Source organism: Poecilia reticulata, chromosome 4 (assembly GCF_904066995.2).
Source record: "Poecilia reticulata chromosome 4, P_reticulata-male-v2, whole genome shotgun sequence".
Taxonomy (NCBI): Eukaryota; Metazoa; Chordata; class Actinopteri; order Cyprinodontiformes; family Poeciliidae; genus Poecilia; species Poecilia reticulata.
Genome location: NC_088833.1, coordinates 17,439,636 through 17,914,810, shown reverse-complemented (window position 1 = coordinate 17,914,810; position 475,175 = coordinate 17,439,636). Strand labels below are relative to the sequence as shown.

The 475,175-nt window shown below is 38.4% G+C and overlaps 16 protein-coding genes, 2 long non-coding RNA genes and 5 other non-coding genes across 51 annotated transcripts; 7 read left to right on the top strand and 16 right to left on the bottom strand.

The window, feature by feature from the left end:
* Positions 1-1,381: 1,381 nt before the first annotated feature.
* Positions 1,382-30,133, top strand: cdkn2c (cyclin-dependent kinase inhibitor 2C (p18, inhibits CDK4)). 3 transcript variants are annotated; one of them, XM_081606421.1, is made up of 5 exons: positions 1,382-1,826; positions 3,760-4,524; positions 26,523-26,602; positions 27,482-27,608; positions 29,322-30,133. In XM_081606421.1, the coding sequence occupies exons 4-5, from the start codon at positions 27,483-27,485 to the stop codon at positions 29,679-29,681; spliced, it is 486 nt and encodes a 161-aa protein (XP_081462547.1). In that variant the 5' UTR covers positions 1,382-1,826; positions 3,760-4,524; positions 26,523-26,602; position 27,482; the 3' UTR covers positions 29,682-30,133. The 3 variants fall into 3 exon arrangements, with proteins under 3 accessions (XP_081462547.1, XP_017159853.1, XP_008406101.1); XM_017304364.2 differs by lacking the exons at positions 1,382-1,826; positions 3,760-4,524 and adding an exon at positions 25,537-26,034; XM_008407879.3 differs by lacking the exons at positions 1,382-1,826; positions 3,760-4,524 and adding an exon at positions 26,058-26,392.
* Positions 10,259-14,811, top strand: LOC145551461 (uncharacterized). Its single transcript, XM_081606420.1, has 13 exons — positions 10,259-10,360; positions 10,460-10,837; positions 10,999-11,100; positions 11,282-11,514; positions 11,800-11,978; positions 12,087-12,180; positions 12,267-12,611; positions 12,706-12,823; positions 12,912-13,003; positions 13,086-13,200; positions 13,283-13,549; positions 13,688-13,864; positions 13,957-14,811. The coding sequence occupies exons 2-13, from the start codon at positions 10,729-10,731 to the stop codon at positions 14,157-14,159; spliced, it is 2,034 nt and encodes a 677-aa protein (XP_081462546.1). The 5' UTR covers positions 10,259-10,360; positions 10,460-10,728; the 3' UTR covers positions 14,160-14,811.
* Positions 17,456-23,606, bottom strand: LOC145551460 (uncharacterized). 2 transcript variants are annotated; one of them, XR_014087308.1, is made up of 5 exons: positions 22,010-23,606; positions 21,595-21,763; positions 21,128-21,490; positions 19,574-19,641; positions 17,456-19,077 (listed from the first exon to the last, which is right to left on the bottom strand). It is a non-coding gene; the product is annotated as an uncharacterized LOC145551460 (long non-coding RNA). The 2 variants fall into 2 exon arrangements; XR_014087307.1 differs by lacking the exon at positions 22,010-23,606 and having other exon boundaries at positions 21,595-22,003.
* A 2,776-nt stretch (positions 30,134-32,909) lies between the features above and the next one.
* rnf11b (ring finger protein 11b) lies at positions 32,910-43,930 on the bottom strand. The gene is made up of 3 exons (XM_008407880.3): positions 43,370-43,930; positions 35,899-36,068; positions 32,910-35,115 (listed from the first exon to the last, which is right to left on the bottom strand). The coding sequence occupies exons 1-3, from the start codon at positions 43,490-43,492 to the stop codon at positions 34,944-34,946; spliced, it is 465 nt and encodes a 154-aa protein (XP_008406102.1). The 5' UTR covers positions 43,493-43,930; the 3' UTR covers positions 32,910-34,943.
* A 1,161-nt stretch (positions 43,931-45,091) lies between these two features.
* On the bottom strand, positions 45,092-73,654 carry ttc39a (tetratricopeptide repeat domain 39A). 2 transcript variants are annotated; one of them, XM_081606418.1, is made up of 21 exons: positions 73,254-73,654; positions 71,100-71,150; positions 70,901-70,951; positions 70,556-70,612; positions 63,413-63,517; positions 55,518-55,649; positions 54,311-54,351; positions 54,033-54,100; positions 53,883-53,947; positions 53,623-53,722; positions 53,289-53,354; positions 51,943-52,051; positions 51,781-51,848; positions 51,642-51,701; positions 50,869-51,030; positions 50,495-50,586; positions 49,412-49,532; positions 48,775-48,886; positions 48,007-48,121; positions 47,734-47,850; positions 45,092-47,089 (listed from the first exon to the last, which is right to left on the bottom strand). In XM_081606418.1, exons 1-21 carry the CDS (start codon positions 73,304-73,306, stop codon positions 46,975-46,977), a joined length of 1,860 nt encoding a protein of 619 aa, XP_081462544.1. In that variant the 5' UTR covers positions 73,307-73,654; the 3' UTR covers positions 45,092-46,974. The 2 variants fall into 2 exon arrangements, with proteins under 2 accessions (XP_081462544.1, XP_081462545.1); XM_081606419.1 differs by lacking the exons at positions 71,100-71,150; positions 73,254-73,654 and adding an exon at positions 68,845-69,018.
* Positions 73,655-74,416: 762 nt separating this feature from the next.
* eps15 (epidermal growth factor receptor pathway substrate 15) lies at positions 74,417-102,726 on the bottom strand. 7 transcript variants are annotated; one of them, XM_008407887.3, is made up of 26 exons: positions 102,606-102,726; positions 97,398-97,439; positions 96,650-96,739; positions 96,509-96,556; positions 95,232-95,327; positions 95,066-95,128; positions 94,653-94,778; positions 93,971-94,030; positions 93,331-93,561; positions 92,924-93,069; positions 92,323-92,479; positions 91,643-91,722; positions 89,066-89,137; positions 88,278-88,350; positions 86,737-86,898; positions 86,405-86,602; positions 85,766-86,146; positions 85,525-85,608; positions 83,982-84,144; positions 83,835-83,879; positions 82,678-83,081; positions 81,740-81,809; positions 81,551-81,621; positions 80,322-80,409; positions 80,027-80,229; positions 74,417-76,530 (listed from the first exon to the last, which is right to left on the bottom strand). In XM_008407887.3, exons 1-26 carry the CDS (start codon positions 102,657-102,659, stop codon positions 76,390-76,392), a joined length of 3,348 nt encoding a protein of 1,115 aa, XP_008406109.2. In that variant the 5' UTR covers positions 102,660-102,726; the 3' UTR covers positions 74,417-76,389. The 7 variants fall into 7 exon arrangements, with proteins under 7 accessions (XP_008406109.2, XP_008406105.2, XP_008406107.2 ...); XM_008407883.3 differs by having other exon boundaries at positions 80,322-80,457; positions 85,525-85,605; XM_008407885.3 differs by having other exon boundaries at positions 80,322-80,457; positions 86,435-86,602.
* A 2,753-nt stretch (positions 102,727-105,479) lies between these two features.
* calr (calreticulin) lies at positions 105,480-110,546 on the bottom strand. The gene is made up of 9 exons (XM_008407891.3): positions 110,301-110,546; positions 109,736-109,837; positions 107,707-107,910; positions 107,476-107,570; positions 107,050-107,259; positions 106,855-106,968; positions 106,554-106,697; positions 105,959-106,051; positions 105,480-105,845 (listed from the first exon to the last, which is right to left on the bottom strand). Exons 1-9 carry the CDS (start codon positions 110,392-110,394, stop codon positions 105,624-105,626), a joined length of 1,278 nt encoding a protein of 425 aa, XP_008406113.1. The 5' UTR covers positions 110,395-110,546; the 3' UTR covers positions 105,480-105,623.
* Positions 110,547-111,426: 880 nt separating this feature from the next.
* Positions 111,427-117,270, bottom strand: tor3a (torsin family 3, member A). The gene is made up of 6 exons (XM_008407892.3): positions 116,916-117,270; positions 116,680-116,802; positions 114,789-115,054; positions 113,929-114,104; positions 113,021-113,145; positions 111,427-112,812 (listed from the first exon to the last, which is right to left on the bottom strand). Exons 1-6 carry the CDS (start codon positions 117,079-117,081, stop codon positions 112,565-112,567), a joined length of 1,104 nt encoding a protein of 367 aa, XP_008406114.2. The 5' UTR covers positions 117,082-117,270; the 3' UTR covers positions 111,427-112,564.
* Positions 117,271-118,821: 1,551 nt separating this feature from the next.
* On the bottom strand, positions 118,822-118,897 carry LOC145551545 (small nucleolar RNA SNORD47). The gene has a single exon (XR_014087417.1). It is a non-coding gene; the product is annotated as a small nucleolar RNA SNORD47 (small nucleolar RNA).
* Positions 118,898-119,734: 837 nt separating this feature from the next.
* Positions 119,735-119,816, bottom strand: LOC145551547 (small nucleolar RNA snR60/Z15/Z230/Z193/J17). Its single transcript, XR_014087419.1, has one exon. It is a non-coding gene; the product is annotated as a small nucleolar RNA snR60/Z15/Z230/Z193/J17 (small nucleolar RNA).
* A 131-nt stretch (positions 119,817-119,947) lies between these two features.
* Positions 119,948-120,021, bottom strand: LOC145551548 (small nucleolar RNA snR60/Z15/Z230/Z193/J17). Its single transcript, XR_014087421.1, has one exon. It is a non-coding gene; the product is annotated as a small nucleolar RNA snR60/Z15/Z230/Z193/J17 (small nucleolar RNA).
* A 152-nt stretch (positions 120,022-120,173) lies between these two features.
* LOC145551542 (small nucleolar RNA SNORD79) lies at positions 120,174-120,255 on the bottom strand. The gene has a single exon (XR_014087415.1). It is a non-coding gene; the product is annotated as a small nucleolar RNA SNORD79 (small nucleolar RNA).
* A 954-nt stretch (positions 120,256-121,209) lies between these two features.
* LOC145551549 (small nucleolar RNA SNORD75) lies at positions 121,210-121,275 on the bottom strand. The gene has a single exon (XR_014087422.1). It is a non-coding gene; the product is annotated as a small nucleolar RNA SNORD75 (small nucleolar RNA).
* Positions 121,276-123,295: 2,020 nt separating this feature from the next.
* osbpl9 (oxysterol binding protein-like 9) lies at positions 123,296-158,479 on the bottom strand. Of its 4 annotated transcripts, XM_008407893.3 has the most exons (24): positions 158,309-158,479; positions 156,133-156,183; positions 152,459-152,537; positions 145,231-145,307; positions 139,585-139,680; positions 139,026-139,073; positions 137,258-137,287; positions 137,100-137,150; positions 136,619-136,657; positions 132,380-132,470; positions 131,844-131,948; positions 130,223-130,382; positions 129,882-129,994; positions 129,012-129,130; positions 128,834-128,919; positions 128,561-128,741; positions 128,281-128,365; positions 128,039-128,149; positions 127,891-127,954; positions 127,660-127,800; positions 127,480-127,558; positions 126,246-126,337; positions 126,026-126,161; positions 123,296-125,048 (listed from the first exon to the last, which is right to left on the bottom strand). In XM_008407893.3, the coding sequence occupies exons 1-24, from the start codon at positions 158,417-158,419 to the stop codon at positions 124,974-124,976; spliced, it is 2,220 nt and encodes a 739-aa protein (XP_008406115.1). In that variant the 5' UTR covers positions 158,420-158,479; the 3' UTR covers positions 123,296-124,973. The 4 variants fall into 4 exon arrangements, with proteins under 4 accessions (XP_008406115.1, XP_008406116.1, XP_017159961.1 ...); XM_008407894.3 differs by lacking the exon at positions 136,619-136,657 and having other exon boundaries at positions 158,309-158,478; XM_017304472.2 differs by lacking the exons at positions 152,459-152,537; positions 156,133-156,183; positions 158,309-158,479 and adding an exon at positions 151,775-151,940.
* A 1,632-nt stretch (positions 158,480-160,111) lies between these two features.
* Positions 160,112-195,497, bottom strand: abl2 (c-abl oncogene 2, non-receptor tyrosine kinase). Of its 4 annotated transcripts, none has more exons than XM_008407898.3 (11): positions 194,793-195,497; positions 177,027-177,158; positions 172,380-172,675; positions 172,004-172,276; positions 171,763-171,847; positions 171,485-171,662; positions 171,206-171,390; positions 170,776-170,928; positions 170,317-170,406; positions 169,914-170,072; positions 160,112-166,490 (listed from the first exon to the last, which is right to left on the bottom strand). In XM_008407898.3, exons 1-11 carry the CDS (start codon positions 195,007-195,009, stop codon positions 164,692-164,694), a joined length of 3,567 nt encoding a protein of 1,188 aa, XP_008406120.2. In that variant the 5' UTR covers positions 195,010-195,497; the 3' UTR covers positions 160,112-164,691. The 4 variants fall into 4 exon arrangements, with proteins under 4 accessions (XP_008406120.2, XP_008406121.2, XP_008406122.2 ...); XM_008407899.3 differs by having other exon boundaries at positions 177,027-177,155; positions 194,793-195,496; XM_008407900.3 differs by lacking the exon at positions 194,793-195,497 and adding an exon at positions 177,361-177,580.
* A 2,232-nt stretch (positions 195,498-197,729) lies between these two features.
* soat1 (sterol O-acyltransferase 1) lies at positions 197,730-205,581 on the bottom strand. Of its 4 annotated transcripts, none has more exons than XM_008407905.3 (16): positions 205,051-205,581; positions 204,507-204,684; positions 203,619-203,677; positions 202,886-203,034; positions 202,684-202,743; positions 202,428-202,535; positions 202,010-202,295; positions 201,820-201,898; positions 201,534-201,618; positions 201,402-201,447; positions 201,189-201,318; positions 201,003-201,100; positions 200,826-200,924; positions 200,571-200,706; positions 200,349-200,494; positions 197,730-199,819 (listed from the first exon to the last, which is right to left on the bottom strand). In XM_008407905.3, the coding sequence occupies exons 2-16, from the start codon at positions 204,643-204,645 to the stop codon at positions 199,730-199,732; spliced, it is 1,710 nt and encodes a 569-aa protein (XP_008406127.2). In that variant the 5' UTR covers positions 204,646-204,684; positions 205,051-205,581; the 3' UTR covers positions 197,730-199,729. The 4 variants fall into 4 exon arrangements, with proteins under 4 accessions (XP_008406127.2, XP_008406124.2, XP_008406126.2 ...); XM_008407902.3 differs by having other exon boundaries at positions 204,507-204,646; XM_008407904.3 differs by having other exon boundaries at positions 205,055-205,581.
* Positions 205,582-205,730: 149 nt separating this feature from the next.
* Positions 205,731-233,619, bottom strand: LOC103461169 (uncharacterized). 7 transcript variants are annotated; one of them, XM_081606416.1, is made up of 63 exons: positions 231,570-233,619; positions 229,482-230,669; positions 228,278-228,331; positions 227,866-227,985; positions 226,291-226,329; positions 225,256-225,309; positions 224,927-224,980; positions 224,608-224,715; positions 224,015-224,068; positions 223,770-223,823; positions 223,648-223,692; positions 223,487-223,540; positions 223,272-223,316; positions 223,113-223,166; positions 222,985-223,029; positions 222,851-222,904; positions 222,299-222,343; positions 222,155-222,208; positions 222,020-222,064; positions 221,805-221,858; positions 221,610-221,717; positions 221,483-221,536; positions 221,333-221,386; positions 220,649-220,693; positions 220,513-220,566; positions 219,912-219,956; positions 219,646-219,699; positions 219,192-219,245; positions 218,301-218,354; positions 218,138-218,194; positions 217,901-217,954; positions 217,779-217,823; positions 217,607-217,666; positions 217,308-217,415; positions 216,549-216,602; positions 216,362-216,415; positions 215,551-215,604; positions 215,310-215,417; positions 215,089-215,142; positions 214,906-215,013; positions 214,702-214,752; positions 212,684-212,737; positions 212,513-212,566; positions 212,347-212,400; positions 212,155-212,262; positions 211,918-211,971; positions 210,926-210,979; positions 210,750-210,803; positions 210,601-210,654; positions 210,460-210,513; positions 210,309-210,362; positions 210,178-210,231; positions 209,898-209,951; positions 209,751-209,804; positions 209,602-209,655; positions 209,459-209,476; positions 209,182-209,244; positions 208,337-208,498; positions 208,091-208,226; positions 207,886-207,992; positions 207,705-207,782; positions 207,397-207,606; positions 205,731-206,428 (listed from the first exon to the last, which is right to left on the bottom strand). In XM_081606416.1, the coding sequence occupies exons 1-63, from the start codon at positions 231,612-231,614 to the stop codon at positions 206,276-206,278; spliced, it is 5,331 nt and encodes a 1,776-aa protein (XP_081462542.1). In that variant the 5' UTR covers positions 231,615-233,619; the 3' UTR covers positions 205,731-206,275. The 7 variants fall into 7 exon arrangements, 5 of the variants coding, with proteins under 5 accessions (XP_081462542.1, XP_081462538.1, XP_081462539.1 ...); XM_081606412.1 differs by having other exon boundaries at positions 212,155-212,400; XM_081606413.1 differs by having other exon boundaries at positions 208,091-208,223; positions 212,155-212,400.
* Positions 233,620-236,465: 2,846 nt separating this feature from the next.
* cacna1ea (calcium channel, voltage-dependent, R type, alpha 1E subunit a) lies at positions 236,466-339,790 on the bottom strand. Of its 3 annotated transcripts, none has more exons than XM_081606410.1 (49): positions 339,696-339,790; positions 339,256-339,359; positions 323,345-323,901; positions 300,103-300,368; positions 290,028-290,134; positions 289,783-289,922; positions 272,248-272,351; positions 270,755-270,913; positions 269,781-269,971; positions 268,786-268,889; positions 268,299-268,414; positions 268,019-268,072; positions 265,768-265,860; positions 265,388-265,597; positions 265,190-265,302; positions 264,966-265,078; positions 264,295-264,426; positions 263,866-263,935; positions 263,633-263,750; positions 263,148-263,215; positions 262,919-263,010; positions 258,370-259,254; positions 257,529-257,761; positions 257,074-257,194; positions 256,294-256,423; positions 255,582-255,641; positions 255,315-255,421; positions 254,699-254,710; positions 254,476-254,572; positions 253,479-253,639; positions 253,141-253,278; positions 252,176-252,377; positions 251,920-252,084; positions 250,062-250,172; positions 249,891-249,971; positions 249,611-249,796; positions 249,383-249,474; positions 248,048-248,222; positions 247,812-247,939; positions 244,809-244,905; positions 242,291-242,396; positions 242,086-242,193; positions 241,836-241,936; positions 240,303-240,409; positions 240,016-240,196; positions 239,318-239,446; positions 238,924-239,071; positions 238,302-238,483; positions 236,466-237,317 (listed from the first exon to the last, which is right to left on the bottom strand). In XM_081606410.1, exons 3-49 carry the CDS (start codon positions 323,866-323,868, stop codon positions 236,760-236,762), a joined length of 7,575 nt encoding a protein of 2,524 aa, XP_081462536.1. In that variant the 5' UTR covers positions 323,869-323,901; positions 339,256-339,359; positions 339,696-339,790; the 3' UTR covers positions 236,466-236,759. The 3 variants fall into 3 exon arrangements, with proteins under 3 accessions (XP_081462536.1, XP_081462535.1, XP_081462537.1); XM_081606409.1 differs by lacking the exon at positions 244,809-244,905 and adding an exon at positions 243,973-244,069; XM_081606411.1 differs by lacking the exon at positions 244,809-244,905 and adding an exon at positions 243,973-244,069 and having other exon boundaries at positions 258,370-259,101; positions 339,696-339,789.
* On the top strand, positions 327,668-334,602 carry LOC103464080 (uncharacterized). Its single transcript, XR_533591.2, has 2 exons — positions 327,668-334,453; positions 334,532-334,602. It is a non-coding gene; the product is annotated as an uncharacterized LOC103464080 (long non-coding RNA).
* Positions 339,791-340,346: 556 nt separating the features above from the next.
* cep350 (centrosomal protein 350) lies at positions 340,347-374,679 on the top strand. Of its 2 annotated transcripts, XM_081606407.1 has the most exons (38): positions 340,347-340,721; positions 342,843-342,931; positions 343,029-343,072; positions 343,170-343,278; positions 343,367-343,532; positions 344,800-345,401; positions 345,538-345,651; positions 346,324-346,443; positions 348,463-348,582; positions 351,065-351,798; positions 351,901-352,019; positions 352,582-353,588; positions 353,708-353,861; positions 354,337-354,410; positions 354,781-354,958; positions 357,697-357,827; positions 357,933-358,096; positions 358,595-358,705; positions 358,834-358,974; positions 359,143-359,279; positions 360,124-360,231; positions 360,311-360,516; positions 360,686-360,900; positions 361,008-361,286; positions 361,385-361,534; positions 361,652-361,794; positions 362,977-363,099; positions 364,695-364,951; positions 365,243-365,442; positions 365,612-365,756; positions 366,306-366,466; positions 366,591-366,724; positions 367,048-367,109; positions 367,215-369,019; positions 369,444-369,965; positions 370,530-370,676; positions 371,063-371,185; positions 371,863-374,679. In XM_081606407.1, the coding sequence occupies exons 2-38, from the start codon at positions 342,856-342,858 to the stop codon at positions 372,028-372,030; spliced, it is 9,249 nt and encodes a 3,082-aa protein (XP_081462533.1). In that variant the 5' UTR covers positions 340,347-340,721; positions 342,843-342,855; the 3' UTR covers positions 372,031-374,679. The 2 variants fall into 2 exon arrangements, with proteins under 2 accessions (XP_081462533.1, XP_081462534.1); XM_081606408.1 differs by lacking the exon at positions 362,977-363,099.
* A 1,825-nt stretch (positions 374,680-376,504) lies between these two features.
* qsox1 (quiescin Q6 sulfhydryl oxidase 1) lies at positions 376,505-406,520 on the top strand. The gene is made up of 13 exons (XM_008407912.2): positions 376,505-377,029; positions 379,591-379,691; positions 380,830-380,878; positions 381,141-381,243; positions 382,183-382,273; positions 383,445-383,590; positions 387,758-387,892; positions 388,005-388,134; positions 396,292-396,414; positions 397,918-398,056; positions 399,041-399,217; positions 404,544-404,705; positions 404,912-406,520. The coding sequence occupies exons 1-13, from the start codon at positions 376,729-376,731 to the stop codon at positions 405,682-405,684; spliced, it is 2,430 nt and encodes an 809-aa protein (XP_008406134.1). The 5' UTR covers positions 376,505-376,728; the 3' UTR covers positions 405,685-406,520.
* A 38,641-nt stretch (positions 406,521-445,161) lies between these two features.
* LOC103474410 (uncharacterized) lies at positions 445,162-451,553 on the top strand. The gene is made up of 15 exons (XM_081606406.1): positions 445,162-445,287; positions 445,435-445,542; positions 446,022-446,184; positions 446,262-446,343; positions 446,447-446,557; positions 446,819-446,860; positions 447,017-447,482; positions 447,583-447,737; positions 447,911-448,141; positions 448,234-448,296; positions 448,465-448,614; positions 448,741-450,602; positions 450,716-450,784; positions 450,894-450,986; positions 451,111-451,553. The coding sequence occupies exons 1-12, from the start codon at positions 445,284-445,286 to the stop codon at positions 449,563-449,565; spliced, it is 2,400 nt and encodes a 799-aa protein (XP_081462532.1). The 5' UTR covers positions 445,162-445,283; the 3' UTR covers positions 449,566-450,602; positions 450,716-450,784; positions 450,894-450,986; positions 451,111-451,553.
* Positions 451,554-459,328: 7,775 nt separating this feature from the next.
* On the top strand, positions 459,329-472,178 carry lhx4 (LIM homeobox 4). Its single transcript, XM_008407913.3, has 6 exons — positions 459,329-460,692; positions 464,095-464,266; positions 465,992-466,194; positions 466,903-467,057; positions 467,883-468,054; positions 469,642-472,178. Exons 1-6 carry the CDS (start codon positions 460,614-460,616, stop codon positions 470,028-470,030), a joined length of 1,170 nt encoding a protein of 389 aa, XP_008406135.1. The 5' UTR covers positions 459,329-460,613; the 3' UTR covers positions 470,031-472,178.
* The last annotated feature ends 2,997 nt before the right edge of the window (positions 472,179-475,175 follow it).

The window sequence follows — 475,175 nt, the reverse complement described above, 5'->3', positions numbered from 1 at the left end:
GGGTCAAAGAAGAAGACACAGATGACAACTCATACGGGATTGAAACCAAGAAGAAAATGTGTGTTTATAAATTGAGCTTTAAAAACAGCAAGAGGCAGAGCCTTCCTAACCCACAGCTGCAGCTCATCCCACTTTTTAGGATCCAAAACGACAAAGTCTCATGGCTTTAAAACATGTTTTTGAGACCTTCAAAACAAAAGTATTTGGTCACTAAGACATAAGCATGCAATGGCATGTCAGGGTGAAGTAATTCAAACAAATAAGTTGGGATACACCCTTTAAAAAAAGACTTAATTAAAATAATTTTAAAGTGGATTCACAGCTGAAAAAGAAGTTAGGAAAGAGTAATGTGTCCTCATTTGCCTGTGATATGCAGTAGCTTTTATATCAACTGCAGATGTGAGAGGGAAACCCCAGATAATTCCAGTCAAAAGACTTTGCAATAATCCATGCGTGAGACGATAAAAGTATGGATGACTGTCAAAGAGGCACCCAAACAGGAGGGGCTTGATTTCTCACAGGTGCCTCAGAGGACTGAACCAGTGTGGACATTTGAATAAAATTTTTAGCTGGGCTCCATTTTCACACTGATATTAGTGCTTAGAGTCAATGGGAAGATGGATTGAGGTACAGACATGATGGTCCTGGAGGAAAACCTTTTGGAGGCTGCAAAGAAGACTGAGGCAGTGGTGCACCTTCCAGAACCATAAACTTTCAGCCACAGCTATGTTAGAATGACCCAGTCAAACTAAGGACCTAAATCCAATTGAGTAACATTAGTAAGATGCAACACTGTTTTGTTTACAGACTCACTTCTTCCAATCTGAAAAAGTTTGAGGTGTTTTGCAAAAAGGAATGGGGAGAAAAATGTAATCTCTAATATGTTGAAGAAACATCCAGTCTAAAATGTATGTGATTCACTGCATTAGTTTTGCACCTAATGCAGTGAAAGGTTAGCTCGACAAGGCATGGACTGAATACAATTCCACTGTCTATTTTGACTGAATCTAAAATCACTTTGTTTTGTTATGTTTGGCTGAATTAATGGTGAATAAAACAAAAATAACAAACTGAAATTAAAGTAGAAGGCCACAAGAAAAGAACACTCCAACTGCATACAGTCATTTCAAGGTGCACCAGGCTGCTTTCCTTGATTCAGAAGAAAAGCTAAATTTTAACTCCTCGGTAAATAATACATGAAAAATAAGTGGAAAGTTTTTTTTTTTTTTTATTAATACATAGGTTTTATAATTAAAACATAAAACTGATTTTGGGCGGTAATACCATATATGTCCACAAGAGGGTGACGCTAAAACAGAAACAGAAAGGAGAAAAGCTCTGCAATGTCACCGCACTACATGTTTGGCTTATTTAGGAGACTTTGTATGCGCGTGCTGTGAGGGGTCTGTGCTCTGTGGACTAGATCCTCCATTTCATGAAATCCACACAGTCACGTAGCGTCAAGATGGTTTCTTTTCCCAGTTTCTTTCTTTTTTTTTAATATAGTTTTCAGTTATGACTCCTCCTATTTAAATTTGCTCTGTCCAATCAGGGCATCTGAGCCTATTTTGGTGACAATTTCAAAAGCATCTAAACGTCTGACAGAGGCGCAAGTCTTAGCAGCTCGTCTTAAATATAAATGTATCTGTGAGGGTTCTTCAGCGGGGATCTGAGCGTTATTATTATAGATATTCAGTCGGATGACGATGTGAAAGCATCATCTGAGACCCGGACGAGGCATTTTTGGAAATGAAAGGAAACCTCGCTACGACTCGGCAATACCGTCGTCTTTGAGTGAAGATCTCACATGATGACTCCCGAATACAGTAAGAAACAGGCTCTCTCTATTGTGATGATTGTTTTGAAAACGAGCGGGAAGTGACGGTTAATGACATCATGTTGGCTTGTGATCGGTGCAGTTTTTTCTTTCTGTCAGCGTAGCCGGGTGGGTTTTTTTTCTCTCTTTCTCTCTTTTTTGTTTCGTTTGTTTTGTTTTCGCCTGTTTATAGTTTTTGACATTTAGCTATTTAGATGTAGAGTCACAATATTTTCTAATTTATTGACCAGGGATGCATGCATGTGCTGCAAAACTGTTTTGGTCATTTGAGGTGAAATCTGTTTGTTTTGTGTTCATCAGGCCCCAAGTAGACACACACACGGATGGTGTGTGTGTGTGTCTACACACACCATGTGTAGACACACATGGTAAAAAATTTTATTGTGGTATGGTGTTATGATGTTATTGCGTCTACAAGTTGGACATAAAGCCTATAAAAACCTACACAGTGTACACATTTGAAGCCCAAAAGTCTTGTGTGAATATTTTTGTGTTGTGTTATTTGGCTCGAATCACGCAAGTATAGCAATTTGAATGACTTTGTGTTCTGTCATTCAGGACATGAAAATCCTAAATGCTTAAAGTAGAAGGCAACTGGACATCCGCTGTTCTTGATGACGTCTTTCCTTCCATCCAAAAAAGATGAAAAGAAAGGTTCTCAGTCCTATATGTTCCACTGTTTAAAACAGTGTTTTACTAGTTCTTGGGTCCACAAAGGGAATGTTTTCCGTGCGGCTTGGTTTGAGAAGAGAGGTTTGGACAACTGTTGTCTCTCCAATCTTAAGAATGGTTTATGTGACGGTAGGAAACCCTTTCAGGTGTTTGCAAACCCCCAAAAAACAACAGTGTGATTAATTTTTAATTATGATAATTTTATTTATAATATAATTATGTTTATATGTGTGTGTGTGTGTGTGTGTGTGTGTGTGTGTGTGTGTGTGTGTGTGTGTGTGTGTGTGTGTGTGTGTGTGTGTGTGTGTGTGTGTGTGTGTGTGTGTGTGTGTGTCTACTTGGGGCCTGATGAAAACCTGAATCATTACGTCCTGCGTTTCTGCTGCTATGTAAGGGACACGTCTCTTTTCTTTTTGTTCAGCATTAAATCTGTTTTTATACCAGTTTGAAGAAAGATGTCTTTGAATCAGTTTATTTCAATTTACTGAGTTCAAATGAATGTATATACTGGCAAGTGCATCTCTTAAATTGAATATGTTTTTCAGATTCATCGAAGTAGCTATGCAAATAAATTATTTTTAGACAATGTAATAAAGGATTAGTAAGAAAAATACATGCCATAAAGCAAAAAGTATTTCAGTTAAATGAACCAGGAAGTTATCTCTGTAAAAACAAGCAAAAAATACATTAAGTAGGAAGCAGCTGAATTTGTCCATTTTAAAATACAGAGCAATTTTTATACCTATACTTTTCTTACTACATTGAAACATTTTTAAAAATCCTGAATAAATGACTAATGCGCTGTAAAACAAGGCGCCACCTTCTATATAAATTTAGATCCTCCAACAAACTACGACTATGTCCAAAACGATACTGTTGAGGATTATTTTTTTAAGTAACTTCTTGTTAAGGAACACCTGAGGTCGTGGAGGGGGTTTTAGGTCCAGAGGGGCCGCGCCCGAATGATATAAAAGGGAAAGTCGCTCGCAGGAAACTATAAACCACATTTTTCACATACTCATACCGTTAGCTAACACTCATTTGCAGATTTGAAAGTACTTTCAACTGTTGGTAGTGAAATACAGGTCATGATATTGTTTGCAAAGCAGACACTCTGCGACTTTACCACAAATAGATTGAAATTATGTAATGAGATAAACATGCAGGCTTTTTTATTTTCCAGCAAGAGTGATCTAATATCTTTTTATTATTATTTTTTATTTTTATTTTTTTATTTACTTTGTGTCCAGGTGGTAAGAGTGAAGCAACGCACTGGTCAAGGCGCTCCACGAGGCAGGGGCTGCCCCCATCTCGCGCGTCCGGAGGCTCACCGTGACTCACGACGCCGCCGCGGTCCCGCATTCTATACAACTCCGGAAAAAAAAATTGAGAAGCCACTGCACAGTTTTCTAAAAAAAAAAAAATCAGTATCTCTACATGTATGACAGCCGTTCCATTCCAAATTCAGTTGGATTTCAATCCAAAAGCAGTGTGAAAGACTGGTGGAAAGCATGCCAAGACGCATGAAAGCTGTGATTAATAAAAATCACGGTTGTTCCACCAAATGCTGATTTCTGAACTCTTCCTGAGTTAAAACATTAGTATTGTTGTTTCTAAATGAACATGAACTTGTTTTCTTTGCATTTGAGGTCTGGAAGAACTTCATCTTTTTCGTTTTTTTTTTTTTTTTTTTTTTTTTACCATTTCTCATTTTCTGCAAATAATTACTGGATTACGTTGTCAGGACTTCATAGAACAGAAGAACAATGTTCATTTTACTGAAGCGGGTAAAACCAGAGAACTGATAGTTTTGCAGTGGTCTCTTTTTTCCAGAGTTGTATAAGCGTGCTGATTCACAAGTGGGTTGACGTTAATGACCAAAAGGGAATCCTGGCACCTGGCCGCGACGGAGGAACAGCGGGTGGTGGAAGGTCAAGCAGCATCTGGAGAACACTACGGATCCCCAGTGGGCCAAGAAGATCACCGTTCTGGTCCGGTCGCAGGACTCCAAGAGGGTAAAGACGTCTGAAAAGCTGAAAACAGTATGTTTGATGCCTTGTAAGAGCGTTCCTGTTCCCGCACGAGTGATTTGGGGTTGATAAGGCTTGGACCATAACCGATAGGCGTCTTTATTTAGTGTGCATGGAGTTTTACTTTGATATAAATGCAGTAATTTTAAAAGAGAAACGGGGGAAAAAAATCTACCACTATTCTGTAAAGTTATTCACTTTAGCAGCGGTTTATTGCTGTTTCTCGCCGCACTTGACACATTATTTAAAATAGAAAAGCTCAACACTTTGAACCTATAAGGCTTTATTTCCCTTTGATGAACACGGTTATAAAAACAACGAGCACGGTTTGCGGTTTAGTCGAATAATAATGCAAAAAAAAAAAAAAGGAACCAGTAAAATCAATTTTAAAAATTGATAAAGTAACCATAAAAACCAAACAACACAAAAAACTCCAATTGTGGCCTCGGCTGCGTACTTTGTTGATTTTTATGTTTTTATGCTGTTGTTCCTGGCATATTTAAAAAGTAAAATACTGTTTGTTTGTTTGTTTTTACCAACTACATAAACGACACTGGATAAATACTCAAAGTGCATTACAAACGTTTTCCTAATTGTTATTGTAAGAATATTTTGACATTTCTATTTGTCATTCATTGTTAGGCACCTTTAACGTATCGAGAATGAGCGTCTCAAATGCACCAGCGAAAATCCACCTTTCATTTATAAAACAGTGAAGCATGAAACGATGTTAGAACTAGAGACTTCAGCGTTTGCTTACAGGAACGGAATAAGCAGAATTTCCAACAGTCCGACTCGTGCTTCGATACGCCGCATGCCGCTTCTTTGGTTAGTCACAATCATCAGTTTATTCCACTTTGACTGTCACACTTCAGATTTTGCTGACACACACTGACCAGGCCAAACCATACAAATGTGCATTAGAGCACGATCAGCAGAAATTATGACCACCCCGCCCGGCACACCTGCTTCCAGTACGAATGGCTGTGTCGACGTGGAGTCACCACCCAAGAGTCAAAGCCGTGTGCTCCTGTCACATTGCTTATTTCAATCATATGACTCTCGTTTGCTATTTTTGTTGGGTGCGAATTTTGATGCTTTGGCATTTGAGTGGGGAGAAAATCTGGGTGGCCTTGAGAAATTATGAAAGATTTATTTTAGTGGTTTCTTAATTATTGTTCATGTGCTTTCTGTTTTCAGTATGCACTGAGTGGCTTTTTTTTTTTTTTTTTGTACAATGGTGATTATTGAACTTTAGTGTTGTAGCCTACACTAGTTCTCTGTTCAGGATGGCTATTGTCTTCTGTGTCGTTTGGTCGTGACTGGTGCAGAGAAACGGGATTGTCAAGTCAGGTCTAAACTTGATGCTTGTAATTTTGAATGTGACTTATAACTGAATCGAGTAAAGGAGGTTCGTGATAGTTATTTGTTGACCATACGCTGTGGGATGAATGCTAAAACTAATTAGTTGTTCTTTGTAGGTCACAAATGCGGATTAAAAAAAAAAGTATTAACCTTAATTTGAAAAATAAATAATTCTATGCTACAACAAATGGCCGTCACAAATGAGCATCTATGTGTCAATCCTATTGAACTCATTTATTTTGGGAAATGTAACAATTTTGACCTTATGACGTGTACTTTGTGTTTAATGAAACTTGTGGCTCTGATCCTGGCTGGTTTCAGATGCAAGAAAAATCAGAAATTATTATTAAAACTTGAGGTAGAATATTTCTTTATCGTTGGTCGCCAAAGTACGAAACTCGCTCTAAGGGCCTGAATTAGCCCGTAGTCTAGTGGTCAGCTCATTATTTTACCCGACTTTTAAAGTGGCCAACATTGCAAAGACTAGAAACGATGGAGAGTAGCCTGCACCCCTTCATTATTCTGACGTTTTCTGGCTTCAAAGAAATTAAATAAGTTTAACGAACTGGACATTTAGTAAATCGAGTGGTATATTTTCTTTTATTTTCTTTCATTTATTAAATCAGGTAAAAACCCATTGACATTAAGATCTCATTTGCAAGAGCGACCCGGGCAGAAATCTGCTATTTATTTGTTGCATTACTTTTATGTACATATAAACAATTTACACGAGCCAAACTTGAACGTCAGCGGGTTTTTTTTTGTTTTGTTTTGTTTTACTTTGCTTTTTTTTTCCCTTAATGGAAACTTGGGAGATAATATAATTATCTTAATTCTGGAAGTTAAGATTATGTATACTAAAAAGGTACACCTCCGTAAATGGCTGCCATTTACTGGTGAACTATTCTAAAAAGCCCCATCTGCAGATTGTGACCAGCTAACGGATTCATATAAAGTCTAAATCTAAATGCATAATGTGATTCCACATTAAATGTTGCGCTAAAACATACTTTTAAAAAGTTTGAAAGAAAACTTTAAGTGGAGGCCCTCCGCTCTGCGGGAGCGGCTTCCCGCATCTCCTCGCCCAGTTTGATAATTTTACATTTTTTTAATAAACTAATTTCCGTAGTGCGCTATCGCTCAAAAGCCCAAACAGTGCACGGCGTTGCAATGCAGGGAATAAATATAATAAACAGCTAAGTCAGATCTAGAACTCAATTTCATTTCCATTAAACTGCGCCAGTCTCCTTTTTTCCTGAGGGATCACTAAGCAACAAAAAAAGCAAAACATTCTTCTTTGTTCATGATATGAATGACGCATGTTTCCCATGTATTTTCCACTGCATTACAATACCGTTTGTAAACGTAAACGTTTGATTTACAATCTAATTCCGTTTTTCTTCTCTCTTTAACTCTATTACAGACTTAAGAAAAGGTCAGTGAAGATCAGGACTTGGAGTTTGTTGTCAGAAACATTCTGACGTTTACACATGGATTCAAAAATATAAGTACAACTGTAAATGTGTGTTTTCCAAATTAAAGCAAACAAATCCTGCTGTGAATATACACAGCACTACAGATTCCTTATGAATACATCTTCTCTGACAACCTCTGAAAGCTTTGTCCATTTGCTCTGGGACCAGTAAGGCGAAGCAGAAGACTGGAAGTGAACCAATGACAGCTCAAGACAGTGTTCTTAATTTTCTGCTGTCTCCAGAGATTGTGGCTTTCAGTATGCGTCTGTTGCTATTGCAACAACGCCATAAACAAACGAGAAAAGAATCATCATCAGGTACGATTGTCACTTGATGGGTCCAAATATCCAACACATTCTCACTCCCAACTCGTCACATATTGACGTTTTTCAGGTACCCTCGGCGTCACATATTGACGCCAAGGGTACCCCCTTGGCGTCAATATGTGACTTGAAGGGTTCTCCCATTGAATGTTGTACGGTTCCCTGAGCGTCCGATATTTACGACTTAGGAACGAATAAGATGACGTATCTATTTTTTAAAAAACCTTTATTTACAATGTGTGTGCTAGTTTGAACAGGATATTAATAATATTTACTACATAAACGTTCATAAAACTTTAATTTGGTATTTTAAAATAACTCAGTAAAATATAAAACCGGAGGGTTTTTGTTGTGGTTGTTAAGTTGATTTAAAAGCTTTTTTTTTTTAACTTGATTTAAAATCCTTTATTTTAAATTTACCAACTTAATTTAAGAAAAAATAAGAATTATTTTCTTTTGTGATTTCATGCAAACAGTTCTGTGAACGTTTTAATATTTTTGATTGAAATAATAAAAATAAGTACGTATCCGGCAAAAACCCATGAAGAAGAAGACGCTGACGTCATCGCATGCGACGCTGTGAGTACAAACCTGAATCTGTCCAAAATGTTTCTGTACTATAAAACTAAAAAATAACTAGAGTGTTGCGTTATAAAGTTGATGATTGCAGTTTTAGGACTTAATGGCAGTCGGACTGTGCCGCGAGTGGTTGAAGACATTTAGACACGTTTGTAACATTTATAAAAGAAATTTACCGGAAGAACTGGGCGGGAAGCTAGCTACATTAGCCTCTTGGAGTCCATAAGCTTCAACTGAACCTGCACTTAATACATTTAATTAGCCATGCTAGAGTCACAGAATTCTTTATAGTCATGCTTGTTGTAAAATTTGAGGATCGATATAAACGCCAGTGACCCTAGGCTGTAATGATCCTTAAAAGTTTGTCTATGAGCCCCTGCCTGTTTGAAGCTAGGCCATTTACTTCCAATTAAAACGAACTTGGATCATTACAGGGAAAGATCTCTCTACCTGTCTATTTTGTTTATTGCTGTTGCAACTTATAAAGAGAAATCAAGAACTTCCGAAATCTGAACATTTCTTTTTTTTATGTCAACAGGTTCTTCTTTGATCTCATCACCTCACGTATATTTCTGCTCTTTTATATAGCACCCACAAAAGGCACTTTTAAGAGCCACATCTGTTTTATCTGTTCATCATCTTTGTGTCCTTAACTTGTCTATTCTTAACTTGTCAACAGTACTGTCTGTCTGTCTGTCCGTCCGTCTGTCTGTCCTTCACCATGAGTGTCTCAAACATATCTGATCCATTAATGGTCCTAGATGCTGAGATACAACAGCAAAATATAAATCTCGAGCTTCAACAACTTGATGACTTGCTTGTTGAGCTTAAGAAAGATGAAGATCAAGTACCTATGCAGATACCTGAACCAACAGTAAGGTGGAGAAAAAGGAATAAAGATGGTAACAAACTTTATAAAAGGGCAAGATCAACAAGAAATCAATTACCTAAGAGTAAGTACTTCTTTCAAAACATGATCACTGACACATGTAGACTATTTTTACACATATTAGTAAATTAATGCTAATTGATACTTTGGCAAAATATATTTCTTCTAACAAGTAATTAATTCTGTTTGCTTTTACATCCAGAGAAGTGGATGTAAAACATTTATCTGTTAAAGGCTTGATATCTTTCCCCAACACAAAATTGTTTTTAATTATACGGTAAGAGTATGTTGACTAGAAATTACTCAATAACAAAGAACAGGTTAGTTATATAACAAAAATGAGGAGTTTTACTGTTTTGACACACAGTACAATGTGGTTGCAACAGAGTGAGTGCTTTTCCAGCAGTTGATGTACATGTATTTAGTCATAGCAGCCCCCCAGCACTTGTATTAATTTTGAAGTTTTTTTTTTTATTTTCTTTGATGTGGATCATCGGTCAACTCAATCATTTTGATCACCATAGTCACCTTGATTACTTTAGTCACCGTGAAAACTTTCTGCTTTCACCGGGGACGACTAAGTGTTGATAGTGCCAAGCACTTTTGACAGTTCATTCAAGTCATTGAATGTTCATTGATACAGTGATTCTGCCAGCTTTTATTGGACCTGCCCTCATTTAGCTACGGCAGCCCATGAGGTACATAACACACAAAAAACTTTACAAAGTGCAAATACAGTTAAACAAAATACAAACCACCAGTGCTCATCAAAATAGAGAAATATTATTAAACAGTCTGCAACATCCTTTAAATAATTTACAAAAAATAGCCTACAAATTTGGATAATTTAGGCAACATAATTTAAATGGTTCACTATCCATTAACCATACCTTATTACAAAAGGTTACAAACAAATGTGTCTTTCCTCCACTTGTCTGACAATCTAAATTACTTTCTTAATTTTAGTTAATAGTTTCTACTACAAATTTGAATCTTGAGATATGGGAATTTAAGACAGTTATTAAATTGGAATTGGACATCCAAATGTGGATTTAAGTAAGATGTTAGATATACTCCTTACTTTATATTTGTTTAATTCATTATTATAGCATCCCACATTGAGAAGACCAGATGTCCCTGTCATCCCTCTAACATTCAGTGTGAGGCTGCCTTTGCTCCAGAGACTGTTGGTATGTCAGTAGTACATCTTATTTTATTTTTTTCTATATAATAAGCTTCTATGTGCTATACTTTTGTAACATCTAAAAAATGTTTTTATTTTTTAAAAGAGTCTTTTCTACAAGAACTCCAGAGCTCGCTGAATGATGCTGCAGGTCAACCACTAGTGCCAAAAGTTCCTCTGGCTTCCACTAACTGGAGCACAAGAAAAAGCATATTTTCAGAGAGTTGGAAAGCAGAAAGACCCCGCCTGGTTAACACCATAGCAGCTCAGCACAGTGTGTCAGCCCCTTTTTGCCAACAATGTGGAAAAAATCCATCTGCACTTCGGTGTCGTGATTGCCTACCACAACCCTTCTTTTGTGAAAAATGTGATGTGATGATGCACACCAGACATGTCTTCCACAACAGAGAAACCATCATAGCTGGGTTCTTCCAGCCATTACCTCCAACTACCTATGTTTTAAATACAACTCTTTGCAATGATGGTAAGCTTTTTATTTGTACTGTTTAAACACTCTTCAGAGTGTTTTTCTTACTGTTAACTTTTGACTGTATTTTGAATGTTCTGTTTTTTTGTTCATCTGGTTCTACATATCTTATATGCAGATTATGTGAATTCATATTTTAAACATGTCAATCTCTTTAGCACGATTCGTACCTGTGGAGATCCCAGTTAGAATTTGTGATTGTCCATCAGAGTGTTTGAGGATCAAACCAGGAAAGGCAGTCACTGTGGTCACAATCAATGGTATGAATAACTTCATTTTTTTCATGAATCAAAACCAAAATATAATTAAAAACCAATGTTAGCAAAATGTAATTATTTAGTAATTTTTTTGCAGACCATAAGAAATTGTTTGTGACACAATGTCAACCTGACATTACAATAACCAAGTATTACAACTTTTACATTTTTTTTGGTGTTTTAGGTCGTTATGATCTCAGCATGCCAGAGCTGGGTTGTGAGGGATGTGAGGCTAGTTGGACATGTGGAGTACATGACCTAAATTTAACTGATTACTGGCCAGCTACCCTTCACTTTTCCACTCTATATGCAACTGATGTGCTTTTTACATTTGAAGAAATGAAGATGGCAGCACCAGGTCTCTCCTGTCAAGCATTTCTAAAAATGTTGGACCAACGAACCGTCCGCTTTGGCCGTGTGAGTACTTTAACGTACATATCCCAGATGGTCTGTCTGACTCCATTTTTTATGTTCTTCAACATTTTGATGTCACTGGTTACATACACTTGAATCAATATCACCTCATTCATTCAGCATTCAGATCATCGGAAGTCCTGGTAACATCAAAATTGATTGAATGAGTTGTTTTTAGCAAAGGACACACCTAGAACTTGAAGAACACCTATCCTTGATGCCTTGGATTTGGTCACCTATGTCCTTGTGTAATTTTTCTTTTTAAATTTGTCTCTCATCTTAAATCAGACAGGAAAGATCTCGGCTGACAGCTTCCTGAAAAGTTTTTTCGAGTGGGAAGCTGTAAGACATGAGTTAGATAAAATGTTAAGGAAGGATCCCTTCAAATGTCAAGCTTGTACCCCAGATATGCTTGCACTTTCAGTGGATGGAAACCGCAAGCATTACCGTTTCAAGAATGCATCAGGGTATTGTATAATGTGTGCAATATAACAATTCTTTGTATAAGTTAGTGATGTTCACTACCTGTGGACCATAACACCTATATAGTGTTTTTATTCCTTTTTTTTTCCCAGATCGGAGGAACAGGCTATATTTAAGGACCTTTTCATAGCCAAGGATGAAGATGTAGTAAAATTTGTGGACTATATACACAAATCAACCAAACATGTAAGACTGCAGATTATAACTTTATAATGACAGTAACCTTATACCTTGTAATGACAGCATGTCTGATTTAATTTTATGCATTCTAGATTTCTGGAAGAGGTGTTTGTGGTGGGCAATGGTCAGCAGCCAGGGAGATGTCTCACAGATCCAGCAGCAAGCTGGACGAGGAGGGATTGGAGCTAGCAGTGTGTAGACATGGGGTCCTACTTTGTGCCCTGAACATGTATAGGGGTGAGATATTTGCATACCCCTTGTACCTGCAGCAAAGGTTGGCCAACAGACAGATCACATTTTTTTGCATGGATGTAACATGCAAGTACTGGCCATATCTTCAAAAAGTATCTAAAAGCTGTCCTGAGCTCCAACACCTGCTTCAAATGAAGCCATTTCTCTCAGTGTTCCATGCCAAAGCCCATGACTTCAAATGTGAGGTAAGGAACACTGAATAGCCATTGAATAACCTTGCATAAATGCATGAACATCTTTGACTGTTGAAATTGTTTGTGTTTGCATGCTTTTATTTAGGTTAAATGGAGTGGAGCATATCAAGAGGGTGCTGGTTTGACTCTAGGGGAAGAAGTTGAACAGTGCAATGCATTTCTTTCAAGGATCGCTGTTACGACAAAACATATGTCAAAAGCTGGTGAGAAGACCAAAGATTGGTTTCCTGAAATTATAAGTAACTATGATAACTGAAAACTCTACTATTGTGGGCTTCTTTCTGTTTACAGGACGGACAGATATGCTGACCCTTATGGCCATGCGCTGGAACCAGCAAAAACATGACAACTTGGCCACCTCACTAACTCATCGATACCAGAAGGTAGTGAAATTTTTGATTTTTGTTCATTCCTATAATTGCTGTGCTCTGATTTTTTTTTTTTTACTTGAAATTGTCAATGCAGGCCACAAAAGCTCTTCAAAAACAGCATCACAATCTGGTGTCCTTAAAAACTGAGCTTTCAGTGACTGAGATGCAACTTGATGACTGGGTCAATGATATTAAGAAGTGGGCAGAAGGTGAGCTTTTACAGATTAAAAATTAGAGTACATTCCAAAAGTACTTATATGTAACTGCATCTCTGTTATTTATCATCATCAGCAACATCTACAACAACTGATCCAGACTCGTTGGCAGGCAGAATCGAGGTTCTGGCTGCAAGCATCAAAAGGCGATCTCAACGTCTTTACAAAGACACAGACGGAAACAAAGCTCGTGCCAAGGCTCGTCGCAAAATACAACATGAGAAAAACATTTTAGCATTGGCTTTGGAAGAATACAACAAGACTGTTGCAGGCACAGAAGCACTGTCTTTGGAAGACATCCTGTCCGGCGACACAACATTACCATGGCAGCAATCACACAGTGGTATGTAAACATACACTAATATGTTTTATACTGTCATCATACCTGACAGATAATGTCAGTACATACTCCAGGTGTAAACCTAAACTCAATTACAAATTCAAACTGAGTTGATTTGTCTTTTTCATGAATGTATTTCAGACTCTGTAAGTCTTTCCACAAAAAGAAGGGCATTCGATGGCCTCATGAAAGTAAAGAGACTGGAAGAGGAAAAGAGCATCCTTGTAGGAGAGATGGACCATCATTGGAAATCTCTATTATCCCAAGAAGACACTCTGAAGGACCTTTCCCACCTGTCATCGAGAGGCAAATTTCAAAGTATGTGTTTAAGAGATGTATAAACATATTAATAGTTAAAGCATCTAAAAAAATTTATTAATTGTTATTTTTACTTATGTTCAACTTTAAAGGTTCGTCCTGTGCCCTAACCGATGAAGGTCTAAGAGGTCTCCATAGCATCATCCTTAGAGAGCTGCAGCACTTAAAACAGATGAAGCTGCAGGCAAGAGAATATTATCTACAGACTTTGTCTGGAGCAGAGAGTGTTAGCTTTGACGATACTTCTGATGATGACTTTGATAGTGACTCAGAAGCTTCTGATAATAGTTTGTAATCATTTCTGCATGTACAGCTGACAAAGACCTGCACTGGTGTGACAGTGTTCAGCTCCTTCTGATTGACTGATATGTCACATGTAAGGTTTGTTTGCTTATAAATCACCAAAACATACCATCCACTTTGTTGTTATGCTTTCATGTTTACAAATTGGTATTGTTTCATTTTGTTTATCCTTTTTCTTTATAAATAGTTAATATGTTTGTGCCTTTTTATTTTCTACAAAGGCTTAATAGAGCTGTGATTACATAGGCTGGCATGTCATTCTTTTTTTTTTCACTTTTGTTTCTGAGTGTCTACTGTATTTACATGTAATAGTAAAAGTGATTTTTCTGTATGTAATTGTTTTATTTCCTATTTTAACTATAAATGGAGTAATAACTTTTGTGTTTCTGTTTAGCAGTTTAAAAAATGACTACAAGACTACACTTAGCAGTCCCAGTGATTCTGTACCATCATAACAGAAACATATTTCTGGATGTTCTAATTTTCTTTTCTTTTTTTATGAACATGTGCAGCTCTGAGTTATTTCTGAAGTCAATGAAAAAACAAAGTGTATAGTGGTTTAACGATTTCTTGTCTTTGGTGACATCGGCGCTGTTCCAATTTTTCTGACAATTTCTGTATTAAAAAGAAAAATGAGTAACAAAGTTTTAATACTTGTCAGTGATAATTTAGTACTCATGGTTCTGATTTTTAATGAAATGCATTTACACAAAAATGGTCAAGCATGATTTAATAAACTAAAATGGATCTACCTTTGTGGACACTTTACTAAGTAGGATATCGGATGAATTTATTATTACTGAATAAATACATTTATTACTGGCATTATTAAAAGCCAGTAATGGAGCACATTAAAATGTTTGTAAAAAAAACTGATTTTAAGAAATTTGTTTTTCAGCTTTTATGTACTTTTTGAGAACATTTTAAAATTAGTTATAATTGCATAGATTATTTTAAAGACATACATACAAATAAAATGTATAAAACTAAGGCCATGTGATAATATAAGTTGATTTGTAACAGATGCGAGAACCTCCATTATAATTGTTCTCATAAAAGCGAGCCAATACAGTTCTGCTGGATGTTCCTCTTGTGTTGCGGTGCAACTCAGAAGATAAAGCACACTTCATGCCAGGTGTTGATTATAAAACTCCAATAAGTTATTTTCTGATCCTCCATCTTAAAAAGAAAAAACAAATGAAGAAGGGACAGAAGGTTTAAAATGTTCATTTGGAGCAGATACATTTTTTGTAGTGCGTCAGACAATGATGGCTTTTAACCATTCCATACCATACCAATTTTATTTATGAAACATTTTAAAACAACCACAGCTGATACAAAGTGCTGTACATTAAATACAATATAACAATAAAAAAAATAAAAACTTAAAGTTTAAAAACAAGAACGTACAATTAAAAACTAGATCGTGCTTGATTTGAAAGCCAAGTAGAATAGATGGGTTTAAGACGAGCTTTAAAAGTGGACAGTGAAGGGGCCTCTCTGTCCTGCAAAGGCAAGTCGTTCCATAACTTAGGACCCATGACAGAGAAAGCCCTGCCCCCTCTAAGCTTCCTCCTAGATATTGGTACCTCCAAGAGCAGCTGATCTGCTGACCTGAGTGACCGATAGTGTATTTAGGGGTGAAGAAGCTCTGAGAGGTAAGCCGGGGGAAGATTATGCAGTGATTTTGAAGCAAACATTAGAATTTTTAAATGAATCCTACAATATAGAGGCAGGCAATGAAGTGAGGCCGGGACAGGAGTCACATGCTCCCTTTTTCGAGTTCCTGTCAAAAGTCGTGCAGCAGCATCCTAACCAGCTTCAGTTGTGAGAGCACCTAGACACTCAAAGAGATGTTTATAGAATGTACATCCTTCTGCTTCATGGGCAAATAAATCTGACAATCATCCCATGTATCCTAAGGATAGAACCCAGAGGCAGTAAATAGAGAGAAAAGCAGAGGGCCCAAAATTGAGCCCTGCGGAACACCATAAGGCATTGAAACATCAGATGATTCAGAGTCACTAAGTGCATTTTATTTCAATGCTGTAGTCGCCAAGCTGAATTTTTTTTTTCTGTACAATAAGAATATTTTTGAGATCGGGTAACATTTCAAAAAGGTTCATTTACAAAATGAAGTAATCAGAAGTCGATAAGACCTGATGCCGCACACACTGGGTCCACAGCAGGAGAAAATGATGGCAGAAGCGCATCAACTGCGCAAGATGCTCCAAAGCGCCTGCTCCAGAGATCACAAATTATACTCTTACAGATATTTTTCTTATATTGATTGATAGTGATGTTTTTAGACTACCATTTGATGTGTGATTAGTTTGATTAGTTTTCGCTCTGCACTTCCCACGATCTATGATTTAATTTCTTTCCTTCTTCAACAAAGACTGGTGACTAATCCTCTATCTATGAAACACATAACATAGCTTCACACACTACTGCAAGTGTAGAGGAAATCAATCGGTTGTAGAGTTAATCTGGCTTCATGCCTTTAAGACAATACATATGGCAAACTTGACCAACTTCGAACGGCGGCCAGCTTGACAGGCACTGAGAAGGGCAAACGCAAAAAAAAGTTTATAAATCCCTTTATGACTCTTACTATAACAAATGCACATTTTAACTTCAGTTTGAGGGAACATTTCAGTTTCTCGTTGACCACTAAATTGATTTTACAACCGACACATAAAGTTGTCAAAGATCATTTGTGCCCTGTCCCCCGAGATAGTCTTGTAAGGTACAATGTGTTGATGGAGCGCGATGTGTCCCTTTATTCTTTTACTCTGTCTGCCGTACAATGGCTGAATTCCATTTCAAATTCCCGCAGAGCAGCCGTGTAAGAATTTATAGAAGTTTGCGGAGCTGTGATGTTTCAAAAATATTTTGTGTGGTTAACTATATTTCATTATGGAAGATCAGGTTTGAAAAAGTTTTCTCCTCAAGGTACTTTGGTCTAAACAGCTTTATTTAAACTGGCGCTGATAACATTGGATCATTTAAGGAAATGTAGCCAGCAACATCCGGGACTTAAAGGACTTCTTTTGGTAGTTACAGGTCAGAGCAGGAATATATAAATGGTTAATATATATATATTACAGGCTTAGTAATTAATGTGTGTTCTTCAAAATGTGCATGACATTTGCAACATAGGTTTATTTAAATTTATATATGTGTGATGTGTTATATGGTCAGTTGATCTGGACATTAAAAAGGTATTTTAATGTCCACTTCATCAGTAACTGCACTTAAAGCAGCTGTGTTCAAAAATAAATGTACTGCATTTGAAAGCAATTTTATTAAAGCATTTTACAAATACAATATTGATAGACAACATACATGATACAAAAAAGCAGATGGTGAAATTATAGCTTCTTGGCATAAAACACTTCCAAGAAGTTATATTGAAATTAATGTTTTTTTAACAAAATTTTATGGACTTGAATTTGGAATTCCATATCAACCTTCAAAACACTCAAAAACAAATGTGTAAAATGCCATGTTTAAAGGATTTAAGACTGTCAACTTTTACTATGTACAAACAGTCCTGTTCAGGCAAAGTAAATAGTTCATGCAGTGACTCAGCCAGTCACAGCATGTCTTAAGGCTTTTACAGAATATGACAAAAACGTATCAATGAACAGCCCAAGATGATCTTATTACTACTGCATTACAACAGTAACATTTATTTCAGTGAATGACAAAAACAATATAAAACAAAAAACGTCTCACTAAAGTGAAACTGCAGTTATAGAAAAAATGAAAATTAGAACTTTGTAATACAAAAAAAGAAAAAAGAAAAAGCAACATCATCCCGCTTGTTTGTTGTCTGAAGGAAGTGGCTCTTCTTGGGGGACAGCAACATGTGAGAACTGACATGCAGGTTCCCATGTGTCTTCCCAGATTTCCCACTAGAAAAGATGAACAGTAAAATCAAGTTATGGAATTTTTATGTACTGCAAGGTAAACATTTTTCTCTTTCTAAAAGAGAGTTTCTGTAGCCAAATACTTTTCCCTGACTAAATCACCCCCTGCCCCAATTAACAGCTTATTGGGACACAACAGGATCTTGTTGTGTCCCAAACAATATTATCTTGAATTATTAAGTGTCCGATGACAAACTGACTGCACAGTAATTTCACCACTACACAAACAAGAAAAATCTCTCATAGTGGTTTAGTTTTTGAAAAAATTCTACCAAAAATTCTAACTCAAAGAAAGTGACAGTTTCAGATTTAATTTCCAGCTTGTATCAATTATAAAAAGAACAGTTTTAAATAATTTCTAGGACCATAGTGCCTTTTCATAATATAATAAAGTAAGACTGTTACCTTCAGTTGTTATACAAATGTTGTACATATCAAATAAGACTTAAAAGAAATGTCACTTTGTCATTTACACACTTTAATGTATAGAACCCAGGAAGAGTAGCCATGTTTAAGCCAATGTCTACTGGAGACCCATTTTCAAAATGGGTCACTGTTTCTCTAAGAAGCACCTCCTCTTCTGACACTGGCTTTAGGATGTCATCACACCTTCATTAAGTGGTTTACAGCCATTCTCAGTAGCGTTGGACTGAGAAGCAATCCCCAAAATGAGCTCAGCAGAGCTGGTCCAGCAGGCGTTTGCTAATTGCAGCTGCCATTAGCCTTAAGGGATTGCATCAGGGGAGGTATGCTTTGTAGGGCGCCATCTCAGCTAGACTGAAAACCTAAGGAAAAGCTCTTGTGACAAAAGGCCACAAAAAGCTTGATGACATTATAACGTAATATACATCTCCAAATTTTACATTTCCATTATATTTCCCCATGACATAGCAAGATTATATTTCTAATAGGTGCAAAAAACACTTCTCACCAAGCAGAGCAGGGTAACCAATGAATTTTTACTTCCTCTTTTCCCTAGACAGCATATAAAATAAAAGAGAAATCAATTAATTAAAGCAATCATCAAAAACATGTCCATAAAGTATTTCTAAAATACTTAAGCGTGGAAGGAGTCTTCAGTCAGTATTGAAGGATGAGTGGTGAATCATGGCTTTTATAATAAAATGCCTAATTATGTGATTTGGTGTTCCATCTCTATGCTTCTGTTACTGTGCCAATGCTGACTTTTTTGTGTGAAATTGTTTTGCTCTGACTTATTGTAATGCCCCTTTTTATCCTTATAATAAAAAAAGAAAAATAGAAAGCAATTGAGTCTTGAGAGTAAGTAAATATGATCAAAAAGTTTATGAGTAAACAAATGTGCTTATTTTTGCAGACCAGTCCCAATTATCACCCCTCCCCCCATCTACTCATCTCCACATGTGGCAATGTCTCTTGGTGTATCATGGCATTTTTGACTAGGGTGGGAATGTACTTTGAGAGGGTGTATTAGTAACAATTTTAGTCTTACCGCATTTGTCCTATGCCCGGTGATTGAGTCAAAGAGGAACACCTTTTGTCTACTACATTTCCGGCAACCTTAATGACAAGAAAAGAAAAAAATTATAAAAACAAAACATGAAATACAGCCTAAGTGTGTACAATGAAAAACTGAAAACTAGTGTGGTGACTTTTAATCATTCTAAACTTTAATCTTCTTTACATGGACTTACACATTTTCTCTAATTATTTCAGAGGTTAAAGTTATATTATTAGTAGTTAAATATTACTAATTTTTAACTACTAATAGTTAAATATTATTTAACTATTGGCCAAAGAAATTGAAAAATAATACTTAAAGTGTAACTAAACCCAAAATAAGTTTTGTCACTTATAAACTGTATAATTATTTTCTGATTCTGTGAAAATTTTGACACTTCAATACTTGACTCCTCAAGTTGGTAGTTGGGTTTTTCTAATAGTTACAGTGAAATTCATTAACATTAAAATATGAAATAATACCACAGCCCTGTCACTCAGCACTCATTCTGGTATATGGCGATCTCTTTCAGTCCCACTGCCCCACACGGTGCAGCGGGGCAGTGGGGAGATGAGTTGGAATAGCAAGTGTTGTAGACTGTATTGATAGTAGCATTATTCTCATTTGCAAATGTTTCTTTGTAATATTGACAAAATTGGAATGGGCCTGCTCTGCTCTGATTACTGCCAAAGGAATTCTGCAGGACAGACAACTGTTAGACTGACTGTAGGTCCTTTTAGGAGCAAGGGGGAATCTAAGCATCCTATGCTGCTTGCTCATGGCAGAGCAATGCTGATTTAAGAGTCTCCAAAACAACAACAAAAAAGAGTTGCTACATATATCACTAGATGTTTTGACCAGTCAGTAGAAGAGTCAGGAAAAAATCAATGAACATAGCAACAAAGTGGATAAGCTTTGTCGCCATCTTTGTTAATCTCCATCTCCAGCAGTGTCTTTTCATTCTCCCCACTTGTGTAAAATTTGCAAAGGCTTGGTTTATGATTTCAGGACAGTTAGTTAAACTTGTTTAACTAACAACTACAGTGTACTTGTCCACAAGTTCACAAACAAGGTCAAGACAAGCATCATTATTAATTGAGAATTTGAAGTTAGTATAGCTGAAATGTACATTAAATGCACAGTGGCACAGTTGATAGAAGAAGTTCTGGTTTTGATTCCTGGCCCTGGGTCTTTCTGCATGCGTGGGTTTTCTCCGGGTACTCTGGTTTCCTTCCACGGTCCAAAAACATGACTGTCATGTTAATTGGTCTCTCCAAATTGTCCCTAGATGTGTGTGTGTGTGTGTGTGTGTGTCTGTGTGTGTGTGTGTGTGCATGGTTGTTTGTCCTGTCTGTCTCTGTGTTGCCCTGGTCACCACCCTGGACAGACTGGCGACCTGTCCAGGGTGACCCCCTCCTCTAGCTGGAGATAGGCAGCAGCAGCATTTTAGTGCTGAACTCCTTAAGTATGTAGTTGTTCCCCCCGGTGTAAGAAATCAATGGATGTAAAAGCAATAGACACAGGACTGAGGAAAACAAAACTTACGCTTTCTCTTCTTACTGTCAGTGTCACATAGGCCACCCTGAGTTGATGAGATGGCATTAGCAGCAGGTGATTGAGATGACTCCTGATCTGGCTGGTCTATGGGAGAGGCAGCTGGAGAGGGGCTTCGGGCCCTTTTCGTCTGGAAAGCTGATGAGGATGGAACAATAGGAGGAGGAGGAACAGGAACCAGATCAAGCACAATCACAGTTTCTTCTTGGTTTTGTGGTGAGGTCTTTATCTGCTCCTCAGCTGTGGTCTCCTTTGGTTCATTAATGAAGTCCTCAGCGTTTTTACCAGTCAATTGCTCTTTGTGTGTAAAAGCATCTTCTGTAGAGGTTTGGGGCTGCACTGGTACAGGTGTGCCTAGGAAAGACATAATTTTAAAGAAAAAATACATAAGTATTGCTCGCTCTCTGATATAAGGCACTACAGGTGTACACACTCTCACACAAACATACATGCATTACCAACAGAGAGAAGAAATTCATAAGCCCTCTGCATCTTATCCAAAAAATTTTTTGTAGTATCCGTGGTCTCCAAATGTGTAGTTATGTCAGCAACCCACTTGCTTGAAGATGATTGTTGCTTCGCGAAAAATAAAATGGGCTTGAAGCCTAAAGCATGGAGTTTGCGTACCTGCGATTGATAAGAACATGTAACAAATTACTTAAACACACCATCCTATTAGAGCAGTTGTTTTTCATCTTTAGCAACATATTGATAAAATAATTTATATTTTCAAAGTCATGTGTGTTTTGTGGTGTTAACATCTCAACTATTTCATATGGAAAAGTCAGAGAAGAATGTTTAAGTTAACAAGAGGAGTACGGGGTACATTTTGCTCATTAACAGAACTTTTTCAGTCTAAAAATGTATACTTACTGCGATTTGTGCAGAACATATTACTCTGGAAACGTTTCTGTTCTTTAAAACAGCTTCCCTCCACTGATCGTCAAAACCCTGCAGCTTTTCTTTGAGATTTTTTTTGGTGGAAAGACTCTGGTGGCAGACAAAACACGTTTTTCTGTTTGCCTGGTTAGGCGTTTCACACTTTGGGCATGGCCTGAATTTGGGCCGTGTCATAGTTAAAAAACAATGGCAAAGTGCAAAAAAAACAACAACAAAGACTTCAGATGGAGAAACAAACGGACGGACGGACGGACGGACGGACAGACAGACAGACAGACAGACAGACAGACAGACAGACAGACAGACAGACAGACAGTACTGTTGACAAGTTAAGAATAGACAAGTTAAGGACACAAAGATGATGAACAGATAAAACAGATGTGGCTCTTAAAAGTGCCTTTTGTGGGTGCTATATAAAAGAGCAGAAATATACGTGAGGTGATGAGATCAAAGAAGAACCTGTTGACATAAAAAAAAGAAATGTTCAGATTTCGGAAGTTCTTGATTTCTCTTTATAAGTTGCAACAGCAATAAACAAAATAGACAGGTAGAGAGATCTTTCCCTGTAATGATCCAAGTTCGTTTTAATTGGAAGTAAATGGCCTAGCTTCAAACAGGCAGGGGCTCATAGACAAACTTTTAAGGATCATTACAGCCTAGGGTCACTGGCGTTTATATCGATCCTCAAATTTTACAACAAGCATGACTATAAAGAATTCTGTGACTCTAGCATGGCTAATTAAATGTATTAAGTGCAGGTTCAGTTGAAGCTTATGGACTCCAAGAGGCTAATGTAGCTAGCTTCCCGCCCAGTTCTTCCGGTAAATTTCTTTTATAAATGTTACAAACGTGTCTAAATGTCTTCAACCACTCGCGGCACAGTCCGACTGCCATTAAGTCCTAAAACTGCAATCATCAACTTTATAACGCAACACTCTAGTTATTTTTTAGTTTTATAGTACAGAAACATTTTGGACAGATTCAGGTTTGTACTCACAGCGTCGCATGCGATGACGTCAGCGTCTTCTTCTTCATGGGTTTTTGCCGGATACGTACTTATTTTTATTATTTCAATCAAAAATATTAAAACGTTCACAGAACTGTTTGCATGAAATAACAAAAGAAAATAATTCTTATTTTTTCTTAAATTAAGTTGGTAAATTTAAAATAAAGGATTTTAAATCAAGTTAAAAAAAAAAAAAAAAAAAAAAAGCTTTTAAATCAACTTAACAACAACCACAACAAAAACCCTCCGGTTTTATATTTTACTGAGTTATTTTAAAATACCAAATTAAAGTTTTATGAACGTTTATGTAGTAAATATTATTAATATCCTGTTCAAACTAGCACACACATTGTAAATAAAGGTTTTTTAAAAAATAGATACGTCATCTTATTCGTTCCTAAGTCGTAAATATCGGACGCTCAGGGAACCGTACAACATTCAATGGGAGAACCCTTCAAGTCACATATTGACGCCAAGGGGGTACCCTTGGCGTCAATATGTGACGCCGAGGGTACCTGAAAAAACGTCAATATGTGACGAGTTGGGAGTGAGAATGTGTTGAAATATCACTGACAGTATTTCATGTTTTCCATTAATAAAATACATAGTGCAACATATTCCATTAGGGAAGAATTAGGTTAACTGACAATTGCGTTTTAGCTTTTAGCAGAGAGGCTTTACTTCTTGTGAATTCAACAGGAAAGATGAATTGTGAAAGTGACTTCCTCTGCTGAGATTATAAGAAATGTCAGAGCTGTGTGTGCGTACGTGTGGGTATTTCACCCAAGTAATGCAGTCGAACTGACCCCCTATCTTTAGCCTTAACAGAAACACATGCAGGGTGCTACAACATTCCTGTTTGCTAATATTTGATCTTGGCTTGCTTGTTGGAACAGCATCTCTTTGTTAGTTGTTTTTTTTTATATCTCACAAATAATTACTATCACCACTATTATGCAGTCTAGAGTCTAGATTTATATTAAGTTACTTTCCAGATTAGTTTGTTGAAGGATATATCTCTAAATATAAAACTTTTGGCAATGGCGAGGTAAGGAACCCTCTAAGGCACTAATATGCAGACTGATATGTCAGTGCACAGGATCATTCGCCACTGAAAATAAGCATTTTTATAGTTTATTAAATGTATAAAGCTTACCCTTTAGATGAAGTAGATCATTATGTCCATTAGAAGTCCATTTCATTTTAAGCTGTTAGATGTCAACATCCACAAAACGAACTTGAATCTAAATGAGACAAACAGAAGGTAACTGTATTTACTCTGCACAAAGGAAAGAGGTATAATAGGCTCATATTTTTTGTTCCGTTGCATTTTTTGTGGTGAGCTTCTTGCCTAATTAGTCAGTTAGCACACTATAAAAGCTTTCTCATTAAACTACTTCATCTTCATCCCAAGGTCTTATTAAGCCACCCTTGCAGTATCATTTGTTGGTAACAGTGTTTTCCAGTTATCTTCTCCTCACACTTACTGGAGGACAATATTTTGAGTAGCAAACAAAGGGGATCTAAGCCTGCAAAGTGGATGCAGTTATGTTAAACAAACATATCTGTTTAAATTTCACTGGTATAGCCTGTTCGCACACACACACATACAGACACACCCACACACACACACAAGAATGTGTTTAAAGTCACAATTCCCCATTCATGAAGAAGTCCTCCATTCATGGTTATTTTGAAGCAACATTTTACAGCTGCGTTATAAAAAGAGAGAAGTGCCTATTTGTGTGTGCAGACAATTTTTTTGCAACCATTTCAGGAACTGGTTATATCTTGACCTTCATTGATAAAGTCCCAAAATGACTTAAATTAAGTTTTTTTTTGTTTTGTTTTGTTTTTTTCTCACAATTAACGAAAGAAAGCACAGTCCAGTCTGTCGATTTTAATCATGCTTTAAGCAGCCTATTTGGAGCCCCGAAGAGCTGAATTGAAAATGGCACAATTAAAAATAAAAACAACAGTATGTCCTAAAATAATGATACTTTTATATCACACTTTGTAAAAAAAAAAATACATATATATATATATATATATATATATATATATATATATATATATATATATATATATATATATATATATATATATATATAAAGAAACGGTAGGAAATAACAAAACCCTGGATTGTTTAGGACTTTTTTCTTTGAAAAAAAGATGAATGTGCAGAAGAGGGCAGCTTGCTGCAGAAAGTGGAAAGAGAACAGTATGAAGCAGGAATGGAATGTGGGTATCTGTGTGTGTGTGTGTGTGTGTGTGTGTGTGTGTGTGTGTGTGTGTGTGTGTGTGTGTGTGTGTGTGTGTGTGTGTGTGTGTGTGTGTGTGTGTGTGTGTGTGTGTGTGTGTGTGTGTGTGTGCCCGCGGGAGCCCATTTGCGATTTATTAAACGTGCTTTATAATTAAGCAAACTTGAACATTAAAATACAGGTATAGCTTCTTTCCTTAGGTGAGGAGTGTAAAACTGGCAGAGCCCATTTTGTCAACATATTCAGTCTAGATTGAAATTGAATTTCCGGATTTTATTCTTCTATCAAGTTCGTGACCCGCCACGTTTATAGCGGAGATAAAAGGGTGGCTCGCTCCTTCACAGTTCGCCGGTGGATGATCTGGTCAGAGGTGACAAAGAAGCGGGGACGGCAGCGCTTTCCTGTAACATAGAGGGCAAAGCGCTTGTTGAAGAGATGAGGACAACGAGGAGAGAGACAGTACGATCTGTTAGAGTTTTGAGCAAAAATAACTTCTAAACTCCGAGAGGTTCTTTGACAGCTATTGTAGCATATTATACATATACCCTGACTTTATTCAGAATCCTAGTCAGGAGCATATTTAATCGTATCCTGCTGAGGGCACTGCTGTGTTTGGCTAATATCAGTCACATGATTGAAGTTCATCAGGACCACGGTGGTTCAGTTTGAGCCGCGTGGGCCGCAGACCACACCTCCACGGAGCAACAGTCGCTCCTCTAGGTTATAAAATGGTGCGTATCCATTTCTTCTTCTTCTTCTTTTTGTCTTGCAGCTATGCGTCGCCCAATCAGGCCAACTTCATAGTTTTTAAAACAAAGCGCCTGAACGTTAACTTGCCTTTGAAGTCATACAAAAAGGAGCACGTCATTCTTCCTCACTTTGAACTTAAAATACACCATTTTCGCATCACAGATTATTTTTAGAGAGCTATTTCTGTTTCCACCCTGAGCATTAATATTGCAATTGTTCGTTCGGGTTGTGGTCCGACAGCGTCATCCGAGCTGTAATCTCTGGAAACGACATGTTTCTTTATGATTCAGCGATATCTGGATCCAACCTGGACTGCTGATCGTGCCTGATGATGCCTGGGTATAACTTTATTGTTTTGAGAAATGGGACATCAGCCGTTTGTTATTGACTGTATGGTGCAGGATTGCTTTGTCAAGTCAGTTTAATTCAGTTTATTATTTTTTTCCCCCCCCCATGTTTAACTGACTAGCTTTCTTACTTGTAAGAAGTCCCCAAAACTGGTTGCCGAATAAGAGGAAGACATGTGCTGCGATTCAAACCTCATTTCAAGTAAGTTAAACACTTTTTTTCGTTGTGTTTGTGGTTTCGTTTCTTTTTAAACCCGTTTTATCTTTTAATTTTTTACACAAAAAAAAAGAGCATATTTATTGTAGTGTGGCAAACTCATCTGCAACAGGTGTGGCTCCAAAGATAAAAGAGCAATGCCTTCAAAATTTGAACACGAATTTATAGTAGAGCAAAACATAGGGTAAAGAAAAAAATATATATATATTTAAAGCATTAATCTTGGGCATATTTTAGAGACTTTAGCATGTGAGAAAAATACAAATAAAGCACCGTCTGTCTGCATATGCATCCATGTTGGAGGAAGAGTCCATCAACTTTTGGCAGACATTTTAAGACTGCTAAAAGTCTTAAAATGTATTTTAACACATTCATGTGTTTCTCCCACACATGAATGGGAGAATCAAATTAATATTATACATACATATACAGTCTGTGGAAGAAAAAAAAAAACACTTAGAAGTTTGTGGCTCTTTTTTTAGATTAAGTGGTGCACTACCAAACATTGTGTTGCCTGCTGCCTTTTATTTTCATGTTAAAAATATTTATGTTTTAAAATACTATAAGTTTCTACTGTTGAGATTAAGTAAAATGTTGACTACCCTAATTCATAGTTTGTAATTGTATGACATGTGATGAAGAGTGGATGTAGCTTTTGGATGCATGAAATTATATATATAAAAAGAAATGATAATAACAAACCCCTAAAATTGTTTCAACCTTTTATACGCAAAAATAGGCCCTTTTGAGGTAATCAGAGCAGCAGGTTTTAGGAAGAGGAGGGGAAGAGCAGGCAGAGCTGAAGGAGGGGCCTCTCTGCATTGATAGGACCACAAGACAGACACTTTTTCTTTGTTCTACCAGGATGGCGTGTCGATCAGACCTTCTATGTAGTGCCTCTGCATGTGGGAAGCTGGAAGAAGTGTTGAATTTATTGCAAGCTGGAGCTGATGTTAATGGACTGAATGAGTTTCGGAGGACTCCTCTGCAGGTCTGGCTAATACTTCACCTTCTCCTATTTAGTAAAATTGACAGCATTAAATCAACACGGTGCCGAGACTTTAGTTTGTGTAAATGTAACTCTTTCAGAGTTGATTTTAACAGGAGAGGGTAGTTTTAACACTTGAAAGAGCTGAAGCTATTCAATCTCTTGTTGAAACTAAACATAACATTGCTAAAGGCTCCAGTATCAGCACAGTGTTGATTTAACTGTCATTTCCTGCTTTTTCTCTCTCTATGTTCAAAAGTCAGCTAAGTTTTAATTTTTTAAACTGTGTGCTGGAGTTATATTTATTCCATATTAACTATATTGTATATTGCAAATAAAAAAAAAAAAGCCTAACCTAAAGTAATTAGCAGTTTTTTTTCTGACTTGTGAACTCAGTCATAACAAAGAGAGAGATGCTTATTTTATTATTTATTGCTATTCGTTTGGATAAAGAAGTGTCGGCACCAAAACATTTTTGACATGAAGCACAAGTAGAAAGAAGGAAGTTGTCAGTGGAAAAATACGGGCCTCATGTTCAAGGTGAAGTCTTGCCATGCTTCAGATTAAATGAGAGCTATTTTCACATGGAACATTTGCACTGCCATATGTTTAAATCTTTATTTTTTCATGTTCAACAAGTAAACTTTAAACACGCGCACACACACACACACACACACACACACACACACACACACACACACACACACACACACACACACTGTCTTTCTATCTTTACAGGGATTTTGTAATGACTTCCATTAATTTTTCATTTAGGGGTGGAAATTTTAAAAAAAATCGACCAGCTACTGTGGCTGGTAGAGCATGGTAAAACTTCACCTCTAACATGAGGCCTGTGTTTTTCCACTTGTTGAGCCGCAGTGGCTGAGGGAATGGGGCGAGAAAGGCATCCCCAGTCATTTCCCAGGGGAATTTCACAATATCAAATATACTCATTTTTGAATAACTGGCATATTCAAAAACTATAAAAACATTTTAAAAAAATAATACTTTCACAACCTCAAGACTGGACATGTACACAAGAAAGGACAACTTAAAGATATGCCTAAGGAGTCCGTATCCTCTCTGTAGTAAGACGGAGCTTTCTGTATAAGGATACTGCTTTCATGCTGTTCATGCATGTGAACTGGGAGAGGCCCACGGCAGTACTCTGCTTCCTCACCCCAGTTACTGCAGAACGTTTCGCCTTATTGGATAACTAAAGTCTCCAATAACAGGGAAAAAATGCCAGGGGTCTGGGTCTGAAAAATTGTCAAGTTGACTACAGTTCTCAGCCTTCATCTGACGATTGAAGAAGTTCTGGAGAGTAATTCCTCCAACAAAAGTAGTCCTTTTGTCTTTTACATTAGAAATTAAAATGAAAACATAAAACCCCCTGCAGTTCTCAGTGTTTAATTTTCATTGTCGTGCCTTGGGTCCAAGAAAGTAACGTGCGCTTGATTGTCCTTTTTATAACATTGCTAATCAAGCTGACCAACTTTAATTTCGAGTGCACTCTCACTATTTTCGTCTTTTTTTTTTTTTTTTTTTTAAAGTGCAAAGTTTACTAAACTCATGGGCATATGACAAAATTATCAGTTAACATAACTTACTGCTGTAAGTTGATCTAAATCAACTTTATAAAGCTGTTTGACAAAATAGTTGTCAAAACATCCGACCAGTTCACTCGTCTGTCTTTTATTTTCCTCATGTTTCCAGGTGGCGATGCTCGGAAATACCAACCTCGTCGAGGTTCTGCTCGCGGCCGGAGCTGACCCCAACGCGCAAGACCCGACCCTAAACCTGACCGTGACTCACGACGCCGCACGCGAGGGTTTCGTGGAGACTGTGCGTGTTCTGGTAAATCACGGAGCGGAAGTGAATCTCGCGGACGAAACCGGCAACCTGCCGCTGCATCTGGCCGCAAAGGGGGGGCACCTGGAGGTGGTCAGGATGCTCCTGGACCTCACCGAGGACCCCCGGAGGACCAACGACCTGGGACACACCGCGCTGAGCCTGGCGCGAGAGTTCAAACAGGAGGAGACGGCTGATTTCATTGAACAATATCTGGGACCTTGAGTGACGCGAGGGAAGCGCTTATTGCTAATTTGCGTTTATTATAATGGGCCCTCAGAGGAAGAGCAGCTCTTGTAGTAGTGGCATAACGGTCTAATTGTCATGAGGCAAATGAAAATGTTATTTTCATCAGAGTCACCTCTGGTGACCAGACTCTACTCACCAGAGGTGAGTAAATGAAAGAAGTCTTCAGTGTCACACCCTATTCTTGGGTTTATCTTTAATAAAATGGTTTTCGCTATAACTTGTCCCGTGAAGATTCCAGCAGAGGCGCTGCATTGTTTTCGGTTGTAAAAGTAAATAGTTTGTATTTTGGGTGCGTCTTCAGCACCCTTCTTCTTTGTGCTGACGTGCTTTATAAATTAAAAACGGATATGCGTCTTTATCATGTGACACCAGAAGCCATACTGATTGTAAAACAAAAATAAAGACTACAATAAATACCCTTCAACAGACACGCCTGTGGCATTCCTGTGCTCAGTTTTCTGAAATAGTCTGCTATTGTGAAAAATACGCCTACGGTTAATTGACGGTCAGTTTCAAATCACGTTATTTCGAGAATTTTAAAAACGACATTAAAAAGTGACATGTTGCAATAAATGGATGTCTTCTTCGAGTCTGCGCCACAAATGAAGAAGACAAAAGCAATTTCCTGAAGCCGATTAAGTCTGACCATGTAGTGCGGTAAATCTACAGCGCTGTTCATATTTTTGTACACGGTAAACATGTGTGAAATGCCTTAAAATACATTGTTTTATTGCACGAGCAAAATCTCACGCTGAAAATTGTACAAAGCATCCAATGCATTTAGTTGCGTAGAAAACAATTAGTCAATTATTGGGGGGGGAAAAACATTTTAGGGTATATTTTGAGTTATATATGCCCAAATATTTCCGTTTGATGTTATTTTACCAGATAATCAAACTATTTCTTGTTTCATTAAGTCTATTTGTTTGAATTATGATGGTTTTTGCGGCCTGCTATTCTCTCCACCAGTCATTTAATAGTCAGACTATTAAATGACTGTTTAATCGTTTAGCTATTACAAATTTAACAGCTTAACTAATAAATGAACTTTCTGAAAACGGAGCACTGCAGAACTGGATCCACTATATTGTAATGCGCGCAAGGTGAAAAGTAGTAAATTTTGCAATTCGACCTGGAATGGTTAGTCAAACTTGTAGGCCCGATTCATTTCGAGTAAAACCTCGGCTGCATTCACTTAACATGTTTATTTCTGGTAAAGAAAAAATAACTAATAAACGCAAATTAGAGAGCTAATTCTAGTAATAAGCGTTTTTTTTGGGGTGATTACTATTTTCTGACGTGCGTAGACTCCTCTGTCCTGCGGAGGAATCAGAACTTTCTCATTTGAAAAAGAGGGGGAGGAGTTCAGCCATATATGGACCTTTATGATGGTAGTCATTTTTGACGTGGCCTCATACGTTCAGGGTTTCAATTGGCTGGAGAGTGTTTACAGACTGACCTATCAGTGGTCTGTTCTGCGTCTGAAACGGCATTTTAAGCAGACAAATACGTTTTTCGTTATGCATATTTCAGGACTACTTGTAACTGTGGTAATTTGAAGTTTGTAAACAGACATTAAAATAAATCATTGTCTCTTACAGATTTGAAACGTGAAGACCAGGACCTGGCGTTTATAACCAAATAAAACAAAATTATTGCAGAGCATCTGTCATTACATGAAAGTTAGAGCAAATAAAATTTACCATGTTCTCATTTTGCCCCATGTTGTGTGCTTGTGTGTTCAAATTACCTGACAATCACGCAATCTCCACTGCAGAGGAAATTATCGTTTTAATATGATGTAAAGCACTTTTCTGAAAAAAGAAGTGCTTGTAATTAAGTTTCAAACAAACTTGATTGATTCATTTAAGACAGAGCAGGAAAAATAAGTATGTAACAATGCAATGTTTGCCAAGTAAGCACATTCAAGAGATTGAATGCGTTTGACGTGCATCTATGCCAATAGCACCCAGGTGGTCTGCATCTACAAAGAAATTTCTCCATAAATCATGATGAATCAGGATCACTACCAGATAACTAGTTAAGTCCCAATTGATTGCCTATAAAAAAAGACCATCAGTTTCTGGAGGTTCCTGTGAGAACAGCATGGACCCATTATCCATAATTTGATAGGAACGTTTTTCACCATTAACCAGCCAGCAGTCAAACCAATGATGATGATAATAATAATCACAATAATAAAAGGATTAATGTCCACTTACTAAAAACTTCAGAAAAACCCAGAACTAGCAGGTACACTTGTTTAAACACAATATACTAAACTGCAACGGCATCAATGTAAGCTTATTGTACCAACCTCCACTGCAGAGGGGGAAAAAATCACTTAAAGTTTGCAGCAGAACATTTAGAGAAGCCAGTAAAGTACTATGAGAATACAAAATAAACTTGTTGTATACCATTACACGCATCTTGCTTGGGGAACAAAAAAAAAGAAAATGTGATACCGAGTATCACACACTTTACCTGCAGTGATGTTTGAAGGTGAAAACATTATGATGCGAGGCTGTCTTAATAAATGGCACATATGGTATATTCACATTACTGAATAATAAAAGAATCAACAAATGTACGAAAAAGGCCAAATGTCAACAATAAAGGAGAGATGACTTTAAATACACAATGAAACTCTCACATATTTTCAGTAAAAAAAAAAAAACAACAACTAAAAAGCTAACTTTAATTCAATAGAAAATCTGTAGAAAGAACTGAAGATTAGTACAAAGACGAGGCCCAGAAAACTTTCAAAAATGTATATGGGTCAATAATAATTCCTGAACAATGAAACCTGTCTCCATACAAGATAAATCTTGCAATAACAAATTTTATTTTAAATTAGTATTTCTTCTCAGTGCAATCCACAAGACTTCACAAATTAAACCGACTTCTTTGAATTTGAATTATTTGGGACATTTCATATGGGCTATAGGCCAATAGCCTCGTAGGCTAATTCATATTAGCCTATTTTGAAACATTTATTAATATGTTGACATACAATACTTTATTTCCCCACTGTAATTATGGAGTCTCAAAAGAAATTCATTTAGGCTCTCATGAAGTTTCTAGAAATGTCGAATCAAGACTAAGAGTCGTATGAATCAAATATCAACACTATATGAGAAACTGAAAGCTGTTGTTTTACAGGTGAAACGGAAATTTAGGAAAGCAGTGAAGCGCCCCCAGCAGTTGTGCTTCTTTGCATTTTTATTTGCTTTTAATACAGAGCATATGCATATTTAATCTTACAAGAAAAGTTCTTACAAGCATTCACAAACACATACATACTCCATCCACATGTGAGAACACCTTGCCATTTTGTTCTTTAGAAATTAAAAAAAAAGGAAAAACCTTAAAAACACTCAGTCACGTGAGTTTGGTCAAATTTCAATAAATAGGTCACCAAACTAATGAGTCCAACAGTACTCCGTTTTGTGATTAAGCAACATCTTGTGCAAAAAGATGTGAAGACAAAGGAAATGTTTCAGTCTGTATACAGACTCCTATCCCGGGCCAAAACTTGAGATAAAGTAGCTGGAGAACCTCTAATTTTGTCAGATCAGCTGCAGTAAAACTGAAGTAGAGAGCACTTTGTTGCCACATTATTTCCAAAAAAGAATGAAAAGTTGCATCATTCAGCAGTCTCTCTCATGTGTAAAGTATAAGGCCAAGAAGCTCCACCTAGCGGATGGAGGACAATATGTACAACAAAGATATAAAGTACTGTGCAAAAAACAAAAGTACAGATGGCTGATCAGCTTTCTATGAAGGTTTCCAAAATACTCAGGGTGGGAGCCTTAAAACCTGTAACATCATTTTTAACTCTCAATGAGAGCTCATATGTTTTCTTATTTAAAACATGATCCAAGTTATGCAAGCAGGGCAGAAGGAGAATATAACAAAGTCATTTAATTTTTTTGTGCTCTTTCAGGTAAACTGGGTGACATTGAGAATGAAAATGTAAAAATGTAGATCAATAAAATTGAGGCCTATTTGTGCCACATAGGAAAATTACATTTAAACAGAAATATGATTAAATAAAAGACAACTGTTCCTAAATGCAAACTACTAAACATTTTTTTGTATGTTTTGATGAGGCCTCAAAAAGTAATCTCTTGTATTTTCTGCCAGTTTATAGATGCAACAACTCTTATGGGGATTTTCATATAGCAGATATTGTTGATAACATTGTAAAAAATGTTGATTCTATTGTTCTAATCTGACTACAATGTGCAAAAAAAACCCAAACAGCTGTTGAGTTGTGCTTTCGCTAATAATCTGAGGGATGAATCCGAACCTTTGACAGGACAGTTTTACCAGCAATCCATCACAATAGTAAATAAAGAACATACACTGCATGTCCTTTTGTTATGTCCACACTCTTGGTGAACACAGATTCAACAAAGCCCTTTAAGTTGGAAAATAAAAACACTTCACGAAACCACAGGACAGTCAGTCAAGCTGTTAACCAGTCGTATTTGACAGAAAGGATCTGTACAGACAAACAGAACTGGGCCTGTGTGCTGAAGACGACTAGCGCAGGCCTGTGGTATCTCAGCACTAAGCATCAGTAGTCTTAAGTTGGACGTCCATCTCAAATTATCCCACCTGCAGTCCGCTTTGCATCAGAGACAGTTTCTCAGCTAATGTGACTGTGTAGTTCTCACATCTGCTGGAGATCATCTCTTTTAGCTTTTACTATGAACTCCATCAGTTAACAGCAGTCCACGAGACACGATATGCAGCCCAGTGATGAAGGTCAGATGTCTCTCGTCACTTCTGGTGGACACATTTCAGAGGCTGGAAGTCAATGACGGAATTGTGCGTGTGTGTGTGTGTTCGTGTATGCGCACACATTATATGTTTAAAGTCTTCTTAATCATGACATTTGCTCTGGCACGCTTCAGTGCTCTTCTCCGATTCCTACCTTCACACCGGCTGTCTGCACTACTGTCTTTACTCCGTCAGTCCTTTCTCAGATACAGTCCTGTCCAGCAGGCTAACTGAGGAAATGTTGCACAAACACAGAGTCATTTATATGCCTTCACATTTAAGTACATATATCAGCACAGAAACAGAATTGAGCCAACATTTTTAACCCTCCTCAAATCAGGACCTAAACTTCATAATCTTACTAATCCAGGATATAAGTTAGCAGTGAGGAGGTTTAGGTTATATGATGTGTGGGTAGATTTTGCTGTTCCAACGTGACCCAGGAGGCGGTCAGTTGGTCTCGTAGGAGGAGAGCAGTGCTGCGTCCACAGGCTCCATGCAGGAGGGGCAAGTGAAGGATCTCATCAGCCAGTCGTCTATACAGTCCATGTGGTAGATGTGCATGCAGGGCAGGAACCGGATGGGGTCTCCATAAACAAAGTCCATCATGCAGATGACACACCTGTGGAGGTGAACACAGAATCTCGGTAACAGGCAGTATGCTTACTAAACTGAGTTTGCACAATATTGCACATTAGGAAATCTTGTGACAGCGATATTATTGGTAAATATTGTGAAGGATTTCTAAAACATATTAGCCAACAATCCAAATCCAAACGGTCTTTTGCAACATGAACGTTGCGAACAATGATTTTGCAATGACGATATACTGGGGAAAACCACTAGGTGCAGCCTAACCAAATCATATTTGACATGAAATATCTGTCAAAGATGATTTATCATAAAAAAAATTATATAATAAATATAATAAAAAATAAAACAACTTTCATTTCAGAGAGCTTTTAGTCTTTTCATCTCCATCTCCTCTAAAGCTCATAGATGGTGTAGAGTTACACTCTCAGAGCACAAGGAAGAGGTGAGCAGTAATTAAATGAAGGTCGTTAGCCGATTCTTAATTGGATTTTGGTCTAGACTTTGGCTGGGCCACAGAACCAAAACAATACTCATTCTGGGTGTGTGTTTAAGGTCGTTATCCTGCTGGAAGAAGAACCTCCTCAAGCCTTTTCCAGCCTCCAACTATTCTATTCCAGGATTGACCTGCATAAAGCTCCATCCATATTCCCACACACTGACTAGATTCTCTGTCCGTGAAGCATCCCCACCAGGTGATGCTGCCACCACCACCACCGTGTGTCACCACAACAATGGTTTAATCAAAGTGATGTGCAGCATTATGTTTTGGTAACCTGAATTTTACCCCAATCAGCGTTAGGCTTGTACTCACTCTCTGATCTTCTTTTCAGAGCCATCGCGGCCTGGGTCGTACACACCCTTCGGGAGGTGCTGGATGAGTCCGATGCGTTGAGCAATGCGGACCTGCTCCTCTTCAGTCAGCTGAGTGGCCAGTCGGGCCTGGCTGGGTGTTGGGTGGTAGACAGGCACGTGGATCTGCTCCTGCAGACAGAGAGTCTCATTAAAATACATCCAACAACTCTCTAATGGTGTTGATAAATGTGGGCAGTGAAGGGAAAGACTTGCAGTAAATATTCATGCTACCTGAAGTTTTACGAGTATGATCATGGGGGTCATACATGTGGGGGATGTGGGCGTTTCAACACTCACTTGGTTAAAACATCCTCACTTTTTCTGTAGATTTGCTCAAAATCTGCACTTCCAGTCTGATTCTCCAGCATAAATACGATTTTATATTTGTGCCTCCAACCTGAGCGCAGCGAGACTGATCTGAGCGAATACACTTAGGTGCTCTTTTTCAACTTAACCACGAGCAAATCACAAAGATATCTTTCATCCACTCAGAGTACTCCTTACAAATACCGCATTTACTCAAATGACAATCACAACTAGCATATCAAAAAACTGCTCTAAGCAGTGGAGAATTACCAAACAGTAGGATTTAAGAAAAACAACAAAATACATTTTGTAGCTTAAGAATATTTAGGTAAGCATACAAATATACTTACTTACACATTGCATTATGGGTAATATTTATGCATCTCAAGCTACTATGTGACATGTAAAAGATATTTCAAAAGATTTTTACAGTAAATTTTCAGAGATGGACCCAGTCAAAGTAGCCCATAATCCCTCCACCTCAACCTGTACGCACACTTTAGAAGCCACAATCCTTTTCCGCTTGGCTCACATCCCCCACTACTGCCTAAACTGGCAGTGAGCCTTCAAAACTAAACTTTATCACTGGAGGTTAGACCAACTTGACAACAAGTTTGGTCTGCTAATATCTACTCAATTTATGAAATCCACAGACAGCGGTCATGCATAAGACAAAGCATAAAAATTGTGTATAATTATGTAATAATATGCAATACCAAAATCACAGTAATATCTCTACGAATCATACATGTTTAAAGGCACCGATGTGTGAAATTCCTCGATATCTAGAGTGAACTTACAAACGAATGAAAATACTCAGTTGAATGTTTAAGTTTCATGACCCCACACAAAGCCTTTGTTGTAAGCGTGACTGTTACCGTCCTGTAACGACTTGTGAAAAGTTTTCACTCACTGCTGTCAGCAGCAGACAGACCTTCCAGTCATAATGTGAGGCTGTAGGTGGAAATCAGTCAGAAGGTGGTAGTGTTTCCCCACAGCTTGCTTGAACAAGCAGTGGCCACTCTGCCCTCATTTGGCTTACTGTCAAACTGTAGTAAAGTCTTAATCTTTAAAGACTTTCTAATCAGTTCACACAAAAGTATTCACACCCCTTCGCAAAGAAAACTTACACATGTTCAGAATTGTCATAAAGCACTCATAACCATAGTGTCAACAAATCCCCCCCCCCCCATCAGAGATGGAAATCTGCAAATTTTCAAGAATTACCAGAGAGCTGCTTCCCTTCTTGGACAGCCAGTCAGATGGGCGGCCATCTTTTGGTAGGCTTGCTATACTCTTTACAGTAGACTGAACAGTGACTTGCGTAATATCCTAAGCTTTATATGTTGTTTTATTACCCAACTTTGCTTTAAACTTCTCCACAGATTTTTCTTCAACCAGTTTGCAGAAAAAAAAAAAAATTTTCCCTTCCAAATTACAATAATGTATTACCCAGCAATACAAAGTGCATAAACAATGTGGTTGTAATGTTGACATGCTACAGAAATTAAAGAGATAAATGTGTCCTATCACAGAGTTCTGTGCTAGAAACAGATTATGTCATCTACATTTTTGAACACAGTGTATTAATTGTTTTCCATTCACTGAACTGACTTTGCGGTCTGGACCAGTTCCTTTCCCCCTCTGTCTTCGCACAAGATCAAACCCTCATCCGTTACTTACGGTACAGGTTCTGCTTCCTCTTCTTACACTTGAATGAATTGACGGTTTTCTTCTTCTTTTTCAGGTTTCAGAACCAAAGCATAATGCCAGTGTGAGGCCCCAACATCCAATCACAGATCAATAATCCCATTTTAATGTAATGTTTGTAGATATTTTGAGCAAATTGAGTGTATATTTATAGTAAAAGCTCTTTTAGAGGTGAATAGTTTTTTGGAGTCTGATGTAAAAACATGCCAGCTACTAATTAGGCTTCTAGCAGCAGAGCATTTAAAACCACAAGTCAGCATTTTTTTTTAAATTGGCTGAGCTTGTCTACTGCTCCCCCGGCTTCTTTAGTTTACAATGAAGAAAAAAAAAGGCTGACAGTATGACCAGGATAAAAGCTACAAACAAGGCCTCACGGTGGGCAGCAGCTGTGCTTGGGTGCTCAACTATGCGATGGTCAGCAGTTTCATTGTCACATATCTGTCCCACTTAATGCCTTGCATGTCAGCTGGACTGACAGCTGCTAACTGAGTGACGTCAGGGTAACCAGAAGAGGAGTTAGAAAGGCAGAGGGAGGTGAAGGATGGAGCTGAAGAGCAGATTTTGATCTCGTCTGCTAAAGATGCTGTAGGCTGTTGAACCAAGCACACAACATTTAGAAACTGTCAGTCTGCCAGACTCGGGCTGCTAATGGTGAGCGGGAAGAGGGCAGACGCATGCAGTTAAAATGAAAGGAAAAACTGATAGTCTTGCCCAGTGGGCAAGACTCTGCTGAGAAATGGGACATAGTTAAACCAAAAATCGTGTTCAAGCATGCAGATCCTTCCAGTTTACACCATTACTCACTCCAAATGATGTGTTTATACTTATGTAAAACATTAAACGTCTGCTTACGACGGAAAGGAGTTCACACGTTAAAAAAACAAAAACAAAATATAATCCAGAAGTTTTTTTGAAACATCTTTTTCAATATTCAAATACAATTGCAACTACTAAAAATCATTTGCTGAAACACTATTTTCTTGCAACCTAGTAATTAATATCAGTGAGCATTTAAGGAATGAAACGACTGAAGCATAAACAGGTCACAACCTCTGACATCCAAGATCTTTGTTTGGCAACTTCAGAGTCTGATTGTTTGAACAAGACACCTGCACTGCAGACATCTGCACACAATACAAGGAAAGCATTCAAATCAGACGCAAAGTCCACAGACGTTAACGTCACAGGAAATATTTGTCAACATGATAACAGGACAGACAATACCAGTACAGTACATTGGTATGACATCACATAATTTATTTAGGAAGCTGGGTCAAAGATACACACTCTGTATACAAGATGTCCTAAATGATGCAAACCTTAACTTGGGCATAAGAGGATATGAAGTAAATATGAAGAAAAAAAAACATTATTTTTGCTATAAAACTTTCCACAAGCTAGAACTGGCAGAGCAGTTCAGGTTATTGTGTATGAATAAAAAGCTACAAATGTCTGCATGAGGGCTGTAAACATCAGCCGACGTGAAATGGGTAGATATGGGTGAACACAAAATAATGCAACGCAGGCTGTGAAGCTGTAAGTTTTGAAGGAACAAGCTGGGAGTTTGGCACCACAGGGGCACTGATGTCAGCACAATTCTTAAATCTGCGTCAGAAGTCCCGTGCACTCCTTTTTGGAGCAATGGAATACAAAGTTAGTGACACAACCATCAAGTACATAATTCAAATGTAAATTATATACATCACACCTTATTGTCTGAACCTATTTCTAGTCTTGTTTAAATTCTGTGACTGGCTAGTCACACAAATAATACCTCATCATTAGGCAGTCTGCCCTCCTTTGACAGCACACACACGCAATGAGGTGCATCACCTGTCAGAGCTGCAGCAGGTCTGTTGCTTACATAACGGCTCGCTACTACCCCTAATTACAAGAGATAAAGATAGTTACAAAGACTTTAGTCCCAGACGACAAGCCTCAGTCAAGTCTAAAGTCTTTGTTTTTGTGACTGTGGTGTGACTTGGGTCAGACTATGAAACTCAGTTCACCATCAACCTGGATGTAGCATCTTTTTAAGGTTTGTTTGTCTAGGTGTGTGATGTAATTTTGTCGTAAGGTTTATTACAAATTACTTCAAAATAGTAATTCAGATAATTTCAGTGAGCCAAGACAAAAAGACTGCATCATAACCCTTGCTACTCTAAATGTGTAGGAGTTTCATTTTTAGTTTCTGAAAATCTGAATTTGTTTTAGAAAACAGGTGAACTAATTTATGGGGGTTTTTAGCACATAAATTAGAAAGCTTAGTTTACATAGAACATAATCCTAATTTCTCCAATCCACCATAACTTACTAGACGTTGCTGGTCTACATATTGCTCCATCACACCAGTACTGCTTCTAACATAAAATCAAACCAACTACAGTTTCTTTTTACGATGAGTAGACTTGGACATTTGTGCCTAAGAGCTCTACAGATCCCTAGATGTGATGGGTTGAATGATAAATATGTTATCAAATTCTGGGTGAACCTTAAAACCCTACATTTACAGAGACAATGTTTGGTTTTCCAAATGTATTTTTGGCAAAATGTCCAACAAAGGCTGAAAGCTTTCCAATTTGATCGTCTCCCAAAGAAGGCGGGCGTCTTTGCACCCGATAACTCAAAAACTCTGCCGCAAACACAAAAGCAATCTACACAATTAAATAACACAGTTATAGAATCATACCAAGAAAATTTAAAGCTTAGGCAAACTACTTTTTGATTTTCAGAATCAATTATTGTAAGATATCGGACAAAAAAATTCCACTGAATGTTTTGAGGCAGAATCAAGAGCACAATGGGGAGCTGCCTAAACATAATCATTTCAAATAGAAAACAAGGAAAATACTTGATTCTTTACTACAAAAAACTTCTTAAATATATTAAGCTGAAATTTAGGCACAGAGAAACATGTGTGCATGTTTTGCAGGGTTCAGATTGTGAAGGTGCTGAGTCACCATTTAAAAAGTTGGCAGATTTGACAGAGTTGAAATCAGAGTTTTTCTGATTTTAACTCAGAAAACCTCTTATGAAACTTTGTCAGTTCAACCAGACCAAACTCTAAACAGACTTCTTCTAAAGAACTAAAATATTGACTAAGAGGGCTATTATAAAAACTGCACAATTCATGTGTTTATTATGTCATCCCTCTGCAGACCACAGCTGACTGACCTAATTACACAGTGGGAGGGATATGCCTGTATAATAACGGGAGGGTGATAAAAACAAAACAGAGCCTCTCCTAAAGGGGAAAGTCATCTGCATTGCTTTGACAGACATGACACAAAGAGCTGAAGTCAATACTTCTGACCTGAAATGTTTCACCTATAGACTACATGATGTGCGCTCAGCAACTTTGGGTTGTAACAAAAATATATTTAACTACATACTCAAGTTACACTTTTTTCCTATTACCTGAAATGTAAATCCCAAAGAATGGGTCAAATAAAGAAATGTAATGAAATTATAACAATGGCAACTTTCTGTACTTGGTAATTATTCAGTAATATTTTTAATGCGTTCAATAACACATTAAAAGGAGGAGAGAGAAAAACCCAGCAACTCCAGTCTGCACTTACTTGATGGTAAAAAGGGAGTAAAATTGACCTCAGTTTAAAATAGTCCAATTAGATGCCTTACAGTAAATTTTTTCTTCTGTTGATTAAACTATTAAAATGTGTGTAAATAAACACCAAGGAGTTCACCTGGGTATTTTGGAAATCCAGACATTGTAAAAACACTGCTTAGTTGAGCAAAAACAGCAGGAGAGAACAAAAGCAGATTATAGACTGTGGCATAATCCAGTGTTTAACAAACCTGATCCTCAAACCACACTGTCCTTGCATGGACCAGAAACATCTAAAACATGTAGGGATGTAGTAGGAAAAAAAAATAATGTGTATCAAATGCAACATCATACACACATCTAAACTCAAATCAGAGAGACCAATTAACTCAACAGTAATGAGTTTGAACTGTGGGAGGAACCCGGAGAGAAGAGGCAAACTTTAAGAAGACACCAGGCTGGGATTTGAATCCAAAAACTTCTTGCTGTAGGGCAACAGTGCCCTTAACTACTCCACTGTGCTGCTAAATGACATCATGATTTTTATTTATTTATTTTTTTTACTTTATTAAAAATATAATAAAAAATGAGCTAGGTGGTGAACAATAATCACAAGTCAATAACTTAAACCTGGCTGAACTGCATTAAGAACTAGTTCTTGTTATGTATGAATTGGTAAACCACCACCCAGGATAACCTTAGACACCATCTATAAGCTTAATCAAAGAGGAAGGTGTAGATGTCACCTCAGAGACGAGACGTAGTTGAAGTACAAATTCAGATGAGCACACAAAAACAACAAAAAAGAAGAAGAAAAAAAGAAAGCGGCACCAGAACACGTCAGAACGTGATACGATTATGATTATTTAGGTGTGGAGGATGTTTGAAAACCCCAGACTCTTCATAGAGTAACCAAAATGGTTGACCAATAATCCAACAAAAACTTAAGTAAAGCACCACTGCTTGGTAGGAAATGTCTGGTGGGAGACAGCTGCTTTACATACATACCATTTTATTCTAATGTTTTCATTTTAATTTTTTTTATTTGTTCCGTTATCTTGAACATCTGAAACACTTTCAAATGATCAATATCAATAATACAACAAGTTTACGTTGTACTGACATTGTATTAAGTCTCCCATACTTTAAAACTGTGTATCCTAACCCCGATGATAAGGTCTGGCATGACAGTGATTCATATAGCTACATCCCAAAATGGACAGAGATAATAACATGAACAACAACAAACATATTTGCAGTGACAACATGCTCTACAAATGTACAGATGACCAGGCTACGGAAATGAAGTCACCAGGCAAACAAAGTTGGTGCCTGAAGGTTGTCAGTCAAATGAAGAGTTGAGTAACTTCAGCTGAGTGAGTCAACATTTTATAAAACTAAAGTATTACAAGAGGAGAACTGTCCATGTTAAGATAACAAAAATGAAAGCACGCATTTATTTTATGATTCTCCACTTCAACCAAATCTTCGTGGTCCGATTTGTTTCATTTTAAAAAATGACTTTTGTATGTGAATGCAAAGGGGATTATTGCTTCATTAAAACTATGCCCAAAGGAAGGACCTGTGGATAAGAGGATTAGTTTCAATGCTGTGAAGAGACGGGGTCAGTGGGTTGGAGTTTCTCCTGAATGGTGATGTTAGATCTGTGAGTAGCTGATACAGCTACACATGATGTTTGTTTAAATAAAGACAGCCATCAGCTGCTTTACAGACGGGTATGACAATAATGACATACCTCTTAACATGGTCCAAAACTGAAAAACATTATTATTTGAAGTTCAGCACTTAACATACTGTGTGTGGTTGAGGTTTGTTATAAACTTACCTGATAAGGGGGCGGTGGCTCCTGATCCAGGTCAGCACCGTCTCCATAACTAGCTCGGTCCGACTGGGATTCATGTAGCAAAGATATATCATCCGAGGTCGGAGATTTCAAACAGTTTCCCATCTCCTTCCTCTTCTGTCAAACTGGACCCCCCCTGTCTGTGTCGGTGTATTTCACGGCTCACTTTAACAGAGAAGGTCAGCAGAAGCGTCAACGGGGCGTTTTTCCCATTCACAGCTGAGAAATATCCTCTCCCAGACGATGGGAGGGCTGCCTGCTTCAACAACAAAACATCCTTCAGCTAGCAGCTAGCCGCACAAAAAGCTAGCCAGCTAACACCAGCTTCGACTCCGAACGATAATGTTTATACGCAAGATACAGAAAATAAAACGCTTTGACAGTATTTTATATCTACTAAACCAATCAAGAGAAGAAAATATCCAAGTCTCTTGTTGTAAGTGACAGAGGAATGTGCATTTTCCCTGTCTGAAAGCTGTCCGCTTGAGAGGGACTTTCCAATTTGAGAGCAGCTGCTGAATAACGACAAAGGTGGTGATGTAGCAACGCCAAACACCGCCCCTTTAAAAAACTAACCAATAGGCGACGACTTACGTTCACGATGGTCTTGGCAACAACCAATCAGATGTGTGATCATATTGGCTTACGTCGAAAACATAAACATAGACCTTTAATCTGTAAATGAGTCGTTTTTCTGGAATACACTGTTTATTATTATGAATTGGAGGAAGGCATAAATGACTCACTTTAAAACCTGTATTTTCAATAAATAAGGGCACTTAATTCTAAATGTTGTACAATATTTACTTTTGTGACAAAAACCTCAATGTTTAAGGATGAACATTATACCTTTTGTCGAATTGAGACAGATATCGTAATATGTTTATCTTTTAATTTCCCTCTCTTAAGGGGGTCATGGCGAAATTTCTCATTGAAAAGCCAAACGCACTATCAAAATCAGACCTAGGTGTTATAGTTGCGTTTAAATGTAGCGATGAAATGTTCTGCTTCATGCTCTTGTTGGAGAACTTTCAAAAATCAGTGCAGTTGGGGTTGAAGGTGGGGGTCATTTTTAAAAATAAATTCTCTGGTGGTAATTGTTGGTACATTTAAAAATAATTGTAGCTTAAACATTTTTTCTGTTGTATACTTTTACCTTTTTTTTTTTTAAAACCATCATCCGAATATCTACAAACCTCCTATTACTAATTGTCAATTTTCTGTTTTCCTGGGGTATTAGTATAAAACACAGAAGCCATTGGCTGCAAAACTGGATGGGGAACCAATTTTGGCAGGATTCACAGTGAAAACAGTGATAAAGAGAAATTTCTCAAGCTCACTATTAGAAGACTGCATCCAGGACACAAGAGCGGTATTTTGGGGTCAAAGCAAAAACAAACTTTACCTACCATCACACATGTAAATACGAGGGCTATGTTCAATACCTGTTGGGAAGTTACCTGAGGTTCAACAGCAGACATGTTAAAACTTTTTTCCCCAATACTGCATTAACATAAGTAAAAGGTTGGATTTTGCTCAAATTCAAAGTTGAGACTATGCTACTGCAGTAAGAGTATAAATTAAGCAAGAGTATCAGCATATTTGTCTGCTTCTTAGGCAAATAAGCAGATAACTAATCAATACTACCTACTACTGTGTACTTTCAAATATGATTTTAGATGGAAAAAAGAAGACAGTTTAGAATGGAGTGTTCAGTAAGACATTATAATTTCATCATAAATTACAACAAAAACATTTACATGAGTCATTCTACTCAGTGGGTAACCATGCCCAATATAATATACAGACTGTAAACACCTACAACTTTTAGTTTAGAATTTTATCCATGTACAGCATATGTAAAATCAGAGGGAAAACAAAAATATACTTTTTACTAATTGTGTAAAGTTTAATATTTTAAGGAAACATTCCATAAACTGACTGGATTAACATTTATACGATTACAATTCCTCCACCATTAATATGTGTTTCGCATCTGACTCCAAGTAATCAAATTATATCCCTATATTCTCTTGTATAGAAATAAATCAGAATTTTTCCAACTCTTCAGGCCCCACTGGAGTTCATAAAAGGCTGTTAGACGTGCACAGTCTTTCGCAATAACCCATCCACCAATCAATTACGAGGAGAAACCATATTTGTTGTACACAGACACTCTTCAGCAGGATGTGGTTGTAAGTTTGGTTCCTTCTGTAGGTAGTTCTAGGAAGGAGTTGGCTCAACTCCTTCCTAGAGGGGAGAGCACAGCAAAAAGCCCAGTGTTAATTTAACTCTGAAGAGTGTGGACTATATAAACACTGAAAAGGTGTTAATATCAACTCTGTGGGAGTTAACAACATAATTTCCCAGTGTTGATTTAACTAACCACAGAGTTGATATTAACACTTTTTTAGTGTTTACATAGTCCACACTCTTCAAAGTTAAATTAACACTGGACTTTTTGCTGTGAGGGGAGTCAACAGATAATTCTTGCAATCTGTAAAGGTTGTAGTGGTTTGTGGTGAATAAGAGTTTCCTTCAACTTGTAAAAGGATGCAGCAGGCGGACAAGCAAACAGCCCTGATCACTTTGAAAGGCCGGTTTGTTCAAGCTCAAGTAGCCCTGGAACCAGTCCCACACGCCAGGAGGCAACAAAGAGGGAGTCTGCCTTTCTAAGACATGTTTATCTGTCCTCTTAAAACAGGACAATCTGTGTACAAAGGTGCAGCTTACAGTAGGTAAATCTACAGAACATCTGCAAGTCTTGCTGGCATTTTGACTTTGGAGAGTTGAGTTATTTGGTCTGCACAAAAAGAAAATTGAGGCTTTCAGAACTGATACCTTCAGTTTCATGTCTCAAAAAAAGACTGAATGAGTCAACTAATATAAATTCTTACCAACCTCTATTTGACGTGATTCAAATAACTGAAAACCCCCCTGAAATTTAAAATAAAAGGCTCCTTCATTCTGGAAAACACAGTGAACCAATAATTATGCATACAAAAAAACTATTAAAAAAGGATTTTAAAAAATTTGGTCAAGTTGGCTCTGAATTTTTATACATAGCAAAATATATGTCCATGAATATATTTTGGGAATCTTTTAACAAATAATTACGTCTTACCATAATAAAAACCTTTTGGAATATGCATATGTACACTATATGATGGTGGGGGGAAAGCTTGTATACCACACAAATTTGACTTTGTTTGCCACTCTTTATGTTTTTAAGTGAGCAGCCATGATGGAAGACTACAGCATTTTATAAACACATGACCCACTTCCAAACTCGCTTCTATTACAAGTCAGATCAGTATGTGAAGCTCCATGTGATATTTCTCTAAAAAGAGGATGAAGAAACCAGATGAAGTCAATTAAGGCCAGTCAGAGATGCAGATGTCCACGCTAATTTGACACATAACACCAAAAATCAACAACAAGAAAATAAACAACTGCCTCCAGATTTGATGAACAAATAAAATAAACACTTCAGCCCAAACGGGCTGCAGCTGGTCGGGCTGGATGTTGCACTGTGGGGTTGCAGAAGCAGAAAGCTGTCACTGCGCTGGTGTGCCCTCCTCTGCCCGTTATGGACTGGAAGGAACATGGACGCCATTCTCCCCAGTTCCCTTAGCTTTGTGCAAAGCAGCCTGGATACGGAAGTGCGTCCGTGACTCCATGGAGTAGTTTTTGTAATTGTGCCTAAAAAAGAGCAGCAGAAAAAAAAAAGCCAACTTAAAATATGTCAAGTGATGTTGTTGTGTAAATTATAGGCACGTAATGGATAAAAATATTTTCTGTTTAAATGTAATTTAAGTCATAGATATACTCATTCTCATAGCCCAAAATTGTTGCCACTCGCAGATTTAATTTCAAATTTATTTAAGTCAACCAAAAATTTTATTCATAATGAGAAGGATTTTGCTCAAAAGCCAGTACGTTTATCTGTTTAAAAAATTTAATTGATCTGTTTTTATTCACATTTTATTGAGAAATGCCTTTCTGAGTAATTAATGAAAAAACCTATACTGTATTATAGAAATCAAACCAATGTTATAGTTGTTGATCAGCTTTTCATTGGTATTTTTGAGATTCATCTTTGGTGAGAACCTCCAAGTCTTTGAGGATTGGAAGGCCTCCTTGTCATCACCCTAATTTTTTGCTTTCTGCACAGAGTCTATTAATGTCAATTTGGAGCGCTTGCTGGGCTGCTCCAAAATGTCAGTATTACTTTCAGTCAGAAGAAACATTGTGCTAAAATTGAAAGGTTACTTTGAACCTAAATGTGAAACAGGAATGAATCATTTGGGTTCTACTGTAAATATTTAGTGACTTCAAACACTCACTTTGCCGTTTCTAGAAGTTTAATAGCTTCGTCTCTTCTCCCCTGCTCCAGGCACAGCAGACCGTGCTCAAGTAGGGCATTAGGAACCAGGTAGTGGTCATATTTTATCTGAGTCTCACTGCAGACAACGACAAAACACAACAATGGCAGTGTAAGTGTTGTGCTGTGTGCTCCTCGTCTTCTAGAAAGATCCTGTTGGTTAGTTGCACCAAAAAAACATGCTTTTCTCAATTTCTGCTGGCTGCAAAATACTCCATCTGTGTATGAGGCTTACTTGCAGAGGACAAGGGTAAAGTAGTGTTCAGCCTCCTCTCGGTGACCCAGGTGTTTGAGACAAAGGCCCTTCAACAGGCTCAACAGACACTGATCGTCTATGGTGTATTCAGTCCCTGACAAAGACCAAGCGCCAAAAACACAACATGAGTCATTGTGTCATTTATTTAACAATCCATACGCTGCCTTATGAAAGTATTTATTGTCTTAAACTTTTTCACACTTTGTCATCTTACAAGTACAAACCTTCACATGTTTTATTGGGATTTTAAGTGAAATATGAAATCAAATGATCAAATTGGTGAATAAGTGTAATATGGACGGAAAATAATCCGTGGTTTTCAAGATTTTTCACAAGCAAAAATCTGAAAATTTACATTTGAATGGGCAAAAAAAAGTTCTCATCCAAATAAGACAAACCTGGGAGAGATGAAGCCAAAAAGTCTTGCAGGATAAATTATAATGTATTGATTCACAGGAGCTTATTATAAAGGCATGCTGAACTCTTCAGATTTTAATTTACAAACAATCATGTATCACTTTCCTTCCACTTTGAAATAATTCACTGTTTTATGCTACTCTATAGAAACTTTAACTTTAAACTGAATTTAAAGTTGTTACATAAATTACGCAAAGATTGAACTTTAGAAGGTAATGCATCAAATACACTGGATGAATTGTAGCTACGGTTTCACAAAAATGTAAGTTTTAAAAATGATCTTAATTTAAATCTAATATTACTTTATTGCCACTCTAGAGTTTTGCATACTTGGAAAGCTTTCAAGTGTTGCCTGGGCTTCATCCAGGGTTTTCAGCATGCCCTCAGTCAGGTCTTTGTGTTTTCCAATGACTGTGTAGCCGTTCCAGATGTACATCATCTCCTGGACATCATCCAAAAAAAAGGTTAAATGAGTTACAGGTAGCAATTATCATCATTTCCTATTGTCAGAGCAAAGTGTGTTGTCAGCAGCTCACCAAAACTCACTATGACGACAACTACTTTAGAAACTAAACGCAACAATGTATACTGCAAATATCTGATTTTTTGACTGGTTTATTCCAATATTAACCACTACCTTGCGTAGTTGTATAAATATATATCTTCACTTAACAGCCATAACGCCACTGAGGAAAAGCTGACTGGACCTCTGCTTATATAACTGGGTTTAATAGGTTTAACCTTACAGAGCACCTTTGTTCTCTAAGAAGCAAGATTTGGGTCTCATTAAATAATAAATGACAGCTTAATATTCTGGTTGCAGCTTTGATTCATTTAGTTGATGACTTTAAAGTGATGTTTGGACAAGAGCAATGTAGTGTGAAATTTTACTGATCTCTGTGTGCTGAAATTTTTGACACACCACAGGGATTTTCAAAGCAGTACACAGTGATTTTCCAGTACTGACCAGTGGAGCAGCTGGGAGAGGAACTGGATTTTCCCCAAAGTAGCGGCGGGCTTTCCTGATCGCAAACTTCTCTGTTGGCAAAGATTTTCCTGCAATTTTCTGTTTCAGTCCAGGGACCTGCCTGAAACACAATGCAAAAACAACATAAATAACAGCAACATGGAGACCATGTGAGATCAGAACTTCTTAAAATATCCCACATTTATCCTTGAATCTGTTTTTTTCAACAAGCAGTCTGACTTTTGTTTCTTTTCATTTCCATCCTTCACACACTTACAATTCAAAGAAAAAAGAAAACTTAGCCGTCTCAAGGAAAATGAGGGGTACTTTGCATTAAATGTAGGTACTATTGGCACTTTTTTTTTTTTTTACAATTTATTGTCCTTTTATTTTCGTCAGTAGCTACTGTGCCGCATCCATTAGGTTTTTTTGTATTTGAATGCAAAAGAATGAAAGTAATATGTTCTTATCTTACCCTGATCACTGAGCAATTTGCAAATTTGCAGTTTCACCACATGTGCTACAAGTTTTTCTAACTTGTAGCCTCAATAGTCTCAGCTCAGACATGACGTCATTGTTGACTTGAGCTCATTCTAATTATGAGACAGAAAACCAGTCATCTTCTAATTGCTCTAACTGTGGATGTTGAAGAACAAAATAAACATCCCAACAGAAAGAGGATGTAGAGCATTTTTTGTTTAAAGACGAACAAACTGAAGTGCAAATAAATAATATATTCCTGCAGCTTTGACTTTGTTTTACACGTGTAGCAGCCATTTTGGATGCTGAACTCTAGACAGAGGCAGGACTTTCCAGGACGGTTAAAAGGTGACACATTTATTAGCCACGGATGCTAATAAATGAAACAAAACAAACCACATCCCTGGCAAACTAATCAAACCTGTGTTTTGTTTCAGCTTTAATTTTCTACCTTTAGGTGATTAATGTATGACCCACTTTCTCAGCTTTACACATCAACAACAACAAAAAACTTTACTATGGTTCTGTCCGTCTCTAAACTATCAGGATAAATTATCTGTTTCCCTTTGCTGTGAGTAATGTGAGCATTATCTGGGTTCATACCTGAAAAGAGTTAGCGCGCTCTCCCCAAAGGTAAGGCAGTCATCGTCAGTCAGCATGCTGAGATAGGCTGCTTTCATAAAAGCATATGTGGCCTGAGGGAAAATAAAACATGCTTACCACAGCGATCTCATCAGACCTTTAGAAATGAGGAAAAATAAACCCACAAAGGTCTGGAAAACGTCAGCAGATTTAAAGTTTTCATGTTTCTCTCCTGAGCTAAGAACAGATTTACAACATCTGTGCTAAATCCGTAGTGGACATATTTATAGATGTGCATCAACATGAAAATAATTCACTCATAATTCAAGAAGTTGATAAAAAAAAAAAAAGTATTTTTCTTCCAAACAAATACGCCTCAGAGTACGTAGTCAGACCTTGGACCACGAGTTCTCCTTGCTAAGCAGGTCAGCGTAGAAGTAGGCCATCTTCCAGTGCCTCTTGTACGTGAAGCACCACATCAGCTCCCAGTAGCACATGTGGTGAAACTGTTTCCACTGCCGCTGAGCCTCACAGCACTCCTCAAAGAGCTTGATGGCCTGCACACAAACACACAACACTGGTTGTAATTCACTGAGCCTCTGCATTTTGTAAATCACTGAGTCCTGCAAAAATGAATTATTTCCAGCATATCGCTGGTTCAAACTATTTAGTACCAATTTTATCTATTGTATGAATTAATTTTGAAAAGTTACATACTTGAATGGATTTTTTTCTACATGGTAAAATTAGTTCATTTAGTTTTTTGTGTGTACAGTGTTGAGTGTTGCACAAAAGAGAGCTTTAAGTCTCTCAAGCCTATCAGAAATTGTTGCTTTTGGTCTCTAGGTAGAGTTTGTCTACCCCGCTACTGTCAGAAACAGACTGCAAAAGTTTAAATGTTATAGGTGTGCAGGGAAGAAGCCTTGAAGGTTGTCTTTAAATTGTTCTCCATGTTGATTTCATAATTGATCTCTTTTTAAATTCGTACCCGTCTCAAAGCTTACGAGTCACATGTAAATAGAAAAATGTCAGAGTATATTTGTGCTGCAAACAATCAGTACAGAAACAGAGTGGTTGTCTTGTTGAAGCACCATGCGTCTCCTGATTACTAAGCAGGTCATTTAGTGACATTAAGACCATTGCTTTAAGGCCCAACGAAGGTACTTACATTATCCAGGTTGCCTTTAATCTCCTCTATTCGACCAGCAAAGAACAAAAAGATGGATCCCTGCAGAAAAGCAAAATATAATATGCTATGGAACAACACAAGTCATAAAAATAAAAGAATTAAAAGTAGCATTGCAAACCTTGGGGTATTTTTTCAGGTATGGTTGCAAAAGTCTCTCTGCATCTTCAACGTCTCCTTCCCCAGTGCCTGTGAAAAACATTCAAAACTAATTAAGTTTGTTTTGTTTGCAGTTTTTTTTTTTTTTTTGGCAGCTTTGTGTTTGTGTGTATCTTGGCTTTACCCAATATGAAGCTCATGAATGTGTGATAACACAGCAGGAGCATATTGCACAGGAACGACCTGAAGGTGCTTTCTGTAGAGCCTTCCTGAAGCTGTTGAAGTCCAAACTCCTGCGCACAAACACAAACAGATAAAACTAAACATGAGTTAAGTTTCTGCTAATGGAAGATCAGCTGGAATACAAGCAGTAAAATCAGAGCATGATCAACACACTGATTCGAGTTTCCTGGTTTTAAACACCTGAGCCTGATAAACCAGTCTGCTCCACTGCTGCCCTCTGCTGGAGAAGTCAAGTCACAAATCAAACTCGGGTTGCTTTTCATATTGGTTACATGAATGAAACTTCAGATATTAGAAGCACACTGATTGGTCATAAAAAGAGAAACTTTTAAGGTGCTGATATTGTACTTGCGTTACTCATCATGATCACAGATTCAAAGTCAATTTTGCAGCTGAGGACTTTCATTTCACGCTTTAACTGTGTGTCAGGTTCAACACCGTCATATCAGGAGTTTAGTGCTTCACCAGAAATCATAATTTACCACTAAATTATTATTGCTACATTAAATTAATTATTTCCATTTTATTACATAATGACCAGAAGGGTGTTAAATAAACAGAGCAGAAAGATCCTATTAAATTTTAAAAACTTAAAAACAAATGCTGTCTCGTGTCAGACAGGACATTAAAGCTACAGGTGGACAAAATGTCACCAGAAGGACGTTCAATCAACTGAATCACATATTCATCACATACAGACCAGTCTCATGAAATGAGCTGCCTGTTTCTTGTCACAAACACTAGAAAGTCTCTGCTTTAATAAACGTTTATTGACTTTAAATTATTAAAGAATTTAATCTCTTACATTTATCAGACAGTTTTATGAGTTTTAAGAGTTTTAGATTCCAATGAGTTTAGAAGCAAACATAAGACTTATCTTTTTGGTTTAGCCTTTGGTTGAAATTCAACAATAAGTATTTTTTATAATTTAAAGTTAATTATATCTACTTTAAGCTATATTTTGATTGTATTCAAAGTATTTATTTTTGTTTTAATGCTGTAAATGTAGATGTTTATTCTTCTTTTCATGAATTATAATCTTCCTGTTGCCCCTCATTGATACTTTACAAAACGATGCGCCTCAGGATTTTTATGCTCTCTGGTGTTTCCTGATCGTCGTCAGCAAAAACAACATTTTCCCACATTTCTGCACACTTTAAGTTTAGTCTTGGTTATCTAATTTAGTTTGCTTGTTTCTATGCAATGTGGAGCCCTTTGTGTTGTCCTTGTTGAGTATGAAAATGGACTCATGAATAGGAACCAAGTCGCTGGTTAAGTTCAACTCACCTTATTACCGGAGAATCCTACAAACTCCAGCAGCTTGAGCGTACGCGTGGGCAGCATGGAGATCATCTACAAGAGGCAGAGAAGTACATGAAACACTGAGATCATCACAGGACATTGGTCTGTTGTTAATGTAAGAATCTTTCACAACTAATCCTGAATTTCCAAACTAGGACTTGAATGTGGTCACGTCAGACCACAACGATTCTTCATGGGGTATTTTTTTTGCTTTGCTTCTAAGAATCTGAAAATGTTAAATCTGTGTTTTAAACATCAGATCTCTAAAACACTGCATTCACTTTTGCACACTGATAGTTGTATTTTCCCCCACACGTACTAGATTGAAGGCCCCGACTCCCAGTTTTACGCCGCCCTCAAAATGGCCGTGATTGTCGCCGTGGGTGTATCCAGTCGACTTCAGGACGGTGTGGAGCTCTCTGAGAGAACGAGGTAAATCGGGAAAACAGAACTGATGCTCATTATCGGATGTTACCAAAAAGTGTGAAATAACACAGTTCAAAACAAAACAAAACAAAAAGTTCATAAAGAAGCAGGACAATTTAAAAGTCAGCGTATGGATATGGTTGAGAGTCTCACTTGTATGTCTGGTAGCTGTTCCTCACTTTTATGCCTCCTTTGATGAAGCTAATCATGTTTTCATCCTGGACAGAAATGGAGCAAGAAGCTTATATACAGACTGACTCAGCTGCACTCTGCAGTGTGTGTGTTTGATAGGCGACGGCTGACCTGAAGGAAGGTGAGTGCTGCCCTCTGCAGGAGACATTCAGCATAGCAGACCTCGGCATGCAGTTCCTCTGAGGTGAACATGATTACATCTCAAATTACCTTCATCAATACCGCTGACAGTTTGGGTACACACACACACATCTGAACCCTAATGTCACACACACAATTCAAACCAACACACTTTTCTCAGTTTAGACTGACACACAAACATTCAAGAGGCAAAAGCATGCAAAATGCTGACATCTGACAAACTGAGGTGACATTTTTAACTCTCTGACCTTCTGTGAAGCTTTTTGAGAAGCTTGACTTCCTTCTGTATCTAAAAGGGAAAGCAGACAAAGCCAAGTTTTAAAATATTGACTAATCACTCTGGAATCACAGAATAACACAAAAGTATTCATACTTCTCTTTTACATTTTGAGGCATAAGAACCGCACGTCAGTGTGTACGTTATTGGGATTTTATGTGACATACAGCAGAGCTTTACCTTGCTGTCAAGTGTAATAAAAGGTTAACAAGGTTTTCAGTAGTATTTACAAATATAAAAATAATTAATGTGCATTTTAGAGGTAGATGAGTTGATCCAGACTCTCTTTATTTTGGGAGATAAGTTGATACATGAGAAACAATCTCAACCAATCCATCAGTTTTATCAAAATTCAGCCACTGCCCCCTTTTCTCTGCTCTGAGAGAGGATTGACTGACTGACCTGCCCACCAGGTCATGTCTGCATGTGTGAAGTTAACAATAGTCACCCAACTGCTGCCAACTCAGTGACGTTGTCGCTACATTTAAAGACAATTGGTTTGGGCCAAAATAGATATCGGCAAGTCAGACTTTTAAAAGATCACGTTATACCAGGAAACTGCAATCTGTAGATACAAATACATGCCAGACTTTTCGGATTATTTTAATTATTTGCAAATAAATGTAAAAAAAATAATAATAATTGAAAATCTGCGTGTAAGTTTTCTTTCAATGCACAGCAGTGTCATGCGATCCAAATAAAAACACTAAGGTTTACGGCCGTAATGTGACAAAATGTGAAAATGCTCAGTGATGCAACACTTTCGTTCAGTTTTCATGTATCGAGTGCTTTCGGTAATGCTAAAAACCATCAAGAAGAAAAGTGTAGGTCTGATCTCGTCTTTGTGTGAAAGTCATGCTGGATTCTCACAGGAGTTTAAGACCAACTTTAACAGATCTCTGTAACATTTTTCTGCTAATTGGTCAGGATGATCTCAGCTTGTTCTTTGGCTTTTGGTTTGACGTTAACAACAAAATTCAGTGCTCGTAAGAAGCATCTGAATCGGTAACTTAACACCAGTCATCCAACAAAGACGTCAGGCAAGCCGTTCTGCTCCAGACGATATTCACCTCGTTTGCTGACCAACGTGGAGAGGAACTACACTCTGCTTTTTCATTTATTTATTTATGGCAGGTCAAACAGCTGTATTTCACTCTCAAGCTGTGGGAAAGTCTTACCGCTGGCAAAGAGTCTGCGCCTCTTTCATAGTACTGCCCGCACTCAGAATGTGTTGGGGGTCGAAGGTCATCATGGCCTTCATTTCTAAAATAGTGGCGTAGGTCAAAGCGTGGTACATGCTGTCTTTGGATCTGCGAAATGAAAGCAGGGTGGATGAAGAACTTTATGTCAGATAGTGAAAAAAAAGAGAGCAGAGAAACATTTTATTTTAAGCCTGATTGAATCTGAGTCACTTTTTGTTCAGCAAAGATTGATCCAGAGGGTTTTAGTGACAACATCAGTGACATTTTATCTGTGGATCTACTTGTTGGACTGGTTCAAAATCTGGTTGCTCCAGTTTTAAATCATCATCATCATCATCAGAACCAATTTTCCCACATGAATGTACATCAAATGAACTACGGTCCGCTGCAGAGCTGCTCCTCTGGAGTCATCCTTGTTGGTGGTCCCAATGGCAGCTGAATGTGTAGCATACAGTCCGCTTGCACGTAAAAAGTTGTGGTGTTGTTTTGCTTGTTTTGCTGACAGAAACGTTCAGCCAGGAATGCAGCCGGGTTGCTCTGACTACACTTCACTGCACCACAGAGCCATGTGACCTGCCCATGTGACCAGTCAGCTCCAACCGGTCGCGCGCCGACGTTTGCATTAGCCGATTTTCACAGATCACTGAAAATTAGCACAAAGCAGAACTTGCATCATCAGAGTCAGTCATAATGAACCCGAGCTCTGTTGGTCCAGCCACGTCAGACCTGTGTGACAACCAAAAAATAAAAACAGCAGGCGACCAGACAATGCTGGGCCACAGGCTCAACCACTGGCACTTGCTTTACATTTACATTTTCCCAGGGTAACATAAGCATGACGGCAACCCCGACTCAGAAACCTCTAAGTTGTAGACGTTAACTTAGCTGTCTGACACAGCTGGTTTTTAAAACAGGGGCTTGATTATTTTTAACACAATGTTCCATGATGCAAGGGAGGAGCTGTAATGTAATCTCTTTCAAACACTCCAGGCACGCCTTGGACTCAGCTCTGCACACATCAACTCGATTATTCAGGAAGTGTAGCAACAGTGGGAGCATCACTCATTCTTTACAAAATGGACAAAATTAGACAGGAGACATACACAGAATCAGAAAGACCTCATAAATACAGATAATCCTGCTCTTGGATCACACCGATTATTTAGCAAAAATAGTCCAAACTCGGATACATCTCTACGTGGTAAACTGAGCACTTGGATCGGAAGCTCATCCTCCTCTGAATTAATTTTGATGACTGTTTGTTTAAATTTACCTACTGTATGTTAACAATCAAACTATTACAGTTTCACAGTCAAACGGATTTACAAGAAACCACTGAAAAACATTTTTGCATCTATTCCCATTAGGGAATATTCAAAAATCAAAATCAAACTATGTGTGCACAGCTTGGAGAATTGTATTGTAGGTTGTACACATTGCTTTGTTGACAGAGTGGATTGTTCCTTACAATGCAGATGTTTTCACCCTTTACTGTAATGTTTGCAGTGAAAAAGAAACTAAGTGCTGCAGCTCTCTTTGTCACATGACATGCACACTGTGACAGCTGCATGTGTGAAGGGGAGAAAGCAGCTGAAATATAACATTTTATAACGTACAAATCTTTTCCCACAGGTTTTATCTGAACATGACGGAAATATGGGTCAAATGATCAATAAGTCACGTCAAATGAAGAGTATAAACTAAATTAGCCTGGCACTTGACCACGCTCTTCTACAAGAAAACTGTTCATGGCAAGTATCTTTAGTAGCTAAGAGAGCAACTTTGTGCTGCCACAACCTTCTGCAGATGTGGTTATTAGATGTGGTTATTAGATGGGATTATTAGCCAGACTTCAGCTCATGGCAGAGCTCCTGAGCAATCTGTTGATGGAAACTCGATGTGCCTACAATGACTTTGTGCTTTGAGTCACTGTCTGGATCTTCAACCAGGCTGAAGCTTCGGCTTCCTCCCCACCACTGTGGCATTTTCTTGATGAATCCATTTTGATTGAATCCATTTTGCCCTTTAAACGCTGCATGTTTCCAGAGTCAGAGGAGACAAAGCAGCTCTAGAGCATCACCAAGATCCCACCATGTTTCACAGCAGACGGGGTGTTATTTTCACCATATATGCTTTAGTCTCCTCATTCGGACCCACAGGCATGAAAAGATACAGTTTTGGTTCAGTCTCAACACTGCTTTGGTTTATTTATACAGCTGTGAGCAAATCGGAGCTGATCTTTCTGGTGCTTTTGGGCCATCAGTGGTACATGCACTGCAGTTCAGGCAAGGACTGCTTCATTATTTAGCCTGCACCTCACCGTGGAAACTGAGACCTCAGTGTCTGCTGTCGCCAAGTCTTGTTACACGTCTGTTTCTTCCAACTATATGTTTAAACACATTCAAGGTGCTTGCTCTGTTTTAAATCATTTTCTCTTCTCTAAATTTTATGAACTATTCCTTATAAGGCATCACTCAGTCCAGGTTCTGGAGTTGATCCGTCTCACCTGATGAATCTGAGGAAGTCCTTCATCAGTGGTCATGCACCTCAGAGACCACACCCAATATCCCAATGAATGCTTTTGTGAAGAATTAAGGGGTGCCAATAATTTTGACACTCCAGTAAAAAAAGAACAAATATTTTTGATCTTAATTTGCATGAAATCCTCATAATATTAGTTTTATTGAACTAATATTAAAAAGTTAAACAAAGTTAAACAGTTCAACTTTTACACACAATATTTTTACTGACTTTTTAATAAAACTAACTGCTAAACTTCAACCAGACCTGTAAATAAACGTAGGTAGCATCATTGTAAAGCCATCCAGATATTTGCTGTTTTGTATGTCCTGTCACATTGTAATGCTATAAGTCAGCTGACTGTCCCTTGTTGGGCTGCTCTCTATACGCTCACTGAATTAGCTTCAGTAAAACTGAATTAACCCCTCAATCTTCTCTTCAACGCAGTCCTTCACCAGTCAGATTAAAGGTCTAATGACTCATTCCTCCCATTACATGGACACAGCACCTCTGTCATCACTGTAACTTCACTTGCTGTCTTTGACAAATGAGTAACTTGGAAAGAAATACAATAAATCAACCTAGAGTACACAAAATGACCTGCTTTCACGTAAGCCAATAATACAGTTAGCAATCTTCAATAAAAAAATAAAGAAAATCTAATCAAAGTGGATTGAATTTTACAAGTTTGAGTTAGAAGCAGAGTTATTAATATCAATGCACATAGCAGATAAAGTCAAAGGTGGAACAATTGCAGAGCAGAAATGAGAAACATCTGGACTAAACTGTGAGAAGTAACATGATTCAGCAGACAGTTAATGAGGAGTGAACAAAATAAACCTTTTACCCAAAACAGAAGTTTCATAAAGTTACTTAAAAACTTGTTGACAGGATTGACTTATTTTATTTAAAACATATAAAAAATCCTGCCTGTATGAATCATTTTAGAAGCCAAACAATAAAATATGTCTCATCTGCCAAAAACGTTTCTGTTTTCCTTAAGTTTACTTCTGGTTCAATCTGTGATATTTTGACTTTTATAAGTTAGTTTTAAATACATTTAGGACCAGCATAGACCAGATTTATAGTTATATATTTAAGTTTGTCAGATTAAAAGCTCCTTTTTAAAATAAAAACCTCAAAGCAGGTGTTAAACATAGTTTAATTAAGCCTGTATTAAAATGTTTTTCTTTTGTTGTTGGTCTGATGTAGTACTATAATCTTAAATGTTTAAGCAGAAAATTATCATAAACAGAAATAAAGGCTTGAAGGCATGCTACTGTGTGTGTAATTGATTATTTCACGTGTTTCGCTTAGTAAACCGAGTTACTGAAATACACGAACTTTTCAAAAATATTCAGATTTTTTGATTACAACTGTGTATATTAAAGACGGCGCATTGCAGCTTCTTGTCACCATAGCTGTGACAAACACTTATCGAACTCGGCGTGTTCAATGCGTTAGTTTCAGTGCGACTGAGTGTGCACACATGTGAGCTCTCATCCCAGGCGACTGAGAACAGACGGAAAAACGAGAGATCGGAAAACAAGAAATGGGAAAATACTCTTTCACATTGTCAGAAACACAACTTAACATCAAGCAAAGTCGACTGAGTTGTCAGGCTCTTTACTTCCAAATAAAATCTTTGACAAAGCAAGCAAACTACAAAGTAGTTTCATCTTATTTAGAACACCTATTTAATTATTTCGACAATAAAGAAATGAAGAAGTAGATGTCAAACTTTTTCTTTCACATAAAAAGCTTTAAACTACGACGCATGACCAAGCACAAGTTCACGTAGTTAAAAACTATTTACTATGTAACGAGGCACCTAATATTGTTTTTCTGTCGGACATTAAATTAGGCTGAACTTGTCCTGTTTTATGTTGTTTAGGATTACCAAAATTATTTCTATTTGACAAACAATGAGAGATTTTTGGGAGTTATGTTCTTTAAATTCAAAATCTTACATAAGTTTCCTTATTTGGTAGAATTGCCTTTTAAAAACTGTATGACTTTTATGAAATATTTTGAGTATCCTTCTGCAAAACTGGAAGAATAGTTTGCAGGAAGTTTGACCCGCTTCTCCTGACAGAACTGGTCTAACAGAAATAGGTTTGTGGGCAACTTTGCTTACATGCAGCCTTTCAGTTTTGGCCACAAATTACATGTGAGGCTGAGATCAGAGTTTCATGACAGTCTCTCTAAAACATTGACTTTCTTGTCTCCAAGCTATTTTGTAACTAAGTTAGCAGCTTCTTTGTACATTTGGAAGATCGGTTTATTGTTTTTATGTCTTAAGCTGCAGCTTTAATGCTCCCTAGTGATGCTTCCTCATCATACCATCTATTATGTGAAGCAAATCATGATGCTGCCACCAAGTACTTAGTAGTTTTTTTTCTTTTCAAGTTCAAGTACGGTCATATTATTTATCATCTTTGTCTTTGCGTGCATTTGCAAGCTGAAGTTTGACGATTTTTCAGTGATGGCTTCTTCTGTTTTGAGTGGCTGTTTTACTCAGCTAGCATCTTTACAAGGTCTTTTGCTTTTGTTCTAAGGTGGATTTACACAACACATTCATCTTTGGGACACCCTCACTGTCTCCTGTTCTTACTCATTACTCTGCTACGCAGGAAAACATTGTGGTAACTCATCTAAAACATAATTTTAACATCAGAATATGGGAAATGTAGTATTTAAATTTGTTCCTGCACCACTAAAATTAAATTACAAACGCATTGTACCAGGGGACAGAAGGCTCTTCTTACTATAAAATGGGACAGAAAAGTAAAAAAAAAAAAAAAAAAAAAAAAAACTGGGACAAAGGAGTGGCCCACAGCCCTCAAAGGCTTCTATTGAAAGGGAAATATTAGTTACAGTGTGATAAAAGTTGATAATAGCCCACAGTATAAAAAGCAAACAGTAGAGTAACTTGACGACAGAACCAGAGAACAAAACATGAGGCTGGGTGGGACGGCACTCTGCCTTTGTAACTTTATTAATGCAACGTGAAGCAAGGAATCATGGGAAACCTGCAGCCGTCACTGCTGTGTCTGTTACAGGGCCAGGATTGACTTTGGTTTTCAAAGTAATAGACTCTTCCAACACTTACTGAAATGAAATAAAATAATAATCAGTTTATTTCTCTTTTTTAAAAAGAGGAGATCCAAGTTTCTAATTAGAACATTTTGGAAAAAAAATTGATGCCTTTGATGCCTTTCGTTCATTTTGAAAAAGCAAAGCAGAAATACTGGAGACTTTACAGCAGACTGTAGGACACACCTCTGCTGTGCAACAAATACAGCCCCACTGGTAGTAGCAGATCTTTAAGTTTGTAAAGTGATCTCGACTTATCAATCTAATTAAAAATAGAGGCCGTCAAGGTAAGCTCACAAATACGCAACATACTGAAATATTAAAGACCCTGGTGAATCTAAATCTGACCAACACCTGACATTAATGCAGAAAAGCGGTCTGGGATAATGAGCATAATGACGTGTATCGCTCCATCTAGTCATGAAAAGCAACAATGTGCCAGCACAGCCAAATGCAAGCAAGATGCAAGTCATTAAAGAAATGCATCAGCTACTGCAGTCATGTGACATGAGTTCATTTTTCGCTGATTAATGTATCTTCTTTTCTCACATGGGGTCAAAACTCCCACTTTAAACTCTTGCCAGTTAGACTTTTACTGAATAATAGAAATCACAAAAAGTTCTTCTTTTCCAGTTTTGAGTGAAATATCTGGTGCTGATCCATCAATCCAGTCTACATACATAATGGCATAAATTTTGACTGTTTCTATGACAACATTAGATGTGATTATCCTACATGTTCCTGTCTTTTTCTTCTGTCACCACAATGTCACTAACACTCACCAACTGGAAAAATCTGTTTTCCAGCAGAGCTTGAATGCATCACAACTGAATAATTATGACCCATTAAATATCGCATTAAACCAATTCTCAGGACTGCAGCACTGCACACAGTGACGAATGTAATATTTTTATTTAGTGCAGCTGGAATGTCTTAAAATGAATATTTAAATCTTATTAAAATGATTAACTGAATAATCTAGTGTGTCCTTTCTATAATTTCAGCTCTTGCTCTCATCTGGGTTTTGACCGCTGTCATTGTTTTTGGAAGAAGCATTCAAGGAAATATTCAGTGGAGTTAAACACTGCGAGGCTCTGACAGACAGAAACATATGACAAAGATTAAGTGGACATTCATGAGGAAAATGGGATGTCATGTGCTGTACATTAGGCTAACATTTTAGAAATAAAAAAAATATACTTTAGTATTTAAGCTTTATTTTACAGAGATCTCAAAATACAGTCATCTTCAGATAAACCTCAAATTAAAAAAACATTTCTAGCCTACCATGTTTGCCACATTTGGACTCATTCTTTTAGGGACAATTTTATAACAGGGTTACTGAAGAAAAACAACAGCAGAAGGAATGAGGAAATGCAGCGTCTGAAAAATGCAGGTAGAGAAAACGGGCCACAACCACAGATCTGGAAAACTCAAAGAGAAAAAACTTCCAGTAAATCTGTCCACACCATCTTAATGAAATGTTCATCCATTTGGAAACTATGTAGAAGAGCCAAAGGTCAGTTTTTAAAAAGCGAAATTAACTTGTGTGTCCATGACAGTTTTGTAACTTAATTTTAGAAAGCCTTCAGGTGCTTTATAAAATACTGAGTGGCCTCTTCACTCCTTATACATTCATATATCCATCTGCTTTTCAGAACGATGCTCAAGTGACAACGAGCTGTCAAACAAAATATCTTATTTTGATAGGAAGCCATCACACTGAAATGTAGTTTTTGGAACAGAAATCCTGTCATGTAATCCAGGTCATTGATGAAGGTCATTTAACCACTGCGGGATTTCTATTAGGAAGTCACTTAAACCGAAGCTCTCAGGTCCCATGAAAATGTTACAGATGAATTTCATCAGCATAAAGACAACAGATAGAATATTAATCTTTATATAAAATAAAAAGCTGAGTCCAGAACAAAGCCTTGAGGAATCCCACAAGACAGAGCTGCCATTTCCAGTAAAATCCAGAGGATGTGCATGAACCAGATCAACAGCCTCAAAAGTAGAGGAAAGGTCCAATAAAAAAAATCACAAAACCTTCCCTGTATACTGAGGTTAGTTTTCAGGTCATCCACATTTGCTCTCCCTGCCGTTTCAAAGTGTTGCTTTTTCATCGCAGGACATAAATCTCAGAAAAAGATCATCTTTCTCCACAAAACATCAAAGTTTTTACATATTTCCCCTTTAAGGCTGGAAGTGTGTATAGAAGATGTGTTGACGTCGGTTTTAGGCTGTGGTCTTACTTGCTCAAGAGGCGGGCCTGCGCCTCCTCAAACTCATTTCTCAGGAACAGATCGAGGGCGGCCATGCAGTCCTCCAGGGCCACAGACAGGTCGGACCGAGAGCACCTGCAGGACCAGACACATCCACATTAAACCGAGCTCACAGTTAAATGCTTTACAAAATGTGTTATCTTGCATAAACCAGCAGAGCAATTTATTTTTAATACAGTAACTTCACAAGAAAGCAAACATGTTAGTCTTGATGAAACAGTGACTTAAATCTGCATCTCATTGGACAAAAACAGCAACAATTCTTCTTTCTAGCAGGTTTTCTGCGTTCTCACAGATCAGTCACTGCTGACCTGTGTTGTTCTTCCTGTTGATTGCATTTTGCACAACACCAGTAACTGTGCTGAAGATAAGAAACAGAAACAGGAACAGAGGCTGCATGAGGCAGATAGATGAACCGACTCAATGAGAGTGTTGTTAACCGTGTCTCTGTTTGCATTATGCTGCGAATTACAGAGGAAATCAGCAAAAATTAAAGCTGTTTTTTTAAGAAACAACACTTATGGTTTAGATTCAAACTTAATCCCAGTCTGATACATACAGAGAAAGCTGGTCATATAATTTCATGGTGGCGGTGCAGAAGTTTCAGCCCTACTGCCCACATTTTATTTGTATAGCGCATTCCACCAACAAGGCAGTTCAAAGTGCTTTACGTCGTAAAAGCACAAAAATCAACAATTGAAACATTCCATTTTTTCCAAGTGCCATCATTAAATGAAGCGCCAACAGCATCAATATTTTTGTCAGCTTATCAGTGGTGTAACAGGAAGATTTTCTGTGCTGAGCAGAACGTACTGGTGAGTCACATTTGTACAATAATAGTAGTTTAAAAACTGGGTCTGTTGGTTTGTGTGCATGTCTAAGAAAGTGCAATCAGGAACGCTGGTAAAATGCTGAGCACTGTGAGCTGACCATGTCAAAACTGTACAGCCCACATCCTCAGATTCAGTGTAAAATTATTTTATAAAGCCAGTTGAGTTCTTGCAAACTGTTTTTGGCAGCATGGAAAGTACCTTTTACATTTCAACTGCAGCCCAGAAGATTCACACCTTTCCTCAGTTTTTAAGCAACTTGTATGTGCGATTTGGGGGTATGCACGCAACTCCCTGTTGCCCCTGTGAATGTATCATTCTTAATCAGCACTGTGCCTCTTCACAGATTGTGGACTGTTTGTTTGAGCTGCCTATAGCAGGCCCATAAGCACATAGCAGCTGCAGTGGCAAAAGCATTTTAATACATTGGGCCACTTGGAGCGCATAGAGGCCTGCTGAGGGTGTGATGAAGTTGTATTCTTGGAATGCAACCAGCATGACCAGCCCATGCAGGTGCATAAAGGACACACCTCATGGATAAGCCACTGGACCAGCTTCCTCCATGCAGGACGTGCTTCTAAAGCCACAATGAACCAGCAAAATTACAGACAGGAAGCTTCTTCTGCCTGCTCAAAACTGTTCCACACTCCATAGGATTGCATTGCATATTTAATGCACAAGAGACTTCGCCAAGACCTTGCAAAGACCCCCCGCTTTATAGCTGATTCCTAATGACATGGTGCAGCCTCAGTCAGCGGGGAAGGCGACATTCAGATCTACACAAACAGCTCCAGTCTCAACGACAAACCTAAAACAGGAGCTGGTCATGTGACAGACCCAAACAGCGGTGGCCGATAAATTTTTACATTCCTGTCTGCTGGACGCACAGAGGAACAATAAAGTCATGTTATGAAGGCGCACTATGATGGAGGAGCACACGCTGCTCTGTGCAGACTGGGCTAATGACATGCGGGTGACTGCCGCCTTCACCGTCTGACCAGCAACAGGCGAAAAGCTCTGTTTCCTAAAAACAAAACACACACACTGAGCTGCTCTAAAGTAAAGACGCACACGTATACGGACACACACACACATACAAACCGCGTTTCTTTCTTTGTCATATATACGCCTCAAAATGTGGCAGGCAACAAAGCTGAAGTCATTGATTGTGTTGATGGAGCATTAATGATTGTGTTGCATGTTATATTTCAAGAAATGATTTAAACTATTAATTATTTTCTACAGGATGAATAACATAACCATTAAAAGTGTAAAAAAAAATAAAGAAAACAAGCACTCACACATGTCACATGTCCTCCAACATGTGACCAGACTTCACTAAGCCTGACCAACTTGCACTTTCCCTCATGTTTACTCTGTGTATCAACTTTTACACGTATTACTTTCATTCTTTGTTTTAGATAAATCTCACCGCTTAATACTTATAATTCTGTAAAAATGTATTATTTTTGGTCTGATCTAGACGCAGATAAACCGAGCCGACTGTGACCCTGTGAGTTTCACCTCATTTAGCATTATGTGCATTTAGTAAAGTTTGGTTTATCTGATTCAGATAAAGTGACTTACAAAATGTGATTACAGTAAGTCCAGTCTTTGAACTCATCAGCTAATGTGTGCTGACCTAACCTCTTATTGTTCTGACTTTCGGTGTAACCTGATAGTTGTGAAGCTGTGACGTCTCGCCCTTGTTTGTTCACTGTTAATGTTTAAAAACAAAGGAGAAGAAGATAAACAATAAATCCTTGGGTCTTGAGATTGTTTCTCAGATCATTTATTTCCACTGCTAAGATCTTCACACAGGATTTGTGCGTAAACTAATGCGATTGTTAGAAAGAAGCGCGGCTGCAAAAAGAAACCACACAGCATCCAATACCCAAATCCTCTCTGCTGCACACAAGCTTTGTATATTCAAATTCACACTGCTAATATGCAGTGTGTGTATATTAGCTACTAAAGCTCATATATAGCTTTCAAAGTGTTAAAAGTATGCTTCTCAAAAACAACTTGGAAAACAGCACTGGCGCCCCTCATTGTTGTGTTTTCTCCCCGCTCCTCTTCTCTCTTTACACAATTGACGGCACCAGAACCTTTCTCTGGATCTGAGATGGTTGTCTCACGTCAATACTGGCTGGAATCAGACCCAGAAGAAGCTGTAGCTCCTGCAGCAACTCAAGAAGAACAACCTGCCCAAGGAGCTGCTGGTCATCTTCTGCACAGTCTTTCTGTCCGTCCTGTGTTTGTCAATCACTGTGTGGTTTGGCTCACTCACAAAACAAGACAGGACCAGACAATAAGTCTGCACAGAAGGTCATCAGCGCTGACTTTTCCCTTCAGACAGGATTTGTGCAGTCCTAGGGTCAGGAAAATGGCAACCAATACATCTGCATACCCCACACATCCTGGACACAGATTGTTTGGACTCTAGAGAGCGCTGCTTGCAAAAGACAAGCCGCAGCTTAACACGACTGACATAAAGTTCGCAAAGCACAAGGCAGTACTTGAGTTTACTGATTTATCGGGAATAATTGCTATTGCTAAAAATGCTATAGCTCATAAAATGACCAGAACTTCATGGCAATAAAACGCTGCCCACTATTTTAAGCCCTTTGAAGACATAAAGAGCATGGACACAGTCTGAACTTAATGGAAATTTATTTTTGCTTAAATGTGTGCAACACTGCAAGTTTGTTTATACCATTTCCTTCCAATATAACAATAACCTATTGTATGATGATCACAAAAATAAATTCTGTTTTGATCACAACAGAGATGTTGAACCAGTGGCAGCTGCCAAGTCTTCAGGTCAATTTGTGTCTTTTTTGATTATTACCACCATTTAATGTTCATGTGCTGCCAAATTTCAACCATTTCGTAGATGTTTAATTAACTGTTACAGATAAGTTTATCTCTCTTGGAAGCCAAATGTTTATGATGAATTACAGAAGTAATAATTGTTATTTTCACAACATTTATGCTATAAAACATTTGTATAGCTTATGAATCCGGAATCCGTTTGAGCAAGTTGATTTATGAAATATAAAAGATTATATTCTTAAAGAATACCTTTATTGAAATAATAAAAAATGTATTTCCTTACAGGAGTACATGTCAAAACGTCCCCCGTGTCGGTACAAATTCTTGCACAGTCGGTATGAAAACTGATTTAGTTTGATAAAAATCAGCAGTGAAAAGACCAAAACGGCAAAAGTACAAAATTGTAAAGGGACAAAGTGACCAGTGACCTCAGCTTAACAGACCAGGAACAAGAAAACACACTGCACAGCCACAATAATATGACTCAAAGAATGTGTTATTAGTTATTTCCCCTTAAAAAGCTCACATTTCAATAAAACTGAATCTGATTAAACTGAATTCAGTCCCGTTCAGTTCGTGGTAACCAATCAAGTCCAGTTCACGCTTCAAGTATCCAATTCAACCCGAATTCATCCCCATGCCATTAAATCCTCTTCAGTCAAATCCATTTTTAATTCACTTTGGTCCAATTCAGGTAAATTCTGTTCAGTCCAGTTCAGAAAATTACTTATCCTAAAAGAGATAAAACAACTCATTATCCCAGTCATTCTTTAGTTTTGTCAATTTTAACACCAAATTCTGCCATTAAATAAAACAACAAAGTTATTACCTGAAACAAGCCTGAGCCAGGTAAGTAAATATGTATTTAAATGTGCATTTTAATTTAAATTAAGGGACTGTTTTAGGTGTTTATTCTAACTTCAACTCTCTTGCGAATCAACTGCAAGACAAGGCTGACTATTTGCAGGATGATTGATAACTTATGTAGGTTATTTAAATAGTTTAAATGACTCCTCGTCTCCAAACCAGAAAGTCACTGTGTCACCTGAATTAGGACTGAAAACCAACAGGACTGGAACTGCCTGGTTGGAAAACAACTTTCTGGCACTTTCAGGCTTGAGGTCACAGCAAGCGAAAAAAAAGAAAGAAAAAAAAAATATTGCCATTAAGTGAATGACGAATACCTTTGAAACGAGGAAAGAGCAGCAGACAGGAGGGGCGAAACAAACAAAAAGAATCAGTTTGCTTCAGGATGTGCATACCACACATTGTCCCAATAATTCAATAAAGTTTCAAGTCAGCAATTCTGTTAATTTCTCTAGAGAGCAACTTGCACAATGCTCTTCATTATCAGGCAGATGCGCACGTAAAACCATCACACCATGTGGTCGCGCACACCAGTTTGCAATAACACACACACATGCACACACACACACAGGCACGCACACAGACACACCACACACACACACACACACACACACACACACACACACACACACACACACACACACACACAAACGCCCACGTAGCCTCACAGCAGTGACGAAGCATTAGTTTGTCGACTCAGAGCTTTCGTCCTTCTCCTTCCAGCTGAAATAACAATTTCAGAAGCTTTTTTTAAGTAAAAAAAAAAAAAAAAGAAGCGCGATCTTGACTATTCGCCTAAGCGTCATGGTTAAAAAGACATTTCCCCTCATGTGATGAAGCGGAGCATGCAACATGCAGCAGAAATCTTACCCATTTGACAGACTCTCTTCTTCTTGTGACATTTTCATCTGGCAAAGTGTGTTAAAGGAAAGACACGGAGGTAGCAGACAACACACAGAAGATTTGCAGAAGTGAGCCTCGGGCCTTCACCGGGGGGCAGCGCAGAGTAATAATGATCTGCGCTTCTTTCTGTGGCTGCAGAGTCTAGAGCAGAAGCAGCAGAAGAGAGGAGAGGGAGAAGAATGAATGAGCGAGGAGGGGAAGGGGAGAGCGAGGGAGGGAGGGAAGCAAAGGTTGGAGGCAGCAGCAGCAACAGCAGCCCTTAATGAGATTGGCATGACCATCACACATAAGGAGGAAACACACGACCTGTCTGTGCTGCCCTAAACACCCCCCCCCCCCCACACACACACACACACACGCACACACACACGCACCCCCCCCCCCCCCCACATCCTCCCCCCCCCCACACACACACAAGCAAAAAGCCAGGACCACCTCCCCTGGTCGCCAGCCTCCCTGCAGTCTCTGCTCTGATTGGTCAAAGCAAACTGAGGGGTGGGCTTTGAATGCCCATAGGTTTAGAGCCTGAGGGCTTTTATGCAAAAAAAAAAAAAAAAAAAAAAGAGTTAGAGTTACATCATATAGTTCTATATAGTTCAGTGTGCTGCAGCGTCAGAGTGAAGACTGCAGTGCGTCCTGAAGCAGAGGCCACGGATGCAGCACAGCAGCTCCCACTGGTCATGAATGAAGAGCCGGCACTCTGCAGACAGCAGAGCAGGAACAGGCTGACTTCATCTACCCTCACACGGCTGTTCTGCTCTCCTGCTTTGGTAAATAGAAATGTTCTGAATGACAAATGTTTGGTTTTCATTCAGCCTGGGCTCTGTCTGTGACAGGTTAATATAATATCCTGCTGCAGTCAGATTCACTGATATAATATCTGAAAGAAAAGCTCTTCACTGCTAATGTGGTGTAAAGTTGGAGGAGTACTCTGAAAAGTGTGGCATGCTTTTCTCTTCAGCCTCTGGTGAAATTAAAACATCAAACCATGCTCTACTGCATTTACAGCCACTCATTTATTAATTTTTTTTACTTAAGAGCTGAAGCTCAGCTAGACTGAAATGACATCTCTTTTGAATAGTCATTTGCAAATTCTTGCTCCACCTCTAGCCCTGGGCTTTGACTAGGCCAAGGGTCTCCATCTCCAGTTCTCGAGAGCTACTGCCCTGCAGCCTTCAAGTGTCTCCTTGCTTCAACATGCCTGAACCAGGATGTGGTTGTTTGGAGCCGGAGCCAAACCATGGAGTCTTTGGTTCCGACCCCATGTTTAGTTGTTCTGTTGAACATTTGCTCCAGCCTCAATTGCTTTGCAGCCTCTTGATAGCTTTTCTATCAGAGCTACTTTGCATTTGGCTCCCTCCATCTTCATATATATTCTGACCAGCTTCCCCATTTCTGCTGACCACAAAGCTACCAGCATATGCTAGTTTTTCCCACCACACAACATTTTGAGTGCAGCTATTAAAAAAAAAACTCTTCTTCCACATGTTTGCTAAGCCCCACAAATATAAATATGACTTCTAACAGCTTTCTTTAACTATTGGCTTCTTTATTCTCAGTTTTTTTTTTTTTTTTTTTGTTAAATCAAAACAATTCTTGCTGATTTATTTGTAGCAAACACTGCCAGAATTTCTGCAATCCAACCCAGATTTTTTCTGCATTCAGAGCGGAGCCCTACCCGTTTGATGACGGGTCCATTGACCCCTGAGCGTCACTGTTCTCTGGCAGCTGTAACCTGAAACACAGGAACAAAATTGAAGGTGTTCAGAAAAAAGCAGCAACTCTCAAGGGATAAAACCAGCTGAAAGCACAGCTATTGTTTGAGAAATACAAGCGTGAGAGCCGAAGAAACACAAGGCAGGGGTAGATGCAGACACTCCCATACTGCAAAGGTATTCACAACAATCTAATGAGAACTTTTTAGATATTATCTACTTGACATTTTAGGTTATGTTCATTTCTATTAGTTTTGATCCTCTGTAAGTTTCACTAGAATATTTCAGAAGAATCATAAGAGACTTACTTGAAGTCGGTGATGATGGGGTCCAGCTCTGGACCACTTAAAATGGACAACCTGGAATCAGAAAAATGGATCAGCCGTATCGCCTCCGGAGCATCATCATCATTTCTGGGTTGCTTTTGAGAAGCAACATTTCAATTTAGCAGTTCCACTCCTCATTGTGACCGTACGAAACAAAAGAAATGAATGAATGCGAACATACCGGCTCGGGGAGTCTGGGCTGTCAGGGATGTCTCGTGCCTGTTCAGCGACTCTGTGAAGACATCGCAGAAAATGTAAGACATGAACTCCCGATGGAGCGAGGAGGAGATCTCAGGAATAAGGATTTACAAGATTGTTGGAGAGAAATCAAACACTTACAGGGAAAGCCTCCGGGAAGACAACAAACCTTATGTATAATGGTTTAAAGATGAAACATTAAGACAAAGGGCAGGCACACAAATATGGAAACCTGTCTTGTTTTATAGATCAACAAATATGCCTGCAAAGGCTGCAGTGTTTTCACACAAAGTATAACATGCAAAGTGCCAATAATATCAAGAAATTAGCAAAATATGAAATGACTATGCTTATGCTGAAAATTTCAGTATCAATATCAGACATCATCACCACCATCTTTCTAATAATTTTCAGTTTTTTTATCATTAAACGATCTGAGCACCACTCTGAGATTTAACATCGCAGACGCTAAAGAAATGGATCGAGTGGGGCATTAAGGGCAATTACTGTCAATCCAACATCAAACACTCATCATCAATTCATGTTTGATGTTGGATTGTCTGACACTTTAAATGTAACATCCAACTCATCATCAACTTATTTCATCCATCCATCCATTTTCTTACACCCTTGTCCCTTAGTGGGGTTGGCAGGGTTGCTGGTGCCTATCTCCAGCTAACGTTCGAGGCGAGAGGCGGGGGTCACCCTGGACAGGTCGCCAGTCTGTCACAGGGCAACACAGAGACACACAGGACAAACAACCATGCACACACACTCTCAACTAGGGGCAATTTGGAGAGGCTTATTAACCTGACAGTCATGTTTTTGGACTATGGGAGGAAACCTGAGTACCCGGAGAAAACCCAAGCATGCACAGGGAGAACATGCAAACTCCATGCAGAAAGACCGGGGCCGGGAATCGAAACCACAACTTATTTCATCACAGGTTAAACTTAAAGAATGATTTGCTGAGAAGACTATATTCCAACAAACATAAGACCATGTTCTAAGAAATGAAATGATCCAACTTTATAACACTTTATAACACCACACATTACCTAAAGTGTGGTCTCACTTCACATAAATCACCTGAGTTATAGTGCCGCTGCACTATAATTTGATATTACACAGATATTATTTACCTAAATTTTCTCCTAAATTTTCCCCTGATATATTAAGTCTCTATACACTTAAATGTTTATGAGGATTTAGTTATGTATCCAACTCAATCCCATGATCATAGCATGACATCCAGCTCAACAGGATTTGGCACAAGAAATAATTTTGTAAACAATTAGGTTATACATGTCTCTCAAGGAAACACTCAAGGAAACATCTATCTAAATTAAATATCTATCTCATTCCCTCATTACTTAAAATTTTCTTATAAATTTTTAAGAAATCAAATGTTTAAAATTCATTTGTAGAGATGCTTGGTCATGGTGTGTTTTTGTTGATATAACCAAATGTAAACATCTTTTTAATAAAAAATATTTGCGAGTAAATAAATCGTTTTAGTAATGTAGATATATGCAGCTAGTCAAAATCATAGAAACTTTTCAAAGATGCTACATAGATTACACACTTTAAATTATTATTTTTGTTGCCCAAACCCTAATTTATGAGGTAAAATGGCAACTTTATCGTTCACAAAGTCTGTCAACCAGAATATCACATTTCCATTACAACAGGGAGATGAAGTAATTGCAGATAATGTGAATCACAGCATATTTAAAAGTATAAAACCACTGACCCAGTCAGCATTGTGTTCATTTGCACTCCTTTCCATTTGATCTACGTCAGCGCTGCTGACTATAATCCCCATTTACAGCATCATGACAGTAATGCTGTCCAACAGGCTGCAGACTGGTTACTGCGACGGTAATCATAAAGACAAACATTTTCATGAACTTCCTTCTGTCTCAAATGGTTTAAAAGTTTGAGTCCAAGCTTAAACTCGTAAATACGAAATGAGACACAATCAGCAGGACGGGAGTTTATATTCAGAGTGATGCGTCCACGGCGGCTCGGTCTTATCTGCAGTGTGATAAACTAAGTAAGACAAACACATGATGAGCGTCATAAAACACCGTATGACGGAGCCTGGTCCTGCACTGATTTCTGTCTCTCTACTCACTTTTTGCCGTCATCCTTCCTCACGCTTCGCCTGAAGCTGTTGATGAAACTCATCCCACCGCGCTGGGGTCCGGTGGGACAGCTGAAGACTGCGGACGGAGCAGCTTTTTACACAGTGGACATGGAGGGACACACACACACCAGCGGACAGGACGGGACGGGACGGGACAGGACAGGACAGGGGCCGCCTTCACTATCACCTCACAGGGACACGAGTGGCGGAGAGCAGCCGGTGAGCCTCTTCCTGCTTTCTGACGTGGTAAAAAGGTGTGTTGCTCTCACCACCATGATAATGACTTTTGTATTTAAATGCACAGGAATGTGGCTCCATGGTCCTAAAGCCCTCCAAGTTAAACAACCTGTTGATAACAGACGATTAAACTACACAGAAACTGGTTATTATCGCTAAATTCTTAATTTAAGCTTTAAAAATAAAAAAATAAAATCCTAAACACACACACATATATATATATATATATATATTAGAACGCATCCATAAGAGCTCTCAGAACCTATTGCGTAATGATGTAAAAGTAATAAAAAGAGCAGAAATAGATGTCTTAACACTTTATAATTTATGAAATTATCTTATTTGCTACAGCTTTTCAACACTGCCAATATATTCAAAATAGAAAGGTAGATTGTGCAAATAGTTTATGTAATTGTCTTATTTGCTACAGGGCTACTAGTGCTTTTGATGGTGTCAGAATATTCAAATTTAAAAGGTAGACACAGCGAGTAGAGTAGATAAAGTTTCTTTCACTGTGGGTCGTATTGAAGATCTCTTAAGTGTCTGAATCGTTTCTATTCAACTGAGGGTGTCAGTTTGAGTCAGGTGGTTGAAATTTGGACATAAAATTGTTTTAGTTGGATACTAATCCCAAAAATGCATCAAAAGTGATTTTGCATTGACCTAATTCAAGATGTATAAACCAAACTTAAAAAGAATTTAAATGAACCAGTATATACAGTATCTAAGCCTCCATGCATGATTTTGACTGAGTGGGTTAGAGTAAATCTCATTAGTTGGTTGTTTTGCGATCACACCAACAAACCAAATTTAACAAGACATCCAGACTGAGTCGAAGTAAACATCTCTCCGAAACTGGATATTTTCTCTGCATGGAGTCACTGCAAGTCAGGAAAAACAAAACTGCAAAACTACACATTTTAATATTTATTCGGTTTCAATTAAATGTGTTACAATTTTTTTGTTTTCTGGTTAAGCCACCCGATAATGATCTTTCTTACAAGTTAGAAAATACAAAATAAAATACAATAAGTTCGAGATTTAAAAAGACTTTAAGAGTAAGTCTACAAGCATGAGTGGTTCTGGGTTTGCCTGTACAAAGGACAGTAAGATGGCCTTTATAAAAAAAAGAAAAAAGAAAAAGAAAAAAACTATTAACACTGGCATAACAGACTCAGGAAACAGACATGCAAATCTTGTATATACAATAAACTTCAACACGATGCTGCACTTGTTAAAAAGTGCTGTTTTTAATCACAGATAGTAGCTGGGTTAAACATAAACAGGACTCATGGTAAAAGTCATAACAGAACCGATCCATAATGCTGCTGCGTATTTAATCAAGTGATTTAAAAAGAAACGAAGGCAGTCCGTTTTTCAGCCAAATCTTCCCTTATGAGAATCCAGCTTTTACGTGCGACAAGTACCTGTATACTGGGAGAAAACGCCAAATCATATTTTTTTAAAAAAAGCTGCTGCAGCTGTTAGTGCGGCTGTGATAAGGCATGAAGATGGAGTAAAATGTGAAGATTTAACGTCACAGCACGAGCTGGTGATCTAAATCCTCACAGAGATGCAACACGACATCGACTCCGAGAAAGATCTGCTGAAAATATAAAAGAAATAAGCTGAGATGCAACGACTGATGGACATAAAGGATAGAAATCTCCTAAAAAAAAAAAAAAAAACATCTGGGAACACCAAGAGAATGAGCACCAACCACAGCAACGCTTTGAAATCTGATCAAATGAGAGATTTATCAAAAGAAAATTAAAACAATTTTTCTTTTAGAGAGAATACTTTCATAGTTTCCCTTAGGGAGATCAGTTTCACTTAGAAAATCTAAACAACACCAACACAAACCCAAAAATGATGAAATGTTTCAAATTTAAATGTTAGAATCCAAACTTTCTGGTTGGGGGGGGGGGATCAGCTATGCCACACTTATGAAATGTCTATACCATTTATAAAACTGAGTAATCAGGTAAGAATAGATTACATTTATATCAAAAGTGATTCTTTTAATATTCAGCAACCTTAAATGTAGTGTCCCAAAAATTAAATGCCGTTGTAAGGAAGTAGTTTTATCCCTAATCTTCAAACATAAAAGAGAAACGAGCGAAAACGTGAAAAATACCACCTCCTGCAGAAGACTAATAGAATGGATTTGTTTGTTTTTCTTCTTTTCTTTACATGCAGTTTACATTTCACAGGATTTCAGGGAATACATGTAGAAAAGTTCATTTACAGGGAAAAAAAAAAAAAAAAACAAACAAAAAAAATTGATCAGATCTCCAGGACAATACATGATCGCTCAGTTTAAAAGAGCTACTTAAAATAGACGTACAGACGCTACATTTTGTTACACAAAACCTCAAATTTTCACAGCCAAATGTGGTTTTCTGGCAGGATGATTGAAGAGCACAGAGAAAGGTCGGGGATTTCTGGGTACTACAGTACACGAATGTTAAATCCCTTAGAAAAGGGAAAAAAAACGTGGAGTAGTGTTGTTAGTGGCGGAAAACGGACCATCTCAGGCTAGTTCTGAGTGCATGTTAAAATAAGTTAGATTCTGCAGGCTTAAAGGGGAGCTTGTAGCCATCTTGGTTCATTTCCCTCCTCCGTGTCTCTTAACTCTTGCGTCTTCTCCTTCCGTCAAACCCGTGCAGACCAGCAGAATGGAGAAGCGTTTTTACTGCGGCGTGAGAACAGTGAGCAGGTCGAAGGGGGCCAGAGGGGCGCTGAATGTTTCTGGGAACAGTTTTGAAGTCTCTGCAGGAGCTGCTGCATCAGATCTGTGCACGTCCCCCCTGGTGTCGCTTGCTTTGGTGCTTTTTGGGCCGGGTCAGGCTGTGCGGCGCCAGCCCAGCTGAGGGGAGCCGCCTCCTCAGGAGAGTTCAGACTTGCTTAGAGCGATGGCGAGCTCCAGGTCCTCTTGCTCCTGCTGGGTGAGCCTTGCTAGCCGTTCCTTTTCCTCTCGCTCGCTCTCGCGCTTTGCCCACTCTATCATGTCTTCCTCGGTTGGATACTGCACCCATGAAACAGAGTAAGAACAAACACAGAGGACACGTTGGGTGGAGAATCTTTCTCAAAGTGGACATTTTGACTCGTCAACCCAAAATGTCCATTTTCACACGCTTCTTTTTCACTGTGACAGAAAACTTTAGCGACCACCACAAGCACAAAAACGACAGCTGCCAAAGAAACGCGCTTTTCATGGAAGGGAGAAAAAAAAAAAAAGAAGAAACATCCACAAGTGATATCCTCTTGGGCGTTTTGTCATTGTGGATTTCACAGAGACATGTGATCGGGATAAAAATCAACGAGCTGAAATGTGGGTAAAAAGCATGCAAGCTGGGATTTCCACTGAGTCATATGATCAACATCACACACACTTTACAGATCCACAACGGGAACTGGACAGGAGCTTTAGAAATAATCAGGTCACTGCCCCAGACTGGACTCGAGCCGGTCATCACTCTCAGTGAAAGAAGCCACACTGATTCATCACGTTTTTTGTGTTTCCAGGCATGCAAAGAAAAATAACCAATCTGGTCACCAACACACAGCAGCCATGATCAGGATCACAACGTAAAGAGAGCATGCATGATGAAGAGGGGTGGGAACATGAAATGAAGACAGGAGAGATCATGCAGACTTCACAAAGTCTTCACATCCGATTGACCAATAATGTTTAAAGGATGCAGGTTAAACGAAATCCATGCCGTTAAGATTTTTTATTTTCTATCTGTACTGGCAATTTACTCAAATCTCAGTAAAAAAAAAAAAAAAAAAAGGAAAAATCTTTAAAGTTAAATTCTTGTTCAGTGAGGTTACATGATCTCACAGTACAGAAAAATACAACCTCTAATTTGAGCACATTCATTTTGTACTCCTAGACTTTCCGTTTCCCTGGAATTTAAATCTGAATTGACACAAGCCCATTTCTTTTACCTGCTCTTCAAAATAGAAAAGACAAGAAAACATGACACTCTAGATGCATTATCGCTCAGGAAATGGAAACAAAAAACCTACCTACTCCCTCACCCATGCCTGCAGTCAGAGCAATAGTTTTAAAGCGTAAAATAACTTCAGCTTTTAAAAATGAGAACCCAGATTGATTTTACTAAGACTGACAGCAGTGAGCAGGATGCTGAGAGAAATATCACTTCTAAAAGATTGCAGATTTATTCTGTGGCCATCAGAACAGCCATTAGACACTGTTCAAATGAAGAAAAAAAAACAATTTTTCAGTTCAACCATCACAAACAAACACGGAGAGTTTACTAAAAATATTTATATTTTTAAATATTGTGTGGTTTAGTTAAGAGATCAAGGCAGGATATTTTGGCAAGAAACATTCCAGGTGGGTTTGGTCTGGGAAAAATAACAAATTTGAGAGGAAACCATGTAATGCTCAAAGTGGTAGAGGTTTGTGATGCTATGAGCCTGTTTCCTTTAAAAAAATAAAATAAAAATTGTTAGGCTGCAGAGCCTCTTTAAAATACCAGCCAATTAGAATAAAGTGATACTCTGCTAGTCAACTGAAAATGGGACGACATTGGGTCTTTCAACTAATGCAATATCAATACAAAAGAGGATCACCAGATTAATTTTTTTTTTTAAATCAACCTTCTTCCAAGGTCATGTTAGCACCAAAACCTGAATCCTCTAGAAAACACGAGTTTATCCCAAGGGTATAATATATTCTACAGGATTTGTGAGTAAACAACTATTTCAAAGCTGTTGCTGCTGCCCTTTCCCCCTCTTAATAATTGTACTCAAATTAAAGGCTGTTTTTTTTTGTTTGTTTTTTTAGTAAATTCATTTCGAGTTTTCTCCACACTATTAAACATGTTGAAAATCTAATCAATCAACTTCTAATCCCCAACAAGCTTCTGGTTTTGCCATATATTCCTTCCTGGGTCATGCTTTGAAAAAAACAAACAAAAAAAACATGAAGCACAGGCATACTTATCTGAAAACAACCTAAAAACTACTTGGATTTTGCAAGTAGAGAGGTGATGGATGCACATAAAAGCCAGAGATGGTGGCTATGATTCAACACTTTATTAAACATTTCTTTATAACAAACACATAAACACACAAAGAATACAAGCAACCACACAATGCTGCTCAGATGAGAGCCGAGAGTGAAATAAGTTGATGAATGGATGACGGATGGATGGACAGGGTAGAGGAGTTGCATGAGTTAATGAACAGCAGCGTGGGTGAAGAGGAAAACAAATGATTTGGGGGACGATTGAGGCAGCCAGTTTGAGACGGTTAGTTCATGCAGGTTAGGGTTCGACAGAGGCATGCAGGTGGGGTAACGTGATAACAGAGGCATCAAAAAAAATTTAAAAAATCAAGAATGAAATACAGCCATCCATCCCAAAAATCACAGCTTGACCACCCATTTTTTATGTTGTGTTGCAGGAGCAGAGCTGTAGTTAGTAAAATGGCACCGTTAGGAAATTATTTATTTAGTTTCAGCGAAAGCTCAACCTCTTGGTCGATCCAAATGAAGTTGTTTTACGTTTAAATTCGTAGCGTTTTAAATGCGATTCAGTTGAGAAATGCAGGCCTTACAGCCAGAGCAGCTCGATGTGAAGCTCAATGTCTTTACTCTGGTTTGGATAGTAGTTGAAACAAAGCTCACAGGCTGAGGTGTGAAGGAGTTTTTCCCTCGTGCTGAACTTTAGGCTTGTGGGTTACCAACTACTGAAAGATTTTCATCACTGTCAACCTGATGCTGCATAAAACAGAGTAACCTGCTTGATGAATACTGTAGCTATTAAAATTCAGTCAATTCCAAGGATAAAAGTGAAATAAAATCTTGACAAAGGCAGTTTAAACGCAACATGCGTTTTCATCTTGTAAATAACTTTGACTTGCTCGCACATGAACAGGGTGTGAAGTCAATGTGCCGAGTTGGGATGGCAAACAAAAGTCACATTCACGCAGGTTTCCATCTTTCCATTCACTGCCAAACACGAGTCAATATGTTTGTCAATAACGACGGGCACCACGACTTGTGTTTGTGACTACAGATAAATGCAATCTAACTGCAGGTTAAATACATTAAACTATTTATAATCTTTATAACAAAATAAGGAGTGCAACCAGAAGAGTTAAACAAAGTGGAATCCCAGAAATAAATCAGAAATAATATTTTTTAACAATGCAAAGCAACAGCACTGTTATTAGGAAGCTAAAATATAAAAACAGCAGCAGGCAGGATTCACAATACACAAGATTTTGTCAGCTAGCTTCAATAAATGTTGGCAGATATAAATATATATCTATAATTAAGGAAACAGGCAACCTTGTGCATCGACACATAAAATCTTTATTTGTCTTCTCTGGGGACCTGTTGGCAGTGAATGGACCGATACATGAAGGCTTAGTTGCACATTCTTGGAGAACCAGATGTGATTAATGAGCAGAGAAATAAAGAGAAGAGGGTGTGGCTATTGACATTCAGGAGGAGGTGAGGGAGATGGGGAGAGGGAGGTGCTCACTTTGTCAAAGCTGGCAAATCGATCAGCTTCCCGCACGTTGTGGCGAGGAGGGGAGGAGGGGGCGAAGGGGTCGGCTAAAGGGTCCTTGGCAGGCAGGGAGGAGGAGGAGGAAGAGGAGGAGAAGTCTCCAGAGGTCTGCAGGAAGTGTCCTCGCCGCTGGAAGGAGTCAGAGGACTCTGTCCTAGAGACGGACGCTCTCTTACCTGACGAAGCAGAGACAACTCGCAGCGTTAATCCATCCACACCAGAGGTGGAGCCAATCATGAGTGAAACCTGGATGATTTTCTGAACTGACCTGGAGGTGGGGGAGGCGGTCTAGTTGGCGTACCCGTTTTAGGCGGCAGGGCGGGGGGCACGTCAGAGTTGGCAGGCTGGCTGTCCTCCTGGAACAGGTTCTTGTTGTTAATGCCAAATTGGTCAGGACCGTTTGACTGGAACAGATGGTTCACATAAATATGCTTACAAAGACGCAAAATGTCAAGCTTTTTCATTATGCTAGTAATTTTGTGGCAAATCCAGAGGTGCAGTGCATTGGTAAAAAAAAAATAATAAAAATTCATACTGCTTAATTTTTTTTCCATATTTTGGGAAATTACAACCAGAACCATATTTGTGTTGGCAGACCAACACAAATTAGCACACAAGTGTGAAGTGGATGGAAAATAATTCATGGTTTTCAACATTGCTTTACAAAAGCAGCAAAGTGACAGAAACATTAACGCATAACAAAAATAAAACAACTTCTGGGTGAATAGTTGACGCATCTGCTGTGCTCCTTGTTCATTGTGATGTGTTTTTTTTTTTCACTGATATTTTTTAGCAAACCTCTAAGGCAGGGGTGTCAAACTCATTTTCATTTTGGGCCACATCACAAATCTGAATGTTCTCAAAGGGCCGGCTGTGCCAGAATATAACAAAATAAATAAATAGCAGTTCCTCCAAGAGTTTGAGATTGTTTTAATGTTTTTTTTGCAATCAAAATTACAGATTTTGTGGTGCCAATTTAGAAATGTTAGTAAGGATTGTTTGTGCTAGTGTATGATGTTAAATGTGACTTTGTTAAGGACTGTAGTTTCACATCAAAAAAGGCAGAGGCAGCAGTCACTTAAACACAATGTTTTCAACCAATGTTGAGAAAATTTGCAGTAAAATCAGAAAAAAATTGAGATTTGTTGATTTTGTACACTTGTGAAAAACTGGAGGGACTTATTGATGTAATTTGGGGTGCAGAGGGCCACCTGAAAAGTTACAGTGGGCCAAATTTGGCCCTGGGGCCTTGAGTTTGACACCTGTGCTCTAAGGTGTAAACAGCTGGATCTATATGGAGATTAAATTACACACAGAAATACTCTGGTTATTGATTAAATGACTTCAGAGTAAAGGAGATTATGTTGATCTGTGCTGGTCTGGTTTTTATTTGGAGAAGTACTTTTGTTTGCACCATCAGAGAACCTTTGACATGGTTGCACATCAGATTTCCATCTTCTCATAAGCTGCAGGTTTTACCTAAACTCTAAAACTCACCTTTGTCAAAGCGCTGAAATCTGCAAATCCTCCTCCAAACGACTCGTTGCCAAACACAGCAGCGAACGGATCTGAAACATGAACAAACATGGCTGAGGGAATTTCACTGTTACCAGAAAACACTTGTTTAAATGTAGTAACTGCTATTTAATGTGTTGCCAGAGGGTGGCGCCATTTCATAAGCCATACCTGGATCTGAGGTGGTGCTCACTGTGGTGCCTCCTGGAGCAAAGGGATCATTGGATGGCGCAGAGTCCTTCTACAACACAAACACAGAAACTTTATGACGTCCATGATAGAAAAAAAAATCTCTTGTCCCAGAGTAGAAAGTTACTCAAAAAGAAAAGAAACATGGCCAAGATAAAATTTCCTCCTGTACCTTCTGTTACTTTTTATTGTCATTATAAACCCCTTTTTTTTTTACTACTCATTGATGGTATACCCATCCTGACTAAAACAAGAAATGCTTGGTCTCCACATCCAGTTTTAAATGATGACGAATCAGCAACATGAATATGCGGTAATTTATGAAAGAAATAAAAGTTTTATTGGATTGTTGGTACAAACAATAAACAAATGTCAATGAGAAACAAAGCAGTTCTAGTCATAAGTGTTATAATTCATGCATTGACTTTAGAAGGCCTTATTGACCTAATATTTGCAAATATTAGCATCAATTAAGTATGAACAAATTTGAACTCTGATAACAGAACCTGTGTAGAAAACTGCACTCAACCTACAGGGTAACAGCATTTTAAAGGGTGATTGAGCAAATTTAAAGAGCAAATTAAACAAGCAGGTGTTTTTAATGAAGGATTTTTTTTTTTGCTATATGCTTGTGCTTTTAGCTACAAATATTTATCTGTATACAAGTTTAACCTTGCATTACAAACACTGGTAAATCGTGACAAGCATTTCTCTTTTAACTTTTTGAGATACAAGCCTAAATAGTCAGACCTTAATACCCCAAACCCAATAATCAATATGAAATTAAACACTTCAGAGAAGTTGCACTTTTTTTAAGTTAATGAAGTTTTGGATCTGAATGGGTTAGAAAATTCAACCCATAGTTAGACTGAGCCATCAGATTATTAGACTGGGCAGCCAGTGGATTGGGCCATACGCACCACTGCCAGATCGGAGCTGGTGGAAGAAGAGCTGAATGGATCTGAGCCTCCGTCTTGTGAACTAAATGGATCCGACTCTCCGGCGTTGTTCAGTTTGCTTCCAAATGGGTCTGACTCCAAGTTGTCCCCTGTGGAGCTAAAGGGATCACTAGATGCTGGATTGGTGGTCTTGGAGACAAAGGGGTCTGGGGTTGGTGTTGCTGATGATTGTGGTGGTGCTGCATTCTCATCCTTAGCCTTGGCTGCAAAGAGGTCCGGTTCTGGTATTCCAGGAGTAGTGCCAAAAGGGTCACCTGAGGCTGAAAATGGGTCCTTTGAGGGGAAAGTGTTGCTGGATGGCTGGGTGAAAAAAGAGTCTGCAGCAAAAGGGTCTGAGCCTTTAAATGGATCTCCTCCAAAAGGATCTAAGGAGAGAAAAAAAAGTAGATTCACTTGAATAAGATTTCTTACTTAAAAGTGTTCAGATGAACTAATTTTCTACTTAAAAGTGACATTTTATGCTTCTTTCAACAGCTTAGAATAGGTGTAAAGGCTTTTCAAAACATGTCCATTGCGTATTTTGCACAAAATCATTCTAAGATGTTGAGATTTTAGTCTGCTCAGTTCTGCCATTTTAAGCTTCTTTCAGAAGAAGCTGTTTTAGGGCCTCTTGGCACACTTTAAATCCAAATAAGCTGCTTCTGACCAGGCCCCACAATTATACAATCGTACGTCTTTGAAAAGCAGAATAGAGGCTCCTGCACAACCAACAAGAATGCAGCAAGTGGTTTCTGTATGGTAAGTCAGAAACAAAACAGTTGTCTTTTTCAGCAGCCGTTGTACAGCGCATACAGCCGTAAAACCAGCGGACCAAACATGCTAGCGCTCTGTTTGCAGCCAAGGCTTGGGTGGGGTTGCTAGGTAACGGGTTTAGTTTTGATGGGTCAGGAGCAGTGCCTGATGATTAGTGACGTTACATTGCGGAGATTTTTGAAACGGCTCGTTTCCAGACACCAAAAAACATGAACTATTTTCCCAAAACTCATGGGTGATTTTTTTTTTTTTTTTTAAGAACGTTTTTGAGAAGCAGTACAAATCCAAATGGAAGTACAAAAACATACAAAATTGGAATTCTGCATTCCCATTTTTTAAGTGAGGATGTTAAAATGGAGAACCACCTGCAACATCTGCTTTTCCAAACGGATCTTCTTTGAATGGATCATCTAGAAAAGACAGGAAAAAAAAATAGTAACCCAGCATGAGCCACTTTATGTAAACAACTTAACTGCCTAAAATATATAATGTTCGACTATTGTAAGGCTTACGGTCGGTGAAAGGGTCTGCATGGAAGAAGTCCATCTCTGGCAGGGAGGGGGGGCTCGTCTGTGGCGGCAGGGAGCGAGCAGCGGCCTGCGGAGGCAACGGGGAGGGCGTCGATTCTGTAGACTCCATTTGCTCCTGTTGGCTCTCTGGCTCTGGAGAGTCGACCTGTTGGGAGGCCACATGGCTCTGAGGAGAAACTGGTAGGCATCACAAAATACCACATGCATTTACAGTAAACATTACTAAACCCCTTAAATGGATATCCTTCTGCAGGCTTTCTACACCTGCTCAGTCGTTCACACCTTTTTGTGGATCTGTGATTATAAGATGTGATTTTGTTTTTTTTAGTCTCATTTTACTACAAGTTCTTCTTTGCTGTATAAATTGACTCGTCAGGCTTAAATAAAAACATATTTGACAATGCATGATCTCCACCTCACATGATGTGCATCTAGTTTAAACAGCTTTACGTGGGATAATCTGACAAAGATGAAGATCAAGAAAACATCTGACTTTTGGGTAAATGTGACATAACGTAGAGAAGATATTTATGAAAAACTGAACAGTTGAGCAAAACAAGGATAGAGAAATGTTTCTTTATGACAGAACTACAGGTATCTAATGGTACTCTAATGGCAGTTCACACCAAACTAATGCAAGCACTGCTGGGAAAAACATGATGGTGGTTAAAAATGCTTTTTCTAAATCAGCAGTGAACAGACTCATACTGCGTTTTTAGGGATAAAGCAGCAGTAGAGAGTAAGGGAGACATGACAAATGTAACAAGTGTCTACCACTGTACTTATGGCAATCTATTTGTGTATTTATTCCACATTTTTGATGTAGAAGACCATTTTTCCAACCAGTTTGCCTTATAAACTTATCAAATCTGCCACCAAGTTTCTAAAAAGTGCCACCTTGTTCAACTGAGTCACACAAGAAGAGAAACGACATACTGATGTTGCATTTTCACATTTCAAACCTATTAAATTGTGTACTTGTGGCGGAAAATGAATCGGTAAAAGAGTCAGCTCTTATGACTCAGATTTCTTAAAGAGAGATGACTCTTTCAGCTCCCGACTGGCTTCTTGGATTTTTTTTCATTGTTTAAATAATTAATTACAAAGAGTGATGTCAAAGTTTGTGTGGGCTGCGATTGTTCTTGACAAAGGGTTGACTAAGAGTTTCAGTATTCAATATTTCATGTTACCTTTGATGCTACATAAAGGTTCAGTTAAAATGAAAACTATTTGTTTAGTTTTTATAAGAGAGAAAGGTGCCTGTCAGTTTTCGATTTTAAAATATGTGATTATTTGGCTTCTAAAAGCAACATTTAACTCAAACTGGATAAACTTTTTTTTTATTTTGACAAATCCTTTTCTTCTGTGAACAGCTCTCTCAATAACAAGGTTTTATTTAATTCCTCTCTCTCTGAGGGAGTTGGTTTCTGCTTAGGAGGAGTGAAAAAAGAAACCTGGAGTTTATGTTTCAATACTTTTGCTTTGGTAATTTATCAAACTCTGAACTAAAAATCAAGTTTTGTACCTTCAGTGGAGTCTCTTTTAGGGATTCTTCTTCAACATCGGAGATGTCAGATGAGACATCAGGTGCCACGACGTTGTTTTCCTGCTGTATTTAAACAAAAATATATAGTTTATGAGCAGAGCAGCGTTAAGACGTAACACTCAACAGATGGATTATATTTATGCTAAATTGTATAGTCGTTGTACATATGTTTACCCCATCTGAAACACAATCATGTAATGAATTCCTGTGACTATATTACCCCAACTGGATTATCTCGAGCCTTAGAGATGGACGACAGACTGCTGTACATATCAGTGTTGGCCAGACTGGAGAAGAGGTCATCCAGGGCATCAGGTTTACTCTTCTCCTCCTCTGCAGACTTTGCACTCTGTCCCTCCTTCTCATAGACTCCTTCCCTCTCCTTTTCGTCTGAATGTTCTTTCTGCTGATTGCTGACAGCAGCTGGCTCATCCTCCTTCAGCTCCTTGGGCAGGTCGTCACTGAAGAGGTCAAGCTCTGCCGTGGAGCCGGCCGATCCATTGACCATGACCGGAGAGCTGTCCTCCAGCGCTCTCTTCCAGCTGAGCTGTGCCGTCACTGACCTCTCTTCCACGCGAAGGTCTTGTACTTTCTGCTGAACCTAAAGAAAGTAAGAAGAAAAAAACATTTGCATGGTGATCCTATATATCCTATGTTCAGTGGAAGCACATAGAAATGAAAAAAAAGACATAGTCAGATAAGTAAATGTCATGTAGCTATGAGTTCCATCCAGGTCTGCAACAAATTATTATTTTAGTAAATATCCTATCGATTATTCTGATGATTAATCACATTTAAAAAATATCCCCATTCTGCACGTTTTCTATTTTACTACTTAAGCCTTTTTAACTGAGTTGACCTGACAAACTTGAGTGAAGGAGTCCCGCACAGATTCCTGCAGAGGGGTGAGTTGCTCCTGAGCAGCTTGGACTATCTCCTGCAGCTTCCGGCTCTCTTCCTGCAGGGCCAGAAGCTCCTCTCGTGCCTGAACCAGATCCTCCTCGTACTGACAGATCTTCTGTTCCTGCTCCTCGTGCTCAGACTGCAGCGACGAGATCTGGAAAGATGCAAGTGTATGTGAAGCTGCACAGGGTCTCAGATATTTATGGTTTCAAAGAAGAATGTTTCTATTAAAATGTATCAGGATCACCAAACTTTTAGTTATGATGATTTACAAACTGTGAAACGTACAAGTTGTGTCTCTTGGCTGGTCTGCTGGCGAATGAGGCTGAGCTGCTCCTCCAAGGTGTTCTTCTGTTGGTCGAGCTCATCTAAAGCCTCCTGGACCTTCTGACGCTGAGACTGCAGCCGCTGAAGCTCCTCGGTCTCCTTCGCCACTTCATCTTGAAGGTCCTGACACCCGAGCAGAGATCAAAAATTTAATTGGTGCAGCTCTTCTGCAAAAAATATTTTACTGATGGAATTAGGATAGTGAGCAACAGACCAACACAAAGCAATGCACAATTGTTAAGTGGAAGAAAAACGATGCATGTTTTTTTTAAGCTGTTACAAACAAAAGTTGTAAAAATAAAAATATATATTTTTTATTGAGACCTGTTTACTCTGAGAACAGAGCTACAAGGGAATATTTTAGACCAGAGCTGTCCAAACGTTTGTGTCTCATGGACCAAAATAATCCCTCTCCAAAAATATATTTATAGTTTTTTGAAAAATCACAAAAAAGAGTCCTTCTTATGTGCTCAATATAACTAAACATCCAAAAAAAAAGAAAAAAGTAATCAGATTTTACGTGTTAGTCCATGTTGAGCCAAATCTTCTGTAGGCAAAGAATAACATCTAAAAACCCTTCCTAAATGTGGCCAAATGTAATAAAATCAAATAAAAATAGATTTTGGGTGCAGCAAAGTCAGCTTCTGAATAAAAGTGAGTGGAAAAATGTGGACCTACTTACCGATAAAAGAAAATGCTTTGTGTTGTGCCCAATATTTTATTCTGTACTAAATTTCCATTTTAAAAAAATCTCTGCAGCAAACACCATTCTTGAATTGCAGTCAGTGATCACAAAAAATAGGACAGAAATTAAGTCCTGGGGTTATAAATGTTCTTACACACCGTTTAGATCAAAGAAAGTTTATGTGTTAGAATGGCCCAGTCAAAGTCCAGACCCACATCTAATTTCAACACTGTGGCAGTAAGATATACTGAAAATAGTTTTTGTTGATGTAGAAAGGTTCACAGGGTATGATTAGCTTTCCATGTTGATGTATATCTAAGTCCACTACAGTGTTGCACTTAGATTATGAGAAGCTACAACTATAAGCCTCTGCTGTTCTGTGTTAAACTTTCATTACAGTAAAAACAGCAAAATGCAGCTAAAAAAAGTCTAACTGCTTCAGCGTGAGACTCCCTTGAGATCCACCCTCGCTGCCTCAATACTGAATTTTTAAAAGTAGAGCAGCCTAGCCCTTTAAGAAGACAAGTCCCAAAATAGAGACAATCTCTGGGGCTCAGGGTCTGGACACACCTTCAGGAGGACGATAACCTGATTCACTCAAAACAACATTACAGGAATTTCAGAGGAAGCATCTCAGACTGCAGAGATCATTTACTCATTTAAATTAAATTTTAAAAAGTACCTGAATTGTGCTAAAAGGGCAAAATCATGCTTCCAACACCAGCTAAACATCAGTAAATGCCAGCACCAAATGTTTTTATTTGCTTAAAAATTATTTTACTCAAAACGCAGGAAACCAGTAAAGGTCCAACCTTACCTGTACTTCATCTGTTCGCTGTCGGATAGCCTCCTCCTTCTCTTTGATTTCCTCTTCCACAGTGACCTTCTCTCTGGGCGTCCAGCAGAGGAGACAGAAGTGGTTAGCCACAGAGGACAGACAGGTTAAACTCTGCAGCCCCACCCCGCCCAGCCACAGCCAGGTGTCTGCTGAGGCTGCTGCGCCCCGTTTCTCAAACACTGCCACCTCGGTTCCCTGAACTACCATGATCCCGTCCCCGAATCACAACTTCACGGAACAAAGAGCTGCAAAAAAAAACCCAGAGCGAAAGCAGCTGTGTGGGGAGATGCGTCGGATCGAATATTTCCAGGAGGCACGGTGCTGTAATCGCAGCGAGAGAAAGTGTTTTAGAGAAAGTGAGCATGTGTTTGGACAGTGAAATGTGTGGGAAGTGATGAGCGAGAAGCAGATGGCTGCATGAGGACGGAAGAAGGCGGAGAGAGAGGAGAGATGAGTCACGAGGAGCTGAGATACAGCATCTATCATTTGTGCTTCCCTCATCCATTTTAGGTTGCCATTTCTACTAGCAGGAGAAATCAGAGGTGGGTGTCGTGTTGTCAGAAAGTTCGGGTCCTTTTCTACAAATTTGATTTGCTTTTTATGGTACTTACAGATCAATATGTGTATTTTTAAAGCAGAAAGCTTGAAAAGAATCAGCACAATGATGATGAACACTAAAGAGAATCACTACAAAAGAACTAGTTTGAATTTACTGCACATAACCTTCCCTTTTCCTCTCTTCTTCTCAAGTTATTATCCCTCCTTACCTGAGAAATCCCTGCCTCACTGTCCCGCTGCTGGCCTCTGGTCTAATGTCTCCTGACACTTTGCACTTTTTACTGTGACAACAAAGATTTCATTTAAATATGTGGAAAGCAACAGCGAGCACAACTTCTGTACATAAATTAAAGAGGTCTGAGATTGTAAAATGTTGCTGGTAACAACCACATTAATATTTTTAACAAACTTAAATGATATATCGGCATGGACACATAGTATCAATTTAGCCAACAACATCTGCATGCAGCAGATTTACTCAACTTACTTATTCATTTGAAAGAAAACTATGAAGTTTTTTTTGCCTTTTGGCTCCATCTAGTAAAACAACATAACAGGTTAGAGTTTGGAAAATCAAAAGTTATATGTCAAAATGAAAATATCAGTATTTACACCAGTGTACTTGTTTAAACTTGTTTTAAAACTTTTGTTCTTCAGCAAACAGACGGAAAAAAAGTCTGGGGAAAAAAAAATCTTTCCATATTTAATTATATTTTCCCCCATACTAATCCAGTCCTGGAAAATGATTAAAGAAGATTCCATTTTTAAAGATTTTAAGACAGTGTATGTCTTGAAAATTGCACTTTTTTTGTAAAGTGCCTTGAGATTACATTTGTTGTGAATTGGCACTACATAAACAGCTAGATGGTGTGTAATAACAGGAAGAAAATTAAGATTTGCTATGTTCTGTGAAGACCACACACAGAAATCAGTTTTACTTGTAGGTGCCTTATTTAAAAATAAATTAATCTGAAGCCAGTAGACTCTGCTGTCTGTCTTCAATGCCAGCTAAAAATACATTTCAAACGCAGCAACTATTTTCACATTTTGCCACACATCAAAACACAAACTATCTGCTAATATTTCAGCTGTACAACTCGTCCTTTCTTACCATTTTCTTTCATTTTGACGGTCATCTTCATTTTGAAGAGCGGGTTGCAGCCAACATCTGAAGCAGCTGCAAAACTGCAACATCTCTCCAGGTCCCTAGTTTTGATCTGATGATCTAAATCTGATCTCTGGCTTGGTTTCAACTTTCATGTATGAATGAATACCTTGAACAGCTGCTACAAGTGTACTGCTAAGACCGTCTGTACATAAAAAATATAGGTGGACTGAACAGTTTCTCACTTCTCACTCTCAACTTTCATGCCTGGGGAACTTGAATTCTCTTTTCCATTTAAAACAAAACAACAGATGCAGCCAGCAACCGAAACAAAGGGTGTTCTAGAAATACGATTCATGCAAACACAAACAAAGCATCAACTGCTTCAGCTGCAACCGAAAAGTTTCTTTTATAATAAGTAACAGAATAAAATATATCCTTTTATCATCCCACCTTTGGGAAATTCAAGTGCACCAGCAGCAAGTTACAGGTAAACAGAAAAAAATGCAATAAAAGACTGTACAGCAAGACCAGATTTACAACATAAGGAAAATAACACTGTACAGTTATGAAAAATAACATATTCAGATCTAAAGAAATATACAACTGAGCAGGGCTTTTTAAAAAAAATAAATAAATTGAATGTGTGTACATTTGTGCACAGAAAGTATCAACCGACCACTTTACAAGAAGTGAAAAAAAATACTGTGCAAATATCAAGTGGGTTGTGCAAATAACAGCAAGAATGTTCTTTGAAACGAGGAACTATGCAAATCCAGCCAGAGGAAGGTGAATTCCTAGATTTCTCTGCCGTTTCTCACTCTACATGTCCTCCCTTGCAATCAAAAGGCAACTAGATTATTTAGTTTTAAAACCAAATGTTGAACTTTGCAACTCCAAAAACCCCAATACTTATTTATTTCCACTGATTAACAAAAAGTGTCCGGACCGATTAAAGGATTTTTGTCACGCATTAAACTCTAAATCCATTGCAAAATTTAGCTCACAAATTCAAACTTTAACTTGTACAAACCAGCTTAGCAGTTTGACGGAAACATCGCATCCTGCTGGTGAACTGAGGATAAAACTATTCAAGAGATTTATTATTATAGCCCTGAGGCTTTAACAGTAATTATGTAACAAAATGAAAATGGACATCACCAAAATATTTTTCCTGTGATTCACAAAAGAAATGTTTTTGTCTTTTTTCCTAGATAAAAATCTGATAACATTTGACAGAAACATTTCTACTGGGACTGTTGATAAGCATCTGATATGCAGTTGTGTCTACATTTATTAGCTTTCCACAGAAGGGCTTAAAACAACTCAATCCTTTACTGCAGCAACATGAGCTCCCACTTTTCAGAAAAAATCTCTAATTACCTCAAACCTTTAATGCAAGTAGATTTATTCATTTTCAAACATTAGTACTCTTGTAAACTGTTGGTACTACTTAGTAATCAGTTTGAAATACATATAATTGAAGCATTTTTTAATGTATTCTTTACTTTTAAGTTGATAAGAGCATCTATGAACTTTTTTTAAACGTCTTTTTTTTTTTTAAGCAATAATCTTTTTTTTTTTCTATTTCTCCATAGCAGCGCCACATCCGTCACTATTATGTGTTCAACAAGAAGGTCCACCGGATCTCTTTAATGTAAATATCAGGATGATGCCTTACCTTTGTAATTCAACAATCTCGTTGCTGAGGGTGTCGAGCTCCTTAATGGCAGAGAAGTCAGCTGCCAGGTTCGCAATGTTCTGAAAAACACAAACACCATCAAAAAATGTGCATAGGTTTACCTACACACAGTAAGGAAGGACTCTTTAAATGCCAGAAAGAGCAACCACTTTATTGATGGAAGAAGATGGGACACAAAAAACATTTTAAAGTTAAGAAACAGCATCACGATGCAAAGATGGAAAGAACTATATGAATAGTTGATGACAAAAACTCGTAAGAAACTATTGAAGTTACAGATAAACTTTGGTTCAGAGAACAATGTGTTGAGAGCACTTAAGGTGGGAGGAGAATATCCTACACTTTCATGGATAAAGTTAAACATGAGTATTTAACTTTATCCATGATTAGTGGATGTTTTCATCCATTTTTCTTGCCTTTATGTGTTCAATAGTAATCTGCATCCAAACAGCCATTTGAAACAAACATGTTTGGGCACAATACTTGGTAAAAAGAAGAGGAAATGTCTTCTGTTTATTAAAAAAAATATATATATTACTGTCTTTCATAGTAGTCTAAAAAGTTCATCTGAAAAATACATTTCTGTAAATCAATCAAAAAAACCCTCTGTATTTGTTTCTAATAGTATTAACAGACTTGAGTGAACCTGTGGGCCTCACCTGCTTGCTGTTTTGTCTGTCAGACGGAGGAATCATTTCCGGAGAGAGAGTCTGTGGAGGGTCCAGGCCTTTCGTCAGCTTCAGGTTGATCAGATAAAGCGCCAAGGCAAACTGTTCACGAGTCAGCTTTCCCATGTCTCCAATGTCACAAAGCTCCCTGGGAGCAAGAGCACATGAGTTACGCAAGAGGCCAACGATTTCCACCTCAGGCAATAACTACTTTTAATGATCCGGCAGATCCATCATGTTCTGCCATTATGGAAACCGATAGGACACGGCAGGATGGATGGTCACCAGCCGTGTGAGGGTGAAAATCAATGATGTCACTGGGCTTATGTAAAAACAGAAATGTGCCACCAGGATGTAGTTACCCTCTAAAGATCCTTTGTTGGGTAAAATTACAGCTAAAACAATGTTTGTGAATTAGATTAATAACTTTTCGTACACTGATTGATTAAACTAATGTTCTTCTATTTTAATCTAATTATCAATAACACTACATTTCTATTTCCATAATGGAAAGAAATTAACAAATCGGTGGATAGAAATTGGCTGAAATCTTGTCTGAATACAACTGTGTGTTGTTAGCATCTCTGCTTACCAGATTCGTGCGAGCGTGGCAGACGGCAGCCCAGTTTTGAGAAAAATATCTCTGACTTCTGCTCCAGATACCAAGCCGTCCATGTCGCCATCCGTCTTGCTGAACAGTTCATCGTACTTGGCTTTCTCTGCCGCCGATACAACCCACTGCGTAGGCAACAAAAGCGTCACTTTTCGCTCCAGAAAAGCAAAAGCACACCACAGACGAATGACCGTGCGACCGAGCCAACAAATATTCACTCACCTTCCCACTCTTTTTACTCTTCGTCTTTTGAAAAACACATTGAGCGAGCCAGTTTGAGATCATTTTAATTGAGTTGCTCAAGTTTTTTTTGTTAGTAAAAGAAAAAACAAAAGCAAAAGCTTTTCAGGCACTGCGTGCACAGGAGAGACGGAGGCTGTACTCACAGGGGCGGCTGCTGGTGTTGGGGCAGGAGCTGGCGCGGGTTTGGGAGGGTGGGGAAGGGTCTTCGAGCCGGTATGGGAGGAGCGACTGTCTTTCACAGAGGGAGGTGAGGGTAACAGGGGCATCACGGGTGCCGCCGCGGGTTTTTTCCTCTTAGAGGGTGGAACTAAAGGAGGCGGTAGGGACATGGGAACGGACTCGCCTTCTAGAGCTCTATAAACCAGAAACATGGCCTGGGAAAGAGTAGCAAAGAAAACACAAAAATTAATCAGAAACTATAATTACCTAGCAGTGACTTAATCTTTGCATTTCTTCCATGCACACTGATTATGTTCCATTCAACTCTACAACCTGTAAACTGACGTTCATAGACATTAACAAAACAATTTTGCAAAGAAAAATTGGCGGAAATGTTATTTTCTAGCCATGTAGAGACATCCCATAAAAGAGATTTGATTGGAGTGGTTCTACAAAACAGTGATTTAGAAGATGTAAAAAAAATGTAGAGAAGTTTGTTGTAACATGACAAATGTAAAAATAAATAAAGATTCAAGGCATAAATACAGTTTTTCAAGTCAGCATTTCAGTACCGGTGTAAGTGTTCTTTATTATTATTACTACTATCTTTATTATTAGTCTTACCACAGAAAATTCATCTCTATCCAACATGCCATCTCTATCGAGGTCACTGAGCTCCCACACCTTCAACACACAAAGACAACATTACTCAGCTTTTTAAAAATGTTATGAAACATGTTAACCTACCACTGACTCATTTCTGGTTCCTAAATCAACATTGGTAACATCACTAACTATATCATTGATGTGTTAGTCCATTTGAAAATATTTATTACAACATTTTCGATAATTTAGCATTAAAATAATTGCAGACAATTTGGGCATCATATATTAACATCTTTTTACTTGAGGTAAGAAATTTACACTTAATTAAACACAGCAGTTTAAAAAGATGAGGCGTGGGTGTGACAACTTTTGTTGCAAAAAACTGATGAAGCATTTAACTGTGACCACGCCTTCTTTTCCAGAGGCCTCACAGTGTTTCATGAAGAAAGTACGACAAGAACAAGTCTATGAAGAAAAATAACTGAACTACTGAAACGTACTGCCTATCATTGGAAAGTAAGACAAGGAGGAAATACAGTTAAATTTATATCTACAATTGAAGAAAATAAGCATTGGAATTCCTTTTCTGTTTTTAATACCAGACCAGAAACTATTAAATGTTTCCAAACAAACAAAAAAACTACAGTGCATTTTCAGACATAAGAAAATAAAACTTTCAAAGTTTTAAAGTGGTCCTTACCCTGCCCAGGATGTCCACAGGCAGCTTGGAGTTGAGCAGAACCGGTTTAACCTTGTCTCCTGACAGCATCCCTCCAACTGGACCCAAACTCTCAAAAATGGCGTCAAACTTCATCTTCTCCTCTGGCTAGAGAATAAAAAAAGAAACAGAAGTTCAATGATTTCACCATAAAAACTCATACTTAGGCAGTATTTACATAAGGATTAATGACTAAACTGGAATTAAACAGGAAATAATATTTCTGCTACTCACAGCAAGTTCAAACAATTCAAACTGGCCTTGAAAAAAAGTTGATTTAATCTACCTGATTTTTTTATTTTACATACTCTCACAATAAAAGATTACAAACCTCTCAGAAATAAAACCAGTGTTCCCCATTTTGTAAAGAACAAATAAAAAGAAAACCTTCGCACCTTAACAACCCAGGGTGCATCAGCAGCCACTCCTCTTGCCAACTGCGGGCTGCTTGTATCATGCTGCAGGTGTAGAGAAGCAATACATGTTAATATTCAACATTTGTATTAATGCTACTAAAAAAAAATGTTAACGCTTAATTATAATTCAAAGCAGCAAACTTACAAATTTGGGTGGAGGAACAGCCACATTAAGACTCTTAAGCGCCACCTCCAGGCCATTCTGAGCACAAGCAACCAGCCGCAGCGCTATGAAGAATTGCTGAGGGGAGAAGAGGCAGAGTCATGGATGCCATACTAAACCACATTATAACACATAAACATATACTTTGTCACCTCTTTAGATTTGCTACCTGTTAAATATACCTCTAACCAAAATCTTAACATGTTTGATTCTCCAAATAGGCAAATTTGTCTCATAACAGTGGAGGATGCAGCCTTTGAGGGTCTTTTTAACCCTTCTCAGTCAGATTATGTCATGTGGTCACTGTGTTACAGTCAGCATTAGAAAAGGACTAAATCTGGGTCGAGGATGCAGCCTGGTCAGATTAATTGCGTCATCAACTTGACCGTTTTTACCCGCATCCTCCAGATTTAAAAGTGACTGACTTATTGCGTCAAACTTGCGACAGAATGTTGTGACAGGTCTTCCTTGCAGAGCCTAACAAATATCAGTGACATCCATGTGAATATCAGACTCAAAATAAAATGAAAGTCGGATTCAGGCACAGACTGACTTTTGATCAGTTGATTAAAAGCCTTTTTGGGTTAAAAGCAGTTTTAAAAACATTTGTAAATGTTTTTTAATTTTAATTAACATTTAATTTCTCATCTCATTTCATCTCTGTTTATTTGCTGTCTCGCTCCTTTTCCTTCTTTGTATTTTAAAGCCCTTCTTAAAATAGTGTGAATATCAGTACATCTTCCCCTGATTTTAAGATTTTTTTTGAGGAGTGCAACTTTGTCGCACAACAAAAATATCCGGCATCAATATCTTTTAAAAATGCTTGACTTATTGAATGCAATTAAATTAGTTTTGTTGTGAATCTTTAACACATCCAACACTTTCATCACCAAAAAAAAATCCCATTCTTGTATTATTAATTTTATTCAACATAAATTGCAATAATAATTCACGTAATTAAATAGCTGTTAAGTCATTAGATGATTAAAAGTGTTAGTAGTTTTGAGCAGGTTTGATGTTATTTCAGTGGCTCATGAAAGAGCAGAAAATGTATTGTTGTATAGTACAGTGGTAATTTTGTGGTTAATTTATTTGCAATTTCATCACTGACTAGAGATTAAATGCCTGGATTTTTCTGTGAAAATTCAAACCACAAACAAAATAGTCAAAAAAAAAAAAAAAAGGAGATGGAAAGAAATTCACAAACACACCCGAAGGGGGCATAAGAGGTTTCCATGCAACTCCACTGCTGTTTTTACCTGTTTGTTAAGGAAACCCTTTCTTTCAATGTCTGCCAAATCCCAAATCTACAGAGACATTAAGAGATTACAGATTAATTTTAAACGTTAAACCAAGACAGATGTGATGTTTCTGATCCATTTGCAGCCTTAACTCCTCACCTTCCCCAGAACCATGTCAGCCAAGCCCGACTGCTTCAGGAAAAGAGCCGCATCTGCTGCCGCCACCCGCCCGCTCCCACTGGGATCCACCTGAACAACACATGAGCATGCTCACAACGTTCCAAACAGGAACAGCAATAAGCAAGATATCAGCAGAAATGTGCTAATTTATCTAAGAGTTATATTATTTTATGATATGAACAGATTCAGAGCAATCCTTTTGCATAAAGAGAGGGTGGAATAATGAAGAAAAACTGGGAGAGTCACTCTTTGGAAGAAAGGAGCCTTCGACTCACTAAAATCAATACTGATAATAAAATAAAGCTTTTTTTTTTTTCTTTCCCAGAAGTCTATTAGCGTAGTAGTCTTTTATATAGCTTCCCTCCCTGGTTGGCAGAGAGAAACATTAATAATTCATAAAGATACTTCCTTTGTTGGACACAAAGGCTTGACTGTAAAGGTAGATCAGAGATGACTACAACAACGCTTTATCAGAGCAGCTACAGATAGTTCAGAGTTTAAACGGTAGCACACTCTAGAAATTAATTTCTCCATTTTCAGGAATTTGTTACATCATTCTGAGTGTTGGTAATGAGAAGACATCTGCATTAACATTGGCATAAGAACTGTTTATAACATAATACAACTTAAAAAAAGATACATGGTAAAGAAAATGAAAAAAAATACAAATAAAAAATATTGATACAATAAAACGCAGTACAAGCTGTTGTTTAAGGGAAGATATTACCTGTCGATAATATTTGTCATAGATGGGATTTCCACTGGAAAGCTGTTAAAAAGAAAAAAAAACCTTGAATCAATTAATTACATCTATACAGGTGTGTTTAGATGCATTAGAATATCATCAAAAAGTTAATTAAGGTCAGTAAGGAAAATTAAAATCTGAAACCCATATTTATACTTATTAAACAGATATATTCATGGAGTAACCCGACTATTTATTTAGCTCAACACAATATTGCCAACCATCAGACTGCATAGCAAAGCCATGAAATGTGAGACATATACTCAACAGATTGAGAGGCACGTAATGCAGGAAATAATTATGCGAATAATATAAGAGACTAAAAATCATTTTAAAAGCTAAATCCTCCCTTTGCTTCAGCTCCATATCTGAAATTTCAAGCAGCTTCAGATCAGCAAGCGTTTCTTCAAGTTGATTTTGAAGATTATGGCTTACAGCGAATGAAAACCCCAAATTCAGTAGATAAAAAGGACATTGCATAAGATCGACAAGACCAGAGCAACATCTTCCTTCTGAAAAGTAGATCTATGTTCGGTTCACTGATTCTACTTGCATAAACTCCTGCATCATGCATGGAGGGGCAGCAGCTCTACTGAGATGTGAAGGAATCCCACGCTGCGTTAGTGACATCCTTTTCCCTTGTCTGCATTGTTGAGCCTGCTGACTCATCTTCCTCTTGACAATACCCTATAGTTTTCTTTGTGGGGTTTAGGTGAGGGAGGTTTTCTGGTCAATGAAGTACGGCGATACCATGGTCACTAAAGCAGTTACTGGTACAGAGTGGACAACCGCCAAGCCCTGCTGGGAAATGAAATCAGCATCCGTGGAAAACTTTGGACTAAGAAAACATATTGGACCAACACAAGCCAATGACACAGCTCCACAAGTCACTACTGTTTGTGGAACATTCACACCAGAACTGGGCTCTCCACTCGGTCAAATTCGGGGAGTTTTATTTCCAAATAAAATGTAAAATCTAATTCAGTCTAAAAATAGGACTTCAGATCAATGGGCATTTTCTCCTCCTAACCAGGTAAGCAGCAGCTGCTGTTTCTGGTTCAGAAGACGCTTCACCAAAGGACTGACAGTCGTAGTCCATGCCACGGACACGCCTGACTGTGGTGGCTCCTAAAGTGCCGACAATGCAGCTCCCTGCTTGTGAATTTCCACCAGACTCTATAAAGGGTGTTGCCTCATAATCCTTGAAAGGCGCAGTTTTACCTAGCCTACTTAACTCTGCTCAATTCTCATTTCCCTTCATGGCTCCGTGAGGAATTTCTCCCATTTAACTCGATTTCTCAATTTCCAGTAACCTTCATAGCGTTGAACTTGCACATTAAATGTTAGCAATTGGGTAAAATTTAAAACTTTAACAGAGTCCATGCCTCCAGCAATAAATCGTTTCTCAGTAGCAGAGGGTCCAGATCTTCTGTACAAAGCAAAGTGTAGAAAAAGGGACCAGTTTTTACCTTTCTAAGTTTCACCTGTTGCTTGTGCACCTTTTTCTGTTTAAACAAAACTTCTTTTTCTCCCACTCAACTCTCCATTAATCCACTTGAAAAGAGCACTTTATAATCTTAACTTTCCTGTGGAAGGTGTCAAGATCGAAAGTAGTCTTCCCAATACTAAAGCCGGCTATAGCAGGGAATAGAGAAAACACTTCTACATTAAAATCCTTTTCAATTTGTCTCATGTAAATTTGAGAGACTGAATTACACAGAAGCAGCGGAAAAGCAGTTTAACATAAGCGCTACTTTATGATTTAAATCACTAAGAGCAAACCTAGCTTCTGAATATTCAAACTAATTGTGATGCTCTTGTAAAAACTTTGCAAAACTTACTTACTTCCCCTCCTGAATTTTAGCACATAATTTGAAAAGCTTCCCAATAAATAACCTTATTTTTCAACTCAAGCAACCAAATAATACCAGAAACAGAAATAAGAAAAACACTGCTGAATATATAGATTTTAAAAAACTATGTTAAAATGTCTAGTTGAAAATATCCAATCTAACATTAAGCAGTCCCTCATAAATATTTAAGACTGCTGAGGCAAAAGAAAATATCTTTAAGAAACAACAATCCTTATTTGACTTTGCAATTATGAACAATCCACAGCCCCGTGATTTAAGTGTCTTATACAGTGACTCCAGAGAGAACTGCTTTAGTCAGGTTCTTGTCATAATTCCTCGCATGGCATTCAACCCAAAACTCTTCCAGAATTGTGAGTGACAAGAATTAAAAAGACTAACAAAATTAGGAAAAATGACTTTCAAACACAGACAACCAAACAGCTGCCTCTACCCTTAATGCATGTATTTGGCAATAATGTACTAAGGAAGAAACATGTCATCTAGCCACACTTTAAAGGAACAGGCGATTCTTTTTAGCATTTTTTTTTTCACAATCCCGATTTCTGGGAATCAGCTGTTCTTCTTTTTTGGCCAATTAGCCATTTTTCTCTTCATTCTGTCCCTCTCTGCATGTACTTTATGTAGAAAATGGCTTTAGATACTTGACACCATTTACTGTTGTATGGTGCAGACTGATAACATTCAGTGAGGCCGAACAGATGTGTTGCATTTTGCTTTACTGCGATGTTGATGACTTTGATTTGTCTAGAAAGAGCTCTTAAGAATTTCCTGGACGCTCGCATTAAGAGCAACAAGCTCATTTGTCCTTCACTCGAAACTTCTGTAAACACCCGTCTTTCCTCTGACCGCTTCAGTGCTTCACAGGAAACAAATCAGCGTTTCCTCTTTCGTTTAGCTAGGCCTGACAAATGGTCATCGAGAGCTTCAATTCACAGGTGCAGGGAAGAAGGGAAGCAGAAGTGAACAAAATGAGTCGCCTCCATTCAGCTCTCCTACACTGCAAGGCCAACCACTGTGCAAATTTAGCCTCCACTGTACAACTAAAGGACGACAGCAGATATCTGCTCGGGTGTCAATCTTGTAACAGATCCTGGCACAATGAGAGACGTGGAGGGGGTGGAGGAACGCTGAAGGCTGTCATCAGCAGTTATCTGTCAGCTTTTTCAACTGCCTCTGAGATAACCGTTGACACACACACACACACATACATATCTATCCATCTCTCCCCCTCTCACACTAATGCAACTTCTTCTATGGGACGCACAAAATCGTGTGCCAGGAACTGTTGACGGCTGTAACACAGTGATCATTGTACTGGTGACTCTTTAAATCAGCGCTGAAACAAGAAAACGCCTCAATTATCAGAGTCTCTGGAAGTTTTATAAAGTTAAATTTGAGACTTTACAAGACCGACTTGAATGATGGAGAATAATATCCTAATAATTTAATTAATCACACTTGTAATAGTGCTTTTAAGAATGTAATGCTGGTGCTCTTACACTGATGTTTCCTAATTTGACCATCTAAAGTGAAAAAGAAGCTCAAGACAATTTACTGACAACAGATTTTAGCCACCTACAGAAAATGTATAATTTGTTCCATCACAAAGGAGCCAATAGCAAATAAAGTAACAAGAACATTGTCAATTTATTTGCCTAAACACAATAGGACAGTTTGAGAAGTAATATAGTTTTTCAGGCTTGCAAAGAAAACTGTATGTTTGAGATCAATTCAATTTGACATAGCTTACAGCATATATCGCATCCCTCCGACCATAAACACCCTTATTCTTCAGACACAACAACAAATCAGAAAACAAGTTTCAGAAAACAAATGTTGGAAGAACTAATGAATAAACAAATGTACAAGTTTACAATTACAATATTTTTTCAGGGAGGAAAAACTAACATCTTAAGGTCTAAAGAGTGAAGATTGTTTCAGACCTTAAGGCTTTGTAGAAACCCTGATTACTGTATAACTTAGATGGAGTCAAATTTTAACAGCAAAATGCCTCTCTGGTCCATTAGTCTGTTGAAAACTAAAAACAAAGCAACAAACATTAGTGACTGGGATGTACGATTAAAAAAGCAAAAAAAAATTATTTATTTTGATGCCCCCATCATTGTCCTTGGGCTTTAGCATCTTTTAAGTCCATTTAACTGTTCATATATTATAGATAGACAAGTATATATTGAAGGCAAGGTACCTGAAGTACTATAAGCCTAACAAATATTGCTTGTGAGCACATCTTTTCTTTTATGATTTTGCACATTAAAGATGCTGACTACAATTCATCATATTGTGTAACTCCAATTTTAAAAACAACAGTAAACAGACGGGTAATTTTCAGAGTATTAAGTCAAACAATAAGCCAACACTGCCAAACCACCTATCTGTTGTTGCATCCAAAAGTGGCTCAGGTGACAAGCCTGGGACTGCAACCTACTGATCAGACCTGATTGCAGCCTGTTAAATCACTTATTTACGAGCTAAACAAACATCATGACACAAATTGGTAGTTCTTCATTTAACAAGCAACAGGCTGGCCGTTTTGCCTCAGCAGAGAAGGCTAGTAGCTGCTAAGGTTCACTTCCTCTTATGTTTGCAAAGCAGCTCTTAACATTACACATTTATATATTTTCGCCATACTGCTACACCATTGATACAAAATGACCTAACGGGCTAACAGTTAACAGTATTCAACTGGAAAAGGTCACAAGGAAAACACTAATTCAATCTCCCTGTAGCATGTTTACTTCTAATAATAGCCATCTTCAGGCTGGAGATTCAGTCCAACAATATGGGAAACCACACGAACACCGAGGCAGTCCTAAACACTAGATATACAACGTAAAAACTGAAATTTGATCAAGAGAAATGTGACAGCAAAGCGACAATACAGACTGAGCCACAGATGGGCATCACGTATTACCATCACTTTGGCAATGACCGACTAGCCTGCAGCACAAATTATGAGAAATAGCGACAAATGAAACGAAGCCAAGTGACGTTAGCTACACGACGAGTGTGCAGTTTGACAAAGAAGCGTCAGAAAAGCCTAACACTGACACAAAACTAGCGGTTAGCTCAGAGGCTAGCTGGCTAGCTACGCCCTTACGCAGTCCCCAAAGAGATTAGGCAGAAACTTTTCCCAGTCACAGCAGGACTAAACTTCAAAAGCAGCCACCACGGTCGATAAGGACTCACGTTTCTACCCGCCATGTCTAAATAACGCCTCCGAGGTGTTTTCAAGAGAAACAAACATAAGCCGGCGACGTTTGCTGTCGATATATTTGAGTTGTACAGACAGTGTTACCTGAGTAAGAGACAGAGTGGCAGCCATAGTGTTTCTGTTTCCCACTGCTTTCATGCTGCGCTACCTCCAGAAACCAATAGGGGGCGCTGAAAACCTGGAGCAGGACACAAACATGAGGGAATGATGGGAAATCCTATTCATTTTATATTTAAACGTAAAATGTGATTAAAAAACAACAACGGGGCCCTCTATGGGTCATTAAGACGTACTCATTCTCATCTTAGGGAAAACGCCCCGGCCCCAACTTTACACGTCGGATTTGTGAGATGATACGCTAAAACTTGACAAGATTGTACACCACTAAAGGGTCTTTGCAAAAATATGAGGAAGTATGAATTCCCTATTTCAAGAGTTAACAGATTTCTTTAAATTGGGATTAAAAACTTAAGAGTAGCTATACTTCATAATAATATAACTCAAGTAAAAGTAAAAAGTAGTAAAACTACTCTTAAGTAAAATCTACCCCATTATTTACTTAAGTAATTGTATGAATAAATATAAATAATTACTGCCTGCAACTATAGGATACCTTCAGCATTAAAACTAACTAAAATATATGTTAGTATCTGCAATAGGAACATTTGTCATGGATATTCTTGATGTTTTGCAAATTTATGTCAAAACCAGAGTTTATCTAAAGTGAAAAATAGAGCCAAGGACTCCCTCTACTGTGCTTAAGCTGAATAGAATAAAATCTCACTTTCAAAGCTCATATTTCATGGGACTCACTCGAACAAGTTGGTTATGGTATAACCACAGACTGGTATAATCTCCCACAGATCACTTTATTAGTGACATTTTGGTGGTACCAAGTTGGACCCTCTTTTTGTCTTTCAGAACTTCCTATTTTTATGGCATAGAATCAACAACGTGTCAAGCACATTCCTCAGAGGTTGAATAGCTTCACACATTTTCAGATCTGCTGACCTCACATTCATACCACTCTCCCAAAAGGGCTTTACTGGATTAGGATCTAGTAATTGTGGAGGCCGTTAGTACTCATTATCTTGTTCAAGAAACTAGTTTAAGATTAATTACACTTATGTATTACTATCATTTTTCCACAAACGTACGGCAATAGTTCTCCAGGAGCAATCTCTAAACGATATCAGGTGTGGTATATGCGTTTTTCATCTTTTCTCTTTCCTATCTGTCCCTTCGCATTTTAAGGAAATGTCAGCTGTGTCGGCTGCGGCCGGTATCATCAATACCAAAGAAATATACAAAAACGTATCAACGTATCCAAGTTAAAAAAAATTAATTCTCTTAAAAATAAACTATGTCCCTAAAACGATCTGGCATTTGACAAAAGGAGATGATTTTGATCATCCTAACAGACCTAAAACCAGAAAAATTCAGTTTGATTTAAAGGTAAAAAGATTGACCAAACAAAGGCTATATATATATATGGTTTTTTATGCAAATAAATATTGAATTATTTGTAAACTTTCAGTGCAAGTAAATATCATGTTTCAACTTTAAGTGCAGTAAAATTGGTGTTTTAGAGAAATTGTGATCAAAATCCCTCAATTTTCTGCTGCTCTCCATCTTTGTATGTGAGCAGGGCCAAATATTTGACTGACATTAATGACATGTTCTTTTGTGTTTCCCATAAAGGAAATCATGCCACATCATAATTAATAATCACTAGCATTTAGTTGTAGATTATTAATCCAAATTACACATTTTTTAAAATGTATGAAAATTATTTAAAGCAGTTGTCAGGCATGCAGTGATGTCTTCAATTTTGTCAATGCTGTCAGATTAGAGGTTGGATTCCTAAATATTTATTCAATGTGAGGTTATGGTGCTGCGACTGAGTTCAAAACTTACCAGGGGAATCAAATGTGAAAAATATGCTGAATCTTAGTCTTGCGCAGAATGGAAATAAGCTACGTCATTGTAACCCATCAGTTAGCTTTCTCAAAAACACATATTCATGATTTTAAGAAGAGAACAAAAACCCACACTTGTCACAGTTGAAAGCCACAAAACCTTAAATAATCATTATGCCATAACAGCAAGAAGAAAAGAATACGAGATACAAACGTAACATTTAGAGATAAATGCATATGTTTGATTTCTTCAGATTGTTTTTATTATTTGCACAGCAACATAAAATTTGCCCCTCCCCCCCACTTCAATTCTGACCATTAGTACAAAATGTGTGTTTTACAAAAGGAGCATTGTTGGAGCATTGTGTGTGGGACAATGTGCCGGGGTACAGCAGTGCAGATGTACTGAAATCAGACAGGAGGAAACTGGTTAAATCATCTTGGGTACCAGATGATTCACCGCTACAGGAGAGGACCTAATGTACAACTAACGCTTAATTATGATAAACAAGACTACTGAAGGTGCACCAAAGAAAACTGTATTAGGGGCTTCATTGTAAAGCAGCCTATTTAACCAGCCAAAGACAGAAGGCCGATCTGAGCAGGGTGTAAAATACAAAGTCTTACTCCTGATGGTGGTTCCCATTAAACCTTGTTTTAATTTAATATTAAAGCAGGACAGACTGCCTGCGTCAAGATGCAGAACTCAATCCAATCCTTCCAGACTAACATGAATTAGTGTAAAACTTGTACAAAAAAACAAACAACACACAAACCACGAGGTAAACAAAACATCGTCATGGCACCATCCATACAGCAAATATATTTTTCCTGTCAAAGCTTCACATAAACCTAGATTCTCATTAAACAAATTATAGTTTGTACGATTCTGCAGAGAACAACTTGCAGCTTTATAATTACTAATCTCGACATTCGTTCCAGCGGATCACTTCTGTTATTCCAATTTATATAACAATAATCATGTTAATAGTAGCAGTAGTGGCTCATGGAAACAGGAAACACAACAGTAATTGCCCTTATTGACCTATCCCTTTTGTTTTGTAAACAAACAAATTAAACAGTCCGTCCCACCCAGATCCACCCCGAGGTGACGCTCATCAGGGTCTTTCATTTCAGTCTCCGTTCCAACAGCCCACAGACTCAAACAGAGCCGTTCCTGAGTTTATAACTCATCCTTGAGTTGAGAGTCTGTGCCTTCATCTTCTTCCTCTTCCTCCTCTTCTTCTTCTGGTTCCTCTCCCTCTTCCTCCTCTTCTTCCTCTTCCTCATCCTTTTCTTCTTCCTCCTCGTCTTCCTTCACCTCGTCCCTCCTATTCTTGTCCTCTTCCTCTCGCTTCTTCCTCTCCTCCTCCTCCTGGCTTTCCTTCATCTTTCTCTCATCATCCTGCAAATGGAGACAACGTACAATTAAAAAAATAAATTAAATAAAAATCATTCAAAACTGATGAAGTCAGATTCAAAGAGTCTTTGCAGACAGACGGAGAACTGGGAACATACCTTCGTTTTCCCCCAGGTTTCGTTTCCAACTTCCTCTGCCACTTTGGGGTCGTTGGTGATTAGGAAGTTGTCAAAGATGGTCCCAGACTTGACCTTTTCAAAAGAACACCAGTCCGTCAGTCAGTCACTCAGTAAAGATAGAGTATAAATGTTTTATTGACAAAGATCCAGAGGATTTCTTGCTCCGAGCGCAGAACACCTCAAGAAACTTGGATAAGAGCTTCTATTCTCAGTTATTTTTGCTCATTTTCACTGTATAGATTTGATTTGATTTATTTATCTGAGCGTCGTGCACCACAGTATGGTGCTCAGCCTACAAGGCATGTCGAGAACAAGCTTCCCAAACTTTACAAAACATTTACAAAAAATGAAATTCTAGAACCAAAAAGATGTCCTTTTGAGGATACAGAACTCCGTCTTGGCTGCCAAGCTTGTTCAATGAATGATGCCGACGCAATGATCTCTTTATCAAACAGCCAACTTAGCATATGTGCTTCAGACAGTCAAAACAGATTAGAGTTATAAATAGAGTTTTTCTAATTTAGCTGCTGTATTTTTTAAAGTTGACTCAACACCATCAGCAAGACCATCCCACCTGCCACAGGTCCAGTCCAAGCACGCCGATGCTGTCATATTTGTAGATCTCCGGGTCAGCTGTGTACTCTGGATTGTCGATCTCAGGGTGAACCCACTTGCCTTTGTAAGCAGGGTTATCGATCTCTCGGGGTTTCCACTCGCCCTGCACATGCAAAAAACACATTATGGCTCATGTAAAAAAAAAAAAAAAAAAAAACAGAAAAACAAATAATAATCTTGGTCAAATGTAAGTGAAAGAGTTTTGTTTGACAGGTATATTTATAACAACACAGCAGTAGGTGAAATCTGTGTAAGAATACCTTGTAGTCAGGATTGGTAATCATAGGCGGCTCCCACTCTCCATCCATCTCATCATCCCAGTCGTCAGGCTTTTTGGCGTCAGGATCTGGGATGTTCTCAGGTTTGTCCCAGTCCTTAAAAAAATGAAGACATGTTAAAACAAGAGAGAATAAAGCATTCACAAAGTTCTCCTCCCCCTGTTACAGCAGACCAACCTCAGGTTTCTTGTCAGCGGGGTCTGGAATCTTCTCCCTGTCGTCCCAGTCCTCTGGCTTTTTGGCGTTGGGGTCCTTGATTTTTTTGGGGGGCAGAAAGTCCCAGTCGTCCTCCAGGTTGCCAGACTCGACCTTCTTGTTGTCGATCTTAACCTCGTAGGTGTTGTCGGGGTTGACGATCAGCGTGTACAAGTGGGTGTACTCATCATCCTGCAAAATAGAGTGAGACGTTATAAACGGGAAGGAGGAGCTCGAAAAACAGGACTTGTAAAAATGACCTCGTTCATTGTTGGGTCAACTAGTCAGAATTGAGAATAATTATTGGTAATCATTCGATTCCCTCCCCACCCCTCCAAAAAATTAATAAATATAAAACTAGATTGTGCAGTTTTCTTTATTAAGTTAGGAGAAAAAACTATGCCATACCTTGCACCTGATATCTTTGTTAATCAAATGGTTTTTGCCTTTGTAGTTGAAGATCACATGAACTTTCTTTGTGCCTGGGCCACAAATATCAGGACCTGAAGGAGGCATGAAGAAAATAAAGTTTTAAGTAACTTAAAGTATGTTAACAAAACTTTGCAAGAGCACTTTAACATGAGTAAATGTTGTAAATGATTAAGGAAGCGTAATCTAACAAAAACTCAAGAGTCCCACCAAACATGATGTTGTAGACGGAGTCTCCATGCATGTCCTCCTGGTTGAGCTCGGAGGGGAACAGCTTGATGTATCCGCCGCCACAGTCAATGCTCTGCTCGTGTTTCACAGTGAACTGGATGACTAGAGGCTGGCCTTTGTTACTGAAGTCATCGAAACGGGCTGACAAAGCATAAAAGCGGGCATCCTGGCTCGTCTGCAGACCTGCGGTAAAAACGGCATCATCACGGCAAAGATCCCGGCTGAGGCAGAATTTAATAGGCCGAACTCGAGTTATTTAGAGCCACTTTCATGATGAGTAACAGAAAAAACACCGGCACTGCTTTATGAGCCGAGAATCATTAAAAGCAGGTTTTTATGCAGAAATATTTTCAGTGGCATGCCGATTAATTATCAAAAGCTGGTATCTGGGTAAATTAAATGAAAAACGAAAATCAGAAATTTGATTATTTGACAAAAACAAACAACATTAAACACAGTGGTGGTTCTGGTATAGGCCCATGTGGTTTTCTGCTCAGGGCGGCATGGCCAAGAGGGCGGCATGAAAAGGCAAAAACAAGCTTACTGTTATGTCCACTCAGCATATAATCTGGTGCTAAATTAAAAAAACTATTTTTGCGTCTTAAGGAGTCTGAACTGCTTCTGACCAACACCAGGTAAATCGTAGGATCTCAACTGATTTGCTATTTACAAAAACATTATTTTCCAAGTGGAAAACCAACACAAAAAATATTTTTAATGATTTACAGAGTGGTCTCAAAATCCAGTCCTCAATAACAGTGTCCTGCAACTCTTAGGTGTCTCTCTGCTTCAGCACACCTGGCTCCAATATCAGCAGATCTCTGTAGAGCTGGACTGAAAGCTAGTGATGCATTTTCACCATTTAATTCAGATGTGAGGGACAAAGGACACATAAAAGTTGAAGGACTCTGGCTCTTGAAGAATGCGATTTGAGACCACTCCTCTACAGGCATTAGGACGACATCAGACTTAGATTAAAGGTATACTTCTATAAAAAACAAAAAATGTCTTACATATTTGTTAAACCCATACCTACATCCCAACAGTATAATACGAGTCAGATAATCTGTGAAGACAAATTAAGCTTCCATGATACAGCAAAGCCTGTCGCAAATGCTCAGGTTAGCTAGCATCGCCGCTGATGATGGAGGATTAATTGTTTTCCTGAAACGGTAAGCTATTTTTCCGCCATTAGCACATGTAGCACTGTGTACACAATGTTGATTGACAGTGATAAGACCATTTTTGTGGCTCCCATTGGTTGTTTTTGACCGGGAGCGGTGAGTTTCTTCAGACAGCAATAGTAGCACTGGTAGAAGGTGGAGGAATTTGATCTTTCACAAATTATTCTTCTCTTCATATACTGTCAGGACAGTGAGTGACAGCATGCTTACCCAACCAGCTAATTGCTGCTAGTTACATGCTTTACTCTATTAAGAGCAGAATGGCTATTTAATATTCTGTGCAAACTGAATTTAGAGGATTTTAATGCTGCGCAGTTGCTTAAGTCAACGTATCAAAATCACAAGAAATAAATGTGGCAAGAAACATTAGTTAAACTGCAATAAACAGTAAGGTAAATTATTTTAGTAAAACAGGAATAACAATTGTTTTTCTGTTTATATAAAATAAGTTATATCTGGGTTAACATTATACATAACTAATATTATGCAGCTGTGATTTTACTCAAGGTTAAAGTGAATCCCACAGCAGCCCAAAGTACTATTCATTCTTCGATTTGTCCATCTCTTGAAATAAATTGGTAAATCATTTGTTTTAGTTCTTTCTGTGGCTGCTATATAATAATGTTTTTTTGTTTTGTTTACTTTTTATTTTTATTGCTGAATGAAGCTAATGAGGGACCAGGTGTGTGGCTCACCCAGTGCCACATTCATACAAGAACCACCACTGCTCACCACTGTTAGATAATCTAAACTCCTTCATTTATTAGTTACATTTACAAGACAACCTCCACATCATTGTGTGTGGTTTTTTTTCCTCCACTCACCTTTATCTTTCTCTGCATCTCCGTAGAACTTCCCTGCAGACAGCACAAACTTGCCATAGTCTGACTTGTGCTTGGATTCCATCCAGCGACTATTGAAGGCATCTGCATAGACAAGATCAGGTTGAGCATTCATTGTGATAAGCATCACACATTGCTAAAAGCACCTGTCCAACTGCTAATGATAACGATGATTAAATCTGTGCAGGTGCATGTTACTGAGGGATGAGGAGGATATAAGAGAATGACCAAGGCAGGGATGTGCTGCAGGGTGGGGGGAGAGCTTCGAAGACAACTGGGGGTAGGAAACAGATGGACTATAGATGAAGGATTGAGGCAGAAGAAGAAGAAGAAGGGGCTCCAAGACTGATCATCTTATAGATTAAATGTCTTTTATCTTTATAGCTAGCAGCTGATGCGTGCAAAATACTGCATTAAAAATATTCAAAAGTATAAAACCCCATTCTATCAATGAAGCTTTTTTTTAATTTAATGCCAAAATAAATGAAAAGTGGACAGAATCGATATTTAGTCAAAACATAATAATAAAATAAAGATAAAACCTTACCGCCATCCTCAAACTGCTCTCGGAAATACACAGAGGATTCGGCCAGGACAGAGGCGGCAGACACGGCCATCAAAATCAGCGACAGCGCTGTCATGGTTACGAGCTAAAAGCACTCCGTCCGGAAAAAAGATAGCAAACTACAAATACACGCCTATGTGGATATTTTAGCTTTTTCTATTCTGTATGTCGGCGGTGCTGGTCCAGTCTTTCTCATACAGTCATGCTACAGTACCGAGCCGCCGAGGAACACCAGTCTCTCTCCTCTCTGCTCGGAACAGATGTCTGAATCTGATTGGTCGGTGGCTCAAAACCAGTGTTGCGGTATTCAGCCAATCGGAGGAGAGAAAATCTGAACGCTAAGGTTTGTAGCCAATAGGGGAAGACCACGCGTTTGCTTGATACACGCCCCAAGGAGAATGATGCTCCTGGATGAATCACATGGCTGAAGGGGAAAAAAAAGAAAGGTGGAAGAATAGATCTTATTAGTGCCGTAGAACTCCCCACCAGAATAACCAACAAAGATAAACCATAGAAAGATAAACCTGCATGTAAAATCAACGATGTTTTCTATAATGCTTAATTAAACCGTGCATATTCAGAGCTTATAATTAGTTTGGTTTTAAAAGTGAGCATATATTTATGGATATTTTTATCCAATTAAGGAAGACAGTCCTTGCGAATTATTTTAATCCTTGCCTTAAAAATATCTACCAGTGCATGTGTTTCTCCAAAACCAAATGTCAAAAAGACATTGAAAATTATGGATTTTCTCTCTACAGTTTAACAAAGTACAACAAACTCGTGACAATCCCGCTTTGTTCGTTTTTGACATATGAAGCATTAGTTACATTTGAGCTTCAATCTGTATTACATGATTTTTTCTCTGACAGATTTTTGTGCATATTCATCACAAAATAAATGTCATATTGTGTATGTTTTGACTGATTTGACTGGAAAATATCAGAGTTAGGTCTACCTTGTAAAATCCCAATAAAATACGTTGACATTTGTAGTTGTGAACCCTAAAAAAGAAAAATTTGAAAAAGTTCAGTGAGAATGAATACTTTTAAACAATAGAGGACTATATGAGACATTGTGTATTAATAGCAATAAATAAATGCCACACTGAATTTATTGTGAAAATTTTATTAATTCCCAAATCTATGCACAAATAAAAACACACCAATTTGAAATTCATTCACACAATAAATAAATCACGACTGACCACCAATTCAGAACCAACTATTGTTAATATTTTAAGGCTTTATTCCATTTTTCAATAATCCAATATATGTGAAGGGATTTCAACAACAAAACCTTTACGTCAACCTAGTCAGAGTGAGTAGTTCAAGGTGACAGCAAACAAATAAAATGAATAAAAGCATAATTATATGTTGACTTCACATAAAAAAGGCCTTTCACAGTTTCACTTTAGAGGAAAAAGACATTTACTAAAAACTTTTATAGATTTTTCTTAGCTTCCGCTTATGAGCTTATGGTAACATTTTTCAGTAACATTTACAAGACTGTTCTTGAATGTAAGCCATGGCATTTTGTTTGTAGCACAATACTCATTCAAAGCTTGCTCTATGATTACACAAAACACAAGTGTTGTGTGAGAAAAGTAAGGTAGAAGGAATAATAATGTACCAGTGATAATAATGTAATAGAGTGCTGTGTATTCACCTTGGGATAGAAGAGTAAAATGCAAAATGATCTCAAGTCTGTTTTGTACTTTACTAAGAAACACCACATGGCACAAATGATGTCAATAAATAACGGTGTGAAGAAAAGCATAACATCTGCAAATACCAACACATGACGTGTGAACCTTTAAGACAACATAAAAATCAGCACAAGTTGTAACTGCAGAAAAAACCCCTAACATAAATAGTGAGAGGATACATCAGTTTTCACAGTCAAAAGACTTCTTCACGTCTTCATCCTGACGCTGTGATGCTCAAACTAGGCCGATAAGGGAGAGCAGCCACGCCTCCCGTAACGACCGTCTGGAATGAGTGTTTCCAGCAACGCTCCTGATCCCTGCAGGGCGGCTCCCGCTGCTCCCTCCTCTTATCCTGAACCTGCCCTGCTGCCTGGCCGTCTCCCAGGGACCTGGACAGACACGGCGTGTGTGTCTGTGTGGGGAGAGGGTTAGTGCACAGAACAGAGCGAAGGAGACGCTCTGTGGCTCTGAATGCAGATGGGCCGGAAAAGCAATCGTAACGCCTCCTCCAGGTCGCTGCGTCTCTCTCTCTCTCCTTCTAGGGGAGAAAGAAGTTGATCCTCTGCGGGATGGACTTGCATCCTTGGGCTGAGAAGAGTCTCTCCTCTTTGGGAACGTACAGCATCGCCTTGGCCACCTCATCCAGTGTTGCTTCATCTGCCTTCAGACCTCGCGCTGTGTAGGCGTCTCGCGCGCACAACTTCACGTGACGGTACTCCAGAGGCAGGAAAGGTACAAAGAAGTCAATCAGGTGGTCCGCCATCAACTCACTCTGAGCAAAGCCCCCTAAGAAAAATACAAACAACCAAATCAGAATAAAAACAAGATTAAAATTTAACTACAGTCTTGAAAACAAACAATCTTTATTTATTGTCGTAAATAAAGATTTATGACGATAAATCAGACACAGATAATATGTTTTCTCTGCAGTTTTCCAGCTGCAGAGAAAACAAACAGTTGACTACTTGAACTTTAACCTGGCTGAGCCGCGTACCTTGGGTCTCCAGAGTTTCAGCTCGAAGCCGATGCTCCAGGTCCTCCATACCGATGTCCTCCCGATTCTGACCCGAGTGCCAGAAGTCCAGCGCCACGTCATTTATTGTTGCACCGCCTATGTTGCTGTAGTGACGAAAAGCAGTGGCACGCTTATCGCATTTCTGTACACTTTGGGTCAAGATTGGCAGAGCAGAAACAAACAAACTCTGTAACTGTATTATTTATTTTCTTTTCTTTCCCCACCCCCCACGCTTATAGTGAAGACAATTGCTAAAGCTAGCTGAAGTTCAAAATTTAAGAAAAAGACTCTTAAAAATAAATATCCATTTTCCTCAGATAGAAATATATAATCAGAAAACTCAACTCTCTTCAAAAGGTCTATGATTTGCATTAATTTACAGATGGGGCCCAATACTGACCCCTGAGGGACACCACAAAGAATGTCCAAAACATGCAGATGAGAACTCATACATCACCATCTAAATCAGCTTAGGGTTGTGTTAATTATTGAAGAACATTTTCAATGCTTTTATGAATTTTTAATGAAGATATTGATGGAAAATTAAATTAGATGTTAATAATTTCTGAATATTTGCTTAGAAAAGTTATTATGTTCACTTTAATTAAGTAGTTTCACTTATTATGGGTGTTACAAAATGTTAAGTAAAAAAAATGAGAAAAATGTTTTCTTATGAAAATGGCGTAAAATAAATTAAAAATGAATAAAACATTTCAAGGACGTCAAACCTCTGCTGGTCAGCACTTTAAGAAGATTTTAGACACAAACTACTAAAAACCTGAAAAATGCATAAAGAAAACCCATCCTTCACTGAGAATGAGCTGTCAGAACAGCGCTGAGTGGAGCTTGTGACCCAGATTTCACATCCCTTAGCCTGATCCACCAACCTGAGGAAGATGAAGATGGCTCTCCGGTAGCTGACCCCGTCCACGTTGTCATAGTGATCCATGTAGGGCTTGATGGCGTCGATGAGGCCCGGGTGGAGCTTCTCAGCCTCGTCGAAGATGAACAGAGTCTGTGGGCAGCGCAGCACCAGGTCTCGGATGGCTTCCCTCAGCTGACCCTGGACCCAGTGAAGAGGAGCGAATTGAGTATCACACATTTAATCAATCAAAATGTATTTATACAGCACTTTGTATACAGTCTTTAGTAAAGTGCTTTAACAGGACAGACATGCAAAATACAAAAAACTCGCCTTAAAAACATAAAACTAATAAGTAAATCAAAGATAAAAACAATAATGATACTACTGATAACAAGGGATTAAAAGAGAGAGAAATGAAGAACTTAATACCTTCAAACCTTCATTTTTCTGACTTTTCAGAAATAAATGACTTTTTTTTCCCCAACTCATGCTATTATAATGTTTTTATCTCCATGACAATACATGCAACAATAGATTTTTAGAGTATCCAGTCGAAAACTGTTCTTCGTACCATCAATCCGCTATGTAGAGTCTAGCATTAAAACAGATATTGGGTAAAAACGAGGAGCCCGTTTGTATCATTGTAGCCCAGTTGGACTGGTGCCAGGTTCCAAAAATCCACGCATATCTGTGGTGCTGGAGCACCAATATTTGACCTGCAGCATCGGTACAGCTTGTGACCGTTATCACCCACGAGCTGGGTTTCAAAACGCAGACTAAACATCTGATTAAGCAAGGGAGCCGACCCACGAACACGTTTACCATGTTCCTGGAACACGGCGTCCAGCTCCCGTGGGCCGACTGGTTTTCTGGACGTCTCACCTTGTACGTGTCCAGCAGTCTGGCGTGGGGGAAGTGGAACGGGGCGATAAACAGACGGACGCACTCGCTCTTCACCCCGTCCCGGTACAGGTTGTCAGCGATGATACGGGCCACAAAGTTCTTGCCGGTTCCGGTCCAACCGTGGAAGGAGAGCGTCAGAGGTTTGTTGGACTCTGGGTTGTTGATAAAACCCTGGATGGCTTTAAGAACCACGGACTGGACCAGGTGTTGGCCGTGGAGCTTCGTCTGCAGGTCCTTGGCCAAACCTGAGTGCGGATAGAACAGGCACACAATACAGCACTTGAGTTATTTTTCTTTTCTTTTTTTTTTTATTTCTTAGCCAGTTTTTACAAATTCAATTAGATAAAAAATATATTAACAAACTAATATTTATCTTCTGTAAATGTAAGGTGCATGGTCTCTTGAGGACTTTCAAACGTTGAACCAATCAGTTTAAACACCTATTTCCCAATCAAGCTTCCTGTCCAAACGTGATAATTACAGGAACATTAGTCATCCTGGTCATCTTACAAAAAATGTTTACTGATTGGCTGATAAGAAACCACTACATTAAACTAACAATAAAATGAGATAACGGGAAACAATAAAGAGGCTCGGCCAACTTTCTTAGAGCTGGAACGAAACACAGCGACTATCTGGAAGATAAAAGTTTCCATGACAGCCAGGAGTGTCATGGAGAAAACTATCTCTTTATCTCTTCCTCTTCCATGGGAGATTGTTGCTCACCAAACACACTCGACTCTCTGGCGGTCAGTAAGCACGACTGCCTTTATAAAAGCAGAGGTTTTGGTGAAGTTAAATGTTGACTTACATAGAAGCACAATCAGAAAAAGACAGACAACTTAGGTAGGAGAAATGTTTTTCTCTCTGAAAGGAATGTGGCAGCACGACTTCTGTTTGCAGAGCTGCATCTGGATGAACCAAAAGACAACTGGACCAACGTTCAGACACGTCAGGCCACGGTGCAGATCCATCCATCCATTTATCATACCTACATGCTGGCCGGGTCATGGAGAGCTGGTGTCTGTCTCCAGCCCATCACTGGGAAACACTGGTGTAGCCGAGACAGTGACCCATAACTATCCATGCACACACTTATACAAGGGCAATTAGAGAAACAAATTAACATAACAAAGTTAGGGTGGAATTGTGATTACCATGGGTCTATCAAGAGAACATGCAACTTAATGAACGCCACTGTGCTGCCCTCAAATAGATGCTTTTAAAAATAAAGAAGAAAAAAACAGCATAGCAGCACAAACTGCACAAAGAATGATTTGCTGAACCTAAAACACACTTTCACTAGTCTTTATAGCCTGAGTGTTTTTTATTTAAAGTACCGTATCACATAAGAGAGGGAAAATCTGCTGCAGGTTTATTTTGAACTGGAGTAGTGAGTATAAACTACACTAATTTATGCGTCAACAAATATCTCCCTAACCTTAAAACTCAAAAAGTGTGTGAAATGATCTGCAATCTGATCAAAGGAAAAATCTGTTGATTAACTGGTGCATCTTTAACACCAATCAAGCACGGTGGTGGAGGGGTGATCATCTGGGCCCAGGACCTGAGCACCTTGCAGTCATTGAGATTATTCGACAATAAACATTAAATCTTAGCCCTTAAATACTACTGCAAGAGATTAATTAAAGTTCAAACATATACCAAAAACAAAATGTTCTAGCCAGACTCAAGGATTGTCCACAACAGAAACGGTGCTAAAGAGAAACTCAAACTGTATCTCCAACAATACTTCAAATTACTGCTAATGAAGGTGGTTGGACAGGTTGTCCCTTCCCACAGACATGTTACAGATGTTTACTCTCTATCACACCTCAAAGCAGAGGTGAAACACACACAAACAAATCACCTGTGATGTTGTTGGTTATCCTGCAGTCTCCAGACTCACAGCACTGACCCAGGCTACAGTACCACTGATGCAGCAGGCTGGTGTAGTCCTGAGGAAAGCCTGGCCAGAGGTCCGCGACAGGAACTTCACACAGCAACAGAGACATAAACCCGGGGTTATAACACCGTAGTAAGCACCGATGGTCTTTCAAAACAAAGACGGAAACTCCTGACCAGCGCAATAATGTTCCTGCTCACCTTGCTGTGTGGCATCATCCTGGTGGGGCTGACACTCCCCCTCCCAGATGTTGCAGTAGAAGTAGTTGAAATAGTAAGTGGAGACGTTGCTAATGCTATCGAGGGGGAAGATGTCGGCCTCTGCGGACAGAGCGCAGATCAGAGGCAGCAGCCAGCGCACAAACATCGGGGAGCAGGGCGGAGAGCCGCGGCGGCAGAGGAGATACAGGGCAGCGGAGCTTCTCTCCCATTTATTTAAACCACCAGCTCGCTACGTGACAGCCTGCTGTGGGTGCGTAGGGGTCCAGTCTCCACCCACGCTACGGTACCAGCGGTGAATTATGTCCGGGAAAGCACTAGCTTCGCCCAGTCGGTTCCGTCTGACTCCGCCCACACAGAAAAGAGGGGGAAAGTAGCGGCGGCAGGTTGATTTTTTTCCCCATCCAAATGTCAGTGTAGCTTTACATAGAGGGGGTATTTTTTTCTATTCTTCATTTGGTACAGAAAAAGACTAACATCACATCAGCAGCGATTTATTTTCCTCACTACTAGACTTCCTTACAAGGGAGCTGCTGTTGTATTATTTTACTCTTTTGCTTACCGAGATAAACAGGCTTGATTGCATTATTTATTTTATGAATAATGAAAAAAGATGTGAATTTGCATCTTCGTTTAAATAATGTACAAATTAACTCATCTTTATGACATGCTCAGACGTCATGACGCACCATCTCTAATCCCTCCCTGGCTGTGATTAGTAATAATCAGTGACCTCATGCTGGCCACCATAACTGACTGACTTCAATTTTTCCAACTATATATTTGATAAGTGCAATAATAGGAACAACTGAAACTTTAATAAGTTTTAAAACAGCAAAAATGGCAATTCCTTAAAAAAAATTGACTGGTTTCTACATATTTTTTTTACTCAGGTTCATGTCTTATTAGAAGCGACATTTTATTTGTAAGAAACACTTTTATTTACAATAATACAACCAAATGTTTACCGCTGCAGAGCCTGGTGCTCCTCTACATGGGGACTACCATCATGTGGTGACAAACCAAAACCCATGACAGATTTGCTGGAGTTTTAGAAAAAATAGAAATGAAAAGACAAATAGAAATTAAAGATAAACCAAAGATATTTACTGCCCATTTATCAAATTAACTCGTTAGTATATCACTAACTTTATAAAAGTGATTATCTGATCTCACTGTGGCACTTTGGGAAGAACTGCTTTAAATCAAATTCGGTTTAAGATCCCTTTCCCAAATGTACTTTAAGGAGATTTTTAGTAGCTTTCCAGCTCAATCCCTCCAAAATGGCCATTTCGTTCTCTACAGGCATCAAGCCAGTTTGACACCAGGGTAATTTTAATCTGAAGTTAAACAGCAAAAAAAAAAAAACATTGTGGTTCACAATGAATAAAACAGGGAACCTCATTAACATTAGACATTTAGATGCCATGTAAACTTTAAAACTAGTTCAAGTCATGGAAATGCTTCCAGACCTTGGACTGCATACGACTCCCATTACTTTATTAATAGTGCGTTTTACCGTGTTCAGCATCGTTTTAGTCGTTTTCTTTTAACCCCAATGGAAATCATTCCTTTGCTTTTTAGTGACTCCATTTTCTCAAGTGTTAATGCTTCACCTTTGTGCCATCAAAAATAAATTCAGTACAACTTTGTTAAACATTTTATATCTTCATTGACTTGAGACAAGTAATCCATAAGAGTGTGGGTTCATTTTAAATCTTTATTAAATTACAAATAAACTCTAGAAGCTCAGACCATCCTGACCACAGCATCAGTTCAGTAAATGGAGGATAAGGTTCCCATCATCTTCGTGTCGGTGCCTGCAAGAAAGCGGCTCGTCAGACCAAAGTCTCTTCTAATAGACATGTAGGTCTCAAGCTGACCACAAAACCTCAGAAATAATGGAACGGTAAGGGTTATAATCAATATAATCTTCATTTGGCAGAATCTTTTCATCACTGGTTAAATGGCCAGCTTATAGAAACTCCTAAAATGTGTTAAAAAATAAAATGAAATCCTTACTGTTGCTCGAGTTCATCTCCTGTAAAGAATGAATGAGAACCTTATTACAGGTCAGCAACTGATTTTAAAATGTTTCCATTCAATGGGTCGCTCAGTAATATTTTGCATTTGTCTACATTACAGTTCAGGTCAGACATTTGTTTGGACATCACCGAACCCACATTTAATGTTTCACAACAGTGACTCATTCCTTACCGAAGTTTAAAGTGTTCACTTTCACGCTGCAGTCCAGAAGCATTGTTGACCTTAAGAGATGAGAGCATTAGTCAGATAAACAATCCAGGAAGGAACAGGACTACCACTGAACTGACCACATCAGCTAGAGCTAATATAACACATCATGGTTAATCAGTCTTCATTTTGTCATCACAGGTCAGATTATGATCGATCCCAGGTAGAGGTGTGGCTTCTCCTCAACCAGGTGCTCAAGACGTCATTTTTACTCACCTTTCAGTTCAGCTTCCTCTAATATGAGCTGCCACTCCCCTCAGAGGCTCTGTAAATGGAAAAATAAACGTCTTAAAATGACACAGCCAGCACTGTGCAATCATCAAATAAATACCAACTTCAGATCAGAGAGTTACTTATTTCCTCAACGGGATCAGCGACCTGATTCAAACTCATCATACCTGAAATTCCTTTAGCTTCAACCTGCAGCAGATAAAACTCTTACCAGTGAAGCAGCAGAGTCGCATGACGACATCAATTCCTATCAGAAAGCAGGAGATAAAACTGATCAGCTTCGACTTTAATCAACTAGGACATTCAGATATTTGTGTTTGATACGTCAGTTAGGGGTGAAAGACAATATGAGATCTTCATAGGATAATCTGCTGAACTATGCAGTCATCATTGCATCAAATGTTACTGGAAGATGCATCTTCACTATAAAGCTCACCTTCCATCAGCTGCTGCAGACTGGCTCCTCCTGAAAAACAAAGAGAAATGTAAGTAACAAGGTCACTGAGCTACTGTAACCGAGGTTGGGGAAGCCGGTGCATCAGATAGGAGCGAAAGATTGTTCTTCATAGTGATCTGTTGAACTATAAGATCATCACTGCATCAGGTATAGTGTGTACTTTAGGTTATTTCTAATGAAAACTCACCAACAGATTCCAATCCTGCAGCAGACGGCATGAGGATGCCAAACACCTGCAGGAGAAACAGGCCGATTACTAAGAGTTAAGATTTAAGCAGAAATATTCATCCTTCTGCTCAGGCTGTGTCAGAATAAAGTCCTCTTTCACTCTTTTTCAGAGAGATTCCCATTGTTTTATAACAAAATTCATCACAGACAGTCATCCAGAAAACATGGAATACACCTAGTTTGGTCATTACCTGCATCTCAGTTGTTGAAGCGATTAGCGTACCTGAAAGATAAAGATGAGCAATTTAAAAAAAAAAAAAAAGGATTTTGATTCAACGAGAAAACGCATCACGTTCTTTGTGCCTCAGATTATAAATATAGGTGGTTGGAGTATCGTCATCCATCTAGTCGAGAGTAGCAAATAATTGTCATCATTGCAGCACAAGACTATTGAAACGATGATCAAAGGCAGACTAATGCTTCACTCAGGTGTTGATCCTGAAATTTTGACCTAGGAATAACGTTAACAGTTTAATCAGAAAACTGACTTATTGGAACAAATTACAAAACATAGGCTTGTCTACCAGTGTTTAGTCCAGGCGAGTAGCTATACATTTTGTTTTTAAATGTTTAAAATCTTAATGCAGTTCTTTCATTTTTAGTAGATCAGTTAATCCAATGTCTGAAATAAACCATTTCATGATGGCCAAGTTTTACTTCCAGAGCTGCAGATTTATCCCAATGTTCATTAGGCTTGTGGCCTAAACTCACAGCATATTTAGCTAGAGACACAGGATTACATGAATATGCATCGTATAACCACTTTGGCACCAAGATTAACTGGATCTCAGTGCCCAAACTAGTACAGTACAGTACATTAATCCAATCCATTGCATTTTGATGAATGAATGACATGAATAATAAAAAAGGTTCAGTTACATAGTCTGCAATTTATTTTTTGGCTATTCAACTTATTTTAAAACAGCTTAAATTCACATGAAACACCAGAGAGATGCATTATTCTGCCTTCAAATATGTTACAAAGCTGTAGAGCCTTACCTCAATCCTACTGATCCTTCAGCTACCTGAATTACTCCATAACCTGTGGATGATTTCTCATTAGAACTGATCAGTTTAGCAGATTACACATTAGAGCTGAACTGATAAGGCCTCATTGTTAAAATTTCTCAGAAATCACTTCTGTCCACTACTCTTATAACTTAATCATCGACCTTCACACAGGATGACCCCTACTCAGTGAGGGAAAACTTACACACCTATGCATAAGGTGCAGATTTACAGTAGTCGGATGATCCATGGTTTCCCTAAACAGAAAATATAAGCAATTAGAACCGTCACACAATTTAGCTTTCGTGAAAACTCATGCTAAGCTAACTTTAAGGAAACCGTTCTCACCATGCCACATGGCTTTCCATCTCAGCATATCCCATACACCGCCCTGCAAACAAGAAAGCAAAACTTTAATAAATATTACTGAGCTAAATTTATTTTTTTGCATCATTTAGAAAACTCCGTCTTCAGGAGGAGCTGTACTGCCAACACCTCCGGCCTGCAGCCAAATTGTCCCATTGAGTCAGAGTGTTGTGTCTCATCACATTAACTCAGATGTCCCTAACAACACGAAATCACATCATTCATCCATGGGACAGCGACTATTTACAGCTACGTTAAGGTGCAGCGAGGCTGGTGTAGTCAGCTACATGCTAACACCAACACGTGGCTGAGGCCTACTGGAGTTTCACCCTAAAACAAAACTTAAAATAAAATAAAATAAAAACTTAAAGCTGCATAAACAACAGCAAAACCACACACAAATAACTAATGTAGTCACACAGACAATTAAATAAATAAAAACTGCAGCGGCTAAACTGCATCATCCTTACCTCGGACAGAGACGAAATGGGAGAGAGAAGCCGGTGCGAGAGGTTTATATAGATGATCTCGCAAAGGGTTATGGGAAAAAAGTAGTAAGACATTTAGCGCCATCTGCTGCCTTTCGATTACAATTTCTGCCTCCAAGTTTTAGAAGCACAAGTTTATCTCTCATGACGTTCTTTCAAGAACAAATAACTATTCTAAAAGGAAGTCTATATTTGAAATATGTTTGACCCTCTCAAGACCTTCTGTGCTTAAGACATACTGATGAGTCTGCCTGCAAGCATACATTATACATTACTTATATGTTAATTTCTAACTAATACATACTAGCCTTTAGTTTTTCCTGTTGTTGTGGCTTTTATTAAATACGATTTTCTTTCTTTGCTCATATACGTTTATAAAGAAATAGTGCTTAATAAAAACACTGGAAAGCATTAAACTACTCACTCTTGGTTATTGTAGAGCTAAAATATTCTAAATAAGTTTTTTTTAACTGATTAGCAGTAATTAACAATGACACCAACATTGAACCACTTCAAATTAGACCAGTAAATTGTGAAGAGCCGGTGGAGATAACTCACCCATTTCAATGAGCTGTGATGCTGCAGAGATGCTTCTAAAGAAGCAAACATATTTTTGTTTTCAAGAGCACCTTAAAAAAATTGCAGCTTTTAAGGGCTAGGAAGACATTCTCCCTAAACAGGCCAATGGACATCAGAAGATGTCAAGTTTTCTGAGTATCATGGAGCCTTGGTTGGACTTTTGAGAGATTTTTCCTGGGCAAAGAAGATGATTTCTGGTCTTTAGTCAGTCAAAGCTAAGATTTACCTGTCTGATCGTAAATGAGGTAGTCTTCATTTAAAATACAAAAGGCCCCAGATCAGCACCTGAGAGGGTGCAGCAGCTTTCTTTCCTCAGTCAAGCATGGTGGTGGGAACATAAGGCTGCAGGCGTGTTTTTCAGCCACTGGGACCAAAGTAAGTGACATCATTAAAAAAAAGACAAGATGATCCCCTCTTAAGCATGGTCTCATAACCTTTATAGATGCCGTTCTCATTTCCTATCAAACATCTTTCCAATGGTATAAAAACAACTTCAAATCTGGAAAGGATATAATTTTGGGTTTTACTGCAACAGCTACAGCACTCAACCTGAACAGTTCCTATTTCTACTCCTACTTTCATTATTGCCATATTACCGTAGTTGACCTATGTTGTAATTTATTCAACAAGAGAAGGAAAGTACATCTTATTATGAAGCTTTGATCCAGAATACTAAAAATATTTAAAAAACAACTTTACACCAGTTATGAAAGAAGGTGACCTAAAATAAATAGACCAAATCTGACAGGAAATAACTCTCAGAGATTTAATATAATGCTTCAATAATCAGGAGAGTCAGATACAATCAATGGTTATGATGAGAAGGAAATAAAAAAAAAAACATTTGTTTTGATTGCTTCTATCAGGCAATACTGAAATGAAAGGCAAGGCCTCTATTCAACAACTTATACAAAAAACATGGAGAGAAGAAAAAGACAGAAGCAAAGCTTCAAATTGAGCTTTAGACCAGGTGGACAATTACAAAGGCCTTTTCATTTGTGTTGATGTTACTGAAATTTCAGGATCAGCAGTAAGTTTATAGATCATTTCAAGTTGTTTTTTTTGTCTTTGCATCAATTGATAATTAACTCAACTACTAATAAGAGGGATTGTTTTTGTCATTGTTCAGCATGTTCTGATTTTTTTTTAAACCCCCAAGTTCAGATCCAAACTATAGTTTTAAATAGTAAAATCAGCAGTGAGTCGGTGATCAAAAGGCTTAGTATTGACCAGCATGTGGTTCTGGATGTAAAAGCACAAAAATATAAAACAAGAGAAACCAGTCGGATGCGTGTACTCTGCTGGCTCACTTTGAGAGAGGTTTAAGATGAGAAGATGATCTGCAGGACAAATGGGAGACTTTACATCCTCACAATGGAGAAAGAACAACATGTAAACAATCAGTTTTGTTCAGGAATGCCTTCAGGTAACTGTTTGCTGTGCAGCTCAAAGTCCCTCCACTCTCTTTTTCTTTAAACCTCATATTTCTTTTTTTTTTGGCATAACTGGCACTGAAACTTTTAATTGCATATATTCCTTTAATATATATATCTCACCTCTCCTAATCAGTGGATTTAGATGCCATGGCTCATGTTTTGCTTCTGGTTAACACTAAAGATACAAAAAAAAAAAAAAATGGCCACGCTGAAATGAAAACAAAACGATGAAAAGCAAAATGGAATGACTCCTAAAGACGGAAAGCCATCGAAGTTCATATCCCCAATAGTTTTATAGTATTGCCAGAAAAAAAAACGGAACAAAAAAAAAATGGAAATAAAAAAGAATATATATTTTCCTTATATGTATATCTATATATAAAGATCAGTTTGAACTAGTTGCAGGCAAGCAGAGAAGTTCTCTCCCGCCGCTTTAGGATCGATCCGCTCCACTGCTATAAGGCTGTCAGACTCTGGGAGGGTGCAGCAGCTTTCTTTCCTCAGTCAGATTCCCTGAGATGTAGAGCGCCGGTTATTTTTTAATCAAGCTTCACTTGAATTGTACACCATCAGTCACAAACCTCTTGCTCCCCTTTATATAATGAAACACAAAAACATGTATATTGGAAACCAAGTGCTTCTCCGGATCATCGAGAGTGTGGATCTAAAGCTGATGGCCGACTCTTGCGTCCCCTCTCAGCAGTGCCAAGTCTCACGTAGGGGAGAGGGAGGAAGGGATGGGATCAATGGCCAGCAAAGAGGAAATTGCCCAAGTAAGGAGAAGAGCTCATGTTTACATCTTTGATACTTTCATTCATTTCCATTTTTTATACAGTCAGATGCAAAGCAGTGTACAGGTTCAACCAGTCATCCCAAGGCTTGAATAAGAAGTGTTGTTTTTTTTTGTTTTTTTTGCAAAAGAGTTCTTATGAAGACTCTTATGTCTGTGCAGATTTCTTTGCACTTCTGTGTTCATCAGAGCGGCGTGACGTTCTCAGTGCCTTTGAGAGGCTAATCTCTTTAATAGCGGCTCATCGTAGATCCAGCACTCCCCGTCCTCATGGAACAGCTGGGAAAAAAACATGAGCAAATCGTTTATTTTAAACAGCTGTATAAAGATCTCATCTTGAAACGGCAACTCTAACAAAAACATTTGATAACACTTTAAATCTCCTGTACAACTAAAACATCAAGTTTTACTTTTACCAATCGCTTTGAGAGAAAACGGCATATTCGCTGGCTTGGAAAAGAATTAATAAACTTAAAAGTTTTTCCCACATCCAAATCATACACTTCAATGTATTTCATTGAGGTTTTTATGTGATAAAATGGATTCAACTAAGACACTTGGTTGCCACCAGGGCAAAGATAGGCTGGAATGGCAGCAGACAGGCATGTGTGTGTCTGCTCTGGACTTTTGGATGCGGGCCTGGAGTCCAAAAGGCTAAAGTCAAACCAAGCCAGTTCTCTTTAGCAAGTACAATGACAGAACTGCAGAGGGACGAGATAAAGTTATTCACTCTTCGTTTTGTTTAGAACGAGTGGAAAAGGACTGACCAGAGGAGTAAAGATGATTGCTACAGCGCCTCCTGTTGTTCAGACAATGAAACATCCAGGCAGTATTTCTGCTAAGTGTCAAGGTAATTAAAGTTGGTAATTATTCTGATTGTGTATGTCCAGTTGTTACTTACAATTGTCATTATTATCAATAGGTTTGTTACCATTTTGTCTATGTAATATAATTTATTTGTTGGCTGATTAGCCCAGTATTTTGAACAGGCAGATGGATATTATAATGTGGTTGTAATTACAAATTGTTTATATTTATTGAGTGATTAAGTAATAAATTAAATTGAGATAAGAGATAGGATTAAATAAGTTTTCACTTCTCTTCTTCTTTCCAAACAGAAAAGTGGTGGTTAACTAATTATTTGGTTCTTGGTCATGCATGCACATGTTTTCTCTGTCCTGTTTGAAATAAATTAATCAAATCAAAGCTGTGGATTTGTGGCAAGAAGCCATGGAAACAAAGGCAGAAAGCCTCACCCTAGTTTCCCACTGCTGCTCCTTCTCCTTCCTCTCTTTGGCCTCGGCTCTTTGCTTCTCCTCCAGACGATGTTTGGCCTCTGTTGCTCTATCGATGTCTTTGAGCTTCAGGTTCAGGGTCACATCACTCCATAGCCTAGAGCACAAACCAGGGTTAAAAATGCTCTTGTCTGGATAGAGATATTTAAAAAGTTCACTAAAAATTTGCAGCCAATTTTACCTCCGGGACTCGTACTCAAGCTGGTCCTCCAGTTTTCTCACTTTCTTCTTTATGATGGCCATTTTCTTAGTGTCTATGAACGTCGTGTTCTCCTGGGATCATAGAAAACATTTAGATGTTACTTAATGTGATGGAGGGGTAAGGCAAGATAAATTTGTTGGCAATTTTGTCTTTTGTTTTTTTAAACTGGTCTATTTTTGAGACACTTTTTGAAAACATTTACTCAATTGGTTAGTTCCACACTAATCAGTATAGAAATATGGAACCTAAAGAAACCACAGAGTTAAAGAAAGAAAGAGAAATATGTGGGGATCCATTATCAGATGGACATGACACTACAACCTCCATACTTGGTTTAAAAAACAGTGAACTCACCCAAACTGGTCGGACAAAGTCGTTTTTAGAGATTCAAGTGTTTATATCAAGCTGACAAACCATGGAATAAAGTATATTTCTGAAACTGGTAAACACTTAAATCATATTCCATATTTTTATAGGTTTCCTTTAATTGTTGCTTTAGGAGAAATAAAATGCTTTCCAAGACTACAACTGCTAAACATATTAACATGTTTTACTTTTTTTTCCCCCATAAATGCTCATTATAACTTCAGATCTCAACATACAAAACAAATAGTCTTGATTTTTCTTAGCATTCAGTTTTATAAATATAAAGTCTTTAATTTCGGAAAGACGTAGCAGTTTATTTTTTAGAAAAGTTAAAAATATAAAGCTGCCTGTGTTTAATCTGAGGTGGAAGCGTTACAAATCAGCAGCAACATCAATTGTGATGAATTCTTGTTTTCTGTGTCAAGTTGTCAGAAATGGTAAAATTTCTCACCTGGATACAAGAAGTCGTTTTTTAAAAGATGGCTACATGTTTATGTACAAATGTATACTTTAAAATAAATACCACCATTCACTTTGGTCCACAAAAAAAAAAGATTTTCTAAACACTTTACTCCTTTATTTCCAGATTTAATTAAAAAAAAGAGCAATAAAAAAAGGGACATTTTTCCAGATCGGGATTGTTGCAAATTGACAAGAATTTGAGTTCAATAAATTCAGGAGGGTTAAAACTGCCCAGGAACTTTACTATACGAGCTTGTTAAGGAATCGTCTTGATCAAGTTTACCGGCCCACCCGGAGCGCGAAGGGGATTTGTTGCTGTAAGCATATATCATAAATCAACAATAATATTCCTGAGCAAAGGGGAAAAAAAGAAGAAACAACTCACTCCAGTTGCCAGCTTGGAATACATCACTGCGTTCCATTCTCCTTCAATGGAGCAGAAAGATTTCTTGTCATTTGGCGCACTGGGGGAAAATAAAATGCAGAAAAATTTTAAAATATAACTTCACACATCTGGAAAAAACTTAGTTTGTAAGTTGTTGCAAAGCTTCATCATTCATCTTACAAAATTTCTGCCGTGACCCTGTGCTTCTTCCCGCCGTAGAAAGGTTTGGTGTGGAACATGATGGTGGCGCTGTAGCCCGTCTTGGAGCAGGATATGTTGCACTCTCCACCCAGCTCCACCCACGGCACTGTCAGAATCGACCTGCGGAGATGGTCTAATGATCAGAGAGGTCCACTGTCTCTGGACAGCCCTTGCTGTCCAGAGACAGCAAGGGCGCGGTGCAGCACATACCTGCAATATCCATTAGGGAAGGTGAGGATGTAATGCTCATCATGCTCCAAACATGACACACAGCCTAGACAGCAACAAGAACATAAATATCAATACACAATTATTATTCTGTGCAAGCATGTTGTGTTTGAGGAGGAGTCTCCTTCACCTTGACCGATGTTGTGGACACCTATAGACATGCCGAGAAACTTTGACTTCGTCCAGATGTGAGCGTTGAACTGGATCTTCTTACTTAAACACTCCGCGTAAAATGCAGAAACTACATGGAGAATAAAAGAACAAGATGATGGCGACGTGAAGCTGCTTTAGGCAAAATGTCTCAGTTTTCTGGATCTTAATCACTGAAAGGTTGAGCAGAGAATGCTGAGACGAGGATGCTTGGCGACTTACTGGGTGGGTGGTGAGAGACCTGCTCCGCCACGAAACATACACTGCTGGGAGAAGACCAGGGAACTGGACCGTCTGATACCGACTCCTGGAAAAGTCCAACAAAGCACAAGTCAGACAGAAGGAATATTAAACACTAACCTGCTACTTTGTGTCTGATTATTTCATAAAGTCCTAATAAGGACATTAAAGTTGCTGGATACAAGGAGATCAAATTTGAAAAAGTTTAAATATTTCTGCAAGGCCGTGTTAAAAGTCTAAAATAAAGTCAGGATTTTCTCACCGTGGGTGGAGAAGCTTCTTCTTTCTCATTTGGAAGATCCCAGTGGCAGAAGAAGATTTCACCCAGGATCGGGTTGTAAGGTTTTTTGGCCACTGAGTCGTTCCTGCCTGCATGGAAAGCGGACAGGTACCACTTCACCACCTGAACCATGCGTTCCCTGGGCTCCGGTTGGTCGGCGATACTAGTCACGCATGCAGAACAATAAGGTTAAAAGACCGTTACAAGTTCTGCATCACGGATCCTCTGCAGAAAGAGTCGTCACAGTATACGCACCTTATAAATAAATCAGGATGTGCAAAAAAGTCTGCATACATCTCCAACAAGGATCTCCTCTCTAAGATGAAAGTAGGCAGGACCACCTGGCACAGAGTGAAACAGGGACGAGATAAATTTGACATTTATATTACAGCACAAAACTTCAGGATGGAGCGGCAGAATATCGGGTGCTTACTTTGGTGAGGTCCATGCCTAAACGGACTTGTGAGAGCAGATGCATGATTACGCTCTTGTGCTCTTCCACAGACTCTCCCTCAGTGTCGTCATCATGGTCGTCATGGCTGTCAAACATGTCTGAGAACAGCAGCAGATCTCTCAGTTAACTGGAACATCAGTAATCTGCTTTTATCCTACTATTGGATGAGTTCAGCAAATCTCCTTGTATACAGTGCCTATAAAAAGTATTCACCTGAGTATGACTGTATCTCAAGTGATTGGTTAGTCAGTATTTCCTGGATGCAAAAGAACACCCCAACCAATCGGAGAAAATATTAAAAAGTCAGGAGATGGATACAATAAATTCCCCCAGAGTTCAGTTCATTCCATCATCAATTAGAAGGAATTTGAATAAATCTTCACAGATCATCAGTTCATTCTCACAAACTGAGTGACCATGCAAGAAGACTAGCGAGAGCTGATTAGAAGATGCATTGAGCTAAACATGGGGCAAATTGGGAATAAAAGCCTGGAAAGACTTTGAAATTCATGTTCTCAGGCACTCTCCATCTAATCTGATCTCGAGTCATTTTGCAAAAAGTAATCAGCAAAAACGTCAGCTAGAAGTCCAAAAGATGGCCGACATGTCAGAAGATACAGGCAGTCTATTGGGATATGTGTCTGCCACACTTCTGATTTTTATTAATAAAAAACGTAAAAGAAAAATTGATGATCATGTGTTTTTCCTGTTCTTTCATGTACTTTTGACATGTTGAAAACAACATTTGCTACAACCCTCCAGTACTTAACAGGAGCTTCAGCTATAAGCTTAATGAACATTTTGAATACATTTTTTTTAAATATCTTTTCACTACTGTCTGTCTGGTACCTGCATCGGTGGTGCCGTTCGACATGTTTGAGTTGAAGGATTCTGTGGTTGCGGGCCGTTTTAACGATGTTTCTTCGTTAGCAGGGGTGGAGGCAGCAGGAGGCCCTGAGGGACTGGGGGCAAGACGAGGAGACAGAGGAGAAAAAAAAAGAAGACAGAGGAATGAGGTGATTAAGCTGACACACAGAGGAGATCTTAGAGAAAGCTATTAATACTGAAGCTGGTGATGCAGCGGGACTTTTAAGGAGTCCAAGCAAAACTCCCCCACCTGAAATGACTATCCTGCTTTCAATGCACAAAATAAATCCAAAGTAGGTGGTGAAAGATGCAAAAACACTCACTCTGCGCAGTGTTTGGGTGAAGTGCTGCTCTGGTAATACTCGTCAGCATCGTAAAACTCATCCTCGCTGGAGGAGTAGGAGAAGTCTGGCACTGAGTGTGAGGGCAGGGGGATGTGTGCTGGAGAGGAGATGCCGCTGCTGGGGCCGGACGGGCCACTCCCTGATGGACCCCAAAAACACAAAAGCAGACATCAGAGTTGGTAGGACGGACGGCTCGGCTCCGTTTATGATGGATAAATCAACTGGAGGATGAGCTAGCAGAGCGCAGATGCATTAACATAGTGACTGCTGCCTCTGCAGAGCATAATAACTGCACAGTCAGGCATGGAGCGAGCATCCTTAATGCACAGCACAGCGTTTTAACACTGCTGCGTCAGCACAGGAGACACACAGGCTGCAAACTTTGCTTCTGGACGTGGCTCCTTTAATTTACCTAATGTTCACCACCGACGGCGCTCAACAATAAATAATAACCATTTTTCTCCTCGTGTGGTTTTCCTTCTCATTTTGTTTAACGATTTAATCACATTATACGAAAATAGTTTTGAAATAAACTCACTGCAGGATCCTCTAAGAAACAAACACTCTTCCAAAGAGTTGGAATACGTGGTTGTGCTTCTTTTACATCAATATCTTTAAAGTCAACATGTTTTAAAGCAACTTTTTCTTTTTGGGATAAAATGTTTTTTGTGACTTTTACTAAATATTACATCATTAAGGCGTCATTCATATATTGAAAATGTATAGTTTTATATTTAGAACAACATTTATGTACAGGCTTATGACACATCTGAAAATTAAAAAGTCTGAATGAGCTTTGATTATTTTTAATGTTCAAAGACGATATATACTCAGCAGATTTAGTAAAAAGCACATTCAATTTATTGATTAGTAGCACCAAAGAAGTAACCTGTAGGGAATGAAGCAATTTAAACATCAAAAAAAATATAAAAAAATAAAACATGATTAATTCACAGTTTGGTGGGATATAAACCAGAAGTTGACATCACTGTTTACGTTTCTTACATTACTGTCAAAACACCATTTTTAGAGAAATGTAACATTTTTAAAATTTTTAAACATCTCAAACAATCTCAAATAATTTCCTCAACCAATCAACACAGAGAAATATGTATTGTTATCACTATTTATTTTATGAATTATTTATTTATTTATTTTTTACAGTAAATGGCATTACATTCCAAATGATCCCAAAAAGAGTTGCATATTTTTTAGTTCAGCAGTTTAGGTCATCAGGATATAAAATAAGACGTGGCTCTCTCCTCTTTGTTTGATGGTCATAATGTTGTAAAACTAAAAGTTCAAGAATGGGTAATATAATTTTTTTATAAATTGTGTAAAGGCTAAATAAAAAAAATATTGAGGTTTAAAGCTAGTAATGGTGCTCATTTTTACAACCTGGGAGAGCAGAAGGTAGGAACATAAACTGCTTCTTGCTGCAGTTTTCATCCTGCTGGTCTCAACTTTGGACTAAAATAAAATCTGGAATTACTTTGAGCATTTTTGTTGTTTGCTACTGAGGTATACCATGCTAAAAACGAGTGTGGTTTTAGCATGTTGTGTGTCAAATTTGCTGCGAGAATAGGCAGTGAAAACCTACCTGTGCTGTTGGGAGTTGGGGTCTGCAGACTCCCCATCACTGTGACCACGGGACCAACAGGCAACGTGGAGGGTCGTTGGTCTGATTTACACACCTGAGAAGCGTCTGTTGCAGAAAAACAAAAAAGAAAGCAGACGAGTTTGAACAGACGCCCTAGAAGGAAGCCAGATGATATGCCAGATGAGAGACACTGCAGACGCAGATGAGAGACGCTGCAGACGCAGGCGCCAGCTGCGGTTTGGGGCTGCTGATATTTTGCGCTTTTTGTTTTCACAGCATTCTTAACCGTCAGGTCAAAGTCCTCCAGTTAAACTTTGTCACATCTCAGCATTTTGTACAATAAAACCAGGAACAAACTCAAGTTTCAAGAAAGTTTACATCTCACCAATTTTGCTGTAAAATAATAATAATAAAAAAAAAAACACGGATTTTGAGTGCAGCTTAGTTAAAAACTGAACAACAGGGGGGAGTATTATCACTTTTGATTTGATCATGCAATATAAACCATTTATCAGAGTGTGACAGTGTGCAAGTACCTGTAGGTAGTGTGGTCTGTGTTGGCATTGTGGTGTTGACTACAGGGTCCAGGGGGGGCTGGTAGATCCCATCCACTGGGTTAATGGTGCTCTGTGAAAATAAGGGAATAAAAACCAAGATCAGCAACACAAACACCTGCCTGACTGGTCAAAACACACCCACTGGAGTGACTGCACCTCAAAACACTGCCTGCTTATAGTTTAAAAACAATGCTCAACAACTTGGGCATTATTTTTACCACGTGTGTCTTAATATTGACTGGACAAAACATGTGAGCTGGTTATAGATCAGATTATTGGTAGACCAAAGCATTATCAAGAGTGCTGCACTGAAACGCCCCATCTAATCCGGAGAGATCGATTCCCTTTCACCCGATGTCCTGGAGAGAATGACGGGATTAACTACTGCAATCAATATGAAGCCAACCAGGCTGCATGCATGACAACATAGAAACCAGCAGGACAATAACGAGGATGCCTCCAGTTTAAAAAAAGAAGAAGAGATTTTACACTCCGTCTCATAATTTCCCCGTTGTAAAAATCAGTAACACGTTTCAGATCGTGCGGCCATGATGTCTAGAGGTTGGATGTATTGCAGGCAACTTTTACTGCAGTAGCATAATCTTCCAATGACAAATCTAACCAAATTAAAACTTTAGATTTAGAATAATTATTCTGAAATTATTACTTTAGTCTCCTATAACATTTCACAAGGATTGAGAATTCAAAGGGCAGGAGGGGGAACTTTGACCATTCCTTTGCCTAATATCTCTAGATCATCCTGAGTCATGAGTTCACTTTATGCTTTCCTTTCTTGAGCTCACGTCTTAGAGGATTCAGGTCTGGGGACTGAGATGATCATGAAAGGTGGATTTTGTGTCACTTCTGTGTTGATTCGGTCATATCTTGGATCATTACCATATAATGGCAGAATTCATCAGATTGGTATTTAAAGTGTCCTGGTATTCCAAAGATTTCATACAGCGATACACTAAGAGTTTCCAGGGCCTTTTAGAGGGAAACAGGCCCACAGCAACACGGATCCTTCACCTTACTTAATAGAAGGGGTGATGATTTTTTTTTCTTTGTAGCTGAAAAGCTCAAACTGAGTAATTTAAACAACTCCATTTAAAACTGAAGAAGCACTGGGCAAAATTCAAACGTTTACGTTTTCGATGGTGGAAGAGAAAATGCTTACTAATCCCAAATAACTGTTTGGCTCTTAAGGTGAGGCCAAGTTTTGGAGGTTTTATTTTGCACCATCCTCCTTACTGTGTGTGGTAATTATGGGTTCTGATCCAGTCTAGTGGCAAGTGACAATGAGACAAGGAACTCTACGCTTTGTCATATTTATACCACAGAGAAAACGTAATTGACTATTCATTAGAAACTCAAAATCAAGTTAAAAAAAAAAAAAAATATATATATATATATATATATATATATATATATATATAAATTAAGTAAAGATTTTTGTTGCATCCATTTTCTTCAGTAAGCAATCATCCTCAAATTAAAGGTTGGATTCGTCTAAAAGTTTCAATGCTAGATTTTGCTACTGTAATTTAGGGTCAATTAAGTTAAAGATGTTTTCCGCCTCTTCTACAGGAGTACCTATGCATAATACTTTGCAATATCTATTTAGTTTAACAGAGTTCCTGCATCCAATATCCTCACTGACTGGAACATGGCCAAATCCAAACAGGATCATATCGACCTATTGTTCAGCGACAGCTCAACCTCAGGGCTCTTGGTCACAAATAAAATGGACTTTTGTCATTACAGTCCGAGAGGTTACTGCTTTAACTTGACCTACAGCAATTTAAACAGCTTTTTCTTCAGTTGAAATTTACAGAAATAAATGTGGTGAGTCTGTACCGAGTTTGTCCTCAGATGAAGCTGAGGAGGAGAAAAATATAATGTGATGTCTCAATATTATATGCCTTTTTGTTTTTACATAAAAATAATTCAAACTCCCGGACCTCAAACTGTGATCAGAGCTTCACACATTTGAGTTCGTACTTCGTCCTCCACTCTGCACGCCTTTGAGAGAAAAAAAAAGTAAGTCAAGGGCTACTAATTATAGCCAAACAGAGAAATATTAGTTTGCCATGATGGGGGTGGTCAATCTTTGGCTCCGGCAAACGGGAGATAACTCAAAAGCAGATGGAGACGTGCAGTTCAAGTAGAGTTAGAGCTAAATAAACCATGACATAATTAATTTCTTTTTGATGCGAGTGTAATATCAGCGCAGCTAGCAGCTCTAGTTAAACCAGTTAAATGATGTTGATGGCTAAATACAATTTGCCGTTTCTCCTTTTAAAGAATCTCTTAAAATGATAGCATCTTTCCCACAGAGTAAGAACAACGTGGACCATCAAACATGCTGTTAGTGTTTCAAGCTGCAGTGAATGAATCATTTTCTCCACTTTATAAAAAACGCAGACAACGTGGCATATTTCTAGTGGTGAAAAAGCTGCAGACGAATCTCAGGCAGGAAGCTTAGGAAACATAAAACAGGCAGATCTAGGGGTAGACGGAGCTTAGGCTGTGCTATTTATACCACATAATACTTTACTTAATGACTATGGGATTATATCTGCCATAAGAGCAGACTCCCACAGTATGAGCAGTCCAGCCTCTGTGGGATTCACAAATCGGAGACGAGACTGGACGTTTTCTGTGCGTTAAACTATTATGCACAAACTGTTAGCGTTTTCCAAAGCATTCAAAGAGCTTTCAGATTGATTTTCTGCTTCCCCCTCACCTTCATGTCTCTTCAACTGGATGATTCTCCTTTTCTCTGCCCTCCCTTTTCCACGTTACTTCACCTCATACGATATGATACCCAACTAAGAATAGAGAAAAGTTTCCATTTCTTACAAAAGTATTATAGAAAGCGAACTGTGAGCCAGAGTGGAAAATATCCACTTTTCACAGTTCCCCATTGAAAGCATTGTGGTTGTAGTCTTTGAGGTCTGCTTTAACTGAGCAGTAAGCCACATAGACTACGTATGGTCAGGTAAGCAAGGTTTTTATTCACATCTAGCCGATAATTCAACATTATTTGTGACAGATTATACTTTTACTCCACCTTACTTCATCCTAACAGGAGGCTGGACATGAAGCTGAGCGTGTAGACTGAGAAATCAGTCTAAAAGCCTAAAGTGATTGCTTTGGAAAACTGATGAGAATAGTGGTAAGTAAACATGCCTGAGTCCTGGAATGGCCTAGAATGTGAACACGGTGCACCTGCAGAGCCTGCAAAGTGCTCTCTGGATGGCTTTACTGGCTATTAGTGCTCAGAAATTCAATAAGCAAGCAGTGTGAGCGGGCTCAATCAATGCTGGATGATGCTGGCTTTAATTTCAGGGTGAAGTGATGTGCTCGGATCAGGTATGATGACAAAAAAAAAAAAAAACATGCATGCATCACATTAACATACATTAACATACAGTGTTTTGTAAAGGGATCATAAAAATCAGGAACGTTTTCACATTCTGTCAAATTTAAGCCCCAAACTTCAATGTGTTTTTGTTGAGATTGTATATGATAGGACAGCACAAATGTAGCTCGTTATTGGGAAATTGAGGAAAAACTTCAACCGCGATAAATAAAATCCAGTGGCACCAGGTGCAAATCTTGTCAGATGATCAGCTGTAAAAACGTGCTACAAAACCCAACCTGGATCCCTATTGCTCCACTTTACAATTATGCAAATAATATACAAAACTCTACCAAGTCTTACACTTGGTTGAACACAGCTATATTTCCAAAATCAGAGTAAAGGGAGTAAAAAAAAAATCCAGGACCTGGTGTCAGTTTTTCATTTAAAATGTCAGTAACTTACATAAAAAAAGTTTGAGGATTTAATGTGACAAAAAGCAAAACGATTCAATGATTATGGAATTTTTTGTAATGCACAATATACTAGGCAAAAATACAAATGGAGTGTTACATGCATGCATTTTTTGTGCTGTGATGAAGGATAGTTCCCAACCATTGCTAAAAGGAGTTAAACTCAGATTAAAACAGGAAAGTTTTAATCAAGAAGATAGCAGTGGCAGACATGAGGGGAAAGAGCTTAAGGTAGAGCTTATGTCCAAATTAGATGGCATGCTCTAAAGATCTGATTTATCAGCTTCGCTAAAGGAGAGGGTAGATTATGTCAGAAAAGAAAGTCGGAAGTTTGGTCTGATTTCAATTGTTTTTCATGGACAGGAAAACGTTGAAACTTACTATAAGTCCGTTTGCGTGTTGTTGTTCGTTACTTTGGTCCTTAAAATTTTAAGAAAACAGCGTTAGACTGCTTTGGGTACAAAGGTTCAAGTCAAAAAGCATCCTGACTGAGAATCTTATCTTCAGTAAATTGCCGTTTGCAGTGATCGTTTTATCACATGTTTAAGCCCTTCATGTGATGTCCCATTATTCCAAGTTCCAAAAGTACAAGTCGTCACACCTATCGACCACATGAAACACCAGTAAACCCCCCACTTCCTTTCAGACAGCTGAAAGGAACATGTGATGAAACGAGCACTGGGCCACATCCTTTCGTCATCCACCGACCCAGATAGCAACTGTGAGCGGGGAACTACCTTACAGACCGGACACAGAGCATACACACCCGTGTGCTTTCACAAGAAAAATGATTACGGAAAAGACCACTGTCATGGCAACCCACAGAGAGAGAGGTGTTCAGACATGCAGTCAAGCGGTTTACCTTGGCAATTTGCAGCAGAACAATACAGTGCTTGATGGACTCTACCATACTCTGAAGGAGAGAGGGAAAAAAAAGGAATCCGTTAGAAAGGAACTGACTTCCAAACTTAACAGGAAGTTTGGAAATACAGGAAAGTAAATATGCACGAGTTAACTTACACAAGTAGTCTCCTTCAAATTTTCTATTTTCTAACAATACAAAAAAAAAGAAAGAAGAAAGCATACTGTTAGATTTACAAGGTTTCTAAAGAAGGATTTCAGATGCAACCTGAAACGGCAGCATCAGGCAGCATTTGGAGAAAAATCCCACGGTTAAATACGTCCAACAGCAGCCACTCTTTTGTTTGCTTCAGCAAGATAATTTTCAAGAAAAATAGATCTGACGTCACTTATTCACAGCTTTCAGATGGAAAATCGTGGTAAACCCTCAACAAAACCAAAAACACAATCTCATCATAAAGGTTCCTTCAAGAGAAATTCCTTAGAACAGTTCCCAACTTTAAACACCATTTCCCAGAACTCATAACATTTTAGGAAAAAGCATGTAATAAAAGAGGATAAACCCAAACAAAATGGCAGCCATTTGCCCTGAGATTTGTATGTTGTTTAGGTCAGAAAGCAAAACTTTAAAATTTTAGATCATGAAAGTGAAAATTTAAACAGACACCAAGCAGATATGGTCAAAAACTGCCTTAACAACAGTCACTGACTGTCACAATCATAATAGTTTATCATTTTGTGAAATACAAAAACCTGTGACCAACACTTCTCATTTGCTGCTTATTTTTATTTGTGGTATTGTCACCTCTGATATATTTGCAGCTCTTCTCTTTTTTTATTTAAAATAAAAGAAATATGTTCCTTCCCTCTTTGAATGAACTTGAAGTGAAAAAGATCGGACGTAGTTCTGCATTTCACAAATGTGCAAAACTTTATTGAGGCTAGAAGCCATCCCTTGTAAAGATGCATTACGATATCTTACTGCAGTAGCATCAATCTCACAATAAAAAATGTTTGAGCATATTTATTTAGTGAAAAAAAAGTGCAAAGAAACTTAATTTGTAATGCGCAACTTCTCGTTTCAAAATGTATGAATATGACGTGAAAAAGAGCAGCTCTTAAAACAGGAAAGTAATTCCAGTGACACAGATGTGTACTGATGTTTGAATGTATGGGAACGGTTACGAGAGAAAATCTGTTCCCTTAATTTTGCCTATGGCTACTGAAATAATTAGAAATTTATAACAATCACAGACGAGGCTGGATGAGAAACTAGTTTTAGTTTTATCTCAACACCACACATAGTGAAGACGACGTAACGGAGGCAACAAACATGTGAAGAGCTCATTGTTCGAGAACTACAGAAAATTTCTAGAATGAGATTTTTCCACTTCAAGAAAATATAAAACTTGTAAGGTCTATTTTTGTACATGTTTACCAGGATTTTCTGAGGAAACAAAAATCAGAAAGAAAGAAATAACTGTTTGCTTATCTCTATAAATACAGAGAAAAAAAAACTATTACAGAGCTTCAATATACATTATTCAATATGTCAAAGACTTTCATTTTTTTTTGCATCAAATGATGAAACATGTCAGATGATATGTCAACTGTATTTGACATGAAAAAGCTAATTAAACATTTACCTGCATGCTTGCAGTTTAAACACAGTGATCAGAGGTCTCCCAGGTAATCTTTCACCAAATAATATCTGGTTAAATTGTCAGTGCCAATGGGTCATAATACAACATTTTTTAAATTATTTTTTCTTTTTATCAAAGCTACCAAACAACCTGCAACAGAGCAGACCAGAGCTCATCTGCACAGGTGGCACAGGATCTAAATTGCATTTAATAATTTGTCAGGGGCCTATTGAAAGAGAAAACAGAAGAGCAGAGGTCTGAGACAGAGCACTGCTGGTACTCACTCTGCGCGATTCATCCTCTTTACAGTCCTTGATCTTCTCATCAAACAGCTGTTTGAGAACAAGAGATGAAAAGGTGGAAAAAGGGACAGATGAGATACGAGCAGAGATGTTTCCAGTCAACAGAGTATTCAGAAGGATCACAGAGTATCTGCAGCCTGCAGATGGCTTTAGATAACGTGGTGACTGACACAAATGAGCCGTGAAGTGTTTTTAGAAAGACAAAGGGTCTTAATAAAAACACTGAACAAGCGGAGGAGAGACTGTGCGGCTGCACTACTTTCTGCCTCGTCATCGTGTCACCACAACTCTGCTTTATAAAATCTCTTAAAAATGAGAACGAGTTCAGAAAGGGGATGAACAAATTACAGAATAAAGCCTCGCTTTACTTATGGAACAATGCGATCATTCAGGATACTTTAGATGGTCAAAGATATTCTGACTGGATCAAAAATCTATAAAATGGGACATATTGATTTCTCAGTCTGATGTATAAAGTTCAAGACAGATTGTCACATCTCTGCCAAAAATAAAACCTTCCAGCTCGGAAGCTCCATCCTACCTTCAACTGGTCGATTAGGATCTGTAGGTAGGCGTCAGCTTCCGCTAGCTTCTTGTCGAAGTCTTGCACACTCGGAACGAGTCCCGACTCAGCCTCCTGCAGAGAGGAAAACAAACAAAGCCAACCATTACTGCAATCTCTATTAGACTTGTGGTAAAAGCCCTGCTAGTTTTGCATATTCAAAGCAAAATGTGCAGCCAGGATCAATAACCAAGAGCTGTCCTTTCATGAGATAATGGCTCGACTCCATCGTCTCATGACTAGACAGCTTTTGTAAACAGGAGCAGAAAACAGTGGAAACATCAACAGTTCAGGGGAATCTTCCAGCAATGTACTGTACTACGTGAAATACAATACCAGGAGTATTGTCAAAAGGCGAGCCTGCGTGAATAACCAACATATGTGACAGCCCACATTTGTCAGGCTTCAACAAAACTTAAAACCAAGACAGACACAGCTGCAGAGCACAAATGGGCTGAGGTGCACTCAAATTTATTGTTTGTTAATTAGTTTCCCTTAATAGCCCCTAGCCTTCACGTATGCACGCACACAGAGAACATTTCATTACATAAGATCCATTAAAAGGCAATTACTGAACTACAGGCAAAACAAAGAGGACCGCACATGAGTTTCTATCCGTCCAAGCTCACCCAAGCACTGGGGACACAAAAAGGTCTGAAAGATGAAAGTACAGGGAAGAAGATCTGCTTGGCAAAAAGCTACAGAGTCCGAACGCCCGGATTTAGCAGCAGTGATAACAATAACCCCTGTACATCAGGCAACCCCAGTGATGACTAATAAGGCATGTGTCAGAGTAATTTACTGCAACAGCAGTCTGTTTGGTTTAAAAAAGAAAGAGCAGACAATTCTAGAGAAATGGTCTCAGAGTAAATGGGAATCAACTGAATCATAAATCCTCTTAGGAAGTCAAGCTCTTATCAAACCATTGAGAGAGCTGCCGTCGTCGCCTTGGGTTTGCTGCGTCGCATACTCCTGCTATCTCCTCTTCCTACAGTCTGGGATTTCATGGGAATGTGAAGAAAAGCCATTAAACTGGAGCAAAACATTAACATCTGTCCAGGTCTGAGAACTGCTTAGGTTTAAACTTGTTAGCTTTAAAGAGAGCAAAGTCTGTCCTGTAGCCCTGAAGCATGCAGTTAACACGACAATCTTCCTGAAAGGATCAAAGGTGCATGCTTTGCTAGTTCAGTTTGCCTACAAATTAAGAACCTGGGCCAAAATGACAGCAACAAGTTGCAAACCCTTCCAGTAATGCATGATGACTGAACTTGATACAAGCAACGCAGGGATCAATACATAACTGTGCAAAAACAACCTCAAGTGATCAAACAAGTGCAGACAGTGAACTAAAGTGACCGAGAATGAATTTCAAAATGGCGATTCTAAGTGTGATGGTATAAAATCTAAATAAAGTCACAAACACAACTTAAACTAATATAGATACTACATGGACAAATCTGTTGGCACCCCTGGCAAAGATGTGAGAAAAGGCTTGGAATTAACTCCTTTTACTTCAGGAGAATCGTGTCACACAACAAACTTAGAACATTTTTAATGTCAGCACACTTATTCATGTGGAAGAAAAAGAAAAGAAAAACCTCCAATGTAAAGAAATGCTTTCAACAAAAATTAGTACTGGCTGTAAATATTGTGCCTTGAAATCTATAGAACAACAAAACATACGTAGTTTTATAATTTTTTGTGTGTGTTGAATCTTTATAGAGTAACAACAACATAGTTCAATATAGTTTATTTTCTTTAGAAAGTTAAAATGTCTCTTTAGACTGGAAACGGTGCTGACCTAGGACGTAAACATAAAAAGGAACCTATTTAGGGCAGGAAGATGACACTTCTGAGGTTAAACACCATGGCAAACTAACATAGGCCACTATTATTATGCGGCAAACTAAATCTTTTGTTTTGTCAACATGCACGATGGCAGGCTGGGGGGGAGGGAAGTTGTATTTCACAAACAGAGCCGATAAATTCAGGAACAGAAAGTCAGCTGCAGGTGGTTGGTTTATAAACAGCCGCTGAACGGCCACGTCACTCCTTCGCTGTTCCAGAAATATTCCCAGACGTCTGCACCTCCGCTCCCACTCATTCCCACCGGCCAGACTCTTCATCTCTGTCCCACAGAGGGAATCTTTCAGAGCAAGAACACACACTTAGAATCATCCACCCAATCTGGCTGTAGAAAACAACACCGCCTTCAGAGCTCAATCCCCCCACCCCACCCCTCCTCACTATGTATTTATCTTTCCACACGGTGTGACCCACTTTAAAACGCTGCCGTCCCAGCGGCGCGCGGCAGATGATTGCGTTGTGTGTTGTTTTTGTTTGTGTGTGTGTTTTACTTACAGGGCGCCTCACTCCAATGAACATGCTGCATCAAAGCTTGTGCATCTCTCAGGCCATTTAGCCTGACAAGCCTTTTTCCCCTCCTCCTCCTCCTCCTCCGTTATAAGCTTTTTTTCCCCCCCACAGCGACAAACCGTGAGCTCTAGTGAAGTTAGCATTATGTTTCCGTCCTCCTCCCAGACACAGAAACAAAGACCCTCCGTCTCTTCGAGAGTGTGCAGTCAGTCTGGATACGATATACTCTTGAGCAGCAGGTATCAGCTGACTATTTGGAATGAGGCAGACAGAGTTGAGTTAATCCAAGACCCTCCCCTGCCAGGAAGGGCACACTTCCTCTCTCACAGGCAGAAGGAAAACCACACAGCACACAAGCACTAAGATAAACTCTGATTGGCTGCTGCAGCAGAGGCAGATGTGCTGTTGATCAAGCAACCAGATCTGGGATTGGTTAGCGATGCCCACATGATCCTACGACAGCAACTCACGTAAATGCACATACGTGTGTGTTTGTGGGTGTGCGGGTACGGTTAGCAAGCAAACACACGTAGCACATCGGAGAGTTTCGCTGTGAAGGGAGAGTAGCAGGCAGCGGAGGTAAACTAAAGGGCAAAAGACAAGGTTGATGGTAAGCATAAAAAAAAGAGAAATTGAGCTGGAGGAATTGAATATAGCCAGAGGATGGAGGGAGGGAAGACTCATGGAGGGTTTAAATTAAATGAGAACAGCTGAGAGGTAGCTTAAAAAAAAGCAGAAAGTAAAAGATGCAAGATAAAACACCAGCCTTTTTTTTAACAAAAAAAAAAAAAACAAACAAAAAAAAAACACAAGCGGAGACAAAACAAGGCAGGCGTAGGGTCAGATATAAACCGGACTCTTAAATAAACTAACAAAGAAAGATACTGTAGTGCTTAACATGAGATTAATAGATTTGTATATGATTTAATTTTTGCTTTTGTGGTTCTCCATACCTGCTTTGGTATAAATGGTCTGAAGCCTTTCATCCACTATTATTTTTAATTACTGTTAATTCATTAGGATTATTCATGTATTAATCATTGCACAGTGCTAGGAACAGTCTGGGACTTGTTATATTTATTTGTATTAATTTTTGCAGACAATTTAATGCTGTGACTATTTTACCAAACATAAGAAACAAAAGACTGACATCTCCATGATGTCAGTAACACAGAGTAGCATGCCTTAGTAGGTGTGTGTGTGTGTGTGTGCGTGCGTGCGCGCGCAAGTAAAATACTCGCTCTCTCTCTCTCTCTCTCTCTCTCTCTCTGACGAGAGAAAGAGAGAGCGAGTATTTTACTTGCTCTGACGAGAGAGAGAGATCGATCGATAGATAGATCTATCTATAGATCTATGTGTGAGATAGATAGATCTATCTATAGATCTATGTGTGAGATAGATAGATAGATAGATAGATAGATAGATAGATAGATAGATAGATAGATAGATAGATAGATAGATAGATAGATAGATAGATAGATAGATAGATAGATAGATAGATAGATAGATAGATAGATAGATAGATAGATAGATAGATAGATAGATAGATAGATAGATAGATAGATAGATAGATAGATAGATAGATAGATAGATAGATAGATAGATAGATAGATAGATAGATAGATAGATAGATAGATAGATAGATAGATAGATAGATAGATAGATAGATAGATAGATAGATAGATAGATAGATAGATAGATAGATAGATAGATAGATAGATAGATAGATAGATAGATAGATAGATAGATAGATAGATAGATAGATAGATAGATAGATAGATAGATAGATAATTTTTCCTCCGCAACACGCAAACTTCCCCATTCACTCAGTGCAATATAGTTCCACACGACATCGCTTAGGATTTGTTGCTGCGCGCTTGCGCAGTGTGTGTGTGTGTGTGTGTATTTTGCAGAGTAAGACCATGAGGAGAGAGCTCATTACTTTAAAAGTTTTGATGAATTACACAGTAAATTTGGCGATGCTTTATTTGTAATTTTGACCTGAAATATTCTCTTTTTTAATCCTCCTTTCATAATATCTATTTGCTATGACAATTTTCATGCTTGAATCTGCCATTTTGTGACAGATAAGGAAACATACATTAGTTCAAAATAATTTTATCTATGACAAAGGTTGCAGATTTACTTTTTTCTGTTTGTTAAGGTAGTAAAATGTTGATAGATAACATTTCCTCTTATTTTCACATTCATTTACACTATCTCATTGCATTTGCAAGTGGTTTGGCACCAAAAGGTAACATACATTAGTTCAAAATAATTCGTAACATCGTTCTGCTTCTCTCCCACTGTTTTGAAAGCATATTTAAAGACTAAAGACAACATCTGTGCAGCTATATTGGCTGCTTTTTCAGAATGATTAAGGAAAAAAGTTTGAAAAAAAAAATTCTCCAAGCAGTTTTAGAAACTCATACCGACACGTATGTCAATCTTTGCAGATTGTGTAACTGCAGTGTGTCACCAACATTGTATCTGCAGAACCTTGTGTATAGGAATGAGTCAATTTAGTTAGAATGGTTCAGGGTTAAAGTGACGAGGGTTAAAGTGACGAGAAATGAAATGCCTTTTTGCACATAATAGTTCCCAGCAAACCCAGCAGTGCTCCGATTCGCAACAAGTGTCACAATATAGAGGGCGAGACTGCTGGAAAATTGATCCTGCCTTGATCCAGTTGCAGGATCAAAGCAACCGGATCATGGAACCACCTGCTCCAAACAGGTTCATCCTTAAAGAGGAAAAGTTAATCAAAACTGTTAGGCATAGAAAATATATTGAGTTAAGGAATTAAAAACTGACTTTTTCATTGATTTTGGGACATTACATGAATGATCATTAGATATCTTGTCAAATTCACCACGAGTGATGCAGGATAAAGCCCTGCCAAGATAACCTTTTCCCCTTGATTCACATTTTAAACGCATTTTGTGGTAGTAAATGTTTATCACATTACAACCATAAATTGTATGTAGCCCAAAGTAAACATTTTTTTAAAAAATGAACAGACTGATATCTAGAACTCACATTTACGTTCATCCTCCAGCTTCATTTCCATCCTGGACTTTGTACCAGTATTGCCATACTTAAAAAGGTACAGCCTGTTTAGTTTGAAGAAAAACTGCACACACTAGTGCTGACAGGCAAGTGAACATCAAGGATCCCCACACCAATGTTGATTTTGCTCGTCAGCACGCACCCATACGCATACAAACAAGGTGGTTTGCTGCTACGTACCCGGAGCTGGAGGGTGTGACGTAGGATGGTTCCCTCTAAGGCGTGGATCCACTTCTCACGTTCGTCTGCATCTCGAGCTGAGGGGGAAAAGTGTACAGAAACACACCCTGTGAGCCATATCTTCCATAAAGACAAGATCAGAAGCTGTGTTTGAGTCAAAAACTAATGACACCAGGACACAACACTGAGATGATATGAACACTGGGGAACACTGAGATGAGCAGAAACTATAGCTGACATTTACAAGATCCGCTTTGCATTTTCTAGCTCTTAACTGCAGAAGAACGTCCAGTCCCAGCACAGACTCCTTATGGGGACAAAATCTATAAAAATACCAAATGTCAATTGTCATAATATACCAACCTGCAAATTACATAAATAAAACATGAGCTTCACTTTCTGAACCGAAATAAAGTAGTAAAAGTAACTTTTTGTTAAAGCAAAACGTTACTCTGGTGATGCATGTAAATGGCAGTAAATTGCACGGAAAGACCTAAAGTCAACCCAATATCCATGTTGATTTCTAACATATACCCTTTGTTTGCATGGAGAGGCTGCAGCCTCTGAGCAGAGACCAAACAGGCTACCAGTGACATTAAACAGGGATTGTGTGGAAGCTGTGGTACATGCAGGGCTCACTGCAAACCCTTCCTGGTTGCTTCGTGGCGTCCGTTTTGTCCACTTTTCATGCACGTCAATGTTCTGAGAACTTTTTATTAAAACGGGACATATCTCACATATATGTCTTTCATACATTAGTAAAACTGTACTGTACTTCCACGGCAGCTTTTATCAGGCTTTTCCACAAGCAGGAGGTTGACCAATATAATAAAACCTCAACTCGAAGAGCTGTAACCTGCCCCTAACACTGGCTGGATAACTGCGTACGGGTCACTTTTCACTCAAATGAAAGTAAGACTACAACAGATGAATGACTGTGCAAGCATGGAGGCTGAGCCATGCTATAGCTGAAAAGCTTTTAAAGACATTAAAAGGCAGCTGAGGCTCACTCCAATCCACTTAGACACTGCCTCAGTGGCCTCTCACTTTCCCCCTTTGCCAAACAGACTCACCAAAGAAGCAAATTAAGGAAGCTAACGTTGTTTAGCTGCTATTCATGGCAAAAACGAGACAGTGGCACCGCCATTCAAGAAAAACAAAGACCCAAGCTCCAGGAAATGATCTAGTCTGTGTTTTACATCCACTCCACAAATAACTTTGAGAGGTAGGTGTTTGCATTGATGCAGTAAGTAGCCAACTGCAACCACCTACATGTTTGCCGTCGCCAGAAACAGCAGCAACATGAGAAGCAACCTGAAGAGTTACTTATTCAAACAGACTACGGGTCATTTAAACATTTACTTGATGACAAGTCAAAGATTTATAACTTTGACCCAACTATCCAATAACCTGGTGAATGTCAGTCAACAGATGTAGGTTACAAACACTTAAAATCCCACAAAGATAAAAAAAGAAATTAAATGATGTGTGTTTTCATTCTTGTCATATAGTAGGACTTCCTTTGCAATAACATTCAGGTATTATATCAGCAGAAAAAAAAAATCTAAAATCACTAAGTTCAGTATTTTTGCCTCAGCAAGTCACCAGAGCTTAAAAGCAAAGTTTAAATTTGTAAGTATGTAAGGCGGTCTTAAGGCCCAGCTGCAGTAGTGCCATAACAGAGGACTGTGTGCAGAGTAAACCCAATTACTCTGGGCTCTGATGCCCCTCTGATAAAGACAAGTACAGTGAGGCTTTCAGAAGAACACAAAGAAGAGGGACTGTACAAAACATGAGAAGCTACTGTGTTTTCACTCACAGTTGCCTAAAAAAAATGACAGTACAATTGTGTCTAAATTATATAGAATGAATTAAAACAGAGCATATTGCAAAACTGCAGGAGAAATTAAGAATGCTCTATAAAACCTGAAAGCTGCAGCTAACTCAAGCTCTCATTCTCAGAGCTTAGCTTCAATATGCCCTTACTGAGAGTAGATCTCACTTCAATAAGCAGAATGAGGAACAGAGACTGCCCAGACACAGAAACACATCTTAGGGTAGGAGGGAGTTTAATGTCACTTGTCACATGATGCAACTCATCTCACCTTAAACTACCCAAACACTTTGGCATGATCTAGATGACGGACAGAGCATTACACCAAATTTACAAATTCAACACTTGAAGAAAAGACTGTTTACATCAAACAGATAAACCTCGTGGTGGTTTGACACACATCATGCAAAAAAAAAATAAAAAAAATACTGGTACTTTACATATTCACAGTTCAATGCTAGGATCATACATTTCTTACAGTAGCGGTTGCACCGATGTTTACTGGTGACATGAATTTGTGCTGCATTTCCCAGGTTAACAACAAGTTTCCAAAATGGATATTTACCTCAACAAAAGACTCCCGCTAAGCAGTATTTGCTTTTTCTTCAGCAGGAACATATGACGCGCCGTGAAGAAGACGATGCTAAACATCAATATGGTTGACTTTTTCTCCAAAGTTAAAATTTAGCCTTGTCAGTCTAAAATCGTTTAAAGCTCTACCTTGACAGCATCAGATTTTAAATCACTGATGTGCTTATAGCAGTATTTGGTTAAATATTGGAATAAGTTGATTAAATTAAAACTTAAAGGAGTTTTAAGCAGTTTTTGTTCTTAGGCAAAACCAAGTATACCATGGGTCTATTGTGGTACGTATGTGGTATAGAGAGGAGGAGCTCCTGCTGTTGTCGATATGGGGTTTATTTTCGGCTGGTGTTTAATATCTGTGAATGCTAAAAAGTTTCTCTGATATGGAGGTAATTATAAGTTGCGGGGTGTAAGTTCTGCAAAGGGCAATGTCATCCAAGACAAGCTCCAGCATTTACTGCTCTTACAAAACTCATCCAAACCGATCCATGAGTTAACGGCATCAGTAATGACTGACTTATTAGAAGAAAAAAAAAAAAGGCTTTAACTAAATGCAAATGGCTGAGGTTCTCATTATATTTGTTTTCCTTTTAAATGCTACACTGTTTTCCATGAAGCTCCTTAATCAAAACGAGCTCTGCGAGTCGTGCATCACGTTTCTTTTTCCTCCTTCCAGATCCGGACAAAATGTGACCCAGTTTCAAACCCTCTCTTCCTACTGGAGTTTGGACACATTTCAAACTGAACTGTGCAAATTATTCGCATTCCTTGAATCTTTCACATTACAGTTACAAACCTTAATCTATTTCACTGGAATCTCATAGAATACAACATATTCAGTTGTTGTTCCCAGTCAAGATAACCTAAAACCAATTGATAATCTGTAGCAAAACTTCATAAAATTGCTGTTCACAACTCAGTCCATCTAATCAGACAGAGTTTGAGCTTCTTTTTGTGTGTGTAAAAAACAGGAAAAGTAAAAAAATAATAATAAAGGACTGGAGAAAAATTTTCCATCTGTAGATGTGCTAAACTGGGAGAAACAAACCCAAATGGACTTCCTGATGCAGCTCAAGTGAAAAGTGACACCGTGTTGACGTAGAGGGGCTGAATATAAATTCAACCACACATTTGAGGATTTTATATGTAAGAGGTTTGAAAAATCATTAATCTTCTTATTATTATTTCATAATTATGCGTTGTTGTAATCTGACAAAATGTGAGCGTTCAAAGTGTATGAGTACATCTGACAGAAACATTAAGTCGCTTGGGGAACTAAAAGCACTACTGAAAGACTGAAGAGTTTTTGTCAGTTGCTTTATCCTACTCTTATCATTTTATGCTTTTAAACTAAGTTGTATGTCGCAGGATGAATGAAATGCTGACACTTGTAAACAGTGCTTTTATCTTGCAAGGTCCCTCTTGAAAAAGAGATTGGAGATCTCTGAGGTTTTTATCTGGTTAAAATAAAGACCGTATGCAGATGCATACTGGACAGAGTACGAGAAAACTGAAAAGAGTGAATCAAGTACAGGCAAAAGACATGGCGGAGTTCTCAGCTTGGTCTGATGCTCTGGACATGATGACGGGAAGTGACAAGAGATGGTCAGGTACAACAGAAAAGGCGAAGTGAGCAAAGTGCAAAGAGGAAAGAGGCCTTTCAGGCATCTATGATGCACTGCTGGGGGAGCGGCCCTGATGAATTATGGATGTTCCTCTAAATAGCGAAAGAACCGGCCAGCAGAGTGGCCTACAGGTTTTTCTAAAACATATTTCACCTTGCGAGAGACTGCAGCTTACATTGCACACATGTGATAAAATAAATCTCAACACTTAAAAGCTACAGTTACAATGAGTTGAACAGCAGCATGTGAAAAAAAAATTCTGTTATAGGTCTGGATTCTTTCTAAACCATCTTCCTCATTCTCTCTGCAGTGCTGCTGTCCTCCTCCTCACACAGTCAATACCTAAAACACCTTACCCACGCACCGGCCCAAACATAATAGCATAGAGGAATATATATATATATATATATATACACACACACCCAGACTGAGCTTCCATCCTAAGAGACTGACTGCATAACATGAGATGACTGAGACTCCTTTACAGGGAAATCTGCTCCTGCTCAACATCCTGTGCACTGCTTCATGTCCATACAAACTAGAATCTCATGTTCTACGTTCATTAAGAGCTACTTTCGATGCTCATCTTCCAATGTCCATGGGCCAGACCATCATCAGTAGGGCTGACATTTACAACGGTGGCATTACGTTGTTGTTTTTCAGACAAAATGATGAACAGAATGACATAGGATATACTGTTTACAAAGTTGATGCAGTCATGAAATGAGATCGCTTGAGTGCTTAGACTCTGATAGTGGTAATATTGCACCAACTTATCAGTCAGTGACAGAAATCGGTAAATTTTCCCTTTATCAGCTCTGACTGTTAGACGGCAGGTCAAATACTGAATGTCTGAATTTTTATTTTATTAAATGCGTCCAAATGCTGGATATGTCGGCATTTTTTGTCTATGAATACATTAACAATCAGCATGTTTTATGCATAGAAGGAAAAAAATATCAGATAAAGTTCAGAGTCATATGCTTTGATCCATGAACTTGGAAAATCTTGTACTCCGTTCAGTTTCTGTTGGATTCAAAACTACTTTGCCTCAGAAAACAGCTTAGAAAACATCCATGTTGAGAGTGAAAGGCATGTCATCTTTCTTTTTTAGGCTGTTATGGTTTTATTTTTAACATTTAAAGGTTGAATTAAAATCTTTACACAGATTGGATAGGATATGTTGCAGTCTTTTGTATGGATACTGTAATCAGAGAAGCTAAACTCCAGGGCTTTTTTTATTGAAATATCTGCTAACACAGAGTCCAGTTGTCACATTTGTTTTGCTTTTAAAAAGCTGCTGCTTATAACTTTGTTTTAGTTGGGGGTTTAAGTTAAACGTTGATAAAAAAAAAAAGGCTTTCCACCTTTCAAGAAAATGTCCTAATAGCAGAATTGTCTATGAATAAGGTAAATGCTCCTTATTATTTGCTAAAGTGAAGATACACCAAGAGTATCCATGAGACTTTAGAACATATTGAGATGTAAGATCTATTTTAGTGAAACAATTATATAAACAGATGATCGTTACGTTTTTAAAGGGCTTCCAGGAACTTTTTTTTAGCGATCAGCACCATTAGCGCATCAGAATTTTGGATAATGAATCCCCGACAGTCTGCCATCATTTCAAACTCTATTGCCAATGCTCAATCGAGCTTATAAGCTTAAAAGAATAAAACTACAATTTTATTCAGTTATCGAATCAGAAATCAGCATCAGGCAGTTGAAGACCAGCTTAATGCATTACTGAAGTAGTGCCTCGTTATAAAACAACTGCTGTACGTTCATTGTGATCTGAGCACCAAACTAAAACAAGACCATATTGAGAATGATGAGGCAAATTTTCAAAACTAAACAACATTCGCTTAAATTACACAGAACCGCATCTCAGGCTGACTATAGCACAAACAAGAAAGACACTTCTAGAATCACAATATTTGTGCTACTTCCACTTTAAGATGAATCCCCAAGTCTCATAATATGCATGCAATTTGCAAGAACATTGTTTAGCACAGCTAACAGGCGTCAGTAATCCAAGTTATCCTGTAATAAATTAACCCGGTCTGTTTCTGTCTGCCTTCACAACCAACTTAAACAGCCTACTTCGCTGCGCTCTAAATCGTCCTTCAGCCTCGGCCACAGACCAAAACACTCGAGAGCAACAGAACACTGCGCTCCACCCTGACTAACCATCCCAGAAGACAAACAAACAAAACGCTTCCTCCTCCTCACTGTCCTCGTCCCCCGCCGCTGGCATGCATTCAGACCATGAGACGTGCACGCTTTCCTTCTTACCCTTGCGTTTGTAGAACCACAGCATACAGCTTCGGAACACAGACATGGGACAGGGCATGGAGGAGGTGAGGGAGACGGGGGCCCATGGACCCTCGGGACGGAAGTGAAAACAGGGTGCTGGGTGTGAAGGTGATGGCAAAATGTATACAGATGGACAAATGGAAGGGCAGTGATGAAGGAAACTAAGAGGAACTTAGTTAAAGACCTGACGAAGCGTTTAGGGTTTGAAACGCAAAAAAGAAAACAGAGTGTCTGCAGTGTGCTGGACTGGACAGCCTAAAAGAAAAAAGACAAAAAAGAAGGGAAAGATTGACAGAACAGCAGGCGCTGGTTCCTTTCCTTTGGGTGAATGGTTGTTCAAAAGTGAGCAGCAGTGGTGCAGAAAACAGTGAGCAGCAGCATCAGCAGCAGCCAGGAGAGACCTGAGCTCAGCTCCAGGCTCAGCACTATTCCCTCATTATTCCCACAGGCTCAGCTGTAGAGACACATGAGCAGCAGTCTTCCTCCACGGTCGACAGAGCCGGAGAAAAAGGAAAAAGGATTTACTTGCTCGTGCCGTTCCAGAGGCATGAAAAAGATCCTGTTCATATACAAAGATATGCCAGTCTGACCTGGAGCGGCTATTTAGAAAAGGAGGAAATTGCTCAGACAAAACGCAACCCAGCTTCGACTCGGTATAGATGCCTGTGCGTTCACGCGTTTCCTGGCTTTAGAGCAATCCAATCCAAGTCTTTAGAAGGTGGGGAGGGAAAGAGAAGAGAGAGAGAGACAGAGAGAGAGAGAAAGAGAGAGGGGGACTAAATGAAGAGCACAGATGGATGCCAGAAAGATCTCGGAGAGCGAGGCAAAGAAGGCGGCTCGAAGGCGAGGGGAGGAGAGGACACCTCACCTTGAAAGTGGAAAGTCTTCTGGTCCACAGTGATGGTGAATGTGCTGTCGTCCTCGTCATCTATGCCGATCACAGCTCCCTGGGCACATGGAGAGAGGAACACAGGCAGTCATGTAATACTCCACTTTCCATTCCTAAACTCATGCCCTCCCTCCACATGTCCCAGCAGCCTTCTATTAGCTCCTATTACTCAATTAACCTTCTCAGCAACGAGCTCTTTCCTACTAAAAATCTTTAACTCTTAACTGTTTTCCTCTCTCTTGTTTCTCTGCATATGAATGCAGCCTTTTGGAACATGGCACAGAGAAAGAAAGACAGAGAAAGAGAGAGAGCGAAGGGATTTGGGAAAACGAGAGAGGAGGAGGAAAGCAGAGGTAGGGGGGAGGAGTACAGACAGCAGCAGGAAAAAAAAAAAAAGTACCGCAGGGATCCGGCCCACTGACTGGCTGGGACATTCAATTCTGCAATAGGAACAGGGCGTGTGTGACCCAAAGCTAAATAATACAAGGGAACGAACACCATTGGACACGGTGGATGAAATTAAACTAGAAGGTTGTAGAATATTTTTTTTAATTTAGGTTGAGTTAAAAAAATATATATGTTCATTTTTCTACAATGTTCCACCAAAAATAAACATTTAAAATGTAATGGGTATGTAACAAATGTCTTGAATTCACATAGCAAGACATGCAGGTCCCATTCATATGTGTAGAAAACATTTACAAATTCAAATAAATACTTTCCAATACTTTTGTAGCTATAAGAACAACACAGTTGAATTCAATTTATAACACGAAGTGGCAAAAGGTTTTCCAAGGAAGCCTATTTGATTGCACCAAGTGTTTGACTTTGGAGCAATGTCTCATTCTGAGCGAGCATCTGGTGCTCAACACACTTAAAGAGGAAGATCCTCTTTAAGTGTGTTTAATCTGCTAAAACAAACAAACAATGAATTAGAAAATGTGTGGAAAACCAGCATCCAATTAAAATAGCTTGTTTTAATGACAGGCGTCAATCAATCAGTGTTAGTCCTACAACTCTGTGCAGTTTAAAGATTCTTGTAGTTACACTGAAAACTGAAATTAAGGAAGTGTTTTCGGAAGCAAAATTAAGCTTCCTTGTGGAACTTTTCAAAAGGTAACGACTTAATGACCAGAAACAACAACATTTTACACCTCCAAATACAAAACTTACAGATTTAGATCTGAGGTTAGCAGCCTACAAGAAAACAGGAATTTTAAAAAGGTATCTAAACAATAAATTAGTTCTTCCTCCTGTGGAGTATTTAAAAATTGTGTCTCTGATGTTAATGGTGAGTATCAAACCTTTGCTACAGCTCCAACTTAAAACTTTGTCCCAGGAAAAAATGAAAACAAATTACAGTGTCTATTTCCCAGAAACTGCAGAAGATGCTTCCTCCCATTTACGAGAAGAGTGACAAGATTTGTAAGCGATAAAGCAGCTTATGATCAGCTTTCAAATGTCAACGCTGAACTTTGATATATTTATTTACAAAGTACTGTCAACACAATATGCAACATAAACAGGTTCAGCTGATGAAGCACAACAAACTGCAGTGGACTGGCTGATTGACACACTACATTGGCCGACATTCTGCTTAATGTGAGCAACACTCCTTTATACAAGCCTTTTAAATAGACAAAATTAGATCACACAACATATTGACTAGCAAACTGATCTTTCCACACGGCACCTTGACACCAAATGACTGACATAATTATCAGAGATGATAAGACTAAAGCAGAACACTAAACAGTAACACAATGAAAGTGGTCAACGTTTTTATTTAATTAAATCATTGCCAATACTCTTTGAGATTTAAACAAGTGAAGATCGGTGAGAAACAGCTGTTATTCATTTAGTAGTCATTCTTGTAAGACTTAAAACTTGGTAGTGTGTTATATCAAAAAACAAACAAAAAAAATTATCTTATGTAAAAAAAAAAAAAAAAATCATCGAAGGTAGTGAAGCATCTGCTGCCATCTAGTGGATAAAGCTGAATCATGAAAACACTGCAGCGTGCCCTGGAGGCTGTTTAACAAAACCAGGATAGCGGATTAAGCCGGAATGTTCCGGATATCCTGACTCAATTAAACCTGGATTCGGTTTCACAAAAGCAGTAGCGCATAGTTACCGTAACGATTTATCATGTGCCTGCAGCCTAATCCAGACCAAGCTAACAGCGAGGGTTAGTTAATCCTCGTCTGTTCAGTCAGCGGTCACGCCAATTTAATGCTTGGTCAGTGATTTCGTAGTCTTAAAAAAAAAAAAAAAAAGAAAGAAAAATCAGCCATCACTAAAGTTGGACAGAAAGGCCTAATAGTGTATTTCGCGTTGAGAGTATTTGAAAAATGGGTGATAAAGAAGCAAAGGTGTTGCAATAAAGTCAAGTGTACACTTTACTGATAGATTTTTAGCCTTAAAGGCAAAAAAACCCGCTTGACTTAAAATAATTTTCAGAAATTAAAATAACTTTAGTTTTGGCATATAACAAACCAACAGTTTAAGTGACATAATACTTAAATATGTACTTACTTATAACATAAACATACCTGGTGCCTCTATCAAGAGGTTGCTAATAAAATACATTTTGTAACCTCCGTTACACAACTTATTTTGTCTTTTGGTTGCCGTTAAGCTGCCTTTGCTAACAGCTATACAGGAAGTTGCCCTTTCAAAACAAAAGCACCAAACACAAACAGGAAGTTTACCATAGGTAAAACTAGCGATCAACACTAAAAACGACACCATGTGGTGTCACCTGTTACATTATTATGTGCAATAAGTTACCTTAACACATCCTATTGCTTCAGGTAATCTGTGATGCAAGACTGCATCTTGACAAATATCGAGTGGCCTGGCTAGGTCCAGACACATGAACATGTTTTAATGTCACTAGTAACGTGAAGTCAACATTTTATCCACACACTTCCCAAATACCGCAAGATGTTATATTTAATCTCTCATTAGTCCAGTCATGTTTGTTCTGTATAAATATAGAACAATAAAATGCGTAACAAAAAATTTACATTAATTAATCTGCTATCAAATATCACATTACAATATTGACTTCCACTGGTCATTTATAACCTTAAATTTGACCTGAGAGCAAATGATGGGTACCTCATTGAATGACTTTTTAGTTAAAAGTTGTGATTAGAAAATATATATGTTAGGCAAATTATGCATTCAGTTGGTTCGCTATCATTTGCTAGTGTCAGTGTTTCCTTCTGGGAGTGCAATACGCTCATAATCCTCCATCAAAACATGTTGCTTATGCAATTTATCTGTTGTAAAATCAGTGAAGTTCGGATCGACCTCATGGTCTCTTGAAGAAATCTGTGGACACATATTCACCAGACTCATTTAAACCAGGTTTGACATAGTCGCACCCCATGAGCCGGGTTTGACCTTCCTGAAACGAGTCAGGATGAACTTATGTTTTGTCAGGCCTGGCTTTATCTCTTATCCTGAATTTCTGAATCCTGCTTTTAGGAAACAGCCCTCGGAACTGTGGCCTTTTCCAGATGCCCAAAGCATGTTGTTTTTTTTTGTTTTTAAGAAATATATATATATATAGTGGAAAGTGCAGTCTAACATGCAGAGACAGAAAAACCATCAGCCAAAAGCAAAAAGGACTATGAGGATCTTACTCTGAGTCGCACGCAGCCTCTTCTGGATCCTCGCATCATTTTGTCCTTAGACTGTAAAACAAGAACAAAAACAACTTACTGAATTGGACAAAAAACTGCACAATTTTAGATTCCATTAACAGATGTTCAGACCTGATTAACTGCTTGGGTTTGTTCATTCAAATGGACTGCTTTTAAGCTGTACTAAGGCTCTCTTGTTTCAAAAAAAGGCAAGAACATTTTCCTTCATACCACTCCAATGGTTTAAAATCCTATTACAGCTTTTCTCAGTTTCTTTGGTGCATTTATCACAACACTATTAACATTTACAAAACAGCTAGTGCTTTTCTCAAAACAATTAGCACACACTTCAAGACCTAGTTGATAACATGCAAAAGTGAATCACTTGCTCAAAATAGATGGTTCATTCCTCAAAAGCAAGTGTTTGTGTCAATAAAGTGTCATCAAAATAAAAAGGCCACTATTAATTATTACTAAGATAACCAAATGGCTTTGATATGTTTTCATTACGATTGTTCACTCTGGAAGAGTTTACCAAAGAAAAAGTCACATTTTCTCTAGACAGCACCAGACATTACACTGCAATTTGAAGTCTACAGTTACAGTAAGTGAGGTAAATGAATACAAGACACTGAATACGACGCTTCACTTTTTTACTGTGGCTACTCTAACTCCTGATTTGTTCTTATTATTGTCAAAAAGCAAAGTACAAACAGCAAACAAATGTCCTTTGGGTAAAGCTGTAAACATCTGTAAACAACATCAATGAAAGCTGAGGTTCACCTGAGAGAACCTGTTCAATTCCTGAGACATTTTCAGGAAAGGATGATAAATAAAAATGCTCAAAAATTTCCTTGTCAGGTTTCAGTAACTACTACAACCTTTTAGTTTGCAGTTACTCAAGCAAAAAAAAAAGAAAAGAGGATTATTATTGGGAATGACTATTCAGCATTCATTTAAATAATTTAAGACAACCAAATGGTAATGTTATAAAATAGCATGAAAATGCATGGAAGCAATTGATGCAGGTCCAAATAAATTAGCTGAACATGACACTGTTATAACTATAATCATGAATGTCATGTTATTTTAGTAGAATCAAGGACAACTGTTGCATTTTTTCAAATGAACTTCATTAGATCATCTTAACACCTTTAAAAATGTGTGTGGTCCTATTTGCTATGAAATTAAAATGCAACCCAATCCAAAAAGCTCTATAATAAATGACATCTTAAATTTAGACAGATAAACTTGTCAATTAAAATCTCCCCCAATAATCTCCACATTAGAGTAAATAAAATAAAAGCCAAGGAAACAATATATTTATCTGTACGTACACCCAATATTTATTCCTTTTTTAAGCAACAGATCACCACATTTGGCTTTAACATTCTCTTTTAGTGTCAAGCCACTAATAACCCTTAGTTTCCAATCTGTAGTGTTATTTTCCTAAATATAACGTTTAATCTGGCTTTTTCTTTTTGTCAAATTCGTTTGTCCACATTTCTGTCATGCAGTAGTTTATATCTTTACGTATTCAGTGTACTTCTTGAAGCCAATGTGGTTCTCAGTGTACAGAAGATAAAAGGCTACATACGGAACTTTCTGAGTAGCAGGGACAAACCGGATAACTAATCGATTAACAACACTGACGTGATTTGAAATTATGAAACTGAAGTCTAAACAATAAGCGCACTGAAATGAGACTGATCAAAAACTAGCTAGTTTCTCCTCCCACCGTCTTAGTCGTTAAAGATAGAAGTCTTTATTAAAATAATGAACAATAGAATATTCCCAAACTAGTGAGTGTTGGACTTTTAACTAATTTTTGAGAACAGATACCTCTTCACCAGCCTTATTATTCCTAACTGACTCTGGCAATGATTTTAAAACTGCCTGTATTCTTGCTGTTAGCCGTGTTAGCCAGCTGCATTAGCGGAAGTAACAACCAAACGCTCGACATTATTCGTCAGTTGTTCCTCAAAGTTCACTGCCATTAGCCAAAGAGCGTTTCAGTCATCAGATAGACCCGCCTCTTCAAGCCAGCTGATACTCCCAACTCCTGACAAACATAAGGCCTTATCTCACTTCTGTTCAACAACCAGCGACATATTTAACCGTTTAACCCCGTCGGTCGGCCACTCTAACCGTTACCGAACAGTGGAATTGAACATACCGTGTAGTACGACAGGAGCCCGGCGTTGTAGTCCAAAACAAACCACCGGTACTGCCATCCTTTCATGACGTTAGTCCACTTGCTTAGCGGCCCCTCCATGATGGACGCCATCTTTACAACAGGCTACGATTGGGGCGGAGCCGCATATGGTGAGGGCCAGGATGCTGAGGAAGAGGAGGGTGGTGATGATGATTATGATGATGAGACCTCTTTATTATCCCCAGGGATAACTCATCTGTTTCCACATTTCAATAAAACTATAATGCTATGTATCTCTTAATTACAAATCAAACTTTAACTTGCATGTTCTGAAATGCTTTGAAGCAGCAATGATAAACTTTAATTACATTTTTAGATTGGCTTTGGCAAAGATGGGTAAAAAGCATTGAAACAAATTCACATTTTATTGCCAAAACATAATCACATATCGTAAATTTAGAAAATTTGCTAACATTAATTCAGTGGGGGAATTTTACATTAAGATAGCTGCTTATTACCTTATGATTTCACTCGTCAAGTTTATTTCTATATCACATTTTAACAATGAGGCAATTCAAAGTACTTTACATAATATAAACACAACACGATAAACAGACAAAAACATTAGACTGCAGTGGTAAGCTAAAGAGAAGTAATAAAAAGTTGAAATCCAGACTAAAATGATGTAGTTTTTATTAATATGATTTTAAGTAAGCGGGTTTTAGCCTTGATTTAAAAGAATATTACATTTCAGAACTGTTGCAGTTTTCTGGAATCATATAACTATAAATAACATAATGCAGGCTTTCCATAAGATTTAAATTAGTAAGTGGTTTTGGTCCAATCTAGTGAATCATTTATTTCTGTATTGATTTGCCCATGTATACTATATCCTGCTGAAAATCCATTTACTTTCTACAGGCAGTAGCCACTATGTTTTCTTGAATTTTTCTTCCACTTACTTTAAAAAGGCATCAGAGATCCACCATTGTGCAGCAGGGATTAATGTGCTTTTCCACATATTCGTGTAGTCATTGTATTTCTCCAGCTGAAAATATTAGTTTTCACCTGGTGAGTTCAAGTTCTAGAAATGATTTGGAAAATTTATGCTTATGTTTATGATGGTAGGACTGAAAAAGCTCCACTTTTATAGTGATTTTTAGAGTGCCTGTAAGTGTTGTTATTGTGATACATTTTTTTAATTACTATTTTTACTAAACTAGGGACACCCTCTCTTGTGTGATCAATGTGAGGTGATTCTACTGTAATAACAAATTTATTAATTTATTTCAAGGCTTTTTACTTGAAATTAAATGCTGAAATTCAGTGTTGGTGCGGAGTGCTTTATGATGAGATGTTTTTCGTCTTTCATTTAGGTTCTGGTTGATGCTAATTATGGTTAAAATATTCTCAGTTTGAACTCCAGCACTGATTTTCCCATCTTCCATTGTGACTTTAAATAAGCAGAGAATTTGACGCTGACCACTCTTTACAGTGCCTTCAGATCAATCCCATTGGGATTATTAACATTTTAGACTACCTATTTATAGTGTGTAGGTAATTACTGGTACTAATTTTGTTTTTGATAAATACCTCTTAACCTAAAACATTTAAGCATACAGAATTTGTTAAACTGTAAGGATCCAATCTAAACATCCATCAGAGTAAATTTGAGTCTGTACAATAAATTTGTTGATTTCCAATAGAGTGAATGTCTGATCAAATAAAATTTCCATTTACAATACTGTCTGTTCAAATAAATGTTAATGTTTTGCTTTTAAAAAAGCTCAGTCTGAATACAGTTTAAAGGAAAAATACAACAGCATTCATCAATATCTTTATTATTTACAATAGGCTTAACACTGATAAGCAGAACTTCACAGTAATATAATGTGAGCATTAAATTAAAAAAAAAAAAACAAAACACAAAATATATTTTTGTACAATAAAAAAAGTCATGTTAACATCTGACATTTTATCCCTGTTTAGATTCACATATTCCACTCTGGTGTTTTTGTGTTAATTTTACATTGCACTCATCCAACTGAAGACGTGGCCTTTGGTATAATGATGTGAACGCACGCCTTTTAGAGATAACCCCCCAAAAAACAGAAGACAGGAGAAAAGAAAAGACACACTGCATAAAAGGATCAACATATAAAAACAGATGATGACAATTAGAGGAATTGTAGTGGTCGGATAGGAAAAATATAGAGATTTAAACATGTAGGATCTGAAGGAGCAAAGACATCATGAACAGACTTGTTTTCAATAGAGGTGTGCCGATCGATCGGCCACTGATCATAATCGGCCGATTTCCGTGAAAAAGTGTATGATCGGTGATCGCTGATCACGGTCTCTTGTTGCCGATCACACAAACCGATCACCTGCATCTCATTTCTCAGCCTGCCTGTGCAGCTGGTCTCCTCTTTCCTTCACACTGAGCAAATGCGCAGCAACAAATCCTAAGCGATGTGTAACTATAACGCACTGAGTGGTTGAGGACGTTTGCGTGTTGCGGTGGAAAATTTAAGCATCTGGGGTGAAGCAGGTCAAAATGCATCAACACGACGAATCTAATATGGCATGAAAACAATGCCATACTTAACGGAGTTTGGCTACATCGAGGCTCACTGCAGTAAAAAAGACATACAGAGCGATCAGATAGCAGGTAAAGCAGAGCACAGCTACAAACACTCACCCGGATTAGCATGACTGTCGGAAAGCTAAACAAATACCCCGCAAAATTATTTAAGTCTTCGAGCTGCGATGTAAAACGCTGGTTCTGTTCTCACTGTACGCGCTACAGATAGTAATATTTCACAGACGGAGCGCCGCTTCTGCTCCACCTGGTAGTGACTCTCACACCGAACCTCTGTTTAAAGCTGCAGCATCTAACTTAAAAAAATAAATTTTACATACGTATTAAAACTTTCGCTGTCCTAACATGAGACAAATATCTCTGAAAAAATAATTGATCTCCTCTGCCTCCTCCCAGTTCTGCATAATTACTCCGCTCAGTCAGAAACAGCCAATCTATCAGCTAGCCGCCATGCTATCAGGAAGGTTTCATTCAGTAACTCAGGTGGCTTAAGGTGGGTCTTTATTGTAATGGAACCTGTATTTGCCTTTATACTTGAATTTCTTTGGCAATGTTGAGAGGTTTTATTTTGACTTTTGCATTATTTAGCCTCTTCAGAGCCTTCATATGTTTTCAGTCTGTTAAAGATAGTATTACAGACAGCAGTACAATTTGCACAATGCCTGTTTTTTTTTCTTGGAAAAAATTATTAAAAAGTTTTTGTCTAAATTAAGGTGAATTTATGGTTCCTTTTTTCACATTATGTAACTGGTAGTGCTTATAATAAAAAAAATAATAATTATGTGATCGGTATCGGTTATCGGCCCTCATGGGTGATAGGAATCGGTATCGGCAGGAAAAAACCTGATCGGCACATCTCTAGTTTTCAATAAGGCTTTTTAGGAAATCTGCTCCATGGTGACACCACAAAACAAAGTAACGGACAAAAGCGAGCCAGAATGGCAATCAGAAACATATTTATACATATTCAAATTTGGATATTCAGATTGAGACAAAAACAGCAGTTTGGGTTTAGTGCAGCATGGCTGTGTATATCATTTTGCTTATGCAGCGTCATTAAAAGTGTTTGTAACAAAAAAAGAGCACCTTGTGGTTCCCAGTTTGCATCTGACCATTTAATAATAAAATGAAATGTAGTGATCTAATTATAATTCATAATGGAAGAGCAGACATTCGCTGTGATTTGCTGCAATCATCGTGTCCTTTACATATTTTTTTTCCCCTTACAAAAAGGCACCAAAATGATGAAAAGTGTTATTTAAAACTCACAGTGAATAGAAATGAAAGTTTTATCATAAAGGATCCTATTTTTCCAAAGATACAGGTGAATTAGAATGGAACTCATAAAAAACAATTAAGGTTAACTGAAAAGTATTAAAGAGTTATGCAGCTCTGTGCTTATAGATTCAGTTGTATCTATCTGCCATTTGTTACTCAACTGGTGAGGGCTTTTCCAGTGTACATCAAGGTGAGAACCGAAGCAACAAAACCAAATCATGTCAGAGAACTGTTAGAAGTGTGTGTGCTGTGAGTGTTCATTAAAAACAGAGCAGCTGTCTTCAGACTGGTCATAATTAGAGTACGGGCCTGGAAGTGTAAAAGAAACATGGCACTGTAGGAAAACAAAGACAAAAGTCAAACATTTTATCAGGTTCAGGAAAGAGGGTTAATACATTCAAAGAGATCTCTCACAACATTTCTCTTTAAGCCATCGACACACATACTCTTTTTTTTTTTTAATCTGAAGAAATAAATGAAAAATCTCCATATTTTTCCTCTCAAAATATGCCTGTGCTTTGAACAAAAATAATTTAGTTAAAATTCATACATTCTAAAAAGCATCTCTCTCTCTCTCTAAGTCAAATAAATCCACGTGTCGCTCATGTGCTAAAGACGTACTGCAGTTTAGTCTGGTGAGAGTTCAGTCCTGTGTGACAGGTGTAAAGTAGGTCTCTGCACTCATTAAATAATCTGAGGCACTGGGGCCCTACAAGGCTACAGGGAATCCAGCACTGCCCATCCTGTGAAGGACACTTAAAGAAAACACGTCCAGGTCAACCTGCTGCCATCCTGTGCTTTCCACCTCCCAACTGTTATGTGATCTGAATAAAAAGAAAATTTTCAACATTTCTTATTGAAATATTTCAGGGATGTTCAGGATTTGTCACCATCTAAACCTCAGCTACATTCAGTCATTATGGTTAAATAATGAAATGCGGGACTTCCTTTATAGTCCCAATCCAATCCCGGATGTTCTTCCTGTCTCAGTGATTTTTAAATGATCTATATTAGGATTCCCCAAAGAAACTCAACTGATAGCTGTCGTTGATCTACAGTCTTCAGAAAATAGTGAGCTATGCCTACTTTCATATGCACATTTTTAGGTGGACATTATGTTTTTAATTCAACATACCGACAATCCCAGTGTTTTTACTTTAATGACAACGCAGAAGGAGAAAGAATATTTGCTGCTCCACCCTCCACGTCACATGACTGATGTGCAGCCAAAGCTAACTTTGGCATAAAGACAGAGTTTAGTCGAGAGCAGCTGAAACACCAGTCCCTAACATTTATGATGTCTAAAGCAAAGCATCAAGTTGAGAAGTACAGAAAAATACTTCCTCTGTATACTGGAATATGTTACCAGCCCAGTTAAGAAGGAGTTATATGAAAACAAAGGAAACAAGCCAAAATTAGGCTATTATTTTAGCACACTGCTCCAAATGAACATAGCAAGTCTTTTTTAAAAGAAACTGTACTTGTATGTCTCTGGCCAGATATATCTTTATAAATAAAAGATAAAGCTATGAGTGTTTCAAGTGATGTTTAATCAAAAATATTTCATTATCTTAACTTTTAGGTGGAGCAGCCTCTGGGACACAAAACGGATCAGAGACTTCAGTATCTTGTCCGTCATCATTACTGCTGATGAAATGTACTGTTCTTTCAAAGATATCACTCATATAAGCAGAAGAATCAAGCTGGGATTATGTCTGGGGAAATGCGTAATCTTAAATCACTGGGATCTGTATGTGTATCAGGACATTTTTGGTCTTTATTTTGACCTGATTAGATTTGAGCATAAAGTAAGTGTCCCCTTCAGTCGTTCTGAAAAGTTATGACATGCTGGAAAAAAATCCCCCAAAATCCTGGCTACTGGCTGAAATGTAAATAGAGCTGAAAATGGATACAGAAAACACTAAATTTGACACCCCGAGTTTCGGATGCTACTGAATCCTGTTGCTGGTTCCACATCCTTACATTCCCAACGGCTTTAAAAAAATGGCTTATGGTCACACAATTCCTCACTGTGAAACAATACATCCAGCTGATGGTCCACATACTTATGAAACAATGAGTTTAAGACTGCCCTCAACCATCCCTGTCTGTTCTAAGTATGCAACAGATGAGCAGGGTGAGTTTTTCCCCACCCGGTTGGCTGACGACACACACAGCTCATACACTCATTCAGATAACAAAGAGGCTTTCTGTGGCCAAATAAAAACTTGTAGCAAAACATTGCAAAGTGTGACTTGAACCACATTTAGTTTAGTTTAGTGAAACATTTCTCAAAATATGTACAGCTAAGAGCAACAACTTAGTGACCACACTGGCATTTTAGGAAACAGGCTTCTGTAAACAATAAAAACATGTTTTGTAGTGAATTCTGTGAGGTACTGTAGAGATTTATCTCAATCTGTGCCCCAAATAGCTGAACCAGAAACATAAAAAAAACAAAATCGGAATATACTGTAAGTGATTTGCCTGGTAGTAGAGTTGGTGGTTTGTGTGATCACAGTGGCTACCTCTGTACTACATCACTAATCTCTTTGATACAGTTGTGCAGGTTGTCCAGCACAGTGTTGGACCCCACACTGCTCAGGCCCCCGCCTCCAGAAGAAGAGGCCCTCAGTTCCTGCAGGCTCAGCTCCAGCTTGCCCACTGCCTCTCGGAAGGCAAATTTGTTCCTCGTTTGAGGGATGCAGTCCACGTAACCTGAGCAGCAGTCCAGCAGCTGGTGGCCGGCGTCCAGAACCTGACTGCTGGAGGGGCTGTCGGAGCTGGCGCTGAGCACACTGCTGAGGCTCTCGGCGCACTCCAGAAGGGCTTCGCGGCTAACCCTCTCCAGGGGCACCCTCTCCACCTGCTGCCTGGTCCGCCGCAGTGCCACTTTGGAGCCAGCAGATGGTGCTGTTTGTGAAGAGGAGGAGGCGGAGGCGGTAGCAGCTCCGTTGGCCATTTTGGTGGGAGTCGTGTTGGTGCTCGCAGGACAGGAGGAGGAGGATGCAGAAACAGGAGGCACTTGTGGTGGTGGCACTGATGGTCTACCTGTCGTTGCTCCTCCTGACATTCGCCCTGACCTCTGACCTTTTACTGCGTCTCCGTTCACTTCCACAGGGGCTCCACTGACCTGGTCCTCGCTGTCACAGCTGTAGGACTGCTGCAAACCGCGTAGGGTCGGGGGAGGAGGAGGAGCGCAGCGGGGTTTGACCAGCCGTGGCCTGTCCCGCTCGCCTTGGTGCTCAGACAGCAGCTTGAAGCGATTCCCCTGAGAGTCCAACCCGACCAGGTGCACATCGGCTGGGCTGTGCTTCAGCGTCGGGGAGATGAGGACCGGGACTTTGTGGTTATGAGTTGAGCTGGAGTTCTTGGAAGGAGACGACCAACTCTGTTGCCTGTCCAGCCCTCCACCTTCCTCTCTGCTGTCTCTCACCCGAGACAAACTTTCTGATTCCCCGACCTCCCCCCCAACCCCAGGCGCCCTCACCCCTACAGCAGTACCCCGGGGTAGCAGCTTGGCTTTTGGCCTATCCCTGATCTGCGCGGTTCCCTCATCCATCCTCCTCAACAAATTTTCGGAGGGACGAGCGGCCCCGTTCTCCGGCTGAGAGGTTGTGGAGGAAGTTCTCTCCAGAGGCGGCTTTGCGCTGCGGTTCCTCGGTAAAGTCAGAGCCATGCGCTCCAGGTCTGGCAGCCCAGATGACATCGAGGAGGTAGAATTGGACCTAGGGAACGGTTTCGGTCCTCCGACTATACCACTCTCATCTGAAGAGGCTGTTTTTCCAGTACGAATCCCCAGGGTCTTTTTGATGAGTCTGGGGGTGAAGAAGCCAGCCAGTCCACTCCAGCTGCTGCCGCTTGTCAGCTGAGAACCGAGGCCCCCGGTGGAAGGTTTCTGTCCGAAAGCCGCCCCACAGCAGCGAGACTGGGACTGGGTGGTCTCCCCGTGGGAGTGAGAGGGAGAGAAGCCCCCTAAACTGTCCGACTGGGGCAAGGGTGGAGGTACGCTGAAGTCTGCCGTGGGTTCATATTTCTTGTGAGGCTGTGTCTCCATCTCCCGGAAGGAACTGCTCCTCTTGGGAGGCGTGGGAAGGTTCGGTTGCACCTGGGAAGATGGCGAAGAGGATGAGGAGGAAGAGGAGGTAGACTTCTTTTTAATGAAGGAGCTAAAGAAGCCAGTTTTGCGGTCTCGTGTGAATGTGCCGATGTCCTGCGCATCCTCCAAGAGGCTGCTGGGAGATTTATCTCGAGGTTGCTGCTTTCTTGGGAGAGCTGGGGAGCTGCTTGATCGGCCGTCCCCTCCGAACAAAGAAGTCCAACCTGAGGAGGAAGGGGAAACAAATAAATTACAATCTCAGGAGGTCAGACATGTCTGATCGAAGAAGGAAGAGATGGGAAGTTATTTTTGTCAATGTCCATACATTAATGCCACTCATATTAGCTTAGGAAAAAGCTTTTCTTTCCTACCCTGGGAGTCATGAGCATATAAAAAGCATGGCAGAGGAGTGAATGGAAATTATGAATCAACGCCAGCTTGGATGTACACCAATTCAATAATTTACAGGTTGTTCACATAACACATAATAAATTAAACATCCTCAAATTAAATCCTGAGATCAGATGGATGAGTTTTCTGTTTCAACATTTCCAAAGGTCAGCGGTATTCGCTGACCTTCATGCAAGCACAGAGTGGTGAACAACTGCCTTAGCCAGGAAATGAGTCACAGAAAACGTAAAAGGAAATTGCAAGATGTGGCCGTTATATTTACAGAAACGTTGTCAACTATGTGGTTAAAGCAGATTCAAAATAATTATGTTACATTAATACAAATACTGTGAATCATCCTACGTTACATAAGCCATTATTTTTGGAGAACCAGTCACAAACAGCAGTGGTGCTCATTAGCAAGTGATGGGCAGTACTGACCTAAATTTTTAAGTATAGTTTGTGATTCATGTCAAGTGATTAAATGTGACAATCAAAAGCATTTGTAAGATAGTGGTTTACAATGATAGTTATAGCTCAGCAGCAACAAATAATGCTCTAAAATTCTGCGCTATTCCATACAACTGCTGCAAAAAGTGATGCAAATGTATTACTAAATCAGCGGGAACAGGTAGTAATCAGAGACGTTTTCATAATAATGGAGAAAAAGCAGATATTAACAATGGCTCCAAACCCCATAAACTGAGATTTTCACTTCAGTGGTTGGATCATATTTACCACTTTTGGTTACATGATATCAATAAATGCAGCATCTGTTTTGAAACAAGAATAAGAATGCTGCTTCTTGGCCAGTATTGTGTTGTAATGCTTCACAGAATGCAACAATTGTGAAGTAACCCTTCTAGAGAAGTATTTGTCTTTGTGAAGATCTAACTGAACACAGTGATAGATGTGTAGCCAAATATTACAGGAAAGGATTGAAAACATTCCCACAATCTGACCCATCCCTACAAGAGCCCTGAATAATTGAATTCAATCATATATTTTTAAATAAACTGAGCAATAACATTTTTTCCCCATTCATTCAACAGTGGAAAAATAGTTCAAACTGCAAAAGTAACAATATAAATCATTTTGGGGGCAAGGTGATTTACGTACATGATCCATTAATGATTATGTTAATCATCATTATAAAAACTGGGAGCTGCAGCATGTTTACGCTAAAAGGCTACCAACACAGGGGAACATTCAATGAGGTGTAGTGACTTATAAATGCAAACTCATTGATGACGATTAGTGTATTTGACTTTATGATACAAGAAAAAAAAATCTAAAATTTAATGGGAAAACCTCAGCTAAATACAAGCTGTGAGTTTAAAACACTACCTTGACTATGCTGGTCAAAAACAGAACATTCCCATTTCACTCCTTGCTCCTCATTTTAGCCATTAACCCCCAATTTCTAAAGAAGAGGCTTTCCAAACATTTCAGCAGAGAAGCAGCTGAAATCACACAAAGTAGAAGCTTTGCTTCCAAATATGCATGTCAAATTTATAGTATATGAGCTTGTAACATTGTGTAGTTTTGATATCTTTGATATCAAGTTTTCAAGCAAGCAAACGAGAAAAAAACACCCCAATATATTGGCACATAATTCAAAATGAAAAACACTGTTTATATTTATGTATTCTTATATTTGATGGGAAAAATTTCACACTATATTAAATTCAAACCAGTCAAATTACTCTTAATTATATTTCAAGTGTTTTTCTTACAACATGCATTTAACATATTTTTGCTTATTTACTTGGCCTGAAATCCAACTGCATTTTTATACAGATTTTAGTTTATCTTTGGACCAGGGTACATTTTACATTTTTGATCTTCCCCAACAAGCATGAGAGAAATATTTGCCAATATGTGCTAGAGGACTGACAAACTGTTTACACAACATATGAAATATTAGGTCAAGTGTGTTTATATACAGTGCCCTTTTAGCTTTATCATTACCTAACTCTGTCCCTTTTCAACCCTGCTAGCAAGAAGACAGACTGTCTCAATGGGACTGATTTTTAAAGTGGATCACAAAGACATGCAGGATTTCAAATGTAAGTGGACAGATTCTCTCCAAGGCAATGCATCAACATTTTGTACAACTTTGTAGCTCTTTTTGACATTTATTGAAAGATAAAACCAAAGGCAAAATCTTGAAAATGTATCCTTATTACTGTGCTTATTCTCCTCCTACCATCATTTGCTATTTGGTTGATTCATGGGGTGTTAGAATTTTGGGGTGGAGTAAACATGGCATTTGTTTTTGCCATGTTTTGTGCTCGACTTGATTTTTTATAAAAACAATCATCAAAAACAAACTCAAATGCATAAGAGGGAAGAAAATTAAAGAGTTGTTATTAACACACAAATGAGCCAACAGGAAAAAAAATGCAAATATCATCAAAATGTTATTTAAATACAATAAATAAACAATGAGTTATCTACATTAAATATTCGATGTGCTATCTGGAACACATTTGTTACATTCACAAAGCATTGATTTGGAACAGGAATAAAATAATGCAACAATTACAAATAATATCAAGTTAGATTAACAGAACATATACATGTGTGCAAATCATTGCTAATAAAAAAGCTGTTCAACTGCTTAATATACACAGAAAATATTGTAGAGGACTTTAGGAAATCCATGCAGATTTTTACATTTAGTAAAACAAGGTTTTAGATGAGAGTCCTTTAAGGTACAGCAGAGACATATCAGCCAAACAGACTGAAAAAGTCAAGTTAAAAATCTTAGGAGGCTGGTAAGACAGAACCCGCCTCAGGTTTATTGGGAGCTTTGATTTAAGATGCTCTAAAAGGGTAATGAGATCAAGAAGCTTCTACCAAGCATTTTCCTCTCCATTATCCCAAGGACAAAACACAATTCAGCACTTTTCCAATTATTTTATTGCAGATCTTTGCCAATTTTTTAAATCAAATATGTTACATTTTTACAGGTTAGAATGTGATTTGTAGTTTTGTTTGATTGGACACCATAAAACAGTGTGTTTGAACACAACGTTTTTTATTTCACTGGAAGTGTTGATCATCAAGGCGTTTTGAAGCTCTGACAGACTCTGGGTGAAGCGACGAGCTGGTGAGAAAAATCACAGCCTGTCTTTTGAGGCGGCGTGCTTGGCGGCGCTGCAGCTGCTTCTGCGTGTCGGCAGCGTTGTTGTCAGGCAAACCTGCAGAACCGTAATGTGGTGTGGGGAGAGCGCGGGCATGCCTGGTTGTACCTGAGTGGCTGTGGGTGCTGTGGTCAGAGTGGCTGTCCAGCCCACCCTCGATGTTTTCCTTGTTCTCCGTGTGCTTGTGGAGTGTGCGGGATTTGGAAGGCAACAGGGGCATGTCGTGACTCACAGAGTGAGCCGTCTTACACAACTCCTCTGCAACCTCTGCAGAGGGGAAAAAAAAAAAAAAAAAAAAAAAAAGATTACATTTATGCCAATTTTTTGCTACAGATACATTTTCTTCAGGAAAAAATATGGACCAATCAGCAGATTCCTCTAAAAGATGGTCTGTAAGCGCTAATAGAATCAAATTTTCTATCTACACAAATCAATATGATAATTTACAGGCTTTAGCTAAACAAGTGTAAGCTTAAGAATTGATAAGCAACTGAGAAAAAGTGATTATTACCTTCTGAAATGCTGGAGTCATGGAACATTGTCTCAAAGGCCTGGTGTATCTCTGCAAATGAAGGTCGATCTAAAGGACTCCACTGCCAGCCTGTCAGAAAAGATACAACAAATGGTTTTAATACAAAAACTCTGCAATATAAGCAGAAGAAAATTAGATACAGAAAAGACAGCAGTCAAAAATACTGTTTCACTATAACGATTGTATTTGCTAACCTCAGTATTTTCTGTAAATCCACATTTCTACCAACAGTTTTGAGTTCAAAGACAGTTTTTTGTTTGTTTGTTTTTTTTTGCAAGTTTTTACGTTATTGTTTCAGCTTTGCAGATGTTGCATTGAATAGCAACATCAATGAATGCAGTTGTTACTGTGTCTCGTTTTCAAACTTGTGCAACACTACAAATGTGTTGTACAACCATTTTAACCAATAGGTCGATATGTAAGACAGATGGTACTTACATGCTCTCATTAGTTCATAAACTTTGGGCGGACATCCTTCTGGTTGCTCCATGCGATAGCCTTTCTCCAGGAGATCGTACACTTGAGACAAGTCTATGCCTGGGTATGGAGACATGCCGTAGGTGGCAATTTCCCACAGTAGCACACCAAATGCTGTAGAGAGAGAGACAGGTCAGTGATAATCCAGCACATCTTTAGATTTATTATTTTTTAATTTTATTGCACTGTATTACAATTACAGTTGGGTTGGGCAATATGCAAGTTGATCTGAGTCTTTGATTGAATTGAAATGGACTGATTTAAACTAAACTGGATTTGTATGACTGGAAATAAACTTAACCTGGCATCTGTAGAGCTACATAAATAAAACAAACTAAATGAACAAAATTTTTGAAATCTTCTAAATATGGATAGGGGGGGGTTTGCTCACCCCAGACGTCAGATTTGATGGAGAAGGTGTTGTATGCAAGGCTCTCCGGTGCCGTCCATTTGATGGGGAACTTGGCTCCGGCGTGGGCAGTGTAAGTGTCGCCGGTCATCAAGCGGCTCAGGCCAAAGTCCGCAACTTTAACAACGTGATTTTCACCCACCAGGCAATTTCTTGCCGCCAGGTCCCTGAGGAAAGAGTTTAGGAGTAGAATTTGAGGAAATGCCAGGAAAACCATCCATCCATCTTTACATCTGCAGTCGCACCAAACCACACGCATACCTGTGGATGAAATTCTTCTTCTCCAGATATTCCATAGCAGAGGAGATTTGTGTGGCCATGTAGAGCAGCGCCACAGCATTCACCTCAGACTTTTCACAATCTCTCAAGTAATCCAGGAGGTTGCCATGTGGCATGTACTCTGTCACAATGTAGAAAGGAGGCTCCAAAGTGCACACTCCTGGGTGGGGGAAAAAAATTAGCGAATCTTTCATTGAAAAAAATGTGGCATTTCTGCCAGCATGAAAAACATTGAAGCGAACGAGCTGCTTAATAATTACCAAGTAGCTGAACGAGGTTTGGGTGTTTAACCTCTTTCATAACTGCTGCCTCTTTCAGAAACTCCTCCACTTCCATAGTGTCCTCCTGCACAGGAAGAAAAAGGAAAAGATTAGGAAATGTGTAATATCTACAACCACCTGCAGGTGGTGATCTACAGCTGTTCTTATGATGCTCCATCCATCTCTGCTACTTCAGTCACTGCAAATAGTTTTCACATATGAATGAATACTCGGTTCCAACCTTGAGCGTTTTGACAGCCACAGTGAGGTTGTACTTCTTCCAAACTCCAACATAAACCTCTCCGTACTGGCCTCCTCCCAGCTTGTGCTTCATGGTGATGTCTGTGCGCTCCATCTCCCATTTATCGTGAATGGGAGAAACGCCATACACAGTGGGCTTGTTGCATTTGGGTGCAGGGTAGTGCAGCGTGGTGACCAGGCCGTCAGGGACGGTGGAGTGGTGGTGGACCAGCTCAGCCAGCGTGGCGAAACGGCTCTCGGACGTGACGTACACCTGAGGGGTAGGGTGGAATGCAGAGAAAGTCAGAATTTTAGACGTACACTATTTGGAGATGCAAAAACAAGAACATTCAATCAAAACAGTCATGCCTCTCTACCTTTCCATCAGTGGCCGTGTTGATCCGGTAGTGGTATACTCTCCCCTCGTATCGCAGAGAGATGGACAGCTGGCCGGGGCTGCTTTCACTTTCCCGGACCAGAAAACTGCCGTTGATGAGGGAGGAAAGCAGGTACTCGGCAGCGCTGCGGGAGACCGGCCCGTGGTACCAGCTGTGCTTCTCCAGGCTGTTGACGGGCGTGATGTAGTTGGAGGGCACCCAACCCTGGCCGTTCTTCGACCGCACCTCACTCCACTCTCCATTCTGGTTGTAGCCCAGCACACGCAGCTTCTCACCTGGAGACAAAACAAATGAGCTGAAATTAGCGACAGTAGCTTTGATTACAGGGTGCATCACAAGAACAACCTCTACCAGAGAACAAGTCAGGATTTGAATTAGTCTCAGAAGCAATTTGGACATAGATTATTTCTGCCATTTTTTTTTTTTGGTCCTTGGAGGCAGTTCCAGTCCAGATTGCGAGAACATTTTAAATATCAGTCCAACACAAAAGGTGTCATGGAGATGACACACCTGCCTGAAAAACTAGATCAAACACTGCTGCAACAATGGAGATGGCAGATCAGAACATCAGTCATACAGGGCTAGGCAAACCCGGGCATGTAGCGACTTTGTTTGTTGTCTTTGTCTGACGTCAGCGCAGCGCACATGAGGGAGTGGAGACACCAACGTGCTGAAAGGAGGCATCGGTTAGCCAAAACACTGAACGAAACAGAGGTTGGGACATGCCTGCTGGATGCAGGTTAAAATGAAAACATGGTAAAAGACATAGATCGACATGAGATGAATGCAGTTTGAGTGGATCCTACAGGAGAAATCAAATGATTCATTTTAAAATCCAATTAAACCTACAATGACTATCATACATATTAAAACAGAAAGGACATTTAGAAACTGTTCTGGCTACACTGACTCACTGCCCTCATTCAATTAGGTCTGTAATTTATCACATTCTGCTTAATTGGACTTTTAGCAGTGTTCTGCGGTAATGACTTTTGTATTTCCTTTAAAAAAAAAAAGCAGCGGTTGCTATTATTTTAAGACATTAAGAGAAAGGTGACATATTACGCTTCTTTAAACAGATTAGGTTACCAACATGTTCACTACATTTTTGGCAGAAAATCATCCTTGGATAAGTTGATTTTAGTGTGATCAGTTGTGCCTATTTGGAGCTCCTGTCACTTTAAATCTAAATAAGACGCTGTTGGTCACGCCTCTTAACTCAACCTTTACACTTGCATGTGAAAATGGCCTCGAACAGAGCTGCAATTATACAACGGTACATCTTTGAAAAGCAAAAGTAAAGCCTCCTGCACAACCAACAAATGGTAGCAAATGGTTTCTGAATAGTAAGTTAACAGCACAACATTTGTCTTTTCCAGCAGCCATTGTACAGCACATACAGAGGTAAAACCAGCAGGAACTCAACTGGGGTTGCTGGGTAATGACGCGGTGCCCGTTGATTGAAACTTAGCAATCAGGGGGTTTTTGAAACGGCCCGTCTTCCAAACACCAAAATATATTAACTTATTTCCATAAAACAAATGGGCATTTTTTTTAGTGCTTTTTTAGTAGGTTGTTCTTAGAAGAAGTAGAAACCTAAATGGGAATTGTACAAAAAAATAATCAAAATTTGCCTAACAGGTCAGTTTTAAGAGCAATGTATTCTAATAAAGCAAATAGATTCTGAGAAAAAAAGCACTATGGGTATCTGCTGCTTACAAGATTTTTTACTATTTTTTTCCCCCCATACTCAAATTCTGAGAAGCAAATGTTGAGGATGGATACATGGACCAGATGATAGATGGATTCATGGAAGGCTGACAGAATAGATGGACAAACTGGTGGACAGATGAAAGGATGGAGGGGTGCTAGATGGATAGAGGAAAGATTGGAAGAGGTACGGATTGAGGTACAGACAAGAATGAATGACAGATTGAGAGGAGGAGGAGGAATGGATCAGTTTCAGGTGGATGACGGAATGGACAGTTTCAGGTGTAATCAAATTTCTATTCTCTGAACATACTTATCCAGCCCTGGAAAACAAATCATATTGCATGCTTTTCACAACTGTATAGGGGATGTGCACATAGTGACACCAAGATGACATATGGTCATGTAGAAAACTACAATTAACAACTGATCATCCCCACCCAGTGGTCTCCTGTCTCTTGCGCCAACATTGTGGGAGTGGAAACACTGACTCCTGTGCTCATGAAGGAAGAGTTGCCCTAGCTGGCATGAAGAAGAGACAAATCATAAGCAGAAGACATGTGTTCGCTCTATCCTCCTCCTCTTCCTACTCCTCCTCCGCTGCTCATTCACCTGTTATTATTACAGTTGAACTGATTTAATGTTAATGCAGCCATTAGAGCCAGCCAGTTTCCACGTCCAGCCAAGCCTGGGAGGACACATGTGCTGGCATGTGGGAAGAAATCTCAGATTCACTCCATGAGTCAGGGTCTAAACATCATTTCCATCCCGGGCAGCTGGCACAGGAAGTCCTAAAACTGATGAATTAACAGACTGCCACGTTTAAGGCTTTAGATCTGTTAGTATCGTGAGCCTGCCTGTGTTTGAATCTGACTGAATCTGCATCAGTAACAGAGCATCTCAGTTACTGATGCTGAGTAGAGTGTGCAACTCTTTACTATGAGGTCAAACCAGGCAATTCAAATGTTAACCTATTCTGTTGATTAGTTAAATAAAATACTCTAAAAAAGAAAATATGCTTCAGGTTCTTCTTTCTTCTTTAAATCACATCGAAGCCTGTTGCAATAAGCAATTATTAGTATAATAAATTAAAACAAGCTCAATTTCCATTCTGATTATTTAATATTTTTGAAGGTTGATATTGTTTACAGAGACTTCATAATCCATTTTATTTATGGGTTCAGTTGTGTCTTTTTTAATTTCCATTTTAATTATTGTTTTTATGTTTAATTTTGAATATTAAAGATATCTTCCAGTTCCAGTGTTGAGCGCTCTTTACAAAATTAGATTTTGTTGGTCTTTGATAGAGCGAGAGCTAGCATTACTATGCCATTATTAATATTATTTGAAAATGGTTTCAAAACAACAATGTTTATGTTTATTTCAACAATTACTGGGACAATTTTGTATCAGGCCTACATATAACTGATTAGTATTAGATTTTTATTTAACAAAAAAAGGCAATAAAGTAAACAGTGGGTTAAAGTGTTCAATTGAATAAAAATGTAGACATTTATGTATTTGATCCAATAAGAATTTCTACGGTAAAAAAAAAAACTTTTTCACAAATAACTAATCAGAGCCGACTAAGGAAAAAATGTCAAGTTCTGATATCTAGTTAATCACTTCATACATCTCAGATTTTGGGAGAGTATTTTCATGTATATGTATTTAAGGAAAAAAACACGAAAACAATCATAATAGAGGAAAATTGGGAGAAATAAACTGACATTTATGCCATTAAATGTGCTGCAAAACATGACCTGTTAAGTCATCTCACTCTCACTGAATTTATCTTATTTACTGCTCAATGACCTGTACCTGTTTTTCATAGTTTGTCATTTTCTTTTAACTGTGTAACTTTTGGTATTTGTTGCCAGGGCTACATTGAAAAGGTTTTTAATCTCAATGGATTTTCAACCCTTTATTGGTTTAAAATGAACAAAAGGGGGAAGAAACTTACCATAAACCTAACCATACAGTATATATACATAGATACAGACACATAAAAGACTGTAAAGGTCCTTGATGATGTGATCGACAAATGAACCCCTGCTGTGTAAAACCTTAAGTTTGTATAATAGAGAATATATGATAACCTCTTCAAAAAAAAATTTTTTCCCCAACTTTAGGAAATGATAAAATGAAGAAAAGCTCAATGGAGGAGTAAATAAATTGAGCTTTACATTATCTGCTTATATAATGAGGTGTAGGTGTGACTGACACAGAACATTCCCCTGGATTAAGTTAAGCTTGCTCTGACATAATTATGTCTGAATGGCAAACAGAGGATGACAACCTGGATGACTACAGTGATGACGCTTCTCTCTGATCTGTTGCAACAAAATTCATGCAGTATGTGTTTCTTTCAAGGGCGGGGTGCTGAACAAACACAGTTATGGAAAATAAATACCTGAACCTGAAAAACATGTCAATGATGTTGCTAAGTACCAAACCTATGAGATGACGGAATTAAAGAATGCAGTAGGGTGAGAGAATTGAGTTTCCATCCATTACATTAAATTCAGTTTGTAAATTTAGATGCAGTTTAATACAACTATTCTGGGTGCACTGATAAATAGCCTCAGATTTCCTTAATTTTGGGGGATTGGCTGATACTTGCATGTGAAACCGATCAAATGCAACGATCTTATTTACATCTGCAAAGGTCTAAAAATCAGCCACCGTCGTCTTCTGCTCTGCCTAAGGAAGATTTGACTGACAGTCCCACTCACCAGGTCATGTCTGCAGTTAACAGTCACCCCACTGTAGCACTGTTTCTTGCTATATTTAGCAACATTTCAGCCAAAAAAAAAAAAAATGGTATTGGCAGGTCAGGTTTCTTAAATATTGGTAGGTGCACCCCTAGCCACAATATAAACACACATCTTCAGTTTATGTTACAGATTATTTTACCTTTGGTGATGCTGAGTGTGTTGTCCCCACTTGCAACAAAGTCATAAAGTGCAACGAAGAGGTTGGGGTCGCTCTCAGTCGCCCCCAGCAGGTTTTCCTTAGAGCTCCATCGCACTGCCTCTGTCAGAACTTCTGGGAGAAAGGAGAAATTAAGGGTCAGCAAGTGGAACAAATCAATGGCTCACAAAATAAAAAAATAAAAAAATATGCATCTGGTGCTGAAAATTTAGAAAAAAGTCAGAGAAACTTAACACAGTAAATTTCTCTAATCCAGAGCTGTTGTATTAAGTCTGATAACCTTAGAAATGAAAACACTCTCCTTTTGATTGTCTACCTTTCTGTCCTGCATCAGTCCCCTGACTGAGCCCTGTGCGAAGCTGCAGGCCGCTCAGAGCTGCCCATTCATCTTCAAAGCTGCTGTTTGCCTGAAGGCACCTCAAAAGCATCACTTTACCCAATGTGCTCTACAAAGAGCTGTTATCATTGACTACACACGAAAAGACTGCTGCGTCTGGCCTGAGCCAGGTGAGATCTGAGGTAGGGCTGTTTTCCATTTGTGTGTATATAAGAGAGAAAGAAAAAAAAGGGAGGAGCAACAACGCTAAATGGGTGCCAAAACGCACACACCCACCCCGACACACATACACGCGAAGATTAGTTGGTACAGCAGCTGCTGGAGCTCCTGCGTGTCTGAACAGCTGCTCAATGACTAGAAGAGGACTGCATTTGAGGAAAGCGAACAATCACTAAAAGAGCAAATGACTGGAGGCAAAAGATATAGTGGTGTTTAAAGAAATACTGGTTTAATTTTCTCAAAAATAGATTTCTCAAACACATAACTCCTTCAACAAAACACAACCTCATTTGTCAAAAAGTGTTGGTTTTTTAAACCAAATAACTAAAAGATACATGGAACACCGTTGAAACTCTCCCAACCTTGCTGAACAAGTTTTAATGACTTTCAAAGTCCCAGCCCAACAACAATCATACCAATAATAGAAGGAGGTTCAACCCTGAAACCAGCTGATCCATTACAGATTCCTGCTGGACGATTAGTCAAACTCTATTCCGTAATCTTCAAACCTGATAATCTTGCAACTATTTGTTTTCTAGCTGATCAACACTGATCAGCTGATCTGCCTTTACGTCAATGGAGAGCTCACAAAACCAAGTTTATTTTGAAACAGGCAGATAAACAGAGTACAGCAAAAGCTCAATAAGACATAATCTGTAGTTAATATTGCCCAACCAGTGGGAAACTGAAACATATTCCCCTCTCTCACCCCCCAATCAGATCGAAGCTCTGCTAGGCTGATGTAACAACACCTACTGTGGTAACAGGAAGTGAGCGAACACTTAAAGTTGGTCATTTTCAGCATCAGTGATGTGTTGAAATTATGTCATAGGAATGAACAGGGATGAAATAGATAATATAACATTTTAAAATCTTTTTAAAATGTGAATTTCAAATAATTTTATCTTTGTCTAATAACCCAGTGCTACTCCTGGTACATGGTATAGTGGTTGTCTCAGTTCCTAATAAATACTTGGTATATTGATATTATATATTCATACATTTTATACATAATCATCCAAAACATTCTGTGATCAGTGCTTTGCCATTTTTAAAATACAATAACTGCATATTTTCTTTTGTTGACATGTTCAGCACTAAGTTAGCTCAGCTGTTTATTTTAAAAAGCACCTTAAATAGATGAGAAGTTAATAACAGTGAACAAAAATACTGTAAATACATTTTTTAAAAATCTTTTTTTCTGAAGTTTCCCTTTTCCACAACTTTTACTCAAGTCAACATTTTCAAAGTTGCTTTTTTTTGCTTTTCTAACACCTTCATATATAAAACTATTGATGAATGATGGCTCATTTCTATATTGTTTTTGGACAGAATGATTGAACTCTGGTGCTGAAGACAGACGTGGTTTAGGCCAGTGGTCCCCAAACTACGGCCCGCGGGCTGGATCCGGCCCGCCTCCACATTTTGTCGGGCCCCCTGAACAATACCAGAGAGCATTCAGATTTTTTTCATATACCGTATTCTCTGACTGTAAGCCGCTTATATGTGAATTTTTCTTCAACCACCAGGGGGCTCTTTAGCAGGAAGTGAATCATTGGAAGTCAAAATTGGAAATAAAAGAAGAAAGCGCCCATCAAAACGGAATTAAGTTTTAATAGGGAATTGAAATTTGAGAATGTTGTTGATCAGTTAAATAGCATTGAGGGGAAAAAGAAGATTTTATTTTATTTTTTTTAAATAATACTGGGATCTGTAGTATCTGGGGATCTTGTTCACGAATGAGGGAAGAAGGGAGCAGGAGATCGACAGGCGGATTGGGGCAGCGTCTGCCGTGAAGAGGGTGTTGTACTGGTCCGTCGTGGTGAAAAGGGAGCCGAGTCAAAAAGCGATGCTCTCGATTTACCGGTCGATCTACGTTCCCACCCTCATCTATGGTCATGAGCTTCGGGTCATGACCAAAAAACGAGATCACGGATACAAGCGGCCGAAATGGGTTTCCTCCGCAGGGTGGCTGGGCTCTCCCTTAGAGATGGGGTGAGAAGCTTGGTCATCCGGGAGGTACTCAGAGTAGAGCCGCTGCTGCTCCACGTCGAGAGGAGCCAGTTGAGGTGGCTCGGGCATCTGGTCAGGATACCTCCTGGACGCCTCCCTGGTGAGGTGTTCCGGGCACGTCCCACTGGGAGGCGGCCTCGGGGAAGACCCAGGATACGCTGGAGGGACCATGTCTCTCGGCTGGCCTGGGAACGCCTTGGGGTTCCCCCGGAGGAGCTGGAAGAAGTGGCTGGGGAGAGGGAAGTCTGGGCCTCCCTTCTGAAGCTACTGCCCCCGCGACCCGACCCCGGATAAGCGGAAGAAAATGGATGGATGGATGGATGGGATCATTATGAGAATTTGAAGTACCGATATTAGGATCCAGTAGATGGCAGTAGTGCAACAATAATGGATGCAAGCTGCTGTTGAAATCTAAAGAAGAAGAAGAAAGCGCCCATTTTCATTTAGCACATGCTAGTAGCAGACACGAAGGATCAGCACTTTTACCGGTCCAGTTACCATTCAGAAACTACCGTAATCAGTTCAGTTAAATCTAAACTTGGCAACTTTTCTTTTTCAACGTAATAAATGTGATATTCAATTGACCTGTTATTATCCAAATTTGGGTATCCGCCCCCCTCTGCTGTTGGTGCATCATTGTGGAAAACCTGGAGCTACAGACATATCTGCGGCTTTTATGTGTATGTTTACTGGTTTAAAAAAAAACAAAAAAAAAAAAAAACTTTGGGCTTGTGGCTTATAGTCCAGTGAGGCTCATAGTTCGGAAAATACGGAGTATAATCCTTCCTGGATTTTTTCTGTGAAGAACCCAGAGAGGGTTATTTAGTTATTATTTATTTCATTAATAGTGCTATTATTTATTTCCTGATTTTTGTTCTGTGAAGAACCCAGAGAGAGTTATTTGTTTGTGCTTTCTGGAAAACAATACATTTTGACATTTAGGCACTCCTGCAATTGTCACATCTTTTCTGTTACAAACTGACTCCGGCCCCCCATCAGAGAAGGGAAAAGTTATGTGGCCCTCACAGGAAAAAGTTTGGGGATCCCTGGTTTAGGTTAAACAACACGTTTGAACGTATTTTGGGTTTTTTTTGTGTAATTTTGCCAACATATGTCTAGTACAGATAACGGATGATACTGAATACTCACATTCATACTTTTCTACAAAAATCTTTTATGAAGCTTAAGGGAAAGGAGAGAAGTTAAACTTCAGAGAATGTAGAAGCATAGAGCTGAAATTAAGAGAGTTTACCATGTATAGATATGAAATGGTTACCAAAGTAACCAAAATTTGGAAAAGGTATGGTTTCAGAACAGCTAAGGGATTCCCACATTTTAAGAGAGATCCTACAGTTTTACCATAGCTTTGTCCCTCCCCTACCTGTTGCTGCTCCATTACTCAGCTGGCTGAAAGGCTGCCTGCTACATGTTCTCTTAGAGTGAGGATGTGAAACTGACCATGCCGTGTACCATAAAGACAACATGATCTCCCTGCTTTGGAAGATCAACATGTATTAAATTAAGTTTCTTCTTGTTAATTACTCATCGGTGTCACCACATCTACACAGCATTTGCCCACCTTTGTTCTGAAGGAGCATACACTGCATCGCTGCAGTGGCTGTGACCTGGCTCAGCCACAATTCCCAGTACATCCCGTTTCGTTGTGATCAGTTACTAATCCATGTAAAAAATTTTAAAAAAGGTGGGTTTTAACAGCCTTCTTAAAAAGTTACAGGCAGGAGCCACTCCTCTAGATCATCTTGTTCACGGCGAAGTTCAACGGCACCCTGTGTGAAAGAAATTATTTCCAGACGACCTTGAATCAGGACGTCTAAACATCCAACACTACAGCAGTGATTATCGGCCTCCTCTCCAGCTTCAATGTGTCCCAGGAGCCGTGAGACTTCTAAGATCCATGTGGAGAGCACAACCATGACTTATGGTATCTGAAGTCTAATGCGCTCAGAGAGGCAGAAAGTGGCAGAGGGAGGGTGCTGAGCCAAGTGTGGTTGAGGGGAGCATGTGTGCACAGAGGTTAGGGTGGGGGGTGCAGACTTGGGAAAACTGAGCTCAGTGTGATTAGCGTGTGCACATGTAAGAGTGTATAAAGGCTGAAGTGGGGCTGCGTCCAACGGCAGATGGCTGGTGCTGGTCCTCTGAGGGGGGAGAGGTACCACTAACCCACGCTTTGTTCTCTCAGTGTGTGTGTGTGTGTGTGTGTGTTGCACACGCCTGCAACTGCTGCAGCCACGCCAAGCCAACTGTCAGAGCTGCTCCCGTTACACACTACATATCGCATCACTCTTCTCAGGAATGTTTTAATGATATACTGATGTTGTGCCAGTCATAGCTGTCAAAGGCCCCAATCTGAAGAGTCTAAATTCCAGTCATCACAGAAAGAAAAAAAGGCTTAACCAAAAGCTCTGTCACAGATTACTTAGCCACATTTAAATGACTTCTTCATTTTAATTTTGAATAATACCAAAACAGATTAGCAGCAAGATGCCAATCACCTTCTCCTAACTGGTATCCAATGTGCTGAAACGTTTGATTGAGGGCGCAGTTGGCCTGCGTGAGGTTTGTCGTGTGTCGGCCCGGGTGTTTCGGTGTGTGTGTGTGGTGGAGAAACCACAGCATTGTGTCGAGCAAAGCAGAGAGGGTGCTCGTGAGTCTGAGAGGAATGCCAGGCCGGCTCGCGCAGGACAGCTGCGACAGAGGTGACCCTGCTCCCAAAGCACACACAACATGCAGAGACGCATACCTGCATCGCATTCGCACAAATCAGCGCTGACACCGGTTTTCCTGGCCGTCCCTGCAGCTGTTTGTTGGTGCCTCCCAGTGCCAATAAAACTGTCAATCCACCAAGCAGCAGCCATGGGGAAAAGAATTAAAACACCGGCATCACTTAGACACCCTAATCGAAAACAATACTGATTGTATGTGAAGTGCACAGAGTGGAGAGGTAAGGTTGTATTTTTAGCTGCTCGAGAAGAAAACATGGCAGCAAAGACATCCAGAAATAACTCTCCACATAGTGATTGTGGCGCTGAGATAATCGGTCGGCCGCCTGCAGGAAGCCTGAACAAAAACCCTGAGACAATGTTGCGGATGAGACCCACGTACACAAGACCTTCCATAAGCCTATATGGACAGGTCTTATCGTATCTGAGCACTTACTCATATACAGACAATGTAGAAGAGAAATATAGGTGGGTCGGAAACGCATGAGACTGAGGACGCTCAGGGAGGTGCTGTGGCGAGTCAGAGGGTTTTTAGACGATAAAAGATAAAGCTTTTGGTTTTTTAGTTCAAGTTCTGTCATGATAATATGACATAATATTTATCTGTTGGAACAGAGACGGTACTGAGAGGAAGTTGTTGCTAAACAGCATCAGACAAAGGACAATAGTCTCCATTAAGCCACTTCACAAAAAAGACCTACTTCATGCTTATAATTTGAAAACTTGCATAACATTCTGAAACTGACAAATCTTAGGAATACAGACAGGAAAAATACTTTTTAGAGATCTGCATGAACATCGCATCCAAACCTGTATGCACATGTCCTCTGCATTTCTCACCGACTTTCTTAGGAGCAGACTCACAACTCCCTCATTGATGTTGCAAACCTGTCTGGAAAAAAAACATAGCTGCACATGACCACACAGGCCCTTTGGATGGCCGTCACGTCGACTGTCTACAAGTTAATACACAAAAAAGCCAGAGAGGAGAGACATATCAGTCGTGACCTATGGGGCAGAGCAAACCTCCAGGAGTGGATCAGAACAGGAGCCGGCTCTCGCCGGGCTGCCCCTCTCTGGGCCTGTTATGGCTTAGTAATGGGCTTTAAGTGCTTCCCCTCTGTGTGTGCTGGAAACAAAGCTAAGTGCTCCTTTATACGACAGCAGAGTATATGACTAGCATATGATGTCTTACAGGGGAAAAAAACCTCACCCACTCAGCTTATACCTACAGACTGCTGGTATTTCTACATATAATGTAAAGCTTAATATGTTTATTAAACCAAGATGAACTCCTCCAAGATCTCACAAAGGTTAGTTTAAAATAAACAAGGCTGCAGTTATGGAATATTTTAGTTATCAAGTAGTCCCAGCAATAATTTCTCAATTATTTGGAGAAGCATCTAAAAGAAGATATCAGACTTTTTTCTTAAGGTCCAGTTTTCAAATTAACAAGCAGAACAAATCAGAACATAGTACAACATTAATGCACAACATATCTCTGCAGCATCTACAGTTAATTCACTTTTTTTAAATTTATAATACAAAGTCTTACTAGGAGACAAGAGCCGACAGCCATCTTGGTCTTAAATTGATCCAGAGAGGTGATAAGAGGACGCCTGTAGCAATAAGAGCTTTTGTTTATTCACACAAAGTGCCAAAGTCAAATGACGGTGCACCTTCACACTCAAATGAAGCAGCCAAACTCAAATGACTTTAACAACTAAACTGTTAGAGTCCAGTTTAGTTGATAATTCAAAATTTCTTTCATTTGTCATTAAAAAAAATATTTCGTAAAATTTCTAAAAAATATTTCTTTGCCAGCTCACATCTGGATCTGCTGATCACAGTTGTTCCTCTCCACTGTCACATATGCCTGCTTAGCAGAAGAAATTACCAAAGTCAGGAAGACGACATAATTAATTTGGCTTCCTTAGAAAAGTTTTTTATCAACTTCCGTTATAATCTAAATTTGACTACCTTATGTTACAAGTGACTGAACTGAAATCTGTGCAATCACAGTTTTAATATGTTTATGTGACCGTATTGGACAGATTTACTTACGTATTTTTAGACATGAACTGGATTCATTCATCTTGCAAGTATCTTGAAATATCTGTGATGTCTTAGCATTTTACAAACAAACTGAACCGCACTGACACCAAAACAATTTGAAGGTTGTTCACTAACTCATGACCTAATTATCAGGACATATCAGCAGCAACAAACAGAACCTAGTTTACTCTCTCAGACTGTGGATAATCTGTGTAAAGACACATGGCCACTGTTTCATCTGCGTTGTGCAATTTTGCAGATAATTGTTGTAAATCTTTTTTTTTTTTAACACCTCATTCCAGTTCAAACATTATGACTCAGGGCCCTGCATCCACTTTGGTCTGTCGCAATAAGCAATATATATATGAATGCAACGTCAGATCATCTCTTAACTGTACTGATGGGAAGTTGAGTGGAAGGAAAAAGTGTGGAGGAAAAAGGTGCACAGGTGGCAGGGGCACCCGCAGAATGTGAGAAGATTGGAAAGCTAAGTCAATTTCAAAACGAGCTACAGGTTGTAAATAAAGCAACCCAGGTTTCCTTATCACCTCAGTAGAGCAACAGAATGATCAAATCCATGGCAAACTACACTGATGCAGTAATTAATGCAAAACAAACCCGACCAAGTACTGAGTGGGGATATTCAAGAACATACTTTTCACTTGACCAACATTCTGCATTTAAAATTAATTTTTTTAATTATCTTGTTTAATTGTTAACCCTCTACTGAAATAAATAATGGATTTTCATTAGCTAAAAGGACAAAATCACTCTGCATGTAATGAATCTACATAATATACAAGTTTTACTTATGCTCCAAGTTAATGCTATGTTCTGTCCCATTTACTGGATATTAGGGCCATAGCGATTCCTCAAATGAAGCACCTTAATTATTAAAATGATCTGCCTCTAAGCTTCGTTAAATTACGTGTTTACCAGCACAGCATTCCTGATGGGAGATTATTTATGTTGAGCAATGCTCCCACTTCTACCAATGAGTTGTTAATGAATGCTAAGTTCTGGCAGCATAACGCACAATGCCTGGGTGTTTATCATTTTTTGGGGGACCAATAGGGATCCTTAAAATAACTAGCATGACGCATGGATGCACTGAATCCAATTTCAGATTTTTGTGTAACTTTGCCCAGGTTAAATTAAAAAGTGAACTATTATTGTTACAAGCTAATTTTCTAAACTACAGGAAAGTAATTTTTAGGGATGCACAAATATAAAAGTTTGGGCCGATGTTGATATCCGATATTAATATTGCTGTCATGGCAGTATTTACCAACATTTAATTTTATCAAAAGTTTTTATTTGATCGTCAGAATAATCGATAGATTACTCGATTACTAAAATAATCATTTACAACAAGCCCTAACTTGAGATAAGCTCAAATGTATGGATATCCTCATCTTCTTCCAGTTCTGTGAATTACATGATGCATTGCCTCAAGACAATCCTAAAAAAGATGTTTGTAATTGAGCCCTTTGAGGGATTTTTTTTAGCCCTCGAATACAAACAATGCATTTTCTGCAAACGTGCTTAGCTTCTCCTAACATAATCATACCTGTCCAGTCTCCCAATTTTCCAGGAAACTACCGTATTTTACCTCCCTCTCCAGCTGTCCTCCCATATTAGTATTTTCCCGTAAATATCCCGTATTGTGCCACCCCCCAATACCCTCTGTTACGATACTGCCCCACCCCTCCACCCCACCCCCAGCCCCCGCTCTCATCTCCAACCCCCCACCAAAATTTCCTGCAAGTCCAAAACATAATAGAACTTCTAACTTTAATGTGTAATGTCAGATAATCTTCATTCCTGAAAATCTGAAAGATCCTGGCAACATGACAAGCCCTCCTCACTTTCTAGAGAAAACATCAGAGCGTGGGGTGTTCACGGTGCCATGTCCTCACAGGTAGAGAGGAGTGTTAACCACAATAGATTTAATTCAAAGGCTGAGCAGGAATGCTCCGCACCTTGTTACGCATCTTCAAACCCTGCAGTGAAGCTTTTCTAAGCCATCAATCTATATCTAACGACCTAAAAAAAAATTGGAGCCAAAGGCAAACTCTTTCCTTTTAATTAATCGCACAGTTAAGATGCCTCAAGTTGTAAAGTAAGCGTTCTTTCCATGAACATCACTTGCTTAGGTGATTAAATAAATCATCACATTTACTCGGAGTAAAAGCTGAAAAGATTCACGGATGAGGTTTTAGTAGTTGACTCCAATTGCTTTTTCTTTGAGGCTTAACCTGCTGATTCAATTTATGATCATTTCAGGTTTTTCTGTTAAGGAGATTAAAGCACAAAAAGGAGAGTGGGGTGAGGGGAATGGTGGCATGTTATTTTTTTTTTCCTACTAGTCTAAACCATTGATCTTGCATGTGGATTCTGCCAAGCCAAGATTCTTCACTTCACTTTTGTCTTGCACTGTTCTAGTTTCAAATCACCAAACTAGACTCAAGGTAATTCAGATAAGAGCACCGACCTTTTCTGAGAAATTTATTTGTGAATGTGCAAAAATAAAATTATTCTACCTTGATCAAGCTCACATTTTAATAAGATAAGTTCACTTTATCTTCAAGCACTACTTAGTGATTTACACAGATTTCTAGCTTTCTTTGAGGCTTAACTGGCCAATTCCAATTTTAACAGATTATATTTCCTTGCACTATAAAACATTAAAAAATGTGCTTCAGGTTCTTTGAGGTAGTTGATTTGAGCCCAAAAGAAAGAAATATAAGGTCATCCCAATTCATGCAGCAAAGCACAATCCAATAACCTTCAACATATTTTTATTAAACTCAAAAACGTGCATAACGTTTTCTGTAGAAAATGGAAAGGTGGGAATTCTTACTTTGAAGCAAGGATGGTTCTTTATACATATCCAGTACTTTTTAAAATTAATGATATAAAAGAATTACAGCCTTTTCTCTGTTAGAATGATCACAAGCATCTCACTGAACATTTGAGCGCAGTAACACCACATAGTGACCGGATTAAAGGGTTTCCAACTGATCAGCTTGTTGGACGATTATTAGAAGCCGGACTTGCTGGATAATCCTCAACAAAAGCTGCACTATTTTACATGTTCCTTAACAAAAAAAAAGACTGTAAGGAGTTAAAGAACATGCAAAACTGTCTGTGTGATTTTGTGGATGTATGCAATGGTTAAGTGTGTGCAAGAGTGCATTTCCAGCCAAGTCTTCAGCCTGCAACCCACAAGATAAGCAGCAGTGATAATGCCAGCAGTAGAGTACTCATCCTGGAAGCAAACCAGTGCTTAACAGGCTTGGCACCGAGACCATCTCTCTCTCTCTCCCTGGATCTAACTCCTGCCCTGAAACACTACCACAGTGTAAGAGTGAAAACTGGAGGCCACTACAAATAATTTGGCTACACTCTCCAGCGAAGTTTAAAACCCTTGAGTGTTTTCAGGCTGACAGATGGAAGCATTGCTATACCATCTGCACAGCCAATCATTAAGTGTTTTGATTAATCCCAACTCTTTAATGATAAAAAAGCTATAGTGTTGGAAGCCAACAAACCAACACTAGGATCTGCAGTTCTGGGAACTACCGATTAGAGTCGACTGATAGCAGATGCAAAGGCTTAAGGCTCTAACTGGGGTTGAGATGCTACAGGATGCATTCAGTAAAACATTACAGCATTTAAAAGAGGTAAACCTTAAAACTTAAAATAACTGTGTATCCATTATTTAGTTCAATTAGCTGCAAATCAGCTAAACTCTGATTTATAGCATTTTAGCATGAGGTCTTTGCAGTATTTTTGGTATTTTATTTGACTGACATGACACTGTGACAGACATGACATAATATCTGTCATTAACATGAAGGAGTTTTTAATGAACGTCTATGACTTTAGTCATGAAGTGTCATTCGGTAAATAATGACACTTATTTACCGAATGCCAACTTTTAGTCCATTAAAAGTTGGCACTTTTAATGGACTTCCAATGCAACTTTTAGAGCAACTTTGCATAAAAAGTGTTATTATTTACCAATTGACAGTTCATAACAGTCATAGACATTCATAAAGACTCCTTGTTCATGACAGGTGTTGTGTCATGTTCATGACAGTGACATGTCAGTCTTATGCATACCTTGTCAGCTAAAGTGTTACTGTATTTTTATTATTAAATTCAAAATTAATGCCAATTACGGCAACCAGGTTTTAAAAAGGTGCACATAAAGAGCTGATTGGCTGATGGACCTGGAATCAAATGAAGGACTTGGATGCAACAGAAAAAGACATGATCATTATTAGGGCTGTAGTGATACAATAAACTCACAATACGATACACGATATTCTGCTCACGACATGATATATATTACGATATTCAGCAAACGATACAAATCAATACACTCTTGCGATTTTCTGAAAGATTTTAGAGAGACAGAGTGATTTTGGTGACATTTTATGACTGTTAGAGTTGGATTTAATTAATTTAACTGAAAACTGATTAAAAGCACCAACTACACAATACCTGGCTGTGGTTGGACATGGACACAGACTTAAAAGTTGACAGTTGGACATAATGAATCAAAGTGGTGGTGAGAAAACAGTTTTTTTTTTTTATTGAAACAGTACAAACTGTAGCTTACGCATTTGTAAAGTAAATAAAGTGCACCGAGTACCCTGCTCTGAATAGTTTGATACATTTTTAACCTTGACACTTAACATCTGAAGGAATCACTCTAAGCCTGATGACCGAATCACTCTCCTGGTGAAGTAAGCAGTGAGTGAGCAAGGTGACAGTTGGATGTTACGATACTTGCGGATGAATATCGATTTTTTTCTAGGAAAGAAAATATCGATATATGTCGCAATATCGATATTATTACACAGCCCTAATCATTATGTCATCATTATGTTAAAAACTTGCAAAAGGGTGCAATACTGTGAACTTCAGCTGGTCAGCAGTATCAAGGTATGCAGATGTTTTAAGAAGTTACAATTTAAAAACCACTAAAATTACGGTCATACTGGATAAAGTGTCTTAATGTGTTGCCAGAGAAACTTTCTGAGTGAGCAGATGTTTTTCTGTCTGTAAGAAACATCAAATAACAGTTTTTCCTCTTACCGTGTTTCCCCGATAGTAAGACACCCCCGATTGTAAGACGTATCGGGGATTACAGGGGGGTCAGCTAATATAAGCCGTACCCCGAAAGTAAGATATTTTCGGGGAAACACGGGGGTATTGCCGCCTCCCTCTCATCTAGCTGCGCGCTGCCTCCTGCCCACGTCCGCACCGTCCCCCTCTCCATACGTCACCGCGCCGTCCCCTGCACTTCCTTTTATAAAACTGTTTTGTGGTGAATACAATACTGTTCAGGTTGTTAATAAATGTTAATTTTATGGTTAAAACAAAAAATTCGACAATTTTTTTCCAATATAAGACATACCCCGAAAGTAAGACATAGTGGGGCTTTGGGGGATAAAAAGAAAGTAAGACACCGTCTTACTTTGGGGGAAACACGGTATGTACATGTTCCTGCACACTGCAAGCCAGCCAACAGTGGGTATGAAGACTTAATTAACAACAACCTAATACCAGTGCAGGCCTTGCATAGAAAAAGATAAGTCATATTTCATCATGTTGCAAGTGTCTATGTAGTGAGAAACAAAACTTTATGCTTCTGCTTCCGATTTCATCAGCTGGATTCACCTGTTTTGCCCTAATTTCTAATCACTCATAACCAGAGGAGGGTGGGTGGCATAGTTTAATGACAGATAAGGTATGGATAAAAAGACACCTAACAGTCTAAAACAATATCAATAAAAAAATGGGCAATAAAGTCCATTAAAATCTCCCCAGTAGCCAGTGATCCGTTTGAAATGTCCATTTCCTAATACTACACTGCTGGCTATATACGTATCCTAATAGTTGGGGCTTCAGGCCATAGAGTCAACAGAAAAGTGGATTTGCCACTAATCTAATTTCACCCACGATGCAAATCAGCTTAGGTTGTTAAAACCCAGATCCAGGAACCTCTCTTCTCCTCTGGACAGACTTAACAGTGTAGTGCTCAGTAGTAAGAGCCTAAAAATGAAAATCCACTCAGCTGCCCTAAATTCTATGATCTGTTTAAATCATAATCACTCTTGATTATTTTTCAAGCAAAAAAAAAGAGAGGAAAACCCATCCTCTACCATATAAGTATTTTATTTTATGCCATAATTGCAACCCATTCAGAGAGAGTACCTAAATACTAGAAATGTGTCGATCAGGTTTTTTACTGCCAATTCCGATCACATAATTATTTTTTTAATCATAAGCACTACTGGATACATTATGTGGAAAAAGGAACCATGAATTCACCTTAATTTAGACAAAAATTTGTTTTTAATAACTTTTTCCAAGAACAAAACAAAACAGGCATTGTGCAAATTGTACTGCTATCTTTAACAGACTGATAACATATTAAGGCTCTGAAGAGGCTAAATAATAATAAGAGTCAAAATAAAACCTCTCAACATCGCCAAAAAATTCAAGTATAAAACTTAACATTCAAAGGCAAATACAGGATCCATTACAATAAACAATCCAGAGTTACTGAATGAAAACTTCCTGTTAGCATGGCGGCTAGCTGATTACTGCTAGTTCTGAGTGGCTGTTTCTGACTGAGCGGAGTAATTATGCAGAACTGGGAGGAGATCGATTATTTTTTCAGAGATTATGTCTCATATTAGGGCAGCGAAAGTTTTAATACGTATGTAAAATGTATTTTTTAAGTTAGATGCTGCAACTTTAAGCAGAGGTTCGGTGTGAGTCACTACAAGCGCGAAGCTTCGTCTGTGAAGCTTCGCGCTTGTAGTGAAGCTTGACTACAAGCCACGCGCTACAGCTGTTGTAGCAGCGGTTCAACAGCGAGAACAGAACCAGCGTCTTACATCGCAGCTCGACGACTTAAATAATTTTGCAGGTTATTTGTTTAGCTTTCTGACCGTCATGCTAATCTGGATGAGTGTTTGTAGCTGTGCGCTGCTTTACCTGCTATCTGATCCTCCATGTCTTTTTTACTGCAGTGAGCCTCGATGTAGCCAAACTCCGTCAAGTATGGCATTGTTTTTATGCCATATTAGATTCGTCGTGTTGATGCATTTTGACCTGCTTCACCCCACATGCTTCAATTTTCCGCCGTAACACGCAAACTTCCCCATTCGCTTAGGATTTGTTGCTGCGCGTTTGCGCAGAGTGAAGGAAAGAGGAGATCAGCCTCACAGGCAGACTGCGAAATGAGATGCAGGTGATCGGTTTGTGTGATCGGCAACAAGAAACCGTGATCGGCGATCACCGATCATACACTTTTTCACGGAAATCGGCCGATTATGATCGGCGGCCGATCGATCGGCACACCTCTACTAAATACACATCCAGATTCTTTTAAAATCTAATCAAGTGTGGCAAATAATGAAAAGCAACGACTTGGGGAGCCAGTATGAAAGATTTGTTAATGAGATGATTTTAGGAAAAGTTATACTGCTTCTAATAGCACAGGTCTCCCAACACTGCAGTGACAGTATCAGGTGAAGTCACTGAGATGTGTGAAATCCTGACGATGCAAAAAGGACCAAAACCATCAATACGTCGAGGCCCGCGAGCCACCAATAGAAATCGACCCAATTCGCCAAGAGGGTGCCATCTGACTGACTCCGTTTGATTCAGCACAGAGGCGGTCTGCTCTTCGTCTGTCCTTGTTTAGCTCAGTGGTTTTGAGCTGACCCGTCTGTCTACAGGTAAACGCAATGAGAAGACAGGGACGCTGACTTAAAGATGAGCTGAGTAAAAACCGACGCAAACCCAAGCAGGAAACGAGGTCATGCTTTCTCGCTGGGAATGCTAGAAAGCATGACCTTGTTTTTAGTTCTCACACAAAAGCTACTCATGTTAAGAGTTGGAGCAGCAAAATTAGCTTAATGTAGGGTCAGTTGTTAATTTATGTAAAAAACACAAAATAAAGTAGGTCTTGAAAATCGCGTGCACTGACATGTTTGGTAAACGGCTGCTTGGATTCCAGTATTTATTGGCAATTATAGTGCAAGAGTTGTAAATTCAGGGTTTGTAATAATTTAACACTTTGGAAAGAGTGTAGCTGTATCATCAGACATCACCACACACAGATCAAACTGGACAAGATGAGTCAGGGGCAGGGCGTAATGACAGGTCATAAAGACTCTTATTTTAAAGTGAAAAGGGAAGTAGTTAAGAAAGCACTGAAGAAGCATTCACCCATTTTAAAACAGCATGTATGGCTGCATTTTGAGAATTTGATAGAAGAAAATGATAACAGTGACAGATAGAATAAACAGTTTGTACGCAGGCCAAAGGGTTAACTGTTAGTAGTAAGCAGAGTTTAATTTAGTACATTTCAAAGCTTTCCATCAGTGCAGAATTCAAGAATTATTCAAGTGTTTCCAATTGATCTAAACTGCAACTTGACAAACTAACAGTAAAAACTCACAAAAAATATGTATTTGCTATTGAAACTGCTGTCACTTGCAAAGATGGATGGGATGCTGCTTCATCACAGCCACACCAATAGACAACCAGAATACAACATTAGCTTGATACGCATCGGAGGCCTCAGTGCACAGTAGCAAGCTTCCCCACTTAAAGAGCCTTTGTTCCATTATTGTGTGCTTTGAAGAGTTGCAGTCTCTCTGCAGAGGAGCTGTGTGACAGCATCCTGGTAGCTATAAAAAGGTTACTCTCGCCTCAACATGGGAGAAAACAGAACAGTGCAGACAGCGAGCCATGCTACACTCAGAGAGGGCTTGTCTGGCTGTCTGAGAGGACTGTGACTTCTGAGAGCCAAGCACTGAAAATGCTTTCAATTCCCAAAGGTTGCACTTTCTGTGTGTCCTAACTGGCTAGGTCATCAGTGGAAACTAGACAAATTATGCCAATTTTCTTCTTCTTTTTACATATTTTACATGAAGCTACCATAATTTATTTGAAGAAACGTGTCACTCAAAAAGGGCTGAATCCTTAAAATGTGCAAACAAATGTATTGGGAGTATGTTAAGACAAACACTGCACATATTGTATGAAATGATGATCAACACAAATCATGCAGGAGGTATTTTGCCATCTTCACTTAAAAGCCTAGAACAAACAGTAAAATAACAAGGCAGAGCACAGAGTGAAAAGAGCAAGCTGTTTCACCGCTTTTCTAGAGTTCAAAGAGAAAATCCTGTAGATTAGAGATGCAGAAATGAGTTAGCCAGAGATCAGAATCACAGTTTTCCACCTGATCAGCTCTATGGTACATTACCTACAAAAAAATATTTTCCCACAACTTATTTTATGAGTGTAAACTCAAAACTAAAACAATCTTTAATCCACAAGTGCAACAACCAATCAGCATGGAGTCTAATGCAGTTTTAAAGATCAAAATAAACCAGATAAAGGTTACAGACACACGTCTTGATACATAAACGGGACCAATCTTGTCACTCATTTTCTGTAAGATTCAAAACTAAGACCTTTACCAAAGACCTGGAACAATGTTTTTCACTTTAATATTTCTTAGTGTAGTCACTAGGAAAAAGAGAATCAGAAGGTTAAACCTAAACGAAAACTGGAACTCTGCATCAACCAGGAAAGGCCTGATCAGTGCATCTGTGGATAAGATCTGCAGATTTCACTGCCAATGAACAAAAACAGCTTTCAGGCAGAACTATGACAGAAAAAACTGTGGCTTTGAGTCAGATGACCGGAACTACCTTTGCTCAAATCAGTTTAAGAATGTGGTCTTCTGTGTCAAAGACACATTACATAATATTTGGAACGCTTTAATCTTTGATTTTACAAAATGTAGCTTTATTGATCTACTTGGATTAAACTTGGCATCAGTTCTACCAAGTAACTAAGCACTATCAAGTGACCCTCTGAAAACTACTGTCTATTGTAATATAAGCCTGCGGTATGTGGATCCTATTGTGTGTTAAATAGAGTGGAATTGCATGTCAACCTCCGGAAGCAATAATCAGTGTTTCCCAACCAGATATCCGAAGAACTGTAAGGGCGAACATCCTACAGCAGAAAGCACTGAACTACTACTACTATAGCTGTTTTCACAAGCTTTGGGGATCATTAGACCACATGCTTTATTATGTTATGCTGGAACAACGCGCTTAAGGTTCACACTTACAAAAAAAAAAAAACAATAGATAAAAGCAGAAGTAAATAGAGGATGTATTTAAAGTTAAGGTTGGACCCTAAAGCTAGTTCCGCTAAGGCGTCGTTGACAAATAGCATGGAAATGCTAGCAGTGATTTAACAGCAGCGAAGAAATGTGGGTAACAAAAAAAACAACCACCCACACCTTTACAAATATGGCTCTCTCTTTACCTGAATGCTGCGTGAATATATTTATCCCTGGGTCGGGTGGGTTGGCCACGGTTGTCCTGACCGGCGGTATCATAGTGCTGCAACCGGGTTCCCAGGGTCTCCTCCCGGTGACGCTCCCCCGGCTCCCCTTCCCCTGGTGTGGCTGTGGCGCGTGGGGCTGTGGCGGCTGGAGTCCGGTCGATGTAACCTCACCGACGCGGCCAACCTGCTGTCCCATCCCGATACTTTTGCGTGAGGACGTTTGGGACCAAGCAAGCAAACCTCCCCCCAGCGTGTCCCTACGGTTCACATTCCCCCGAGCTGCAGCGGCCTAGCCCGAATCCTCTCTCCGGTGTTCTCCACGAACGTGAACTAGCCCGTGTTAGCTGGCTCGGCTAAGGATAGCAGCTACCAGTGAAACCCACCCAGCCTGCCTCTAACAATAAAATCACAACCCTGGCGTGTGACAGAGATTTTCTCTATCCAGGTGGTCCAGATGAATTATGAGGAGTAACGAAAGCTCTACGAAGAGTTTAAGCAGTCAAAGTGGATCGAATCAGAGCCGTTTTCCCGTTGTCGAGCCGCTGCGCGCCCCCTCTGACGCCGCCATCTTTACCGCAGAATAGAAGGATGTGTTGCACAAGGCGGGGGGCTCGCCTAGGCCCCCTGTCAGCTCCAGCGCAAACACCGGTGTTCTGACTGTCAGTGCTACCTCGTCAGATTTTCCTACCGTAGCACGGATAGATAGCTAAGTCTGTCAGTCAGTGCTACGCGTCCAAAATTGCTGCCGTCATGCTTTACAAACCGAAAACTATAGCGGGTTGTGTTAATGTTAACTATATTGGACAACATTATTTGAGTGATGGGACTGAAGTGGAAGTTTAGGAGTTATGCTTAGCATAGCATTGGAACAATTTATATACATTACAAAAACACAAAAATATCACTTCCTTCATCAGAACATCCTATCCATTTAAAATGAAAAGCTATCGCAGATGTTTGCACTAATCCTTTTATGAGAATGTCATACCTTTTAAAAAAAATATTTTAAATACAGAGATATTTGTAATAATGAAACAGTATCAGATGGGTGAAAGAGGTTTTTTTTATTGAAATTAAATTAAACACAGGCAGGCGGTCCACCGTGTTTTTGTTTTAAAAGATGTTAAGTTGACAGGAAAAGTAAAAATGTTACTGGGTGATTATGCTACCGGAAAACATCGCCAGTAAACCACTATATAAACCCACAACTAGTCTTAAAAACAACTAATCAAAAATACAATTAAAATGAATATCAATTATTTGCACTTCTGTTTAATCCAAATTAAGTCAACAGATACCTAAGGCCTCCCGGGACTTTAGGGGCCCCCTAAATGCTAATATTTTAACACAGACCACAGTTATATAAATGTAACATTTGTTTATTGAGATTATCAATCCTGTTGAATTTGATTTAATGGTTTCAGCATACATAGATTAAAAGAGTTTAAATTATTTAACATTTAAATTTAAGATTTTAAGGAGCTGGCAAGTTTACTTTGTAAAAATTCAAAGAACCATATTCATAGTTAGATCATTTTGTTACCATAGCTACACTCTGATGCTGAGTTTAATCTTTGAGTTTGAGTTCTATTTGTTCACAAATACAAATTAGTAAACTGCGATTATAAGTTGTTGCTTTTTAGGTTGACCAATTTACTCCCCCTCTCCAGGATTTCACTAAATCTAACATAGCAGCTGTTAGAGGTGCTCATGTTTTTAGCAACAAAAGGGGCCCCAAGATCAAACTCTGCTCCAGGCCTCATACAGCCTTGGACCGGCCCTGCATTATAGCTACGCTAAATCTTCTGCACTAGACTACAAGTTATTTCTGCAGTTCACATAGAGCTGCGAAACCAGAGCTAACGTGGCAGGCTTTAAGCTCCTACCTTGATGTAGAGTTCTCTAAAGAAACATAATTCCTTGTAAATATCCATACAAGTCCGCCTGTGTCAGTTTGAGGCTGACTATATATATATATATATATATATATATATATATATATATATATATATATAAATCCTAAAACTATATGAGGAAAAAATGTGTATATTTTCAGAGCTTAATACTGCTTATGGAGAGTGAAAAATTGGAGAGTGAAGAGTGACAAATGACAATAAATAACTTATGTAATAAATATTTAAATGTGCCATTAATTTATTAAAACTCTTCACTGTCCATAGATCTGTCTTTACATAATATACGTTTATTTATCAATTGCTTATTTAAAAATGCACAATAAAGATTTGTAAAATAATTTTTTCTTTATCTTTGATTATTTTTTGCAAATATAAGTCAATAGACCTTAATTAAATGCTCAGCTTGGATTTAATTGAAATGTAAATCATAAACATCTTGTCATTTTGATGTTTCAGAAATAAATAAATGTATTTACTGGTCAGAATCCAGAGCTGTGCAGATTATTGCCAACTTCAACTGTGATCTCTACACAGAAACAGAGACGCTCGGCCTTCAGCGAAACCACCAGTCAGATCCACTTTTCTGTTAAAAAAATTATCTAATTTCAAGCATATTTATTATCTTTCAAGTCCCTTACTTAACTATCAACCATTTACTTTAAAAAGTTGTAAAATTACAAAATAAAAATAGAATTTTCCTCCACTTTTCAATTTTCCCTAATGTTATCCTGAATTATGTCACAGTACTTCCCATACACGGAGGGGAAAAAAATCATAGTCTCTCAGTCCACTGAACAATGCAAGCAAGCAAAGAGCTTATTATATTTTTATATTGTCATAAGCCACAAATAGTGTGAAAATGTACATTTTCTGTGTGTAACTAGTGTCACGTATTTTCTACGTGACACTAGTTGTTCTGACTATCTATGCTACCTCGTCAGATTTTCCTACCGTAGCACGGATAGATAGCCAAGTCTATCTGTAAGAATGAAACAGTATCAGACAGGGGAAACAGGTTTTTATTAAAAAAATCTGGATATGTGGAGGATGCTTCTCTCCCCCAAAAACTATCTATTGGTATCTAATTATATTCAAAGTCGCACACAGAACATGAGATGTATCTGGGGGGAAAGAAGAAACTTGGTACAGAACTTTAGAGATAAATCATCCTCCGGCTGGTATTAAAATCACAAAAGATCCCATTTAAAGTAATTTAATTTATAAATTTCCACTTGATTTAGACAACACAGGCTCATCCGTAGAGTTCAGTCAATTTCTTATACATTCAGTTAGGTTGCTTAAACAACTCAGGTGCCGGAATGCAAATAAGGTAAAAAAATAAATCTGAAATTTCCTAATTCCTACCCTTTTCAAACACAGAAGGTACACAATCATAATAAATGAGAGATGAATCCAAATTTTTGCACAAAACTGTTTTATATAAATTGACACAGCAAATGGCATTTAAAAAGCACAAACTTATGGAAAATTTTTAGTTTTTACCTTTTGTTGTATTTGGAACAATTCAGACATGTCTACAATTTTAAGATTAAAGACTACTGATAATCAAATTAAAGTCAAACGTGGCATGTAGCCAAATCTGCTTTCAAATGTACTTATATTGCAAACGATTTCACTGCTTAGCAGCCCATAGTGGCATTATAAAAAACCCATTTCGAATAGAACCTTGAAATATTTTAATCCATCCATGTAAAAATGTTTTTCTGTTACTTGTTTATTACACACTAGGAATCCAAATAATCCTGGGAATCTGTTCTTGATCAAACCAGCAGTTTAAGACTTTTACTAGAGTGCCACCTTGTGGTGATCTAGCTTTCTTTGTGAAAGTTTCAAGTTCTGCATTGCTGGTTTCTACTTCGAGTTGTGCAATTCAAGTTTCACAAGCATCCAAACCCACAATCGCTGCAGTAAAGCAGTTCATAAACACTAAAAAAAGAAAACATACTCCAGCATCATCAAAGGACTAGGATAAGGCATTTCTCTGATAACTGAAATCAGTTTTTGAATGATTACAAAAAATAGACAATCTGAAAATGCAAGCCTGTTTGTGATTTTCAAGTTGCAATATTGCATTATTGACAGTTAAGCAGCCAGCTGCAATTCTGACAGTAATTGTTTCACAAAGTCATAAATCACTGTACATAGGTTTAAATACTTATAACCAAGGCATATCAAAAATATTAAATATGTTCTATGGTCTGTTACTTCCAAGTACTTACATAATTTAGGAGTTTATTCAGCAAAAATATCAGTAGTTACAGCAACCTTCATGTCTTAAATATTTTGTAAACCAAGTAATTACTTTGAGTTTTGCAAAAATATTGTTAAAGTGACCAAAGCATCTCGTTGTTGTGACATTGTAGATGAACAGAGGAGTTCATTTGTGCTTAAGTGAATAATTAAATACACTCCAATATCCTGTCACCCAATAATACAAAGCCCACCATATCTCATTTACAGTGACATATCCATGAGAGATATCTGGGGAGAATGTTTGAATTCCAAAATATCAAACATTTAACAAAAAAAAAGTCCAAATGATAATAAAACTAAGGTCATTTCTTTTAGTATAACTCACAGTTTACCAAGTTACAACATACTACCTTGGTAAATATTAACCATTACATCACATGCAGAAAATGTGTTCATTGTGTAATGTTTGTATTGAGCTGCCATGTCATTGTTTGCACAAGGAGTGATTTCACAGTGGACCCAAAGCATTATGGACCCATAAGAAAAGAAAATTCAAGTTTGTGCTTCAATGTTTTTATATATAAATGTGAACTTCTGTTGAGAAATGGCAGCTGAAAACTCAATAAATAAGGCACTTTTGATGTTGCGATTTTGGCATCTCAGCAGATATTCTCCAATACGTTCATTCACACACTGTAGGACTCATCATTTTTAAATGCAGTAAGTTAAGAATGACAGTGAGAGGAGAACCAGTGGAGTCCATCTCGATTGGTGATGGAGTTCCTCTCAGTAGTCCCATTTTATCTTATCGGGTCCAGCCATTAGGTCTCTCTGACAACTCCACGAACGAGGTTTCAGCAAGTCCAGGAATGAAGACTGGAACAGAAACAATTATGAATAGCTGCACTGAGTTCACACTTCAGCTAAACAACGACTGTGCCTCAAAAAACTGTTCATACTTCTCAAGCTGCTTCTATTGTAGTCAGGTAACAATCCACAAACTTATTAACTTATATTTTTACTGGGATTTAGGGAAGGTAGACTAACAAAGTTGCCCAAAATAACTAAGGAAAATTATATATTCAGGTGTGTTGGAAAAGCAATGCTTCTAAAAGTTGTAAGATATTACTCCTGGACTGGGCCCTGGTTGAGATCAAAGGTTTGACATGTTAAAAGGCCCTGGTCAAAGTCCAGACCTAAAATCATTTTAAGGCAAGGATTATAAAATGCTGTTCACAGACACTCCCATGAATCTAAATTGATGGAAAGCTTTGAAAATCATGCATGTTTTTCTCCTTCCACACACATTTTTGGTCTACTTAGTCATATAAAATCCCATTAAAATTAGTTATGTGCAATGTATATCTGGAAGGTAAAGTGCAAAATCTCAAAGTCCTGGTGTTACCTCTTTGAGTGGACAGTACCGTCTGGCATACCACTCTTGAGAGTACAGACACATTATGACCCCCTGACCCAGAAAGAGGGACGTCCACATTAATATGTTCCAAATGGGGCCTTTCCTTCGATCGTGGAAAATAAAGTTGAACATCACTGTTGAAAGAACAAAAATTAAGAGGCTTGGAAACAACAAGATAAATGAACCTTACATCATTTTTTCCCCACTTACTTCCAAAGCACATAAAGAGGCAGAAAAGCACCGGATAGAAGAATCCGAAGCTGACTGCAAGGATGTACTCATGCACCACTGCAGACACGGTAAACACAAAAAACATGGCGGCTGGACGGAAACGCTTCCGAGATATCTGGAAGGACAACAACAGAAAGAAAAGAAGTGGATACTATATTACATCTGTTAAAAGGCATTGAAAAAAAATACTTATCATGCTAAAATGTTCTGGATTTCAACATAAAACCCACTTACCAAAAGGAAGTCCTTGTACACATAGTAATACAGCCAGTCATGGACCACCACATTCCAAGTACGGTAGTAATTGGCATAGGATGTCGAGTTCCACCAGTCCTATAACGTGCAATCGTAAAATTAATGCACATTTTATTTATAACTTGGGTAACATCTGTCAGAGGGTGACAGCAGTACCTTGTAAAACATTCGGTCTGCAAAGCGAAGCATCTCAGCAAAAGCGTTGAGCCAGCAGTGGAGAAAGGCAAAAAAACCCAGCAGGAGAACCAAAACACCTGCAAACAAAAAAAAAAAAAACAACACAACAATTTATTATTTCAAGCCAAGAGTTCATTACAAAGTTTAAATCAGATTAAAATTTACCTGGCAGTATAGAGTTAAAGACACAAAGGACCATAGCGCGCAGATTGAACAACTGCAGACTGATGCTGCGAAACTGTGGGATGCACAGCCGCACAAATACGTAGTAGGTATAAAAGAGACAGCCAAGTACCTGTGGAACATTGAAGGGAGGTGGAAATGTTAGAAAGTTTTCTTTTGCTTCAAATATTATGCAACAGAAGCACAATTCAGTACCTGAAGTAACTTTGAGGCCACATAGCCCCATCTGGTCACCGGGTTTCTAGTGGAAGAGAAAAATTATTTGTTTTATGCCCAAGAAGGAAGTCACTATTGAAACTAGACAAATGACTAAGAAAGGCAGTTTACCTAGGGTATTTGTCTCTATAAATGAGAGTTGGTGCAAACAAAAAGTAGAGGTACTGGGAAACTTGAGGAACCACAGGTCCACTGCCTGTAAATGATAGCAATTAGAATGACAAAGGGGACAGTAAGTCCAGCGCAAGTCCTTCTGAAGTCATCCAACTAGTAAACATTTCATCTTATTATAATAACATTAATAATTCAACATAGTATAAATATGTCTGTTCTGCAAAGTGAGATTAATACATAAATTACACAACAATAATTAAGTTTAAGTGAAATGGCAACATACTCGTCTTGTCTTTTTTCCAGGCTAGGACTCTTGGCACGTTCTCTCTGACAAAGGAGTGAGCTTTCATCATCAGGCGAACCTGAAACAAGAGAAATACTCCAAGATTAAAACATGTACATCGAAATGTGAAACCAAATGTGAAAGTAAACATTTCAGTCAAAATAAAAACAACCTTCACCAGAACACCAACCTGTTCTATGGTGACGATGAAGCAAGAAGCAGGCGGCAAACTGTTGGTCACCACCACATATGTTGGTAGGAATCCCAAACCCAGGCCTTGGTAGAGCAGGAACGCAGAGCCAAACAGCCAAGTGTACAGCCTCTGCTGACCACGGGAGTCCGACTGGCTTTGTGACCACAGTTGGAATAAGGTGTAGGGAACCAGCAGTACAGACAGGAACATGCAAAGCCATGTGCACACCACTAGAGGGAACTGTCCAAATGCATAGACCAGCAGGTGAAAGTCCAAGACCAGCCTAAGGCAGAGGAGTTTAAGAGAACATGCAAATGGTTTATTATGATGTTTAGGTAATAAAATAAAAAAAAACCAGAACAAAAGAAAATGTCTTTCAACACAAGTACCAAATGCTCACATTATTCAGTATTACCTGCCTTCATCAAGGAAATCGACTGCAAATGTGCTGAGAATAAAGAGAATGAGCAGGGCAATAAACATGTGGTAGATGGTACGGATGTGGTTCACCTCAAACAGCTCGCTGTGGAAAAACACACATCATAAATCTAGTGGGCTGCACAGTGCAGCTGCATAAAAAAACATGTTGCAGTCTTCAGGAAAACTAAATTACCGTACAGCATTACAGAGAATCTCATTTGAATGACTTGCATAGTGAAGCATGAACTTACTCAAGCAGGGATCTCCGAGTAACAAAGTGCTTCCCGTGGCCATGAGGAGGCCGAAAGTGCCTACGGAAGAGAAAGTGGGCAAGAAAGGGCTAAATTTGCATTTTCTTGTCAGCGGGTTACTATCATGACAAGAAGAAAACGGGTAAAAGGAAAGCGGTCTGCACATTTATACGGGTTCAGGGTTGATGAGGAAATGGAGTACCCAAGTTTGCTCCTCTCCTTGTCCGACAGTGGAGATGAGAAGGCTGCAGGTAGAGGAGTGGACTCAAGGCTGGCTGATTCTTCAATAAGACTGTCCATAAAATCATGGACTTGGCTTTCAAACTGACGCATCAGGTCACTCTTCAGGTCCTAGCCAAACAAAAAAAGCACGCATAGTCCTCCTTAGGTGCTTAAATTGATAGAAGAGATAATATTCTTCCACAGTATGTCACTGTAACTTTCACAAAGTAGGGCAAACATACTAAATCAGCATAGCTTGAAGTGTTTTGCAACAGATCAGTGTGTCATGGACTTTTTCGACCTTTAGCCAAACTGAACACATCTTTTGTAATCATCCTTCCGGTACATTTCTGCTCTGGTTCGACATCATTCCAGCTGGTTTACAAAAATGAGTCAGAAAATGAACTGAATGTCAGTTTTTATGCAAATGATCTCTTTCCGTTCTTTGTTTCAGTCACAATATCGTTGTTTCCAAGTTCACAGATAATCAAAATGATCCCCAAATGACTCAATTAGGGTTCATAGATGCTCAGAAGTGAGGGCATCAAGCTCAATCAAAGTCCATTCAACTGAATGTCTTGCAGCTGAAAAACAAAAGCCTAAAAAAATACTGCATCCAAGTGGTCCTTTGGAATAGCAAAAAAATAAAAAATAAATAAAATCACCCATTGATGTGATTACAAATATATTGTGTAGTTCTTAAACCAACTAACCTCTGCTTTCCTTTTTAGTTGCAGTTTTTTGCTGATCACATGCTCCACTTCAATTTTCCCTGAAATTGAAATGACACATGATAAATGCTGTTAAAAAACAAAAAGCAAAAACAGTATGAACCACTTGGTAATCACTTTTGGAATTTCAATGCAGCTTTGTGCTGTGGACAGACCTACATTTGGCATGTTCAATTATCAACAAAGCTTCCGATGAGCAATCCTTCAAATCGGTTATCATCAAAGTCAGCTGAGCTAAAAGACCGGTCAGTGAAACAATGATTAATTTGAGTAGGGGGAAACAAAATGAAATAAGTCATAGCAAAAGCGGTAAATCCCAAAGAGTCACAACTTCTAGTTAAGGTTACTGTAGGTCATTAACATCCACATATGCCTGATGATTGACACTTTTGTTCTTTTATTGATGTCATGGGTGGAGTAGCACTACACCCATGTATGTCATGTGAAAACCTGAAAAATTCATTTGAAAATGGCATGCATAAGAAATACAATGTTTTTAGTTTGTTGTTTTCACTGTACCAGGATGGTGCAAATATATTAGAATGACATACACAATGACAACGGTTTCTTAATTTATTTGTTTCCACACAGGTAAAGTTTTGCTTCAAAACAGAGAAAAAAAACTTAAAAAAAAAACTTCATTGTTGAACTCGTTGTAAGGTAGTGCGACTACTGTTGCTTCCTATTGTATGCTAACACAAACTGTAAGAGGAACAGATCACAGTACAGTCTTTAGAAAAACATTAACGGAAATATACTGAAGCTAAAAAGGAGGATGTGAATCATCTAAAAATCTGCAACAGAGGTTAGCGTCTCCTTACACAATCTGCCCAAGATGTGTGCGCGTGGGTGTGCGTGATATTTGCTCACCATTGCTTGTGATACGGTTATCGCCATTCCCATGCGGATGTCTTCCAGGACTAGATCCTCCATCCAAGTCTGGGAAGGTAGACGGATTGTTGGCGGCTCGGCTGCGGGACCTGAGCAAACTTTCTCCTCCGGTTTCCATCCTACAGAAGCAAAACGACTGGATTTATTTGAGGCAGCTCTGAAATAGAGAGGTTAAATGCCACAAAGAAGCCAAGTTAGCAAATACATTACTCCTCACATGCCAGTGAAAGGAATGAGGAGGATTTTAAATGACGGACAAAGCAAACTCAGTTCACAATGAAATCACTCTCACATGAGCAGCCTCTCAACAGCGGACACAGAGATAACTAACTAATTACCTTCCGCCAGTTTATCGAAGATAACATGCAGTTACAAATGGACAACTAACATAGCCTAGCTCACTGCTGCTGAAACAATATCGCTGCTGTATGAATGACAGAGCTAGTCAAATTAGCTTTCTATGGTCAACCACAGGCGACCTGACACATATCAGACATGTAAAAATGTCGACTTCCTCACTTACTTACTCGCTTCCGCAGCCTGGTCCTCGCTGTCAAAGCTTTTCCAGGCTACTAAACAGAGAGGCAGCTGTCTCAATCTAATATCGACAACGTGAGTTCACCTACTCCATGATGCAAACGCTGACTAGATGATGAGCCGGATACCCGATGGTGATTGGCCGAAATCTCTCCTCCTTTTGACGTCACCAAGAACGGCAGCGGGGGAGGAACGGGGTTTCAAAAGAGGAGCGAGAGAAAACATTTTTATGCAATCCCAACTGGTTTTAATCAGGCTGTCACAGAGTATAATGGAACAAATATAAACACCAGTAAAAAAGACATTTATGTTAAAGGCATTCATATGTTGGTACTGCATTTTTTTTAAGTATGTGATTGACATTGACCTAAAACCTATCATTTCTATTCGAATAAGTTTACGAACATAAATTTGTCTTTCGTCTGGACAATTGTTGGTCACCAACAAGGTAAAGGTTCACTTCAAAATATTTAATTGAATACATTCCACAAACCACTTTACTAAAAAAAAAAAAAAAATCTAGAAATGATTTTAATTAAGGATTTACCTTTTGTAAAACAGCTGCAGAAAGTTTCTAATCTTTTCCATGAATGTATGGATGTTATATGTTTTTGGACTGGAATGAAACACTTAACAGTATTGTGGCAATAAAATGAAGTTACAATATAAGGATGTTATATTTTTAATGATTGAAAAAAAGATTAATTCTTTATTTAAAAACAAAACAAAACATGAGATTTTAAATATCTTCCCATTGAATTAGACAAAACCCTTTTATACATTCAGATGTAACATGAGGTGGTTTAAAGAAGATAAAAACAGAATCAGCTTTATTGAACAAGACTGTGTGCACAAACAAGGAACAACTTCAAACAGTGAAACAAACATCAGAAAATAACATTAACTTGTCCAAGCTCATCACATTGTGAGCACTTTTTATACATAAAATGTATATCCAGATTAAATTTACTAATGTAAGTGGAGAATTATATATATAACTGTACACAATCAAACAAATATCAAACAATGATGTATTTCAGCAAATAATACCTTTACATCCAAATAAATTCTTATGAAATATACAAAAACAGCTCAAACTAAATCACATTTAACTAAATTACACACCTGACATATACAATATGGATTGTATAACATAACTTGCAGAATTTTATTGAGCCATGAGGAACATAATCCTATACATAATATACTGTTCACAAGAAGCAGAGAGGTCCCAAAACTACAGAGATCTCAGAGATACTGCTGGGTGTTCTGCTCAACTCTATTCCCAAATCCCTGAGAGGAAGTAACTCCATATCCCCTCGATGCAACTCTGTGCTACCTCGAACCTTCACCACCATCTGCACCTAGAAAAACAAATGAAAAGGAAAGATGTTGACTTTGTTCAACAAACATGTACATGAGGAAAGGTTTTTAAAGCATTTCCAGATTGTTCTTTCCATGCTATAATGGTGACAAAAAACAAACTATTGAATTTGTCTCAAAACCATTTATTCAAATATACCAAATGTGACCAAAAAGCCAACATAGACATTGTCAACCATTTCTTTTTAACTTATGAAAAAACAAATTGTTTCCTTCTGCACATCCATTTACTTTTTGAGACTGGACTGTATTTATAAGATGGCTTCAGCCAATTTGATTCCAAAATGAAGCTGGTCTTGAGGGATGTTATGATTCCAATCTTCATTCGTCTCAGTATAATCAATCAGAATTGTAAAGAAACCCACATTATGACACTAGAAACAATCTGCACAACGATTGAGGAAAGATATTTCACTGCTTATGGCAACACAGACTTTTTCTTCTCCAGACACAGAAGGTGGATTCCTCAGAGAAAATAACCTTTCACTAGTTTCCTTCCGTGAATCCATGCACTTCAAGGTGGGAAGCTTTTTATCAAGGACAGAAGTGGCTTCTTTTCTGGTCTTCTTGTCTCAGTGACATTTTCTGTGCATTCACAACTATTTGCTATCAATTCAAGCTCTGCACTAGTGGTAGCTCACTTCTCAGAAGGAGATGGTCCAGGCTTTTCTTCATTGCTACTGGATCTCGTGTGTTCACGTTCTTGACAATCCAGAAACCTCACCTTTTAATTACAATATCTTTATCCGTCATTTATTCACATTTAAGGCCTTTTTAAAATTAGCATTGTAATTCTTTTAAATAGAAGCACAAAGAAATAGATGGTGTGCCTGGGTAGTCTATGTTGCTTGCATATCACTGTATGTTTTATCTGTCTTGACATGGATTCATATATGTAAAAAATAATGCCTTTTCAACTGCAGGAATTGCTGATTTTTTTTTCTCTTACCTCACAGGTTTTCCTGGAAGCCGCAATGAAGCGTGTGTCGATGATTTTGCCAGAATCCCCCTGCAACTTTACAATCCACTTGGCTAAACCTGCTGTGGAGGTGGGACTGGACTGATTTCCTGCACATCTGAGAGTGATGTGCTGGAAGGAAGTGTGACTGTGGAACCTCAGAAACCTCAGCTGTACAATGTCCACAGTAGTATACTCAAACTGTCCAAAAACAGAGAACAAAAGAAATGCAGAGGAAAGAGACAAAAGAAGCAATTATTCATTTATCCAGATTATTCAAGAAAAGTTCTGAGACTCACTTCGTGTTTGTTGTACTGAAGAGTAAACCACTGCACCGGCATTCCTGACTCCATGTCTGGTTTCAAATTCATTTTGATCTGCGGAAATGACACTCATTTAAATGGATGCAAAGTAGATATTTAAACTTATACATACGTTTCACACACCTTTTATGGGTTAGCACTTATTCCTCTGACATACCTGTGAATGTTGAGGATCTATGCAGGTTGCTCCTCCGGCTGTGAAGTTACAGAAGACTCTCACTGCATCACACGCACAGCCTTGATTGGGGTCCATATAAAAATAACCTGGTCGCTCAGAATAATTTGAAACAGAAAACCTCATCAGTCCTATAACAGACACATATTGTTGAATTTGATGACTCTGAAGCCCTACAGGTGCTCACCATCTTCCAGGTGTGGATGGATAAGTTTCAGTTCGTGGCAGGTGGTACCTGGATCATCTTTTGTTCCCAACGGCAAGCTGGAGGACTCCTCAGCTTGCTCATCTTCCGACCGTCTCCGTGACATCAACCGGTTCTGCTGCAGAGGAGTCAGTAACCTTCTTACAAATGAAACTCCAGTGGTTGACAGACAGACAGAAAGATCATTCAACACATTCAGCGTCTATATGACAAGAGAGCTTGTGCAACCTTCTGTTCATCTGCTTTTAGTAGATTAGGAGAATCCGGAGAATTTTTCAGCCTGTGCCTTGAACCGGGTCTGGACTTTTGCCTTTGCTCAGTTGGTAGATCGGGTCCTGATTCAGATTGTATTTGTTTATGTCTGAGTCTGCCGGGTAATCCTGGTTGTCCCTGGGAAGAAAATAGGAAAATACAAACCAATTCAGCTGCATTACAATAAGATGCGTCTTGCTCAGACTTAATTTTCAATCTGCAAAATTATTCATACCCCTTGAACTTTTTCCAATTTTGTGATATAGTAGCCAAAAATGTCAGCAGATTATAGTAGGATTTGGTTTTCGAATACTTCAGCAAAAAGTGAAAAGTGTGGCATGCATCTTTTCAAGAAAGGCCATCTGCAAATACAGCTGCATGGCTTTTGAAGTATATTTATCAGCTTTGAAATGTAGAAATGTAAATCTTCTCAGTCAAATTAGAAAACCAGTAAACACCACTCTCTAAGTCTAGCCACAGATTCTCAATTGGATTTATATCTGCACTTTGACTGGGCCATTGTAACTCAATTTGATCTAAACCATTTCATTGTCCTTTGCAACCTCTCAGATTTTCTTTTAGGATTTTGCTGTACTCATCTATCAACTCTTACTAGCTTCCCCACAGCATGATGCTGCTACCACCATGTAGAACTGTGGGGATGGTGTGACTATTGTGATGGTTCAACTGAATATTTTGAGTTGTACACTAACAATTGTGGTTGCAACACCTACATAGGTTTAATGTTCAAAGTGTATGAATTATTATTTTTTTGTTGCCAGGAACGGTGCATATGTGTGTATCATCACAATGTCTCTTACAGGAGGTCCGGGTTTGCCTTCAGCTCCCTTTGGTCCTCTTTTTCCTTGGACTCCCTTCACCCCCTTTAAATATCAGTTGAAGTTAATGGCAACAAAACTATAAACATGTACAAATGGTAATAATATAAGTACATATCCGACCTAAATAACAGAATGCAAACTCTAAAGATAAAACAAACTGTTTAATTTAAAAAAAAAGAAAAAGAAAAAGCTTAACCATCATCAGATTTACATGTTTTGTAGGAATATAAATATTTTAAATATTTTAGAAAATCACCTTTTTTCCAAGATGACCCTGTGATATAGATGGTTACAGTGTTATTGTAGAAATTAGATTAAAAAAATAATAAAAAATACATTATTTACTATGCAAAAAGTCACAATTTCACTTTTAAAGAGTGTAATATGTCAAGAACATACAGTTAATCCAGGAGAGCCTATCTGCCCTGATGGACCATAAGCACCCAGATGTCCCTATAGAAAATAGATATTGGTTTTTAATATTCAACTACTTATTAAAACATTAGAAAACAAACCTAAAAAAAAAACAAACAAAAAAAAACTCTTACACGATTTCCTTTTTGACCAGTTTGACCTTTTAGCCCCTGCAAACCGGGATTCCCCTGAAGTCAAAGTTAGAAATGAATTAAGTCTGAATTTAAAAAAAAATCTTATAAAGGACACACCTAAACTGTTATGAATTAAACTCAAATTACCTTTGGCCCTAGTGGACCGACCGGACCTGGTATCCCAATTTCACCCAAAAAACCCTGTAAATATTAATAATAAGCTTGTGCATACCTTTAAGTGGGTTCACAATAAAATTCTAGAATCTATTCATGCACAGTACACTGTTTTGGAAAAACAGTATTAACGTCACCCATGTTAGTGTAAATAGTCTACCTTTTGCAGCACAAATAAAGAAGTATATTAGAAACATTTTAGCCTATTGCTTGTGACGTGATGATCATGTAAGATCTATATTATGTCTTCTACCTCAGTGCCAACGCTTCCTGTTTCACCCTTTTCTCCTCTCAGCCCAGGGATTCCCTGAATAATAAGAGACCACTAGTGTTAAGGATGCTCAGAAGTATGTCTCTGTTCTTCTTTAAAATTAACAAGCTTACATTTGGCCCAACTGGTCCAAGTGGTCCATTTGCTCCTTTTGGACCAGTTTTACCCTGTGAATTAAAAAAAAAAAAATAGAGACAAATATGTTTTTGTATTGTTATTGCATTATCAAATTATTCTTTAACTGCAAATGTATGGATAACATGCCTTAACCCCGATAGCTCCCGGGTGTCCTCTAATCCCAAGAGGTCCAGATTTTCCCTATAATAAACATAAAACTATTGCTAGTTGGCAGAATCCCCTCCACACTTTTTTTTTGTTCCAGGTTCAACATCATCAAGGACTCACTGTCTCTCCAAGGCTGCCGGGAGCCCCGGGAGCTCCTCTCAAACCAATAGTCCCCTTTAGAAAGAGCAGAAGAGAAGAATAGTGTTTAAACACCTTAATCGTCATCTGAAATAGAAATCTGAAAAGCAAAAAGCAAAAACCGTTCTCACCGGATACCCTTCGTTTCCGTCAACCCCCAGCAAACCATCCAAACCATTTAAGCCCTGACATGTGGAAAAACAAGATTTACATTTGCATAACAAATCATGTAACACTTTAAATGAATTTCTGCATGAAGTACGTTTAAAAGATGCAAGTTTGTGTTTTATTCATTTAAGATACTTGCTGGTTTCCCAGGTGTTCCAGGAGGTCCAGGCCTCCCTTTTTGGCCATCAGATCCCTATAAAACATTTTTTATATTTATGTATTCTGGAGCTTATATATCTAATTTATTAAATCAGTCAATCAAGTTCATTTGTATAGTACAGATCAGCAACAAGGCAGTTCGAAATGCTTTACATCATAAAAACAGAGAAACTTCATAAACACATCACATACTCTTCAGATAGGTCAAATAGATGGGTCAATGATTATGAACAATAATTTACCCTTCATACTGATCAGTGATCGTTTTGGGGCATATAATATTTGCTGAAGGTAATAAGATTTGGATGCGTTAAACAACATTTAAAAGCCTTATCAACTGTTACATGAGCTTGTCTGTCTTTCACACATTAGATCTTTAATATAAAAATCACCAGACTGCATCACGGTTATAATGCAACCAAAAACCTTCTGAAAGGAAAAATATTTTAAGCTAATCCAGAGTGTCTGATTTCATCCACACACTTTAAAATAATAGAGCCTACGTGATTTGTTTAATCAGGTCATAATCTTTAATCTGTGCAAATTATTTCTTTCTGGATTTTATATTTCTGTTTCTGCCTGATTCATGGGGTGCTGCTCAATGATTGTCTCTCAGTGACATCCTGCTATTTTTCCAAAGAAATGCCACATCTTATAGCTTTTACATATTGACATTTTAAATTAAGTCTGATAAATTTACCAAGATTGAAGTAAAATTGGGGGAATTATGCAAACAACAAAATAGTCTGAAAAAAGTTAGATTGAAGTTTTAGAATCCCGCAGTTTAACTTCATTTCTGTGTTTTTATAAGTTTCTCATTTTGTAACTAGTAGGATGCAACACAAATGTGTTCACAAGATCATTTTTAAGAAAAGACTGATGTTAATTTTAAGAACATAGATTTATTTTGACTTCCGGATCAGCTCACTCACTGGATGAGATCTCGTTATTCCTCAACAAAATGAAACTCACAGTTTTCCCAGGAGCTCCTTTGGTTCCCTTTCTTCCAGCCTGGCCAATTTTTCCCTTTTTATATATATATATAAAAAAACATCACACAAACACCTTATCAATCTTCAAACAGGATGAGAAAACCACAGCTGTTATACCAAACAGGTGAAATATAAATATGATTTGCTAAACTATTTATTTTAACTGTTATACACCTGTTTTATTTTAATTCAGGTTCACAATTGAAACTTTTCTTACTTTTGGCCCCTGACTCCCTTTGGGTCCAGGAGAACCAGGAAAACCAGCAGGTCCAGATCGACCTTTAGATCCCGGAGACCCAACAAATCCTAATTTTCCTACAGTGCCCTGAAAGTGCGTTATTGCACAAACAGTGAACACAGTGTCATGTGGGTTGGGCTTTATGTTCACGGTTAAAAAGGAAACAATTACCACTGCGCCATGTTTCCCAGGTTCACCCTTTGCAACTTTTTGGCCTCTTGCTCCCTTGCAAAGACACAATTACAGAAACATTGAACCAGCCTGTCATCATTCAGACCATAAAATAAGCCTGACCAGCCAAATAGTTGCCACAGGGGGAGAAATAATGAAAACTCACCATGTCTCCTTTAATGCCTGGAGGACCAGTTATGCCTTTCTCCCCATGACTGCCCTGAATTAAAGCAGAGGGCAGAGACACAACTAATCAGAAAACAGAAGACACATTCACAGAAGAGAGTGACAAGTAACAAGTTCTACAAGATGTATGAGAATAAAAGGTACATTTCACCTTTTGTCCAGGCTTTCCTGCTTTGCCCTCTTCTCCTTTTATGCCTGATAAACCCTGAAAACAAACAGTGTTATGTTTTATTTTCTGTGCTAAGGAACTACAAGATTATTCTATGAATGTAAGCACACAAAGTGAGGAAGTTTACCAATAGGGCCTGAAATCAGCATATACAGCTGGAACTAGACTGTTACTATAAAAGCAAGACATCCCTTTTCACCTGTTTCACATTAAATCAGATCAAACCTTTTCAGTTTTAGGCAAGAGGATCATCAAATAATTTCCATTTGTTAAATTGCAGAATATGTTTTGTTTATCCTTCCACAAGCTGCTAATTACACAACAGCTTACTGGAGTTCAGCCCCATTGCTCCTGACAGAACCGGTGTAACCGAGTGACATTTGTATTCAGTCTAGTTCTCATATATGTGCTCAACTCTGCACACAGATTTTCTACCGGACTGAGATCGCAGCTTTGTGACGGCCACACCAAAACATTGACTATGACGTCCTTAAGCTACTTTGTGACTGATTTAGCATTACGATTAGAGTCATTGTTAATTTAAGCCCAACCTTAAGCTCTCTGGGTCATGCTTAAAATATTTCCACACAATATTCTTTTATGATGGCTTCTATTGTGTGAAGTGCATCAGTTCATTCTGCAGCAAAACACCCACAAAACATGATGCTGCCACCTTTATACTTTCACAATTTGTTACAAATGAGTGGTTGGCAGTCACTTACAGGTCAACTCAGGAGACCAAGGCACACTGGAGCCCACATGAGAAAATATAACAATGGCACAGATGAGAATATATATATATATATATATATATATATATATATATATATATATATATATATATATATATATATATATATATATACACACACACGTGTTTAATCAAGAAGACAAGGCACAACTGGGAGAGATTATGGAGGAAGGAATGCAGTGTTCTACAAGTGAATTTAGAACACTAAAATACTAGTCAAAAATTAAATGCACAAGGAATAAGAACAAACAGAGAAACTACATACAAGGACATAAACTAAGGAGGCCAGCTCTGTGCTTAAGAAAAAACATAACAAAGAAATAATCTAAATATACACACAGATGCAACACAAACACCATGGAATTATGAAACAAACTTCACAGCTGGGATGGTGTTCCTAGGCCTGCATGTATTCCTGTTTTTCTTCAAAATTGAAAAATGACTATTGCAGAGATACACTTCAGTTCGAGCTTTATCAGACTATATGACTTATTTTTTAAAAACTAGAACTTTTCTCTCTGAGTACGTTTGTATCCTTTAATCTGGTTTTTATGTCGCTTATAGGAGAAATGGATTCTTCCTCCTTGAGGAATCTGTCATCTTCATTAAAGTCACGATGGCTGAAGGTCCCCAGTGATGTTTATGCTTGAGTGTAATTGTCTGAACCATTGACGAATCTGACATGTGAAGCTCCTCCATTCTCTTCCTGATGTTTTGCTGAATTGTTTGGATTTTCTCATAATAACACACAAGGAAGCAGTGGGTTTGATGCTTGTCTGACTTTAAAGATATACCTCTAATAAACTCAAAAGTTGCCAATTAACCAATCTGGAGCCTGCAAATTCATGACAACATCTCGTTGGTTTCCCAAATAGTTTAAAGACATAGTATGTATATAAGCAACACAATATTTGAATAAAAAGGTTACCCCTTTTATTATTCTGATATGTACTGACCAGAAATCATTTTGGTGACCAAAACAGAAAAGTTTAGTCTGAACTGACTCCAGGGTCTTATTTCTTTTAAACAGTGTATGTAAATATCTGGCTTCAGCTGTTTGTGTTTTTACTTGAGGCACGTAATGCCTCAAGTAATATTTTTCTGTAAATGTTTTATTACAAATGTCATTATGTCCTAGTAAAACTAAACTATGAGAGTAACTATGCATCATATATTTTAATGGGAGTACAAGCCATTATCTTATTTTGGCAATAAATCAATCATCATAAATAAAGTCAATGTTACATACAGACAACGACAGTCCAATTTTCCCAGTGGTACCGGTCCTACCAGGAGAGCCCTGGAATAGAAAGACTGATATTATTTTCTGCTGTGTCACAACCAAGTATGCATTCATGCTTCACATTGTGACAGATCATGCTAAATGTAACAGTAGGGTTTGCAATTATCTCTCTCTTTCTGTGTTTCTGACAATATAAATCATCACACTGACAGCCTGTCCCTGGGTCCCCTTCTGCCCTTTAGCCCCTGCTGCTCCAGTTGGGCCTCCAGGTCCAAACTGTCCAGGGATTCCTGATGAACTTCGGGTGCCTGTCTCTCCCTGTGAATGCATCATGTCAGATCGTGATACACATGCAGCATTATTTATGAGGTTGTCACACATAAACTGTCCAACCTTTGGACCTGGAAGACCTTGTTGTCCTCTGTCTCCTGGAGGACCCCTGTGTCCCTGCAAAAGACAACACATGATGGCAAAACAGAAGGAACTATGCAATTTAAACCTCGTGCAATTATCCAGAGCACTGCTCATAATAAATATGTTTGACATTGTGGCCTGAAAACTTTTGTATCCTGTGTCAGGGATGTAGGGAAAAACAGGAGTATCTGTATCTAAACCTGCTTGCCCAGAGGCCCCTTTGGTCCTTGTGTTCCTCGGTTTCCTTTTTCGCCCTCATCACCCTTTAGTCCATTTGGCCCTGTCGGTCCAGTTGTTCCCCTGCCACCCTAAACATTCATAAATTCATTAATTGAAAGAACTTTAATTGTGATGGATTTTCAAATCTCAAAATATTATATCAGCCGTAAAAAAAAAAAAAAAAGTATAAGTGAATTAAAATTTGCATTCAGGTTTACTCACAGAGAGGCCTTTTTGGCCAGCTGGTCCTCTGGGTCCCATAAGTCCAATTTTACCCTAATCACAAAAGTAGTAAGTTGATTTTATACAACAAGCATCAATGTTATTACCTCCCTAAGTAAATACATGCTGTTGTATAATCTAGCTGTGGTTCAGTGTGCTATTTTATGGTCTGATGTAATCAGGAGACTCCACTGTACTGTGATTCTCCCTGGATATGAAAACACAGTGATTCTTACTGTATGGTGCTGCTTTATTATGGAAACAGACAAAATAAACCAAACTGTGTAGGTTTAGGAGAGCAACTTTTTTGTAGTCATTTTCTGATTTATGAAGATTGTCAGACTTTATATCTCCTATCATACACACTTCAAAATGGCATATGCTTTTTTTCTTTCCTGATTTGAATAAGTGGCTAATTAACATAGAATTGTCTGACACATTATATTTAAATTTGACTCCATCAACTTAAACAATGTATGAAATGTATAAAATATGAAAAGGATTCAGTTGTGTTAATTTGTAGGAATTTGTTGGGTGAGCATGTGGAGGTGATTGTTTTGATAAAAAAAAAAAAAAAACTTATTCAGTTGCCTGCTGAACTAATTGACTAAGATTAAATGCGGAATTTTCCAATTTTTGTTTTTTCATTGAGGGATTATAATACTTGAATAAAATCTGGATTCACTTTAAGATTTTAACAATTGATTCCAATGGATCGGAGCACATCAAAGATGCTCAGATTTTTTGTAGTGGTTAAATTACCAATATAATAAAAAGAAATCATGTGATCAGCAGAGTTTTATTAATATACCTCCTCACCATCGAGACCAGAAACTCCCTCCTGACCCACAGCTCCTCTGAGTCCCTAAAGATACAATGATTACAGACATTACGTTACTCTACTAGTCTTGTGTACAGGCAATAAACACAAAAGCAGAAACAGAAGTGGTGATAGAGGAGAATTTCTTTTAGAGGAGAATTTCTTTTATATTCTTGACCTTGTCACCTTTAAGACCAGACAATCCTACGAGTCCTGGAGGCCCATCTTTATCCTGTGTGGGGAGAATAAAATTAATATGGCTTTGCAAAGATCTTGCTTATCCTAACTCTGTGACTAACTAAGATTTAGTAAAGCAATGACAATTTAAAAAAATAAAATAAAGTTCTGCTTTTATTCAATCTCTCTCAGACTACAGCCTCGAGGCTCTGAGCTGATCTGATGACTAACCAAAAGAAATCGTAGACTTTCAGCAGACTGACATGAAAGACGCATCCTGTTTTCTGCTCACATAAGATGCTGTCAGCAGATATGCTAGGAGACATTCTGTCAGTCAGAGGTCTAAAAACATTTAAAAAATAATTAATGTTTTGTTATATGATATTCGACTTTTCTCCACGGCTAGCATTTCTGCTCCGAACTGAACAAGTTTAGGTCTCAGGTCTGTGACTGAGGCGTTCAATCATATGGTGTGATTCTGCAAAGCACAGAGTGATTAAATGATGAAGTTGACCTCTGCATACACTGGTTGTGTTTCCACATCATAGAATCACCCTCTTGCATATTTGAATAGAGCTCAAAGCACTGTATCCAAACAGACTGCTTTGCGTTTTGGTATTTAGTTCTAGTAATATTTTGGTCAACATCGTGACCTCTTAGATCAGACAGACAGGCAGACAGGCAGACTGGCAGAAAGAGAAAGAAACTAATGAAACCAAATAGATGAAGTCCAGCAGTAGATAATTAAGGTTAAACTCACAGGATAACCAGGTACTCCATCTGGCCCAACTGGACCTTGCAATCCTTTGTCACCTGAAGGACCTCGTGGCCCTGTCTCACCCCAGCGCCCAATGTTACCCTGGATACCCTGTGAGGAAAAAACCCCCCAACAAAATCATGAAAACAAAAATTTAACAGAGAGATTGTGATTTCATTATGGTAAATGTGATGATTTTGAAAAAAACAACTGCTTGCACAACCTAAGTATGTAGGTCAATGATTGGTCAGTAGTATTTATTTCATGTCTACTATCTAATTAATGAAACTCAAACATCTTACAGGAGGTCCTGTGTATCCTTTTGGTCCAGGAGTGCCAATTTGTCCCTGAGGTATAAAATGCTAATTAATTAAAAAAATAATAAATAAATTCAAAATGTCAAATAGACTTTCAATATTTTTCCTTTGAAAATACTTCAATGTTAAATTGCAGCAGATCAGCTAAATTACTCACTGGGGGCCCTTGCTTTCCTCTTGGTCCTTCCTCACCTCTTTTGCCCTTTAAAAATCATAATTTTATCTTCTGTGGCAGTAATATGTAATTGAATACCTAAAATATGAGTTCTTAATCCTTACCTTTGATCCCTCATTTCCTGCTTGACCCCTGTGGCCTGGTTTACCTTTAACCCCCTGAAGAAACAAACATATATATTTTTTAGTATTTCAACATGATCATTGGCACACACAAAATGTCAAAAATAATCTCATTTAGTTATTCAGTTAACTAATGATAGCTTAGATACTTAAAAAAAAACAATGGTCTCTGCTTTTCATCATCTATAGACTCCCTATGGTGACGGTGATCAGACGTACTCTGTCTCCAGGTCTTCCTCCTGCTGTCCCCTTCGATCCTGTGCTGCCGGGTTTGCCCTGGTTATGAAAACAAACACATTTAAACATGATCTGTATATTTTGATCTATAATTTCTCATGAAGAAAATAACTTCAGGTTATTATGTTTCCAGTCAAATACTTACACTGTTTCCTACAGGCCCTTGAATGCCAGGAGAGCCTAATTTTCCAGGAGATCCCTGTGGAAAATACCAGGTCATCATACAATGATTTCAGTAACAGCTGAGCAGAAGTTTGTCACTTTGAAGCCTTTCTTGTTTTAATCTAAAATATGATATAAAAAAAAAGATGTTTAATAATTTTAGGACTCAGTAGTTGGTGGATAATCAAAAGTCTGATGGACAAAATTTACGAAAAGTTCAAAATTATTCTAAAATGAACATGTCTTCATATTTGAAACATAAAGAAAAATACAAAAATGTAATACAAAAAAGTGTATCATTTAATTAATTTTCTATAACATTAAATCCATTTTGGGTTCTAGAAAGCCTGGAGTCTATGCCAGCAGTCACTGACTATATAGTCAGGCACGAACTGACTATAACTATGTAATTATGTGTCTACAGTCATTAATTTGTCTTGTCCCATGAACAAAACTGAAACTAAAACAAGAGCTGGCCACCATTCCATCGTAGGACCAAATGATGCTAAAACAGCTGTGAGTTCCAGTTCACTACACGTACACGTTTTAGCACATTAAGAAAACCTACAATTACACTGGAGCAAAATGCAGACTCCACAGAGAAAGGTTAAGATTTTAACTCAATACCTTTTAGCTGGGATGCAAAACTATTAACATCAATCAGCAGTGCAGTGTAAACATCCATAGTACGGTTAGTTCATGTTTTGAAGTGTCAACATTTGCTGGTGTTCTGTCATCATTTTGACTATTTGAAGCTAAAAATGTTCCAGCTGAGGAGGTCTGGTCTGCTGAGAGCCAGCCCATACAGAGTCCTTTAACCTTTCAACACATTAACAAGGTAAAGTAACATTCACGTTGTTGGGATTGAGCTCACTTTTGGTCCTTGAGGTCCAGCTTCCCCAATTGTTCCGTTTTCACCAGCTGGTCCCTAAAACATAAAAAAGCCATTTAGCAGATTATTACAGAACCAAGTTTTCAATTTAAAACATAAATTGATTTAAAGGTATGTCATTTAGGGGCTGCACAGTGGCGCAGTTGGTAGAGCTGTTGCAAGAAGGTTCTGGGCTCGATTCCCAGCCCGGGGTCTTTCTGCAAGGAACTTGCATGCGTGGTCCAAAAACATGACTGACTGAATGGTTTATCCAAATTGTCCCTAAGTGTGAGTGTGTATGCATGGTTGTTTGTCCTGTTTGTCTCTGTGTTGTCCTGTGACAGACTGGCGACCTGTCTAGGGTGCACCCTGCCTCTCGCCCCGGACATTAGCTGAAGATAGCTCCCAACCCCATTAAGGACAAAAGTGTTAGAAAATGGATGGATGAATAACTTACCTTTGCTCCAATTTCACCATCCTGCCCTCTACTGCCTGAATGACCTTGAGAACCCTAAAATGGGATAGGACAGCAACAAGAAGCAGTCTAATTAAATAGCCTATTTCTCATCTGTATTTAGTGGATGAAACTTTACTTTTGATAAAGATTGGATCTTGAGATTACAGTTGTTGCTTCAAAAACTTTGTCACTCACTATAGCTGATGAGTCTGGGGGAAAAAAAGGAAAAAATCAATAAATTTGAAGATAGTTTTAAATTAAATCACCTTCGTCCCTTTAGGTCCTGAAACTCCTGGAACGCCACCCTGTCCCTGCACGAACATGACAACATGACTTTTACATTTGCTCAAAATAACAAGACATCTGCTGTATTAAAAAACAAACAAACAAAAAAATTTCATACCGAAAAGATTCTCAGTGTGAAAATCTTCATGCTTATGGAAAGCATAAAATTGATTATGCTTTCCATAATAAACGTTGTCTCATTTATTATGAAAAGCATAAAGTCTTCCTTAGGATTTTAGAAAAACAACAAAAGGTAACATACTTAAACAAAAATTAACTGGATGTTGACAACTGTGAGGTTTCTGAAATATGGTTATCTTGGATCTTTGTGCTCTGCTGAATTACTCATCATTCAGCCACAATTTCTACTTTGTTAGAACATTTCTTTTATTTATGCAGCTAAAGTGGTTAATTTTCCGCTTTTTTTCACGCTTTTGCATTGCATATTTAATAGAGGTTTAATAAAAGCAGTTTATTCTTGGAAGTAATAGATATAAAAAAGCCAGGAGCGGATCTTTATCTTTAGGCCGAATATTGGTGTCAGGTGTGAGAACAGCCAAGGAAATATGGCCACACAGGAACCTTAATACCAGGTTCTCCTTCAGGTCCTCTCCCTCCTGATTTGCCCATCTCTCCCTGCAGGCAGAAAGCACAGCCACAGCATCAGATCAGCCATCAGCATTTAAATGAACCAAATCCTTCTCTTACTCCGACTCACAATGGATCCAGGCAGTCCAGAAAATCCAGCTCGACCGCCTCGGCCCTAAAACGCAGCAATAACCACAAGTCGCATGGATGTATTATTCACGCAGTAATCTCACTCCACATCAAAAGGCTCTGGGCTTGAATCAGATTAGAGTTTTCTGCAGTTTCATAAGGCTGTCCCCAGTAATGTATGGAAAGAAAGAAATCTCATTTTCAGTCAGCTGAAAGCCACGTAGGGGACAGATACTGCAATCATTCTGAAAACACAGTGAGACACGGTGGTGGCAGTATCATGCTGTCAGGAGACTTTTCTTTCGCAGTGACAGAGAAGCTGATGGGGAGATGGATGAAGCTAATAACAGGGTGTATCTGGGTGAAAAATCATGTTAGGGAAAGTCTGGAGTCTGAGGTGGAGATTCACTTCCTGTAGGTCAAAGACAATAAAGTCACAACTAAACCTCCAGTCGAATATTCAGCGTTAAATTGTTGATTCATGAGGGGTGAAGAATACTTACGACTGCCACACTTTTGAAAATTTAATTGAAATATTTTTTCTACATCACATAAAAAATACCCACAAAATACATCAAACATTGTAGTTGTATCTTGAGAAAATGTGAATACTTTATTGTATTAATATTACTATTAAATATAAACACTTCCTGAACAAATAGCTTAGCATACGTCTTTGTTCTACCTTGTCTCCTCTCGAGCCAGGAGTTCCCTGATTGCCACTCTGTCCTTGATCTCCCTTTATTAGAGAAAATAGACAGAAAAAAATTTAAATATTTTTCATGTTCATTTTTCCACTTTAAATGTCCAAATCCAGAGATTTGATTAAGTTCACCTTGGATCCTTCTTTTCCCTGCCTCCCTTGCTCTCCCATAATGCCATCAGCTCCCTTAATCAGAGAAGGATTCATCTTTAGCATCAGAAGTGATTCTGTCTTCATTCATCTAATTTATTTCACTCACAGCGGGTCCGGGAAGTCCCATCAGTCCTCTTGATCCTTCCAGTCCCTGTAGCCCTGTTGGGCCCTTACGCCCTTTCACTCCCTGTTTTCCTGGAGGCCCTGGAGGCCCCTGAACACAAACAAAAGTTCAACAACAGAGTCACTGATCTGGTTGACTATCTAAACGGACCTGACCAGCTGGAAGGATCAAACTTACAAGGTCTCCATTGAACCCTGCGCTTCCCTTCTCACCTTTCTGGGTTTTGGTACCCTAATTGAAACAAACACAAACATAAAAGTCCACATTTAGATTTTTAGTTTCAAAAATAAATTGTTGCAGTTTTGCAGGAAGGAATTAAACATGCATGGTGGACTCATTTTAGCAACAGTAAAAAAAAAGAAAGAAAAAGAAATGGTTTTATGTAATCTTACAGGATCACCTGAGGGTCCTGGCTTTCCTGATTCTCCAATGTCCCCCTTTAAAAGGAAAATAAGACAATATTCTGGCAAGTTTGTGAATAATGTTAGCATATTTTCCACTTCTAAACATTGTCAAAGCTGTCCTACATTCAGTCCAGGAGGTCCAGGTTCACCAATTTCACCCTCATCTCCTTGATCTCCCTGGTAAAAAAAAAAGAAAAAAGAAAAACAAAAGTGCAAATCAATGACAGCATTTATTTTGTTTTCACTTGTTTGTTTAGACATACTTACAGGATCACCTTTAGTTCCTGTAGGTCCAATTAATCCAGGGTTTCCCTTCGAAGAAACAAGTAGAAGTTACCTTACTATCATCACAGCCTCATTTTCATTTGCAGGTATCACTGATAAACATGTAGAAAAGCCTTAAAATATGCACATTTATTGCAGCTGCATCGTCTCACTGAAAACCTTTGACACATGAAACGTCCAATGAGCGTAGAGTGACTTAGGACAATAGAAAAGTAGCTGCTTTTAACAAAATCAATAATCAATGGTCCTACCGAGGTATCACATTTATTTTGTAGGGTCAATTTGAGATTATGTCCTAATTTGCTAAAAAAAATGTACTAAGATCAAAACGATGTTGAACGTGTCTTAAGTTTTCAGTGTGAAATTATGATTAAATGCTTTTCACATGTTTTCATCAGAGGTGCCAGTACCTGTGGAGGCTCAATGACACCGTGATCAGTTTTTATCACTGAGTAACGATTATATCTTATGCTTAATCAATTACTTGTTTAACCGATAGAAAAGTTTCCAGTCAAATGTTTTGACATGTTGTACCTGAGGGCCCTGCACACCAGGAAACCCCACCGCTCCATCTGGACCAAGCTCTCCCTGAATAAAAACACAGTCTTTGAGCAAATAACATTCCTCAAACATCAGCCTGAAGAGCATGCATGTTAACGTCCCGCCACCTGTGGTCCAGCTGCTCCCCTGGAGCCCATTTGTCCTTGATGACCCTGAAAGCATAAGCAGTTCTTTTGACGACTGTCTTTTTCATTCCCACATCAACGTCGCCTGCTTTAAAACTTGTCTAACTTACAGGAGGTCCCTTAACTCCAGTGAGTCCCACCAATCCTCTGGGGCCAATTTTCCCCTGATGAGATAGAATATTGATTTACTGAATCTTACTGAGTCGTTTGCACTACTCAGATGATGGCTGAATCCGTGATGTGGTGAATCGACGCTGTTACCGACTTACAGGCGGACCGGGAGGGCCGCTAAAGCCCGGAGCTCCGATTTCTCCCTAAAAAAAGCAACAGTGATTGTGATCAAGGTGTAAGTTTACATGTGATTGGATTTTGATAAGTCACTGCATCCTGTGAAAGTTCCTGAAAGACACAAATCATTTACTTTGAGTGATCTGTGTCGGTACTGTGTCGATAAGACTGATCCAGTCAGCTGTGTGACACTAACCAGAGGTCCTGGTGGTCCTGGGAAACCACGAGGTCCCCTGACTCCAGGTATGCCCTGAACATTGAACACAACATATTGTGTTTACAGTACAGTCATGAATATTATTATGTAACGCAACAGCAAGGAAAGACGAAGTCTGTGTGTTTCAAGCTAAAACTTACACTATAGCCGGGAATCCCTTCAAACCCTTTGGCTCCCTTATTTCCCTGACGTAAAACACGAAATACAAATCAGACGACATGTAAATGTGGTGAGATTTAAAGGGTTGAATGTTCAATATGACCTTTGCTCCTTTTCTTCCTCTTTGCCCCTGAGCTCCAGCTTCTCCCTGATAACCCTGGAGGAAGAGAACGTTGTGTTAAAATGTAAAGAAAAGAGCAAAATATGAATGAATATTTAAGGAAGAGCTGATACTGTATTTTTAAGATGTGCAACAACCAAACATTTGTTTTTGTGTTATATTGGAAACACAATATTACAACTTTGACGCTTAGTGTCTGTGAAACGTGAAATTCACTGTAATCTTACCCACTCACCCAGCTCCCCTTTGCTTCCCTTCTCTCCACCGTAACCTTTAAGACCCTGTATGAAAAAACCCCAAAAAACAAAAACATACAGAACAATGAAAGTCATAATTAAACAAACACAGGTTTTATAGGTAAATGATTTAAAGTTTTTTGAGTTTAGATGAAACAGACTTGTTGTGAAAGTGCACTTTTTTTTTTTTCTTGGCTGATTTCTTTTGAATTTTTTTCTCCATAATGTCACAGAAGGCAGCAGTGTGTTTGAGGTGTTGCCTTAAAACTTATCCGTTTACCTCCAGTGTTGTAAACCGGTAGATTACAAACAAGCCATCACATCGTCATCTGGACATTCACAAATGCTAATGCAAATTTGTCAAATCTGAACCAACTTAAAACAGGAAAAGTTTACTTTGATTTTATATCAAACAGTAAGTAAAAAATGTTAATGGGTGTTTTTATACAGTGCATGTGACGCAAATAACTGTAATTATGTATTATTTCACAGTAGCTTTTCCAGTGTGCCAAAGTATTTTTCTACTTATTATATGGAAAAGCGAAGACACAATCAGAAAACTTTATGTTTGAGAGAATCAGCACCTGTTCTCCAGGGAAGCCTGTAGGGCCTGATTCAGCATCTCGTCCTGGGGCGCCGTCTTCTCCAGGTTGACCATGTGGACCCGGCATACCTTGTGGTCCAGGTCTCCCCTGTAGGAACATAATGTTTCAAGAGAAAATAGTCCCTAAAGTGGATTTTTAATATCAAAAAACTGCCAAAACTAGACTTTTCTATCAACTTTACAAGGAAAAATTACAAGTCATGTCTATATAATTTTGGATCTGAATTATTTGGAGCCAGAGGAGCCAAAGTGTAGCTCTGGATCTGCAGACTCTTTGGAGTTGAACAGCAGGTGCTTACAGTTTTCCCTGGAGCTCCTTTTGGTCCTTGTTTTCCAGTAATACCAGGTGGCCCCTGAAAAAATAAGAAAAAAATTTAAAAATTCCAGTTTATTTTTCATTTGATGTAATTTAAATGCACAAAATATCACTGAATTTTTCACTATGTGTATATCTGTATATTCATTAGTATATGTATGAATTTGATCATTTCTATTGTTTGAGCCATCATTATAGAGTATATTTGTGCTAATCCTGAGTCTTGAAATTTCCCCTCAGAGGCAAATAAAGATATTTGAGTGGAAGTGGATCATGTAAAAAGGACTTTTTAAAATTAAATTGTTTCCCTACAACTGGTCCCTCTTCTCCAGGAAGTCCAGGCCGGCCCGGAGGTCCTTTTCGTTTCTGCAACAGAAAAAAAAAGGATACAAAAATTATAAGCATAACATTTCTTTCCTTTTACTGAACATTTTAAATATGGTAAAAATCTGAATGTACTGATAGTACAACTTTGTGGATTAATATGTTACCTAACTGTCACTCCTCTAGAGGAAATAGTAAAAAAAACAAATATTGTTCTGTTAATTATCACATAATCTTTTGTAAACAATAAGGTCCTTTGAGTTTTGTAGTTAGATGTAGAAAGGATGACATTTTGCTGCAGAAAATTTAGGCAAGACAGTAAAACACTGCATCCTAATCTGCACACTATTCAGTGGGATTGCTCTTATTTGAGACAGCAGCAGTGAATAGTAAATCCAGATATTAAATGTGGCTAAAGGACACAGTGCAAATGACAAATGTTTTAGACTGAAATCTCACCAACCACCTAAACCAGCAGCTGAGTTGCTGCTGGACTGATTTACGATAGACTGAGAGACAAATTTAAATAAGTACAATAAAAACAAAGCATTTCATGATTTAAAAAAAAAAGAACGTTTACATTTGTACAGCACTGGAGTGCTTTTTAGAAGGTAATATTTGTAGAGAAACATCTTCATGAGAGGCTTTAACAAGGTGGACAGACTTAAAGTTAGCTCTTTAGCAGAAACAGTTGAATGATTTCGCAGTTTCTGAAATGAACTAAAGTCCAACAATACGGTACATTGCTTTCAATCTGTTACATTCAGTTTATTGTGCAGACACATTCATACTGTCCAGTCCAGTCCATATTAACTTAAAAAAAACGTGAGTTCTTCTGGATCAGTCAGTGATGCTATAAAATTGCAAATAAAACCAATTCCTTAATTCCTTATCAGGGTTTATCAGACAGTTCTCGTCAAATCACCTCTACCTTCCCATACTTTGATTTCATTTTTGAGCACTGGCCACTTCCCTAATAGTAGTGTAACGTAAATGCAAAGTAGTGACTAAATAGTCGCCTACCGGCCAAGAAGATACCAGATGTCTGTAGATTTTCTTTTTCTGCAAGAGAATGAGACAAAAAAAACTGTTGTGAAAAACAATTTTTTTATCCATCCATCCATTTTCTTGCACCCTTTTTCCCTCAGTGGGGTCGGGAGGGGTGCTGGTGCCCATCTCCAGCCAACGTTTCGGGCGAGAAGCGGGGTACACCCTGGACAGGTCGCCAGTCTGTCGCAGGGCAACACAGAGACACACAGGACACACAACCATGCACACACACACTCACACCTAGGGGCAATTTGGAGAGGCCAATTAACCTGACAGTCATGTTTTTGGACTGTGGGAGGAAACCTGAGTACCCGGAGAAAACCCACGCATGCACAGGGAGAACATGCAAACTCCATGCAGAAAGACCCCAGGCCGGGAATCGAACCCAGAACCTTCTTGCTGCAAGGCAACAGCTCTACCAACTGCGCCACTGTGCAGCCAATTTTTTTATTATCAAATGAATGAAGAAAGTTAAGTGATGATATAGTTATCAAGGGGAGAAGAAGTGTGACAGAAGACTTGTAGAATCAATCTATAAATAAAACCTCAGACAACACAAAGTAGGCTAAAAGATCCCAAAAAAGTAAAAAAAATTAAGTTAAAGAAATTCAAGAACAGACTCTGGGAATCCAGTAAACCCCAGTGAGAGCAATTATGCACACCTGGAGAAAACGAGGAACAAGAGTGGCTGGCCTCCCAAAATTATTCTAAAAGAGCATTAGCCCATCCGCTGTGGTTGTAGCTTAGTGCTAGAGTAGTACTTTTGTAGAGCAATTGAAAGGTTGTAGGTTTGATTTTAGCTTCAGCCTATTAAGCACCCATACAAATCTGCAAACAGGTGAATACATGTGTTTGCGAGTGAAAATGGGTGAATGTGGTTTGAGTGGTGAGTATGACTGGAAAGGTGCTACATAAAATCACTTAATTTATCCAGCAAGTCACAGAAGGACCCATATAAAAAAACCCATCTGCAGCACAGCAGCTCTCACTTTTCTATTTTAAAATCAGTATTTGTGATTTAATATCAAAGAGACTGAGCAGAAATTAGATCTCTTGGGAGGACTCCGAGGTGAAAACCACTGCTGACAAACAAAAGACCTGTCTCACATTTGTCTAAAATACCTCAATGATCCTTTGTTGGTGTAATCTGTCAAATTAGGTTAGGATAAACTACAAGAAATCAGTCAACTGTCTGTTCCCTGCAGTTTTATGACTGCAGGGCTGGCATCTTTCATCATGTCACAAATCAGCAGGTGATATAAAATTCCCTCCAGACGTCCAACTGAACCGCAAAGATCGCTAAATGAATGTATCCTATGGCAGTGACGTAAATAGATGATGAGCAAAACATTTGTTAGTTGCTTCATTTCTTCAATCTGTTTTTCAGTAATTCAGTAGCTTCTACTGACCCGTTCACACTGCTGTGTATTTTCATCTTTATTATTTAACTTATTTCACAGCCTTGGTTTATCTGACCATTTTCGCTGCCTGTTGCTTGTATTTATGGGGTTTGATTACTGCTGGTGGAGATCCACAGAGGACACTTACCTTGAAAGCCTCCCACTCTTCTTCAGAGGTTTTGAACACAACAATGGCGGACATCCCAGGTGGCCCAACAGGGCCTCTGTATCCTGTCTGCCCGGTCCTGCCCATGACGCCTTGGTAGCCCTTAGAAGCCAGAGCACAATGTGTTTCTTTGATGAGGAAAACATGTCTAATTTTAGATCATGTTGTCATCATTTTAATGACACAAAAAACACACAAAAAAACCCACAGCTGGATTTTTAGTAGATCAAAGATTCATTTTTATGTAAATTTAACCTGTAAAGTATCCGATGGTACAACAAAAGACTCTCAGACTCTAAATGATCCAGAACCATTAACGCAGTGTTAATCTGCTTAGAATAAGGTTTGAAGAAAATACACTGCTATAAATATAAGCAAACTGTTTACACATTACTTTGTCTCCTATCGTTCCCGGCAGCCCTGGTGGTCCTGGTGGACCCTGCTGTCCCTAAAGAAAGAATAACGCGCAAATTTAGTTTGCTAGCAAAAACTTCAAACAACAAAAATTTCACCTGTAACCTGGACAAACAGGAAGAAAAATCTCAATCCTGCATGATTATTTTTCTCACAGCTGTTCATGGTTTGGTTTCATAAATGTTTCAGTTATACACTATTTTCTATATCTTAAAAAAAAAAATTTTAAAGTATGTGATAACTACATTTTTTTATTGCATCCTTACATACTTTGTTGTTTTTTAAACAACAAAATCTTTCATTTCCAGCACCAACAAAGTAAAAAAAAAGTGAATAGATTTTTTTATGCATATTAAAAATTATTTATAGATGTTTCCAAGACATAAAGATATTTCAGATATTATTTATAGGAGATAAATAAAATCCTCTGAAGATGTAAGAGGAAATCTTAGTTGTTCAAACGCAAATGTAAAAGCTGTCCGAATCAATTGTAATACCAAATATTGACCACATGAGGGAGGCAAAGCTTTTCAATCAAGAAACAAACCCAACCTTTGTTTGGCGTGGTCGAACCTTCCAAAGAAAAAGGTTTCGTCTGTCTTAGTCCCATTAGATTGAAATTTCCAAATGCTACAATGGAAAATTTCAGTAATGCATAAAGAAAATAAATACATTTGCTGCACACAAAATTCAATGAGCCACTTTTTAGGATTTTATAGCAGTTTCTTTTTTCATGGAATATGAAAAAAAACCCCATATATTTCAGGAGATGTTTGAACTTGATTGCTGTGTACAAACCTTTCTATTGGTAGATAAAATATTTATAGTTTTATTGTTTCTAATTATTTCTATTGTTTGTACGGATATTGGTTTTTGGGTGAAGGATTTACAAAAACCTTTCTGTGATGTGCCGTTTCTTTTGCATGTTTTGTGAATTCTGAACTTAAACTAAACTGAACTCTATAAAAAGTAAGCAAAACTAAACCAGAATGGACTGACCATGCTACTGAAATTAATATGAAAAACACCAAGCTGGATGAAAACAAACTAAAATGGAATAATTTATACATTTATTTTTTTGTTTATTTTTTTTGAATTCAAGTTTGAATTCACCTTTGTATGAATGGAGATATATAAATTATGTTTCTAAAAACTTCTTTTGAACAATTGTGTTAAAGTATTACCCTTTGTCCTCTGGTTCCTTGTCTGGGTTTTGCCTGTACTTGTCTGGATTTGACATCTGAGGCCTGATTGGCTGCTTGAACAGTCTGTTGTGTTTCAGTCTGGGATTGGACTCCAGAATTAAACTGAACGATTAAATCTGATGAGGAATGATGGTGAGGTTTGACTTCCTCATTGTCAAACACCGCAGCTTCCATTGTTGGATGTTTCAAATCTTTCGCCTCCCTCTTTAACTCTTCGTCACCGTAATCTGCATCTGCACTTTCATTTCCTCCTGCTTGCGGAAGTTGTGTCACATTCACTTTAGGAGAAACAGCTTCTAGATGTTTACCCATTTTTACTTTTTCCCTTGTCTCACTGGCCGACGTATTATTAGCGTCAAAGCCAGTAGTGTTCAGTTCTTCTCCCTTTATTATTCTGCTAGTAATGAGGGTCAGGTTTGAAGCTGGATCTTTCTGAGGTGCAGATAAATCCTCTGATTCTGCCTTTTCTTTTTGTTCCTGCTCGTGTTTTACTCTGCAGTCTTCTGGGGATGAGGTCGTGCCTGCAAAAAGTGGCCATATGATGACTGATGATGGTGATTTCTTTCTTACTTCCTTCATTTCTCCTCCACCCTTATATGAGGGAAGTGAGCTGGAGACAAGAGGGCCTGATTCAGAGGTGGGAACAGAAGTAGGAGAGGGAGCAACATGCGGTCTGTTAGAAAAAGCTTCTGTCATGATTGTTTCTGTGGGATTCTCAGATTGAATATTAGGGCCTGAGAGAGTCGCCTCAGCAGTGTCTGTGACAGACACAATATCACTTGTGAAGCTGTCATCGGCTGCAAGAAGCTCATACTGAGGTTTCCCTGGAGTCGGACTCCTGGTCATGTCTTCAGAGCTCCGCCGACTCCCCTGGCTCTCCACATCAGATTTAAAAAGCTCCTCCTCAGTCAAGGACACAGGATGTGGTTCAGGATTCCTGCCTTCATAATCTTTGCATCTTTCAATGTCTGGTTTGTCTTCAACTCTGCTGGTTGAGATTATGGGCGTTGTTTCCACAATATTCTGGGTTTCTAGTAAAGCTTTCGTGTGACCATCACGTGTGTGTGAAGCAGGGAAAGTTCTCACGCTCGGCTCAGAGGAACCAGCCTGGTTTTCTGGGCTTGATTTGAATCCAGCTTGAGCGGTTATCCCGTGAGAGGAGCCGACCTGTTTGGAATTTTTTCGACATAAAGAAGTTCAGGTTTTATTCAGACATCTTCTGAGAACTGTAATCAAAACAACAATGACATTTTTCAAAACAGCTATATGCAGAAATGACTCTGTAGGTGTTGTAAAGCCACATACGTTTTCTCTGAAAAACATGTGATAGGACTGCATTCTCTTCTAACTTATTTGACTGTAAAACGACAAACATGAAATCCTTACTGTGCACCAAGCAAGACATTAAATCTATAAAGATACTGTGAATAAAACTCAATATTACAGGACAGCAACAGTAGTGACAGCTGACTTTAGGTAAAAAAGATAAGCGAGAATAGACAATGCACAAAAACCATGAAAACTAAAGTGAAATCTATTTAAATCAGGGATATAATCAAATAATAGAGCATAAATAAAAAGCAAATTCCTATTATAAATAGGTCAGACGGAACGAAAATTAAAAAATAAATAAGAAATGAGAAAAAAAATGTCTACTTTACTTGCTTCTGTTTACTCTTGGCCAGGTCTATTAATCACATATAGGGGAAAAGACAACAATGAGGAGACAGAATGGAAAGACTGACAGAAAATTTGAAAAAAAACCCCCACTTGTTTGAGGTTATAAACTCTCAGCTTTCTTGGCTTTATGGGTTGTACTATAATATTAAAACTAGTCTTCTTTCATGTTCATTTAAAAAAATAAGTATCTAAATTACAGCTAACGCAGTTCAATGTCATCTTTCACAAAATAACAACAAAGTTAAATCTGGTTGTAAATCTGAGATGAAAATGTTCAATAGTGACATTTAGCATTTGAGCTTTTTGCTAATGCTACACCTGCAGAAAGTTCAGGTAATCTAAGTAAGATTCAGTGAGACACAAAAGAATATCAACAACAAGACTTACATAATTCAGCAGAAATATCAGCACCGAAACTTGAGCTGCAGACATGGCCTCTGGTGTGGATAAAAAAAAGGTTTCCTCTCTTGGAGTCGTTTTTGTCTGAAAGTCGGAGCTCCAACCACTCCACGTTTTTCTTCAAAAACCCTGAAGTAAAACTGACAGAGTTACAGCTCAAAGCAACAAGAAAAAAAGAAAAAAAAAGTGAGGCGACCAAGGTAAAAGCACATTCAGACACATATTGATGCGGACGCCGTCTCGTCACTGTAGCATTGCTCTGCCAGACGGGCGGCTGTCCAGCAGTTTATCCTCTTCAACAAATCTGCAAGTGAGAGTGTGAGCAACACTTATGTGAGCATGCTGGTAAACAGAAGGCGTGAATGCCTTTCTGTTTATTCAGCGCAGATTATTGGATCGGAGCATATGATCAGATGAGGTGAGAAAGTCAACTGCTTTGCATGTGTGAGTGAGCATGAATGAGCAGGAGAAATTTAAGTTTGAAATAGCTAAAGTGTTTAAAGGATGAGCCTAGACATTAAATTAAGAACTTTCTTGATATGTAGCACAGGAGTTTTTTTTTTTTTTTTAAATACAATGTGTTTCATAAAACAATCTAACCCAAATTCTCATTGAATCATATTTTCTTGTTATTTTGTCAGGAGAGAGACGTGGAGCCCTGATGTCCAGGTGAGAAATGGCACATGAACGCCAGAAGAGCAATAGGTGACTACATAAAGAAGGGTGTGTAGGGTTGGGTTGGAGCTCACAGGAAAGGGTGTGTGATGAGAGGAATCAGCTCCTCCCAGCAGGATCACACCTAAAAGCGAAATGTTCAGACAGGTCAGGGGTGACTATGGTCAGCATTTCATAGAGATCAACAGAGAAGAACGCCCATTTAAGTTAGAAAAAGAGAAAACAAACTCCAAAAGCCACCTTTAATCCATCAGCTCCGGCTACTTCTAAACCACCATAACTAAACAGATGAGTGCCTTCATTTAGTCTGAAGTCAGAATGTAGCATCATATTTCTTTGGGAACTGAACTCTGACCTTACAAGGCACAGTGTCCAAACTGTAAACTGGGAATACCTCAACACACCGCCTTTGTTACCAGCATTTATTCACCTTTGGATGTCTTCATGAGATCCTTACTTGCACGCTGATGCCAAGTTTTAAATGTTAATGAAAGTACAACTAGATTAGTTGGCTTTGGTCTTGATCGCTGACAAATTAATTGCAAAAACCATGGAATAGTATGGCTAATAGAAGAAGAAGCTGTTGTCACGGCACTGCCAATAAACATTGATTATTAAAAAGGATATAAATTATTATGTTGAAACAAAAACATTTTTAAAAAATCAAATTTACATCCCTGTCCATACTGTATTTATGCTAAAGGGCTGTCTTTTACATTTCCTATACGTTTCTTACTTTAAATACTGCTAAGAGTATGAATAATTTTGGGCTTCACTATACTTTGACATGTATTCCCAGGTATCTAAAAACAGTTAATCACAAAGGTTTCATGGTGACATGTGTGGAATAAAAGTATTTTACATGAATCAAGGCATTTTCAACAGTCTTTATAAAAGAGTAAAATGTCTACAAAGACTTCTGAGCATCTGATATTACCACCCTACTGTCAAAAGACAAAAGTCTTAAACACACAGCTTCCAACTGGACCACACATTTAAATGTTTAGAATAGGCCAGTGGATATGTGACGGATTAAGAACGCACATATTAATATGCTTCTGAGAAACCAAAGACCTTTCCCACATAGAGCCAACTCACAAGTGAATGTAAACTGTGTCACAAAGCTGACAGACTCAGACGGCAGCAGAGCTTTGTGTCAATAACCCAGGTCAGTTTTAAACCTTTTACAGGAAAAAAAAAAAAGAAAAAAAAGAAATTACTCTTTACTCTAGTTTGCAAACATTGCCATATGACGATAATATTCCAGAGAGAAGATGTGGGGTGAGAGCTTACTTTTCTTACCCAATCTCATAACATTTTGGAGCCAGCCCCACAAATAAACTGAACCAACTTTATGGGGAAACATTTTAAGAAAAACGTCAGCAGACCGGTGTGTTAACAAATCATGCTAATTTAATTTAATTTAATTTAATTTAATTTAATTTGGCACAGAAAAGACAGGGTATCTTTTTAATGTGTCTGTAAACAGTCATAAACAGGCATGATAATTACAGTAGAAATCAAAAGGTACTATAAATGACAGATGGATTTTGTACATATTTACCAGAGGGCTTGTCTATCTAAATAATCCAGCCTTGACAGGGAGCTTTCCCAGGTACAGACTAGGCTGTCTGTACAGACCGACATTCAAGTTAAGTCCTAAGTTGAGCTGTACATGTGTAGGACATTTCTATGCGAGGTATATACCACAGGGAGATCGTAACCCAACCGGTTTACTGTAAAACACACTTCAGTGACTTTTCTGCTAAAACTGTTTTTTTTTTTTTTTCCAGAGAGCTCCTGGGTCTCAGTATGTCCTGGGTTCACATTTCAAACTCCTTATATTTTAACAACACAACAGCACATGATATATTCACCTTAATCAGAGGGAACAACGAACCTTTTGAAGTTTCGTGATGGTCAAAGTATGTGGAAAGTGATTGCTGAGAATGAGAAACAAATACACTTTATTGCTGAAAGTATTGGGTCACCCAGCCCAGTCAGTGAGCTCCGATGTTTCAGTCAACTCTTTGCTCGTAGGAGTGTCAAACCCAGCATCAAGGAGTTGAGACTGCTTCTGCAAACAACTGGAAAATTCATGAATTCAACATGGCACAGAACGCCATCTGTGCGGTGAATCCAGTCAGGAAATTTTCACAAGAGTGGCGTGACTGAAAACAACTGCAACTCAGGCACAAAATCTGTGTGCATTGTGTTTTTTCCAGAGTTTGGATCAACCTCCTAAAACCATATAAATTAATCTTTAATACTTCACCCTAACGAGACATGCTGGGCAGTTTCAGACAGCCAACTTCATAGGAATTGTTTGGAAATGGCAAGATAGATGATTGTTGGAATTCACAAAGCAAGGTATGGAAATACTTAAACTGTGACACAATGGTAAAGCAGATGAGGAAGTAAGAGGCAGGCAGGTGAAAATAAATAGCTTCTTTCTGTTTTTTCTTAGGAAATTTACAAACAAGAAACAAACCAGCCTGGTATCAGTTACAGAGGACCTGACTCAGAATGAGAAAAAACAACTATTTATGGTGGGGTGTTTGATTACTGGAAAGCAAGACAGGTGAGTTAATGAGCAGATGAGCTATGGACAGCAGGGAGCCGAGGCACTGAGGGAAGGTGCTGGATAAATAGACAGTGAACGTCAATAGAAGGCAAACCAAGGAATAGACAGAAATTCAAAATACGACAGACGTACGCAGAGAATCAGGGAAACCAACAAAATAAAAACAAGCAAAATATGCAGAACAGAAAGCATGAAGAATCCTAAAGCTAAAGAATCACAATAAACCCATAAAACCAGAGCAAACCAAAAACAAATAGTGACATCGGTGAATGAGTGTGGTGTGGAAAAATTGGTCCGCACCAATTTTTACACCAACATCCAACTTCACAAATAAAATGCCTGCTGGATGAATTAGAGCAAAGAGCACAAGCCAGACCTTCTCCTCCAACATCAGTGTCTGATCTCACTGATGCTCTTTTGAAGAATGATTTAAAAAATCCTGTAAACACACCCCTAAACTTTAAAAGGAAAGCTTTCCCAGAAAAGTTCAAGCTCTTCCAGCTACAGAGAAAGGGTCAATATCATAACAATCGCTGTGACATAAAAGTGAGATGCCTCTCAAGTTTATATTTTTAGGTGACAAGTGACTAAATACCTTAGGCAATATAGTGTACTTCTTTACATATTTGTTTTCTAATATTGTTTTCTGTAAAAACCTCTTGAACACCAAAAATAATCAGGCAGCTTCAAGACATGATCATGCATGTGGAAAATACTAAAGCACTCAAGCACAGAAAATACAATAACAATGTCTCTACAGACGAAACATGATGGGAACAATAAGTGGGCTAGAAATAAACAACACCGCGGATTCTGCTCAAGCGTCCGTGTATGGCAGTATGACAATAATTTGTCACAAATTTCATCATCAAAGGAAAGAAGGCAACACATCTCTAGCTCTGTGTACAAAACAAATGGCTTAAATTAGCTCTCTGCCACGCCATCAAGAGTGGCGGTCCAGCACAGAGGCGTGGAGGTTGGACAAACATTTGGCTTGCTTCACATGGCAGCATCACTGGGACATGACGGCTTCGCCGGACGTTGTAGACGGCGAGCAAAGCAGATGAAATGAAATTTTCAGCCGTCTCGATGACTCTGTCTTGTTGAAACTTAATTAAACATTTCAGTTCTTAGCTTTTCCTTGACTTCACGACGGGTCCTTATAGTACACGTTAGATTGCACCCAGATCTTGAGACAAAACATCCCATCAGTTTTACAAGCTTATACATTGTTTTCACATTTTAACAGAAAGATAGAGCTGCGTAATGCCCACAAGTCATGTAGAAACTCTTACTGTAAACAGGAAAAAACAGGACTGGCTGCTCGACCACTGAATTTTCTCCTCCCACAACTATGCACTGTAAAGACTTAACAGCAACCCACCAAATAAACCTGAACATAAAACTAAAATACATTCATCTTATTACATGTGTATATGCTACCTCTATTTTTCACTTCCACAAAATGCACTTAATCAGATTTTTTTGGAGACATTTGGACATGTTGGACAGACTTCTCACCGTATTTTTGTTCTTTAACAAAACGCTTGTTTGGGAAGGAGCTGCAACACATTGATTTGGGCGCAGTGGGCTACTTATGTTTGGGTCTCCCTCTGCTTTTCACCTTTTTTTTTTTTTTTGGCACATTCTTTATTAAGAGCACACACATGTAAACAGACATTCAGGTCCACACGTCTAGATTCCCTTCGGCTACCACAGACACGCACGGACATGTGAAGATGGACACAGGCGTCCAGATGAACAGCGGTGTTGCTCAGTCCTGGCTGTAATGCTACGGTGCTGAGAACGTGAGGTTCTCTGAGCCACAGCGGAGATAAATCCGCTCCCTCCGGTGCTATGCAGCCGCCCCGGCGTGCCCCGAAGCACTGTGCATCGTTTACATCTTTGTCTCTTGAGTTTTAGCAGCGGTCGTCCTCATCTGTGTCACTTAGCAGCTCGCTGTTGTCAGTCGGGCTCCCCTGGACCAAGTGCTTCCGGACATGACCATTGGGAACCTGCCAGGAGTGTCTGAGCTGAGGGGCAGAGCTTATGGCGTTGGCCCGTCCCAGACTGGTGGCCATGGCAGACTCAAAGGTCAGTGTTTCCTGCCTGTCACCTGAATCCTCACCGCTGAAGTCCTCATGGAACGGGAGATAGGGCTCTGATATGTAGCGGTGAGGCGACGGGTGGCTTGGTCCTGAAATCTGACCTCCAGATGAACAATGACCTGCCGACAGGGGTCTGCTCTCCTTCTCAGCCCGCCATGAGGTCTCTGTGGAGCCACCGGCGGCGTCCTGAGGCTGGTACTGCCCTTCAGAGGAGAGGGGAGCAGCAGTGGGAGAGGTTGATGGTTTGCAGACGAGAGGAGAGTATGAGATATAAGGCCGTGGACGAGAAGGCGTCTGAGGCAGCTGGCGGCGGTTACGAGGGGTACTGGACTCTGAGGCCGAATTTGCTGGGCTTCCTGTCGCCATTACCTGTGAGAGACATATGAGAGAAGTGGCAGAGAGAGTGTATTCGGCCCTTTTGAGTCTGCTTCAATCAAACTCTAGGTTAATTGCCTATAAAGTTTGATTCATTTGATGAAGTGTGAATGTGGAATTAGACTCTGATGAGGATCAGAGAAACCAACTTTGGTCCTTCTAAAAACCTAGTACTTTATTCGGTTTGGTTGAAGTGAACTCTGCATTTGTGAATGTCAAGCGGACCAGAGACTGCTCCTATAGCGCAGGGCATTCTGGGTAAATACAACTGAAATTAACTTGTGTCTAGAAATACTAGGAAAAATGGGCTGTGGTATCTTGCCAAAAACAAAAGAGAAATCGTACAATCGCTAAAATCTCACACCACTTCATTTTTGTTCACACTTTGTGAAGAAGAAGGAAGTTGTGCTTCAGAGGTTTTTCTGCTGCTTCCTTCTTGGTGTAGCGCCACCACAAGTTGGGGGATAGGGGGGAGTTTTTCAAAGTTTTGGTTTGTTTCCTGTTCAGTGAGAAAAATAAAACATATCAGCGGGAAATGTAACAAATGTTGCAATTTTGGTCCTCAATCAAAATTTTTTTTATTTTTTATTTTTTATGTGATATTGATAATTGTTAAAAAAAGGTAAAAATATTTCTAAAAGTCCTGAACAACTGTCACAAATAAAGCTGTTGCACCTCACAATACCACAACTGCAAAATAAGACTTATTATACAAAAACCTGACCACTTAGGTGCATTGCATTATAAAAGGACTGTATTATCCTCCAAATTCCTGCAAAATTAACAATAAATTACCTCTCTAGAAAATATTAATTAAAAAAAAATTCCAAAACAGTATCGTCTCTCAGCTGCCAGCGCTCTCATTCCATCTGTAGTCTCGACTCAATCGGCCGACGTTTCGCCTTCAGTCCCGGAAAGTTCTGCATTCCTCCTTCTCCTTTCTGTGGGGCATCTTCATTGTGTGCTCTGAACTCCCACCTGTTTCTGGACGTTGTGCACGCGTCCTTCACTCGGTGAGCGGGATTGCCTCCTCTCGCAGGAAGGCTCCCTGCTTCGCTCCTCAGAGTTACAGCGGGACACATCAGGAGACAGCAGGTGGCGCCGCTCTTTTGATCTCCCTCTCTCGTGACTGCTTGTTTCTCTGGGGCTGATTTTGGGACCTGGAAGTGATAGTTCACATTTCACTCAAAATAAAATTTTTTTACTTTTGAACAGTCATTAATTCACTATGACTTTCAGTCTCCAGTAATTAATAACACATTCTTACTTTCAGGTAAATTTCCAAATGCATAAAAGCGCTGACGTCTTCTTATCTATGCATTTTTAACAATACAAATTAAGATTTTTAATATCATGAAACTAACAAACTGAACTTAAAATTATTAATGAGCTGGAAGCTAAATCTAATACTTAACATGCATAAACTTTCAATGTTGTGCTTGAAGCTTATGAAACATAAAAACTATGGTACTAGAGAAAAAAATTACTGAATTTTTTTTTTTTTGCCAAGGTCAGTTCCTTTTTCTCTGATGTAATTCTTCTGAACAAAACATCAGAAACACAACATAACATTTTATCTTTGGGAAAAGGTTGAAGTGACCTCTGTAGCTCCTTTGACGAGCTCTGAATGTGCCATCAGGGCTGATTTTCTCCAGAGAGTGTTGCTCCTGCCACAGGCCGTTCACACATTGATCTCCAATGGTGGAGAAGGAGCGTTTCATCAGCCTCCCGTCTTCTGACACCGCAGCCTTCATGCATGTGAAACGACCCAGAGACAAACAAGTAGCCGACAGCAACACCAAACAATGATATTTTCTTTCTTGTTTCGAAAGTCGCTTCGATTTTGCGGTCAATTATTTCTCGTCAGTGCGGCGGGGCAGTAAATATGAAGGCACTAAATGCAGCTGGGGATTTTATTTGGCCACTGATTTTCACAGCACATATTCGGTCTACAGTGGATTTAGGATTGAGTACAGGTGATTACTTTTCATTACCTGTGGATCAACGGCCAGCCTGGGCATGGAGGATGCTCTGATAGATGCAGTGCGCTGCGGTGATTTAATAACTGTTTTGTCCTGCCTGGCCTGCTGCATCAGATGGTTGTACTCCACTACCTCTGGCACCTACACAAACAACACAAAATAGAGTATTTATTCAGAGGAGTTGCAGAAGCTGCAAAAAAAAAAAAAGAAAAATCCCAGCCTCTTTGAGTCTAACCTAATATACGCCGCCTTACAGCAGTGTCCATAAATCTTTATATTGTATTTTGTCACATTACAATCATGTGTTATAGTAGCATATTACAGGATAGATCAACACAAAGCAGTCCATTATTGTGAAGTGGAAAGAAGAGGATACATTTTACAAATAAATATCAGAAAATGTAGCATTTGTATTTTGCCCTCCTTGATCTTCATTTAAATAAATTCACATTCAGCTAATTGTTTTCTGACGACATTGAGTTACTAAAGAGAGTCATCCTGTGTGGGATTTACCACAGGATAAATCCAGCTGTTATTAGAAAACATCAATGGACAAATGGCTTCATTAAGATGGAGAGAAACAGCAGACAGGCCAGGGACGATTAAAGACAAGTTAGGTTGGAAAACCTAATCCCAAGCTGTGAACATGTCAACAAGTTCAACCTCAACTTTAAGGGACTGTCTCAGTTGAGGCACATCTGAACACCTACCAGTGTATGCAAATGATGATGATGGTGGTGGTGCTGGTGATGTGGATGGGGGTACAGGTGGTATGGTGAATGATAGTCTTCATCCTCTTCCTCCACCTTCTCTTCTCTGGAGCGAGGCCGCGGCTGCAGGAACATCTCTTGTGGAGAAATGGGGCTGAGTGCCACAAACCCTCCTCTGGTGCTGATGGGAACATTAAAAAAAAATAAAATTAACAGAGCAGAGGAGCTACCAGAGAACGATACAGGACACGCAAAAGACGCTACAGGAATGAACGTTGAATATTTACAGAGCAGATCCAGCACTGTGTCGTAGAAATGACAGGGACTTGGCATTGCATAGGATTTCTTGAGGAAGAGAGGAAGCATCCATACGCTGAAACATGGGGGCGTGTTTCTAAGAAGAGACAGAAGTACAAGTGGGAAATTAAAAGACCTACAATAATGGCAAGATGTAACAAACAAGCTCATGTCCTTGCTTCATTGATTTGAACTGCGCTTCTTCATTACCGACTAACCTTCCACTCAAAGCTGGGGGGAATTAAAAATGTCCACAGCAGAGAGGTTCCCTTTTTTTTGCTCATTTAACAACATTGTGTGTAATACTAGGGGTTTGGACAGAGCATCAATTATTATTAATTTTCTGTTGTGCTGTAAACTGTGTAGAGTTGCAGCTTCAGTTTCCTCATATGACCTGATTGATTCATTCATGTTTGCTTATCTGTAAACTCTCCCACCCTCCCTGGTAACCTTGTGCTTAATGTAACATGGGCAATAAAAATTGAGGCTATGGATGAATTAGTGCAGAAAATTACACCAACATCACATTCTATCAGTCTGCAAAAACATCGCACGGCGATGTTTTTGCCATTTTCTGGCTTCTATCTTCACTATTACTCTTGATAAGAAAAAAAAATCTTTGTTTTACTCCTTAACATATTTACAAACATTTTCAGTTTAACTTAATTCAGAACGCCCTACAATCTAATAGCCGTTCTTATTCCCTTTGCCTTTTGATTCTTCACCGTCAGCTTTGAGATGTTTAAAGAGTTTCCTGCATGTACAGCCTGATATAAGGTCACCAAACAGCATCTCGTGAGATCAGGATCACTCCAGAACTCTACATTTCTTAATTCTCAGTGAGTTTTTGGTAAATTTACTGTTATGTTTCGGATCATTGTGATGTGTAAGGGTCCAGTTTAGCTTTAGTTTTATTTTCTATACAGTTTTATTTTCCTTAACCAGCCCCTGATAGATTCTATGATGAAGTTCTGTAAGGCATTCCCAAGCCATGACACTTCCACCTCCATGCCTCACAGTGAGTATAGGTTTTTTCCCTTAGTGTTCTGTATTTGGCTTACACTTTTATTTATTATTTAGACTCTTGCAGGCTGCTGTCAGGATGAATTTCCACTGAACTAAGTAGGAGGGCAAACCTCCTGTTTCAGCCTCACAATGTTAGGATATTTTAACCATGTGCACCTGATGTAGTAAAATTAACAGGAAATCTTGACTAAATTCTGTACGACAGGATTTTTCACCTGCATTTGGGTCTTTTTTTTTTTTTAAATCTTTCTCACGACAAGGTCTGATTTGTGAATCCATGCACTCATTATTCACTTTAACATTTAAAATGTTTTTTTCCATCAGCTGTGTCTACATTACAATATAAGATTTACTGAAAATACTGATATTTTTACAAACGTAACTTGTCGAACCTGGCATCTGCAGGAAGTGGACATCAATCATAACATCGGAAAACATAAACAAATTCACAGAGATGTTTAACCAAACCTTAGAACAAGATACAAAAACATAAATACTTGTTCCTCCAGTTGCTGGCGCAGCTTCTTGGCTTTGCTCTGCTTGTAATAATCCATGATCATCATGGCAGCATATATCTTTCCTATAGTCATGTCACTGGCTGTGAAAGAGGAAACATAAACAGTCGCACTATAACAATTAGCCATTCAGGCAAATGTATTTAGAAGCATGTTTATTTATCCATGAAACAAAAATAAGCCGATGTCTTGTGACATACAGCTAAGTAGAGGTTAGTGTGAGGATTTTTACCTTTGTGAATTGGAACCAGCAGGTCCAGTGACTTCTGGGAGAGGTGAGGCCAGATAACTCCAATTTCCTTCTGCAGATCCAAATCCATTTGATTTCGATCTTCTCCTCCTGACAATGAAAAGACAGAAACAAAAGCTTAGAGATAAACTCAAGATTTTAAGCTTTATGTGATATTTTATTACGCGGGTGTAAGATTATGACCAACCTCTTGCTATTTTGACCTCCAGCGCCGTGCGAATGAGAGCCATGAGGGTGGATGTGAAGTGAACCGTCATGTCATCGTCCACAGGCATGTTCATCAGGACAAGTCTCTGATGGAAACAGAGAGTTTACTCAGCACGTCGATATGGAACAACACCACAACACACCACACGGTGTGTGACAAATGCAGATTTAATAGTATTTTCTAAAGCTTGCTCTCCTTTTTGTAACAAAATGTTTACTTCTTTACAAATGGAACAGTGACTTTTATTTCCCTGTGTAGGAGAAAAAAAAATCTAAAATGTTTTAGAGGAAAGAAAGTTTTAAGTGTGCATGCACACTCATATAAATACATGCCTTAGGAAATTGGTTGGTGGTAAGAGATTGATGGATTTTATCTCTGACTGGTCTTGATTAGGTAGAAGATAAAAATGTGATCACTTGACTCCACATCCCTGATCTCTAAAACAACAACACTTTCCAGTGTAGAAGTTATTACTGCAAGAAGAGTATATAAGTTATTTCTAGTATCAGTTAAGTGCCTAAATATCAAGCTTTAAGCAACTGTTATTTATTTTTTAGATTATTTTGCTAAAAAAAGTAATATTTTGTGCACTCCCACATTTTGTAGTGCAAATAAATAAATAAATAAATAAATATAAAAGTGAGCTATAATCTTTCTTGTGAAAAAGCAAATGCTGTGATGCATAAACACCTCCGAATTTGTATATTTTTTAAGGTATAAACCATATAAAACATTAACACTTTCAAAGTAGAAATGTTTTCTTAGAATCAAATAAAACTTGGCTGACTGGAGCTTTACAAAACTGGTGATTGAAAATCAACCATCAGTCAAATTATGATTTTAAGCCAACCAGTGTAAAATGTCTAAGTGGTCAAATATTTAACATTTAACACAATTATCAATTATTTTCTTAAGATCAATTTGTGAGAAGCAAGGCGAGTAATTTGAATTAAATAGCTAAAATTCTATTTTGGTGATTACTACTTTTTAGGGGCAAAAAAAGCTACCTGAATAAAACACATGTTGCTGATAATTTATGATTTTATACTACATCAATCAAAACATTGCATTCTTAGAAAGCTATATTATGTCACAAAAAGTATCAAGACGATTTAGAGATAATTTCCTTTTTTCTCTTGTAATTCGTAAAACAAAAATCTAGCTTGGTGCAAGCTTTATTCCATAAAAGAGATAAATCTGCAATTGAGCGTGCATCTATATAATCCACACAGCAACACATTGGGACAACAAACAAACCGAAGCAACACACATCCGTTGCAGCATGCACATGCAGACTTGGCAACACAGGAGGCTGAGGAATATGCAGGAAAGGCGAGAGGACAGCTGACGATGGTATCAGGCATGTAGATGTTTAACAACTTTTCTCTTTCATGACCTCAAGCTGCCTCAGAGCTAACACGGATAGTCTCTCGTCAGATACCAGCAAACAGAAATGATGTCTTATTTCTCTGCCAAGATGCAAAGCAAACAGGCAAATTATCGCTGATGGACAAATACTTTGACAAGCGAATCTTTGTATTACAATTCACACAAAAGATGCTTTACTTTTCTGATGTCTGACACACAAAATAAAGATTCACTGCACTTATTTCTGGTGACTGAAATACATGGCAGCACCCTTTCTCTGGTGTTTGATCTACCTTATAAGCCACCTTGGAGGGGCATTTCTTGCCCAGGCCTAGAGGTGGCGACATGTTGGTCAACATCTCATACATGTCAGTGTAATGGATACGACCACTGGGGGCGCCAGGTAGCCATGAGGATGTAGATGGGGAAGAAAGGGTTAAAAAAAAACAGTGAGGGTGGGAGAGGAAGAGGAGGAAGAAGGGACAGGGATGGTATTGGAGGGGAAATTTAATAAAAGGGTGGAGCAATCAGAGGAGTGCATTCCCAAAGGACGGTGGAGGAAAGTAGCACAGGAGAGGGTGAAGGGTGGCAAGAGAGGAAGAGGAATGGAGGATATAAAAGAGAAAAATTATTTTAAGGCATCGCAAAACACAGAGAGAGCAAAGTAGGATAAATAAACCGGACTGCATTCTTTCTATGCCAATCACACAGCATAGAAACATAGGAAACAAGGAGTCCTTCAACAGGATGAGCAAAGAAATGACAGCCTCTCTGGATCTGGTCCTAAAAAATTACATACTTACCTTCTGTAGCATATGTGGCATTTGGGCGACACATAAACCCCAGATCCAAAAGGTAAAGAGAGACAAAACTCCCTCAGCTTGGATCAAAAGCCAACTTTGGGCTAGTCAAACTAAGATTGTGATTCCGAGCAAATGAGGGACATTTTGTGCCTTAGTACCCTGACACTGAAGCACTGTCATTCTTTATCCTGAGTAACACATCCCTGAAGATTGAGCAGGGGGGTGATAATCAGTGAAGGGATGTGAAGAAAGGAAAAGGAGGAAGTGAGGAAGGATTCCACGTAAAAGAGGCCAAAGGGACGCTTGCTGACATGGGGGAACCAAACCTTGCATGCCACCCTGTGGGGGCAGTTCTTTCCAAAGCCCAGAGGAGGTGAGATAGTGCGTACAACTTTGTACATCTCCTTATAATGGATCCTACCGCTGGAGAGAGCACACATGTCATTGTAGAGCACACAGCAAGGATGGAAAAGGCTCTGTTTTTTAAGTTTAAACATAACATCCCGGATAAAAAAGCAAAAAAACAAACAAAAAAAAAACATTCACTTTAATTTCTGATTCATATTATTTTACTAAGAGGGAATTTTGGTAGCTGCATAGTTACTTTGATTTAGAGCAATTATCATATTTCACACTCAGAAAATATAGAAAACATAAATAAAGAACAAACTGCCTTTCCATTTTTTTCAAAGCAAATATTGTAACACTTTTTTGACACAAAATGAGCTTTTAGAGATTGGCCTGTTAAAATAGAAAGAGCATTAAATTATGTGGAAGGTGATGTCACGTGTAATTGTCAGAACATATTCTTGAGATATGACAACACAGTAAGTGAGGGATAGAGCACTTTTCCTTCCCCCAAAGTTCTTCCACACAAGGAAACATGGGTGAGATTTGTGAAAGCAAACATGTGGATTATGAAATGATTCAAATTATGAATTTAAGAAGAGGAAAAACCACGGCCAAGCAACAAGGACGCACAGATTGTGCCAGTGCTCCGACAGACTGCTGTACTGGAGTCAGCAGCCAAACCAGCTGGACCAGTGAGGGTGTCAATTTATGGAAAAATAAATTTTCTCTGCTCAGAAAATGTGCTGTTTTGTTAAATTAAACCAACTAGCACTCTACCCAAATGTTCCTCCTTTATGCTCACCCATAACATTAAGCTGCAGCAGCGACTTGTTTTCTCTCAGTGACTGAGCCAAATGAGCAACAGACTGTGTGACAGCATTTTGACTTCCTTTCCAACAATATGTGTAACATTAACTCGAAGGGAATTTTAGGGACCATCTGGTGTGTAATTGTGAGTAAACTAACTTTACATGGAAATACAACGACAAAACAGTGTCCTCAAAGCAATATTTATTTACTGACACAGTGCAGGTGTAATGTCACAGGTGATTAATTTACCACTACAGTAAATTATAAGGCAGACTAGGTCAGAGAAGGTTTTAAATTCCTGGGCGGGGTGCCAGTATGTTAGGTCTCTAAGGTAATGCTCCTCAGGTTAAGTTTTTCCTGCCTTTGTCTTGCTTTGCAACAATAAAACATCGTCACATTCTGGTAACTTTTCTTTGCATGTTCAGCTGCTATGCCCGGTGTTATTTTCTTTAATGCTTTTTGACATATTTCTCGTCTTTTAACATTGAAGGGGAGGTAACTTTTCTTTATGAGCAGATCTCAGCTCTTTGGAGATCAGCCAGTGTGATGACCAGAAGACAAGAGAACCTGACTTGATACTGTAATGTCTTGACAGTTCCCTCCAGTCCTCTTTAAAAGTAAGATCTTTGGCTAAATAGTCATTTAAATAACTTCAGTGTAATGCACACTAATGCTTTTAGTTGCGAAAGAACAGCTTCACACATTCTGAGACGACAAACAGGTGATCCTGCTGTTGAGGATGTACACTGTTTTCAGGACAACAAATAAAGAAAACAAGAGAGAGAGTATAAACTTTCACTGCTCTACTGCACCATTATTACACCTATAATTTGGGAAAATGTCTTGAATAATCTACTAGTGGAACTAGTACTTTTTAATGATATTAAGGAATTATTTACATAAAACAAGGTCCTGCTCATTTTGTTCATTTTGTCTTATTTCAAGTGTAACGAGATATTTGCACCGACAACTCGACCAAAAATACTTTGTATGTTTTTGAGTTTTCGCTGTGTCCTTTGCTCATATTCCAGTATGTTGCTGAGCACAGCCCAATATTTATTATCGCTACTTCTGACTTTCAGTAGGAACAATTCAAACATTTGATGACTCATTTAGGGGCATTTTGTATCCAATTAAATTATTTCTTGCAAATAAAATTTGAGCAAAGCTGATTAGGAGTAGAACTGGAGATATTGAGAAAGACTCAGCTTGTAGGAGAAGAAAGGTTTCTGTAAGTTCTGCTCTTTCAGGAAATGTGGAAATAAAGTAGTAGTCATGCAGTACACCCCTGTGACTATCAACGCACTGTTTACGGAGTTAAGTTTTACAGGAATGAATTAAATGTTTTGAATAACTTCAGTGTTTCTCTAACACATGGGAATGACTCAAGGACATTCTTAAGTGCAACCCTTTTAGTAAAATCTACTTATTTTCTAATAGGACATTTGATTCATTTCTTAGCAGTTATCATCTTGTTCAAATGACCTCTAGAAATATTAGAAAATATATTTCAAAAACTCAAAAAAGCTTTTTTTTTGTCTAGCACTTTTTCCATTTAGAAAAATGAGGAGAGTTTAGAAAGAATAAGAACGTTTCATCCTCATTAAATTGAAACTGTTATATTTGGTTGTCTTGCTTGAAGTTTCCAAAATCCACTTCCAGGGATTTGGTTGTTGTCCGTTTGCTCTTTCTGTCTTTGCCACAAAGCAGATTGGTCAGAGCTTTTCCACCATATTGGTTTGTTTTTCTGTGGCCATCCGTTTACACAGTTGATTAGAGAGTTTTGGAAAGCAAGTGTTTGTTTCAGAAAAATTTGTGAGCAGTAAATATGATTTATCCATGCTTCATACACAGCACTGTAAATTACAAGTTGACACCAAAAATGTAATTCCTTTTTAACATTCTGAGAGGTTATAGATATAGTTATAGAAACTGTCTACTCCAAGTCATTGCTGCAAAAAATGGCAAATAATTAGGTCTACCACACAAACAATTTTTCCACTTGAGGTTTTGTACTCCTGAATTTAGATGTAAATAACATTAAAGTCTGATTACTTGTATCAGATGGGAGTTGATGAATTTTCTGTAGACCATAAGTATATTTAATTCACATTTTTTTAGAGGGTCTGCAGAAACTGGGATCAAACGGGTAAATAATGCAAACTGACCTGGCAGCTCGATCGTATTCCCCCCAGATTCGGACAAACTCGTCCAGGTGGTGTGGACCCAGGATGGACGAGTCTCTCGTGAGATACTCAAAGTTATCCATGATCACAGCCACAAACAAGTTCAGCATCTAGATGGAACAGGAGAAGATTAGAAGCTAATTGTACCAACTTCTCATAGAAACTCAAAAGTTTTCTGACAAGACAACCCAAAACAACACACAAACATCTCGACTTACCAAAAAAGAGCTGAAAAAGATGAAGGAGACAAAGTAGAAGTAGGCGAAGTCTGAGCCGCAGCCCTCCTTCTGGTCCGTCGTCAGGGCTGCGGGGGGAAGCGAGGGATCCGTTTCACACTGCTGCCCCCCCAGACACGACAGCATGATCTCCTGCCACGACTCCCCCGTTGCACTCCTGGTTACACAAAAATCACAAAATATGAGGAACCGTTTAGATCCCACTGTGTAAATCACAGATTGATCAACGTTATCACGTCTGTCATTTGGAAAGTTCAACCCAAAGATCAAGGAAGATCCACATTATATCTATGATTCTAAATGTCAGGCTTGTAGTAGATTTTAAAGTGGTGCTTTAATGTTTGGATTTGTTTTTTTTACATTTTGTGAAAATGTGCCTATTAAATGATGACATAGGAGCCCAGCACAACGGTATCTCTGGCATCATGTTTCGGAGCTATCCTGGTGAATTTGATTCTCACATCAAAGCTGTGAATCGATCTGATGTGTTCACACACATTTTCTCTCCTTGGTCATCACTGGAAATGCTGCTGTGATGAAAGAACAAGTGGTGCCTCTTTGCTTGGAGCATTGCATTTTTCAGAGGGTGAATTTTCGAGAATAAATACGTTTAATGGATATTTTTATGACCACAGAACAACTGACAAACTTAGAGCAACAAACATTCAAATAACATTTGTATTGTGGTTAGTTGCATATCAACTTCTCATGTTTAATAAGCATACTTTTTTTTTTTATTTTATTTTGTATGAATCTTACAAATGGATAAAAGTGGACTTTGAGGCAAAGTTTTTGAAGTACAAGAAAACACCTGACTGAATTTCTTTTGCTCGGCTTTTTTACTTCACAATTTAATTTTTTATTTATCTATTTTAGTTTTAATCTAATTGAATTCTATTTTGTTTTATTTTATACCTTAATTTTTCTGGCCATGATTAAGCCAAATCAATACCATAGCTAATAATGGGTGCCTTTCTAACACCCATTGGGTGGCATTATAAACATGATCGATACATCAGATTTCCCTACACTGTGGGAGGGAAAACCTTATTTTACATCACTGTGGATGTCAGAAATTGTGACATCCAACAGGGTCATAAATTATGACATCCATTATGACATCCTTGGTGAAATTACTTGTATGAATTCATAAATCTGGATTTCAGGTTTATGCACACTTTTGACATAGATCCTACATAATGTTTTATAAATGAGAGCCCTGCTTCAATTCAAATGCAACATAATGGGTCAGAATAATGATTATTCAGATTAACCCCCCCCCAAAAGAAAAAACTTTATAAAGTAAAAGTTTCGTACCTGAACAGCAGCATCAGGGCACCTAAGAAGGTTTTAAAGTTGTTGTGTTGGTTAATGTGAGTCTCTTCATTCAGTCTAATGTTCCCAAACACCTGGTTTAAACATAAACACACAAAAGACAAGGAGATCATTGAAACTCATGAGACGTTATATAAACTCTCCCATTTTACTTTAGCATGAAATTGTGATTCGTTGGCAGACATTCGATAAAGCCTGTTTACTTCTGACCTGCATGCCAATGATGGCGTAGATGAAGAAGAGCATTGCAATGAGCAGGCAGACATAAGGCAGCGCCTTGAAGGACTGAACAAAAGTCCAGAGGAGGATGCGGATGGTGTAACCCTGCCTCAGCAGCTTGATCAGACGAGCGGCTCGAAACAGCTTCAAGAAACTCATGTTGAACGTGTCAATCCTCTGGCAGCGGCGCAAAGGAAAGAGGAGACAGCCTGTTAGCAGCACAATCATGACATATATCTGACTCTTAAACTACAAGGCATAATGAGATCACCTGCAAGTCAACCACAATCTCAGTTATGCTGCCCAAGACGGTGATGAAGTCAAAAATGTTCCAAGTGTCTCGGAAGTAGTTCTTTCAAAACAGAAATCAAGACGATGAGGCTTTTGCACAGAAAGTTTCATAAATTTCACGTCAGGCTACACTGTGGTTCTTTTCTCTCACCAGAAAACCAAAAGCCAGGATCTTCAGAACGCACTCGATCGAGAAGAGCACAGTAAAAGCTGTGTTTAGATGCTTCAGGAAGGCGTCGTATGCAGGCGGTGCAGAGTAATACTGCAAACACACAAAACAAGACAGTGCTCTTAATCTATAATTCAAGTCTTGTTTGTACAACAAAGAAGACAAAGCTGGAGTATTCCCAAGCCAATTCACCGCAGGTCAACGTTCCCACTGATATCTGGGTGAACTCCAGCCATGCACCCTGCAGATCTACAGTTTGATGGAAGATTCCTCCAGACCCATAAATAGCGCCTATGTCTCTGCACCTCTCATCTGAGGCGCTATAAAAGGAGTCATTCCTCCGGGGGCCGGCAGCCACAGTTAATGAGGTCATGTTAAATAGCAGCGCCTGGACATTATAGATCAATATTTAATAGAGGCTGAGTCACTGAGCGTTTGTCTGTCTGTGTGTCTGAGGGGCTCGGGAAAAGGCCACAGCAGGAAATAAATACTGATGAGGGAAGTGTGGGAGTAAACATCAGTCAGCCGGTCCAAATGCAATTATCGCAATGTGCTGAGGTGATACTCTGACACCAAAACATACAAGTTTGTCGATTTTCTGGAAACCTAAGTGCCAACCGTGGGAAGATTATTGTAAGGAGTCGGGACGGAAAGAGAAAACAATAAGACGTCCCTTCATGTATCGCCAAAGCTGTGTTCTAATTTAATAAAAAAATTGAATAAAATAACTTTGTTCTTTGATTTCTTTCAAAGAAAAGCTTAAATGATGAAAGGATTTACAGAAATAAACAAATATCAAAGGGAGAACTTTACAGCTCAAAACAAGATGAAGACGGAGCTCATTAATGCTTATCTTGCTACAATCCACAAGTTGTGTAGGAAATCTACCAAAACCCCCCAAAACCTTAATCCTTATTACACAATTTAACCAGATTAAAAATGTTACAGGACAAATCTGTTATCTAATTGCATTGTAACCAAAAATTGCTTCAGTTATTAGTTCTCAGTTGATATCAATTGAATATTAATAATCATCTTGCATTGTAATCTATTTGATTCGGTTGAGAAAGGAGGAAGACAGATTGTTGTTCAACATAAAAAAATAATTGTCTTGTTTATAGTTATATCAAATCATTACATTTTAAGGATCTGGTGGGGTTTACATATTAACAAAGCTTTTAAGTTTAAAAGATTAAGTATTTGGTCTGTGTAAGTTCTGATTCCAACCTTCAAGATACTATAAAAAGCAACATAAACATGTGTAATACAATAGTTTTAACTGTTTTTCCAAGATGCAGCATGAAGTTACAAAATGTGACCCGTTGTAACAAAAGAAATTTGTTGGATGCTCATCCAATATGAACAGATTTTAACTTATTACATCAAAAATAAACGTAGTAGCTTCTTTGTTATTCCATAACATATTAAAACGTTATGACTCTGAACGATTGTTTTACTACTGTTTTGACTAAAGTTGTACCAAATGCTGATGAGATAAATCTTGTATTCTCCAAAAACACTTAAAGTTTGACCAGATTTTCTGCAGTAAATACATAATTTAAATAGTAAACAACTTGGGTCCCAGCACAGAGCCTTGCAAACACCACTAATTATTAAATATTAAAACCCATTACAAATATTTAAATAACTTCTTAGCCAACAATTTGTCACCGCAAAATGATTACCCGTAGTTGCTGCTTTATTTTCTCTATCTTTGGCACAGTTGGGGATTTTTCTCTGAATCTATACTGATGAAAATCAATATCAGCATCCAGACAAGTAACTTTGACAACTGAGGCTCCATTTTAGAAAGTTATCGCTTGTTATTTTCTATGCTCACCTTCATCATCAGGACAATGGTGTTGAGAGCAATCATGGTCAAGACTGTATACTCAAATGATGGGGACACCACAAAATGCCACAGACGATACTGGAACGTGTGCCGGTTCTGTGGCATGTATCGAGTCAGGGGCTTCGCGCTGATGGCAAAGTCAATGCACGCTCTCTGAAATCCAGGACAAAGAGAAGTGTTGACAGACAGAGAAAGAAAAAAAGTACAAGACCTGAAGTTAACGTTTGCATGTCAGAGAGCTTACTTCATTTTTCTCGAGGCTGCACTCCTCCATCATCTTATCGCCCTGCTCTTGGAAGGTGATGATGATGAGAGCCACGAAGATGTTGACGAAGAAGAAGGGGAAGACAACAAAGTAGATGACATAGAAGATTGACATTTCCATCCTGTTGCCGTGACTTGGACCCCTGTCTTCTTCTGTCACATCTACAGAGTGCTGCAGAACCCTGGAGAAAGAAGAAGAACCGCTTACTATCAACTTTCAATAACAATAATGCAAAAAATTTAAAAATAGTTTCAGGCTTAGAAACTTTTATTCAGAAGTATCTGTTCTCTGGGAAGCAAATCTGTTAGTTACCGTGAATGAGGGATTTGTTTTATTATTAGGTTTTTTTCCAATTACCTACAAATACACAATGGTGTCTTCTAATTTTAGTGTCTCCCAACCTTTGATATTTGTCTGAAACGCCGATTGGATGTTTTTTGTTTTCATCTGACGGCTGCCAAAGAGTTCACCATTCTGGCAAACAAAGCTATTTCAGTTCTGCTCCCTTTCCCCACAAGCCATCTAAGCAAACTGGGCTTTTCAAGCATGACAACCTAAAGACAAAAATAGAGACTTGGAGCTGTTGAGGAAGATCTTCCAGTGCGACATTCTTCAACTCCTGCACATATTTTCTCTTTATGTTGAATTGAACAGGCACAAGTTTCACACTGAGTAAGTAAATTGTAATCAGATTTTCCAATATATTTTTATCTATTTGTGACATTTCTGTTTTAACATGCTTCTAACTCGAAGCAAGTTAGAGGAAAGTTTGAGAACGACTGCTCATATTTTCATAATCAAAGCCATATTTAATTGTTAATAAAAACATGTCCCAGATTATTAAGGTTACAACACAATGGCCTGCTTAGTAGAGAAAAGTGATGTGTGGGATTGCGTTTTGTGAATTTTCTCATGAATTGGCCAGAATCCAGTGGATCACTCACTGAGGCCAGCCCTCTCCAGTGGAAACAGTGAAGAGTGTGAGCAGAGCCCAGATGACGTTGTCGTAATGAAAGTCGTGCCTCTTCCAGTCTCTCTTTTTCACCTCTTTTTTATCCTTCCCATAGTCGATGTAGTAACCCCTAAAGAGAGGGAATAAAATAGTTGAGCTTCTCATCAAAACTCGAGTATAAATGTACTAAAATGTACAAAAAAATAGAGAGTAGGCACAGGGCCGTAAACATTGAAATGTAATTGAAAATCAGAAAATGTAACGACAAAGAAATTGTAGTAGTAAATTGGAAATTTGGATGTAAAGAGGAAAAATCTAAACTTGGATTACTGGCAGTCTTTCTCCGTGTCCTTTGAACTGTCGGTGCAATAGAAGAACTTCCCCTTGAAAAGCTGCACAGCGATGACGGCGAAGATGAACATGAAAAGCTTGTAAACAATCAAAATGTTGAAGACGTTTTTCAGAGACGTCACCACACAGTCAAACACCGCCTGAAAGAAACGGAAAAAAGATGTAAAAAACATAAAGATCAAGGATGAACTTTGGTTCAGGGTTGCAGACGCTGACAACTTATTTTCACCGTATTTCACATGATTGACTTGTGACTTAAAGCCTTTTTAAAAAATATATTTTTCATTTCAATGTTTTTCATTCATAGGTCCGCCTCAATAGTAGGCAGCAAAACTCAAACATTTGACCTGATTTTAAATATATAAGCTTAAAATTCAGAAAATAAGTAAATAAATAATAATAATGATGCATTTTATTTGTCAGGATCTGTCAAAACACCCAAAGACACTTTATAAAGTTAAAAACACAAATTAAACAGTAAAGAAATGGATACAAGATACAAAACCGCAAAAATAACAACACCATTAAAGTGATAAATGAGTTATTAACAATGCCTTTATACTCCACTGCATTCTACCATTTTAACATATTTGTTTTTTTCCACAATTGGCTGAAAATAAGCAACTCATTCAATGATTTAAAATGTAAAGTTTTGAGTAAATAAAGAATAAATATTGTGGATCAAAGAGTTTTCCCTCTTTTATGCTGTTTTAATTCTTGTTTGTTAATTTGACTTAACTGAATATGTTTATTGATTTATATTTTTTTCTATACCTTATAAATATATCCAGATTGAATGATTTAGCCAAATTCTCTTTCAACTTTTTAAAGATAAATAGGCAGAATAGGATAGGAGCTGGTGTGTGTTTCCAATTTTTTATACTTTTTATAAATTTTTTCCTGTTGAATTAATCTAATTGAGCATGAATAAATTGAACAGGTCTAACAGCGCAAACAAAGACAGGCCCAATCTAACCTTGAGCTTAGGAAGTCGTTTGATGGTCTTCAGAGGTCTGAGGACACGCAGCACTCTCAGAGATTTGATGGTCTTTATGTCTCGTCCTTTGTTGTTTCTGAGCAGAAAAACGCAGTGTTATCACACAACTTCTGCATTACGCAAACATTTCAGCTACTAACGCTTGTCTCAACTTGTAAAAGCTTGTGTTTGCTCAAAATTATTTGCTAAAAGCTGCTTTTACCCCATCACGTTTCTATGGGTTGGTCCCACAGAGGGCATCGTCAAAGAAAGAGAAAAACATAAGTGGATTAATTACACAGCTACAGTTACAAAGCAATTGATAAATAGAAAGAAGCAAAAAAGTCTTTGTGCAGAACTTAATGTGGTTTAAAATTGTTCACGTTATGCTGATTTGTATGTATTGTATGTTCAGAATTCTAGTCGAAAATTTTAAATACTTGGTTTACATATGATAATGAAAACGTTTCTTCTTTACACATTTATACATTGATTTCTTGTACACTTACAGCATGAGTGAATAAGTCCTTTTAGCTATCCTAATGGGTTCAATATAAATACATACAGTCAGAGCAAGGATTGGTCTGTTCACTAGAGAGTATTTCTCAAACGTCTTCAGAGATGCATCAAAAACCAAATTGGCAGGACGATCATATAAGGCGTTCCAGGCATGTTTGACGATGAGCTGATGCTGATATTACCCTTTAGAAAAGAGTTTTGCATTCGTGACTCTCTTGTCTAACTTCATAAAAAGCAATAACAAAGTACAACCTCCTCAAAGACATGTAAACAAAGCCGGTCAACTCAGGACGAGTACAGGACTAGATCATGCGACCTACGTGAGGGCAAAGGCCACCAGTGCTCCCACCACAACGATGAAGTCCAAGATGTTCCACAGATCTCTGAAGTAGGAGCCGTCATGGAGGATCAGACCCTGGTGAATCATCTAAAGACCACACACAGTCACATCATATGAGATCTTGGTGATTTTTTAGCCAAAAGCTGAATGGGATTTGATTTTTTTTAGACTCACTTTTTAAGTTACTAAGACAATTTAGCCTCATTTTGCCCAGACAAATGTAATTTTAAATTATCAGCTTGCTCACCTTTATGATCATTTCAAAGGTAAAAACTCCGGTGAACACGTAGTCAAAATAACGTAAAACCTGTAAAAGTCAGACCAAGATGAGAACAGATGAAAAGACTATCAGGAACATTTTAATTCAAGTTAATACTATAAGCCCAGCTAACAACCTCAGTTTGGACATTTAAATTTTTTTTTTCTTGAATATATTAATTAGGTCAATTTTCCTCACAATATTTGGATCATCACATATAATCAGTCGGATATGAATTCCTAATTTCAGCCATTTCTTTGGTTTCTTTTCACCACCTACTTAAAAATACTGATGTTAGAATCAGATTTGGAGCAAAAAGCATCAACACCATGTTTATGTCTCCCTGCAGTGTTTCTCTTTACAATCTCATTGCTCATCTTAAAAGTTGTAGCTCGCTTTGAAGCTAAACACAGAGTAAACTTCAGATCCAGTTTCAAAGTTGTCCTACTATAAACAAACCTCACACACCTCTGGCACTAATACAGCCAATCAAATGTTGTTGTTGGCATGCTAGTACAAGCAGAAGTTTCTGGTGACTTCTTTTTAATTAACAAGCCATCTATTTTTCAATGTTTTCCTAACAATATTAAAAGTGTTACAAATGATGTGTTAATATATTTCAGCTAAAAGAACTATTGGATCCATATAAAATGTTCAGAGTGTCTCACAAAGAGGATGTTTGCACTGGAGCGTGTCGAACCTTATTCCAGTCTGATGATGTGGCTACAGGGTCTTCTGCAGCCAGCGCTATGCTGCTAGCAGCTATTACCAGCAGGATGCACATTTCAAAGTACCTGAGGTTCACCACATAATGACATGCTCGACGCATCCTGGTGGGAAAAAGAGGAGACTGTTAGAGTAAATCTACATCTTTAGCTAATAGGGAGCATGTGAACTCATCAACAGGTACAGCAGAATTAAAGAGACAGAGATATAGTTTAAAAAGAATCAACATGTATTATACAAGATGAAAGCGATGATGATAACTTTGTTAGTTTGTATCAGATATTTACGTAAATCATTCACTCACTGATTCAGCTCTGCCTATTTACTGGGAATTAAGTTCACTGCCAAGTTGCTAAGCAACCAATTAACACTTTGTGGCCTCTGTCCAATCACCAGCTTTATTAACCTTCTCAATTAACCCTTCAAAGTCAAACAGACATATTTTTTTTATTCTTGATTATCTCCTGAACAATTTATAAGTCTTTATTAAAAAAAAAAAAAAAAAAAAAAAAAAAAAATATATATATATATATATATATATATATATATATATATATATACACACACACTGATTGACAACGTTGTCAATCAGTGTTGCTTCCTAAGTGGACAGTTTGATTTCACAGAAGTTTGATTTACTTGGAGTTATATTGTGTTGTTTAAGTGTTCCCTTTATTTTTTTGAGCAGTGTATATAATTTTTAAAGCAGCACCATTTCTAATCCAAATCCACAATGATTGAACTTGTAGCTCACGGGTTGTCAGGTTTGAAGATGAACATGCTGTCTGGGGTCACAGTGTTGACAGGTTTCGTCTCTTCTGCCTCTTCCTTCTCTGACTTCTCTGACTTGCAGGTTTCAGGGTCCTTGTTGTTGACTAGAGAAGATCAAAATAAGAAAATTAAGTTCATCCTCTTACTACGTTTTTCCATTTGGGAAGTTTTCTTGAGCCGAGTAAAACTGCGTGCAGTACTGAAGACCTGACACTGGTCCTTGAGAAATAAAACTTCCTTTTGGCCAAAATGTGGCTAAATGACCAGGTTCTTGAAATAAAATAAAGAAATCTAACCACTAATCTGCCATTCATTCCATCAATTTCACTTAATTATTTTAACATATCAGAAAAAAGATGCTTGTTTTTTTTATATATATTTCCAAGCATCAAAAACATTTACTCTCCATTGTCTGAAAGCAACACAGTGCACTAGTACCTGTGATTGTGGAGAGTTCAAGAGGCGACTGCACGTCAGGCACCTCGATGATGACACTGGAGCTGAGCTTATTGTGTTCCAGCTCCGACTCCTTTTCTTCATTGCTATCCTCTGGTTTGTTGGGCACCAGCAGCTCAGACTGGTTCAGAGCGTTGTCTTGCTTCAGAGGGCAGAGGTCACCAGAGAGGACGTCTTTCAAGTTAGAGTTTCCTCCCTCGTTACGGTTAGCCAGTCTGTAGTCGCAACAGGACAAACACAAGAGTGGAACGGTATGTGCACAGATGTGTGGAGGAGTGGGCAACAACCCACATTCTGGTGTTGGCATTTTAATAAAAGTCACAAGGAAGAGCATTATAGCAGCAAAGCAGGAGAGAAAAGTAAATCCGGCAACTACAACAATTTGGTTTTATTCAGCAGATGAAAAGAAAGGTCGTCTATTGCCAGACACTCATTTCATGCTGAATGTAGAGTTTGTAGTTAAGAGTTAATTAATGCAAATAAATAATTGCTCATATTTTAATAAACATTGTTCAGCTGAAGATTCTTACTTTAGAGGGATAAAGGTGGTGTGTTTAGATGCATGAAATTTTGTACTTTATTAAGGAAACAAAATAACTTATCGTGGTTCATACCATCTGTCATAAAATGAATGTAAGAATATCTGCATCCTCTGTCATTTATATTTTCATACAATAGAATTTAGAAATAAACAGACTTGTTTGTGGATGGTTTCAGGAACAATATGAGGTTATATGATGGATTTTTTTCTAAACCATGGCTGTCGCTCTGAACATTTCTCCCACCAAACAAGCTTTAAGGCATCAGTCACTGATCGTCTCACCTGCTCTCCTCGTGCTTGTGCACCTCTCCGTCTTCGTTCTCAGGCTCTGCTCCCTTCTCCTCGACTGTTTCCGAACTCGTTCTGCTTTCTCCAACATCACAGCTGCCGTCTAATGTTCCCTCATTTCCAGGAGAGGACGCTTGATTTCTGGTGCCGTTCCGATGGTCACAATGATGGCCCCTTCGGCCCCTGATCTCAATGTGACCTCCTTTCTCAGGGGTCAGAGAGTCAACGTTATCTGGAGGTCTGAACTTTTTCACATGCCTGTGTTGACGTTCCGCGTTCAGTCTCGGGCTTCGGCGTTCGGAGACGTGTTTGTGGCCAAGACCCGGCTTTTTGTTTTCCCCGGTGGATTCGGATTCGGGAGGTTCTGGTAAGGGCAGGCACTGTGCTTTTGTAGGATCCAGACACTCTGATTCCAGCACTGCCATAGGAGGCTCAGGAACGTCACCAGGAACAGTGGCATCCAGGGGCGCAGAGGAGCCCGGGGGCTGGCTCTGACCCGGTGAGGCCAGAGGGTCAGTCGGCCGCTTCACGCTCCCGGATGGCGTGTGCTGCACGGCTTTCTGGTGCAGCGACAGGGGGTGTCCGTGAACTGAAGCAGGGGGGCCATCTTTTTCCTCACTGGGACTGCTGAACAAGATCTCTCGGCTGGACATCTGCCGGTGTCTCCGCAGCTGGCTGGTCCTCTGCTCCCAAACAGACATGGTCATCCTTTTCCTCCTCTCCCTCCTGGACATGAAAGAGTTAGAGGGTTTGAGTGGTGGCGGTGGGCGGCCCTCCCTCATACTGCCCTGGGCCTCCTCCAGGGAGTAGGAGTAGGTCGGCCGGCTGCGGTGAATGGCTCTTTTCCTGTACAGGTAGGGCCGCCTCCTCCGGCTTCCCCTGGGAAGAATTAGACAAGACATATTATCAATACAAATGGAATCAAACCGGCATTTAAGATTCATAATAGAACCACAACTTTATAATTTCATCCATGACATACCAGACAATTTGATTCACCTTGATACTAGTCAGACATAGGCCGGCTTGCATGCAGTGTTTTTACCAATAAGTTGATGTGAGGGAAGTGTCACCCTAGTTTTTGTTAAATTAAATATATTAAATTAAACATGTAAGCTGAATGTTAGGACGTTTGTTCGAACCAAAGAGTTATTTTTGCTTCAGCACGAAGCCATTTACAGTGGGAAATGTACAAGTCCAGGACTAGTTGGGTGTGGAAACTGAAGATTTATGTCCCCACTATATTATTTTTCATGTTTTGCTGTTTCTGGAAAAAGAATAAAATGCTTTGTTAACACAAAAAGCAAAAATCAACATATCATTATAAAAAAAACAACAAACAAAAACTATATCCCCTTCACAGCTTGATCTTATAGACAGTATTTTAAAAACACACTTTTTTAAAATGTTACTTTATTTATTACTTTATGTGTTTATTTATCCTATTTGTGTATAAAATGTTTTAATTTGGGACTTGAGTCCCAATTTTGTACCACAAACAAGAAAAGGTGGTATGACAAAAAAAAAAAAAATCCTTGAATCCTTAAATTTCTATGTCTTTGGTCCTCTGTTTCGTTTAATTGATAAGTATTTAGATTGTTGGGGCAAATAGTTATCGCTTGTGTTTGTTTACGCGTGTAGATGAACCGTCATTCTAACTTTGGAATAATAAATGGATTTGAGCTGAAACATTACGCCAAACCAAGTTGTTTTTGTGTATTTTGTGTGCTTTATTTTGTGTGAAATTAATGCAATTTCCTCCGAGCAAATAATTTGACAAGAAAATGATTCTTTTTCTCATGTCAATGAAACGTTTTTCCTCATTAGCTGAGGACAATAATTAAAAGAAAACATGTAAAATATTTATAGTGGGGTCGTCGGTTCCTGGTCTCCATGACTCTGTGACTGTAATAACATAAATAAACAGAGCGATGCAGAATGAAATTGGCTGAGTTGATTCGAGACATTTTTATGGACTGAAATAAGGTTGGAGAGGTGGACAGGACAGGATAGGACAGAGCATGGACAGATGACTGACTGAGGGACTCGGTTTAGCAGATCAAGCACAGGTGAGTGAGAGAGTCAGAGAGCTGAACAGACAGTGTTACTTACTGGAGCGTGGACTCTCGTGCGGTCCGTGTTACCAATGAGCGATTGGTTGAAAACAAGACATTAGTGCTTTCGTGAGCAGAGACAAAACAGGCCAGGAGACACACAGCAAAAAAAATGGCATCTTATTCAAAGACTGGTGGCTGCAAACAAATCAACTCCACACCAGTCGCTTTTATCCATCGCCCGAGGATAAAACCCTTTAAAGCAACACACATAAATAATTGATCCAAACTTATTACACGATGTTATCTAATCCGTTTAGTGCTGTTTGTAACTAAGACTTGGGTATTTTTTTCTGGTGTGTGTCTCCTCTGGAGCCAAGCAAGCACATTGACAAACATGATGGTTACAGCATTAGGGTAAACATTTAAAAAACATTTATAAACATCAACATTGATAGAAAGACACTCGGATCAAACAGTATGAAAACACACATATGGGCTCCGTCAGCAAAAACACAGGAAAGAATAATTCATTTTCGAGGAAAACCAACCAAGCTGGGATGCAGCTCAGAACACCACTCGATTCAGACATGCGGATAAGTTTAAATAAATAAGAAAATTCATGTGCAGAGCATCTCCATGTCAGATTAAAATGGTTGAGCGGTATTTGTTGGGGGAGTTAAAGGCGTAATAATGGAAGAAAAATAACACATGCACACCGAAAACACCTGCTTTGCTTTGAATGAGAAGCGTTTTTAAGTTACTGCGTGTTTTTTTTTTTTGGTCTTTTCTTTATTTTTTCTTTCTTTGATCATGCAGACCTTAAGACATGCAGCTCCAAATGAAAACCATTATCTGACTTCTACATGCAGGGGCTCTTTGAGTTCAGCAGCTGGTGTCATGCAAGTTTCTCCAACACCTTCAGGGCAAAGCGTGTTTAACTTTTCGCTTACATCTTAGATCAAAACCACAACGGTTTAGAGAATGATCTTAAAATTTAGATGCCAACCCTGGTGACCTCTTGATAATCTCACCTTTCCTTTAGCCTCTGACAGAAAAAGCGAATCCTGACGTAATTTTCTGTCTAGCTTTTCTTCCTTTGGCTAGCTTTGAAGCAAAAAGCAAGGAAGTATACAATGCCAAGCTAAAGTATTCATGCCTCTGTTCTACATTTTTTGTCACGTTACGACCAGGAATGTATAAAACTTTTTTCATACACCAGGAAATTAGATTATAATCACAAACGAGAAAACAATGGAAACATAATTTTCAAAATCTTTTACAAATGAAAATCTGAAAAGTTTGACTTTTTGGATTTTAAATCTCATTTACAGTGATACTCCTAAAAAATTCTAGTACAATCATTTAGTAATTAAGTGGCTTCTGAGGCTCCTGCCCCTCCTGAACAAAAGCACCCCCCTCCCCAGCATAATGCTGCCGCCACCATGTTTTACTGTTAGCATTTTAATACCAGCCAAAAAGAAAAATGTTGGCCTCATCTGATTAGAGCACCACGTGTTTGTAGTGTCCACTTGCAAATTGCTTATGGTTTCTTCATTACTTTCCTGACGCTCTTGAAGTTGTGCCATATTATTTTCATTTTCAGATGATGTGTTGAATAATGTGTCAGAAGTTTAATGTTTCTGCACAACTTTGCCCTGACTTATCTGCTCTGCTCTTTGGTCTTTGTGATACTATTTGCTCACTAATTTTTTTTCTCACAAATGTTTCATTTAAACACACCATGCTTTTCAGATTCTTTTTTTTTTTTTTTTTTTTGCAAAGTACTTTGAAAACCTTGAGGTTTTGGATTGTAACATAACAAAATATAGAAAATGAAAGGGTTTGAGCACTTTAGCAAATTCTTTTAGTAAAGAGGGAATAAGATAGTAATTATCCCAGGGATCAAGTTTAGTTGGAGCTCAGTGGGTCATGTTGATAAACTCTGTGCAAGCTCTTCCACATGCCCATGCAAAAAAAAAAAAAAAACAGCTCCTTGTTTCACAGCGTGCATACAGAGTTTTCCACTCCTGTTCATGCACATGCACTTCCAGGATGTATGACAAGGCAAAGTGCAATTAGATACTGAGAATCAAAATCTATTCTGCAAGTAGAAAAAACAAAGTCATGTTACTAGACCAATCAAATTATCCACATGTTTATCCAGCTCTGTAAACTGGCTCATTAGCAGTACTAGATAAAAACACAGCGGTCAGTCCATTATGCCGTTTTCACACAACAACCCAGAGGAAACAAAACAACCAAAAACTCTTACTGTTTATTCATGGATGTTTTGCCTGTTCAGGCATAGCGTATTTCTTCAGTAATTCAAAACAAAACAATTGACAAACCATATTTTAAAGGTGACAGAAACTCAAAACTAGATAGCAGAGTCCTTGGCACACATTCCCAAGTGAGGCAAAGGAGAGAGAGAGAGATAAAAGAATATGGAGGAGGTCAAGCAGAAAAAAGCTGCAAACAGTACTTACTCTGAAGACATGAAGGAGGAAAGCGGTCCGACCTCCTTTGCTTTCTGCAGAGCATGTTTCTGGTTGAAAGCTGCCTCTGCTTCTTCTTCATCCTGATCAAAAATTAATAAAAGACACCTGAGCAACTCGACCACATGAGCGTTTCAGTAATTGATCAGAATCGAAGAGATGGGGCTGAGGAATGACAGAAAACACATCAGATCAGGTATGTTCTGTTAAGTTGCATTACCTTGGTAAGTTCTTGTGCATTGGCCAGGTTATCCACAGCAATGGCCAAGAAGACATTCAGAAGAGTATCTGGTCACACATATGTTAAGGAGGCTCAACACATCAGCTACTGTTTATTAAAACAAAACTGGAAAAAGAACGTTGAAATTGAGAGGTTGCAGCTGCAATTACACAGAAACAAAGTTCGTCAGAGAGCTGACTCATTGAGAACTGAATGCAAATTCAAGCCACACTTTTCCCAATTTCCACCTTTTTATGTGTAAGAAAAATTTATTTTATTCTTTTTCTTCACAACTATGCAACAGTTTGTGCACATAAAACCCCGATAAAATACATCAAAGTGTGCGGATGTAACGTGACAAAATGTGCAGAAGCTGAAGAGGTACAAACGCTTTAGTGAGGCACAATAATAAAACCTCACGGTGAGTGAAAAATTACAAGTAAAGATGGCAACAAAATTGATTGCAAATTGCAAAAAGTGGATACAGTTTCCGAAAAGAGTAAGAACTATAAAATAGATGGAGGACCACATCCCCGACTTCACTCCTCCTTGGGAGCGAATACCGTTATACATGACCTCATTCCAGTCCTCTCCAGTCAGGATCTGTACAAACATGTCCACATAAAACGACAGAACATCTGTACAACCACCCTGAACTCTGATGAGCTCAGCTGCAGATTTTACTGTCAGTAGTAATTTGTCACTTTTACTTCCAGACCTGAAACACAGTCATAATGGCTGCAGGAAAGGTGTCAAAGTTTGTTGGTGTGTAGTCTTCAAAGATGAACCTGCAGAAACGACAAGATATGCCCGGTGCTGTCAGGATACGTCTTACTTAGTTAATTTAGAAAGCATTTTATCTTCTCCCTACTGAGGAAAGTTTATCATAAGAACACGCTGGTCTATTTCTGCAAATTTTATGAACATGTCAGCCAGAGAGAAACAACTCAAGGGAAAACAAAGAGCAAAACATGTGGGCTACAGAGGTCTCAAATCTTCACTCGGTGAGTTGGTGTAGAGAAAACAAAATTTCCAATTTCAATACGTTAACCTTCCTCTGAATCTATGCAACCAAGGATAATTACCTCTTTGGCAATTTAACATATTTTCTGATATCTAAGCTCAATGAAGGGGACTGTGAAGTTACCTGCCACCAAAAAGCTGCATGCCAAGGAGTGCGAAGACAACAATGAAGAGAAAGAGAAGGAAGATCAGGGAGATGATGGACTTCATGGAGTTCATCAGAGACACAACCAGGTTTCTCAGAGACGCCCAATACCTTGACAGTAACCAAATATCAAATTTCTGTTAAAATCTAAAAACACAACATTTCTGATTCAAGCTTTTTGCAGCAGAAAAACACTGAAATTAAATGTACTAACTAAATCTAATCAAAATTGTCACTGCACAACTTTATACATGGAGAAAAACTTCTTAAAGCCTTTTTTGTTGTTTACAAGAAGCATCGATTTTAATTTTAATTTAATTAATTTATTACCACAAGTAATGCATGCATGCAAAAAAAACATGGCAACACACTTTAGAGGTAAACATATAAAGTCACTCCACAACTTCCTTTCAATCATCATTAATAAAACATTTTTTGTATAAATTATGTTAGTTGGTACCATGAGTGTGCATGATGAGATTTGAGTAGAGTCAGTTCTGATACAAATTTAAACAGCTCTTAATAAACCCCAGACAACTTCTTCAAAGTCTTGCAAATGCAACTCAAGTTTGGACTCATTTTAATGTCCCTTGACCAGTGTGAAGGAAGCCTATAAATGGGAAATTCAATCAAAAGAGCTGACGACTAACTTGGTGATTTTGAAGATCCTAAGCAGGCGGAGAGCGCGAAGGACACTGATACCAAATGACGTTCCTGGTCTGAAGAATCCCCACAGCACCTCAAAGATACTGCCAATGATTACCTGCAGTATGCAAAAGGTGTGAACAGATTTATAAAAAATTTGCATTTTTATTTCAACCACAGCATCTTCACTGTGTGAACTACAAATGAAAAAGGAAGACGAGGCACTAACGCTGCAGTCAAAGCAGTTGAACGAGGAATGAAAGTAGAGACGCGGTCCCAAGCTGTACATCTTCAGGAACATCTCTGTCAGGAACAGAGCGAGGAACAGGAACTCTGCATAGTCTTTGAAAACACAAACACATTTTAACTACTTCCAGTGTTGCTAGTAGACATTTTCCTCACATTGTTTTAGTCTTGCTGAACTTACAAAGAAAATTGGACAGCCAGAAGGGCTGGTTGTGGTGCACAATGGCGACACACAGCGTGTTGAGAGCCACAAGGCCGAGCACTGTCCAGTAGAAAGTGTGCGTCTTCACCACGCGGCGAATGGAAATCCGCAGGAGACGCTCTTTACGTCGAAAATAGGCCGTTGGACCTCGCTTTGCACTCCGAACGCTGGCTCTGGCCATGGGCATGCCTTGCAGGAGGGACAGTGGGAAGATGCAGAGAAAAGCTGCGGTCTAGCAGCACTTACACAGCATGGCGCTAACAACAGTGACAAATCCATTTTAAACCGCTGCAAAGTTCAAGTCGAGTGGAATTTAACTTCCAGTTAAAGTGCAAATATTTCGGATTATATCCACTCACCCACAGAAGAGATATCTCCATAATGTTCCTCCCCTGACTGGCCCTGACGCACATCCATGCCTCTCCTCTTTATGGTGGTTGCTCGCTTCAACACTAAAGACATAAAAGTGTCCAGTTGCGGGCTGTTCAACGTTTAAACCAACATATTGTAGGTGAAACACAAACTTAAAGGTTAAATAATTTTGAGCTCCTGGTTGTGAGGAATATTTGCTCAGTTTATTTCTTAAATCCATTGCAACAAAACCGTCTTTTGTGAGCCCACTTTCATGTGTAAAACATGTAACAATGTCTGAACAAGGCAAGAAGGTTGATCACTGAATGACTGTAAAACAACAAAGCAAACAAAAATGGCCTAGAGCCCAACAAGCTAATGGGAATATGTAGTTCATTAATGTTGCTGCTAAATGAGACAAAGATGATCATCTAATTTTAAAGCAATGGGCTAATCACCTTCCTATCAGCGAAATCCTAAAATATCTGTCAGGAGGAAAGCAGTGGTTCCAGATAACTTAACTGTGTATGTCTTTTCTCTTTTTAGTCAGTGTTTACATAGTGGCAAACCAAGCAGGACACAAACGCTAAAGCTCCTTACTGACAAATGTGCATACGATTACCTCTCATCTTATCAAATCCCGACTGACACCTTCCTGCTACCTCTGGATCTACTTGCAGTCAATATTTGCTCGAGGTCTTTTTAATAGGCCGCTGATCAAACACAAACATACGCAAAAATCCTGCTGCCGTTTTCCCACTTAGCGGTGTTTGCTAAGGGCAGGAAGATTCAGTCCTGTCAACACAAACACACATCCAGGCTGCTGCCTTTTCAGACCAGCGGTTGCTAAGGCAACAGCAAAGTGCCACCTTTCTTTATAATCAAAGCTATCAGAGCATCCACATTTATTTCCGTCGCCACTGAAGACACTTTCAATGCGCACAACAGATTTAAACTTCAGGTTTTTTTTTAACTTTACAGTGTCAGAGTGAACGGGTTGCACAGAGTTCTTTGTAGCAGTTACAGTGGATTTCTGTGTCCCTGCGGGAAATTGGCTGTGAAGTTTTTGCTGCAAAGTGCAAAAGATTTTAGTTGTCGACGCCTGAAGCAACTCCTACTCTGCTCCCGAAGGGCTTTGGGAGATGCCAGTCAGTCAATATGTGATAAATCCCTTCAGGTCCCATAAATAAAAAAGATTACTGTAGAGTTAAGAGGGTCGGAGAGTGAGTTGTCTATCTGCTGATTGATAGATTAAACCAGGGATTAAAAAAACAACAACTAATTATTTAAATTTGCAACAATGTAGAAGTTTAATTAAACAAATAAATCTTTTTTTTTTTTTTTTGAAATATATGTGTAGAGCTAAAACTTAAGGGTTTTGCAGGTTTGCCATATTAAAATAAATATTTGTCTAATGAAAGAATAAGCAAAAAACAAAATTGTTAGTGCAGAGCAATAAAAACAGGATTTATGTCATTCTATCTTTGGAACTGAATGGATTTTGTCCTTGCAAAAGATTACAAAAAACGTGGTTATTTAAAGACGAGTATTGTTGTTATTTTTTAGAACACTTCAATTTGTCCGTAGTAGTTAAAAATAAAGTTTCCATCGGGATCAACTATGCCTGTGCTGGGAGTCTAAATTTGCATCAATCTTGTATTGCAGTGCACAAATTGGCAATTAAAAACATCAGATTATGCACATGTGTGACATTTTGTTGTAAGACATTTGCAAAGAAGCAAAAAGATCCTGTAATTTGTTCAATAATGTGTCTTTTTAAATGGAATAGTTGTTGATGCTTCCTGCTCTGAGTCTTTGTGCTTAGACACAACACATCAGGTACAAAAAGAAATATCATGTGCACAGCTGAAAACAAGTTTGAAGGTTGTAAAAGTCATTAGTTGATCCACTTTGTCAGATGAAAAAATAAATATATTTTGAGTGACGCCTCTTAGTTTCATCAAGCTGTTTTCAGAGATGACTGAAAGTATGGATGGTTGATGGAAATGGAATGACAAGCCAGCATTTATGATCAAATTATTCACTCCAGCTGCAAATCTCACTTGATTTTTCAATCTGCACAACAGAAAGGAATCGCCTAACTCTCCCCCTAAATCTTAAGCTATACTTTGATTACCAAGAATGCAAACCAGCCTATAATTAACAACTGAAGCATGAGCAGCCATTTAAATTAAGTCTTGTTGGGATATAACTGAAAGTGCATCTCAAGATTTATTGTGCGCATCCCTGCTAACTCACCATCAAGTGCAGAAGGTCCTGGATTCCTGTTCTCTTCTGCAAGCATAACTTCCTCTGGACAGAAAATAAAATATTGAATCAGATGTGAGAATCTTGTCTGACAGAGACAGCAGCCTCACATCATTTCTAAACGCATCTCCAGCTCGGATGCAGCAAAACAAAAAGTTGGCATGCCGCACAAAATAGTCTGCAGAGGACAGGATTAATCATAAAAAAAATATTTATTAATGTTCCCATCATTGTTGAGAAGAAGCATTTACGTAACTTGGACTACACTCACCAGCTCGGTCAATCCAAGCGCGGTAGCCGTTCAGCTCTCTTTCAATCTGCTGCTGGCGTCTCAGCTTCATGAAAGCCCTGCGATTTTCCACTCTCTCCCTCTCTTTGGCAAATTCTCTGAAATAACCAAACCAAATCACAAAACAATGATTGTCGAGGGTAAGAAACCTTTGCAGTCTTGAAACAAATAAACCCTCTGTTGTTGTTTTGTTCTGTACAATAAGCCCCTCTTACTGCTTAACAAAATGCAGGACAGGAAGAAAGTTAAAGGAGGCGATAAAAGCAAAAGGATTGTCTATTGCCCTTTAAATTTTTCTTTAAAAATGTAATTTTAAAATCTAAAAGTTGTTATGTTTTCTCCAAACTGGGTGGTTCTGTCTTGCGGTCTGCCATTCTTGCTACTGATTAAGGAATAAGCACAACAGAAGTCATAGAAGTGAAGGCACTCATTTAATTTCTCTTATTTATTGGTGTGAAGCGGGATCTACCCAGAGAGGACTCCCAGCACCAGGTTCAGGACGAAGAAGGAGCCGATGATGATGAGGGGGATGAAGTACAGCCAGTTCCAGGTGGGACCCAAGGCATCATTGGTCTGAAATATCAAAATAAGATCAAAACTCCATCAAGTACAAAACAATCTCAAAGGTACGTAGCTAGTAGCTATTGAACAGGCATCTTAGGTGATGGCAGGGAGATGTGCACAGACATTTTTCTTTCCCTCCTGTTGTCCTCATTTTCTGTGTATAGGGAAAACACATTCAAATCTCGGTCATTTTGACCTGAGGACAACAGGAGGGTTAAGAACTTCCGAGTGCAAAACCTGAAAACAAATAGGTTTCAACTAAACCGTTTTCCTGCTCTTCTTTTTAATTGATTTTTATATGAAAATGTGTAGAATAATAAATGCCCCAACTGCGTCCAAGCTGTCACCTTGCACATTATAGATAAATTACATTTAAAAGTATATTTAAAATGGCAGTTCTCACAAAAAATAAGTGTGAACCACTGAGGTTTAGTTTAGCAACTTCCTAAAATTCTCCACATTTTAGGACATTTTTAAAACAAAGAAAAATTCTCTTGAATTCTCTCGTGGTAAATTTACGACCTTATTACCTTCCTCTGAAGAGAACAGACACTCTCTACTGCAGATATACAAAACTATTAGAGCTAGTAATTTTGAATATCTCTGTATATTTATGAATATTCAAACGCAGAAGGAGACGAGTGCCGAACCAGTACAAAGCAATAAAAATCAAGTAAACTTTTTTTCTATTTAGGTAATTTGTAAGCAGTTCATTCTGAAACAGTCGTAAAATCTGTTAGCAAACCAATTATTAGAGACTGATAAAGATGCAGGGTCCATCCACACGGTAAAGCCTTTACTTCCCTGTGAGTCGGATTTCATGGATCCACCTCGTAAGAATCCTCAAAGAATTTGAAGCTGACCAGAACAGCATCATGAGAGGCAGACATGTGACCTTACATTGTAGAGCACAGTGGTCCATCCCTCCATGGTGATGCACTGGAAGACAGTGAGGACTGCAAACAGGATGTTGTCAAACTGGGTGATGCCGTCATTAGGTCCAATCCAGGTCTCAGAGCAGGCGTACTTGGCCGGACACTGACGCACGCCGCACGGGAAGTCGTACTCAGATGAGTCCACCGTCTCGTTTTCTGAACAGAAAGGACAGAGTCAGATGCTGAAGAGTTATCTTCCTGTGCCGTAAATGATGCCCTGCAGTAGACTGACAACTTTTGTAAAGAAAATAAAAACGTTTCACATCTCACAGCCTTTAAACTACAGCACGTTATACGAAAGGGGCTTTACGTTACAAGCACGGATATCCAGTGTCTGACAATTCAGTAACAGAAAATATTCACTTCAGTCTATTTTTTTTTGTTTGTTCCATAGCTGTCCATTCAGTTCAAGTGAAATTGGGGGCAGCTTGGAGGTTAATAGCAGCTATGAACTGAACAATAACTCATTATGCTGCGCTGCGTTGTTCGTTTTGTTTGTAAAAGCCATTTTGGCTCGGTGGAGTCTCCAGGTGCAGCCTTACACGCTATGTGTACTTCTGCTTTTCTGGTTCTGACATCACGGTAGAGAAGCTGCCTATCGATTTGCTCCAACCTGCACAGCCAGAGATGCTTGAATAATAACACAAAAAACAGCTACAGACGGAGCTCAGGTCTTCTTTTAAGATCTGAAACTAGGCTTGAAGATCGAAACAGTTCAGCACTTTTATCTCTTTATGCATAATACAAAACTTTTTAAATTTCCTTCCAATATATTATTTATTTCATCCTAACAGCCAGGCTGTGTCATACCCTTGTCTATCTGAGAAAACCAGATACAGCTTATTGACACAATCATCTCCTGCCATCTTTGCAGCACCGTGGAGAATCCACACACCATATCTGTTCAATATCAAATAAACCAGCATGTGTCCAGTATACCCAGTATTCCTGGCTGTGGTGTGCAGGTCTTGTGCAGTTTTCCGCTGTAAAACTCCAGGCCGATGATTGCGAACATGAGGATGGCAAAGAACAGCAGCAGACCAATCTGCAGAAGAGGCACCATGGCCTTCATTATGGACTTCAGGACAATCTGCAGACCTGGAGATAAAAGCGAACATTAACCGGCTGAGTCAAAGCTGCAACCTATGAGCAGATGTCGAAACAAAAGATTAGATGGGAAATCTTTGGTTTGCTCTAAGAGGAGAATGTTAATTTGAAATGTAGATTTGAAAATTGTGTTGCCCTGCCACAGACTGGCGACCTGTCCAGGGTGACCCCTCCTCTCGCCCGGAACGTTAGCTGGAGATAGGCACCAGCAACCCTCCCGACCCCACTTTGGGACAAGGGTATAAAGAAAATGGATGGATGGATTTTAAAATAAAAACTAATATTTTATGATTGTATGAAGTGTTTTTGTACACGGGTAGTTCTTTTATTAATCCTATTCATTAGTACTATGTTAGCTTTCAAACAATTTATTCATTCATTGACTGTATTAAAATAAAAGTCTGTTCAACATTTAGTTTTCAGTAAAATCATCTTACTATGTTTATACGGACTGCTGCTGCAAAGAATTCAAGAAACAGAAGATAAGGGCACTTTACAAACAGACAAAATATAGTGAACAAAGCTCACTATGTTGTTTTTGGTCAAAATATTGACCAAAAACAACAGTTGACTTGTTTGACCTGTAGCCCTGCGACAGACTGGCGACCTGTCCAGGGTGACCCCGCCTCTCGCCCGGAACGTTAGCTGGAGATAGGCACCAGCAACCCTCCCGACCCCACTGAGTGGGTGTACAGAAAATGGATGGATGGATGGATGGATGCTTGACCTGTATTCTGATATCTCTACATCAAACGAAGTGCAAGCAGCTGGCTTAAATTACATCTGTGTGTAATTTATGGAAATAGCAGAGCAAACCAAACAGGTCAGGAATAAAGTTGTGGAAAAGTTTGAAATATAATTATGTTACAAAACTAAATCTGCAGTTTTAAACATCTGTTCAATCCATCATCTAAAAGTGGAAATCCTTTCAGAAAACTGGAAAAACTGCCAAGACATCTCCTTCACTTAGCCTGACATAAAGGGCTGGGAGATCTGGCTAATACACAAAACACTGCACACCACCTGAAATACACCATCCACACAGTGAAGCATGGTAGTGGCAGCGGCATGTTGTGGGGATGCAGGCGTAGGGAAGCTAAATGGTAAATTTCCCATAATTTATGTTTTTAGTTTATGTATGAAAATGTGACTTAAATATGTCAAAAGCAAACTGCCCCAACAAAAACTGAAACAAAACAACTTTGTATGAGGATATATATTTTTTAGTCTACAATAATTTTTTTGTTAGAAAAGTTGATGTATTCAACACAATAAATTAAAAAGAAAAAATATTGACCAAATACTGAAAAATACACGACACTCACTCGGTATGCCTGAGACCAGTTTGAGGGGTCGCAGTACTCTCACAGCCCTCAGCGTCCTCAGATCCACTGAGATGTTCATATGAGCCCCCGCTGCAGCCAGGATCCTAAAAAAACACACACACACACACACACACACACGCACGCACACGCACACACACACACACACACACACACACACACACACACACACACACACACACACACACACACACACACACACACACACACACACACACACACACGCACACACACACACACAAGCAGAAGACAGACACACAACAGGATTGTCACATGAATACTACAATTTTTATGCTTTATAAGCTGTGGGGAGCTACAGACTCGCACGTAAACACACATATTGTTGGAGGACGGCTGCAGTGCTTAGATATCGGAGGAGATGATGTGAGGTTCTGCAGCGAAGCCAAGACCGCAGAAAACAAACGTTTTTTGTTTTTTTTTGGGGGGAAGTGAATGGAGGAGGGGATTTTTGCCTGTGTTCTTGTGTGTGGGAGGATGGCTGTGACAACTGCTGTTTAGGAGCTGAACAAAGAATAGCTTCATCATGGGTGGGCATGATACCCCTAAGCTGGAGAGGCACCATGTTTCTGGACAAACACAAATATAGGATTTTTTTTTTTTATCTGCCATGCAAACCGAAAGTCCATCCAAAGTTATATTTTTGCTTTGTTGATCCTGTGTTGTCTGTCGTGCTCTTCAGATGCACCTCTGTGGTCTTTAGCTCTCAGAGTGATGGGTAAAGAAAACATTGTCTGGTGATCTGAGCCCCTGCTCCCTCATTAGTCTGCCCTCCTGTCTGTTTTCGCCAAATTCTCTGATGTTGCTTTTCATCCCTTAACCTCCCTCTGGTTATCTCTCCCTTTCTTCACTTTGTTTTTGTCAAACCCCTTACCAATTATACCTTCTCTGTGACTTTTTTCGCCATTACTTTTTTTCCATTTTGCACTTGAGCTTACATACAGACTGATAAACAAAGATAAATGGAGAAAGAACGTTATGGAATCAAGTAGAAGAGCATTGAAGCCAAGGATTCTCCAAACTGAGCTTCTTAAAAACCTAAAACTTAAAGCAAAGCTTGCATTTGAAATTAGAGGTGGTGTTTTCCTGAATAATGCTGGGCAATGATTTGAATCTTACAACTAAATTAGGAATCACAGGTCTCATTATCCCTGTGAAATATATTGCACATTTATCACTATTTCAATATCGCTGTAAATAATATCAATCTTGCAAAAAAAAAAAAAAAACCTGCTAGAACTGCAATAACAATGTGCTAAGTAACAATGCTAATATTTGGTTATCACAAGTTAAAGCATTGTCTCGACATATGGTATTGGATATGGTGTGTCTCCCTAATATCATTTGATACAAATCAGTTCGCTGACTAAGCGAAAGCGCTAAAATGCCTACACCACAAACTGTTTGGCATTTTCAGAGAAGATGTGTCATGTTTTTCATGAGAACAATATAGAAACTCAGCTTTACTGCTAGACCCAGAAATGCATTTTAATTACACATGGGACTGGATAAAGGGAAATAAACAAGCGAAACGAAGCAGGAAAATCCAGGAAGCAGACATTTTCTTACTTTTCTTGCCAAGTTTCATTTAGGAAATTAACTTTTTCAAATTCCACTTGCCGAGTTTGAACTTGGCACTACATGCCATTCTCAAACTGAGAAAGTAGCTTGTTTTGGTCCTGTGTGGGAGTCAAAGGTCAAATGTTAGCTCAATAGTTATAGCAGAGCAACATTAAGACACTGATGCAGATGAGCGGATCTTACCTGGGTAAATGCAGTCATAATAGTACAATTGTCCTATTTGCATTCACCTCGGTATCCAAGCTACATTGTAAACAGGCTGGTAATTGAAGATAACTGATCAATAGATTGTACAAAATGATTATTATCCAGGATTTATGTACACAACAGTGCTTAAGTGCCCTCTTTATGCACACTAATTTTCTCTACAGAGATTTCACATTTAATGATATAACAAAGCACCACAAAAATAATTACATTTCTAGGAAACGGCAGTGAGAATTAGTCTCATCTTTAGTTCTAGCAGACTAAGAACGTCATCTGTTTTAATTAGAAGAATTAAAGGGGAAGGAGAGAAGAACGAGAGAAGATGAGAAAAAGATTAAAATAGCTCCTCGTCGTTGATGCACGCGCAGAAATAGAAACATCTTCACGAGTTTCACACCTGCGGTCTCTCTCTCCCTCATCTTTTCGTCACATCAAATTGTTCAGCTTTTGCCTTTGTTTGTTTTACTCAAAGAGTTTGTTCTGCTGCCACGTAAAAACTCTGGCATTTAATTTTTCACTTGTTTTACTGTTTTATTTAAACATCATCACCATGTATTTCTGCTGAATCACACACAGGTTGACTCTTTTCACATAATAGGCCACTTCTAAAAACAACTCCAGTGGATTATTTAGAGGGTCATCAAATCATTTCTGCCGGGAAAACTATTTGGATTTTTTTTTATTTGGAAACCATAAAAACACAAATTGCTTCCTTCCACTTCACAAATAACCTTACTTTGTGTTACTCTAGCATGTAATACAATAACGTAAGTGGTTGCATTGTGTCAAAGTGTCAAAAAGTAAAATATGTATATAATTTTTTTTTTCTTTTAAACTTTTAAACAAATGACAGCATTGTTTTGAGGTAGTTTCCATGATGAGTAATACATGCTTTTTTGGGTGTCAAAAAGAATTAGTAGACAACAATTAGAATTACTTTTCAAAATAAAACACAGAGTTAAACTTGAATGAAACTTAACTAGGCTTTGTGCCTAAAATGAGACTTAAACAGCAAACTAATAGAAGCTTAAACTTTATATCTTAGCAGCATAAACAATTAAATCAAAGCACCAGAACACAGACGGATAAACTATCTGGGTCTCTATTTTTCCCTCTTTAAGCTGCTGTGTTGAATTTCTGTGTAAGACTTTAAAAGAGCCTCTGAGAAAACAGAACACAAACTTGACAGATTTTCTGAAAAAAATTGCGTATCATCTCCAGGAGGAGTCGAGGATACATAAATACAAGCTGAAACACTCTGCAAAGGGCTGTTCTCTCACTTGTTACGACGGCAAATATGAAACCCTCGGCCCGTCTGGACCTTGGCACCTCCTCTCTGTCGGAGACGGGGAAGGTGAAGGTTGGCCACCGAATCTGGCAGATTTTAATCTGCCGGGGGAAGCACGACACATGGCTGATTTGGCACAAGTAACTAGTTTGGACGACCATTTATTTCCTCCCTGTCGTCTTCCCTCTGCCTCGTAAAAAGATGTTCATTTATTATTTTACAGTAGCTTTGTTTGGTCAATCAACATGAAACATCTGATAATATCAAACGCTATTTTGCTTGTATTCAACATCCTGATGTCACAGTCCAAGCATGAAGGGTACCACAGATAAATAATAGACAGTGTCATGAGCTAGTAATTCAACACACCAGCAAAATGCAATTACATTTTCCTCTTAAGGTGCATATAAACAATATAGAGCATTACTGAGCTCTGCTAAAGGAAGGTCAGACAAAAGAATTTGATGTCAGGCTGAAAAGGCCAGTGAAGACACCATAGAGGCATCTAAAATGTCACGCAGCAAGGAGGGATAATGTCACTTAACAGGAACCTAATGAGAACACTGTTTCAGGTGAGCATGAAGGCTCCGATAGACGAATAAACCAGTCAAATTAGTCTATGATGTTGCTGTAGTTTCTCTTTTATGCATTTTGAGTTTTCCGGCATATTTCAGCGTAACAGATATCAACTTCTCTCCTAAATGATTTCTTGTGAGTAAATATCCTCTTTCAGAAATATTTTGCTCAAACAGCTTTTTGCTTTTAAACACTGAAGTCTTGTAAACTCAAACATGCTGTCTTTTAAAACACTTTGTAGAGTTGTTTTTATTTTAAGGATGTTTTTATGTCAGGTAAAAATGTCATAATTTACTCCTACTTTCTTGTCAAATAAAGTGTTGTCTCAAGTCTCTTTACGGCACTACACTTTTTCACACCTTAAACTGAACCGATTATTTGTGTTTTGGTGGAAAACAGTAGAATCTCATTTCTTAATGTTATCACAAATCTCTATAAAGTTAAAAAGAGAGTTAATTATCTTATTTCCTGGTAAAATGTGATACTCCTTTCAGAAATCATCAGATATTCAGCCAATACATACTTTTACATAAAGTACAGATGTTGATATGAAGTCTGCTAAAAAATGTCTGAAATAATTTTTTATTCAGAATCAGCTTTATTGGGCACGTTGTATAAGTGTGAACAGACATTATTTTTAAGCAAATTCAAAACAGGAAACAGGAAAAATCAAGTAGAAAAGATATAGATCAGAATAGTGCAATTAAACATTTTTATTTGACATTTGAGTAGCTGACTAGTCTGGCTATGAGATGTTTTTGTGTTAATGAAAGAGGCAAATTATGGGAAGAAATAATATCTGTCTCTGGTTTTTGCAAAAGCGGTAAAAGTCTTAACAGTTTGCATGTTTCTATCTGCTGTTTGAGTGAAAGGGAGAACAACGGCAAACAAAGGAATCTGCACAAATTTCCTCCCTCTGCAGGACATGTTGTTCAAATATTGAACGCATTTGAACCTACATATATTTGGTGTAATATGCTTTATGAATGCAGTGAACAAAAAGCCACTATCGGGTTACAACAAACAGAGATCGCACCATTTATGAATGGTGCGAATAAAATAAAATCGGATTAGAAACTCTTATCCCTTATTTGAAAGAACAAAATGTGGACAGGAGTATAAAGCGCTGATAATTTAGGATAACTGGTGAATAATGAGTGTCAAATGCCTGGGAGTTTTCTTAACGTACAGAAGTATGTGAAAGAGTTAGAGTTGAGATCCACTTCTGAGGGTTGGACCGACTGACCAGGTAGTGGTCACTTTAATTGATCTCATATTCGACATCTCCAACAGGTTTTTCACAAGTTAATTTAGTCACTTGTATTCAGAGGGAGCTGTCAAACAGATGATGCACTACTCTGAGGTGTCAGCCATGATAAGTGAGTACTGATGATAAACGCTGCTGACAAATCTGACAAATCTGACAAATCTGCCGTGACAGCCGTCAGAGCCCGATACTAACAACGTTGTGACTTATGCTCCATGTCACCGTCCAGCCACACAACATTTATTAATAGGAGCACACCTGATCATTGGAACACATTTATCCTTTCATCTTACGTTGTTAGTACTGCAAGTATCTCTCGGTAATAAACAAAAGCATGTTTTGGAAACAAATATAATTTCACTAATAAACAGTAGAAATCTTAACAGGGCTTTCAGTTCCTTTACGAGCGGCTAAACTTTTACCATATTATGTTATTTAGAAGCATTTCTTCAGAAAGATTAAGAGTATCTTGGAACAACTGTGAGAGCAAAAAGAGCACAGAAAGAGGGCTGATGTTGCACTACAGCTTTAACCCAAAACATAATAATGTAAAACAAATAATAATTACTGGTACAAAATGAAGTCATATGACTTTGTACAAACTTGTTTCTCAGAGAAAAAAATAAGTGATTTGGGTAAGAAAATTACCCAAAAAATTATTATTATAATTTTTTTTAAGAATAAACAAAAGTGGATGGGAAAATTAAATGTTATGCATATTGCACAACTGTTCTCTTCTAGTTTACTTTTATTTTAGGAAACCAATACACTAAAACCTAAACAATGCATCCAACAGAATCAGCTTCTTACACAAAAGCATATTGGGAACAAGAACACTGAAAACTAAAATGGACACAAACAGGATAAACTGGGCATTCATTTTGGATTACGCTGCCGTACTGAATTTGTGTTGATGCTAACCTATTTTTGTTTGCTAAATGTACTTCTTCAGAGCAACTAAAGGACATTAATGATCAAATATGTCATATGTAGTGCATCTTTTTAGGCCAAGTCACGAATTATGAGTCCACACCAATTGGTTATGTCAAACCAAGTACCGTAATGAGACATAAAGAAAGGTTAAAAGAAAAGAAAGCACAAGATGTCTGAACATCTTGTGTCGGTCTTAAAATACAAAACAGCTTCATCTGTTAAAACTGCTCAATAGTACTTTATTTACTACAAACAATCCAAAGGGTGATAAGATTTGACACCTTTAATGTTGTTCCTCAAATCACACATTCAGCCTGAGGTTAATTATTCATGCAATATTTAGCAACATAAATTTTTGTTTCCTCCACCAAACAAAGAATCGAACCAAAGAATGCAAAAAATAAAAATAAATAAATAAATAAATAAATAAATAAATAAATAAATAAATAAATAAATAAATAAATAAATAAATCCCATCTTGTCCCTTGCTGGAAAAATTCAGGTGTACTTGAAGTTATTAGTAATTTATATTTATATTTTGGCTGCTGTCAGTCAGCTGTACTATATATGACATGATACCTTTAGAAAGTGAAATTGTGCTGTAAAAGGAGACATTCATTGTATTTATTTGCACCTGATAATAAAAGATGAAGTAAAACCACTGCAAAAGGCTTCATCAGCACCATGTTCTTTATTAGGTATTTACTGGTATATTTTCCAGTATACCAGTAAAATGTCATAACATGTTAAGGAACTAGTGTCATGGTTTGTTGGGGTTTGTATTTATTCTGTCATCTAGTTAAGTTTTCATTTGTCATTTTCTGATTTAGCTTGGTTAATCTTTCTGTCTATGAGTTTCTCTTCTTGGTTTGGAGTCGATCTCATGTTTTGTTCTGTTGATGTTTTGTTACTCTATTCGGCTCTCAACGCACCAAACAGAACAGTAATTCAGTTCTAAGAACATCTGTCCATCAGGACTCCTGCCTCTGTCTGGTTATTCTTTTTCTTCACACTAAGTAAAGGCCAAGAAAAGAGACATCTTGTCATTTAGGCAGTAGATTAAATGTTTGTTGTTCTATTGCAGGTTTAAATATTTTTAGAGAACATATTTATTGTTGAGTCAAGCAATAATAGTGCAAGCATCCGAGTATATGTTGCGTGTGTGTGTGTGTGTGTGTGTGTGTGTGTGTGTGTGTGTGTGTGTGGGTGTGTGTGTGTGTGTGTGTGTGTGTGTGTGTGTGTGTGTGTGTGTGTGTGTGTTGCTGATTGTCTTGACAGAATAAGGAACTGTGTGGAGGAACCTCCTACAGCACTGCTCTGGTCGATTTAGTTAATATAAGCTTCTCTGCCTCCCACAGTGTACTCTGTCCTTTTTTAACTCCCCCTGATCCGTCGTTTATTCTCTCCCGCTCTCCATTTGTGCACACAAATCTACATTGATATTCAGCGTGTTGCATACAATCAGATCATGCTGTGCATTAAAACAACAGGCGTAGATTTGAGCATGTTCTCCATAAACTGGTTATCAGCCGAGTGTCAGAGCCACCTGTTTGTGTTACGAGAACAGCTGTGACTTATCAAAAACAATAAACAGTGATACTTCCAAATGTAAACAACATGCTTTTTGTTATTATTATCCGTACTTAGAATCAAAATATGTAAAACTATTGGTGACTGCACTTATTGTGTGTTTTAGCAGAACAAATGTACAACGCAATGTAACCAGTGTACTGAGCTTGCCTTTGCACAATGGGTACATTATGGGTTTTTCTAAGATCTGTTGCCTGCAGCAGTCTTTTACTTCTTAAATCATCTTATGTATCATTTTCACAATAAATCCTGAAAAATATTGTCATAAAAGTATTATTAAGTATGTTTTTTTTTTAATCTGCTTTCTAGTACAGAGCCTTGACAGAGCTGCAATGGCCCTGAGGTACAAAACATCGAAATCAGGAAAAAAATAATAATTTGCCAGATTAAACACGAAGGTCAACAACACTGGATTTATAAAACCTGATAATAAACATTAAATCAGAAATCTCAAATCAACACAGTTATGAAAATGGCTCATCCTAATAGGCTTACCGTTCAAAGCAGGAAGCCTCAGTTGTTTTACAAAAGTTACCTTGAATGATAATACTATAAAATCTGTTGTTTGCTTTAGGTTTTCCAACATTTTCTGCTTTCACCCTTGACTGAGCAGAACACTGAAACCGTTTCAAACTACCTGCAACCTTCAGAGCATCTCTCTCCAATGCTTCGACTCAACTACTTATTCATACAATATACACTCCCAAAAACACTCAAGCATCTTTTCCTTTAAGCAGATGCAAAAAGTGACATCAGACTTAGGCTGTTATGATAATTTTATCAATCAAGAGCATTAATCGTTTCTTTAAAGTGACTTTTGCTGAATAGCTCAAGTAATAAAACTGCTGCCACTTCCAAAAAGATGCAACTATATGTAAAAACAAAAACGCAGTAGAATAAAGGGGGGTTACAGTCCATCATGGGTCCTCGCAGGGGCAAACAGACACAAGCAATGCAAAGATTTACAGCTCGGGATACTTTAGAGAGACCAGTGAACTTGACATGTATGTTTTTAGAGAGAGAGGGAGCACAGTTCCGCATGTGGAAAACATGCAAACACAATGCACAAATGACCTCCTTTAGCTGCATGGCAACAGAGTTAGCTACACCAACATGGAGACCTTAACTGCAATCTAATTGACACAATTGCACATTTAGTCTTCGAGCTCTCTCAATTGGACATATGAAAAAGATTCTGGATTAAATTAGAAGCTCCATGCTGGAAATGAGCAAGTTCACATCAATACTGAAGAAGCCATTTTACAGAGAAAGGGTGGAATATGTTCAGACATGCATGTTAAGAGAGGTTTAAAGAAGGTATTAGGAAAATATTCTGTATTTTTAATTGAACAAGATCTGAACATATATTTTTAAAACAATATTCTGCCATTTCTAAACCTGTCATGAAGAAACTCATGACAGTTTCTTCATCAACAATCTGTCATGAGTTTCTTCTGGAAGGATCAAAATGCAGACTGGAGCTGGAAGCGTGGATGATGTTAAGTGTTTGATGACAAAAATGAGAAATGTTTTTTTTTACAAAAAAAACCACAGGGAACACAGGGCGCCAGAGTAGAACAAAAACAGGAATCCAGTAGCAAAAACAACAGGGAATAGGGAGATAACGGGATTAGATGGGAGGAACCAGCAAGGAGTGACTGAGAATGAGTTGAATTTATACTGGGGAGGTTGATTACTGAACAAAGAACACATGGCTGACTAGAAACTGGTTGCAGGTGTGAGGCGAGAAAGCAGAAGGCAGGATGAGGAGAGAGAAAGTGACACAGGGGGTGAGGGAGTGGACACAGAAGACTAGGAAATAAATCTAAAGAGTTTCTAGACCTAAAAAATATAATTAAACTAGAGTAAAAAACAAACAAAAACTAAGCACAATAAATACATAAACTACAATCACTAAGGGTAGGATTGAACTAAAGTAAAACACAAATAAGACTGATCTAACAAAAAAAAAAACTAAAAAGAACCTCAAAAATAATTCAGGCTCCTAACATAAACATGAAATTGTATGAGAAAAACTTGTTGTGAATTATTGATGTAACCATGACACTGACCTATTTATGGATGCATCCATCTTTCCATTTTTACTTTTGATCAGCAATTTACTGTAAACATAATTTATTGCCTATATTAAGTCACTGACATTGCATCAGAAATTACAATGTCACACATTATATAACAGTTGCCATAGGAACTTAACAAGGCCTTCATCACTCATTAATGGTGTGAAGAGCGTACAGACAACCTGTTTCGACTCCATCTCCGTCTCTAAACTCTGTTATTTCACTGAGTCGCGGTTGAAACGCAGCAACAATAAATTGGTTCTAGGGAATATTGTGTTGCCCCTGAATTTTGCTCATTACATGTTTCACCTCAGTCGATTCAGACTGAATACTAATAAACTTCACACATTAATTCAATTCCCACAAAGGTACTGTTCATCTCAGATTGAATTTGCAGACAAATTGAAAAGTCATAATTGAGAAATATCCATCACCTTCCCTCAGAGCTGGTTACTTTTGCTAGCAAAAGGAATTTAAATTGACAAGAGTCCTAGCAAGCAGTAGGGCCACTTTGATCTCGGCGTATCACCTCATCTTTTCTAATCAGCCTGCATAAAAGGTCCTCTAAACACTCTTTGTATCACAGGATGTCTTTTTACAACGGCTACAAGTGGTGAGAGACAGACGAAGGGAGAAGCGGAGGTTCAGGGACGCAGAGGAGCGGATTTTCATCAGTATGATAATTTTTCAGTGTCTGGATTTAAGATCACAGTTAAAATGCATCACTTAACCAGAAGATCTCAATCTGATTAAATAAATTTGAACATGCTTTTTACTCATGGTGGTCATATAAACCCCTAAAATATAGTAGTACCTCTACAAAAGTACGCTCTAAAAAGTGCATTTTAGTTCAAGTTATGGACTTATTTACATTAATCTCACTTAATTCTTTTGGTTGAGTGATGACAACTCACTTTTTTGTGTTGAATTAACTTGAAAGTTACACATTTTTAACTTTTTACTTTGACTTTTCTTGAAACGATTAAGTTCAACTGTGTTTGTATCCTACGTCTGACATCATGAAGCAAGCTTCAGAGGCTGCCTGAGCCAAAAAGAAAACTTTAAAAGAAGAGATCCTTTATTAGTCCTTTATGAGTAAAACTGACTTAAATTTGTCAAGTTAAATCAATTTAATAAATTACATTGGATAAACTTAATTTTCTTTTTTCAGTGTGCTGCATGCTTAAGTGGAATGATGCAGTTTCAAATTAAAACAAATTAAAAATGAAAATGAAATGTGTACATATGTATTAAATCTCCCCGACCTTGCTTCAGATTGTTTATTGTAGTCCTGTCTAGACTTTAACTAGGCCACTTTAGCATTAAAATGTTTTGATCTAATTAGTTCTCATGTAGCTCAAGATGCTTTTTTAGTCTTCCTCAAACACTCATAAGGGTTTTCGTCCAGGTTTGACTAATTTTCAGTTCATTCAACTTCCCATCAAGTCTGACCAGCTTCCTTGTAGCTACTTAAGAAAAGAATCCACAAAGCATGAAACTTTCACCGCACAGCTGGATTTATGCTGAGAACAGGTTGCATGCTGATCTACTTACCTTTAAAGTCAGTCTGTTACACTAGATTGTATCTAGTGGTATCAGAGGCTATTTGTAAAAAATGTTAGAAACTGTCTATAGTTTTCTTTCCACTTCCATTGTGCACTGCTTTTACTGCTCTGACATAAAATCCCAATTAATTACCCTGATGTTTATAATTTTTTTATTAATGTGGACATGTTGAAGAGAAATGCATACCGTTGCAATGCATAGCCTACATTCAACTTTGCTTAACTTGTGATAAAGAGATATGACAGAAAACAACAGCCCTCGAACTATTCTTCTATTGGTTTGATTTAGATAAACACAGCACACAAGCTGCAGGTACATTTTCTCCAGGCAAATCATCAGAAAAAACAAATCTGCCCTGATCCAAACTAATTGCAGAGATGTTAACCAGAGATGCAGGAGAACTGGAGCCTGTGACAGCCTGACCTGAGGCTGGGTCCTCAGCCACCACAGCAGCAGCTCGAAGGGACAGATCCACTCCTGCTGTGTCTGATCTCATCAATCCATCAGACAGCAGATGGGAAAAAAGACCGGAGAGGGTGCATCTGTCTGAATGTCTCTGTGTGTGTGTGCGTGTGTGTGTGTGTGTGTGTGTGTATGTGAGAGGCTGATTTGGTTACTACTAACAGGTGCATGAATGCCAAACAGACATAAGGTGTAGCTGGCTATAAGAGAGTGGTAGCACATTTGGTTTGTTCACATGACTCAGACGAATATATACGAAACACTAAATACAGCATCTTCACGTTCAGTTTTTTTTTTTTGTCAGGTCCAACACATCAAAAGATATCAAAAGATGTTGTAATCGCTCTGAAGAGAAAGGATGGAAAATAATGTAAATCACATGTCAGACTCAAGGCCCGTGGGCCAAATCTGGCCAGTCGTAGCTTTTTATGTGGCCCTCTAGATTCCAGAATAAACACCAAGTGTGCGTAAATAATTTGCTATAAATTTGATCTGTTTACTCCCAAATTACATCAATCAGTCTCTCCAGTTTGTTGAGAATTATAGTAGAAATTCACACAAAATCAACAAATCCGATTTTTGTCAAAAACTCTCTTACTTGTACTAAAGAGCTGCTTCAACCTTAACTGATGTCAGATTGTCATAAATTATCTACATAGCGAGTAACAGAATAGTCGCAGTTACCGTCATAAATAGCAAATATTGCAAATATTTCTAAATTAGTGCCACAAACACTTTGATTTTTATTGCAAACCCCCCCAAAAAGAATTGAGAAATCCTGCAGGGACTGAAAAGATGTTCAATATTATTATTTAATTTTAAGAACTGAATGAGATTTTATCACGTTTGTGAACAGATTTTCTCAATACATTCTGGCACAACCGGCCCTCGGTTCAAAACGGGAATGGGTTTGACACCCCTGATGTAAAAGTTTAAACCGAATTTGAAGTGGCAGCAAGAAAATATGCAGCTTTAAAAATACGTGATTGATATACTTTTATCTTTACGTTTATAGTGCAAAATTTCAGTTTGCTGCTATATTGTGTATTGTGGGGTGTAATTTGCCCAGTTTTACAATAATATATTTTCTCAGTTGTAGACTTTTCCTTGCTTTATGATCATAATATATTAGTGGGCTGTGGATCCTTTGGTTTAATGAAAACATGAAAAGACAATGAAGAACCACAGAAAGTAGGGAAAATATGGACAATTATAAGAAATAATTTGATTACTGCAAGAAACTCTGAAAGAAAACTATATTATGGCTCTGATATAATGTTATTATGTCCTGCTGACTAGTGCTGCAGATGCTGTGATTGATATGAAGCTCCTTGTGTTGACTTTGGCTTCCGGTCTGCAATGTAAAACTGTAACTACAGAATAAAGCCTGATGACAGCAGCACTGAACTTATCACAAAGCAGAATGAGTTTTGATTAATACAAAACATCTAAAAGGTCTACAGATAAAGCCTCTGTTACTTAATGGGACATAAATCCAAACTAACAAAGAATAAACCCAACATGTGACTGGAGTGTTATTTTACAGTTTTAAATAAGCTTCTTTAAGTTATAAAGATCAAAAGCCAGAGATTCTATTGACAGGGCAACATCTCTTTTTAAATGCAACATTCTTCTATGTCTGGTTTCTGCTCAAATACATTTGAAATAAACAAAATTTAGAGGTGAGAATATCTATTAGTCTTGCACTCCAGAAATCTTATGTTTATGGAAAAGTGTCAAGAAGAAAAGCACTGAAATATAGTCAAAATAATTCATACTGAGGAAGAAGCAAATATGTGGAAGAAGATGCTCTGGTTAGATGAGATCTTGTAGGTTATGCAAAGTGTTTCATGTATTGGTAATCTAACACCACATGTTGTCCAATTGATCCCTTTTGTGAATAACAGTAGTGTAGTGGCAGCATCATGCTGTGGAGAGGCTTTTATTCTGCAGAGGCAGAAAATAAAGGCTCTGATCTAACCCTAACCCATTCACTATGCTACTAAAATTACAAATAATTAAATCATCAAACAAAAGCATACAAGAAAATATGTTTAGTACAAGACGAGCCATGAATTGCAGCAAACTACTATGAACGGTGTCTCGTTTTCCCTCATTAAAATGTTGTCAACAGCCAGAGCAAGTGGCAGAAACACAAGTCTTGGCTTCGTTGGTCTCATCAACTCCCTTTGCACCAACTGTTTGCCCGAGTGTCTGGCACTTTACGGTGACACAAAGCCTCAGTGGGCGTTGCCCTGCGTCTAATGTTGCCAGTCTAATGGAGGGCTTGCCAGCGAGTGAAACTGCCAGGGTGCCAATTAAGACACACGCACTGAGGCGTCCTTCTCATTTCCTCCTACTACATCCTTTCCTTTTGTTTCTTTTTTCACAACAATTGCCATCATAACACGCTGCTCTTGAGCCAGTTTCTCTCCTGCTCTGCTTCATCACCTGCTTGATTCTTTTTTCCGACTCCGCCTCACAGCTTGACTCTTTAGCGGGGGTAAAAGGCCGGTGACCTGAGGAAACCCGTCATCCCGCTACGGTCCTTGGCTACACGAAAACAGCCTTTGAGGAAGTGCCATCTGGTTTTTCACATCTCCCTCCCACTCGCTCTCTAAGGCCATCTTGAAACACTGAGGAAGCTTGCTGAGGTAATCACGGCCTCCAGCGTTGACACAGTAAGCAAACGCTTCCCATAATTACACACGTTCGCTTATGATGTGGAGTGAGTTAGGGGTATTCACCAAGGAAAGGTTTGCAGGCTTTTGTAATCTGAGCTAACAGTTGAGTAAAGCCTCTGCAGGCAAAGATTTCAACACAACTGTTAAATTAGGCTTCCCGCTTGTGTGAATAAAAAGCTTTAAAGGATTTCCAGATGAGCACCTGGAGCGTTGTTGTATTGCATTAGATTTTAATAAACAGAAAGGCCAATGGATTTTAAAGTGGCAGTTCTGAGTGAGTTTTGTAATTATTTGCAACAGAACAGGAGAAACAAGTGAGGAGAGTAACCTGAATCCACCAGTATTAAGTTATTACTCACAAATTATGGCTACACAAAAACACTGACACCTAACCAGTTACATTTTTTACCTATAAAAATCCACAGAATATGTCTCAATTTTTTATTTTGTAATTTTTATTGCTGCATTCATAACACTTTTTTTGAGTGTCAAGGTGGTACAGTCTGGACAAGTGGATTTTTTTCATGAAAACAAAAAAACGAAACACGAGAAAAAAAAATCATGCTTTCTCAAACAATCACAACTTATGGAAATATACAGCAGCTAATTAATCCAGGATCAATAGTTTTGGATGGCTAGAGGCATTGGGAGGATCTGCATGTCTATGTGGAAAATAAACCAAAAGAGCAAAATTTCAACCCATGAACTGCTTGCAGAAACAACTTTTTCCAATGTGAGGCCTAATTCAGCTCACAGTAACTATTTTTATATACGTCTCATAGCTGCAATAAATCCCAGATGATCTCAGCAGAAATACACATTATGCATTAAAAAAAAATCCCCAAAAATCTAAATCAGAAATGTATTTTGTAAAATATAAAACTGAATATTGGAAAACTGAATCTATAATAATAATAATAATAATAATAATAATAATAATAATAATAATAATAATAATAATAATAATAATAATAATAATAAATCAGATTTCAGCATTAGGAGCAAGACTTTTTAAACTTGATTGCATTGTTTTATAATCAAGACAAATAAACACGCCAAAGTGAAATTCTTCCATGTTGAGAGCAGTTCATTTGATGTGTGGGAGGCTGGTCAAGGTTTCCCCATTACTAAGTGATCAACAGCTCTGATCATGTATCTAATACTATCAACGCTTCTCATCTAATCTAACAAGTCACCCTCTAATAAAATTACAATCCTTGAATGATGGCCTATAGGTGAGGTAATGTTTCCATGTGCGTCAATGTTGAATGAAGCGTGGGAGAAAGAAAGAGATGGACCGTCTGCATTCATCTATCCTTACTGAGGCCAAAATGATAATTTAGAGAGCAATCTATCAGGAGCTCACTTCATCATGCTGAATATTATTAAGAAGAAACCTGGAAGGCTGTGTTATTCAGATCAAGCACGTCTACTGCCTAATTCAAAATTGGTTGTTAAAATTCAGATCATGAACGGATGAGAGAGGAGCAGACACGTTCGGGAGCTCATTGTTTTTGAGATCATGTCTTTCGTTGCGACTTCAATTAACAAAAAGAAAAAAAAAAAAAAAAAAGAAATTAGGGAAACTGAAAAGTGACCACTGGATGATCTTTCAAGGAACCACAAAATACAACCCCATTCCCAGTCCTCAAATGCAAATAAATAAAGAATGAATGGAAAAGTTGTTTCTCTTCCTCTTCCTGGTTCTCATTCAGGCAGGTGATATTAGAAATGCATTAGCATGCACCTGTTTTTTAATTAGGTTGCTAATTTAGTCTGGGGTTGACTGTCCTCATCAGCATGTGTGACATCAGCATCAGCTGATCTACAGGAACCCTGAGCCATCGTTCTCTCGTCGTTTTTCTAAACTCCTAATATCCCTTCTCTACCCAGCAGTGAGAGGAGCATCATTAAGAAGGCCTGGCTCGACTCTTCAATAATTAAAGAGCCAAAATCATGTAGAATTCACTAAGAAACTTTTCTGCCTTCTGTTGTACTTATGAGCCGTGAACTGATTAATATTTCATCTGTGCATGTGTACGGCAGCGTGTACGTGAGAAAAAGAGAGACATGTGTCAAGGTTAATTTGTTCTCTCATCGAGCGAGTCCTCTCGCAGTCAAACACATTCCCACTTTCTGCTCCACTGGTGACACACATAGCGCTCCTAACAAAGTGAGAGATGTAAAATGTCCTGTAAGAGAGCAGCCTGTTAAAGGTAAGCACTTGTAGCTGGACTACTGAACTCTGCTAAGAGAGAATTAAACCATAACAGATCACAGCTGTCTTTAAAAGGGCATTTTGGAGTTCTTAATAAAAACATATTTTACTTGGAACAAGAAACAGGCAACAGGGCAGAATAATCTAACAATGAACAACAAAAACCCAGGAGCTTAAATACAGAGGCAGGTGTGGAAATTCACAAACTAACCAATCAGAGGAAATGTGGTACAGTTGTGACAAAGAGACAGCGGGAAACCTGAGGGAGGAGATGAATTAACACAGAGGGAGTTCAAGTCAGACTCCAAGACTCCAAGAACAAAGTAAAAGGTCTGACAATAATCTAAGAGAATTAAGTTCAAATGTACAAGGAACAGACTAGAAGAATAGACTAAGAAACTAAATGCAAATAAATGAACTAGTACGGTAAAACATAGCAAAAGTAAATAAACACTAAGAAAACTACCCAAACACCAAGACAAAAGAAAGCAAAAACCCAAATATCATGACAAACCAAGTCTGTTTCTCAGTTACACACAAATAAATAATCCTCATTGTGTTGTTTGTCTTTAATCATCTATTGTTTTATGTGAGTCTTGCTCCCCGTCATGGTGCTGCCACACTGATGAAATTTTTATGAAAGTCACCTTCTTTGTACTCGTACCGTTGTTTCAGTGAAGCACTCACTGCACTGCTTTTGGCCCTAATCTTAACTAAACAAACCTTCCACAGAGTTTACTGACAGAATAAAATTTAATGACTTCAGCTCCGTGAGAGCATCTAAAAATTGGATGAATGCAACAAAGTTTGCTTAAAAATATGACTGAAGTGGATTAAAATGTTTCAGATCAACAAATACATGCAGGAAACCTAGGAGTATGTAAGTTGATGCTAAACCTTACAACGACAGGCAGTTAAAGAAAAGTCAAAGAATGAGTTGTTGTATTCGTTCATAACATCTCAGAGCAATTATTCAGTTCGGTTCAAAATGCTAATCCCATCTCATCGACCACACATTTGTGCGAGCATGATGATGATGGACTCACCCGCTGAGAACGACAATAAAATCCATGACGTTCCACCCGTTCCTGAGGTAGGACCCTTTATGAAACACAAAGCCCAGAGCGATGATCTTTATCCCAGCCTCAAAACAGAACATTCCTATGAAGTAGGGCTCCGTCTTCTCCTGTTGGTGTGAAACAAAGTCGGACAAGCATAAAGGACTCAAATACAAAAGCAGAACAATTGAGATTTCTGTCTGTGTTTTAGTTTTCATGTCTGAGTGTCTCACCAGTCTCTTGGACATGGGGGTTTTGTCCTCACCAGGGAGGTGCTGCTCCAGGGCCAAGACGATGCAGTTGGCAATGATGGTAGCGAGGATCATGTACTCGAAAGGAGTAAAAGACTGAAGTTAAGGAGCTCAGCATTGTGGATGATGACAAAATTCAATTATGGTAAAGTAACACACAGACCGACAAAAACAACAGAAATAGAGGTGATTATTTATTTTTTTAGTTACCAATGCGTATCTAAAAGAGGAGGGATTTTAAACTACAGTCCAAGAGAGCCGATATCTTTCGACTTATCCCTGGTCTAACTCAGCCGAATCTATTGGCTGAATTAACACCAATAAAGTTCTGCAGACACACCTAAACGTTGGGAGTTTGACACCAATGATGTAGAGCGTGCTCCCTTCTTCAACTGTAGTTTGCACTCAATTAACAAAAAGATAATTTTGCAATATAAAACCAACACTATAAAGTAATCAAACATAATCAACCTGCTGATTTACACATTTTGGGGCTGAGAGGAGGCAATAATAAACAGCCTGTGCCTTATCTGGGATCAGCTGTAGCGCAAAAAGATGCAGAAATAGACAAAAAAAAGAAGTAGTTATTAAAGAGAGATGAGAGAGAGGCCCTGAGATATGATTGTATAAACAGGGTCAGTCCTACTATAAACGGCACATTGCATCTATTATGAGAGCTGTGCGGGTTGTTGGTTAAAATCTGACTGTTCTTTATCTAATGCTTTGTGTGGGTACTTTCCTCTCACCTGGTTACGTGCAGAAGGCAGCTTAAAGAAAGAAGAACAGAGCAGAGAGAAGAATGCACCAAGAGGAAGTGATAAACAAGAGAAGTAAGCTGATCACCGAAGGAGAAGATTATGTTATACAGAGAGAGTAAGATGCTTGTGAAACAGCGCGGTGAGGAGGAGGCGAGTGGAGCTGGACAGATCGATGTTGTGTTGGCAGTTTTATCCAGCAGGGTCACTCAGGAACAAATGAGTGATGAGAAGTTAAATAAAAAGAGCAAACAAAATACTCCTACAAGCCTATAGGGGCCACGAGATAAAACAGGGTTGCACTTCAGATTGGCTGCTGGGAGAACAAAACAGCAGTAAACAACAGAAACAAGAAAATAAGTGTGAAAAGAGTCCCAGTGACCTGCTGCTGTATGAATTCTCACTTGAAAGGTATTTTTGATTCTTTGGCTACAGATGTTCATTTTAAGAAGCCTTTAAAATTTGATATTCGCTCTTTTCAACAAAATAAGGAAGGGGAAAGGAAAGTGAGGAAATGAAGATGGAAAGACAGGGGAGGAGGGTATCCAAGCAACAGCATCCTCTTCCAGCCACTGAAAGTCAGCGTTACAAAACTGTTACTGGGCAGCTGAAGCGGGTCTGTGGAGGTATCTCATGTGCTGACACACTGAAGCTAGACTTTGACACCATGCATCGGACTAAATATCAGCAAAGAATTGGTGAGAAATAAATGACAGGCACTACTAACCATGACTGAAAAAACAAATTACTCTTTCCAAGGTAGAACAGTTAAAGGATTTCAATTACACCCCTTATTTTTTATTTATTTCTTTGTTGTTGCTTATTTTGGCTTAATCCAAATGAGCAATGCAGAGGTGTTTTTTTTTATTATTGTGAAGGAAATAAAGAATAAGTAGACAAGTTGTCAAAGAGGAGAATATTTATAACCAATTTTTGGGGGAGGAAGTCGGCTGACTGTGCTTGAACTTTAAGGCTGGGAAGTAAAGACACTATCAAGGCACAGCTTAGATCTGCACAAAAATACCAACAGTGCTGCTTTCCTGCTAATTTTTATGACTTAAAAAACAGGATTTGTCTCATCAGCAACGTGTCCATCTACAAGAAAGAACGTACTGTGTTTTTGTTTTTGACCGTTTCCATACCACTACACCTCCATACCACGAGACGGCATGATACTTCAGCTTTTTTGTTGAATTTTTACACATTAATACAAGCTAAATGCTATTCTACTTCCACAGAAAATTATTGAAACAAATAACTACTACAGTATTAACATACAAAAAGTAGTCCACGAAGTTCAAAGACAAACTGAACTGATATGCCTGAACAAGAATCGTCAACCTGTTCTAAACATTCATGATCTAATGATGTTATGACGCCCACCTCTACAGGAAATGTGATGGATGCTGCGCCACTTTCCACTCGGTTTGCAAGATAACTTTATCATTATGCTCTGGACATGAGAAATAAAATGTATTGCAATCATTTGTTTTTGTGTATAAAATGCCAGAAATTGTGGTGGAAATCACTTAAAGTTTTATTGTATTAATATAATGACATCAGAGGTCTACTTTTGATGTTTATATTTTTATATTTTGGATCAAATCTGCATATACATTTCTTACTCTCATCAAACAAAATGATTATTAACTCAAGAATACATTTATATTATCAGATTGGACTTCATAACTTATCAGACATTTTTTCAATCTTTTTTGAGAAATTCTACACGTTGTGGTTTTGTGGTTTTTCTTTGCCTTTTCTCCAGGTCCTGGGGGGAAATGTCTGACTTATTTTTGGTTGGCTATTCTTAGTGCTCCTATCTGACTTGCTTCCTATCTTCCCTGCATTTTCAGTTACTATGGGAAGCTTCCAGTTTCACCCTCAACAATTTCACTGCTTGTCCATCTGGAAAGTCTTTCCTAATAAAGCCTTGTAATGCTGAGGATAATTTAAGTATTTACTGAAAACACTTTGTTGGTTCTTTACATAGAAAGTAGACAAGTCATTAACCTAATTATTATCCACTTAATGTTTTATCATAGTATAACATGTACAATTTTCCGTTACATACAGAAGTGACTTACTCGTGACACCAGATAGAAATGCAGCTGATGCTTTCATTTATCTTGTCCAATTTTTTTACTCTCACTACTCCTTGAAAAGAACAACAAAACTTTACTCCCAGTTACAAACTTAACAAGTGTCTCATCAGCCCTTCTTGCTGCTCCAGATGTCAGCTGACGTGCAATATTTGTCGTGATTCGTCTACCAGCTTCAGGAGCGAGGCGTCTCGTGAGCTTTCTGAGTCACAATGACGCTGGCGCTCTGCCTCGACTCCTCAAACATGCGTGTAAAAATAGATGCAGAGACCGGAGTGTGATGCCCCGTGCATCTGTGAAAATGCTCAAACACAGATTGGATCCAAACCCCAGTGATTATTGTTGTTACGCCGAGGTGAAATTCAAAATGAAGCAAAGGCATCTGAGCCTGGCTTATTGGAAATCCGTAAATAATCTGAGCCATGTGTCGGGAGTATGAGCTGGATAAATTCTTCTGAATAAATATATACAGAAGAAAAGCATTGTAATCTGAATTCCTAGGGAAATTGTTCTAAAAAAAAAAAAAAGAGCAAAGCTTAAATTTGAATTGAAATGGTTAAACACTTGTGGAATAAATATAATAATAACATTAAAATGTCAGACTCGGCAGAAGAGCTGTGATAAAGCTTTGTCTACATCCTGGTTGTCACAAAAGTACAGTGAGATCAGTTAATAATTTAAAGTAGTTTAAAAATATTTCTATCAGAGGAAGGAACGTTTGTTTTCTTGCAATGGAGAGCTTGTTGAAAATCTTTCCACAACACAATCAGATCAGCATTTGGGCTGCTTATGCTGGTTGTGGGACTGTCTTTTCTCCCTTTGCAGTAGCTTTCTGGTCTCCATCAGTTTTAAGGAAGATTATACTATATCATTATTTTCCAAACAAGGAAAACACAATTTACTTGAACTGGATGTTTTGAAACATGAGAATTTAGAGAAAATTACTTGCTACTGCCCCCAGCAGACAACCAGTCATAAATGCACTAGAGTTGCAGAAGCGTTTTATTTGTGTTAATAGTTCTGCAATGTTCACCGGAGTTACAGTCAAACTAGCACTTGTTAGGTGAGCTGGTTTAAAGACCGCAGCTCATAGGAACGACGGTAACAACAGGGAGCTTAAGACAACCAAGGGGAGATTTTGATGATTAACGAATAAGGAACAAGATACATGAACAGAAACCAAGACTTAAACTCTCGCTGAGTCACACTGTACTGTTTTATCATGAAGGAACCTTAGCAGTGTAACAGGCTGGCTGTTTGCCAATGCAGCACTCTCACAACCAAAAAAAAAACAAAAACAAAACCTGCAACAAATATGAAACAGTGTAAGCCACTTTCTGGCAAAGTGCTGTGGTGTAACTACTGCTGCTGCAACAACAGATGTCTTGTTATTGCCTGTTTTTCATATCTGTCTCATTCTGTTCATCCTCTGCATCTCTTACCAATATGAATGTAAGCAGCCATATGTTACTCACACCATTTAGTATACATCAATCGATTTTCTAATATCAAGTTCATAAGTATATATATATTTTTTAATCATCTTGTGTGTGGCAATTATTCTTATGCAGGAACTAAAAGCATCCAAACAAACATAAAATCTAATCAAAACTCAAACCCGAGTCATCCTTAAAGCAGAACACAAATATAAGATCCATGAGCAAAAACACAGATTTAAGCCTGACTTTCAGAGCTTAGTCATGGGATGATTATGGAAACTCATTTAGTTTCTCAAGTTTGAACATTTTATACTGTTTTGAATGGTCATACGGAAATCAGTGAAGAAGAATAATAATAAAGAAAAAAAAATCATTTTGACATTCACAGAGAAATTAGTTTAGGATGCAAGGAACACTGGGTCCATCAGGGTCATTTCCATCTTAATTGCCCCTTTTTATTTTTCATGCAAGGATGCAATTTAGTTAGAGGAAAATTAATGATCCGTCTCAACTTCAAACAGACTCTAGAGGAATATGTATGGACTTTACAACCTTAATGGAATTTTTATTACAATATTAACCTGTGTAATTTTAATCCTCAATGAAGCCTAACAAGAGAACAATGTCCTGAAAATAAAACTGAAGGCCAGCTACCCTGTTGCACTGCTTTAAACTTAAATCTCCATTCTCCTTATCAACTCTCACATAATTTCTGCTTGCACTAATGATGAAACAAACTATTAAATCCAACAATCAATTATTTAGAGGTACATCTTCTCAATGGGAAACTTCCCACTGCAGGGGATCCCAGTGGGGATCAGACAGGAGGAGCAGCTGCCAGTCCTCAGCAGGCCTGCAAGTCTAACCTGAGCCTGAGTGCTTCATTAAGCCCTGGCTCTTCCTGCCAGGCCTCCGTCAGCCTCCATCAGCTACGCCCTCAGGCAGCCAAGCTTGAGTCAGACTCAGGCATGCACAAATGTAACCACGCCTTGCTCCGGTGAGCCACCACTGATTCTGTCAGTGACAAGGTGCACTCAAACACAAACCTAGAAGTGTGTCATGTGATCGTATAAGCTCACCCACACCACTCAGCCAATCACAGGAGCCTCTGGATGTTTGTTGAATTGATCATCCTCTGTTAATTGAGCACTCAGAGAAGAAAAGAGGCTCTTGCTGTGAAGCGACAGCTGCAAGTTGTGCTGCAAACACAAGGCTGACCTTTACCAGATGTCCTGCAGAGATAAGAGATTATAAGAGAGTGTGTGTGATAACCCACTCTACCACTAGCCTGTTCACTACTAGTGCACGTTCTTGATTTGCACGACTCTCACTTGAGACAAATGTCTATTGGATACCCTGATAAATAGCATGTTTGTGCCAATTTCTAGCTTTGAGGTAATAAAATCGTTAAAAGGTTCAAAGCCTCGGTGAGGCCCACCATCCTCCACCTGTTGCTGAGTTTGTCAGTCAGCTGTGTAAATGACCAAAAGAGAAGTAAACTACTGAACAAGAAATATATGGAACATTTTCCGGTAGCAAAAAGAAGAAGAAGAAAAAAAAAGCATAATGTCCTATCTGAGCAATAAGAGGAACATGACCCACTATTCTTTACAACGTGATGCTATGAAGAAACAAATTCTTACTAACAAATGTTTCTTACATCCTTGGCAGTAAAAGTCAAACAGGTCGTTACTAAAGTAGATGATGAATTTAAAAATATATATTTAAAATTTAAACAACAAAAATCTTTATATCACGTTGTTATCATTCTGTTCAGCTTGTTATAAATCTATTGTTTTGTTTCTGTTAAAAACATAAACATTTTTGACAGCAGTCAGTTACTACAACAAAGCCTAAACCTTTTACCTGTCACTATCACAATTTGATACATAAAAATTTACACAAAGTACACCGCACCAAATAGTCATGAGTTTGGTTATATAGCAGGATTGTGCAGTTGAAGATGTCAAAAACAAAATATTTCAATTAATTTAAGACAAAAATATTAAGCCTGACAACCATCTGTGGGAAGCTCAAACCGTCTGCAACTGAGCCCATTTATCATGGGCTGGTTCTATTTAACAGGATTAAAGTGGAACCAGTAGAGGTCATTCAGAAAAGGAGACAGTAAAGGTTTCATTTCAAAGTTTTGTGCTGGTTTGATCGTGTAACAGAAGCACAAAAGTACACAATGAAAACATAAGGTCAGCCATCTAGTCAGCATCAGTGTGAGGAACTTATTACACATCAACAGGGAGGAACGTCGTAGAAAACCAGAGAATGTTCCTGTACATCAAATATATCCTTTTTTTTCCTGCTTTTAATCTGTTACCGTCAGGAAGGTTTTGCTACTCAGTAATTACGAAAAACGGGACAAAACAGCAGTGTCTTTATTACAGTATTTCTCTGCATTTGTCCATCACCGAGTAGTATGCATGAAAGCCAGGAGCAGCTGTAGAAGTACATATTTAGATAGCGTTGGTGTGTTTTGAAAACGAGTACTCAAGTTTAAACTTCTTCCAGAATTTCTCTTTTCCACTTAGTTAGAAATATGCACAAAAATATACAATATTTATTAACATTTGGATTTTTGAAAAAACAACAACTGATTAAAATGAAGAAAGAAGGGATGCAAATATTCAATCAAAATGATGCCAGAATTTTGTTGATGAAGCATGAAGCCACATGAAGCATGTGGCTGAGCTACATCTTGTATGAGATACTTAACCAATTATCAAAGGAGTGTATAATTGTTTATATGTACTATTTTGATCGGGTTTGACTTAGAGAAACTCCACATTAAATTCAGATTTGTACATCAAAAACTCTAGTTTTAGTAAATCCCTGCAGCTGTATAATCGTTTCATCCTGGAAGATGAGTGTTGTAAATGTGTCATTAAACGTCCCAGGTTAATGTGAAATTCATGACAGTGGTGCAAAGCAAGTAAGCGTCTGAGCGGATCTGTATTAGTGTGGTTAATCTAAAAGCCTTCTGTTTGCCTGGCAACAAAACAATGACAACAAAACACCAGGAAGTCACTGCACCAGGCTGAGAAAAATATTCCACAAAAAAACAACAACAACAAAAAAAAAACACCTAAAAACTGCAAATCTATAATTTGGGTGGATTAATGCAAAGAAATTTGATGAAACATGTTAACTGGTGACTTTATCCATGCGCTCGTGAATGAAACGTTTGGTCTGGCATGTATTTAGGCTGCATCTTTCCCTCTCCTTTCCTCTTGGCTCCAGTTCATGATAAACAGACACCACAGTGGAGTTTCCAGTAAGTATCCAACACTCTACAAGGAGCAACTAACCATATTTGCCTAAATGTCAAGTATTCCCTGTAATCCCTGCTGAACATATTACTCTTGCACTTGCATCTTTCAAGGCTCATGCTTTGCTCCTGAAGCCTCTTATATGGACTGTGTTTATATCAGTTTGTTTACATGTTTAGTTAAGCTTAAATATATTGCATAAGCTCGCATATGTATTTGCTGTTGTTTATTCCTCTGATTCTTGATAAGAGTTCAGCACCACTCTCCTCAAAATCTTAATATCAAACAACAGAATACGATGCGGTGAGTTATGACTAGCCGTAATAGCATATGGCATGCCGATCAGACATTATTGCATATAATTCCTTTTAATGCCTGTTAATCAGATATGGTGGAGCTCATTCTACGTAACAGGACACTCCCCACACAGAGCAAATTAACCTGGAGGTTATTCAGCCTGGCTGCTTTCCTTCTGATCACAACAGCACCCACAGCTCTTTGATTTTGATTTGGATGGGGAAATAAAATGTATCAGCAGGTGCAGTTCTAGTGCAGCTCGGTTATATTGGAAGATCTCTGGTGTGATTCACAGGCAGATCCCAGACTAAAGATTTAAGGCCAGAAAAAAAAACAACAAAAAAAAAAACACGATGAGCAGCAGTCGTCAACAAAAGAAGGCTCCTTCTATTAGGTGTGTTTATAAGCTCAGCAGTGGAGCAGTCAGTCAGTCAGGAAGCTGCTGAATGGAGCAGAACAATAGTCTGTGAACAGGCCACACCTGGCCTGGACACCTGGTGAGCTGTGCAGAGGCAGCAGCAGCGGCGGCATAAACATGCCGCCAATCGACACTTGTGTTTGTGTGTGCCGCATCCCCTGCAACAGGCGGCGCAAAGCAGTAAGACTGTTTTGAAAGTAAAGCAACAAGTTGGTTTCTGTCAACACCAGGAACGAAATGGATGTGTTTCATTTCAAACCTCATAAAAGCAACAACAAATACGCATAAATCATTTAATTGTGTGTGAACATTTAATCTGGATGAACTGGGTTGAATTAAACTAAACAAAAATGATTTGGATCGTAATGGACTCAACACTGAACAGGCACAACATTATGACCAAGAATAGGCAATCTGGTCTGCAGCACTGTGACCCCTTAGCATAGCGATATGGTTCTGATATCGCATCGGCAATAAAACGTCTTCAGCTGTTTGAACTGCTTGTGTTTCGGATCGGCACACATGGGCCAGGCTTCATTCCCCACATGCACCGAAAAGCCTCTGCTGCATTTCTACTTCTGACGGCCGTCTACTACTGCAAACCTTGTTAAACATACTGAAATCCTGATCCTTGCCACTCAGTTCCTGCTTCTAGCGCCTCAACGTTGAGAACAAAATGTTCACTTGTTGCCAAATATATCCAACTAACAGGTGCCATGATGAAAGGATGATCAGTGTTATTCACTTCACCTGTGAAGCCCTGAGCTGACCTTACAAAATAAACTGAAAACATAAACAGATATTATGATTTGATTAATTCATCATTAAAGCACAGCTGTGCTTAATTAGTACAATTATCAAGGTTCTAGTTTACTTATGTTCATCTGCTGATAGGTGGAATCAGCAGCTCTTCATGACGTAACGCTGACGGAAAGGGCTTAAAGCCATGAATAGCAAAGCTCTGGTGTTGCTTTGCTTTGGCACGTTTTTCAGCATCAAAACAGGAGAAGCAAATGACACCTGTATTACTCAGGAACAGTTTCCCATCTTCTATAACTCAACTTCATTACAAAACAAGAAACTAAATACTTTTTAGTGATCAATCTTTTTAATAAAACACATTTTACATAATTAAGCAAAATTTAAACACCTCTGTACCACAAGTGCTATCCGTGGTGCTGAAACTTCCTATGTTTATTCTACAGGCCAAAAAATGAGCCAAATGTTTCCAAGCAACCATAACTTTCGGTTCGAGTTTGGTGGATTTTGGAATATATTTTAGGCTATAAGATTTGCCAGGGTCAAAACTTCAATGTCAAAATAAAAAAACAAACAAACAAAGAAACATATTATATACCTTACTGTTGTGGAAGTTGTGAAAGCTACTTCAAAGGGAAAAAGGACCTTATTTATTTTTAGATCAAGTGCTCCATTTTGGTTTTGGAGCACTTGATCCAAAACCAAGAGCTCCAAGTGATGCATGGATAAATGTCATTTATCTACACATTTATCCATGTCTAGATGAATGAGATTAGGTAAATAATCCCATTTATTTTTCTTAAAGGTGAAACTCTGCAGTATTGTGAAACGATTGTTGTGCCAGGTTGGGTGGTTGGGTGTGGATAAACTCTTAAAATCAGACTTGGTTGCACAGTGAGTGTTGGTCACAGTTCACCTACCTTTTATATTTTCCGTTTAGACACTTTGAACAAACAATGTTAGTGTGATATCATCCGTGCAGAGCGGGGGTGAAAAAAAGGATATGGCCACTCAGTGATTTTCTTAGCGTACTTCCGGACCACGTTGTCCTCTCCGAAGATGAAGAGCGACCTGTTGACGGTGAAGCAGTTCTCCCTAACCGGGATGGGGTTGTACAGGGCCATGGTGCGGGCGCGCTGCGCTTTGGTCTGCTTGAACGCCGGGGAGATCCCACCTGTGGACACGGCCGCTCCATCGCGGTTCCTGTTGCGCTCCGATCCTCCATCCCCAGAGCTCAACAAGCCCGGGACGTCGTCTCCAAAGCGGGCCATTCTGTCGGGAAGACGGGGTTGAGGAGAGGAGAAGGAAAGCGGGTTATTGGGCTACAGTCCTCCACAAAGCAGGGCGCGGTGCCACGATCACAGTGCCAGCAGCGCGTTGAAGAGATCTTGTTTGGTTTCAGTATTTTGCGGAAACATAATTGCTGATTAACTTCAAAGTTGAACAGGCAGACCCCAGAAAAAATATTTTAAGTCTCACAATAATAATAATTTTAAAAAAAAGTAAGTCAACTCCTCATTTAGCGATCCGCCGCTTAAAAAGAACCTTTCGGCGCTGCTTCATTTCACTCCATTTGTATCCATCCGACGTCTAAAGTCTGAAAAACAACATCTGCAACAGGTCACATCCCCAAACTGCAAGAGAGGCAGCTCGATCCGTGGATTTCGTTAAATAAAGCAGCAACACTCCACCGTCTAACTGAGAGCGCATCTCTCCTCTCTCCTCTGCTCTGTTGACAACCTGATCACCATCCTAACACTGAGCACGACGGAAAAATGAACTCAAGTATATTCCACAACATTTTTCCCTCGAAAACAACGCGAACAAAAGCAACCTGTCAACAAAGAGGAGAGAGAAGAAGAAGAAGGAAAAAAAAAGGAAAGAAAAGACTCAATTTACTGGGCTGCGGGAGGACAATAAAGGAAGCGGGTCCAGTTTCCCTGCAGTGTGTGAGAGCAGAAGGAAAGGACACAACTGCGACAGGATCAACATACCTCACCTAACCTAACCTCTGTTCAGCCTAGATCTGACAGCACATAAAGTGAAGGAAAACAATTACAACCATGCAAGCTGTAAATGATACAAACAAATAAGGTAGATTTTGTCCCCACATTTCAGCTAATTATCCATTGTTGCGCAGAGAGTAACGCGAATCAAACAGGATGTACAAGTTTGATGATTTTGCAGAACATCAAGTACGTTTATAGAAAGTAAATATTCATGCGTTTTACTGGTGACCGTCAGCTGCCATATAAATTGGTGTCACGCAATATTCGTTTGTTGAGCGTGCGTGGTCACGCGTCAGGGCAGACAGCTTTATGCTGGTCACGCATCAGAGCTGAAGGTTGGGTGTGAAGGTGGAGGGAGTAAACACCTGTTGTGGAACACCGAGCGACAAAAAAAAACTGCTATAAAGAAAGACAGCAGCAAGCATCTTTAACTAATTACAGGCTTCAACGCCAGTAAGCTGCTGCTGCTGCTGCGTGCTGGCTGCAAATGATTATGCTGGAATCATTTCTGAATGTTTCTCCATCAGAAGAAATTATTTAAAAAAGACAAAAAGGTTGCTAAAGATGATTCTGGTGTAACTTTATAGTCCTCTATCTGCAAAGTTGCTGCAAATAAATCTAATGCAAAGGCCAAAATCAACCATAAACACATTAAAGATGCATCTGTTTCAAAAAGCTTCTTCCTGTATGTCATAAACTTCCATTACAGACACTAAAAGCTGCAGCCCATGAAGAATGAAATCATTATTTAACAAATCTACTGAAAGTGATCCTGGGTTAGACATCATCCAGAATATGCATTTAGAGCAGGATGGTAATCTATCGTGAGTGGATGAATAATAATTTGTTCAACTTTAAATGGTTTATAATTATGTAAGTCATTTTTTATTTTTTGGAGTTTGGTTTGAAGAGCATAAATGTCCTCTGCAGATTGGTGACAGCTACACAGAAAGTACAAATATGTATATAAAAAAAGCTTTCAAGTAAATTTCGGGTTTATTCCAGTAGCAGAAAATCAAAACTTGACAAAGTTAGTAAAAAGCAATATTTTAATTTCAGTAAATTTAGTTAGACTATGAAAAATCTTGTATTAAGAAATAATACATTTTAAGAAAAGCAATTTACAACACTGATTTTTCTTTTATCTTGCAATTATGCATATGAATTTAGTTATTTACTTTAAATTTGGCACCATAAATTTCAACTGCAGAAATTTGCTTGGAAAATTCACCTTTAAAAAAAAAAAGCACTTTCAAATATTGTGGTGACCCCAGCAAACACAATCAGCACCAGTAGACAGAAGCGGTTTCTGATATGGACGACATGGGCAACCACCCAGGATGGCATCTTGTGGGGGGTGGCATGAGACCCATCCATCCTCTCGTCTTCAAATCAAAATCAAATATCCTTTACCTTCAGTTTCATAGCAACTGAAGATAACGTAGTTACTTGATTGTTATGATTTCAGTCTTTTTAGATCGCATATCCATGAGACAAAGACAACATTCATTCTTTAAACGAGACAAGTCTCTAATGGACCACTGCATGCTGTGAATCATTTGAGAGCAGATTTCTAACTAAGCAACATTAGTCTTTCTCACAGGCTTCCCTTTAAAGGGCTGACTAGGGGGGTGGAAGCAGAACACAATCCAGCAGCTATCAGCACTTCATTTAACCGGGAGAGAAAACTGGTGGTAATGGGTAAGAAGACAAGGAAAAAAGGGGAAGTGAACCACAGGAGAGAGCGTGAACCAAAGCACCGGCACTGATGAGGATTTTGTTGATGACAGTATGACGAAGGCAGTGATCAATGGCGTGTGGCCTCCGACTCATTAGAGCTCGAACACATTACAGGAAATAAAAATAGAACAGACGAAAAAGCATCAAATTTGACATCTTCTGCTGAGAGGATACCACACAACTCTAGAAAAAACTAGTTCATGTCAGAAACTGCTTTATGCTGAACCAGGCAATTGTTAAACAATAAATGTGCCTTTCATTCTGCTTAATAGCAAGCATGTTACACACCGCTTCTGGCAGAAGAATATGTGGAGAGGTGAAAGGTGAGAAACATTCAAATGAAAATCTAAAACAAACTATGAAATGGGTTCATGTAAAATAAATTGCCTTCTGAAGTTGTTCGTCTATATTTACATGTCAGTATAAAGCCAGTTGTTCTGTAAAGGCCTCAAATGTTTGTTGGAGAAAATTAACGAGCAAACAACATCATGACAACCATCTAACGCAGGCAGACAGGGAAGGAAGTTGTGAAGCAATATAAGACATTTTTTGGCTATAAAACAATATACAAAGGTTTGAAAATCCCAGAGAGCACAAAAGTTGAAAGATTATGAAATAACTGCAAGAAGTGGTAATTCACCAAAAATTGGCAGGCTCTCAAAGGAGAGCATTAACAAAAGAAAACTGTGGTAACTCTGGAGGAGCTGCAGAGATCCAAATCGAAAGAGTGGTAGGAAGAGAGCCATTGCACTACCATCCAACGGTGACACATGCAAACAACAGCATCGTGCTGTGGGAAAGCTTTATTTCTCAAAGAACAGGGTGATCCTGAAGAAAGACAATAAATGCTGAAAGGCTTCACTTTCCAGAAGGAAAATTCCCCAAAACACACCGCTAGAGTTATAATGAAATATCTTAGATTAAATCATATTATTGTACAAGAATTGTTAAGTCAAGGTCCAGACCTAAATCCACATACAATCTGCTGTAAGACTTGGAAATAAATTCTTACAGATGACATCCATTGAATTTGAGTAGCAGAATGGGAGCATTTTCAGTCTCTTGGTGTGGAAAACTGGCAGAGACAAACCCCAAAAGGCTTGCAGCTGGCATCGTAGTGGCTGGTGGGTCTGCCAAGCATCGATTCAAACAGAATAGAAATGCACGCCAAAGTTTTCATACTTTATTGTAACCTTGTGTCTTTTTGGATTCAAATCCTAATTATCAGATACTTTGTGTTATTATGTCACATAAAATATCAACACATATAGTTTGTTGTCGGAGTGAAGCAAAATAAAATAAAGTGCCGGGGATACTTTTACTGTAGATTTGAGTGAAGGACCATTATTCACCAATGACAGAACAGAGATAGAAGGTAAATATTGGGTAAAACTGTTATCTGGTGTTGTAAAATCCAGCCCAGGAATGCAGGGCTACCGAGGTTAGCTGACATCATGAGAGCAGGTTGACGTTCCCTGTTCTGGTAACAGGACTTACTGCTGCCACAAAACTGAGAAACAAGATCCAAAAATAGAGCGACTGGCCAGAGATACCTCTTACCTGAAACCTGGTCATTACTGACCCGGCTCTACCAAATCTAGTATAAATAAAGTTGATTTACTATCCTCTTATGTCCTAACAAAATGAACTCTTCCCAAAAACGCAGTATAAAAACCTTCAAGTGTACTCAGTATGTCTGTATTCTCTCTTTTGCTCCTCTTTTGTGACCAGGAAACATTTTATATTCTTGCCCGATAAAACATTCCCATCTGCTGAACTCCTTTCCTATCTCAAAGCTCTGCCCATTTTGTGTTGCAGCAGTGACTACTTTAAAAAATCCAATCATAAACTAATCACAAACAGCTATTTTTGAACTCTAAACTCCCAACTTTAAAACATGTTAGAAACGATAGAAGTGATCAATAGCAGAGCAACAAAAACATTTTCAGTGTATCATGACCATTTATACTTATTCTGGTATAACTGTACACAGCTGGTTCACTAAATTGCTTAAAAAAACATGACAAACAATTGATATCTGTCAAAAAATATAACATTTTGAGGAATATATTTAATATATATAAATATATTTAAAGTCTTAGATTACGCCTCATTTAACACAAGATTCAAGACAGTAATTTATCTATATAATAATTTTTCAGTTTCCCCAACAGAACTGCTTCTGTTAGAAGAAGTAAAAGTTGGACCCATCAGCTAATGCCAGGCAAATAAAACACACAATTCACACGTTACTCCGAGTCCAACAGACAGACAGAGGTGAGGAATCTGAGTGTGTCTGAGTTTGACATGTCAACACATTTTCATCAGAGTGGAGAATGCTGCTGCTGACGGCTATGGGAGGGCCTCTAATTGTGCAGTTACAAATGAGAAGACCGAAACACACTCAGGGAGCAGCAGGATCACACCACGCCAACATCCTTTGAGAGTTTCGTAATAGTTTCTCCAGTGGTGATCTTATTAGTTCATTCCCTTCATTACCACATTGTCACAGAGCTTGAATCAGCTCACTTTTAATGAACTTCACAAGGTTTATGTTGTTTGGTTTAGGAGAATTGAAAACTCAGAATAATCTAACGTTTAGCTGCAAGAGGACTGGATTTAGTCCCAGGTAGGTTTATGAAGTAGATTAAATAATAAAAAAAAAGATTAAATCAAGGAAACAATGCCACATGTTGAGAACATCAACAGACAAAAGCACAGAGAAAACAAAAGATGTAAGAAATATACTGACGTTTCAATGCTTACAGGCTTCTTGTTGCTTCAGAAAACATTTAAGATCAGCCTTTGAAACAGTATGTAGTGAGTCTGCGACAATTCCTCAATGACTCGAATGATTTGATTTCAAAAATCTCTCCCTTCGATTATTATGTTGTTTATTTTCCCACGCAGTTACGTGTTTCACAGAGGAAACGTATCCACAGTGTTTCACACCATGTTTGTTTACATTAATTGTGATGAAGATAGACAGGATTTTGTAAGTTCAAGTCTCTATCATAAAAAAAGAGAAGCAAAGGTCCTCTACAAGTTGCATTACATGATAACCTTAACAATAACTTTTGCAGATGGATGTACTTCTGAGGACAAAGTCATTCTGTTGTTAGAGCTACAGGCAGATGGATGACCTTGATTCATCTTGAACAAACCTGAGTCCAGATGTGAGTAAGTAAATCTTAAAATGATGGGCTGTAATTATTCGCTTTGCAGAAACCTTTGAGAGAAAAATAAGTTAGACGGTAATGATGATGAGATAATCCATTACGATGTGAAGCTGTTTGAACCCAAGTTTAATTTCTGCCTTAGTTTGTTCCTCTGTTTGTTTGCTTCTTGGTATATTATTATGTTTCGCATTCTTTAGGTTAATGTTAATTTCTTCTCTTCTGGGTCTTTTGTCACTTCCAGCTCTCAAACAGAATGTAAGATCTCCGGTTTGCATTGTTTTATTCTTGGTTTCACTGTTATTCTCCATGACTTTTCTCCATTGCTACTCCTGTTCTCTGGTTGTCATTCCATATCCTGTGCCAGACGGTTGCAACTTCCTGTTAGACATTTGTTTTTTAATTCAAGTATTCTCTACCATCATCTATTTGCTTGAGTCCTCCTCTAAGATCAAACATGAAATATTATTTCAACTTAATTATTCAGGAAGAGCCTATAATTGTTTTACCATCAAAGAAAGATTTTATAAATATTCATTTTTATAAATATTTGCATTCCTTTGCATGAGCCCTTATTGTCTAACTCATTTAAATCTTGTCATTTATCCTCTTTATCAGTATATTAAATCTTCAAATACACACACGCGCACACACGCGCACACACGCACACACACGCACACACACACACACACACACACGCACACACACACACACACACCATTGCACAATTACATATCATATTCTGTTTCACTTTTTTTTTTAATCAAATTACGTTATTTTTAATTTTGTCCTTATTATAAAGTATATTATTGCTAATTATGTTTTGATATATTCTACATTTCTACATGTGTAAATTTACATGCTTTAATTGCTACCGTTACACTTGAATTTCCCCACTGAGGGACATCAAAGATTATTTCGACTCTAACATAGGCGATGTCAAAAAAGGCTGAAAATTAGTTTAGCTTGAAATCTGTCAGGCATTCAGTTCAATCTGAGAAGATCCACTGGAACATTATCCGTATTTAATTGTTTACTTATCACAAGAAGACTGAGGAAACCTTGGTGTGAAAGTACTTTTGTTTCGATAGCGTTCAAACTTCAGCTGAGGGAGTCATGTGGCCAAGTGGGTAGAACAGCTGCCCCATGTACTGAGGCTGTCATCCGTCGGTGCAGCTGTCCCCAGTTTGACTCCCATCTGGGTTATTTACTACATGTTTTCTCCCTTTCCGCCCCCTTTCCTTTCTAGTAGCTACCATCGAATAAAAGCCACCAGTGACACAAAATCTCCCTCCAACTCATACTGGGGGCAGTGACAAAAGATATATCTGCAATTTCAATCAAATTGTTGGATTTTGCATTGATAACATCAACATATATAATCATTACACCTCTCTTTTTCTCCCCTCGTCATCACTGTCGGTGAGCTTAGGTATTCAGCCTACTGTCACCTGCATCAAGTTTAGGTATGCAGGGTAATGAGTGTATGACAGGCCAAATATAAAGCTGGTGTGCAGAATGTGCATGCATGACACCTCAGAAATAAACAAAAAACTTGTTGAAAACTAAGCCTTCTCTATAAGCCAAACACTTCATATTCAACCACCCATCCATTTTCTAATGCCCTTGCCCCTAGTCGACAGACCCTAATGTTTCCCAAAAAGTTATTTCATCTCTGACATGCCTCTAAATTAAATTAAACTCTACTCACAACAGAATTTACTTCTGTTAACAGCTGAATGCCCTGGATCTTTTTTTAGGGTTATCAGACCACAAACTATAATGAGTGCACAGTTTTAAAGTAAACACTTTTGTATGCAATGTATCGAACATGTACATCCAAACAGAGTCCTCTGTTTTCTAATAGATAGTTTGTGGATTCTGAATCCTGTCAGAATGAGGTCTAAAACTTCAAAATAAAGCCTATTAAGTTGCCTAAAAATAACCGCAGTGTTGGGTCAGTGTGCTTTCGTCCAGAGTGCACGTTTCAAGATGACACAGAAAAGTTTGGGGCAAACACAAGAGAGACCGACAGAGGACAAAGCCAGACCCATTGATGTCGGTGGATGAAGAGACCATGGGATTGGACTATATTTAGCTTCATTGAGATGTTAATTGTAGAAACATGAGAAGAGCAGAGTGTGAGTGGCTGGTTGTGTGGCAACAATGCTCTATGCAATGCACCACCAATTGAAAATCTGGGCTTTGCACTGGGAGATGGTTTTTGATCACACAAACATGAGTTATTACCAGAAGGTTTTCTAAAATCAATACTCATCTGTCTGCAGTGATACACTGAAAAAAGAGCATCTCTGCTATTGTCAGGACCAAAAGGAAATGATAAGATGAAACAAATTTAACCTGCACAATTTTTGCTTTTCGACTTTTTACCCTTCTTCTGTTGTCTTTCTCTCCCACTTCTTAACATCTCTCCTCCCCTCTTTACCCAACCCAGATTTCTGTCTTCGACTGTTGTCTTGCCCTTACTTGTTTCCTAGCAACAGAACTGACATGCCCCCTATTCGCAGCCTTGCAAAATCTGTGGTTGTAACTCTGGATTTTATAGCACAGCCTATATAAATCATGCTTCCCCACAGGGGGTTGAGTTATGTTCATTGTTTGCAGACATACGACTCCATTCGTGGGCATGCTGCTGACCTGGTTTCCTTCAGATTAAAAGTTTAAAGTTTTCAAAGCAACAGTTGGGCAGTGAACAATGTTCATTCGTCCATTGCTTAGGGAAACGAGGAGCTCTGTGTTGTGCTGCGATGTCACTTAATGTGAACCCGAAGCAAACAGCAAATCATTCCAGGAGGTCTCAGACAGATCCTGAAGCCAAATATAGTTGACATGAAAACACTGCAATGCAGTCATTGGCACTGACGCTGCCCAAATCATCCCTGCCGAATTCACATTCCTCACCAGTGTGTTTCAAAAGGTCGCTGAGACAATTTCAAAGATGGACACATTCCAAAACAGCATGTATACAGTTATGTATAGGTACATTATTTGCATAGATAATTGATTTGTAACTTAATGGCTTTTTATCATTTTATTTTTCTAAACTACTAGTTGGCAGCATTATCCTGAACGCCTACATATAATCAGAAAAGCTTATGTTTAAGGAACGAATTATCTATCACGCTGCAATTTACACTTCGTTTTTTATTCCTACTATTTTGCTAAACCAGGGAAACCGAAAATCTATAAATCCTCAAAGTATATAAGAAAACGTCTCTGTTAATCAAATGAAATCTGCAGAGATTCAGCTGTTTATAGTTCTGTCTTTGTGCTGTTGATGATCTGAGTTAAATTCTAAGGCATTAACGTCACACTCATCATGTTTCCTACCGATATGCAGCTATCTGAATTCCTAACTCTGTCCTACATTGTGTAAGTTTCTGCTTGGACTGAATTCAATTAAGAGCAGTTCCTCAGAGAAGCTGAAATAGTGATTTTGAAAGGCAGCAGCTACCATCTGCTGGCAGGAAAGAGGTACTGCAATATTTACTGAACTGAAGATTTGTTTAGTTTGATTTAGTATTAAGTAAGCGGGCTGTACTGGCTGTTTTATTGTTTTCTTATGTTTGAACAGGCTGAAAACATATTTTCCAAAGGGCACATTAAAGCATAATAAAGTTTAATGACTTAATTGAATTTTTTGGGACGAAAAAATATTTTGGAAAATATACTCCCAGGTCTGATTACCTGTAGAATAATAATAATAAAAATAAAAAAACAAAAACAAAAAAAAACCTACATTTAAATGGAACATGTGAAGCATATTCTAAAAGCCCTCAAAAAGGTCCTTAAAAATAGATCATTCTGCAATCTAAAGAAATTTAACAACAGTTATTGACATTAATAAGTCTGAAAAAGCCATTTCTAAGGTTTGGGATTTGAGCCACACAGAGAGTCATCATCCACAAACAAAGATTTCAAAGAACAATCGTTAACATTCCCAGCCACTAAAATTACTCCATCAATGACAACTCACCAATAAGTTCAAAAAGGAACCCAGAACAATGTCTAAAACTCACAATTCATACATAAAGGAGAAAATAGCATATCTTAGAACGCTCTAAGACCAAAACCTTTTCATGTTCACCAAGGCCTTGAGAAAAATTTTCTTTGAGCTGACAGAAGTGTAATTGTCAGCCCAACGAGAATGAACATCAAATAATTTCAGATTTTTTTTATTATGTAACTAAAATGAAATATATTTGCCTTATAAGTGCTTATCAGAGAGACAGCCTGAGGGAAGAAACTGCCTCTCTAGTGACAGCTGTTTGCAAAGAGCGCTCTGTATCGCCATCCTAAAGATAAAAGTCTGAATACTTTACATGAAGAATGTGTGGAGTCTGCAGACATATTTGTGACCAGTTTCTGACTGTAGACCTGTACAAGTCCTGGATGGAGGAAAGCTCAGCCCTCAAGATTGTCTTCTTGGACCTGATTGTTCAATACCATGTAGAAAATGACCCAAACTCCTACGACACCTTGTTCTTCTTATATATGTAAAATATCTGCTGGGCCTTCTTTTGAACAGTGTCTGCACAGAAAGTTGTAAGTTTTAAGTCCAGGATTAAATCCATTTGACAGCCTGACCTTAATCGAACCGTTCCTGCTTAAAACCTCTCTAATGTGATTAACACAATTATCACAGACACTGGATGGCAATTGTTGTCACCAAGGGTTAAACAACCAGCTGATTCATTTAGGATTTAATTACTATATATATATATATATATATATATATATATATATATATATATATATATATATATATATATAGAGAGAGAGAGAGAGAGAGAGAGAGAGAGAGAGAGAGGACCAGGTTAATTGGAATAGCTTTTCTCCATAGTAAATGAAACCATCATTTGAAAACTGAATTTTGCATTTACTTGGGTTATATTTGTCTAATCTTGAAATTTGTTTGATGTGTGGGAGGGAGCATATACTTTTCCTCAGGAGTGTAGAAATAAGTAACTTGTTTCATAGGAATAACCTGAGATAATAACCTGAGATGATGCACTGACATGTCCTTCCATGTTGCATTATTATTATTACTCATATTCCCCTTCCAACTTGTTCAGAATAAAACAAGGCTAAAAAAAACAACAACACGTCAATCATTCATAGACTTCTCGAGAATTTAATAAATAGAATTAGAAAAACACAAAACTTTGAGGTCGTCATTGTTCTCCCACATAAACCAGAGCATGAGTCTTCATTTTATTAGTTCAAGGAAACTCAGTGAATTTTTGTCGGTAATGGAACCATCACTTTCATTCAATCATCTTTGGCAATGAAAGTGCTTTTCTTTTTTACCCGAAAAGAAAACTTGTCAGAAATTCATATGAACGTCCAGAAAAAAAATCTTAGGTCGCTTGTGAATGTTTTTTTTTTTTTTTGTCTTTTTTGCTGACAGTATAAAAGCTTGTAATAAGCCGCAGGCAGTTTGAGGAATATTCCTACTAGTCCTTCATAGGTCAGCAGTTTGAAGTTATTTCACAATCAGCACATGATGTAAAAGCACAAAAAGAAAAATTGTACATTGTACATTTAATATATATGCAAAATAAACTGTTAACAAAAGCATTTTCTTGAGATAATTAGAAATGCACAAAAATGTGGCATGTTATTGGTATTTAAGCTCATTTCTTTTTAAATCTAGCCAGCCTTCTCAAATATTACGTTGGATCAAGACTTGCGTGAAGAAAAGATGTGGTACTTATCACACATGCAGTCGCAGATCAATACAATCAACAGAGCTGGCTGTAAATTAACTACTAGGGCTTTGCAAAGGCTGGTCAGGTACAATGCAGAAGGAATGGAAATGTGAAGAAAATAAGGGTGTAAAACAAGGCCAAACATGATTAAAACTGAATCAAAAATCCTCAGATTCTAGATAGTCACTTAAATAATGAACATGCGAGTGTGTGCGCTTGATTTTGCTCTGATTAGACTCACTATCCCAGCAGCTGCAGATTAATCAGGCTTGATTTTTCACTCCACAGGACATTACATCCCCACATCATTACCTAATGGCTACTTTAGTGGCAGCTGCTCCGAACTAGGTAGTGTACCGTGCAGACGAGCTCAACTCAAGCTGCACTGAATCACGCCGTCTGGTGGGTCGCAAAATGTTAATTTAATACAAGCAGGATAAAAATCAACATTTAGCATGAGCTGGCAGAAATTTGATAGAATGAATCATCAATATTCTTTGTGAGGTTTCATCACGTTTTGTGAATGTACTTGTTACCTGTCGCAGGGTTTGGGGAAAGCAAGCCAAACAGGAGCTTCAAAACAAACAAACAAAGAAAACACTTTGTTATGTCAGCAGTGACGTGAATTTATTCTTTTGCACGTTTTTCAACATATTTACCAATTTTATAGCAAATGTTTGCCTCTCAGGGAAGAACACAATTCATTTGCCTCATGAATGCATGAGGCACAGGAGCTAATTGCATGAGCTCCTGTGTGGGCAGTTCGCAGCAGCTCCACTAGAGTTCGCAGTAATCACACGGTGAACTCCGGTCCTCCCACTGTGGATATTGATGACGTTTCCGTTTGCTTAGCCAGCATCATTCTTTCCATTTGTCAGAAAGCTCCCTCCTGGCACAACATAAGTCATGCAGCCGCAAAAGTTGGACTCCATCTGGTTTGTGGAGTGAATTGGAAGTGATGAATGTCTCACATGCACTTCAGGTGTGATTCTGGCTTGTTTTCCTGCACATTAGTTTCTAAAGTGTGGCTATTGATGCTGACCACATAATTACTGTGGCCATCACTGAATTGTAATCTTAAAACAAGGGCCAAAAAGGCAATTTGGTAATAGCTGAAGCTCCACACAAAGCTCAGCTTTGCTTGAAAGGACCAGTGTCTGAAAGAAATCCTGCTGCACAACAAAGTAAGCTAACAGCACTGAACTCTCAAAGCACAGCACAGCCATCTTTGATATTTTAATCAAGAGCTTTGAATGAGTGAATGGGGAGAAAATTCAAGGTCTGCAGCAGGGAGGACATTCATTCATTCATTCATTCATTCATTCATTCATTCATTCATTCATTCATTCATTCATTCATTCATACCCCCACCCGCCCTGGTGTGTGAGGACTTTAATGTCCAGGGAAGGACAAAACACCACAGTCACAGCATGTATGCACATGTAAACACACATACAGGAATAAGAAGAGTCTATTTTGTTACATATATGGAAAAACTATGGAGGCTCATTTATATATTTGAAACCGTTTGAGTTTTTTGAGAGAAAATTACATTTTAAAAATATGCTGGGACTGGGGTGCTGTGGTGGCGCAGGGGCAAAGCACAACCCATGTATTGAGGCCTTAGTCTTCATGCCGGTTGTCGCAGGTTTGATTCCTGGCCTGGTGACATTTGCCACATGTTTTCCCCCTCTCTCATAACCCTCTTTCCTGTCAAACTACTTTCAAATAAAGGCCACTAGAGCCAACAAAACAACAAAAAATATGCTGGGAATGTGTTGTGCATTCAAATTACTTTGCAGTGGTGTTTTTCTACATCATGAATCCTGCAAGTGGATATATTAACAGGTTTTTCTTACTTCTATGCTAAATAGTCAACTGCTGTGGTGGATTTATAAATATACAAAGTGAAATCAATTATTCTTATACAGAGAGGCCCCGTTGAGCAATTTTATGGCTTATTTCTTAATTTTGTTTCACGATTTCTCCTTAAAAGTTACACAAGTCATAAAATATTGTTTTTATACTTTTTGAATGACAAATATATCTATCTAATCAATAAAAATATGCTTACAGTAAAATAAGACAATTATCAAAGAGAGTTCAAATTGAAGAGTCAAGTCCTTAGAAACCTACAATTACAGGAAAAAGTCCTCAGGGTTATGATACAGAGACAACTCAAAATAAAGTTAAAATAAAAAGAATTACAGAATATCTCCTTTGCTTCCTAACAAGACAGAATGTAGCATTGTAAAATACTTTGTATATTTATGAAGTATTTTTTGTTATAAGACATAAAAAGATAGAAGCTGTCAGTTTAATATTTCAGAGGAGAAAGCACTTATTTACTACTATGTGTTGGATTTTTTTATAAATCATATTTTATTTATTGTAGCAATATAGGGGCTTTATGAAGACTTTCTGTCAAGAAAAAAAAGCATGGCTCCCATTTTTTTGTTTTGTTTTATGGGGGTATCATTAAATGAAAATCAAAAATTAAAATTGGATATACGTTTCAAAACATAATTAATTATTCTGTAGTGTATTTTGCAAGAGATGATTTTGATTTTAAAGCAGTGCTTGTTTTCTTGACATTCAAACTGCCTGTTGAGAGAGATTTAAAGTCAAAAACGGGGTGAATTTTAAAAATGCTACTTACAATCACTTTTTTCATAATCACTGAAAATAACACAAAACGAGTTTTAATGAAATAGGAAGTCCATTTTACTGATAAGTACTTCTTGGTTTGATTTTACAAGGGGACACTCAGAATATACTCGCATATTGAACAGGCTGAAAAATACAGGTTGGACGTTACTTTGCTTCCCGGTGTTCATTATGAAACTGACCATAAATGTCTTCCTGGGGTACTTGAACTTAGGCACATAGCAGAATGTTTATTGGTAAGCGTCGTATTGTTTTTGAACATGCGCACTAGAAAATCAAAGCGCATGTTGCTGTCGTGTGATGTAAATGGAGGGAGGTGGAAGTCATATTTCACAGGGTTTTCTCAGGGGAGTGAGCTGCTTCCAGCAAAGCAGGGCATGTGCCTGCAGAGATGCATGATGATAACAGATAAAGATACGCTGCACTGCAACAACAGAGCTTAAAGAACGGGGACACAAGCAAAATATTATTTTGGAAAGAGGAATATAGGTCATTATCGTTCTGAATAGCTTTATTTTATAGTGTAATTACAAAAGGGAATAAAGGTTTATCGCTTTGCTACTTTGGCTATGATGAAGGAGAACGCTTTCAAGTGGCTATTTAAAAAGTAAGATGTCTGTTTATTTTTTAAATCCAACTAGAAAATAGGCTTTAGTCAGTTCTTTGTAATGAAAACACCAGAACAAACGGCATTTAAGAGCTTCATTATTTTTGTTTTATCTTAAGAGATTAACACAATTGTTAAAGTAGTTAATTTCATCTGTTTTCTAGCGCTGTAAGTCCTCTTTAGAAGGCTCAAGTGTCTCCTTCACATGGTTAAATAATTGGCTGTCCTGCCGCAGATATAGACAACCTGAAATATGCAGACGTAGCTAAAGTGACTGACTGATCAGTGACGGAAGTATCTGATATATTTACTACATCAGATAAGGACTGCAGAACTTCAAAGCAGAGTTAGGTATTAATTAATATCCCAAGTTTTGAGCAACTCACAGAGCACTGTTGTGTAAACTTGCAAAGTCATGGTGAAAATGACTGACCTGGCAAGAATAGCATTAATTTTGCTTCGTGGAAAATGATGTGCATGACAGAAAACTGAACACACCATCACCACAGGTAAACAAGGTGGTGGCAGCATCATGCTGCAAATGTGCTTCTCTTCATAACGGACAGTTTATGGAAACCTGACAAAGTGCAGGCTTCTTTAGATTAAAGTATATGAATGTATCATGACGGCCCAGTCAAGGCACAGATCTATGTCCAGTTGAGAATAGGTGATAAAAACCCTAACCCTAACCCTAACCCTTGACAGGACAGGACGAAACGAGACAAACATAAACTAAAATTTATGTTAGTCTCGAACAAACATAAATTTAGTTCAAGACCATTTTCTCAAACTAGGATAATTACAGCAATCAATATAAAAACCTGTATGCCACAAAACAATCTGGAAACAATTCAGCTGTAACTAGACATAGCAAAAATAATGTTTCTTATGATTAGTGCCATGATCTCTATTCCGTCACTGCATTGTTTCTGCTCAGCATGCTGAAGAAATATTTAGACATCGTCTCCTGACAGATCAGATATTTTGGAAATCTCTCCGTCTCTGTGACAGTCATCAGCAGTGTCAGCTCGCGACAAATTGTCATCCGAACGCAGGGAGACAGGGAGCAAAAATAGGAAAAACAAATGAAATTGGAGGGTAATTGAGAGCACAAATGCAGGAATAGATCATTTCATCTCATAAATGCAGCAGAGAAAGAGAGATATACTTGGTCAATAAGCAAACTCAACAGCTTGAATAAAGTGAAATGAATGCTGTGTAGACAGCGAGAAAACACGTTTTAAACAACTTTGTCTAATTGCCCTTAATGACGCTGCTATCCCTATTCTCTGTTTTGCTTAAGAGATGCACAGCTTTGTGGCAACCAAAGCTGCTATTCAGCGTGTCATCATTAATAATTCAAATGTGACAAACTGCTCTGACATTTACACTGCGCTGGGGTGTCTGTCTGACACTGACAGAGGGACAATAATGAAGTGAAGGGCTCTGCTGCTGCTGTGTGCTGATGCAATTAGAAAGGTTTAGGCCTCAAAAAGTGTTCAACCTTCATTGGTAAAACACTAATGGTGGAAGCTGCGATGACCTTTAGAGAAATCATCCACTGTCCTTTAGTTGAGATTGAGCTGCTTACAGTAGATACAACAACTGGTCACATCCTGTCAGCCAAAGCAGCGTGGATATGAATCACCAACCAGGTTTTCATGATGTTTAGACTCTTATAGTTTGTTTTATATTGCAGTGTTTCTAGTTTCGCACACTTTTGAGGGATGAAAGCGAATGTGCGAAGGAGCTGCAGACAGACTTGGGTTTTAAAAAGCTTGAGACCTGCAGTTCAGAGGGTCGAGAACGAACCGACGAGTGAAAGTCTCAGAGGACGGCAGAGTTCAGAAAATCTCAGAGCCGAAGATTTCTGCAGAGATGCAACAGATTGTGGTAAGAGGCCATGTCAGTAGTTCCCTGACTAAATTGGTGCAGAGTCATATGTGGAACCTATTGCACAAAAGAGGTAGGAAGGAAGCATGGAAAAATGAGAGGAAAGAAGGACAAACAGATGACTCCAGATGTTCTGACTCCAAATCACTCTTTGTAAATCTCGGTCAAATCTTTGAATAGATTTTGTTACAAAATCCTCTCAAAGCTGCAGCTATCCATGCTCCTGCTGCACCTTTTCCAACCACACCTTTTCCTTCCACTCAACTTTCTGTGAATAGGCTTGGATCCAGAACTTCCATGATTGTGCAGTCTACTGATCCAGAGTGAGACATCATTTAGAACCTCAAGAAAGATTTGGTTAGTTAAATGGACAGGATGTGACACCGTAACTTTCTGGTCTGTAAATTGTACGATAGTTTAATTTTCTGAGACACAGAATTGTAGGTATTTGCTATCTGTAGTTACAAAAATATACAATTGTTTTTTATATTACAAAATTACAAAAAAAAGCTTTAAATATTTCCTGCTATGTGTAATTAATCAATATGTGATGTTCACTTTCTGAAACTTTTTCATAATTTTCACATTTTCTGAGATGTACTTGCATGTGTTGAATGGATGGAGAGGTGATGTGGGAACAGTATTTTCTTATGTCATAATTCTCCCAATGCTTTTGAGAAAGGCAGATACACAATAGTTTATCTGGGTTACAGTACGCATCCACTCAAATGATGAAATAATAACCCCTGAATCACTCTTTTCTGCTGGCCGCCACATGGCTAAATAATGAGGTCCGTGTTGTAAAAAGACACTTTTATAATAGCAGCTCCAAGCAGAGAAGTGAGATGTAAGGCTTTATAGATGGTCAGAGACACAGTTAGAGCGTTTGTGTCAGACAGAGATCACAAGACTCAGGGATCACAAAGAGTTTATCTAAGCCTCTGAACACTCCTGTCAAAAGCTGTTCCAACAGAGACACACAGCTCTGCAAAGAGTGAACGACGACACAACCCACACACTGTACATAAAAACAGAGATGATGGCTTCACCATTGATCTGCTGCAGTTCGTCTGCCATCTGTTTACCTCTGAAGACTGCAGCATTTTCTGAATCCGAGTCCTGTGAAGTATTACACTGTATGCATAAGCGTGCATTTGAAGTTTCATGATATTTTAAAATAATTTGGTCCTCAACTTTGATTTTTTTATTTTTTATTTTAATTGTCTCTAATCCCCACTGGGTCAAAACTCTACATGCAGACTTAAGCAAACATAAAAACAAATTTGGACAGACGTCGCTCAGCAGATCGCAGAGAAAACACACACACTTTTAGTCACTACCAGCAGTTTTTGGATATAATTCTGTCAGAATGTCTCTACTTGCAAGACTAGGTGGCACTCAATAGAATTGGTTGCTTTTCAGGAACAAAGACAACTTTGAAGCAAAGTGAATATATTTTTAAAAGAATTAAGAATGCACATTGCATCAAGTCACTGATTTGCAGCATTCCTCCTAGGTGAACATAGCAACAGGAGATTGTCACTTGCACTGTGTCGCTGACTTTGGTTTTCCTGTGCATTTCATCAATAGTGCAAAGAATTGCAGATGTATGTGTCGTGTTGACTCCACTTGACTCGCTGCAAGACAGAGCAGCGATGATGGACCATGTAAAGATGTAAACATGTCTTTGACAAGTGCTGGCTCGTAGTAAATATAAAAGACAAAACATGAGACAGATCAAAAATAGAAACATCAGAGGTGCTATGGGAGAACAACATGCTGGACTCAGCTGTGTCTGCCCTGCAATGCTAATGGTTTTTCTGGAAAGAGTCCATTTTTTAAATGAAAGTCCTGTTGCTTCCAGCTGACATAATAAACTGCAAGGCAAGTCAAACAATTAATTTACCGTTCAACTCTGTGATGGCAGCTTTGCTTTTAGGGACACATTAAAACAAAACATTACGCTTCTCTGCAGTCTCATGTCACAATGGCTACACATTCATTCGGTTTAATTCAGACTGCTTTGTGCTGTTTTGCGATAACATCATCACAATCAGATGCTGCAGACTCATTGATTCCATTTCTCTTTGCTTTAGAGATGAGCTGATAATTTGATAAAAGCCTCTAGACAAAAAAAAAAGAATGCAGGCATGACATCTGTGAACCAGGAAAAGTGAAAATCACTACAAATCAAATAATGCATTTAGTATGTAACCTCAGCCCAGCTTTTAATTGTACACACACCCAATCCACATTACATGAGATTAATATTATTTGTCTCTGACACTGACAGGCACTGGCACCTAGAAATGGGTCTTGTGTCACAGCTGGAAAGCCCTGCTACTCCCTCAGTCTGCTCAGACTTAATTTCCAAGTTCAGTTTAATGACTCATGGATGTAACATATGCTGCTAGTGCTTCAACAGCCCTAACTGCTTTAAATTTCTGGCTGGCAGCATTTAAATGAACCACAACACCCACACGCCTCGTGGCTTTCTTTTACTGTTTTTCTCTCCAGTTTTTGTGAGACCATTTGGAGAATTGGACTTCTGCCAGCAGAACCTGCCACAGGGCAGATGCTGAGTTTGATGTAATTTGCTGATCTTTGCTACTGACTGGACCCTGCATGATTGTTGACAAGCCTGATCAAAATGTGTAATAGAAACAAAACAAACTTAAAATAAAGTGTGATGGAGAATTGGCGACCGGAAAATACAATCATGTAGTTTTCTGGAATAATCTAAAACAGAGATATAAAGATGCTTTTTATGCCCCTGTCACCATCCTTGTATATACAAACTGGCATGATAAAATCAGATACTTGCCCAGCAATGTTTGTTACAGTTCCAGATGTTTTAAACTTTTTAGATATCGCTCTGTCTGCAATCATGGGCATATTTATGCAGTTTTCTGATTCATGACGACATATCAAGCGATATGTTCTCCCCCCTTCTTTCCTATTTTTAAAAGAGGGTTAGTAGAGATTAACAGAAATACAGTGAATCTAGAAAATAGTCACAGGACATAACTTTTTCCACATTTTCAAATTGTATTAAAGAGGCATTATTATTATTATTATTATTATTACATTTTCTTCTGTCTCTTTAAGCCGTTTCCGACACTCCGCCTTCAGTACTTCATCACAACGACGTTCCTCCGTTATGCTGTTTACAACCATTCTTAGGAGAATGGTTCATATGATAAGCTCAGCAGACTTGCATTACTAGACAAAATTTCTACACAAAAAAATACCCCGTTATGACAACATGGAAAAAAGTCTGAGATTTTTGATAATTTACTAAAAATTGAAAACCAAGACATCACATTTATGCAAGTATCCTTCTGTAAAATGGACCGTAGAAGAGCAGTCTGGAGCACGTTTTCATAAAGGATGCTGCATCCGCCTGTTCCCTCAATCCTGACTAACCTGCCAGTTCCTGATGTTGCAAAACATCCCCTTAGCATAAAATGCAAAAATACCTTAGACAGGGATTTGAACCTAGGACCTTCTTACGCCAAAGGAACAGTGCTACCAACCTGGCAGCACCTATCCTAAAAACATGCTTTTATTTTCCTAGACACAAAACCACCAAACTAAGAACTCCAACTGTAGTCTGTCACTGAATGCATAAACCAACAATATTCATTTTGATCTGGATATTCTGAGTTAAATAAAGCTCAGACAAATTTTAGGGACATATTATCTGATGCTTTTAAGAGGGACAACTTTCAATTGTCTTACTTGACTTCAATACGACTACCTCTATCAAAAACCTGCAGCAGTAGTGAGGATTTTTTTTATCATCGCGCTACTTTTTCACTTTTTCCACACATGCAAAATGCAAAGGTCAAAGTAGATCAAGAGGTTTTCTGTTGTTCTTGTCTGTTTGAGAATAATATCTTCCTATAGTCAAACTGCCAGATTGATTCAGCCTGATTACTGTAATTAGAGGCACAATAATGTCAACTCTAAACACAGCTATTCGATATAATGCTTCCGAGAGGATGTCGTAATTTAGATCCTCCTGGGATGAATGCCGCAAATGCATTCACACACAAGACTCTACAAATGTGAGAATGCATCAGTCTCTTATTTCTTTGCATTCTTTGCTGATGAAGCTTCAACACCAAATGCTTGGACGCTTCGTTTCCAGAATCGGAGGTTTGAAACTCAGGATCCCAAATGGATTCTCCTCTCAAGGAGCATTAAATACTAAGCAAACAAAGGTCAACAAGAGCATGTAGGTCACCTTACATGCAACAATCACTGTGACACTACATGGAAAACAACTAACAACGACTAACTCTCTTGGGATGTCAGAGTATCCCAACCCAAATTTCACTTTGCTGTGTTATTTGCTGACAATAAGCAACAATTTGTCCCAAGTGTGTGCGGATGAACCGGTCATTCGAAGCCCACAAGGAAGACATTTCCTCTTGGGTGCCTGAAAACACTGAATACATTCAATGACACATTTTTATAACTCTGACCCTAAAATGAAACCTTAAAGTCCAGGGAATCATTAGGACTTTACGTATTGCCTTTGGGGAGTCATGAACACCCAGAGGAAATTCAAACAACGAGCCTGTCAATTATTTTTTGAACCCAATTATTGACAAATTTCTCAATCACTGTCCGCTTTTACACTGATTACCATGCATTTGTCACGCAGCAGAGCGGGGTCGTAACAATTTCAGCAGCAGGCCATTGGGTGTCATAACAGAACATTTCTACAAACTGCACAAGCTTGTTTTAAAACAAAATATTCAGGGAGAGTAACCAAACCTGCAGAAAAAAACAGACAAGTTTTAATGTCACAGTGTATCAGACTGCCCTGCAATCAAGCTAATTGTATTTGAAAACTCAAAACAGGTGCAACAATTGGCCCAAGGGCAAATGCTGATTCCCCCCCCTGCCAGGTAGCTGAGGTCTGCCGTTAAATGGCAGTGAGAGGTGGATGTGCACGGTTGTAATGCCTTCTGACTCACTGTGGTCACTGTCCTCTCTGCAGGTTCAGTCTACATCTGTCATGACGTATTACAGTAATTATATCGGACAGGGTGGAGAACAGCTATCTGGTCCATGGTCAAGCATCTCTACAGGCCTCTTGATCCACAAATCGCCCACTTGCAATCTACTGTCACCTGAACCTAAATATCAAATGCAAATTAAAGCAGGAAAAGTTCTCATTCATCCTCCGTTTCCTCATCGCCTCCCCTGCATTCAGCGGACGTCATCTCCTCACTCGTCTCACGTCCCACTCTCTCTGCAATTAGCCTCCCCAAACCTCCGTCTCTTTAGGCGTAGCTTATGATAAGATGCGGCATCCTGTACCTGCGGTGAAAAAGGTTCGAAGGGGGGCACAGAGGGCGCCAGCTAGAGGTGAAGCTCTGGCTTCAGCAGGAAAAGACATAGGGGGGTGTCACTGCAATAAACAGCTAGAAACTTCCACCACACCACAGGACAGGAAGCTAATAAACACACACACACACACATACACACAGAAGGGCTATTTAATATTCAGCACATGGAAAGAACATGGGAGTGAGTGCACACACATACTCATCAATGCTTCACAGTAAAATAGTTGAGTGACACAAGAAGATGCTGAATGTTTTTAGTAGTTTATTGTTCAGTTTTATGTTGGTGGAGATAAAATATATTTTCCATGGATATAAATATGAAAAATTAGGTTTAATCTGTTGTCCTCTGAAAGGTTATTTCAAAACATTTGAGTCTAATCAAGGCTAGGGTTGGATGATATAGCTGAAAAAAGTATCACAATATCAACACTTTATACTGATTAGTTTTTTGTTTTATATATCCAAAATACTGTAAAACTGATGACAGTCTGGAATAGGAAGTGTTTGCTTGATGACAGTATGTGACCAGAACATTGCATTATAAACTTTAGCAAGTTGAAAAGTGTAAGTTTCTCTTTTTTGGTCTACAAATTTTCTATTTATGAATTTTAGAAAGTGGTTAGAATTTTCTTGAGCGATGTTTTCATACATGAAAATCTGTGATTCACCTTGCATTTTTAGAGCAAGCCTAACATTGCTTATATACTTAAACTGAAATGACCATGTTAAAAGTTTCATTTGCAAGAGAATTGCAAATAACTAACAATATATAACTGCTCTAATCTTGTTAATTCAACAGCAGAAATTAGGTTTTCTAAAAAAAAAAAAAAATACAGAACATTATGGGCCTAATTGCTTTTTATGGTATAAAAATTCACTCTGTGATATAAACTTTGGCTCCTGAACTTCTAGCAGCAGCTGATGAAACAGAAATATCAGATTTACCTGTATTTGTGAAGCTACATAGTAAAGTATGTACAACGTAACTCTGTAACGCTTAAATTACAAATTGGAAGTTATATTTTAAGAAATCACAATTAAATAAGAAACGTCATACTCACTCCCACTCTTTGCGACGAGCCTGCGGTGTGCTATGTATTTTATGGGCCTGGTGTGCTTTGACTATGTCCTTCTGTTCAATCAGGCCTCCCCGCCGTCTCTTGATTACATTGGGACTGACTGCCAAATCTCCATCCACCCCAAGCATCCCACCTCCAGCGTCAAATGTTGAGGCCACATCCAGAGAAAGGCCGAGGCGGTTCGGGTGGAGAGTTTGAGCCTGCCCAGTCGTCTGCGGGAGGTAGAGGGTGTCGTAGCTGGTGGACAGACTCTGGGGCTCCAGGAGCGGGTGAGGCTCGGAGCAGGGGCTTGAACCTCCAGCCAGCCCTCCTCGATGCTTCTGCCAGCTCTCGCAATCCGTTGGTGACGGGTGCAGGACGTGACGCCTGGGGCTACTGCTGCCACACATCTGTCCAAAACCAGCTGCTGGACTGTCAGGCCCTCCTGAGGTGGGAGGTCGCTCCAAAGCATCGTGGTCGTCTGTCAGAGACTGAGAGCTGACAGAACATGAGCCCAGTTCCAGCATGGTGGTAAGGCTACCCGGGATCTTAGCATAGTGCTGCAGGAGGGAAAAGGAGCAGAGATCAGACGGACTTAAAGTTTCATCATAATATTTTGCGGTACTACTTGGTCAATAACAGTGACTATAAAAACTATTTATTACTCCTTTTCTAGGTAATTGTATGCATGACAATTATAGCTTCACTAACTGCTCTTGAAAATCATTCCCATATGTTTCTTTAGGACACCAGTCATATAAAGAAGTGTAACATATTACGAAAGTAAAGACAAATTTTCAAATTCATTGATATTTATTGATAAACTCATTGAGCAAAACTAACAATATGGACAGCTTTGAGATTTTTAAACATTATTATCTGGAACTTATTGTGAGAACAATAAATCAAAATTCATATAAGAAATTTATCATGATGAACGATATGATGAATGGGAAGCAGCACATGAAGCACTGACAGACTAAGAGCGATGCATCATTCCTAATCCCAAGTGGCATTCAGACTCAGTCAAAAACAATTTGCCTTAATAAAACCTATAAACTACAATATGATTATTAATATTTGTTACACACAGAATTTAATAACAAATTTTCACTCATTTTGCCACCACAAATAAAACAAAACACCACCTCATACTTTTTTCCTAGAATAGTTGCATTTTACTGCTCTGTATGTTGTCTCATCTTTGTTAGGCTCTTTAGCAGCCTTTGCATCGCTGTTACAAATTTACACACACGCACACGCACGCACACACACACACACACACACGCACACGCACACACACACACACACACACACACACACACGCACACACGCACGCACCCATACACACACACACACACAAGCAATCTTGCCTTAAGGAGACTGCAGTAATTGAACAGGGCAAAAATCAAACTGCCAGCCATGTTATTGATGAGCCTGAATCGCAGCTGCCTTCCACTATTGACAAGATCTGTTCAAGTTTTCTTTTTCTTAAAAAACCCAGTTTTATTTGAATCTGAATTTGCTAATTTTAGCAAAAATGCATTTACAATTAACTAATGTGTGTAATTTTAATGTTAGTATCTTGTATATAAGCAGACATAATGACCTGTGGTGGGGAATACTGCTCATCACAGCCATTCAAAGAAATCTGAGCAAAAAACACAAAATCCTACCAAATATTGTATCTCCCTGCACTCGAAAAAGTACAAAACTAACTTAAAATTCATGTTCTAGCAAGATATTTAAGTACTAGTTCAAATGGAAGATTGTTTTTGCCTTATAAAAAAAAGTAGAATATTGTCACTCATTTCAGAAAGTTAAACTCATATAGATTCATTACATGTAGAGTGAAATATTTCAGGCCTTTATTTGTTGTTGTTTTTATGATAACGGCTGAAATATTTTTCTCAATAAATCATATTACAATTGAGCATTGAAAAAAGGATATCTTAGAGATGTCTATGTTCATTTCTATATGAATCACTGCATCAATGCAGCATGACACGGAGGTGATCGGCGTGTGGCATCGAGGTGTAATGGAAACTCAGGTTGCTTTGCGAGACTTCCGGTTATTCATAAAACATCCTAACATCTTGATCTTGGTTTTATCTGCTTGTTTTAATTAATGCTCTCCCCAGTCAGTCTGTCAGCTTAGGTAGAACGGAAATATTTTTGCAGGTTGGCATTTGTGCTATTGTCTCTCTGTTTTCAGAGGATTTCTTGAACAATGTTCTGTGAAATGTTCAAAGCTTTGCAAATATGTTCTGATCCATTTTCCCACAACTTTATCCCTGACCTTCCTGGAATGTTCCTCAATCTTCATGACGCTGGTTTTCCACTGTTGCTCTATAATCTCTGAGACCTTCACAGAACAGTTTTCAATTTCATTCTGCCATGCACAAACACAAAACCCATCTACAGTTATGCTGTGACGAGACATTGAAAAGAAATTCAAAGACAGCCAACGTTCATGAACGCAGCCGTGCTCAGAATGAGGTAACAGCAAACATCAGTAACGTATGTTATGTATTTTTTGATGAAATGTCAAAGGCATGCGTTAACTTTGTACAATATGCATAGAATGTGTGCAGTGAGTGAGCAGCATAAATGGCTGATTAGTACAAAGTGTGAAGACCTGAGATCCGCTCTGCAGCCAGAAATTTGATCTGCAAACCCATTCTTGCAGTGTGCCAGTGTCGTTCTCTCTCACTGGCCTCAGTCTGTTCAAAATATCCCCAGTCCTCTGAGCATCAAAACCAATTATATAAGCTGTAACCTAGCCCCGCAACACAAATAATCACATAACACTGCCAGAGCTGTGCTTAATTATGCAGTTAGGAAGAAGAAAAGCTAACACTGACATCTTATTTAATTATCTTTATGTCTCCCTTATCGGATCGGAGAATTAGCGACGACTTATTTGGTTTTTGGGGATGTGTTAAGCAAGCGATACAACTGAGAGATTTAATTTCCAAATGTGCTGCAGAACGGCGCATACGACTGGTCCTCCCGAAGTCCATTTCAGTTACATGAATGATGGATTTCTGGTTTTACGGCCCCTCGGAGAGGAAAGCTCCTAAATAACGTCAGAGCAAAGATAGCAAGCTGTGAAAATAAAATGCTGCAGATCACAAAGCTGTAAGGTGAGGAAGGTGGAGTTAGGTCACTCAGTTGTCTTGCACATACCCAAAAGTCCATCAAGAGCCTTCAAGTCACTATATTTTCAGTTGTTAATAAATGAATGTGCACCTATGAATGGAGCACTAATGACTAGGGATCTTCTCCTTGTGCTTAAGATGAGGGCTTTATTTTTACATTATTGTGTCTCTCACCCCCTCTAAGCCGTTTATCAAATAAAACAGGCATGGAAAAAAGAATCTGACTTAACATTCTTCACTTTGTCAGAGGCAGAGCGAAAGCTTTTACATGTTATTCTCTTGTATTACGTAAAGACCGTAAATTACTCCGTTCTCTGTTTATAAGCAGCTACAGGTAAGAAGCATAAAAATCCTTAAAACAATTTTTTTTTAACTTGAGTTACATTTTCCTGACAAATATAATCAATATGCTGAGATTGATACCACAAACACATCATTTAGTATCCAATCAAACACTGCATCCAAACAAGACTTTGTGGTCGCAGTGCTGCACTTACTGCTCTTGTGATGGTGACAATTCAATATATTTGGCAGCACTATTTTCAACATTTTTATATTTATTTTTCCATTTAAAGTTCCAACAAAGTTTTCTCAACAACATATGTTTAAATTGCTGATAAAGGGACAAAAAGGTCCTTTCCTAGCATGCCTCCCCAGAAAAAGGTTGACATGGTTGTTATAAAGACTATGTGACCACAAGAAGCCAATCATTCCTGCAGTTTGCTGAGAATATACTTTGGAGATTTTTTGGTACAACTCTTTCCATTGTGCTAATAGTGCATGGTAGCAAGATAACCCAAAGTCCTTGTCTGGCCTTGTTTGTCATAATTCAGTTGTCTTAATTTCCTCTGACTGCTGGCAAGTTTAGAAATGTAGCATCTCTTGATGTTGTGAATTTAAATACATTTTTGAAAATGAGCCTGTAATTTAATTGAACTACTTTTAAAGATTATGCAGGACAATTAGATTAATCTGATTAAATTATTTTATTCATCTTCTCATTCTGAACATGCTTAACAAAGGGATAAAGCCTATCATTGCTAGACTCACTACAGCAGCCACAGTTGGATCTTTATCTATAAAGTTATTCAATAGGAACATAAATAAACAACCAATGTTTCATTAACATATCTTCTTTACCAAAAGTGCTAATGTAGGAGGGAACTGATCAGAAGACATAAATACATGCAGGAAAGGAATCTAAAACTGAAAATTGTTTGGAAAAACTAATTAGAGATCAATCAAAATCAATTTTACACAACAATTTTTACTGTTTGTCTGAGACTGTTTGTTGTGTTTTTCTAACTGGCTGTGAAATTAATCTGGTTTAAATTGCAAATATTTAATGAAAAGATTTCAGCAAAAAGGAAAAAAAAAAAGTAATTTTTCACACCACTCTCAATCCACATAAACCCCTCCATTCTTTCGCTTCAGTAAACAAAACTACAATCCAGACTGAGACGGTGAGAGCAAGGCCAAGCAAAACCAAACAAACATAAAAAAAAACACAGTGAGTTTGCCCAGGGAATCATATGTTGTGTGATTCCTGGTAGGAGGAGAAAAGAAAATGTCCAGGGAACTCTCATTGATCTGGTGTTTATCAAATCCATTTGCAAAATTATGTTTTCAAAGTGGCTGGACAGAAATGCCAACACAATTAGATGATCTCTAAGTTCAGACAAATGGATCTGAGCATGATCCTCCCAGATTACAGAACCTGCCACATAAAAATGAGCACACAACAAAACAGAGAAACTTTCATTAATAAAACAGAATAAGTTTGTGGCCAAACTTGGAAAGTGAGGAAATTTATTTTTTTTATAATCAGAGAAAAAACAGAGTAAACAAAGAAGCCCAATCTAAAAAGTTAGAAATCTTAATCAATAATGATTATGTTGACTTTAAATTACCATCTACAACAACTAGTCAGTGTGTTTGGCTGTAATATGATTTCATGTAAAGACTGTGTTTGTCTGTACACATGGTACAGTTATTAATCCTACTGTGTGCTAAAGCAGATAACAATTTATGATCATCAGCTGGTATTTGTGAGGAAAAACACAGAGAAAGTTCACTTAATATGCAAAAGGGTGTTTTTCCTCTTCTTACTGCTTTTCTCAGCTGTACTTTAGAGCCTCACAAAAATAGTCACAGCCCTTGAACTATCTTACATTTTACATGTTACCTGCTTGACTGTCCTGATTTCTGATGTCAAATTATCCTTTTGTTTTGCTGTGATTCCAAAATAACAATGTTTGCCAAAGAAAACTGGCTTTTTTAGCATAGCCAAGCAAAACATATTACTGTTAAAGTGAAAAAGCAATGTCAAAATCAAATGGTTATTATCATGGCAGAAACTCGGCATGCAACATCGATGACTTTTGAGAACAAAAAAGGCAAGATAATATAAAAACATGGGGGAAAATGCCTAGATGCTGAAGTTGTGGCATTCAGATGTGACCCAAAGAGAAGATGAGACAACTGAAGTTCAAACCAATAACATAATTTCATATTGATATGCCATCTGGATCTTATTTAATTGATCTTTTAGAGTCGTTATTAAGTCAAAGTTGAGCAACTTCGTCTTTTTCTCCTCGCACATGCAAGACTGACTGCAAAGGGTCTGATCACATCTGCTGAAGCTAAACTTTTTTATATATTTTCCAAATAATTTAATTGTTCTTAAGTATTATTTTATTATTATCATCATTACTGCACTGCACCTTATGTGTGTGTTTTTAAATTCATTTAATTTCATTACCTTTAGACTGCATGGAGCACTGTTGCCAAGCAATTTCCCCCCCATTGGTTTAATAACATCTGGGACTAAATCTGAATTGCCCCTATGTGTGTGCGTGTGTGTGTGTGTGCATGTGCGCGCGTGCGTGCATGCGTGCGTGTGTAGGTGATTGTGCATGTGTGTGCATACACAGTTGTCTATCCTCAGTGACCCTGCTGTAGAGTGACAAACTTTTGGGGGGAATATCCTGTTTCCTGGCCAGAGACTGCTCAGTGAACCATCACAGAGTTTGAACAACATGATGCAGGAAAAGAATATGAGCGGATGAACTTAATCTGTTATTTGCTTTTTGTGTTTGTCTGACGTAGCTGTTTCAGATAATCAAAGACATACTGATAACAAAACAAGGTAGCCAGAGGAAATACATGTTCTGTGATTAACCTCTTCTTATTTGGTTAAATTTCACAAGCAATATCCAGACCTGATGACAACAAGATCTGAAGAATTCAGAAAACTTCAGAAGGACGTAAGCAAAGAATTGTGGAAAAAGCAAAAATATCATATCCCGATCAGAAGAACTTCAAAAAGGTAAAGTCGTCAATGTCTATCAGTCTGGAAAACGTTACAATCTTATTTCTGGGGCTTTGAAACTTTACAGAGCACAGTCAGTCATTCTCCACAAATGTAGAAACATGTTAGAGTGGTGAGACTTTCCATGTGGGCGGTCTAGTAAAATTACTCCCAGACATCATTGAGGACTCTCAAAAGAACCCAGAGCAGCTTTAAAGGCACAACAGGCTTTTTTGGCCTTTGTTGAGGTCAGCCATCAAGATTCAACAATAAGAAAGAAACTAGGCAAATATGGCATTGATGGAACGATTCCCAGGACTTCAGGAAAAATTTTCAGTGGACTGATGACATGAATTGGAACATTTTTTAAATGTTTTTGTTGTGTTACACAGAATTTAATAAAATGAAGATCATTCCTGGTGATGAACTGTGGTTCTAATGGTTTCCAAGGCCAGGATGTCTTGGCATAACTAATGAAGCTATGAGTTCTCCTTTCTATCAGAAAAGCATGGCCATCAGCTGGTATGTGGCACAACATCCAAAGCACACCAGCTAGTCCACCTCTGAATGGCTCAAAAACATCCATAAATTACAATTTTGAAATACCATATCAAATCCGGCACATAAATTAGGTCGAATTGCTGTAGTCAGTCCTTTTTATTGTTAGTTGGAACCTCAGCGAATTGCAAAATGATTCAGTTGTTAAACCTTACCTCATTTTAATAATTTATTCAGATACATTTGAAATGTGATTGCTTTGTCATTTCAGTCTTACCATCTTTAACTGGTATTTGTATATTTTTTTTTCTTGGATGTTTTCTCTACTGCCCGTTTTCCGCTGACGTTTATGGTTTTTATGTATTCCACCTGACTGCAGAAAAAAATTTCCTAATGTGGACAATAATAAAGTGACAGTGATAATGAATATATACAGACCATTCATGCTTGAAAACCCTCCAATCTGGCAACCACTCTAATTTCCTCCAGAGTGACATTAATGAGTTCATGATTGACAAAGTCATCACAAATGCTTGATGATGGATGTTGCTGCAAAGGGTGGCACAACCATTTATTAGGTTAAGGGGGGTTAGAAGACTTAAAATAATAATGTATTTATAAAGCTTGCTGTCAGGAGTGGTGTGGTTGTTGGTGAGGAGAGAACGCAGGTAGATCCAGGATGTGATGAAAATGATGAATTTAATGATAATACTCAAAACAGTCCAGGACAGGCAGCACGGGAGAGAACAATAGCACACGGCTAGTTATCGGTAGCACTGACACAAAGACTGAACACGGAGCTGAGTTAACCAGGACTTAACAGTCCAACTGGAAAACTAGGACGACTACTCATACGACAGACAAACTGAGACAGTGATAGACATATGTAAGACAAGGACCCGACAAGAACACAGACAACAGGTGAGACTAAATACACACAGGGTAATCAAGGGAAGGAGACACACCTGGGAGACAATCAAGGGGGGGAGACACAGGAAGCAAACTGAACACAAAAAAACTCTAAAAATAAATACACAGAAACACAATCATGACACTTGTATGTGTCTGATAATAATTAGGTTTGATAATCTAAAACATTTAAGTGGAACAAAAAAGAAAACAACTTAATAACTGTAAAGGGGAAATACTTTCTAACAATCTAGTTGGATTAGCTGGTGCTGCTCATATTTACACTCCTCAACTTTGACCTAGAGTAGTCTAATTAACGTTTTATATCTTATTTGACTTCAGAAATACTGGTTGGATGAATCCGGTGACCTTTTAACACAAATTCATTTTCCTGCTTCTTGAACATTTTAAAGTGCGTATAAATCTGTTGATGGCTCATTTAATAAAATGCCAAACCTGCCATTCCACGGGTTTATAAAGATTGAATTGAAAAAAAAAGACTAATGAGGTAGAATAAAAGGTAATTTGTATATCTGACATTGATGTGAACCATCTGTGCACTAATGTGTCTACTTTCTTGGCATTTATTACAGAAGCCAACGCTCTGAAAATACACAACACAACCTCAAAGCTTCATAAAAATCCTTCTCAGAGTCAGACATAAAGGCCCCCTCACTCTCCTGTGGCTGCTCCTCACAATTATCAGAATCATACAGTCAAGAAGGTCGACAATGGTTTGTTCTAATTCTCCTCATTAGCTTTTAAGAGGCCGTTTGCTGATTAGCCCCGGTTGCTTCCGAGCTTTCTCTGCCATTACCTGGAATTACTCATAAACATCAAACCCACAGCCTCGTGGCAACTCCTCTGAGTCACTTTGGGTCAAATGAAAAGAAACAAAGAATATGGGTCTTCATTTAAATTGGATCACTGGACTGCAGGAGCCAAACGCTATTTCGCGCTCTTCGCTGGACAGCCAGGTGTTTGCAAAGTTAATAACGAGGAGTGAAAGCGAGGCTGAGGCAGGCGAAAGCACCACCTCGCACCTGCTGGGGCCTTACTAACAGACCGCATGACTGCCTAATTACACATCATACTGCAGCCATCCGCCGCCCAGCCTGGATGTCAACCTGGTGAGTGGCCAAACACGTGTCAGGAGGGGTTATGTCACCTGAAGCTAATGGATAATGTGTTTGAAGACAAGTCAGGTGTGAAATTTCAGCCTGCTGAAAATAACAACGTTGTTTTTGGAGAAGTCAAATAGATTCAGGAAACCCCTGAGGTTCGACTTTAATATTCTAGGAGGGAAGTCAAGGAAATATCTCTCATACTAAAGATGGCGAGTTAATCTCCAGCAGTGATAAAAAAAATACAGTCTCATGACTGTATAAATGTTAAAATGGGAGCGAAATGCAATAAAGGCAAAGAAAAAATTCTTATCAGTTGAAAATAATATCTTCTTTTCTATTAGTCAGTCAGTTTAATGTTTTGCACACAACGATAAAGAAGAGAAATGGAAAAAAAACCTTTGAAACAGAAGAAACCTTTCAGTTCATTAGAGTACTGTAGTTCATTTCTGCACTTCAATTTTAAAAAATTAATTTCAGACATTATCCAAACAAAATGGTCTCTTTTTGTTTATTAATTAATTCAGTCTCACATTATGAAATCCAACCAATACAAATAAAACAAGTTGAAATTTCCATGAACTACACAGTATGCACTATCAGTGCTTGGTCTGGCCTTTTTCATGCATGACTTACTGTATCAGTGCAGAGTGACATGGAGAGATCAGGCGGTGGCGCTGCTTACATGTTAAGGAAGGCCATATTGCTTCAATAGCTTCCTTCAGCTCATCCGCGTTGTCAATTCTGCTGCCTGTCAGCTGCCTCTTGATAATCACCTGCAGATTTTCTGTGGGGTTTCACGTCAGACAGACTTTCTGGCCAATCGCGCACTGAATTTGGGGGTTTCATTTTTAGCTGCAAACCATAATCAACCAAATTAACTAACGCAGATACTTAAGACATAGCAATTTATCTGTTTTACTTTTTGAATCAATGAAAAACAGAGTGTTAGATGACGTTTTAATTAAATGAGATTCACCGAAACCTCAGTGGTGTCAAAGTCTTAACACCACATCAATCCAGCTGTGATGTGTGGTTTGTTCTATCAGATTTAGCGATTTTCTATACGGGTTTGTCGTTTTACAACCTTGTTTTGTCCAACAAAGGAACCGAATGAACATTTCAGTCAATAGTAGCAAAAATTGACTGTTGCAGATTAGAGACTGAGAAGGCAACATTAAAAGAGTGAGCAGATACAGAAGTCTAATTTTCCCTTGCTCAGCTAAGACCCCCGGACGCTCAGCAGTTACTCTCTGTAAAATACAGTCACTTGATATTACTCAACTGTGTTATATGGAGCGCATTAAGCGGTGCCAGAATCTATATAATAAATTTTGAGATTTCAATAACACTCTATGTTTGCATTTTAATGAACTGACAGATGCAGCAAAATATGCAAATGATGAAATGTTATGGTTGAGACTTCGGTTCGTTCCACCCATCGTCACATTCCTGTTGCTATTGTTATCTCTTAATCATTAATTTCCTTCCTTTGTATCTTAAAATAATCAGATGTTTTTAATGACAGATATGGAATTTTCCCTAAAGGACCCTATGTCATGTTTCTGGCCCGTCTGCCTGCTATGTTTCTCTCCTCTGTACTCCTCATCAAGCTCATCTGGTTCACCTGCATGCTGCTGCGCTGGAGCACAATCAGACTCATGCCTTCCACCTGTTCACCAGCAGTTATATTCAGCTCTCAGGCAGGCAGACGGTGCCAGATTTTTGAAAGCCACCGAGTGAGTAGATATCCAGCGTTCTTCCTGACCTGACCACGATCACGAACACATTTTTGACCCTTGGATTTTCCTGCCTTGCCTTGCCCACGTCGGATTCTTCACTGGCTTCTGTTTTCTGGTCTCGACCCTGTTTCTGCCTTTTGACCTCTGCCTCCTGCCTCGCCCTTGGATATTGTCTGCCTGAGATTGCCTGCTAGTACTGGACCCTTTTTCCGTGACCTGACCACTGCTCTTCGCCCAACCCTCAGATACGTTTGTCTGGTCCTGCCTGTCCTAAACCCTGTGCCTCCCAGTCCTGTCCTTCCCTAGGTGTGCCACTTGTCTCTTCCACTGTGCTACCTGGATCCCTCATCCCCCACAACACCAGGAAGGTTAGTGATCTTTTCCCTTACAGACTTTTGGCCTTCCCCTCCTACCTACAACCCTCTAACCTGTTTCTCTGTCCTCAGAGGTTCCTGTTCCTTGCTCGTGGTTCCCCGTCCCTATACCTGGTCCTCAATAAAGACCTTATTGATTTTTACTTTGTGTCTGACTGAAATTTCGGGTCCTCAGGTCTGAACATTACACCCCATTTGTGTCACATTTAATAATTTCTGTGAATTGCAGAGATTGTGTAGATTTTCTTTATGTCTTGTATTTATCTTTAACTAACTTGTACAATTTTGCCACAATTATTTTCTATTTTATGTTTAGCAAATGCTGTGAAAAACTCTCCACAAAGCTTTTCATTCAGATGTTTTAACACCCTTGTGGGTAGCTGAACATTGAATATATAATTCATTTACCACATCCTTTTAATGCTATAATATTTTTTTTTTGTTTGTTAGCTCTATTCCAGCGCTGCAATATTTTTCTGCAGAAGCAACAACCCCATATTCCTGCAGGCTTCATTAAATTTTCATACCATCATTATGCAAGTATTGTGCAGTAAACAGTGAGCGACCATGAGTTTAAATAGATCAAAGTGTTTGACAGCAAACATTCTGGGAAACTGCTTATGTGGATTTATTTTAAATTCAGTTCTTAGACTCTTATTTTACGGCACATCTTAGCACAAAGTCAGACTGGAAGATTACACTGTATGGTTTTGAATTTACTGGACTCATGTGTTTGTTACATTTGATTAAAAAATATTAAATGAATAGAAGCCACTGTTCTTTTTTATGCTCCAATTAATCCTGCTTTAACAAAAAATGCTTAAAAAGTCTTAAAACGCTCAGACTGAGAGAAAATGAAATGGCAGGGGTCACACGTATCCATAAGAACCATTAAATACTGCTTGCCCAAAGGTTGTTTGGGAGACATGAAAAAGCCTGTTCTGTCCTACCATCACAAATAAACATGTCAAGTTTGGTAAACTTTACTAAATCCTACTAAATGTGTACTTTAGTCAAATGAGAGTAAGATTAACCTTTACATAACCAAATACTTCAGGTGGTTCTAGAACAGGGACCGATTCAATCAGCTGTGGTGTGTGGTGGATAATCTGCGATAACTTTGGTCTGTTTTTTTCTCCAACTGAACCTTGTTAGAGTGGAGACAAGAGGAGATTTTAAATAAAAATATTCTGGCGTCTGCAATTTAGCCAAAAATGGGTTGACATTGGACATTTCAACTGGGTAATGGTCCTAAACCTGTGGCCACATCAAATTCATTTGAAGCAAAACCAATGTTTTCCCAATGTGATTGTAGCACCTTGATTTAGAAATTATAAAAATCACCTGGAGTTAGCTGGTGAGGGGAAAGGCATCTGAAAAAACCCCAAGGACTGGATGATGTAGAGAGTTTGTGCCAAGAAAAATAGTGCAAAATATTACTCTTTGCATGCTTCAAACTTATAGTATGTTAGAAACTGTCCTGTTGACAAAAGGGAGTTGGACAAATTATTGTTGGCCATTCAGGTACTAATAACTGTACCAGCAACTCACAACTTTGTTAAAATAATGATTTTATGATGTTGCTTTTTTTTTTCTTTTTCAAAAACTGAAAGAATTTGTAATTGACTTTTTTCTAATTTTAGTGGAAAAATGTTCTGAGTATAACAAATATCCATAACTGAGGTTGATGTATAACAAAAATTACCCTCATTTGCCAAATTTTCTATTTAGATATGTTTTTTTGCACATATTAAATGCCCATTAAATTGCACATATCACATATTAAAATTTATCTGAAATATTTTGAAGCAACGGATTGTCTACTACTTGCTGCCTTGTATGTGTCAATTTTTTTTATGAAGTCTGAGTTATGCCTAGATACATTGCAAACTAAAATACCGATAAAGATTTGACATCCCATCTCTCATCAGGCTTTGTCTGTATGGGATTATAAGAAAACTCAGCACTCAAGGTAAATTTAAGCTGCAAGTAACTGGGCCCTTCAGCTGTCACATGGCTGCCAATACACCACACATAAATCATATTTTACAGCTTGCAACAGTTGTGGTTTCTTTTGCTTATTTTTGGTTTTCCCTACTTTATCCCCTTAAAGGTTGTGTTCTTGATGCCCAAGGCAACCACACTCAAGAGAAATGAGAAATGTTTTTTGTTATAATCTATCCACTTGCAAAATTCAAGTGTTTGCAAGACTGACGGTTGTCTGTTCAACAATAATTTCATACTGGAGAAGACTGAAATAAATATACAGGAATTAGTCATCATCCAACATAAAAGAGACCAACTCCTGTTTTCAACAAGAGCAGACTGAGTCTCATAACTTCACCAAGGCTGAACAAAAACGTGATTATTTTTAAGGTGAGTGAAGGTATTACTGTTGATTAGTTTTACATGAATCTAACCCTATGAGAAACACTGTTTAAAAAACTAATAATTAGAAAGAGCTTATAACCTTGCAGGCTCAGTCATGCTAATACACCAATACACCAATACACTCTAGCCTTTCACCGCCTAATTTCATACACTCCTTCACTGCATCCATAAATCTACTTTTTGATCTTCCTTGTTGCCTCCTGTCCGGATTCTACTGATTTAATCACTGTTTCTCTTCTGAGCATGTCCAAACCATTTCAGCCAGGTCTGTCTGACTTTATCTCCAAAGCATAAAACCTGATGTGCTCGTTCCTGATTCTACCATCCCCCTTGTTTTTAAAACAATGGAACTAGAAAACATAATCCTTACTAATTCCAACTACATCCCAATCCACAGCAAGTACCTCTTCTACATTCTTTATCTTTTTTTTCTTATTCATCAGTTCCTTAAAGTACTATTTCCATCTTTCCATCTAACACTTATCTCTATCTCTCTGATAGCTGCTCCTGGTCTATCATTGTCCTCCTCTGCCATGTGATTGGTGGTTCCCATAGATGGATTTGTATGCATTAATTCCCTCTACCTCCAGTCTGACCAGTGTCCCTATATCTGTCAAAGAAAAGCAAAGCACTAGCAGAGTAATGATCTTTTTACTCTGCCTGTTTGTTAGATAGCCCGCCATGTTTTAGTAGGTTTGCTTTGCATTGTTTAATGATGGATTTAACAAAGTTCTATGACGAAAACCTGTAATATTGTTTTACAATATCACTCTGACTTAAACTCATTCACAGATTTCTCCCTCACCTGTCTGGCTTTGGGCTCCATTAAGTTGCTTTTCCACTGATGTTTTATTTTTTAAAGGTTTTATTGGCTCTAATGGCCTTTATTTGATAGGAAAGTGGGTAATGAGAGAAGGGGGAAGACATGTGGCAAAGGTCGCCAGGCCGGGAATCAAACCTGCGACGACCACGTCAAGGACTGAGGCCTCCATATGTGGACTGTGCTTAACCTCTGCGCCACCACAGCACACCTGCCACTAATGTTTTCTAACAAACCTTTTCACAAACATTCACACATTGAAGGAGGATGACAAATGCATGTCTATGTAAAAAACAAAACAAAAAGAAAACGTGTTTTGTTGCTTGTTCCCATTTTTTACAGTTATGTAGTACTTTGTGGTGGTTTGTCACATTAAGAAATATATTGAAGTTTGATTTTGACAATATGCAACAAAGTTCAAGGGTTAGAAATATGTTTGCAATGTGAAATGATTAAAAATCTTTGAGAGCAATTGATGACAATCTGTTTCTGGCATTGGCCACAGCACAGTCAACAAACATAGAGTCTGTTCTTAAGACGGGGTTTAAGAAGTACACTGCCGTTCTCTCTTCAGCTGAACAGCTGCATTAATTTATACACCATGAAAAGCAATTTACACCCCTGTCAGAGAGAATGGTGTTATTTAGTCTGGCCAATCAGAGCACTCAACAAGAAACGATTAATAAAACAGGAAATAAAGACACCAGGGGTGGTAACTGGTAAGTGTTCATATGATTAAATAATTAACAAGGCAGTCCAGAGAAGGGAATCGATCAAAGCCAAGATCCATTTTGTCTTTGCACAAAAAAAAAATAGATCACTTGATTAATTCTAGTTAAATCCCATTATCCTACAGGGGAGATGAGAAAAAGAGATGTGAGGTGACAAAATCATCTGGAAAGCCACTGTTTTCCTTCCCTATCTTGACATCTGAATCACAGACAATGCTCAAACTGGTCTCTCGTTGGCTGTTTTACTTTAAAATATAGATGTATGGGTAATTAGTTCTTCTGGTTTGGATTGTTTTTTTAAGACAAATACCCAATTTATTTAAACCCAGACCATGATAATAAACATGAAATCTGGAAAGGATGTTATTTCATTGACAACTAGTCAGACAAACACTGAAAAAAAAAATTATTTGTGAAGCTCACACTCAACAATCAGAATGTCCTGTCTGAAGCCTGATTTTGCAGAGCTCAAACAGTGCCGACCACCTCTGTCACTTTGAACATAATTCAGACTATAAAGATGTAAAAGATGCAGTGAAGAATGACTTATGCACTGTCAATGGCTGAACATGTTATGCACAATAAGAATGCAGTAAGAAAATGTGAGTAAAGTCTTAATTTCTGAATGGTCTGAATGGTTTGTTGTGTTAAAAATACAAAACAAGAACTAGAGGCTGTTGACAGCAGTGAATTTTCTTTCCTTGCGCCTTCCCTCTTCAATAATAATAATAATAATAATAATAATAATAATAATAATAATAACAACAACAACAATTTAGTGGTGTGCAGTTGCAAAACTGCAAAAATATTTATAACTAACTATATAATTTCATTAGAAAGGTGGAATTTCTTACCTAAAAAGCAACAACTTCTGTCCATTCCTGTCCTCTGTCCACAAAAAAATGAAAATGTGTCTGTAGAAACGACCACCTCCGCTGTAGTATTTCCTCTTCGAGTCCTTAGAGGAAAAGAGAGAGAATGAGGGAGGAGAGTAGGGGGAGTCGGGGTTGTAGCAGGTTATTAGAATCGGAGAAAAATTATGACTTGCCTATTTAACAGTACCATTTTTTTTAAAGGAACACTATAGCTTACAATTACATCAAATTTAAACCCAACGGTTGTGATATAATCCAGGCTACAGGCTGAAGCGTTTGTGCTGTTTCACAATAAAACATCACACAAAAAACCTACTTGTTGCCTTCCGCATGGTTCAACAGGGATCCATAACCTGGAAACCTGAGGGTCTGCCTTCATAACGAACTGCTGCACTGCGGTTTATATATTTATGACTCACCTGTGAACACTGAACGCACATGCTGCCAAAAAAACCCAAAAAAAACTCATGTTTTTCAGCGTGCACGTTTATTGCCATTAAGGCTAATCTAAGCTATATAAATAACTACGTTTGGATAAATGGGAAGATAAAAAAAGGAAACTGTTGCGTTGAAAATTGCATAAATTAATCAGATTCTAGCTAATGCGATGATTGTCAGGAAACAAACTAATGCCGTGCAGGCTTTTATGTGTCCACACATCTGTGGTATTTTTCTATGCAATACTCGTTTTGACCACAAGAGGGTAGTAAAGCCTAAAAGGTCGTTCTTATGTTGTTGCTCATGAGCATGGGGTAAATGCGTTTTACATTAGTATTTTACCAATCTAATAGCTTCTTTCACACTTGTGTCATTTTAACTAAACCGTACATGTCTAAACCACACGCTTTACTAAATTTATTTACTCAAATTACAAAAATAAGACAAATAATTCTGATTTTTTTTTTAAATAATAAAAACTATTATTAAAGTAATTAATTAAAAAATATATATATATTTTTAAATATAACTAACCAACTAAACTAACTGAAAACCCTGACCAAACTTTGCTGTTAATTTCGTGTTTGCAGAAGGGGAGTGTCACAAATGACGCAGGCCAACTATCGCGGTATTTCGGTGTCAGTTACCTACCCGTCCTGGATACTAGTTTCACCGTTGAAAAACATCAACATAGTAACCCGGGAAAGGCGACCTCTGAAAGACAAGACGACATATTTCCTTAAGGAAACTTCACAGCTGCTTTGGACACGATGACTTTTTCTAAAGAAAGTTGAAATAATGGATATATGTCGCTGTAAAAAGTTGGTAGTTTAGTTGCCGTAGCTTTTGGCTAGTCTACTAGCTAACGTTAGCTGGCTAACGCTAACGGTAGCAAACAGATCGCTAAAGGAAATCAAAAGCGAACTGTGGATATTTTAGGAGTTTCGTATTATGAGTTCATCAGCGTAAATGTGGACAATTAGACACACCGGGTCGTCCTCCTAAAGGTATGTGTTTTAAGTGTTGACAAATAAGTTGCTAGGCTAAGTTAATGATTTTCCTGCCACCTAGCGAAACTCTTTCGAGTTTGCGGCACCGACTATTGCCTGGATTGAATTTATGCCAATTGAAGTCCGCAGCGACTGAGCAGTGCCTACAGTTTTGTGTTAGTTTTTTATACGTTATTAGAAAATCTCGAATGCATTTTGAAAATAAAAATTTGTTGAAAGTGAATCTGCTTAAATGACAGCGTATGCAAACCCGACACTTTTGTTAGTTCTTAATCATGCCCTTTATAAATTTCAGATAAGGACCTGTAGATTAAATCAAGAAGTCTTTTTTCACAAAGTTTAGCTTTTAATGTTGTTTTTTAAATGGCTAGTTTTATTAGTTTTTGATGTAATTAGCAATTCATATGATTTAGCTGTTTGCGTTTTGCTGAATACATTTGAAGTAAGTAAAAATAAATGTATCTTGTTGTGAATTAATTTTCTGTTGATTTGGTAGGTACACACTAATAGTTCAGTTATTAACATTAAAATGAAAACAATGGTTACTCTTCCTGTAAAAAGGAAACCCCAATCTCTAGTTCCTCTTCATAGTGAAGTTGTGTTTTGCATATTATGCCATTTGTGGTTTGAAGTTAGATTGCAACAGTTTTCTGTATGTTCATGTCTATGAACATAGTTAGATGTGACAGCGTCTAACTATTGCTTGGACTGAGTTGCATATTTCTCATAAGTGTTTTGCCACAGTATATTAGCATATGAAATATTATTTTAAAATAGTACGTCATTAACACATAGGCACATTCAATTGTGTCAAATAAAGCACAATTGCTTTATATGACTATCTTTAACAACTCCAATTGTTAAAGATAGTCATATAAAGCAATTGTGCATGTCCACCGCTCTTGTGCATGCTTGTGGAATAAAGTGTTTGTGTTACCTCGTGTATTACACTGAAAGTAATACATATACGTTACTACGTTTGATCTTAGTCGTAACAGTAGAGGAGTGGTTTACATTTGACACAGACACCTTGAACTTCCACCACATCAATAGAATGTCTAGCATGTGTAAAAGGTTTTAATAAAAAACAGAACTTGTATTTTCTTTCTGATTATGCATTTAAAGGATACACCTCCTTTAGTTTCAGTTTTATTCACTTTATCTGCTTAATAAGCTGTAAATGGTTGGATGAGTTAGCATCACATACAAGACTTTTCCTTAAAGAAACTCTATATTTGATGAAGTCAAAGACATTTACCATTTCATAGTAATTGTTATCTAACACTAAGAAAAAAATGTACTGCATTTATTCTTGGAAGCAACCAGGATGGTATTTTAGTTGCTCAACAAGAAGTGTTTGACAATGCAGACGTATGCACTTTCAGTTCACATCTTTGCCCAAATGAGTCAGTGTTAGTCAGTTTTAATATTTCAAGAAACAGCATGAGTACTTCAGTTCTAGAGAATGTACCTATTGGTTTTTGTTTGGTCATATCCCACATCTTAAAAGAAAAAGCTGTCGCAAAGAGACAAGTAGTTGTTTTCATTCTACTGGTTTCACCTCTTGGCTGTGTCACTTGATTGGTATGAGTAAAAGGCATGACTTATAAAAAAAATAAAAATCACATGACTCTGTGTAGTTTCATGGATTCACAGTAAACTAACCAGTAGTGCCTTTATTAGAGAGTTGTGTCCGGGATGGATTACATTTACAAATTCGTCAGCACAGTATTGTCATTATTTTATGTGAAAGAGGTTCCCTAATTAGAGCGAAATAATGGGTATCTATTATGTGATAAAAACAGTACTTGGGTTGAACCGGTCATCTGACTCAGCTGTTCAAGTGCTTTCAGTAAACATAGCTTTGCTGATGCTTGCTTTCATCAACTGGGAGTGCTTCTTTTTTATTTACAAATTATGTGTTTTTTGTTGATTTATTTGACTTTATTTTGTAAAGAGTTTAAGGCGGTCTGTCTTGAAGACAAGCATATATATTTTGTCTTTTGTGTCATGATTTCAGTTACTCTTTTGTTTTGTTTAGTTTTGGGGTTTTTTTTATCCAATCTGCTAAATATATTGAATTTGTACATTTTTAAAAAGTGTTAAAATTGACTGTAGGTGAGTGGGAGAGATGAGGAGCAGCAGGAGGACTGAAGTACCCCATACAAGATCTGCTCAACTGCTTACTGATCACAATATTGGCACAGGTGCGTTGGGGAATATTAAATGTAATTTATGTTAGTAGTTCTACAGTAATATTTGATCAGTTTGTGATTGGGATTTACAAAAAAAAATGTTTTTCAGAGCTGACAACTGCATGGAAAACTTTGGCCCAGTCCAAAGCTGCTGTAAGTAAACATGACGGTGATATTTGTTTGTCATCTATTCATTAATTGTCGCAGTTGCCTTGGACTACAGTGTTTTCTACCTGCTTGTATTTTGTAGCTGCGGCATATAGAAAATCGCTTGGAGGCCACTCCAGGAACTGCTGCTCTTTTGGACTCCATCCCCATCTCCCCCAAGAAGAAAACATCAAGTTCATCTCGCAGCAGGGGTGAGTTACTTCAACATGCATCAGCTGCATTCTGACACATGTGGTTTTTAGAGTTGTGATTACTCGTTCCAACCTCTTTTCTTTATAGATGGGCAACAAGGTGATGAATCTAGAGGGACTTCAAAACCCAGAGGTGGAAATCAGAAGAGTCCAGCGAAGAGCAGCTCACGCAGCCCTTTGAGAAATGCCACTCAGGACAGCAATGTGCGGAAGAACAGCAATGTGGAGTTCAGAGAACCTCTGGCCTCATACAGGTAAGCTAAAGTAATTTAACAACAATTACTGGCTGAATTACTGATGCATTGCTGTACTTGAGTTTGGTGTTGACTAATGTTAAATATCTTAATAGTTTCGCCTGGTTTCACATTGACTTTAAGTTTAATGGTTGTGAGAATGGCTTTAGTAAATGTGACATATTTTAAAACTAGGAAAGCAGCAGTGCATTTATTCATGCCAGACATGTTCAGTACACTGCTGTCGGTTCAGGGGGCACCTGTACCAAAGGATTGATGTTTTAAACCTACACACCTGCAGAACATTTGGTTTCTTGAGCTAAAGTACAGAGATATATTTGTACCACACAACTTTTAAAGACTATAGCTAAACATGAAGTTTGAGCACTCTCTGTTTTCATTGAAGTATGCTGTTTGAAAACATCGTTTCCCTGTTAACTACAGCAAGTTAACAGGGAACTTGCTGTAGTTAATAGCAAGTTAATTACAACAACTTGCTGTTAGTTTTGCTCATTAGTTTTGACTGATGGGCAAAACTAAAGCTGTGTATCAGTGAAGTGTAACAGCAATAAAGCATACAGCTCGTTCTATATTGAACTTGCCGTTAATTATTCACTTACCAAATGTTACGTAACATCCATCCATCCATCCATCCATCCATCCATCCATCCATCCATCCATCCATCCATCCATCCATCCATCCATCCATCCATCCATCCATCCATCCATCCATCCATCCATCCATCCATCCATCCATCCATCCATCCATCCCTCCCTCCCTCCCTCCCTCCCTCCCTCTCTCCCTCCCTCCCTCATGTACAAAGTAAAGCAGATCTTAAGTAAATGCCTGTAGCAATGTAGCCAAACCTATTAATCAGCTGATGTTTTATTTGGATGTGAAAAAATAGGGTAAATATAGAAAATTATTCATGTGATTGGGTGACTCTGTGTGTGAAAAGCGTTTTTGTGTGATTAATTATTTTAAAATATAAGGTGAGGCAAACTCTGATAACTTGTAAAGGTTTTTTTATTGAGTTCTCTAGGACCATTCACGGCCTTAATCTTCAGCGTGCAATGGGAAATGTATTTTCTTTCACAAAACTCTTAACAGCTTAAATTTGATGTTTTTTCAAATTTCACTTTTTTCCTGCATATTTTAAGTGCCGAGATACTTTCCTACACAATGAAATAATTTCAAACTCTGTTTCATTTGTAAATTCACTGAGCTGTAAATTAAAACTAAATCTTGTTTCTCTTCTTGATCCCATGTAATCTGGTGTACGTCCAGAGAGGCCACCCCGCCTTCACATCCCTTTTCTCAGCTGGAGGCCTACAATCTGCAGTCCGTGCCAGGGTCTTCATACACATCCTCCCTGCCTAGCTCAGATCCTCTGCCCAGCCAGCTGATCTACCAGAGAGACACCAGGGACAAGCAGACTGACGGGGACTTGGACAGCACACGCTCCTCTGCACTGGAGAGTGCCGAGGTGCGCTACCTCAATGACCAGCCTGTCTTGGACGGCCTGAAGACAGAGCAGAACACTCACAAAGCACAACTTGTCATGGATAGTCGCGAATCAAAGAGTTTTGCTCGGACGCCCAGCTCTTCACGCCAAGGGGAGAGCACTCCTTCCTCAAGCCCGGGCTCAGTTTCCCAACGCTTGGAAAACCTGAGGCGACATCAGCCGGATGATAAATTAGAAAAACTGAAGGAGCGCATTCGAAGACAGAGGCAACATTTGGAGGAGATGGCAGACAAGGAAAAGTCCAAGAGTTGTCTTGAAAAGCCCATTGTTGCATTTGTTGAGGGTGACAATGTTGGTTCAAGCACCATGCCAGCAGCAAAGATAAGGAAAGTCACAGCAGCACCGCCAGCACCTATATACAAAGGTATTTTAATACATGCATTTTTCTCATTCCTCAAGCTTTTATGTTTTGACTGCCTACATTAGAATAATGTTTGTACTTTTCAGTAAGAAGTACAGTTTTGTATTTCAATGTATTTCTTTTTTTTTTTCATCCACAGGTTTCAACAGTGCAGAGACAAAGGTCCAGATTCCTGATGGTAAAGTTTGGAAAGAGGACGAATTCCATAACCTCAACAGAAAAGTTTACAGAGACATATCACACCAATTTCCTGGTAAATATATTTACGAGGCCACTCAGTATTTTAGTTTACCTTACCCATACACTTTGTCTTGATTAATTGGACAGGTTTGCAACTTTGTTGTTTTTGTGTTTTGATTAAAATTCAGTTTTTTTTTTTTATGTATTTGAGATTAATATGTCTATTAAATTAACGATTGCATATGATTTTCTTAATTTTGTAATTCCTCTGAATGTTAGTTTTATAAAAGAAAAAATATAAGTTTCAGAACAGGCACAGGATGACATGAGAATCTGAATGTTATGTCGAAATACCATTATTTTACTTTGTCATCATGGTGTTTACACAATCTCCTTCTGTTTTCACATTCTTAATAGCCAAATGTATTTCTTAACTTGCTTACATGCAGAACAGCACAACAGGTTATTCAGTGCACTATAGGCAAAGAAAACTCTTCCCTCCTCAGTGGTTTCACTAACATCTCATCCAGTTAAAGGCCTTTAAATTATAGAATCAGTATGACTAGAAATGTTCATGACTTTGAAAATGTCTTCTTTTTTTTAACCTTACTATACCTACAAGTTATCTGGTTATGTCTAACTGGAAATGTTGAGCTGTTTTTTTGTACACATATAGTATCCAAAATAAGAAATTCTGTTTTATTCATTCTGTTGGGTATTTTCTTTATTTGTCCTTTCTGTATAGAGAGCAGCAAATTCAGGCATCAGCATCAGAGAACAGAAAGGTCCAAGGAGAAGAGGCCATCCAAACCAGTCAGGAAGGTCCAAAAAGTTGCCCCAGTATCTGAGCAGAATTTTAAACCAGGTATAGTTCTCTTTACTATACAGTATGTGGGCTAACACAGTACTGAATCTGCATTTAATTATGATGAAAAATGGAAAAACCACCAGACTTCTGCTTTATGCTTCTCTTCTATTCTGCAATTAATTTCTTGTTAGAAACATTTTAGGTCGCTGAATCCAAAACGGACTTCCTTTAATGTCAATAAAATGAGTTCTACCACATTCACAGGGATAGTGTAGCTGTTTATTGTTACTCATCCACTGTTCTACAGCTATTTGAGTATATATGTCAGGGCGTTGACCTTTTAATACAACAATGTGAATTAATGAGCTACAACAACATTTAATTTTCCTTTGGGATCAAAAAAGTATTTTTGAATCAATTTGATTTTGTCTTACTTTAGTCTTCAACTATTCTGGTGGTGTCAGGGTAAAATCTATCCCTCAGTCTGCTCTGCACTTCACCCTCTTGAGCCACCAACCCGAGGACATAAATGTGAAAAGTCTGTACTCACATCAGATGAGTTCATAGATTAAACGATGGGCTCTGAGGTCTACGCTGCTGACCTAGATTTGTCTTACATGCACAGTTTTCCAAGCACTACATTATTTTAACCAGGGATACTGCTCTACTGAACCAGAGTTATGACCCTAATCCCCATAGATTTGTTTTCTACTATGCATTAAATGTGCTTTAAAACCAACAAGAGACACAAAGACAACCAGGCTTCAGCCATGTACCACCGGATCAAGCAAAACATTTGTGGGTACATGTGATTATTTACCATCTTCATCGGTTTTTGTGCTGTTTTTATTAATTTTGTTTCTCCTGATGCTAACACTTTTAAAGTTTTGGAATCCATGAGTACAGTGCTTCGCCTTGAGCAGCTTTTGTCAGACTGGAGCATTTTGCAAATTGACATGGACATTTCAGAATACAGCTTCACATTCAAAGGATTAAAAAAAAGAAAATCTTTAAATCTTTGTTGGCTAAACACCAGCTGCTTCTGCATGGCTGGAAACAACACAGACAGTTGTTGGAAGTAGTTTGCACACAATATTCTGGCTCCTTATTTCAACTTCTGTTGTTGTTTAGTATGTGTGTTTGACAAAAGTGGATTATTTAAGATTTAAAATCCCCTTATTCTCATTATATCAGAAAAGAGCAAAGACTGCTAGGAAGCTATTAGTTGCTGCTGGTTGTTAAGGTCTCACTGAACAGGAAGAAATCTGATTTTTTTTTCTCTTGTGTTGTTAGACCAGGCGGTTAGGGTGCATTGTGTGCTGTCATGTTTGTAAAAACTTGCTGTGAACAATCTCTTCTGTTGTTCTTGTCATCTACCCCAGTGTTTGGTGATTCCTTGTCTTTCTGTTCACCTCAGTTTCACTCTTTGTTTAGCAGCTACACAGAGCACATCATGTTAAGGGTGTTCTAAAGCAAGAATAATCAGGTCCAAGTTAAATCTAGCCGCATAAAGTTCAAGTAAGTCAAATTATAACCAAAGTTACTTCGCTGTGTTAGTAATTATAAACATATGTTAGTACGAAACTGACAGTTATCTTTTGAAGAAATCCAACAGATTGCTCAGAAATATGTGTGCAGTCCCTCAAGTCTGACTGGTCTGTGCTTCATGTTGGAACGCTACTATAAATAGACATCTGCGGCCAGGTTCACTTGGCTCATCAACTCGGTTCAAACAGCTGCTTGGTTATTTGATGTGGAATACTTGGAACTGTTCTGAATATTTTGTGCACAAGACATTGCAATGCATTGAGTCATCTGTCAGAGCAGGTGAGCCGTGTCAAAGGAAGTCCTTTCAGACAGGACAAAGGTGTTAGGTTGTCATAAAGGTAACCTAACAAATCTAATTTCTACAGAAAAACTTCATTTTATTTTATTTTTTTTCTAGCCACTTTACCCTAATCGCTAAAGATCTTCATAGAACCGTACACTCATGTGTCCCTTTATCTATGTCATTCATTTATCGTAATGAAATTTTCAGCACTTTGATCTGAACTGTGTATGTTGTTCCTTTTGCAGTGATTAGTCCTGCATCATGGCGTGAGGGCCAAAAACTGGTAAAGATGGTACTAGGTTCTGCTCCAAAGCTACCCAGTGAAGAGCACAGTTCCCATCCAGCTGGCAGACAGACCCGAACAGGTGCGGCTCAGGAACATGAACTGTTAACCTGCCATACATACCAGCACATAATGTTCTGTCATGAGATGCTGTTTGAAGTGGTTACAGGCAAACATCAGACAGTATACGTGGTTTCAACAATTCAGAATAGCTTTCTCGATCCAACTCCTGTTGGCCTTTGCAATAATGTCTGTGTTAATTGTACTAAAAGGTAGAAGGTTTATTGCTTAAGTATTTTATAAAGCTTGTGAATAAACTAGCTAGCTGTAATTGTTTTTAAAAATGTCCCCATGCATATTGCATCTGGATATCAGTAAAATTATATTTTATTAAGTGCAATCTTGTCAAAAGTCATGCATCAAACTGGCTGAGATAATTAAAACACTGCAGTACAGATACAGATACTTAGCAGTGCATTGGGCATGACTGCTTATGTCATAAATTCTGTCACATTTTTCCCCGTAGAGCCATGGGTTAGCCCTCAGTTTATCCCTCCTTTTAGTACAGATCCTCTTAAGCATTTTGAAGCAGAACTTTCCCTGTTCTTGGTAAAGCGTTGACCTCTTAACACTTTGTCAGCTCAGATTTCTCTTTGAGGGCTACTATAAAAGATAACTCATGTTTTTTTGTGAATATAAAAATGCATAAATTTTTTTCCAATCATTATTTCTTATTTTAAGAACAGAGGTGTATATGGGAGAAGACATGCTGTAAAACAGGGTTTTGCTATTTTAAACCAAGAAGTTGGCATTGCTCCCTACCAGGACTGCATGATACATCAAATTGAAGTCGTCGTTGCAATGACAACGGACTACTTGGATACCATATTTATAAGGATACTATATTTTTGGTGTCACCCATTCATGCCCTGCCAATTGATTTGACCCTCCGGACAGGCTAACTGCCTTTAATACACACAGCCAATATTTATTTTTAGTGGCTGAGATGCAGGATGGCACCGAATATGATAGGGACATCATGTAATGTTAAAGCAAGATAAAATACAGAAATTAAGCTAATCATTTTTAGCGTCATTGCAGTAATATCTCATTAACAGTATTGCTTTCTCATCTTAGTTCAGACGTTTCTCAGATTCCAGTTTATTCCATAACACATCTCTACAGGTTAGAACACACCAACTTGCAGTGCTTCCTTCAGCCTTACTGTTACCTCTTATGTCTGTGAGCAGCTCAGTAATAATGAAAGTAGATAGTTAAGAATCTTTTTCACTCTGTAACAATATCCACCAGCTGTGGCGCTTTCACTAATCTATATAAACCCAGACAGGGTTGATCAAGTTGTACATGAGCTGATTCTAGCCAGTTAATTTACTTCCTCTATATTTTTTGTTCTTGTTTTTTATTGTTACTTTCCTTTTGTCTTGGTTGCAACTTATTTAGGTTGAGAAGGCTTTATCTGTTGACGATTGTTTATTAAATTGGGAACTTGCTTTTTATATTATTATTTATAACATTATGTTAAACATAAATTTTGAATTTAAGTTGCACTAAGTTATGTAGGTTTTACGTTGGTTTTCACCAGGATAAGCCAAAATGACATGAGTAAAAAATTCAGAGCTGTTTCAGGTCTCTGACTCAGTGTTGGTGTTGCATTCACACACTCTGAGTCTCTGCCTTCCATTTTATTTTGAATATGTCTGCAGTGCGAGCCACTGACCGGAACAAATACAGATTGACTGGCTTGTCAAGTTGAATGCACAATAATACATGGATTGATATTTATTGACTGCCCAAGTGCATGCGCCATCTAGTGTGTGTGAAGTCCAGTAAAGCTCTTCACAGACATGCTCTAAAATAATCTATCTGGATTAGATGGTCCATGGGATTGTTCAATTTGGCCTAGATTAAAGTCGCCGCTGTTAACCCTTTGGCCATGCCTCATTCATTATGTTGATCCTTTCTGGATCTGTGCTACTATTCAGATATTGTTTTTTAGAGTGTAGCCATTTGTTTGAGCATGCAATGGAATTTAATAATTATCTACTTTTAAATAATCTGCTTTTATGTACTTATTATCCAGGTTTGGCTTATTATTTATATTGAAGTTTCTCTTATCAAAACATGAATATGTAAAAAGTGAACAAAATACCATTATTTCTAGGAACTAAACTACTGAAATTTTTAAAAGCAGGACAGAAATGTGTGACTAAGTAACATCATTGCTTTGAATTAGTTATAAAGGAGACTGAGCCTAACTCTAATAGGATGTGTACTCAAACCTCAGGTATAGAGGCCATGCAGACTTCAGCAAACACTGTTTAAATTTCAATAATTTTCCATTTCTAAGCAGTAAATAAAGTTTTCTTCTAACTTTTTAATCTCATATTTGAATTCAAACTCAGAACTAAACTGATTTAAACAGTGTTCTGTCTGTTTTTGTGGTAGGTTTATCATTCTGGATAGGGATGTACTGACATGAAAATTTGTGCACTGTTCACTTGCACGTCTCACCTCTTTCTTTTTTTCCTTACATTTTTCACCAGCTTCCCATCATCACTCGGACCCACATTCAGAACAGAGGAGACGCTCTCGGCCAAGCAGCACAGAGAGGTCTCGCAGTGCTTTTCAGGAGCAAACGGCCAGCCGCCCTACGACCTCATACAGTCCCTCTTCCTCAGCTCAGGACAAGACGCTACGGGGAGTGAAGACAGATGTTTTGTCAGTAGACATCCAGGGGATTCTTAATGACCTTCAGCTGGATTGCGAAACAGCTGAAATGGAAGAGCGTGCTCGTAAAAGATCCCGGGGTGTCAGTGGTAGTAGAAGAGGAAGAGGAGGGTCAGGTTCTCGGACGAGGGCGCCAGTCTCTGCTTGGGGATCTACAGGAGTGGCAAACACCAGCTCCAGGGTCTGCCGGAGTGCTAGCCCCACCACACGCCAGCCTGACAATACTGACAGAACAAGCAAAAGTGTCAAGAAGCGGCACTATGACGCAGACACGGTTCGCCAATACATTGCACAACAGCAAGAGGAGAGAAAGAGGCGACAGGCAGAAGAGAAGAGAGCAGTAAAAGAGGAGGCAGTAAAAAGAAATCAGAGATTGCAGGAGCTGTACAAGAAACAAAGAGAAGTAGCAAGAACTGCAACCCTTTCCTCTGAGGCAGTTGTGGCCCCTGTTCAAAAGCGACTGCAGGAGACCTACACCAGACTGCTTCTGGAGGACGCCCGACTCAGCGAGGCAACACCTGAGCCACATTCTGCACCTTTCATTCAGATGGTATTAGGCTTTCAAATAAGAAAGTTTCTCTTTTTTTATATTTAAAAACTGATTTGAGGACGAAACATTGTGGAAGTGTGACTAACGATGATTATTTTCCAGAGACCCATGTACCAGCCTTCAGGAGAGTCGGACAAAGAAAACAAAAGAATCGGGGTTTCACAAAGCCCCTCAAGCAGTGACAAGTCTTTGAATGAGCAGCCACCACTGCCATTATCCAGGTACTGAGTTGCTGCAAAATGTTTGCTAATCTGAGTACGAACTTCCTTTACATTGTAGAGTGAGAAACTCCACAGACAGGAAATTAACCACAAATGATTCTCTCAAAGGTCAAAGTTGATATATCTTATCTAGTGATGCTGGTTCTACCCAGAAAAACCAACCATTGACTTGAACTTTTGATTAACGACTTAGGCTAATAAACAAGTACTTTTAATATCAAAGGAAAAAGAAAGCAGAAAATGTGCAGTCTCCTGCAATCGGTGCATGAAAGAACACAAATAATTGACTTCTTTTTGTCATCTAATTTAAAAACAATTATTAGTCATTTTATTTTCCCTAAATAATATCACATGGATGGATATGGAGAAAGATGTACTGATAAAAGAAAGCTCTAATAAAACAGTATATATTTTTGTTCCACTTTCAGATATTTTCATATTGAGTAGACTGTTTGATTTATGTAAAACGTATTTGTTTCCATTTTTTTCTTGCTTTTTGTTTGATTCACTGATTTTTGTTCTGATTATTTGTGAGCCATTTTTCTTTTCTAATCTCTCACAGGAATGATCTTGAATTTACCTCTGTGCTTCAGCCTGATCATCCAGCTTTTCACCCCGCCAGCGGCATACAAGTAGCTTCTAATGAACATCTCCTCTCTCAGCTTTTAAGACTGGAGGCAGCATTAGCTTCTAGTAGCAGAAAGTACACTGAACAGCCTGCCACAGCACCTCACCTCCAGTCCCCGACCAGAATATCTCGTATTGAAGCCCTGAAGGCAAAGGCCACATCCCTCTCAAACCGTATCGAAACGGAGGCGCGAAGGTTCGCTGGACAAGGGATCAACTACGGTGCAGCGACTTCCATGGATGTTGATACCGTTTTGCACCCCAGAACCTCTAGCCTTGATGTTGATCACTGGACAGGAACCGTTGCTCATGCTACCGAAAATAACAACTTCTCCTTTAGGGCACAAAAAGCGTTCACAAATGCAGCTAATACTTCATATACTGGCATAGTTCTTCCAGGAGCCGGGAATCTGCACGACTTAAATGAAAAGACACACACCAGTTTGACAAATCCACATGCTGGTTCTCCGGGTGTAAATGGGTTAACTTTAAACACTTACACCCAAGAAGACAGGAGGATTATTGGTGACTTGGGCATGGAAGAGAGAACAGAAAAACTAGTACAAAGAATAAAAACTAAAAAACCGGAGAATCTGGTGTATCCGTATCAGACTGATCTCCACGATTCAAGTGCTGGTTCCATTAGTGAGGGTCCTCTTCTTAGTGAAGGAAGTTTCTCTGAGGAATACGGAAGTCCTCCTCACTACACCAGCAACCATGGGTGTAATTCAGATTACTTGGAGGCAGCGGACTACAGCGCAGGTAAAAGAAGTCATAACAAGCGACTGTTTGAGTTCCAGAGGGAGGCAGCGGAGTATGCAGCCCTCAGCCCGCCTTTTACACAACTTAATGGCAGCAAGGCACCATGGGAAGAGCTGAACGAAGGAAGTCCTCTGAGCGTAATCAATATTTTCACGAAAAATGTGCAAGGGTCTATAAAAGGTAAATTCATCCATCAGTGGTTTCTGTTGTAGGATGATTCTACTGTAAAATCCAGTTTATTTATGAGACACACAGTTGGACGTAACACGATATCTTCTTTCCTCCGCTTTATATTTTAGTGAGTGAGAGAGCTTCAGGGAATAATTCTCCACTTCCTCATTCTTCACACTCTGAAAACAGCCAAGATGAAGCAGCGCTCTATGAGGATGACTTTGTTTCATCACATAGCAGCAAAACCAGCAGCCATCTAAAGAGAGGCCCCAGGTCACCCAGGTAACAGAAAAACCGAGGCGTCTGTAGCATGACCACTGGGTGGCATTCATGTCACACAGCTGGAAAGAATGAAAACTTTGCACATATAAATATTTCCTTGAGTTTTAGCTTAAAGACTAAAAAGAGTTATTATTAGATATATTGTTTCTGTATTTTGGTGTTTGCACACGTATCAGAAAGTGTTGGCTGGTTGTTATAGTGAGTTGCTTATCATGTTGCAAATGATGAGTCCATGTAGCCACATACAGGTTTGAGTTTGGGCAATGACATAAATTGTATTCATTAATAATAAACATCTTATTTAAAATATAATTTAATATGATCTTTTATATAGATATTTATCCTAATTGTTGTGGCAAATATTCTCCTTTGTTTTACCTGCGTTGTTTTAGCATGATCACTTTAAAAAGCTGATCAAAAGTCATATTAGTACAGAAATGATTTATTGCTAACATTAATCTTTTTATTTATCCAGTCGCTCACAGCGCATTTCCCCAGGCTCAACACCTGGTTCCTCACCGCTTTCCAGGCACTCCACCAGTAAAAGAGGTATAATTGTGTTTTGGCTTTTTTTCCTGTTTTGAGCAAGTTGGAAATCAATCAATATGTAAATAGCAAAGTTTAATCATCTTTTTTAACAACACATTAGACTGAGCTGAATTTTTTTAAGCTTAGTTTTATCTTTTAGTTGTAAAGTTTGGTACAAAGTCATCCATTTTGTGAACCAGGGTTCACAAAAGATGGGTTTGAAAAATTGGGTTGAAACAACAAGTGGTGTGGATTAAGGCAACCTTAGAATATTGTCTTAGCATTAATAGCAAAGCACAAAAATTAAATTTTGCTGTGTTTAAGCACTGTGCCCATTTTTAAATGTTTATTAGTTTCTATGGTATAAAAAAATTGTTTTATGTGTCTACAGCAACTATTTCAGACCAGAGTGACGCAACTCTTGTAGAAGAACAGAGGAGTTCACCGCTTTCAGAAACTCTCTCCTCTGACCACAAAAAGAGAGCTTCAGACAGAAGTTTGAGTCAAGCTCAGCTCAAAAGTGCAGATTCTGACACATTAGGAGAACCTTCAGCCTATTCTCCACAAAGGTAAAGTCCCATGCAGATTACAATTAAGAAAGCGGATTGCTTAATTTGTTATTGTACAATCTAAGCCTTATATCATTCACATTCTTCTTCAAAAAGACCTTTTGTTCTTGAAAACTCATCCATCTTGTGTTGTAGTGGACTTACTACCTCCATCTAGACTAATGAACACGCAGCTTCCTCTTGCTTAACACATAATCACTAACCAACATTCACAATGGATGGCTGTGAGAGACATTGTACGACTCATCAGTGAGTCATACAAAGGCTTGGGAGTGGGCAATTCATGAAACTTGAGTGTTAACATGAGTTTGCTTTTGTTGTATTTAGGCTTCTATGCTTTTAACAATTTTTAAAAGTATTGCGCCAAATTTACGTATTTTTATTAGAATCATTCAAAGTTCTCAAAGAGACGTTTTAGGAAACAGCAGACTCTGGTATTTCATTTGAGAAAACATTTGCTGGAAAAACCAGTTTGACTTCACCGTAAACCTGAAACATGAGCTACTAGCAAAACTCTATGCCACCATGGAGTATAATAAGACCTCAGTGCTTCTAGTAGCAGCAGCGTCTGAAAAGCAGGAGTCTTCTAATTAGCCGACATTCCTGAAATTACTCAAATTTACTTTGTAACTCAAATAACTAAATAGTATACTCAAAAAAAGATACTGTTGCTCATCGAAAGAAACAAATATGCTTTTTCAGCTGAATTAGAGCAACGCAACCATTATACACAAATCTAAACTTCAGTTTGAGTTTAAAGAAAACATTTATTTTGAAATGCTTTCTTGCTTTATTCCTATGTTTAAACGCATAATGTTTCCTCATAGAGTTCCGCTTATTGCCATATATATATATATATATATATATATATATATATATATATATATATATAAATAAAATGTATAGAGATTAGAGTGAACTGTGTTGTTTAAAATGACTTGATTTTTCTTTTTATCATTGATGTAGTCCAGATGCTAAAGTATGCAAGTGCTGTGTCTTAAATCTGTTTTTATTAAAATACCCCGCTACAGTATACAAAATTCTTTGCTGCTCTGTAGAGTGAGAAGCTTCTACACAATAAAATTAAATGATTGCACACCAATAAGTTGTCATTTTAATTTCATGTACAAGTAAAATATTTATTTTATGTGGTAAAAGTCTAAAAAATTGTGAACACTACCAGATCTGTTGCGACAGTGTAATCTAATAACCGAGGTTGTGTATTGATCCTTTGTGCTAAAGAGGGTAGAGTCCAATTTAACGCAGCTGTGTGTATGTGTGTTTGTTCTTGAATTTATGCTTGTATTTGTGTGTGTGCGTGCGTGCGTGCGTGCGTGTGAGACAAAGAAAAAGGGTTCAGGGACAGAATAGAAGAACTGCATTCAGATCTGCAGCTATAGACTTAACTATTTTTGATAGTTAACATACTGGTGTTATAACTTCCCTTATGTTTGGACTTTCCTAAAGTATTTACAGTGTTTGGGAAGAGCCAAAAGTACAACAAATATTTGACTGTTTGCTTCAACATGTAACAGCTGATCAGCCAGGAAACCTGCTATGTTGTTGTTGCAAATCAATCTGTTGTAAATAAAAGTCTAACTTCCTTTTCTACTTTCTTAAGCTAAAATAGGCTTCTCTGTGCACTCTGGTTAAATTGATTTTAAAGTTGTTCCACAATCTCTTCTTGGTAAAGATCATTTGCCACCAAAGTGAAATTCACAAAGGCATGGGTAATTACTAAAATGCACTTAACCAGGGATGTGTGAGTGTTCTGCTGTCGTCCTGTTTGTTTAGCAGCTAGCGCCAAGCAACACGGGCAAGCAGCAGTTCAACACAAGTGTAGCAAACAGTGGCCACTTTGTTTTGCAGGTTGGGCGGTATGCCAAAGGAAAAGAGTTTTTTTCCTCTTAATCTCTCTTCATGAAGTAGAGACATTTGAACCTGTACTGGTACCATGAAACCCAGGTGGCAGATTCTTTGAATTCTGGGGTGTGTCTGTGTTTCCTGTGATGTGAAGGCTTTACATTCTGGCAAGATTCTGACATTATGACAACCGACTGTTAAATTTGCCTCTGATTAAAAGGTTTTGCATATAAGTTGTATGTTCACAGACATAATATCTAACATTTGCCTTTACAAATGGCTTCATTTGCTAATGGTAAATTACATCTACATTTGAAGAACACTAGCCTGGTAAAAACCAGCTCCAGGGGGTTTGGTGCCTCGGCCATTGAAAAACAATTTCTTCTGGGCGTAAATAAACATTATCTGTTCAACTTAATTATAATTTATCACAATTTGAACATTAAATTATCCTTCTCTAGTTATATTCTTTCATTGGAACATTATTACATTTTCTTGTCTCCTTTTTCCCTGCTGTGTGCCTGAATGTGTTTATGGCATTCCTATCATTCTGTTCACCTCAGAGCTGCCTTAGCCAACCAGATCATTTCTGCAAAGACTGGCTGTCAAATTTAAAAAGTTTGCAGCAGTCCTTTAAACTTAATTCAAATCTATAATTTAAAAAAGATTGATTGAATCTGCTGTGTAACCACAGAAACCATTTTTTAAATATATAACTTTTTTTTTTTGTTTCCGATATTATTTCCTAGAAGATCTTAGTGGATTAAAAATGTAAAATCGATTCACCTCGTGTTGAGGAATTGTAACACCTGTAAGTTACTGATACAGTTTCCTCAGATGAGCAATAACAGATTTTTGATTTGCCGTTTTCACAGACCCAAACTGGTTTCCTCGTCCTGCTCTCCAGACCTCAGTTCTTCTCTAACTGCAGACTCTCTCAGTGAGCATGTGAGAAGAAGCTCTCATAATCCCAAAACATCCAGCAGAGCAGAGTCATGGTCCGCAGGTACATGAAAAGCACATAAATGTTTTATTGATTTTTATTTTCTACCAAATGAAAGATAAATATACCAGATGTTTCTCACCTTGTGTTTCTTTGTCCTTCTTCTAGGCGAGCTACAATATTCACCTGCTGTCTTGCAGCAGCGCATGGCAGCAGAACTGCAGTACTTGGAGACCATTGAAGAGTCAATCAAGCAGCTGGGAGACGTGGAGAAGCTAATGGGTGTGTCCATGGCACAACAGGAGAGCGCATCATTGACCCAAATGCTCAAGGTAACGAAGAACATTTGCTAGTTGGAGAAGATAAGGAGGGGAATCTCTGTTGTGTAATTACCTGCATCATTAATGTATAGATAATAGTCGTTGCGATAGTTTATCAATAAAAATAGTGGCAGTTTGTTGTCTCAACTCAGCTATGCTGTATTCAGAGTGTTCTAGTATGTAGATTTAAGTATAATAGCTGAAAAAATAATCCCAACAAAACATTTTTTGCTATTTTGATTTTGCACACATTAATATTACATTTTTGATCAAATAAATTTTTTGGCTCTTGATTTAGTTATTTTGTTTAGTAAAATAATCAAAGTCTCACAAAAGCTACAAAAAAAGCTGTTGTCCCTTGAAGACATTTTGTTTTAATATTACTGCACTTGCACTAAAATTAACGTTTTGACTGGAAACTTTTTTTTACTAATTAACCTTACCTGTCTCATACCATTTATAGAGTACAAATCTACTCTATTGACCCGTTCCTTGAACTTTAACCTTTAGGCCAAGCAGCACCGCCATGAGCAGGAGCTGTATGAGCTGAAGATCAAGACCGAAAGAGAAGCTCTCGAGACAAAACTCCAACTAGAAGAAAACAGACAGAGAGTTGCCAGAGTAATGCTCCCTTTTTCCATTATACATATTTTCTTTGAAGATTCACTCTTGTTTTTCATGTTTTCAATTCCAAAATGTAGATGTTTATATTGATGTGTGTGCAATGTTCATGTGTGATTTTTGTCTAGGCTCATTTAGAGCTGCAGGAAAACTTGGCAACATCACAAAAGCAAACTTTGGAAGGTCTCCAAGAGTCGACTTCTAAGATGATGAGCCAACAGGCTGAAGCAGCACGATACACAGCAGATGCTGCCCGACACATTAAGGAGGTTAGCAGTAACTTCCTTCCTCTTTGCCCAAAAACATCTTATGTTCCAGTTTTTCATCAAAAGTTGATTGTTCAGTTAGAGGAACAAAAAAAAAAGTCAGAGAGAGACAGAAGAATACTACATAAGCAGTTGAATGTTTACTTAATCGTTTTGTTTCTGGCTCGTCAGATGACAGACCTGGCACGATCTCAGATTGCGGGGCATTTGATAATCCCTCCTGTTGCCACTGATTCTGCGATGTTGGTCCAGCAGGAAGAACTAAATAGTCCCTACACAAAGCAACAAGACATGGAAGACTCTAGCAGGTAAACCACAACATTCTTTGGTGTTTATGCACAACCCATTCTCAACTGAAAATATTTATCTTCACATGTTTTCACATTTGTATTGCTTGTTTAAAATGGCAATAATATGCAAAATCAACTTTTTTTTTTTTAGGTTTGTTCTAATGTTATTTCCTCATTTAAAATCATACCTGGAGTGTTACCTTGATCGTTTTATGCATATTTGAGAAATCCTTTAATCTCCCATGGCAACCATTTAGCTGTGCAAAATGCCTGCGGGGGAACAAGGCTCAAAGTTGTAGTTTCCAAGCCTCTGAGCTTCAGTCTTACAGAGCAGTCCTCCCCTGTATATTGTTGATTTTGCAGATTTTTTTTTTTCTGAAATGTTACAAAATATAGCAAGAAAGTTGATGAACTGATAACTGTGGGATGACTATTGTTAACTGTAGACCTGCAGACATAAACTGGTGGGCCAGTCTATCAGTCAAATTTCTCTTACGGGAGAGCAAAAGAGGCAGTGGTTTATTTTTAGATCTTTGCTGAGGTAGATAAGATCAGCTACACGTGTAAGTATCGGCCGATAACCAATCTCCCAAAATGAAGGGATTGGCACAGATAAATCAGCTGGGCAATAAATCGGCGTATCCCTACAAAATACGGCGCCTTTAAAGTCCTGGTTTTGCAGCATCTATATTTACGTCTTGGCTAAACCAAAGTCTAAATTGAGTTAATAATTCTAAGAATTGTTCAAAAAGTTGTAAAAAAAAATTTTTTGCAAAATTGTTCCAAACATCTCTCAAACTTAACTTTGATGCAGTAAATAGGTTTTTGTCTAACACATTTTCCTTTCTGGGTATTATTTTAGATTTAAAAGTGAGATTTCAGACCACAGGATCAGGTCTGGAGAGCCCTCAGCATCACAAAACAGCCCCTGTCAGTCTGACTCTCCATCTTTCAGAAGACCAAACATCAGGTACCAATAACCTTCCTTCTGTAGCTCTCCATCAAAAAGCAACAAAAGACACTGAACCTGCTTAATTCTCCATCCTCAGCGGGTCTCCATATGGAAGTCCATCACGTGCTCCATCAGACCACACAGAAAGGCTGAACACACAGTCTGAGAGAAAACAGAAGAATGAGAGAGTTGAGGAGAGGACGAAGGCGGAAGCAGCCAGCAGCTCTATTGAGGAGGACGTTATAACAGCAGCAAATGAGTCACTCTACAGCGAAAGTATCGCCTCTGCAGGGGACGAGAAAGGTACTGCACAGCAGGCACACTCTGTAGGTTCACGCATCCACTTAGTAATCAGAAGCTAATGGATATCTACTGCCAGCATAAAATCCCCAACGGAAAAGCACTGTTCCCATTAATTGTCCTGGCATTGAACAGTAAAGGTACAATATACAAATCTTGTCTGGTCCGTCAGGAGACACTACATCTGCGGCCACTGAGTACTCTCTAAAGTTTGACGAGTCCATGACGGAGGACGAGATAGAGGAGCGCTCTTTCCGTTCTCTGCTGCCGTCCGAAGCTCATCGTCGGGGAACCATGGAGAAGAAGTCGCACCATCAGAAGGAGGAAGGCGCAGTCTGCCTCAATGAAACGTTGGTCCCAGAGATGGGGTCATGCAGTTCCTTCAAGGTGAAAAGATGCCATATAAACTCTTCTTCTTCTGTTATCAATAAAAATCACTGCAAATTTTTAATCACAAACAATAACATTTATTCCTACTCTTGGCCCTCCTGCAGTCTCATGATGCACACATAGCCTTTTCTGGTGGACAGGACAGCTTTTCTCAGTTCACAATGGAAATGGTGCGTCAGTACATGAGGGATGAAGAGGTAAGACTGCAGCACCAGAGCTCTCTGCTCCATCTACGGCAGAAAGCCCTTAAGGAAAAGACGAGGACAGAAGTAGCCTGGCTTGAGCACCAAAAGAAAAAGCTGAGAGACAAAGGAGAGGATGACAAAATGCCACCAATCAGGAAGAAGCAAAGGGGACTTCTGCTTAAACTCCAACAGGAGCAGGTATGCTGGGATAAAAATGATGCTTTGGCTGTTACTCCTGTCTTTCTTTTATAAGGGGCCAGTGCTTTATCTTATTATACACCATGATGTTTTCTCAGGCTGAGATCAGGAGACTCCAGGAAGCCAACAGAGCAGCTAGAAAAGAAAGACAGTTGTTGCTGAAACAGCAGGAAGAGATAGAACGGATGAGAAACTCAACACTTAGACTGAAGGAGCGTCTCAAGTATGCAGAGGGAGACGCTCCCCCTGTAAGTACTCACTTACCCTCTGCAAAGGGAAGGAAGAATGGATTATTTGCTCTACAGAAGTAGAGCATGAAGCAATAAAGGAACTCACTGTGTGTCTGTCTCTTGTAACATCTGCAGGAGATGCCGGTGTCAGAGCCTTCAGGGTCTGAGAGACTTCCTGGTGAAAACCGCACCCCCTCTCCTTCGCTCTCCATTTCTGGAAGTGAAACCAGCAGCATCATGCAGAAGCTTAAGAAAATGCGATCTCACATGGATGAGAAGTAAAGATTTTGTTTTCATTTCTATACATTTATTGGTACCATTCATCGAGATTTCATTTATATATTATGGATTAGTTCACCACCTATAATTTTTGTTTTTCATACAATTTGTTTCCATCTTAACACAAGTTTAACATTTCATTTGTGCTTTACTGTCAGTGTGCTGATATTGCTCTATTCTTGCACTTACACTGCTGCAGTTAACTTTAGCTTTTACAGCTTTTCATATATAAAAAAATACTTTGTGAGAGATTATGAATATATCTTAATATGAGCAATTAATATTAACATCCATTTTCAGTAAAAGCAGATAAACACAGGGGTCAAACCCTTACATATAACTCTGCTTCAACACATCTGAATTCAAGGTGGGACGAATTGAAGGTGAATGACTTAATCACTTTGTGTTTAAGTCACTATTGAAAATAAATGCTTGCTTCTGAGGAAGCTAAGGTTTTTAATTGAACCGTGTTGGATCAGGGACTCATCTAAAGATTTCATACCCCTGCCATAGGGTTTAGTCTTATTTAAGACCTTGCAGTCTGAAAAATTGCATTTTTTAAAGTTTTCGCATTTAGACCTCAGCTATAAACGCTAAAGACCTTGTTGCCAGTTGGTGCCAAAGCAAAACAATTTCTAACATTTCGAACAAAAGGCCTGCATTTAATTATATTTTCAAATATATGTATATTTATCAATGATGTCATGCAGTCAGCAGCGGAGAAGAGAATGGTAAAAGTAACGATTCCGACCATAATGGTAGATTTTTGGTGTTTGCACACATCAGTGAAGAGTTTTATCAGATTGTTATAACACTAACTCACAATTCCTACCACAATAACATTTTCCCCAATAATAATAATAATAATAATAATAATAAACAATAGTGAGTGCAATTCCCCAGTCTGAAGCTGATGCTAGCTGAATATTTAATTTTTTTACCAAAGGAATATTAATTAATCTCTTTACACTTAGCTGTAATGACACATAACCATTTCCTCAACACTTTCTGTGCAATAGATCCACATTTACTCATATTACTCTCTCCCTTTCTCTCTACATGTTCTTTCCCTTTTTGTCTGTTCAACAATCTGTGTGTGTGCGTGCGTGCGTGTATGTGTGTGTTTCTATGCCCTTACGTGGCTCTTTTGACTTTGTCTGTTGCGTGCTTGTGTGTTGTAGACACTGTTCCCCTGTCCACTACTTCTTCTCTGTGTTCACGGCCCACCACTGGGCCTCCCTCAGTGTCTGTCTTCCCAACCTCCACCCTAAATTCCAGCTCTTTATCTACAACCAGTTGGTCAGGTACTGTACAGTGCTCTCTTTCTCTACCTAGCTCTGCTTGGCTCCACTCCCCCCTCCCCCCTCCAGGGAACATGCTTGTGTGACCCACTGGGACTTTGTGGAGGGTGGGCTGGTGGTTAATGCCTGATTTGAATGTGTGTGAGTGTGAGTGTGTGTTTTTCTTTTTTGTGGGGTCTGAGGAGGGTCTTTGGGAGAAGAGTTGAAATGAAAGCTACAAAGCCACCCATGGAAAGCTGCTAGAATAAAATAAGCTAATCTGACAGTTTCAACTTTGAATATAAAATTATTTATGTTTATTTTGAGTATTTCAGCTTTTACTGAAAAGGGAATCCATAAGTTTTATTTTATATGTCTGATATTCATGAAAGTACAAATTACTTGCTGCTTTTGATGGTTTACGGTTATGTTTATTTAATAGGAGTCTTCCTTGTTTTAATGGGAACCTTTATTTCTTTTCTTCAATTTAAGTATTTCCCCCTCCCCCCCCCCCCCCTTTTATATGAATTATGTTTAGAAAAAAAAATCCGAGGCCCTTTCTGATTGCTGCACATCAATGGGTTGTTCAACCTGCGGCCCAGTTATCGATGACAGGCACATTTTGCAATGAAACACTTTGGCTCACAAGTGAAAGATCTTGAAGAAAACAGATCCAAGATGGTGTCCTCCATCTCTGTAATGAGCTCTGTAAATCTTATCCTGCTCCTTTACTATCCAACTGTTGCATCGAATGGATAATAAGTACAGATGGTGCCTGGCTGTAATGGAGTTTAGTGTCCGAGTTGTCATCAGTATGCATTAGGTCAAGAGAAAAGCTTCCTAATTAGATCACGGCTAAATAATACTGCATTGTAATAGCACCCACAGCTGTGGTAGATAACACTGCAAACACATCTATACTTGACTTCTGCTTTTAATCTACAGTTGCAATGTTTTGCATGTAGAGCTTATAGAGTATAACATGGTTTGGAAGAAAAGGACACGTTTTCGGAACAGATAATAAAATACTACAATGTAGGCGTTTTTTAAAAAAGACAAAGCTGTCAGTGAGTTCCATATATTTTCATTTCATCTTTCAGTAATTGCTAAATATATCTGATGTGTGTGTGAGATCAGCAACCAACCCCTAGCTTTGAGTCTGATGCATGAATTTTAAATCTACACCCTTATTTTTCTACTCCTCTTTCAAACGGAGCAACATTTTATCACTTTTCATTTTTATTTTCTGGGTATATTATTTTTATTTAATATTTATAGTAATATTTCAGGCATGTATTGAATGTGTGTTTTTTTCCTGTGTGTTGCACAAAGGCTTGAGGTGAGTTTGCAGTAAAAACTGGAATGTCTTGGTGATTTGGGTGTTTTTGATTCTTTAGAGGTCCTGTTTAACATTTATTCTCTTTGTCTTGTTTCTTCTTTTTCCCTCATTTTATGCTGCTACTATTTACTTCATTTTCCACTTTCTTCTTTCACTCTACTCCCATCTTCCTTTGATCTTTTCTCCTTACATTTCCATCCTCTTTCTAAATCTATTGATCCACTTCCTCTTCATCCTTCGGTTCTTTTTTGTTTTGTGTTTCAACCATGCTCCTCTGCAGGTTTCTGACCAAGCGCGAGCAGCAGCTGATGCAAAGGCGACACCATGCTGAGGAGCTGCTCCAGTGGAAACAACAACTGGACAAGGAGGAGGCGGAGGTACGAAGGATGGAGAAAGAGGCCTTGGCCGCCTGGAACCAGAGAAGACCTCTGGACAAGGACCATAAAACACCTGAGAGCGTTGGAAAAGAGATCAGTGAAACTGGGTCACAGGCCTCTCACCACCAAAGCTTAGAGGCCAGATCTGACAGTGAAAAGGGTGAGACTGTGCTTTCAAAACAGTTTATTTCCTGGTTCTTATTGGAGGAGTTCAGGACTTAAATTCAACCAGATTTAACTTTTTAATTCATTTTTTACAACTTTTCCACCCTAAATCAGTTAGTTTATTTCCCCTATTAATTACCATAAAACAAGCTTATCTTTGATTCTGAAACAATAAATTCTGCAGCTTTTTGCTTAACAGTTTCAGGTGTGAATTTAGAACCCATTATTATTTTTTTATAGAATTCATATAATTATCTTTTAAATTTTTAATTTGTTTACTTTTCAGAGCTTGTAAGCGAGGACAATTGCTCCTCAATTACGACCGAGTCCAGTATACACACAGAGGCGGCGGCTTCTCAGCACCCACTCAGCGCGTCCTCAGCACCGCCGGCTTCAGTCGTTGAAACACCTCTGGCTTCCGTTCAGAGCAGCCATGCTACCTACACACAGGACTTTTCCACCGAGTCACAGTTACCTCCTGCAAAAGTAAAAGAAATATTTTGTGGTCACACTTCCAAGTTTAAAAATGTTGAGGATGTTTTGTTCGCACATACACACACACACATCCATAATTGATGCACATATTCCACTTATCAGTTTATCTGTAGTAAATGTCCCTCTTTCCATTCTTTCTCTTCCTGTCTGTTCTTTGCAGTCCTCTTCAGTCGAGGGCAGCCGCAGCCCTGCTGCCTCTCCATTAGACAGCAGCAGTAAGACCAAGATGCAACACCGCTCCACCTCCCGGACACACAGCAAGGTTTTCCCTGAGGTCCTCGGAGCCGCCACAGCTATGCCGTCTGGTAAGTTACTCTTCAGAAATACACACATTTTAGAGGCTTGGTGTTTTTTTTAAACTTGTTTTTAGATGAATATGGGAGAGATTAAGCAACAGAGTGGACATAATGCAGCCTATTGCTGGAACCATGTGGTTGAATGTGACGTGATGCTGCCAGAAGTACATTATGCGAGCACTTTACTGATGCCTAACTGCTTCGCTCTGGGATAGGAGAGGCAAAAACTGCATTTTGCTTAATGTACAACTGAAGTTTTGCTGGCTCAGTTTTGCAGTTAAATGTTTTATTCATTTAATTCACCGTCAGGCCACAAGCATAAACCTTTAAGCTGCATAATTCTCTCTGTTCATTGTGTTTATGAAAATGAACTTTACTCTCTCTCTTAGTAAAGAAAATGTACAGTAATACCACCAAAAATCTGTTCTAGTTTCTCTGGGCAAAATGGGGATTATCCTCTACAAAACATTGGACTAATACTGGGTTCACCTCCTAGCTGTGATTTTTTTTTTCTTTCTTTTTTTTCTTTTTTTTCCTAACATCTGAATTTTCTTGTAGAAAACATTTCAGACCAGAGTGACATCGAGAGTCGTATCAAGGCACTGAGGGAAGAGCTGAAGAAACGTAAGATCATGGCCCACCAGCTGAAAAAAGAGCAGAAGAAGCGGCACAAGGAGCGCCTGAAGGCACAGGAGGCAACTCTGTTGAAGAAACTGGAGGTAAATATGTTTGGATAGTCATACATGCATTTGAATTAATGTCTAACACTTTTAATTGTTTTGGCAAAATCTTAATAATTACACCTAATTTATTTGCACTATGTCCTTTCTTTTTTTTTTTAAGAACTACAACAACTTTATTGAGAAAACGAAGGCGGAACTGAACAAAGAGCCAGACTCGACTCCTGAGACGACATCACACATAAATGATTCCAGCTGCATTTTGGAGCAGTCATCTGTTAAACCCTCTTCACACAGGTACAGGAACGAACTGTTTCAGATAAAATCTAACAACATACAGAACCCTGCATAAATATTTCTACTTGGTTTTGATGCTGTTTTTCATGTAATCAGGTGAATTCTGACCACAACTAGATGCACTGAAGTTTTATTCAGGAATTTCTGAGTGAAAGCAAACTGAAAGCAAATTTACATAATAATTTTAAGCTTTGTATTTGTAAGGAACCATGTATAATTTCCTACTTCACATTAGAATGTAACTTAAATGCCTTTGAAAGGAACCCTATGTACATCATATTTTAAAAAACGTGGGAATCATTTTAATGCAAACTCTTTTTCAGGTCTGACGCGATCAAAAGCGCCACCTCTGACCGGACTCTTATTGATGCATCATTAGATCACAGTGAGTAGTTAATTATCGATGAGTAGCTTCCATATGAAATCTATTTAAAATGTAGCATAATTTTAAAAATATCCTACAATTCATACTTCTCTCCTGTTGTGGCAGATGCCATTCCTCAGCCGAACGATAGCAGAACCGCATCCAGAGATTTGCCCAAAGATTCTCCCAGTGTCGTCGTGTACAGCAGACCAGAAAGCAATCATCTATCAGAGCCTCTCTCAAGATCTTTTTTCAAGCCAGAGTCTGAGGAGGAGAAGGCTTTGTCTGATCACAGATCTGACATTGAGGAAGAGTTGGATGTGGAAGTGAACTCCAGGTCTGAGGACGAACAGTCTCGCCACCTTCTCAAGCTTGACTCTCAGGAGAAGCTAACTGCATCTGAAGGCGTTCTGCCTTTCGCTAAGGAGGAACACGAGCAGTCTCTGCCTGGCAGTTTAGATCAGGACGAGCCGAAGAAACGCAACAAAATACCCGAGGCGGAGGAAGCTGTGATGTCAAATAATATTACACCCGGAGCTCCTTTTTCAGCTGTTGTCAACCTGGAAGCTTCACCACATTCAAGCCGCAGCCCTTCACCCGCTGAGCACCCTCTCTCCCCACACTCAGAGGGCTTCTCGCTCAATAAAGATCCACTCATAAAGGATGTTGAGGCTTCTGCTGGAACCGACGGTTATCAGGAGGACTTTGAATCAGCTAATTCTTCCCCTAGGGACGAGCATATTTCTAAACATGAGTCTCAAAACTCCATTCCCTACACAGAAAGTAAGCATTCAACTGAGAAGTCACCCAGGGCAACCACTCCATTTGACCATCAAGATGGTGAAGAAGAAGAAGAAATACCTGAGGAGATGAGTCAGCATTCTGGCGTCGGTGAACAAAGCCACCATTCAGAAAAGTTACTGGAACTCCGGCCAAAGGAAGAAGATATAAAATTAGACAATAAGACAGAGTTTTCCAGCCAAGCACCTGCGTCTCCTCCACCCATCGAAGATGAAATGCCAGGTTTCCACCTTGGAGACCGGGTTCTTGTCGGAGGTGTTCAGCCGGGCACACTGAGATTTAAAGGGCAGACCAGCTTTGCCAATGGCTTCTGGGCTGGCGTGGAGTTGGACAAGTCTGAGGGGAGCAACAATGGCACTTATGATGGAGTTGTTTACTTTGAGTGTGAGGAATCGCACGGCATCTTTGCTCCTCCAGACAAAGTCTCCCACCTCCCAGACAAGTTTGAGCTCTATGCAGACACCACAGAAGATGAGGACTCGTTCTTCGACGACTTATCTGACAAAGGCGAGAAAAAACACAAAAAGGTTAAAGACGGTTCTCCAAAATGGGAAGATCCAGAAATGCAAAATGAACAAACGTCTGACAAGGAAACTAAATCCAAAGACGAAATGGTTTTGGATGAGAACGATCAGATTCCACTCAAGAACAAAGCCCACCTCAATTCACAGCACCAGAAAGAACCTGAGCATCAGATTTGTAACGGCAACATCATTTTGGACTTTACTGACGAATCTCGCACATTCCTCATCCCGGACGAAGACAGAATGGAGGAGAAGAATGAGAAGACGACCGCAATTATTGAGAGAAACGATGTTGATATCAAGGAGGATTTGATTCCTATGGATGAAATCAAGACTGATAAGAGAGAACAGAAGAGCAGGGATCTGGTGGAGACATTCGCAGAGGAGCTCATCAACAACTTTATCAAAGATTCCTTTAAGCAATGCGTTGACATAAAAAGGGCGAAGGAAGACAAGATCAGAAATGCCAACCAGTCCGATGGATGTTCGTTTGTTGAAAATAACGACGAAAAGTGGATCTCTTCAGTGGAGCAAAAAGATAACCTGCCCTTCTTTCTGCCGGCTGAGAAGGAGGAGCTGTCTTCTCCTGAACTGTGCAACAGATCAGTGAGTGTGTTTCTGATTCTTGTTTAAGAGAAATTTTAAAACACCTGAAGTAAATCTCAAATAACGTGTGATGATGCAAGTTCTGGAAAATGACCTCCGGCTAATCAGTGAGAAAACACCAGCTGGGATATGACTTCTAGTTCTGGCAAACAGAAGTTGTTTATTTGAACTGGAGGTTTTTTAATGTGTACAGTCAAAGTCCAGCCTTGTGTTGACGGACTATTGATGCGCTGGCAAAACTGAAAGTTGTTTTATCTTTCCCAGCAGAAAGCACGATAATGATTAAAGTGTAAAAGTATCAAATACTTTTACACTACTTTTACAATAATATGATTAGACCAGTGCTGACCTCTTACTTGTACTTGCAAAAATCCTTTGTGCTCTCTAATTTGAGACTGAAAAAAAGTATTTTCTTTCCCCCCAGGAGAGTCCAGTGTTTGGCCCCAGTGGTCAAGAGAAGCTTGCTAAGCGTCTGGCTGAGCTGGAGCTGAGTCGTGAGCTGCTGGAGGATCTCGGTGATGATCAGGACTGGTTTGATGAGGACTTTGGGCTCAGCTCACGGAGACACCAGCAGAGACTCAAACAGAAAGAAGAGCTGGGAGGTGAACTTGGGAGGTCAGCCTCATCATCAGGGCCGCACATGGGGGAGATGGTTTCATCGTTAGGTGGGGAATCACAGGTGAAGACCCCACCGAGACCTGAGCTACCCCTCCCCTTACCTCCCAAACTACCCGAGCAGCCCGCCATGGTTGTGCCCCACTCGGCCACAGAGGTGGAGAAAATGGTCCATTCTGCCACACAGGAGATCTGGGAGACCTTTGACCTGGGAAGGGAGGGGTCTCTTATCCTTGAACATCTTCCAAAGCCGACGCCTTCCCCGGAGTATTTAGGTAAAGAGTCCAGCAGCCAGGACCAGGAAGCCCTCTCCATCAGCAGCTACAAAAAGGTAAAACTAAGGGGGGACAAACCCTCTTAGGGGACAAGGAGATAAAATTGACAAAACCAGCCTCATACCAAAGGTCTGAGTGTTTGAGTTTTTGTTTTTTTAAGTAACTAAAAGGATTAAGAGTTTTTGTCATAAGTCCAAAATATCTTGGCAGTTTTTAACTAGAAACATTGAGAGCACTGACTTACCCAGGGATTTTATGAGCACTATTTATTTCTTGGCTCCAATACCAAACCAAGTCGCTTAAGATGCTAATACCGAGTGCCAGCCTAACACTGAGTTTATTTTAAAAAGTCTCCCGCTTAGTACAGCTCAGAATTATTCCTGTTCATAGCGATTTTTACCAATTTACTAATGTGTCTTTTGACCGGAAAGAATAGCGTTTTGGATTGGCTCAGCCAGACTTGGATTTGCTCAATAATCTGTGAACAGAGCTAAATGTTAGTCATGTTAAAGAGACTTTCCAACTTCAAAGACTTGTCACCAAAAATAGTCAGTCAAAGGTTCACTGGAGGTTTAATTGACACATTTAAGCGTCTTGATCTGGTCATTTCTTTTCCTTAGGCTGTGTATGACCTGACATGGGAGATACTGAAGGAGATTTTTGCTGAAGACCCGAACACTGATCAGCCTCAGTGGGTCAAACCACGGCAAGTCAAGTCCTCCTCCATTCACAGAGTCAAGACGTCTGGAGACATCAGCAAAATTCAGGTAAAGTTCTGCAGCAGATACCAAATATCCGGTGTGACTTTTCCATACAGGATTGTTTAATTAGACCACTTTAGAAAGCATATTAGTGTTTACACGTAATAACACACTTTATCATGCATTAACTCTGATCTATTCTGATCTGTTGCAAATGTTTTTTTTTGTTTTTTTTTTCCTTTTTTATTAATGAGTGCTCTGTCAGAGGTGAGCTATACTACTGTATTGTTTATGCAGCCCTTTGCACAGCACCAAACCACAGCACCACCCAGTCTCGGTTTTCATATATTTTGAGTGGCACTTATTTTGATTTTGATATATTTTTGGTTATTTTGCATTTTAAGACTTTAAAACATGAGATAACCTAAGATGATTTTTTTTATGCTGCACAGGAATTTGTCACGGAAGAAGTGTTGAAACTGTACGGTCTGACACAAGATGAGAATCAAAAGACCGACTGGCAGAAGATGCTCAAATTTGGCAGGAAGAAGCGGGACAGAGTGGATCACATACTGGTAGGACCTAAATATTTTATATTTCTGTGTTGTTTGAAATTGTGGGTGTTTGAAACATAAAATATTACACCTGATTTAAAAAAATGCCTTTTTATATTCTGCTCTGGGTTGAAACCAGTTTGTCTCTCATGTGTTGTTAATTTAACTTCTTAAAAGTGTCTCTAAAAAGGATTACACATTTTATTAATTTTTTGCTATTTTGTACAAATTTAATTTTGATTTCTAAATTTAAAAGTAGAGTCTTTAATCCTTATTGATTAAATTAAATTGTGGAACATAATTTGGTCACAAACTACTTCTTTGTTGTTTGAAATAGTTGTGCTGCTGTTATGCAAATTAGTGAAATAGTTATGCTTCCATCAGCAGCTTTATTTGCATTTTACAGCTTGTTCACAAGACAGGCCAAAGCTTTTGTTTTAAATATGTTCATACTCGGCTCTAAAGGGGAAAAGTGGCAATTTTTTTTATTTGACAGCATTTTGTAAGCTCAGCAATTGAATTAAAGATTAAAAATTACTGTTAACTTGCACCTTGTCGTTGTGGTTTATTATGAAACCAGACACGATGATTAAGTTACTACAACAGGATGCAATATGGAAATTTTACACCAAAACAGGAAGATTATGATCCGGTTTTCTCTCTCAGTCTTTCAAGTTGAGCCTGTTTTTGTCTGTCAGGTCCAGGAGCTCCACGAGGAAGAGGCCCAGTGGGTTAACTACGACGAGGACGAACTGTTTGTCAAGATTCAGCTGGCAGACAGCATCTTTGAGGCTTTGCTGAAGGACACTGTAAACACTTTCACACTAATTTCTGACAAGAGAGCCAAAAGAGGAGCTCTCTCCTGACCGCCTGGATTTCAAAACACGACTTCTTGCTCAGTCCTGGTGTCTCCTCGCCACTGTGAAATTCAAACCTAACTCTAAAACTTCATCTGGTCATCTTCCAGTAGGAACTCTCTTGATGCCTTCAGTTCCACTGTTTTCTTAACAGCTGAGCAGACTGCGGCTGTAGCTTTTACTTGCTGAATTTTCCTCCACTGTAGTTTTTGGTTTAATTTGTTTCACACACAGAATGCCTCTTCAGCAACCCCTGCCTTCCCAAACCACAGAGCCACCCAGTCTCAGTTCTCACCTCATTGACTGGTCATTTTCATTCCTCCCAGTTGAGACTAATTGGGGTGGACTGTGCCATGAGAAAGTCCATGAGTGCTGCTAAACTGGTTGTTCCACCGTGGATCTAAATGTACTCTCCATGCAGAAGAACTATGTATTAATTGAACTTATGTGGAATGTTTTGAAAAAAAAAAAAAAGCAATAGATTAATAATTGAATTAATGAAATTGCACAGCGCAATCTGTTATTTGATGGTAGGCTTTGGTTTTTCATGTCCATATGAAGGTATTTGTCTGAATATTGTGGGAAGTTTTGACCTGCACTGTTCCCACTGCAGACGATAATTACTTCATGCCTGGACTTGGGCAAAACCAGCACATGCTCAGTTGCACTGAAGTCAGCAGAAAATGGTTGGAATGGTTTTAGAGTTACGGTAATAAAAAAACTAAAAAAACAGTGCAACACACCATGGACGTGAAAACCCTTACATGTCTCCGATCAGACTGCATTATATTGGCACATTAAAAAAAAAAAATCTGATCTATTAAGTTGTTTTTTTGCCTTCTTAATTATTTATTTTAAGGAAATGTTTGACTGGTGGAGAAGACAAAATCTGAAATGTAAATGGTTGTCGACATGCAGAGAGGACATATTTTAACATTGTATAAAGAGAATCTAAAGTTGTTGTTGAAGCACAATTGAAAAATGTGAATGTGAATATAGCAATACATTATGTAAGAGGAACCAGAAGAACGGAGAGAAACTGTTTTAATCCTTGAAGCTGTAATGTTACTAATTAACTAAGGCTGTCTGACCGACTGCTGTCCAGTTACTTAGTGCAATCACTGTGCCCCACCTTCATACTGGATGTAAATATTTGGTGTGGATTTCGACCTTGAATGAAAATGCCTCTCCATGGAGTCTTTTTTGCTTTACTATAGTAGGTTTTTGTGCAAGCTAATAAAATTGTAAAATATGCAAGTGGGACACAGACGACTGGCAGCAGGCTTGACTTGACAATTGATCAATTATGGAGGAGTACTGAAATTGCTGGATATGTGAAACTTTCTCCTTCCTTCAGCCGATTAGTTTTCTCCAAACGCAGAGAAACCTCTCCCGCCCCAAATGACGTGCGATTTTGTAGCATCATGTGTTTTCCTGCAAAATTACTGCGTCTCCAGACAAGCCTTATGAAGCACCCTGTTTGTTCACTCAGAGAAAATTCTCCATTTTCCATTCAAGTGCCTCTTTGCGTTTAGTACTCTGTGTGTTGATCTCTCAACATCCTCTGGACCTGTTTTCTTTGAATGTGTCGTTTCTCGTCTGTATTCCGCCATTTTTGCAAAAGAAACCTCCAAACAAACGGCTGCTCTTCCTAGCTTCCTGTCCTCAACTTTCTGCCTTATCGAGAACATTTTTCACATCCCTGTCACTCCCCTGCGCCTCAGCACGAGCCAAACGCTATCCAAGGAAGTCCAAAAGTCTCCGTCTTTTTTGTCAACTCGCTCTTAACTGATGTACCTTAAGAAACGAGCCGACAGTCCACTTGTGAGTGACTCCAACCTACAGCGCGAGTCACTGCGCTGATGCCTCTGAGCACATCCAAGGGCTTATTTGTATTCTCCGGCTTTGATCAAACAAAACTCTGTACAGGCTGTGTGTGGCAGAGCTCTCTAATCCTCATTGACTGTTTAGAGTGAAAGTGACCTTAAACTGAGTTTTTCTTTCTTTTCTTTTTTTTTATTATTTTTTTTTTGTTCAATTGGTGTATAGTTAGTGTACAAAAAGACCAAAACCATTTGATACCAGAATCGCCATGCTGTAAAAGTCTTTATGTCTGCTCTAAAGGCATATGTTATTTAATTTTGACACCTGCAGGATGTTCTGGAATTGCCCCTTTTAATTAATTGTGTTTGGGATTAAGTTAATTTCCCATCTGTATCTATGCAGTATTTGGTCATCTTCAGTAGTTTTGATGTACAAACAAAGCAGCTGATGAAGTCGTAGCGTCTGTTTTGGTCTGAGGTCAGTTTTCTTCATAACAATGTAGCATAGCTTTAACCCTTAGAAAAACAAATTGGCTTTGTAACAGTAAAAATAAAAAACAATTACATGGATTCAACATATTTATGGCAGTAACTTAGCATAGATCCTCCCCCCGCCCTACCTTTGGAAATGTTTGTGAATATTTATAATGTCCTGGCGAGACGCTGATGGGTGTAAATACTCTGTCGATCAAGTTTGACCCACTGTTACTGTAACCTAAACGATTGTTGTAAAATAAATACTGTTTACTTTGCAAATATGTTCATAGTATATATTTGTTAACTAAATACAATTTGAAACTGTAAATAAAGCTTCCACTGGTTTCTACGTGAACAAGTTGTGCCGTCATGTTTTTCTGCTGGGTGCAATATGTGCAAAAGTAATTACCTCGAGTTCTTCCAGCGCCGACAGCCAGCGGAGGGCTTTTCCCCTCCATGTTTACTTTCGCAACTGAGCTCGGATGTTGTGGTTTGTCTGCTGGTTTCTGTAAAAACTGAGAATTACATGTTGTCAGTGTGGCATTGTACCAAGTCGTTTTATAGGCACAGATCGTCTTATGTGGAAACGGAGCATCAATTAGTTTAGTTAAGTGTTGTAAACAGATTTTAAGTGAGTTTCCCTTTTTTTTTTGTGCGAGACGATTCACTGACAAACATCAAGTGTCTTTATGGTCAAGTGTGGATACTTCAAGGAGATTCGCTGTAGGAGTTTTACTCTAAGCTTGATTTAATTGGGTTTGTATAAAGAAAAACAAGATTTTAAAATGAACCCTGCTGTGTTGTGTACATGTCTAAGCAGACTGAACTGAATCAGCTGATCTGCAGTTCAAACTGCACAGCTGTAAATAGATTGAAACTGACTTTAGAATAATGAAAAACTTTTTTTTTTTATTGAAAACCAGCAAAAGCTACATTTTGGCATCTTACACAACCTTAGGCAGAAGCTAGCATGAAAACATCAACATATCCAAAGGTCAAACCCGGGCTGAGTTTTTCTGTCTGAACCATGGATTTTTGAAAGCTTTGTATGGGTTTTTAAAACCTGTGGAGAAAAGTTACTGAAATCATCTAATCTCTTTCCAGTTTCTCAGGCATAGAAGGAGACGCTGGAAAGAACCAGTAATAATTGAGCCTCTTCATTAATTTGAACTTCTCCAAATATGTAAATCAACATTCCTGAGGTTCGCCTTACACCTCTCTTACCTCCACAGGGGTTTGAGATTTCACGTGTTCTGGCTCATTTTGAACTGCATGTTGCTTTTCTTGTCTGGTACGTAGTTTCATGTTTATATTTCTGAAAAGAGAGCCCCAGGGGGACTTGGTTATTTGAGATGGTATGACTTTCTCCTTGTGCAATGCTTTGCATCATTTGTGTTGCGTAGACTGAGTGACAGTGTTTTCTCTGAGTAGTTGTGGTGATATTGATCTCTGTGACATGATACTCATGCAAATCAACCAGGGGGTCCAAGAGTCGCACAGCTGTTCAACTGTCCAACAGCAGATCTTGGTCTTTATCCACGGAGATTTTGCCAAACTCTTTCGATTTTTCACAATATTACTCATCTTTACATTGCATGTTTTCCATGTTTTCATCGTGGGTTTGGCACAAATGGCACAGGGCGGAAAGCGACCAAGATTTAAAAAAAGAATAAATATATGTTAGCTGTTTGGACAGGTTTTCTGTTGCTTTGTTGAATGCATTGCAAATGTTTTCCAGGTATTTTTGATAATTTACAGCGTTAAATTATCAGAAGGAGGTTAAGATCAACCCAAAAATAAAGGTCTTGTCCAGATTACTACTGCACCAGCACAAAGGTATAGAAAAGCTTAGGTTTTATTGAGTTTTGTTAACTTTGCAATAAATTGCATTCAATCTGAATAAAGTTAATTGCAACCTAGAGATAGTATGCAAATCGGTAGCATAAAAACTGAATTTCTGTGTGTCAAGAAAAGTATCCAAACCTTTTATTTTAACAATAAATGCAGGGATTTTATGCTATCGGTTTCCCACTAATAGTCACTGAGCATCTAAAACACATGTTCCCTCTTCCTTGGGGTAAAACATGTTATTTCTAATCATTTTAAAAAATCTACTGCGACATCAGTCTTGCTTCCTGTGTGCGCGAGGCACCGTGTTTCTCTCTACGTCGGTTTCACAGCGCCTTCATCTCCTAGTTTATCTCTGTTTTGTCAGAGACCGGTGGAAGGGGAGAGCTTGTCTTTGCTGCTCTGTGGGTTTTGGCACTTCGCTCGGCAGTGGGAGGGCCCACTCAGGGTGCTGACCTAAAACAAATAGTGGGCAGAACAAGTTGAGAGAAGTTTGTGACAGCGGTTCAGAGCGTGTCGCAGCTCGAGAGTCGCGGCTAGCGGTGCAGCTGTTGCTCGGATGGGGAAGATGGCGCGGCGCTGCGGCCGTGCCACGTCTCGGTTTAGTGAAGAACACGAGATTTCTGTCAGCATGACAGCGACTGCAGCCTTTTTCATCTGCTTGTGTCTCGCCTTTCCTCCTGCCGCCGAGGCCGGACTGTACACGGCTTCGGACCAGATCGTGCTGCTGTCAGAGCAGAATGTGGGCTCGGTTCTGGTTAACTCCTCCGCTGCTATGGTCGTGGAGTTTTACGCGTCGTGGTGCGGACACTGCATCTCGTTTTCTCCCATTTATAAAAAGCTGGCCAGAGACATCAAAGGTTGGTATGGACCTGCTGCTTGTTTCACCCGGATGCACAGAATATTCTTGTTTACACAGTAATGTTATTCTGACTGCCTGGTGTAATACGCTGCCAAATGAGCTTTCATGTAACTTTTTCTCAAATAGTTTTTAGTAGTAAGTGCACAGAATTAAACTAGACATACTATGAGATATTAAATAAAGGAACATTAATGCAATCCTGTTTTGATGTCGCAAAATACTATTGGAATACAAATAATATTGTTGTTACCTACAGGGTGATGCAAAGCCAGCCAAAGGTATATGCGGAATATGAGGCTGTATGTGAGCCCTTTATTGATGGGGGGGAGGGGGGGCAATTAGAAATGCTTCCACATAGCATGTTGAAAAATTTGCACATTTGAATGCTGCAGTGCAGACATAGCAGCTGGTTTATATAATAGCATTCTCACAAATCAATACAAAATTAGAGATGGCAGGCTTGTTATTTTATTTATTTTTATTTTTTAAGATGGTAAATGTCCATTTTGCTCCTGGCACAACTTTGATTACTCACTAGCTTCTGCTTGGTTCATACAAAATGGAAGCACAAAGAAAGTTAGGTCTATGTACCAGGAGTAAGCTATTAACTGCTCACACCTTCACCATAGAATCCCATGTAAAATGAAAAAAAAAAATGTGGGCCCTGGTTTGAGATTAAGTGTTGACTTATTTTGCAGTCATTTCTTAACTTCTCCATGCACAAGTCAAAAAAGAAAAACACTACTGAAAAAATAAATACAAGAAACAGTTCAACAATCTTGCTTTGATTCTTAGATTTAAAAAAAAAAGTGATTCAGCACAGGTGATATAAAGATGGTGTTATGTTGGCTGTTGAACGATGAGGTTAACAAAAAGTAAATCACATTTTGTTTATGGTTCATTCGGCCATGGCCCTTAGATCTGACGTGGGTACTATAAAAGCTGTAAACTAAAAGCATAGGCAGCCCAAAATTCAATGAGATCCTGAGCGCATATATATATATATATATATATATATATATATATATATATATATATATATGTATGTATTTGTTATGTCTCTGTCGTATGTGAAGATATGTGTGCAACTTTTGTCAGCAAGTCCAGGGAGAATGTAGTTTATCTTTGCCTAAGTAGCAGCAGCAAAGTTTTCTTATTTCATGTACCAATTTGCTGTTGGTCATATTGTACCTAAGCAACGACTCCCAAGACCTTGAAACAGAAAGTTGACAATGTTTCTTTCAGCTCCCAAACTTTGCCATTCAGATAGCAACCTTCTCTTCTGCGTCAGAATTCTTATCGAAAAGCTTCTTTCCAGTGTATTTTCTAGTCAGACAAGCCATTGGAAAGTTTCTGTGAAAAATTTAGAGCTAAAAATGCATAATTCATTATTTCAGTCTTTCTTTGGACTGGATTTTCTTCTACCAGCATTGCATCTGCTGGGGCAGCAAGCTGTTGTTGTCTGTCTGTTAAATAGAGCATGTGATCTAATTAAATAGTTTTTATTCTAGGCTCTATTGTGACTCTAAATAACATCCTGTCAAGGCTGTTTCTGTAGCTCATTTACAGAAGAGTGAGAGCAAATAATAATAGAAAACAGTAAGGGGTAAAGAATCTGATGAGGCTTGAGTTGGTGTGTTGCCACTGACAGCTTGGTTTGCAGGAATGAATAAAAAAACTTGAGAATAGTTTATTGACATGTAGGTATTATTAAATATCTAAATATTATTACATTGTTTTATTTTTTGGTTACATTTATGTCAATGAGAACTGTTGCCTTGCAGCAAGAAGGTCCTGGGTTCGATTCCCGGCCCGGGTCTTTCTGCATGGAGTTTGCATGTTCTCCCTGTGCATGCGTGGGTTTTCTCCAGGTACTCCGGTTTCTTCCCACAGTACAAAAAAAACATTACTGTCAGGTTAATTGGTCTGTCTAAATTCTCCCTAGGTGCGAGTGTGTGTGTGCATGCATGGTTGTGTGTGTTTGTGTTGCCCTGCGACAGACTGGCAACCTGCCCAGGGTGACCCTGCCTCTCGCCTGGAACGTTAGCTGGAGATAGGCACCAGCAACCCTCCTGACCCCATTAAGGGACAAGGGTGTAAGAAAATGGATGGATGGATGGATTTATGTCAATGTTCAAAGTAGAAAAAAATAATAATAAGCTAATGTTCAGGCTAATTTGCCCTGAAAAAGAGTAGAAAACCTAATTGTGATCTGCTTATGTTTCGTGGTTGTAAAATGTGATGAAATTTTCCATTTAACTTTGAGGTGCAGCAGCAACAAAAGCCTTGACTTCGTGCTGGCTAAGCCAGGATTTCTGACGATTCTGAGTTATTTTATTTCTGAAATTTTGTCAGAAGTTTTATAGCGTATGTTGTGTTTTTTTATGCATTCAGTACTTTTTTAAAAAAATGTATAAAGTGTGGAAAGGTCATTTGCAGTCTGCGATTGGATCATTTCTCAGCATGACCTATCAGCTCCTGTGTAAACGTACAGAGTCAACACAGTGACTCCGCACTAAATGTTTGCTGTTCCTCTCTCATTTTCTGTCTCTTGTTCAGAGTGGAAACCAGCAGTGAACATGGCTGCTATAGACTGTGCTGCTGACGAAAATGTAAAAATTTGCACAGAGTACAAAATCAGAGGATATCCCACCGTAAAGGTATTTAAACAGCCACACAAAGTGTTTCTTTATTTGGTTTATTTGTTGTTTTTAGTAAAACTACAGTTATGTCTGGGTTGTAGAGGTATACACTGCCCACTCGAGAAGTCAATAAATGTTGGTTTTATTTATACATTCATCTAAGAATCACAAACACCATACAACTGTTGTATCTAAAGGCGTTAAGGGCAGAACGTCAGATGCATGAAGGATTAGAGAAAATGAAAAATGTCATCCAACCAGATGTAAAATTTGTCAGAGCTCAAAAAAAAAAAAAAACCCCCACAAAAAACAGCTGCAGAAAGCTACGTTCAAAATTTAAGGAAAAAATAAAATAAAATAACAAAGCATATCTACAAGAGAAGTAGTTAATCAAAAAACCAGCTTCCTGGCATTTTCTACATTTGTGTGTCTTGCTGTGATATATTAAGATGCATTATTTTGCTACCAAAGTATTTAAAACGCCTCAGTGCCTTCTTTTTTTGTTTTCCAAAGCAGTCATAAAATCATTAATTTCCACATTTAGTTTTAACTTTCTTGTGAGCTCCCCTTTTGAAACATTCATGTCTTGAATTTTCCAGATATTTTCAGCAAATAATCTGCAATCCACATAATTTTATTCAATATTTTTATGTCAGAATACAGAAAGTGTGTAGTTTTATTTTTCTGTATTTTTAGGATTTTTTGTGGGATATTTATTATCATATCTCTTGGACAGACAATGCTCTGTTGAGTATCTTTACATTCGTACTCGAGAAATGAGAGATGGTTTTGTGGTGATTAGGATCAGATTGTTTATGCAGGGTTTTACAGATCAGTGGTGATTTGAAACAGAAACAATCCCACCTCAAGCGTCTGTGTTCGCGGCGTCTTGAGTTTGTCTGCAGCTGTGTGTTTTAAAGCCTCTGCTCTTCGTTGTCCAGTGAAAACCAATGAAACAAAGAGGTCCTTCTGTTTGAGCTCACGGTGCAGCTTTAACATCTGCGACTCATTTTAAGCAGGAGGGATTTGGGGGTCAAGGCGGGCAGCGGGAGAAGCCCCTCCTTTTTTGTAAAACTTCAGCTGGGAACTCTTGTGGTCACACGCGAGGGTCGTCTGCTCTAACTGCTCTAACTTTTTTTTTTTCTCAACTTTGCAGTTCTTCCATGCCAACTCATCCGCAAATTCATTAGGGACGCCCTACAGAGGTACTTCTACTCACACTGAAACAAATAAAGGAGCATTTGTTTGAATCTACTTTTAACATTGAATCATCCATCTGGATGCAGGACTAAATACTCTACAAGCACCGTATTTAGATACAACATATTTGCATGTTTATACATCATGTGCAGTATTCATGATGTAATCGCCTAACAGGAGAGTCGTTTGTTAGTCTCCTCTGTGTCTCTGTGAATTATAATCCAGCTGGAGCGCATGCAGAAAACCTTCACGGCTTGTCGATTTCAGGTTTTTCCCGTGATGTTCGAGAACTTCGCCACATGATCATAGATAGTCTGGAGTCTCCTGGTGACCCCTGGCCCCCCGCCTGCCCTCCGCTGGAGCCCACCAGGTAAACACTAGTGTACCTTAACAATGGTATCAAAACATGCTAAACAATTTCAAGCATCTCCAGCTTCTGTTAACTTTGTGGTTTCTTTTTGAATCAACTGCGTGATAATAATAACAAAAGAGAGGAACAAATATGTCAGACTTGGTTGTATAATTTCTCTGTTTTATCATTTTCAACTTTGTTGTTTTTTTAAATATTTTTTGGGCTTTATTATTATTATTATTATTATTATTATTATTATTATTATTATTATTATTATTATTATTATTATTATTAAGCTACAGAAACCATGCTTCCCCGTTTATATTTTCTATTTATTACTGCCAGATTTAGTTTGCTAAAACCATAGAGAAGCCATGACACATAATTTGGTCGTTTATCTTGAGAAACAAATTTTACAGCCATGAGAGTTGGAATAAGCTAGGAGTCGGCCAGGATGGCCAACAAGTTTCCTCTCAGCTGAGTTTTTGTTTGTTTATTTCTTTCTACTACAAAGGCCCCCTGCACTGCATGGACACTCTTCTGCACAAATACAGACATAAGCCCTGCAGCCGGTGTGCGGCTCATTGCGATGATTCAGCAGGAAAGCCAAGCAGGAAGTGGAGTTTATTTCTGTTCTGACCGTTAAAGAGAAACATCATGGCTCTATTTTTGTATTCTCTCTCTGGATTTGAGCTGTGACTTTCTCTTGTGGGAGGCTTAGTGTCTGATGTTTTCCTCAAAGGGACATTTGTTCATAGCAGGCCACAGGACATGTCCACAGCTATTGTTTCCTTTCTCAGTGACTGTTGTGTGAGGATATGGCAGTAAGAAAAGGGTTTTTACGAGATGTGTGACTGAATATCATACAGATCAGAAATCCTTCAGGGATTTAGCCGTGATGTTATCGGTGTGTTTTACTGATGACCAGATCTCTTTTGTTTTCTCTGTTTTTCTCAGCGAAGCAGAGATCAACAACTTCTTTGAAACCAACACGGTCCAAAACCTGGCCTTAATCTTTGAAAATGACAAATCCTACATCGGCAGAGAGGTAACAAGTCGTGATGATGTCTGTCTGTGCCATCTTATTTATTTTTGAGCTCATGAACATGTGTTATGCAGAGAAATGAATCATTAACCCACTTGTTCTTCAATGAATCATATATTGGCATAAATGTTATGGTAATTTTGAATCTTTAAGGCGCATTTGAACTTGTCAAATTAAAATGTTCTCTTTGCCCACCAGAATCTAAATTATACTGTCAGGCTCATTTACCTCCACTAACCTTTTCCAGTTATATGTTTCATTGCAAGTTGCAAAAAATCCACATGATTTGTGCACCCATGAACAAAGACATGGCATAACTCTGGATAAACATCCTTCTCGGCGGATCTGATAGAGCTCATTTTTTTAAAACTACGAATGTATGTAATTGGTTTTGAATTTGACTGTATTATCAAATTAAATTGGCAATATTTTTGTAGAAATAACACTAATTTAAAGTTGTTGGTTTCCTGCCATTGATCTACTTTTTGAGGAGAATCCAGACATTTTAAACGGAGTCAAAGGTTTAACTTTTTAGACATTTTAAATGGAGTCGAGGGTTTAACTTTTTGTACACTTTATCCTTTCTAAAACCATATTTGATATCTGTTTTGGATAGTTATCCTTTTAGAGCTTTTATCGTCTGATGCAAACTGAGGAAGGGGAATGTTTGATTCAAACTTGCAATGAATTGGAAATTACTGAAAGTAGAAGAAAACTGTTTAAATTGTCTGGTGTATTGGTGGTAGCATCTTCCATTTTTTTTTTTTTTTTGCTGCCCCATGTGCTGCATTCCATAAAGTATCTTATAAAGATAAAGGACTGCATAACAATGTTTCCATGTATAATTGAAACTTGAACAGCAGTGGAATGCCCAAACACAAACAAATTGATACATCAAGCCAGAAATGTCCTTAGTATGGATACTAAGTGTGTGTTTTTCCTGAAACTTGCTAAAGTACATTTATCCAAGGAATTTTCTGACCTGTGTGGATTAAATTAATTCAAACTGGTTCATTCAATTCTTTTTTTTATTCTTTGCAATTATTTTCTGTATGTCCATTAAAAGCAGCAACAAGAACAGCTCAAATAAATCACTAAAATCCCTGAGTTAAAACAATACACTACAGCTTCTTGTAAATAAAAACTAATTCGGTGCATGTGTTGTATACCTCAGGTGACCCTTGACCTGCTGCAGTTTGAGAACATTACTGTGAGGAGGGTTCTGGACACGGAGGAACATCTGGTGTCCAAACTGGGAGTGACAGAGTTTCCCTCCTGCTACCTCTACTATCCAGATGGGCAGTTTGAGAGACTCGTAGTGTAAGTGTTTGTGCAGAGTTCCTCTTGTGCAACATGCTGTTTTGTAATTACGTTAGACCTCAGTTTACCTTGACAGGGTCTAGAGTCATTGTAAGCCTACGTGAAGCACAGTGCACGTTGTGGCTAAAACACACGTTTGATTCTGTCCTTTAGTGAAAATTTTTACTCAGCAAGCTCAACAATCTTACTAAATGCGTCTCATTTCTGCTTCTATGTATCAAGATATTATAAATGTATTAAAGAATACATTTGAATAACCCTTTTTTAAGCCATTTTTTAAAATTGAATAGTGAAACTTAATGACTTGGTTCTTGCACATGTGCAACCTGAATGCATTTAAAGATTTTAAAAAATATATTTAATATGAACTTCAGCAGAAGTATATTTGTCCAAAACATTTTGGAGAAGATTTACTCAACTTTTAACCAGAATTATTGGCATCTTTTAGCTTTATATCTGAGTGTTATTTATAATCAAAAGCATTTGAGCTCTGCTCATTGTGTGACTGGTGCAGGTCTGAATGGCTGAGCTTATTGCAGCTCAACATATTTGCATATGTTGAGCTGCTTTACGGAAACAGTCTGTTTGCATTGTTAACCAGATAAGCATAAATACGGAGCGTTGTCTCCTCAGTACAGAGTATTTTTATTTTGTTTTTGATTGTCTGGCCTAAATGAATTCCCAAAATATGAAGATGAAAGTAATTTGCCCTGCAGCTCAAACCTCCACCCTTATGCTGTGATATTTCCAACCACTTTAGTCCACCACTGCTCTGTTAATTGCAATACAGTGTTTTATTTGTCTCAGCAAAGCTGTAAATTCAGATTTAATGGATGTAAGTTTTGGACAGTGAAGAAAGCATTAGTCACAAACTCCACAAATTTTGTCTTTATGAAGAAGAAAAAAAAAAAGGGGCTTTGTAGAAATAAGCCCACAAGCCACACCAGGACCTGTTATGACTTCAGACCAGGTTTAGGCTATAAAACTGTATCGGTTTATACAATCTATTGTAAAAAACAGTCCAGTTAACCTGGCAGGTCAGTCAAGAGGAGGTCAGTGATACCTCTGGAGGAGCTGCAGAGGAATCTCTGCAGGGAGAATCCGGTAACTGGAAACTATCAAATTGGGCTTTTACAAGAAATTAAAAAAAGCTTCATGTCTCATGTGTCTCATGTGTGTCATGCTTTTCTTTGGCCTACATGCAAAATGCCGTACGCTTTGCATAATAGAAATCTAACATCACTTACAAGTCTCTTATTAGAGATTAGGAAAGACTTCAGACTGGGCTAGCAATTCTAGAACGACGTCACTAAATTCAGCTACTGGAAGAATTTGGATCAGATCACATTCATGTGTTACAATGTCTTGGATAGAAATATTCCTCACAAATCTCTTGAGTGATTAGTGAAGAATGGGCAAAACTTCAAATCTCTAGATGTGCAAAACTGGTGGAAACAGAGCTCAAAAGAGTTTTTTGTTTGTTTGTTTGTTTATTTTTGCATATATTGCATTTCGTTCAAATTATTTTCACACATATAAACGACTCCAACATCTTTAACTTATTTTTTTCTAAGTTGCACAAACATCAGCGGTTCCCATTGTTTTACATAAAGCAGCCTTTCTTTCTGCTGAAAAGCTTTGTTGCGAGCTCATTATCTGAACCCTATTCATGAGAATACTTTTAAACATCTGGCCTCTTAATGGGATCAGAACATCAAAATCGCTGCCATTATTCACCATCATAAAGCGGCTCTGATCGTTCCTCGCCCCGCAAATTCATCTGCTGTTTATGCCTCTTTGTTTGGCCGTTTCAATAACTTGGCATGCAAAGAGGACTCCTTTTTAGTTGACAAATGCAAAAAGGAAATGATTTATTGCTGATTTATTTATTCACCCTCCAGCTCCCGCCGCCTCCCACCCCCCTCATCTCGATCACTGTACAGAAGGGAGGGTTTTTAATTTCTTGCATGAAAACAATGCCATTGCTTTTTCTGGCTTCACCTGCCAAACAAGACCCGGCCGCTCACGGCGACAGATGGCCTCCCATCATCGCTGAATATCTGATTGATCCTGGGAGAGCAGAGTTCGTCTTTGCGTGTGTGTGTGTGTGTTATCTTGATGTGTGTGTTCGTCACATTCGTCATGCATGTAATGCGTGCTGCTCCCAGGTGAATCTGTTTGCTCTCTGCCGACCCTGACGCCTGCCTGCCTGCTGGCCCTGGGGATCGGTGGATGAATGGCTCTCCCTCCACATCTCTACACTCCCACCAGACACGCAGGTGTAATTGAGTCCCTGGCTGGCGTGAGTGAGCGTAGGGGCCAGAGTATCCATCCTCCTTATTACCATCCAGCCCGAGGTTTACGGCGCTCCTTCTCTTGCTCTCTCGGCCTGTGACGAGGAGAGAAAGCAAATGGGATGGAGGGATGTGGAGCATAACACAATAACGGCCGGGCTTCCAGTTTGGAGGGTTTGCACGTGGCTAAAATAATCAGCAATCTCTTTCAGTACCACCAGCACCATCTGCTCAGTGCTCGGAAACTAATCTCGTAAGTGAGAAAAATGTTTGGCTGTAAATTTATGAAATGTAAGGTTAAATTAAAGATTTAAAAGTGTTTTACAGTTGAAGACGTGTTCGTAACACACACACAGCAACAAGTGTTGGAGCTCCTCGAGTTCTCGAATCTCAGATTCTCTACTTCTATGGCAGCCTGCGGGTTCCTAATTTCAGATGTTTGTGGGAGTCTGACTGTAAGAATTTATCCTCAACCAGCTTATTGTTAAAGCCAAGTTTTGAGTAAAAAGGACTGTGTGAATTCAACCTAAGTATTAAATGGTGTTTTCTCGCTTTCCCTTTTGTGTTGGGAGCTAAAGATTAGGGTGATGGCAAAGAGGCCTTCCAGTCTCACGACTAGCCGTAAACATAAATCCAAAACCTGCAACATACTGATCAGTAATTAGAATAGCTTGAAGGTTGGATGTTTTTTCCACTGATTCTTGAAAGTTGTAAATGGTTCATAATTTGCCACTTATTTAATAAAATACGCATCAAAATGACTCTTCCTTTTCTCAAAACTTACCCTGCTTTGAATTATTTTTTTCTTTTGCTTGTCTCATTTCAGAGACATTATTAGCAGAAGGAAAACAATTAGGATCTAAATTTGTCAGGGGTGTGAATAGATTTAGGTTTTATTGCATATATTGACTATAAAAATGACATTTTCTTAAACACGCTAGAAAAATTAAGAAAATACAATGAAACAGTTCTTTTAACACTCAGTGAAGCTCGGAGTAAACGAGACATCAAGAGTACTTAAATATTTTAAAGCTGCAGTTTGTTAGTAATAGATTAATCTGTAAACAAAGGTTGCATTAGTCAATTTTCAGAAATGTCACTAACTTGCTTTGCTTTTAAATCTAAATCACTATTTATGTAATATTTTCACTTTTTAAATTTTAAATCTTTAGTTACATTTTCCTCTTAAGCAAAAGCAGGAAATTGTTCTGCATGGATTTTACATCGACACGAAACAGATAAAATCTTTTGAATTAGCTGGAAAATACACTGTGACCAGAATTATGCAATTTTTCAGAAATAAATAGAAGATGACCAATTGGAAATGTTCAGCTCAGAAAACATCAACAGTTTCAACATAAAATAAATTTTTTATACAGTTATGCTGCAGTGTTTAGCAAGGCTAAACACTGCAGCTTTAACATCTGTATAAACATCTTTAACATCTGTATAAATGTAAAGTTTTATACATTTCCAATAATTTAATGTCTTGGCAGTAGTAAATTGTTGACATTTAATGTAATTATTCTTAATATTATAACACTGGAAGTGATTTTTAAAAAACTACTAAAGTACTTCAGTAGTTTGTGTGTAATAAATAATTCAATATGAACAAGCGTCTAACACTTCTATTTAAATGTGTTAGAATGAAACTGTCAATATGTGTATCTCAAAAACATTCATTCGTTGTTTTTTCTTTTGCAGGGCTTCCTGCTAAGGTGTACTTACTTACTTACTTTGTTGTAATAAGGAAGTTGCTATGAAGCGGTATCGTTTGCATATTTTGTCCTCTTTCTCTCCTCACACCTTTCCAGCTGGTTTTGTCACCTTTTCGCCCAAGGTGTTGGTTTCACTTAACCTTTCTCACCCACAGCAAGTTTGAAGTTCGCACCTTCTACGTCTACGCCCTCCAGAGGCTGCCGGGTGTGGTGCGCTCAGGGAAACCTCCATCCGTCTTCACAGAGCTCCTTAAGAACCGCACAGAAGAGCCCTGGAGAGATTTCAACAGGTATGAACAAGACACTCCTGCTTCGTTCTCATTATTTGCAGGTGCTACTTCATCTTTTCCTGTCTGCGTGTATGCATGTGTACGTGTGTGTGTCTGGTGTTTGCACATCCAGTTCCCGGGTGTACATGGCAGACCTGGAGTCAGCGCTGCATCATTCGCTGCGTGTGGAGCTGGCTTTCCAAAGTGTCATCAACGGACAGGCTCTGACTGCTCTGAAAGATTACATCTCTGTCCTGTCAAAGGTAGCCACAGCACACAGCACTTATGATCAGAGATGGCAGCATTCTGTACAAAAATATTCAATAAAAGAAAACCAGTGTGGGTGATGTTTTTATTGAATCAAAATATGAGAAACCAAAATTACATCAAGACTTTTATTTGACATTCTGCAGCAAAAATAAAATGTGGCACTATACTGTAAGCATAAGTACATAAGTTCTTTTAAACTAGAAAATGGTTATCTTAAAGGAAAGTTAAAATAATGATTAAACCTTCATTGGCAAGTTATTGTATATCTTGTTGCATTCAAGGACTTAAAAATATTCCCTCTCACAGCTAGCAAAAGATTAAACATTTCCCATTTAAATTAATTGCATTAAGTCTCTCACCATTTTTATTTTACAAAAAAATCTTTATTAAAAAATAACTCCTATGCACTCTTATTTTCAAATGCTGTAGGAGTTTAATATACAGTTTAATGTTTTAGTGCATATTTTTACTCTTCAATAACCTTTTTTTTTAAATATAAGAATGATGGAACAAGTTCTGGTGTATAAAAAAAAACATGCACGTAGGACATTGAATACATTTTTGTCTGTTTTTAAATGCTTAATTAGGACATTTGAAAGCGTCTCCACAAATGCATTTTTACCCATTAAGCAGTTGCAGCAGGTCACCACTAGATGGAGAGTGAGACAGCACAATGTTGGTTTACTGCATGGATGTGAGCTTCACATTCCCTCTTCATAACCTATTCTTGTTTTAATCCTTCTCTGTCTAATTTGTGTTTGTTTAGGTTTGCCTAAATGCTGTTGCTAAGGATGTTGTGATTTTGTGGGGGGTTTTTTTGTTCTTTTTTATTGCCGCTGTTGAAACACTTTAACTCGCGCTTTTGAAATCAGAAGTGGATGCCTTTCAATGGGGAAGGAGCACAAAGACTCCCGTGGGAAATGGTTGGCCCTCTTTACGCTGGCTCCCAGTGGAATTTGAAGCGTGGCTGCCATCCACATGCAGCCCACAGCGACTTGTTAGTCTAAACAGGATAAACCAGCCAACATGCCCCCTCCTCAGGTCTACGCAGCGGCTGGGATTTTTTTAATAAGTCGCTGTATAAACACAAGGAGTGTGGTTTAAAAAAAACAATTTTTATGCTTCATTTCTTTTCTTTGTTATGGCGGAAACTTTTTTTCCTTACTACACATCACACACTCCTGCTTTACCTCTCTCCTCAGTGAGTGAGTGTGCGTGCGTGCGTGCGTGCGTGTGTGTGTGTGTGTGCGTGTGTGTGGGTGTGTGTGTAGGGGTGTGCCCACCAAGCCAGCATGTTGTGATGATGAGGCCTGACCTGCTAGCCGTGTCCCTGTTGGCTGCGCACCAGGCTGCTTCACTGCCCCAGTCTGCCACCAATCTCTCTGATTATATCCCACTCTCTTGGGAGGCGTCACAGTAAGCCAGCTTCTGTCAGTGTGTGTGTGCGTGTGTGGGGGTGTGTGTATGCGTGCGTGTGTGGAGGGCAGAGCGCCATGGCCTCCCATTAGCTCCGGTTTGTTTAGTCAATGGTAGCAGGTCCCAGTGGTATTTTTAGCCTGTCTCCCCCCTACAAGAATAGAGCGGCCGCGGCTCAGCGGGGCTTTGTGTAGCTGAGGAGGATGTCATTGTTACGGCCGAACACAACTTCTGACCGTCCTTATTGACTTCTGACTGAGCGCCCTTACCTCAAACAGGCTTTGTTGTGAGCAGATGAGATGCCAAGTAGATTATGAAACAAAGATCTGATATTCAGGCCATTTTTTTATAAGATGCAAAGATGTGTGTTTTTTAAAATGAAGCTAAATTATTCATACCTCTGGCAAGTTTAGATTTAAAATGGTTTTCAGGCGACCAAGAAGTTTGTTTCTGATTGCAAATGAGTTGACGTAAAAAGAGTTTTACCCAGGAAATTTGCCTTTTTTTCATTTACATTTTATTTTAAGTATCGGGATCTCGAAAATCTCTCATTCTAATAATCAATGAGAAAATTTCAAAACATCGACACTCCTGTTTGAAAGAAATAAGTTGATCGAATTAGGATTTCTTTAAATCTAAATCTTTGCATCAGATTTTATGCTTTTTATGGTCAGCGGTAAAGCGCTTTCAAACAGGTTGATTGTTCCATACAATATGAAGTTGAAATAAATCTTCAAAAGCTTGTTGTTGATTGTGGTAATGTTTATCATTGACTGAGGTTTTTTTTTTTTTTTTGCCCTGTGCTGCGTCAGGCTGATCCTGTACTCGGTGATTTCATCTGGCCACAAAAACCTCGTGACAAAAACATTTCAGAGTGAGAGGTGTTCACCATCTTTCCCTACAAATAATTCATACTGGCATCAGTGAGCACTACGTGATGGTAAATGATGATACTTTTCTTAACAACCGATGCTCTCATAAACCAATTTGTGCTTTTGGCTCTAACCCTGCAGCGAACGCAGAACATGTGGGCTCCTATCTAAAAGCAGCCAACGGTTACAAAGTATGACACCCACAATAAACTATTTATTAGTTAATTAAATTATCTAATTTAAAGCTGTATGCATTTGTAAAACCTGACACCTGAACTTCCTGAGTGATTCATCTGGTCGGATTAGAGAGAAAGTGACTCGTAGTGGTTTGACTTCAGGATTTGTGTCACTGTTTCACTCCAGTCTCACTCTCGCTAATTACGACGCGTTTTGATGATGTTTTCTACTGAAACAAACAAGTCGTCAAAGTTGTATTTGAATGAATTACTTCACAAGGGATGTTGTGAAGTAAAATCCCTTAGAGCAAAAGTGTAGTTTTATCTTGCACATTAATTTTGCTCCTCCAAAACGCTTGTTTTAAGATAAAGGTCACAATTACTGCTAAGCTAATGAGATGCTTCTCATTTTATCGAAACACTGGCAAACCTGAAAACTCAAGAAATTAATCCTGCTGCTTAATATACTTGAGCACTTTAGAGTAGACATTTGCATTAGCAAGTAAATAGTGTTGTTACTTTGTTTGGCTGCTTGGAGCCAAACAAAGCAATGACAGCTTTATTGCTGAAGCCACAACCCCCGACATTAACGCTGCAGAGGTAGAAGTTAAAAGATGTAATCCAGATTTAAATTAAACAGAAACAACTGCTATTAAGAATGGACGAATTCACAGCCAAATGGTCTTTAATAACTACATAAATTGTTATATCGCATAGTGTGATTAGAAGGGATGCATTTAAACTCCACTTTTTTGCTGATTGTTTTACTCTTTTGATGTTTTATACTTTTTTGTTGTTTTGCTTCACACATACACACACACACAGTCGTACGCTACTATCCAACAGGGGACATTCCATTGACTTCCATTCATTTCTACAGCCGAACACACACACACACACACACACGCACCCCCCCCCCCCCCCCCCCACACACACACACACACATGCACACTTCTCTTCCTTCTCCACCACAGGAAGGTTTTCTTAATGCTTCAATAACTGATTGTTTTAAGTCAGTTTCTGTAATCTATTTATGTCCAACCAAAAGAACAAATAAACAATATCACTCAACAGGAGGTCAGAGAAGTTTTGGTTACATCAGGAGTCATACCGAGTCCAAATCTGCATCAACAGAAGCAGGATGAAACACAAAACCAACTTTAAAAATGTTAGTACAATTACAATGAATTGTTAGATTTGTTTATTTGTTTGATTATTTGTTAACTAATTAGTCAGAAATGCTAAAATAGAGAATTGAATCAAGTGACTGTCAAAGATCAGTACCAGCCTTTGTATATGAGTTTAAAATACAAATGTACAACTACGTTAAAGAGGTGAATTGCCTCAAAATCACTCAGCTACAATCAAGCAAACAAACAAACAAAAAAAATTGACAGTTAAGACCAAGCTACTAGAAAATGATTTTAAAATCTAACTGGGAATGTCTCAATTTTCTGTAAATTGGCAGAAACTGAATTAATAGAGTTCCAGTTGCTGACACACTGGCAATAAAAAAACTGAGTTTTATCACAAAGGTCTTTGGGTCATACATTGAAGCCCTCACTGCTCCAACAGGACCTCATTTGTGGGATTTTGTTGCTGTGTTTGTGTACATGGGTGTGTGTAAATGATTGTGCAGCACAAAGAGCTCTGAGTGCAGCCGGTTTATGACTGAATGAGTAATCAGCTGTTGCATTTTGGCTCGTCTCAAAGACACATAAATTTGAATTCTGTCATCATCTTCTTTTGTCCAATCCACAGAAATGCTCCTAATACTCATGTTTGTAATTCTGCCGTGTCCAAGAACTACAGTACTCCCTATTGTAGTCTCTGCTGCTGTGGTCTTGTAGTGTTTTTCTGATCAAATCGTAATATATCTATATTTACATGTCTTTTTGGGGTGAATCCAGATTTTTTTTTTTTTTTTTTTGATGCGCTACATGTTTATGAGGATTTAGAAAAGTGGATCTCGGGAGGCATCAGGAGCATTACAGCGAGGTTTTTAAGGATTACACCTCCATCCTGCTTTTCTTGAAAGAAGCCCTTCGGCTCAGAGAGGAGACAAAGGGACAGGGGAATAAAACAGAGAATTAGGAGGGAGGCAGTGGGGGGGGGTCTGGCCTGAAATGCTTCCGCCGTCTCACACCTCCCGAGTCCAGAGCGAACACGCTCCACCTAAATCAGCTGTCAGTGCAAATGTGAGCAACTGCTAGAAAATATTTCCACTAGTTTTTCCAACTGTAGGACTCTTGAACCTGCTGGATTATTTCCCCTGCCTTCCTCCAGCAGAGACCGGCCAGGTCGACCTGCTGCAGCCAACAGATGCGACCCTCTCAGGACCTTCTCACCACAAGCAGCCTGTGGTTTCTCAAGTGCTGCTGATACTAATCGGATGAGGGATGACATATTGCCAGGGTGAACAGGATTGTCATGGTCCAACTGGGATGGAATGGTGGGGGCAGCAGGGGTATCTGGTTAACGGAGGCGAAGTTCGTGTGTGCTTTTAGTTTTTCTTGAGCTACATCAGATATGGATGGTGCTTTCTTCTGTAGAGCAGAGAGATTGTGGAGATGATAAAAGCAGCAGCAGCATCAGGGGGGGAAAGAAATCGATAATCAGAAAGGATCCCTAATAAAGAATTTAACCACAAATGAATCATTTTAATGGTCCTGTCAGCTGAATATTTTTCATGTTTTGTTAAATATTGCTTCACTTAATGTTTATCTACAACTGTGATAGTTGATGCAGATGCATGACAGTGTGCTAAATGTAAACTTCTATTAGTGTAAATGGAAATATTCTGGATTAATGTTTGCAGTGACTTTTGCAGCTTTGGCGATTAAGACGTGACTGTTGACATTAATGCCTGCAGACTATAGAACTTTGCTTCGGCACCAAATGTATCATCTCAGATTTAAAATACTGTGTATCTGCTAAAACCACTCCTGCTTCCCCTTACAGTAAATGACAGGGAGATTTTATTAGACAAATTTAGATGACGCTGTTTTCTTCCTCAAGAAACTCGGTGGAGGTTTTATCCTCATGAATATTGTTGCTTGGTGAGGCAGACTTAAGCCTGTTAGTGGAAAACACCTGCGTTTTCTGGTCTGCTTAAATTCATATGGATGCTAAATGAGGTTTTCTGACTGGTTGGCACTCAGACATCTAATGCTCACCTAAACCTATTATATTACAGCAACAAGTGAACTGCAAGCATCACTAGTCATGGCGTGAGCTTCACATCCCGACTGCAGCCTCTGGCACGTGTTCTGCTTGTGTTTGTTATCGTATCAGGCATTACATTATGAACACTGATCGTTTCTTAGTTACGACACCTGTTGCTGTATGAGGATTAAAAAATCTGGGTTTGCTGAGTTTTTAAGGGTTATTTAAACTCTCTGCATAGATTTGGGGTAAAACAAAGGATCAGTTTGTAGTGAAACTTCAGATACCATCTGCTGAGTAAAGCAGACAATGGGTGATGCTTTGTTTTCTTCCAAAGGCCCTAAAAATATTGACTTTGTAAGCTTGTAAAATTACCTGTGGAATAACTGTAATTTTATTTGGATTAACTCAGTTTCTCGGTGAAGAGGATTAGTTTTTATTGATACGTAAAAAAAATAAATAAATAAATAAAAATCTATATTTCTTTTGGTCTGAATTCTGAGAACTATCTGATGTTAAAGTCATAATTCTGAAAACAAAGTTTATTTTTGTTTGTTTAGGGTTCTGCTATTTTATCTGGGACAAAAAACATGTTTGAGGGAAAACGTTACCAAGCAAGTGTTTCTATTTGGGGAACAAACGCCTGATCCTTGCGCTCAGTCCAACTGTGCAAGAACATAACACCTCTCACTATAAGACTATAAAAGGCATTTAGCTGGATTCATAAAAGCAGCCCACCTTTTTACTCTTTATGTTGTTAGCAGAAGGCATGAGCTGTTCTCTTTGTTACGTTGTGCATTTGAAGACCTGCATGTCTCAGTCTGTCATCAGTGGTCTCAGGCGCCCATCAGCTGGATTTCCTCTTTCTGTTTTCGCTCCCCTCTTGCTGGATGCCCTCTCGTGTTTCCTCCAGCTGTGGTAGTTACCGTGGTTAGGAGTAAACACGCACCAGGAGAAAGCTTGCTGAGGGCGCGTCTGAGTGGTTGTTAGTGGCTTAGGAGGTGAATCTTAATGAAGGAAGAGGCTTAAGCTCAGCTTTTGTCACACTTACTTACGTTGTTTTTAAAGGTGCGGAGAAGAAAACCGATCGACCCTCATTGTCTGAGCGGTGGGCAAGCCCGGCAAAACATTATTGGACACGATGTAATCCAGGTGTGCAAATAATGATGTAAGTTTGAAGTAAATAGATGAATTATGGGAAAAAATATCCAAGCGACGAGTGAAAGATACAGGTGGACTCATCAGGCTGAAAAAAAAAAACCCGACACGTTATTCAATTTTATAAAAACAGTCAGGTTCTCGGATCTGTAAAATTAAGTAATTGAGAAGAACATCCTGTTTCACAAACGTAAACATGTGCATTTCTGTAGTTTTACCATCACGGTTGTGATTATGACATGACGAAATGTGGAACACAAGGTATGAATGTTCTTTCAAGGCGCTGTTCGTTTCAGAGATTATTGCCATATTAATCTGATTTTGATTTTATGATTGGTTGCTAAAGTATCTGCACACTCATTGGAAATGAATACAAAAAAAAACATGTTTGAATGTTGTTTGCAAATATTAACAAGTATTCCTGTGAAATGACTGGAACCGAAAAGGGTAAACACTTCTCACCCTCTGGTTGGCATAAAAGCCACACTGCTCTGTAATTCAGTCCAGAGTTGTTGTTGTTTTCTAAAGGAAAACAAATTGTAGGCCAGGTTAGTAGAAAGCTGTTCATTGCAGCACTATCAGCGACTAGCTTGTGCATTCACAGCTTTTAACCAAAAGTCTGTTTTCATTTGTTTAATAAATGTGTTGTGTTGTGAGGAAAACAAAAAATTTTGCTGCTTCTTGTTCGCCCACATCCTTCAGATCACACCGTGTAGAGCCTGTTGGGTGGCCTAATGTGTGTGGTGTAAATGAAATAAGATTTAAAATATTTAACCGTTTTCAGCGTATTCTGATTAAACCAATAATAACTGTAAGTTCCAGTGGATATAGTTATAAATAGTCTGGAACCTATAGTACTTCTTAAGGTATACTTAGTTCAGTGAGGATATAGATGTAGATACTTATGAGTTGCGGCGATTACTATGAAGCTATTTGTCTGTTTGCTAACAAGAAAAACTACAATTTAGTAGCTTCTCAGAAATACGAGACTGACAATAAATCTATGATATGACCGCAGTTCTCTGAAACTTTAAAAGGAAAACATCTCCTACAATTGCCCCAAAGGAAAAGCTATTGGAGAGTCAAAGTGCTTCTAAATCCACAGTTTCCTGTGTGTTAAGTCACACACTGTGGATAATGTATAACTTTGTGCTAATATAGTCCTCTCCTGGTTTCTCCCAACCAAATTACAAAGAAGTTCTGATATGTGGTTGGTTGCAGTGCTCCTCTTGCATTATTTTTCTCCCAGAATCAGAAATACTCTGGGTATATTTATGGTTCAGGGTAACATAAAAATACAAAACATAATCTAAAATAAGAAAAAGTAAGATGTCTGCTTTTATTGTTCTATTTGTCTCTGCAGTACTTCCCCGGCCGTCCTGTGGTGATGAACTTGTTAAAGTCTCTGAACTCTTGGCTACGGAACCAGAATAAAGGTCCGATTTCCTACAAAGCTTTTAGAGAGAGAGTGGATAACACAGCACAGGTATGCAAACACTAGCAGAAGCATAAAGAACACCATTGACGTTGTAAAGTGTGCTTTGTGTTGTTGTGTAAAAGACAGGGAGTGAAGTGTAGGATTTCCATTCGTCACGAAATGAGCCCAGACTGTAAAGTCTGTGAGAAGGCTTTTCATTTCTTGGAGAAGCATGGTCACCTCAGAGAAAATACTCACACCCTACACCTATCATATTTGAAATATCAAGAAATCTTTCCATGCAGGATCAGAACAAAATCTAGATTTCTGAAAATAAATATGCATCCTTAATTCCTTTTAATTCCTATCTGAGAATCTGTTGTCTATGGAGTGAAGCCTGCATGCCTCCAGTGTGCAGCCCCTTGCAAATTGAAAGAGTCACTTACTTACATCATTAGCTTTTAGCAGACGAATCAATGGATCAATGAATCAATGGGAAGGTATGAATAGACTTCACCTCAGTGGAAATGGATTGTGCATGAACACGCAAGCGTCCACACACAAAATCTTTACTATTGACAAGAGAGTAATCCTGTCAGTCACTGCAGTGATGGCGATGCAGCACAGCGAGTGAAACGACTTTATGTCAGAGAAAATATGTTGTTTGATTCAGCTGCAGCTCTTGGTTAGAGAACTGGATAGCCTCTGTTCATTAGCGGTGGGTCGAGCCATTAACCTGAGTCTGACTTCTCATTGATTGGGGAAAACTGCGTGGAACAGCCTTCATTAAGTCGAACAGGTTGGGAGTTCCTGGAGAGACGCTTTAATTGGTAGAGGATTCTCGTAATTCTGTGGAAACTGTAAATTCCCATTGTTCTGAAGGAGACACCTTTTTGACATGTCAAAGCAACAATCTGCAATAAACTCACTTAAAAAAACTCAACTTTTACTTTTAAATTACAGATTGTTGAAATCTGTAGCAACATAAACAACTGGTATAAGACATATTTTTCCTTTTTAAGACCACATGAATGTTAACTTAATGACATGCAACATCATGGAAATGCTCTGTCTGCATTAATGAAGAGTCCTCCACCTCAGCATGCTGGATGTTGGAAACTGGTGAGATAACATGAGTTCTTATGATTTTAATAATAATTATTTGAACACTTTATGGCACTCAGGACATTGAAAATGAGATCCCAGATGACTGGTTCATGTATAAATATGGAGGAAAAATGAGATGGGGATGTTAGGACAAAACTGATGTACCTTTGAATGCTTTGAACTCCTTGATTATGATCCCAATACAAACATATTATTCACATTCGGAGCACATCAAAAGTGGTAAACATACACTTATGATATAATTTGTTCATTTCCTCACATTTAGACCTGCATAACAAGTTTATAAATGCTAACAAAATAGAAAAATTTGTGACAGCAGATTTGCTAATTATGCAACATGACTTTTTGAACATCCTTATCGTATTCCATTTATTAAACTTTACCATTGTAGATCTTTTTTCTTATTCCATTTCTCCTTTTATCCTTGCGTTTCCTTTCACTCAGGTTCCAGATGCTGCGTTGCCTGAGGGAGTGAGGTGGGTGGGCTGCCAGGGTTCACAACCCCACTTTAGACGTTATCCTTGTGGGGTCTGGACCCTCTTCCACGTTCTCACTGTCCAGGCCAACAACATTGGAGGCTCAGGTGCAAACATTTTGCACTGTTGTGAATAAAATAGTTTCTGTTTTTATTTGCTTGCTAAGTCAGCGGAGGGCTGAAAAAACACAACACATGAGGAAGCATGAAGATTTATTGGGATTCATATTTGATGCTTATTAAAATTTTCCTATGTTGTGTCATTTTATAACATCTGAAATTGATCCTAATTGGGACTGTGTGAAAAGGGATTATATTAGATTAGAGGAATGTGAGTGGGTAATAAAACGGGCAGATGACCAGAGGCTCTGCTCCTGGCAGGGACCTTAATCTCCCACTAAACAAACACGCACACACATGCACGCACACACACACACACACACACACACACACACACACACACACACACACACACACACACACACACGAGATGCATGTAGAGGTTAATCCCGAGGTTTATGGACCATCATGCGACCTGCAGATGGACCGGTCAAAAGGGGTGTCCATCTGGACCCCCAAAGGCCGCCATCCTAATGAGCGCATGTGCTCACTTCCTCCACATGTTGTTACCATTTCAGGGTTTTTCTATCAACACTTTGCGAATAACACTGTCTTTACTTTCTAAGCACCTGATAAACACACGCCGGTCTCTGTGCACACCCCGACCTGTGGCTAATTCATCTAAAGGACGTGCTAAGCTCAGAACAAAAGCAAATAACAAAGGGAAAATATGTTTCTGGACTGTTGAGGTCCTGAGACAGCAGCCTGGCCACCATTCACACAGAGTGTTAACAACATTTAATCTGCAGATTGGGTTATCCCATTCTCAGAGATTATTCACCTCAATATGGTGTTAACCCAGCTGCCTGTCACCGTGGGCCCACAGATTCATGGGAAGACTCACTGGTGTTCAGGCTGTAGTCATTAATGTCTTAAAAAAATAGTGGATGCTAAGTTAGAAGGATAAAATTGGTCTCTGAAACCAAAGTACTCATCTTGACCTCACTGATTCAACTCATTATTCTCCTCCAGAGCCAAAGGAAGTGTTAAATGCAATGAGAAACTACATCCACAACTTCTTCGGCTGCAGATATTGCGCAGATCACTTTGAGAACATGGCGAGGGAGGGTCTGGATGTGGTGACTACGCTGCCGTCAGCAGTCCTGTGGCTGTGGTACCGTCACAATCGAGTCAATAACAGAATTGCAGGTAAGAGTCGCCACAGCAGCTAAACTGTTAATGCCAGAGCTTCTCTGGTCCTTGGAAGACGATGTCCTCCATATTTTAGCTGTATTTTTGCTCCAATAAAACTGAGAGAGCTGAATTCACACCATCTGCTGGAGAATCCATTCAAACTAGAGGTGATTCAAAGCAGGAACCCATCTTTGAAACCATTTAACTCCAGCTTTAGAACTCTTCTACCATATTTTAGACGGTTTTAATGCCCGGCCTGCACTGATCTGGTGTTAAGATAGTAATTTGACAAATCTACGAGTTTAAACACATTAACATATCCATACAATGGTTGTTTTCAGGTTCACACATGAAAAAAACAGAGTAGCATGTCATGAAGTGAAAGGAAAATGACACATTTTCAAACTTTCTCTGGCTGCTAATTCCATTTGAAGCCAATTAGTTACACTTAATTTTAATCATATCATAGCTGAATAGAGATGCTACAGTTTTAGGATTTTTATTTGTAAACATTTTCAAGCCACGTATAATTTTCCTCAATTTGTCAAGTGTTCGCTACTTTGTGCATAAAGTTTCTACACAATGTGACAAATATACCTTTACAGGACACACATTATTCGATATCTCAAATATACAGGTGGCTTTTTGCTGTCATCACAACAGTGTAAAATAGAGCAAGTATAGATTTCTGGGCTTTAGCATTGTGGAAACCTTCTTTGTATTGTACATTTTAATTATTCTTAAGTTTAAAGTAGTTTGACAAATATGAAGGCTAACAGAGGTTGTATATAGTTTTTTAGAAAATCTAATGTTTCTTTATGATCTTAACTCTTTACCAGTTTAAGTAGACACTTAAAGCTGATGTTGCACCTGTTTTCACCAATTCACCTCCTGCCTTTTCATTTTCCCATCCTGCATTTCCCTGTTTCTAACACCAATTGGGATCAGAAGTTTTACCTTCCGATATTTTGGGTTGTTCTTAAGATCACTTGGTCCTAATTGGACTATAGGAGGGTGAGGGGAAGAAGGATGGATCCCCAGATCAGACACCAGCTGGCATCCCCGTCTTAGTCCTCCAACTTTTAGCTGCTTCAGCCGCCCCCATTTTCTCCGACCCCCTCTTGGCCTTCTCCTGCCTTTGCTCTGCCCCTGATCACCCTACAGACCCCCACTACTGTTTGAAAACTTTCCAACCATTTCTTATTCATCTGGCCAGATTTTGTCTTGGCCGTCTGTGCAGGAATGTGAGTGTTAGTCCTTCAGTTAGTTAGTATGAAAGTATTTTTATGTTTGTATAAGAAGTTTCCTCATCTCAGAATTTTGTAGTTTATTTCCAATAAGGATATTTTTGTGCCGCTTTAACGTCTTTTTAAACAAAATTTTCAGATTTCTCTTTTAAAGCCAAATGACACAAACAGCATTAAAAAATCTGTTATTTTAGTGTTCCTGATTTGACCAGATTTTAATTATTAACATTGGGAACAGGTGATGTTACACCGTTCATGTGTGAGACGGCACTATAAAAAACATGGTTTTCCTAATATTTTAATGTAAATACTTCATAACTGCAAAGTTCAGCACAATAGTATAAAATAGAGCAATTTTCCTGTAGAAACCTTCCTCTTATCATCTTGAAGTCTCACACTTTCTCACTGTCATTTGACCTGCATGAACACACACTTATCTCAACATGATGCAGAAAATTCACTTGCCATTTCAATGGCGTCTTGTGTTTCCTCTAACTTCATTTTTAACACACTTTACAGATTTAAAGTAGCTTAGCTGGAGATGATGACACCAGTTTATCTATTTATTTATTTTACTTAGTTTCTGATTGGTCCACCTGTTATTGCTAATCATTCTAATAATTTATCTGGTCACCAGCAGGTTTCTTTGTATCTGTATTTAATCTCCCCTCTATATACTTTTCATATTAACTACTTGTGCTGTTCCAGCAAATTATTCTTCATTTTGAAAGTGGACTTTGATAAGTATCCCTTCCTCTCTGCCTGTGTGTGATTTCATTAAGAACAACTATGTCATTAACATCATGATCTTTTGTTTGTGTGTGGTGTCCCCCTCTCTGGGACGGTTTGTGTCCTGTACAGCAGGACACAGAAGGACACCCATCCCTATGCGTGTCTCCTCCCCTGACACTTAAACACCATGCAGCTTGTCCCCCTTCTACCCATCCATCCATCTTTCTTTGGTTGTCGTTCCTCTCTCTTTCCACTCACCGTCCCCTGGGACTCATAGCCTCCGCTTGACAAGCAATAGAGCTGCATCCCTGCTGGATAGCTCCCTGAGGAGAGACAGCTCTGCCCACACACACACAAACACACTCACTATTGCCAAGTTGTTATATGACGGCAGGTGGCAACCACCCTGACACACGCCGCACACGCTTCCCCTGCTGCACCCCGCCCCGCCCACCGACAAAGCAGCTCATGAACATCCTCTCTGCCTTTGTGAGGCAGGTCAGCTGCGAGGTCCGCAGCAGAGAGGCTGTGGGAATTACAGAATTGGTTGCGTTTGTTTCAGTGAGTGGCGGCGTCTTCCCTGAGGACAAGCACACTCCATCTCCCTATCCAGGCAACCCCTCCTCTCCTGTTGTTCGTGAAGTGGAGCTCTTTAGCACGGCTCCCCGCCCCTCCTTTTACAAGCAGCCATGCATGAAAGATCAGCTATTTGTAAAGCAGCCGGACAATTAATTTAGCTGGCAACAAAGAGGCCCCAGGGCCCAGGGCCCTGCAGCAGCTGAGTTAAGACTGGAAGCAGCTCCGTCCTGTTGCTGCATGTCAACAGCTGAGACTGAGTCACATTTCTGCAGACAGACCAGCTCTCCAGCAGCAGGACCGGCTGGCTGCCTTTGCTGGCGGGTACAGTGCACCCGGAAAGCATTCATGGCTCTTCACTTTCCACATTTTGTTATGTTACGGCCTTATTAGAAATTGCATTAAGTTAATGTTTTCCCTAAAGATTCCAAATACAATTATCCTATTACAACTATGTGGGAAAAAGTTTCAGTTTTTTACAAACTGAACACTAAAAAATCACATTTAGGTAAGTCTTCATATCCTTTGCTACGAAGCTCAACATTGAGCTCTTTCCACTAATTATCCGTACAACTTAAATGAAGTCTGTGGTAAATTCAGTTGATTGGACTTAATTTGGAAAGGCACACACCTATCTATATGAGGTCAGTCAGAGCACAAACACCACGCTTTCATGTCAATTTTCAGGATTGTATAACTTCTGCGCTATAGAAAACTAGAGATGCCTTAAAGTTTTTGCTCTGGACATCAGTCATACATCCTGGCAGTCATCTACATTATTACGCATTACTCTGTGGTGTAATTGATTCCTCCTCACCAGCTTAGTGCTGATGAAGCTCGTTCAACGATGCATATTTCTGAAAACGTTTGCCTGGGTCTGACGGCCGCTCGGCAACAGGCTCCTGTGACGATGTCAGTGAAGCTGAAGTCGCTGAAGTCACTCTGTTCCCAAACGTGGCGCCTCATTAGAATAAAAGAGGAGGTGGGGAGGCGTATGAAACATGCACCGACGCCAGCTAAGAAGCAGCACACGCACACACATGCATGCGTACCAGCAGCCGTCAATCCAAGGTACAATAAAATTGATGTATCCTTTATGTAAAGCACTGTATGCAGAGTACGTACACACATGACTGAGATTAATCTGGAGGTGGTGGAGGATGTAAATTGACAGCGCTGTAAAGTGACAAACCTGGTGCTGCTCTTCTTATTCTTTTTTCACCCACACACACACACGCACACACACATACACGCATACACACAATGGCCTGCTGGTGACAAGCAATTTATTACTGGATGCTGCCCTCATTGTGTGTGTTTCTGTGTGTCCTTGTGCACAGTGGCATCTTTTTAAGCTTGACTTGTGCGTGCATTTTGCTCATGTTTGTTCTGCCAATCTGGTCATAGGTGTGCAGCTGCTACAAACAAGAATACATTTAAGGAGAAAGTTTCCAATTCATTAGAAGGGCAGCTCCCGCCTGAGTTTTTGTTGCCCCCGTCTTCAATTTGGAGATTAGGGTTTGCTTTCAGGGTCTGTGGAAAAACATGACAGGTGGTTCGGAGCACAGAGGTCTGCCGCCTGAAAACAGCAGAGCTGTGTGTTTGTTTGAGGGGAGAAGCTGTCCACTTTGGTAACATCTATTATCTCACCATCCCTCCCACTGGGACACCCCCAGAAACCCATCGATCATTGTTAGACCCTGTCATATGAACACACTCGCAGACGCGCACACAAACACACACAATATCAATCCATAGATTACATGCAGACAAACGCTGACGGGTGATTTACATATACACACTCAAACGGATACATTCACATATGCATATGGGCACTTAGTTTTTACGAGCACTGGGATAAGATGTAATGGGTTCACCACAGATTGCATCCCGTCCTCAATGCACTTAAATCCTTCAGTCAACAAGGAGAGGGAAAGAGGTGACAATAGAGGAAACGGCTATCTGGAAACAAAACTTTGTTGTTTTTTTTCTAATCTGCTGTAGTTATTGAAATAATTTAGGTTTTTTAGAATAAAACTAGAAATGGATGTACTATCACTTGAAAAGTTAAAATGCTTGAAAAGCAATTTAACAGTTTGTCACATTTGGTCAAAATTCTTCAACAAGACTTAAGCAAGAAAAATAAATAAACAGGAACATGTCACTGATGATTATTGGCAATGTTGCCTCTTGGCAAGACAAGAAAGTCGTCTCTGTGCAGATTTTGCCTCTGTGCATGTGTGGATTTTTTCCACAGTCTAAAAACAGGCATTTTAGTTTAGCTGAATTGCTCTTGAGTCTACTTTTGTGCAGGCAGACTTGTCTGTCTGCGCTGATGTAGATCTTAGCAGCCGGCAACAAAAGGCCCTACATTGTTACTTAAATGTTTAAATACACATTCTTGACATAAGCAGTCTGTCTTTTTGTTTTGCTACTGTTTGTATTTGGAGTCCATTTTAATATATGTGGAACATTTTGACCAGATAATAAAATTCTAAAAAAAAAAAAAGCTCACTTGTGCTATCACAATATAACATATATAACACATGATGATATAAAAAAAGCAAAAATAAGCAATAAGAAACTGATTATAATGCATTGTATTTGACTAGAGAAAAGCAGATTAACTGTGAAATTTAAAGAAAAATACACACAACATTCTCCCAAGTTTCAGGTCTTTCTTTTATCAATGCATTTATTTCTTAGCTATTACTTCTCTTTTTTCTTCTGTGTGACTGTAATTATGTTAAGCTTTTATACTGTCTGTCTGTGATCATCCCCACCAGGTGATTTGAGTGAAGACCCTTTCTTCCCAAAGATCCAGTGGCCGTCCCCGGAAATGTGTCCATCCTGCCACACGGTGAAGAACAACGGAGAGCACAGCTGGAACGAGGCGCAGGTCATTCCCTTCCTCGGGTCCCACTTCTCCTCGAGCCGCATCCTAACAGGTACTGTTTAATCTAGTGGTTTCTTTTTTAGGAAAGAACAAAAAAGTTCAAGAGCTTCAGAAAGTCACAGCTCTACATCTAGACTGATCAGAGAGTCTGTTTAAGTCTGTCCAAGCCATCAACCTTATCACAGACAGAGGATGCATATTGAAGTGTTTGGAACCACTGCAAGGCAGTAATTATTGAAATGTCTTTTTCTGTTCCAGATTATCTTGAGGATGAAGACAAGATTTTGGAAACGCAAAGGGCAAAACATTCCCGTCAGCTGCAAGAGTCATTGGCTCAAAGACATGTAGAGAGAATAGTTAGGGAAGCCTCAAACCCCATTACATCTCCGCCGCCATCATCTGTGCAAGAAGGGGTGGAAGACGAGGGGCTCCAAGAGGGAGAAGAGGGACCACAGGATGAAACGGAGGCTTATGAGGAGAACAACGAAGGTGGGGAGGAAAATCCAGCGCCTGCAGCTAGTGACCGCGGCCACCAGCGGGCTCACCGGATACCAAGCATCATCGGGATGAGGCTGCATCCGAGGAGGGAAGACATCGTGGACCTCGACTCGTTTGTGAACCAGCATTTCAAGGCCAAGGCTTTGCAACTGGCCGCTTCCAGCCTGGTTAAGCAACGCACCCTGCAAACAAAGGTAGAGCAGGAGCCCCGCCCAGCGTTCAACCTGGGCATGGAGCTGGACGCAGGACTCGGCATGGTGGGCCTGCAGCCAGTGGATGATTTCAATGAGCTGAATTCAATTCACCAAGGAAAGGGGCTGAAAAAGCGAGAGCTGGCAGGGCAATATTTCAGGAGGGAGGCTGAGTTTGACCACAGAGGCCACTGGATGTCTGTGATTACCATCGGTTTCTCAAATCTAGACATTAGCCTGTGTGTCATTCTTTATACCCTTTCTTTCACGTGTCTTCTAGCCATGTGCGTTTTCTTTAGAAACCACCTCAGGAGACGGAGGTTTAAATTCGCTCTGCCTTGAACTAAACGTGTAAAAATTTCACCTGAGCATCTCTCTTTCACTGGGTTAAAAGGGAATTTGACAAGATGTGGGAACATGATTTTTATTTTTAAAACTTTGTCAGTGTGGATGTCTTGGGTTAGTGGTGAATTGCTTTAATTAAAATAAAAAAATCAAGACAGTACTTCAAGTAGCTTCCAGGTTCACTCCAGAGAGATGGTTAGTGGTGTAAAATTTGTGCAGATACAGTAAATGTATATTTCCATACATTCCTATTTGGGGTGTTGAAACTCCTTCAGAGATAACTTGTTTTTGTTATTTTTTCCTCCACTAATCAAGAAAAATCAGATCCACTTTTTTTTTTTTTGGCTAAAATTTTCTCCCCTCTTTTCGTACCTTTTGGTCGTGTTACATCTTTATAATGCTTCCATAACCCCTTTAAGATTACTTATAAACATGGTCTCTATTAGTCATGCGAATAGTAAACTGTCTTGAACATTAGCCACCTTAAACCTATTTATCTTTCAAAGTGTTTATTTAAAATTCATTGTTTTAAGACAGCCTTCTCAATGCTTAATTTGGTTTTGTTCTCATCTCATACTGTAAGAGGACCGGTCAGCCTTTGAGCTAAGGAGATCAGTGCAGTACATCTCTCTGCTTTTCAATGACATTTATCCGATGTCTTGGAATAAAAGATTACACTTCCTAGTCCACATGGTGGATAAACTGGTTGCTGATGTGCTGTGGAATGATAAAAGTTCACACTGGAAAATGTTTCAGAAAAAGCTTGATTTATTAGTCATCTCACATAAAATTTATATTTGCCACTCTGAATCAATAAAATTATTTTTGATATGTTTCTTGCTTTTTTTGTGCTTTGTGTCTTAATCGTTAAACTGAATTATTTGCAGTTTTTGGGCTATATTACTAACAAACAAAAATGTTGCAAACTGATGATGAGTAGCTCTTCTTCAGTCTTTCTGCCAGTCTTTGCCAGTCATTTTTGAACAATTCTTGGTCTGTATCAACTTTTTATTTTATTCTTTATGTCTTGGTGTCAAAAATACCCCTGAAATCCAAACAGTTGTGACAACAAAGTGTCATCCACTGGTCAATGAAGTGAAACCTATTCCATAAAAAAAAGGTTATAAAGAAACAGCACGCACTCTCTTAAAATGCTTTTATCCCGTGTTGCTGAGCATATTCAGGAATACCAGATCTTGTTTTTGTTTTGACCAAGACTACAGGAACAAGAGGTAAGGAGGATCGGGGTGTTACACGTAGAAATGGGGGCTTAAACCATCCAAGGTTGAAGGAAAAAGCCTGTTGCCATCTGTTGTGGACCGCAAGCTAAATCCTAACAATTTCATTGGGATTATAGCAAGTGAGTAATCCAGCTTTCCTTTAGGACTGGAGAGGAGAGATTACCCTTGAGGATTAGCTCCCTGCACATAATAAACTTTATTAAAACGCAATCGGCTTTCGTGGGGCCTCTTCCATCCTCACACATACACTTGGAAGTGGGCGCTTGTCGAGGGCCCCCGCAGGACTGGAAGGAAGGAGTGGATCAGATGAGGGGGGGATGAAAGACGAGCCGTGAGCTGGATCGACATGTTGAAGACATGGGTTTGATGTTGAGTTTACAACAAGCTCAGCTGAAGGACAAGTGATCCTTGATCTTGAGCTTTGTGCTCTTTGAAACGTTGCCTTGAATTCCCAGGACTCGTGGCCTTTTACCTCCACCTGTCTGACACTCAGGCTGATCTCATCTCCAGACCCGTTTCATCTGTTTATCAGAACCACATGCTCAGTCCTCGCTGTGAGACAGATTTTTACGGTACAACAGTTAAAGCAGTCGCTTCCACTACACACAACGCTGATTAATAGCCTCTTGTTAAAGCAGACAGGCATCAAGGCAGAGACGATTCAGCTTGACTGAATCAGATCTCTGATACTTTCCTGAGTGATGCACGTGCTGGGTGGGAGTTTTTTTTCTTCTTTGTTTTTTTAAGCAAACATTATATCTGCATTTTTAGGTAGTAAACTATAAAGTAAAAATTTATATTCTTCTTTCAGTTGCATATATGGCATATTTAATCAATGCGTCACATTTGACTTTGCCCCTTTCCTCTCACACATCTGAGCTCTTAATCTGTTTAAATGGTAACCTGCGTTTGTTATAGGATTGGAGAGGGCGCTGCTTTCTGCTGCTTACTCTGCGTTAGCCTTTTATCAGGTACCTTGAGCCTCAGTGAGCCGCAGGTTGTGATGGTTCAGACTAATGAGAAAGTTGGCTGCATTGTTATGAGTGTCTGCAGCCTTTCCCAGGCGAGCGGTTAACTTAGACCCGGATGTGCACACAAGGAAAATTTCCAAAAATATAGAATATCAAAACAAATGCCCGGAAAAATAGTACTGTGGTCCCATTGGCTGCTTTCATTAGGTCATATTGTAGTGGATGGGTCATATTTGGATCTGAGGTAGAATCTGTTGTTTTTTTTTTTTTTTTGTGACTGCAGTTTCTTGGAACATTGCGGTTCGTCACAGGGGTAAATGTGCTGCAGTAGAGTATATTTTACACTTTAAAAACAATCTTTTTGTTTTTGGACGACAGTAAATTACGTCAGTAAATTATTGCATTTTGATCAGAAAGTTACTTTCTTCGATTCACATTAAAGTCATTGTGGTTATATTGACATTCTGCTTCTATGTTTTCACTTGATTTTTGGTTAAAAAAAAAAGAAAAAAAAAGTGCCAAGTAGGTAATGTCAAGAGATTAGTCAGTACTTTAAAAAAAATGCCTGCATTGTCAAAAGCTTTTCTGTTGTGCGATGAAACTTCGCACAACAGAGGAGTGGAAACCTCACCTTGTTACCTTCTTTATGTCTTTCATAAATTAGACAATGCAGAGTTTTATAGTCACTCTTCTCCTGTGAGCTCTCTGCCTCGGTGTTTATTACTGTATTGATATTAAAATGCAGGGGGGCCTTGATGCATTTTTCTGTCATCTCTCCTTTTGACTTTAATAATACTATAAAGCTTCCTGGTGTGGACAGATGGAGAAGGTGGGAGTTGGGGTAAATAAATTATGAAGAAGAGTTTAATATATGGTAACCGTGTATATCACAGCCAAACTAAGCCAGGTCCTCTTTCAGGTTTTAAATATGCACCCTTTTAAAGGCAGGAGTCAAGACGGGTCAGCTCCATCTCATTTTACTGCTTCAGTCCCTCCTCCATTCGTCTAGGTGCATGTCTTTAAGGTGAGAAGCTTTTTTTTAACAACCAGCCGAGGCATCAGATCCAGTCTGGTGGTTGGAAAACAGAGACAAGTCGTCTCCAGGCATGTGATCTGTTTATTTTGTCCCAGTGAGTGTTTCGGTTCATTTGGCACCACAGCGGATTTTATTAACTTTACCCGCACCAGAAGGTCCTGAAGGAACTGATTTCCATCCATCCATCCATCCATCCATCCATCCATCCATCCATCCATCCATCCATCCATCCATCCATCCATCCATCCATCCATCCATCCATCCATCCATCCATCCATCCATCCATCCATCCATCCATCCATCCATCCATCCATCCATCCATCCATCCATCCATCCATCCATCCATCCTGTGGTTCCAGAGTTGCAAGTGGATTTTCAGACCGTCTTCAATGACTTTTAATAAAATTATAAAGAACCAACTAATGTTCTTTTAAATACATACATAGTAACAGATGCAGGTTTAAGCAGTTTTTCTTTTTTTTTCATGAGTTAATTGTAGTAATTAAAAAAAATAGACACTAAACATACAAGTAATACTTTTGAAAACTGCTTGTGCCATTTGCTTAAACTATGTGCTCCACTTTACACAATGTTCTACAGATATCAGCAAACATTGGAAGAAAATGTATCCACACTCTTTTCTACAAATGTTTTTCTTCATTTCTTATATAAAACAAAAACACAAATGTAAAGTAAATCCAATGCAATGATTAATCACATAAGATGTCCTTTTTTTTTTAAAGCTCATGTGACATTTGCAGCTCCAAACTGGTTTTATTTATCTGTACTAAGGACCAAAATGGCTTTTTGAAATAGAAAGACTGCAGACCAGCTGACTTTAGGAGTAGCTTGTCAGCTTGTCTCCTTTTGGGTCTTTTCCAAGTCAAATATGCTGAGAAAACCTCCAAACTAAGACCTCAAGGAAGCAGGTCCACTTTGAGGCTCCTCAAAGCACTTAACAACATCTTTATACACCTTTTATAACCACTTCAGTAGGCACTCATTGGTAGTAAAGGACTGGAACTCTGAGTCGTTGATCCTGTTAAAATAACCAGTTTGAGGAGAAGGATTTATGTCACGCTAAACTGGTCCGAAGTCATGGACATATTTCCAATACCAGCCTGAACTCTCATATTCTTCCTTCCGGTTATGGTCTGATTTTGGAAAGCACGTGTGAAGCTGTGTGAGTTGAGAGGATTTGAAGTCTCAATGTCTTGGTCATAATAAATTGTTATCTGAGCCACTGTTGCCTGTCTGTCCTCTCTGACACCAACAACGTGGTGTCATCCACAGGAAAGGTTCTACTTTTCCACCATTCTCTCTAAACCTGACAAAAAAAATAAAAAATGTGATTGAAAATCCCATATCAGCATTTCCCGAAATTGTCAGATCATCTTTCTCAGCATCCAAAACCATAAATCTTCTTTCCTCCTAGGGAGGATAGGATAGGTAGGCATCACTTCTAGCAGCCTAAATGTTTTAAGTTGCTGCCGTGTGATTTGCTGATTTGCTATTTGTGTTAATCAACTGAACAAGTGTAGCTTATGAAATGAAATTAATCCAAAAAACGTCTGTGGTTAACATGAAAGAGAAGGGGGGAAAAAAGCCTGTTTTGTTGGGTCATTTTAAAAATAGCTTTTTTACAAACCAATAAACTGAGAAAACGGACCTAATTTGAACATCCTTTTTCCCCCCCTCAAATGTTCCTTTGTTTTCATCATGAGATTAAAGGCACCTCTAATAATCATCTACCTCGTATTATTACCGCCATTTCTCTAAATATCAGTGTGAGAATATCTCCCAGCGGGACCTCGGTCACCTTAACACTTCAGCTGCTTTTGGGAAACGGGTCCCTGCTGGTCAAAACGAGCAAGCAGCTTACAGGAAGTGTTTGGGTAATGAAGCTGGAGCAGAACCAACAGCCGTCACTCACTCTGCTGTAATTCACTCAGCTGGCATCGCCCCTGTCATTCAGTTTCCTGCGAAGATCCACTCCTACTTTCCCCCTGAATGAGTGTGTTTGTGAGGTTAAAACGGGAGCCGCAGAGGGAATATAATCAGAGTTTATTCTGGATTTTTGTTTCCCAAATTATCTGGTTCCAGATTGATTGATAATATTTCACAGCCAAATAAGTTTATGGAAACAATGACAGGCAGAGTTTATTTGATTCATGATAATGTGCTATATACAAACAACAAGCCTCGCTCTTTCACAATAGTTTTAATGGACTTTGATGTCTTTTTAAAAATGTATTAACTCGTGTGTGTGTCGCACTTTAAGCGCTATTATTGAGCAGACGTTTTGGTGCCAGAGTAAAATTTTTAAATCTAAAGGGTCTTAAAGGGCGATGTGGCTTTCTGACAAAGGTGACAAGACCTGGGATTGTGACCGGAAAGAGTTTTCTAAGCCTTAGGTAGGTCATATAACTTGATGCTAAATTTATAGGGGCTGTCTCTGGACTATAGTTCAACTTCATATATAGACTCACCACACCTTAAGTGAATTATTCTACACAATAAAACTAATTTATTTTGAGATTTATAAATCATTTATTTCATTTATAAACAGAGATAAAACTGAGTTTGTTTTAATGTTTTTCCTCCATCGCTAGCTTAAAAAAAAGAAAAGATTAGTGAAACCCTAAACTGTAGCGATTAGGTGTTTTGAAAAGAAAAACAACAACAAAAAAAACCTGTTTTTATTTGTTAAAAAAATTAGGTTCGTAATTTTCCCAGAATTGTTCTTAAAATGAATGCATGGCATTTTTTCAATCTAGATAAATGATCAGGACTACAGCTGCGATTAACATTAAAGTAGTTGTTGCAAAAACGCCTAAAACTGTGTAGAAATGAACAAGTAATTTTCATATTTGCATTTTCCAAGTTTGTCTTTACTCCATGATAAACTTATGTGAAAATAAAACCACAGCATAGACATTCAGGACTGTCATTCGGCCATAACCGTGAATTATTCGCTTATGTGTCATGTGAGAAAGATGGACAACAATCCGACAGACCAACACCTTGGGAAGGTACCAACCCATCACAATGCTGGTCCAGATACATGAAGAGTTTTGTTTTATTATTATTATTATTATTATTATTATTATTATTATTATTATTATTATTATTATTATTATTATTTTTATTTTTATTTTATTATTATTATTATTATTATTATTATTATTATTATTATTATTATTGTTGTTGTTGTTGTTGTTCCTCTTCCTGCCTGTATTTGATGTCCTCCCGTGTATCATCAAACGAGCCTATTACCGCCTCGCCTCAACACAACAGGGTCAGGTTCAATCAGGGAATTGGAAAATATCATTTCTGACGGGGGGAATAGATTCCGTTTGTTCTCCCAATCTCTCCTACTAATTACCCAAATGGACAGGAGCTGTCAGGAGACAATAACTATTCCCTAATAGAATTTGCCCCCCAAGTGCAATTTAATTTTCTCCTCGGTGCTCTCTCCTCTAAGGTTTTTTCCCCCCTCGCGTGTTTTTTTTTTTCTGCCTCTCTCTCTCTGTTCCTCTCCTGTTTTCGGACCAAATGCTTGGGGACACGCGGTGCCTTCGCTGCCCGCGATGTTGTTGGAAGGAAGCCGGAAAAAAAGTGCGGAGTTTCTGCTTCTGCTGCCGCCGCGGCTTGGTGACAAGCGTCCACCTACAACATGCGTCGGAGGGGAAGAAGAAGAGGAAGAAGAAGAAGAAGAGGAGGAGGAGGAGGAGTAAAGATGGGAGAGGAGACACCCTGTATGGAACCTGAGGACCACCCATATCAGGTAGGTTTGCATGATAAGGAGCAATTCATCTTTGCAGAGAGGATAACTAAATAAATCCCTTACGTTGTTGACCCAAAGCATCAACAACAAAAACCTCTGGGGCAATTTGTTCTCAAACTAACACATCAATGTCAGAAATATTTGGAAAATGTCACGCTTGTGTTCAGATTTTGATCTCATTTTTATCTCTGAGCGTGACTGACCCTTATTAGAATGATGTAATAGAAGAAAAAAAAAAGGTTTTATACACAAATCCTCGCAGAGCATAATAAATTTAGTCCTTAGCGTTTCTCTTTAAGATCTTAGCAAAGCCGGCCTCCTGTACGGTTTTATGACTGATGGCACCCACAGTTGCACGCATACATTAAGAGCACCATAAAAAGCTGCTCACCCGGCGAGTTGCGGGATGCTGTGTGTTTCTGACTCCCCCAGTAAGATGGATCTGTGAATCCCAGTTGTCAATGAACTCGTCCCCTGAAATATTAGATCTAATTAGAGGTGGCTGGGTCACTGCGGTGGCAAAGGAGTTGCCCTCTGTTTGAGTTATTGCCCGAGAGCTGCTTCCTCAACAAATTATTCCCCCTTCTTCGCCTTTCTTTCTTTTTCTGTTTCTTATTCTTTTTTCTTTTTTTTTTTTACAAACAAAACATTCTGTTCTCCAGCATGGGTTTTATTCAGGTTATTTTCTCTGCTTCTGTCTTTTGACACAGAATAGAAGAATGAAAAAGATGAGATTCTTTATTACAAAAAATAAATCCACTGTTTCTCATTTATATGTCGTATGTATGTGTGGGTAGAATATTTCGTGGCCTTTTAAAATGTATTTATTTTTTTTCTATATTTATTTTTACTTGTTATTTTTTAAATCACGCAATGGTCAAATTCTTGGGCATGTCATTTTAAAGATGAGAGTGGGAATAAAAACATCTCAACAAAGCAGATGTGCATGCTCACATCTTTTCTCGTTCTGGATCCTCAATTATTCTAATTGCATTGCGTTTAGCTGATAAGAGCATTTTTTTTCTCCCCCATCTCCATTGTTTTTCAGGACAGCTGGGTGGCCTCGATCGCAACAATCAGAATAATTGAATTGATGGTATGCATAGTTTATATAATGTGTTGAAGGATTTCTGCGGTAAAAGTGCAGTTATAATGAAAATAAATCTCATTCGCTTGGCATGGATGGATGGATGGATGGATGGATGGATGGATGGATGGATGGATGGATGGATGGATGGATGGATGGATGGATGGATGGATGGATGGATGGATGGATGGATGGATGGATGGATGGATGGATGGATGGATGGATGGATGGATGGATGGATGGATGGATGGATGGATGGATGGATTAGACTCCTGCAGAAAATTCCTAAAAACCAAGGCGCCTTCTTGAGCAGGCTGATGTCTGCTTTCTATTTACTGAATTACATCTCAGTATTAAGATGAAACAGACTGAAGAGCTCAACAATATGATGTATAAAGCGATTTAAAGAATAAGTAGTAGACAGGCTGTGGCGAAGATAAAGCTGCTGCACAAGGGAAATCTGCAGATTTACTAAAAGGCAAATCAGATTTCTCTATTTTCGTGCACATAATCTGAATTGCTATGCAGAAAATCCTTACATTAGCATAATTTTGGAAAATATAGACTTAAAAAGGTCAAATACCTTTATTATATGTTTTAGTCAACAGCCATATGTGTTAGTTATTTTATAATCTCGTTTAATTTTTTTATTTTATTGCTTTTTTATTATTATTATTGTTGTATAGTTTTCAGTGAAATACTTGAATAAACACATTAATTATGTCGTTGCCCAAAATCACCAATGGGCCAAATGATTATTTGAGCCGCAATCCACCTGACTGCTAAACAAATGTGTGTGTTGGGGAGATGGGGAGATGGGGAGAGGGGGGGGGTACAATTTATTATCAAAACAGTGAAAGAAATCAGAGATTTGCGAGGGGTCTGGCATCTGGCTGCAGATGATTTGGGTGAAGCGGACGGGCAGCCGGGCGCCTCCGCACTGGGCGCTTTTCTTTCCGCGCTTGAAGCAAATTGGAAGCGAAGATTGAGTTCATCCAGCTTGAACTAGCCACCCTCCGGAGGGACCATCCTCTCCGGAAGAGCGGCCTCAGACGACGCGCGGTGAAATGCAGAGTGTCAGGAGGGACTGCGTCCAGACTCCTAATCCTGTCACTGCCGGCGGACAGGAGCAGCTCATCCAGGTGATCCGGGTCCTGTGAATTTGACTCAAACACGGTTCCAATATCAGCCTCTCTGTGTGACGCGGCTCCGTTTCTGCTCCGGAGGTTCCGTTTTCCATTGCAACCAATTTTTCCCAAACAGAAAAATGTGTGTGTGTGTGTGTGTGTGTGTGTGCGTGTGTGTGTGTTAGTGCACTTACACATCTATCCAACAGGGGACATTGGCGTCATTTTACACTCACCAACAGGGGACCCTCGGACCAAGAGGGGACGTTTTTTAGGTCCCCTCTTGGTCATGCTCTAATTCAAGTTAAAAACAACCTGGAAATTTTTTAAAACTCTTTAAACTTATGATTTAGAGCAGGGCCCCTCTTGGACATGCTATAAATAAAGTTAAAAACATGTTAAAAAAACATCTGGAAAATTTTTAAGACTTTTGCCAAGAGGGGACATAAGTGTGTGTGAGTGTGTAGAGTAATGCTCAACAGCGCCCCACCAGGTTGGGGCAGGAATTTCAATGGCCCTTTTACACACGTCGCTTTGTGTTTTACACACACACGCCACTTAACAATACAAAGAAGCCTAGAGAAGCCGTTCAGACTGTGGAGTGGCTAAAAACAGACTACTTTGGGAATAAACCAGGATCTAGAAACACACTTTAGTATTTTTTTAAGCAAAATATAAAAGTTTTATTTAAAGAGGAATTTAAAGGCAGGACTTGGAAAAAGAAATAAAATAAAATGTAATGTAAAAGGGTAATAAGTAAATAGTTTTCTTCTTTTGTGTTTTCATTAATACATTTTCTTCAGTTCCAAAACATTCATTAGCCACTTTTAAAATGTATTTTAACCAAATTTAAAATTAACATTTGTCCTACATCTTTATTTAAAGGAATGCATTTTGTGTTACAATTTGTATTACAGAAAACTGTAATACAGTTCTCTGAGGCTACCCAATATAACTTATACTGTGAGACATATCAGCAAATTTCTACTTTTTAATTGTGTGAATATTTAATACTTGTTGCTTCAATCTATATTTATAGGATTTTATTTATTGATTTGCAATACAGAAACGAAGTCCCCACTTAGTTTGTATATAACGACACAAGTCCCCTCTTGGATAGGATGGCGTGACATACACACTCCACCAGATAAATAAAAAATTACCTTTCATCAAATATCTTTACTTCTGAACTTCTTAATGATGGAGGGACGGACAGACAGACAGACACATTCATAGTAGGATTTGAATCTGGTGGACAATAAGTTTCTCCAATTATGATATTCTTGTTCATTTAGACAGACAGATGGATATGAATTAATAAATGTGTGTATATTTTTTAATTCCAGACCATGTCAAAGGCATTAAAAGAAAAATTAAGGTCCCCACTTTGTCTATAAACAACAACAGAGGTCCACTGTTGGCTGGAGAAGAACGACACAGGTCCCCTCTTGGATAGGATGGAATGACATATACACTCCAGAATGGGGGGAAGAAGAATTAACTGAATTATTTTTTAAGACAAAAACATATGTAAGCTGAATCAGCTTAAAAGTTATTTACATAGCACATTTTTATAGACAAATTAAAAACAGCCCATGTCAAACCTATTAGAAAATAAAAGGTCCCCACTTGGTCTGTATAGAATGACACAAGTCCCCTCTTGGAAAGGATGGAGCGACATACACACTCCAGGATAAATAAGAAAATGGCCTATTATCAAACATCTGTACTTCAGAACTTCTTAATGAAGTAGGAATGGTCAGACAGAAATAAATAAATACGTGTGTATATTTTTTAATTTCAGCCCATGTCAAAGGCATTTCAAGAAAAAAAGGTCCCCCCTCTGTCTGTACAGAACGACACAGGTCCACTGTTGGCTGGTGAAGAACGACACAGTTCCCCTCTTGGATGGGATGGAGTGACAGACACACTCCAGAATTGGGGGAAAAAGAAGACATTAACTGAATTATTTTTAAGACAAAAACATATGTAAGCTGAATTAAAACAACTTAAGGTGAACTATGTCATTTGACATAAACTACAGATCCCAACATTTGTCAGACATGGAGCAACATACACACTCCAGATAAAGAAGAAAATGACCTTTTATCAAATATCTTTACTTCTGAACTTCTTAATGTAGTAGGGATGGACAGACAGACAGAAATAAATTAATAAATGAGTGTATATTTTTTTAGTTCCAGAACATGTCAAAGGCATTACAGGAAAAATTAAGGTCCCCACTTTGTCTATAAAGAACGACAGAGGTCCACTGTTGGCTGGTGAAGAATGACACAAGTCCCCTCTTAGATAGGATGGAGCGACATACACACTCCAGGATGGGGGAAAAAAGAATTAACTGAATTATTTTTAAGTCATAAAAATGTGTAAGCTGAATCAGCTTTAAAAAGTTATTTACAGAGCACAGTTTTTATAGACAAATTTAAAACAGCCCAGGTTAAACCTATTAGAAAAGAAAAGGTCCCCACTTGGTCTGTATAGAATGACACAAGTCCCTTCTTGGGTAGTGACATACACACTCCAGGATAGGTAGATACAGCAGAAATTACCATAACTGATCATTTTAAGGCAGTTTAAAACTGCCTGTAATATAGCAGAAAAAATTCAGCTTAATTAAAATATATGGCGTTATTTACCAAGACATTTAAATCTTCTTCTGACAAGAACTGTGATTAAAAAACATTTTTAAAAACCATAAAGTTGTCTTTTGTTTTTCCTTCCGACAAATTATCCATTTCTATATCGGCTATGTAACAATATGTGTTTGTTTTTCTTTTTCCAAAAGGAGAAAAGATATGAAGCAAAAAGAAAAAGAATCTTTTACAGCAGTAACTTTAAAAAGACTTCTGTTTGTGGATGAGGAATGAACACTGCAAAGTATGTGTTCATACTTTCTAGTGTAAACTTACATAATCTACAATCAGGCAAAGATTTCATCGGACATTTGTAAAATTTAATATATTTGGTCTCAAACTTCCTCTACTATGTTGAAATTGTCAAAAAAATTACTTTGATAAATTGTCGAGTTATTAGACCCTTTTTGTTAATTGTAAGTACTTTCAATAACTAATTGGAAAAAACTCCACCACTTTGTCAGAAACTGGATTTATTTATATACAAATCAAACTCATAACCCTCAGGCATTTTAGAACTTAATAAATCAACTAAGCTCCAGAAACCCAAACATATTCCCTTAGAAGTGGTTCAGGAGGATGGCTAATATGTCTTAATATTAACAAGGTTTTGGACAAGTTGCAAACTGACTTTGGAGATATATTTTCTGGTAGGTTTGTCTATCCTTAATGGTATTAATCTTATTTAGAAAGGACAGTAGCTATTAAGAATCAATTTGAAGTTCCATGCCAATGAGTTCCTCAAATTTTCAATTAAACTTACATTTCAGAAAATTTACTTCATAAGGCTATTGATAAGGAAGGTTATCAATAGGGAAGGTTATGGGTTACAGTAATCTGTCAAATGAAGTCTGAATAAAAGATTGAAAACAATGTGAAATGAACCAGGCTGTTCAAGTTTTTTCCATGTATTGTGAACAGGATTTTTGCCCATCTAAATGGCAAAATCTATTATTAAACACTCCCCAAGTATCTATCTGCTGATCCTCTAGCACCTATCAACTAGATACTAGAGGAGCAATAGTTTATTGAAATGAATAAACTGAAGTTATTCCTTTCAGAAAACAGAGTAGTGCATTGATAACATTTACATTTTGTTTTGGGCCTACAGATTTGTCTATTGCAAAAACATAAATATTTGGGATTTACTGTGGATGAATATTTGACATTGGAAGAAGGAGTAAAAGTCCAATCGGACTCAGCTGGAAGAGCGCTAGCTTCAGTTATAAATACAGTCAAATATTAACAGTCAGGGCCTTCTGAGAGACTGCTCTGCATCCCCAGAACTAGAATCAGATGATGAGAAGCAGCTTTCAGCTTCTATGCACTACAAATCTGGATCAAGCTTCCAGAAAACTGCTGAAACTGCTGAAACACTACCTTCCTTTAAATCTAGACTAAAATCCCAGCTGGTTAGAGTTGCTTTTGAAATGTAATCGGTTAAGAATTTAACAATGGCACTTGAATTAATATAATGATTTATTATGTAAAGCACTTTGAAATGTCTTGTTGCTGAAATGTGCTGAAATAAAATTAAATTGATTGATTGATCAAATGATATAAGGTGTATACTGAGGTCTTGTGTTTGCCCAGTATTGGATTACGGTGTCGGAGTTACTGTGAACAACCTCCCAGTGAAAAAGTTCAGTGTAGAGCCCTGCGATATTTCTTATATGTGCATAGAAATACTCCATAAAATGGCATTATATGGAGATATGGGTTGATCACGTGAAGTTAGATATCTGCAATATCTAACCATTTTGCAGATGTGGTTAGATTGTGGAATACGTTCGTTAAAATGCCAGATCATAGATTAACAAAGAACATTTCCTTTCAGATTTCACAAATGGGTATTCTTGGGCCAGACATATGGAGAAGATATTTGAGACTTTCCGTACATATAGGATTAAGATAAGATGTAATATTGAATAGCTTAAAAGGTTTGTTTGTTATTGCCAGCCCCACCTAAGCCCTCTCAAATCTCACGAACTGACTATTGGCTAGCTCTCCAGTTAATGGGTCGGGAAAGTCTCTAGTTACTAGGGCTTTTACTCCATGGATAATCTAGGGAACATTCTATTTAAGCTGGTGGCGGGAGGACTCGTCTAGTCTCTAACTGCCTACAATCCAAAAGTTATCACCCTTTTCAATTATTAGAACAATTAACCCAGTAGCTCACACAGTTACTTAGTTCCAATAATCACTTTGGTTAATGGCAGCTCTCTCCCTTGTAATAATGAGCACTTGGGTACACGGATCTTGTCCCTTACAGGGGTGCGGAGCCTTTAGCCGCTCTTGGATTTCAGGGCGTTGTGCTCAATCAATCAATCAATCAATCAATCAATCAATCAATCAAATGTTATTTGTATGGCACATTTCATCAGCAAGGCATTTCAAAGTGCTTTACATAATTAAAATAAAAACAACATGTGACATTGAATAAACAGTGTCCTCTGCTGTTGATCTGCATGTTAGCTCTACGCCGACATCAGGAACAGAGAACACTTTGCTTCCCCTTCTTTGAATTTGTATATCTTTTGTTTAGATGTGTGTGTATGTGGATTACTCTGCTTCTCAACAGTCAGCATGTCTCACAAAAAAGCCTCTTTTATTTTAACCTAATACTGTTATCTGATTTATATTTCCAATATCAAAAAATTTACATTTGATTACTAAAAACCATTCCACTTAAATAGACACTGCCTGATTACTCAGACCCCATAACATGTCAACCAAAATCAGAACACATGAAATACATGTCAGACGAAATCAATTACATGTCACATAAATTGGGATATATGATTAAGACTTTCTATATTCAACTACCTTTACTTCTAATTAACACTACTCTTACAATAAATCATGTTTTCAATCAAGAGAAATCAAAATTACAATATGACTCCTTCCTCTTAGGCTCTTGTTATCTATTCTGCTTTTCCCTAACCTTTCACCTTCCATCTAACTGCAACACAACATCAATGAGCTTTAGTTACACATTTTACACCATCTCAAGTTCAAATGTCAAAAATCAGATTTAAAACCTTTTAGTTTCTCTCTTTGATTAAACATTCATATACAATATTATAACCATAATACTTAAACCCACTCTCGGTTAGTTACTCAGCTACTCAACTACTTACTCTCATTATATTCTTAATGTGAGTTTTTACAGATGATGTTCTAAAAGAAAACTAGAATACTCTGTTATTCTAATTATTTAATACCAAAACTACAGTTACTTGTTTTACTTGCAAGTATTTCCACCAGGGTAAGTTTAAGTGTAAGTATTCTTATGAAAGACCCAATATTAATATAAGTATTTTACTTTGGGTCTTATCAAATTACTCAAAATGTTTAGATTTTATTCTTTAAACCTTTAATCCTTTGACACAAGGATTAGTCTGAACTATTCTTATACTTTTGCAGGCTGGAAGTTCACTTCCTCTTTCTTCAGGAAACCTGCCCTTCCTGTTTCATGAAACTCTCTGACTATGATTTTTTATGATCAGATAGAAAAAAGAAGAATTAAAGCAAAGTTTGCACGACGCAATAACAACACACACAACCAGGTTCATTTTATTATAGTCTGACTCTACTGTTGGGTCTTGATGTCACCTGTGTAATTAATTTCAGAGATCACTTTATTTATTGTCTCTATTAAACTAAAACCTCCAGCATGGGGAAGTAGAATGATCTCAACTTTTCTCGACAGGTTTTATTTTGAAGTTTAGTGGGCAGTTGATATCTTACATAAACAATAATTACGTACTTATATTTTACTAAAGGATGCCTATATGGTTCTTGAGCCATATGCATCACGGAACCTGTCTATAAAAACGACGGTCCATGTGGGCCCAGTTCAGACCTGGCACTTTGGCTTTGGAGACCAAAGTACCCAGAGGAAGGCCAAAGATGTTCTTTGTGTGATTTGGGGGAAAGTGAGAGTGAAGTCCACTTTTTGTTTTACCGTCTTTTGTACTTGAGGTTGAGAAATTATTTATTTACTAAAATACTTTATATTAAAGGGTGGGGATAAAATGTATATTTAAGTATTTTATGTTTCAGTTAGCACACAATTTATTTTGAAGGCCTGGCACCTTAGAAGCTTTTTGTTTAAAGAAAATGCATGTCTGTTTATGTTTTTCTTGTGTCTTGTAAGCCTTTGTGGGCTGAGAACCTGTTAAAGGGTAAATGCCACTTATCTGTCTGTCTACAAAGATCAGACACTGTACTTTATCTCACCCAAGTACTGTAGGTCATAATAACATTTTCTAATACGTATGCTAATACTTTGCTCTCTTTATCACTCTTTCTGGTAGTAAAGCCGGTTTAGTTTCTTTTCTTGTTTTGTAAGATTGCAAGTGATGCTTTAGTGTGATGATTCAGTAATTCTGCCATGTTCTCAGAAAAATGTCGTCTAATAACAAATGTTTACATTACGTTAAGATGAAGCTCTTGACATAACATTGCATTGGTCCTCTTTCTATGTTTAAAGGAATACATTGCATTTTTAGTTTACCATGCCAGAAAACAGTCACTCTGTGGTCACATAGACTGTGTGCACAATTATTAGGCAAGTTTTAGTTTTGAACCATGTCATTATTTCTATGGATATTTTAAAACTACAAGCTGTATAAACTTTAATCTTTATTTAACGTGAACAAATCAGCTGATGTGTATTTGTTTAATGAGGGAGGAAGTTGCCTATAAAGATCAACATATGAAGGTGTGCAAAATTATTAGGCAGCTTCTTTTCCTCAGACAAAAGGGCCAAAAAAGATTTAAGTGACTGTGAAAGGTCCAAAACTGTAAAAAGTTATCCAGAGACATGCAGCACTGTTGAATTTATTATAATATTGGAGCGTGATCACAGAACCATCACATGTTTTGCTGCAAATAGTGGACATGGTCACAAGAAACATGTTGAGGAAAAAAAAAGTTTTGCTCCAGCCTGAAATGTTTCATATGTTAGGGGGAAAACTAGAACAAACACGTTTTGTAAAACTCATTGTAACCCTGTACTAAATAAAAATAAGTACCGTAACAATAGCACAAGTTTGTTTCTTTAATCAAGTATTGCTTCACATAATCCAACAAGATGATTTTACCAACATTTAGAAACTAAACAATCTTTCCTGTTGGCATTATCCAGCAAATAAGATGCAAAAAGATTTGTAGCTATCAGGTCCAGTAAACGGGAGGGACTGTTGCCTCCCTGCTGACCAGAATACTTGTTATTGATTATCAGTTATGTAAATGTGGACATGATGGTGAAGAACCAAGTATTATATTTTCAGATTATAATTTAACAAAACAAGGCATTTCACACTAATGTTTAGTTTTCACTGTACTTAATGTTTTATACAAAATAAAGCAGTGTATTCTTTCAAGTTTTTTTAATTAAGTTTGTATTTGAAAATTATGAAGACAATCATATGTGTAACATTACACAGCTATATTTGTTTTGAAAGATGTTCTGTCTCAGAACTGACTTCCAAAAGCCACACAGCCCTCCTGTGAACTGGACAAACCGGTTTTCACTCAGGCCTGGCCATTCAGAGCCAACAAAGGCCTTCACCCAGGCCATTCAGAGCCAACAAAGGTCTTCACCCAGGCCATTCAGAGGCAACAAAGGCCTTCAGCCAGGCCCTTCCTCCACCACCAGGACACATCCAGAGGAGCTGAAAGAGCTCCTCAGGATGATCCTTCACCCAGAGGAGGTTCATGAGAACCATTCCTCTTGTAACATTGGATCATGTTTGGCATTAAAGCCTGCTTTATGCTTAACCCAATCTAATTATGTCTCAACGTAACAACTTTCATTTTTCTTTCATTTTTTACGGTTCATTCTGTCTTGGTAATTAGTTTATGGAACAATTTGTAAGTGAATCAAGATGGAAAAGAAATGATGACACTGAACAAAAAACATATGACTATTAAAATAACATTGATCCAGACAGTAATGTATTACATGGACCTAACAATTGTTAATATTGTACAAGTCAACAACTGTGCATTTGTTTTTGTTTTTTTCACTTATTCATTCCAATTCTTCAGACAAATTTTGACAATATCAGTGAATATTTGAAATCATTTATAAGTCACTTTCAAGTAACATTTTCTGAGACCTGGTTAAATGAGAAATCTATAGATTTGGAGTTGGAGGGGTAAAATCTCTTTCATTAAATCGAGTGAAGAACAAAGGTGGGATGTTGCTGTATGTTAGTTGTTCCTTGAGATGTGAAAAATTAAATGTCTGTCATTTCCTTTAGATGATATGATGGAAAGTGTTACTGTTGAAACTGAGATGGAGAAAATAAGTAACATTGTAGCTTGTATATATAATGCCAGGCTCTGTTAGGAATAGAAGTGAAAATCTCCTGAATGGATGAAATGATAGGAACATTTTTTTAATATGTGATGATTTCAATATTGATTTATTAAAATGATAATAAATCAATAGACAACACAAAATGACCACAGATACTGCAGATACCTTGTTCAGTAGAAATGTATATCCAGTGCTTACTCAACCAGCTAGAATTACTAGTACTAGTGCAACTCTGGTCATTTTTCAAAAACATAATTGGAAAGGTTATGTGCATTGGGATCCTAATAAGTAATATAAGTGATCATTTGCCTATATTTATGATTCATCGCAGTAAACTACAAAGAAAACTTGTAACTTCATGATTCATGATTTAAGTGAATCAAGTTTGAAAAGAAATGATGATACTGAACAAAAAACATATGATTATTAAAATAACATTGATCCAGACAGTAATCATTAGGTCAGGCATTAGGTTTTCCATCTGATCTGGATCATCCAGATCAGAGGAACAATAATGACTTTAGTGCAACATTTGCTCTGTAAAGTACAAATTTGGCCATCTACGTATATAATCTAAACCAAGGTAAATTTGAGTACTTAAGTGTTTAAGCAAAATTGTGTTGAACTTCAGTCAGTTGTAGTGTCATCACATTAACATAGATCATAAAGATAACCTCTATAGTAGAGGCCTTCAATCTCTTATAGGAATTTAATTTATTGATTTGCATTACAGAAGGAAAGCCCCACTTGGATAGGATGGAGCGACATACACACTCCAGACAAAAAGAAAATGACCTTTTATCAAATATCTTTACTTCTGAATTTCTTAATAAAGTAGGAATGGACAGACAAACAGAAATGAATAAATAAATGTGTGTATATTTTTTTAGTTCCAGCCCATGTCAAAGGCATTACAGGAAAAATCAAGGTCCCACTTGGTCTGTACAAAACGATAGGTCCACTGTTGGCTGGTGAAGAACGATACAGGTCTCCACTAAGATAGGATGGAGGGACATACACACTCTAGTATGGGGGATAAAGAAGAAATTAAATGTAAGCTGAATCAAGACAACAGCCCATGTCAAACCTATTACAGAAAATAAAAGGTCCGCACTTGGTCTGTACAGAACGACACAGGTAAGCAAATGTGTGGATGGTTGCATTTGCATCTCCATAGCTATATTCTGGTCCTCGCCTCCAATTGGCTGCAGCCAGTTTGCTAATCTGTCTTTAGCTATTCAAAGTGGTGATGCTGTTGTTCTATACAAACCAAGTGGGGACCTTGATTTGCATTACAAATTAAAGGTCCAGAACCACAGAGGTCCACTGTTGGCTGGTGAAGAACGACACAGGTCCCCACTAAGATAGGATGGAGCAACACACACACTCCAGATAAAAAAGACAATTACCTTTTATCAAATACCTTTACTTCTGAATTTAATAAAGTATGGATAGATAGATAGATAGATAGATAGATAGATAGATAGATAGATAGATAGATAGATAGATAGATAGATAGATAGATAGATAGATAGATAGATAGATAGATAGATAGATAGATAGATAGATAGATAGATAGATAGATAGATAGATAGAAAAAGTGATTATTAAATCTGTCAGCAAGCAGATGTAAATCCCCAAGTTGAGATTCTGGGAGCTCTGGTGGTTTATGGCCCCTATTGAGAACTTTCTTTTATTATCAACCAAGTCTTTTTGGAGTTTCCCTGAGCAGAATTTATATGATTAGTATAATAATTACATTTGCTCTTCCTTATTATTCATGCCAGTTTGTTTTTGTACAGTTTATACTTCCTTTTACTAAGATTACTGGGAGTTTTTAAACCCTACTGATCACAAGTTGTTTTTGTTTAATAGAATTTAGTATCCCTTTAGTAAGCCAGGGGTTAGGTTCATTTTCCTCTAGTGACAATCCTTTCTGAAATAGTTATGCTGACAGCTTCAGGTAATTCATAAATCAAATTAGTATGTACAGTATCAAGATGTCATGCATTAAAAACACTGGTCCAAGCTTTGGTTTCGATGCTTACACCAAGCTGCAGCAGTCCTTTCATTCAGCACCTTGCTAGTTATCTCAAAATGTAGAGGTGCAGATTTATGTACATAATTAAGAAACATCATAGCAGGAAAATGGTCTGATTTATCAGACCATTCACAGTCTCCAGCTTAGTATTTTGGCTATTCCTAACAATATCAATGATAGATCTGGAGGAGTGTGCTACTCCGCTGTCAGTATTTATGGTCAGATAAATGTAAGTGGAGTGAAGAATGCTATAAAATTCATTTGCAATTGCATCGTCCTGGAAGACATCAATATTAAAATCACCAATAAGGATGCAATTAATATTTTTACAATTAAAAGAATATTGGATTATATCCAATTTGTTCATGAAGATAGTAGGATTTGAATCTGGTGGACAATAAATTTCTCCAGTGATGAGATTTTTTTGGCTCTAGTGGCCTTTATTTGATAGTTAACTGACAGGAAATAGGGTACTGAGAGAAGGGGAAAGACATGTAGCAAAGGTCGCCAAGGGCAGGAATTGAACCTGCGACAGCCACGTTGAGGACTAAGGCCTCCATATGTAGGTTGTGTTTAACCACTGCGCCACCACAGCACATAGTCAACTATGATATACTTGTCACAACCTATATTTATTGGAATGCGTGTTTTTGTTGATTTACATTACAGAACCCCATTTGGTTTATATGGAATGGCAGAACTGAAATAAAAGTAATAAATGTTATATATGAAATGATTCTGTGATTTCCTCTATCTCTCTTATCTGCTTACACACACATACTGCTGCTGCCTAACCATATTATATTAGACTGGTACATAAACAAAATGCAACTGATTACACTATCCTTTAGGGATGCAACAGAATGTTTTACGTATTACGTTAAGATGAAAATCTTCAAATTTGATTGATTGTTCACCAGAAAACTTGTAATAAAAATTGTTAACTGTTGTAATTGATAACCAGAAATTATTATATTGTGTGTATTTGAAATGATAAACATGATCATCTAAATAACATTACACCATCATATTTCTTACATTAAACATAGGCTCCATATGTCACTTACTGATACCTAATTTATCACATATTTTTTGTTAAAGTCAGCAAAACTGAAGAAAGAAGACAACAAATGCAGAATAGTTTGTATTTTCAGTCAAAGTTTACTTTAAAAGGTAACAATAGATGAATTACTTAAACAGTTGTTTTGACATTTTGTCAAGAGTGCAATGTTTATATCAATAACTTATGAATGCACAAAAACACAAATAAAATAAAAGGCAATTAGTTAGTTATAAATCTAAGAAACCAGAAGAATGCGATGAATCTTCACTCTATCGCAGTCTCCCATCCAGAGCAAGCACATTGGCAACAGTGGAGAGGAAAAACTCCCTTTTAATAGGAAGAAACCTCCAGCAGAACCAGGCTCAGGATGAGCAGCCCTCTGCCTTGACTGGCTGGGTTTGAGCACAGCTCACATATCAAAATCAGTATGTTAAAGCTTCATTTAAATGGACTAGCATCGCTGTGACCCTTATACTGACGCTTCGTAGTGCGAGCTTCCAGCAATCAGGCACAAAACACTGACGCTCCGTAGTGCGAGCTCCCAGCATTCAGGCACTAAACACTGACGCTCCGTAGTGCGAGCTCCCAGCATTCAGGCACTAAACACTGACGCTCCGTAGTGCGAGCTTCCAGCATTCAGGCACTAAACACTGACGCTCCGTAGTGCGAGCTCCCAGCATTCAGGCACTAAACACTGACGCTCCGTAGTGCGAGCTCCCAGCATTCAGGCACTAAACACTGACGCTCCGTAGTGCGAGCTCCCAGCATTCAGGCACTAAACACTGACGCTCCGTAGTGCGAGCTCCCAGCATTCAGGCACTAAACACTGACGCTCCGTAGTGCGAGCTTCCAGCATTCAGGCACTAAACACTGACGCTCCGTAGTGCGAGCTCCCAGCATTCAGGCACTAAACACTGACGCTCCGTAACGGTAGTGGTTAACATTGTCTGTCCATCATGTGAGGTGTTAAGATTCTGGTTCCAAGCATTTGCAGTGTTATTCTTGGCACAAGCTCCTCTTTACAGCTGCAATTTTGTTGTGCACAAAATATTTTACAGTTTTGACTTAAATTTGAATTAAATTCATCCCAACTTTTTTTGATCAAAGCTTAGTGTGATGATTCGGTATTCATATGTTTAATATTACCCTTTTACATTTGTTTGCAAGATTTTCTGTCTCAGAACTGACTTCCAAATGCCACACTGAAATTGTGTGAAGTACAGAAAACAGTTTTTATTCAGGACTGGGCTTTCAGAGCTAACAAAGGCCCTCACCCAGAAAGAAGAAGCCATGCCTGCTGTTTTCTCCTTCATGAGAACCATTCATCTTGTAACATGTGATCATTTTTGATTCTCTATCTTTCCCCTACCTCTCTTATCTGCTCACATGGACTCTGCTGCACACTTACATAACCACAACATGTAAGAATGGCAACATGTTATATGAGATAAACACATGTTCTCAATTTGGACCCTCTTTCAAATGTGTTAGGGTCTTTATATCTTATAAGTGATATAAGTTATAATTTGTCTATATTTATGGTTCATCACAGTAAAGTTAAAAAAAGCTTGCAGCTTCACTGTGAAACATTTACTACATGTTATGTCTTACTTTATGTTTAGACACAACATGCTTTGTGTCTAATATGACAGAAAGCATGTTAGAGTCAGATCAGATGGAACCATAATGCAATTATCTAATGACCTATTAGAGAAAGCTGGATTGGGGTTTATTTGAAGGTTATGATTGTGGCATATGAAACATTCTTGTAGATTTATAAATCATTACATGACAAACATTTTCCAATTTTAGTTTGTCTAGTGAAAATACTCATTACCTTAGATCAACATATAGGGTTTAACTTTTAATATCAGAACAAGGCCTAGAGAAACTCCTGTTAGTTAAAAAAAACTACAGCAGATTTAGAAAGTATATAATCAAACATAGAAACCAACATCTAGTTTTATCACAACAAGAATCCAGAGAAACCCTTACTAGTATATTACAGACTACTTATTCTTATTAAATATGGGAAACTAATAGGTAGTTTTATAGTACTCAGCTGAAAAAACTGGCTGTGGCCAATTAGAGGCCGGAAGACATGGGGTAACTTTTGCAGTAGAATGAATATGAATTAGCATATTTTCTGCTAGTAACAGTTCTTTCTGGAATGGATATGTGGAGAGCTTCAGAGAGTTCATGAATCAAATTATAATGTGCAGAATCTGATTGACATGCATTAAAAACACTGCTCCAAGCTTTAGTGTCAATGCTTACACCAAGCTGTAGCAGAATCCTTTCATTCAACCAGGCAATTCAAAGGGTTTTACATGATTTAGGGGACATTTTCTGTCTAACAAAATAACACATTTCTTTTATTTTGTAACAAAATACAAAGGAAAATAATAAGTACTCCATGATTAGTTCCCTCCTATTAGTTCCCATATTTAATAAGAATAAGTGGTCTGTAATATACTAGTAAGGGTTTCGCTAGATGCTTGTTCTGATAAACTAGATGTTGGTTCTCCATGTTTGATTATATACTTTCTAAGTCTGCTGCAGTATTTTTAACTAACAGAAGTTTCCCTAGGCCTTGTTCTAACATATCAGAGATTATATTAGAATTTAGAGGGTTTCTAAACCCTTGTAGAATAATTATGCTAAAGAAAGATACAATACCACAGGTTTGATTTGTTTAATCAAGTCTTGCTTCATGTAATCCCAAATCAATAATAATACATGTTAACCAACAACATAAAAACCTAGGCAATCATTCCAGCTGACATTACAGCAGACAAATCTGACAAAGAGGTACAAGATAAAATCTAAAACACAGTTGAACACCATGGTCTTTCAGACTCTTGATAATACCACTTAAAAATACATCATGCCCTTCATCAGTTAAGTGAACATTGTCTTCCAGAAATAGTCCTGGCTTGTCAAACACTATATTTGAATGATGTACAGTTATTCCATTACAGCCAAAACAAAAGTATCCATAACACTATTAACAAACTTCCTTGCTTTTCCATCTTCCCAGGGGGGCCATATCTCCAATTACGTCTTTGGTTGATTAAAGAGAACACAATCTTCATCAGGGGAAGTTTTTGTGAAGGTATTGCAGATCCTTCTTCATTGCTTCAACAAGCAGCACGCTTTTCACATGGCCCAAGTCATTGCCACCACAGTGAATTACGAGGACATCTGGAGCAGTTCTTCCTTTAAGGCACTGGTGGAAAACATGAAGTAGGGAGTTCCAACACATGCCCCCTCTGCCAAACCACTCAACATGAGCGCGTATGCCAAGGTTGCTCCCAACAGTCTCCCTTGCACGGTGTTTACTGCGTCGGACATAACTGTCACCAGAATCCAGACTGAGTTGGCTGTTGATAGACAAGAAAGTAACATAAATACTTGTATAATTTACATGAAAGTAATGTGTGACGGTCCTGATAGTTCCAGTGTTTCATTTCTCACTCATGAATAGCATCATAATTTACATAAACAAAATGTACACAAATTTCAACAAATAAACTGCATGTAATAATTTAAACCATCAACCAACAAGCTACTGAAACTGTAATTTTCCTTTCAAAATGAAACATATTAAAAATATTGTCCAAAAACATACCTTTCTTCAGCTGTGCGAATGTTCTCCTAAATGGTACTTCTTGTTGTTTAGGACCTACAACGTGAACCACTGACTTGACTTTTCTAGAAAAAAAAGAAAGAAAAAGGATTAGGAAGTAGGAAACTGTCAGCATAGACCTCCTATGAAAATAAATGGGTTCATAGGAACCCATTTAAGTATATGGGGTTACTAGCTTTCAACATTTTTATCCTCTACATGGTGCATATTTTTTTTTACATTTCTGTCAATATAGAAAGCGTTTACATTGAACACTTACCTCATCTTGTTGAGAAGATTTTCTGTCTCAAAATTCCTTCCAATGTCACCAAGAATGTTTGAACTCTGAGTGAGGAAATCTGTGTGTTTTTATCCAAGTCTGAACAGTTCCAATTAGCATGGGGCATTCAGCCAGTCCCGCCCCGAAACCAAAGACCCACCCAGTCACACATAGAGTGGATTTAGATGCAAATGAGTCAAATACAGTTAAGAAGTCATGCCTTTTGTGATTTTGTCCTTTGAGGCATCTGTCTTCTTGCACTGCTGTGATGGGTGAGTGGTAGTTCTGCCAAGTCTAAACCAGTTATTCACTTAACTTATTTGTGTAGTCAACCATTTTGGAGTTTATAAACTGCTATATAAACTTTATAAAGCACTTTATAAAGTGCTTTATAAAGTGCTTAGTGTATTTTGAGCACTTATATAGCACTTTATAAACTCCAAAATGGTTGAATACACACCATTTTGCAGGATACCAGAGGCCAGAAGTTTGGCTCCTTCTCACCATTTGGAGACTTTGATAGTCTTCAATTCTGGGTTATTTCACGTTTAGTCATTCATCCATTCACACACTGACAGCAGTAATATAATGTAGCTACAGCTTTCCTATAAATCTGCAAGAATGTTTCATGTGCCACATTCACATTCTTCACATAAACCCCACTCCAGCTTTCCTTTAAGTCATTAGAGAATTTCATTATTGTTCCATCTGATCTGGCTGACCTAATGTCTGACATTAGGTTTGACATAACATGCAGTAAACTTTAAGAGTAAAGTTAAAAGGTTTTTTTTAGTTTATTGTGATGAACCATACATATAGGCAAATAATCACTTATATAATTTATTAGGATCCCAATGCACATAACCTTTCCAATTATGTTTTTGAAAAATGACCAGAGTTGCACTAGTACTACCGTGTTTCCCCGAAAGTAAGACAGCGTCTTACTTTCTTTTTATCCCAAAAGCCCCACTATGTCTTACTTTCGGGGTATGTCTTATATTGGAAAATTTTTTTAGAATTTTTTGTTTTAACCATAAATTAACATTTATTAACAACCTGAACAGTATTGTATGCCCCAAGATTCTTCGACAATCGCTTTTTTATACTCCACGGTGTAACTCTTCCTTTTACCACTGGAACTGGAAGCGCTCATGTCTAGGGGCAAAAATATAGTATACGGTATAAGCACTGCTTGTGGTTCCGTATCACAGTCTCCTGTGTGCATTACCGTATTTTAAGCAGGAGGCGGCAGTGACAAGTGCAGGGGACGGCGCGGTGACATATGGAGAGGGGGACGGTGCGGACGTGGGCAGGAGGCAGCGCGCAGCTAGATGAGAGGGAGGCGGCAATACCCCGGTGTTTCCCGAAAGTAAGACATATGTCTTACTTTCGGAGTACGGCTTATATTAGCCGACCCGCCTGAAGCCCCTGATACGTCTTACAATCGGGGGTGTCTTACTATCGGGGAAACACGGTAGTAATTCTGGCTGGTTGAGTAACCACTGGATATAAATTTCTACTGAACAAGGTATCTGCAATATCTGTAGTCATTTTGTGTTGTCTATTGATGTATTATTGTTTTAATAAATCAACATTGAAATCTCCACATATCAACAAAATGTCTTATCATTTAATCCATTCAGGAGATTTTCACTTCTATTCCTAACAGAGCCTGGCATTATATATACAAGCTACAATGTTACTTATTTTCTCCATCTCAGTTTCAACAGTAACACTTTCCATCATATCATCTAAAGGAAATGACAGACATTTAATTTTTCACATCTCAAGGAACAACTAATACTGCAACACCCACCTTTGTTCTTCACTCGATTTAATGAAAGAGATTTTACCCCTCCAACTCCAAATCTATAGATTTCTCATTTAACCAGGTCTCAGAAAATGTTACTTGAAAGTGACTTATAAATGATTTCAAATATTCACTGATATTGTCAAAATTTGTCTGAAGAATTGAAATGAATAAGTGAAAAAACAAAAACAAATGCACAGCTGTTGACTTGTACAATATTAACAATTGTTAGGTCCATGTAATACATTACTGTCTGGATCAATGTTATTTTAATAGTCATATGTTTTTTGTTCAGTGTCATCATTTCTTTTCCATCTTGATTCACTTACAAATTGTTCCATAAACTAATTACCAAGACAGAATGAACCGTAAAAATGAAAGAAAAATGAAGTTGTTACGTTGAGACATAATTAGATTGGGTTAAGCATAAAGCAGGCTTTAATGCCAAACATGATCCAATGTTACAAGAGGAATGGTTCTCATGAACCTCCTCTGGGTGAAGGATCATCCTGAGGAGCTCTTTCAGCTCCTCTGGATGTGTCCTGGTGGTGGAGGAAGGGCCTGGCTGAAGGCCTTTGTTGCCTCTGAATGGCCTGGGTGAAGGCCTTTGTTGGCTCTGAATGGCCAGGCCTGAGTGAAAACCGGTTTGTCCAGTTCACAGGAGGGCTGTGTGGCTTTTGGAAGTCAGTTCTGAGACAGAACATCTTGCAAAACAAATATAGCTGTGTAATGTTACACATATGACTGTCCTCATAATTTTCAAATACAAACATAATTAAAACAACTTGTAAGAATATATTGCTTTATTTTTGTATAAAACATTAAGTACATTGGGATTGACATTAAGTAAAACTAAACTAAACATTAGTGCGAAATGCCTTGTTTTGTTAAATTATAATCTGAAAATATAATACTTGGTTCTTCACCATCATGTCCACATTTACATATGAATATGTGGATGAATATTTGACATTGGAAGAAGGAATAAAAGTCCGATCGGACTCAGCTGGAAGAGCGCTAGGTTTAGTTATAAATACAGTCAAATATTAACACAGTCAGGGTCAGTAAATAATAATTTCTCAACCTCAAGTACAAAAGACGGTAAAACAAAAAGTGGACTTCACTCCCACTTTCCCCCAAATCACACAAAGAACATCTTTGGCCTTCCTCTGGGTACTTTGGTCTCCAAAGCCAAAGTGCCAGATCTGAACTGGGCGCACATGGACCGTCGTTTTATAGACATGTTCCGTGATGCATATGGTTCAAGGACCATATAGGCATCTTCTAGTAAAATATAAGTACGTAATTTTGTTTATGTGATATCAACTGCCCACTAAACTTCAAAATAAAATCTGTGGAGAAAGTTGAGATCCTTATAAATAAATAAAGTTATCTCTGAAATTAATTACACAAGTGACATCAAGACCCAACAGTAGTCAAACTATAATAAAATTAACCTGGTTGTGTGTGTTGTTATTGTGTCCTGCAAACTTTGCTTTAATTCTTATTTTTTCTATCTGATCATAAAAATCATAGAGAGTTTCATGAAACAGGAAGGGCAGGTTTCCTGAAGAAAGAGGAAGTGAACTTCCAGCCTGCAAAAGTATAAGACTAGTTCAGACTAATCCTTGTGTCAAAGGATTATAGGTTTAAAGAATAAAATCTAACATTTTGAGTAATTTGATAAGACCCAAAGTAAAATACTTATATTAATATTGGGTCGTTCATAAAATACTTACACTTAAACTTACCCTGGTGGAAATACTTGCAAGTAAACAAGTAACTGTAGTTTTGGTATTAAATAATTAGATAACAGAGTATTCTAGTTTTCTTTTTAGAACATCATCTGTAAAAATTCACATTAAGATTATAATGAGAGTAACTAGTTGAGTAGCTGAGTAACTAACCGAGAGTGGGTTTAGGTATTATGGTTATAATATTATATATGAATGTTGAATCAAAGAGAGAAACTAAAGGTTTTAAATCTGATTTTTGACATTTGAACTTGAGATGGTGTAAATGTGTAACTAAAGCTCATTGATGTTGTGTTGGATGTAGATGGAAGGTGAAAGGTTAGGGAAAAGCAGAATAGATAACAAGAGCCTGAGAGGAAGGAGCCATATTGTAATTTTGATTTCCCTTGATTAAAAACATGATTTATTGTAAGAGTAGTGTTAATTAGAAGTAAAGATAGTTAAATATAGAAAGTCTTAATCATATATCCTAATTTATGTGACATGTAATTGATTTCGTCTGACATGTATTTCATGTGTTCTGATTTTGGTTGACATGTTATGGGTCTGAGTAATCAGGCAGTGTCTATTTCAGTGGAATGGTTTTTAGTAATCAAATGTAATTTTTTTGATATTGGAAATATAAATCAGATAACAGTATTAGGTTAAAATAAAAGGCTTTGTTGTGAGACATGCTGACTGTTGAGAAGCAGAGTAAAAACATTAAAAAGAAGAAGAGTAAACAGATGTTCGAGGAGGAGCTGATGAAGACAGGAGAAGTGAAAGTGGGTAATGTTAGGCATTTTCCAAAAGCTAAGAGGTCACATAAGAACCACCCATGTGGACGGTTGAGTTGTCACGTATACCATCCACATACACACACATCTAAACAAAAGATATATAAACTCTAAGAAGGGGAAGCAAAGTGTTCTCTGTTCCTGATGTCGGAGTAGAGCTAACATGATGCAGATCAACAGCAGAGGACACTGTTTATTCAATGTCACATGTTGTTTTTATTTTAATTATGTAAAGCACTTTTAAATGCCTTGCTGCTGAAATGTGCTATACAAATAATATTTGATTTATTGATTGATTGATTGATTGATTGACTGATTTATTGATTGATTGAGCACAACAGAGCTGCCATTAACCAAAGTGATTATTGGAACTAAGTAACTGTGTGAGCTACTGGGTTAATTGTTCTAATAATTGAAAAGGGTGATAACTTTTGGATTGTCTTTTGGATTGTCTTGGTGGGGCTGGATATAACAAACAAACCTTTTAAGCTATTCAATATTACATCTTATCTTAATCCTATATGTACGGAAAGTCTCAAATATCTTCTCCATATGTCTGGCCCAAGAATACCCATTTGTGAAATCTGAAAGGAAATGTTCTTTGTTAATCTATGATCAGGCATTTTAACGAACGTATTCCACAATCTAACACATCTGCAAAATGGTTAGATATTGCAGATATCTAACTTCACGTGATCAACCCATATCTCCATATAGTGCCAGTTTAGGAGTATTTCTATGCACATATAAGAAATATCGCAGGGCTCTACACTGAACTTTTTTACTGGGAGGTTGTTCACAGTAACTCCGACACCGTAATCCAATACTGGGCAAACACAAGACCTCTACAACTCAGTATACACCTTATATCATTTGATCAATCAATCAATTTAATTTTATTTCAGCACATTTCAGCAACAAGACATTTCAAAGTGCTTTACATAATAAATCATTATATTAATTCAAGTGCCATTGTTAAATTCTTAACGATTACATTTCAAAAGCAACTCTAACCAGCTGGGATTTCAGTCTAGATTTAAAGGAAGGTAGTGTTTCAGCAGTTTCAGCAGTTTTCTGGAAGCTTGTTTCAGATTTGTTGTGCATAGAAGCTGAAAGCTGCTTCTCATCGTCTGATTCTAGTTCTGGGGATGCAGAGCAGTCTCTCAGAAGGCCCTGACTGTTAATATTTGACTGTATTTATAACTAAACCTAGCGCTCTTCCAGCTGAGTCCGATCGGACTTTTATTCCTTCTTCCAATGTCAAATATTCATCCACATATTCATATGTAAATGTGGACATGATGGTGAAGAACCAAGTATTATATTTTCAGATTATAATTTAACAAAACAAGGCATTTCGCACTAATGTTTAGTTTAGTTTTACTTAATGTCAATCCCAATGTACTTAATGTTTTATACAAAAATAAAGCAATATATTCTTACAAGTTGTTTTAATTATGTTTGTATTTGAAATTATGAGGACAGTCATATGTGTAACATTACACAGCTATATTTGTTTTGCAAGATGTTCTGTCTCAGAACTGACTTCCAAAAGCCACACAGCCCTCCTGTGAACTGGACAAACCGGTTTTCACTCAGGCCTGGCCATTCAGAGCAACAAAGGCCGTCACCCAGGCCATTCAGAGCCAACAAAGGTCTTCACCCAGGCCATTCAGAGGCAACAAAGGTCTTCACCCAGGCCATTCAGAGGCAACAAAGGCCTTCAGCCAGGCCCTTCCTCCACCACCAGGACACATCCAGAGGAGCTGGGTGAAGGATCATCCTGAGGAGGTTCATGAGAACCATTCCTCTTGTAACATTGGATCATGTTTGGCATTAAAGCCTGCTTTATGCTTAACCCAATCTAATTATGTCTCAACGTAACAACTTTCATTTTTCTTTCATTTTTTACGGTTCATTCTGTCTTGGTAATTAGTTTATGGAACAATTTGTAAGTGAATCAAGATGGAAAAGAAATGATGACACTGAACAAAAAACATATGACTATTAAAATAACATTGATCCAGACGTAATGTATTACATGGACCTAACAATTGTTAATATTGTACAAGTCAACAGCTGTGCATTTGTTTTTGTTTTTTTCACTTATTCATTTCAATTCTTCAGACAAATTTTGACAATATCAGTGAATATTGAAATCATTATAAGTCACTTTCAAGTAACATTTTCTGAGACCTGGTTAAATGAGAAATCTATAGATTTGGAGTTGGAGGGGTAAAATCTCTTTCATTAAATCGAGTGAAGAACAAAGGTGGGTGTTGCAGTATTAGTTGTTCCTTGAGATGTGAAAAATTAAATGTCTGTCATTTCCTTTAGATGATATGATGGAAAGTGTTACTGTTGAAACTGAGATGGAGAAAATAAGTAACATTGTAGCTTGTATATATAATGCCAGGCTCTGTTAGGAATAGAAGTGAAAATCTCCTGAATGGATTAAATGATAAGACATTTTGTTGATATGTGGAGATTTCAATGTTGATTTATTAAAACAATAATACATCAATAGACAACACAAAATGACTACAGATATTGCAGATACCTTGTTCAGTAGAAATTTATATCCATGGTTACTCAACCAGCCAGAATTACTACCGTGTTTCCCCGATAGTAAGACACCCCCGATTGTAAGACGTATCGGGGGCATCAGGGGGGTCGGCTAATATAAGCCGTACCCCGTCGGGGAAACACTGGGGTATTGCCGCTTCCCTCTCATCTAGCTGCGCGCCGCCTCCTGCCCACGTCCGCACCGTCCCCCTCTCCATACGTCACCGCGCCGTCCCCTGCACTTGTCACTGCCGCCTCCTGCTTAAAATACGGTAATGCACACAGGAGACTGTGATACGGAACCACAAGCAGTGCTTATACCGTATGCTATATTTTTGCCCCTAGACAAAAATATAGCACTGGAACTTCTGGTTCCAGTGGTAAAAGGAAGAGTTACACCGTGGAGTATAAAAAAAGCGATTGTCGAAGAATCTTGGGGCATATACTGTTCAGGTTGTTAATAAATGTTAATTTTATGGTTAAAACAAAAAATTCTAAAAAAATTTCCAATATAAGACATACCCCGAAAGTAAGACATAGTGGGGCTTTGGGATAAAAAAAAGTAAGACGCTGTCTTACTTTCGGGGAAACACGGTAGCACTAGTGCAACTCTGGTCATTTTCAAAAACATAATTGGAAAGGTTTTGTGCATTGGGATCCTAATAAATGATATAAGTGGTCATTTGCCTACATGTATGGTCATCACAATAAACTAAAAAAAAAAAACGTTTAACTTTACTGTTAAAGTTTACTGCATGTTATGTCAAACCTAATGTCAGACATTAGGTCAGCCAGATCAGAGGAACAATAATGACATTCTCTAATGACCTGATAGAGGAAAGCTGGAGTGGGGTTTATGTGAAGGATTGAATGTGGCATATGATACATTATGTAGATTATAGGAAAGCTGTAGCTACATTATATTACTGCTGTCAGTGTGTGAATGGATGAATGACTAAACGTGAAATAACCCAGAATGAAGACTATCAAAGTCTCCAAATGGTGAGAAGGAGCCAACTTCTGGCCTCTGGTATCCTGCAAAATGGTGTGTATTCAACCATTTTGGAGTTTATAAAGTGCTATATAAGTGCTCAAAATACACTAAGCACTTTATAAAGCACTTTATAAAGTGCTTTATAAAGTTTATATAGCAGTTTATAAACTCCAAAATGGTTGACTACACAAATAAGTTAAGTGAATAACTGGTTTAGACTTTGGCAGAACTACCACTCACCCATCACAGCAGTGCAAGAAGACAGATGCCTCAAAGGACAAAATCACAAAAGGCATGACTTCTTTAACTTGTATTTGACTCATTTGCATCTAAATCCACTCTATGTGTGACTGGGTGGGTCTTTGGTTTCGGGCGGGACTGGCTGAATGCCCCATGCTAATTGGAACTGTTCAGACTTGGATAAAAACACACAGATTTCCTCACTCAGAGTTCAAACATTCTTGGTGACATTTGGAAGGAATTTTGAGACAGAAAATCTTCTCAACAAGATGAGGTAAGTGTTCAATGTAAACGCTTTCTATATTGACAGAAATGTAAAAAAAATATGCACCATGTAGAGGATAAAAATGTTGAAAGCTAGTAACCCCATATACTTAAATGGGTTCCTATGAACCCATTTATTTTCATAGGAGGTCTATGCTGACAGTTTCCTACTTCCTAATCCTTTTTTCTTTCTTTTTTTTTCTAGAAAAGTCAAGTCAGTGGTTCACGTTGTAGGTCCTAAACAACAAGAAGTACCATTTAGGAGAACATTCGCACAGCTGAAGAAAGGTATGTTTTTGGACAATATTTTTTAATATGTTTCATTTTGAAAGGAAAATTACAGTTTCAGTAGCTTGTTGGTTGATGGTTTAAATTATTACATGCAGTTTATTTGTTGAAATTTTGTGTACATTTTGTTTATGTAAATTATGATGCTATTCATGAGTGAGAAATGAAACACTGGAACTATCAGGACCGTCACACATTACTTTTCATGTAAATTATACAAGTATTTATGTTACTTTCTTGTCTATCAACAGCCAACTCAGTCTGGATTCTGGGTGACAGTTATGTCCGACGCAGTAAACACCGTGCAAGGGAGACTGTTGGGAGCAACCTTGGCATACGCGCTCATGTTGAGTGGTTTGGCAGAGGGGGCATGTGTTGGAACTCCCTACTTCATGTTTTCCACCAGTGCCTTAAAGGAAGAACTGCTCCAGATGTCCTCGTAATTCACTGTGGTGGCAATGACTTGGGCCATGTGAAAAGCGTGCTGCTTGTTGAAGCAATGAAGAAGGATCTGCAATACCTTCACAAAACTTTCCCCTGATGAAGATTGTGTTCTCTTTAATCAACCAAAGACGTAATTGGAGATATGGCCCCCCTGGGAAGATGGAAAAAGCAAGGAAGTTTGTTAATAGTGTTATGGATACTTTTGTTTTGGCTTGTAATGGAATAACTGTACATCATTCAAATATAGTGTTTGACAAGCCAGGACTATTTCTGGAAGACAATGTTCACTTAACTGATGAAGGGCATGATGTATTTTAAGTGGTATTATCAAGAGTCTGAAAGACCATGGTGTTCAAACTGTGTTTTAGATTTTATCTTGTACCTCTTTGTCAGATTTGTCTGCTGTAATGTCAGCTGGAATGATTGCCTAGGTTTTTATGTTGTTGGTTAACATGTATTATTATTGATTGGGATTACATGAAGCAAGACTTGATTAAACAAATCAAACCTGTGGTATTGTATCTTTTCTTTAGCATAATTATTTCTACAAGGGTTTAGAAACCCTCTAAATTCTAATATAATCTCTGATATGTTAGAACAAGGCCTAGGGAAACTTCTGTTAGTTAAAAATACTGCAGCAGACTTAGAAAGTATATAATCAAACATGGAGAACCAACATCTAGTTTTATCAGAACAAGCATCTAGCGAAACCCTTACTAGTATATTACAGACCACTTATTCTTATTAAATATGGGGAACTAATAGGAGGGAACTAATCATGGAGTACTTTATTATTTTTCCTTTGTTATTTTGTTACAAAATAAAAGAAATGTTGTTATTTTGTTAGACAGAAAATGTCCCCTAAATCATGTAAAACCCTTTGAATTGCCTGGTTGAATGAAAGGATTCTGCTACAGCTTGGTGTAAGCATTGACACTAAAGCTTGGAGCAGTGTTTTAATGCATGTCAATCAGATTCTGCACATTATAATTTGATTCATGAACTCTCTGAAGCTCTCCACATATCCATTCCAGAAAGAACTGTTACTAGCAGAAAATATGCTAATTCATATTCATTCTACTGCAAAAGTTACCCCATGTCTTCCGGCCTCTAATTGGCCACAGCCAGTTTTTTCAGCTGAGTACTATAAAACTACCTATTAGTTTCCCATATTTAATAAGAATAAGTAGTCTGTAATATACTAGTAAGGGTTTCTCTGGATTCTTGTTGTGATAAAACTAGATGTTGGTTTCCATGTTTGATTATATACTTTCTAAATCTGCTGTAGTTTTTTTTAACTAACAGGAGTTTCTCTAGGCCTTGTTCTGATATTAAAAGTTAAACCCTATATGTTGATCTAAGGTAATGAGTATTTTCACTAGACAAACTAAAATTGGAAAATGTTTGTCATGTAATGATTTATAAATCTACAAGAATGTTTCATATGCCACAATCATAACCTTCAAATAAACCCCAATCCAGCTTTTCTCTAATAGGTCATTAGATAATTGCATTATGGTTCCATCTGATCTGACTCTAACATGCTTTCTGTCATATTAGACACAAAGCATGTTGTGTCTAAACATAAAGTAAGACATAACATGTAGTAAATGTTTCACAGTGAAGCTGCAAGCTTTTTTTAACTTTACTGTGATGAACCATAAATATAGACAAATTATAACTTATATCACTTATAAGATATAAAGACCCTAACACATTTGAAAGAGGGTCCAAATTGAGAACATGTGTTTATCTCATATAACATGTTGCCATTCTTACATGTTGTGGTTATGTAAGTGTGCAGCAGAGTCCATGTGAGCAGATAAGAGAGGTAGGGGAAAGATAGAGAATCAAAAATGATCACATGTTACAAGATGAATGGTTCTCATGAAGGAGAAAACAGCAGGCATGGCTTCTTCTTTCTGGGTGAGGGCCTTTGTTAGCTCTGAAAGCCCAGTCCTGAATAAAAACTGTTTTCTGTACTTCACACAATTTCAGTGTGGCATTTGGAAGTCAGTTCTGAGACAGAAAATCTTGCAAAACAAATGTAAAAGGGTAATATTAAACATATGAATACCGAATCATCACACTAAGCTTTGATCAAAAAAAGTTGGGGATGAATTTAATTCAAATTTAAGTCAAACTGTAAAATATTTTGTGCACAACAAAATTGCAGCTGTAAAGAGGAGCTTGTGCCAAGAATAACACTGCAAATGCTTGGAACCAGAATCTTAACACCTCACATGATGGACAGACAATGTTAACCACTACCGTTACGGAGCGTCAGTGTTTAGTGCCTGAATGCTGGGAGCTCGCACTACGGAGCGTCAGTGTTTAGTGCCTGAATGCTGGAAGCTCGCACTACGGAGCGTCAGTGTTTAGTGCCTGAATGCTGGGAGCTCGCACTACGGAGCGTCAGTGTTTAGTGCCTGAATGCTGGGAGCTCGCACTACGGAGCGTCAGGTTTAGTGCCTGAATGCTGGGAGCTCGCACTACGGAGCGTCAGTGTTTAGTGCCTGAATGCTGGAAGCTCGCACTACGGAGCGTCAGTGTTTAGTGCCTGAATGCTGGGAGCTCGCACTACGGAGCGTCAGTGTTTAGTGCCTGAATGCTGGGAGCTCGCACTACGGAGCGTCAGTGTTTTGTGCCTGATTGCTGGAAGCTCGCACTACGAAGCGTCAGTATAAGGGTCACAGCGATGCTAGTCCATTTAAATGAAGCTTTAACATACTGATTTTGATATGTGAGCTGTGCTCAAACCCAGCCAGTCAAGGCAGAGGGCTGCTCATCCTGAGCCTGGTTCTGCTGGAGGTTTCTTCCTATTAAAAGGGAGTTTTTCCTCTCCACTGTTGCCAATGTGCTTGCTCTGGATGGGAGACTGCGATAGAGTGAAGATTCATCGCATTCTTCTGGGTTTCTTAGATTTATAACTAAACTAATTGCCTTTTATTTTATTTGTGTTTTTGTGCATTCATAAGTTATTGATATAAACATTGCACTCTTGACAAAATGTCAAAACAACTGTTTAAGTAATTCATCTATTGTTACCTTTTAAAGTAACTTTGACTGAAAATACAAACTATTCTGCATTTGTTGTCTTCTTTCTTCAGTTTTGCTGACTTTAACAAAAAATATGTGATAAATTAGGTATCAGTAAGTGACATATGGAGCCTATGTTTAATGTAAGAAATATGATGGTGTAATGTTATTTAGATGATCATGTTTATCATTTCAAATACACACAATATAATAATTTCTGGTTATCAATTACAACAGTTAACAATTTTTATTACAAGTTTCCTGGTGAACAATCAATCAAATTTGAAAATTTTCATCTTAACGTAATACGTAAAACATTCTGTTGCATCCCTAAAGGATAGTGTAATCAGTTGCATTTTGTTTATGTACCAGTCTAATATAATATGGTTAGGCAGCAGCAGTATGTGTGTGTAAGCAGATAAGAGAGATAGAGGAAATCACAGAATCATTTCATATATAACATTTATTACTTTTATTTTCAGTTCTGCCATTCCATATAAACCAAATGGGGTTCTGTAATGTAAATCAACAAAAACACGCATTCCAATAAATATAGGTTGTGACAAGTATATCATAGTTGACTATGTGCTGTGGTGGCGCAGTGGTTAAACACAACCTACATATGGAGGCCTTAGTCCTCAACGTGGCTGTCGCAGGTTCAATTCCTGCCCTTGGCGACCTTTGCTACATGTCTTTCCCCTTCTCTCAGTACCCTATTTCCTGTCAGTTAACTATCAAATAAAGGCCACTAGAGCCAAAAAAATCTCATCACTGGAGAAATTTATTGTCCACCAGATTCAAATCCTACTATCTTCATGAACAAATTGGATATAATCCAATATTCTTTTAATTGTAAAAATATTAATTGCATCCTTATTGGTGATTTTAATATTGATGTCTTCCAGGACGATGCAATTGCAAATGAATTTTATAGCATTCTTCACTCCACTTACATTATCTGACCATAAATACTGACAGCGGAGTAGCACACTCCTCCAGATCTATCATTGATATTGTTAGGAATAGCCAAAATACTAAGCTGGAGACTGTGAATGGTCTGATAAATCAGACCATTTTCCTGCTATGATGTTTCTTAATTATGTACATAAATCTGCACCTCTACATTTTGAGATAACTAGCAAGGTGCTGAATGAAAGGACTGCTGCAGCTTGGTGTAAGCATCGAAACCAAAGCTTGGACCAGTGTTTTAATGCATGACATCTTGATACTGTACATACTAATTTGATTTATGAATTACCTGAAGCTGTCAGCATAACTATTTCAGAAAGGATTGTCACTAGAGGAAAATGAACCTAACCCTGGCTTACTAAAGGGATACTAAATTCTATTAAACAAAAACAACTTGTGATCAGTAGGGTTTAAAAACTCCCAGTAATCTTAGTAAAAGGAAGTATAAACTGTACAAAAACAAACTGGCATGAATAATAAGGAAGAGCAAATGTAATTATTATACTAATCATATAAATTCTGCTCAGGGAAACTCCAAAAAGACTTGGTTGATAATAAAGAAAGTTCTCAATAGGGGCCATAAACCACCAGAGCTCCCAGAATCTCAACTTGGGGATTTACATCTGCTTGCTGACAGATTTAATAATCACTTTTCTATCTATCTATCTATCTATCTATCTATCTATCTATCTATCTATCTATCTATCTATCTATCTATCTATCTATCTATCTATCTATCTATCTATCTATCTATCTATCTATCTATCCATACTTTATTAAATTCAGAAGTAAAGGTATTTGATAAAAGGTAATTGTCTTTTTTTATCTGGAGTGTGTGTGTTGCTCCATCCTATCTTAGTGGGGACCTGTGTCGTTCTTCACCAGCCAACAGTGGACCTCTGTGGTTCTGGACCTTTAATTTGTAATGCAAATCAAGGTCCCCACTTGGTTTGTATAGAACAACAGCATCACCACTTTGAATAGCTAAAGACAGATTAGCAAACTGGCTGCAGCCAATTGGAGGCGAGGACCAGAATATAGCTATGGAGATGCAAATGCAACCATCCACACATTTGCTTATAACCTGGGTCCTGTGAGCCTTCAGTCCCTAACCATTTTTGGTGACTCTGGAAGTGTTGAGCACTCTTCAAATTCTAGGAGGAAGAAAACCAACTTTGAGATTTTTTTACTCATTTTTGATTTAAGAATGGGTAAGTTCCACACTTTTTTCTTAAATTTTTGGGGAATTTCATCCATGTTACCATGCTTTTTATTATCTTTGTATAAATAGTGATTTTGAATCAAATTGTTTCAAAAATAGTTAACATGTATAATATATATTTTATTTTTTTTCACAGAAAAAATGAGGACCAAAAGACTGTCTCCTGAAAAGGAAGCCTTGTACTTCATTTCTTCAGATCAGGACAAAGCTATATTTCGGAAGACATTCATTAACAAAGACAAAGGTATGCTTTGATTGAGAATATAACATTTTTGGTAACACTTTATTTGAAGGAGTGTGCATGAGACTGACATCACACTCTCAAAAACATGGCAAATCATGTAAATAATGATACTTTTAATGCAAAGTTGCTCTAAAAGTTGCATTGAAAGTCCATTAAAAATGCCAACTTGCATTAAATTATCATAATTTGCAAAGTTAACTTTAAAGTTTACTGAACAACACTTCATGGCAACTGTCATAAACATTCATAAAGACTTCTTTATGTTCATGACATGTCATGTTTTTGACAGTGTCATGCACACTCCTTCAAATAAAGTATGACCACATTTTCTGTTCAAAACCCTCAAGTAGGTTAAATTTTAAAGGACTCCATTTGTATTGCAACACTGAACTGCATATTGCTGCAGTCTGTGCATATAATCTTGCTTTCATGTGAAGTGCATATGGAAAGCTAAATGCAATCCTTGTTATGTTTATCAGGTTATGGAGTTTTTGCTACTGAAGACATTGAGCCACAACAATTCCTGCTGGAATATGTTGGAACACACATCACTGGCTCTCAAGGAGAGGACCTGCTTAATAAGTATTCAGAAGTAGATGCAGCATTTTTGTATTTTTACAAATTCCAAGGAAAAAGCTACTGGTACGTACAATTGCATAAACCTCCAAACTATGAATCTAAGCCCAGGTGTAAGAGTAATTTTGTCTATTTTTTTATAGCATTGATGGAAGTAAATATACAGCAAGACTTGGAAGATTCATGAATGATGATCACATCAAACCAAACAGCAAAATTAAAATTGTAAGTATCACAGCCAGAAGTCACTCTTTGTTGATTTATTAGCTGTTTTATTTAAAAAACACTGACTGAAATTAATTTGTTTTTGTGACTTTGTGACTAACAGGTATTGGACGAGCAAAAAAGACCACATCTGTGTGCATTTGCTATCAGAAAAATACTGGCAGGAGAAGAAGTTGTATTTAACTATGGGGATGATACGTGCAAATGGCGACAGGTATGTAACTTTTAATTACATAAATTTATTTTTTTTCACAATATGTTTTCCCAAATACCATGAATTTTAGAGATTATATCTTCATATTTGATTTTTACTATGATGTACATTGCTATGCAAACCTCCACAAATTATTTTAAACATCTTAAAACTTAAAATGCAAAGTAGAATTTTAAAATACTGTCAATGATTAAACAAACCATTGTCATAATCATGTATAATTAATATAATTTAATGCTGTAATTGTTTTTTTTTTTTTAGAAGACTGCTGTATCCTCTTGGAATGAACAGATGGAAAAGAAGGTAAACATGCATGGAAGTTTCTTTGTTCAGCTACATTCAGTGAAGAAATTCTATAGATTTTTCTACTAACTGGATGTTATAATGTGCTTGTTCTGTGTATTTGATTGGTTTTCTATTATCTAATTGAGATTTCCCCTCCCCCCCTCAACATTAAAGGAATCCCAGTGGAAGAGCTCACTAGAAAGTCTGGAGTCTGACCCTGATGTGACGAGAATTGATGGTCTTCTCTTCAATCCAAAAACTAAGATTGCAGATGGATGCAATGGGGCAGAAGTCTTTCCAGGACTCTTTGGCAACTGCCATGTGGCAGTGAAACGAGTTGTTAAACATGTTGCCAACCAAGAAATGGAAATGGCAAAATTACTATGTTCAGAAAAATTAATGGTGAAACATTTATTGCAGCCCCTTGAAGTGTTGGAAGACTCAATCTTTGCTTATTTTGTCTCCCCTCTTTGTGAGTATAATCTCAGACACCTGATTGAAGATAAGGACTTTCCTGAGCGACAAAACCTGACTGAGCAGTGGAGACTGGGAATCTGCAAGGAGTTATTGCTGGGACTTCAGGAACTCCACTCACACGGAATTTTGCACAGAGATCTGAAGCCTCAAAACATCTTGTTTGGTAAGTTAAGGTTAAGGGGCAAACTATACAAAAAAATGCTTGTTTTGATAACATTATGTTGTGATAATTATATGACAAATTATATTTTATTTGTCTACAGATGGAAACAATAAATTGTATATTGGAGACTTTGGGGCAAGCGGAAAACTAGATCCAGCAAAATCAACCACTTCTTCACAAATGTCTGTAACTTTGTCCTGGTTGAGTCACGAGCAAGCTCAAGTACACAAATACAAGAAAGAGTCAGAAGTCCAAGTATGATGACCTTGAAAATACTAATTGAGCTGCATATCATGATTCATTTTTTAAAATTATTATTGTTTTTCATTCTGATTTGTTTGGCTAGTTAATTGTCAACACTTTACTATAAAAAGTTTATGATTACGACTGTGAAAGAGCATTGTTTTAATGTAATCTGTAACATTTAGATCGCTGGATGCTTGATGCATTACATCCTCACAGATGGCCAACATCCCTTTCAACAAACAACACCATACTTCAAGAATCCCTTTGGGATATTTGAAAATGTCAAAAATGGCAATTTCACTCTTCACTGTGAGGAAAGATGGAGCAGCCAAAGAGATATGATTTCCCGGATGCTGAGTAGATCGCCCGAAGAACGTCCCACCATTGAAGAAGCCCTTCAGGCATTCATGTGTGAGTACTATTGCTTTAAATATATTATCTAATCTTATGGGCTAAAAACACTATCTTGTGTAACTCATGACAACTGTTTAACTGTATTTACAGGTTGACACATCAACCTGATGATACTGCAACCACGAACAACGCTGAATTTGAGAATCAAAATAAAGTAAGTAATTCTTTCAAGTAGGGTGGGCTAATATAACGTTAATTATCTGTAAGAGACTAAATAGTTTTCCACAGTAGAGATTTTGTCTTACTTTGTATTCCACTGCCTAAATATATTTATTGTCACCTGATATAGACATGTATTCACTATTTGTTGTTATTGTTACAGGATGGACCCCATTCAAGAAATTCCTGCCCTGAAACCTTTAATGACATGAACAGTCCAGAGAGTATGGTCACAGATCTGCCTGGCATCACTGCCAGTAACCCGCTGCCTTCATCTCTGCCAACAGAAGAGGAATTTTCTGAGTGTGAAATGGTAATAAAGTGTTTAATTATTACTTAAGTAGTGGTAAATACAGTTATAAATGTATAAAAGAAATACGCATGTATGGTATTGTTATCTTGTTTGCAAACTAAATTAATAAACTACATTTTCTTTCAGAATACTGAAGAACAAGTTTCCCTTGCTCTGGAAATGTCAGATCAAGAAGTGGATGATGACCCACAATCAGAGGAAGAAGAAACTACAAAAACTGAAGTAATCCACAGAAAACCATCTTCTAAAACTGAGCAGCACTCAAATGGCAGTAACTCTCAACAACGTAACATCACAGTAAAAATGTCTTCAAACACTGCCCATCAGCGTATCTATGACAAGAAGAATTATTGTCTTTTCTGTGAGAAGCCTTATGCAAAAATTACAAGACATCTGAAACAGAAGCATTCAGACAAACCTGATGTGGCCAAGGCACTTGCACACAGGAACGGATCATCAATGCACTCCTTGCTATTGGCCAAAGTAGCAAACCTGGGAAACTATCAGCACAACTGTTCTGTCCTGTCCTCTGGGGAAGGACAAATCATCCCAAAAAGGCAAGCAACCCATCATTCAGCTGGAACCAACTACCTACCTTGCAGGTTTTGCTTTGCTATGTATGTCAAGACAGATCTCTGGAGGCATCATAAGCGCTGCAAACTCCGGTCAAAAGAAGACATGGTCACAAGAAAAGTTCAGGCAAGTTCTTCCATGATGTTGCCCATGGATATTGCGATTTCCACTGGACTTCAGAGGGTTCTCCAGGACATGTCATATGACAATGTAACTCAGTTGGTAAAGGCCGACTCCCTCATTATTTCACTGGGTGAGAGAATGTACCTCAGAAACGGAGAAGTTGGACGACATCAAGCAGACATCAGAAATAAGATGAGGGAACTTGCCAGACTTGTTCTGATGGCAAGAAACATTGACAAGGATGTTGTTTTTTGAAAGATTTAATCTGTCCAGGAAAATTCAACACAGTCCTTGAGGCTGTAAAACAGATGACTGGGTTTAATGACTTATCCAACAGATTCAAAGTCCCTTCAACAGCACTAAAACTGCGGCATTCTCTTGTGAAAGTGTCACATATTTTGCAAGGAGAGGCACTGCGTCAACAGGATGTTGATTTAAAATCAAAAGCAGAGGAATTCACCAAGTTAATTGAACTAGAATGGTCAACACATGTATCATCCAATGCCTGAAAACACTTTACCAGAAGAAGTGGAATATGCCCCAAATACTGCCTTTGTCAGAAGACATCAAAAAGCTCCAGGACCATCTGAAAAACCTCCAGGTGATCTACAAAAGAAATCTCACTGATAAACCAACAGCAAAATCATGGAGTGGACTTGCTCAAGTCACTCTGACACAGCTTATACTGTTCAATCGCCGTCGTGAAGGAGAAGTTTCAAGAATGGAACTCAACACATATTTACAAAGGAGCCAACACGACATGCATGATGAAGTTTTGGAGAGCCTTTCAAAGTTTGAAAAAAAACTTTGTGAGAATCTCACCAGAGTAGAGATACGTGGGAAAAGGGGCCGCAAAGTGCCTGTGCTGTTCCCAACAAATGTCAAAGAGTCTGTGGAACTTCTGATTAAAACTAGAGAAGAGGCTGGGGTTTCCCATACCAATCCATACATTTTTGCTCGTCCATCTTATGGATCCCAAGAGAGCTTTCGTGGATGTGACTGCTTAAGACGGTTTGCAGAAAGCTGTGGAGCTAAACTCCCACAGAATCTCACATCAACCAAACTACGGAAGCATGTAGCCACAGTTTCACAACTCTTAAACCTACAAACCCACGAACTAGACCAGCTGGCAACTTTTATGGGACATACTATTGAGGTCCACAGGGAATTTTACAGATTGCCCGAAGAGACAATCCAAATGGCAAAAGTCAGTAGACTTCTTTTTGCTCTGCAAGGTGGAATGGGTAAATTCAAAGGAAAATCCCTGGAAGACATCACACCAAACATCAATTGTAAGTAAAGGATTTCAAATACATCTATTTTGTATGAAATGATGCAATTTGGACACTGTCAGCCAAAAATTAAATGTTGTGTTTAAATATTTACTGAAAACATTTTGTTGCAGCTGAAGAGGAGTCTGGTGACTCAGAAGCAGATGTCCAATCTGAGTGGACTGTCAACAGAAGTCAAAAAGGTAAAATTTTTTGCTCCTGTACAGAAATGGTTCAGATTCAATATCTGAACTTAATGAATAGATTTAAAATCATATTGTTTCAAACTTTTCATTGACACATATATTTCAGAAACTTCAAAAGAAAAACACTGCAAGGAGAGAACTTCATCATGCAAGGCAGCTGAGGGCAATAAAAAGTCATCATTGCCAACAAGTCAAAAGGGTATGTTATTCAATTATCTCTATAAAACACTGCAAATGTAAAAACCTTGACTTTCATTTTCTAAATTTGGTGTTGGTGCTTTTATTAATCAATTTATTCCCTCTCTTCCCTCATTTACTTACAGGGAAATCCAAAAGGCCCTGGTCAGAGGCAGAAAGAGAAGTCATCATCCAGCATTTCAAGGACCTACTGAAGGAACTGAAGATCCCTGGAAAAGTGGACTGTGAAAGGTGTCTAAATGAGAATCCGATCCTAAGAGACAATGGGAGAGACTGGAAAGCAGTTAAATATTTTGTGCACAACAAAATTGCAGCTGTAAAGAGGAGCTTGTGCCAAGAATAACACTGCAAATGCTTGGAACCAGAATCTTGACACCTCACATGATGGACAGACAATGTTAACCACTACCGTTACGGAGCGTCAGTGTTAGTGCCTGAATGCTGGGAGCTCGCACTACGGAGCGTCAGTGTTTTGTGCCTGAATGCTGGGAGCTCGCACTACGGAGCGTCAGTGTTTAGTGCCTGAATGCTGGGAGCTCGCACTACGGAGCGTCAGTGTTTAGTGCCTGAATGCTGGAAGCTCGCACTACGGAGCGTCAGTGTTTAGTGCCTGAATGCTGGAAGCTCGCACTACGGAGCGTCAGTGTTTTGTGCCTGATTGCTGGAAGCTCGCACTACGAAGCGTCAGTATAAGGGTCACAGCGATGCTAGTCCATTTAAATGAAGCTTTAACATACTGATTTTGATATGTGAGCTGTGCTCAAACCCAGCCAGTCAAGGCAGAGGGCTGCTCATCCTGAGCCTGGTTCTGCTGGAGGTTTCTTCCTATTAAAAGGGAGTTTTTCCTCTCCACTGTTGCCAATGTGCTTGCTCTGGATGGGAGACTGCGATAGAGTGAAGATTCATCGCATTCTTCTGGTTTCTTAGATTTATAACTAACTAATTGCCTTTTATTTTATTTGTGTTTTTGTGCATTCATAAGTTATTGATATAAACATTGCACTCTTGACAAAATGTCAAAACAACTGTTTAAGTAATTCATCTATTGTTACCTTTTAAAGTAAACTTTGACTGAAAATACAAACTATTCTGCATTTGTTGTCTTCTTTCTTCAGTTTTGCTGACTTTAACAAAAAATATGTGATAAATTAGGTATCAGTAAGTGACATATGGAGCCTATGTTTAATGTAAGAAATATGATGGTGTAATGTTATTTAGATGATCATGTTTATCATTTCAAATACACACAATATAATAATTTCTGGTTATCAATTACAACAGTTAACAATTTTTATTACAAGTTTCTGGTGAACAATCCATCAAATTTGAAGATTTTCATCTTAACGTAATACGTAAAACATTCTGTTGCATCCCTAAAGGATAGTGTAATCAGTTGCATTTGTTTATGTACCAGTCTAATATAATATGGTTAGGCAGCAGCAGTATGTGTGTGTAAGCAGATAAGAGAGATAGAGGAAATCACAGAATCATTTCATATATAACATTTATTACTTTTATTTTCAGTTCTGCCATTCCATATAAACCAAATGGGGTTCTGTAATGTAAATCAACAAAAACACGCATTCCAATAAATATAGGTTGTGACAAGTATATCATAGTTGACTATGTGCTGTGGTGGCGCAGTGGTTAAACACAACCTACATATGGAGGCCTTAGTCCTCAACGTGGCTGTCGCAGGTTCAATCCTGCCCTTGGCGACCTTTGCTACATGTCTTTCCCCTTCTCTCAGTACCCTATTTCCTGTCAGTTAACTATCAAATAAAGGCCACTAGAGCCAAAAAATCTCATCACTGGAGAAATTTATTGTCCACCAGATTCAAATCCTACTATCTTCATGAACAAATTGGATATAATCCAATATTCTTTTAATTGTAAAAATATTAATTGCATCCTTATTGGTGATTTTAATATTGATGTCTTCCAGGACGATGCAATTGCAAATGAATTTTATAGCATTCTTCACTCCACTTACATTTATCTGACCATAAATACTGACAGCGGAGTAGCACACTCCTCCAGATCTATCATTGATATTGTTAGGAATAGCCAAAATACTAAGCTGGAGACTGTGAATGGTCTGATAAATCAGACCATTTTCCTGCTATGATGTTTCTTAATTATGTACATAAATCTGCACCTCTACATTTGAGATAACTAGCAAGGTGCTGAATGAAAGGACTGCTGCAGCTTGGTGTAAGCATCGAAACCAAAGCTTGGACCAGTGTTTTTAATGCATGACATCTTGATACTGTACATACTAATTTGATTTATGAATTACCTGAAGCTGTCAGCATAACTATTTCAGAAAGGATTGTCACTAGAGGAAAATGAACCTAACCCCTGGCTTACTAAAGGGATACTAAATTCTATTAAACAAAAACAACTTGTGATCAGTAGGGTTTAAAAACTCCCAGTAATCTTAGTAAAAGGAAGTATAAACTGTACAAAAACAAACTGGCATGAATAATAAGGAAGAGCAAATGTAATTATTATACTAATCATATAAATTCTGCTCAGGGAAACTCCAAAAAGACTTGGTTGATAATAAAAGAAAGTTCTCAATAGGGGCCATAAACCACCAGAGCTCCCAGAATCTCAACTTGGGGATTTACATCTGCTTGCTGACAGATTTAATAATCACTTTTCTTTCTATCTATCTATCTATCTATCTATCTATCTATCTATCTATCTATCTATCTATCTATCTATCTATCTATCTATCTATCTATCTATCTATCTATCTATCTATCCATCCATACTTTATTAAATTCAGAAGTAAAGGTATTTGATAAAAGGTAATTGTCTTTTTTTATCTGGAGTGTGTGTGTTGCTCCATCCTATCTTAGTGGGGACCTGTGTCGTTCTTCACCAGCCAACAGTGGACCTCTGTGGTTCTGGACCTTTAATTTGTAATGCAAATCAAGGTCCCCACTTGGTTGTATAGAACAACAGCATCACCACTTTGAATAGCTAAAGACAGATTAGCAAACTGGCTGCAGCCAATTGGAGGCGAGGACCAGAATATAGCTATGGAGATGCAAATGCAACCATCCACACATTTGCTTACCTGTGTCGTTCTGTACAGACCAAGTGCGGACCTTTTATTTCTGTAATAGGTTTGACATGGGCTGTTGTCTTGATTCAGCTTACATTTAATTTCTTCTTTATCCCCCCATACTAGAGTGTGTATGTCACTCCATCCGATCTTAGAGGGGACCTGTGTCATTCTTCACCAGCCAACAGTGGACCTCTGTCGTTCTGTACAGACCAAGTGGGGACTTTAATTTTTCCTGTAATGCCTTTGACATGGTTTGGAACTAAAAAAATATGCACACATTTATTTATTTATTTATTTCTGTCTGTCTATTCCTACTTCATCAAGAAGTTCAGAAGTAAAGATATTTGATAAAAGGTAATTTTCTTATTTATCTGGTGTGTGTATGTCGTTCCATGTCTGACAAATGTTGGGATCTGTAGTTTATATCAACTGAAGTTGTTCACCTCAAGTTGTTTTGATTCAGCCTACATATGTTTTTGTCTTAAAAATAATTCAGTTAATTTCTTCTTTTTTCCCCCATCCTGGAGTGTGTATGTTGCTCCATCCTATCTTAGTGGGGACCTGTGTCGTTCTATACAGATCAAGTGGGGACATTTTACTTTCTAATAGGTTTGACATGGGATGTTTTAAATCAGTCTTTAAAGAATTTGCTCTGTAAATAACTTTTTCTCCTCTTTATTCTGATCACTTTGTGCTGCAGATCCCTTCACTATTGGAACGTCAGTTCATACCATTTAACCTATTCATGATGAAGAAACATTTCTGACAAATGTTGGGATCTGTAGTTTATATGAACTGCAATAGTTCACCTTAAGTTGTTTTGATTCAGCTTACATATTTTTTTGTCTTAAAAATGTCTTCTTTATCCCCCCATCTTGGAGTGTATATGTCGCTCCATCCTATCTACGAGGGGACCTGTGTCGTTCTTCACCAGCCAACAGTGGACCTCTGTCGTTCTTTATAGACAAAGTGGGGACCTTTTTTTCTTGAAATGCCTTTGACATGGGCTGGAATTAAAAAAATATACACACATATTTATTTATTTCTGTCTGACCATTCCTACTTCATTAAAAAGTTCAGAAGTAAAGATGTTTGATAATAGGCCATTTTCTTATTTATCCTGGAGTGTGTATGTCGCTCCATCCTATCCAAGAGGGGACTTGTGTCATTCTATACAGACCAAGTGGGGACCTTTTATTTTCTAATAGGTTTGACATGGGCTCTTTTAAATTTGTCTATAAAATGTGCTGTGTAAATAACTTTTAAGCTGATTCAGCTTACATATGTTTTTGTCTTAAAAAATAATTCAGTTAATTCTTCTTTCCCCCATCCTGGAGTGTGTATGTCGGTCCATCCTATCCAAGAGGGGACCTGTGTCGTTCTTCACCAGCCAACAGTGGACCTCTGTCGTTCTTTATAGACAAAGTGGGGACCTTAATTTTTCTTTAATGCCTTTGACATGGTCTCGAATTAAAAAATATACACACATTTATTAATTCATATCCGTCTGTCTGTCTAAATGAACAAGATATCATCATTGGAGAAACTCCTACTATGAATGTGTCAGTCCGTCCGTCCATCATTAAGAAGCTCAGAAGAACTTTTTACTTCTTACCTTTTTACATTACATTTTATTTTTATTGCTTTTTCCAAGTCCTGCCTTTAAATTCCTCTTCAAATAAAACTTTTATATTTTGTTTAAAAACATACTAAAGTGTGTTTTTAGATCCTGGTTTGTTCCCAATTCTGTGTCATTCTTTACAGACCAAGTGGGGACCTTTTACTTTCTAACAGGTTTGACATGGGCTGTTTTAAATTTGTCTTTAAAAACTATGCTCTGTAATTAACTTTTTTACTCTTTATTCTGATCACTTTGTGCTGCAGATCCTTTCACTATTGGAATGTCAGTTGATATACCATTGAACCTATTCATGATGAGGAAACATTTCTGACTGTTGGAATTTGTAGGCTATATCAACTGAAATAGTTCACATGAAGCTGTTTTGATTCAGCGTACAAATGTTTTTGTCTTAAAAAACAATTCAGTTAATTTCTTCTTTATTCACCCATCCTGGAGTGTGTATATCATTCCATCCTATCTAACAGGGGACCTGTGTCGTTCTGTACAGACCAAGTGGGGACCTTTTTTTTCTTGAAATGCCTTTTCATGGGCTGGAATAAAAAAAAATATACACACATATATATGTGTCTTTCTGTCTGTCTGTCCATCCATCCCTACTTTATTAAGAAGGGACCTGTGTCATTCTTCACCAGCCAACAATAGAGTGTCCTGTTTATCCTGTTGTTCTATACAGACCAAGTGTGGACCTTTACTTGTAATGACAATCAAGAGGACCAACGTACCACTTTTAGAGACAAAATTCATATTAAAAATATATATTTGTTAGTTGATTCTGCAGACCTTATTAAGTCATGCCATCATTGAATCGTATTCAAAATATTATTCATTTTCCATGACAGTCATTATTTCACTTTTTGGGTAATATTTGTATAAAAAAGAATTAATTATACAACATAACCCAGTTAAATCATAAATGTATTAAAATAGTTAAAGTAATTCATTGTAGTAAGTAAATCCTCTTTAAGTCAAAAGTGGGTAGAGTCAGTTCTATTGCAGTATGTAAAGGTCCCCTCTTTGTAAGGTAAACGTCGCTCAGAGATCTAGGTCCCCTCTTGGCAATTTCTTTAAAAATGATTAAAAGTCAAACATTCAATTATATTATGGTTATATAGCTTTAAAGTAAATTGTATTATGAGTTTCAAATTTTTCAACAAACTAGAAACAGAAGTCCCCTGTTGGCAGGACTAAACCGATAGTCCCCTGTTGGTATGGTGCGCATGTATGCGTGTGTGTGTGTGTGTGTGTGTGTGTGTGTGTGTGTGTGTGTGTGTGTGTGTGTGTTTACCGGGGCGCTTCTAGAATAGCATAAAGGCGGAGTGCAGATGGGGGCCATTGGTCATTTGGAACCCAAATCCGAAAGACAACACATAATTTCTGTTTTTTTTCTCCTATTTATTTATTTGACTATGTTGCAGGAGTTAGTTGAGAGAAAATATTAATTCAATATTTATTTATTTATTCAACACAACTGTCTATTCGTAATATTTTTATACTATTTATAATTTAAGTGAATTAATTTGCTGTTTTTTTTAAGGTTTAGTGTTTACATATTCCAACTTTACCTCTCTCAAAGTAAGATATAGGTCAGTAATCCTGGTATAATTTAAAATATGAATTGAAGGTCTTTGAGATTAAATAATTCACATCATTTAGAGGTGAAATTATTATCTATGTCTATGTGATTAAATAAATAACTATTTCAACTTATGATGATGTCATGTACGGTTGTCTTGCTCGGGGTCAACAATGTGATAAGATGGAGGTGGACGTTGAACCTTCTGGCCCTCCTGGTGGCGCCTTGTGGGGTTGTAGACGTGCATCACGTTTCTCTATATCTGGTAAGATTTTTCTTTCCAAATGGAGAAACTATCTGTAATATCATGCTACAAAACGCGTTTGTTTCTGTTGCAACGATACGTGTAAAGTTTGGAGGAGTTAAACGAAAATCAAACTTGGGCTCCTTGCCAGCATGGAGCCCCAATGAGAAATACGTTCACAAAGTTCTACACATCCTCAGAAAAACATTTTGAACATTATTCCCACAGAATCATCATTTAAAACTGATTTTTACAAAAATATCCTGCTTGTTGTTGGAGCTGGGAAACATTTTTATCCACATTTTAGATGTTTACAGATCACCAAGTAATAGCTATTGGGTTCGCAATGAACAATAATAATATAAAAAGGATAAAAGAAAAAGAAGAAATGGTCAAAAGACCTGCACTGACAGTATGAAAAGTAGACATTTCGCGCCGTTTGGCACCAAATTAAATTCTGCATACGGCGTTGTAAAACCCTGGTCGGCTCTGAATATCTCTGCAACAACAACAACAACAACAAAATAACGCTCGTTTGTTCTTATAAATTTGCTTAAATGAGGTTTAATTTAAGCAAGCCAAAGTGACTCATTTGTCTTGCTGGGTTCTCCTCTTCAGGAGCTCCTGCTGGCCCGGGGGCCCCTCAGAGAGTCACTGCAGTGAGCTATTTATGGTCTCCACAGGAGCAAGGTTCCGCCTCTCCGGAGACATTTTCATATACCATCTTAGACGCCCCTCTTCCTCTCTCCTCTCCTGTCGAGGATGCTATCCACCTCTGCTGTGGCGGGGGAGAAGTAAGAGGTGGGAGGGGGGGGGGCAACCCTCCACCTGCGCTCCTATTGGCTCCCGGTGAGCCTGTGCCGCGTTGACGTCAGACCCCCGCCGCCCCTGCGGAGCTGAATGGACAGAGCAGCCTGTCTGCTCCATACTCCAAAACAGCTCGGCACGGCGCGGCGCGGCTCGGGCATCACCCTGGGAATAGAGAAATACCTGGAAACGAAGGTTTGAGCGGAAACAGGCCTCAACAGCAGCTTCGTGTTTTTGAGGGGGGGTTTTTTTTGCACACAAGCGAGGACGGGGGGAGTGCGCCCACCGCGTTGCGGGTGTATGTGCGTGCGTTTGGATCACGATGATGCAAAGTGCGGCGGTTCTACCGACAGAGAGTCCTGTAAAGAGTTTACCGGAGATTCTCGGTGTGCCACTGCAGCGTAAGACATTGTTTTCTTCCCCCCTCCCCACCCCCCACCCCCCATCTTCTGGTCTTTTTCTGTCGATTGCCAGTCCGGGAACAGGTTGGTGAGCGCAACCACTGCTGCTGGGTCGGCCGTAAGGAGAGGGGGGCTGACTTACAGCCAGAGAATAAGGAGAGGAGATGTGTGTGTGTGTGTGTGTGTGTGTGTGTGTGTGTGTGTGTGTGTGTGTGTGTTTACCGGGGCGCTTCTAGAATAGCATAAAGGCGGAGTGCAGATGGGGGCCATTGGTCATTTGGAACCCAAATCCGAAAGACAACACATAATTTCTGTTTTTTTTCTCCTATTTATTTATTTGACTATGTTGCAGGAGTTAGTTGAGAGAAAATATTAATTCAATATTTATTTATTTATTCAACACAACTGTCTATTCGTAATATTTTTATACTATTTATAATTTAAGTGAATTAATTTGCTGTTTTTTTTAAGGTTTAGTGTTTACATATTCCAACTTTACCTCTCTCAAAGTAAGATATAGGTCAGTAATCCTGGTATAATTTAAAATATGAATTGAAGGTCTTTGAGATTAAATAATTCACATCATTTAGAGGTGAAATTATTATCTATGTCTATGTGATTAAATAAATAACTATTTCAACTTATGATGATGTCATGTACGGTTGTCTTGCTCGGGGTCAACAATGTGATAAGATGGAGGTGGACGTTGAACCTTCTGGCCCTCCTGGTGGCGCCTTGTGGGGTTGTAGACGTGCATCACGTTTCTCTATATCTGGTAAGATTTTTCTTTCCAAATGGAGAAACTATCTGTAATATCATGCTACAAAACGCGTTTGTTTCTGTTGCAACGATACGTGTAAAGTTTGGAGGAGTTAAACGAAAATCAAACTTGGGCTCCTTGCCAGCATGGAGCCCCAATGAGAAATACGTTCACAAAGTTCTACACATCCTCAGAAAAACATTTTGAACATTATTCCCACAGAATCATCATTTAAAACTGATTTTTACAAAAATATCCTGCTTGTTGTTGGAGCTGGGAAACATTTTTATCCACATTTTAGATGTTTACAGATCACCAAGTAATAGCTATTGGGTTCGCAATGAACAATAATAATATAAAAAGGATAAAAGAAAAAGAAGAAATGGTCAAAAGACCTGCACTGACAGTATGAAAAGTAGACATTTCGCGCCGTTTGGCACCAAATTAAATTCTGCATACGGCGTTGTAAAACCCTGGGTCGGCTCTGAATATCTCTGCAACAACAACAACAACAACAAAATAACGCTCGTTTGTTCTTATAAATTTGCTTAAATGAGGTTTAATTTAAGCAAGCCAAAGTGACTCATTTGTCTTGCTGGGTTCTCCTCTTCAGGAGCTCCTGCTGGCCCGGGGCCCCTCAGAGAGTCACTGCAGTGAGCTATTTATGGTCTCCACAGGAGCAAGGTTCCGCCTCTCCGGAGACATTTTCATATACCATCTTAGACGCCCCTCTTCCTCTCTCCTCTCCTGTCGAGGATGCTATCCACCTCTGCTGTGGCGGGGGAGAAGTAAGAGGTGGGAGGGGGGGGGGCAACCCTCCACCTGCGCTCCTATTGGCTCCCGGTGAGCCTGTGCCGCGTTGACGTCAGACCCCCGCCGCCCCTGCGGAGCTGAATGGACAGAGCAGCCTGTCTGCTCCATACTCCAAAACAGCTCGGCACGGCGCGGCGCGGCTCGGGCATCACCCTGGGAATAGAGAAATACCTGGAAACGAAGGTTTGAGCGGAAACAGGCCTCAACAGCAGCTTCGTGTTTTTGAGGGGGGGTTTTTTTGCACACAAGCGAGGACGGGGGGAGTGCGCCCACCGCGTTGCGGGTGTATGTGCGTGCGTTTGGATCACGATGATGCAAAGTGCGGCGGTTCTACCGACAGAGAGTCCTGTAAAGAGTTTACCGGAGATTCTCGGTGTGCCACTGCAGCGTAAGACATTGTTTTCTTCCCCCCTCCCCACCCCCCACCCCCCATCTTCTGGTCTTTTTCTGTCGATTGCCAGTCCGGGAACAGGTTGGTGAGCGCAACCACTGCTGCTGGGTCGGCCGTAAGGAGAGGGGGGCTGACTTACAGCCAGAGAATAAGGAGAGGAGACTGAAGCCCTCACAGGCCAGTGATGTGTCATGCTGCTTCTAAAACAAGCTGCGAAAGTACTTAGATGAAATCAAGTCACGGTCAGGAGATGAATTCTCCGCTCATCTCTGCAGCTGTTTCTTACTGTTCTCTGCAGAAGGTGCCAATGCAGTTTCAAGCTTCCTTAAACGTTATTAATAATTTCTGTTCTGAAGCGGCGGGCTTGGTGTCAGCGCGCTGCATCCTCAGTGCAGAGCTGCTGGACTCACACTGAGCCTCCCAGCTGTTAATTTGTAAACGAGCCTGCATGGTCAAGAGATCAGACGCGGTTGTCATCGTCGCCACGTCAGACAAACGCGCTCTGGCTTCGACTGGGGTCGGTTACCGAGCCTAATAAAAAGCCTCGGACGTCTTATTCCAAAAAAAAAAAAAAAGGGGGGCGGGGGGGCTGGCATCAGAACGAGCATTTGCGGGCGATAATTATAAACGAAATCTCGCAACATTTCCTGGACCTCGGCGTCAAAGGCGAGAAATATCTTACATCTGTTCGCTCGTTAATCTGTGCCAGGGCCTTTCGTAATCTGATCGTGTAAAGATTGAAGTGCGACCGGATCCGTTTCTGCTCTGACCCAATTATTCAGGGTCGAGTTAGGAAAATATACAGATGGAGCGGGGGCTAATAGGCAACCCACCCCCCACATCTCCACCCAAGAAGAAGAAGAAGAAGAGGAAGGGAAAAAAAGAAAACAAAAATATAATAATTGCAATGTAAGGGTGAGATAATTACTGCAATTTAATTAATCTAGTTTAAAAATATTATAAGCTAAAATGCTCAAAACGAAAACTATCTATCTATCTATCTATCTATCTATCTATCTATCTATCTATCTATCTATCTATCTATCTATCTATCTATCTATCTATCTATCTATCTATCTATCTATCTATCTATCTATCTATCTATCTATCTATCTATCTATCTATCTATCTATCTATCTATCTATCTATCTATCTATCTATCTATCTATCTATCTATCTATCTATCTATCTATCTATCTATCTATCTATCTATCTATCTATCTATCTATCTATCTATCTATCTATCTATCTATCTATCTATCTATCTATCTATCTATCTATCTATCTATCTATCTATCTATCTATCTATCTATCTATCTATCTATCTATCTATCTATCTGCTCTTTAATTTTATGAATTGATACAGATTAACAGATTGGATAAAAATCCTGCCACTCAGCCTCCTGCAGCGCCAGGATTCATCCTGGATCTAAACCTGGATTATTTCAGGAACCAACGCAGCCGCTCTAAGCATTTCATATCAGGAAAAAGGAACGTCTAATGACTCTTAAGTTGTAGTGTTAATTACACATTTGGTAATCATAAGTTATTTACTTGGTGAGGTGAAAGGTTGGAAGCATCAGCCTTACTCTGGAAGTGTGTTTTTAATTCCTTTATTATTATTATTATTATTATTATTATTATTATTATTATTATTATTATTATTATTATTATTATTATTATTATTATTATTATTATTATTATTATTTTGAAGTTGTAAAGAGAAAAAAAGCGATGTAATAGAAAACAGACTCTGGATGCTATGAGAACCACTTCTCTCTTGTACCTACATACACCTTCAATGTTTTTATTTTCATTAAAAAAATAAATTCTGGGTTACGGTTAGGGCCAGTCCCACTTATTTCTACGGGAATAATGTTTGCATCTACAATATTCCAGGTTTTCAGGATTCAAGCCGAATTTTTAACAATAAAATCCAATCTATGAATCCAATCTATGATTCTATTTCTTACCTTTAAAAAACTATAAGTGGTTCAGAATGGCGATCTGACTTTTTTTTATATCTGATTTTTGCAAACAAAAAAAAAAATCAAACATTTTTACTACATTACAGTATTTAGTTATTATTTTTGCAAGCATGCTTCTCTCGCAGCACCTGCTTTTGCAGAATGCAGAATAACATCTGTGTTTTTGTTATAGGGAGATTTTTTGAGAGTGCAGATGTGATTTCTCTCGACAGAAAATAGTCCCGCTGCGTGTGTTCAGGCTCCTGCTCATGTTTCTGCTCACTTTCACCTCAAACTGTCACCGTTGTCTTCAATGGAAACCATGCAGATGTGAAACAAAAATATAAACGCTTCAATCAATGCTGTTCTTTTTTTTTAATGTCATTTTATATTTGTAGACATTCACAACAATAACGTTAACCTTACTTTGCATGGAAATATATATTTTTTATTTAGTTAAAAAAAAGGCCTGCATGCACAGAAGGAACGACGCAAAAATACGTCAAATGCGTGGCTATGGCTCTGTTTTTAAAATTAAAAATCGATCAGTTGCGCTTTGGAAATAAATTCATAAAGGTCTTGTGTGTCTGAATGGACACCGTGTGTACTGCTGCAGATTTAGTTTTCAAAAATGATTTTTCAAAAAATCTGAATCTAATCGCGCCTTGATCTTGATTTACGTCAGGACGCCGTCTCACCTACAGACACTGGTTGTCACCACGCTTTCCATAAAATCATTCAGGGATTAATTAAGATCGAGATGGAAGAGGCAAACCAGATTAAGACGGAGAAAATCAATACGTCGTCAGAAAGAAAAAAAAAAAAAAGCATTTTTGCTCTGCAGGCGAATACCTCTGAGATCAGCACCTTGGACAGAGGCGGAAATCCTTACCGAGCGCACACGGTTTTATGTAAAGACATTTATATTCTGTTAAAAATGTATCTGGAAAAAAAAGGGCAACATCTGCTATGTGAGGATTGATTTTCTCTAAAAACGAGAATGTACCATAATAACAGAGCAAGAAGGTGAAAACAGGATCAGGAAACGCGATATTGGAAAACCTCAGAATGAGTGAAAATCCCGAATGAACAAATTCTCCAACACATTTCAACAACATATGACAACCTAATAATTTATATAATAAAAATGCTTCCTCCCCCCTCCCCCACCCCGTCGGTCTGATTTATTAAAATTTTTGCATTTTTAACGGATGAAACTCTTGGTTGATTTTAACAAAAGATTTATATATACATTCCTCACCGCTGAAATTCGGCACACAATCTACTTCGGCAATGTGAGAAATAAAGAAAACCCTCTCCTTCGAAACGACTTCCTATAAATACAGCGAACCTCTCTGATGGTGTTGGACCTTTGCCTGCCTTGTGCCGGTGGCTGAGTGTGACATGGCCTTCTCGTTGTTTCTCCTGGCAGAGATCCCTCAGTGTGCAGGCTGCAGTCAGCACATCCTGGATAAGTTCATCCTGAAGGTGCTGGACAGACACTGGCACTCCAAGTGCCTCAAGTGCGCAGACTGCCAGACCCCGCTGGCGGATAAATGCTTCTCCCGGGCAGGCAGCGTCTACTGCAAGGAGGACTTTTTCAAGTCAGTGCGCCTTTCTCTTTTCTCCTTTTCGTTGTTTTCTTGTTATTTTGAAATGAGCATAATCACTGGTTTTGTGTTTTTATTTTGAGTCGCACAGATTGCAGCTTTTCTATGGAGGACTATATTTAATGCATCAAAACTGCTAAAAGTGACAAAATTCCAGAAATGATGCTTAGAATATCTCATGTAGCTAATATATATTTATACATAGCATAAATATTGCTGCAGATTAGACATGAACCGGTATTCTATGTTCACGATATATGATGTGTAGAAATACAATATTTTCACAGTATTGCAATATTTATAAAAAAAAAAATCATAAAGTCTTAGCAAGACAGCTGAATGCATCCATCCATACCAGAGCTAAATTTTTATAACATTAGAGTTATTATTACAAAATAATAATCGTTTTCAAATCAATTGGTCTGTTTTTTTTTCATGTGATACACAAATTTAAGCCAAACTTATTAGGTTTTGAATGCTTATTGCATGAAATATACCTGCCATCATTCTGCTCTTCGTAGAGTAACGTAGGTCCAACATGCTGGTATTATCTGGTTAATTAGTGGAATTGCCTGGTTGTGACTTTAAGCAGCGTTATCATTGGCGTCTTTTTAGTTTCCATATCATGCTTGACTAGAAGTATTTTGGAACAGCTGATTTTTGTATCTTTCTTGTAGGGGGGGGGGGGGCAGTGAGGTGCAATAGGTCTCTTCCAGCCATCTGACTGGCAGTGTGTAGCAACATGTGGGGGAAGGGGCAGTTGGTGAAAATCCTTTTATCTGATGTGTCATTAAAAGGATTTTAATGTGTCAGGACAGTCTGATGGAAGAAAGTTGTGAAACATTTATTTTAAAGCGGTGGTAAACCTTCACACTGGATCCCTGCCTGCCTGGTGAAGATGCTATTTATAACATCTGTGATTTCCACACCCTTAGATTAACTTGGCTCTGATTATAAATCCCTATATTTCACTATCTTCTTTCTTTCTTTCATTTTTTTTTTTTTGCCGTTTTGCTTCTTTCTTTTAATGATTGGATTTCAGAAGCATTACAGAAGAAAATTGAGTTTGACTTTCATCCAAAACAGGATCAGCAGATCTGGGCTTTTTACTAAATCACGTTTGAAAGGTTTTAATGCTCGAAGCTTGAACGAGACCCCCGAGGAGCTCTGGAGTCTAACTGGTTGCTAACTGTATTAGCTGACCCAGGGGGCCCCGTGAGGGGGGACGTTGGCATGTTCAAAACTCTTCAAACATGGAACAGCGCACATGTGGTTTTGCTGGTTAGAGACTCGAAGGCTTCACTTTGCTTTTTTATGTTTGATTGGGTGGTTTCCTGATTTAGAGCCTCTCCTCTCCTCTGTCAGTGTTTTACTGGCTCTCCTCAGGGTGGGTTTACTGTGTGCTGCCTCCCTCAACAAGCTCTGTTTAATGTCGGTACTTTAGCTGCAAAAAAATAAAAAATACAAGCATGCCAACACACAAGCAGATATGCAAACTTGATGGATTCCACTGATGCATCAGTCAGGCTTGCTGTTAACAGAAATGCACTGCAGAGCTCGTTTCCTTTTGCTTTTAACAGCAAGGACTTCAAGTGTTGCAGACTCTGTGACATATTTCTGTTTGACAACGTATTTTATGGAAGCTTCGCTGTCTGCATCATCATCATCATCCTCCTCATCATCATCATCACCACCTCTGCTTCCTGTTTCCCCCTTCAGGCGTTTTGGAACAAAATGTGCGTCGTGCCAGCAGGGCATCCCTCCGACGCAGGTGGTGCGGAAGGCGCAGGACTTTGTGTATCACCTGCACTGCTTCGCTTGCATCATGTGCAGCAGACAGCTGACCACCGGCGACGAGTTTTACCTCATGGAGGACGGGAGGCTGGTGTGCAAGGTGGATTATGAGACTGCCAAACAGAACGGTAGGTGTGCGCACTGTCACGGTGGAACGAGAGGAAAGGGTGAACATATACTTCCAGCGACATAAAATGATTGTTGCAAATATCCATCTATTTGCTTTGCCGCTGAAAGGCTCTGACCTAACTGGGCCGCATCAGAATTGCAGAAAAGCGTGATAGATCAAGCTGTATGCACCTCTCAGCGAGGCGAAATAACTTCTGACTGTGGATCGTTGGTGTTTGTCATCTGGGTGTGTGTGTGCTGTTTCTGTCCCTCCCTCTCCTCTGAGATTTCCATGCGTCTCTGATTGATTATGTAAAGTGAACCGATGCTCTTATATGGTGCGGCTCCAATAACTCCTCTCCTCTGCAAAGGGTAGATTTATGTCCTCTGCTGTGGGAGTGGGACAGATGCACAAGGACAATAATACACTGCCCTGCATAACTATTCTCTTCATTTAAAACACACACACACACACACACCCACACACACACACACACACACCTACACACACACACACACACACACACACGCCCACACACACACACACACACACACACACACACACACACACACACACACACACACACACACACACACACACACACACACACACACACACACACACACACACACACACACACACACACACGCACACGCACGCACCCGCACGCACACACACATAAATATATGCAGAGGGATGCCACTCATGTTTGCAACTGTGTTTGCAGATGATTCAGAGGGTGGGACCAAACGACCAAGGACCACCATCACCGCCAAGCAGCTGGAGACCCTCAAAAGTGCCTACAAAAACTCGCCAAAGCCAGCACGCCACGTCAGAGAGCAGCTGTCCTCAGAGACAGGCCTGGACATGAGGGTGGTGCAGGTAGAGCGTTCATTTTTTAAAATGTATTTTTAGGAAATTAACTTGCAAAATGACTACGCTCCAATTTTGGCAGTGATTGAGTGAATTCCTCTGTTGTAAGACATTAATATTTGTCTCTCTGATCATCTGTAGTAATTAAAACAATATCATTATGACTGGGAAAGTCTGCAGTTTTATCATCAGGACTTAAAATCATATTTGCTTTATGTGTTTAGAAGCTTCTAGGAATTTTTGCGAACCTCTGTTTCTTGATTATGCTGAGACAGAACATAGTTATTATTTCAATCCATTCTGTGTGTTGCACTGACATCGTTTTATAGTTTTTTAAAATCCTTTAAAAAACAATAAATAATTATTTATCTATGTTCTGTATGTGCAGAATTTTGAATTAATTAAAATGTATAGATTTATTTATAAATGTATTTATACATTTTATAATTTTTAGTTAATGTTCTAAATTAATAAACATATTCTCATTTTTCAATTTTAAAGTTTTTATGGCAGCAAAATCTTTGATTATATCAAATATTAGTTAAAAAAAATCATTTATAAGTTAATATTATTTATTCAGTTTTTTATAAGTGCTATAAACTGTATGCCAAGCAGTTGGAGAGGTTAAATATTACATCATGTTTACATGAAAAATAAACTTGCTTGTTTATCAAATGTTTAACGCCAAACTAAAATTTTCAACCAACGTTAAAAAAAAAAAGAAAAAAAAAGGAAATTATGATGGCGATGTTATTGCTCTCGCAAAATCAAACAACCTGGTCTGAATCCTTGATTTGTCTTTTTAAAGATGAACATTATGGTTTAACCCGACAGGTTTGGTTCCAGAACCGGCGAGCAAAGGAGAAGCGTCTAAAGAAAGACGCCGGTCGCCACCGTTGGACTCAATTCTATAAAAGTGTCAAACGCAGCAGAGGAGGAACCAAAGTGGAGAAGGAGAGCTCGGCTGACGATGCAGGGCTCAGCGACAGCGAGCTAAGCTTCAGAGGTATTTATTTTTTTTCCAGATCATTTAGTCCCAGAAAGGGAATTAGCAGACATATTCCTGCTAATAGGATTAAGGGAGCATTCAAAATGGTAAACCACACGAGAGCTGCAGATACCAACGCGTCTTTGTGGCTTTTCATTTGCCTGCTTGTGTTTCCTGTTGGAGTGTGCTTCTTTGAGGCAAATCTAAAATGTCATACCTGTTTGGGTTTTCCTCTGCGGCCGCTGATGTCTCCTGCCTCTGTTTGTTTGTGTGATGGAGCTTATTGAAAACAAGCAACGGCTCCTTAGTGGGATGCAAATGGAGTTTTAGGCATCTTTTTGTTATTTAATATTCACATCCGCCCCACCCCTTTCCCTTTTTGGATAATTGTAAAAGTCTCTGAACCAATTTGAAAAAGAAAAAAAGAACTCTGTTTTTATGAGAAACGAAAACATGGTGACAGAAACTCTATAAAGCATGTGAGGCTTTTATTCAATTAGAGAGAAAGTGCTTTTGGGCTTTGTTGTTATTGAAGCCACACAGGGGATCAATTGGAGATGTAAACACATATTTTGTGCTGCAGTTATTGACCAGCACACAGACATAAATATGAATTTCAGGTTTAGCATGTGCGTCATGATATTTAGAAGATCAGGATCCACACATTTTACTTGATATGAGTCAAGAGCTTCTGCTTAATGAATGTTAAAAAGCTACGTTTTTTAATCTTTTAAGTTTCTTTGGAGAGAATCCCAAAACTTCTTCTGTAAATACACAACAAAAAGCAGTGCACACCTTTGATGGGGAAGAAAAGCAACGCATTGTTTGATTTTTTTTTTTTTTTTTTGTCCACAAATAAAAACATTTGGTGTGGATTTGTATTCACTCTCCTTTTTTCTATTAGCTCAAGATAAAATCCCATTTAACCAAGAGGATATTCCCCCAAATAATATCCCAAACTTTGACAGTCTCACAAAGCTCCGTTCGATCGATCACCTTAAAAAGTAGAGAGTGAGATGGAGGACTTGCATCAATCACGCTAGTGGCAGCATCATGCTGTGGGGCTGTTTTTATTAGAGAGGAAGACAAAAGCTGGTCACAGTTTATCGGCCTCATTCTGGAGAAGACCCGTTCACCTTACAGGTTTTCTGCATTGACCCTGAAACACAGTCAGATCTATAACAGAACAATGTACATACAGTCTGGCCCAGTCAAAGCCCAGACCCAAAATACAACTAGGAATATATGGTAAGAATTGTTCATGCTGAGTTATTTCGATGAGAAAATTGTTCAGTCTAGATCTGCCGAGCTCCAAAACGTATGCCACAAAATAATTGCAATTATTTTTGGTTGTTTCTCCAAACCTTTTAACCTGGGAGACGTTCAAAACCGTTTTTCCAAACACTTCAAAGTTGTTCACTACTTTGAGGTTTCTCTGTCATGTAAAAAGCTTTAAAACAGATTCCTGCTGCAAAAATAAAAATGTTCAAGTTTGAATATTTAAGCAAAGGACTGTGTCTTACTTACTGCTCAATTAAACCTATTAAAGAAGAGAAATCTCCTGTCTTATTTCTTACTGATCTTCTTCTCTGATCTCCTCTCTAGACGACCAAGTCTTGTCTGACCTCAGCCACGCGAACGGCCTTTACGGGAGCGTGGGAGACATGACCAGCAGCGCCGTCCTGAACGGCGGCTTCTCCGTCGATGCGGCGGGACAGCCCTACCAAGACATCCGGCCAGGGAGCCCCTACGGCCTACCGCAGTCACCTTCCTCCATCACCTCCCTGCCCGGCCACACGCCTCTCCTCAACAACCTGACCTTTAACATGGACAGCCTGGTGGCGCAGGGGGGCCCGGGCGGAGTGGGACAGGCTCTGAGGGCCATGGCGGGGGGCCCCACCTCAGACCTCTCCACAGGCAGCAGTACGGGATACCCTGACTTCCCCACCAGCCCGGCCTCCTGGCTGGATGAGATGGACCATTCCCAGTTTTGAGCCTCCAGCTCAGCAGAAGAATCACTATGAGGATTTATCAAAAGGACACGACAGATTTTTTTTTTTTTTTTACATTTCTTTACTTCAGCCTGTGAGACTTGCTTGCTGTGTGTTGCTCAGTGGAGAGAAAAAGCTTGACTGGAGTCCAAACAGTGAGATAACAACCAGGTTGGAAGGTGCAGACTGGACTAAAGCAGTAAAGCAACACCTGAATGTTCAATCTCAACACCGCATCATCACCTTTTTTTTTTTTTTTTTTAATTATTGCCTGTTTTTATTTCGTTCAATCACTACAAAGGAGACTAAACTCCAGAAACATTGGTGGACTGTGCTCAAATACACAGGTCAGGGCCGTCATTTTTACCGGGCCCAGAAGGCAGCTGCATGCTTCTGATTCACAATGAGTTGAACTGCTGGCCGGCCGGCCGCACCGGAGCCTTCACATTGGCATTGCACTTTACTCTCCTCTTCTTTTTCTACGTGAACGGACAGGAGCGCAGAGGAGAGAGACGTATGCACAAGGCAAACAGTGTTTCACTCGGAGAAAAACTTACAAGAGCAGTGGCACAAGCGTGAATCTAGAAACATGCTCATGTTTTTTTTTTTCTGTTTAGTGTTTTTTATGTGTTACGACAAAGTGTTTTGAGAAATAGTATGATCTGCTGATTTGTGCATCCAGAAATTGTTTTAATGAGGGCGTTTTGAGACAAAGCGGTCATATTTACAGAATTTAATCTGAGTAAAAGACGCTTCAGAGAAGAAATCCGTTAGTATTAAACCCTTTTTCACATGAAGGAGCCGAAACTTTCGATATAGATCATATTCCTGCATTCATTTATCCTTCAGATGCAGAGATATAAAACATGTTGTTTCTGTAATAAATAAAAACACCAACAAGTATTAAAAGGAACAAAGAAACCCCCCCTTTGTGTTTGCTCTCTTCAGTCAGAACCAGCCTTCTCCTGATAATCTTCTCAGTCAGCAGCAGCCTCAGCTCTGCCTGCTGTCAACCTACTTCCCCCAACTCCAGATGTGATGTCGGCCCTTTGTACCAGAGGGATTAACACAGTCTGCCACATTCGGAGCTGATAATTCAGCATCCGAGCTGGATCGGCTGCAGAGATCAGTCACCGTCAGCTCCAGCTTCACAAATTATTTGCTACAAGAAGAATATCTCAAAAGTAACCCCCCCGTGAGCTGTGTTTAAGTTGTAAAGTTATCTAACAGTTTCATGCTTGTGCAGAAAAATGCATCCTCCCAGATCTCATCTCTGCTCCCATCTCTGATCTGAGGACAAACCGGTCGATGTGAGCAACTTGTTGGAGAAAACGAAATGCCAAGTCTTCTTTTTTTTTTTCCCTCATATTTTACCTCACGGTAAATCAAATAACAGGCAGTGACACAATTACAGATTACAGCCCACAAATTACAATGTGTTTACCTCTTAAAATCACAATACTTTTAACATTTGAGTGAAACGGACAAGTCAGGAGAGGGGAAAAGGTTTGGTCTTTAAAATGGATCTTTATTTCTTAAAGTGCTTATTTATTCATAATTTATTTTGACTTTTTTTCAAATAAAGTTTTTTGATTATTAATTATTAAGACCTTACTTAAAAAAAAGAACATGAGTTAGAAAAGTGAAAAATGCCATGTATTCATGCATTCAGTGATGGCAGGTAATTCCAGTTAGTTTATGCCATGTAAATAAAAAGCAGAATCCCTCCAATTATAGACGTGTGTCACAGCTTTGTTCCCTGCACAAACCAGTGGATACGCAGTAAATGCTGCTCATGGCTGAATTACAAAGTAATTTGTCGGCTGAAATCTGGGATTTTAGAGGAAAACAACACAGAAAACCCACCATCGAAGCAGTTTTGTTCAGTCTGTTTTGCCTCAGAAGTTTGCATCTTATTGTTGTAAATCTTGTACAGTTTGAAAACGTGTAGATTGTCTTGTTTCATGAGCGCTATTTATTATTATTATTATTATTATTATTAATTATTATTATTATTATTATTGCCATGTGTCTTTGAAAAAGATGTAAAAGAGAGCACTGAATTTATTCATTTATGCCTTCTGTGTAATGGTATGAACCGTGTACAGTTAAATCTATATGAGGAAAATAAAGCTGAATTGTCTTTGGTTACCCCTCGAGTGAGCTCTCCTTTATTTTTCACAGAGCTGCCTTGCAGTGACAAATGCGAGAGCTAAGATCGCCAGGCGAGCTTTATTTATGACGCATTTAAAGAAAAATACGTCCTGTTGGTGTTTTTATTATTTTTGCCTTATCGAAACGCTCTTCGAGCCAGTTAACCCACAAATTCATTTACCCATTGAGAGCATTTACCACACACTTAGGCCTCTATTCAATTGTGGAGATCCATTTAGTACCTCCAACAGGCACTGGTCAGTCATTTAACAGTGATCGATGCTGTTTTCCTCTCTCGCTCTCCGAGAGTGGGGGTGACAAGAAAGATGCATGAAAAGAAACTATATGGGAGGACAGAGGGGAGGGGAATAAAACATGCACACAAACAGATGTCTTGCTGGCTGCTTCTCTGATCCTATCAGTACTGAGGAGACACTGGAGCAGATTGCAGCACAGTCAAATCTACCCTTAATCCCTAGACTGTTAACTAATCGTAGAGTGATTTGTGAAATATGGCCAAACATGCATTTTAGTTATCAAACAGAAAGAGTCTCTTATGAGAGTAAGTCAGGGTTTTAGATACATTGTGCATTAAAGCAGCGTTGATTTTAAGCAGTCACGCTTTGAGAATTTTCTCAAAGCTGACTAAAATAATTTCCTTTTGTGGCACGTTGTTAGAGATGATGATATTTCTTCTCGTTTTTGTGGATCTCTGAGTCAGGAATCAAACCACAGACATTTGTGTCAACGACTAACAGTCTGTAAAAACAAGGCTCCTGCTCTGTAGACATGAAACCATCGCTAAGGTGAGGTCACTAGTATCTCACATCTTTTTCTTTTTTCTGATGCAACACAACTATTTCAAAGATTTGCAGTCATGTAGCACTTTGGAAAGGTATTCATACCCCTGGAGCTTTTTCTCATTTTGTTATATTACAACCAAGAACTTCAATGTATCTTATAATGGATCTGACATGATTTTAAAAGATTTTCACAAATACTCTCCTTGAGAAGTCCGGCGCATCAAGAGGTCAACCCCCAAAAGAAACAGAATATCTCAGTACGAATACAGCTGTTCTGTGAAGGCCTAAGAGGTTTGTTAGCTCTAGATGAACGTCTCACAGAGCATGGTTGTCCACTTAAACTGATAAGTAGATCACTATTTAGAGAAGCAGCAAGAAGCCCACTATTACTCTGGAGGATATGCAGAGATCTACCGCTCAGGTGGGAGAATCTTTTAAAAGGATAGTAACTATCCTCAACAGATTTGGTCTTTATGAAGGGAGTAAACCTTCATCAACATAAAGCTACAATGTTTCTCGCTTGACGTTTCCCACGAGTCATGCAGGGGACACAGGAATGTGGAACCGCCACAGTGGAACTTGTTGGTAGCAGCGTCATGCTGTGGGAATGCTGTTCTTCAGCAGAAACGGGGAAGCTTGTTTCTGCTGCGCCTGCAAGGGACTCGGTACTGTGGTGAAGATCCACCTTCCAGAAGAAAAACAATCATAAGCATGCAGCTATTCATGCTATTCATGTGTTTGAACTGCCTAGTCAAAGATCTCCTTCACCTCCTGCACTTAAAAAGAAATGTTTATTGGAACTCGTTTTATTAGTTTTGCTAAAGCTATAGTTCTGATTTGGATAATTCTGAAGTCTGTTATAACTTGAGCAAAATTTATCAATTTAGCCGTAACAAATTTGAATAATTTTTGACGCTAGTTAAAAATAAAAGTAACACTTTATTTGAAGGGGTGTGCATAAGACTGACATGACGCTGTCATAAACATGACATAACATCTGTTATGAACATAAAGAAGTCTTTATGGATGTTTATGACAGTTGTCATAAAGTGTCATTCAGTTGCATGATTTTGTAAATTATGATAATTTAATGCAAAGTTGGCATTTTTAATGGACTTTCAAAGCAACTTTTAGAGCAACTTTGCATTAAAGGTGTCATTATTTTCTGAATGACACTTTATGACAACTGTCATAAACATTCATAAAGACTTCTTTATGTTCATGACAGATGTTATGTCATGTTTATGACAGCATCATGTCAGTCTTCTGCACACCCCTTCAAATAAAGTTTTACCAAAAGAAAACTACAATTTTTTTTCAGTGATAGTATGTGAATGGACAGATGGATGGACGTACCGTCCAGTGTGTGTCCCGCTACTCCTCCTTTTGCTCGAATAGTCCAGCCTCTCTGCCACGCTGATCCAGATTAAGTGGATGTGAAAGATGACTGAATTATGATCTTGGCTAAGCATGTTTATTAAAATAATTAGAAATAAATGAAATGTGTTATAATGAAATTACACCACAGCGTACATCGGTATGAAACTCATTTCTATGTGGGAATGTGGAACATTTGTCTGAACGGAGGGCCGTGTAACCCAAACATAAGTGCTATCGATTGCTTTGTTTTAGATATTCTTTCAGCATTATAAAAACAAAAAGGCAAACACTCATTCCGGTCGGAGTTTGCACGTTTGCATAAAATGCCACAAATCTAGCTGATTTTTATTTAAGCATTGATTGGATGGGCTATGGGCATTAATGGATAGGGTCTAATAGAACCGGCTTACAAAGATAAAGAGCCACACAGACAGTTAGGATAATTTACACGCCACTTACAGCACTAGTATACATATAAATCTGAGGGAACTCCACCACTGTTGCTTTTGCAAAGATGACAAACACAAGCGCAAATGCCATTATCATCGATCGCAAGGCTTTTATTACAAACTTCCTAAAGGAAACGCCATGTTTTTTTTCCCTTGCATGAAGCAAAAAGGAATAAATTAACATGCAAAACAGACAGGATTTGTTTTGGACCGAAAGTCAATCTCAGAGCATCGAGAAAGGCCATTTTTCTCCTCAAGTGATTTCAATGTAGCCCTGCAGTAAACAATGATCTGCATGATGGCTGAGTTGGCTGGAGTCAAGCAAGAATCTTTCAATGACACATTCAAGGTTGTTTTAAAGG

Excerpts from the sequence above, each read along its gene's own strand:
- LOC145551461 (XM_081606420.1), top strand. The coding sequence starts at position 10,729 with ATGATGCACACCAGACATGTCTTCCACAACAGAGAAACCATCATAGCT. Across the intron at positions 10,838-10,998 it reads TACAACTCTTTGCAATGATG|CACGATTCGTACCTGTGGAG; the intron begins GTAAGCTTTTTA and ends CAATCTCTTTAG. Across the intron at positions 11,979-12,086 it reads CGTTTCAAGAATGCATCAGG|ATCGGAGGAACAGGCTATAT; the intron begins GTATTGTATAAT and ends TTTTTTTCCCAG.
- cdkn2c (XM_081606421.1), top strand. The coding sequence starts at position 27,483 with ATGGCGTGTCGATCAGACCTTCTATGTAGTGCCTCTGCATGTGGGAAG. Across the intron at positions 27,609-29,321 it reads TTCGGAGGACTCCTCTGCAG|GTGGCGATGCTCGGAAATAC; the intron begins GTCTGGCTAATA and ends TCATGTTTCCAG.
- rnf11b (XM_008407880.3), bottom strand. The coding sequence starts at position 43,492 with ATGGGAAACTGTTTGAAATCTCCGACCTCGGATGATATATCTTTGCTA. Across the intron at positions 36,069-43,369 it reads AGCCACCGCCCCCTTATCAG|GAGCAGATCCACGTGCCTGT; the intron begins GTAAGTTTATAA and ends CTCTGTCTGCAG. Across the intron at positions 35,116-35,898 it reads TCTGAAAAGAAGATCAGAGA|GTGTGTCATCTGCATGATGG; the intron begins GTGAGTACAAGC and ends TCACCTCCACAG.
- ttc39a (XM_081606418.1), bottom strand. The coding sequence starts at position 73,306 with ATGAGTTTCATCAACAGCTTCAGGCGAAGCGTGAGGAAGGATGACGGC. Across the intron at positions 54,101-54,310 it reads CTCAAAAAGCTTCACAGAAG|AGGAACTGCATGCCGAGGTC; the intron begins GTCAGAGAGTTA and ends TGTTCACCTCAG. Across the intron at positions 52,052-53,288 it reads TAGGATTCTCCGGTAATAAG|GAGTTTGGACTTCAACAGCT; the intron begins GTGAGTTGAACT and ends GTTTGTGCGCAG.
- eps15 (XM_008407882.3), bottom strand. The coding sequence starts at position 102,659 with ATGAAAGCAGTGGGAAACAGAAACACTATGGCTGCCACTCTGTCTCTT. Across the intron at positions 93,070-93,330 it reads CAACACCAGCAGCCGCCCCT|TGGGTTGTATCGGCGGCAGA; the intron begins GTGAGTACAGCC and ends TTGCCTACGCAG. Across the intron at positions 83,082-83,834 it reads TGGAAAAGCAGATGTTGCAG|ATCCTTTTGGAGGAGATCCA; the intron begins GTGGTTCTCCAT and ends TTCTCTCCTTAG.
- calr (XM_008407891.3), bottom strand. The coding sequence starts at position 110,394 with ATGACAGCGCTGTCGCTGATTTTGATGGCCGTGTCTGCCGCCTCTGTC. Across the intron at positions 107,911-109,735 it reads AGATGCAGAGAAAGATAAAG|GTCTGCAGACGAGCCAGGAT; the intron begins GTGAGTGGAGGA and ends TTTTTACCGCAG. Across the intron at positions 107,571-107,706 it reads CGTCTACAACATCATGTTTG|GTCCTGATATTTGTGGCCCA; the intron begins GTGGGACTCTTG and ends TGCCTCCTTCAG.
- tor3a (XM_008407892.3), bottom strand. The coding sequence starts at position 117,081 with ATGTTTGTGCGCTGGCTGCTGCCTCTGATCTGCGCTCTGTCCGCAGAG. Across the intron at positions 116,803-116,915 it reads GGATGATGCCACACAGCAAG|TTCCTGTCGCGGACCTCTGG; the intron begins GTGAGCAGGAAC and ends TGCTGTGTGAAG. Across the intron at positions 115,055-116,679 it reads GATAACCAACAACATCACAG|GTTTGGCCAAGGACCTGCAG; the intron begins GTGATTTGTTTG and ends ATCCGCACTCAG.
- osbpl9 (XM_008407893.3), bottom strand. The coding sequence starts at position 158,419 with ATGGCGTCCATCATGGAGGGGCCGCTAAGCAAGTGGACTAACGTCATG. Across the intron at positions 152,538-156,132 it reads GAGGCTGCGTGCGACTCAGA|GGAGCTGTGATCGGCATAGA; the intron begins GTAAGATCCTCA and ends CCATGTGCCCAG. Across the intron at positions 137,151-137,257 it reads ATTTGAAGGAGACTACTTGT|AGTATGGTAGAGTCCATCAA; the intron begins GTAAGTTAACTC and ends TCTCTCCTTCAG.
- abl2 (XM_008407898.3), bottom strand. The coding sequence starts at position 195,009 with ATGGGACAGCAGGTTGGCCGCGTCGGTGAGGTTACATCGACCGGACTC. Across the intron at positions 177,159-194,792 it reads TATATTCACGCAGCATTCAG|AAGTTCTGACAGAGGCAGTG; the intron begins GTAAAGAGAGAG and ends CCTTTCTCCCAG. Across the intron at positions 172,277-172,379 it reads ACACGGCCACTGATGGAAAG|GTGTACGTCACGTCCGAGAG; the intron begins GTAGAGAGGCAT and ends CCTACCCCTCAG.
- soat1 (XM_008407905.3), bottom strand. The coding sequence starts at position 204,645 with ATGGAAACCGGAGGAGAAAGTTTGCTCAGGTCCCGCAGCCGAGCCGCC. Across the intron at positions 202,296-202,427 it reads GATTTCCTTGATGAAGGCAG|GCTGGTCTTGGACTTTCACC; the intron begins GTAATACTGAAT and ends CCTCTGCCTTAG. Across the intron at positions 199,820-200,348 it reads GGTACTGTCCACTCAAAGAG|TCTTCATTCCTGGACTTGCT; the intron begins GTAACACCAGGA and ends TTTCTGTTCCAG.
- LOC103461169 (XM_081606412.1), bottom strand. The coding sequence starts at position 231,614 with ATGTCTGCAGCTCAAGTTTCGGTGCTGATATTTCTGCTGAATTAT. Across the intron at positions 218,355-219,191 it reads CTGGACCTCAAGGACCAAAA|GGATCTCCTGGAAAATTAGG; the intron begins GTGAGCTCAATC and ends TATTTTCCACAG. Across the intron at positions 217,955-218,137 it reads GAGGAAGACCTGGAGACAGA|GGGGTTAAAGGTAAACCAGG; the intron begins GTACGTCTGATC and ends TTGTTTCTTCAG.
- cacna1ea (XM_081606410.1), bottom strand. The coding sequence starts at position 323,868 with ATGCTGGAACTGGGCTCATGTTCTGTCAGCTCTCAGTCTCTGACAGAC. Across the intron at positions 263,216-263,632 it reads TCTTACTCTTTTCGGAAACT|ATACTCTTCTGAATGTCTTC; the intron begins GTATCCACTTTT and ends ATGTGTGACCAG. Across the intron at positions 252,085-252,175 it reads GCAGCCTCGAGAAAAATGAA|AGAGCGTGCATTGACTTTGC; the intron begins GTAAGCTCTCTG and ends CCTGGATTTCAG.
- cep350 (XM_081606407.1), top strand. The coding sequence starts at position 342,856 with ATGAGGAGCAGCAGGAGGACTGAAGTACCCCATACAAGATCTGCTCAA. Across the intron at positions 345,652-346,323 it reads CATATCACACCAATTTCCTG|AGAGCAGCAAATTCAGGCAT; the intron begins GTAAATATATTT and ends CTTTCTGTATAG. Across the intron at positions 359,280-360,123 it reads GACATGGAAGACTCTAGCAG|ATTTAAAAGTGAGATTTCAG; the intron begins GTAAACCACAAC and ends GTATTATTTTAG.
- qsox1 (XM_008407912.2), top strand. The coding sequence starts at position 376,729 with ATGGGGAAGATGGCGCGGCGCTGCGGCCGTGCCACGTCTCGGTTTAGT. Across the intron at positions 387,893-388,004 it reads CCCTGGAGAGATTTCAACAG|TTCCCGGGTGTACATGGCAG; the intron begins GTATGAACAAGA and ends TTGCACATCCAG. Across the intron at positions 388,135-396,291 it reads ACATCTCTGTCCTGTCAAAG|TACTTCCCCGGCCGTCCTGT; the intron begins GTAGCCACAGCA and ends TTGTCTCTGCAG.
- LOC103474410 (XM_081606406.1), top strand. Across the intron at positions 447,483-447,582 it reads GCCTCAAAACATCTTGTTTG|ATGGAAACAATAAATTGTAT; the intron begins GTAAGTTAAGGT and ends ATTTGTCTACAG. Across the intron at positions 447,738-447,910 it reads AGAAAGAGTCAGAAGTCCAA|ATCGCTGGATGCTTGATGCA; the intron begins GTATGATGACCT and ends TGTAACATTTAG.
- lhx4 (XM_008407913.3), top strand. The coding sequence starts at position 460,614 with ATGATGCAAAGTGCGGCGGTTCTACCGACAGAGAGTCCTGTAAAGAGT. Across the intron at positions 464,267-465,991 it reads TGCAAGGAGGACTTTTTCAA|GCGTTTTGGAACAAAATGTG; the intron begins GTCAGTGCGCCT and ends TTCCCCCTTCAG. Across the intron at positions 468,055-469,641 it reads CAGCGAGCTAAGCTTCAGAG|ACGACCAAGTCTTGTCTGAC; the intron begins GTATTTATTTTT and ends TCTCCTCTCTAG.